Source organism: Nipponia nippon, unplaced genomic scaffold, assembly GCF_047370975.1.
Source record: "Nipponia nippon isolate SJK-2023a ecotype South Korea unplaced genomic scaffold, ASM4737097v1 scaffold_4, whole genome shotgun sequence".
Classification (NCBI taxonomy): Eukaryota; Metazoa; Chordata; class Aves; order Pelecaniformes; family Threskiornithidae; genus Nipponia; species Nipponia nippon.
In genome coordinates, this window is record NW_028262358.1 from 35,040,689 (window position 1) to 35,526,825 (window position 486,137).

Below are 486,137 nucleotides of genomic sequence, written 5' to 3' on the forward strand. Positions count from 1 at the left end.
TGGCCCTGTAGGTGGGACGGAGGTGATGTGAGGGCCTGGGGATGGCCTGCAGGACAAGGGCAAGTTTCACCCCTGTGGAAGATGGTGCTTCAGAACCCTTTGGGAGGAGAGTTGTTGAGAGGTGACCAGTGTGTCTCCTTTGCCCTCTTGCCCAACCCGTGGCTCTGCTCCTGTGGACTCCATCCCACATCCATGAGTTTCCAGGTCCTGTGTCTTCTGAACCCTAGAGGGTACTAGAGAGCAATATTCAGCCTCCTGAGAAGCAGGCTACTTGCCTGTGGTCCCAGAGGTGTCTTTTGTGAAACTAGGAAGCAGCCCTGTGTACCTTGGAGGAGCCTTGGAGGCACCAGGGCCTAAGCATCTCTCTAATTCACCATCGCTCTCAGAAGGAATCCAAGCAGGTACCATTCAGTGTAGGGAACATGCAAAGCCTAGCAAAGGATGTAATTCCCTCTGGAGTTTCAGTCTCTGGTCCCTAGGTGTTGAAAAAAAAGTATTAACACATGCACCTGTCAGCACTAGCTTGACTTTAATAACAGGGATCCTTTCATCTGCTTTACAAGACATGTTGCTCAGATACTGTGGTGATGGGGACCATATGAGAACAAGACTCAAGTAGACTAGGCAACCTGTACTGCATTATTCCAGCCCTCCAAGCAGTGACTCCACGTATCCCGGCACGGAGGAGAACACGTAGTGTGAGCGCATACCCTGCCCTGCCTGGAATCGTAACGCAGAATGGGATCATCCTGAACCCATCCCATCTAGGCACTCATCCAAATTTTAAAGGTTCTGCGAGTTCAGACACAAGAGAAACATTTCTGCCCTCTCTGCTTTGCCCTGTGATGACAGCAGAAGAGAAGCAGAGACTGGGCGGGAAGTAAGTCAAGAGGACCCCGCCAAATGATCTCCTCGAAAATAATGACCAGTCTCGGTGACTTGTTTCTCCCTCCTGGACCACGCAGAGTGTTGACATCAGTAAAGCCCTTCTGCTTCTGGAGAATGAAACATCTCTGATTCCTGACAAGCTAGGGTGACAGATGTTGGCAGTGCTGTGGAGCATGCTGGCTATTTGCCAGCTTCTTGAGGTTGGCATGTTAATTACACCTGAACGTATAGAAGATTTGAATCAGATCTAACTGCTCACGGTTATAACTTTCTATTTGGGCAGCAAAAGCATGCAGAATTTCACAAAGCATGGGTTAAAACAAAAATATGCTTTCAGAGCAGCAAGAGAAAGAGCCTAAAGAACATCCTAAAGAACTGAAGAGTGAAAAAAATGTGTCCTATTTATTTCTTAGCCCATTTTAACTTGGTAGAACTGGCACACGTGCTGTATTGCACAGCTGAGCCTGTCCTGGAATCTCTTTTTGGACATCACTTCTTAAAGGTAAGATTTTCTTGTCACAACTTTCTTCCTAGCTTTGCGGAGCCATATTTCACTGATCCCTGAAGTTATTCCCAGGGCTCAGAGACAGACAAAAGTGCAGTATTAGGAAGCAAAGAGGGGTCTCATCTGATAGCACTTCATGCTATTGCTTCATCCCTTCTGGGTCTGAGCTTCTCCTTTCCAACAGCTGCAGGTCTTAATCCCCTTTTCTTGTCCATGGTCTCCACTGCTCAAACCTCTCCTGGCTGTTCTCCCTGCACAGCTATGGGCTCTTCCATATTTCATTCTAACAGCAAATTTGATCCTGACATCACTTGCACCAACAGCCTGTTTAAAAGAAAGAAATGAAGGAAAGCACAGGTTGGGGTGGGATTATTAGTTGTTTGTGGGGTAGCTGATTAAAAAGCTTTTAGAAAGAGCTTGGAACAAAATTTTCGCCAAGAAGGAAGGACTGGTCTCCTGACCGAAGCCAGGAGATGTCTCCTTTCTGCTACTTAAACTAATGATTCAGAAACTCTCAGTGGTCTATTTTGTCACTGACTTTGCTGTTCATATGAATTAGAGAAATAGGATGTCCCAAAATGTGTTCACAAACGATTTCAAAGAACGCCAGACAAACCCAAGCCCTCCTATGGTCCTGCATGTCTATCAGTCAACAGGCGTTGACAATGATGCACAGTGGGGTCCTTTTCAAAACCTCATTCCCATCTTAGAAAACTAACAAAGAGTTCAGCTTCAAGGTGGAAATGAATCTGCAGACAAGGTGAACTTTTTGTGTCCCTGAACAGCTCTAAACAGTTCAGCAAAGCAGTCTTGAGGTTCCCTGTGCCTTTCAGCATAACTATTGCTGTCACCTTGGTATTGCCTGAGAGTTTGAAAGAAAAATGAGAGACATTATTTTGCAGAAGTCATTTTTGAAAAAGCCACAATGGTTTTTTTGTCATCTTGCAAGCAAGAAAAGAAATAACTCATTCTTTGGCCTTAAAATTTGAAAATCGAATATAAAGGACAATTTAAGTGCCTGTAAAAAGCCAGCTGGCAATGTGCCTTGCCATCTTCAGGTACTTCATTCTTTCATCATTATAAATGTCTTTTTTAGTTTCAGAAGCACAACAAATTCTACCAAAAATCTGGGAAGCTCCAGACAATCATTAACCATGCTATTTACCTGCAAAAAGTATAAGACTGCTGTGATCAGCTCTCTGCTATCTGACAGACCTCATTATATGAGCAACCATTGAGGATTTACTGTTTCTCACATACATTCGCCTAAAGAACCTGTTTGTGGTCACCTGGATGAATTTTATTTACATCGACACAGCTCAAGGGAGGCCCTGCCAGGAAGTGGCTAAACCCCAGCAAGCTCCCTGAGCCCTGCTCTATGCAGCCATCCCCACCCATAGGTGCAGAGCACCTGCAGGTCAGCACACACGTGGCCACACACAGAACACCCCACAGTCACTGAAACCACACCACAGGCATGAGGAAAACCAGGTGGACACCAGACAAGTTTGGTCGTAAGTGCAGGCTCAGACCCAGACACAAATTCAAAGGACACATCCCTTATGAAACCATGGAAGAGGCAGCAGCTACCTTGACAGCAGCAATCAAAGCCCAAGTTACCAGCAGGCTTTTAAAATTATCAGACCTCCTGCTCTAGCCCAGAGACGAAGGCACATTCAGAAGCTATTTATTGCACTTCAGGTTCTGTTTTCACTCCATAAAGAAAATAAATGTTTTGGCCATGAATACAGTCAGTTGTTTGGCTTTTGCTATGCATATGCGGGGAAACTTCCTAGTAACATCTTGCACTGTCATCAAATACCATGAATTTGTTCCTTTCCACTGAGCTAGGCTCAGGCTTGAATTCTCAATTCATAGACTTTGAACTTGACTCAGGGTAACATTGTTTTAGCTGAGGTTCACAACCTCTTAAGGCCATAGAGGGCCAGCCAGAACATCTCATCTGACCTCCTGCTGCCCCTAGGCCACAGACTTCAGCAGTTCAAGAGCTATACTTGGTTTCAGCAAATCTCTGCTACCAATACCAGGAAGAGCCCCAAGATTTTTGTTTTTCAGTGAAGAGAAGGCAAGATATTTATTAGGTGTTTTTTTCTAATGCAGCTTTGACAGAAGGAGCTGCACAAAGACAGAAGTATGGTAAAACCTCCATCACTCCAGTCCTTACGTCCCATCTGGGTGAGGACAGACCAGACCATTTCCAGTTGTTCTCCTGGGTCTCAATACAGGGCTCAGGATGCGGTCTCTCAAGCCAGCAATTCTGCCATTTCTGGTGCACAGTCACTGGAGCACTTCCCTGCCTCTCGCCCCCACTCTCTCCACCCCATCCTTCCCCACTGGTGAACCCACGAGCAAAAACGACACCTGAAAAAACATTATTTCTGAAGGCCGGTTATCCACCCCTAATAAAAAAGGCTGAGATTTCTGTGTAATTGCAACTAAGAAGCTGTGTTGTAAAAACTGAGCTCATTCATAAAGAGGAACAAAGAGGGAAGCTGTATGCAAGGAACAATTCACAGAGCACATCTCCGTCAGCTCTGGCCCTTCAGACCCTCCATGGACCTTTGCTTTGGTACCCATTTACACAGGCTGTTCCCAGGAAACCTACATGGGACAACAGAGAGAACGGTGAGATGATCTGCTTTGCTCACAGGCATGAAACAGAAACTACGTGACAATTTATGAGATACTTTTCTTTTGCTTTCACCATCTTCAGAGATTCATGCAAACTGTCTGGCTAGTATGAATGCTCATGGCCAGATTCCTGTGGGAAAATTCTTGCTGAGTCAAGCTGGTGGAAAAACAGAAATCCTGCTTTGTGGGAAATTCCAGGACCTAAATTTTCTCCCTAAATTAATCAGAAAAGTCAGAAATCAAAACTTTCTTCAGAATGACATTTCCAAGTATTTTTCTTGAACGTTTGGAAGAAAAGATAGGTCAGTCTGAGTTTCACAAGCCACAGCTGTGTCAAGCATAAAACCTTTTGGACACTTCTGTGCTGCAATTCCAAAAGCCACATCACGCTGCAGTAAACAAGTGCAGCATCAGAGGCAGTGCTCCTAGCAGCATCAGATTGCCCTGCAGAAAAGACAGTGTCTGTGCAGGCAATGTCTGTAACCTTCCCCTAGCAGACACACCAGGTTGGAAGGAGATTCCCTTCCTTGCAGGGCCAGTTGGTGGGCACTCTTCTGATATCTGTGCAAGGTGAAAGTATGTTTACATTGCGAGTACTTTCTCCTTCCACTGTCATTACCTCTCCCACACACTGTGTGTGTTCCAGTGACGTGCAAAGGAAGTTACAACTGACATAGGAGAGGGACAGGCTTTTAAGATGTTCCCCAGAGCCTTGAAACAAAGGCTATTACAAGGAACTGTCTGTGCTTCCTCCAGTGCGGAGAGTGCTTGCACACCCACACAGCAGCTCCTGAAGCCTGAATTGTGCAATCCTGGGCAGCAGCAGCGAGGCTTCAAGCAAATCGTCTCGTATAGCACACGCTGAACTGAGCTCATGAGGCTGAGTAAGGGTGACTTCAACCCTGCATCCTTTCTCTGCATCAAGAAAAGGGAGTAATGGTCAATAGCAGGCAGCTTCATGAGGTGGTGCTCAGAGGATGGACTGTTTCCAGCACAGTAGCAAGTGGGACCGCAGCCTCCAAAGCCCAAGCTGAGAACTGGGGTGGAAAAAGGGACAGGAATAGGCCACGGTCTGATGCTGCTTCTCTGTGCCAGAGCTGCACAGGATTTCCCTAAGTCAAGCCAGAATCAAGCAAAGTTTTCATTAAATAAGGCAGTCCCAGGACAAGGCTTCTGCAAGTGTCCAGGCACCACGGACAAAAGATGACTTAACAGAAATAGGATGAAAGAATTGTTCTGTTAAATCCAACCAGCACCTCCTGCTTCCAGACCGCTCTGTGGCATATTTGTAACAGCAGCATGCCGGGGAGACTGCAAACGCAGGCGTTAAGAGTTACACTATGTGGTGCCGGAGAACTTTAGTTAGTTTAGGCAGTGAATTTAGTGAGGACTGACTGGAGCACAAAGGGAGTGGTGTGTGCGGGCTCTTCGCTGGCAGGCAGAAACAAAAAGCCTAACAAATCACTGCAAACTCCTAATGGGAATCAGAGGACAGAAGGGCTGCACAGCATATACATGGAGCACACGAAAAACAAGAAGCGGAGCCTAGGAAACCAAGTAGCTGGATTATTTCTTCCTGAATTGGAGCATGAAGTGCCTGTCTTGTAACGAAGGGTGCTGTATCCTTCATACAGCCCATGCACCAGGAGAGCAACTTGGGGCCTCTTCAGTGGGCTAACACAACTACAAGAAGGGATTTCAAATTGCAGATACTGCTGTCAAGGTGCTGCAGGGTTACAAACACAAGCCCTGATTCTGCTATGTGTTTCTCACAGGTGCCTTCCCCTGCTCCACCTCCAGACGTGGTTAACTCAGACGTCCACTCACAAATTGCTCCTTGCAGGAACCAGGGCCAGAGTTGTACAAGCAAATTCAGTTTTGGGGAGTGACTTTTAGGGAAGCTTAAAATGTCTGGAAGAGAAGAGGTGTGAAACTTCCTAAAAGCTTCATCATTCTCACTAATTTCCCCAGACAGGAGAATCAAAGGCCAAGTGACTTGATCACATCCCTCCTCTTTCCTTATTCCCAGATCAGGAAACAGCAACAGCAGCATGCCACAGTGGTTGCAAGGTTACAGGGAGTAGTGAATACCCAGGAAGCTTTCACAGAGCCATTGCTAAGGGGTTTCTAGTGGCAATATCCTACCAAAACTGAAATCAGGCAGTATAAAGACAATAAAAGGGGGAGGAGGAATATACTAGAGTGACAGTCACGTGGTGCAAAGGGCTAACACTAGCCTAATCTGACATTTTAGCTCCCTTGAAATACATGGGGAATGGTTTGCGCATAAGTGAGATTCCAGTGGACTCTGGCCTGGTGTTACTTTCTCTGCACAGGAGTGAATTCCCACCAACACCCAAAAAATAGACTGTTATAAAAAAGTTTCCTAGCTCCACTACCAAACCCTACAGGGGAGGAGAAATGAAAAATAGCAGGACTGGCAGCATATTGCGAGACTTTCCCCAGTTCTCCTACTGCAAGAGCCAGCCTTTAGGATGAGCAGGGTTTACACCAGCAAGCGTTCATCCACTCGGTGGAATTAACTTGCGCGGTTTACAGTCCAGTCCCCCCTCTCCAGTTTGCTGACTTTGCAGAAAAGCAGCTGTGCCTCACTGTCTCCTCTCTGTGCTTTTGGGGGCTTATCCCACAGCCCCAAGTGCTGTGCAGGAAACAGCATGGCTGTGCAAACCCTTTCCCAGAGAAATGGGAGGAGAGACATCTGTCTGACCCAGGGCAAGGGAGGACTTAGCAGCACGGGAGAGGGGCTAGCCTGCACCCACATTGCAGAGCAGTTATGTCAGCAGCCTTGGGGTTGTACTCTAGCCCATCTCCTTGGCTGGCCAGCCAGCTCAAATCGAAAAGCATCTCTGATTTATAGGGATGTGGGTGTGGATAAGAAACAAGTTACCAGCAACACTGGAGTTATAATCTTATTAACTCTGCAGTGAACGCCCACCCTAAACAGGGAGGCCAGGGAGGCAGGGTGACTGCAAAACAGAAACAGGACAGCCAGGCTTGTAGTTCTGGTCCAGCTGTAGCCTTTCCACTCTCGTTCCTTTCACCCCACACACCCAGCGGTCCCAGTGCCACCTGCATAAGGTGAGGGCAGGACGTGGCTTTCCTTTCAGTCTCCAGGACACAGGATCTCAGCAGCAGGACCCCCTCCCCCTGTCCATATTGGAGCCACTCATCCCTCCTCCACCTCCACCCCGAGACCCTGCAGCTGGGCCCAGAGCATGCAGCCAGAAATGGGAGCTCTCAGTGCAATCACTGTGGGTTTCACAACCTCCTATTACTGCAGCTTTACAGTTTATTTGCTCTGTGTGCCAACACATGTGGACGCATGCTCTGTTCCTGTGCATATACGTGCATCTCTGTGTCATGCTACCCACCTCCTAAAGCACAGGGGAATGTCAGGCCTGTGAAAAGGTGATGTTCATGGTTCGGCAGCTACACGTTTTGTGGTCGGTCTGAGTATCAGATGGGCATGGGAAATTCCTGCTGGACTCTGGCAACAAGTTTCTCCCTTGGCTAATTTTTAATGGCAAAGGTTTTGTAATCACCATCCGAGCCTGAGGAGCAGAAATTCCTGAGGGGTAATTGGCTTTGTCGGTCTGTTGGAAGCGCTCAGCCTTGATCTCTTCAATTACTGTATGCATGTACCTACTCTCACACTGACACGCCGGTGAGGACAAGCCGGGCAGCTCCATGGATGGATGCATGTGTCTTCAAGCAGCGCAAATGCCCTGGTAGCTAATACAGCACACAAGAGATGGGGCAAGGCTAGCAAGCAACACCAGTCTCAACTTGGTGGCAGCCACTTCACGAAAAAGATCACAGAGGAGACAAGGGGACAAAGGAAGTGGGCCACCAGTTGGTCCTCTTCTACTATTTGACTCAGGTTGCTGACCACAAATTTCTCCACCTTCTCCACTTCTTGTGCCACCACACAGGGCACCTTACTCTCACTGCCAGCAAGGCCTTCTTCACACAGAAAACTGGTCAGCTGCTGTAGCAAACCCTCCTAATGGAGATTCAGCTTCCACTGGCAAAAAGTCTGCACATGCCAGGGCAGCTTATCCCAAATGAATTTGCTGCCAGCAGAGCAGCACATTGTCTTAAGACTCTTGCCAGCATAGCTGTATTGATGGGAGGGACAGGAAGACTTTTCCTTTCCTTAATTAATGGGGTTATGCAGGCAAAAAATTGTTGGGAATGGACCAGGCTGATGACCCCTTAATGCTGCCTCATCAGCACGCAGCATTGAAAGGATGTGTATGACATTGAAGCATGCTTTGAAGCCCCTCCGTGGGGCCTGAGAGGGCTACAAATAGGCACAAATCTTCAGGCCCAACATCTGTTATATCAGATTACACACTGGGGTCTTGGGCACAACAAACGAGGTCAGGATATGCGTGCACCACCCTTCTCACGCACCCCAAGCCTTCATCGTGGTCTGACCAGCGCGTTCCTCCACACCATCTCCCATCCGCGTCTGTCCCACTCATGTCCCACCTGTCCCACATGCTGCTTCCATCCCATTCTGTCCTCCTCACCTCCTCCCCACAGGAAACTCTCTGCTACCACCTTTCGCCCTCCAGCCCTCAGGTCTGCCATCCTTTCCCAGCTCGCCCCTGGAGCTGCTGCCCCTCCGCCAGTGGCCGACTGGTTCTTCCCCGGCTCCGCCGTCCTCGGAGTTCACCGCAGGCAACTTTCACTCCCTCGTCTCCTCTAATTGCGGTCGGCACCCCCCAGGCTGGGGGAACTCATAAATACTGCAGCCTTGTGAGGGAGTCTTCCAGCCAGTAATTGACTAAACTTTCCAGATGCGCTTCCAGCAAGAAATTAAAAAGCAATGTGACCCTTGTCAAGGGCACGGGCACCCCCTGCAATGCAAACACCCTCTCCCAGGAAAGCCCCGTCCCTGCAGACATGGGGCTGGTGGGGCTGGCAGGAGCCATGGAGGCAGGAGGCGCCGGGGTGGGGGGGCCGTAAATCAGGCCTCTGCCGGCCCCTGCTCCCCCCCCAGACCCTTATCAGCGCCGCCCGGCATGGTGGGCGCTACAGGAGGGATGTGATCAGGGCAGGCGCTGCTGCCTGCAGAGATAAGGGCCCCACCGGGGCAGGCCCTGCTCCCCTGGGAGCCTCCAGACCCTGCAGGCACATGGGCCTGGCCGGCGGCCGCCCACCCCGCACACCTGGGGCAGCGGGCCTGGCAAGGAGGTCCCCTCCTCCTCCCCGCTCCCGGCCCCGGCTCCTGACAGCACTGGGGCCTGCAGCCTAACTGTCCAGCTCTTCTCTCTGCAGGCCCAGTGCCTTAACCCGGGCAGGCTGTCACTGCCCTGTCCCCTCTCCCCTTTGTCGCATGAGAAACAGCCTCGGGGCTTAATGAAAATTAAGCACGTCAGAAGCTTTACACTCAGGGAGCGAAACGGCAGCATTGACAAATGGTGGGAGCCACACCAAGTCCCGGAGGGCCTGCCTTGCTGGGGGCCATCCTGGCTGCAAAACCCTTTCTCTCAGCTCCCAAGCAATGCCATTGCTTTCCAAAGGAGCTTCTGCTCCCTCCGGCAACGCTGTGATGGGAGAGGAGGCGTAGCAGAGTCTCTCCCGCTGGAGGCCTGACTCTCAGCTCATGCTCCGAAAAACATGGCACCACCCGGCAGAGCTGCCAGCTCGCTGGGCTCTGCAAGAGGCCATGGAATTGGGACAGCACAGGGTGCAGGGCAGAGAGCTGTGGGTCAAAGTCCAGGCTGAGAAGAGCAGGGGAAGGCAGAGGTCCTCGGCAGGGCTGCCTACGACCAGCGGGGTCTGGAGCCCTCAGGGCCGGGGCCAAGGGACCAGAGAAGGCTTTGGGAGGGAAACGAGCCCTTTGTGTGCCGGGCTCCTGCGCCCCCTCGATCCCCCAGCGCAATGACCACCAGGGCAGAAATGATGGTCTCCAGCTGCAGGGCTTGCAGGCAGGGGAGGGGGATCTGGTCTGAGGGAAGGGCATCCTCGAACACCGGTGTGAGTTGGAGAGGCAAAACCATGTGTGCTGTGGCTCACTCCTGGCCGGCCATGGTTGGTGGCTTGGAAGCAGAGGCCAGGGCCGGTGCAGGGAGAGCAGCGGAGAGGTCCCTGCGGGGCATGACAGGGCTCTCTGGACAGGGCATGGAGGGAAGTGCCTGGGGAGTGCCAGTGATTCACAGCATTGCGGGCAGGCACAGATAAGTGGTTGAAAGGTCTCTCGCCCTGCTAATCCCACTTCCCTCCGATAGCTTTAAATCCATCACTTAAAAATTCAGTGTTTCTCTGTTGGAGAGCTGGGTGGCCTACAGGATGAATGGAGCTCTTCAACCCTGGGGCAGCAGGGAGACTCCAGAAAACAGGGCCAGGAAGGTGCTGGCATGTTAGCACGTAGCTGGGTTATAATTTACACACATACGCCATATGCTTACTCCTATTAGCATCTCAGCTTGGAAGGCACCCAGTCTTCTTTCACCCCTGAAGGAATCGGCCTCATTAGAAAGCACTCAGAGGCCTGCGTGGCTATATTTGCCTGCAAAATAGAAGCAGCTACGCCCAGACCAAAGGCAAGCCTTGAACATCAGGCTCACTTCCCTTTGATGGAGTTAGAAAGATGGCACTTTTCACGGTGGGCAGTCTCACGCTGGCCGTTTTCCCTGAGGGGACACAGCACACAAAGACATCCCTGCTGCAATTTCAGTGACCTCAGGTGGCCTGCAATAGGGATCATTTGGGTTTGCATATTTAAAATAACACCTATGAGAGATTGCCCAAGGGTCCAGTAAAGATCAATTAGCTGGTAGGAGAGAAGTCTTTAACCGCATGGCTAGTCCACATAAGCCAGGACCTTGGGGCCACTTAAAATGGGATTGAGTCCATGCTTAAGTACAGTTTTATTATTGTCACTAGCACCATTCACACTGAGTGCAACAAATACTGTCCCCCTCCTGTGCTCCCCTAGGAAAGATGCAACCATTTCAGAAGCCCCAAAAAAGCCACAGAGGTAGGTGAGGTCCTCAAGGGTCAAACCAGCACTCCCAGGTACATGGAAGGGCTTTGCCTTCAGGTGGACTTGTCTCCAAGCAGCTTACCCACTCTCCCACCACTCTGGAAGGCCACAGCCCCACGCTGTCCCCTCCTGTCCTTTTCCACTGTGTTTCTATCACCTCCACTTAATGAGTGCTGTAAAGCCAGCTCCCTCCAGGCAGGCCCAGCACAGGGTCCCAGATGCAGGGCTCGCAGGAGGAGGGGTGCTGAGTCTGTATATTCTTCCGGATCTTCTCCCTGAGCACTCCTCCACGCAGAAATATCCCTGTTCCTATCAGCGGTTTTGGAGCTGACGTCCTTCGTGACGTGGGTAACGTCCCGCAGGGGCAATGAGGAATGATCTTCCCCCGCCAGGCTCCCGGACCCTACCCGCCCCAGCTGGGGAGACCTCACACTCGCCCCATCGCTGGCATTTGTGGGACACTGCTCAGTCGCGTTGGCTCACTGGAGGTAGGGCTTGGTGACATGGTGGAGCAGCGCTGATTTAGACCCACCCAGAGAGCTGCCCTTTGAAATTCTGCTCTCCTGCTTGCAGCAGACAGCATTTTCCTTCCTTTGGGCTGTTAAAAGGCTGTACTGACAAAAGCCCTTGCATGCCCTCTTGACCAGCGTTTCCAAGCACTGAAACCAGGACTGCAAGTGTTGAAAGCCCTGGAGCTCAAGCCCACACTCCCTGACTGGTGCCTCTGTTGTGTTGTTACAAGGAGGACTTGAATCACATACAGGAGCGATAGACTGCCTGCAGTAGTTGCTCCAGGCAAGGAGCAAGACTCTCAAGGAACGACCTCAAAGGCATTCTCACCATTACACCAGCATATGCCTACTGTGAAAAGGTGTTTCCAGAAACCCCATCTCGTTCCCTGTCCTTCTTTGACCACACAGGAACCTTAGCAGTAGAAAGAAGTGTGACTAGGCACTGCGGGGCCAGGACAAAGTGAGTTCACGTAATGAATGCCTAAGTGAGGTGCTGAAATCCTGTCATGCCTTGGTGCATAGGGTCAGAGCTCTCTGACTAGCTGAAGAGATAAATTTCCTCATCAGTGCCAAGCTGTGGCCTCAAGTCAAATGCAACCTCCACCACACTGAGAGAAGCAGCTTCTGCCCCTCTCTGGCTTCCTTCCTTCCTTCCTTCTTCTTCTTCTTCTTCTTCCTTCCTTCCTTCCTTCCTTCCTTCCTTCCTTCCTTCCTTCCTTCCTTCCTTCCTTCCTTCCTTCCTTCCTTCCTTCCTTCCTTCCTTCCTTCCTTCCTCCCTTCCTTCCCTCCCTCCCTCCCTCCCTCCCTCTTCCTTTCCTTCCTTCCTTCCTTCCTTCCTTCCTTCCTTCCTTCCTTCCTTCCTTCCTTCCTTCCTTCCTTTCCTTCCTTCCTTCCTTCCTTCCTTCCTTTCCTTCCTTCCTTCCTTCCTTCCTTCCTTCCTTCCTTCCTTCCTTCCTTCCTTCCTTCCTTCCCCAGCATCCCTCTCACTTTGTCGCCAGAGCTCTTCCCTGCCTTGCATTAGCGCCTGCAGGAGGGGACGGGCAGGAGAAGGGGCAGGAGGGAGAGCTCTGCATATCTCTCCCAGAGGGAATTTCTCACCTCTGCTCCGTTCTGCTCAGCTGCCCAGGAGGCAGCCCTGTCGCCAGAGACAGCGTCTGGCCTGCTGTGTTGACAAAGTCACAAGAGATGTGGAGTGCACATGGAGATCAAGGCAGGGCTGACACAGGCTTTAAGCCCATTCCCACTGCTCTGCTCATCGGAGAAAGGAGGCAGGGGTGGGGGTGGGAAGGGGAGAAGGGTTGTCTTCTGCACTGCGCCAAGAGCCAGGAGCAAACCTTGGCTCCTCTGTTCCCCCAGCCCAGCTGCTCTCAGCCGCTCACACTTCCCTGCCCCGTCCCAGCCAGAGTCAGCACAGGGTTGACAGCCGGAGGCATCACTCCATGACCTTTGCTGAGAGGGCAGAAATTTTTTTCCTCGTATCCAAGCAGTTCCTGTGTCAAACACACCAAGTTTTTGCTCCCAGACTCAACAGTGAAGCAGGCTCTTCTGAACAGGCATCCACAGAGCATGTTGTCTCCTTCCTCCTCTTCTACTCTCCTATTGCACAGCTCCTCATCTGGATGATTCCTCATTCAGATACTTATCTGTCAGGCTTGGCATCAATCCTTAGATCTGAGCACTTTGCCCATGATCCTGCTGCACCCCTGTTTGCAAAGGATCATGATGATGTACACTGTAACTGCCTGGCAGAGGGGGGCAAGTTAGCATTTGCCTGGCAGTTTTCACACACACCACTCAACTGCTCATTCGTGCCTCTGTTTAGCATGGAGTTCACTTGCCAGGAGGGGTTTGCCCATTTCCAGCGGCTGGAACCAGAACCGTTGCTGACACCTCCAACAGCAAGAGCAAAGCCCTGCTTCGAGTGCCCCCTCCCTGTATCCTCCCAGACATCCAGGCTCCATTGCCTTCCCCTCACAGCCCCCCAGCTGCTCCCACTGCCTGCCCCCTCCATTCCCCAGTCTGCCCTTACTGCTCACTTCAGCTAGGTGGGAAATTCAGGCGTGTTCAGTACACTTAGAAAAAGCCTCCCTCTTGCATTGCAGTGCTCCCAAGCACTTTGTGCTCTGCTCGCTGGGTGCTGGGGCCTGATAAGAGGTCAGAGGAGCCTGGTGGTCCCCCCAGGGCTGAGCACACATCCCCAACCCTACGTGACCACACTGAGATTGAGGCAGGATCAGGCCCAGAGTAGCTGGCCTTACAAAGCTCACTCATCGGGCTCTGCAGAGGGGTGTTGTGGCCAATGCTGTCCGTGCCATTTTGGCAGATGGAATGAGTTAGCAATAGTACTTCAATGCTAGTGCAAGAGTGGCTACGCTTCCTAGTATAGAAATGTTGCCTTAAAAAAACACCCCATACCCCCACATGCCTCAGTTCCACTGTGAGACTGACAATAATAAAGGTCAGCTTAGCCTGAAATAGCTGGATTTCTAATGGTGCTCAACTCCCACTGAGGACAATAGCAAATCCCACCCCCGAGGGGCAGCAGAAGTGGTGCTGAAAAGCTGGCCGGCAGTGCTGCCGCTGCCGGGAGCCCCAGACACGCAGCGATGTGTCTGTGGGACGCCTCACCGGGAGGGAAGAACGAGTAGGACTTCCCCTTCCCTGATTCTCCGTCTCCACCTTTGTGTTGCAAAAACAAAGAGGTTGGGTGTGATCCTGCCCTGTGCCCAGCAGCAGCTTCAGTGGTTGCGTGCACAACGTGCCCGCTCCTGGTGCTGCTCATGGAGGAGGAGGGCGTCTGTGCCCTGGGCACGTTCCTCAGCCCCTGAGGCACCATGCTTCTCCCTTTCCAAGGTACACACGCCTGCACCACCGCCCCTTTGCCGGCAGTGGAACGATTGCTGGAGACTTTTCCATGCTGCAAGCCAGGCTGGATGAGGAAGTCCAGGCTCTTCCCAAGGTGCCCGGCCGCCTCCTAACACAAAATCACAGAGTCGATCGATGCAGATGAGCACGTAGGGCAGTGGGAGGGACAGCCTGACTAAAAGAGTTTACAGCCAAACCTGGTTTGACCTCCTCCAGGATTGCCCCAGGGAGCTGGGCTCTTCTTCTCCAGCTTTCCTTTTCTCAGTTTATTGGTTTGACCTTTATAGCAGTATCCAAGTAAACCCCTCAGGCTAGAAATCAAGGGGCTGCAGTTTTCCTCAGTGGTCAGTGGAAGTCAAGAACAAGGAGAGACACGTACTAATTCACTCTGCTGCTTAAAGCAGAACATACAGGGTCCAGGATCCCACCACCAAAAACTAGAGGGAGGGTCACATCTGTACGATGCAGGGCGTTAGATGTCAGAATGAAAAAAGGAGCAGAGAAGAAGGAGAAATCCCCTGATGCTACACATGCACGTGTCCCCAGCTAAAAGCCACTACCAGAGCAAACTGTGAAGACCCCAGGTCAGGAGGAACCACGTTACAGTAGCGCCTCCATCCAATTTGGCTCCCATGCTGAGAAGAGGAGCCTGTGGTAAGCAGGCTGGCAAAGCCTGCCAGAGCCAAGCTATACAGTAACATTAGCTGTCAGGAGCAGAGCCTCTGGGCTATTCCGTCTAGGATTTTTCTTTTTTTTTTAAAGTCTTACTCTGCTTTTTCCAAACTCCAGACTCTGGCAAGTATTCTGGACAGCCTGGTAACTGTGTGCTAAGTTTGGCCTGAAAGCATATAATCCTAATGAGAACAGAAAGACCTGACTCTCTCCGGGAGCTCCTGCTAGGCTTCAAAGGATCCAGGACTTACCGAGCGGTTTTGAAAACCATCCATGACTTCTGGCCCACTTTCTGATCGCTGCTGAGGAGAGAAGGCTGCATGCATGCCTGGGAAGGGGCATGGGGCTAGAAGAGGAAAGCAGGGCATGTTCAAAGGGAGTGGGGTGGGAGAGCCGGGGGCCTGTGCGCAGCAGGGGACAGGCTGGGGGAGTTCGTGTGCCAAGAGGGGGCCAGGAAGAGCAGGAAAGATGTGCACGAGTTTTATTCCTGTTGCTAAAGAGGGTGCAAATGGCACAGTGGAGATGAGGGGGTGGGAGGGGAAGGGAAGATATCCATTAGTGTCCAAGGGAGAGGGCAGGGCAACGAATAGAGGCACAGAGCTGGGGAAGCAGGGCTGGGTGTCAAGGGAGGTGTACAGACAGGAGGGGGCTAGAAAAGACAGCCTGGGAGCACACACGTTGGCCTGCATGGATGCCCACATGCATGCTGGTTGGGGCTCCTGTTTCTTCATCTGCCCACTTAGGCCCAACCCCCTGGACCTTGTAATACTGTAAACTCCTGCCCCAAAGGAAAGTGCTTCCCAGGGCTGGAGAGGCTCCAAGACGGCAGCCTCTCTCATCCCAAACACTTTCCACCTTACATTGGTTTTGCTGTGTATGTCAGAGGGGAGCAAATATGTGCTTGTTTCAGCAGTGACACTGCTTTATGCATAGACAAATAGGGGATGAAAATGTCCACAGCCACTACCAACACAACACAGGGGCCCCCGAAACTTTTGGAGGGTTCCCCTCCACCACCACACTGGCAGGGAAGAGAAATGCCATATGCTTTAGCAGAGATATTTGAGGCTGAGGAGCGCAGAGAGGCCACAAACAATGCAAAAATAACATTGCCACACAGGTATTGGTACTAGCTCAGGATATCACATGAACTGAGGCAAAGGGGAAACTGGAGAGTCAGGAATGCAAGTCCAATCTAGCCACTGGAGAGAAAACAGTGGAGCCCCTCTGTGTATCCCTCCTCTCTTGTCAGATCTAATATTGCCCAAGTTAGGACTGCACATGGACATGCTGCTGATGGAGAACTGTGTGGGCGAAAGCCTGATGCTACACCAAGAAGTACGCACGCCACATTGTTAATGCGAAGGGGGGCTATCGCTCCCATAGGCACCACTGGTGCTTCAATGCCTGATCTCTCATGGATTCATACACATCTGGACATCCCATTGCTGGAGTGCCTTACATGGAAAGCCAACTGCAATGCATTTAGCAGACTGCAGAGATGCTCACCTGCCTGCCAGCTGCTCTCTGCTGCGTTGCCGACTTGCTTCATCACTCTCTCCTTGCGAACATCAGCCTTTTCGACACCAGTCAGCAGCAGTCATAGCTGTTACTTAATGACTTGCTCCACAGGAGCTGCTTGCCCAGAAATACAGAGGCAACGGCCTGTCTTCCCCGCTCTCCGTGGGCCCCAGGCTGCATCCCCAGGGAGGACCCAGCCCCACCATTCACTCCCCACCTCCTGGCAGCAGCGAGGTGGGTGGCAGCATCTCATCCCACACACAAGCGCTGCAGCACTCAGTGCTCAGAGCCAGCGAGGCCAGGGTATACCATCGGTCTGTACCCCAGATCGTAACGCCCCAGCCCTCTTAGCAGCCCCAAGAGTGCATGCACACACAGAGCACACATGCTCTTAGCCTGGGCCCGAGCAGAGCCTCCGATGCAGACATGCTCTCCTATCCAGCACTCATAGACAATGGAAATGGTCTTATTAAAAAAGCTGTAGACAGAATGAATCACAGCCTCCTGCAGGCCCAGTCTCTGGGCCCTTCCCAAAGAAATGAGGTTGGCAAAAAGCAACCAGCCCGTCACCCGGAGCCGCCTGTTAGCTTTGTGCAGCACTGGGAGGAAAGACCCTGCTTGCCACTCTGGGACCAGGCTCACCCCAGGAAAGGAGTGGAAAGGAAAAGCGCTGCAGCGAGATGGTGTAGAAACCCCAGGTCCACAGCGAGAGCTGCCAGGGAACAGTGCTCCTGGAGTCACAGCCCACGCAAGGAGCCACAAACGTCGAGGGATGCAAGTAAAGGTAATGTAGCAGTGAGAGAAAACAGATCTCCACCGAGGAAAGCAGCCCCAGCGGTTTCCCTGGGATGCAGAGGTGACTGTCTTGCTCTGGGCTGGTCTGCTCTGTCCTAGAGAATGTAAGAACTAGCACCTATTTGACTTGCCTTTCCCAGTCCTGGTTTCAATTGCTTGTAACTTGCCACTTTCACCACTTGGGATGACATTTTCCAGACCAGGCATCTGCCTTAGCCTGTTAAAAGAAAAAGAAGGAAAAAAAAAAAAAAAAAAGACCCACACACATTTAGGGATTTTGACCATTTTCAGAGTACAAGGACGAAAAAGAGGTTATTCTGTCCATGCTAAAAAAATCAGCGCTTACAACTGGTTAACTGAGAGTTTACAGTTTAAAGAAAGAACTTGAAATTAGGCAAGGGAAGTGCCTAGCTGCCAAGAATATGTCTCTGCTGTCCCCAAGAAAAATATCCCTGAATTTTGATCCAGTTATGAGCTCGATACTCACACAGAACAGATTTGGCAGAGTTGGCGGCTCCATGCTGCAAAGTTTCTGCCCAAAGTGAGTGTGCAGTTTGTCCACACGTAGCTCCCAAGTGCCGAACCAGTCCTACATTGGACCATCTGCATCTCTCCATGTCAATGTGTTTGGGGGGGGTGGTTGATGGAAATTTTACTTTCCCTGCAGAATATAAGCATTTGCCTTGTAAAATCTTGCTGAATCACCCAGTCCCAATTGCCAAACATTAACTGAAAACACTTTCCAGGCCTACTGTAACTTCATTTGCTTCACACACCTTTTGATTTCTGCCCTTACCAAGATTGTGTTCACAAACAGGTCTGGTTTCCTTCCCTAGCGATGCCTAATTTACATCCACCAATCCTGAGATCCATGCAAGTCAGAAAAACCCATAGAAAAAAGATAACATAATGATATAACCGTAATATCTCATCTCCTTATGCACCAGGGAGTCAAATCCTAGTTGCAAAGACAACCTTAATTCAGTCACTTCTTCACTGCGGAGGTTTGACAATATTTTTAACCTCTATTGCTATGTAGGCTCTTACAGCACCTTCATCTCTGCTAGTCCTAAGCAATATTGATCCTGCCTCTGAGACTTGGGCCTCTGATTCTTTTACTCTGCACCTAGGAGAGGAATCGGGGTATTTTGAAGCCTCCCGTCTCAGGCATTATGCTTTTGGCTAGACGTGACAGAGCAGGGAGCACGGCCTGCAGATGTCCTCTCCCAGAAGAGCTGGCCGTAGCACAGCAAGCCCAGACACCCACACACCCTTTGAGCTCCTCAGCTCCTCTCCTTCTTCTAAAGGAAGGCCACAGCACTTTTTGCCAAGGGCTACTGAGCTGCATCTTTCAGGGTATTTGGAGGTCCAGTTTTCCAAATTCAGCTTTCACATCAGCGATCCAGAAAGCAGAAAGCAGAGTAAACCACAGAGTTCATGTACATAGCACCCTTCATACCAGGACTCCTAGGAACTTTGTGAGTATCGGTTTCACCTCTCAACAGACCAGAGAGGCCAGGTAATAATTATTACTTTTTCCTATTGCAGAGAAGAAAACAGGCATGGAACATGAGGCAAATTTCCCACAGACAACAGATAAGCTGCATGCAGAGTTACGAGAGGAAACCTAGTGTCCTGACTCCCTTCTATCTGCTCTGGCCATGACAGTGAGCTGGAATAGCAAATGCCTCATACAGAAAATAACAACACAGGGCTTACAGAAATGCTGCGCCCTCTGATTTTAGCCAAGACATTTGTGTCCACGTCTTCCTTGTTCTGCTAAATATTTATTCATAGCTATGCCTAGCCACACTGATAGTGGTGGATATAACAAAGGGAGATGGAGGGGAAAAGAATCACGCTCCAGCGTGATGGGTATTCATGGGGTGGGAGATGGAATAGGAGCGTTTTCCTCTCCTGCCTTCTTTATTAGCACAGGAAGGTTTGTAGGGAGAGTAGTGGGTTTTTCTAATTAGACCAACTGATGTATTTGGGAAAAGACAGACAAGCTGTCAGGAGCTTGAGCTCTTCTTCAGGTCTGAAAGAGACACATCAAACCTCAAGCTAAGTACAGACTGCAAACAAGCATTCCAAGTTTAACTTCAGTGTGTCAATCAACTAGCTGTTTTGAAGGAAAGGGGGTTATTAGTGCATCCACAGCAGTAGGAAATATTAGCAAGGGAGAGGGGTAAAGGCTGTTAGTTTCCATGTAATAAGTAGAGGCAGAAGTTCTTGACGGGGGAATAGCAAGGGATTAGTGGAAGAGTGGGGAGCTGGGGAAAACTGTAAAACCAGTATTGGTGCTGCATCCTTGGTTTCTAGCATCCATTAATACCACACATTTTAATTTCCTACTCATCTTTTGAAGGTGTTACCTAGGTTTGCCATAAGGATCAGGATCAAGTCTGTAACAGCATGGCTCTGCAAACAGAGCAAACTCTCCTGCCTGTGTCAGCCTGTTCCTGTCATGTACCAATGCCCCGTGTGAGTTCATTTATGGCACAGGGGTGGTTTGGTCCCCCCTAGTTTTCTTGAGGACACAGGGCATGCTGGAGGACATGTGCCACGTTCTGCACGCTGCTGCGATGGCTTTGGGACATCTTAGTGATTTTATCCTCTGTTGCTCAAACAGAGTCTGACTCCAGTGTGACAATGTCTTGTTGTGCCACGTAAAATCCTGCTTGCTAGCACCACCCAATGCTTCATCCCTGTCTTTCGATGACTTCTCTCCCCTGTCTATGTCTTCCTCTGAGACCTGGCATAGGACTGGGAGCTCCCTGCAACATAAGCCTTGTGCTGTGCAGGCTGTCCAGCCAGGGTTACAAATGGTTCTCCTGGTGCAGACAGGACCACGCTCTTCCTCAGCCTGCCCCAAGTGCTGGGAGCTGCCATCACAGCGACCAAACTTTGTTACACTGGATGCTGTAAATCTGGATGACTGTGTAGGAGGCATGGGGCAATTTCTGAGGATGAAAGAGGTGGAACCAGAAGAGCCTCCCCTTCAGCCTGGGGGACAAGGTCTGAATAATACTCCTTGCCAAGTCCTCACCACATAATTCATTGCAGAGTAATTTCTTTCTGCTGCATCTCGCCGTGTTTCAGACATCTCTTTTTCTGACTCTCTTATTCCTCTCTTTCAATCGCTGCTGTTTGTTCTATGAAACTATTCATCAGATAATTCCCACAGATGGCTCCCGGGCATCAGTTCACTCATGAACAGCTCTGTGTAAGCCTGCTTGAAATACCAGCTGCTCTGAGTGGACGTGCAGGTGCCGTGGGATCCTTCTTCCCCTGCCATGAGGGGAATCCTTTGGATGGCATAGCTATGCTCAACTGCAAACTCCAAAAGGGTTTTCTGAGGCCACTCTCTCATGCCTGATGTTCGTGTCCCTTTGGAGCCCAGTGAATGCTCAAGGCAGAACCACCATGTCCAAAAGGAGTTTGTTAAATGAATAGCTGTGGATCAGCTTAACCAGAGATGCAAACATCTCTGGACAGCTTTAACAGTAGGGCCAGCAACAGCCGACTCTCCAGCAGGCTTTTGCAAAGTTTCCATGCCCCTGCTAAATTAAAGGTGTGTAGAGGTGGATAAATCAGTATCCACTGTGTGCTCCATCCTTTTTCCATGCTTTCTTCTGTGAGCACAAACCAACCAAAGCCTTTGCTTGGGCTCATCCCCAACACCACAGCTGAACTGGACTCCAGCTGAGATCACGCTGGAAGGCACTTCTCAGCATGAGGGGCCTGCTTTCCTCCGAAGAGGGACTTAAAATAAAACAACCAAAGCCACTCAATTAGAGTTTGGGGCTTAGAAGGCCCTTTATCTCATGAAAAAAGAGATTAAAGCCCTCTGATAATTTATAAAGTGCATAAAAGTTTAAAGGGGAATTGGGCTTTTATCTGAACTATCAGATAATATGAGGCACGCAAAGGCAACACACAAGGCAGCCCCAGGGTACAGTCACTTCACTGCAGAGAGCTTGCGCTTCCAACCATGGATCTGATCCCAGTGCCTGAAATTAATAGCCAGACTCTCAGGCTCTCATGGACTAGTAGCCAGGCCAGTCTGACATGTCCCCGTGGCTCAGACGTGCAGTCACGTAACTCTCGCTTGGGAAGTCCTTGGGTGTCCTCACTTAGTGGTGTCTGACAGCTCCTGTGGTGAGATGGGCTGGGTGTCCCAGATGCCTTTGAGTGAACATCCTGGCGTTGAGGGCTTATCCTACCACACCGATGGCCAGTGCTTACTTAATGAAGGTGTGTGGCGTACTCAGCATGCCCTAAGCAACGCATAGTTGGCCCGAGTGCTCTCAGAAGCTTGCCCAACCTGTTTTCATTTGAGTTGGTACTTCAAACAGCCAGTTATTATTTGGGTGGTTGAGGCCATCATTCATTACTCTCCTGGTAGACTTTTGCTGCCTTCCCAGCTCGCTCTCTGCTCATTATCCACTTTGGCCACTGCTGACAATGGTGTCCCAGCAGGCTGAGACCACCATCAAACAATGGAGGGAGGAACATGTGTGGGACACAGAGCGTGCCCTGGAGCTGGCCCTGGATGCTGGAACTCACTCCCGCAGGAGACTGGGACTCCCAGGCTCACGGCAAAATGCCAAGCTCAGCTATTCCTTTAGCACCGCCCACACATAAAGGAAACAAGTTGCCCTTTGAGCAACAGGGCTAACAAAATCCAGGGTTCCTGAGAAAAAGGGGGTGTCCTTTGTCTGCAGACATCTTCTCCTCACCCGCTGCATTAATCCTTGCCCCACAACGTGCAAGAGACAATAGTGGTGTGCATAATCTAGAGCTAGATACCTGCTGGCAGGCAGGTCGTGTTGACACGTGCTGATGGTGTGGCCAGCTGATGTCTAACAGAAGTTACAACAGCTGGGTTCTCCCTCTCTTTCCTCCAGAAATCACTGGTTTGCATCATTTCATCTACTCTGACAGCCACAAAGTTAGGGTTTTTGAAACTTCTACTGCTCTTTCAGATGTGGTTGAAACTGGCTGACATGTTGCAGAACTACATGAAGAGCAAAGGATGGCCAGCCAAACAGACATTGTTTCCTTTGGAAAATGATTTTTAAAAACACCCTGCAAATAAACCAGACTTTCTTTCTTTGTGGTGACCCTCAGTTAAAGTGTGTACTTCGCCCAGCAGAAAATCCTAGCCTCAGTCAACCCAGCATGCAGACAGAGCCACCTGGCCAGGCCCATCCTCACTTGATGAAATTCTTAACTCTCTCATGAGTGAATGAATCAAAAACTCCACCTTGCATCTGCTTTGCTGGCAGCCCCTAAGAGGACCAAAATGTTCCCAAACAAATGTATTATGCAAATCGTTTGCCAAATATGCACTTGTTTTGAAGAGCCTTTTTGCAGACTTTCAAGGACAAGTGGAAGATGAAGGTCACCTCTGGAGATTTTGGTGGATCACTCAGGGAGACAGGGCTTTGTCAAGTAGCTAAAGCTCTGGTCTGAGGGTCAGGAGACCTGAGTCCCCTTCCCAGCTCTCTCCAAGACCTTCTGCATGATCTTAGACAAACAATTCCCTTTTGTATTTTCTTTCTCAGGTTCGTCCATCTACTTCAATGAAACCGTTTTCTCTTTGGAGAGAAGGCTGGCGTTAGTGAAGATTTGCTCAGCATTTCCAGAATGGGACCCTGAACTTGACAGACGGGCCACTGCAACACTAATAGCACAAGATGGTAGATAAGGACTTTGCAAGCCTTCATTTCTGGAGAAATATTTGCAAAGAAAAAGTACATAATATATCTCTAATGGAATATATACATATTTACACACATATATAATGCTCAAATGTATAAAGATCCCAATAAAAAGGGTGGGAATTGATTTATTTAAACCTTAAGAAGTCGCTCTTTGAAAACGTTTGGAAGTGTTTGATCAGGTAATTGGCACTGACAACGTGCACGGGACACGGGAAACTGCTAGCAATTAGTGAGATGTGCCACATAGCCAGGCCTGTCTGATGCCTTGCATGCAGCCAGGCAGGGCTCGCTCCAGGTGCCACTGAGTGTCAGTACTCAGTAGCCAACGGCTCTTGTCTGCTGAAGAGGTTTTTGTGTGTACATCAGCCACCAGGCCTGCGCGGTGCTGACCGTGGGAGCCAGTATGAGACAGAGGCATTCAAAACACCTCAGGACTTGTGAAGCATTAGAACATTTTTGCGGGTTGTGCTGTGGTTTGTCCTTTGGTTTAGTACACCACCAGAACCAGCCAAGAATACTTTAGCATGCCAAAGTTCTCGTTCGCATGGCCAGCATGCTAACATCCTCATTCTTACCTTGCATGTCTGTCAAGTGTAAGCAAAGTATCTATTAATTGTGTCTGACTGAATTCCAGCTGCTTTTTTAAAAGCTCGTTGATATAAGTTTGTACAATAGGCCAAGAAGAGGCTGAATCCCCGTGGAAAACATGCAAGTGATTCTCCCGTGTCGCTGATTTAATAAGGAAGAGTTCAATACACTCTTGTTTAGAAAGGCCCAAATACTTTGAAGGTTTCTGCTTGAATGGAAATTGGAATTCACCTTGGCTGCGCTCTCACACTCTGTGGGCTCGCCTCCCTGCACTGCCCCAGCCAAGGACTTTTACCGTGGGGAACATCTGCAAGAATAGCAAGGGATGCTGCTAGCTTTTTGTGGGAAATCCTGTTTCCAGTAGGTACCTCTTTCCAAGTATGAGGCTCATCTTCCAAGGCCAGCAACAAGAGGTGATGCATAAGACTCAACATCCAAGACCATAAATGAGGTGATTAACATGTCCGAGGAAAACGAAGTTAACTCTTACTTTGACGCATTGGGGATTTCCAAGAAACAAACTGCTGAGAGTTCATCAGAAGGCAAGACATAAATGTATCATTTGAGATGACAAATAATCAATCATAAACTCATGGGCTGCTTAAAAACATGACCAGGGCTGAAATGCCCCAGATACATGATTGGAAGTGTTACTCACTTGGTTGCAGGCATAACTCTTCAGCTCCACATGGTAACCAGAAACTCAGCCAAGATCTCACCAAGTTGGCCCTAGCTGCCAACTCTGAGGCCCCTTCGCTTAGTCAAGTCCTCTGTGCAATACACACTTCCTGCCCTATCCCTTGCCAAACTCTCACTCATCTGCAGCTCACCCCCCTTGGCAGCAGATGGAAAACATCCACAGCAAGAAGCAATGGGAAAAACCAGCTCTGGTTGGCTCCTTACCCCTCAGCATGCTCCGAAATCAGTGAGCTGTGCTGGCTCCCTATCCCAGAGAGCACTGCCATCTCTCCCTTTCTATTTTAACCACCTCACATAAGGAGTGGAAAATTCTGTGAAAGAATTAAGCTGCCGGGAACCCTGGTAGGCACTGAGCTGTGAATAACCTCCCACTTGCCTGAGTCGCAAGGGAAGCAGGGCAGACCAGTGCCACGATGGGACACGAGCATGGATGCCCTGCCATAATCACTCTGTGCCTCAAATGCCATAAAAAACAATACCCTGTGCATTATATTTATTATGTGCCTTTATAAGAGCCCCAAGCAGCAACACGTGCCTGAGTCTCGGCTACATTACACCGCTGCAGCGGCTCCGGACACAAGGTACAACGAGGCACCACTCAATCCCTGGTAGAGTATCTCATGCAGCGGCGTGCTAAAATTTCGTAAGTGCTGTGTGTCCCCAGCACGTGAACGTGAACAAACGCCACATGCCTAATGCACCCAAGTAGGGAGGCTGTGCGTTATTGCAGCTGCCATAATCACAGCTTCGTATCTCCAGCGTGATAACAGACAGTTTCTATTACGCAAACTGCACCAGGTAGGGCCAAGCAACCCGCAGCGCGGCATCACTGGCATTCTAGGAACGGCTCCGCTCCTCTGCTGCCAAAACACGCCGCCCGCAGTACGTCCCAGTGCAGTGGCACGCAGGCAGGGAGCTACAACCACAGGGAAATGTCTTCCTGCGGCAGCGTGGGGTGCTTTTCAGGGCTAGCTAGGATCATGTTTCGGGGGGGATACCATGAAGCTCTGCTGTAGAAGGCCAGCAGCTGGGTGGCTGTGGAGCAGCTCAGGGAAGATCCAGCACCCAGGGTGCCTGTTGCTTATATAAAACAGCTAATAAAGCTGGTTATCATCCAGGCAACTCCTGGCATTAGGTGTCAGTGGCCATGTGGAGGACTCCCAAAAACAACATACATGCCAGCTTTGCTGCCCGAGGAGAGGAATGTAAAGTAGGAACTCAGCAGTTGGGTTTTGTTGGTCCTTTAACAGACATTTAGCAACAAACATGGAGCAAAGCTATATTCAAAAGGCACTTAAGCACGTGTGGATTAAAGTTAAGCATGTGTTTGTGTGCTGTCCTAGATCATATCCATTGCAATCTCAGGGCCTGCGTCTGGGGAGACTGTTGGCGGAAGGCATCTTCTGATACAAAATGCCACCTACTGAGAACAGGCTTTCACTGGGGTCTCCATACCTAATGGGAGGACATACCAGACCAATATGCAGAGACAGGGAATTACCCCTGTAGGTGTAGAGGCTCCAAGCATTTTTGTTCATGTTCACCAGCAAAAAAAACAAGCTCGTACAGCTGCATTGGGCTTCCAGATTTTTGTGAAAACGCCTAGAAGGCACATAAAAGAGGAGGAGACAGAGTCACACCTCTGCCCGATTAGGACACATCCTTCCATCCTTAGGGTGAGAATATACCACAGCGTATTTATTTGGAACCAAAAGCATGAGAGGCAGGTAGGCCTCAGTGAAAACTCATCCAAGGAAATTGTTAGCATACATTACAAGAACCAGGGACATCAAATGAAAGCAGCAAGCAAAACAAGCAGTAGGAGGTGTCCATTTACACAACAGGTAGTTACACTGTGGAAGTCCTTGCCGCAGGATGCTGTGGGTACTAGAAGTTTACAGGGTTTCAAAAAACAGCAAGACAAATGTATGGAAAAAGAAAAAAAAAAAAAAAAACAACAAAACGCAACAAAGATACTAGGTCTGCCTCAGAAAGTCCCCAAAGTACAAATTGTGGGAGGCTAGGGAACATTTGGGAGATGTATTGCTATACATTTGCCTTCAAATTATGCTCTTTGTTGTGCATGCACTATCAGCCATCATTGGAGACAGGCTGCTGGGCTCCACTAACCTCTGGTCTGACACAGCACAGCTGTTCCTCCCCTATGCACATGTACTTTTTGCTAGGTGGGGGCAGAAAGGAGCAGCAGACTCCCAGCGGTCAGTGCCAGAGGGAACACCCAAGCCTTGGATCGGAATCCGTCCCATAGCCGATCGTGCATGATCAAGGAGAGATATTTTGCTCAAAATGAGATTGGGCAGAGGCTTGAATCTGGGCATCTCTCAAGCCATTTCCCTAGGCGCAAACACTAGCATGCGCCCCTCATATTCCAGCTCTGAAAAATGTAAGTTTCAGTCTGAAAATCACATTTCACACACAAAAAATGGAAATTTGACACAACACTCTTTCTGCCAGAATAGCTGAAATATTGTGGCTTTGTCCCAACACAGACTGAGAGCTAATTAGGAAGCTTTGAAAGTCAATCCCAAACATAACTGTTTTCCTCTGGTTATCTACCATGGCAGCCTCACTCCAGAAATACACAAGTATGTCAAAAAAAGACAAGGACGTGTGTCAGCAATTCATAAATGTACCTGGAAAAGAATGGCACAGTCTATTTTACACAGAAGTAGTAGGAGCATGGCTATGGTTAGAAGTTGAAGCTCTGAAAAGCGCTCGAGCTCTCTTTTTCCAGTGCGATGATAGGAAATGCCGAAGGCCGAGGGGACGGGTGGTGCTGGGGGGAAGCTGGCGGAGGGTCTGGGCTCCCCTCCCCATGTCGGCAGCAGAAGGAAATGTCACTGATTAAAAAGCACACCAGAAAGACAGTAAAGCATTCTAATATAGTAATGGCAATCCCAGACATCCAAAAGAACAAGTCAGGCTCAAAAAACTTCATGAGCTTTGTTTAAAAATAAAAAATTAAAAAATTAAAATCCAACATGGTAAGCTGAAGCTTTCATGTCTGCCACTGAGCCTTTAAGCCTTCAGAGTTCCCAGTCCCAAGCTCTTCTTGGTGACTCTTTGGGCTGGAAACATGTTTAAAGAATAACAAGAAATGTGTGAAAAATACTGAGTTAGGGCTTTCTTAGATTTAGTTTTTGCCATGGCCATTTTGAAATCCTTGCTGTTACGTGCAGAGCAGCTCCTGCCTAAGTAAGAATTTGGCCTAAATATTTACCCTGAAAAAGACTTTCAAAAATAGCAAGGTCAAAGAAGAATAGGGCCAAGGATCCATCCATGACTATCAACCCTAGAATAAAATTCTTAAAAAATAGAAGAGAAACTTGCTACATGTCTGTTTAAAAAAAAATACCAGCAGTAGCATGAAACAGTGGGGCCAAATATTCTGCATTAGCTGGTGAGTAAATCCACTCAAGTCAAGTGACTTATGAGTAGAATAGCCTGCAGAGTGTTGGGAAAAATAAGTAACAAAGATGTTAGCTGGTTCTGCAACACAGAAAAAGAAAAGAAAAAATACTTAAAAGTAGCTGCTGCTCTGTGTGGACAGTTCCTGACATTCAAAGTCATTACTGAATGATTAAGTTACCAACTCATTAGGGGTTATTTACATTGTTTACAAGCATGTGACTAATTACACAATGAAGATACTGAAACATATCAGCTAATAACAGCATATGGTTGTGGCATAGATGAATTAGGTGAGCGGAGAGATCCTGCTTAAGTGCTGCCAGCAAGCCCCAGCCCGCCCTGATCATGGGGTGCTCGGAGTGCTCCTTCCCCAGCTCCCACAAGCAGCAAGTCCAGAAGAGGCAAAAAAAAATTCCAGGGAGACTTGCTTTAGAGGGGCCACAGTCCAGAGGGAAAGAAAGGAGGGCTGCATGCATATCCTCACAGGGAAACACAGGTGAAAGGCCCCTACAGAGCCTCAATACCAGTGCCACTGACATGGAGGGTGTAATCGGGACGAGTGGTATTTGGGAGTGGTTCTCACTCTGTCCAGAGGCAAATTCCAACCCAAGAGAATTTGTTTCTGATGAAAGGTGTTTGACAGGCAGCCTTGTAGACTGAAGGCTTCAGTGTCTAAAGAAATGGCAACATCAGTGCAAACAGAGCAATCCCCTTTGTCCAGAGCAGAGCCTCCACACTGGCCTTGCAGGGGGACTTTGAGGAAGAAACTTATCTCCAAACGCCCAGTGAGTGTTCTCTGCAGCAGCAGATTTTCCTCATGTAGAAACTTGTCCTCCTGGACCAAGGCTCTAGCAATGCTGAATTTGACACGATGCATCACTATATGGGCTTTGCATGTCCAGAGTTGCTGTAAATATCGCCCAGAAATATCCTGTGGCTACTGAGGCTTCTCATGGGGGACCTGGCCTCCCCTTACACAGCTTTTATATTCAGGCTAAATAGCTTTACTTACCAGGTAAAATCAAGTTACATTAACAAGTTAACTTCTTACAATATCACGTCTCCCATTTCAGATAGGCTTCCCCAAACCACCTTGCCATTTAAAAACAAAAAGGCTGACATGGCCCTGACTTAACCAAAACTGATGTCTCAGGGTAAAGGGTGGTCTCAAGGATGGTAAGGGGAAACAGTGCTGTTGAAGGCCTAGCTCCACGCTGATACCAAGTTACAGCACAGAAGCTCTGCAAACGCTATAAGATGTTCCCTTTGTAGAAAAACCCCACGCAGGAGGAACATCCACCAACAGGTCACAGCAGTGTGAGCTCTTCTAGCCCAGTTGGGCTGAACCTCCTGTGCGCAGGAGGATGCCCAGGGCATCCAACCCCAGGGTCTGGCCAGGGGCCCCATGTGCAGTGGGCTTGCAGATGCGCTGTAACAGGGACACCAAAATACGGCCGGGGAGTGCGAGATTGGATGTTTACGCACCAATGGCCAAGAAAGCCAGCGACCCCAGAGAACTGTTTGTTAACCTCAATGACAGTAACATCTTGGATGAGGTTCCTCCAAAGAAAGTGCTTTATGGGAGATGACAAAATCAGCCAGACTTATGGTGCCATTTATGAATATATGCTGTCTCCTAGATGTCGTCCCGTCTGATGCTATCACAGCATCTGTGCGTATCAGAAAGCTGCCTGGTGTCCCCTGCAGTGCTCTGCAGATCGGTAGTGCCCGGCTGCAGCACCCTCGCTCCCTGTGCCTCCAGCACTGGGGTCCAAAGATGTCACCCCTGACAGACCGATATGCCCCCAGTCACACAGCAGAGCGGTGGCAGAGACAATGTCAGACCACAGCCATGGATCTCTGAAGGTACTTGCAAGCAGCACAGTTTGCTGCCAGACTAATACCTGTTCTCAGTGGTGCTTTCTCCATTCATCTTCCTCACCCAAATGTTTTTGCTGAGATGCAGAGGGCAGGAGTACATTGCACTGAGAATGGAAACTGGAAGTCTGACAGCACTGTTGAATTTTGGGTACGGCATACCCAGAAGGGCCCAGGACGTTCTGGATGGAAGTCACTCACTGCATTACTGGAAGTGCTGGACAGTCGTGCACAGAGCACCCTCAGCATGGCACAGTTAGAAGCAGAAGAAGAAGAGCCCTTGCCTTGTCTGTGAATGTTTTGTTCCATGCCAGTGCCCAGAAAGGGAATGAATGCCTCCCTGATAGGGTAGATGGGCAAGAAGGACATGGATGAAGTCCAACATCAGTTTCCGCAGACAAGTGAACTATGGCTCCTTGCGCCTGCAAGCTCCTCGTGCTGCTCTTATTCCAACCACCCCAACGCTAACCATAAGCTCCAACTTCCTATCCCCTGCCAGCTCCATCCCAAGCTCATGCCTCCACGGCTGCCAGGGATTTCTACCCTGAAGCCCAGGAAGCAGCCACAGCCCCTGCTCTTTGGACTGGCTCTTTTGGCATAAATGCAAACTGAAGCTCCAGCAGGAACTACACTGTCCCTGAAGGAACTGTGGGGAAACCCCAGCCCAATTCTGAACCCGCAAGGGAGAGGCAAAGGACCCAGATCTCCAAGTTACCCTCTCATCTTCTCTCCCCTCCTGCCCTAAACAGGATGGTCAAGAGGGAACATGCTGATTTATTAAAGCAGCTCTTGTGCTGAAAAGAGGCCCTGGGTGCAGGACTGCTGAGCTCAGCTGAAATTGGGCATCTCCCACAAGCAGCGGGACAGGGAAATTTGTGTCAGCTGAGGAGTGACCCTGCTGCAAGGCATCCAGCTGTTTCCCTTCCCGCCTCAGACAGTGCAAGCCTGCCCGTTTCCCTCCCCCAAACCGACCGTCACATTTGTCACAGACTACATTGGCCTAAATAGTTAGGTGTCACGTAGCCAGCAGCCCGTACGGGAAGATCTTACATAACTCAGATAAATGGGACAAGGTCAATGCCAACCCTGAGCTCCTCTTGCAGAAGACCCCGCACCAATCAGTCCTCCCAGCCCTCCCGCAGCACAGGGGGCTGCCAGGGATGGGGAGAAGCAGGGTCTGCCCAGGAACCCTGGCCACTCTGTCCACAAGCAGATCAAAGGGCACTGCTGATACGTACAGGAAGAAATTCCTGGTAGGATTTGCAGGGCTGGAATTTGCCAGCGTCAGTTGGTAACCAGCGGTGCCAGATCAGGTGAGAGAGTTTAGTGAAACCGCAGGTGTGGCCCTTTGTCTGTGCCCAGCGCCTGGCGCGGTGGAAAAGTTTTACCTGGGTTACCTCATGTCCCCTGCGCCTGCTGATTCAGGCTCCCCTCTCTATTTTAAACAAGGTGTTCAGTGTCACCCAGTCGGGAAAATTACTCTGCGACTCCAGAAATAGATGCTATACCTTATGCCTGCTTTGCCCCATCCCAGGGGAGTCCCTTATAGGTGATAAGATTTAGCGGCAATCAGCACTGCTCCTACATGCAAGGGGATTGCTGCAGCATCTGCTGTGAGACTGCGCAAACCCTGCGTTTGTGGGAAGCACTGTGGAATAAAGAGAAAGGGGGATGAGTGGTAGGAGAGCACAGCACAGGGAGATGAGGGAGCAGGGTTGTGTGTTCTGCATTTTCATGGAAAAAAGGAGGGAGGATAAAAAACACAAGCTGGGGAAAGGGGCCGGGGAGGCTGGATGCTGCGGGCAGCCCTAGCGGGGGTTCAGCAGCCGGCCAGTGCCGGGCCACTGTTTGGGAGCACTGACCTCGGGAGCAGGGACAGATACCGGCTGGGGAGGACAGATCTGCAGAGGGGCCTGCCCCATGCAATGGGGAGAGAAGAGCGTGGGCAAGGGGCAGAGGCGCCCAAATTAGGATGGGTTTTGCAATAGTGTGGATTTTCCTTAAAGCCCGTGCTTTCACTGAGGGAAGACGTTTTTCAGGGCTTGTCTAAAAAAGAAAGGCAGTTTCTAGTCTTGGTGATTTCAGAGAAAGGCTTAGAGTTGTGTCCCGAGAGGAATTTTAAGGGTAAGCAGTTGGAAGTGGGGGAGGAGGGGACAAGCTGTTAAATACGGATGCTTTTCTTTACTGTTATTTTTTCTTACTCTATCAACTTATTGCGCACTTCAGACTGGCAGTGTGGGATTTTAAGGGCCAGTACGCAGGGTGGCTGCTCTCCAGTCACCCCAGCCCTGCTGGAAAGTGCAATGGGGCTGCAGCACCGCTCTGGCTCCCCCGCCCATGCTGCTCAGGGAGGGTCCAGCCCTGCAGCAAGCCCAGTGCCACCATCTCGCTTCCCTCTCCTACATCCCCATGTCCCTCTCATTTCAGGGAACGTCCACTCCTTTATGCAGAGCCCCTTTCATACCCCCATGCACTGGCCTGTCATGCTCCACAGAGAGCCCAGGAAGCACCAAAGCAAGGCTGCAGCACAGTTTTCACGACCCAGCATCACCAACCCCGACCTGTCTGGGGACACAGGGCCAGCTACAGGTGTCCATCACCTGGAGGAAGCAGCCGGCGAGCAATGTTTGTATCACGTGCTGGAGAAGGAAAACCACAGAGTCAGCCGGAGGCCAAAAACAACAGCCGGGAGAGGAGGAATTCATTAAGAGAAAAGGCAAGGGAAGCAAAGCATGTTTGTGTAAGGGCAGAGCCAGCAGCAAGCCGTCCCGCGACCCGCAGCTGCAGAGGGTCAGGGCTGGAGCCATGCCCACCCAGCCGCCCCCACACCAGCCATCTCCTCAGCCAGGCTGTCCCAGCGAGAGGCGTTCAGGGACCCTCCTGCCCCCTCCCAGCAGGGCCATGGGGCTCCAGCAGAGGGTCTTCGCCAAGCTGGATGCTTTCACACACACCCCGGCAGCGGCATTTGTTGCTGCCTTTGGGGCGCTTGGGCAGCCGCAGCCCCCGGGGTGGGCGGGTGGTTTTTCGGAGCCCGAGGCCCTGCAGGGGGGCACACCCCTGCTCCTCGTGGCTCCCCGGCTTAGCATCCCCTCTGGCACGCAGGCCAGCGAGTTCCCAGCAAAAGAGTTGGAAACGACTTCAAAAGGATTTACAGCGAGCAACCTTTCTATCTCTTGATCCTCTCAGCTGTACACTAGATTAGGGGCTGGCTGAAGCCCGGAGCCCCCAGTCTGGGACTCGCTCCCCTCACTCTCTCGGGATGCACCGGGGACCTGCTTATCCCCAAGCCCTGAACTCTTTGTTTCCCATGCTGGCCTGGCAGTCTGCAAGAGGGAAGTTCTGTCTGGTGTCAGTGGCATTTCCCAGGCTCCAGGTAGTGGGGGCACAGGGGCCCTCCCAAGGACATGGGATGAGTTTGCCCACTACAACACCATCTGGCAAAGCCCAGTAAGGCCACGGAGTCTCCTCCACCTCCGAACTCTGCTGTTGAGGCTGCCCCAGGCAGAGCCCTGTATCCAGGAGAAGGGAAAGCTGAATTAGCCCAGACCCTGTCTTCCCTAACTGCATTTGCCAAGGCAGCCATCCCCACAAACCTTGCATTGCCCTGGGGCTGAGCCATTCTGATTTTTAACTGGGCTGCGTCTTCTTGGGAAATATATTGGGTCCTTCCATAGCACACCCATGCCATGGGGCTGACGCATCTCCTCTGGTCCCAGGGAGGAGGGAATGGTGCTGGAGTAACACCACAAGGACTCGGAGGAAGGATAATTTCCCACTGAGGAGGGGAGAGTGGGTGAGGGGAGAAGAAATGCTGGAGGGGCTGCAAACCTTAATGAAAGGACTAAGCTTTCAAAATGAAAAAGGAAAAGAAAAGGTGGGGGATGGGGCTGTTTTTTATTTTTCCAGTGGACAAAAGAGCTGGTCCACATTTTTGAACCATGAAAACAGGGAAAGTTTTTGAAAGGGAGAAAAATTATTCTGGCTCAGCTCAGGGTAGCAGAAGAGCAGCTTGAGCTCAGCATTACTAACTTCCATTTGCTCTGCAGGAGGGGTCAGTGTGATGTAAAGTTTGTCTTTGAAAAGGATGTCCAGACTTTTTCCAATAGGTGGGGATGGGAACAGAGGTGGAGTCACTTCATTAAGGACATGAGGATGGGGAACTGCTCGAGCAAAGTTAATACTGCAAAAGTGGAGATGTTTAGCGATCACCAGAAAAAAACATAGCCAGCATAGTGGACAGGGTTACTGCAGGGCAGGACACCAGGGCTCTCCTCCAAAGTGCAGGAGAAGGGCTGAGCATCGGCATTGGAGCAGCAGAGCAAGGGTCAGGACACCAGGGTCTGGAAGCAGCATTGCTGCACTCAAAGCCCACTTTTGCCACTGACTCCCTGCATGGCTTTGTGTAAATCTCCTTTGTGCCTCAGCTTACTGCCGTAAAACACAGGGGGAAAAAAGTGCGGCAACTTCCAAGGGGTGGTGGAGGTGTCAGCCACTACTGTCATGTGTTTTGAGAGCCACTGAGAAAGGGAGAGGACTCCAACCTGCCAGTGCAAGCGATGGATCCATCAGGGTCTACTGGGATGAGCTTGTTTGCTGAGCCTTCAGCCCTCATCACACTCTCCCCACAGCTGGGCCAGCCAGTGCTCGGAGGGCCACTGCACTGGGAGGTGACAGGCAATCACTGGACAGAGCAGCCACTGCTGCCAGTGCCGCAGCTTGTTTGTTTTCCTTAATCCCAAGAGACAGCATCTCTGACATGGCAGCGGCATGATTAAGATGATCCAGCGTTGCTGTCAGAAGCATGTAATTACGGGTTTCCTGTGTCACTCCTGCTGGGAGGTCAGTGACTTGCCCTCCCTCACTCCAGCAGCAGGAGGGGACAGCCGCCAGCTCCCATCTGCCTCTTAACGCCCTGCCCAGCTCTGGCCTCCAGCCTCCACAGCCCTGGAGAGGGGTGGGCAGGCTGCGGCGCACAGCCAGGCCGGGGAGGGACAGCAGGCTGAGAGGGCTCAGGGAGACCCAGAGCAAAGAGGAGGGGGACAGGGAAGGCTGGAGAGATGGGGGCTTGAAAGGGAGACCGCAGAGGATCTCCCCCTTGCCAGCACTCGGTACCCTTAGGTTTGCCCACAAGGCTCTGCAGCGAAGTGGCCCGTGTGGAGGCAGGTCAGCAGCTGCCAAGAAGGGGCCTGGCTTTCAAGAGGGGGTGCCTGGTGAGTTTTGGGAGGCTGTCCTTCAGACCCCACAGGGGACCTGCCGGTTCAAGGGTGACCCTTGTCCCAAGGAAATGGGAAGCACTCTCCTCATGAGCACAGGGGCCTGCCAGGGGCCAGTATGAGGGCTACACTGCTCATGGATGCAGAAAAGTGGAAACTGTCGCCTGTTCCCCCTCCCACAACCCTTTTAAGACATAACATAATACATCTGGGTCCATCCTGAGAGACCTAGGCAAGCTTTCCCATTCCCTACATCCACATATCTCTGCCTACAAGTATAAGAAGAATGGGAGCTTTGCAACAGTCTGCCCCAGGTTCTCCCAAAAGCCACTGCAAAATCATTTAGGAGGCCCACAAGAATCATTTTGCTCTTCAACACCCACGTTTCCCTTGCAACTAGCAGGCTGGTCAGGGATGCACAGAGGAGCTGCTCTCACCAGATCAGTTTCTGAAGCTGTTGCACATGGGATTAGCTGCAAATCGCAGCAGAGAAGGACCCGCTGCTGGCCTGTCAGAACAAGACAAGGTTTTGTGCTGCATTTGCTCTTGGAGAAGGCAGGGTTTCCTCAAGCTCTGTTTGTTTAGTGACCTCTACGTAAGGGAATCCATCACATAGCCTCCTTTATTAATGCTGGCAATCATCTGCAACCAGCTGTTGCCCAGCTGTCAGAGCTGGTATTGCACGGGAATCCCTGCATGAAGAGCCACACCTCCTCATACTTACAGACCTAGGCTCCGAAAGAGGCTTAAGGAAGAGCCTGGGAGGACATGGCAGCAGCCTGCTTAGCGGGGTTACTGGTACAGGCAGATGCAGTGGACCTTAGTTCCTACTCACACAGCAAACTGTAGCTCAGCTGTACCCCAGGCTGTCCATGTCCCCACAGAGGCCAGTGGAGGAACAAAGCACTTCTGTCTGTGAGGAGCTGCCACATGGTCACTGGTCCTTGGCCCCAGCAAAGCTTAGCTCTCTCCATGCCGTTATGTTTAGATGGGGGCCAAAGCCTAGATTCAGATGTTCGGGCCAAAAGACATTGGCACCTCTTACATAAAGCAAGCTGTGAAACCACGTCTCAGTTCTTCCCTTACTGATCCCAACTATTTGCATCTAGCAAGGCGTACCCTCCAGAAGGTCATCCAGTTTCAATCCAAAGACATCAAGAAACAGAGAAGCCACCAACACCCAAAACAGAGTGCTCCAGTGAAGAGTTGCCTTCACCGTTGAAAAACTACTGCCTTCTTCCTAGTTTGGATCTGGCTGGCATGAGCAGGCAAACCACGCATGAGTTGTGTTTACACCTAACACGGTTACCAAGAGCTACAGTCTTGAAGTAACCTACTGCTATATAAACCTACAGGGGAGTAGACAGCAGCGAGGACTTTTGCAGGTTTCCTCTAGTCTATGTTTCATTAGAAAATAAATGAGCCCCATCCATAAAGCATGCTGTAAGTAGGGGCACGATCTAGAACCTCACAGACAGAGAAGTAGGGTTTCCTAACTCATGCCAGCAGCCATCCCAGCCACATGCCGCTGCTCAAACAATCAAGGTTTTCTCTGAAACAGAAAACAAAGGAACACAGAGGTCCTTCAAGTGAAGGCTCCCAGGAGAAGCCTCGCATCACAAAAAGCTCCAGCTAATGCACAGGCTTAGGGGTCACTGTGTGGTTTAGCTATAAAGAGCCTTCTTGAAGGGGTAGCGCAAAGCTATCAGTGGGAGTGCAGAGACAAGCTGGAGGAGGCACGAGGCAGCTGTGTGGATCCTGCCAGCCACCCTTCCCACTTCCTCCACAGGGAGCAGAGGGGAATGCTGCAGCACGCTGGCCTGTGGTGAGGATTACTGCTGAAATCCTCAGTGCATGCTCCATGTAGCTGGTCTGCGCACTGATACAGCCCTCTGGGCAGATGAGGCCTTCGCATTATGAGTAGCTGCCTTGCTCCTGACCACCTGCTCAGCCAGTCCCTGAAACTCCCCTGGTTTCTTTCTTGCACCCCCAATTCACATGACACAACATCTCTGTGATTCTGAACGTGCTCAGGGTGATTCATAGGCACACGCACAATGGCCTGTTTTAGCGCGAAGCCAGGGAGGAGCTCTACCTGCCAGGACAGAGATACTGCTGCTTTCTGAAACATTTCCGAGGAGGAAAACCCTTCACCTTGCCAAGCGCAGTGTCATGCTGGCTGTGCTGCTGCAGGGTTACCGGTGACTGACGCGCGCAGAGTCCCCTCCCAGGATGCGGGAGCTAATTGCTTCCCTTGACCTGCCGCAGCCCCAGGGGTGGGAACGTGTCCCACAGCAGATGAGACCCAGGGTGCAAAGCCCAAAAGTGTTGCTTCTGGAGCAGAATGGGATGCTGCTCTATGTTGAACCAGTGGAGGGGACACCAAATTTGCACGCAATGCAGGTAACTTTGAAAGCAAAGCAGAAGACATCCTTTAAACATCAGGCTGGGAAGAAGCAGGCACCTATTTGTCACCTACAGGACTATTTGACTGGGTAGGACCACCAAGGCCATCTGTCCCGGTCCCTACAACTACAGGGTGATCCAGAGAGATCACAAGGACATTCACCCCATCCCCTCCATTGCCCACATCATGAAATATACCATTGTTCTCTGCAGTTCACAGGAACATCTCCTGGTGCCCTGGGAAAGCAGACCATGCCACGCACTACAGAAGGTTAAAAAATTGTTCCTGCCAATCTAATCTGGATGGAAATACTTTCCTGACTCCACATCTGGCATTTCCTTAAGGCTAGAACACATGCATTAGACATGTCAGGCAGGCCTTGGAGGAGTTTCTGCGTGCCACTAAAATCACCACAAAACCCCACCACATCTTGTCTCTAGCATAGCTAGTGTCTGGTGCATCACAGCAAAAAAGAAACCTTTTGAATTTCTTTTCAGCATTCTTTTAAGCAAATCAAAAAGGAAAAAAAATTGCTGGTGGGTTTATATGGGCAACCTGAGACAGGGATTCATTTAGCAGAATTGTGTGTATTAACTGGAATTAATTAGTGCACTGCACCAAACTGAAATGAGATCACTTTCCATGTCCCTTTTGGCAATACCACCAACCGGAACATCCAAAACTCAATATTGCGAGCTTTATTCCTCCAGTCCAGAACCCCATTATCCTGTCATCCAATCCCCTCCATAAATTCAGCAATCCTGCCAATGAATTATTCAGCTGTCCTAGGTCTTATGCATCAGCTGCTACCCCCATGTAAGACCAAGATTACGAGGAACAGGAAGAGGGACAAAAAGTAAGGCAGTTTGCTTTCTTCGTAGCTAGAGAACACCCTATAGCACACCCCAGAAAGAGGGCCAGAGCTCCCCAAAGTGCCTGTGCTCTTCTAGCTAAGGTGCAGAATGGCCATGGGGAAGGGCAAGAGATTTCATACACTTGATACGAATCTTGTATTAAGACTGTCTGTTTAACTTGTACCATTTAAAGCTCATGGTCACTGAGATTTCTACAGAACACTATTTTTCACTCCTTTTCTTTTTTCTGTTTATTTAACCCACGCATGTAACTGGTGAGGGAAGTACTGACAGGACATGACTCAGAAATACATGCAAGCGTATCCCTCTACATTTACGCAAGTAAATTCCCAAGGATTTGCTGCTGAGGATGGCTGCATTGCACTGAATGTAATAGGTACTTGTACAAAACATCCTCGGGGCCCTCTGAGCTCGTGTATATGATCCCTTCTTGGACACCCTGCGGCCTTCCACCATGATGGGAAACAGTCATACTTACTCAGGCATTGGCCTGTGACGGAGGACCCAACACCGCAAGTCCTACCACTTTCTGCTAATAAAAGAAAGGCACATTTTTGTTCCTTCTCCACAAAGGGGTGGACAGCCCAAAGAAAACACCATCCTCCCATTAAAGAACTATATTTTTCCTAAGAAGCAGCGTATACCATAGAGGACTGGTGTTAGTCACCTCTCTTAACAAGCTGATGGAGGGTGGTATGTTTTGGAGCTTGGGGTGAGAACATTATCATACGCTAGCTGACCCTGCACCAGGGAGTCAAGCCCAGCCTCACCTGTGATGGCTCTGCTGATCTTTATCTGCTAGAAACGTGATGAACCTATTCAGAGCTGGATCTGGTGGGGAACCTGCAAAAGATGAAAGCTCAGCAAGGGGAAAGGAGAGGCAGATGAATGATTGGTTGGCCCTGCCAGAGAAGGATCATCCCACAGCTCAGACAGAAGGGGACCGAGACTGTGAGCTCTGCAGGAGAGCAGGGGAGACCTGAAAGTTAGCCAAGGAAAAGCAAAGCTCCTTTATGCTCCTTTGGGATACTTCTTGGAGTTCATTACCAGGATGCCATGGCCAACTGCTGAAAGAGACAGATCCCAAATGACACCAAAAGACAGAGGTCCTGGGAGTTCTGAAGCAAAGATCCCCACAAAGAACTAAAGCAGGACAAATATTGCCACAAAGACATAGGAAGGCACCGAAGAAGCTGACCCTGTGTCCTGGTTTCAGCTGGGAGAGAGTTGATTTTTTCTTCCTAGTAGCTGGTATAGTGCTGTGTTTTGGATTTAGTATGAGAATAATGTTGATAACACACTGATGTTGTAGTTGTTGCTAAGTAGTGCTTACACCAGTCAAGGACTTTTAACTTCCCATGCTCTGCCTGGTGCACAAGAAGCTGGGAGGGGGCACAGCCAGAACAGTTGACCCAGACTGGCCAAAGGGCTATGCCATACCGTATGACGTCATGCACAGTATATAACCTGGAGGAGTTGGCCGGGGGGCAGCGATCGCTGCTCGGGAATGGGCTGGGCATCAGTCAGTGGGTGGTGAGCAATTGTATCTTGCTTTGTATACTATTATTATTATTATTATTATTATTATTATTATTATTATTATTATTATTATTTATTATTATTATTATTATTATTACTACTACTACTACTATTCTATTTCATTTTACTTCAATTATTAAACTGTTCTTATCTCAACCCATGAGTTTTCTGACTTTCACCCTTCCAATTCTCTCCCCCATCCCACTGGGGTGGGGGGAGTGAGCGAGCGGCTGTGTGGTGCTTAGTTGCCGGCTGGGGTCAAACCACGACACCCTACCACCAAGCTGCGCAGAGCAGCACCATCAAGTCATTAGGCCATTTTTACATGTGCGTATCATTCCTTCTTCAGGTCTGATTGCCAAGATCAGAGCTCCAGAGAAAAGCAGAACAACTTCTGAAAACAAACACACCAGTGTGGCAGAGCAAGCATGAAGCAAACGTTTGATTGCAACACATAACACCTCCATCAGGAATTCCAGAGAACTCCAATGTCCTTCACGACAAGAACCAGTTAAACTTTACATCCTTGCAACAAAGGCATTCCCATTTTACTGACCAGGAAACTGAAGCACCAGGAGATTCCAACCAACATTTCTAAATGTGGAAGCCTTAAATCAGATGTCTAAAAAGCTTGCAGACATGCTAGAAAGGGTCTCAGTCTTTCCAAGGTGCTTCATGTCCCCACTGTTGCTAACTGAGTAATTGCCAGGTGACCTACTTCAGCATTCATGATCACAAACCACTCCATAAAGGTGACAGATTATTGTTATTACTGACAAGAGGACCCAATTCAATCACTCCATTCTTCTAATTAATTCCAAGGGTCCCAATGCCATTTCCACCTGATAAGACAGAGGAGAAGGCTGTCATATAATTTGCTTAAGATTTCCCCAAGTTTTCAGTTACCTCTTGCACAGATTTTTTTTCCAATCTGAAGGCGGCAGAGTCATGCATGACTATGTGGGGCCACTTGATCCTATCACTTTCAAACAAACGCCCCCCTGGAAATCAGGTGTTAACAAGTCCAAGCAAGAAAAATCTGTGTCCCAAGACTGTGGATGACTGTAGTAGAGATCTGTATTAACATGTCCTTCCCAGGCCAAAAGAGAATTCACAGCTTTTTACTGTAAGCTAACTTTATCCAGACTTCTGGTTTGGATCACTGAATCGGATGTTTGAACAAATCTTCCCACTGCTCCTCTTATGCCAGGACAGCAAGGAGCTTATGTGACAGGGTTGATACTATTTTGTTAGATAAAAGCACGCAACTTTTTGGACATCAAAAAAGAGACCCTTCATCACTTACAATGCAAGTAGGAATTTCTGTCCACGAAAATACTAATCTTAACACTTTCCCAGTCTGTGTTAAATTAGTAGCATTCATACGCAGCACTTCAGGCCATTTACAAGGGGCATTTCCTGCAATCAAAAACATATGTCCCGTAAATGGCCCAGTTCTGTCTAAGTTTGCTTTCCTAGAGCAGCTGGCCATTCCTGAGAATACAAAGAAGAATATTTAAGTAAGTGTAGTGTTCACTGATACCCGGAGCTGGCTGGGAAATAGAAATCCCTTCCAGCAAGAAAGAAAACAATAGTAACTGAGTTTCTTTTTAAGGAAAATACTAGACTGAAAAATCAAAAACACTGTTTTCATTAGAGTTCCTCAAAAATCATGCTTCATGAGAACCAAAACGAAAACCTCTGGCTTCCTGGCTGCCCATCTGGTAGGGACTTATTTGATTTCTGGTGCAGGTGAGCTGTCAAAAACTTAGCAGGGTGACTTCCCATCTCCCAGCCTTCTTGCGCCTCTGACTGCTCAGCTGCGTCTCTGATTTCTGGACCTGAGGGGAAGGCTGGGTGGCTGAGAGCTGCACTGAAAGACAGCTTCTGCTAGCTTGCCTACAACGCTCTCGGCAGTTTTATTTTCTCCTCGCAGAAAAAGAGCCAAGGATACTTCAGTTGATTTTCCCAATGGAAATCTGCAATTTTCTTACAGAAACTGCTGAGTTAGTGAAAAGGGCATTTTCCATCGGAGAATTATACTGATGGAAAATTTCCCAACTAGCTTTATTAATACCCTTGACATTGTTTTGTCATTCCTCCTATTTGTGTATCAGTGTCTGGCCACAGAACCAAATTTCCATCCAGGACTTTCATAGTTATTATTCCCAGAGGGCCATCATGTAATTCTTGGAGTACACTAGACCTGAGATTTATTACAGTAACTGCTCTGGTGCCACACGTTAGGCAACCTGGACATGTATTTCAGTACTCTCTTTCCAGCCAAGAAGGCTCGAAGAGGCTGTGTGCTAAGCCCATCTCTTCATCCTTTCATCAGATGCCTCAGCCAGGCCTGGCTCGCTCTCAGTTTCACATTGCATCAGGGTACCTGTCACTCGCCAGGTGCTTGGAGTACCAGTCACTACATATTCCTACCAGGGTACCAGAGCAGGGAGTACCCCAGAAAACCTTCCCTTTCCCTAACCAGGCTGTTACTGCTGACATTGAAGCCAGCGTTTGACATTTGCAACCAGAGTAAATTGTTTCCTCTTGAGATAAGCTGCGGTTAAACCGCTGACCTCCCAAGACGACACGTGGATCTTTTCTCTGAGTGTAAGCACAGCGCTGTAGGCCGATGCCAGCGAGCCCCAAGCGCAGGTCTTTTCAGTATCTTACCCTCATGGCTGCCTTTCAGCACCAGTGTTTCAGGCCCATGGGGAAGTGCTGCAAGCTAATTTTACAAGCAGAGTTTCACTTTCTGATAATCCAAAGTTCTTTCTTTGCTTTATCTGGAGCCTTGGTACATCATGTGGATCAACATTACTTCTGTCCTTTGTGCATTGGTCTATTTAGGGCGTGTAATAGTGTCGATGTATTGGGCAAGACTCCTTGGTAATAACTGCCTATCCCCAGAAAGGAAGATAATTGTGACATATCTTGTAGTTGAGGTGCCTTGAGAATAGCCTCAAGGATTACTGGTGATTTATGAAAATCATCTGCAAGTCCCACAGCACACAGCCAAGCCTCTGCAAAATTCACTTTTCCCTCATTTGCTGTCCAGCCGTTCTTGACAGCCTCACCGGTACCTCTGCAGACACCCCTCGTTGTCACCTCCATTAACCCATATGCTGTCTGCATAGCTCTGAATGTTAAAAGTGCTTTGCAATAGCTGACCCATGGCCCTCCTCCAGAACATGGGTGTGGAAGCTATCCTGGTGCTAGCCTGTTATACTGGAGTAAAACCTTGTGTGCATTATTCGCAGGGTACTTTTTGTCATTAGCCAGCATCCTCATCTGGCTGATAGGTTTTGCTTAGTCAAACCTAGGCAAAGGATACCTGTCTTTGTTCATGGTGACCGGGGAACCACCACAAAATGGAAAGCCCCCTCTTTCCTCCTCACTGGCGCCACATTCTCCCTCAGCAACCCCTGAGAGCATCCCAGGTCCTGCACATGTTTTCGTCCTGTCCCTAGGCAAGCTGTCCTGCAGATGGGTCCTCAGGAGCACAGTGGAATTAAATACGTTTCTCCTTCAAGCAAAGCTTTCTCTCGTGAATGTTTTCAGTTCCAATATTCTCCTGAAAGACTTTCACCCCAAAGGGGTGACTGTCCCCCTAAAGGGCTAACAATAAAAGTTTTGTTTCAGGCTGTTTGATGCTGTTGCAACTCCCTGTCTTCTAAAGTAGCTCTATCCTTTGACACAGCAGTTCCTAGAGCACATTTTAAGGGCAAATCACCCTCAGTTAATAACCGTTTTTGTATTGCTTCATTTTACATACCACACACTAACCGCTCCCTTGACGCAGCATTTAAACTCTCTCCAAACTGGCAATACACTAGTAATTTCCTTAACCCTCCCCAACACATATTTAGAAATTGTTTCATTTTCCTTTTTTTTCCCTTGCATTTTTTAGGAGCTCAAATGCATTGCTATCACAAGTGCCTTTATGGGGAGAGAATTCAGGACAACTTCCACCATCTCGGCAAGCATTTCACCCCCTGGTTTAACAGAAGCCACTAGTCTGTGGTTTCCCCTTTAGCTTTTTAGCAGTCACTGTATTCCTGGATTATAATCCCACTCTGGTCACCATTTCTTGTTTTTCTTTCCTTCTTAGACATAACACGAAGAGCCACACCGTCACGGATGAGCGCTTACTGAGTATACACAGCAGCTTCTCCCACTACAACTTGGCCAGGAGCATGGAGCAAACATTGCTTTCTCCTTCGGCACTTCAGCCTGTCTTCTTAACCATTTATTTGCTCCCTGGAGGCTGTTTAGTTTAGGGATGTAAAGAGCTGGTTTGATTATAGATCCTCCCAAAATATCTGTGAACCGATCTTGAGCACCTGGTGATCTCTACATCAGGTGCCGCTCTCATGCCGGTGAATCCTCACTGGGTGGAGTTCAGACACCCAGGTTGTTGTATGTACGTGGTCAGTAGTGTCGAGGCCTCACCACAGCACACAAATAGCTCACACCACTGCCGGCACGTGTCTCTGCTCGCAAATCCAGGCCTTTGACCTCCTTTCTTCTCTCTTCTCCATAAGGGACGATGTGATGCCATTGCTTTCCAGTTCAGGGTCCTGTGCAGTGCAGGCTGGCTCACACCTCCCCTGCCCTGCTCCAGGAGCATCTGCCCTAGCTCTGACCCAGCTCGGCTCAGAGTCAGCCCCCATCTTCCTCCAGCACAGCATCAGTGCAGTGACTGCCTGGTGAAACTGGATACTGTCCCCCAGCTTCAACCATTGCATTTATTTCCTTGCTCTTCCCTCGCTACCACTCCCCTAAACATCCCTCGTGCCAAAACCACTGGAGCCCCCCTGCACCCCGCCTTGCTGCCACCATCTTCTGGTGCATCTCACATCAGGCTGCACCATCTCCTCAGACCACCACCACACTCACTGCCCCTGCCACTGCCTCTGGCAGGGCACCAGCCACAGAGCCTGCTGGCTCCATCTGAGGCAGCTCAGCTGCAGGGGCGCAGTGTGACGCCTGCCCAGAGCCTGCAACGATGAGTACCTCTCTCCCCTCATCCCAACTTTGCTGACAGGGAAACCGGAGTGAGGAGACCGGCACCACACAGCAGCTGGGGGGACTCAGCCTTCCTGTGGGCCACTGCAAATGCAGCAGCCAGCTGCCAGGGCGGGTATGAGTGAGTGCCCTATAATCCCTGTGCCATGGGGGATCTCTCCTGGCACCACAGGAGAGCAGCAGAGGTGCCTCGTGATGCTTGCTCACTCTGCGGGCACTGTGTCTGCTCGTGGTCAAGCAAGTCAATGTCCTATGTGCATCGCTTCTGGAGGGCACGATAGGGAGCAGAGAAAGGGAGCCCATGTATCTTAAGGGAGGGAGGGAGATGGAGGGATAGTCCATCCATACGCAGGTACAATCCAGGACCCAAGTGGGGAAAGGCATTTTCACATCTCCCTTCTGGCAATGCAGTATATTCTGCCAGCGCTGTGGAAATTCACCTGCGGTGTTACATCATTGGGGCCTGGCACAAAAAGCTGAAAAGGAAGAGGCTTCACCAGGCACCCAAGCACCGGCTGCAGGCACAACAGCGTGGTTGGAAAGGTACTGAGACAGCAGTGAGTCACAGGTACAGAGTCACGTCAGAAAGGGGATACCAGCTTGTCCCCTCCCAGTCGGGTTTCAGAAGGAGTTGCTGCCTGGCTCCTGCTAGTGGCATTTTCCATGCAAACTTGGCAGCACTGGTGATGCCCAGGATTAGCTTCCCCTGAGAGGGGAAGGGAAAGCCAGGTGATACTTGGGGTTGTGCCAGCCTGATCCTCATGCAAAACGAAGATCTGGCTCTTTCCAGGCTCTGCTTCTTTGTCTTGCCTGCACAGGAACCACGTCCCCCAGTGGGGACAGGCTGGGAGGGCAGAGGGAGAGACAGAAAAGCCCGAGAAAGCTACTGCTGCTGGCAGGCATGATACCTAGGCTGGCCTGATGCTATGGCAGTGAGGGGCATTGCAGGATCCCCCCGATGCAGAGAGAAAAGCAGGCACCGTGCCGGTTATTTTCTGGGGCTCGTCCTTGCTCCCTGACATGCTCCCGCTCCCCCTGCCTTGCCTGGGCACCATGCACACGCCAAACCTCACAACAGCTGCAAACTCTCACTGCTTGTACAGAAAACAACAGGCCAGCAACCCCCCTCTGTTTTCTTTTAGCTTAAATATGATAAATGTCAAAGAAAAGATGAGGAATTACTTTGGCCTGAAGTTCAGGATGGACAACAGTGGAAGTCAGGCCATGGGCAGTTTTAAGGCAATTATCTTACATTTTACTGTCTTGCAGAGCGTCAGCGTCCTGCCCCAGAAAAAGGGGTATTCCTGTCTTCCCAAAGGCACCAGGCTGAGCATCAGCTCTACAGAGTCCAAGGCAGCCTGTCTAACACAGCATGGAGCTCAAAGTCGGGATTTCACATGAAAAGAGGAAGCTAGTCAGGAGCAGCTGGGGGAGAGCGGCTGCAAATGAAGACTGAACTATCACAGGCATCAGGGGGCTGCAGGACAGGGACAGAGCAGGGGCCCAGGGCTGGACCAGCCGGGGCTGAGGGGCAGGAGTGCAGAAAGAGGCTTTGGGCTGGATGAGCTGCAAGTAGGAATGAAGGGCACGAGCTGAGCTGCACGGATGACGTTTCCACAGTCGCCATCTGCAATACACCTGGCTCTTGCCTCTGCCCTTTGTCTATTCACCCTTAACGAGCCACAGTTGGTTGGTTGTTTGCAAGAATTTTCAAACCCAAGGTACAGCTGTGGTTGCCCGGAGCGGTGCTACTGTCCGCACACCGGCTGACCTCACGCGTGTATACGCCGGGGAGGTATATGCACCATACAGTAATGACTCAAGACCTGCAGCTTTAAACTCCAGCTATAAGTGTTGCATCAGGTTATGTAAAGTTCAGTTGCATCACGCACTGTTGCACAATGCAGCCTGTGCCTGATGGCAGCATGCCAAACCCCGCTTCATTCATCGATCAGGTCTTGTCAGCCACAGCAAGCTGCTCAGGAGAGAGGTGTCTGCTCCTCAGGGTACCCCAGTGTGGGAACGGCCTCTCCCAGCTTGCCACACCCTCCCGAAACGTGCAGGGGGAGCTGCCACCCAGGTCTCTGTTGTATTTGGCACAACAGCAGCACAAGAGCCTGGTGAGTGAACAAGACACAAGCCACGCAGGTGGCCTCCTCTTGACCAGAGCTGAGACCATGTCTCCTCGGAGAGACCCTCTGTCGGCATCGCCCTGCAGGAAGCTCTGCCAGGCAAAATACGCCATTTCAGAGCCCAGCACCCACCTCACCGCTGGTGTCCCTGTGTGGCACCTCTTGCAGGTGGTCTTGGCCAGTCCAGCACAGCCCTGAACCCAGCTGATGTAGCCCCCACACTACACATATCCCCCCAGGATCTGCAGAAAGCATCTGCAGATCAGCCAGGGACAGGGCACCGCACCAGCCGTGCCCTGCTTGAGCAATTCAAGCCATGGGCTAATGGAAAAGATGGCAAGTGGCCCTCCAAGGGCCAAAGGTGATGGGAATGGACTGTCCAAAGCAGCTGGAAATCAGAGACCACCAGTAGCACACCTGTAGCCCAAAGAGGCTTTGTGTCCATCTCCAGAGAGGCCCTGGCCCCCACTTCTGCTGGGCTCCTGTGCAACAACCTGCCCTGGACGTGCTGGGCCATCCGTGGTGGCAGGCTCGGCAGCGTTCAGTGGATTTGCCACTATTGTGTGAAATGCTGCCTTCTTGCCAAACGGCTCCCCTCCTCTGCTAAAAGCACAATCCCGCAATGACCCACTCCAGGGCGCGGCATTGCAAGCAGTGGCCCATCCACCAGGCTGAACTGCCCTACGGCATGGGAGGGTCTCCTCTGGGAGTGGGGGGGGGGGACCTACCTGTGCACCTAGGTGCTCTGTCCCCCTCCAGTGGCAGAGACCTTCAGGAACCAGCTACCAGGCTTCACTCGCCCAGTTCGCCCAGCCACAGCTATCTCACACTTTCCACAGCAGAGCATGGGCATGCGGGGCCACCAAGCAGTGCCACACATCATAGCCATGGTGGGCTCCAAAGCCATCAAGGCATTGTGCCAGGAAAGTCCTCGCAAAGGAAGAAGCCCTGGCAAGAGGTCCAGTAGCCTCTGGGAGACCTCAGCCAACCACAGCCTGATCCTGTGTAGACCTTGCCTTCAGCACAGGCATACAGATCTTCCTGGCTCCTATATTCACTTAAGAAAAATAGAGTTTTTGACTTCAGTTTCTTCCCTGCTCAAGATACCATTGCTAGAAATGGAGGAAGGAGAATCCCCAGTATCTCTGTATACAGAACTACAAATTTGGTCTTGTATTTGCCATGCCTGCAATTTCCTCATGGAGCTGTAGTTGAGCAGGGACATGGACTAGTTGACTGCAAGCCTGCCTGCTTCTACACTACATGTCCCTCCACAGGGGAACGTTCCAGCTCTTGTGGAAGGCCCCAAGAGAGCCCAGGACAACAGGGATCCATCCAGATTATGGCATGGAGATGCTCAGGCAATTGTCCTAGAGCAGTTGCTGGTATGGGGATGATGCAGCACAGCCAGGCATGAACCCACCTTCAGGCAGCAGGAACATCCTCCAGGCTGGGCATGAACTTGGCATGGGGAGCATGAAGGTGAGAAGTCTGGGAAGATAAGGGAGCCTGACAGGCTGGCATGTCTAGTGTTTTCCCTCTGTGCAATGACAGAAAGAAAATATGTCCACACCCTCATGACTATTTTACCACCAAGATATCGTGCATTAGCTGCAGCGGGAGCACACGCCGGAGAAGAGGGTTGCAACCAAGCCATGGCCCAACTCTCCAGTAGCTAATTGCTCCCTCCAGGAAGGCACCCAGCAGCCACAAGCTGGTTTCGTCGGTCCTGCTCAGGTTGTTGAGTAGGAGGAGAGTTTTATACCAGTCAGTCAGTGGTGAACTGTTTATGATGTGAGGGCAGGCTGGGCTGGATGACGGCATGGTGAATTTGTTGGACCTACTGTGACCTCTACTGGCTTGGTCTGAAATTGGTGTGCTAGTTGGCCTGGTCTCACCAGAGCGTGGTGGGAGCTGGTACCCCTGCTGCAGGGCTCCCAGGAGCTCCCACATTGCAGTCCCTGGGGATCACTGACTCCAGCACAGTCTTTGCTCTCACTCCTGATGCAAATGTAATGCTCCCTCAGCTCCTCTGGAAAGAAAATCGGCCTCTAATCCTGAAGAGATATCCTTCTGCAGTCCCCAGGCATGTCAAGTCTAAGCTGTAATCTCCTCAGAAAGCTATGTGAGGTCAGGGAGTGCCACATTGAGACGGGAGATTTCCATGGAGCAGTGGTGTCCTGCTCCAAGCAGGACTGGTGATTCATGGGCTCCCACCCCAGGCCTCCCCCCATCCCGCTGCCAGTGTGGCTACTATAAGGTCTATGCTATGGAAGGGACCCTCTTAGGGGGGATGCAAATGATGCCCTGAACACCTGTGACCATGAGAGGTCATGACAAGTGCCTGCTTGGCTCTCCTGTGGATGAGCCTTGGAAAGGACACCCCAACGAGGTGAGCAGGACAGCTCACCCCCTTCAGAGCTGCTATCTCAGGGTCTGAGTCTGGATCCATTTCCTTCAAGAACAAAGCTGATTTAAAAGTTTCCTGCCCCTCTCAAGCCTGGCTGCTTGTTCCTGAACCCATGCTGCATGTTCTGCCCTCTCAGGGGCATATCGATGACAATTTTTCCTCAGCAGCAAAGCTGCTTATGAAGCTCCTGCCCCAGCCTGGTGTTCCTGGCCCTGCATGGCAGCTTGTCCTTCCTCCTGCCCCTTGCCCCCAGTGGTGCCACTACATCGCTGTACGTGACCACAGAGAGAGCTCATTCACTGAAATGGTTTGGGTTAAAAAAAAAAAAAATCCTTCTAAAATTAAGACAAGTTTTGTGCCCCTTTGTAACCCACCCCATGGTCCAGCTTGTAGACGACAGCAGTAACAAAACCAAACGCACAGTAAACTTCAGTGTAGGGGTGGGAGTGAATGGTTTGAGACAGAAACCTCTGCCCATCTTTGCTACCAGGCAAACTGAAGCACTGAACCACACCCTTGGGGTTTCGGGACCCCAGAAGAAGCTGTTGCATCACTTCTCTTTAGCTCAAGGTTTTGATCTTTTCTATGCAGGCAGAGAGCAGGAAGCTTTCTTTTTTAAAGGAAATCTGAGCTTTCAGTTTAATCCTGTGTTTTTAGTAATGCCCGGATCTTAATCCAAGCCTGGAGTTTGGACAGTTTTAAATAGATGTTGTGTGACATTTCAGAGCTAGTTGCATTTAATTGGTGACCTAGAGTCTGTTTCCACTGCTTTGTATGAAGTTTTAGGTTATAGTTTGATGAAAAACACTAAAACACACTCACCCACATACCCCTCTCCAGCCTCTACATATAAAAAGAAATACGGAGGGAGAGAGAAAGAGGCAAAATCATTAGCAAACCAGTAGGGTGCTGAACCTCACTTTGAAAATCAAAACCAGAGACTCATTGGTGGTGAGACATTAAAGTGTCACAAGCTGCTCCCATAAAAGACATCGCAGAACTAGTTTTGATCAAGTGTTTGTCCTTTTTCCTATGCAAGCTACTGCCTCTACAGCAACACAAATGTTTCTTGTAGCAGAAGAACTTACCCAGTAGTTTCATGTTTTAAGCACAATTCTTCCTGCAGCACTGAACAAGACTGAATGCTCATACAGCTTCAATGGGCTTTGCACTCATGTGACCTCTCTTGTAATCCAAATACTCTTCATCACAGCGAGCACACCTTCCTCTGGGCTGTTTGTTCCTGCTAAACATAGGACAGATTCTCACCAATGCTGCAATATGTACTGAACAAACATTGTGTTGTGATTTAAAAATAAAACCTGGTGAAATGAAAAACTGAGACATTTCAAACCTCCTAGAAGACATTCCTGGGTTATGGGGATGTCTTTGGAAAAGCTGAGACACACAGACAAATGACAGAACGTATCCTTATCAGCCAACCTTTGTCCTAACCCATCAGACTGCTTCTCTCCCATATGATGTATAGTATGGACTTGTGGACTTGACCATATCATGATGCTTTAGTAAGAGACTAGCCTTTCTTTAGCAAAGGGGATTGTCTGCGTAGACGAGAGGAAGTGGTTGGTACATGTCCAGATAGCTGACAGTGCCACAGCAGAAAGTATTGACAGCAATGAATAAACAATGGTGAAAACCACAAGGCAGGAGGCTACGTTATTACCCTTACCATTGCATTTTTGTTGCAAAACCAGCTAGAAGAGGCAAACTCCCACCTTTAGGCCTACTGTGCAATGCTGACATACATATGTCAAAAGCTGAGGTCTGCCCCAAGCAGCGCGCGAACTGAGACAGGCAGAAAAATGAAGAGCACAGAGAGGGGCAAGAAAATTATAGAGGGAGTTCCCAAATACGTGCCATGCCCCATCCCAGGGGCAGCTGAATTCTTTGAGTTGAGCCAGTGTTGATCTGAAAGAAAACTTGTACTGTCAAGAGAGTTAATGATGATTGTAACTGTGAGAACAACTATCCTACGATATCAGTCTTGACCTCCCTGAAGCAAAGCCCTCTGCGTCCGTGAGGCAGGGTGGAGTGAAGCAAGATAACTTAAGGAAAAAGAGACTCAAACACTCCCTAAACAAGAGACTCAATAACAAGCGAAGAGTGACTGAACAGGAAGGCAGTTGCGGGCTCTGCCGTGGGCTGTAGGCTGAATCCCCAAAGCTGGAAAGTTCCTTTCCGTGTCCATATAAATATTTCTGTAAGTTATTTTTAAGTGTGTGTTTTGAAACTGAAATATATTTAGACTAGTTAAATGAAAATGTGGTTTACAGAAGGCTGCTTCTTTAGAAATTTCCCACGCTGAGGAGTCCGCTTGGCCATGCTCGGTCTGTGCCAGGGCTGCCCGGTCCTGCGGGCAGCTTCGCAGGCTGGCGCCATGTGGGCAGCAGCAGCAGCAGCGTGGGGCAGAAGCAGGGGCACCTCTCTCATCGGGGAGGACAAGACAGCTGTGCACCATCCCTGGTTTTGGCATAGGAAGGCTGGCAGCCCATGCGATGTTTGCATGCTGCTTTCTGATCCTGGCATGCGAGAGCAGAGTATGATACGGTGCAGCACACGAGAGAGGGGAAGGGCCGAGGAGGAAATCCTGGATCTGGAGAAAGCGAACTTTCTCCTTCCTGTGAGCCATGGCCGAGTGACTTTCCCAGGGTGCAGGAGGGTCACGACAACAGTCTCTTCCCGATGCAACACGAATCTGGGGTACTCGTCACATGTGGTCTGATCCTAGAGCACTTGCCACAGAATCAGGATGTTGTTTTGGCCCCGCTCCAGCCTGGCTTGAGCAACCAGCACCATTTCGCAGAAGTTAGGGATCAAAAAAGTTCATGAGTTGGACAGCATAGTCCCTCTGCCTGGTCAGTAGAGACTGCTTCCTAGGACCACGGCATGCCATGTTCATAGACTCATAGAATCGTTGAGGTTGGAAAAGACCTTTAAGATCATCGAGTCCAACTGTTAACCTATCACTGCCAAGTCCACCACTAAACCATGTCCTCAAGCACCACGTCTACCCGTCTTTTAAATATCTCCAGGGATGGAGACTCAACCACTTCCCTGGGCAGCCTGTTCCAGTGCCTGACTACCCTTTCAGTGAAGAAGTTTTTCCTAATATCCAACCTAAACTTCCCCTGTTCTGCCTCCATTTCCCTGAAAGAGTTTCAATGGGTTGCAAACTTGTCTTTCCTTGCACATTCTGAACCATTCTGCAGTCCTGCTGTGTACCTGTGGACAGTTTTCTGCCCCATCCCAGAGAGAACTGCTTTGCAGTGGATGGCAAAGTCCTCCTACCTGTGTTTAAGGCTGAAGGAGAAACACAATTATTTATGCACTGGTTCACATAAAATAATGCTGGGAGTGACACCACGTAGAAAAATGCTTTTTCTTCCATTTTGCTTGCTTGCATTATCTGTCCATCTCATGAGCAAAATTCTCATAAGCTTTCCTGTGGGTTTCAGCCGCCTGGGTTGATTTAGGAAAAACCTTTTGAAGCTTCTCCACTCCAGTCTGCACAGTTGGATTGCTTTTTGGGGGAGTTCTGGGAAGTGCACATCCAACAAAACCTCTTTCCAGGACTCTGATTTTCTTTTCCAGCTTTTATAGATAGTCCAGCTGGAACAGCAGCATCATGTATGCTATAGTTTAGAAATCTGACCTAGTTCCTTTAATCCACACTAGCCACGGGAGCTCTCAGAGGGCTCAGAAACAGTGCACAGCCTCGCCAGGTCACTTGCAACACAGGCTTTAAAGAAACAGCTTCATCCAAGAGTAAAAACATCCTTTGATGGATATTAAATTAATCAAAAACAGGGGGTGGGGAGGACTCTGAGCTTAAGCAACAGCAAACTTCAAATGAGTCTAGTTTCTCCTGCAGATGAATGAAAGCTAAACTCTCTGTGATGCAGCCTACATCACCCATCAGAGCTCCTTGCAGGGGAATTCCAGAAAATAGAGCAAGATGTATCTGGTAAATACAAATACAGGATTAACAGCAACTGATCCAATGGCAGGACCCCAATCAAGCTGCTGAAATGAAATATAAAGCTTACAGTAAGTCCCAGATTCCCTGTTTGCTGCACTGCATATCCCCAATGCTTGAGGGGCAACATTCCCCAGTTGGTAGGCTGCCATCTGTGGAAAGGCTGCCGAGGGGGAGAGCAAGACCACCAAAGTGTTATTAAATCCCAAACAAAAGCAACGTTGCTGCTTTCCGCCCCTGCCCCAGCGCTATCCTTCGAGGTCCAGAGTCACCTCTCTGAACACCATTTCTCTTCCCAAGTCATCAGCCAAGCGTTTTGATGTTGCTTTTATTTTTCCCTAGCACACACAAGGGTTGTTGTTGGTTTTTTTCCCAAGTGAGTGGTTACTGTTCATAATAAAGGAAGGCTGAGAAACCCACATCTAGGCATCCTTTTCTCAGTATAAGCAGAGGTTTTTATAAACCATATTCACGGTCTGTTTGGAGTCTGGTCTCTTCCTACGATGATAGGTACTGTTTAAAACGTCAGAGGAGGAGCAGACCTGCTCTCCTTCTAGTCAAAGCCAACGACAACATTTCTTATCCTAAATCACCCTCATCTTTTCCCTCTCTCATTACAGAAGTGCTTTTCCCAGGCTCCCAGCCATTCTCAATAGCAGCGCCCCAGCCCCCTCTGTTTCTTTTTTACCAGAGCTGGAGACTATATTCCCTTCCCATGAGAAAATGCCAATATTTGCTGCTTTTTCTTTTTTTCCCTTCCATCCCACTCCCATTTTTGTTTTCTTTTGACCCCAGTGGCGCACTGGGAAGAGCTTTCCACCCAGCTGTGCCCACTGATACCAAGCCTCCTGGCCAAGCAGCTACAGCTCATTTAAAAGACGACCCTGTGAATGAACGGTTTGACCAGTCCCTTGCCATGCACCTTCCCCCAGCTTGGTTTGCTTCTCTGGACCTGAGGGTCCAGATGTTCCCACCGCCCTCCTCACGCCTCCTTTGGAGCAGAGATAACAGTGTCCCAGGGAGAAAACCTCTGGGCCTCGTTAGCAATGCTGAAAATGCATTTTGGATGCAGTCTTCAGTTTGCAGAGTATCCTGACACCAGCAACGTACTTGTCTCATTGCTTTGATCAGGCCAGTCAAGGAGAATATCAAGCATACAAAAAGGTCATTTGCTAAGATCAGCTATGAAAATTTAAGAGGTGGCCACTGCCTGCCCTGTGCCAAAATTCCTCTTCCTACTCTGTGCAGGAAAACATTTGCAGGATCACTGGAGTTTTGTTTTGCTTGTTTTTAGGCAATGGGAATTTCACGTTTGTTTCCCAGGATTCACATGCAGCTGAAGGGGTTTACCAAAACAAAACCCATCCTCCATTACAACCTGCAAAAAGATGGACCCAAAGGGATTCTGACTGCACAAAAGCAGAAATGTTATAGTAATAGTAATAATTTGAGTAATGAGAACATTCAGGGTGAGACAGGTAAACAGAAAGAAATAAAGGTGAGTTTTGGAAAGGCATATAGACCCTGCTGCTGCAGAGCTGATTCTGCCTTTGGATCCTTGGTGTCAGGAGAAAACCACCCCTGGATACAAGTCACCGCATAGCCTTGCTGTAGGGGTTTATACACCTGTACCTGTAAAACGTCATCATTTGGCGGCAGTGAAGGGGAACCCCAACACCCCCGAGCACGGCCGGACCCTGCAGAGGCGGCGAGCCTGTGGGGCCAGCCGGGCGCCCGGCGCGCAATTTTCCCCACCTCCCTCTTTTTCAAAGGGTCCTTTCTTATCATTCCCCCCCCCCCCCCCGCCCCACCTCCCCATTTCCACACGTTACTGGCATTCAAGGCAAATATTTCTCCCAGCCCTTTCGGTCTGGTCCTCCCCTCCTGCTTTTAGGAGGCCCCTTTATCAGGCAAGATCACGGCGAGCCGGGCAAACATTACCTCAGGGGCGCTGTGAATCGGGGCTGGGGGCGTGAATAGGCCCCACACATTCTCTCCAGCCTCTTCCCTTTCCTATAGCAACCAAGTTGGGAGCAGGCAGGTCACACAGCCCCTCCGTTGTGTGGAGAGCCCTGCTGGGGCCGGGGGGGCGGCCATTTGGCCTCCCTGTCTGGGAGCGGGTCGCAGGGGGACGGGGTTGGGAGCAGGGGGCCCGGGGGGCAGCACTCAGCCCTGCGCAAATATGGCGGGGGGTGCCCCGGCTCCCCGCTAGGGGCCTGGCCGGTGGCTGTGCCCCGCCAGCGCCTGGCTGTCTCTTCCCAATTAACCAAAGCCATCTTTTCTGGCACGAAAGGGGAGCCACTCGGCCCCATCCTCATCTTTTCTGCAAGTATCAGAGAGGGGAAAGGAAAGCAGCATAACAAAAACCCCCTCTGCGTCAGCCACAGATCCCAAAGGAGAGCACCAGGCAGAGGGGGAGGAAGGAGCAGGAGGAGCCTGGCAGATCTTTCCACCAACAGAGGCTCCTTCAGGAGTCTTGGAAAGGGATCCTCTGCCAACCCACCCGAACCCCCACACACTGTGTGCAGGGCAGGAGCCGCTGCTCAGGCGGGTCTCTCCAAGGCAGCACCACAAACCAAGGCGTTGTGCCTGCCTCTCCACACCAAGCCCCAGCTCTCCCTGATGGACTCCTCTGGGGAAGCTTCTCATGAAACTCTTGGCCTGGACGCACACAGAAGCACCAAGGTGGGGGATGCCTTCCCATGCCACCAGGATTTGACATGGCAGCACCCAGGGGCTGGCGTCAGCTGTGCCTCTCACCAAATCTCAGAGCATAACATGGACCTTGTTTCAGTAGTCCCCTCAGCCTTCACCAGCCATGAATACCAGCTCCCTCACAGTACCCAGAAGGCTTTCTGCAGCCCTGTGCATGGACTCTCCCACTTCTTTCCCTGTCACAGGGTTCTGTGCAGTTTCTTCCCGGGGGAATTTGCAGCGCACAAATCACGCAGTGTTTAGCTAAAGATGCCAAAGGGCCGCCTGGCCTCTCACTCTTGACCTCCCACAGGTCATCTCCCCCCGGCACGCTTCCCTCTGTGAGCACAGGGGTAGGGTTTAAACATGGTTGCACAAAAGAACCAGCTCTTACCTGGCCCCGTGGACCTCCAGGTCTGGGTGCCTGCAGGGACAGCAGACAAGGCACACACCCTGGCACCAGCAGCATGAGCAGGGACAGCACCTATCGACAGCCTGGGAATGGGAGGTGATCTGCGTTTTCACAGGGGAAGGGGGAGAAGGATGTCGTTTTGGCCCTGTGAAGATTTCCCTTGCAAAATATTTATGATCCAATGTGACAGGGCTAGTCATGGGCAAAACTCTACATGCAACAGCAGTCTCCCTGTGGCTCCACACATAAGGAACAAGCACAGCTGTGCTGGGTCAAAGCAAGCATCCATCTAGCCAAGTGCTCTGTCTCCAACACTGGCTGATAGCAGATGCCTGAGGGAGAAAAGAAGAGCAGGCCAACAGTGATATTGCCTCCGCGTGCTCTCCCAGGCTGATTGTGGCTCGGGACTTCCTGGGCCAGAGGCTGTCTTCATATCTAACAGTCCTTGCGGGGCATTTTTCTCCATGAGTCTGACTAGTCATCTTCAGGAGTCACAGATTTTTAGCACCCACCACATCCTGATGCTTACCCAAGGGTTGTGTGAAGGACCAGCCCCCCTTGCTTTTGTACTCTACATGATATTGCCTACCCCTGGCATCTTAAATAAACCAAAAATAACATTAATTGGGTAATTTTCCTTCTTAGAAGCACGATAGTGTCTGGGATGCCAGAGCAGATCCTTTGCCTCCAGGCTTCTGGTAACACACTGGATACACCCATCCAGTAATGGGCTGCACAGGCAGGTGAGCTCAGTCCAGTGTCCTTTCTGTCATGCCCAGGTGTGGTGGGGCTTGCTGCCTTTCCATGCCAGAGCTGCGGCTCCTGGGGTTGATATTGTGCTGAGCTGTATGGGACAGCTCGTGCCTCTGCCAGGGAGCCCTTCCAGAAATGCCTGCAGCATACAACTGGCATCACAACTTCAGCCACATTTTTGTCACTTTTACTCTGCTCTCCTATTCTGTCTTCTTCAGCCCTCCCCCAGGAGCCATTTCAGTCACTGACATGGCAGACCTCTCACAGAGGATGGTCATGGATGGTGCCCCCTTCCATGGGCTCAGCTTAGCCCATTAGAGAGCTCCTAAGTCTAAAAACAGAGACATTGAACAGGACTTTGTTTTCCAGGACAGAAAGTAGGATAGATCATATGAGGTGTAGACATGAAAGAGACCCTGCTCAGGCATCACCAGCACTATCTGGGAGATATTAGTCTAAGCCCCTCTGAAAACACCACAGGAAGGATCTCCCATTGTGCCCTTAGGTTACTTGCTCCAGCAATAACTAGTCTGACAGTTAGAAAGTTTTTCCTAATATCATACCTCAAACATTCATGGACACTTAGGCGTGCTAAGCCGCATACCAACTGGAACTTTTTCAGGACCTGTGGCTTTACTCCTAAGTATAGAGGGAAACTGTCAATTTGAATTCTCATCTGTTTCCAAAATGAGTGTGTTGTGGTTATTTTACTAACATTTTTTTTAAGTCACAGTAGCAGCCGCAAGGCACTATGAATTGTACAGACAGCGAGGGAAGCATGGTCTTCCCAAAATCCTGCGTGATTCATGGAGAATTCGGACACTGACAAAAGGTGGGTAGCAGGGAGCAGCACGCCAGGAAAGTGATAGTGATGGTAACTAACATCCTGAAAGCCAGGAGCCGTTTTGGCTCTCCTACCCACGCCTGAGACCCTCCGTCACTCTTGTGGTTTCACAGTCATATATTCCACTTTCTAAAAAAGCTTTTGCTCTCCCCCAAAGGCTTGTGCAAGGCCCACCCAAACAACGGAAGAAACTCACTGACCAGATGAAAACTGATTGCACCCAAAGTGCTGACACACGCACCACACGGCCCAGCCGGGAGCAGAGCATGACTATTTTCCTCCACTCTTGGGCTCTTGGGAACTTCACAGCTCAGCAACAGGATGGAAATAACTATGCAATAGAAGCACATTTTTAAGTGGATAGTGCCCCTTCAACAAGTTGCTACATCCTCTGCTGAGAGATAACTGAGTCTACCCCAGGATCTTTTGGGATGAAGATAAAACATCTGCTGCCTTCTGCTGGTTCAAGGGTAAGGAAATCCCTCCTTGCCCTGGCCTCTCTCTTGGTCTGTGACAAGAAGTCAGCCTCTATCCCAACACCCATGGCCATTACCACCACACGGCGAGGCTTCCACTCTCCAAGCAATGGAGAAAACCAGCCCTCTGATCATGCACGAAAGACACCGCTGGCCATGTCACAAGGAAGAGGCTGGGGGACAGCAAAGAGCAGGTTGTCGGTTGCACGAACAGTTTGCAGAGCCCACGACCTGCTCCTCTCAGGCCTCTGAGGGCTTCAGGGAAGAGGGGACATAAGAAGGAGCAGGTCCTGTGCCAGACGACGTGGTCTGGCAGACCCCGGGCTGGGGACCATCATCGCAGCTCCACAGGATGATGTGATGGGGTACGGCAGCCCCATGTGCGCAGTAAGCTACCAGATGTTACACCAAGCATGAGACACAAGTTGGCATAGTAATACCCTCCAGCATCACCTCGACTCACTCCAGAGCCAGGCACTGCCCCCACCTGGGGTCATGGCCCTGCGTATCCAAGCCGGGACCACATGGCACCCCGGGGAAGGGTTTGTGCTGGTTCCCAACCCCTGGCGAGGCTGGCAATCAGTGCCGAGAGGGGCTGACCACCACCACAGCATCACATCTATAGCCTCGGCACACAGAGCCACCCACGTTCCTTCCCCCTGACTCCAGGGCAGAAAACCAGGCACTGCCTGGCAACTGGCTGTGTTATTTGGGGTTAGGATCCTGGGCAAGTTGGTGGGTTCGGTGCTCTGGCCATGCTGCAGGCAGAACTGGCTGCATTTGCAGTGCCGCAGGGAGAACGTGCCGCTAACAGGTCCCCAGTCTCAGCTGCAGAGGGCTCTTGCCACTCTCTTTCCACCAAAAAACCCTGCCCTTGAGGAAGAAGCCTGGTGGAGAAGGCAGCTCCAAGCACTGGCCAAGAGGATCTGGTGGCAGGCTCTTTGCCTCCACAAAGCTCAAAGGCTCAGCGAGGGAAATTATCAGGAGTCCCGAATTGTCAGACGATGCTCCATCCTAACACAGAGGTGGTACCAGTCACAACTTTTGCCCTGAGCCCCACAGAAACTTTGCACATCTCTGCATCATTCTCAGGCTTTGCCTCTTCACCAGGTATTCCCATGGAGGAGAAAACACGGATTTGTGATTAAAGCACTGGGCTCAGGACTCCCTCCTCTGCATGCAGCAGGCAAGTCCTTGCCTCAGTCCTACCCTGGGAGCCAGGGCTGATGGGTCACTGCCCCCTTCTTCTGGGCTGGTAGGAAAAGAAAGCTGCTGAGGGCTGTGTAGGCATCAGCCCCCGTGCTTCCTGATGGGGAGCAGGTTAACACATAGCTCGTGCGTCATATTTGCAGTTTAAAATCAAAGATAGGCAGGAGAATAGCAGGGATGCGTTGGCTAAGGGCCACTTATCCTGCCACCCCCATGAGTGCAAAGCCTCCGTTTGAGGCATCTGTGCCCCTCCAGGGACACATCCTCTGCTCCCGGACTGTAGGCAGAGCCCTCTCATTCCAGCTACCTCCTGCCCCCCAGCCCTGCAATTGCCTGTGAATTGAAATGAGCTATTCTTGCTACTTCTTTTGAAACTCGGAAGTTTCCACAAAAGGCCCCTCTATAAAAAAAAATAATAATCTATGCTAACAGGAGACTTCAGCAAGGCACCCACCTTTGTCTTCCTGCCTCATTGCCACCCACTCAAATCAGCAAGAGCAGTGGGTGGCATTTACAGAATATCTCCCTGCTGAGAAGCAAAAGCACTAGGAAGGTGGCCCAGCTACCAGAGTGGGAAATGCAGTGGTCTGCAAGCACTTGGCCTCAAATCGAAGTGGTTTATTTCTGGTAACTAAGCCACAGCAGCTTCCAGTAACGCTCATAAAGCTCCTTTCCGCTCGGGAGACGGTGGCTTCCAAGGGCTATCGCAGCCAGCGTTCCAGTTTGGCTTCCTTTAAAGCATGCTGGTGGTAGGCTGAAGTCAATGAGGGAGCTGAGGCTGCCCAAGATCCCAGGCGGGGGACACCAGAGATTTCCTAACAGAACCCATGAGGCACTTCTACACTATGAGTAGTGACGAGCCAACCTCATATGGTCTGGCCAGCATCCACATGTTTTGAGAACAAGGGGACAGGATGGCTTATGAAGATTGCCTGTGCCTGCCATCCCGAAGATCTGTCTTATCCAGGCAGGGATTCCCAAAGACCTGCTCTGAACAGGTTGCTCACATCACCTCACTCCCACCAAGCCCAAGACAGGGCAGTTTTAGCTGGGAACAGCTGTGCCTTTGCCTTACATCTGCTCTAGACTTAATGATGTCTTGCATCTCCATTGTCCCATGGGGAAGCTGGGATGTTGCCTGAAAGACATCTCATGGGGGAGCTGCAGGAACAAAACCACAGCACATCAAAGCCCAGCCTTGCCCAGAGCCGTTGTACAACAAGATCCAGTGACTCCGTGCTGTTAAAATGCCACCAGAGCTGCATCAAGGTGGAGTGAAGTGAAGCTGAAAAGAGCATGGCCCAGCCAGCTACCACAAACCCTTCTCTTGCCATGCCAGACCCAATCCCTGATTGCTAGCCTGCTTCTCGTCAAACAGAAACAGGAGGTCTCATCCATCATGCTGTCCTGCCTCCCTGCCACACTGGAAAACAGTAGCAGGGTCACAATCAGAGCACCAGCGCCAGCGAAGCAGCTCTGTGCAAAGCATCATCTCTGCTCCCCACGGCACCCCTGGCTCTGTGTGGGGTTTCTCCTGACTGCATGTGTCCAGCTCCTCACCATTGCCACAGCTGGGTGCTCAACCCCAAGAACTTGACCCTGACCGAAGTCCCTGCAGATCCTGGCTCCCGTGGCTAAAAAGCACCACCTGGGGCACTTTATAAAGCAATTGGCTAACACTGCTTGTTGGTCATTAAAAATATTACATGTGTTCTGCACTTTATTGTTTGGCGGGGTTGGAGGGTTGCACAACCACCCCTTTTATCTGCCTGGAGTTTGGCCCCTTTGCATTTCAGCCTGTGCCCCCTTCGCCCGAGACTGAAAGCTGCGACATTCTGAAGCCTCTCTGGGTTTCTCTACACCATTCATTTCACTACCATGTTGCCCCTATTTCCTCTTCGAGGTACTGACAAGGCCACAGTGCTTCCTTGCTTGAGGCCACGCACTTTTCAAATTGCTCCCTGTTTTGCCTCCTGTCCTGTCATTTTGGAGCTCAGAGCTGGTCAAAAGGCTCTGAACAGGGATGCAGCACCAAGACAGGGAAGGATGGAGCAGCAAGGAAAGACAAAACCTCTGCCCATGGAGAGTACACCTGATGGGTACATGTAACTCTGCCTGAGCAGCACCCCACTGTGTTAACAGACACGCACGTGCAAACACACCAGCAACGCACACACATACCCAAGCACCACTGTTTAACACCAGCACACTGGTTCCAGAGCCTAGGTCAAGGGATCTGCCCCTGAACCTCCAGACACTGCTTCCCATTTATCCCTCTTCCCAGGGACTCCCCAAACCACTTACTGCCACCCATCTTCCAACCCAAAAGTCAGGGCGGGAGCATCAAGCAGGTTGTCCCAGCAGATCCCATCTCCCACTCGGGTAGGCAAGCACTGCCGGTTCACTGGGGGAGCCAGGGGCCATGGCTAGCAAGGGGAGAAGGGATCTCATTCCCAGCTGACGTGGAAATGATGGGGATCAGCTGAGAGCCCCACTGCTTCAGGCTGCACTCTGGCCTTTCCTTGGGGTAGTCATTTTAATGGCTGAGCATGTCTCTGAATTTCCTGCCAAGTTTCAGTCACAGGGATGGAGAGAGAGAAAAATACATGCAATGAAGGGGAAAGGGGAGTGAGGCAAAGGGAGGGAGAGATATGTTATCTTCAGCACGTCAGCTGGGGAGAGAAGGGCCTGAGCAAATGAAGGCAAGCAAAGCAACGTGTACTAGCAACGGGTGGCTTCTCCCCCAAGCCAGCCAAGGGCCAAAGCTGGGCAGGTAGGTGAGGTGCTGCAGCAAGGGAGAAACAGAGCCAAAGAGCAAAGAACCCCAACGGGGAAGGCAGAGGAAGAGAGGGAAAGGGTGAATAACGGTGTCAGTATCTCTTTCCTCCCCACAGAGTCCTAGTAAGCAGAAGTATCTAGGAGCCTTCAGGCTCTAGACATAAGAATTAGTGAAGAACTCAAGGCCTCTTCTACTCATGCCTCTCCACCTCTCCGATTCACTCACACTGCTGCCCCCACCCCGCCTCGGTTTGGACTCTGGGCAAATGAGCCTTGAACTCATCCTGTCCTCCTGCAGTGACCGAATTCCCCCGGGATATACTGGAAGTGCCTCCCAGGTCAGCTATGTTTGTCACTGTGGCATTTTGCCAAGCCAGGACTCAAGCGCAACCCAGCCTGGGCTTCTATAACCCACCTGCCTCCCTGTGGGACCCCACATCACTGGTCTCCAGCAGCCCCAGCACACCGAGGAGGGCAGGAAAAGCTTTTTCTTGGTTTTGGAGAGGGGAAAAAAATGGAGAAGCTGGTGAAAAGAGAAGAGCTGATGGCATCCACAGTGCCACCTCTCTATGCAGACTTAGATTCCTTCTGCCCTCAGTTCTGCAAACAGCAACAGATACTATGCATTGAGATTAATGCTAATGTTGTAATTATTGTTACTAATAACATAATTGATATTAATAAACAGTGCTATCTGAGGACAGGAGAAAGCTTCACAGCAGATCCAGGGGAGAATGAAGTCAAGAAGAAGAGAAACTCTCCCCCTCCCCATATTACACATGAGGAGAGTTATGCTTCCCCCTGTTCCTCTGGTTTTCTTTAACCCACAGTGCAAGACACCTCTCAAAAAACTGCTGAAGCCCAAGTCTTGATTCACTGGGCCGAGGCTGCTCACACCTAGCTGTTCTGACGAACATCTTCCCCCTCCTGAGCACTGTGAGCTCTGTCTGCTTCATGGGTGGATACCCCACACCTGTACTCCCCGCACCACGCTCAGCCCCCACACCACTGCTCCCCACCACCCCGCAGCCCCTCTGGCATATCCCGAAGAGACAGAGCTGGTGTCCTGGGCTTCCTCTCGCCCCACTGGGAGCCGCCATGCTGAGTCCTCCCTTGCAGCAGCGCTGAGCTGGCCTGGAAACCACTGTGAGTGGCCAAGGAGAGGAAATGAAATTCCAGGCCCCTCCACCATGAAGCCTGAGAAGCTAATCATGGAACTTTATTAAAAAATAATAACGGCGATAAAAAGGCAGAAAAGTAAGCCGCCTTGGAAGCTGTTCAACTGTGAGTGCAGGGAGCGCAGGGAGGCCCTTTCAAATGCAAACATGAGCAAGCCTCCTCCGGGCCAAGCAGTGCTTGAGGCGGCAGGTTGCAGTTATCATGCTGTGCAGAGGTCCAGCACCAGATCACTTCTGATCAAAACCAGCCCCCGCTGGTTTCATTCCCCCCTGCTGGGAATGAAACACATCCCCTCACTGCCTTTTGCCAGGATCAGTTCCCGCCTGGACGGCAGTGAATGAAAGCGTTTCACAGAAGCTGGCAGTGCCTCTTCCCAGCAGTTTTCTTCTCTGCAGCTGGGGATTCCCCAGCAGCATGTCTGAGGCTTACCCAGGTCCTGCTCTGTGGGCAGCCCAGAGCTCTCCCAGCACCCGGCAATGGGGCAGCACCAGGATCTCAAAAGCCTTTTTTTAAATGGTTATTTTTTTGAGAGTGTTTACAAACAAAGCATTGCTCAGAGGCTCAGGGTGCACACCTGGCGTTCCTCCAATATCACAGAAACCAGGTGGGGCAGGGTCTGATGTCCCCAGAGTTACTTGCACCTTGTAATGGTATTTCCTAACTTCTCCCTCCCTAGTGCCCCCTTCACCACCACTGCTAGGAAGGGTGAGGAGATGGCAAAGTCCTGCTGACTTCCCTCTAGCCCATTCTCCATCTGGGAGCCTGAGTACGACTGAGACCCATGAACAGTCCGATCAACTTCCACCCATGCAAACAGTGAGAAGCCAGCCCCTTCCTGGGGATAAGGTCTCATGGACTCAGAATTGCTCCATGAAGTCCAGCCTGTTCATTTGCGCAGCACCTCCCCTCCCTGCAGCAGTCCTGCTTCGCCACTGGACATCACGGCTCTCCTGCACTAGTTACTACCCTCCACCTGTCTCTGACTTGGGCTGCTCTCTGGCAGTTTCCTATTGCCTTCTTGGCATCTTTCTGCTCAGGTGAGCTTGCTCGATTTGAGGGAAGGGCTCCCCTGACTTATCCTTCCCACTCTGGCAGGTGCCCCCTGGGTTGCCGTGGAAGGAGTGCTCCAGCACATCCCTTGCTTCTTTTCACACCACAGTCCTTCATCCTTCCAATGCTCATAGTTTGCATCTCTCACAGCAGATGCGTTGTCTCAGCAAAGTGTGATGCTCCATTTTCCATCACACCTGGAGTACATCACCCCATTGGTGAAGTCCTCCAGGCAGAAAAAGGCAATTCAGCATTCCCCAGTGTTGGGACAGTACCTTTGGCATCAGCCCCTGGGATGATCCTGTCCTCATATGGATTCACCCTGCCCGTTTCCCCACTAGCAGCTAATGGACAAAACGGGCATTTCACGCAGGCAGAGCCCCTATGGCAGAAGAACTTCTCCAGGCAGGATGATGTGCTCCTCCAGGGAGGATTTTTCTCCCTCCAGGACTGAGACCCAGGCAAAAGGCAGGAGCTGAAGGGGGAGCTCAGGGACGGAAGAGGCAAAGCCACTGCAGGGAGCAGAGCTACTGGAGAAAGTGACACCACCACGGCCCATGGGTGGCTGAGGCCTCCAGGGCTCAGCCTGCCACATGTCAGAGCCATGGCCGTGGTTGGGCCATCACCATTGTACTGGGTTTGGCTGGGACATCCCAGACGAGGTGATGCTGTGGCCATGGGAGATGGAAACCACTTTCCTGTGTTCGGTTAGTGCACGTTGCCCTTCATGTTGATCCTGCCCATCCAGCCCCTTTCCTCTGCTCCTCTGCACGCAGCTGTCCCACTGTGCTCACCAGCAGCAGGGCCAGACGAGCTCCTGGGAGCCAAAGACACCTTCCAGAGAGGTCTTCCTGTGCCTGGCCAGGAGTGGGTTCGTCAGCCTGAGTCACTCCTGAGACAAACAGCCAGCAGCCCACCTCCCTGCAAACACAGCTGGTGCCAGGGCAGAGCGTGCCGTCTCAGTGCTTCGGGTGCCTCATGCACGAACCTGCCTGCAAGTAGAAGAAAGAGGCAGGGAAACCATCAGATTAAAGAAACCACAAAGCCTGTCTCTGCATCTCCCCGTCCCTGCCACCTCTGCACAGGATCGATAGGAAACCAAACATGCTGTACACACACAGTGTATCATGCGGCGGGAACGGGAGCTTATCGCCTGCTTCGTCTGTGAGCCTCCCAGTACCTCCCAGGGCTCAGCCCCACTCCCAGCTCCACGTAACAAGGAGAGGTGCAAACAAACTGCCAGCCCATGCCGACCTTTTTGCTCCCCAGGCAGCCTCCCGAGAGCAGCTTTCTTCCCCTTCCCCTCCCTGGGGCACTGTGAAAGGAGGAGAAAGTGCAGCTCCTCTGCCCAGAGGAGGAAGGAAAGCTGCAGCCCACACCTCTGCAAACCCAGGTGCCTTCCCAGGGCTTTGTTGCCCTCCAGGCAGCACCCGCTGGGCTCAGCCCCCAGTGCCTTGCTGGCACAGCAAAGAATTGCTCCAGCCTCTGAGCTCGTCCTTCTCCCCAGCCCCAGGGGTGTCCCGGAGTAGCCCATGGAGCTACACCAGAAGGAGAGGGTGGCAGGCGTTTAGGGCAAGGGGGTTAACAGCCACTGAAGGCCCCATACGAACACCTCAGCTAGGGGAAACTGGCACCAGGGTCCATTCTGCATGTCTTGGCCACTACCTATGAGGTTTTGCCTTGCAGTCTCTGTTTTCGTTTGGGCCAACCCTCACATTTTTAAAGTCACAATCCCAGCACGAATCCATTGCTACTTCTGTTATTTCCACTGTGCGGTCCATTACACAGCTGGATGTCTTGGAGGTAAAAAGCCGCTCTTGTGGCTAAATTGACCATATTGCTGCATGCTTCAGCAGGGCTGGGAGTTTTCATCTTGAGGGAGAAGTGAAGTGACAGAGGTCACTGCGCTGCCTCTGTTAGGTTAAATGTGAATTTGTCTGGGTCTCTCCTGGAAAATCGGTCACCTGGGAGCTGTGAAGTGCCTCCAGGGAGGCCTGGAGAAGGTGGAGAAAGGCTGAGAGGGAAGCAGAGAGCTCACCCACAGACCTGGAGTGCATCTCAAGCACTGAGATTGAATAAACCCCATGAGCAAGTTCTCCCTTTGCCCAAGGACACCCTCTCAAGGGAAAACATGTGCATAGCTGGGTCCTGGAGGAGACGCTGCGCCAAAACTGACCAGCTAATCCTTTGCCTTCAGCTTCAGGCAGAGAAGATATTTACACCTTTCACTGAAAGCCCACCAGCCCACCAGCCCACCAGCCCTTCCCTCTGCAGCCCACTCTGCCTGGCAGAAGGGGCCAAGGAAGGGACGCCGAAGTGGCTGCCCCGCTCTCCTCAAGCTCTTTGCACCCCTCCACCCTGCTCCCAGGCTCCGGGAGATCATTATCAGCCACAGGTGACCCCTGGATTAGCTCTCACCACCCGCCAGGCTCCTGCCACCCCCCATCCATTACGAGCCTCCTCCCTTCTCGGGGGCAACCTAGCTTTCCGGACCCCCCTGCAAGTTTGTCAGGGATGCCAGGACACACAAGGGGTGGTGGGACTCCTAACCGATAGCCTGTGACATGCTAATCCTGGGATTAGCCAGAGTTCAAAGGTTAATTACGAAGGTGTGGAGAGGAAGAAGGGGAGAAAAGGGACTATGGGAAGACCCAAAATGAATCCTCCGCCTAAGCAGCAAGCCTGGACCCAGGTTGGCTGCGGTTTCTGAAAGACAGTGTGAAGGAGGCAATATTCTGGGAGGACATGATCTCCCACCCGGGGATGGAGGGGCTGACCCCCCCGATTCCTGACCCATCTCCGAGCCACTAAGCATCCTCCAGGCTCCAGCTTATAAAACTAGCACAGCCCTTCCCGCAACGGAGTGAGGAAACTAAATCCACCGGAGACTGTGCATGGCTCTAATACAACCCAGGCCATGCAGGAACATAAAATGAGGACGTGCAGGGCAGATAATTCAGGGGGAGGCAGCAGGAATTACAAATCTTCCCACCCAGACTGATTTCTCAGACATCTCTGTAGCAGAGAGAGGCATCATGCAGGGAGACCTGAATGGGCTCCCAAGCAGGGAGCAGCGTAAACGCTTCAACCTCAATTCATTATCAGAAAACATTGCTAATTTGCTCCAGCACAACCCTACTAAGTGCGGTTTTCTGGCTTCCAGGCCATGAAGTAGCTATCTCTGCAGGACACCACTCTTGGATTAAGTAGCTTTACCCACCCGCGGAGAGCTGCCCGGGTGCCCAGTGTGGCAGAGACAGCCTCATGCCACCCGCCGAGCCTTGTTGATCGCAAGGGGAAGAGAGGGATGGCGGAGGGTCCCTCCCCAGCCAGGGTCTCCAGGCAGTAGCCTCCGGGGAGTCAGTGCCGTTGGCCCACCAACAGGTTCCTGGCGTGCCCCTCGCCCGCCCCATCGCTGCTGCATCCCCAGGGCTTTCCTCAGGGATGTCATTAGCCAGAAACTGCGGCATATGACCGCACATCTGGAAGGAGTTAGATGACGAGAGCCTCTGCCAGCTGTCTTCGTTTAGGTTTGTTCATACTTGGAAGCGCTCTGCAGCGTGATCTGTAAAATAAAAAGTTGCGCTGATTGACACGAGCCGAGGGTTTCCTCTGAGGCACTCCCTGCCCCCCTCGCCTCCTCCCTGGATGCTAACATTAGTACTCATTACATCCTGGAGGCCTGCTGCTTACGGTGGAGACTGTGTACGAATAATGACGGCACAGCAGTTAGTTAACCGTCACCTTTCTTCCTGCCAGAGCACGGCCAGCAATGTCCCCCCACAGCTGACACCAGGACAGCCCCAGTGACACCACCAAAGCCTCATCACCCAGGGGTGACCCGGCGGGGCTTCAGCGTGGCCCCACTGGGAAGCCAGGGCCCATCCCTTGGGGACTGCACTCCATGCCGAATGCTGCAGCACAGGGGGTCCCATGGGCTCCGGGGCTGCCAGTTCCTCCCCCACCCCCATTTCTGTACATGGGGCTCCTCCGATCCCCTTCCCAGGCCCCAGCAACCCCCTGAGCTCATGCATTTTGTTCTGCTGGAGGAGGGAGAGGGAGAAGAGCCCCCAGCCGCAGGGGCAAGGCAGGGTCTGGCCTCCCTCCAGCCTTTCCCTTAGACCTCCACGTGCCAGACTGGGGCAGCTGGGCGGGTAGCGCTGCCTCTGCTCTAAGGAAGGAGATGGGGAGGGGGACACCGGTGCTGCCGGGCACACTGGGCACAAGGTAACGCAGCAGCCAGCATGCTGGCAGCAGTGTATCAGTGGGGATGTGCACCCTGCGTGACCGCAGCTTAGGCATCCCTCACCCATGAGTTTAGCCTAAATATCCCAGGTACCTGCAACACCACTGAGCTCAGGAAGGGCTGCAGAGCCCACTGGAGAAGGAGATGGGAAGCTCGGGGACCTCCCATTTCCACACCTTGCACCAGTTTCCCATCTGAAGATGTTTCTGCAGCTTTGCCTCCGGGTACAGCAGAGATTAAGATCTGGGGTCAACCAAAGGAGACTATCAGGAGAGCGGTGTCTAAGCATCACCAAATCTTCGTGAATTTGTCAACAGACTTGGGATCAGCTGTTCCCAACCTGATAATCCAAGTCTCACACATGCAGCCAGGGGCTGCTGGAAAAACAGCTGATCTGTTTTAGGATCCCCCAGGGTTGGATCCTTCCCACAAAAGATGAAGCCGGACAGGAGCGGCCAACAGCTGACATAGAGTCCTTCCCAAGAAAAAGGATGCTGCTAGGTAGGGTTGTGGGAAGGTGTGATGCTGGGAGAGCAGGTACCCCTGCAAGAGTGCCGTGTGTTCGCATGGCCATGCACAGCCTCCCTCACCTTCCACAGGGCACGTGTGACCTGCCCAAAATCAGCACGGGGGGCTCGCAACAGACCCTGGGCAATTGTCTCGTCCGTGTGATACATGATCTCCCAAGGAGGCTGACAATGCTGGGCCCCAGCCAAGAGATTGCATTCCTAAGGACATGTCTTCAATTAATGTCTTTTTTTGCCCGTTTTGTTTAAAATTGGGGTTGAGCTGCTTCTAAACAGATGTGTTGGGGTAGCCAAAATATTTGCCTTTCTGCTGGCTGCTTGTTTGGCATCCGTGCTTGGCTGATGCTAAAATATTCTTTCCTCCCACCCGCAGCGAGTGACAAGCAGCTCGGGAGGTGGGGTGGGCACCTCCATTCATATACCCAGAGAGCCAAATTCATTAAGTTCCCTGCTGCCCCCATGTCTCATCTGCAACCCCAGCATCTCCCACGCCAGCTATGCGCTTTGAATGTGGTGTCTGGGTGGAAGCACAGGAAAAGCAAAGGGAGTTTCTCCCCTGGGCAATGCATCTCCCAGAGAAGGGAGATGGGAAGCACTGGACTGGGTGGAGCGGACAGGAGGCCGGGGAAGGAGCAGTCATGGTTGGGACAGGGCAGCAAGCAAAGCCCTCCCATGGCACTGTGCCGCTGCACACAGCAAGCACCGCTCGCTCTGCTCACCCTGCAGCCCCTGTACCCAGCCCACACTGACAGCGCCCTGAGAAGCAAACCCTTCATCAAAGGGGTTGCGGTGGCCCCCGCCAGGCTGTCACAGCCCCACACAGCCCCAGTCACCCAGGGGTTTTTCATGCACCCACTCGGCAGGGGAGCAGCACCAGGGCTTGTCCACCCCATGGAGGGAGATGGCTTCGGAGATGCCCTGAACTGCAGAAAGAAGTAAGGATGCACTTGGGCAAAAGACAGCACAGCAGGGGGTGCAGGACAGCCAGCACCCTCTGACCCTGCGCTCACTGTGGGGATGGACCCCACAAAACACAGCAAAGCCCCTCAGGGAATTCCACCCGCTCAGGGACATTCTCAGCCCTGGCTTTCCAGAAACTTGCCCTTGGAGACAATTTCCAATGGCCTGCAAGGAAGCTTCTCCGCACGCAAACCCTTACGCTGAGTGTCGGGAAATCCCCCTGCTCACAGCCAGGACCTGACCGTCTGTGATTCAGAGGCCGGGTGGCTGGAGGGACAGTTTACGTGCAGGCACTGATGAAGGCGTGCAGGCGCACCACTAGATCTGCTGCGTGCCTCGGGAAGGAGCTGGGCTGCGCAGCGTGCAGACGCCTCGTGACTCAGAGCAGCCTCGCCAGTCCGGCGTCAGGCTCAGGCTGCAGCTGGGGAGCCTGCCAGCATCACGGACACAGGGGAAACCTCTGCCTGTCTTGTCCTTTCCTTAAGAGGCGTAAGGAATAGCATCACACTGTCCCCTCCTCCTTCCCCCCCAGTGTAGACATAGACCCATTCCTGCTGGCAGAAAACCGCAGTCAGTTTTGGGGTTGGGAATGGGGCTGTCTCTGCAGATTTCAGCCTCCTGGCAGACTCTTGCCACCTGCAGGGTTAAACGCAGCCCCCTGCCCTCACAAGTGCTCTCACCAAAGCTCCCAGAGGCTGACACACCAGCTTGACTCTGCAACAAGCTAATAACCAGTGGAGAGAGCATTAAACCAACTGCTCCGGCTCAGCAGCCAGATTCACCCCTAGTCAGTCACGCACCTGGACACCCATCCATGACGCAGACAACCGTTTACGCCAAGGCTTTCAGGCTACAAACAGCCCTAGCACATCCTTTGGCCCTGAGCCTGAGAGGCCACGGTGGGAGGAAGACATTTCAGTGTTGCAAGCTCCTGTCCCTTTTGCTAACTAATAACCCAGTGGGGAGAAATGCTGCTATCGGTTCACCCCAATCCCAGCCTGAGCCATCCCTGGCTCCTTCCACTTTTTTTTTCCCTCTCCTGTTTCCCAGGCTCCTCTTTTCTCACTGATCCCTGCCTGAGTCCAGATGCTCAGGATAGAGCTGGATACCAAAGGACAAAACACACCAGTCAGGTCAATCCCTGGGTCCCATCAGCAGCTATTTGGGTCGCACTCAGGGGCTTATTCTTGCCGGTGGCTTATACAGCCACCAAACCCTCAGCCCTGTGACTGCACCCCAGAAGATAAGTTGTCGTGATCCTGAGGAAGAGAGATATTTTTACACTGGCCGCTTGGCAAATTGTTTGAGACTAGAATAAAATTCACCTCTGAGCCAGCAGCCCATGGCTCAGCACCTCAGCAATGTGGCAAGCCATAGAAAGCCCTTACCAAAACAGGAAGGGTCGGGAGTTGACCTGGGAACATGCCTCTTGCTATGCCCTCATGTAGGTTTTTTGAGTTTGCGTGCCAACTTTTTGGACCCAGGTGCTTCTAAGATTCCATTGATCTCTGTAGGCTTCAGTGTCTCTGCTACACTATTTTGTCTTCCACTGTTTCCCTGAAACAGGACCCAGTCTCAGCTGGTCTTGTCCTCCAGCAGCAGACCTGAGCAGACCAGACACCCCAGTGCTCCACCTCAGAGACAAGCGAGTTAGTTTCAATAGCAGTTTAGATGGCAGAATCCCCTGTGGGTCCAGCTTGCGGTGCGCCCCAGCTGGAGGTCTGCTCTGGACCTGATTTTCAGGCTCTCAACCGCCCTGGAGTTTCTTGCAGCTCCCAAAGGCTCAGCATATGGGGACCTGCATTTGGCAGCGGATAAATCCAAACAATAAGAGATGGGAGTCAGAGGCAAGGAAGAAGCAGTGAGCGGTGGGACATGCTGGTTGAAGACAAACAGTTGGCACCTGTGGTCAAGCTGGTCAGAAGTGCAGAGCCAGAGGGTTAGCATGGTCCATCTCAGACGGGCACAGCACAGCACCGAACTCCTCCTCACTGCTCCACCTGCACGGCAGCCCAGTGCCACCAAGGGTTTGAAATTCAGGTAGGCTGGTAGGCGAACATAAAGCAAGGCCTGGAAGCTGTATCGCAGATGCCTATGGTAGCTCTGGCTGCATAAACCCCATGTTAGATCAGGCTGGGGGTTTGTGCGAATAGTAGGGGACACATTCACGCAGCAGAGAGGAGATGTTGGTAACCTGGGATCACTTGCGGACAGAAGCCCTTAGGTGACACCAAACATGCAAGAGGAGAGGACAACAGCGTAGCAGCCTCAGTCACAGTACTATACCCCAGCGACACCCTGCAGCCTCCTAACTACTCCATCTAAACGCCGCAGCCTATAAGACCGGTTTCCACCAGTGCCTGGGGGATTGTGGCTGGGATCCATCCCTTCACCAATTAGAGGGTCTACCTCTCCAGTCCTCCCAGTCCGACACGTCAGGACCAGACATCTCTCTCTTGCTGTCTGGCCCTTAAGCCCTTAAGTGTGCGAGTGCAAAGGGGTGAGGTGTAAAGGCATAAAGGACACCCCTGCTGATCCCATGGCTGGGCCAGCACCGGCTCCTTCAATTGAAGAAAGGGCCACAGCGCCCAGGAATATCCAGTGTCTTGCCTGTGCTTCAGATCACTGCAGGGTCTCTCCAGAGCCCACCAGCAAAGACATGGGCATGTTGTGAGTGTGCCCTACAGCAGCACATCTGTGACCCAGCTGTGTACAGCTGGCAGCAGTGGCAGCATCCAGAGCCTCCCAAGGAGAGAGGAATCGCCAGCCCATGTGTGTTGCAAGGGCTACCCCTCTGACTCTGAGGGAGGACCCGGTGCCCCCCTCCCAGCGTTTGAGGCAGGAGCTGGCTGGTCCCCTGTGGAGGATCCCCCTCAGCAGGGCTTTCTATCTGGATGCCACCACACAGGAGTATCCAGTGAGGAGGGAGGATGGTTCCCTGGTCACCACCAGCTCACTTACTGCCTTGTCATGGTGCTCCAGACAGGTCGACCTCTAGTGAGTGCTCCCCCCAAACACCCACCAGGATGAATTCCTTCCCTCTTAGAAATGTCTCACGATGCCACAAGATTTCCCTTGTTTCCTCAGTACCTGAGATTTAGGGCTTTGATTGCCCAACACTCGTCTGATGGGCTTGAAGGGAGGGGGAGGGAGGTTGAGCCGCTATCCTCAGAACTGATCAGTATCATCCCAAAACAGCCTCAAGCATGTCGTGAAGGTCTGCCCTGAGTCATTCCCTGTTGAACTCAAAAGAGTCATACAGTAAACGTCCCAGTCTTCAACTCAGCAATGTCAGACACCGAATGTCCCGATTGGCTGCTCACGTACACTACTCACGTATTTCTAGAGAGCACTTACATCTTCATCACAGCATCAGAGCGAGATTGTATTTTTCCAGTCTCTTGTGAGTCAGTAGTGAGCAACTGGGGACTCGTGGACCGTGTCCGGTGATGGTGTGCCATGCGTACGCACGTCTGGGGGATTAATTAGATGCATGGCCACACTCTAACCTCAGCCTTCCTCTGTGGTCCCACGCTTGACCTGGAAGCCAGAGACCCAGGGCAGAGTCCGGCCTCAGTGACCCCAGGTGGGGGAGAGCTCTGGTTTGAGGACATCGCTGGGGTGAGAGATAGATACTCCAATGTTTACTTCAGCCCTCACTACCCAGTGCCTTATAGGCAGGGCGAATGGCGGTGAGATGATGAGAGGGGAAGGATGCTGGCAAGGCTCTCAGTTCCCAAGGCCCATCAGTGCGTGTCCCCAGGGCGCGCTGTTCACAGCCCCGACTGCCCCCGTCACTCCCCCCAGACCCTCAGCTCAGCAGCATGTCAGGCAGGGCATCTCCCAGCGGGTGCAGCCAGTGGGAAGCATGGGCATGCTCAGCTATGGGAAATGAGGCCCCATTCCTCAGGAATCCCATGCTGGACAGGCGGAGATGACATCCACAAAAATTTGCTCTTTATTTGTAAAAGACCCTTTCTCTTTCCTTTACCTTTCCGTAACCCCATCTCTCTCTCCGCACCTCTGACAGCCCTCCTACCTGTACTCCCAAGGAGGAGGCTATGATAACAGCAGATCTGGATAATATCACTTCCCTGATGCCCAGAAAGCCTTCGGTATGTTTGCTAAGAGCTGTCTCAGGGTAGCCGCAGCCCAGGCTCAGGCAGGCTGAGACACGGGGGAGGTTTTCCGCTGCCTCGAGCTCCGATGCGGAGGATGGGGATTCTCCAGGCTGGGCGAGGTGTGAGCATTGCCACCCCAGGCCCCTGCAGATAAACTCCAGGGGTGAGATGGGGTGCAGCTGCTGGGAAGCAGGGGGGGTGGCTGCCCAGCTTGGCAGCACGGTCCTCCCAGATGAAGAATGGCTGTAGCTTAAGAAATGCAAAGTTTTCCTGTATTTCCCTACCAGTGTGTTTTCTACGCCACCTCACTTAACGTCAGACCTCAGGGAACATGCAAGGAGCAGGACCACCACAGGCAGCAGCAGGGCGAACCCACACACCCTCTAGCAGGGCCACCATCACCCACCGGTTCACACCAGTGAATGCTCCTCCCCGGGGGCCAAAATGTCACCAATTTTCTGCAGGGAGGGCTGCTGCAGGGCCCTGGGATGGATGCTGCCTCCTCCCCACTTCTGCCAACAGGAAGGCCAGGCAAACCCAAATCTGTAAACACCCCACATCCATTTTGAAAAATCCCTTCATCGGCATAACAAATCCTTTCTAACAACATATATCGAGGATATCTGTGCTCCCATGCTCCATATCAAAGCTAAGGCCTCTTGGCAAAGCCAGGCTGGGCTGGCAAAACCCGCTTGGCTATTATGGCCTGGCGCAGCCAGGGACCTTTGGTTTGGGGGTTTCACACTATTGTCTTTCAGCGGCTCTTTAACAGGCAAAACATAAAAGCAGATTGCTGCTCAACCTCTGCTCTTTGCAGAGGAAGCAGGAGCGAGTGTTTGCAGGCTGCTTTTAGAGAAGACGAGCCTATTCCAGCCCACCCCAGCCCAGCCCTCTGCCTTCCCCTTCACTCATAGCCAGGGAATCAGCTCGCCGGCCCCAGCTGGCTCGCCGGCCTCAGCTGTCTCTCCACTCCAGCTACCTCGCCAGATGTTGGCCATTAACAGGGACCAGCATGAAGCAGGGCTGGCCTCTGGGAGCAGCCTCCATGTACTGTTAGTGGTACGTGTGTGTGAGCATGAGCGTGCGTGTGCAAGCCAGCATGTGTGTTTGCAAGTGTGTCTCCAAGGGCTGCAGTAACGTAGCCGCTCCTTTGGCCTGCTGCCAGAGGTGAAACATCTTTCTCGCACACGCACGCTCTTGGCTTTTTCCTCACCCTTGCCCCCTTGCTGTTTTGCGAAGCCCCAGACCCAGCTGACTCAACAGCTGAACTATCTGGAGGCCTGGAGCTGGAGGTCTCCCTCCTCCTCGGCTGCATTCATGTTCAGAGCACGCCGCTTTCCCGGCGCGTGGAGGTGCCAGCTCCTGACGCCGCTTCCGCCGTCCCCATTTGGCTCGCTTGCTCTTGTCAGCCCAGCTCAGCCTCACACGCACGAAAAGTCCAGCTTTCTGATTCATCTGCTGTGAGTCCTGAGGAAAATGAATCCTCAGCTTTCGTTTTCTGAGGATGGAGTGGGATCTGTTTACTCAGGGAGGCAATGAAGTCATTTTTTTCTCATTTATGCCAATAGCGGAAAACCATTTCAAAAGGAAAGGAGTGGGTTCGGATCTGGCCTCAGACAAAAGTCGAACAAACCCAGCCCAGAATCAAAGCCAAACAAAGCTTCTGGGTGGCTTGTCCATAATACTGATAAGTCCTGACCCACGTTCTCCACTGCCACGATCGGAAAAAGACTCTCCGTTATGGATATTATGAATCCTGGCTCCTCGTCCCCTCTCCTGGCCACCCAACCTCACCCCCTCCCACTGCTAGGACATGATTTCAGCATTCCTGCCTCCCAGGGGCCTACTTCATCCATTAGGTCAATTCCTCTCCTAGAGCTGGAAGGGGAGCCCTGGAGTCCTGCTCCCGTCGTTTGGCATCAGTGTTTGAAAGAGCTTTTGTTCCACCCACTGAACCCAGCAGGGGCTGTGGAGGCACCTAGGGATAAAGCAAAAAGCAGGGCTGGCTTCATCCATACACATTGCCCCTTCAAAACATGGACACAGGATCCTCAGCTCATGCCCAGCTCAGTGCCAGGTGGATCTGAGGTCAGGTACATCGCAGAAGGATGGAGGAAAAGCCTTTGACCCAAACTGAGTCTACAATACCATTGTCTCTAATGTTTTTTTTCCCATCAAAGCTTTGTCTGGTCTTAAGGTCTTCACCATTTGGCATTTACACGTTGCAGCACAGCTCCCCAGCAGATGCAGCCAGAGTGCATCAGACACTGGGTGACTGCTTCAGAAGATGAGCAGAGGCTTGTTTGCCTGCCTTGCTGCAGGACCAACGGCAACCACTGCTCCCACTGTTCAGTTGTGAGGAGCAGCACCTGGGAGGTGGCTGGGAGAGCCCAGTGGCTGATAGTTTCAGCATTTCCACAACTTTCTTGGCCACAGTGGGTCAGAGGTCCTAGGGGTGGCCCCCAGCTCCCACACGGGCCTCTGCATGCAGCAAAAAAAACAGCATAGAGCGCAGAGCCATGGACAATGTATTTATGAAAACCTGTGTTGCTAAGCAGACATGCAGCTGGGATTCACACCAGTTGAAGTCTCCTTCATTCCCCCTTGGCTCTGTTCCCAGACATAATGAGTTGTACTCAAGGAGCTGAAGGGTCCTGCTGCCAGATCTGTGTCCAACAGAATAGGCGTGAGGGCAATCCATGGTCGTGTAACCCCCCAGGACTGGAAATGTCATCATTGACTTCACTGGGTGCATTTCACTGCTCTCCAGAACCCCATAGAGCGACTCACTGACATCATTCCTATGGCTGGGTTTGGCAGAGGCGGTGGGGATGAGGCCTGCAACAGCCAGCAGGCCAGGGATGGTCTGCATGGTTTCCATATGTTAGTTCTTTCTCAGGACTCTGTCTTTGCTGCTCAAAAGCCTCTAAGTGCCCTCCTTAGCTCACCGGTGCAACAACCATGACTGCTGCTGTGCATGCAATTTCAACAGATCCGCAGCGAGACACCCTGGCTAATGGGGCAACCGACTGGAAATCCTTTAGGTGCTTCTGCTATAGGCAAAGGGAAATGAAATGAGTCATCCATGCAGAGCCCTTCCTTTTTGTTGACTTGGCTATGAAATGTAAGATTTTCCCCACTGCTTTCAACTTTCAACAAGTCACAGCAGGATTTTGGACTGTAGACACATTTGTGCTTCCCCAAATGTACCTGGACAGTGGGGAAGTGGGACATAGAGGTACATGCTAAGGGATGGGCAGAGGGGAAGGGGAGAGGAGAAGGGACAGCTGGAGAAGCACAATAGCAGAGCACTGCTCCAGAAATGATCAGCAGAGAAAGAATAATGGTTGCCATTATTAATTAACATCATTACATCCCAGCAGTTGAGGTCCACAGCATCCATAAAGCAGACTGGGGGGGTCACAAGAAGCTTCCTCCCAGTAACGCTTCTTTCCAAAAGAAAGTTAGAAAAGCACAGATTTGACTTTGGAGCAAAATGCACACACCAAACAACAGTGTGGTTGACAAATAGCCAATGGGAGTGGCTCTGCATCTCAGCACTTCAAAGACAGAGAAAATAAAGGCTATAAGTAACATAACAAAAAGGATAAACATAACTTGCCTTAAGGAGTGAGAGAACTAGCTTCTCAAATAGACCAACAAATTAATGTATGTGCACACAATCACAGAGCAAGATGTGTTTGAAATGAAGAGAGATTTCACTGCAGTTTGGAAACTGAGACAGTGAAGACTTCCATGCACAGTCTTGGTCAGGATATTATGGACAGAGCTTTACTTTCTCATGAAAAATACTGCTGGACTTCTCATGGATGAAGAGGAAGATCACAGGTCTGTTATCTCAGCCGGAAGATAGCACTTCCTACAGTCTACATTATCCTGGCACCAGGATGTGCCATTGGGTTCAGCAGGGGAAAGTGCCAAATCTTGAATCATCAGGACTTCCTGCTCACTCCACAATGACTCAGAAGATCTCTTTCTAACATCTATCCGCTTCTTCTTTCCCTTTTCACCATGCTGTTCATATTAGATATGGGTAGTCAGGCAGAAAAAATTACACAGCCTGATTTCTGTTACCTGGTGTGTCAAACTAAAGCTCTTGTCTGTTTTTTCACTTGCATATACTAGTAGGCAAAATGCTTACTGGTAACTTTGCAGTGCATTTTTTTCTCTACGGGATTCAGCTGGTACAAGATGATTTCTGGTGCAGATTCTCTTCTGGGAGGAAGACTGACATGTCTGGACTAGATTTTATCTGATATTTCTCAGTAAGTTGTTTTTTTTTTTTAATTGGAAAACCATCAATTTACTGGAAATGAACCTTTCTGTGGAAACCTATCAGGGCTGACAGATCACACAAGGCAAGGTTATGCACTCAAGAAGGATGTGGGAGACCCAGATTCACGGTTTGCATCAAATGGACCAGAAAGCCTGATTCATTACACTGCTGTGGTTCCTCTGACAGGATAAGGCCTGTCCTCAAATCCCTCACCTAATGGATACTGAATCCCTTATACAACATGAAACAGCTCTCTTGGGAAAAAGGAGAGCAACTCCACACAGACACTTGCAGGATGGGGAAAATGTCCAGGATGCCAAAGACTGAGACCTCAGTCCCTGCTTCAAGCCAAGCAAATATTTAAGCAGCTCTCACTTACAGCATCTTCAAAATACTGTGTGCCACATTGCCCACAGTGCTCTGGGTGGCCACTGTGCTCACTATTACTGCAGCGATCCTCGCCTGGCAGATCTGACCTGAAGCACCGCTCATGTGTCCTTTCACTCAAGGGGATCAGTGAGGACGGCTGAGCTGCTCCCAAAGCACAGACCCAGTTGCTGAAGAGCCGAAGCAAAGCACTGAACCCCTGCAGAGATCAGCCAGGTGCCGACTACAACAGTAGTCAATGGTGACCACAGGAAATGTTAAAACTCTGGGCAGCCAGCCGATGAGCCACTTCATTGCTGAGAAAACAGTGGGACCTAAATCTCCTACAGAGCCAAAGTGCTGGCACACCCAAAAAGCAGCTGGGATTTCAGGTGCTCCAGGCTGCCCACTGGAGACCCTTCTCCTCACAGGCCCTGGAGAGGCCCTGTAGGCAGCACCCAAGCTGTGTCACCCAGTGGCCCCAGGCAAGTATTTTGCCTCATCCTCCCCCCAGACCCCATTGCCTAAGCAGGTCCCTAAGCTGGTAAGAAGCCAGCATCTCCAAGAAGACTGAAAAACAAGACAGACTGGAGCAAATAAAAGCCACGCTGCATACCCACTCCTCTTCTCTCCAGCAGAAGGCACATGGTATTGGTCCACAAGCCACATCCTGGTTGTTCAGCCCTCAGTGTCTCAGCGCTCCTTATCAGGAGCACAGCTTCCACCACAAACCATGCTCCACCACCACCAACAGCCAATAACTCTGACTCCCAGCCAGCCACAACAGCCCGACAGGCCAAGAACTAAACAGTAATCCTCTAGGTTTTCCCAAAGCTCAGACCTTGTGTCTTTTTTCTCTACCAGCCTACACCTGATGGTGTAAGAGGCCACCTCTGGAGCTGGACACCAGCTGTGGGTTCCTTTTGCATGGGGAGACCTCACTCTCTTAGCTGCAGGGCCCCAGAGCCTCTGCCTGCCTGCAGCAGCCCTGCGGTCGGGCACGCATTTGCCATCCTGTGGGAAACTTGGCTATCAAGAGAACCTTGCAAGCTACTCCCAGCTGCTTCTTGGCAAAGCTGCTTTCCTGGAGGAAGGAATTTGCCATCGCTAGCTGATTGCCATAGGCTAAGGAGGGCTGTGCCTTGCCTGTGCTCCTCCTGCTTCTCCTCCCCGCTCCCAGGTGCTAGCCCTCGCCCAGCCGGGGAGCAATCCCTCACTGCCCTGCTTGGGGGGCAGCAGCTCCCGGGCTGCAGTACCAGCCCTCCTGACTGCAGAAAGGCTCTGTGCAAGGCAGCTACCCCTGGCTCTGCCCTCCTCAGCCAGCCCCATCCTGCTCCAAAAGCCCTGCTGGCAGAGTGCCTCCTGGCTCCTGAGAAAGCATCCCCTCTGGGGCTGCTCCTAATTGGTGGTTTCCTCCTCTTTCTCTTATGTCGCTGCGTTTTGCTTCCTAGCTTATATTTTATAAGGCTGGTTTTTAATAGGCCGTGCAGGCTGCCAGACCTGAGTCTACCTTTAAACTTCTACGACTGGGAGCAAATGTCCTGTCTGCAAACCAGAGGATAGCTGTGGCTTTGTGTCTGGACACAGGCAGGGCCAGTGGGCCCATCCAGAGGCCAGTAAGAGCTCTAAGCTTTGAGACTTCAGGCTTTCAACAATTTGGGTAGTGCCCAGGTATCACAGCGACAGGTGCTGTAGCCCAAAGAGAACAACCTGGGAGTGGTTTCCAATGTGCACTCCTGAGATCTGCTAAGCCATGGTATAGTGTATGTGATGGGCAGGTGAGATCTTCACAGACTGTAAACAGCCTGAATATTACCTTCCCGTCATTGCTACATCCTCCTTCTCCAGGGGATCACCAGCTGAGACAGGGAATAGATAAACCCAAAACCAGCACTGCCTGAAATGCAGACAGGTTTTATTGCTGTATGCCCCAGCTGCTGAGGAAGATGTGACTGGACACAGGTAATTTGCCAGGACATGACAAACACACAGGAGGAGCCTTCTTCTTCCTTCAGTGGGCGAGGCATAGAAGACAGAGGCTGGCAGATGCAGCATGCTCCCCTCCCACTGCCTTGGTCATTTACATCCCCGTCCTGCCTCTGAGAACCTGCCTGGCCTCCCCTGAAATCCAGGACACTGTTGTCTCCAAGGCTTCTTTGGCCCTTTCTTCCCATGCGGAGACTTGTGGGATGGTCTGGGCAGCAGAGTTGATGTACTGAAGCTGAACACCCATTGCACAGCAGAGGCAATTGGGCCTGGCAGCATCTTTCTCCTTGCCCTGAGAGCAAGTTCTGGCTCTGGCAGGGCTGTGACAGCACCAGGATTTCCGTCCACCCCAGGTGAGCCTCCACTTGTCTGAACAGCCAAACTCAACACCCAGGGAGCAGGCAGCGATGGAGGCACATGGCTATGGTTGATCAAAGCCACAAACTATTCTCCAAGAGGAAGCCCAGGCTGAACTCTGTGGTGGCAGCTGCAGTCCCAGTCCCTGGAGGCTGACTGCGGTGAGGAGAAAGGAAGCCAAAAAAGCCCCACATAAGCACAGACAAAATCTTCCTCCCTCCTTTCGGCAGACTGGCTCCCTTGCCAGCTGCTCAGCTCCTCACCTCCAAATCCCCACCAGCTCCTGGGCATGAGTAAATCCGCAAATTATCAAACCTCACCTGCCTCCTTGCTCAGATCCAAACCGGGGAGCCGTCACCCCTCCCTGCTCCCACCTCTCACCCTCATCACAGTCCCATTGCTGCTTGAAAGGTTTCTCCTCTCTGAGGAGCCCACACACGGTGTGATTACTGAACCCCACACATGGCTAGCAAGTCATGAGGGGCCGTTTGTGCTCCCGCTCCAATTTGCAGAAGTGGCCAACATACCGTGAATTACAAGTGTCAGATATCACAGGCACATCTCCAGCTGGATTTTCCATTCAGAGGGGTGGTATTGGTTCAACAAACGGCGGCAAGTGCCTCCCGAGTGTAAGAAAGAGGGGTGACTGTCAGAAAAGGGTCAGGGCTTGATCCCCTGCATCCATCCCTCCTCCTCACGCACTTGTGAGCTGAGGATGGGTTGCTCTGGGTTGCTCTGAAGTGCACGGCCTGTCACTGCATGCCAGTGAATATTCAGGCAGCCTATCTCGCATCTTTGAGCCTTTGATCCTATTTGCATACAAATGTCCTCAGAGATAAGGGGCAAAGGAGGGAGACAGAGGCAGGACTGTTTCTAGAGCAAACAGTGTGCCCTCTGCTTTCCCATGGAGAATCGGGAGCGCTGGGTCCCTTCCAAGCCACTGGCCTCATTGTACTCTGGGGACGAGCCCCACCGTCAAGCCTGGGCGCCAGGGCACCAAGAAGGAGCTCTCAACTCAACCCTGTGAATGGCAGAGCAGGGTTTATTTAAGTGTGAATTATTACTAATCGCTGCATGCGTTACAGCAGAGCATAGAGGTTCCAGCTGAAAAACGCGGTTTGCAGGCACAAACATACATACAACAGAAGCTCGTCCCTGCCACAGAGGTTAGAGTCTAAAGAAGAGCAGATGCTGATTCAAAAGGTCACAGCAGGGAACAGACCAGAGGCTGGCTTAGGCCAAGCTGAGTGCCTCAGCTATCAGGCAACACATGTAGGGAGGGAAAAACACGGGGAGGAAGCGCGGTCTGTAAAAGAAAGCAGGTAATGTACATGGGAGACTCAAGCAAAGAGATTCACTGGCACAAATCCCCAGCACCATGTATTCTTGCAACCAGAAGGCATCCTGATGAAAGCATACAAAATACTCGCAAAAAGAAAGACAACTGGGTGTTGCTGTTGTCCTTGGACACACAAGGGTGAACAGATATTCAATAAGATGAAGAAGCGACCAGTCCAAACTTCATCAAAGTAAATAATTTCCTTCACATCATCTGTAATTGGACTAAGCCGTCCCTAACACAAGAAGATGGGGAGGCCAAGAATTTAGCAAACCTTACAAGAAGATTGGACAATCACATGGATGAGAAGGGAAAAAAAACAACATCATAATGCTAGCTAACAACACTTTTGGAGAAGATGCTAAAATTCGTACTCCTGGTCCCAGTCCCGTCTCTGATGGGTAGGAACCAGGAAGTGATGTTAAGTGCAGAACAGATTGTGTTACATCTGCCTATTGCAAAGTTCTTGCACCTTCCCCTGAAGCATCTGGCAAAGGCATCAGAGAAAGCATCAGAGCATCAAAGACAGGATCCTGGAATAAATGGATTTGGGGGCTCACCCAGTTTGGCCATTTCAAGGCTCCAGGTTTCCAGGGTCAAGACTGCAATCTCCATATTAGCATATACAAAGTCCTTGCAGACACCAGTGAAGTGAAGCCATTTGAACTAGCATTGCCAGGGCTTGTGATGGGTTGTGGATCTCATTATAGTGTTCCCGTTTTTCCTTAAATCTCCAGATCCTGGTGATAGATGATTAGGTGAGAAACATGTTTTCTACATAAGACAAGTTTCTAGTCCTCTTGATTGTGGAGAAAAGTGAAAATTGTGACCCCAATGCAACACATTTTTCTACATGAGAGAAGCTCTTAGTCCTCTTCGCTGTGGGGAAAACTACAAAATCTGATTCGAAGGCAACTGTAAGGCTCAGAAACCAAGAGGCAAAAAGAGAAAATGCAGCATTTATTCTTTTACAAAAGCTCATGATTTTAAAGTTATCATGAATTTTTGTGGTCCAGCTTGAAATGTCTGAGACCTTGGGGCTTAGAATACTGAATTTAAAGCAATATGAACTGCTTTAAGCTCCCTCACATCTCAGTTCTTGCTAGCTTCTCTCAGTCACAGGGCTTCTGCTCGGCAGCTCTTCAGAAGCCCTCCTTTGCAGGGTCTGTCTCCCCCCGTGCTGCTGGCTTTCTAGATTTCATCAGACATCCCATCTGAGTCACTGCTTTTCTTAAAGCTCCAGCTCTCAGACTCGGTTGATTATGTGAAAACATACATCTTATAAGGAAAAGTTCCTACGCTTCATAACTGCCAGGAAAAGCTAGCAATGGAGCCTGAATGTAACCCGAAAGCCCAATATTGCAGGCCTGAGAAAAACACCAGTATCTTCTTACACTACCGAGACATTTATGATTTGAGAGATTTGGGTCTTGGATCGTGTATCTGAACAACTTCTGCTGGCAATGTTGCTCTCCCCAACCCTTGATTTTGAATGGGTGTCTCTTGCCTCCAGCTTGCTGCTCTGCCTTCCCAAATTTACACCACCACTTCCTAAAAAGGCTAAAAAGCTAAAAAGGACTCCAGAGTAGCATGGATTCTGGATGAAAAACGAGTTTGATGTTCAGTTCCTTCCCTCAAACACCAGAGCTTTGGCAGAGTTCAGTCCAGCTCAGGCACTAGTGGCACATGCTCAGTTTGGTCCTGGGCTTTGACCCAGCAAATGTCACCATTGTGCCTGCCTCCCACCCTCCAGCTGAGCTCTGTGCCCTGCTCCTCCCTTGTCTCAAGGCACAGCATCCCCGGGTGCCAGGGAGAGAAAGCAGCTCTCCTCTTCTGCCTCTGCGCCATTCCTGGCTCTCCAGCCAGGTGAGCAGAGGTAACTAGGAGCTGGCAAAGGTTATGACCAATTTCCCAGTGCTGTTGTAGTTCGGCTCTTGTTTCTACAGCACAGCACCCTGTCGAAGCTGTGCTTTCAGAGTCCCAAAGGCTTTCCAACTGAAGTTGGAGGGAGTTGGACCTGAGGGTTAGGGCGTTCACAATTTGCATGGGAAGCAAGTTAGTGCTCAAATCCAGGCTCTGACCCAGGTTTAGCATTCAATGTGAACATACCCATGTACTACAGTCTTGTCCTGGGGCCAACGTCTTATGGCAGCATCTTGAAGGCGAATGTACGCATCACCTAACTTTGTGTAACCTGCTCAGCAAGGGATTTCCAGTGTGTCCCTCACCCCAGTATGCAGGTGTGTGAGATTTGCATCTGTGGCTGCTGCACACAGGCCGAGCTTTCCAGGGAAGGTGTGTTTTCCAGCTCTTTTCTGTGCCAGTATTGCCGCCACCTGGAGATGAGAGGAATGAAGGGCTCCCAGCCATTTCCCTACCTTCATCCTTCTGCCTTTTCTCAGCCACAAAGCACCCTCCTCTACTTCAGCTGGAGGGAGAGCTGGCAACCTCCCAGCTCCTGTGGTTACGACGTCCCATGCACACAGGCTGTTGCGAGCCCTGCTCTGAGAAGGACAGGGCCCTTATGCTCTTGGTAAAAACACAGCTCCTGGGCACTAGGGGAAGCTTTGGTGAAAGAAAGCAACCCCCACTCAGCGCACTCTCAGTGCTGCACCTTCTGGGAGGAGGCAACTTGCCCTGGGCTTTCCTGTTCTTGTTAGTTTAGAATTTAAGTTGCAGATCTGCGCGAATGAATACACGCTTGTGTGTTCGGCAGAGCTGTACATGTAAAGGAGAAGGGGTTTTCTGTACGTATTTTATGGCACTGTCTGGGTACAGAGATGGGAGGGAGCTTATACACTGCATGTGCACGTGCACATTTTCATGTTGTCTGCACGTGTGTGCATGCGTATGTGCATTTCCATATTGTGTCTAATAGGCTCTTTGTTTCTCCAGAGAAGAAGGAAAAGGAAATCCGCATGTAATGAATCCATTTATTTTATGGAGCTCCCCTGGAGAGGGGCAGGGGAGCACGATTTATGCAAAAATACAGGCAGCTGCTGTTGGGAGGAGGACATCAATCTGGTTTTGATTTTCATTCATAAGTGGAGGTGGCCACACAAGCCAAGGCCTCGTAAACTCCCTGTAGAGGAGAGTGGCCCATTGGTGTCAGGCTGTCAGAGCCTATCTGGCCATTAGTATCGAGCCGCTCTCCTCTGCATCTGACTAATTCCTGCCCTGTTGTTCTGCCTTCCTAGGACGTGTTTCCCCGTGCCGAGGCCTCCCATTAGAAGACAGAGGCAGAGCTGTACTGGAGCACAGACTGAAATCTTCGTACTGAAGGCCAAAAAGCCCTTTACAGAGCATTTCCAGTTCATGTCACAATCTAGTGTATACTGTATACTGTTAAAAAAAAACCCAAAGCCTCATGACTTGTATGCTACAGTCCAGTTCCTCTCTGCCACTTATAAAAACACAGGGAGTGAGATGGGACGGAAAGACTCCTAGGCTGGAAGAAATGGCCTGGAAACTAGGTGCCACTCATCAGTCTTTTTTCCATCCCTGCCATTTTGCGTAACCCAATGCATATTGTCAGGACTGTGAGTGCAAAGGGATGGTGGAGAGTTTCCTGGTGGGAAAGATGTCTTAAGAGGGGCAGAGCTCTCAACAGAATTCTGTTTTATTATCTGATTCTTCATCAGATTAAGGGTCCATGGAGCTTATCCATCAGTAGCATAAGAGAAAACTGCCCTTAGCATACTCTAATTCGTACTATGACTGTCCCACATGACAAGGAAGTTATATTTGGCTTCCTGATGATCTGTCCCCAGCTGTCTTGTGCCAGGTTCTTGCTCATATGCAAAGAATCTAGCGCAAAATCTAACTCAGGGTCTGTATTCTTCACCATCACCTCATGCATGCCTGGTAGAGGTAGGCCAGTAAGTGGACAGACAGATACATCAATTCAGAAACCAAGAATGAAAACTAGTCTTTTCTGAAAACTGTCCTCATGTGCTACCAGCCATTAATTACTGGACAAAGTTAATAAATTCTGTATTTTAGTTACTCTCTGTAACTCAGGTCCGTACAGAGGACACATATTCTCTAGTTCTCAACACAGAATGATATTTTTAGATCCCTCAGATACATGTTGTCCTAACAGAGAACAGACAGCACTTGCCTGTTGACACTGAACTTCAGAAGATTTTTCCTTGCCAGAATTAAGGCCCAGTGGTGGGTCAGTGAGAAGAATTTGGAAGAAGAGATGTGGTTGACTTACCACTCCCTAAAATGCCCAAACCACCTTGCAGGAGAGGGATTCATTTTGAGAGCTGCAAAAAAGAAGGTGGCTCATATTCACATCTAACACCTTTGTTGATTTTCCAGGTAGTCTTTCCATGGCTTTCTAAGAACTTCCTTTGCCACCAGCTTATAAGACAAGCATGTTTACACTATGCTGCCAGCAACACAGCCCCTGGCATCACACTGCTTTTGCATTACCAGGCATTCTGAACTTCTTGTTCTCTAGTATCTGAAAGGGAAAAAAAAAGCTGCTTTGAAAGTATAAAGGCCAAGTATGCACTGATGTGAAATGCTGACTTTAGAGAAGCAGCCACAAGGAATGTTTGTTTCTGAAACCAGTGGGATCAGGGCCTCTTCCTGAAGCCAAAAGTGGTGGGTCAACTGGGCTGTCGGTTTTCAGGCCAAGAGAAGGAGCTGCTTTTACAGGCCACATTGTAAAAAGCTCCTATAACAGAGTCTGATCTGTGGAGGAATGGATCAGGTTGCAGAGCTCCCACCAGCAGAAGCCTTCAAGGATAGAGTTGGATCCATTTCACAATGTTGTCTTGAAAGAGGCCTAATTGTGCACTAAGTCTCAGAACTACTGGCCCTGTAGCAGAGACTAACAAAGATCAGCTGAAAGGCCTCGAATTTACAGTAAAGTGCCTTTATCCACACTTGCCCCTAGAGAATCCCCAGTTCAATGATTTTACTCCATTTGAGAGACAAGACTGAGAACCAATGACCAAAACACTGTGCAAGCCGGCTGAGTAGCTAAAAGTAAACAGGTCACCTTAATGCTCTCCTGTTTTACATTTTCCTTCCTTGTGCATCACCATGGGTATCTTTAGTAGCATTGCAAAGGATATTTAGAATTAGGGAAATGTTGAACTGATCTACCTCTCCACCTCATGCATGTTTTCACTTCCACTTATCAAGTGCACATGTATCAAGTGCACGTGTTTCAAGTCATCTTATGAACTGAACATCTTATGAAATCTTGGTTGAATGATACTGTATCAATCAAAGTTTTTCAATGGTCCCTTCAGCTCTAGTTTGTGCAACTCTTCATTTTAATGTGTTCATCTTCATACAGACCTACAGGGAAGAGGCACAATTATGTCCCAGTTATGGTTAAGTCCCTGAGGACTTAAAGACTAAGGCCTGTCCCACACTGCAAAGCTCATCCAGCCAAAGAGGGCTGCTGATGTAATTGTGCCAGCAAAAACCCTCATGCAGATGCATTTAAACTGATGCAACCCTATGCTGTCCTCATTTTTGTCACTGGGTAAACAAGGGAATGGCCCTAGGCTGGGAAGAGAGGAGGCAGTAAACGACGCCCAGTCCAGCAGAAAGACTTCTAGACATGCAGACCATATTCCCACTAGGTGGCTCTGCCAATGTAGCTATGCTCTTGATCATTCAGTAATTACTCTAAGCTATTATTTCTCAAGCACAACCACATAGACCACAAATAGGTACTCTGTACTTCATGAATGGCCAGCATGCAAAAGCTTATTCTTATTCTTGCTATTCTCTTGGAGTTTGACTTTTGCTTCTAAAAATGTGTCATTTGATTGGTCACAAGAAAAACTTGTTGGAAAAATCACTTCATGACTTGCCAAGGTCATGCAGAAAGTCTGTGGCAAAACAGAGAACTGAACCCAGGTGGCCTCCATCCTCGGCTACTCACCTAATCATGGACCAGATGCTGCATTAGAAGCAGAACAGCCTGGAAGCATCCTGAGAACATTTATGCCACCATCAGGATGTAACAACCCAGAAAACAGGAAGCAAAATAATCCTGGGAGAAAGGGTGAGCTGCCTTGACAGACACAAGGGCATGCTCACATATGCTACTGCATGGCTAAAGACATGGCATGCTGAATATCCCACAACATAGCACTACATACACCTGCATGTCATGCTATGATACGACAGCTCTTTTCCAAATAGACAGCTCTGAGGTCAATGAGAGGAAATAGTTTCCGCCAGTATCTCTGAAGATCAAGAGAAGCCTCCATACAACTGCAGTGAGGACTACGCAGTGGAATTAGACAGCAGCTGTGAGCAGAGACGGTTCCAGCCTGGCCTCAGGGCACCCACGAAGGGCACAGTAAATTCTGCTACTCCTTACGCAAAAGCTATAGGTCCATTGCTGCCTGTTTGGAAAGGGTCTTAGTATACAAGAAGGAAAGTTGAGAAAAACTTTAAGAGCCTAGCCTAGTTCAGCTGGTTGAGAACAAAGTCCCTTCTAGCAGCAAATAACTCAGCATGGCCCTGACTCCTTCATCTAGGAGGTGACTTCCATCCAAGAGCTCCTCACCAGGAATTACACCTTTTCAGCCAGCTCTCTGCAGTTCCTACTGACTTGGCCTAATGAAAGTGACTCCTAATCAAGACTGGTTTAGTAAAGTTCCTACCGGATCAAAACTGACCTCAGCTGGCTCCTGTTCTTTCCAAAAAGCTCCTGCTGATTTGGCTGACTGTCCGAGCTCCAGGAAAATTGCATGTAAACCCTGCATTTGCAGAGGGTAAATTCTCCCTTTCTGGAACACAAAAAAGACAGGAGCAAAGCCAACAGGAACAAACAGAGTCAATTTGTCTGGATGGAAATGTTTGCAGCCACCCCTGCTCTAGGGCTACTGACCCTGAGCAGGACACCAAGACATCCTGGGCAGACCGGCACCCCAGGCCTCAGTGACACAAGCTTCCCCAGCCCCTCGGCCACTTTCTTGCTAGCTTTTTTTGACTGCTCCAGGCCTGGACACCAGCACAACTTCATGCTACAGCCACTTGCAGAGAGAGCTATCCTTACAAAGAGTTATTTCATCTTGCAAGGAGCCAATAATTCAGTCCTGAAGAGGACACTCAGAGGCACCCTGTACTTTGGGGATGAGCCCAGCAGAACTTTCATGCACTTTCCTCACCCCTCTCAAGCCCTTGGCAGAACCAGGATTCGAAACGATCGCTTTGATTAGAGGCCTATGGTCACTTAAGCATCTGACTTCCATGCATGGCCCACCTGGCAAGGCAGGCACACCTCCCCCAAACCCACGCCAGGCCCATAACATTTGCAGGCTGTGTGGGCTGCTCTGCTTCAGGGCCGAGGAGCCTGCCGCGTTCCCCTCCAGCTGCGTCGTTGGCAGCATCATGCTGACAGGTTCAAGCCGTGCAGAGAGGGTTGTTTTTATAACCCGCTCTCTTTTAACAAAACTTTCCCAAGCTTATTCCTCTACGTTATAGTCAAGATCACCTGCTGCTCAGGGGGATTCAGATTCTTAAAGGAAAATTGCAAAACAAAACAGGAAAGATTGACACATAGTGGCATTCAAGGAAGAAGAAAGCACCCTAGCACTAACCAGTTACTCCAAATACTGAAGTCTGCCAATATCCCTCCTTCCTGACTGGCAACTCCCCTCCGTTCTCTGTTGTTCCCTGGTGTCTCCACAACAAACTCTGCAGATGCTCCTCATACTGACCTGCAGCTCTCCTACTATTCCAGCCCTGGGACCACAACATATTGCCCAGTAGTTGTCTTTGAGCCTTGATCGATAGCCCCCAATGCCACAGTGACATGCTGGTCTACTCACAGGTTAATCACCACTCGGCTCTGTGATCCCACAACCCATCTCTGCTGGCACGCCTTGGCCTTCGCTTATGGCACCCCAACTGTTCTTGTCCCAGATTCACAGCACAGCTCCTTCCATGCACCTCAGTCCTGACTCGCCACCTCCTTTAGCCCATACAGATGGAAACCAGCAGATGTGGAACATGTGAGTCGCTCTGCTGTATCAGTCCCAAGGTCTCTGTAGTTCCGTATTTCACTTCTAGAAAAAGCTACCAGACAAGTCAAGGGAGGATGAAAAATCCACTTAGTAACCTGTCCACCATCCAAATTTGAACTGATATTAGTTTAAAAGCCTGAAACATGATGTTTATTCTGGCTTTCAGTTGTGTTATTAATAACTACAGTGACTCTCCACATACTTGCCATTCACACACTGCCCAATCAAGTATATTCTCAATAATATTGGTGAGCACGCTGAGAAGTGTTGCTCAGGTCTTTTCCTAAACTAAAAGAATTACATTAGAGCACTTCAAGATGTCTGAGCAAATGAGTTTTCTCCCAGTCATGCATTATCTTCTGGCATTCTACAGGGAACTTAATTTGCCATTGAGCTGCCTTTTCAGTAAGCTTAGCTGGGTCTCTCTGAACTTCCTCGCAGTTCCTCTCTAGTCTTGACCAACCTAAATTTGGCTAGTGCTCACATACTAATATTTAAAGCTCCCGCAGTGCAAATGAAAAAAACACGCTATAACAGGATTCTAAACAATGCCATTTGTTATTGTTTTTAAATTTTTGTATTGAATTTCATGCTTTTGAATCCACAGCCCTGGAGACCAAAGCCCCATTCTTACCCAAAAGGAGCTGCACAGGCAAGACAAGAACAAGTTTCTTCACAGTGTGCTGGAGGATCAACTTCTACGTTCCCTAGCGAGTTTAGACTCTGAGGAATATTTAGTCCACAACTTCTCTGATTAAACTATCAATGAGTGCAATGAAAGTCCAATGCCTTTTTGAGACAGGGATATTCTCGCCCACTAGGAACTGGACTACAAAAAAACAACTTCTTTCACACATGTGCTGCCAAAGAGCTGTCAAATGGAAACAGCTTATTGTGAAATGCTTTTGTCATGAGAATGAATATTCACTCAAGAACAAAACAAAACCTATCAACCTCTCTGACTTCAAAAACAAAAAGCCCTCTGGCCAAGAGTTTCAAAGTTGTTCACCACCCTCAGTTGGCTTGAGATCCAGGATCCAACAAAGTTCAAGAGCTGCTGCCCAGTAGGGCAGGGAATGAGATCCCAAACAGGTGTGGACCAGGTGTGAAAAAGTAGAAGGTTAACACACCCCATCCATCACTGGACAGCACATCTGTAAAAACGGAAATAAATATTAACTCAAGTCAAAATCTTGTCTGGAGATGAGCAGAATTCTCCCCAGTGGCAACTAAAGAATATCATGTGGTGAGGACTGCAGCTGAGCTGATTTACTGCTAAACTGCACTTGTATGGCTGCAAGAGGCTCTCGTTCCCTCGCTGCTGAATTGCTTCTTCTCAGTACAAGAGACAGAGAGTCCTAGTGCTCTTCTGAATATATCTCTGGTTCATTTTTCCAGTTGCAAAGCAAATGGTTTGAAGTTTCATTGTCTTGCCAGACTCATAAAAAGAAACTATCAAGCGCTAGCCAAATTGCGAAGCATGTTTTATGAAAACCCAATTAAACTCTGGCCATCAGTATCTCACTTTCATCTCTGCCGAGCACTGTCTCAGCTTTCTTGTTGCACGCCAAGCTCATATTCTTCTCTGATTCACTCAGTCAGATTACAGTTAACAGTTTTGTTTTGTTGTTTTGGAGGGGAACGAAGGCAGAGCCCTTCTTGTTTATATACTAGATCCGCAGGGTACCAGAAACAAGTATCTTTGGGGTCAGGAGGGGAGTGTATTTCCATGTCTCAGATATCAAAATGGGAATTGCATGTCATTATCACTCACACAAACAGACGCTGAATGCCTTTCCCGGAAAGAACTGACAGAAATTAAATGAAAAGAGAAGCAGCACTGCACTGCAATACACTTTGGAAATCCTCATCAGTGGCATAGCTCTTTGAGCTGCACAACATGCCAGAGGCCCACGTAGACCCTGCAGCCCAACGTTCCAGGAGAACTGGCAAGTGTCATAAAAGTACTCCCGTGCCCTTCTTTCCCCGAAGGAAATTCCCTCTTCCCTTATCTGTCTCTAAACAGATAAGGTGTCCAGCTGGCTGTGACTCATATTAGGAAGCCGTAAGAAGTGCAAGAACATATTGTGTTTTCACCTGACTGGCAAGGAGGCCAATACTATTATTTTCTAGCAGCCTCCAAGTCTCTTCCAGGCCACTGATTAATGAAAGTAAAGAATTCACTAAAAAATGCAATGCAACAGATTGCAAAGCAGAAAGCACATACAGTTAGGGATGAAGTAAAACCGATTTTAATAGACCAACGACCATCATTCCAGCCCATCTGATCTTTTTTCCAACATGCCAGTCCTGGAAGCAAGCTTGATGATGATGACTGAAAAAAAACAAACACAGACACCCTACTGTCCTGTACTGTTATCACTCTTCTATTGTCTTCTACTGCCTTCTATTTAGAAGACTGTCTAATAAGACTGCCTCCTATTGTCTACTATTCAGTGTAATTTTGGTGCTAAGTGATAAAAATGCAGCGAGAAGGGCAGTCCCTGCTTTTATTTGTCATGATATTTGAGGCTTTTCATGCTGAACAATATCAGCAAATGCAAAAAAAAATAACGTAGAGAGCAAATACGTTCTTTCCAGATTTGCAAAATGCAAAGATAAATGGAGGTTCAGATAACTGTGCTCTGTTGATTAGACAAATCTGCTAGGACTCAGAGGGGTAGCAAACATAGGTGTGTACAAGAAGTGCCACGTCCTAAACTTCCAATCAGCTGGAAAACAGCAGCATCACAAAGAAATGCCACTCTGAGAGCTACATCAACAGCACAGTTGCCTAAGTGAGAGCTCTTCTCAGAAATACTCGGAGGAGTTAGATGACTGAAAGCCTCCAGAAGCAAAGGGCTTTGAGGCGAATCCAGCTGATATATTTGTTATATGGTGCCAGCATAATTTCCGCGAATGGCTAGAGAAAAGGGGAAGCATGAAAAGGGTCAGTTGGGAATGTATGTGCGTGTGGGGGAGGGGGGCAAAGAAAAGGCAAAACTAGCTGAGAACAGGCTCCATTTAAATTGCATACAGACCTCACACAAAGCACAGAGAATTGGTCAGTAGATTGAAGCCATCTGGCTGGAGGAGCCATAAGAGGAAAACCCTGCTGGAGATCTCTCCATCACGTCCCATCATGGTCCAACATCAGAGCACACAGCACGGGCTTCCCCCACTCCAATCTCATGGAGCTAAATATGGGAAGAAGAGCAAGAAGAGGTCTGCAAAGTTCATCGTTACGACAGAGCCTTCTCGCAAAGTATAAACCCAGCTGGCACTCTCTCCTGCAAACTATTTCAGTCTTGACTTTGTCTTGTTACAAAAATCCCACTTCACTTAAAGTCTAGGTGCTTGATTCCTGGCCGGAACAGGCTGCAGAGCCTGCTCTGCGCTCAGACAGCCTCATGTAAATCTTGACCAGAGTGATCGCAGGCTGAGCTTGTGGATCTTCCTGCACTCAGAGACAGGGGTGTGCAGCTTACAGATGTCCATGCTAAATACTCGATGAAGCAGTTTCTACAGCGACGCATCAGTTTGCCAGAAGGAAGGATTGGGCATCACTGGTTTTGCCTACACTGTCCCAAGGCCTCTCTGGTAAACCTCAGGCTTTGGTGGCAACAAGAGAGAAACTGAGTCGAGGCTATACGTGCTGCAGCCAACAGCACAAAACACTGACACAGGCAGCTGGCTTCAGGCTTTCGTGACTCCCCAGTGAAAGACCACCCCAGGGCTCTCCTCATGTGAATGAACCCGAGGATCCCAGGTCTCCTCCTGCTCATCCTCACCATTTACAAGCACGGCTGTTGTTGAAGGCAAACTCAGCATTCGTTACAATCCAGCCTGGAAACATCTGAAGACACAACATTTTTATTATAAAAACATATAAACATGTTTTAAAATGTATAAAACATATTTTATTTTTACGGCCCAGATAAACTCTCTGACTTCAGTTCATGCAAATTAACGCTGCTTGTGTTTCAGCACACCGGTATCTGAACATTCAACTATGTGGTGGTCTTTATGCCAACCATCCCTTACAAATTTAATGTTTTTCTTTGTCTCTTTTTCTGAAGTCACTCTTCCACCTGGGTTGGAAAAAATAAGAAGGCACTACTTAACATCTGGAAAAATTAAAGCTCTGGAAGTTTGCCGGTCTGATTGCCATGGTGTTGTTACAGAGGTTTTGTTTCTTACGATTCTCCCATGCAGCACAAATATTAATTGCCAGAGATCAAATCTCAGTGCAAGTGGTTCAGTTGTTTTCCATCATTTTGACTTGCCCACATGGAACATTCCCAAAATGTCAAAAGTCATTAATATTTTTTAAACTCTGAACTTATCATTTCTGTATCAGAAGTGACTTTCAGTGATCCTAAAGGTTTCCCCCTCTAACAAATGCCATCGCTGAGGTATTTCAGCTGGTGTCAGCAATGCCACAGATACTGTGTATAAGACCAGTAGCAGTGAAAACACATAAGGAGAGGGGCGGGGGGAGAAACAGACCTGAAGTGCTCTTGAAAAAGGAAGTTGGATTAATTTTCCCACTGGATTTTTCTTGTTTACACTTAGCTTGAAATCTTGGAAGGAAACATAATGAAATTATTACTTGGCTATTTTACTTTGAAAAATAACCATATCCACTGGGAAAATAAGAAAACCTTAAAAATATAAACAAGTTATTTTCAAGTGAGTCGCTCATTCTCCTACCAGAGTGCCATCTCTCCCTGCTCTCTTTTCCTTCTTACCATCTCCAGCCACCTTTTCATCCTCCTCCACACTTTGAATTATTCTGTCCCAGTATCCTTCTCCTCCACCCTCTAAAGTCTGTTTCAGGAGCTGGTTGTCACTTCTGCGTGGACACAGGCATTTGGGGTACGCTGTTGTTGTGTGGAAGGGGCAGGCATTTCCCGCTGACGGGCCTGTGGCCACTCTCGACCAGGACACCTGATTCGCCTATGTGAGGTGAACCTCTGCGCCCTAATGGACTGGGGACGCTGGACGGTCTTCAGAAAGGTTTCCGTAGCGCAGTGGTTGAGTAGGATGAATGGCATTTTTGGTGCAACGTGATTGTTAGCTATTCCCTTCTCTTATTCAGACATATGGGGGGTTTGTCACTTTTTTTTTTTTTACAGTGAGAAATTTGATTTGCATTATCCAGACATTTTTTATGTAACTATAAAATATTATTGTAATATGCTCTAAGTATGGACTACCCAACAGGATAAACCCATGAATCTGTGTCTTTCTCACTACAACCGAGCGTGCCCAGAACAGTTCTCAAGATCTGTAGCATTTAATATACTTACATAGCCAACAAGTCATTTTGAAGAGCTCATTAAATTTCCTCCTTTAAAATCTTGGATGATCAATTGTTGGACTTGAACACATTTCTTCTGCTTTTGATCACCCAACATCAAATGACAAGCTATAATAAAAATTCTAGACGTTTTGCAACCTCCTCATCACCAGATTCAGAAGGTTTCCTAATTTTTCAAGAAGGGGGAAGGGAGGAAGGCTGTTGGATGCAAAGTGAACACTGACCTGTACTGACCCCTTCTGGAAAGCACAAAAAATGTACCATTGGAAACAAACCTGTACTGGTCCTGGGGGCGCGTGTGGGAACTACATGACCTAATAGCTTTTTCCATCTCGATTTCTATGACTTTTAATCATGTTTGGTTGGAACAGCCTCAGCCTCCATAAGCTATTTGCACGGGTATGGCTCTGGAGCAGACATACATGTCATCCATTAGCATCCAACAGAGTAGAAAAGGCCCAAAGGACCAGAAAAGTTTCTTTGTAGTTGGAAGCAGAAAAGAGTAATACGTTATAAGAAATAAGAAAAATGGCAAAACATATTCCATTTTTCAGACAAGAAAAGAACACAGGTTAATCTGAAAAGAAAAATGGAGCCTTACAGCACATCTACAATGTCTAATCCCAAAGCAGTTCAAACAAGGGAATACCATTTCTTTGAGAAGAGTCCCATAAAATCCCTAGAGGCCATAAGCAATTAGGACATAAGTTTCTCATCTAAAATATGATACTCCCTTGCTCCTGACCAGACCCACACTCGGGAGCACAGGTTTAATTTTAATTCAAAAGGAAAAGGACTCATTCTTCAATGGCTGGTCACATCCCATTCCATTCCTTGGAAACATCCAGTTCTATCTAAACTGGACAACCCTCCACAGTGCCGACAAATCAGACCATGGCTGAACTGACTTACAGAAAGAAAATCACCTTCTTTTCTCTCTCGTGTACATGGACATAGTGTTCAGGGCTATTTTTCTTTTCCCCTGAATACAAGGGCTTGATGAAATAAACACATTCAAAAATTATCTGCAAGAAATCAGAAATATGTCAAATTTCCAAACTTGGAAAGAGATGATGGGCTTCAACTCAAATTGGCACATTCTTTGTTTGTCTCCTTGGGACTTGATGGTCTGCATTGCTAACAGTTGTAGAAAATACTCAGAACACAAAGAAAACATCTCGGGAGAAGAGGCAATTCGCTCAACCCAGGAACTGCAGGTTTTTAAGAAAGCAACTATTTTCCTTCTTTGCATTAAATGATGGGTCACTTAAATTACTTCAGAGACAGAATTTGTTTGAAGGCGAGGACAGCAAGTGGAGTACTTACTGTATCTGAACTATCACCACGTTGCTGGCCTCTATCTGTCCGACCAAGAGCTGTGGTGCTGCTTAAGTATCTTCATCAAAAGTCTTATGACATGGAGAAACTCTTGAACAGCCCCTAACCCTCTGTCTACATATCTTTACCATGGTGAGCCAGCACTGTGCTTACCAACTGATGGTTTCTATCCCATGAAGAGAGTCACCCCTTTAGTTTTCCCCATCACAAGAGGAAGGGAAGCCAGCAGAAGAAATTGCATTTAATTTAAGCCACTGAATAAACTCTCCTGTCAGGTTGTTTCAGCCAAACTCCTTCCACTAGGATAAAACTCTCTATATAAGGGAAAAAAAAAAAAAAAACCAAACTCGTAAAATGTGACATCACTACACCACTGGGCCTAGCAATGTTCCTTCTCCTCATAAGGAAGTTATCCCTAGACTGGATGGCAGTAAACATTTTGTTTGGCTCTTACGTTTAAGCTTTTGGACAAGCTAAAGAACACCCTGCTTCTAGAGATCATTATATAGCATAATGTGGCGAGAGGGGAAGAGGTCTCTTCCGGCAAGCATTCTTACTCAATTTGTTCTCTGAATAAGTGGGATGGCCCTGTGCTTGGCATAGAGCACAGGAGTCTGGACAGAAGCCCTGCCTTCATTCCCACTTCTTTGGAAAGTCCCAGAGCTCAGTGCTCAGATCTGCCACGGAAGGAGATTTGCAAACTGGACTGTAACAAGAAGCAAGTGTAACACACAAGAGGAAGGCGGTGGATGACCTCCTGAGACAGGAAGATCAGATTTTATTTTACATTAAATTTTACATTTATGTCATGCTTTGTATTTTACACCACATTGTAGCTAGAAACTCAGAAAAATGTACAGAACATCTTGCATGAGCACTGTTGACCACTGATGGAATAGAACACCATGAATGTCCCTCAACGCACATGACTTCCACGGGATTTTATTTCACTCCATGAGTTTTGCTTCCTGGATTTTTTTAAGCTAAACCACCCCTTGCTCTTCCTCTCACTGGGGAGCCAGGACAGACTCAGGAGCCATGGCAGGAGTGCAGCTCCGGCCTCCATAACACGAAGCCAGCACTACCTCTAGATTCACCGCCACCCCAAGCTGACAGAAGCTGGGGCGGGGGAGGGAAACACCACACTTAAAACAAACAGACAAACAAATGAAAAAATAATGAAAACCAACCCGGGGGAAGATGCTGGGCAGGGGAATAACAGCCTCCCGCCTCCTCCTTCTCCCCAGGTGACAGGGGCGGGGAACAGACGCGCATCAAAATGGCGGCGGCAGAGCCCGCCTTCCCGCTGGCGGAAGCGGGAGTGACGGCAGCGCCGGCGACGGCAAGATGGCGGCGCCCAGCTTGCTGCGCGGGGGCTTGAGGCGGTTGTTCACCGGGCTCTTCGGGAGCGGTTGGGCCTCGCCGCCGGCCCGAGCCCTCCGGGAGGGTGAGTCCGGGGGCTGCTCTGCGCCCTGTTGCCTCACCGTGTTCGGAAGAGACGGTTGCGTTGACTGTGTTTCACCCTCTCCCCCAAAAAAATACTGTTCGTTTTAGGCTGAATGAGTCTCATTTTGTCCTCCCATCTCTTTTTTTGCAGTCGTGGAGGTGACAGAAGGCAACACGACCACAGTAAGTCCCTGCACCCTTTTTCTTCAGTAGCCACCCTTGCTGTCGCTTGTCCCTCCTTCAGCCTCCTGTTGTGTATGTGTGTCCATGTCCGCCCCGCCAAAGAAAAAAAAAAAAAAAAAGGGCAAAAGGGTCGCTTTTCTGCCTGAAAGGCATCCCAGGGTGTGAAGGCAAAAGCAAGGTAGGAGTGCGTTGCGAGTGCAGGTAAGTCAGATGGAGGGTTTGGCTGCCGAAGGCCAGAATTGTCACCCTGTCGCTGGTGGCAGGTGCCTCCAGTCAGAGCCACCCACGAGCGCCAAACCCTTACCGCACCCCTGGTAAAGCTGGAAGCCCTGACCAGAGACCTTCGAGACCCAAAACGCAAGAGGCAGTTCTTCAGATGTGTTCATATCTTAAAATAGCGACACTTGGCATCGTCTCAAGTGTGGGCAGGCATGAAGGGGGTTTGACCAGTGGCTTTGTCACTTCACCCTGGGCCGACAGTGCGATGTGGCATCGGAGGATGGCTCTGTGCCAGCTGCGTGCCACGCACGTCGCTTGCCTTCGATGAGTGTTGTGTTTGTTAAACGCTGTGTGTGCCATAGTGACTGCAGGTGATACAAAGCTTGCACCTTGTAATGCATTTGGTAAGAAAAAATTTCCAGTGAAAGGGGTATTGTCAAAGGAAGACCTTAAATAATAAAGGAAGACTGCTCGTGAAAATAAAACAGAAGTTCTGAAGTAACTGATAAAGAAGAGCATTTTCTCAGCTACAGTTTAAGACAGGAAGGAAAAAATCAAAGCAGTAGAATTACAATTTTCCTTAATGAACACCATCCGATCTGTTGCACTTTATCAAGAGAATTGTCATTTTTTAGAAGAAGCACTGAAATTACTGGGGCAGGGAAAGGAGATTGCATTATTCTGTTCACATTACATATGCCAGTAGCAATCTATGCCTTGGCTGGTGACAGGTAACACAGATATTTTGAAATGTGTAAATACAATGAGAAGAGTGGAACAGAAATTATTTGGGAATAGCTACAAGAGAGTGCACTAAATGCTAATCTATGTATACATAAATAATAAGGAGGGGACAGACTTTTTTTGCTTGCTAATGAAACAGACAAAACCTGGTTGTTCATGCCTTTGAAAGTCTGAGTTTCCTTCTTGTCGTATTTGTATTAGTGGATTTTGTCATATTTGAAACCTGAGTGGGTTACTTAGATATATAATATCAAATAGAATATGGCAGTTAGCAAGATCTCTAAGACTGTCAACAAAAATAAGTTTTAGGTGTGACAGTAGGTGTGATGGAAAGCCTCTTTTTCTTCTCTTCAAGTGCCAGACTACTAATCTTTGCCCAGAGACCTGAAGAGAAGAGCTTGCAGGCATGCCCTGAAGTTGTTTTAACCAAAGCAAGGGGGGAGTGTGCACACCAACACAACACACACAGTGGATTGCTGTACCTTGCACTCAGTCAGTTTCAAAGGGGATGTAAATTATAATTGCAAGGTCCTAATACATTAACTGAGACTTGAAGTAAAAAAAGGTATGCATTGCCTTTTTTGCCTCTGCCAAAAGTAGCAGAGCCCTTTAGAAAAATAATGCTTCCTGGCCCATTGTAGAAGCATAAGGGAGATTTGGATATTTCTACTGTATAATATCCTAGCATCAATCTAGGATCCATTAGTGCCCCTAGATGAGGAAAATCCTGTAACAAGTGGTGTAAATTGACCAACTAAAGGGCTAATACATTTGTCAGCATATCCTCTGGTCACTCCATTTATCCTACTAACTCTATGTCAGTCTTTTCTGAATCCATCTTTCTGTGCTCATCTTTCTATTTGTCCTTGCTTTTATCAGTATTGAAGGAAGTGTTTGACATGAACCAGATGAATGAATCCCAGAGAAATCTGGATTTCATCAGCATACTAAGAATGTAGAGCCCCTATATTCCCTCTTAGTTCTCTAACAGAAGAATAATAACTGAGTGGGTTAACAATATGAAAGTCCTTAGTAGTTGGGGAATAATTGCCAAAAACTGTACACTGACATTTATCTCAAGAAAAATTGATGTTGACATCGCATTCTGAATCTTTATTAATTTCCAAGATGGAATTACAGTCACAATACAGTCTGAAGCCAGACTGGCAAGAATCAAGACCAGATATACCAGCTTCCCAGAAAATAACTTTACCAATGAATAGAAAATTAGATACTGTCCTATATTTTTATATTCGTAGTTAATTTTTTTTTTTTAAACTGGCTGTTGTACTTGGGGGGGGGAGGAATCTTACTTAAAAATTGACAATATTCTCTTTTTTTGAGGTACTGAGATGCTTGAACTACAAATAACTTATCTGTTTCCATTTTGCCATCATTAGACAAGAAAGATACAATCAATGCTACAAAATAGTTCTGACAGTTCAGCTGGATGCCAGTGTCCCATGCACACTTACAGAAAATGTTGCGCTTTTCTCTTCCCAGGTTTTCAGGCATAGAACCTGACAGTTCAGTCAAAGTCAGTCAGCTTGTTTCTTAAAAGTAACATTGCATTCCACCCAGGGTTTGTTTTTAAACTCTCTGATGCTTGCGCTATTTGAGGCTGTCAGTTGGTGTTCAAAATCTGGTTTTAATCTTAATTTGACCAGAGGAAACTTCCAAAATATTTTGAAGAAAAAAAAAATGGCTTAGTTTTATTGTCTTTTCTGTGTGTTCAGCTGCAATTTGAGATAGCTCTTGCTTCTATTCATACATCCTCAAAAAAAGACAAGCACACATGTAGATAGACTTCATATTCCTAACATACCTACAATTAGAAAACAAATTTCTCAAGTTTTTCCCCCACACACCTTCTCTTTGCATGTTACTTTTGAGAAAACTTGAGTGTTAGATGTCACCACTTTGTAGTGTTATAGAAAATATTATAAAATGATCTCCTAAAGGAATTGTTCGGGGAATTAAACTGGATAAAATATCGGTGTATTTAAAAAAAAAAAAAGAAAACCACAAACCACAAGGCATCTCCTAACAGTCCTTTCTTAAATTTAACTTTTGCTCAGAATTTTCCCTGTTGGTGATTTATAACATAGCAAGCCCCTGCGTGTTTTGGTCCACAACATGCATCTGCTATTCTGTGGCATTCTCATATTCCTAGAAAAAATGTGTTTTAAAGCTTTTGGCTAAAGGACCACTACGATTTCAAGGCATAGTGGTTCAAAGGAGTACTGCAATAAATGGAGTTCAGGCGAATATGAGAACTTCACACTGAATATGAACCAGTTTACATGTAGTAAAACATATACAAGAATTTACCAAATGGTTCTCTATGCCTCTTGGATTTGTTCTTTTCCTCGTAGTCTGTGTATATCCAGAGTGCTTGGTATATCTATATATAAGCAAGTTGAGTAATGCAGATACTGTTCCCCTTACATCTGCACAGTACTGGTCAACATGTTGTGGACCCGAGGAAAAATATTCCTCAAGTCACAGGTGCAGGTAGAGGTCTAAACTATGCCTGATTGTTATATCCTTTGAATTGTTTCCTAGATTGAAGGGAGAATTATAGAGGATGCTGAAACACCAACTCCTCCAAACCCTTCTGGCCAGTGTCCCATCTGTCGCTGGAACCTGAAGCATAAGTATGATTATGTGGTAAGTTTAATGAAGGAGAGTTCCCCCATCCTCACAGCTAGATAAATATTGCTCTCAGATCTACATACTGCACAGCCCGCCCCTCTTGTCTTTTGCTCAGTGTATTAAAGATAGATAACTCTTCTTCATCTCTGCTTCTCTTGGGTGTAACAAGAGCTTCTTACATAGTAATTGTTTGCCTTGGCTGATGGTGTTCCTGGGACAAAGAAGGATGAGCTCATATCAAATAGGAGGTTTGGAATTATGGAAGCATAGAATCATAGAATCGTTTAGGTTGGAAAAGACCTTTAAGATCATAAAGTCCAACCGTTAACCTAGCACTGCCAAGTCCAGCACTAAACCATGTCCCTAAGCACCACATCTACCCGTCTTTTAAATACCTCCAGGGATGGGGACTCAACCACTCCCCCAGGCAGCCTGCTCCAATGCTTCACAATCCTTTCGGTGACGATATTTTTCCCAATATCCAATCTAAACGTCCCCTGGCTCAACTTGAGGCCATTTCCTCTCGTCCTGTCGCTTGTTACATGGGAGAAGAGACCAACCCCCACCTCACTACAACCTCCTTTCAGGTAGTTGTACAGAGCAATAAGGTCTCCCCTCAGCCTCCTCTTCTCCAGGCTAAACAACCCCAGCTCCCTCAGCCGCTCCTCATAAGACTTGTGCTCTAGACCCTTCGCCAGCTTCGTTGCCCTCCTCTGGACACGCTCCAGCACATCGATGTCCTTCTTGTAGTGAGGGGCCCAAAACTGGACACAGTACTCGAGGTGTGGCCTCATCAGTGCGGAGTACAGGGTGACAATCACTTACTTAGTCCTGCTGGCCACACTGTTTCTGATACAAATATACACATGGCCATCTGATCTGAGAAGGCCGCATATCTCTCGTGGTCAGCTTCCTTTCTGCATATAACTTTTAAAACTCTTGATGGATATGAAGGAGAGCATATGTGTTTACATCCCTTGCAACGGAAAAAATAAGTTTGATTCAAGCTTTTTGCCAGAAATGCTAATGAGAAGTTTATTAACTAATGAGAGGATTACTAACACTAAACGTAGAAGATGGGAGGGAAATCCTGTAATGCTTTAAAACAAAAGCACAACAGTCAAGAACACTTCAGAGTAAGAAAAGTGAGATAGAAGATGCAGAATGTAACTTTACAAGAGGTCATTCAAACAAATACCACTTACCTTGGTATTTAGAAGCATTCCTCTATGGGGCTGATGAGAACTAGGAGAAATTTCAGTTCTGGAGTAGACCACCTCTTCTGCTTGAATAAATCCCTTATATGTTTGAATGCTTTGTACCAGTCATGGATTTTCAGGCTTTTAAATGTTAAGGTGAATAAAATCTCCCCTTTCTGCACAGAAGTGCTCTCTAGTGTTTTTCTTTGCTGCAGCAGTGATGAGTAGCAGAATCTTTAAATGCTTAAATAATAAAGTGCAGGCATTTAACTGTGTGAGTAATTAAACAGTGGCACAATTTACTCACTGGTGGTTAATTGTCCTAAAAGTCTGTAAATTGAGAACAGCTATTTTTGTTAAAGATACAGCCTAGTTCATACAGCATAACCTATAATCTGTGCTTGGTAAGAGATCGGAATAGATGGATCACAGTGGTTCCTTTGAGATTGATAAGCTGAGATCAGTCAGTTGCACAGAAGGGAAAGTGTGAGCTTTTTTGCTTGGGACACTTGTAATTGGACTGAATGAGGCACTATGAAAAGGGAAGTGTTGAATTAGCCCCTGAGGGAGCTGAGTAATATGACCTCATAGGACTTTCCTTTTGTCATGTGCAACTAGCACAGTCTAAAGTAGTGGCATAATGAGTTACTTGGGCTGTCAGAGAACTGGGGGACCAATGTCTCCAAAGTTATTAATCAACTGAACGGGCATTGTGAGCACTAGCAGGTCATGATTCCAACCTGCCTCCGCTGTGGTGTGGAGGGCTGTAGTTGTCTTTGCCAGTTCAGTCCTTAGTCTCTGCTGAGGCTCAGGGTAACAGAGCCTAAGGTATAAATTCCCACCGTTTGTGGTCTGTCTGTGTCTGTCCATTGAAACTGAGGCCTCAGCTGATTTTTTTTTTTTTTTTTTTTTTTGTATCCGTTGGAGATAAAAAATTATTTTGGTCATTGTCAGACTGCAAATGGATTGAAACCTGCAATTCTGTTATGAAATGCCTGGCAAATGGTGTACAACTCCCAGAAGTAAGGGAGAAAGCAAAAACTAGACTCTTGTATAGCTGGAAATAATGACTGGCAGACTTGTCTGATACAGCCCAGTAGTAATCTGGCTGCACAGACAGAACTCTTCTTGCGGTAAATGAAGGTTTTAATGAATCGCATGTAACCAGTCAAGGATCCTGCTTTTCAAAGTGTCTGCAGATTTTAAAATGCAGAGGTGCTTCTGCATTTTGGTTGCCATCCATTCACAAGAACGTGTTGTACATAGTGTTTTGTTTAGCAAGTTTATCCAGCCCTTTTAGAGGTGCAGGCTAAACTTGTTTTTCGTTTTCCCCCTTATCCACTTCAAACATCATTTGTCTGAGTAGGCAGTAAATATGTCATCTTGCTTTGGCAGCAATTAGGGGAAACCAAACTGCAAGCTTTGCCTATTAGCCCTAGATTAATTCAATCCAAGTTGTTTTCATCAAATGCTGCAGATTACAGGGGTGGGAATCTGGGTCCAGCCTCATGGGAGCTGTCCAGTGATTAAAGCAAATCCGTGGTTACAGGCTTGGCTGTCCACTAGCACAAAATGTGAATTTCATGGAACATGACGGCACCATGAGAACTTGCCAGACATTTTTTTCTTTGACCGTTCCACATACTTGTTCGCTTCCCTCCACAGCTGCCCCATAAAGTTGGCTGTACCTGTCTGCTTTCTCCCTGTGGTAAGAAGCATCTGTGTGAGTACTCTGGGAGAGTCACCTGGCCTGTTAACTGTGGGGATCTTCAGAAATGGACAAACCTTCCGTTGAGTGTGCAGCATTTTAAGCCAAACGGCATGAGTGTAATATGGAGCTGCAGTGGCTCAGACATAGAGGATTTCAGTTAAGAAATGACGGCCACACAAGGGTGTTGGTCAGTTGGTGACGCTGCTGATCAAAGATGATAACAGAGAACAGATTTTCCTGATTTTTTTCCACAGGGAAAAAAAGAAAGACTGTCTCCCTTTGCTTCCCACCTCCCCCCTTTGCATGGAAACACTTGATAACAAGCCTGTGACTCCATGAGGCGTGGTGGTAATAGGAGAAATCAGTTGGACCACACACACCGTTCACAGGAGCCTGTGGCCTACGTAGGCTTTCATGGCTGCAAAGACTGGAACAGCCTGAAACCTGCCATTAGCTCCCTTTTTCCTCTTCCCCACAGAGTAATGCAGCAGGCTAGTAGAAAAATCTAGAAAGTTTTTCTCTTTCTAGGCACTTGGAGCTGAACAGCCCTTTTTCACTTAGGGAAGTGATATGTTTGTGCTAAATGGTAAATTGAGCTGTTGGTGATTTGGAGAACTGGATGGCTAAAGAAGAGGGAAAAAGGGGATGGAATTGCGCTGGTTTTCTGAATCCAATCCAGTGCATTTCAGGAGGGGCCGAAAGTCAGTGCCCTTGGACTATTTGGCTGGCCTCCATCCAGTTTCCACCAATGCAGCTGGCACCAACTGGTCCTCTGGTTGCTGTTCTCAGTGGCAGGGCCACGTGTTAGCTGGGATGAAGACACTTTGCTTCTGTTTTAACCATAGATGGCCTCTCAGGAGCTGCTGGTAGTTGCTCATCTGTGCTTTTCTTGTTCTTTGGATACAACATCACTCTGTATGGTGGTTGATAAGTCACTTTGTATCATTGAGAAGTTGCCTAACCTGCCATGTTTTCAAAGGAGCTGGATCTGAAAATCAGTCTGAACATGTTCTTTGTAGACAAGTGGAGGTAGAAAGGAAGCCAGATAAGGGAAGAGGGAAATTGTGTGTCATGATGATATTAGTGAGGGTGGGATTGAAGGCAGGGAGGGGGAAGGACAAAAACAAACCACAAAACCCCAAAACAAATAAAAAACCTCTAAATTTTGACTGTAGCACTTTTATGACAGCATCTGTCAGAATTGGTCATTACCAGAAAGCCGTACTGAATTCCAGCAGCCCCCTTCTAAGCTGAGCTGGTCTGGTGCAGTGGGGGTGGATGTATAATGCCTAGATAGCTAGGTTTTCTGAATATTCCTTTTATATCCACTTGTGATTGTTTGCTTTTGCTAGGGCAGTAAATAAAGCTAGGAATGCTCCAGGGAGCTCTTTGTAAAAGAGCAAAGATAGGGGGATGGGAGCAGGTCTGGGAATCTGCGAACAACAGGCAGAGTCAGGGTCACCCAATGTGAAAAGCAACAAGCACTCTTTGTTCTTGCCTGTTGCCCTAGACAGAGGGGGTGTAAAGTGCTGACGTACCTGGTTTGAACTCTCGTTCTGTCGGGATGCTTGCTGGCAGGTCCCTTCTGGCCTGCAGGCAGCCTCTGCATGGTCCAGCTACCTCTAACGATGAACATGTTTACAACAGCAGTGGAAAAGTAAACTCAACCAGCAACAAGTCTATCAGCAGATGGGGACAAAGCAACCACAGAGTCTCCAGAGGCCCTTTGGGCCAACTTATGCTGACGTCAGCATGACAAGGGGACCTGCCTATATTGGCCTGAGGCGTACGTTTGCGGTGGTGCTGCGTGTGGAAATGGAGAGCACATATCTAAATACTGGGCTGTTGTACTGCGCACAGTTAATGGGACACTCGTGCAACAGCTGTTGCTGCTGTGTTTAAAAATTTGTCATCCCAGCTCTGTGATACTATCTGATACTAGAGATCCCTTTAATTTTGTTTTTATTAAGAGTGCTTTACATTTCTAGAGCTCTTAATTGGAAAGGTCAACAGCAGTGTAATCTAAACGATTCTTGAATCACAGATGAACCCTCGGCATGCTGTGAGTGCTCTATCCATCCAGCATGGCTGTAACAGCCCCACCTCATACACGCACAGTTAAAGGACTGATGGCAGCAATGTATCCTATTAGGTCTTTCTCATCAGCACACGTTCTTTTCTTACAAAAACCTTCTTCGTGCGAGATCTTGGACCATTTCTTTGCTCTCCACCCCTCAGAGAGACATGAGGGAAGTTCCATCATGGGAAACTGGATAAAAGTTTGAGGAGTAGATAGCAGAGAACAATCCTGCTCTGAGGGAACAAGGAGGGGGCCAGAGGTGATCTAACATATCTGTGACCTTTAGGATAGCAGCTGTGATGGCATTTCAAGTTGTGTAAATGCTGTCCATCTGTAGGTCTTGTGTAACTGTGCCTGAGCACCTAGGACACATTATCTTAGCTAGAATCTTGGAGCAAGCGACAGTGAAGTAGCACAGATTGCAGCTGACATCATGTGTTTACACTAGTGAAGTCAGGGGAAGACTCAGACCATCTGAGTGACCTTACTGAGCTAAGCTGGCAGGCGGAGTGACAGCAAGCAAAAGCCACTTGTTGTCAGGCTGCAGCCAAAATGCGTAGGAAGGAATCATTGTTTTGTTTTGCTTTGTTTTGAGTTCTGTACACAGTGCAAGGGTCAGCACAACACCTAAGAATCACAGCAGCTAAAGTAGCTGTAGCACTGATGGGTTTGCCCTTCTCTTGCTCTCTCAGGACGTCTTGCTGCTGAGTCAGTTTATCCGTTCTGATGGAGGGATGCTGCCACGAAGGACCACAGGCCTCTGTTTGGAGGAGCACAAGAAGATTGCTGTCTGTGTACAGATGGCTCACCGTGCAGGTACCTAGCCTCCTCCTGAGACAACCCCTTACTGTGGGGTACCCATAGAACCCCTTGAGAGGGGTCTCCCACCCAATTAGTATAGCTCAGTGAGATGTCATTGTCTAGTCACCCAGCAAATTCTTTATGGTCCAAGTGCTGGGACAAGATGATGGACCAGAGACTACTTGTTCTGCTTTCTATGTGTCTTGGCTCCTGCCTTGGCAGCAGACATTTATCCCTGTAGATGAGTCTACTGTTGCAGAAAGATCTTGGAAGTGGCTCAGTCTCTAGTAACTAACGATTAAATACCAGCTTCTGAAATCACTTGATTTAGCGTAAGCTTGACCTACCCCATTAATAACATGCACCTGTCTACCATCTGCCATGTGAAGACTTTTTTGCTTTACCCTGGGAGTGGGACCTAGGTTGACACAGTCAGAGTATTGTGCTGATCTTTATGCCTGGTACCTGAGTTGTATTCAATTAAATGGACTGAGAATTTTAATAGTCAGATTTTCATTCTGGAGATGGAATCTGACTGGACACCAGTGCCCTATGTCCTCTCAAAAAGCCTCTTCAATGAGCCCAAGTGGCTTTGTCTTTGGTGTGTATTTCCTCTCTATACCCAGCAGAACCTCCTAGCTTCTCTTTGGCTGGGGTGCACGTTCAGCAATGACTAAAGATAAAACACCCTCTCTACTGTACTTGAGTTTTTGCTGTGCTGTCCCAGTAGGGATCTGGGTTGCCTGGCTTACGAGGTGTAGTGTAACTTCTGGATGCTATAGAGGCAAGGAGGCACTGCAAAATATTCTCATGCCTGCCTTTTTCTGTTTCAGGTTTGTTGCCAAACCACAGGCCTCCACTTCCTGAAGGGCATATTTCCAAGAAACCCAAGCTCAACAGGTGAATAATCTTGTCTTTCCCATGTTAGAGTCTGCCCTCCCTTCCTCAGCTGCACTCCCCTCCTCATCACTAACAGTCAGTAGGGCAGTCACAGGAGGATGCCACAGAGATGGAGTCACAGCATCACAGAGTAGCTGAGGTTGGAGAGGGCCTCTGGAGATCATCTAGTCCAAGCCCCCTGCTCAAGTAGGGTCACCTAGAGCAGGTTACCCAGGACTATGTCCGGTCAGGTTTTGAATATCTCCAAGGATGGACCTTCCACAGTTTCTCTGGGCAGCTTGTTCCAGGGAACCACCCTCATAGTGAGACAGTGTTTTCTTATGTTCAGACAGAATTTCTTGTGTTTCAATTTGTGCCCATTGTCTCTTGTCCTGTCACTGGGCACCACTGGGAAGAACCTGGCTCTGTCTTCTTTACTTCTTCCCTTCAGGTATTTATAAAAATAGGTAAGACTCCCCCTGAGCCTTCTTTTCTCCAGGCTGAGCCATCCCTTCTCCCTTAGCCTTTTGGTGCCTGGCCCGCAACAGCAGGAGGGTGCCCAGGAGGGGTACCAGCCGTGAGTGGGGGACTGAGTGGCCAGCAAGGGCCCATCACAAGCCTGTTCCCCTCTGCCCCATCCCTGTTTTCCCCAGTCAGCGATTCGCCTCCGCCTGCCCTTCCTGTGCAACAGGCTTTCTTCCCCCTCCCCGGCCTGAATGGCCCCTGGCCTTTGGTGGGCGAAGGGAAAGCCTGCGGCCCCCTCCTACACTGTGCTGGGCGCTTGGAGGTGCTAATCCCCTGTTTATGACCTCACACTCTGTTTCCATGGGGATGTCAGAGCGGTTTATGAACCTCGCATTAGCAAGCTGTGGGGTTACCAGAGGCCATGGGGCTGTTGCTGGGAGAGCTTAGGCTGCAGGGCTGGGGGCGACTGGAGACTCCTGCATTTCAGGTCTGGCCCTCTGCAGTGGAGATTTGAGGGAAGCTCTTAGAAATGTCCTGTGGATACTGGCAGGATGCACACTGGGTATCAGTGAGGATCAAATTAGAGGACTCTACATTTGATGTGGCCCTGTAGCCATCAGATACTTCAACTCTGAAAACTTCTTTCCTGTGTCTTACAAGTCTTTGGGATTCTTTGTAGCTGTGTCTATCTAGCAGCTGTGGGGTGGAGCACATTATCTAGTTAGCATGCACATAACAACCCTGCATAGCAAGTTGAGACAGGAAATGGTAAATCCTGTATTTTGCTGGAATCACACCAGGACTCCAGATCTAATGCCTCGACTCTTGTAAATTGTTCCATAGACTTCTAGTGAGAACAAAGAATGGATACCTCCGGATATGTTCTACATGCAAGTAGGTGTGCTACACCTCTAAAATTAAGAGATTTAAATTGGAGATTAGTATCCAAGCTCTCCCTATTGCATTGCTAGTCTAGACCCCCTTGTTTATCTCCTCCCAGCAAGGGAACATAGCAAGCAGGGTGGAAGCAGAGTTTAGAAAAAGAGAGCAGAGCTGTTGCTGAGGAGATGGAACAGTACTGAAATAGGCAGACTTTGGGGTCTGAGTGGAGACAAGAGAATGGGATCAAGAAATTGGTTTGAAAGTTTTTGTGGTGGGGCTGGAACTAAACAAGTGAGTCCCAGATCCAGGATAGACTGCAGGGATATTTCGGGAGTGCTCCCTTGGTCCCTCTTGATACTGTCTTCTCAGCCTGCTGGAAGGGGAAAGCTCTGCGTGTTGGAGCCTTGCGAAATCTTGGCTGTTGTGGTTCTGTGAGAGTTCTGACTGTGCGTACCCCCACCTGCGCTTCCTGCATTGCTCTCTGGAGCAGTAGCTGGCACCACATAGGGCAGGAGCTATAAATTGCTTCCTTCCTCTAGCCTGAAGGGAGGACTGAAGGGTACCCACATGCTGAAGACGTTCAACCAGTACTTATTTTGGGAATGAAGCCAGAGCTCTTATCAAAAGTTTCCCATGTAAATGACTTGTCCAAGCTTACCTTGTCTTTGTCTCTGTACTTGTTTCTAAAGCTTTCTGTAAGTCCATGGTAATTTGGGAAGCACTCAAACAGTGGTGCTGCCAAATGCAAGTGAGCTGGCAGGGGAGGACAGGGGCAAAATTGGGCTGGGACTTCTGAGTGGAACAAGCTGCCTTGTTCAGTGCCATGAGAACATGACCAGGTCATCCTCTAAACCTGTCTGGTGTAATATCAGGGCTGCACACCTAACTTAGCCTGTCCTTTCACTGTGTTTGTGTCTGCTTGGTTTTTAAGTGTCAGTCCATGAAGGGACAAACAGGATGTACGGAGAGCCTATCATAGCAGGCAGTACACTGCACAGTTGATTGATTTATTTTCCAAGTCCTTGAGCTTCAGCTCTTCTTGAGATCACTGTATTGGCTGCTCTAGTCATCTTCACCTCTCTGCCTAAATGAGAGGTAGCAGTGCCTTTTTGCACTGCTGCTGTAGCCCTAGGAATGCCAATGGGGAGAAACTGAGGTGCCCCCCAATATGCTTGGGCCCCTTGTTAAAGCTCTTCCAAGATAGGAACACGGGTAATGTACATTCCTTAACATCAGTTTAGCCAGCCCTCGTGCTCTCTGGCTCTGCCTGCAGTGGTGGTTTTTTCCATGCTCCGCCAGTGGGTCTACTGTGTGTGTGGTGTTGAAATATGCTCCTCTGCACCCTATCCCCTCCAAAATAACCCTCACCAGCCACACTTCAGGAGCACACTGAAGTGCCCATGTTGTAGATGCTGGAGCTATTGAATTGCAACCAGCTGCTTGAGGGGCCTTTAACCTGATCTGTGAAGGAACCAGGGATCCTGGCACAGCAGCTTGCCTGTTGCTGTGCACTGATGCTTGCAAAGGTGAAAGAGGTGTCATTTCCTTGGCTCTGCTGCAGTCTGGTCCTCCTTGGAAACAAGCCAGCGAACAGAGATGGAGACAAACTTGTGTGAGGGCTGCAAACTGAGGTGGATAGTTCTCACAGGTGGGCTAGTAGTATCCAGTATACTGAGAATTTAGTCCATTCCCAGTCACATGTCCTCCATTCCTGCTGTCTCTCCCTCTCACTCATCGGCACTTACTTTCTTGCCATCAGGAGCTTACATTGTACATGGAAGAAAGCTTTGCATACAGGAGGCACAGTTCCTGCTACACTGTTCTAAAATAGGAAGGTGCAACGTGAAAAGAACAGAGTGCTGTAGAAGCATATAGTCTGTCTCAAGACTGTGACAGTAAGCTTTGCCCTGCTGAAGGACAGCATTTCTCTCGGTCTTACCTGTACTTTTGTGTGCTCACCCCTTCTGCCCTGAAATTCCTCTCATTGCCCCCCTGTAAGCAGTCTGTTGTCTAACTCTTCAGTCTGAATTGAGAAATCTTTCACTTTTTTTAAAGGAGGGACTTAGGAGAAATCACTGTCTGCTCCAGATGTTACCCCACATAATTCTATAAGAATTTCTACCATCTGGGGACAGAAAATCTTACACTGAGCTGAAGAATGTTTTGCTGATGGTAGCGCTCTTGACATTAGACTCCACCATCAGCTGCTAGAGTGACAGGACCAAGATGAAAGCCTAAGATAACCTTAGAGACTAATTCCACTCACACCACCTGAGACTGAAGGAGATTCATTGTGGGGAGTGTAACTTGAAGTGAGAGTCAGAGCCCAGCACCTCTACCATAATACAGACCTGAGCATTCACTTACTGCATGTAGACTCTGTGGATGTTCTGTAGACTCAGAGCAGCAACCCCTGCCTGGCAGAAGTCTGGCAGATTACTTCATTTGGATGAGCCATACCTTTCATTTCTCTCCAGTCTTGCAAAGTTCTGGTTGATGCTCCCTTTGGCCAAGCTTCTTCCAAGGTTGTGTCAGTCTTTCTGAGAGCAGCTTCATCTACTGCCAAAAGAGGGACCAACCAGCCTGATGAAAAACTGCTTTGTCTCTGCTCTTTGCCTCCAAGATGATGTACAGGCCAGCTGCATAGGAGGAGCTCTATGGCTCCTGGCCAAAGGTGCTAAGGAAGTACATAAAGAAGGGCTGAGGAGCTGTGTTACTGTATACTTTTGAGAGCACCAGAAAAGCTGCTCCTCAGCTTTTCCTTGGCTGCACGTGTGGCTATCTTGGCCAGAATGTTTGCCCTGTGTCACACTCACCCTGTTTAAAATGAGCCTGCTTCAAATACAAAGTGTCTGGCATGCACTGGCTATCACCTAGCTGAGATTAAAATGTAACATGCCACCCTATGGAACGATCAGCAAACTGTCTTGTTTTAACAAAGGTCAGGGGTGCTGCCCTGCCATTGATCTAGTGATGTGAAGTGTGGATTTATCATCCAGAACCCCTCTGCCTGCTCTGCCCCTCCAGAAGTTGCTCTTCTGGTGCTTACTCAGTGATGTTTTCCAAAAAGCAGAATCCCTGCTCTGTTTTCTGAAGTGGTTTTATTGTCTCCATTGTATGAACTTTGGATGTTCCCTCCTACATGCCACAGATTTCTCTGCAGAGAGGTAAGAATTTCCCTGCTTTGCACTGGGTCACTTGGTAGCTGTTGTCCCCCTAGCCACTCCATCTCCTGATCCTGTTTCTACTACTGGAATGCAAGAGGAAGAGCAGAATGCTTTGGGAAGTAGTGGCCTGCAGATCCTGCCTTGTTCTTGGTCATCCAACTGTCTAGCACAGTATGAGATCACCTATCCAGGATGTAATGTAACGTAGAGGAGGACATTGGGAACTGCAGAAGAAGGTATAACGTGAAAGTGAAATGCCAGTTTGAGCCAAGCTGTGTGGTTGTGGGGGTGGTAGGAGACGTGTGAGAACACCTTGTGGTCAGAATTCAACTGGGGAGTGCTCCACAGCTCTCTCTTCTACCCCCTGCAGTTGGGACACTGTCCAGGTGAGACTTACCATGATATCTCTTATTTCTTGGACTTTAGTTCTTTGCCTTTTTGCTTTGTTTTTGACAGCAATAGCTTATGAATGTTACCACTTAACTACTTAGCTAGCTATGAGTGCTTGAAGAAATATAGCCATTGGGGTACCCACATTATCTAGAACCTCCTGAGTCTACTGTCCTCTCCCTGTCTTCCATATCATTTGCCAGCAGAACTTGAACATGGAAAACCAATGAAGTTTACCCCCTGTCAATGCAGAATTACTCCCTACAGTTCATTTTTTCATGTTTGGCCCACTCTGGGGCTTTCACTGTTTCCAAAGGATGATTCCACAAGCAAATTTGTCTTGCAGCCAAGGATTGTTCCCTCATCCTCAGCCTGAAGTTTCCCTTTCATAACTTCCTGCTGTTATTCTGCGTCCATTTGTGCTCCAGCCTGGCATGTTCCAGTTAAGTGCTGCAGAAACAAAATATTTTCACTAGCCCATGAGGCCGAGGAAGTTCTTGGGGATTTCACCAGCACTGTGCAGAGTGACAGACTGTTCTCATATTCCAGATTCATGTGTGTGCAGGCCACGACACACCAGAAGCATTTGGGAAACAGTCAAACACAGCTGCAGGTCAAACTTCTTGCTTTCAGGAATGGAAACCTGAATAGCTCAGCAGTTTTCTTTCCAGCATGGAAGTTGTCGCATGGATAGTGTGGACTAACACTCTATCCGGAACAGTCACTGAGTTCAGGCCAGCATCGAGATGCTATCTTAATGTCAACATAGCACTCATTTTCTTCTGGCAGGTCCAAAGTATTGGTTAAAGCGCAACACTGTGAAGTTGTTCCTTTTCCAAAAGGACTAAGGGATGTCACAGGTTCCCTGAGTCTGGTCTCTGTCAGCGAGAGGTGCTGTAGATTATGGAGTACTTGATTTTGAGTGCTCAGCTGCCACTCCCATTTTCAGCCTCCTACTGGAAGAACAGAACTTGGCACAGAGAATATCCAAGTCAATCCTTCCTCCATCACCTGAACTGAAGAAGTTGCTATGTGTTAGGAAAGAGGCAGGTTCCATATGAACTCCTCATGAATTACAAAGTTCTCGGGCTCTGTGGACACTTCTTGTCCCTGGGAGCAGAATATGGTTTCACTACTATCAGCATTTCACTCCAGCAGCATGTGGTTTCTCTCATCTGCGTGGAAACTGTGCTGTGCATAGCATGTGAATTCAAAAGCAAAGAGCCAGAGCGGCTGCAGGTGAGCAAAGCCAAGAGGTGTCATGGGAAGGGATGTGGCAGGGAGGAGGCAGTCTTGCCAGCACTTTGATCGAGTGCTTCCTGCAGTCTGTAGCCCTCTGCCTTCTGCTCTTAATCCAAACAAAAGCCAGATTGAAAAAGTTCAGTGAGGGTTCAGAAGTTCAGCCTTGAACTGCACCAACATGGCCTTTGCTTGGGCTGCGTGCAGGGCTGCAGTTGCCCCATGGGTAGGTCATTTCCCTTACCCAGCACATGGAAGCCCTGTGCCTATTCCTAGGTGTTAAGTGGCAGCCTCTGAGTGGGAAGGCTTTGGGGCCCTCCTGCTCACTGAATAAAATCCATGGAAACGGACTTCTACATGCCACAGAGATTTTAGGCAATTGCAATGACTGCAGGTGACTAACTTCAGTTGTTTCCATCCTGTTTATATCTTGCCTTTTCCCATCAGGGAAATCGCGCCAGGATTCCCATCACACTTTATCCAAACTACTCATTTGTGCAGCTGGAGTCTAGGGATTCTGGTTGTTGACCAGGATCCTACCATACTTAAGGGGGCAAGCAGAGCCCCAAGGTGAGTTGCCAGTCCCCGAGATTGGCAGTTCTGTCCCCCTTGGTCCAGAGTGAGAGCTTTGCACACCTTGATAACAGGTTAGGAGACTCTGGACCAGCTGCATTTGGCATCCACATGGAGGTTCTGTCCTGACAACCCTCAGAACCCTCAGACTGAGAAAATTCAGACCATCTGCCAGTGTGTATTTGTAGGTTATTGTAGGAACTCCCTGACACAAACCATGTGGGTGGATACAATGGAAAGTTGGGTGACTTGGCTAGAAAAGGGGGTACACTACCTTACATGGACAGCACAGTTTGCAGAAAAGTCCTGTGTGCTGGGCTATGAAGCTCTCTTATGTGAGTTTTGTGGATTGTTTTTACTCTCAGGAAAAAAAAATATCTGTCTGTGAAACAGTAGGAACTGGAGTTAGTCAAAGAGGAAAAGGAATTTTGTAGACTGACTGCTCCCAGGCATCAGGCTTTTGCCACTGCTGAATCAAGGTAAAAAAAAAAGGCAGCAAACAAAATAGGACAAGTTTGAGTTTGGGACAAAGCAAGTATTAAAAGCGCTAAAAGCAAATGTGCTCCAGGAAGGGAAAGCGTCCAAATGTCTGTTTCAGCTAACAATGAAAAGCCCCAGCCTGCAGTCCCCAAAGGAAGCCAAAAGCCTGGACCAGAGGGCTGGATTAGACCTGCTCAAAAGAGAAATAACAAAAGCTTTAAAATCAGGCCATTACTAAATCCTCCTTCCTATGCAGAATTGGGGTGTGCACTTCTAGCCCCCACACAGAAACAGAGGGATTTCTTAAAAAGCCACTGTCTGTCTAAACCTGCACACAGCATTGATGTGTATCTCACATTCACACATTCACTTCTCTCCCAGTGAGATCATTTATTATCACGGGAGCACTTTCCCGTAAGCATGTGGACACGTGACCAGAACAGCACTTGGCACACTGATGCATTAAAACAATTTGGGATTTCTTTTCTCCTTCGCTGTGAGTGAAGTCTTGCAATACCAAAACTTGCACTACAGACCTCCCCCTGGAGCAAGGGGAATGTGAAAAGAAGGACCTAGCACCATGTGCCCGTCAAATACAGCTGGGGCTGCCTTGCCACGGTGCTTTGCCAGGTTCCAAACTGGGGACCTGCGTCTGGACTCTCTGAACTCCCCTTGCACGTGAAATTAGAGAGGAGAGTCTCTCCCTCTTCCTGTCCTGATGGTGTTATGTAAGGGATTCCACTAATGCACTAGCATAACATTAAAGGTCAAAAGGGACTAATTTAATGCATGCATAGGAGAACAAGTGGCTGGATCTTGCTCTACGCCATTTCCGAAATCCCTCCTACCGTTGCTTCTAGGAGTTTTTTAACTATCATAAACTCCTCAAAGCAAAAGCAAAGCGTTTTGGAAGTAGCTTATTTCAGTGGCAGGAACCTCCAAATGCGATTCCTTTTTCAACCTGTGCTGTTTGGGATTGCTGAGGAAAAAAACTGCTAGGAAAATGGGCTGCTGTTACACAGTCTGCAGCTGCCTGGCACAGCAAGCTTTCTTTGTAGTTCTCAGGAATATGCCAAATGCCTTCAAACAAATGCATTACATGGTCTCTGTCCAAAGTTCTTAATACCTCAAATTTGCACAATGCAAATAAAAGGTAACAAAGCTGTTTGGGGAGAGGATGGCTGACTGAGGTTACATTAAGACCATGGGATTACTCAACAGAGGCATGCAAACATCGCTGGACAAAGTTTATCAGTCTGTTCCAAATTCTAATTTGTTGGAGCATTGTTTGTGCAGATTATGCTAGCGTTTTACTTTGGATCTTTATTGTCTGAAAAGACTCCTCTTTCTCTAAGGACCTCTATTCCCCTCTCTACTAGTAGCAAAAGATTTAAAGCCTAACAAAACTCCAGGCCACCCAGCCACAGGGTAAGATTTCCAGTAACTGATTCTAGATCTGAAATCCCCTGCCTGTTTGCAAAGCCAAATATAAAACTTCAAATGGTAAAAAGCAGAGGATATTTGCCAAACGTTGCTCTTCACACGTATTTGTAGTTGTGATGATAATTCCATTCTAGTACCTCTTACATCGTAGGTTCTGACTTCCTGCACCAGCAAGCTGCAATAGTATTGTACAGAGAATACTAAAGCAAATTTGGACATATGAAATACAAGACTAGGCCAAAAACCCATCCCATGCAGAAGAAATAACCGATTATCCTCTGAAAGTAAACTAATCCCTTTTTAGAGACTTTTTTTCTCACAGAGTTTAGCCTTTGTAATTAGTTTACCTTATTGAGGCCAGCTGTTGAAATCACACCTCCCATAGAGGCTGGATGCATTCAGTCTTGGACTTAGTTGCAATGCAGAGATTTGGCACTCCAGTTTAGCTACAGGTGGACAACTTGCCAGCAGCCTAGAGACTACACCTGATTCGTTTTGTGAGACTGGAAGTCAAGCAGGTGCCAGTGGGTTCAGTACAGAGGTGCAGCTTAGAAGTTCCAAACCAAACAAAAATTCCTTTCCAGTGGTCCCTTCTGAATTGAGGGAGCTCTGCTCACGATTATTCCTTTTCTAGAGAGACACGTGGGGAGGCAAAGGCTACAGTGCCTGCTCCTGCTTCAGTTGGAACCTTTTCTCAGTGATCAGTCTCAAACTGAAATGCGTTTGCGTTGTTTTGACAGGTATTTGACCCGCTGGTCCATCAGATCTGCAAAGCCCATCTGGAAGAGGGGCCCTAAGTGGTGCAAAAAACCCATGCCAGTCGGACACCCTTTGCTGAAGGATAATGTCAAATATACACACAAGCCTCTCTATTTAAACCACTAGTGGCCAGAACTGGCATAGTCAGTAAGCACAGCTGTTTTCCACTGTTCTGCTTTTTTTGCAATTTTCTTATTCAAAACTGTCATAGTACTCTATATTGTCTGCAGTGAATGAGCTGCGATCTGCTCCTCTAGGAGCTAAATACAAGATTCAGCAAAGCGAAGTTCAGTGTGCAGAATGATTTGGAGAAAGCAGGCGGCAAAGACTTTTACCTCAAAGCCAGAAAGGATCTGAAGGCTTTTGTTTCATTATGGTCCATGACTGGGTTTGGAAAAGGATGTTTCCTCCTTTTTCCAGCAATGAATGGTGATTCCCCATTAATGTGTGTTTCAACTCAGATTTGCCTCATTTGGGCTTTTGTACTGATACTGATGGAAGAAAAAGACTCCTGCAGCACTATGTTTCCTTGGCAGTAACAGAAATTGTTAATGACTACTCAAATGAATTTTTTTTATAATCTGTACTACACATAATTTGCAGCAGAACACCTGTGGCAGTGGCAGACAGGCACGTGTGCATCTTACGTGTCCCCTTAAGGATTCCTGGCTTGTGCTTCACTCCTGGATCTAGCAAATACAGAATGTTGACATCCTTGATGACTTGGCCTGTTTTTTTCCCCTTGCAAATACATTTGCCATAAGTCTTCCATGTTAGTGATATGGCTGCTTCCTGGCATAGTTTGGGGCTGATAGATGTGCATAATTTTCCATCCTGTAACTAAAAGGCGGCACCATTTCTCTCCCTCTACAGTACGTGTATGCACCTTCCACTTACTGACCACTGCTACTTGAGACGTGCTACTTATGGGCTGGTATGAAAGGCTCATTAAATTTATCATCAGGGTCATTATTGCTTTGGCTCCATTTCTTTGATATTTATCTGAAGGCCACAAATCAACACAGCTTTTTTATGTACTACTATGCCACTTAGCTGTGTACTGCTTTCATCAGAATCATCCGCTAATACCTATCGGCATGGACAGAAACAAAGGGTAAGGATAAACCTGTATTACCCAGGAAATCAAATTAGATTATAATGGTTCTTTTTAGCCTTACTTTGTGAAATGGAAGCCCTACATTCAGCCCCTTGAGCTGGCCAAGATCTTTTTGCTTTGGGAGACAGAGCCAAGACTTCATTAACTATACCGAGATAAAATCTCTGGCCGACCGTCTCTATTTTATGAAGCTTTGAAACCTACAGCCCTTCAGAAAGGAAAAGATTTTTCTTTCTTCTAGCCCAGGGAGCTGGATTAAACCGTTGCCTTGAGATGAACCTGAAGGAGCACATTTTCCAAAAGACTAGGTGATGCCCACAGTTAATTTTTTTCTACAGTTTAGTGCCATAAACTGGAAAGACCCCTCTAATTTTGGGGAAACCTAACACCTGGAAAACAAAATACTCTCTTCAATATGCCTTTCTGGAGTTCAGAGTTTAGTACTGATCCCTTACAGTATGCATCAGTTTTCTACTCTGACTCTATTTTTGTTTGTCATTCATGAGTGTCAGCAGGCATTCATTGATGTTGTCTCCAAATTAGTCTTTGTGTAAGCAAGTGTGGTGTCTTTGTAATCAGACAGATGGCCTAGGTTCGATTTCTGACCTAGAGCTTCACCCATCATGGAAGAAAATGCCATTCGTTACTATCATCTAAAGGATCTGCAGTGACACATTACAGGGAATTTAATCTGGAGTTGAGGGAGGATTGCACACGGTGAAGTCTTAGGAAAAGAATCAGGGCCAGAGTCCAGGCACAAAAGAATCCTGCTCAAAGTGCAGAGGTTTCACACATTTATTAGAACAAGCAGTAAACAAAAATGTCCTAAATGTAAAATCTAAATATTCTCGAGTCCTCATCCCAGACAGGAGAGTCACAGCATGAAGGGCAGATCGAAGTTCTTCTCGCCAGTGCCAAAGTAGACGTAGCCGTATTGCTTGGTCATTGGGACATGGTAGAAGGTCAGTCCCAGCCACAGCAGGCTCCGCAGCACCACCACGGTGCCTCCCTTCTCTAGCTGGACAGCCCAGGAGCCTGCGCGGGAACATGTGCTAATGAGTCACTGCAAAGGAGAAAGAGGCAGTGTTCCTGGCGCAAGCTGTCCCTAGCTGGGAGGAGGGCTGCGGTGGGTTCTGCCTGACCCGTTAACAGTGCGTAAGGCTGCATCGGAGTTTGTGACACCTGAAAAGAGGGAAGTCGGGGAGACCAGAAACCTTGATGCCCTTTCTTCTCTTGTCAGTTCAGCATCACAGGCCACCCTCATTTCCAGATGTTTGTGTCTAGTTTCACACAGTAGCATATTCCCATGGCTATGATGGTAATGTCATATGCGTCACAGGAAGGGACCCGTGGAGCTCCAGACTTGAATACTTGATCCCTAGGAGAGGCTACAGCTATTCTTGGCTGCTTCTGAGTGGGCGGCAGTTACTCTAACAAGCTCTGCCACCTACTTGGTCTAGCTAATAGCTATAGAGAGCCAAGACTAGCTATAGCAATCCTGCACAGGTACGAAATTTCTTCTTAATATAAACTCATCAGTAGTGGGAAGAGGAGGAAGGTGCTTTCCTGCTCCAGGGAAGACTGGTTTCCCTGATGGAGCAACTGGGAAAGAGGAAGAAGAGAAAGTGAAAAGCAGGGTATTTCCTACCTCAGAGAAATATACAGAAAAGGTTAATTCTCTTGTCTTTCTTGGCTCCACCATTGAAGAGGATGTGCGTGGTAGGGGCAAAGGGATTAGTTTCCGCATTAATTTTGCTTTGGCTCTGCAGAGGAGGTTCAGAGCCAGTGTGAAAATGCAATTTCTCTTGGATGCAAGGAGCTCTGAGCCCCTGAGTATTTGTTTTGCGTCTGACACGACAGCCTGGGAACAATGCCGGAGGGGAGGGGGCTGGAGCATCAGCTTGGATTCAGTGCCGGAGGGCGTGGAGCTGCCAGGAGAAGAAAATACCAGCTTCAGCACCAAATCAGTAATGCCTAGAGGCTACAATGTAAGGAAGAAGGTTCCTGCTGAATCTCCATCTAAAGCAAAAGCAGCAGCCCCAGATGAAAAAAAAAAATGCAGTTGGAGCTGTCAGGCTATTATTGGCCTAGAGTCAAGCGGTCAGCCTGCACCCAAAGCCAAAATCTGCCAATTCCAGAGTAAGCAGAAAGCCCATAATGCCAGTTAGACGGTATTCATCCTTGTAGACAATTTTAGGCTCATCAATTTATGCTATGACTCATGCTTACTCATGTCATGGTTAGCCTGGGGAAGGGCTTCTGTGATTGTTGTCAGCTGCCAGTCCTCCCCCTCCCACTAACTTCTGACTCTTGGCCAATTTTAGTCACATCCAACAAAGGGCTGAAGGGCTTTAACACCGCAAGGTCCTACAACAGGTCGCCACAGGACATGGCCCAGGGGTTGACTGCAGCTCCTGAAGCCTCCGTTTGGCCTGCCAGCAGCTGCAAGGAAGCCAGGCTGTTGGGCTTGCCTGGCAGCCAAGAGGCAGCAGCCAGCTGGGCAATCCTAGCTTTGTAGGTTTGCCTAGCTTTGGGCTCTCACACGCTCGCTTGCACTACACGTAGTCTCTTATGCAGTTCATGGCAAACTACAGTAGTTGAGGGCTTGAGGGATGAGGGAAGTTGAGGGGAAACGTATATATGGTGTCTGCAGAATCAGAAAGGAACAACAAATTCAAAGCCCTGTAAAACCAGGTGTTGCAAGTCATGCTGCTCACCTGTTACCTCTCTCTTCTCTGTACTTCTGTACTTTTCAAAAGTTTCTTGGACACAGTTGTTTCCCCTGTCTACTTCAGTAGCAAGTTCCACAGGTTTGTTATACCATAATATGCACAACGTAAGTCCTGTGTCATCTTTGATCTGTTACCTTTCAAAGTACCCTCTTCACTTATGTTCAAACATGGAGGTAAATGAACAGCAAGAACCCCTGCCTTCTGTGACAGCCACTGAACTTTCTGACAAACGGACTCTGGCTGCTGGATAGCAGTACAAAGGAGACATTCACAGTCTTTAAAGACTCGGGAGATTTCTGCACTGAAGAGCTTACTTCTGACTCACTCAGCAACATGTTTCCACTAAAGACAAACAGCTGGAATCACAGTAAAGCAAAGCACTACTTAATATAGGGCAGAATCAGTACAGGTGTGTGCCATCTTTTCACCTTCCTTGCACTGTGACATTCTTTGCACAGGTCCTAGTTAAAACACGAGCTAGTGTCTTCACAAGCAGTGGTTTCACATACAAGGCAAGCCCAATCTCCCATGCAGTCTCTCCAGTGCCACTCATACGGACACAAACTGGACTGGATCTTTGTCATACCTGGAGTAAAAACACCGGGATTGCAAATTCTGACTGACTGGGTCTCCAACAAAATCTCCACCTTCTTAAGAAACTTCGCTACTTGGATAGCACGGAAACCCAGATGAAGAACACTTCACTACCAGGCAGATCATCTGGTGGCTGATGCACTACAGCCATCTGCTGTCAAAGGACAAGCTTTCAAACAGTTTCTTGAACTTTGCCGCTACAAGTTTTCAGCATTTGCTAGTGGCAGTAGCTAGACTATGCATAGGGGTGTTGAGCAACAAGTGGCAAGCAAATAGGTCTGAATGTAATTGTGACAAATAACTTTCTCCATTTCGCCTTTGAACACTGAACTGACTGCTTTCAGTGCAGGGTTCTTGCAGCTTGAACTTGGAGAAATTATCTGCAAGCCCTTCGTCCAAATACCGGTGGTTCTTGCTGCAGCTTTACACATTGGTTTGCAGGGGGGACTGTAAACTTTTGGAAGAGTTTCTCTAACAAAAAGCTAATGGAATGAGGAACTCTCATGGTCTTCGATTTAGCACCAGTCCTCTGAGAAGCAAGTTTGTGAAGGATAGGACTGTGCCTTGCCTTGCTTGATGGTGAAAGCCTTTAGGGATTATCTAGTTTGCTAATGCTTCCCAACATACTGGAAGCATCCATCAGCCTGGGTACATGTGATGGCTTGTATATATATGCTCATGTACACAGGTGAACCCTCTGCCCCAAAGTGTTTACAAAGAACAAAAACAAATGCCTGGAGCGTGACAAGTGGAAAGGTGAGAGGGAAAACAAGGATATTAAAGCTCTCAGGAACTGTGTCTGCATTCAGACTTCTTTTTTTTTTGGACAAATTTGCAGAGAAGGTAGAGTTCAACTTCATTAAATCACCAGTCTATGCTCTGGGGCAATACAATACATAGATCCATGATCTGCTCAGAACATTTCCCAGTGTCCCACAGGCTTATCAATCTCTGCAGAGTATTCATCAGCAGTTAACTGCTGATCAAAGGAACTCTCCATGCACCTTCACACCTGGCAGAAATGGACAGATGTAATTGAAGACGGCTCCATTCACTTTTATGCTAGATCTCTGAAGGCTGTGACGTGCAGCTGCTTAATTTCCCTACTGTCTGTCCAAGCTGCAAACTCTCAAAGGGCTCAAATTTGTCATTTCATAAATGTGACACCTTTGGGGAATATTAAGTTGTTATACTTTCCAGCTCTTCTCTGATCCTTGACTCTGCATCTACTTCTATGCAAATATGGACAACAAAGTTTTGGTGATGCTGCATATATCTTCTTGTGAAATGAGGACCTGAACAAAACAAGCAGGTTGCTTAAGGGCAATCCCAACTGGACTGACACAACATAGGTTGAGGACAGGACAAATTATAAGAAACTGCCTAAAACTGTAATGTCATTTTCACTCAGATCCTGTTTTCAGCCAGAATGATGATTGGTCATAGAGCTGCTCTTTATTCTGCAGAGCCAAACAGCAGCAGCAGTGCCACCATCCACCTTTTACTAGGCAGATCACTGGGGATGTATTTCTAACTCAGCTGTCAAAGGTGATTTATTCAGTATACTTTTCCAGACTGGACTTTTGCAACACACAAAACCCATTCAGAAACTGCATTTGATACACAATGCTGGTGTCTGCCTCCTAAGAAGACATCACATTAAAGTTCTAGAACCTATCTGCTTATTTTAGTTGTTTTCTTTAAAGGAAGAAATTAGGGCCCATTATCTCAGTACTTATTTTTTCCATACCTCACCACATCATTAGCAGCATTTGAGGAAATGGTCCAGAAAACAAAATTAATATTTGAACTCATGAGACATGGAGAAAGTTGTTCTCCTTGAAAGATCCAAGACACTTGTATTCTCTTCCATCACAGCTCAGATCTCACAATCTTCAAACAACAAGATGCTTTTTCAGGCCCACCTTTCTTGTAGGAGTTTGAAATAACAATGTCATAAATCACTCTAAAAGTACTTTAATCAGTACCTAATGAACAGTATGAAATAATAGCTTAAAATGAATATGCCTTCTTTCCTCCTTCAAGAGAAAGCCTTAGAAATGCTATATTTTACTATTTCAAAAATATAAAAAGGGATGAGGAGAATTATGAAAATTAAATGCTGCTTTTATCCTTTTTTTCTTTTTTCTTTTTTTTTTTTTTAAACTTCCCTGCTATGACAAATGCTTCTTGGAGTAAAATCTTTGCATAGGTAGATGTAGGTCTGTATTACTATAAAAATGCAGAAGCAGGATGCTGGGTTCAAATAGTTTTTGAACCCAAAGCTCAGAATATCCCATGGCATTCCCTGTGCTCTTCATTGCCCCTGTGTCAGACAACATATCTCTTACTGGGAGGCTGGGAAGCTCAGAGCATCAGTCTGTAAGGTACACCAAGACTCCCAGATAAAAGTTGTCAGGAAAAAAATTTTAAAATTATTTGCATTGGAGGGAATACAACTAGAACTAGGAGACAGCAAGTAGAAGCTGGCTTTCCTAGAGTTAAATACTGATTTTAACTTGCATTATGTGTGAGCTGTAGCCTGTATTGTCCCCAAATCAGGCAGCAGAGTAAACTTCGCTCATCACGCAAAGCTCACTGAGGTGCAGGGAACTGGAGGTCATTGCTCTCACACTAGAGATTTCTCACAGTAACACTACTCTGGTGAGGTTTCCATTCTTCAAAATACATTTTTTTTAAAGAGCAAGCTTAAGCTGCACCCAGCAAACCTAAGGAAGCCAAGCACTGTCTGTGCTGAAACTATTGCCTGTTGCTGCTCCAGAAGGGAAGGGAGGGAGCTGCTGTGTGGGAGGAAAGAGCATGGGAAAAATATCCGCTGGATGAAGATCTGGAGCTTCCTATTCCCTCTTTGGATCAGGCTGCAGCCTCCACCCCTCCAAACACAAGCAGGAATTCTGAGGAGTTCCTTACATCTTTCCCAAACAAGAAAGTGCTTTGAAGATCCTGGTGTTCACCCAGTGTTAAACCACTGCCTTTTTTATGGCCCTTCAACAGCTGCCAGGACACCAGGGCTGAATTTCAAAAGTCAACCTCCTTCTCAGCTTCTTCTTCCTTTCCAGTCGCCAATAGAAATCCCTGTCTCATCCCCCATGTCTGTCTCAGCTACAGGCTGAATCTTGTAATTCACAGAGGCAATAGGGTGCGTGAGATATTAGCTTTTAAACAAAAGCCTTTTAAGAGGGCTGTTTGCAGAAGAACTTTCCTGCCGTAACTGGTCCATTTTCAGTATGACCTCTCATAACATTGCTGCTTTGGAGGTGATTCAGCAGTGCCTCATTTCAGTGCAAGCTTGAGAAGAAACAGCTTTAAAAGCTAGACAGCCTGATACAGAGGCTCCATGTCGCAAAAGCTCACAGAGGGTCATAAAAGTGACATTATCAATTCCTCTTCAAAGGAGGAAATGTCTCAAGGGAAAAGCAGCTACAGCATGGTTGTACTTACCATTAACACAATATGCTGCCCCAAGAGCAGGTTATAACAGATCTTGCTGCAGTCAGTCCTGAGTGAGAGTGAAATACTGTTATAGGACAAATACTAACACCCAGAGAGGGACAACAAAACCATTTCCCTCTGCAAATGCAGCTGCTGCTTGGCTGCGTGACCCCAAGCACTTAGCTCTGACAAAGCTACACGACACCCATGGGATTTAGCTTCCATTTCCCTCCAACAGAAAATCCTACACTGGGAAGAGCTTCCTACTTCTAATTTGCTGTCTGTAGGGAAGAAAGACAAATTGCAAAGCAGAGCAGCTGTAAGGAAAGGTCACTGTGCTCTGGCTCTCAACAAATTTCGCCACACAGACATTTCACGCACAGCCTACCAGCCATAAGGACACATCCAAACACTCTTACGTGGGGCTCAAACTCCTTCATGCCACTTACTGGCTGCAAACTAAATCTCTTTCATTTGCTTGACACACCACCTGCACCCCATATGTTAACACTGCTGTCAATATTTCCAATTCCCCATATAACTATTTAATAATAATTAAATAAAAACACAGACTGGTTGCAGGTTCAGTACTATTTTAAAAAGCCACCAGAGCCAGGAAAGCACAGCTTACAAACAGTCAGATGCTGCCAAGCAGCTTTTGCGTGGTCCTTATGCCTGCCATGCCTTTGACATACAAATACAACCGTGCCCAAACCTCAAAGTAAAATCATCTTACTTCAGAGGCTTTTTCTCTTCATCATCCTCTCCTACTGGGGACGCCTCTGCAGCACAAATGATTAAGACAGGCCTGGGCCTTCCATTTACACACAAAGTACCTGTTTCCTGCTGACAAGGAAGACTCGGGGATTGCAATGGTGTCCCAGATGCACAGTATTCAGGTGCCTCTGAGTACTGGGTGAAATTTAGGCCGTGCTTAGACATCTGACGACAGTGCTGCTTAATCCAGTTGAAGCAGCCTCTGCCCTCACACCCCTTATTTCCCCCCCTCATCACTCTTCCATCATAGAGACCACAAAAGTGTTTATTTACTGCTCAGTGAACCAGGTCAGGGAAACGATCTGGCTGAAAAATAGTCTAGCCAAAAATAAAGTTCTTTTTCCAGCTGGAATCTGGATGCACAGCCAGCAATGCCAACACAAAAGAAGGGACAACACATAGACATAAATGAGCAGCAGAGGATGGGAAGACCTGAAAAAGCTAGCACAGAAGTAATACACACCAAATTACAGCCTCCCTTATAGCCCAGTTAGTTTGCCCTTTAGTCCTACATCCACCTGATAATTAGAATAGAGCTAGAATCCTTTTTACTATTTTTTGTTGGGTTTTTTGTTGTTGTTGTTGTTAAGAAAAAGATGCAGACTTTGCACAGAAAGCATCCAGAACAAAGATTCGGAATGGGGCTGTGCACTAGAGGAAACAGCAAGACAATATGCAATCAAAACTTAGGAGGAATAGGAACAACTAATTAAAATCCCTGCTATTTGGATTCTGAAAACTACAACACAGATCACTGTATCTTGGGTCTTCTGTAGTAAATTTAGAAATCTCTCAGAGTGGCAAAGCACAGGTTTATGCTGGATCCCATCACACTCCATATTTCTTCTTCAGCTGGTCGCTGTGGAAACGTTTTTGGAGCGTGCCAGGAGTCACGTAGCATCTACCTGGGGAGCCCCTGCATTAATCCGTCACCTTCGTGGGCTTCTGTGAGCCCATTGGTTGGTAGGAAGAAAAAGAAGGAGTCTCTCGCCCCTCCCTGCTCTGAATGAAAGACGCTTCCTCTAAATCTTGCTACAGGATTTCAGGCTCAATTCAGCTTCTTTGGGGCTTTTGTCGCCCAGCAAATGTGATGTCTTTGAAAGAAAGATTAACAGTTTGATGAAAGGATGCAATGGACAGCTTTGTTCTAGCCTGCTTCCCCCTAGAGCTTTCGGTCACTGTCACTTTCTTACCCACGGGAGAATATCTGTCTGACTCTCAGAGGAGATTATGGCCACCTTGTAAGATTTTGCCTCTCCTGATAACAAAGCACCGGCCACTTTGAGGAGGCGATAATGATGAACAGGGGCTGGATTAGGGGCAAAGAACCTCACATTGATCTCTGAATTCTGAGAGAACACAAAGCAGTAGATGCTGGGATTCAAAACCCACCGAATGCTTAGAGCACATCCAATTCACTCTCCTGCAGGAGGGGCAAGGCTACAAGCCCTGCCAGTCCCCCAGTTGTACTTCTTACCTCATCATCAAATTAGCAGGACTAGTTAAAAGGGCTTAGGACAAGGAACAGATGGCACGGATTATAAACTGTCAGTGTTTTCATACTAAACTAGATATGAATTCTGTCCCAAATTACCTGAAGAGTTTACCAGTTTCTGAGAAGACTGTCACACTAAGCATAACCACACAGCACAGTGCAGTTGTGTTGATATTCAAGCTAATTCTGAACACTAAAGATGGCTAAGCATCTTCTAGTGCCTGGGATAGCCTAGCTATCTCTGCACAGCACAACGGCTCTACAGATACACCCATAGACGAACTGTCCCTTTTCCCTCTACACGCAGCCACGCACTCCTTCAGCATGCAGAATTTCAATCCATATGGTATTTGTGTACAGTAAAACAAGACAATGCCCATTGACTTCCTCCCTGCAAGAGTTCTACGGCCCAAGGGGCAGCAAACAGCAAAGCAAAGCTATATGCAGGGCTGGCACCAATGCCAACTGCTGCATGGGCAAGAGCTGCCACTCCTTACATGGAGCCCCTTCAGAAATAGATCACTCCGAGCAAAAGCTGACCTCGTTCTGACTTCAGTGACACACAGACTGCCCTAGGCTTTCCCCTGCAAGTAATTTTTCATCATTCCCTAGAGAAAGGGTTAGGCCAAGGCTGACTGATGTGGTGATAAAACTACAACTTTTAGTTCTAAGAGGCTTTACCAGCATTTCCTGTCAGTTCAGCAAGAAGTTCATCTCCTTTTCATGTCCAATGAACCAGGAGCTGAAATGGAGACAGGGTGGGCAATGATTTCTTTTACTGAGGAGGAAAATCTTCAAATACAATCCATGGAAAGTTGCTACAAAGACTCTGCTTCTGTCCTCATTCTTTCACTGCAGCAGTCAGAAGGGCGAAAGACTCCACCACAGCTGAGTTGATGGGCAGCCCTGCTCCAGTATAAACTCATCCAAGACCTCTGACTAAACAGGACCCCTGAGGTGATACAGACCTAGGACCCAAAAGCAGTGAATGCACTGCTTTATTACCCATAGACACAAAGCCCAAGGAAAACAGACTCCTTTCCAGAAATCAAGGCAGACCATGGACAGCCAGTCAAAAGCTATAACACTAGCTTGCTCTGGAGTCCTCCTGCTGTGCTGCCACGTGAGAGGTTCCAGTCTGATCTTGAACTCCTGAGCTGGCAGCGCCCCAGGTGTAGGAGGAACAACATCTTGTATTGCTCCCAGGCAACAATCTTGGGTCACTGCAGGAGTGGCCTTAACAGCCTCTAAAGGCTCCCCAGTCCACACATCACTAGCAAAAGTGAAGTGTCTCTACTTCTGAAGTATGTAGGAGACACACTTACGTATTTGTGTATGTCCATGCCTGTGATCGCTAAGGATGCTAAGAAAGCTATTGAAAGGTCCAGTGACCATTCCAGAAATTGCCCAAGCTTGGAAAGGACAGTCTCTTCTCCATACCTACAGTTCAGGAGGTCAGTATACCACACACAGTCTAGGAACTCAGGCCTTACCTTCTCAATCTGATGCTCTTCTTGGTGCTTTTCTTTCTCATTTTACTTTTCTGTGCTTTCTTTTTCTGTGCTCGGCACTGACAATGCTGGCACCATAGTGCGCCCTGCTGGCAGGTAGCAGCTACGGCCATCCTGGAATTATTCTAGGGATGGCTGACTTCAATTTTAACATAGAAATTCAGGTACCAATGCTTTAACTAATAACCCACTAAGCCAGCTATTCGGTTTGATTCCCACATCTGAAAGCTGACTGTTCTGATGCACACTAATCTGATTTTCTCCTTCTGTACCACTGTGTTATAAAGCTCGTTTGTCAAAACCACTTGTATAAATGCCAGGTAACTCCATGGGATACTGTAGCTCAGTCTCACACATTCACCAAGCCTAAGGATCACCTCTGCTAACCAGGAACGAGGATAGCTGTGAGGTATTTCGGTCTACATTTTGGCTACCTCTTTTTATCCTTGCTAACACGAAGCACTGCCCTCTCATTCATTATGAGTCTTTTAGTTTGGATTTCAGTGAGACAGCTTGAAAAGCCTTGTCCCCGTGTGGCTCTTGGCAGGCTAAGAAGTAAAGTGCTCTTGCTCTCAGCTTTCACAGAGCTGGGGAGGTGCTGCTTATTGTTAAGCAATGAAAGGGGAGGGCTCAGGTCACATCTGTGAAATGTTAGTGGAGAAGGGAGGCTCTGTGAAAGTAGGTGGCCAGCACAGCATAGCACTTTGCTGGATTTTGCAAGGCCACTGGGGAGATAGGCAGCCATTTGTCTTAGAGCCCTGATAACGGACCAACTTGGTCTCTGCTGGCTAGCTGGGGGTTGTAAATACCTCTGCAGACACAGACTCTTCAAATGGCTGGAGACTGAGGCTGATAGGGGATTAATCGCCGGGGGGGGGGGGGGGGAGCGGGGTTGGAAAGGGAGTTAATTAGCTGTGTTAATGCATGGAGATAAAGCACGTTTGTGTCTCCTGGCCTTCTTCCTTCCAGCACCTGGGCTTTTGGGGCAGCCAAGATGAGGCTACCAAAATGGCCCTTGAGAGTGGCCAAAGGAAAGTATCTCCCCTTTAGAAATGCAATATCTCCATCTTCAAGGTCCCATTAAGCACCAGCTTTTGCTAAACCAATAAAGAGCATGCTAATGAAGCTCAAAGGACAGGAGGTTAGTGTTCTAACCCAGGCTACTGTTAAGCAAGTTTACAGAAAGGCTAGTGCCCAAAGTATTCAGCCAGGAAAATAGCCATGAATCCTTTTGTCTGTAATGCTGTGTAAGGAATGCTCCAAAAACACTGCACGTTTGGGTGAAGAAGTAGAGATACAGGCTGAGTGACTGTCATCTCCTCCACAGTCAAAATGGTAAAGGAGCTGAAACGATCTTCTGTCTAGGCACTTCTCCCCTTCCTCTAGCTGAATCTTGAAACAAGTGGACAACACTCACCATGATCCACCCTGCCACTGTATACCCATTTACAATGATGCTATAAAATCTCTCCCAGCATTACAGAGTCAGCAACTACATCTGAGGAGTCTTGGCCCCTCAGTTCAGCCTCCACAATAGACAGCAGTAAGTCAGGAATCTCCTCAGTCCTCTTTTGAGCCCTCATGCATCATAGCTCAGGAAGCAAAGCCAGCTGTACTGACAGTCCTGTGTTTAGAGTCACTGTCTCAGGAACCCATTGTAACCTTTGTGTTCTTGTCACTGACAATGAAGAAGCCTCAGCTAAAAATCACCCTCCACAGCTGTCATCAAGTTTACAGCCAAGCATACCAGGAAATCGTCTTTCTAGACTCCTGCATACCACTGCCCATTAAATTGAACTCACTTACTCATGTCTGAGACTAGCAACTTATATTTGCATTTGGCTAAAACAAAATTCCCAGGAAGACATCCAGCATGATGCTAAGATAGCAACAGACACAGACTCATCCATTGCTTTTGCTAGCTGGTAATCATTTCACTGTTAAAATTTGTACCTAATTTCTCATTTTAGTTTTTCTGGCTATAATTTTCAGCTGCTGGTTCTTGTTATGCCTTTCTCTGCTATACTAAATACACCTTCAGTACCCAATACTTAAACTCCATGGAGTATTTACACAGTGTAATACAGTCATTCTCATGTTCTTTTCCGTAAGATAAACAAATTGAACTGTTTATGTCTCTCACCAGCCCTTGAATCATTTTGTGGCTCTTTTCTGCAGCTCTCCAGTTTTGCAATGTGCAGTAATCCAGTTCTGATTCCACTAACAGTATATGCAAATCACCTCCCTGTTCCTATTTGCTACGCCCTTGTTTATACATCTACAGATCAAATTAACCTTTTAAGTCTCAGGATCAGACTGGGAGCTGATGTTCAGTGGGTTGTGCCTGGATTTCCTTTCAGAGCCACAGCTTTCAGAATACAAATCTGGCTTCCAGTCCCTGCTCTTAAATACGTGATTTTGCAGGTAGCTACATCAAAACGTACTTTATTTAAGCAAGCCAAGTTTGCCAGATCTCTGTAGCTGTCTTGCCCTTGTCATTATTTGTCTCTCCACCAATCTTTTACTTCTAGATCATTTATAAATAAGTTGAAGAATATCAGTACTGGCACTGGTTCCAGCTGAAGACCCTTCTGACGCCTTCCAGAAATACAGTCATTCAGTGATTTCTGAATCACAGCTACTAATCAAGATCAGTTTAGGGGAATATATCTGCAATGCTGGGATTTATTAAAGGTTAGCATCTAAGTACACCACGAGTCTCCTGAGATAATGATTTCAGGAGTAACTTATCTGGCTCTGCCATTTTCATTTTTTAACGAACAGAAAAGGTTGCCTAACTCTACCCTCCCTTAGCAAACAGTCCGAAAACTGTCTGAAAGAGTATTTTATTGTCTTCATTTGATGTGAGTCCATATTCTTTCCAAAAACAAACTGGAAAAAAATTATTGAGCATATCTGCCCTTCCACATTCTTATCAGCCTTTTTACCATCACCAGTTAGTGACGGTTTCCAGTACCATTACTATGCTTTCTTTTCCTCTCAACATACTTGAAAAAAATCCTCCTTACAGTTGTCACGGATTACTTCAGGTTATCCTGGCTTCCTTCGTCATTTTCTACTCATTAACAAGTCCAATTTATATCAGTCATTAACTGTTCACAACTTTCTGCATTTCTTTTTATATTGTTGGTTTGGTTTTTTTTTAATTCTAAGTCCTGCTTTTACTCCACCAGTGAACTGTGGTAGGCTTTCAGCCAAAAGCAGATATTTCTTGACTGGGATTCATGAATTTTGAATAAACTCTTCTCACAGAAATTCTATTTCCACTCATATCTTTTCCTATCTACATTTTTCTTTCCCTTTGCCTCTGACATACCTCCCCTCCTGCATCAGTTTTTAACAGTGCCCTGTTGGTGTCCCCTATCTCCATATCAAAGTGATCTGAGTCTGTAATCTGTAACAAACCTTCAGAGTCAAGTTATTGCTTTTCTGAACTGTAGCTTGAAAGCGCCAAAGAACTGAATTCTCCATCCCCTGTTTTACTTTCTCCAAGCTTTCCATTCTACACTAGTACCGTAGGCTTTCTCCCATCCCCTTCCTTTATCCTTGCAGAATATAGCATTCCCTGATCTGATACCATGGTCACAATAAAATCAACCTTCCCCCTCTATTTTCACTTTCCCCATCGCGCCAATGCCTGAAAAGTGACTATTATTTCATACCTACACAACGTTGGGTCATCAAGTGAAAATGCTGTAGGCATCCTAGGAATTATTGCTATCTGCTTTGCCATTCCATTATCTACAAGCACATGTAAAACTGCCACAACTCTAGTTCCTGAAATGCTATCACCCAGGGTGCCGAACTCCATGCAGCAGAAATGACCAGGCTGGCAATCTGCCAGCAGCTGAAAGGCTACATCTAATTGTGCATAAAGTTGAGCAGATTGTCTGCTTAGACTAGAGCAAACAAGCTTATCTTTAATGCAGACATATGGCCAGCAAAACCTACAGATCCCAGCATGCAATATTCTGGCCAGCTGGCCATTTGGATCAGAATGAAGCATTACATGATCTGATACTGTGGAGACAGAAGATCAGTATCACAACCCCTCCATGTTCAAAAATCATGAGTCAGGCCACTCAAATTCATGAGTTTGGCTCAAAGAGCTGAAGATTTTAAAGGGGATAAACCGATTGAATTTGCTTTTGAGGCAGGGTTCGCATTCTCCCACTTTTCTCTACAATCATTTAAAAAAAATGTATTTTTTTAATAAAAGCTAAGTCACGCAGTCACTTGTCTCTGGGAGCTGAGACACCAAGAAAAAACAGACAGACTCACAGTATGATTAGGGGAGGAGCAGCAACATATTCTGAACTCTTAAAGTGCACAGATAACCTGATAGATAGACACACAGACAGAATCTGGAACCTGCAATCACCACAGATATCACTGGTAAAGATAAGGGTGGCAGACAGTTTTGTTACAAAACTCCAGGTTTTCCAGTCTTGCACTAAACTCTCTGCTTTTACCATTGTTTCCTTCATTCAACCCGGTTTTAACTTTGTTTCTTCCCACCTCTCAGCTATCATGTAAAATGTTCTCTCTGCCTCCAACTTTCCATTCTGTAAGACACCTCTGCTCTCCTATAATGACACACCATACATTTTATGATAGTTACCCCCTTGACAGCCGTCACAGATGCTCAGTCTCCAAGTAATAAAGAAAACTCTTCCAACCGAGTTGTTACTTTTAGACAGGTTAAAATCAGCCCTTAATCTCTCAGTCCTGTTCTTTAGACCTTTTAAGATGCTAGGGAAATTCTAGCCAATGCAGGCTGGGAGGGGATCACCCAGATGTCGCTCACCTTCAGTCCACTTTTTGTGTATTCATTGAGGGCAGAGACAATTCTGGCTTCAGTCACAATTCTAGATGCAATAGATCTGAGAATTCCTACCTCTGCTCTGACAATAACCGTTCAAGAGGGGATCTAGCCAGGAAAGGCAAGAAAAGCTTCAGGTCAAAGTGAGGGGATTTGCCAGAGCTATGAACAACATGTCAGGAAATAGCAAAAGCACTGTCTGCTCTGGGTCAGGACCAACATGCACTGGCAGAGTTGAAGGAAGGTAATCCAAGAACCAAAGCTTGAGTGCCTTACTGCCAGGAGTGAGTGATTTTGGCAGAGCCATGGTGATAAAATCAGCAGAAAGCCTGTGTCTGCTCTCTGTTCTTTTTTGTCCCCACATTTTCACAAGCAACCACTACTTTAAGCAACATGAATGCTTGTTAAAGGGGGGGGTGGGTTGATCTTTCTTTAATGTCAGAGCTCCTGTCTGCGTGTGATAGAGTGCAATTACAGAGGCTACATGCCTTGCTGATCCTGTAACCAGTTCCTGTCTTACTTCCTTCGCCTGACAAGCTCATTCCATCAATCCCCAGGTTCAGTCCAAAAAAGAGCAGGACAATACAGCCAGAGCTGCACAGGCACCGTGATGAATCTTCTCCTCCTCCATTAAGAAGCACTCAGCTGCACTTGAGCTCAGGTAGTCTTTGAGAGGTAACTTTTTTTGTGGAGACCAAGATCTGCACTAACAGCAACTTCTCAGGAAGGGGGCAAAGGTTCACACTTACACAGACCTCAGGTTGCCACAGGAAGACAAACATGACAGTGGCATGGCTGAGCCCCACTTTCTATCTGCCACTGCAGATAGAAAATACAGCTACAAGTCAAAGTTGATTTAAAGACATCAGCAAATCCGCCATCTTCATGCCTAACATACAGCATGACCTGCCAGTTGCCTGTTCCCTTGAACTGGATACAAAACACTGCAGAATGATATCTGTAATCTTTCAAAGGTGCCATTCCCCATCACAGCTGAAGGTGGCTAAGACCAACTCTGTGATGCAAATTAGCCTTCAGGCTCTCAGCCCTTGGTGCCTGTTTTCTAGTGGAAACATAGAAAGCGTGGCAGACTTATGTCCTGCTTCAGTGGCTCTGTGGTTTCAGGCCTTACAAAATTAAAAAGTCTCCCTACCACAAACCATACAAAAAAAGAGGAGAAAAAAAAATGCAAACAGTGGCAATGCCTGAACTACCATATGAAACTGCAGCTAAAATTTTCTTAGGAGATATCTAGGACCTAACCTCCCTTGCAATACTCCTTTTTGAGTCAAAAGGGCCAACTCAATGAGCCAATGTATGTAAAAACGTGCAGTCTCTCCAAACTACACCTCTGGAAAATGACTCCAGCAAGGACACTCCCAGTAAGTTGAACAATGGTTTATATTCTAGCGCTGTTTATGCTCTGAACAGTCAAAAACGTTCAGAATTCAGGCAGGAGCTTACTAGGTTCATTCTCAGTTCTTTTTTGCCAAAGGAAAGATGGGGATATATAGAGATAGACAGACAGACAGATAGATAGATATGACAAAGTCTGAAAAGCTATTTACAGCACTGGCAATTGACTGTCCTTCCAGCCAATTCCATCTGGCACAGGATGCCTAATATTCTATCCTGCTATCCCAGGATAGGTTTACTATTCTATTCCTAAGTTCTGATTGTGTCCCAAGAATCTTTCTAGACAGCAGGATGTGGAAACGCTTGGCCCAATCCAAAAAATGCAGCAAATCAGCGAAAAGCAATTAGAAACAAATAAGTCATTCCCATCTCTTTAGAGAAATATCCTGCCAGAGCAATCCCAGGAAGAGGCTTTAAATATATTTAACAGTTGTCCAGCAGAACCATAGAGATGTGAAGATACATTCCAGTATGCACATCTTCCTTTCTCCTTCCACAGTGTGTAATCCCGGTAGAGTACAGATTATTCCACACTTCAGCATTTCTAGCACAGTTTATCAAAGGAAAGTTTGAATTCAGTCCTCAGAGATATCAGCTTAGTGTTAATGAGAGCCCATTTAGATAAAGAAGAGCAGTACTGGGTGGGACAAGAGGTGTGAAATACTTCAAACCACATAAATTCCCTCTATCACTAGTGAAGTTATCTCTCCTGGTAGGGACACCAGCTGTCACGGGCTTTACAGAAGTCAGGAGGGAATACAGCACTCAGGCAGAGGGGGTAACTGCTGATGTGGTCAGACCTGTTGTGAGGATGTGACAGCCCTGGTACATCTTACCACTGTAAGCATTTATAATTGCTTAAAAATAGAATTGAGTACAACATTTACAACATTAAAGGATGAAGTTCACAGGAGCTTCTCCCAAGCATAACAACTCCACAGTAACCCGCATCTTGTTGCCTTGGCATTTCCCAGGCTACTTGGACTGCCTTCCCTTTTATTGCACCCCTTGATTCTGCTACCTTTACCTTGTGGGATATCATGCTCCAGAGAGTCTAGAAAGTCAGTGGATGGGTCCAGGTCAGCCTTTTCCAGCAGAGTTTTATTCTTCAGGTTAACAGGCTCAGCAAAATGGAAATAGGAACTTAACTTTTTTGCCTCCGTCAAAGAAAGACCTGCAAACAGCCATTGGTGACCATTAATACAGTGAGCTGGGCTAATATACATTATACCATTGAATGTCATATTGTTTCACTCACAGCATAGGACAGAATCACAGTCTTTCTCCAATGGACTCCACAGAAGACCAAAGACTTGCCAGAAATGGGTTGCAGTGCTTCCTGACACTGTGCATTACAGACCATGCTAACTGCAGTCCCAGATAAGCAATGGCCATGAGTTGAGATCAACTCTCTGTGCCCATTCAGTTACATCCTATCTCTAGATGGAGAATTCACTGCAGCTATAATTGCTAAACACTGACATAAACTATACAGAGACAAATGAAACTACAGGTTTAATGACTCAGAGCCATTACTGACTCTCCTCCCACCTTCCAGAGTTGAATCATGCACCTGAACATTAGTGGTATTGGATTCTCTCCTCCCTGTTCTTCTTACTCAAGAGAAAAATAAACCTCAAATGAAAATATCAGCTAGAGAAAGTCATCTTAATTTACAGCCTTTATGATCAAAGTACAGTTGATCCTGATGAAGACAATGAGAATTTACCTTCAAAGTTTCTGTTTTCATGCACAGACCCAAGAGGAGTCTTCACAAATGCTCCCCGAGGGATGATACCAACCGCTCTGTCTATCTGTTCTATCGTAGCTACAAGGCGGGACTCCTCCTTGATCATGGGCTTTAAAGAAAAATAGGCAAATTTTAAAGGCAGGGCTTTCCTTGTTGTCATTTCTGAAAATAAGCTCGAGGTGACAATAGAAACCACAACAGACTCACCAGCTTGGAGCCCAATGGCACTAAGAGGAGGACCACAAATCGGACATTCTTCTCATAAGAAGAGAAGCAGAAGTAGACAGTCTAGATTCACCAGAGAACTAACTGTCCCTCCCCTCATCCATCCTTTCCTCCCTCTCAGTTAAGCTACTTATGACTTGCCTATTCAGTTATAAAGAATGGTACCTGCAGTTCCTATGTAAAGCTTCAAATACTGCAGTGAGGATCTGTACCAATTGTGCATAATAAAACATAAAAGGAGAAAGAATATTTCTGAGCTGTGACTAACTCCAGGAGTAACTGAAGTAAGAGTTCAGTCAAGAAGCCATTGCTACACAATGACAGAAAAGGGGAAATTGTATATATTCTGCCTGAGCACAGGCTCAGGCTGCTTATTACAAACAAGGAGGAGGAGCCACCACCTGTCCAGTGCGAGGGGTACAACTGTATCGAAGAGAGTTCCGAAGTGGTTTGCTGTATTTACCTCCTTACCATCTCCAAACAATCTTTCAGCATCTTCTGCATTTATCTCAGTGCACTTGTACTCAAAAGAAGGATCCCCCTGGAAACGGCCCTTCAGCTGCTTAGCCTGCGCAACCATCTCCTCGGTCGCGGGTGGCAGGAGGCTCCATTCCACGCAGTTCAAGCTGCCAGCGACAAGCACGACACAGGCCCGAGCCCGTTGAAGCACAGGGCTCGATGCCGCCTTGCCAGGTCCCTCAGGGGCACAGCGAGGCTCCCTCCAGGAGAGCGGGGCAGCTCCCCCTGACCCCCCCCACTCCTTCTTTTCTCCCCCCAGCCCCCAAACCGGCCTCCCGAGGCCGTTTAGGCCTCCCCGGCCCCACCTCCCCAGGGAGGTGCCCGTCCTCCGCACGGAGCGGCGGTGAGGCCCGGCCTCCGCACCTGTAGAGGCGGCTGCGGGGCGCGGCGCGGTCGGGGCCCAGCCCCTCGGCGATGTAGTAGGCGCCGCGCGCGCCCTGGATGCAGCCCCAGAACCAGACCCGCTCGAAGCGGTAGTCGCGCTGGAGGAGCAGCAGCGAGGCCCCCAGCACCGCCCGCTTCTCCGGGCTCAGCCCCGCGCCGCCGCCGGCCGCCAGCTCCAGCGCGGCGGGCAGCGATGCCGCCTCCATGGCGGCTCCGCGTCCCTGTTGCCGGGCAACCGTCGCTCGGGCGCGGGGGTGGGGTCAAAGGTGCCGGCATGCTTCCGCTGGAGGGAACGGCCCGAAACGTCAATCAAAGTCAGCGCCCTGGCAACGGCGGGTCCCGCCTCTCCGCTGCCATGGAAACGGCGCCGGTGGGCGCAGGCGGACAAGGGCGGCAGCTCGCTGCCGCCGCCGCCGCCGCCGCCTCTCCCGCTGGGCGGGCGGGCCGGGCCCCCGGCCCAAGAGGGCGGCCGGCTGGCGTGGTCTGAGGGCCCAGCCGGGCAGGCCCCGCGGGTGAGGCAGGAGGGGAGCTGCTGGGCGGGCGCCTCACGGGGGTCTCTAGCTCAGCGCCTGAGCAGGCATGGGGCGACGGCACCTCCCGAGCGGCTCAACCGCCGCCTCGGCCCGGGCCTTCCCTCCGCGGGGAGCTGAGGAGAGCAGCGCAGTCACGGCCAGGAGCCTGTGCGCCGTCTGCGGGTCAGCCGCGGGCTGCCTCTAGAGCAACGGAGGAGAAAGCAGGGCCCTGGAGAGCCTGCAGGCAGCTGCCTGTGCCGGCAGGTCTGGCTGTGCCAGCCCTGTGTAAAGCTAACCCTGTCCCGAGACCCAGAGACACTGACAAGCAGCAACCCATTAGGAATGCACTTAGGGGTGCCTGTCCTGCATAGGTGTTCCTCAGTTTCAAGAGGCCTAAACCCAAAGGTAAGTCCAAAAAGCAGGAGCGCATACAACTGTATTGCACCTTAGCTGGGATACCACAAAGGGCTCCATTTTCCTCACTTCTTACATAAAGAGCAGCAACCTCCCCCCTCTGCATCTGGCTACTTACAGTGTCATTTTTACAGATCTTATCTAGCTCATGTGCCTCTATAAATAAATGGCTTATTTATAAATTACAGCATTTGGATCACTCTTTGAGGACTCATTCTGCTGAATCACATACAGACAGACGTCCACGAAACAGCTCCTGCCCTAAAAATCTTGCTATCTGGCTTAATACAAAATGCAATAAATAAGTAATGAGATTGTGCAGCTGCTTAGACAAATAGAATTTCTGTTTGACGTCTTTAGGAAGTTCAAGCTTTTATAGGTGTGCATTATATAAACAAATATATGTGTGTGCGCTTACGTTTCAATCCATTGTCACATCATAAATTCTTGGATTTCTTTTTCTTCCGTTTCCTGTTCACTTCTAAGGAAAACACTTACCCTGGGACCGCTGCCTGTAATAGTCATCACCTGCTTGTCTGTCAAGTGCGATGTTTAATGAGCTGTACAGCTCGCAATCTGACCCATTAGTTTTACTTACGCCTCACAAAAAGCGTCTCAGATTCCTGAAGGTTAGCCACCTCTCTTTGATGTGAATCACGGAGAACACACAGGAGTGACCGCAAACTTTTTGTCCACGCTGTCACCTACCACTGTGCCATAGTCTGATTTCCTCTATGGGAACAGGAATTTCCAGGCTTTGTAAATTCATTTAATCACCCGTGTCTCTAGAACCGTGTGTTAATATTTTAGATTATGCCTATTATCCGGCCAGTAAAGAGTAGAACTGCAAGCCAAACTCATTTCATATGAGTCAGAGAGGCAACCTGAGACCATAATGAATTTCTGCCACTGTCAACCACAGCTGGATTCAAACCAGATGCTAACAGCTGAGAGGCTCTTTAGCCTGTTATGGATCTTGTAAGCCACCCAGTCTCCAGTCTTTGCCTGTCTTGACTGAAGATTATCAAAAAGGAAATCTATAGCTTAAGGAAATTCTTCCTGGTTCAGTAAAGTCTGGTGGGTAACTGTACTCTGCTTTACTTTGTCTTGACCCCAATTACTAAACACTGATAAGGATCGGGAAGTAAGTGGTTGTATTATTTAACAAATGAAAGGTCAAAAGCGCTGCTATTCAGCAAGGTCAAAGGTTACCATCACTGTTATTAAACAGTTTGAAAGCAGTTTCTCCCATCCATTGCCATCCCAGGCTCAAACAAGGAGCTGCTCAGCAGTCGGGCAGCCAGGAGAGAAGAGAGGCACCAGGCATCATTCAGCCGGCCGCTGGCTAGGCGGCTTTTCTCTGAGACCTGCTTCAGGGAGGGTAGGTGCCATGCTCCAGCAGCTCGCATCAGAGCACTGAGCTGTCCTGCCTTTGCCCAGAACACACGTGCACTTGTGTGCCAAACAGCTTCAGCTCTTCCCAGCTCTGCCCTGTTAGAGGTGGCATCCTTTTGGGTGAGAAATCAAACTCAGGTACCCTTCCACTCATCTCAGGCAAGGTGCTGAAGCTCTCAGAACTATTTGCAGCATCAGAGTTAAACATCTTGAATACCTGTAAGTTACTGCTGAGTGCACAGTGGCTCCTGTACGCATGCACAGCTTTATAAAACACTTGAACATACTTTTAGTGATGCAGTAGGAAATGAGCTCATCTTCCTTCATGTTCTTTAGTATACCTCATCTCAAGAGAAAGAAAAATAGTTGTCACCATTTCTGCTGGTACAGATTAAGAAGGCTGCCCTCAAAATACTCCGGCAGGACAACTGTAGCACTGTCCTGAGCATCCATTAGGCTGACACTGCTTGCAGGTTATACTGCTATCCATCATCCAGCTCACTTCTTCATGTGGTGGGGACAGTCTGCAGTTGGTTCTGATGCAGCAAGAAACAGATAAGGGTTATTCCTCCCAGGTGTGTTGAATATAAAGTCTGATCTTCCTCGCAATTATCTCAAAATTTCAGACTCTCTCTGGTTTCAGAAACATTGTGGCTTTGAACCATTTTCCTGCATGTAAGTCATTACTGTACAAGGCAAATAGGATAGTAAAAGATAGTAAACAAGAAAGGGAAGTACGGAGTTTTTCCCAAGAAGGAAGGCATGATAGATGACTGCTTGACAGAACGGCAGGAGATTGTGGATGACAAACAGTTGAACAAACTTCAAGAACTGCAAAGCGAAGCCCTCAGCATAAAATAAGGAACTGGAGGCAAGTAACAGTTTAACAGCAACAGAAGGGGCCAGAGATGTGCCTACCTGCTATAATACAGGCACTTTCCTCTGTCTTGGAGATTGTACTAAATATGGCAAAACTCTGAGTATACTTTGACTGCAAACTGTTCAAAGAAAAAGGATGTGGGTCTTTTGGCTTGTCTGGGACCAATGCCATTTTCTCCATTAGTGAGACCTGAGCTAGCTGTGTGCAGTCACTGGGAGACTTGGAGAGGAAGGGGTGAAGGTGCAATGTGTGCCGTGGGCTGGGCTTCTCCACATCTGGAATCCTTGCAGTAGCATTCTCAGTAACAAGTCAGCAAGAAATCAGGCTAGTAGGTCAGAATGTGAACAGCCTCGCTGAGAAAAAGAGGAAATCTGCAGGATGACTGTGACAAGACTTCCCTGGAGATTCTCTTTGGCATAATCCTGGGCAGGCAGTATGCCCAAAAAAGTGGTTATCCTCCCCTGCTCGGGAAAAGACAGGCACAAGAGCCAAAGAGCTTTGTGATTTTTGTGACATGAAATTTTCTATGTCTTTAAGGTTCTTTTCGTGCTTTTCATTGCTCCCCTGATAGCATCTGTCTTCCTGACTGCTCTTGGCACAGGGGACAGGTAAAGAGTTTAGGGGGGTAAGAAGTTCCAATGTGCTGATTATATCATCTTGGCTGGGCATCACATGAGCAGCTGTGATTCTTCCAGCTGGCAACTGAACACACACGTCTGTGTTTTTCAGGTACCCAGAGGGGTGAGATGCAGCCCTCTGACCTTGCACCCACCACGCTGCCAGTCAAACTGCCAACAGTCTGAGTGGAAGGATGCTGTTGAGGAACCCTGGGAAGGGAAAAATAGCACAGTGATAAACTGCTATGTAAGCGTCATCCTGACTGTGATTAGGCTTCAGGAGGATTTAATGCATTGGTATAGGTATTATCCACATTTCAGGTTGCCCATCATCCTAGTATCTTGGTGCTAGGAGTTAATATATTCACAAATAACTAATACAGTTTTTTTAGACATCCTAAGCAAGGATAGGCACTGCATGAGAGAGTGCTGAATTGTTTTGGTGATTCCCTGAAAGCAGCTGGCTGATGATGATTCCTGGTCTTTATGAATTCAATTTTTAGGACTGACAATCGTCTCGTCTCTACAAGCTGCAGTTGCTGCAGTGAAATGGTGGAAGAGCACGTCTTACAGTGGCAGGGACCTGAATGATTTAGGCTTTTCAGAGCCATGACCAAGACTACATATCACAGAGAGGAATGAATCAGCAGCCATCAGTAAGCACAGTTTTGGTGTAACAAGATTTAATCAACTTGTCCTTGGAAGAAAGGCCAACAAGTCTGCAGCTTGCAGGTGACTCCAGGCAGAACCTCTCTAACCGTTAAGCACAGGGGCAACAAAGACCTGGGTGATGTGTGAGAAAAGCATGTGGCAAGCTGATGATGGGATGAGCGTTTCCGGCCTACTGCCTGAGAGCCTGGAGCAGAAGTGAGGAAGTGGATCCAGGGGGACTCTGGGATCAGAACAATTGACAAGGCAGATCTCATTCACTAAAGATGACATTTTCAGAAAACATCCTTCCTCTAGTAAGCTTTGCTTTTATCTAGGCAGAGCTTATTCCCATTGGAGACATTCGCGTCTCTCCCTTTTCCAGATAGTCAGAGACCACTGGCCTTTTCTCATGTCACTTTCTATAGTGATAGCTATTTCCAACGCCCGTTTTTTTTTCCTCGGGAAAATACTTCCCAGTCTGAAATTTCTGCTCGGTCTCAGCCACCTGCTTATAACTATTAACCTTTAAAAATGTGCAGGAGCCAGAGACCAGCTCAGGTGGAGTGGGTGTCTTCAGATGACTGTCTGCGCCCTCCAAGCTTCAAACACCCAGAGAGGTGTTTGCATTCCTGTCTCTGGGGCACTAACTCTTGTCAGCATAGCTCAACCATCCCTTCAGCAAGCCTTTTGCCTTTGTGTGGATTTGCTCTTCCCACCTGCTGCTGAATAGCTTTGTTTGAACAACCCAGCTGCGTTGTGCTGACACTTTTGTGTGGTTTCTTTTCCCAGTAATAGAGTCAAGCCAGGTAAATTATATCTGAAAAGAGGGGTCCCTGCACAGCGTCTGCTGCAGAGTCTGTCCCTCCACGTGCAGCATGTGGTCCTTGCCCAGCCAGCCTTGCAGTTGCACTAACAAAGGAAGGTGTTCCTCGTTTTTACTGCAAGACTGGAAAGTATGTTCTTTCTAGTTCTGGAGAAAATGCTACTGCTCTGAAATTTCCAGCCTTTCTTTCCCACCTGTGCCCAGTTCTGGGCAGAGATTGAGGAAATCTGAGATGACCCAGGAGAGAGAACAGCAGAGACCTCTGCCTAAACTGTTTGAATAGCTAATACCCTTTCCAAATACTGGCACCTGGGAATCCTTTAATGGCTTGGATGGTGCTTTGGGTAGACTTAATATCTCCTTCCAGAAACAAAGACTTGTTATTATTTATTTATCTACCTTAAATCTTACAAGTAGTTAGAAAGTAACCCTTTCTTGTATTATATTCCTGCCCCTGTGCTGAATATCATGAGGCCAAAATGTGCTCTCATTTATTCTGATTTAACAACAAGTGTAAGTCTATTATTAGGGCAGATACTTCAGATTTATGTCAAATTTTCAAAGAGCAGAATTTGTCCCTATTCATTTAGTAAAATCTTAAACACACACTGCCCATTCAGAAGGGAATTATATATGAAGAATTTCAAATATTAAATGGATGTGTGCCTCCAACATAGCTATTGAAAAGCTAAGTAATCATTTGTAACTGAGAGGAGAAGGGTTGTCACTGAAAGAAGTAATAGACCACCCTGTGGAATGTATTTATCCTCTGTGTTAGGAAATTGTTTTAATCAACTGAACCTTTATTGACATTTCTTTATTGACAGAGCTCCGGTAGGAGAAATTTTTCCTTCTTGTCTGCTTAGAGCCTCCTACATGATCTAAAGAGAGAATGCAATCTGTGGTTTCATGGGCATGCATGAAGACTCTTCTTAATAACCTGATGCAGAGTCATAATCCTTTGAAATTTATTTCCTACCTCTCTCCTTCTTGCCTTCATTTGTTTATCATTGTCTGCATCACTCCTAAAACCTGATTAACTCTATAAAAACATAATTCGTAGGCTTGAGCCACACAGTTCCTTGCAGACTCCAGCCTTTCTTCATTTGATCTCTTTTCCAGTTCTCTGATCTTTAAAGAAGTGAAGGAATTCATAGCAAAAAAAGCAGACAAGTAAAGGCTGCAACTTTAGAGATTTTCCTTCACATAAGCCTGGCTTACACCTGTAAACTGCAAGGGTGGAGGGTCACTCTAGGTTTGTTCAGCACCTAGCAGAATTAAACCTCCCCCTAGTCTCACTTGCGGTCTTTAGTCTGTATGGGAATACAAGTACTGTCACATATAATAATGATAACAACGACTACCAGCTTGCTTTCCTGCAGTAATTGTTATTTTGCCTTTGCTTCTACCAGCCTCTACCTCAGAATTTCCCACAGCGTAGTGACCTTGTCCTTGTCCAGCAAGGTCTGGAGGTCATTGCAGACCCGAGCCAGGGAAGTTTCCTCAACAACAATAAGAGAAACCACATGCCCAAGCCCCCACTGTGAGTTCGTCAATGCAGCAGCACAGCACTACGCCGATGGAAAATGGGGTAGGTCTCACATAGTCAGTTGTTTGGGCTTTATAGCCAGCCACAGGGCAATTTCATGCTGACAACAACCTTTGAAGCATAGAGGTGCATCTGAACTGCAAGGCCTGAGGCTGTTTTCCAGCTCAGAGACCCAGATGTGCACTGCAGTCACATCCTGCTTATTTGTCAGGATGCAGCCTGGGTGTGTAACTCTCTGCCCTCTCTTCCCTCTCTTCCCTGCCATGCTTCCTGGTTTCCATTGGAAAGAAAACTCGATTGAGGGCAGGGGAGTGGGTGCTGTGGTGGACTCCTGGTTTAGACAGCCATAGTGCCTCTTCGGTTCACCTCAGACTAATAACAACACATCGTAAAGCTCAACCTGGCACAGTGGAATCACTGTCAGATGGGCTGTTGACAACTTCTGAGCACCTGAGACATGCAGACTTGGACTACGGTGGTGCTTTTGAACCAATTTGCCTTTCCCAGAGAACCACCACGAGGCAACCTCAAGCACTTTGTTTTACAGCTACCACTTCCAGCAGGGATGAGTTAAGGTGTAATTATTTCGGGAGAGAGCTATTCAGGTCAGTACTGACTGATCTGGGTGCCTAGTTCTAGGACTTCAGTGGGTCTCTGTGTGTAAATGCTTAATCAGTTTCAAAATACAAAACAACTTAATGTTTCCTTTTCATTTGACCACAGCTTTATTTTTTGCCCTGTTAACCCGGAATCACATCTTGGCAGCTTGAGATCATTTATCTTTGAAATGATGGGCCACAGCTGTATGAACTTGGCTGAGGGTAAGTGAAAGCTGCAGCCTATTTCAAAACATTATCCACTTGATGCAAGCAGAAATAGGAGCTCAGGTAGGCTGTTAGAAGTGTATATTGCTGAGTGGTTGGAAGAATTGTGCTGTGAAAAAAACTGAAATCAGAAACTGTATCTCAGTTAAAATACAGGTTTAGTGACAGCCAGAGGCTACTGGTTGAAGCCTAGGTCTGGCAGAAGTTGGTGGCAAAGCTTTCATTGATTTTGCTGGATCAGGATCTCACCTGTAGAGTGTAAATGAGGAGCCAATGGAACAGCAGTAGCAGAAATGGCAGTAAACCAGTTGTGGTAAGGTGGGGTATGATGCTTGATGTTTTGCATGGAGAAACAAAATTACAAACCTACAATATGTACTTGATGTGAAAGTTAAAGTCATTGTGAGGTGGCTACATGCTCTAAAGAAAACCTGTGAGATAACATCATGGGAGATGATTAGAGCATGACCTGGGTTCTGGTCTTCTGGAGTACCTCTCTCCTAAAGACAGCTCACAGCTGCTCCACATTACTGACTAATGTGGACTCCTAAGAGGAGAGATGCCTCACAAATTACTTGTTGTGAGAGCACAACAGCATGGTTCAAACTCCCAGATGACTTCTGGTTACAATTATATAACAATGCTAAAGTCCATTGAACTGATTGCTTAAGCCACAAGTAACCTTGGCTGATGACTAGCTCCCTTGTGTGCTGTAGAAATCCTACCTTTGTACTCACCAGAGCAGTCCCCCTGCTCCCTCAGTCTGTAGTGAGAACATCAAGGCACTCATTCCTACCCCATAAGAATTGGTTTGGGAGAAGGCAGCATGCAAGAAATCTCTTTTCTGTTTAGTTTAAACAGCACCTTCTTGGGTGCTATGAGCAACTCATTAATAGTAACATTATCATTTCTCCTCTCCTCCACTGTTTTTAAATTGAGAGATTTAATGCTAATAGAACCTGAAGGTAGCAAGAGAGGCTTTTGTTTGTGCTTTTAGTAAGTACATCTCTTTTTAAAATCATATTTTATAAGGATTGTTTCTTTGCAGGGTTATGACTCTAGAAAAGACCTGGGGTGGATGAAGAAACCTCTCTCTCTCTTAGGTGCTGTGTTCCAGAAAAAATGTGAATTGTGTTCTATGGGCAACTCATGTCGATTTTTTTTTTTTTTTATTGTTACAGCGGTTGGGTCAAAAATACTGGGTCTAGTGAAGGTAGTCAAGACAGCAGGCCTGTGAAAGTAGGGAGCAGGCAAGCAGAGAATGTGGATTTCACTGAACTAATTTTGTATAGCAAAAGCTTGGTAGACAGTGCCCTCTTTGTTCCACAAAGAAGAATGCATCCCTCTGAACCTTGCTGTTGCAAGAAGTAAGCAAAATTCTGGCTAAGAAATATGTTGAAGAGATGCCAGCCGTTCAGCCTGGCCTGCTTAATCTTTGTGTGTTTGGAAATCCTGTGGAAGTCAGGGCTCCTCCAGCCCAAAGTGGAGACCACAACAAATATTTGAGCCTAGACTTCTGTGTCCCTGCAGAGAGATTTAGCAGACATGGACACACAAGCCTTTGCCAGCAGAAATAAAGAGGGGCTTTGCCCTCTGTAGGAGCACCAGAACTGTATCTGCTTCAAATCCTGTTTCTGTTGAAAGCCTCTTGAATGTGGAGCCTTTGCAGGACCCAAATGCAGGAATCCAGCGAGATCCTCACTCATTATATTCCATGTGCTTCTACAAGAGTCCAGCCAGGCTTGTCACAATCTGGAACTGTCTCTCCTCTCCTCATTTTGGTAGCAACAAAAAGATGGGTCTTTTGCAGGAGCCCTCCTGTTTGAAAGAAACACAAAACACAGAGGTGCCAGGGGCTAAGAGCAGAGTTTTCATGCTGCGGGAAAATACAAAGTTTCTGGGCTTAGAAACAAACCAGCATGGGAAGGATCTGGAAGTAGCCTTATTGCCCAGTGGTGTGGAAATGCGTATGGCGGACAGGCTGCACTCCGCATTGGGGGATGCAGCAGCTGCTGTGCCTGGCAGACACACACAGGTGCTATAGAGGCCCTCAGTTCCTCGCAGTTCCAGGAACTGGAGGAAGAGGCAGCCAGGAGGAGCAAAGAAAACACAAACTGAATAATCAGGAAAAGAAGATAAACTGTACTGAGTGGCAGCTGGTCTTTAGAGAACGGGCTGTGTAAATACCCCGAGGGCCTTGTGCATCATCCCTGGGAAGCTCGTCCTCAGAGAGGGACTCAGCTGGATCACCACACCACTCCACACTGGAGGTATGTTTACTTCTGCACAGCTCTCAGTGTTTCCTCAGAGAACATTCCACTACTCATAACCAGTATATGCTGACCTTTCAACAAGCAATGTTTCCTTTCTGTGTCTATACACATCTGTCTGTGCCAGAAAAAGCCTCCAAATAAATTATTTACTGCTCATCCTCTTCTAGGCACAGAAGGCAGAAGTGCAGTCCAGTCCTGCTTTTCCCAGTGTCCAGTGGGGAGACCAGCCACCAAATAATAGGATTCTTCATTTTGTCTTCCATGCATAGGTGACATACAGTGTAGTTTCTCTACCTGGTATGTTCTTATACTGGAAGCAGTTTGTCGGAAGAACTTGCCTGGCATAATTTTCAGCATCATATATACTGACAGCTATACACTGATGCTGTTACAGTGGTCAGGATGGGTGACTTTTGGAAGAGGAATGCAGCTTGCCAGCACAGTGAAGTTTCAGTGTCTGCTGTTAATGCTGCTTCTGGCTGTAATTGTGCAAACCATCATTTAATGAATATTTAACGAAAGGTATCACCAGTTTGCCCTTCTAATTTACCCTTAGGTCCGTGTTGTGTCTGCTGTGTCCCTTTCTTTTTCTTTTTGTCCTTTGCTGTCTTTCCCTCTTCTTTCTCTGTCTCTGTCCCTCCCCTGGGTCTCCAGCAATGCGCCTTGTTACGTTCATTCCCTGCAATTCAGTTGTACTGGTAGACTTGCCAGTGCTGGAGGCACACAGCAGTTTTGGCACTGGCTTTGACGTGATCTCCAGAGATCTTGGCAAAAGAACTGACCCCAGCCTGGAGCTGTGGGTTTCCTTACGGGGCTCTGCAGAGGCCCCATGGAGCAGGGATGGCCAAAGGAGAGAACAGATGAAATGATTTACTATCAAACAGTTGCTTTGTAGAACCTGAGGTTTGGATCAGAAGACCAGTGCTGTCAAAGCAGCGCTTAGGTGGCTTCTGGCCCTGCTCGGAGCTTGGGCTGTAGCTGTTGTAGCAGTGAGATGTTTGGTCTTGCACTAATCAAATCCTTGGGCTGTTTTCCGCTGTCCCTAGGCTGCAGTGTCCACCCTCCTCTTCCATACTTTTGGTACCTGTCATCACCCAATACCTGGTTCAGCAAAGGAGCTGTCTGACAGAAAACTTTCAGTGACTGATTTACTCTAGGAAGTTAATAAATAAGAAACTCTTCCTAGTACGGTCTACACCAACAGCCTGTCAAGCATACTGCAGTGCTATAGGCACACTGTGCTGGTTCTCTGACACAGACAATGTCCTTGCTCTAAGAAATCATCAGTCTGATTTAGAAATGAAAAAGGGCAAGTGACAGCAAGGAAGAAGAGAGAAGATATGCTCCATGGCAGGGATCTGCCCTCTCTCCAAAGCATGCACGTTACTTAGAGTGTTTATTTCATGCAGGGGAAAGGAACTGGGGATTAGCTGTTGTCTTTACTCTGCAAGTGAGAGGCAGGTAGTAGAAAGAAACCAGGGAGTGGAAAATGTAAAGAAATGTAAAGAAAGAACTGGGACGTTCAGAAAAGGAGGTGAAAGGGACTAATTGCATGGTGACTCCTGGGATCTCCTTCTGAACTTACTGTCCCACTCCTTAGTTCTCTAAGATCCATACAATGTCAGTTAAGAATCTGAGTCATCCTCTTGTTTATTGGCTGTTGATGGTGTTCACAGGCTCTAACTGAGAACAGATAATTATTTGCATTTACTGCAGTACAGGGAACTTCTGCTGTGGATCAGAATCTAATTGTTTTAGGAATACAAACAAACAGAAAACACAGAAGCACAGAAAAAAGCAAAGTCGCTTTTAGTCTAAGTAGGTAAAAGAAAGAGCTGGAGAGAGAAAGCATTATCACCTCCTTTTCATGGATGGGAACTAGAGCATTAAGAGATCAAATAACTTGCCCAAAGTCCCAGAGAGGGTGGGCCAGGAAGTGAACCCAATCCCTCATGACCCCTTGCTTGCAATCCCATCTCTTTGCATAAGGGCTCTGCTCCACCTGTGCAGGGAATGCAGTCATTTAGCTACCAGGCAGTAGTCTGAAAGGGAGCATAAAACTCCCATTTTAGAATGTAAGTTAAGTTGTAGTTTTTTATAAGGTGTAAGACCTAAACATTGGGATTTCTGTAAGAACTGATGCTACTAATGACTGGTTACGCAATTCCATGGACCCATGAGAAGGGCTCAATCAGATTATTTCTGTGTTTGTACTTGCTTGCACTTGTGACTTGCCTAAACAACTTACAGGAGGTGCAATAACCCCCTAAATACTAAGGGCAACATTTTAGGCCAGGAAATCAGGGGAACTAAAGATTTGGAACAAATCTCTGTTTTGTGCTGTCTATTTTTAATGGAAACTGTCCTGAATATCCTCTTGAAGAAAGCCTGTCTGGAAGTTGCTGAGGGATGGAAAAGACAGCTTGTTTTTCCAGAGGCTGAAGTGGTTGTAGCCACTTGTTGTGTTGCAGGTGGGCAGTGGGCACGCAGCTGATGGCTCCTGTGAGCCTATCAATTTGCCACTGTCATCACAGCTGCTGGAGATCCATTCCTGCATCCTGCCCTCTGTAAACAGCAGCTCATAACCACAAAGCACCAAGTGTCTCTGGTCCAGCATCAGCTCAGGGAGCCAGAGAGCTGCTTGCTGAAAGCTGCCTTCTGTTTGCTTGCAGATGTGTCAATATTTACTGAGTGAGGCTCCACTTTTGCCCAGCTGGAGCATGACAGCTTTGCCACTCTTGCACTCAGTGGCCCTATCTTCTAGCATTAACATCAGGAGGTGATGAGTGACCAGGCTGGCCTGATAAATGAGAAGAGATCTGCAAACAGAGAATGGCAAACACTTCCTGGGGGGCTCAGGACACCTGCTGAGAAAGATGTTCTTTTTTGCAAGGATCAGGTAGCATATGATGCTATATCAGGAGAGACACAGGAAAGGTGCTATTGGTGGCACTGGGTGCTGGGAAAGGCCCAGCTGCAAGCAGGGTTACGCGGTGAGCTGTTAAGGTGGCCCTGCAGGGAAGGCACGGTGCAATCTCAGAACTGTAGCTGTGTCACTGGGCTTTCAGCAGAGCCCTGTGAGCACAACAGCCTGGAGCATGCGGCAGGGAGGGGGGAAAGACAGTCCAAGAGGTGCACCAGCAAGGTTGACCCCTCTCCTGTTTCTGACTATATAGGAGACGGGGAAGGCAAGACGCAAGGTACACTTGCAGGGAAAGTGCCATCACAGGCTGGAAGGCGATGAGCTCCACTGCATGGTTACAGCTGCAGTTCCTCAGTTATCAAACGTGTATGAGTGAGCCATTATATGCAAATAAAAATCAAGAGGCCAGTTTCTGCCATTAAGTCTTCAAGCTTAATTGTTGGGATTTCACAGCTATTTGCGGATAGTGTAGTGGTAGGCACATTACAACTAATGGTTTGAATTTGGCCAGAGCTTACTGGCATGTTCTGCTCTGCATTAGGCAGACAATAGCTCCCAGTGGTGAGGACTGGCAGCAGGGAGGGATCAGTAAACAGTAGAAAGGGCTTAGAGATACTGAGGGAGAATATTCAAAAAAGGATAAGCTGTTCAGTTTCGGCTGTTTCTTCTTGGTTAGTTTTTTTTCATCCCTCTCCATCAGGACCCTCTAGGGAAAGAAATTTAAATGACTGAAGACTGGGCCTTTTTGTACTGTCTAAGTGAGGAGCGTAAGTTCTCCAGAAGGTGGCTGAGGCACCTTCGAAAATCTCTCAGAGACGTCAGTGTGGGTGGCAGCATTTCCCTAAGGATTTAGGAAAAAAGAGAGGGTGAGCAAGGAGGATATGAGGAGAGGGAGTCCAGCCATTGTATGAGTAAGTGGTGGCTTGATACAGCAGAGTGTAGAATAAGGGAGGCAGGGATAGCCACAGTGTTGAAAGGAAGGCTATGGACAATGAAAGGAAGGCAGGAAAAAGATACAAAAATGGGGAATAATGTGGCTTACACACTAAGTGAGAAAAATGAGTTTCGGCAGCTGAACTGTGTGTAGAGTCAGGCAGTGTCAGTAGCCCGTTCTGGCTTTTCTGATGGCAAGCTTTGCATCACGGATGGTTTAACGTGGCTTGGGACCAATGACCCAGTGGTTCAGATCTCCTTTCCCATTATGGATTGGTCAGTTCACCTCCACGGGGCCCAGCATCCCACAGTTAAGTGCTCATGCCTTATGATCACGGAGGTTCATCATTTAAATGAATTTTAACAGAAAGCTCGCACCATGAAACAAGCTGCCACAGCGGAAAAGGGTACCACCAGGGCCATACTCACTTCTGTCCTCTGAAGAGTAGTGCAAGGCTGCAAGGATCCCAGCCCTGCTACCCTGAGCTAGCAGAGCCTGGGGCAGACAGGCGCTGTACTGGGCTGCCTCCCAGGAGCAGGGTAGACAAGATCAGCCAACATCTGTTCCCCTTTAATCTCTTGTTCCTTTATGTTTTGGTGTAGCGCTTTTGCGCGTAATGAGTTGCATGCTCTGGCATATCCCCAGCCACTCTCCTGGATGGTGGTTCCTCAGGCAGGCAGTGCTGCTGGAACTGAAGAGCTCTCCGAGGCTGGGATGTGTCAGGAGACAGTGCAGGCTACAAACTCAAGTGTGTTTCTGATGGCCCAGCTCCTCCTGTCCTGCCAGACTCGGCAGGACTCCCAGGGCTCACCAGACCCCATCAGGAAGAGGCGGAACCGTGTAAGTTGGTTCCCCTTCATGTCACTGCTTCCAGTTGTTTTGATTACAAGGAGTTCGTGTCAGGACAACCTCCAGGGCTTCCTTTCACTCACACCCCATCATTACACAGTTAGTGTCTGCACCTGCAGCGTCTGCTCGCCTGGAGCCACTGATGCTTTTAACCTCATGCGTGTGCCATTGAACATAGTTGCGTCAAGAGAAACGGAAAGAAGGGAATAATGTACTAACAGTCTCCCACAAAGGCCTTGTGCCTTCTCAGCTACCACTGCTGCCTCCAGACGTTCACTGTGACCCTGGGAAGGGAGCCAAAGACAGTCTCCTGCTGAGAAAAACGGTCACAGATACTCTGTGGCATCTTTCGCCATTTAACTTCCTGCTGAAGGAACTCACAAAGCAGCATCCAGAGCAGCAGCCTGGAGCGTGAAGGCTCCTTGTAATACAAAGGGCTTAGACTTCAGGAAGGAAGGTGCTTTTGTCTCCAAACAATGTATGAAACTCTAGATAACTTCATTCTGCGTTAGCATTTGATGGCATCCCTGCAACTCCTCCAGGTCAGGAAGAACAGGAGGATAATATTAATTGCCTTCCACCTCTGAGCCTTTTGAAACATGAGGGCCAGGATCCACGCAAGTGTTTGTCATTCAGGAAATCATGAGCAAGAGGAACGTACACGGAGTTGAACTTAGCTGAAGTAGTGAGGCACCAGCTTCTGCACAACAGCACGCTGCGGTCAGGAGCAGTAATGATGGCAGTATCGCACATGGAAGAGCAGTTCAGATGGAAAAGGGATGTCAGGAATACGCAATGGGACAGATATGGGAGGCCAGCAAACCCAGAGCAGCTCCAAAGGATTGTGAAATGACCCTTCTGCATGTCCAGCTGTAAGACAAAGCTGGCTGGATCTATATTCCCAAAACTCAGAGCAAGGGAGGATGAATAAAGTGTGAGGCCCTAAGCAGAGAGGGGTGCTGGCTTCCAGATTTCCCAGACCAACATCCTTTCATGCTGGCCAGTGTGTCTCTGCTTTGGTGGACGCATTCTCCTCCTGAAGTCAAAAGGAAAGGGTGGGATAATGGCACCCTGCAGCTAAAGTAAGAGAGCAAAACACCTGGAAAGCTGAGCTGCTGCCAGCGAGGCAGAAGCCAGTAATGGCTTCCTGTCCCCATCTCTATGCTAGGGGGAAGATGCTGGACTTTCTCGCACCTCCTCCTCCTTCGGGGTCTGTGCAGCAGGGAGAGGCTGTCATGGCTGGGGAGCACATATAGCTGTGGAAGATACTGCTGTTTCACGGGTTGCTGTTCAAGGGCTCAACCCTTTTTTTTTTTTCCTTTCATGCTCACAACAGCTTTATTTTCCAGAAACCAGTGAACACAGGATATGATGAAATCAAATTAATTTCTCTGACTGCTTCTCCCAGGAAAACAGCCTATGGGCACGGACCCTACAAAGCCAGGAAGGAACTGCCAGGAAAAACAAAACAGTCTCCTGGCAGTGACTTCCCCTCCAGCTAGGGGGACCTCTGCCATGTCTTCGGTAACAGAACAGTTTGTATCTCTCTCTTCATTTCACTGCACAGGTCAGGTACTTGAATGCATTGCCAGATGCCCTTTGTATGTTGCTTTGCAACAGTGGAACCTAAGGGTAGGAGATATTAGAAACCAACACGGAGCAATAAGCACTTCAGTACTGGTCTCCTCCTTTCCCCATTCTTGGCTCAGAGATACCCAGTTTGGAACCTGGAGAGGATGCTGGTAAAGAACAGGTTTGCTTTTGCTTAAACAGAGATCCAGGCTTGAATCAGTATTAGAGTGAAAACAAAAGCTATTTGCTCTTTGATTATTAATCTTTAACAGGAACCTGAAAACAGCAGGCTGTGAGGATAATGCTCTAGTGGAGGGGGTGCATTAGTCTGCCTCCAGGGTCAGAGATAGGCTGATGTATTTGCGTGTTGACTCCTCGATTTCAGGGAAAAAAATATTGCTGAAGACTGTAGGAAAGGGATCTGGTTAGCCATATTTGCAAATAAGCCTTCTGCAAGGAGACAGTAGATTTGCCCATCTTCTTTTTTTTTTTTTTTTTTTTGGAAGACCTGTCATCATTGGTACAGTTCAGTCCTATAACGGGACTGTTAGAAGAATTAGGATTTTCTTTCTTAAATAGGGGATCTTGGAAGGGAACGGGGGGTTGCTGTCTTTTATTGCTTTCTGTTTGGAGTCAGCTTAGTTACTAGACCTCAGTCTGCTTCCCAAATTTTCAGGCTCCATCACACTTCGGGCATTCCTACTACAACATCGGTGTTTAATTGCAGCATAGCGACTGTATATAAACTCTAACAAGAAAGAAGTAACAGCAAGACAGGCTTCCAGGAAGGTCAGTCAAGTCTAGTCTGGGGCTTGAGCAAGCTTGTTAGACCATGCTGCTGCAGCTTCACTGCTGCTGACATCCTGACTACTTGGAGCTAGATGAGTCTGCCTGTGCAGTATTCCCTTCTCCAATTGCATTTTAAAAAAGGAACATCTTGTGGATCCTTCTGCAAAGTCCTGGTGTAATGGGGCACTCCACACGTTGGACAGGTCCAGAATCGCTCCTTTTCCAGGGCTCTCCAGTGGCCCCAGATCACCCTGAAGCTTTCGGCTCTGCAGTTTTTAAGAAAATGAATCCCAAATCCCATGCCACTGAGATGCAAGTCTACAGCTGCTAGTCATTTCCCTTCAGGATTAGCTGAACCCGCTCCACTTCCACCTAGGGGCCAGGCACGTATGAAAAAGCTGGACAGCTTTCCATGGTTGCAGGGAGCTCTGTGCAAGGAGCTGATTTTCATGCTGGCATGTTCTAAGGGCTGGTGTGGCCCCATCAGTGGCTAACAGGAACAGAAAGGGAAGAAAGGGATAGTCTGGCATGGGAAGATTTGAATTTGCTTGCCAGGCAGATGATTAACAGCTGGCTGAGGGAGAAGTGGAGAAAGAGGTGGCTCTCAGCTAGACCAGTGTCACTCAGACTTCACCAGCAAGGGATACTGAGAGGAGAATGGGGCAGGAGAGCTGGGGGTGGTGAGGGTCAGTAACTCCAAGACCTGCACAAAAACACCCACTCAGTGCCACAAGGGAGCTGGATACGGCAGAAGTGCAAACTGGGCTTAGAAGAGCAGACAGGAGATGCCGCCCCTGTACTGTCCTGGTTTGTAATGCTTGCTTTATTGAGCACTGCTAACCCAGGCAGGCTGGCAGCTCCTACCAAATGACAGGCCATGCCTCTCTTTTAGCACTATTTTCTTGTGTTATGCCTACAGGGGCACGCAGAGCCCCCTGTGAGCAATGCATAAGCTTTTCCCTTCCTGAACAGAGAACAGATGCTAACCTACCCCCGAGTGCCACAGCTTTAGCTCTGCAGCTTAGCTCTGCCTTCAGCACTGGCACAGCATGATCCTGCCAACTATGTACGTTCCCACGTTGCTAAATCCGCTCTTTGTCCTGAAGAGGTTTGGGCAGCACCAGGGCTTGCAGCACCACAGCTCTGCTAGCTTGCCCAGTGCATCCAGCTCACCCTCTCCTATCCTCCTCAACACCTTACTGGAAGACTCCTTGCACCTCTCTCCCACCTCATCAGGCAGCTGGGGAGGGCTGCCTGCCCCTGAGGAGGCACCAGACTGGACCAATTCCATCATGGCCATCCTGTGGGCCATTAGAGGTGCTCAGTTGTGTCCACACTGCACAGTGCCCACTTCTTAGTCCCCTTGGGTCCCCCCAGCATAGCTTTTCCAGCCCACTAGTTCATCAGCACAGCGAACACTTCATCACCCACTGCCATGAGGCTCTGCCAGAGTTGTGCCACAGTAGACAAATCCATGCAGTGAGGAAGCCAAACCTGGACTGCAGGGCAGCCAGGACTTCTGTGTCCCCTCTCTAGACCTGTCTGCACACGTAGGTCATACTTCACATGAATACTATAAATTCAGCACTCCCTTCCATGCCTTGTTCTAGGCACCAGCTCAGTTTTTGCACAGAGCAGGATGCCTCTACTCCCCTCCTCACCAGAAAAATATTTTTCCAGAATCAGGGCAAATGGTGATGTGTCCCATGGGCTGCCTCCAAACACTGTCATGCCTGACCAAGGGCCCAAACACCTGCTTCCTTGGAAAGGCATGGGAAGGTGGAGAAGTAGCCCTGGCCTGAAGTTAGTATCGCTTTAGAGCACCCCCAAAAATATGTCATAGGTTGGCAAAGAAGAAAGATCCTTCTTGGGACCATATGTATTTTGAAAGTTGTGGATGGGGGGAGAACAGCTTGGATTTCCTGGGACTTCTGACACTTTTCTTGGAGGAATGACTTCTCTTTTTCAAATAATTTCTTATTTTGTGGTACCTCTTATCTTTCTGCCCCCACAACACTCATGTGCTTTACCTGCTAGTCGTCATCTGACTGTCATGTAGACTATGAGATGCTGTTCTTGACCAAGGGTCTCTATTCCTGGCCCATACTCTGCTTACCCTGACAGACCCTTGATCTTTCATCAGAGAATCAGAATACGAATACCTCCAATTCACAGCCCAGCATCTCACAGGTAGGAAAAATACAACTGGAAGACCAGGCACATTTTCCTTGCCTCATTTCCACCAATTACTCATAGTTCTATCTTCCTTTATTATGCTGAATAATTTCTCTTCACTCTTCAAATATTTGGAGGCCAGGGTTCTGCTCCTAATCAATCATCCCTTAGGCAAACTAGATTTTGCTTTTGTAATGTTTTTCTGCATAGTAGCTCCAGCCTCCTAATCATCTTTGTTGCTGTTCTTTGAGCTGCTTCTCATTTGTCACGATTTTTCTGGTAATGCAGTTCCTGGAAGCAAGCACAATATTCCAGGCACAGGAGCCCTGTGTGTCCCATTGCGTGTGTGATGTTGCCCTCAGGTGGTTACTCCAGAGAGAAGATGCAGCTTTAAAAAAGAGTTCCGATATCTTCGGGACAGAGATTTGTAACTGCATGGGAGCTGCGGAAAGGATAACTCTGTGCTTTCTTAAGTAATGCCTTTGCAACATAAACCAGGATTACACTGGTTGTCAATCCTCAGCTCTAGCTCTCTGCATTTTAAGTGTATTTCCCCATGTGGACACTGCTGTGCTTAAAGAGCAGCAGGAATAATCTCAGCTTTAGTGAGCTACACAAAGCTGAATGGGAATCCTAAGACAAGAGGCACAAGAACTGAGACTTTCACCATCACAACTTCATTAATACTAATTTTATTACTACAGCTACTTGCCTTGGTCACATTTTTGAGCAATTCTTTTTGTCTCATAATTATATGCGGCATAAAATTAAGATTTACTTTCTTTTTTACAGCAGGTGTTCTGTAACTCCTAAATTATAATTCATATAAAGTCATGGAAGGTACTCAGAAAGTGAGAAGAGTCGTTATTAAAGGTCAGATTCGAAATTTATTGTGCTTATCTCTCCTATGACTCAACTCTTCACAGAGCTAAGCTGTCCTGCTCACTCATTCCCTTCTCCCTTCACAGCCTCCACTGTCCCAGTGATTATAGTGCTGTTTTATTTTCTGCCTTTTCTATTCTTCTCTGCCCTTTTGTTATGGAAGTGATTACACCTAACACTGATTTCAAAATGGAGATACATAGCTGATTTATTTAGGAATTATTATGGTAATATATACGTTCATGACCTATTTAATTCATGACATCCTATTTTGGTTTTACTTTGCTCTGTATTGAGCTTCCTCTCTCAACACTGCATCATCCACAGAGGTGCCCAGAGCTTTTCCTTGAGATCAGTTCTAATTCAGAATTTTTCATGTAAATATTAGGTAAAAGTGAAATATTTTTTTCCAGCTTCCCTTAACTTATACAGGCATACAGAGGGCTCCATCTGCCATCACTTTGTCCCACTTAACGTAACTTTTGGTTCATTTCTGCTCCCACCAAATGCAAGTTCCAAAACATGCATTGAGTTTAAAAGGAGCAGTCTTTACTAGGGCCTTTTGAAGTCTCTCCCAGTCATTCTGTACCTTACATACATTTGGCCACCTCACTGAACACTTCATCCTCTGGATGTGGTGCAAAAGTAAGCTGTGGTCTCACTAAGGGCACTGAAGATTTTGCTATTGTAATCAAAGGAGCTGGACTGCATCATTCTTGGCTACTGTACGTCTTAGCGCTGATCATGCGGGATGATGCTCTGCAGCTCCTGTCAATGCAACATTGCTAAGAAATGAATGCTTTCTCCTATGTTTTCTTTCACAGCTTCACTTTAGTTCCTTGCTTCGGGCAGAACCAATGCTTGTACAGTCACTTGGTGTGCCTATAGGTGTGTCCTCCCAGTAACTTTTTGATGTCTTTGCTGATTTCAACAACTTTGGCAAGCAGAGATTTCAAAAATAGTTCTGAAAGGTGTTTCTACATGTTTCATGAAAAATGATTGCTTTGGGAAGTGCAGGGGGAATTTTATAAACATACCTGGAGAAAACAAAGTCTTAGAACAATTCAGTTAGAAAGTTTTTGTGTTTGTACTTGCAAAAACCAAATTCTTTGTATTTGCAAATAGTAGCTGTATTTTGCAAATGCATGGAGGAAATGAGGCTTCATTAGTTCCACTGCTTGTGGAACTGCTTATTAATCTTTGGCGAGGATTCATCCTGCAAGCTGTTGTTGCCAAGTTTTCTCAATAGCCACTTGCAAAGGGCTTTATTCTTGTACCTTTGGGAAGGGCCAGTCAGTTACATATGCTAGGATTTTGCTTAGATAAGTCTTTCCAAGAATGCTGAAAAACTGGAGGAGAGAAAAAAATTATACTTACAAACTTGTTCTTAGAGTCTTGTTTACCATATTCAGACCGATATCTTAAAATACAATAACTAATTATTTTTCTAGCTACATTTGTGGGTCCTCATATAAGGCTCAAGGGCCATAGTGCTATTTTCTTTAGACGAGATGTCTGCAGTGCTGTTATTACATTATACTGAAACATCCCTGGTTTTCCAGACTAGCTGTTTTTAATGAAAAATGAAAATCATATCCTTATGTTAGAAGTTCAGCTGATTCAGTCTTCATTTTCTTAATGCGTCTAGACCTGAAGAGTTTCTTCATATTATTGTTGTTGTTGTTATACAATGTAGGCATAACAACTAATAATGAACAGTAGGAAAAACCATAGAGAGAATAAATAATTATTCAGAAAGGACGCCACAGAAATATTTCCAAATAGCTATCACAGTTCCCAAAAAGGGAGGAAATAATGCACAGAATCAGAGCAGAAAACTTTCCAAAATTTCCAGTGAACTGAACACATCATGAGACAGACTTCTCAAAAAACACATCTCCTCTTGCACATTTCTCCAGGCCTACAAAGGGGAGCTCCCACGCTCCAGCAGCCCCTTGGCTGCCTCCCGTACTGATTGTGGGAGCTCTACAGGTGCCTAATGCTCAGTTGATGTCTCTGCAAAACCCATGCTTACATTTGGGCTTCTCTTTTTCCCTCTAAAGCCCTTCTTTGTAAGGGCTAGTTCTGGGAAGCTGGCTATGTAGAGCTATGGCAGAGTAATGGGAAAGAGACAACTTGCCCCTCTCCTGCAACGCACCTGCCCCTCGCAGCCACTGAGCACTGATGCCCACCGAAAGCAAGATCAGGAGTTTGACAAGATAAGGTTGGAGAAAAGGAACCTGGGATCTGGCCTGTGATAATAGTTACTATTACGGGATCCTCAGCTGCGGTCATTGTTATTGAGAAGGATGGAGATCATTTTCTGCTATTTCTTCTTGCCTCAGCCAAATAGGATAATTGCTATTTTAGAGATTTTTTTTTTAAAACTAAATAAATTATTGAGTATAGACCCCCTACGCATACAGATTTATTTGCAAGCCTTTGTTGAAGATAAGGCCTTTGTTTCTGCCACCAATGCTTCTGTCACTAAAGTAATGACAAATCACCCAGGACCTGTTGGAGCGGGTCCAGAAGAGGGCCACAGAAATGATCAGAGGGATGGAACACCTCTGCTGTGAGGAAAGGCTGAAAGAGCTGGGGTTGTTCAGCCTGGAGAAGAGAAGGCTGCGGGGACACCTTATTGCAGCCGTTCAATACTTAAAGGGGGCTTATAAGAAAGATGGGCACAGACTTTTTAGCAGGGCCAGTAGCGATAGGACAAGGGGGAATGGTTTTAAATTAAAAGAGGGTAGATTCAGACTAGATATAAGGAAGAAATTTTTTACAATGAGGGTGGTGAAACACTGGAACAGGTTACCCAGAGAGGTGGTAAATGCTCCATCCTTGGAAACATTCAAGGCCAGGCTGGGTGGGGCTCTGAGCAACCTGATCCAGTTATAGATGTCCCTGCCAGTTGCAGGGAGGAATGGACTAGGTGACCTTTAAAGGTCCCTTCCATCCCAAAGAATATGATTCTATGATTCTATGATATTCTTTTACATAAGATATTTATATCTATATTGTCCTACAGATCTTAAGACTAGTCCCTCCCTCAAGTGCCTTTGGTGAGTTGCATCTTTTTTTTAATGAGTCTTGTTTTCTTTGCAAGATGATAATTTTACACGGCTTGGAGCAACGGTTGCAGGAGGTGATACACAATGCACTCCTAAGATTGTAAGACAACAAAAATGGCATAACTCACCAGGGTTTAAAGTTGTATCTGTAGTGATTGTACAGAGTTGCCTTCTGTATAAGAAATTCCTCATGTCCAGGCTGCTGGGCACCTGAGTTAGCTGAGCCAAGCCTCCACCACACTCATTTACTAAAAAGCAAGCAATGTGTCCAAGCCCTGGAGGGCTCTGCCTCACATTATGCTCCAGGATTAACACTCCTAGTGCACAGCACAGCAGGACCCACATCCCAGAGCACAGAAAGGACCTGTATACCCAGCCTTCAGTGCGTAGCCAGATGCACATGCAGGGACCATCACGTTTTGTGCATCCGGGCCCTGAGCACAAGCTCCCTGGGCCTGCTGCATGCCTCCCATCACCAATATCCCTGAGATTATCCCTAGGGTATCAGTGACCTAAATACACTGTTTTGGACATGAAAGTTGCTTTTGTTTTTAATGTTGCTGAGTCTCTAAAACCAGCACATGTAACAAACTGCCTGGTTCCAAGCAGCTGTTGTGTAACTTTGCTCCCCACCCCCAGGGATGTTGCCTGCCATTCATTTAATAGGCTCGGTTTCACTGGGAAGTGCCTGGGGGAACGTCTTAGCTCCCTAATTAGCAACAGAAGGGGCCAGTCCTTGCTGGAGGTAGCAATGAAACATTTGTGAGGTCTCCTGAGAATAAGGGAGGCAGAGAAGGGGCCATTTCCAGCTGGGAAAACACTAACTTTATTCAGCATACAGTGAAGAGCAGAGGACTAAAGAGAAGGTGCAGGGGGAAGGTACTTGCAGAAATGATGATGAGCTTTCTAGGCAAGAAAGTGGCATTTGTGAAGGGGGAGGAGGGGATAGGAGAGATTGTCCCTGGCCCTCCCAAGTTGTTCATCGCTCCTGCAATCTGAGTTTTATATAAGATACCATGGAGTAGCACAGAGGCCTCATGGGCTGCCTGACAGTGGAGGTACGAGCAAGGTGTTGCTGCAATCTGCTCTCAGATGTTTGAGCTGGCTCTTGTTAATAAGATTCAGGAATTAACAGCTTGGAAGCGCTTAGGAGCTCAGTGTTTCCTCCAGGGATGTGATCACTGAGGCTAAGCACAGAGCCTGCTATTCAGGGCTGGAGTAGATTTTGGTGCAAAACAAATCTCCCACTAAACAGCTGAATGTCCTGAGACCTCACTGGGAAGGTGAAACCTTTGCCCATCCATTGCAGGCAGGGTGATGTGCTTGGGGCTATTCCTTAACACCCAGGACACAGCCACATGTGGTAAGCTCTCCACTTTTTCCCATGCGATCCCATTTCTGGGCAGCACTTTTTTCATACAATACCTATTGAGAAGAGTTGTGTGTGCGTGCGCAGTCCCAGCTTGGACCTGTTGGACCGTGGGGACCATTCCCCTTCAGAAGTCATGCAGGGAAATACAGCATTTGGTATCTTTGGCCTGTGGGAGCAAAGATCCAGTGAAGGAAAGGAAAGCCTCGTTAGCCTTAAGGACCTTCCTTAAAAGCAAAGGAAGAAGTTCAAAGACAGAGTGATACCATGGGGCGAGCAGAGTTGTGGGAGCCTAGAGGAGCAGAGGGAAGACCTAAAGCTTCCAGATATTGCCCTGCCCTGCAACATCACCAGCCAGCAGCTCGCCAGTAGCGGCCACTGACCAAATAAAAGGAGAGAGCTGGTCCCTGGTGTAAGTCAGGAGACCATATTCCTAAAGATCCCCTGCTAGTGAGAACCATTTGCTCTCTAGAAATACTTAAGACAGTGAACTTGATTTTGTGCATACAAAAGGAAAATTATGCAGCAAAGCCTTCGTGCTGTAAGATGAAGGGCAGAGCATTACAGCCTCAACCATAAATCCTAGCGAGGGGCTTGCAATGGCTCTAAAGATCAGAATAATAATTTCCAAGTTGCCACAACATCTAAAGCTGTAAAAGAGCTGTTCAAAGCTTCTGTGCTCCACTCTTACCTCTGTTCACTAGCTCATTTCATAACCAGAAGTCACCAGCTTTCCTCCCCATGTCTCAGGTTTCAGTATTAATGGTATTTATGATGCTTGGATTATGATTACATGCAATGGGCAATGAGAAGAAACAGAAAGTGCAAAATAGAAAAAAAGCCCAAATAGAAAAAAAAAAAAAAAGTGTTATTACGTCTATTGTGAGCTCCTCTTTCCCACTAGAGGGCACCCAGTATGTGCAGAACTGCTGCTTGGCCTTTGGGTGCTTTCTGCAGCAGCAGGTCACACTACACCAGCATTAGTGAATGGGCCTGGGACAGCTGGCAGGTTATGCTGTGTGTGGCTCCTCCTGCTTGTATCCACCTGCTAAAACAGCTGAAAAAAATACATTGCGGTAACATTTCCATGTGCGCGTTTTCTATTGTTGCTGCAGGGGTGATCCTGCAGATCAGTGACAAGAGCAAGAGAAAAACATAGGAAACAAGCTCTCTGTTAGTATGTGAGTTGTGCAATGAAAATGTATGAAATCCCTTTATAAAGTGATGCCAGTCATAAAGGGACTGCAGGATGGCAGCAATCGGAAGTTGACACGGAGATCCTATAGTGAGATACAGTATATCAAATATTAGTCTCTCTCTTCCCCCCCCCCCCCATGCCAGAATAGCAGCTGAACCAGCAAAACCACAGCACTAGAGCGGAGGCAGAAAACTTTCTAATGGTGCTCCGAGGAGGCTTTTTAAAAACGGGAGTGCCAAGACGTCTGTCATTAAGGATAAGGGATCCTGCCCCAGTGCAGGGAGATGCTCTAAGACACTTTTTCAGGTCCTTTCCTGTGGGATTCCCCTTTCCATTTATGGGACGTGCTTCAAAATCTCGTGGGAGGCAGCCTTGTTGACTCCAGCAAGAAGTTTCTGCCTGGAATTGTGCATTTTGGCCACTAGAGGTTATAAGAGAGAAGGGAAAAACCTTGTTTTCCACGGACAAGCTGCTGCAGCATCCCCGGGCAGGGGATTTCCTCTGGGACCCTTTGATCTCTGCCCACCAGCACTCACACAAAACTCCTGCACGTACCCTCCATTTCAGTAGACGGGATCTTGGCATCTCAGCTGTTTCAGATTTATCAGTGGGGGCTTGTTGCCTTTTAGCCCCAGGGTATTAATGGCTTTGCTGTGTCCCCCTATATCTTAAGCAAAAGCTGTTCTGATTCTCCCAAATCTTTTAGAGAGAGAGCAGCAACTTGTATCTTCTCTCTGCAGCTTTAACTAGCTCTGCTGGCTCTTCCCCCGTTCCTGGTATAGATAATTTCACTCTCAGATACTTAAGCCAGACCTTCTTCCACCAGCTTCTGTGCTTTTTTGAAGTGCTAGGTAAGAAACAGAAATTTCCCAAGGTCTCTTTTGTCTCCTGGAGATATCACAGCCTGTTGAACCTCAACCTGGCACCTTTCAGGGTCCTCAGCTACCTCCCACATGGGTTGTAATTCTTTCCTCTTGTTGCTAATAATTCTCTAGTCTTCTAACTATAGTCCCCTCTGCAATCAGGGATGCCATCTTCCAAAAGGCCTCCAGAGACCTGGTTTTGCTTTGGGAACAGGACCTTAAAGCTAAGTAATGCCAGATGGACATAACCAGAAATAGCTATGGTGTAGCAATAAATTGAACTTTGACCAAAGGAAGAATTTACAAGCTTTTCTTCCTGATGGCTCTTTCTGATGGCACAGTGGCTACATATGAACTCACAGCAGCATGAGATTAATCACCACAGATCTCACTGGTGATGGTACTTCACTTTGAGCATTGCACAGAGAGAGGAATCATTTCCTCTGACAGTAAAATGTAGCTGTTCCTGGAGTGGAGCACAGCAAGGACACTGTGCAACAATTTAGGAAGGAGAAGCCTTTTTCCAATAAGATTTTACCAACCGTGACAGAAATGAAATCTAGTTCTCTGAGCTAAAACAAAGCATTGATTTCTGTGGAAAATGAAAAACTTAACTTTTCCTTTTTGTTTTGTTTCGGTTGCTGCAAATCACAGGTGCACATGGAATAGAGCGATGTCATACAGAGGTTGGAAGGGACACCTGGAGGTCAGCTCATTCCACCTCCTGTTCAGAGCAGGTCCAGGTAGGCCAGGTTACTCAGTGCTATGTTCCTGTCAAATTTTGAATGCCTCCAAGGATGGAGATCCGACATCCTCTCTGGGCCCCTGTCCCAGTGTCTGAATACCTCCATGGTGAACATTTCTCCTAATATCTAACCAGAATTTCCCTTGTTGCAATTTGCATCCATTGCCTTTTTTCCTTCAACTGTTGCTCCTCCAAGATGAGTCCGAGTCCATTTTTCCTATGCTTTCCACTAGGTAGCTGTAGACAGCAATAAGACCCCCCCTTTTTCCTTCTCTTCTCCAGGCTGAACAAGCCCAGGTCTCTCTGTCTCTCCTCATACACCATGTGCTCCAGTCCCCTGGCAGGTTGGTGGCCCTACACCACCAAGGGTGGGCGCACTCCAGCAAGGCCAGAACTGGACATGGCACTCCAGCTGTGGTCTCACAAGTGCTGAAGAGAGCAAAGGATCACTTCACTCAACCTGCTGGCTAATGTGCTTGCTGTATAGCCCCGTATGCAGCTGGCCTTTGCTGCAAGGACACCTTGTTGACTCAGGCTCAGCTGAAGACCTCAGGCCAGTCTCCACAGAGTTGCTTTCTATGCATTTGGCACCCAGCCTGTGCTGGTGCACAGGGCTATTCCCTCCCCATGCAGGACTTTGGATTTGCCTTTGCTGACTTCATTTGCAACTGCACACTTCGGCAATAGGTGGCACTAATGGATGATGTAGCTTGCATTGTCACCGAGACAGCGTCACTGCCCAAGAGAAAGCCAGCAGAGGAGACACCTGGGTTGCTTTGCTCAGAGCAGCGGCCAGGCGAGGAGGAGCAGACATGTGGCAGGAGATCCTTCCAAACACCTGGTGAGATCCCCTCAGCACGGCGAGGAGGGAACCCAAACAGGGCTCCCGGGGGTTGGAGCGGGAGAAAGCCCCTGCAGGGCCACCAAGCCATCGGAGGGTGGGAGCATGTGGCTGAGTTCTCCTGAATGTGAGTGCAGAAGAGGTTTTATTAGACTGAGCCTTGTTTTGTGTCACTCAGAGAACTGCTTCTGGGACATGCTTGCTTTGTTAGCAGTGCTGAGTTTGTGCTGTTGCCATGATAACTGGTTTCATGCCTCTGATCCGCTAAACTCTGGGATGTAAGTGCAGGGGGATATTATTACCTGTTGCATAAGCTGCTCAGCCTCCAGGGAGGTGAAGGCTGACATTGTTTGCTCTTAGGAGCCCTGTTCTTCCTTGTCTGGGAGTGGTTTAAGCAGATGCCTCCTTAAAAATCACACATAGGCTGTCTCGGAGATGATTACCAAATTGCCTTGGGGACTGCTGGCGTCTCCAGTACAGGCACCGGGTTCTGCATCACAGGCAGCAGTGGAAAACAGTACTAGGTAAAAAGAAACAGCCAGCAGACTTGGTTTTTCATGGAGTTTCATGTCCTTTTTTTTTTTTTTTGTCTCAAGGTATTGTAATTATGACATCAAACGGCTCCCTAATCTAGCTGCCTTCCACAAGGCAGAGTAACAAGACTTTCTCTTGTCACTTCTAATTTTGCTAGATTTTAGACTGTGCTTTTCTTGCAAGAGAATCTACCAGGCTGAAAGAGAACCAAGGAGGATGTTTTCTTTTTCTTGCAGGCAGATGAGACCTAAAAGCTTGGTATCCAGTCAGGAGTAGTTAGAAGTAGCAAAGGTATAGCAGCTCATTGAAATCTGAACAGGGAAAGGTCCCATAAGCCTTTCCTCATGCCAGCCCTGCAGCACAATGAGTTCCATGTGGCTAGCAGCAGAATAACCCTTGAGCTTGAAAGTCCCCTGCCAAGGCTGTGCACCTATCAGTACACAGCAGTCAAAATCAACATTTTCTTGGCTGGAGTAACACAGCCCCTCCTAGGATGAAACACCGCAAGGACACCTACCCAGTTGTTTAGTTGCTTTTATCTAAATTGTGCTGAAGGAGGGAATATTATGGCAACAAACTATCTAGCTAAAACACAGCCCAGAAACACTCTTTGTGCAGAGGCAGTGGTCTGAGCCCCTCTCTTTCTGTCCCATCCAAGAAGTAGGAAAAATAATGGCAGATGTTGCCGGGTGGCTAAACAGCTTGTGATCCCATGGCTGGGCAGTAAATGGCACTGGCAGGTGATGTTTTTTGCACCATCCCCAAGGGTTGGTACCATTCAGACTACACTACCAGATTATAAGGATCTTTTTTTTTTTTTTTTCCCTTTTGTAGGGAGAGCATCTTGTCCCGGATCAGGTAAGTGAAATAGCTACTCTGTGCTGAGGCCTCCACTTTTTATTAGCACCCTGGCTGGGGCACAGTATAGTCCCTCTCCTACCCTCTATGACAACAACAACAAAATCCTCATTCGCAGTCCCCTTGCAGCCCCCTGCAGTAGCACCAGACACCTCTACTAGCCCCCAGGGGAAGCTGGAGAGCTTGAGGCACAGGTCAGAGGGATGAGAAGGTACACTACATTTAGGACTGATATTGCCCAAGCATTTGAACAGTTTTGAAACATGCTGCATGTCTGTTAAAACCAACTCTGGTGACTTAGCTCCCACATCTCAAGAAAGTCTGAAACCTTGCTGTCTAGAACAGAAACAGGGGCACCAGACAGACAAGCTGAGACCCTTACCCATGGAAAGCTATGGTGGAGGGCCAGTGTTGCCCTAAAAGATGATTAAATCTGTAGGGGAGCTATGTATAAAGCACTGCCAAGAGGGGCACATCCAGCTCTCTCCAGCAGCTGAAGATCCTTGTCTCTGTTCCTGCCCCTCAGCCCATTCTGTCTGTGCAGTTTTTATTCCTGGAGGAGTCCAGCTGCTACTATCCCATTCACTCCAGTACCTCCCTTAAAATAGACTGGCCCATATCCTATTGACCCTTGTCCCCCAGGGCACCCTGGTTCACAAGGAGAGGGACAAGTAAGCCTTGTGATGAGCAAGTCCTGATCAGCAAGGACTTGGGGTCTGTAAGAAACACTGATAGATGTAACCCTGCCCCAAATCTTGCCTGTGATCTTCAAAAATAACAGAAACCCCCAGCCCATGCTGACTTCACGGGGTTTGTAGGCGTTTGTTACTGCTCAGGCCCAGCCAATGTGAATACAAGCCTCAGCATAGTCCCTTTACCCTTGACACTTCGGTTGTTGAACACAAACAATTTTATGCCTCCCTAGGTCTTTTGATTATTCTCAGAAGAATGCAGTCCTGGTCCCTGCAGCCGCCCTGGGGGTTGGAGGGATGCTGGTTTACTGGCTGACATCCAGACACAAGATCAAGACTATTGAAATGGGTGATGGATGGTGGGGCTCAGGTGAAAGACCCCTAAAAGGGAAAGAAGATGAAAGTATCCGTCCCTTCAAGATTGAAACGTCTGACAAAGAAATCGAGGTACCGGTGTCTGGGATGTAGGGAGGGGCAGAAAGCTGTGAGGTGGAGCCAGTCTGTCACCCACTTTACTGCTTCAGGGTGATGTCTTGGGGGTAGCAACAGTGCACTTATATACGCCAGTGCAGCTACCTAGCACCATTAGATGATGCTCTGGCTCACCGGCCTTTATGAACAGGATTTGAGCTCAGACTCATTGCAATGCCCCATAAAGACTTTCGGAGACCACAGAGCCTCCATGCAACCTGGGGCTGCTCCTGCGGAAAGGCCACGCTTTGAGCAGCAGACTTTGATAGGGGGTCTGCGGATGGTGGAGTGGGGTGGGAAGGTGTCACGACAGCAGTTGCACCAGTGGGGAAGGACTGAGGGGCTTCCACAGAGGGAAGGGGTCTTGACTAAGTCGCAGCACCTCTGTGCCTACCTGCCTGTCCCTAATTATCTGGCCAACTGGCAGTCGCCAGCTCAGGCTGAGCTTCTTATTCTTCTCCCAGCCAGTGGTGCCAGCAAGCTCTTAGTGCCAAAAACCCTGAAGCGAGTTAGCAGCAAGGCATGAGTAGGACCTGGTACTCCTGAGTGCCATAGAAGAACTGGTAACCTGTAGAAAAATATATTGCCCATAGACACTATTCAGGAGGTCATGCAGAGTATGCCACTGCTTCAGGAGGGCTCATGGTGTCCCAGATAGCAATACAAAAGCTGGCAGAGCCAGGAAAGCCCATCTGTGCCTGCCCTGGCATAGGGCATGGGCGGGCAGCTGGCCAGCCTCGCAAGAAGGGCTCCCCTCCACAGGACCTGCACCGCCGCCTGGAGCAGGCCCGCTACACACCGCCGCTGGAAGGGGCTGCATTCCACTATGGCTTCAACTCCAGCTACCTGCAGAAGGTGGTGGCCTACTGGAGGAACCAGTTCGACTGGCGCAAGCAAGTGGAAGTCCTGAACAAATACCCCCATTTCCGAACCACCATTGAAGGTGAGGGTGTCTCTGTGGCTTGAGCAGCTCTTGCTCTGAAACGCAGGGAGAGAAGGAGATTTAAGAGGTTACAATATTTAAGACAACAGTATGCATAACAGCTTTAGTGATATGAGTGAAATATCACTAGTGGAGGCTATATTATTAATAACCTTCTATAGATTAAGACCATTACACAGTGGCAATAAGATTAAGTCTGCTTCAGGATGGGCTTCATCTGGCTCTGAACCTGTGCTAACCGATGATGAGGTTTTCTTCTGCTATTGCCTTGAAGCCACCTTTGAAAATTGCAAACTTTACCCAGACTCTAAGGCTAAAATTTCTCCCCCTACCACCCAGTTTAGCCAGGTGAGGTTAGCCAGACTTTAGGTAAGTGATCTGCAGGTTAAACTTATATCTTGCACTTAGTTTTTCATGTTTCTCTTTTTATCGCCCACATATTTTGTAATTTTGTCATGTTTTTGCATGTGTCTTACCTGCATTATGCTATTCATTTAAGTGCAGCACTACTTATGTACTGTGAGACCACTTTCTCAGGAGATGGATGCTCAGTCTCCTGTGACCCCAATATCTGGGGCTGGGATCAATACCTCTGTCTGTATGTAAAAGATGAGACATAGGTAAAATACCAGGCATCCCCTTTCAGCTAGGCATCTTCTTGCAATGGGTTGATTGTGTAGCTTCTGCTACGAATGATAATTACAGTTTTGCCACCTTCCTTCAGAGTCCAGAGCAGAAACTGTGATGGAACCAGAGCTTTAATTTGTTTGTCTTGCATGTGTGGCAGGGATCGATATCCATTTTATCCATGTGAAGCCCTCCTACGTCCCTCATGGTCGAGCTGTTCAACCTCTGCTGATGGTCCACGGCTGGCCCGGCTCCTTCTACGAGTTTTACAAGATCATCCCTCTGCTCACGGAGCCAGCCAGGCACAGCCTGAATGAGGGTGACGTGGTGTTTGAGGTCATCTGCCCATCCATTCCAGGCTATGGCTTCTCGGAGGCACCACACCAGAAAGGTAAGCGATGAAAAGGCTCTGTTGGAATTGCAAGGTTTTTGGAGTAACACCTCAGCCACCCCCGGGCCCCCCAGGCACTGCAGTTTATGAGTTGCAGATGCTTGGCTCTGCACTAACACCCACGTGGGTGAGGCTCTGGGGCTGGCTATGGAGATTTGGAAGGCAGTGGTAGCTGGAAGCCAGGTCTGCTTTCCACTTTCTCCACTTTCCACTGAATTTCTATCATCTTGCGCTCACTTTATTGCCAAGGAGTGAAGCACAGCAGCATATTCGCATGCCTCTATCAGGCCATGATCTTTGGCCAGGGGGTGAACACTAGGACAAAAGGTCTCCTGTGTTTCTCTTTACCTACAGGCTTTAACACCATAGCAACTGCTCGGATATTTCATAAGCTGATGAACAGATTGGGCTTCAAGGAATACTACCTACAGGGAGGAGACTGGGGATCTCGTATTACTACAAACATGGCCCAGATGCTGCCACAGTGAGTAGCAAAGGGAATCAGTGCAGAAAAGCTGCCTCCAGCTCTTATCCTACCTTCTGGCTCCATGGTCCTGGTCCTGCCTTCTGTTTTCCCTGCCTCTCATCCTCTTGTGCTTTGTTTCCTCTGGGGACATCCCCACCCCTGTGCATTCAGTTGTATTCATCTGCTTTGCATTGATATTGGCACAGTTCTCACGCTTTCTAAATTTCAGTGCTGTTTGGCTTCTTTTTCACTAGCTGTGGAACTAAACTCTGTTGCATTTTGATTTGAGACCTCAAGGAGACAGATCATCATTCTAAATCAGGAAGCAGATAAATTCAAAATCAGCAGGGAGAAAAGGAAGGAAGAAGCTCAGCCTTCCAGCAGCTGAACAGTACCACAAAGTATACGACTTTCCTATTTAAAATGCAGGGTTGAGACTGATTGGAAAAGAAACACAATGCCTTCCTTAGAAGCTGGCATCACAGCCCATTGTTTAGCATTTAATGAAAAGTGGGCACCACAGCCACGCTTAGGTCAGAGAATAGATAAAGTGGGAAAGCCCTTAAAGCAGTTAGATTGCAGGCTGAGCAGCTCGCTGTTCCCAGTTGCAGCTGTGATTCGCAGCAGCCAGAGCACTGTGGCCACGTGTGATCTACTCAAGCATTTCAGAAAATACCCAACAAAGCCTGTTCCCTACAGCACAAAACACAAGATCAACAGCCAGAACTACCAGCATAGATATGCCACATCCAGAAACTGAATACCTAAAGCTAATATCGTACCAGAAGGCACCAGCTCTACCGTTTCTAACTCCCATAATTATTTTTTTTAATCATGATGAACCTGAAGGTCTTTATATATTTGGCTCAGTGAAATGCTTCTATCACAGCTCCAGTCAGATTTATTTTCTAGAAAACCTGGAGACAGTAAATCACTTGATTTAACCTTCTATTCATTAACTTAATTTTAGATCTGTGAAAGGGCTTCATCTGAATGTTGTCTTCACCAGCAAACAAGGTTTAAGAATGATGATTTCTGTGATGCTTGGGGCTTATGTACCATGGCTCGTAGGCCTCACTAGGGAAGATGTTCGACGCATGTACCCTTTCATCCAGAAGAATATATATGACCTTCTGCGAGAGTCTGGATACTTACACATCCAAGCCACCAAGCCAGACACTGCAGGTAATGAACCTTCTCTATATTGCTATGAACATTGTATACTAACTGTTTATGGTATACAAAAACTTCTAGCTCAACAAAGGCCAACCATGTTTGAGAAGCAATGAGTTCTGGTGACTGAATGCAAGGCATGGGGACAAGAACTGTGTAAAAGGAAGTTAAAAGGAACAGCTTAAAAAAAGGTGGAGACTACAAATACCACTTTTCAGGGTCTTTTAAATGGCATGCCACTTCTCTTGGGGAAAGAATCCCTTTTCAGAAAGCCTCTTAAAGTAAAGCACAGCATCCTGAAATTGAAGCTTCTAGAATAAATGTGGGTGAAAACAAGAAAAATATCACAAGCAAAAGCAGTGTGAAACTTGCAGAAAGGTAGACGCAGCCCTGACACCTGAAAAGCCAGAAGCCTGACATAGTTAGTGGGGCAAGTAGATAAGGAGTCTGAAGAAAGATATGGCCATCTCAGGAAAAACTAAATTAATTATTTGCATCAGTCCCCACTAGCGAGGATTATGGGGTGTTCCTTTATTGAAATAATCCCTCAACAGGAAAGACAGTGGAGTTGTCTCAGACTGGTGTCAGATGTGGAGACCATAGAATGAATAGCACCCCATCCTGGCAATTCACTGAAAAAGACGAAACTCAAACTGAAACGTCAACTAATGCTTAGTCCGTTGCTTGAACTGATCGCAATACCAAAGAAATAAAAGGAGACAAACAAGATACCAGGTTGGGGTTTTATTTTGGGTTTTTTTAAGAGCCAAACAGTGAAGGTAGCCCCAGAAGAATGAAGACCAGTATGTCTAGTGTCTGATCAGAAAACGAGCAGAACTATTTTAAAGAGGAGACTTGATTTACAGGTGATAATATCACAGGGAAATCAGGCTTCAAAAATCAGAGCTCTGGCAGAATCAAAGAGCTGTGGATCCCGTAATGGAACATATTTCATTTCCAAAAAAGTTTTGTTGAGGTTTCTCCCCAAGTGTTCTTAAAGAAATTAAACTGCCTTAAGACAAGGATTAAGTTCATGGATTAATAACTAGTTAACATGAGAATACAAGCATAGGAATGAGTAAGCAAGTTCCAGGGGAGGCAGAGTATCACAAAAATCTGTGCTGGCACCTGTACATTTCAACATGATCCTAATTTCTCTACAGATAAAAGTTAATGGTTAAGTGAAAATTTGACAGCTATCCAGGGTTTGGTTTAATCTAAAGATAACTGCAGAGAGTTGCAAAAATATTTAAGTGACTGGTTGATTAAACTGGCCAATAAAAACTGATGTCAACAAAGTCCAAAGCAATTTAAGTAGAGGAAGAAAATCACAATGGGCTCTAGTTTGGCTGCTGCCATATGAGAGAATCCATGAGTCATGGATAGTGCTTTCAAACATCAGCCAGCTCAGAGTTTAAGAGAATATTACAAACTCTTAAAGAAAGCAAAAAGAGACTAAGACAAAACACTAAATCCATGATATTCAGAATCTATTGCACCCCTGAGAAAAAGAAGACTGAAGTGACCAAGCAGCTTCCATACAAGCACTGTACATAGTCTAAGACACTTCAACCTAGAAAAAGAAGAGCAGGGATTTTGTGGCACAGTAAAATCGTGAAATGTAGAAAATGAATAGGGGGGGAAAAAAAATGTATTCCCTACTCAGTCTCAAGAAATATCTGCTTCATCACTTAGTTCTCATTAGGCAGGTTTAAAGCAAAGCTACAGTATTTTCCCTTGCCACAAGTTGCGGTACCGAAGATGTGGTACAGGCTGAATGACTAATAAGCCGCAAACAAGACTGGTATTTCTGAGCATCTAATCCATGGACGTTGAATACAGTGGTTCAGAGACAGCTTTCAGCCCAGAAAATGCTCATCTCCAGACAGGTCATGTGCTAGCTGGCACATTTTAGCCTGCCCTATCATTGCTGGTCAAAGCATTTACATGACTTCGATTTGTAGCAAATCACGCTAGGCCTGCCAGCGCAGGGAAACTGTTGTGCCAATGCACAAACTTACTTTGTGTTAGCTGTGTCTGCTATTTAATTGAGACCACGTTGTGCATCATCTTCTACAAAGTCTCTCAGTGCTAAAGTCACACTAAAATACACTTGAGAGTAGGCAGTACTGAGTATACTGTAAAACTACAGCCTAGGGTATGGCACAGGAATTTTCCCAAGGCAAGCCTCTGTCACTACTGAAGTAATCCCTATCCCTGTTTTACAGGTGAGAACACAGATATAGTACGCTGTGTACCTGCTGTGTTTATGTTTGCTAGTATTCCCCAAAGGCAGGAACAGATAACAGATACACAACACTCCACTGTTTAAATTACATAAAAAGTGATGAACAGCACTCGGGGTCCTAGTTATCCATCTATCCATCCACTGTCCTGTTTGGGACAGTGGTCCCAAATAGTTTATCTGAAATTTCTTTTCAGAGTGTAATCCCTTTATATCTGAATTTGCTCCTTCTGCCACACATTACCAAGAAGCCAATAGGAATTTCTTAGCTCCTAGCTTCTTTTGTATAGGAATTACCTGAGTTAGTAGTGCTGTCAGTTACAGCTGGAATTCCACTGGGGTGAATTTGTCAAGAATAAAGTACTACCAGGGGTAGTAAAACACAGACTCTCTACCAAGTTCTCATAGAAAACTCTGAAGAATTCATGAAAGTCCAGTTTAAGTTCCACCAAAGTATTGCAATGCCAGGCAACTGCAACAGCTCTCCGGTTCTTCTCCTGAATTAGGTTGTGGACTGAATGACTCCCCTGTGGGGCTTGCTGCATATATTTTGGAGAAATTCTCTACCTGGACAGATAAATCATTTCTGCATAAAGATGATGGAGGCTTGGAAAGGTAAGAAAACAGATGCTCTTCCATGAGAAGACTCATTAAAAGAATGAGTGATGATAACTAATGAGGAGATAGGTAAAAGACTGGACAAAGCTGAATTTTAAGGATGAAAGATTACACATGACAAGTAACAGTTTAAACTTGCAGCAGACTGCCTGCAAACTACTGCTTCAGCACCAGGCAGTTTTGCTCTGGGCATGTGGGTGCCAATTTATTTTCTGCTTGAAAAACGAGTGGAGAACAAGAGGAACAACTGTTCTTCAGGGCATGAGCCCAATACAGCATGTTGAGAAAGAGCTTCCAATGAAATCTCTTCATCTTTCTCTCCCAACAGCAAATACTCTCTTGATGAGCTTTTGACCAATGTGATGATTTATTGGGTGACATCCTCCATTGTGTCCTCAATGCGATTCTACAAGGAGAACATCTCCAAGGAGAGTCTAACTGCTGATGCCAGGTAATGAAGTGGCAAGTGCAAGACAGATTTGCAAATGAGATTGAATCATAGAATCGTTTAGGTTGGAAAAAACCTTTAAGATCATCAAGTCCAACCGTTAACCTAACACTGCCCAGTCCACCACTAAACCACATCCCTAAGTACCACATCTACCCATCTTTTAAATACCTCCAGGGATGGGGACTCAACCACTTCCCTGGGCAGCCTGGTCCAGTAGCTGACTACCCTTTCAGTGAGGAAGTTTTTCCTAATATCCAACCTAAACTTCCCCTGTTGAGGCCATTGCCTCTCATCCTATGCACTTGTTACTTGGGAGAACAGACCAACCCCCATCTGGCTACAACCTCCTTTCAGGTAGTTGTAGAGAGTAGTAAGATCTGTCTTCAGCCTCCTCTTCTTCAGACTAAACAACCCCAGCTCCCTCAGCCGTTCCTCGTAATACTTGTGCTCCAGGCCCTTCACCAGCTTCGTTGCCCTCCTCTGGACACGCTCCAGCACCTTGATGTCCTTCTTGTAGTGAGGGGCCCAAAACTGAACACAGGATTCAAGGTGCGGCCTCACCAGTGTACAGGGGCACTATCACCTCCGTGGTCCTGCTGGCCATGCTATTTCTGATACAAGCCAGGATGCTATTGGCCTTCTTGGCCACCTGAGCACACTGCTGGCTCATGTTCAGGCAGCTGTTGACCAGCACACCCTGGTCCTTCTCCACCAGGCAGCTCTCCAGCCACTCTTCCCCAAGCCTTGGGGAACTGAACCACATTTGCCTGCGTAAACATTTAGATCACTTACTACAGCAAATTTAACCAGTTAAAAAAAAAAATCCAAGTTCTTATTTTCTTTTGATATAGTTAAGGGTCACTTTTCTTTTGAACCTATAATTCACACAAAGTAACTTGTGGCCAAGACAATGCAGAAGACTTCTCAAAGTATATTCAGTCTTGTTTGTGTTCAAAATACAGGTCTATATACCTGTTTACCAAAAAAATGTAATCTTTGGCTCAGTTCAGTAAAAACAAAAGAGAAAGTAATGAGCATTTCTGAGAAGTTGAAACTGAATTAGGAAGTATATGGCTTACTGGTGGATAAATTAAGAACTACAACTGTTAAGCACAAACTTGGGGAAGCAATTTGAAGAGCAGTACTTGAAACCAAGCACCTTCTAACAGTCGCTGGCTTTAAGATGGCTATAAGACAGGCTGACCACAAAAATGCTGCTGAGCAGAATTCTCCAAGTGATTGATCATACAAACAAATAGGAGAGTCTTTTTCTTTGTAGACTGAACCAGTTTACCTTTCCTTTCAAGTCATTTGTTATGCTGGTACCATAAATTCGGAAGTAAATATAAGCTAGCTCATTTCTGACTTTCACAAAGAGGTGCAGCATATTGCCACCTATCACAAAACTACAAAGCAAAGTAAGCTTAAAAATCTGAAACGTTTTGAGACGGAACTGTGTGCAAAGTTGGCTCTACTTTACACATCTTCAGGTGTAACATTCTTAAACCCAAGGAGATCTAAATACAAGTGAAGTTCTTCAGCAGAGTACAGACCACAAAATGGGTTGCTGTGGTGAAATTTCTCCAGCTGACTGTGGCAGTTCCCAGAGTCAGTAGGTTTTTATAGACTTTCCCCAGGACTTCTTTCAAAAATGCAGTTAACTAATGTCTTCTAGGGTTGGAGTATATGTTCCCACGGGGATTGCAGCTTTTCCTCAGGAGCTAGCACATACACCACATACCTGGGCAAAGGAGATCTTCAAGAACCTCATCACTTACTCTTACATGCCACGTGGAGGGCATTTTGCTGCCTTTGAGGAACCAAAGCTTCTGGCAGAAGACATCATGCGCTTTGTCAGAAAGGTGGAACAGCTGTGAGCCTGCAGTTTAGATACATACACAGAATGGAAGCAAGTTGTTCTGCCACCAGCAGAACCTTTACTTTGAGGGATTAAATAAATCCAATGTAATCACATACAGAAGCCAGCATTTTATTTTGCTAATGATTATAGTACTAAACTTGTTAATCAAGCTCTAAAGTTCTTCACAAGAAAAAAAAAAAAAGCACCTTGTCTTCTTTCATTCCCGGCACCATATCATTGCTGCATTCATAGTTCAAGTATAACAGAATATGTAAACAGTTTAATGCAGTAACATTGCTCTCATTTGGGGAAGAGAGTAGAAAGGAATTGACCCCTTGTTCCTCAGAACTAAGGCGTCTGTTCAAAAGCATCTTTAAATACTTGAGTGCTAGCATTCTTAAATATGCATTACAAGCAGCTTTGGTGGAAGTGTAAAGGGTTTTGATCTCCTGAGCACAAACACTCCTACGTTCAAGTCATATTTCATTCAAGAGACGTGCGATTACATATTCAAGTGGGCAGCTGCACATAAGGCAGCTTTCTTCATTCTAGCACTTTTTCCCCTAGAGCTAGCTTTAGCAGTTACTACACATTGTAAACAGTTGTTAATGGATAATAAGGCAGAAACAGCACTCCTAGTGTTCTCCAAGCTCAAAAACATCAACTCAGTTTCCGCCTAGTTCTATAACCTTATTCCATTCCAAAAGGTCAAAGTTAAAACACGCACCAAGCGTAGAGAGTTACTTCAACCTTTACCCTCCTTTCAAAGGATTTTTACCACCCCATCGTGCAATTTTTGCTAGCAAGAAACTGCAGGCAACCTCGCTACCAGTAGGCTCAGCTTTCTCTTCAAATGGGATAGAGCTATTTGGAGCTATTAAGCTCACTGCATTACAGATACATACCTAGCTGACTGAAGATAACTCCAGCAGACATCTAGTTCTGACACACTGTGCTCTAAGGGTTTCTCTCTCTCCCTGTCCCACTCTGCACTAGACACCAGGCCAGAAGAAAGGGCTCAAGTTCTGCTTCCAAGGAATACATTCTGACTTAGAACAGGAATTTGACAGGTAAAGATAGTGCTGAATTTGATCACACTCCCCTCACCTCTTCTTCACATTTCAGAAACACTTAGAGTTTAAGACTCTAAGCCTTCTGAGAGGTGAAAGTCAGCAAGAAACCAACGTTGTTGTTGTTTTAAGTGAGAATAAGCTAGCATATTGGGGCAGGAGTCCTAACTTCCTCTGAAGAAGGTTAGAGCAAAAACTGCTTACTTTTAACTGTATATCTTAACTGATTGTCAGGGCTGTTGCACTAAAGGTTAGTAAAAAAAAAAATAGGAAGACATGCTTCTCTGCTTCCACTTCTCAACCTCTTTTCATCACCAGTACAAGACCTCCCAATTGCTGAGAAGTCCCACTCTTTGGATTATTAAGTAACTGAAATTGAGTTATGGGGAAGTCATAATTTTATCAAATAGATGGGCAAACACTTGAGTACTCAAGCCTGATCCGACTGCAGGGAAAGGTCTCCTTTTACAGGAATAGGGTAGGTAAGAATGGTTATGGCCTTTATAGTAAGGGCCAAATTATTAATAATCACATACATTATCTAGAGTCCCAAACAATCAGCTAATGTAGTAATTATTACCAGAGAAACGGCTGCATTAAAACTCAGGAGAGAGAAGACTGTATCCAGTATTTGCCAGTTCAGTAAGTATGCGGCAGGAAAGTTTTACTCCCAACACACTAATTCATCTCCTGTGCCACAACTCAGGTCCCTAAAGAATCACTGTATCTGTGTGCAACTGTGCCTTAAGGGGTATTTGTTTTCAACAACCATTCAGGAGATGAAGACAGATGAACAGTCAAGCTACAGGAAGGCGGTAGATGCCCTGGAGAAGAGATCCAGACAGACAAGAATATGCGGTTACATTTGATAAAGTTATTATCACTTAAAGCAGCACCAAAGGTTAGTCAGTATTCCATTGAAGTTCTACAAAGCACAGGTCATTCATGAAAGCCTTTGAGCGTCACGGGTGCTTGAAACCAGACGTAGTCCTCCCAAGTAGAAATCATATGCTGAGGAGGCGAGGCAGTTATGTTGATGTCTCCATCACAGGACAAGTTAACAGTTAGTTTCCTCCCTCGGGTCGGCACTTTATAGTTGAGCTTGGGCCGGAACCAATCAACACCACAATCGCGGTGTCCTTGGAGCATAACAACAGTGCCCGTGACAGGGAGAGCCTTAAGTTCACTGAAGACATCCGCAACAAAGAGCGAGTGAAAGAGCTTGCGAACACAGGATGCAGTTTTCAGGCTCTCCTCAGCACTGCCCTCACAGATACCCTCCAAGTTGAGCTCATAGAGCTCCTTGGGGCTCATGACATTGCCTCCAAGTAGAATAAGAACCCGGGGAACCAGTGTCAAACTAAACATTATTTCCAAGTGCTGGAGCACTCCCTCCAGCTCCATCAGCACCTGCTGGCACTTCTTGCTTGCCAGGTCCATGGAGGGTGGCTTCTTAATCACATCTCCATCCTGGAAAACAAAATAAAAAAAGATTAGTACATTTCATTATTAGGACATATTAGTCCTAATACACTCTTCAGAAAGCATGGCTCATCCAATCCCTGAAAGTCAAGGAAGGTTCAAAGGGTTTTATGCTCCTTTTAAGAGACACAGGCATCCACATATAGAATCAGATCCAAAAGGAACACAAAAGGCCACTCTACAGCTACTCAGTTTGAATCTGAATCACACTAATGAATTCCCACAAGAATTAGAAGCCCCATCTTTTAAAAATCAGTTATCAGTCCAAAATCACTTGACATTAACTTTTTTTTTTTCTTAGAATCGTTTCAGTAATGAACAAAAGAGTGACATGCTTTGGGCAGAAAGTGGGACAACAAGAGATAAATAGTAACTTGTTGAGACCTTTAGCCACCTAACCTAAAGTTTTTTTGTTGGGTTTTTTTTTAAATTAAGTTGTGGTAACATTTAAGGACACAGCTACAATGAGCGTGTAACTTTAGAAGCAGTTGACACATTAAAACACGAGTTATTGAGCTAGAATAGTTAGCTGACAGGCAAAACTCAAACGCCGCAGACTCTCCAGCACAGCCCGGCCCAGCCCGGCCCCCCCAGACCCAGGGGTCCCCCCGGGCCCGGAGGGTCCCTCCCGGCCGCCCCCCCGACCCCACTCACCTGCGCTGCCCGCCGGCAGAAGTAGGCGAGCTGCTCGTAGGGCAGCGGGAGCTGGTGCCGCTGGTGCAGGACATGCTTGAGGAACTCGCAGGCGAAGCGGCAGCAGCTCTCCCGGCTCACAGCGCCCGGGAACACCACGGACACCGAGGGGCAGGCCGCCGCCGGCCCGCTCCGCCGGGGCCTCATCCCACCGCTACGGTCCAGGGCCGGCGGCGCCTCAGCTATAAGAAGCGGGGACGTGGGAGAGGTCGCTCGGGCGGGAGGCACCGCAACCCCAGAAGCCGCCATTTTCTGGCCAGGGGAGGGCGGCCGGCTGGGATTTGAATGGCCGCTGCCGCAGGGCATCATGGGAGCGGCGGAGCGCCCGCCCCACGCGTCTTCCGGCAGGGCAGGCGCCATGTCTGGCGGGGAGGGCCGGGGTGTCTGGCCGGCCGCTCGCCCCGCCCCGGCAGCAGAAGGAGGAGAAGGAGGAGGAGGAGGAGGAGGAGGGTCGGGTCGGGTCGGGTCGGGTCGGGTCGGCGGCCAGCCGCCGGGAGCGGGGCGGGCTGACCCGGCCGGTGCCCTTCTCCTGCCCTGGGCTTGGCAGCCGCGTGAGGAGCAAGCGCAGGGGCCGTTGCCCGGGTGTTCGGTGGGGCTAACGGCCGCCGCGCTGAGGAGGCACCGCGGCGGCAGGCGCGGGTGCCCCAGCCCGGCCACGGGCGCTGTGAGCTGCGGCTGCCTCCTTGCAGGGCTGCCCCAGGGCGCTCCGGAAAACTGCTCCACTGGTTTCCCCCCGCGCCCTGTGCCGGGGCCCACCCGAAGCACATCTGCAAGGTGCGCGGCAGCGAGGGGGCAAAGCCCCGCCGGCCGCCCCCGGGCCGCCGAACTCCCTCCGCCTCCGCCTGGCAGCCCTGCTGGCTCCGGTCCCTCGCAGAGGAGCTGCCTTCGCCCCGCGGCGGCTCTGCTCCTCCCGCAGCTGGGAGGCGGAGGCGGGGAGCGTGCAGCCAGCGGGAGCTGCCCTGTTTGGAAACAACGTGCCCGCAGCCCCATTGGGCGCTGCCTCCAAAACACGGCGAGGGGCGGGTGCGGGAGGAGCCGCTACCCGACAGCAAGCTCGGCTGCCTGCCGAAAGCGCCGAAGAGCGCGAAAGCTTTACAAACGCTGGTCAAGCGGTGCCCTCCCCAGGGGATGCAGCGCAGACAAACGAGGCTTGGCGGCAGCGTTACTGGAGACCGGCAAAGCACTCGGTGAGGGGACGCGGCGCACGGCAGGAGGGCCTTTTGCTGTTACCCCCCTCCCCCGGCAGGGGCTTGAGGCGTCCTTTGGGATAGCTCTGTGCCGGGCTGCCGGCTCTGTGTAGTCATGAGGTACCTCCGGTGCCAAACGCCTTCAAAACCGCTCCAGCTCCCCGACGCCAGCCAGAACGGGCGCTGACCGCTCGCTGTCGCTGAACAGGGGACTGGGAGCTCTGCCCCGAGCGGCGGTACCCCGCGCGTTTTGCGCCGCGGCCGCCAGGCGGCGCCCCCTCCCCCGGACTCCAACTCCCATCCGCCCCCGCGGCGGGAGCCCATGCGGGAGCGAGCGGGGCGCGCCGCGGGGCGCGCCGGGAGCTGTAGTTCGGAGTGGGCGGGGCGTGCTGGGAGCTGTAGGCGGGCGGCGGGCGGGACTCCGTTTCCCGTGGCGCCGCGCGGCGGTTGCTGACGCCGGGGCTGGGGCGGCGGGGCCGGGGCGGGGAGCCCGGCTGGGGAGCGGGCGCCGCACCGGGGCGGCGGGGCCGCGCCGGCCGCCATGGACTCACGGGTGTCGGAGCTGTTCGGGGGCTGCTGCCGGCCGGCGGGCGGCGGGGCGGGAGGGGCGCTGCGGGGGCGCGGGGGGACCGCGCCCGGCGGCGGCGGCGGCGGCTCGAAGGCGAAGAAGAAGAACGGGCGGAGCCGGGGGGGGAAGGCCAACAACCCGCCGTACCTGCCGCCCGAGGTGAGCTCCCCCGGCCGGGCCCGGGGCCGCAGCGTCCCGTCAGCCGCGGAGGGGGCGCCCCCCGCCCGGGGGCCTGGCGCCGCGGGGGCCCGCGCCGCTCCTGTCAGGGCCGGGCAGGGCCCGGGGGCGGGGGGCGCCGCCGCCGCGGGGCTGGAGGAGGCGGAGGGATGGTGTCCCCCGAGCGGCTCGGTGCGACGCGGGCTGGCAGCCCCGGGCCCGGGCAGGTTGGGTCGCGGGTCCCGCTGGAGGCAGTTTCTGGGGAGGCTCGGCCGAGGGTGCCGGCGGTGTTGGTGCGGGGTCGTGCCGGCGGTGGGCTAGCAGCCTTGCGTGCCGTCCCGCAGCCCCGGCCCCGAAAGCGGTGTGCCCTCCTGCCCCGGCCTCTCCTCCGGGGTTCGACGTGGCAGCGGGCAGTGCTTGTGCCCCCAGTGCCAGCGAGCTCTGTGCCTGGTCCGCCAAGCCCCGTTCGTTAGTAGCATCCCGCTGCCTGGCCTCCGTCTGTGGGTGCTTTGCTGTCTGAGAGCTAAATAGCTTCGGAAATAGAGCTTTGCTCAACTCGTAGTACCGAGCATCCTGTTCGCGTCTCTCCCTGAGAGCCGATCTGGTGGGTGTAAGTCCGTTTCCAGCTGCCAGACTCATAGGCATTGCTCAGCAGGTTCTAGTGACTCCCTTCCCAGCTAATTTGGCGACTTCTCTTACACGGAGAAGCAGACGGTACTGATAGAGTGTGAGGCACTTGCCTCTTGCAGTAGGGAAAAAATGGCATTGGTAGTAAGTGGGTGTGTTGGTTAGTTCAGACAGTTGGCACCACACTAATAGGGCTGCCACCATGGGAAACATTACATTGCTCCGGAGTCGATTGCTCGGCCCCACTCAGTGAGCTTTCTGTAAAATATATAAGAGCCTGTGCTGGGAGGGAGCAATTCCTCCACAAGGCAGGGCTGTGACTCTTGGCAAGTAGGGAAAACAGCGCTTTGCTACTGTTAGATCTTCTCCACAGGCAGGATTGTCCCCTGCAGCCGCAGTTTAGTTTTTGTTCCTTTCAGCTGGAGGCTGGGCAGCCCCCTGTGGTTTCAGCACAGCTTCCTGTCCCTGGCTACCCTGTGCAGTATGTGGCCCAGCAAGTCTGGGCTTGTTGCTTTTCTAGTCTCAGCTGCCTTGAAAGAGACCCACCCCCTTATTTAGACGACAGCACAGTATATGTGTTTTTCTTAGAGCTGGAAAGCTGGTAGATGGTAAGAGAGGAGAATCTTCAACAAGTACCCTTTTCTCGCTGCATAGCTCTGCTGCCTGAGAGCTGAGCTGACAATTCAGAACTTGCCTCTGTTGGCCTTTTGCCACCATAAGCACCGGTGTGGTTAGGAGCTGAGCTAGAAGGCAAGGAGAGGGCTATTGCCTCTCCTGACATGCAAATCGGTGTCCAGAGGAAAAGGAAGTGCTTAGCATTGGCAGCCCTATTTAGTCTGCCACAGTACTTGGCTTCCTGCAGGCTCCAGCCTTTTCTCAGTGGTCCTTAAACTGAATCAGTGGGAAATTTACTTCAATATTGGCTATATGTTCTCTTTGGAAAGCTGGAGCTTGACGAGTACCCAGGCCTTTCTGTGACAACCCAGTCTGGCTCCAGCCCTTCCTGGGAAAGTTCTTCTGAGCATGTTGCGTAGAGACAGTCCCAATCAGGTCTGGTTCTCCAGAACTGCCAGGCCAGTGACCACCTTGCTGTACTGCAAAGAAATCAGTAGTTTGCTTCCTTATGTCTGTAGTCCTTCTCTCTTACAGAGAGAAGATAGGCAAGGATATGGAAAGGAGTCAATGAAAAACTGTTTGAGTGAGGGAGAGTATCGGTGTGCAGGAGAGGAGGCAGTGACTTTTGTTCCCAGTCACCTGTTTCTGTGCATGTTGGGTGGATGGAAGCTGCTGGATAGGGTGGGAGTGGGATGCTGTGGGTCACGGATGGGTGAGGGGGGAGACTTTTAATCACCTGCTGGCCTGTGCCTTTTTCAAACTGGAACTCTCTCTCTGTGACTGTTAGACTGGCCCTATTCTTTACTGGCAGTAAAAAAAATCCCCCCAAAACAGTATTACCTTCTGTGTCCCTCTCTAGTTTTGTCCTCTGTTTTTCATGATGTGGGATGCAAACAGCAGAAACAAACCTAATGTAAGTTCCAGCTGAGTGTAGGAATGAATGGCAGAAGAGGCTGTGACCTAACACAGTATATTTCTGCCACTTTCCTTCTCTCTGAAACCGTCAGCAGGAGCTGCAGAGTATCTGGGCAGCTGATGCCTGTAGAAGTCTTTGCTGGCGCAGCGTCTAACCTTTCTGTCTTCTTTCATTCTCTGACCAGGCAGAAGATGGGAACATCGAGTACAAGGTGAGCCTTTTGAGGTTGCAGAAGGAGGTCTTCCTCCCAGAGGGTTATTTTGCAGTGAGTAACTTTACCAAAGACAGCATATGGGGAGCACATCCAAGGAAGGGACAGAAAAGTGGACACTGTACTAAGGGACTGTCAGTCATCTTCGGTGTCTTTGTGCCTAGCAATACCCAGTATGCTGAGCTGGAAGAGTTTGATCTCAGTACTAATTTTTAGGAATCTCTTTTAGGAGATGAGACCCACTGTGCTTTTCCTGAAACCTTCTTCCTTCGGAGAGAGAGCTGCAGGTGTCCCTGATAATCATTTGTCACTTTCTTGTGGCTGTTCTGCCTTTTGCACTTAACTTGGCTCCTGTGTCACAGATAGGTCCCACAGTCTGTCTTTACCTCCACAGCAAGCAGGGTACAGATCCCTTTAGCGAGATGCAGGAACGTTCTTCTACCATCAGTATGCACCTTTGTGAAACCCTTTCTCACCTGTCCTATGGCTTCTGTGCAGACACTAACATGGGCTGTGTTTTCTAGAGGTGGGTCAGAGTTGGGGGCATTGCTTCATGGTGTTAGGTTAGGGAGTTGCTGGCCTGGGCAATGGGATTCCCTCTGCATCCAGGCTGTGACTATAACTACCCCCTCCGTTACACAGCTAAAGCTAGTGAATCCCTCACAATATCGCTTTGAGCACCTGGTGACACAGATGAAGTGGCGGCTACAGGAAGGCCGAGGTGAGGCCGTCTATCAGATCGGCGTGGAGGACAACGGGCTGCTGGTGGGCCTCTCGGAGGAGGAGATGCGTGCCTCGCTCAAGACACTGCGCCGTATGGCAGAGAAGTACGTGTTCCCTTTCATCTGCAGGACCCGCAGGCATAAACAGCCAGTAGAGAGGCTCAGCCCCTGAATTCCCCTGAGGAGCCAGCGGCTCCATTCTACAAAGCCCCTGTATGACTGAAATTCCCTCATCATGAGGCTCTGGAAATATGAAGGCAGTTATAGGGCTTTTGGCTGGAAGCGTGAGGCTCCTTCCCTGCTGTCCCCAGCTTTCATCCCCTTCACTTTGCCAGCTGTGATTCTAGAGGTGCAAGAGCTGCCGAATACAAGTGTGTGTCTCACTCCTTTTCGTGTTTGTGGCAGGGTTGGGGCTGACATTACGGTGCTGCGGGAGAGGGAGGTCGATTACGACAGCGACGTCCCAAGGAAGATAACGGAGGTGCTTGTCCGAAAGGTGCCTGACAACCAGCAGGTAGGGACCTGCGACTTGGCCATCCTCTCCTGCTGGAGACTTAGAGGCTTCATACAAGCAGCTTCCTTTTGGGATGGGAGCCCAAACCCTAGAGGCACTTTGTCATAGATTGGCCCATAGCTGATGCTTTAAAGAGCTGCCAGAGGGAGGCTTGATGATAACGCTTTTCATCTCTAAGATTGTGGTTGAGGCAGATACCAGTAGGGGAGATTGCCTGGACCAGAGGTGAGAAATTATTTCACTTCTAGGGCAACAGTTCTGATGCAAGCTAGTGTGCAAACAAGGGAGGATTTAGAGGTCATGCTGCATGGCCTTGTTTGTGATATCAAAGCCTGATGTGTCACATCACAACTCTAGAGAGTGTATCACAACTCCTGGGCAGTGGTTTGCTGGGAGCAAGAGCAGAATCTGAGCAAGATTACACTGCACGGTGTCCATCGTGGAGGGAAGCTCTCTGAGGCATATCTCCACTGCCATGTAGTGTTCGTGCACGCCCAGCACAGCAGCAGTTAAGTTTCATGATTTCTCTGTTCTTCTTCCTGTAGTTCTTAGACCTGCGAGTAGCTGTGCTGGGGAATGTGGACTCAGGGAAGTCAACCCTGTTGGGTGTCCTAACGCAAGGCGAATTGGACAACGGGCGGGGCAGAGCACGCCTCAACCTCTTCCGGCATCTCCATGAAATCCAGTCAGGAAGAACATCAAGCATCAGCTTTGAGATCCTCGGTTTCAACAGCAAAGGAGAGGTGAGGGAGTGGGCTGCTGAACTCAGAAAGCTGGAGGAGAATAGGACTACCCTCCTGTTATAACAGTGAGTGGGATGTGAGGGAAGAGACGTAGCACAGCTCTGTGTCCCTTTAGCTGAACCTGAGTGCTACCTGTCCATTTGTGACAGACATTGTTTCTTGCACCCATGGTGAATGATCTCTCCTCACTAATTCTGAGGTCAAAGTGGATCGATAAGAGCTGGGTTTTCTTCACTTGCCTGCTGGGGCTCTTTCTCTCACCGAGTCTTTATGTTCTTCAGGTGGTAAATTACAGTGACTCCCGAACAGCAGAAGAGATCTGTGAGAGTTCTTCCAAAATGATCACTTTCATTGACCTGGCTGGCCACCACAAGTATCTGAAAACAACCATCTTTGGCCTCACCAGCTACTGCCCGGACTTTGCTATGCTGGTGGTTAGTGCCAACACTGGCATTGGTGAGTGTTGCCCTGCCTGTGTGGATTGACAGTAATGTGTGAAGAGAAATGGAGAATGGGGGGAGTGGGTCCTTGTTAGCTGGGAATGGTTGTCAGAAAAAAAAAATGTTAGTCTGGAAGCCTCTGCTGATTTCTTGTAAGCCAGTGCCTGGGAGGGGGGCAGTGCTGGGATCCTCTTACCAGCTGTAGACCGCATTAAACTGTACCCTGGACAGAGAGGCTTTGTTTGGAATTTGAGGCTGTGTTTGCCAGAAAAAAAACCAACTTTGACATATTCTTAGGGGTGCTGAATCCTGAAGCCTTGTAAAAAGGCAGCTGGAGTGCTCCCACATCTTTCCTTGACATTTTTGTGGCTGTTTTCTGGCAAACTGTAGCCCAAGAATGAAAACTACTGCATCTTTCTGAAGCAAACAGATCAGTCACAAAAATTCTTGGTGGTTGTTTGTTTTTTTTTCTGGACTGATGTTTGGTTTTGTTTAAAAGAATAATTTTGCTTTTTCATTGCCTGATGAACTAAGCAGTGAGGGTGAAATCTTTAGAGCGGGCCTGTGGGAGAGCCAGGAGGCAGAGCTGTCACATAAACAAGCAACAGCAATGACTGCTACTGCACCTACACTCTCACTTGTCTCCTGCAGCAGGCACAACGCGAGAGCACTTGGGCTTGGCCATGGCCCTCAAGGTCCCCTTCTTCATTGTCATCAGCAAAGTTGACTTGTGTTCGAAAGCCACCGTGGAACGGACAGTGAAGCAGCTGGAGCGAATCCTGAAGCAGCCAGGCTGCAATAAGCTCCCCCTGCTTGTGAACTCGGATGATGATGCTGTTACAGCAGCACAGCAGTTTGCACAGTCTCCCAAGTAAGGGACCATTCCTTTCTTCTGCTGGGAGCAGGCAATTCAGACTGGGCTGCTGTGCAGAGCTGGGGAAGGGCGACTGCAGGGGAGGCGACCACATCTTGAACGTCTTGACTGCTCATCAAGTTTCCTACCTTTTCATTCTCCAAGAAGGCATTTTCCCCTCCCAGGCCTTTTTCTGGGCTCTGGGAGCAGAAGGTGTCCGAGGCTGCATGGGAGTTACTTCTCCATGACAGAAGTGCGGGTTGGCAGGGGATTGGTGCCTCGACCAGCTGTTGAGGCAGGGGTTGCTGCAGGGTTGTACCTAGCCCATGTGCCCTCCTGCTCTAGCCATTTATCACTGTAGTCTCTGTCCTCTTGCTGGACTTGGTACATTCAGAATCCCAGCCACCTTCTGCAGCTGCACTCTGGCCCTCTGCTTATTCCTGTCTTATTTGTGTCTGACAGCATCACCCCAATCTTCACACTATCCAGTGTTTCTGGGGAGAACCTGGATCTATTAAAAGTCTTCCTCAACATCCTCCCTCCACTGACAAACAGTAAAGAGCAGGAAGAACTAATGCAGCAACTCACAGAGTTTCAGGTGCGTAAGGGTAGTTTGTTTCCAGTTCTGGTACTGCACTCATTGCTGTGACATGTGACAAACATCTGAGGGATCTGGACACCATGGGGAGAGATGTGGTGAACTCCTGGACTATTGGGAGACATTAAAGTAAAGAAAGGACTTGGTCCTTGAAGAAAGCCTGTTAGGCTGGGCTCTGTCCTAACCAAGGGATGCCCATCTCAGGGATAAGATTGTTTCTCTGGTTGCCACTTCAAAGGCAGAGGTTCCTCTAATGGGAAGGTGGTGGGAGCTGGTGAAAGCTCTGAGATGGTGTCTAATGGCCAGCAGAAAGCTCATCTCCCTCCACACAAGGGGCGGGCACCTTGTCCTCATTCTAGAGTGTTCTTTCACAGCTGTCTGAGCAGCTTATTCTTGTTGCCTTGCTGCAGGTCGATGAAATTTATACTGTGCCAGAGGTGGGGACTGTTGTGGGAGGAACTCTGTCGAGGTAAGTGAGGCCAGGCAGATGAGTGTGGGTGTGAATGGTTGCTGGAGTTCCCACAAGGTTAGAGTCATCCGCTGCAGATGTGGAAGCAGTGCAAGGCTCAGACCTGACTGCTGCCAGATGACTGAGCCAAGTGAGGGTAAAGCCCTACAGGGTGTTGGGAGGTGCCATGAGCAGACCATTGGCCATGTGGTAGCAAGCAGAGTCTTCTGTAAAGCTGCTGGATTAGGAATGCGACCTGTAGCATGCTGAAGGAAGGCATGCTGGGACCCAGAGTCAGCAGAGGTTAGCCATGATCCCAAGGCATTGCCTTCCTCCTTCCTCAAGCAGGGGGAGGAAATGTAGAGGGCAAGTCTTCCGATCCCAGCAGAGGTTAACTGCATGCTGCCCCATGAGAACGCAGCTGTCCCTCAGTGTTCAGGAGTGATCAGAGCAGTTTGGCTACCAGTGCATCCACACAGAAAAGGCGTCAACTGCAGTCTCTCCAGCCAGAAACGATGCAGTGTGGCAGAGCACTGGGGACAGAATGGCCCCTGTCTGTACCTGGTATTCTTAGGAGTGATAGTGTGGCTTTCGCTCCTACTGTAGGAAATCCCTGTTTCCACCAGCTTTGCATCCCTGTTAGTTGGTCCTGGGTAAGAGTCCATGGGGAGTTTGTGCAGGTCAGTCTTGGATGGTGAAATTCCTTCCTTGTCTCCTGATGAACTCTGTCCTGCTCTTCTACCCTGGGCAGTGGGATCTGCCGAGAAGGGGAGAACCTGGTGGTTGGTCCCACTGATGACGGGAAGTTCCTCCGGCTGAAAGTGTGCAGTATCCAACGCAACCGCTCTGCCTGCCGCGTTCTGCGGGCTGGGCAGGCAGCCACGCTGGCCCTTGGACCCTTTGACCGCTCCCTGCTGCGCAAGGTGAGTCCTGCTGTTGCCAGGTTTCTCACTGGTCCAGTGAGCAGGACTGGAGGCTTCCATGGGTAATCCCACATTGGTAGGGTGGGAATGAAGTAGAGATGTTTGCAGGAAACTTGCTGGAAGGGGAGGAAATGGCCAGGCTACAAAGTAGGATGAGTACAAGGCTGAGAAGGGGATGCAAGCCCAAGTCACAGAGTGGAGATGTGTTTGTGGTTTTCGGGGCTGTTTAGAAGCAAGGGGACTGGCCCTAACTGGTCTGTGCTTTGGGTTGTTGTGCAGGGCATGGTCATGGTGAGCCCAGAAATGAACCCCACCATCTGCTCAGTGTTTGAAGCTGAGATCGTGCTGTTGTTCCATGCCACGACTTTCCGGAAGGGGTTTCAGGTGACGGTGCACGTGGGGAATGTGCGACAGACTGCTATCGTAGAGAAGATCCACGGAAAGGTAGGCATGGGAGGAAAGGGGAGGGAGATGGACCTCCCTGTGGGGTTTGTTAGGATTCCTGGGGCTACTGGTATCTTGAGTAGCTGTGTCCCTTCCTAGGAGCACACTCCATCCCTTTATCCTGCCCATTTGGTTGCTTTTCCTCCCAATATGTTAAAGAATTCCCTCTTCACAAAACAAGCAGCATGATGGACTACAGCAAGACTGTGAAGGGAGGTGAACTCTCCATTCTCCAGAGCTTGTGTCTTCCTGTCTCCCCTTACGTATACAATAATGGGAAGGGCTCAAGCCATGCAGTCTGAGGGAGGCAACCTGCTCATTTGCCTCATCATTTTAGCATCCACATGTACCTCTCCTGCATGCATTGGTATGGTAGATGGGTCTAAGCTCTCCCCTTTTTCTATTCAGGACAAGCTGCGGACAGGAGAGAAGGCAGTCGTCCGTTTCAGGTTCATCAAGCATCCTGAATACTTGAAGATTGGAGCCAAGCTGCTTTTCCGTGAAGGAGTCACCAAAGGCATTGGGCACGTCACTGACCTCCAAGCCATCACCACCAAAGAAAACGGCCTGGAGGAGTCCCTGGGGCCTGGGCAGCTGAGTTTCTGACTACCACTAGGTCAGAGAGATCTCTGCTCACCAACACCCGGGGAGAAGGATGGAAGCTCCCGTGGCTCTCTGAGTGATGCCTGGAGCTGCTGCTGTCCCGTTCTAGCGTGGGTGTCCCTCCTCCGCACTGTCAGATGGAGCCTGGGAGAGTGTCTCGCATTCAGTGCCGTACATGGGGCAAGTTAAGTGTGTTCTCCACATCGCCTGCAGCTTTCGTTACCCTGCCCTTCTTCAGAATAGATCAGAGGCACCTGCAGACCTGGGCAGGCAAGTTCTGGCTTTGTTTACTGTTTGAAAATTACTGGTTGGGAGGAGCAGAACCCTTGAAGACTAGCAGTGAAGGGATGTTTTTCCATCTCTGACACAAGATCTGGTCCCATTTCTCCACTCAGAGCACTGGGTTGATAACAGTCCTCTCTTGAGTCATCCTGCAGCACATCCTTCTGGGCAGGGGATGGAAGAGGCCCTGCTGCCCACAGCAGGGGCTTGGTTGAACCTCTCAGAATGCATTCAGGACACTTTTTAACCGTTTTAATCTTGGTTGGCTTTAATCTGCTGTGTGTCCATTTGTGTGTTGGTTTTGCATTACTCCAATCTGAGTGTCTTACTGTTGGACAAATGTCCCGTTCCCCACTCACATGTACACACCCCTTCAGCATCCCACTTTCTGACTCCCAGGAAGCTGTGCCTGCTCCGAGTGGCACAGCCTCCCAACGTAATGTCGTGAAGGCAAAGTTTGCACTTGCGTCTGTTCCTTGCAGCAGCTGGGGAGGAGGCCATTCCGTGGAGCAGAGCGGGGCCATGTTGGCGTGTGCAGGTTGTTTCCATGGATGTTCGGCTGACGGTGTCATCTGCATGTTGGCAGCAGTGGGCTCCCTGGAGTGGCTGTTCCAGGTCCCAGCCCAGCTTGCTCCTCACACGCTTGCCCTAATGTGTGAGGAGGACAGGCTGCATTACTAACACAAAACCAGGTGACTTCTATTTTTTAGATGTGATTTGACAGTGGCGTGATTTTATTTCTGTTTCTCCTGGAGGAAGGATTCTTTTTTTCCCTTGCCACTGGGGTTTGTTGTCAGAGGAAAGCTGATGTTGCCAGCAAGGACTCTGTGCAGTGGGGCACATTTGTCTCCCACTCGCTGTCATGCAGCTCCCCTGTGTAGCCTGGAGGGTGCAGAGGGGCTGTGTAGCTGTACATAGGCTTTTGGTTTTATTGTTGACTGTTAGACCAAACGTGTCTGCTGTGAACAACAGGCCTTCAGCCAGGCCTGCCAGCCCTGACCGAAGAGCAGGGCGAGGGCCTGTGATAGCACTTGGACACCCAAGCAGCCCTTCTACCATCCTGAGAGCAAGTTCTGCTTCCTGGGCTGCTGGCACAGGCAGTGCCTGCGGGGCTGAGCGGCCCGTGCTGATCTGTGGATGTCGCAAAGCGGCACTCTCCGCTGGGCTGGGCTCTGGCAGGTGGGGAGGTGGCGGCTGCACCCAGCAAAGAGCACACTGAGGTGTGGGGAAGCTGGTGCAATGGTGGTATCAATGAAGGGATTCAGAGGCAGCTCAGTAGTGAGAGGAGTGACCTGTCTCTTAGGGGGAGCACTGACCCAGCTGAAAATCTGCTTCTTCCCCATCAGCCCAGCAGTGAGACAGCAGCTGCTGGCTCAGGGTCGCTGTCCCTCTTTCTTGGGATCCTGGCAGCGGTCTGGGTGTTATGGTGACATGGTCTTTCACCCATGCCTGCAAGGAGGACAGACCCAGCTGCCAGCAGGCTCTTCCCTTTGGTGCTAGTGGGTCACAAAGAAAGCTGCCTGGGGGGTGGGGGGGGAACTCGAGCTGTTTGCAGCAGCCCTGGTGTTTTCGGCCCCAAAGCAGGCATGGGGTGCTGTGACCTTCTCTGAAATAGCTGATGGCTGGTCTCACCTCGTCCCTGCCATCTGTGGCATGACTGTTCTTGGTGCCATGCTCTTCATAATTGCTGTTTTGTTGTCTTGAATTTTTCTAATGCTGGGGTTTGTCCCTGTTCCCCAAGCATCTATATATAAATGTACAGAATAAAGATGTTTTATGGAGCTTGCTGGCTGAGTTGTACAATGAGCGAGGGTGGAGCTGGGCTCTTGCCCTGCTGCCCTTAGAGCTGGGTCACAGTTGGAGATGGCTGTCCTTCACCCTGTCCTAAGCCTCTTGCATTCAGCCCTATAAATACAGTCCTGTGCCGTGGAAGGAACGCACGCACGCTGCTGTTTACAACTGTGCTTTTCTGGCTTATCTGAGCAAGACTGGGTGTGCAGCCTGGGGTGACAGGCAGCCACGTCACACTGAGCACAGCACTTCGGGCTGTTGTGGGCGGAACAGGCTGTGGCGGGTGCTTCCTTGCAGCCACAAATTCCCCCGGAGCCTAATTAAAGGGATGCTTTCTAGGGCACACGTCTAACCAGTGGTTTGTTTTTAAAAATAGCTTCGACCTTATCAAGGGGTTTGCGATTGCCTTCTCTCTATGAGAACAGGTTGTTCCCTTGGGACAAGCAGAAGCAGAAGGGCTTCCCTGTGGAGGTGACTTGTGTCACTGGAGGGATTTGCCTGTTCTAAACTTGTTTTTGTGTCAGATAGTGGCATCTGCTGAGTCCGGTCCTGCCAGACACCTAGGAAGTGAGATGTGCTGCTGTGACAGGAGCGTGAGGCAACCCTGCCAGACTGGTTGCTACTTCTCTTTACGTGAGGACTTTGGGAAACTTGTCACTTTGCAACGTGAGGACTGTCATTAATGGGAGTGACTCCATAATTCCTTCCTCTGCTGATTACCAGCAGAGCTGCACGCACCACAATGAGCTGCTTGTGCTTCCTGGAATCTCGCAACAACCGTGTTGTGAAGTATTAGACCCCCGCTGACAGCAGCATAGCAGCTTCCCAGCACAGGCTGTCTGCTGGAAGGAGAGTAGCTCAACGGCTGCAAGTAGGATAGTGCAGTTCAGAAATTAAGGGGAAATAGCACATGCAAATAGAGCTGCGCTTTGCGGCATTATCAGCTGCCTGAAAGGCTCTTTCCCCCTGCTTGGGGAGGGGAAACCTGCAGCTGATGAAACTCCCTGCAAAGTGTGTTTCCAGACCCCACCCAGTGCTGCCTTGACGTGGCACATTCCTTCCTCCTGCCCTAAGAGCTGAGTTCAAATTAGTGGCAGCAGCACTTCGGGAAGAGGCCAGGGGCTCCAGGCAGCTAGCGGCATAGCACGGAGCTGAGCCCTGCCAGGCAGCTGAGGGCAAGCACATGTCTGGCCCTGGAGCCAGTCTCGCCCTCTCTCAGTGCCCGCTCGCCCCCTCCACGATATTCTGCTTTGTTGGCTGTTGTTATTTGTGGAGCGCTGGGGCAGCCGCTCTGATGTGAACTATGGCCCAGTGCTGAACAAGTCATTCGACAGAGCACGATCAAAACAGTTACCTGTCATCAAGTTGTATGTAGTATCACCCAGAGTCTGGGAAGGAGGAAAAATGTGGTTACACACTCTTTCTGCAATGGAGGGAAGCTTTCACAGAGGGCTGCGTGACTCTGGCATGTTTCCCATCCCTTCCCCCAGGACTCCAGCAGTAGATTGTTTATCTGTCAATAGGACTTTTCAGGAACTGGTGCCGAGATTTCAAAAAGCCCAACAAAAAGTATGATGCCCGTGCAGCTCCAGCTTCCTCAAATCTTATTCGACAGTAGCAGTCTTTCTTCTGCGCTCCAGAGCTGGTGATAAGCATCACGCAACGGACTTCCGCACAGAGGGAATTGCCAAACTGTCTCTAACAAAAATCCTGAGGGGGGGAATAAAAATCAGCATCTTCCTGGTGGAGAGGGGAGAAGGAACCACAGGGCTAAACTACCATATATAAGTTATGCAGTAAGGGCAAGGCCTGCAACTGCAGCCAGAGGAGAACCACCACGAGGTGAATGCTTCATACTATGTGACGGGATAGGGGTTCAAGCTTAGGCTTGGCTGGAGATTCCCCAGGATAAGCCACTGTGCTTGCACTGCCTGCTTTTACAGTAGGAACAGAAAGCTGTAGGAAGAGAATTACTGAGCAGTGATGCTATGGAAATACCCATGGCGGGAGGTGCAGGTGACAGTACGATGCCGCTTCTGGTAGGGCCAAGCAGGCGGAGGCAAGCTAGCTGCTACCAGCTAAACTGGGTACATCCAGCATCGTACACAATTCACGAGTTCCAGTTCCTCTTAGACTCAGGGTAGAGATAATTTATTAGACTTTTCTGCATTAAAACCTGACAGGCAGTATAAAAACAGTTAATAGAGTTAAAACTGTATTTAAAAACACTGATTGATTCTTTAAAAACACTGATTCTTTAAAAACTCTCAGCGTGGCTGGGAGTTAAGGAGGTAAGCGCTTAAAGAAAAAATCTAAAGTTCTTGTCACACCTTCTCTCGGTCGTTTTGTACTAGATCCTGCTGGAGTCTTGGCCTTGTTCTTTGCCTTGGCAGGAGACCTGGAAGCTGCAGCCTTTGCGTTGGAAGCTGCTGCTGGAGCCATGGGAGCGCTGGGCTCCGGGAAGGAGCTTTGCGGCTCAAAGAAGGAGCTTTGCAGCTCCAGAGCAAAATGGTAGTCCATGTGCTCTGGGAACTCCCACACCAGCACGAGCTCGCCGCACTTCTCACAGCGCTGCTGGTCCCCCGGCGAGGCAGGAGGGAGCAGGGTGAGCTCAGGAGACGGTGGCAAATTCTGCTCATTTCCTTCCGTAGCTGGCTCTAATTTCAGAAGGGTCCTGGAGCTGGGCGGAGTTGAGGGTGTTTGTGTAGCATCAGACAGCGACATCCCACAGGGAAGCCTCTTGTGAGAAGTAGGGCTCCCATCTCTGGGACTCCGCTTCACAGGGGACTCCAGGTCACGCTGCACAGAGGCAAGTCCAGCACCATCTCTCTCTTGGTGCTCCGGGGAGCTGGGCACAGGTGACTCTGCAGTGGTAGCAGCGGGCAGGCTGGTTGCTGCCACCATCTGTGACTGCTGCCTTCCTGCCGCCTTTTGGAAGAATGACTCAATAGCATTAGCTGGCTTCTGCCCAAGCTTCTTGCTTGGGCTCCTAAAGAACTTGACCCTGGGCCTCGTAGAAGACGTGGTGTTTTGGCTGGCAGTAGCAGTGCCATCAGGCTGGGTATCACTCGTCAGGAAGGTGGCGATACCTGCAGAGAGGAGCGTGGCAGGCTCTGAGAACCTGTTTGCCGAGAGAAGCACTGATATGAGCGGTGGAGACCTGCAAAGGACAGACCAACATCAGCTCAGACACCAGCCTGAGAAGCAAGAAGTCCTTTTGAGGTAAGACTTTAAGCAATATAAAATGTTCACAGGCAGGGGACAGGGAACTGCAGTCCAGGTATCTGGCAAGGGGGGGGAGAGATGTTTCCTCTGACAAAATATTAGTATTGCTACCTCCAGAAGAGAGTCTCACAGATACAGCAGGCTGCACTGGGCAGAGCAGGAAGCCTCTTCCCAGAACAGCATTTCCCAAAGGAAAGGGCACTAGATCAGGGGCAGCCAGCTGCCAGCCCAGACTTTCAGTCCGCCACAGGCCAGAGCTGCTGTGAGACTCCCAGGCAAGGTGAGAGGGCCTCAGGGAGCAGCAGCCTTGCCAGAGCCTAACAGGCTCTTCTTGCCTTAACTATGCCTCAACCTTCACTGCAGAGCAGGAGGGAGGAAGGAAGTAAGGCTGAATACAGGAGCTGTGCACCTTAGTTTTCATTCCTGCCCCAATGGCCTCCTCCCAAAAAGCACCTTTGTCCTTAGGGGAGGAGAGCAAGGCCTAGCTAGTTTCTCCAGCCCCGCAGGGCAAGGACTGTCTCGCTCCAGCTGGACACCCCCCTGCCAGTAGCAATCATCAGCTCCAAGTACAGAAGTTAGAAGTGTCTCGCCAGATGTGGGGCTAGGAAGAGGCCAGGGTCTCACAGCTGTCCTGTCGCTGCACTCCACTGTGTGTGTGCTGGGGATCACTGTTCTTGCCAGTCGGCGTAACACTCTTGTTCCTTTCTGTCAGGTCCCTGGCTCATCCTGCGCCTCCCGCAGCAGAACAACCCCTGACGGGGACGTGAACCGCTTCCTCCCACACTCACCAGGCCGCCTGGTGAGCCCCAGCCATGTTGCAGTTTTGGATGAGGGCAAAGGCATCGCTGCACATCTTCTGGGCATCATAGCGGGACAGAGCGCAAAAGCGCGACACCCGGGTGTCTCCTTGCATGCGGATGACCACCATCAGCTGCTTGGCCACTCGGTGGTTCTGCAAAGAGAGGAGGTAGCTGTGTTTCAAGCGACACCTGCAGGAAAGAGCAGGAAAGGCCGAGGAGACCGTCAGCTACCGCCTCCCGATGATGCTGTGCGACAGATGGCAGCTTCTCCTGCCTGGCCTGATCTCCAAGGATGGGAAGCAGCTAGTCCTTGCCTTCCTTCAAAGGCAGCCGCGCACCTTTTCTTGGCCCCCCTGCAGCGATGAAGCTAGCAGATTAATCCCACCCTGGCCTGCAGTCTACCATCTGGATTTGAGCGTATCGCTTCCTCTCACAGCCCACAGGCAGAGCTGCATCAGCAAAGGGCTTGCAAGGGAGCAGCAGTGCAGCAGGATGAAGGTGAGGTGGCTTTCAGGTCCCTGCATCCTAAAGCATGGGACAAGGACCGTCCTTAGCCCTGCAGTGTTTCTGGGACAAAACTGTCCTTCCTGGCCAGGCTCCTGCACACCTCTTTGTGGCACCTCAGCCCACAGGCAGACATCTGAGGGCGAGCAGATTTCCTCCCCCACCACACAGCATCCTCAGCCTCCTGCAAACAGCTCGTGGTGCAAATGTGCTGCGTGGCTTCCTGAAGGCCAGCAGGGAGAACACTGTCCCCATGCCTCCCCTCCTTACCTGGCTCCTGTCCTTGATCAGTCTGGATTCCAGCTCCAAGGCCAGCTGCAGGAGCCAGTGTTGCACCTGGACAAAACAGCAGTAACAGACAGGTCGGGCCTCTGCAGCACTGCCACCAGGCCAGAGCAACGCTCCACACACCAGGGAATGCTGGAGGGGGATCAGACTGGAATGGACATAGACTATCACAAGGCTTCATATTTGGAGTACGCCTGGAGAAATCAGCCCAGGTGAGGATTCGACGCTGGAGGCAAGGCATTGTAGATACTATACAAGTCCTGCAGCGTTACTGCTAGACTTTGCCAAGTACTCTGGGTCCCCTGCCCTGGATCTCTCTTTGCATCTCCCTACAGCTCTGTGGGAACCTCTCCCCCGCTAACAGGTAAGGTGCATCCTCCCTCTTTCTTTGAGCTAGTTACCTTCTTTCTAGCAACCAAGCCCTTGAAGCCCTTTTGAAGAGCACAGGCCCCCAGTTTTGTTCGTGGAAATTACAAGGTTGGACCTCTTCGTGCAGGAGTCCATCGATGCATTTCTGTCAAACAGGGATTTCCCTAATTTCTGGGGCTCAAACCACCTTCTCCCACTAAGCCCCTAGGCTGAGTTTCAGGGCACCGTGACACAGAAAAGCAGCAGTTTTGCAAGCTAGTCTCAGCTTTTAGCATTCTCATCTTCTCCAGTGCAAAGGCCAAGCCTTGTGCTAGATGTAGGCTTCTGCTACCTCCTTCTGCGTGGCCAGGGCTGTCTTCCCAGGGAAGTTCTTGCTGCAGCCAATGGACTGGGGCAGGTACCGGTTTTTGACAGGTTCATCTTCAATTCCTCTGCACAAGTCATAGAGCCAGGACCTGAAAGCCACAGAGGAAGCATGAGGTGAATGCAGCCGCAGACAGGAAGGCATCACTGTGCAGCAAGTCAGCCTTCTGCCAAGCCATGCTTCCAGCTCTGTGCAAGCTGTGCCTCTGCCTCTCATCCCCAGCTCTGCAGCTGCAGCTGAACAGGCAGGCTTCCTTCAGGCCACAACTGCCTGCCAGCACAACTCCTCCGCCTCTTCTCCTGAAGTGGTAACAGTTCACCAGTCTGCAGGGCGGCCCAACCACTGCTCTGGGCCCAGAAGTGGTGTTTCAGGCTCCAGTCCAGCCTTGTAATTTCCTCTGTAATGAGACTGTCAAAGCCTGCCTGCTTCCCAGCCTGCAGGGAGCCCTTCCACAGCTTGGCGCCATCCTTAGACACTGCAGAAGAAGGCAGAGGAGCTGGCTGACAGGCAAAACATTATCCTGGGGAGTGTGCCTGGGAGCAGGTGAGACTGGAAACCTGTTTGTGGGCCTGCCAGACTAATGTTTCTCAAAGACGTCACTGAAGTTTTACCTTCCAACCTTCCTAATCACAGCAGAACAACCTGTAACCAAAAGGAAGTTCCTGCCAAGAGCCAAGTTGTGGTGAGTGGTTTATCATTACCCAGTTTTGTCTCCAAAGTGAGTCTGGAGCTCTGTCTCACTGAACTGAGTCAGTTGCCCGATGTACTCTACTCCCAGGATCTCTGTGATGGCAGTGCCAAGCTTGCCTCCCAGGTTACGGCTATGGCAAAGAAAGAAAGAAAAAGAGAAAAAAAAATGAAGCATCATGTGGAGACTATGCCAAGTCTTCTTGCAGCAGCTGTCCCTAGATCAGGGCAGCTAGAAGCAGTCAGAAACTAGCAGGACAAAGGGAACACTTGGTACATAACAGTTCTTCTGCTGGTAGTAGGACACGTAGGAGCTGAAGTGGGAACTGCTCTGTGGCTCACCCAGTTTCAGTGCTTCTCCCTCAGCTTTACCTTCAAAATGTGATCCCAAACCAAGCTCTCAAGAATGCCTCCTATGCTCCCTGCTTCCTCCTACACGGACAGGACCCTTCCCCACACACCCCCCTCTCCGTCGCTAGTGAGACACTGAAGGCAGAGAGCAGCAGCACAGGTACGGAGAGCAGGACCAGGGATCCATTCCTCTGGAGCAGCAGTGCTGGTAACTCTTCACTACACCAGGAAAAGTACTTGTGCAGCGTGTGGATGCTCAAAACCAAACCACATCTGCTCTCTGGGAGCAGAGCTCTGTCACTCACTGGGGCACAGCCATGGCCTCCTTGCCCACGGTTGCTCCTGGCTTACACCTAGGCACCCCAGCCGTCATCTTGAGCACAGCTCTACCCAGGGAAAGGCTGGCTGCAGGATGCTAGTGGGCTCTGAGCATGGTCCCTTCACTGGCTGGGCTGCAGCTCCTCCTGAACTGTGGCTCACAGCTGTGAGGGATTACTGGCAGGATTCCCTCTCCATTTCTTACAAGCATTGATGAGCAGTTACTGTGGAGTTGAAAGCCTTTGCTGGCTGCTATCAATTAGCACCAAATTGCTCTCTGTTGAGGTGGCCAGGAACAGTTTCCTATCCCCAAGTCACTTCAGTTCTGCTCACACAAGCAATAACAAACCAACAGCAGCAAGTACCACAACAATGAAGACAAACAGGGCTCTCTTCCAGATAAAAGCCTGGATTGTGGAAGCACAGCACCAGCATTTTGAATACATGCTCTTGCCACAGAGCAGCTCAGCCTCAGCCCCAAGCTGCACAAAAGCAGGCCGCTGCCCAGTACTTACATATTGCCGACAGGCAGTTGGCTGAAGAGCTGCGGGACAAATCGCGAAGATACTAGTGTCTGGCGGTTGGGCTTGTTTAACCCGCAGGCCAGTTTTGCCAGTGTCTGTAACACAGAAGAGGGTGGAAACCCCGTTATTACAAACTTTCCACTGACTTTATTGTGACTCTAGCTAACGGCTTGTGCCTTATCACCTCTAAGAGCTGCCTTTGGAATAGCTACTAGGATGGATGTGCAGGTTGCACTGTTGCTTGCTCCTAGGCAGTACCCACCTTGGGACTTGGCACACACTGGCTGGGTCCTCTGAAAGCACTGCTGCTTCCAGACTTCTAGCTCTGCAAAGGGCTGGACTCCTGCTCCAGGCAGCTTAGGGGATCTGGGTCTATCACCTGCTCTGGTTGGCTTAGTTTTCCATCAGGCAAGCATGCTAGAGCTTCCAGAGCATCCCCGTAATCCTCCCCAGGCTAATTCTCTCACTATGTCTTGCTCCTTCATCTCCTGTGTTTGTCTTGCTTTTTCTCAATGTCACTATTTTAATCTCTCTGTGAGGTCCACAGCAGCATAATGCTGCAAAAAGAAATCTGCAAAATACAGAACTGCTAGCCTGGAAAAGATGTTCTCTAACTTATCCACTGTACAGCTACCCCTCCCACTCTAATCTACCACAGGATCAAGAATACACAGACCAGTTTGAAAGACGTTTAGCAGATGGTTGGGGTTTGGGTTTTTTTGGACAAGTCTAATAATTTCCTCTTTCACTGCTTTACCACACATCCTATAACTAAGCAAAATTTCTTTCCTGCCTATTGAACTATGATCTTTATTAACAACCTGTTTTACAGGCTTACGTACGTTCTCACTCTTCTCTAGACAAAGTAGATCCCTTTCCTTCAACTTTTCATATCCAGTCATTTTCCAGATGTCCAGTTACTGTTATTGTTTCAGTGGAGGCTCTTCCAAGTTTACCTGCACTGTTCATAAACTGAAGTGCTACAAGCTGAACCAATCACTGAGACTTCATGGGGAGAAATAATTTACTTTTTCTGACACCTTCTCTAATCTGCACATGCTGAAACAGGATTTGCCATTTCTACAAGAGCACTCGTATTACTGACTCATCCTGCTGCTTGTCCGCAATAACTCCAGGCTACTTCCTGACTTACTGCAACTTAGCCAAAAGCCTGCTGGTTGCTTTTTTCCTATAAACCACAAAAACAGTCAGCGAGGAGCATAAGAAGCACTGCTTGGTGATTTCACACTGTTTCTGGGCTTTTCCAAGCCCAGAATTTTCAGCTCTAATTTTACCTCCCAGAACTCTCGCAGCCCAGGCCCTGAGCCCTATCTGTGCTTAGCACCACCTGAATTCCTACAGCTGTTCCCTCGCTGTAGGCTTCTGTGAAAATATTGGCTCTTAGCAGACCTCAGGCAGACGATCCCACTCTAAACATCCCAATTTGAGTGCAGCTCGCTGAACAAAATCATTATGGAAAACAGTAACATTTTCTTCAGCTAGATGCATGCCCTTCAGATAACCTGTCATGTTGTGTTTTGCTAGGGTGTCGTCGTCAGCTTCAGCAACTCAGGGTGAGGTGCGTTAGAAACCTTAAGGTCAATACCTCACATCTGCAGTTTCCCCCGTACATTAGGCCACTTATGCTGTCAAAGAGGGCACAAGAGTTTGGCACGAGCAGTTCTTGATAAAACCATGCTGTTATCCTCCAGGTGCTTCCAAATAGCTCACTCAATTATTTGGTCTCATTTATCAGCTGGGTTCCTGGTGTACTAACGAGTTAGCTCACTGGGAAGAAAAGTCCCTCATGAGAGTTTTCTTTAGCAAAAATGTGAGCTTAAAGCAGGTAACCTCCACCTTGAGTTGTAGGCAACAGCGGCTGTAGCCAGGGAATGGATTTTACTGACGCAAATTCCCAGCGACTTGGAGGAAGAAGAATACCAGTTTGGGGCGCTGAGGTGAGTCGGGTTGCTTTTCCTCTTTCTGGTCAACCAGTTTTTACCCCTGCTGGCCGCGCTTTGGGTGATGCTCAGCCAGCTGCTCAGAGCAGCCGCAGGAGCACTTCGTGCATGACAGCAGCTGCAGAAACAAACGGACTTTGATGCTGCAGCTATAGAGGGTTTCCTGCTGGGTGAAACGCAGAGAGGTTTACTGAGAGCGCCTAGCACTCGTTTCATTCTTTGCAGAAAAGGTCTGTACCTACAGAGGTGAGCTGGCTGTGGAAGCACTGCAGCATGTTCTGCACATGCCACATGTAGGCTCTGGTAATCTCTGCATTGTGCTTGCTGGTAGAGATATACAGTTCTTCAAGGATAGCACAGTACATCATAATTTCCTTACTCCCTTTAAAAAAAAAAAAATAATGCTGGCATAGAAAATGGAAGCTGGGAGAAGCTGTTAGGCATAGCAGGAATGTTCTGTGTTATTGTTCGTTAAAGAGAGCAGAAAGGCATATTGAACATCCCTTCCACTTGAAATTTCTATACCGGTGATCTTCCTCAGCTAGCTCATTTCTGCCTCACAGTCTGCTGTTGTTTCAAGGTGAGCCAGTGCAGAACTAGTTCCAGTACCTGTGTACAGCTGGTAATAGTTCCAGTTGTTTCTGCAGCAGCCTAAGATGAAATCTATCTTCCTTACATTCCAAAGCACCCATTTAATCTTTATCCTTTACTTTTTTCACTCAGAGTCTGCATTTTTAAAGTCACAACTGTACAGATAAACCCCTTTTGCAAAGAATGAAACGAGGGCTAGGCGCTCTCAGTAAACCTCTCTGCATTTCACCCAGCAGGAAACCCTCTATAGCTGCAGCATCAAAGTCCGTTTGTTTCTGCAGCTGCTGTCATGCACGAAGTGCTCCTGCGGCTGCTCTGAGCAGCTGGCTGAGCATCACCCAAAGCGCGGCCAGCAGGGGTAAAAACTGGTTGACCAGAAAGAGGAAAAGCAACCTGACTCACCTCAGCGCCCCAAACTGGTATTCTTCTTCTTCCAAATCGCTGGGAATTTGTGTCAGTAAAATCCATTCCCTGGCTACAGCCGCTGTTGCCTACAACTCAAGGTGGAGGTTACCTGCTTTAAGCTCACATTTTTGCTAAAGAAAACTATCACGAGGGACGTAAAACCCTTTTCTTCCTAGCAAGCTAACTCATTAGGGTACACCAGGAATCCAGGCAGTAAGTTGCCTGAGTGCTGACTGCATAGGCCACATCTCTGGGAAAAAGCCTCCTCCCCTTCCCAGATGTCCTATAATTTCCCTGAAGGTATGCTCACACATGGCTGCACCCCCCATTCAGCTCATCTTCTATGGGAGACTTGCCAGAGCGCACAGGAGAGTGCCTACAGCCCATTCTGACTCTGCTATGCAGAAGAAACCAGGCTGACGTTTTATACGCGTACCTTGTTGTGCGAAATCCCAGCTGAACACCTGAATCCGGTGGCTGCTTCTACAGCCACCCTCATTTCTTCCACAATTACTGCACCCATGGTCAGCTGCAGGTCAGGACAATCAGGGTTATCGAAAGACAGCGACGCCAGCCACTCGTCCAAGCCGCGTTGCCGCAGCTCCTCTAGAAAAGGGACGCAAAGGGGATCAACGTTTCTTGCTGAGCCCAGCGAAGGGACCGGTAGCATCGGCCAGCCCCAGCCAGCAGCCATGCGCGCCTGTAACTGCCTGCCAACAGCGAGGATGAGAAGCGGGCACCTTCCAAAGCCATTCACCGGGGAAACACATGGATCCCATTTACCGTGCTCTTGCTTCGGGGGAGATCAAGCACCCACCCTCTACAGCGGGCGTCGCCGATGGAGCGGGAGAGGGACAGCGCAGGGGGCCCGGGGGCGGCAGCACCGCCCTCCTTTCTCACCGCCTTGCGCGGCCTCGAGGCAAAGCCGTTGGAGCCGCGCCGCCGCGGTACGCAAAGCGCCGGCCCCGGCGGCCGAAGCCCCGCGGGGGCCGGGTGGGTGCGTACCGTTCCCGCCGGGCTGGGGGCCGGCGCCGGGGCCGGGCCCGGGCCCGGGGCGGTCGGGCAGCCCCTGCACGAAGGTGGTGGGCAGCAGCGCGGCCGCCAGGGGGCGCCCCCGCAGGGCCCGCAGCCGCTCCCGCGCGCTGCCCGTCAGGTCCAGGTAGGCCTCGTCGATGCTGGCCCGCTCGATGGCGGCGAAGCGCGACAGCACCTGCATCACCTCCGTGCTGGCCTCCCGGTACCTGCCGGGCGGCGGGCACGGCCTCAGGCGCCGCCCCGCGTAAGGTGGCCCCCGCCGCCGCCCCCGGCCCGATCCCCGGCCCCGCTCACCGGGTGAGGTCGGCCTTGCCCCGCGCCTGGGGCACCCGCGCCAGCGCCAGCTCGGGGCAGAGCGCCCGCGCCTCCGACGCCCACATCCCGCGGGACACGCCGAAGGCGCGCGCCTCGTAGCTCACCGCGATGATCCTGCAAGAGACGGAGGGGAGGGCGGTGCAGGGCGAGCACGGCTCCGGCGCGGCCCCGCGGGGAGGGCTGCGAGGAGCCGGGGCCGCGGCCAGCCGCCCGCCGCCCGCGGCGGCACCTACCCGCCGCCCTGCCACTCGGTGTACTGCACCACGGCGCAGGGGCGGCCGCGCAGCTGCGGGTCGAGGCGCTGCTCCACCTGCATGAAGAAGCAGTCCATGTCCACCAGGGCCACCACGCGCTCCTGCCCCCGCGACATCCCCCCACCGACACCGCCGCCGCCTCCCGCCCGACTGACCGCTCGCTCGCCCGCCCGCCGGCGGAGCGCCGCGCCCCGCCCCGCCCCGCCCCGCCCCGCCCCGCCCCGCCTCCCGGGCGCCGTCGTCCCCGCGCGGGGCGCGCCGGGAGTTGTAGTTGTCGGGGCGGGGGGGTGTCGCCACGCACGCGCTTCCCCCGCCAGCGCCCTCCCCGCCGCACATGCGCAGAGGCGCCGCGGTGCCGCGCGTGCGCCGCGTGCCGGCCGCCCCCTCCTCTCGCCCGTCGGTGGCCGGTGGCGCGGGCCCGCTGCCGCCGCCGCCATGTCCGCCGAGCAGGTGAGCAGCCTCTGCGAGCAGCTGGTGAAGGCGGTGACGGTGATCATGGACCCGGCCTCCACCCAGCGCTACCGCCTGGAGGCGCTCAAGGTACCCGGCCGGGGAGGGGAGGCGCCGGGCTCCGGCCACGCGGGTGCCCCGTCCGCACGGCCCCGGGGCCCGCTCGGGCCCGGCGGGCGGGGGGGGGGGCGAGGGGCGGGCAGGCCCCGGGCGGCCCCCGAGGCGCTGGGAGTCGTCAGCAGGCGGGGGAAGGCGGCGGGGGCTGCTGTGCGCGGCGCGGAGGGGCTCGGGCGGCCCCCCCGGCGTGCTCCCCGAGGGGCTGGGGCTGCTCCCCCGCCGCTGCCGGCCGCCCCGTGCCCGCTCCTGTGTTTTAACTGCCTGTGCCCGGTCCTTGCCCAGTTCTGCGAGGAGTTCAAGGAGAAGTGTCCCATCTGCGTGCCCTGCGGGCTGAAGCTGGCGGAGAAGACGCAGACGGCCATCGTCCGGCACTTCGGCCTGCAGATCCTGGAGCATGTGGTCAAGTAAGGCAGCCCGGCCCGCCGCCCGCCCCCTGCCCCGGGAGGGCCGCCGGACCGCTGCCACGCAGCCGCTGGCGTGGGCTCTGCTCCCGCTCCAGCGCCTCCTGCTTCAGGGAGGCATTTCAGGAGGCGGAGAGTCTGTTCTGCAGCAGAGGACAGTCGCTGTCCTGCTCTGTTCCTCTCCTCCTCTGTAAAGGAAGGAGAGGCAGGTTGGGAAGGTTAATTCACCGAGCTCTGAGACACATGGACATCGCAAGATGTAAATAAACACACAGGGTTATCAGTAGGTCTTTGCAGCCTTCTCTGTCATCAGCCTGCTGCTAACAAAGAGGCTTTGTATTAGTTCAGTTCTGAGAGTCCTTTCTGCTGCCTCTACAGACCTGGGGCTTTGTGCTTTTGCTGCTGCTTCTCATGTCTGTTGACCTCAGTGGTGCACGCCCATTTGCCAGCAGCAGTTTTAGCTCAGCCTTTTTATTAAGGGATTGGGCACTGCCAGAGTCAGTGAGCTGTAGCGTCTCTCGCTAGTTTAGGTAAAGAAGTGATAGTTTGTTGAGAATCAAGTCAGCAATCTTTATCAATGTTTTGACTTGGTATCCTTTTTGTTTCTCTCTTTTTTTTTTTTTTTAAACTCTTTCGAACAGGTTCCGCTGGAACAATATGCCTCGTCTAGAAAAAGTTTATCTAAAGAACAATGTCATGGGCCTCATATCCAGTGTAAGTACCTTCTACCCAGGGCAGGTCTCTGAAACATGATTCTCTCACTTGGAGATAGAAAGTGGGAGCGAAAGGAAAAAAGACTCCAGTTAATTAGCACAGAGGACCTGAATTCAATTCTGCATTTCATTACTTTCTTGCTGTGCATCCCTGGTTGTTCCAGTGCTTTCCTCTGTCTTGTAGTCAGGTCAATAACCACGTCACAGGGCAGGAAGTTGCAATGCTTGTATAACATACATAAGGTACTTTTTCTTTTCTTAGGAGGAAATTCAGTAAATATGGATGTTCTTATCCTTTGCAAGCGTACTAAAGCCATTATCTTAGTTGTGTTTTCTCTATTGTTGCGATTGCTCTCGTGACCAAGTGACCTTCTTTTGAGGAAAATCCTTTTGGTTCCCAGAGTTCCCTAGCTATGGGTGCTTGGGAGGATAGGGGTGTCATCCAAGGTAGCTGGGATGAAGAGCTGCTCAATGTTGTGTTTTGTTGTTTTTATTTTGTGTGGTTTAGAATATTTGCAACCACTCTGCTTCCCAGGTCAGAATTCTAAATGTCTGATGTTTGCTGTTTTGTATAACTCTGCCCCTCTTCTGTCATAGGGAACTCAAAGTATTCTGGAGGAGGAAAGTCACATTAAGGACGTTCTGTCTCGCATTGTGGTGGAGATGATCAAGCGCGAATGGCCCCAGCACTGGCCTGACATGCTGAAGGAGCTGGATACCCTCTCCAAGCAAGGGGTATGAAACACGCCTGCCTGTTCTCTTCTGCTTGTTCATAGTATGAGTTTCAGTCTTCCATCATCCTGAGGAAAGCCTAACTCACTCATGGTCAGGTGAGACAGGCTGATGATGGACGCAAAAATCCGTGTAAGATTAAGCTATTCTAGGAGATTATTTTAGCGGAGAGAGGGCCACCCTCCTGTCTTGTTTTCCCAAGGTGTGACTTGCATCTTCATGCATGCTTGCTTTCTCTCTACATCTCTGAGCTAGCCTCTAGAGATTTTAATGTTTGAACTGTGCTGATGGAGTGTATTTCATTTTGGGACATCAGGAAACTCAGACGGAACTGGTGATGTTCATCCTCCTACGTTTGGCAGAGGATGTGGTGACTTTTCAAACTCTGCCTACCCAACGGCGACGAGATATCCAGCAAACCCTCACCCAGAACATGGAGAAGATCTTCAGCTTCCTACTAACTACCCTGCAGCAGAATGTCAACAAGTACAGACGCATGGTAAGAGTCTCTTTTCCTTGGGTTCGGTCAGTGCTGGAGGCGTTTAGGAATCAGGATACAACTCGCAAGTTGTTGGGGAAGCAAGTGCAGAAACTGTCTGAAATCTGTTGCTGTCGCTGTGAGGCAGGGATCTGCTGTAGCCTGGGAAGCCAACGCTGATCAGAAAGAACACACAAGGTTGACAGGGTTAGTGTTGATATTTGGATTTGCTGGTGTAAATGGCTTGAGTGGATGCGTGCCTCATCCGTACTGCTGGAATGCTCTGCTAACACTAGGGGCGTATGGCTTAGCAAAACGAAGGTGTGCTTGTGGCAGAAATGGGTAGATTTGGGTTAGGTTATGTAACACAGTGGTAAAGAGATGCCGTCCTGAGCTCGCATCTGCTCTCTTATGCTGCAGTGGTGTCTTTGTGGTGATGCACCAAAATGCACGAGTTTTTGATGCGTTACATCTGGGCCTCTGTGGTCCTTTTCTCTGAGAGCTCAGGTCAGGAAGCCCTTTTTTGTCAAGTTGTGGTGAGGAATGCTCTTCCTTTTTGTGTAAAGAGACTTCTTTCCTGAATTCTTACCTAGAGTCAGAGATGTGCAGGTTGGTCAAGATGGATGGTGAAGGCAAGTCTCTGCCCCAGTCTGTTCCTGTGAGAAAGAAGTGGATTTGAGAGTGAAGCACAATTGAGAAACAGATCAAGAAATAAGTTGCCTAGGTGTATCTCTTGTTCTTTTTTTCTGTGAATGAAAATCCAGAGTTACACTAAATGTGAAACTGGGAGGCAATGAAAAGCCCTCTCATGCCTGACTTGTGTTCATTTTCCTGATGCACGGAGAGGCTGAACAAACCCACCTGTAGAGCAGGCAGTTCTCTGCGCAGTTCTTGGTGGTGGGTGGGAGACCCCGGTGCATTTTGTAGTCTGGTTGCAATGCATTTCCAGGTAAGGTTTGAATTGCAGTGCTTGAGGCTCTGAAGTGTGGCTGCTTCTGCTAACAGTGGAATCTTTCTGATTGGCAAGGTTGGAGCACCCCAGGAACAAGAAGCCCTCACCACTCCACAGGTTAGCAGATCTTTGGGATGTTTGTGCACAGGGTAAATTCTGAGGGTTGGGTGTTCAGTTACCTGTCTGCACACTGAGAGTGGGGGAGATGACGGACGGTTCCCCAAGACCATAATAATCTGCAGTGCTTATAAGCATGCAGTTCTGGTATGGTGGCTCAGTTGTTAAATGTTTGGGACACAACCAGATTAACTTCAAATCACTGCACTGAATACATTGATGGACAGAGTTTCCAAATCAAAACCTTGCGGCGGAAAGAAATGCTTGTGGTGTCTTTGCATCGAAAAACAAATCAAACCTGAGTGTCCGAGGGACTCGTTTGCATTAGTCAAAAAGACAGTTCAAGCAGTGCATTGCTGCTGTTAAGTGTTCGGAACTGGGACTCAGGCTGTAAGCTCCTGTCCCAGCTCGCTCTCCAGCTGCCTTTCTGACCATGGACAAATCGCTTACCCTTTTCAGACATCAATCTCAGTACGTAAAAGCCACCAGCATCTTTCAGAGTCTGGCTTCTGGATGTAAGATGCTCTAAAAGGTTAGAAGTTTTTCTTCCCTGGAAGCTTCCAGGAAGCACCAAAACGTCTTTCCTTCTTGTCCCCTGTGTCTCCCTGGTGCCTGCTGACTGGAGTGTCATCTTTTGGATGAGAAGGAAATTGTGGCTTAACTTGCAATTCAGAGTCCTGTTGTCTTACCTGTCAGGGGGCTGTGGAGGTGGTTATGATGGCTGCAGCAATGTCCTGAGCAGGAGACTGTGTTGCAGCCTCTGTCACTAGGGAGCTGTTCTGTGAAGCTGCTTCTGGCTGCGTTCTTGAGAATAAGCCTGTCCAGCAGTGGCTGGGTGGAAGTGTGTGCTGTAGCTGCTCACTTACCATCTCTTATTTTCTTTTTCAGAAGGCTGATATGGCTCAGGAGCCAAAGGTGAGTGGAGCTGTGCAGGAGTTAGTGCATTAAGTCATTCTTAAGACCAAGATTGCTTAGAACCAGGTTCCTCCCAGGCTTTGGAGTCTATTACCTGCAATTCTCGTTTACGGAGGGGTTTGTTCACCCATAATACAAATTCCTGGAGAAGAGAGAAGTGAGGCAGAAGTGGAGAAATGCCCAGGCCTTAACTGACATCCTTGGTGTGGGGACTTGGGCCCTTCTGCTGCCACCTCGCTCTCGGGGCAGTTCCTGATGCTGTTCTTCCAGGGAGTGGACAGGGTTAGGTGGGAACTGGTGTTTCTCTCTGACTGACCTCTTGCCTCCTCTCTGTTCACAGGCCCAGGCAAACTGTCGTGTGGGGATAGCAGCGCTCAACACCTTGGCTGGCTACATTGACTGGGTGGCCCTGAGCCACATCACAGCAGACAACTGCAAGCTGTTGGAGATGTTGTGTCTGCTCCTAAATGAACCTGAGCTCCAAATAGGAGCAGCAGAGTGTCTCCTGATTGCTGTCAGCAGGAAAGTGAGTTCTTCCTCCTCAGCTCCTCTGGCTCCCCTTTGTTTTCCTCCTATTCTCCTATATAATTCTTCAGATTGAGCAATGATATCTTTGCCCTTTTATTTAAGAAACGAAATTCAAACTCGGCTGCTAATGTTAATGATATTTAGCGTGAATGTCATGCTAGCACAATGCATACAGCAACTGTAGGAACCCTCTCCAACTTCTGTGCTTGCCTCTCCTCGCAGTGGAAGTCGGTGATCCCCATTAACTTTTTTTTTCCCCGCTTTATACAACTGTGAAGTGGGAAATACTGTCACCAGCTGTGTCATCTGGCAGCTCAGAGCAATGACAGCAGGATCTGAACAGGTGATTTGACCCATACGTACACAAGCAGCTTAGTGTCAAGGCTGAGTGTTTATCGGCTGCCTTTACATAACTAGCCAGTCTGCAGGGAAGAAGAGTTAATATCTCAGGATCAGTTTTTCAGTTTGAAGTTCCTGTGGTGGGATTGCTTGGGGAAATTTCTTGAGATCAGGAATACCTTAGATTTTTTGGCAACTTTTTACTGAAATCATTTGTGGGCTGTAAGCCCCTCCCTAGATGGAAGGACGACTGGGGATCTCCTAATTTCACTTGCAGATGGGAATAAATAGTTATGTTCTAATCGAGGCATTTGGCTTGTTTTACACATAGGGTAAGCTGGAGGATCGGAAGCCTCTGATGGTCTTGTTTGGAGACGTTGCCATGCACTACATTCTCTCTGCTGCCCAGTGAGTACCATCCTGCTGCTGTAATTTCACACAAAACTACATACAAATGGCTTTATAGACGTGATTTGCAAAAGGTACCGCTGCTCAACTGCAGGAAGCTGGGACTGGGCTAGGACAGAAGAAAACCACCGTTGCTTTTCCAAAACCTGAAAAATTGCAAGTTTTTTCAAATCCCATAATTGAAGGACAAGGTGATGTAAATATCACAGCTTCCCCAGCTTTCTCTTTTAGCCTGAAACTGATCAGGAGGGACCCTTTCAGAGAGGCAATTTCAGAGGTTTTAGATGCAATAAAGCAGTGCTTCTTGGTAATAGCAAAGAAGATCCCACTGCAATAAAATCAAATTGCTCTAGTCCTCTTTTTATCTACACGATAGATAGCAGTGTGCCTGTTACCTACAGTGTGAGTAACCGTGATCCTGTTTTCCCCCTCCCCTCATTCCCAGGACAGCAGATGGAGAAGGCCTGGTGGAGAAGCACTATGTTTTCTTGAAGAGACTTTGCCAAGTTTTGTGCGCATTGGGCAGCCAGCTATGTGCGTTGCTAGTAAGTCTCTACTTATACCAGCAGCAACCCTGGCAAGGCTAGTTTTTAGGGCTGGGGGTGAGGCAACTCGTGACCTAAGGTAGGACCAGGGTTCTCGCTGCACATTTGGTAGCCTTAGGGTTCTCTCCATGCATTTGGTAGAGGCAGAAATGGCTCTGCTTGCAAGTGAGATAACTGTATCCTGCCAAGTCATAGGAATGTAGAACGGAGGGACCCTGACCGATTCCAGGCCTCCGCTGTCATCACAAATCATCTCCTATAACCTCTGTAAAATGCTGAAGCTTTACTGAAAATTGGTCAAGTTTCTTGCTGTCTACTGTGAGAGAAAAACTACTCCAGGAAATTACTCCTGTGTTGGAAGCCTTTTAATTTTCCCTATTAAAAATAACTCAAAGAGTATACTTGTTTGTTCTCCTACCAAGATTCTCTCAAGATGAAGGAAGGAGCAGGTTTTGTTCCTGCTGTTCATCTTTCCAATGATTTATGTCAATGTTGAGATGAAGATGCACGCTGATACTTTGCATGCCGTGCTGGTTGCTGAATTTCTGCTCCCTTCAGCACAGTGCTTCTACTGTAAGGAAGGCAGGCTTGTTGAGAGATGTTGTTCGTGGGGAGTCAGCCAGCCTGTGCAAGTGATAGAGCAGAGTAAGTTCTCACAGGCAGGGAAAGGAAAAAAAAAAAAAAACCAACCCTTTGAGAATTTATCCCTAAGAAGAATGGACAGCAAACAAAGGGTGCGTTATTACTTTCAGTGACTTCACTTGCTGTTAGGCAGCGGGAGCTGTTAGTCTGTAATGAAGTAATGAGATGGGGATTTGAGCCCTCTCATCCAGATTCACTCGGGAGAGGCAGCACTGAGCTGTGCGGCTCCAGAACAGCGATCGTCAGGGCACCAGGTCATATTATGATAGTGAGGAGCAGCAAAACGTTGAATTTATGGCTCCGGGTAAAACTTACTTTCCTGACAAACTTCACAGAAAGTTATTGGTAAGAGATGTCCATATGTTAAATGCAGAAAACATTTGGAGGAATGGGAGTGAAATCATCTGGGTGTATTTGCTTGTGAAATTCTGCAGTCTGCAGTTGAGAATTGCTCCACCTCGGTACTACTGGGTGGGCTTGACCCCACAGGAGTAAAATTGTGACTCAAGGCAGCAGCACCAGCGGTCGTGAATTTGGTTTTAATGGAACTCCAGTATCTGAGAAGTCACCTTTTTTCTCTTGAATGAGCATGGTGCTGTCTCCAGCACCCCCAGGCTGGTCAGCAGAACTTGTTACTCATCAGACTATACTGCTTTCAGAAAAAATCGCAGTTCTGTGTTTTTCTCTCTGCTCCTTTGCAGTCTGTGGCCTTGGATGTAGTGCTCCTGTACCCAGAGGCACACCACTTGTGAGCCCAGTGTGACATATATTTTGTCTGAAATTGTTTGTCTTAACAGGGCTCAGATTCTGATGTGGAAACGCCAACCAACTTTGGAAAATATCTTGACTCGTTTTTAGCCTTCACAACCCATCCCAGCCAGGTATGTAAACGGGCTGAAAGTCTTGTGTATGTCTATGTAAGAATGTGTGAATGCATAATTGAAGTAACCTGTAAAAGACTGCAGAACTTCAGCTGCCAAATACTGCTTTCCAGGCTCTCCATTTCAGCTGAAGACTTGGAAGGCAGAGTAGTTTCTCCTCCGTTACCGCTCCATTAGGAACAGTACCTGACACAGAGGTGCTGAGTAGAAAATGCAGAATTTGCAATCAGCCCTATTATTTACTTCGCGATTTTTGGCATTTTGGAAGTTTGGGTTGAGCCTGCAAGGTGCCTTGGACTCAGCCGGATAGTCAGTGTAATTTGCTGTTGCCTTCTGATAGCAACACTTAATGTTAGCAGTGGAGATTCCAGTGCTGAAATCCTTCTCTGTTCCCCTCTTTTCCCTCTTCTCCCCCCAGTTTCTGCGCTCTTCCACCCAGATCACATGGGGAGCCCTCTTTCGGCATGAAGTTCTGTCTCACGACCCCTTGTTGCTGGCTATGATTCCCAAGTATCTCCGTGCATCTATGACCAACCTAGTGAAGGTATGTGGGAACTGTGGCCAGATAGGTGTGAGAAGGTGCCTAGGTGAACGCGGCCTGTGGATCATGGGGGAGAAACTACATTTTTACTGTGTCTGCCACAGACATCATCCTTAGGCTGCTGAGCAAACACCTCTGTCTCAACATTTTACTGTCTGCTCTTTGCCTTCAGTCTTCATCTCCTTGAAGCTGGTGTTAGCTGTGATGGGTGACTTCTCTTCCTTCCTGACCTTGTCCACTCTGTCTCCAGGTGGGCTTTCCCTCTAAAACAGACAGCACCAGTTGTGAATATTCCCGCTTTGATTTTGACAGTGATGAGGACTTCAATGCCTTCTTCAACTGTAAGTTGCCATCACCCTGTGTGGAAGCTGTTGTCTGTGCTTTTCCTCTTACTTTCAGTTGGTGGCGGAGCTTGGCGCCTACCATGTTGGCTTGGCAGCTTCCATTTGTGTCTTGACTCTTTCAGCCTGGATCTTGGAGTAAAATTAATTTAGGATTTTCCTGTGGCAGCTCAGGCATTTCATTTTACTTACTCTCTGATATTATTTTGCTTGCTGGCCAGGTAGGTGGCCTAGTAGCCTTTGCTACCTAGTGTCAAAGATGTGCCTCTTGGTCACCTAGAGGAAGAAGTGAAACAGCCTGGAGTCCTGCTCAGGTTAGGAGAGGAAGGCAGCTTACAAAAGACTTCAAATGTCATTGCAGAAAGAAAATCTGTCTTGGCCCTGCTAAGAAGCTTCTGCTTCAGTACCAATAGCTAGAGTTGAGCAATTAAAATAGCCAAATTTAATCGTGATCTTAAACCAGTAAACAGGGAACCCTGGGTATTAATAGTTTTATTTTTTCTTTCTTTCTTTTTGTATTTTACTTCCCAAAACTGAGGGTGGTTCTAATTGCTGGTATAGTTTGGTACTCACTTGGTGGCTGGGAGGATATGCTTAATAAATTACTTAAATTCTTACTTTTTAAATTTATGTTCGGAGGTTTTAAGTGTTGCATTTTTTTACTGCTTATTAGTTTATTTTTTACTTATTGTCATAAATGGGGTGGAAATAAAAAAATAGCTAAATGCATAAAGCCAGAATTGCAAATAGTTCTAGGGAGTTAAATGATATTGAAGGTATTACATATATAAGAAAATAAAACTGATTTGAAACACAAAATAAAATTACTTGATAAAACAACTTCTTTAAACAATGCAAGTTGCATCTGTAGTCAGCAGAGCTGATTCTTTTGTGTGGTCATGTACTGGAATATTTTGGAACAAAGGAAATTCCTGTTCTTTTCATATCTTTGAAATTGAAAACAAGACTTCTTTGGGTTTTTTGAGTTCGCATTAGCTTGTCAGCCTAGAACCTGAACTGGGTTAAGTTGAATAATGTAGAAAAAGTGTGTTTAGCTGAAGCAAGTGGTAGTTATCTAATGCTGTTTTTCTATCTCAGTATCTCAAGGTGGTTTGTAAGCAGCAAACATGTATAGTTTGAAGAATTTTTTTTTTTTTAATGAAAAAGGTTTAATTGTAGTAAATCTGGGTTTAGCATAGATTTTCATAATTCATATTGCATTTTAATTGCACTTCTTTTTATGTTAATCCATCATTTTTTAGTCCATTTAAATCACTTCAAAAAATTGCCCATCCTGTTACACCTAGCTTACTGACTGTATATCTGAGCTTACTACACAGCTATTGCCAGAGCAACAGTCCGTAATGTTCCCAGGTCTGCAAAGCTGCAGGTGAGCTTTGGGGAAGGGAGCATTTGTAGCATCAGCTCGTTGCATGGTGTCTGGTTTTTCACTGCAGCTTTCCGAGCCCAGCAAGGAGAGGTGATGAGGATGGCTTGTCGTCTGGACCCTCGAACTGGCTTCCAAATGGCCGGTGAATGGCTGAAGTACCAGCTCACAGCTCCTGTTGATACTGGACCCATGAACTGTAAGTTACCTGAAAAAAAATAGGGATATGGGATTTGTTTTTTAATTCAAGCCAAGGAGAAACTTCTTTGCCTTTTCTTTTCTTTTTCTTTTTTTTAAGGGGGAGCCAAGACTCAACACTAGGCTTTCAGGTTTTTAAAGTCTTTGCAAGTTAAAAGCAAAACCAAATCAAACCCACGCCACCCCAAATTTAACCCTTTGCAGTCTACGTATGGAATAGCTAATGTAAAGCCCCTGGCTCCTCCTTTCCCTCCCCCAAATCTCTCTGCAAAACAGATGCAGTTGTCCCTCTGATACAATTTTACAATTATTTGGGCCTTGTTATCTCCATAACATTGCTTTTGTCCAGGGAAGTTCTACCTGTCTGGCAAATCCCTCTGTCGGTCACCTTGCTTTCCTCCTGTGAAGGAAGGCCACTTGGTGCTCTGCAAAGTCACACCGAGGGCAGTCTTGCCTGCAGTGCTGAGTCTGGGCATGTAGTCTCCCTCCTTTCCTTTTCCCTCCTGTGATTTGTTGGTGTTGCTCCCTATAGTATCTCAAAGGTCAGACTTACGTCTCAGGAGCCTTAACTAGAATGAGGCAAATCACACGGGAGTACCTTAAATGCTCCCAGTACATCCCTGCCAGGCATCTGCAGGGAGCGCTATGTGACCAAAACACTTGTGAGTGCTAAGATGTTGCAGCGTGGGAGCTTATCAGCCTGCTGGTGTGCATGCGGGGAGGAGCATGGTGAGAGCTCCGGTGTTCTCTTTCTTTCAGCTAAGACAGGCGAAGGCCTCTGCTCCATCTTCTCTCCATCCTTTGTGCAGTGGGATGCCATGACCTTCTTCTCAGAGAGCGTCATCAGCCAGATGTTTCGAACCCTGGATAAAGATGTATGTGTACCAGATGCTCTTGCTTGCTCTCCTGGCTTGTTCTGGGTTGACATGAGTGTTTCTTTTCAGCTATGTTGTCCTTGAAAAGTTTGTAGTAACTGGTTACCTCCATGCAAAAACCCAGATTGTTTGGTGAGTGATCCTCATGAGGAGGAGTGAGTGACCCTTCTTTAGATGGGACCACACTCACACTGGCTTACTCTGTCAGGCATGTCTTGGTTCTGGATGCTATGCCATGAGAAGTCACAGGAGAGCGCTCAGGTGGCATGCTTTGACATAGTGCCTTGCTAGAGGAGAAGAGGACTGCTTAAGCAGAAATTTCCTAAGTTTATTCTTTTTAATTATCCCCTGATTAGATTTATTTTATTTTTAACTTTTAACTAAATGAGAGAAACCGATGCTCAGGGAGTAGAAGATCAGAAGCAATTTCCCTCTGCTTTTTGTTCAACAGCAGGCAAATCAGAAGGAAACCATTTTTTTCTGTCTGATGTAGACTGATTTTTTTTTTTTTAATTAGATTAGGCTACTCATGCACTTTAGTTCATCATTCTAATCACAGTAAAATAATTATATGGGTTGAATATGGGTTGATGTAATTGGTTAAGCATGGAATCTATTGGACAGAGTCAAGAGGAGAATTGGGAGCCAAACTGAGAGAGAGGAAAGTTGCCTTTCCCAGAGGTGCAAGCAATAGTATGGGGACTTGAGATCGACATCACAAGTCTGCCCTACCAACAATGGCAATGCTGCTGTTCTTTTTCCCTCAGCAAGTGCACATAGCACGCAGTTAAACTGGGGTTTCTACTGCTTTTCTTTCTGCTTTGAGAACAGCTGTGTTCAGCTGAGAGGCCTGATAATCATATCAGAGCAGCAGCTCTGTGGCCTAGCTCTAGGAGTTGTAGGATGTGTGCTACAGGCTGAAGTACTGAGTGTTGTCTCCTTTTTTCTTTCCTTCTGCTTCCCCTTTCCTGCCTCTGTAGGAAATCCCAGTGAATGATGGCATAGATCTGCTGCAGCTTGTCCTTAATTTTGAAACAAAGGATCCTCTCATCCTGTCCTGTGTGCTCACTAATGTCTCTGCTCTCTTCCCATTTGTCACTTACCGACCAGAATACCTACCGCAAGTACTTTCCAAGGTAGGTACTTGCAGACAATGCTAAAATCAAGTAGGCTTTTTGTGGTGCAGGGCCCTTGTACTAAACTGCAGGAGTTAATCCTCTTGGCGTTACTGTCAGGGAAGGACTATCCTTCGTGTTAAAGATGGGAAAAACTGAGATTGAGTCTTGTTCAAGAAGAAACAATATCAAATAACACAAATTTTGCAGTTCCTAGCCTTAAATCTTAACATTAAGTGCACGCTCTGGCCGGTAAACACCATGTTTTATTTCAAGGCCTCACTGTGCTGATGATTCATCTGTCAACTTAGTCAAGCATTCTTCACTGACTTTAATGAAATTGCACCAAAGTCTTATGATCTGTTCCTTGAGCTCAAAACACACGTCAGTGCTAGATATTAACAAATGACATGATGTTTTGGATTTTTCCTCTCTTTTCTCACAGCTGTTTGCTTCAGTTACCTTTGAAGTTATAGAAGAAAGTAAGGTATGTCTGAATTATTCTCTACTAGTAAGCTATAACAGTTGGATCACATCATATTCTGTTTGAGAGCATGCTGAGTCTGAAGACTCTGCTGTAGTAGGCTTCTCAACTCTAGTCCTGCTCCTGGAAAGGGCTGGGAAGTCTAGATATAACTGATCTGTTCTCGGTTGACATAACTTAATAGTCTTTGGCTCACAAGGCCAAAAGGCCTTAGAAGGCCACAGGTGTGGTCTAAGGCCAGCGCACTTAGTCCCAAAGTCTATGTTGGCCTTCCTGAGAGTGAAATCCCTTCATTAGCTGTGGGTACTCTTTGATGCTTGGTATATGTGGCTGCGAAGGATGGCTGTAAAAGCTGTCAGCTACCTGGGGAGTGCTTGAAGTCTTGAAATAGTAAGATCCATGGCATCCTCTCTCCTTGAGCACAGCTTGTTTGAACATGGGCTTTTTTGGGTTGGCTACTGCTCCAGAGGAAATTTGTTGTGTGATTGTTTGGGGTGGGGGGCATGGAAATGCTTTTTTGATCTGTACTTAACAGTGTAGAAAACTGTATGTAATGCATTTGTCTCTTGAAGATACCCTGCATTTGTCTGAACTTTTGTTTTGTTGCATTGAAGTTTGTTATGTCTGTCCAGGCTCCTAGAACTCGAGCAGTGAAGAATGTGAGAAGGCATGCATGCTCCTCAATCATAAAGATGTGTCGGGATTACCCTCAGCTTGTCCTGGTATGTAAATTCAACTCTATCATGAAGAGTCTTGCCTCAATTTCAGCTGGATTTTGTGGGATCTTCAGCTTCCTTGGCTACAGCCTCTCTTTTTCTTCAAAGAAGCAGTCCTGCTGCACAAATGGCAAAGTGTTTTAATCCCTGCACCTCCGTTCTCCCCTGCCCCCAAAAAATTTTCTGCCTGAAGAGCTGAATTGTAAAGCGATGAGTGAAATGAAAAGATGATGAGTTAAATGCAAAAGGGATGAGGAGGAGGGTACAAGCAGCAGTAGATGCATTTTATGGGAATGTGTACTGAATTTCCATTTTGTCACTTGTGGTGGTCTCCATTGATTCCTTAGCTGAAGACACTAGCAATGACTAATCTCTAGACTTTCTTCTATTACTTAACAGAATGTAGGAGCAAGAGGAGAGTATTTGGTTTTTGGAGTAGCTTGAGGAGGCTAGAAAAAACAGATACGTTTAAAATCCGTGAGCCAGTGTTTCATTTGGTTTTGCTGGACTAAACAGCTTGCATGCAATGTGCGTGCCTCTGAACTCCTTTCTTTAGCAATGTTTGTGTGGAGTGGCTCTAGGATTATGGGAGCACAATAGGACATTGCTAGTTTAAACAAAGACGTTTTTTGAGGATGCTAATTAAGGTAATTTAGGGGTTCCAGTCTGCATTCTCCAATAGCTGTTAAGAAGTAGCGGGTTTGTCTTTGTCCCATTCTACTGGTCCTTGAACTACAGCTCTCTCTTTCCCATGGCCAGCCAAACATCCGCACTGCAAGAGCCAAGGGCCCAGAGCTGCCCCAAAATACGTTTAGATGACTTTGCTGAAGGGGATGATTGCCAATGCTTGTACAAAGTTTCAGGAAGACATGGTTGCGACTAGAGTGGGTAGGGAAGAAACTCAACCATTCCTGTGCAGATAGTGATAACTGTGTGAATCGTTATTAATCTAGTTGTGAGCAAAGAGATGGAAGAGTCCTAAGTCTGGCACTTGAGAGCCAAAGGAGTGAGGTACTTTCTGTGAGCAAATAAAAGCACCAGAACTATTTTGAGGTGTGACACTGCTGTAAGGGATATGACTGCCTCGAAGAGAGAGATTTCCTCAGCTTATTTCAGTCATTCTGGAGACTAAAGTAAACTGGATGCAGGATGATGATAGAAGGTAGGGAAGAAAAGAGGTTCTTTTAGACTGAATATTCAGAGTAACTTGAGACTGAGGAGGAGATGGCTATGTAGAGAAAAGGTAACTTAGACATGCTCCTCTAGCTGTTCTGCGTAGTACAGTACACCCCACCTCTGCCTCCCCCAGTGGCCCTCCTCCACACCAAATGCATGACGCTTTTCCACTTGGATGTGTTTTCTAGCCAAACTTTGAGATGTTGTACAACCACGTGAAGCAGCTGCTCTCCAATGAGCTACTTCTGACGCAGATGGAGAAGTGTGCTCTTATGGAGGCCCTCGTCCTCATCAGCAACCAGTTCAAGGACTATGAGCGGCAGAAAGCTTTCCTGGAGGAGCTCATGGCTCCTGTTGCTGGTTTATGGCTCTCCCCAGAGATGCAGAGGTATGGGTTATTTTTCTGAGCTTTGAGCTGGAGGTGTTGCAGAGGTAATGTGCCCAGTAAGGGAATGCGCAAACCAAATGAGGGTGGTGGGGTGCCTCATGACCTCCTGTTCTCTGGGCGGTCATTGTGATAATAGCTCTCCTGCAGTTCAGAAACTGCCAACTAAGTCTAAATGCTCTTTGTTGAAAACTGCGAGGCGAGAGTTGTTTAAGGTGATGCTTCCCAGCATGCTCAAAGCATTTGCAGAAAATGAGAAATTGCTCATCTCCAGGAGGCGCTAGGAAGCTGAGCTCTCCTTACTAAAGCTGAGGTGTCTTGCAGCCCTGGGCAGCTGGGCAGGCACAAGAGTTATCCCATCAGGGCTATCTTCATAAGAGATACAAAGGTTTTAGGTCCCCATGGCCCAAGAGAACTGGAGATGTTTGGAGAGTGCACTCATCTCTGGTGCTTTTTATCGTGTTCCCACGTACAGTGTGGAGCACTAGCTAGTCTCTCTGGCCTGCTCTGTATTTGTTGAGATGTTTGTTGCCAGTGCAAAGCTCTGCTCAAATTCCCTGGTACAAACAATAATCCCCGTTGCTGTCTTGTGCTGCTGCCAGAGTCCTCTCGGATCCTGAAGCCTTCATCTCCTATGTGGGTGCAGACAACAAAATTGCTGATCCAGTCTTGGAAGATCCTAGCGGCCTGAACCGCTCTAGAGTGAGTATCATTACTAGAAGAGGTGTGATCCTTAGCGAGATGGGACTTGCCTCCTTCCATCCCCCATTACTGTCGTGGGTACACACAAGATCTCTCCTGATCATCTGCTTTTTTAGGGTGTGGATCAGTAGGTTTTTCAGATTGCAGAATAACAGGCTGGCTTTTGCCTCTTTAAGCTACAGTAATGAGCAGGTAGGACATGCAAAACCAGAATATTCAGCAGAGTGAAGCACACTATTCCCTACTCTTTGTGTAGCAGAGTTTGGTTTTGGAGAAGCAATTGGTTTACGTGATTTTTGGAAATACGGTGCAGTGAATTGTGCTTTTTGGGCCAGGCAGTATGGAAAGCATCGTGCTGAGACTGCAGCATGCAATATAATTAAAATTCATCCCAGGAGATTGGTGTTGTTCAAATTGTTAGTGAAATGTCTTCACTTCTTGGACAGGCTGCAAATGGAGTTGCTATCTTTAGGTCTGTAGAAGACACCGAAAGGCAGTCCAGAGAGCTGTGCTTGTGATTTGGGGCTAATGCAATTTGACTGCTGTGTCATCACAAATCTCTACATCCATCCCAGCACATGAAGGAGATGAGGAACTGATGGTGTAGATCCTTCCTTTTAGAGGGCAGCCTACCTGGTTGGTTGCATACTCATGAGACCGTGTGGATTGATGCTTTGTCTAATAGTGAGTTCCTAGGCCATCCTGCCATGGCCAAGGGTCACTGAAGATGATGGAACATAGTATGATCGTTTGCTGCATTTTCTTGGCAGCAAACCCACCAGAGTTTGTTCCTATCACTAGATGAGGCTCGCTGTAGAGCATTCCCTTTGAGATGGGATGATGGTGGGTTTCTCTGTAAACCTATTTATTCAGGTTCTGCTCTGGCTAAGAAACACTTTCTCCACATCTCTTGCCGCAGATAAGCTTTTGCGTGTACACCATTCTGGGAGTTGTGAAACGAGCTCGTTGGCCTGCTGCTCCTGAAGAGGCAAAAGCTGGAGGATTCTTGGTGGGATACATGCCCAGTGGAAGTCCAATCTACCGTAATCCCTGCACTGAGCAGGTCCTGAAGCTTCTTGACAACTTACTTGCTCTTATAAGGTGGGTCAAGTTGACTTGAAATCATTTATGTTGACTTAAGAATCTCTGAAAGCCAAACTGATAAATACATGGAATGCTCAGAGCATGTTCTCCCAGTGAAGCCAGCGGGAACACAGGCTGGTGCAGGTGCCCAAGTACTGTTCCTGACTGTTCACAGTGGGGAATGGCACTGGGGAAACTGGAGCCTTCTGAATGTTCATTGGCCTGGCCTACAAGAGTCCATCAAAGCCAATGGGAGCTTGGGCTGGGGTTGCCTCCCCCACCTCCACTGCTATAAATCTGCCACCCAGTTAATCGTTTCTCAACTAACATCTCTGCTCTGCCCTCAGCCCCTACAAGGCCACCTCTCCAGTCACCACCAGGGCAGTCCCAGCTCTCATCGCATCCTGTTTGCGTTCTCTCTTCAGTGTTAAATTAAGCTGGTTTTGCTGAACATGAACACCAGCCTCCTGAAGCACTGTCTGCTATTGAAATCAGTGGATGCATACTCTCAGGCTGTTGCTACCTTGCAGTGCCTCTCTGCACGTCACTGGTGTTGTGTACATCTGGGGCAGCCAGAGGAGGGAGCAAGAGAAGGCAGAAAAGGGGAATCCGGAATAACACAGTTCCCAGAATTATGAAGGAGGAATCTGTCTTAGGGTAACCGCTGACACTGGAATTTTGCCAGGCTTATGGGGCAATTTTGTGAGATAATGCTACATGTTGTGTACTTGAAAACTTGAGGCTCTGTCCTTGGCAGGAGCTTGTTGGGAAAGAGCATTGTCAGATCCACTTAGATTTTTCAGCTCCCAGGTCTGTGAGGAAAGGGGCCCTATTACTCAAGCTCTGTCTAATTAGGTATGTTTGGTAGTCACGGAGCTCAGGACTGTGCTGCTTCCAGTGAGAAGCAACATGCTGGACTGGTAGGACAAGCACGTGCTGTCTTGGCCCACCCTAGCGGTGCTTCTCATCACAAAGCTCTGCGTAGCACAGCAGGTGGTGCTTTGGCCAGTGAGCAGGTTTGAACCATCTTGTTATGACTGTGGAGCTGCACTTGAAGTGGTTTTGCCTTTTATCCTGGAAGACTGAAGATCCTATCGATGAACTTCTGGGAGAGGCTGGGTGGAGTAGAGTTGCCCGAGTAGACGTAGCCTCATGCAATTTCTTCTAGAGCCTGGAATGTGCTCCATATTGTGGGAGACCAACTCAACCAGCGCCCAAGGTCTGAACAGGCTGCAACGGACAGACTTTTTGCTTGTGCGATCGCTGTTCTTGCCAGAACTTACGCATTATTAAAAACTCTTGGGATCTGTATTACAACAAGCTTAGGAAACTATTGTCAGATTCTGACTGCCTGTAAAGAAGCAGAAATTCTGTGCCTGCTTGTTTGCCACCTCCAGGAAAACACATGAGCCAGTGCTTCCCCATCTACATAAAGGAAGAGGCTCCCTGGCTGTTTTTTGAGATAATGCGTCTGTGTTGTTCGAGCGTCTCCCCTGCAGACCAAAATCTTTCCTGAACACGTGGTAGTAACATACATGGAGTGGCCTGTACTTCACTCAGAGGTATCCAGGCTTTTCTTAAGGCTGGATGCTCCAACAAGAACCAGTGAATGATGTATTAAGAGCAGTAGATCCTCCACTTCGTACCTTTCCTGTCTGCTGCTAGATGTAGAGGCGTCTTTGTGTGACAATTGCAAGCTCGTAGTTGTTCAGTGCAAATGATGATGCTTATGTCTTTCTGGAGAAGATGGAGCTTGTGCTATGGAGCTTCTGGTGTGTTTTTTGCTGGCTTTGAGTGCCTTTTCCATGTACTGCTTCCTCAGGCCCTCTTTAATATGGGTTACACAAAAGAATATGGAATCTGTAGCAGCCTGTCAGCAGGCAGGAGGTACAGCGATATGAGGAAGGCTGGCTGGCAGGAAAGCTGCCTGTGTTGAGGATGCTTTCAGGAACATAGTTGCATTACTGTTTGGGGACGGATGCTTCTCGTAGCTCTGTGCCATTAGGCAGCTTTCTGTGGGGATAAGCAAGGTCCAGTGTTGCTCATGCAACGTGCTTATGCAGGAAGCAGATGTGGAAGTCCTCACAGATTGTATTGGTTACTGTGTGAGCAGATCTGCAAGTAGCAGCAGCACGGATCCTACTGAGCAGCTGAATTGAACACCAAGTCAGGCACCAGTATGCAAAAAAAGGGCATTTTGCAGGCTGAGCAGCTGGGTCTGCTGCTCTCTGGATGTTGTGTGGCATTCTTTTGCTGTGTTTGCAGACGGAAGCAGTGAAAGTTGCTAAGCCATTGGGTCTTTGCCAGGGTAAGTAGCTTGAAGGTAGGTCATGGATGAGACCAAAGAGTCGAGAGGAATGAGAGGGAGTCCAGGTAACACGGAAAAATAAGGTAGTTTTGAGTAGCATAGACCGTGTGGTGTTTTCCCTGCCAGCCTGTCTTTCTGTGCCTACCCATATTTGTCTCTGTCTCGGTAGCTGTATTTACGGAACGATTTTGAGGTTGCTTTGTTAATCATTGCTTGCCGCTTTTTGAGTGATGATTCTCCTGTCCTCTGTGATACCTCCTTTCATCTAGGTGCTTTCTAGCTTCTGGCTTAAATTGTTCTCTCCTGAATTTAAACCCAAATCATGATCCCCAGCCACCTTTAGATAAAGGCGCGTTTCTGGAGTCAGTAGCTGCATGAACCGATTGGCGCAGCACCTTTATTGTGCTGGGATTTGCTCATGTTTTATTACAAATGGACTCGTCAGGATCAGCAAATGCTTTGCATGGACAAAGGCTTTTTTGGAACTCTACTTGATGAGGTGCTGACATTATCAAGGCATTAATGATGGTGAAAGAATTGTTGGATAGATATGGATGCTGTAGGCATTTTCAATGTAGATGGCTCCAGCTTTAGATCAAGATTCTTCAAGCATGGGCTGTCCTAAAGGATTCATCTTCTGGCCTTCAAGCCCATCTCTCTAGGCATCGGACACTCTTTCCAACAGAGCTGTGACCATCACTGAAAATACACTCCCCCAAGTCCTGCCGTATCATTTGCTTGTCTTTTCTAAAGCATAAATGTCTCTTGAATTTTGTTTTTTCCACGTTCTCCTGTGTGTGGGATGCCCAGGAGTGCTGAGAGTCTCAGCTTGGAACATGCCTAGGGGCTACATCTTCATCATGTATGAGGGCCGTTGGATTCTTTTTTAACTCCCATGCGTTGCAGCTGATCAGCCATTTTCTCTCCGTTACCACCCGGACCTTGCTAAAGTATTAATTAAGGGAGATCAGCCTATGAGTGAACATCTACCCTCGCAACAGTCGAACTTGAGAAAATGCTTCGAGGACTCTGAAACAACTAAGGACCATGACCGCAGCTTCAGGATATGACTGTCTGACCCATCCTGCTGGGTTTAGAGCAGTGGGATTTCAAGGTTCATCCCAGCAATTCCACAGTCTTTGGGTTCGCCCCACTGCCCTTCTGCCCAGCGTGAGGCAAAGCCAACATTGGCATGGAGCAGGCAGGAGACATACAAGAGGAGGTGATTTTAGTAGCTAGGTTTCAGGATAGCCTCAAGCAGAAATGCATGTTTTTTTGAGTCAGTGGAACAGCATTATCCAAACTTTTGTGGAGGCTGGGCTGCTCCCTAGCCCCTCTTGGGAAGGTGAAACCAGCTTGTGCCCCCTTTGAGGCCTGTTGCATGGTGTTAGATCCAGCCCAGAATGAGAGTATGAGTCATTAAGAAGTCATTTGTGTAGCTCTTTCTTATGAAACTTACATACTTGCCTTCCTCACGTGCAGTGAGCAGGGAAGTATTTAACACTTGCAGAGAAATGGGATAGTTGCTGTTTCGGAGCTAACTCAGGCTCTCTGCAAACTCAGGCAGACGTCACTGCATCGGGGTTGCCAGGATTGTGAACAGAGACCTTCAAAAAAAAAAATTTTTAAAAATCATTAAGACATGAGTGAAAGCTGAGACTCTGGAGACAATACTGAGGTCTGTCCGCGCTCCCTTCCCCCAGCCATTCCCATGTACCCCCCTGCTTTGGGAAACGCTGCTCTAGGGGGAGATACTGAGTTGCCCTTGATCACCTCTAGCAGCAGGTACAATGGCATTGCAGTTTTGGAGGAGGCTGCAGGATTTGTGCTGTGTGCAGCTGGCGACACCCAGAGTGGAGGTCTGAGGTCTCAAAGGAGAGAGGTAGGTGAGAGAGACACCCCCTGCTGAGTCCAGCTCTGAGTGTCAGTACCCTGGCTAAGAGGGGACCCATTTTGGCCTGGATGGCAAGAACCAGCCACCCGTGGCTGAATTGGTGTCCCTTGCAGAGCGCCGACCGTGGCCGCCTCTTGATGATGCGGAATTGTTCCCAGCTGGATGTGTTGTCCAGGGGGCACGTGTGTCTGCCACGAGTAACATCTGATCGGACTGATGTTCTGTCCCTCCAATGCCACCTGCCATTCTGGGGACTGTGACCCATCCCTGGGGGGCAGTGTGTGTATTTTGGAGCTGAAAACAGCCCCTCCCTCTGCAGGGGCCTTAGGTGCAGAAGATCTTTTGAGATTACAGAATCCGTGTCTTGTCGGTTTTTAAAATGCATTCTCTGATCCCTTTGGCCAAACTAATAAGCTGTTGCCAGCATTGACTGGAGGATTGCTGGGAGTTTTTACTGCCAGTGCTTGCAAGGGGTGGGGTGAACTAAGTGGAAGGGGCAGCCAGGAGATTCAGGACATGAGGTGGAGTCACTCCATGTCTCTGTCGGGTCAGCTTCCCCAATATTTTTGCAGGTGGGGAAGGGGGATCCCATGCACACGTGCTTGGTCTCACCTTCCTCATCATCTGCCTCAGAGGAGCTGTTCACAAGCTGAAGGAGAGGATCCCACTGTCAAGGGCAAAAGGGGTTGACCCACACGAGTATAAACCAAGTGCTCTTCTGTTTCAGGACTCACAACAATCTCTACATGCCAGAGATGGTGGCTAGGCTGGGGGAAACATTTGCAAAGGCCTTAGACATGCTGGAGGTGGAGAAGAACGCCATCCTAGGTAAGGGGCTTCTCTTCAGGAGGAATGTGTGGGCAGCTTCTTGGAGGTATTTGAGGTAGTGGTCCGTCAGTAGCAGTGGAAGTGAAGGGGGGCTGGAGAGCCAGCTTCTTAATAGTATTCGCAGCTCAGCTATGATTTGAACCTGCTGAAATGAAGGAGTTAAATAAGTTATTGGTCTCAGACAAATTGGTTTCTTCTGCATGAAATGAAGGGTACCCTACCAAACTGCTTATCCCAGCTGGGTGGTGGTCTCTGCAACCTGACATTTCAGGCTGGAGAGACTGGGGGTGCTGTAATTGTCTGCCTTTGAGCAGAATTAGTGCTCAGCAGGATCCCCGAGTGCTGGTGCAGAGACCTGTCCTGGACGATAAAAGCCAAGTCCTGCAGTATGGCCCTGTCATTTGTTTCCAGGCGGTGTATTAGAAAGAGGCTTTTGGAACCGTCTTAGGTTTGAGCTTGTGAACACAGAAGCCTTTCCAGCCAAGCAGAAGTGGGTGGCCTTGTGGATAAAGTGTGGACCATGACTCTGGAAATTGGGGTTTAATTTCAGGTTCTGAGAGACAGTGAAATATTTCGGGGAAGTTGCTTTGTCTTCCTTATCTCTATTTCCTATTTGTAAAATGAGGAGATGCTTCCTTTACCTGTTTTCTGTGACCTATAAACTGTCTGTCTGTGAACCACTGCACATAAAGCAGCAGGGCCTTGATCTCTGCTCTAAACTTATTAATATCATAGTTCAGCAGTAGCTTGTGTCCCAACAGAGATGAATACAAACCTGAAGGGATGGGCTATTAGAGGAGCTGCACAGCTGTCAGCTTTGCTTCTGACTGGGTTCTGATAGCTCCAGTAAGTTTTGCTTTGAAGAAATGAGAGGGCTATAACAACCTTAGTGGGAACACCTCTGCTCCGGGTGCAACCCACCTGAACTTGGCTGATCTCTGAGGGGAGGTTCTGCCCCAGGGTTGCTGCACCTCTTCCCATTTGGCTGCACGTTGATCTGGCCAAGCACTTCCTTCAGTGCCGTCAGGCTAGCTGGGGCCTGCCCAGCACGGTCTGAAGGTGCACTGTGCTCTCTCATTAATATAGCTGAAGCTTATTCTTTCCCGCAGGTCTCCCTCAGCCTCTGCTGGAACTTTATGACTCTCCTGTTTACAAAACGGTCCTAGAAAGGATGCAGGGCTTCTTTTGTACTCTCTACGACAACTGGTAAGAGCACCAGATATCCCCCACATAATCCAGCATCGCACCGCTGGAGCAGTAGGCTATTGCTGGGTGCTGACTTCTAGAGTTAGACTTTCCATGTGAGCTGTATCCTATAATATGCGAGTATGAGTTGCAGTGGTGAACTACACTCAGTGGTTGTAACCTACCACATACACATTGAACACAATCGCTAGAAAAAGTACCTCAAAATATGAATCTGCTTTTAGCTCTTCTGCAGTTAGGTGGTCGGATCGGAGCACTTATCTGATACCCTGACCTAGTTTGTCTCTGCCACTTTTAATTGTGTGTTAGGGTACATCAGCACTTGAAAGTGCATTTTAGTGCTTAAATGCTTAATTCATTGTCCCTCTGCAGGTATCCCAGAAAAAAAGAGAGACCATGCAAAAATTCCTCTGTAGTATTTGTTTAAGAACATGGCAACTTATCTAAACTCAAGATGATAGTACTTGCAGGCCAGAGGCATGGTACCTGTTAACTAGCAGAGTTGCAACTAACTTGTTTTTTGTTGAAGCTTCCACATCCTGGGAAATGCAGGCCCTTCCATGCAACAGGATTTCTACACCGTTGAGGGTCTCGCCACCCAGCTCCTCAGCTCAGCTTTCATCAACCTCAACAACATTCCTGATTACAGGCTGCGTCCCATGCTCCGTATCCTTCCATCACTGTCTCAGGCCAGCTAGGGAGGCTTTGAGCATGTCAGTCGAAAACCTGGTGGCTTCCTAGTATTGTTTTCAGTATGGCCAAGCCAAAGAAGGGTGATTGAGGAGGTAAACAGAGATGCACGTGGTGTGGATGAGGTGTGAGCCTAGGAGGGCATGAGCAGAAAGAGCAGTGCATGGGGTCAGAGAGAATAAATGCAAAGGATTTGTGGTGTTCTGGAGGCACCACGAGAGGTGGGTGGAGCCTTCTGGGGGGCAAGGGGGCTTGAATAGTGTAGGGGCTTGGCAGCCTGATGTCTGACTAGGCTTTGTGCTTGTGTGGGAGACCATCTGGGGTTCCCAGTCCACTTTCCAAGGCTGGACATTCAGTCTCACAGCTAGGAAATGGGCGCTAAGCACCCTCAGCTTTCTCGGCTGAACTGTCGGGGGAAGAGGCTGAATACCTCATGCTCTTGCTGTGGAGATGCCACTTGTTGATTCAGGGCTGTGAGAAGATGGGCTTCGAGGTGTCTCTCACCTGGCCTCCCGGTGGAATGGGCTGGTTTGGAGGGTGTGCTGCAGTCTCCCTAGCAGCTGGCCATATGCGCTGGGTCTCTTCCTTAACTAGTCTGTGCAGGTGTGTTTGTGAAGCCCTTGGTACTCTCCTGCCCTTCAGAATACTATGAAACCCTTGTCTGCCCCATGCTGGGACCGCTCTTTACCTATCTGCACGTGGTAAGAAAACAGCTTGTTTGATGCCTGTTCCTTGGCAGCCCAGACTCCTTGTAGCGGCTGGAACAACGTGTGAGAACATCTGTCTCTCCAAGGCTGGCAGAGACAAGGGAAGAGCCTCGATGCCTAATGATTTTGATGCTGTTTAGGGGGGGCTTTTGAGGTGCATTGAACCCTGGCTGTTGCACAGCATCCCTTGCTGTGAATTCAAACCTGTGGATATCAGCTCCTCAGCCTTCAGCCCTGAGAATTTTTGTGGTGTTTTTTTGGCTTGTGTCCCCTGATTTTCCTGACAGCTCACTCAGATTCCTACAGCCAGCACAGCCACAGCATCTTCAGCATAGTTGGTAGCAGTTCTTGTCCCACTCAAAATGGGGCTTGGCATGAGAGTTGTGTTTAAAGCTCTTGTGCTTCTATCAGCAGCCGTCACTTGGGCCGCTTTGCATTGTGTCCAGCATGGCTCTAGGCAGGTACTGAATCTTCCCTTTTGTCTTGAACAGAGGTTGTCTCAGAAATGGCAAGTGATCAATCAGCGAAGCATGCTCTGGTAAGCTTTCACCCCTTGATGTGAGTACTGAAAGGGGGAAATGGGAAGTGGGATGGAGCTTTGGCCCTTTGCCCCCGGAACAGCCCTGGCAGCAGAGGGCTGGAAGATACTGTGTGTGCCCTGGTGGTGACGCACTCCCTGTGCTTGGGCAGAGGGGATACTTTAAGACATTGACTCCCTTCACACTAAAACCTGTTCTTCTCAGTGAGGATGATGCTGCAGATGACAACCCTGAGTCTCAGGAGATGCTTGAGGAACAGCTGGTCAGGCTGCTGACCCGAGAAGTCATGGATCTCATCAGTAAGTGAAATCAAGCTAGGTCTGCTGGGATATTTGGGAAGTTTGTCCTGGGGAGGACAGTAGCCGTTTCCAATGTGCAGTAAAACTTAATTATAATGGCTAGTAGTATTTAACATAGAATTTAACATATTTAACCTAGCTTAGAAGCTAGGTGCGAGACAGTTAACCCTGCCAAAATCTTAGCTAAAACATAGTAAGAGATCAATTTAAAACCTTCAGAAGAGAACTTCCTTTCTTTCTTTTAGGGCTCCATGGTTTTGGCACTGTCCCTGTAGGAGTCCAGTCCTTTGGAATCTGGGTTCTCCCTTTCTGTGCCCTGGAGCCCAATGCGGGACATTGGTTTGTGGACAACCTGAGCGCAGACCAGTTTTCTTGCTGGCAATTGCCAGGTCTCTAGCCAGACAGAAGGGAAGAGTCCCTCCCCCCAGGCAATGTCCTTTGTGTTCCCTTTCTCCAACATTGTGTTTTTGCCAGCATGGCTTTGAGCAGAGAGCCTGGGAAAATTGACTCCGCATACAGATTACAGGTCCTCAACCTTGTCTCGTTTCTTGATCTGCCTTGTTGCCTGAGGATGCTCCTCTTCTCAGGTTACAGGCTTCAAACAGTTTTGCATGTTCCTGGTTCTCAGTAGTCTGAAGCAGCCACTGTGCAGCAGGTTACACTGTGGGAGGATGCTGTGGGTGGGGTGTTTCAGCCTTCCAGGTCGTGCAGTATTTGCCGTTTATACTGGGCTTTCAGATTCTTCAGATACTGTGTAAGAGCTGGGGGAGCCTGAAGCAGCTGTGAGCCTGTCAGAGTCTGTAGGATAATCTCTGCATGTTCTGAAGTAGCATCTTCCCTTTTCCGCTCCTCTGACCTGCAACTGTTTTTGCAGCTGTTTGCTGTGTTTCTAAGAAAGGTGTTGAGCATAACACTACTGCTGCTGTAGACGGAGACGGTGAGTAAATGCCCACCTTTGCCTTTCCTCCCCTTGGTGTGTGCAAGCACTTTTCCCATTTCTTCATGCATTTCTTGAGGGAGAGGCTGGCCCGTTGCTTGAAGTTCTGTGTGAGGGGTATAGGTTTGGTAAGAAGCCTTCAGCTCTGTCCTGCCCAGTGTGTCTGGGGGCCACAGAAAAACCCGGTCCAGCCTAGGAACAAATGCACTGTAGGGTTCACAGGTAGCACGTTGGAGTAGCTGATTCTTAAGGTACCAAGAAGAGGGCTGAGGAGAAGAAGGGAATGTGCACGGTCTTCCCAAGAGTTGGAGGTAGCTAGCTGGGTGCCCTTCCTGCCCCACAAAGGGTGGGTGCTTTCTGCTTGGAGAGAGATGTCCTGGCAAGCTGTGCCAACACACTGATTCTGTGTGCTGTCCTCCGGTTCCCACCGTAGTTCTCACTGCGTCTCCCTCAGTCCTCGGGAGGCCATGTTCACAGTGCTGCCTTTTCTCTGCTCTGCAGATGATGAGGCAATGGCCACGGAGGTGACTCCCCCTGCCAGCGCAGAGCTCACTGAGCTTGGCAAGTGTCTGATGAAGCAGGAGGTAAGAGCGCATGCTCTGACTTCCACCATCCTTTCTCTGTACTCTCATGCTTGCCTGTGGTGCAGCCAGATGCTGCTACAGAGATCTAGGCTGCTGGAGCATTCCCCAGCGTGAGAACCTTCTCTTGGGAACATACATGTTTTTTAAGGGCCTTGTTAATGGTTGCAGAAGCTGCAAAGCAAACGGGGGTTGGGATCCAGTATAACATGCAGCGACAGAGTTTCGGCCCTTCTGTGGACGAGGCCCTGGGCATTCAGCCCCCAGGGTGCTCCCTGGCTCTGCCTCCCCTGGGCTCCAGCCTTCACGAGGAAGAACTGCGCCCAGCAGCTCTTTTTTTCTGTAAAATCTGCCAGAGCTGGCACAGGAGCCAAAGTGTTAACACAACTCACTGTGCAGAGCACCTTCATCCCAATACCTCTGCACTACTCCTCTCCTGTGGATGCCTCAGAAGCTCTTGCAGAAGCTTTTGTAGTGACTTGAGAGTAGCAGCTGATGGGAGTCCATGGGTGCTCCAGGGCCTTCCCAGGGGGAGATGAAGGGAGCAGCTTTGCTTGACGTTGGTTCCTCATGGCTATGATGGTGCACGCTGGGTGCCTCTGAGCACCTTCAGCTGGAGCAGCAGCAGCACAGAGGATTCTCAGAAGATAGCCCCAAGGAGCTCCTGCAGAGTCCCTCGATTGCATCTTGGCTTCCTTCAGGTTTGAACCCTGGAGGTGGGAAATTGTTCCTCTGACTGGTTTCCGTCTCTGACTCCTTTTCAGGATGTTTGCACTGCGTTGCTGATCACTGCCTACACATCCCTCTCCTGGAAGGACACCTTGTCCTGCCAAAGAACCACAACACAGCTTTGCTGGCCACTGCTCAAACAGGTACCTCTGGGAGGAAGAAGGGATTCATTCTGGCAGGGTTGGGAGAGGAAGCTCTGAATGTATCGAGAAGCATGGCTGCTTCACCCCTGGGCACCTTCTCCCTCAGGAAGACCAAGCTGCTGCAGAAAGGCAGTCATATATCAGTGTCCTGCTTCTGTGCTGACAGTGCCTCTTCCCCAGGTGCTTCCAGGAAACCTCCTGCCCGATGCTGTGTCCTGGTTTTTCACAAGTGTGCTGAAGGGCTTACAGACACACGGGCAGCACGACGGCTGCATGGCAGCTCTTGTCCACCTGGCTTTCCAGATCTACGAGGCCTTGGTGAGAAACTGCTCTTTGTCCCAATGCCAGGTTGGCTGGGGAGTGGTGGAAAACTAATCCCATGCCCGCTTGGGTAGGCATGGAGGAGCTCATAGCCCTTCAAGGAGGGCAGGGCTCCTCCTCTAGCAGAGCTGTGTTAACCGTACTTCTCCCTGCAGCGCCCTCGCTACACTGAGCTGAAGGCAGTGATGGAGCAGGTCCCAGACATCCAGAGGGACTCTTTGGAGCAGTTTGATTCAAAGCTTCTCAACCCAACACTGCAGAAGGTGGCAGACAAGCGCCGGAAGGATCATTTCAAGCGCCTCATCACAGGTTGCATTGGGGTAGGTGATACCCTGGAGGAAAATGAACCTGTTTCGTTTCACGCCTGTACCCTGCAGAAGTGTCGGGGCAGCCAGTCTACCTGCCTCTTCCCAGCCGCTCCCCTTCCCAGCCAGGAAGCTGTTGCAGCACATTCTCCGTGTTTGTTCTGTCTCTCTTCAACCTGGAGGTAGGGTGGGGATGGCAGCACAGACCAAGGAGCCCCACCAGCAATGACTTCTCACTGAGAGGTGGGGGGGACTGTGCACAAGGGTGCCTGGGCAAACAGGGTGTTAAAATGTTTGAACAAAGCTGCTAGGTGGGTGCTGGGCTTTTCTGAGGATGGTGCTGTTGGAGTCTGGTACGCTGAGTTAAAAGCTGGGGAGCGGGTGCACTGGTGGTTACCTCAGCGCCCTGGCGCTTGGGAAGGACCAGGCCTGAGATTCCCCAAAGTGCAAGCAGGGGGTCTGGGCCTAGGGATTGCTCAGAATCTGGGGCCTGCCCCTGATCTGCAAGCAGGCTGCCCCCGAGTTGAGTGGGGCTATGAAGGCAGTAATGACTGATGCCTGCCTGTCTGTCCTCTGCAGAAGCCCCTCGGGGAGCAGTTCCGCAAGGAGGTTCATATCCGGAACCTCCCATCTCTCTTCAAGAAGGTGAAGCCATCACTGGAGACGGATGTGCTGGACAATGAGGATGGAGAGGGCCTCACTGCACTCTTTGAGCCCTGAGCCTGGGATGCTGCAACCATCTCCTCCCCTACCTTCTATTTTGTCTCTCCTCATAGTAAGCACATTAGATTCTCCTTGTCATCGCCTCCACAAGCGTTTGAATAAAGCCCCTTATGGGTCCTGTCCCATTCTCCTCCCTACCCTGGGGTGGGGCCTGCGGTGGCATTCGAACCAGTCTATTAAGCTTTCCCCGATTCCTTCCCCTCCCCTCCATTGGATGAGCATCTTTAGGCCTCTGCTTCTCTGCAAGGTGGGAGCTGAGCCCATAGACTCCATTAGGTAAAGCCTGGTCATCCTGTAGCCTTGGGTCACTCTTGCTCCACTTCTTCATCCCTTGGGGTTTAGGATTAGTGCAAAAGGCAGAGTAGTGCGCCCTGTGAAAAGGGGCTACCCTCATCTTCCTCTGGGTGCCGGTAGCCAGGCTTTGTAGGGAACACATCAGACACTCCTGTCACGCCTATCAGCACTCGTCCCTAGCGGACTGGTATTCTGATTAATCCGTTTCCCTCCGGGATGCTGAGCCTTGGGCTGAGGGCTGCATGCCAGGAAGCCTAGCAGTGCTCTAGAAACTCCCTCCAGGTCAGCCTTTCTAAGGTGTAGCTGCTCTCGGAGGAGGCAGACACTGCAATACACATATATACATATATGTGTATGTATATGATCATACAGCTTGTTCTACCCAGAGCCAAATGGAAGGCTTTTACTTTGTGCCAGCCTTTCTTGGACATCTCTCAGGGGGAGCAGGACAGATTTTTTTTTATTATTATTTTTTTCTTTTTACCATGCCCTGTAGACTAGAACATGGCCAGTGCAGGGTACACAAAGTCTGGACCAATATCTGAAGCACCTGCAAACCAAAAGGGATCTCTTCACCCTGTTGCTGTGGAGGTGACAGTAGCCCATGTTTTTACCCAGTCTGGTACTTCTTGGAGAATTGCATGGTGGGGCAGGAGGGGTGGGGTTTATGCTGCAGTTTACAGGGCGGGGGGAGCCAAGTCAGAAACTGGGTTTTAGATGAGGTGGGACTCTATCAAACCACTCCAGTCTGCAAAGCTGGTTCTTCTTACATGACAAATGGTTCACTCAATCTATCCTAGTGTTCGCGCAGGAGCTGGGAGGGTCTGCCCAGAGCTAGCTGGCAGTTCGGCCATCTGGGAGACAGAACAAGTAATGAACTGTGGCGGGTGGAAAAGGTGGTGTCTCCACTTGGACAGACTGGACGAAAAAGCTGAGGTTGGTAGGGGTGGGAGCGCAGAAAGGAAGAGCCAGGCCATGGGAATCCACTCACCCTCCTGCCCCTGCTGTTCCACCAGCACCCTCCACTTTCCTCCTGGCCTCAAACTTTTTTAACCTCTGAGCTAACATGGCTCCTGGCTCTAGCAACAGCTGGGTGTATTTATTGTGTTGTGATATTTTTAACATTCTGTGACTTCATGCTAGACACAAGGGGGTTTTTTTAAATGGTTTTTAGAACCTTTTTTGTAGGAATGTTTAAATCCGAAGCTGTCTCTGAACTGGTTGTGTTACACCTCTGAATGTCAGTAAAGCTATTCCAGTTTCATACATGTGGTGTCATGGTTTCATTTTTATTTTAGCTGTTTCAGTAAGATCCGAGGCCTGTGCTCTGCCCAGACTGCCTTCCTAAGGATTGTTCAGCACTCCTTAGTCCAGCTACCAAAAAAGGAGCACTTTTGCTGGTAGCCAAGATGCATGATCAGGGAGGGGACGAACCATTCCAGACTACATAATTAAATTAGAAGGCAAGGGGAAAAGTGCATTTTAAAGTATAAATACTTTGTCACTCACGGCTGGTTTATATTAATTCCACAACAGCCGCTAGATCCCAGTTTGCAACTTGAAGGGTCCACATTGCCGAAGCGAAACCCTTTAGTGTGGCTATTCCAGGGTACGTCCCACGAGCAACACGGGAAATACATGAAGCAATAGCACAGAAAGGTGCATATGCTACTAAAGCAGCCTCCAGGCCCAACCCTAGCTGCTGCTGGGGGGAGCAATGTCTTGTGATAGCACTGTAGTTTAGCCATAAGCCTCTCCACTGACCTTTTCAGTAACACAGGAAGGTGATGTAGCTATTGCCTTTGGTCTGTCCCCTCACCTGATGGAGGTTGCATGAAAGGTCTCTCTTACAACAAAAGCAGAAGCCCTCAAAGAGGTGGGCTTGAGCAATGTCAATGTAAGTTTTTGTTAGAAAACCTTCTTCCCAAAGCCCCAGTGGTAATCCAGCTCAGCATGGAAGCTGCTTCAGCTTGTTTAAACTGAAAGGATCCAGCTAGAAATTACTGTTTTTCAAATGGGATTAACAGCTAAACGATGGTTACAGTATAAGTAACTATAGCCCAGTGAAACAGGTAGAGAAAAAGGATGATTTGCTACACTACATTCTAGCATTGTAGCGAGGATGGACTTAAGCAACTGGGACACACCAGTACTCCCAGCCATTCTCTGAAGTTCTGGTTCCTTCATCAGCTTGTCAAGAGACTTCCACAAGCCAAGACCTACCCGGTGCTGACTAACACACAGTACTGCTCACCACTGAGGCTAATTTGCAAGTTCTCCCAGGCTTCCCTGGGTGGAGACGGACCTTTGACTGTCACTTGCCCTCCACCATCCAGTTCTGCTTCAAGGTCAGCCCAAAGTATGTTCAGTCACTGAAAGGGAGAACAGAGTGGTCAAATCCAGCACCTGGGAAGAAATGCCTTACCTTGAGCTATTTAAGAAGGGACAGTCAGTCCTTACAGAGCATGTTTTTAAACCCCACCTTTGCACAGAGAAGCCCAGTACTGTATCACAGAATCATAGAATGGTTTGGGCTGGAAGGGACTGTCAAAGACCACCTAGTCCCATCCCCCACTGTGGGCAGGGCCACCTTTCACTAGGTCAGGTTGCTCAAAGCCCCACCCAACCTGACCTTCAACACTTCCCGGGATGGGGCACCCACAACTTCTCTGGGCAACCTGTTCCAGCATCTCACCACCACCCTCATCGTAAAAAGTGGCTTATGTCCAACCTAAGTCTACCCTCTTTCAGCTAAAAACCGTTGGCCCTTGTCTTGGCACAACAGGCCCTGGGAAAAAGTCTCTGTCCGTGCCCTCTTTATATATTGAATGGCCGCAATAAGGTCTCCCCAGAGCCTTCTCTTCTCCAGGCTGAACAAACCCAACTCTCTCAGCCTGTCTTCATAGGAGAGGTGTCCCAGCCCTCTTGACAGTACAGCCTTTTATCTACCACATGAACTACCCTGGAGCTAGTCTGAGACACCTGCAGAACAGTCCTGCACCGATACTGACTTGTAAAATCTCACTGACCTGCTGCAAAGTGCTTTACTACACTGCCGTATCAGTCTGCTTCACATACTGCGTGCAATCTAAAATAATTGCTATTACTCATCTTTAGACCCGCTGCCACTTTCTTCTCTGTGTATTACGGTCTCACAATTGTGAACAGCACAGGAGGAGACAGCTGTAAAGAAAAGCCTTTATTTTAGTGCATCTCCTCACTGAGGCTCATTACCAACAGAAAACAAATTCAAAGAGATGGTCCTAGGACTCTTAACAAGCCCATCTCAAACCTCTTGCCTACAGAAGAGGAATCACCCCTGTAGGCAGGTGCAGGAAGCCCAGAACAGCAGTGCAGGGCTATGCTTCCCAGCCACAGCCTGGTCACTCCATAGGCACAGAGTCCAGCTCATTCAGGAAGCGCTGACACTTTCCCATCAGGATCTTGATGGCTTCACTCACCAGCACATCTGGAGGCAAGATACCCGTCGACTCCACTGAAACTGCACAGAGACAGAAGTCAGCACAGCCACAATGCAGCTTCAGCCTACACCTGGCTCCAGCATTTCTGTCCCTCGTCTTCCCTTACACCGCACGTCTGACAAGCCAGACCTCCACAGCCAGAGGAGAAGATGTTACATTGCCGGCAGGAAGCACAAACACATTCAATCCCAAAGCAACACCAAACCACAACCTCAGTAGTTACCAACTGGGCTACGAATGTATGAAGGCTGATGACGTGGGGGGGAAGGGGGAGGCAGAGACCCAGTTATACGCGATGGCCAGTCTGCTTGTTTACACAAACCACAGCAGGGCTCTCTGTTCTGTGGAAAATGAGGCACTTACAGATGTAATGGTTTCGCACTCTTGCCAGGCGCACAAGGTTTTTCAGACCCTCATGACGGAAAACTTCTCTGCTGAATGTGTCCAACCGTGCGTTGGCTACTCTTGCCACCTTCTTTCCTAAAGGGGAAAAGATGAAATGAGATGGGCACCTGTAGCAGATGGGCGCCTTGTGGTCATGGCAGGTGCTTACCCCTCAAACATGCACTCCCCCGTCAGCAAAGGCAGCAAAGCCACAAATACAAAGAATCAGCACATCCCCAGCGTGAAACTCCAACCTGACAGAACTGGTCTTCTTGAACAGTTCCAACCCAAACGCCGAGCTTGTATGTACCCCTGGGCAGGACACAAGAAGTCTTCTCCACACTCAGCTGCTGTAAAGAGCAAGCTCACTATCCAGTCCTACAGACAACTGACCAGTACCGGAAGCTGCGGTCAGCAGCCGCAGGGCTCTGCAGACAGGCACCCAATGCCTTAGCATTTCAGGGAGATCCCCCTTCATCACCCAACACCTCCCCATGTGACAGCCACTCATCCATAAAACCAGGCTCAGAATAGCATGAACGTTTCTGATCGGCAAGACAACATCACAACGTGGGCTTGGCTCTAGTCTCTGATCAGTCTCTGCTAAGACTCGTAAGGAAAAAGGCACTTTAGAGCAGCAAAAAAGTACCCTTGATGTTCTGGATCTCAATGACTCCAGGGGAAAAGCACTTCTGCAACATCTCGGCTGCCTCATCCTCAATGGGCTGCAGGAGAGTAATGTCAGGAAGCAGTCGATAACTAGCCGTGGCCACGGGAGAAAACTTGGCATGATCTTTACCTGCATGAAGAGTTAAGAGGATGAGGGCAGGCCTCAGGGAACCAGAGCACAAGGATGCCAGGGCCTAAAGTTCCAGGAGGAAAGCCAGTTCTCCACCCTTCCCCTTCACACAGCTGTGCCCTAGTCCGAGCACTCGCACTCCTCCTCCCGCTGCCCCAGGACCCACCACTCACTCACCTATACCCTTGACGCAGTGCATAAGCACATCTATTTCCTGGCCAGGTCGCAACAACGCAATGAGGATGTCATCGTGAACAGGTCGGAAGTCAGCATCTGGAAAGAGGTCTGTCTGATTCCCCAAGGGCACCCACGTCATATGTTTACTGTACACTGCGAAGAGAAGCCACAAGCATCAGCCAGCTGCTGTCTCAAAACAGGTTGCTGACCTGTACAGGACTGGAGATGGCAAAAAGTAAGTTCAGCAGAATGAGGGAATCGGCTCTCTCTGCTCACAGGGCTGAAAGAACAGACCAAATCCTGCCTCCCAAGATGAAAAAGGAAAAAAAAAAAAACCACAGCACCTCTTTTTAGGTGAGATCTCACCTTTGTGATTGAAATATAGTTCATTAGGATCAGATGATTCCTTGGCTGCCTGAGGGTTTCGGCTGCATTTTATTTTCAGCTGGAACTGCAGAGTATCGATTTCTGTGCCTTCTTCATCTCCTGGGAAGGGGAGAACAGTGTGAGCCTCTATGGAATCACACTTCTGCTCAGTTTACGTGACCCTGATTTCCTGCTTTGGGGAAAACCTTCAATATTTCCATTTGATCCAAGACTCTCACCTTGGTTTCTATATTCGAAGAGTCGAGGGTCAGCTCGGATAGGGATGAGGCCCAAGCGATGAGCCAGAATTTCATCCTGCACAATGGACGTGTTGTTGTACACAAAGACTTTCTCTACAGCCATCGTTGGCACCTCAGGGAGACGAGAGATCGAGTCATCATGACAGTTGAACTACACGGCAACAGAACATCCAGCTAGTGTCCCTTCTCTCCCATACATAATTGCCCTGTAGGCTCTTTGCAGTGCCAAACCAGGCTACCCAATATACCCTTACACCCAATATATCCCCTTCCCCGTTTATTTTTTTTTTTTATAAACAAATGATCACAAGAGGCGATGGGCAGACTGATCCGCAGACATTACAAACAGCACCTTTAAGAGCAACAAGCGCTATCGCTCGTGCTGCTAAGGCCCTAGCTCTCCCTGGGCTCCTGGCAGGTGCGCAGAACGAATTCGCGCTTCTGTTCCGCGCCCAGAAGCTGTCTGCAAGGGCTGACGTGCGGCAGGACCCTCCGCCCCGCTCCCCGCCGCTCAAGTCCCCCCGCTCCGAGGCCGGCACCCCCGGGCCTTCCCCGCGGCTCCCCGCACGGTCCCCGCCCGCCGGCGGCGGTACCTCGGCCAGCAGGATGCGGCGGAAGGCGTTGGCGATGGCGGCGTCGATGCCCACCATGTCGAACTCCAGCGCGCCCTCCTCCTCGCGGATGATGTCCACGCGGAACGCCTGCACGGGCCACGCGCCGCGGGTCACGCCGGGCGCCGCGTGCGGGACCCGACCCCCCCACCAACCGCCCCAACAACGGCCGCCGGCCCTCACCCACCTCCTCGAAGCGCCGCTGGTCCCAGGCGTCCTCGTAGCCGGGGTAGTTGCCGGGGAAGTCGGTGGTGTGGACCTGCGAGGAGGCGGACAGGCGGGGCCGTCAGGGGGGCCGGGGCCGCCAAGGGGGAGGCCCGGGCTCCCCCCGCTCCGCTGCGCCCAGCCCCACTCACGTTGCGGACGCCGAACTCGCCCAGCACCACGCGGTCCCGCATCTCGTCGGTGCCCCGTTTGGCCGCCATGGCCGCCGCCGCCGCCAGCGGGGGGGCGTGGGGGGCGGTGCTCCCCGCCACGTGACGCGCCTCCGCCCGCCCACGCGTGGCCTCGCCGCGGCCCGGGAGCGCGGCGCTCCCCTGTCGCCGGCCGTCCCGCGGTCCCTGCAGCAGCGCATTCCCGCCTCTCGCTCCGCCACCCCCCCCGCTGTCCCCCTTTGCCGTCTCGCCGTTCCCCTGCCCCGCTGCGCCCTTCCCCGCCCTGCGCCACACACAAGATGGCGGCGGCGCCGACCCGCCCTCTCAAGCGCGTGGGGGGGGCCTTCCGCCTCTGTCTCTGTCGTCACATCTGGGTGCTCCGCCGCTGGCCAGCGGCAGCAGCCAGCGCGGCGCGGGCCGGGCACCATGGCGGCGCCGGGGGCGGCGGCGGGCGGCGGCAGGAGCGGCGCCGCTGAGTGGGGCGGCTTCGAGGACAACATGCAGGTGGGGCCGGGCCGGGGGTGGCGGTGGTGCTGCTGCGGGGCCGAGCCGAGCGGGCGCTGACGCTGTCTCGCCCCGGCGCAGGGTGGCGGCTCAGCCGTCATCGACATGGAGAACATGGACGACACGTCGGGCTCCAGCTTCGAGGACATGGGGGAGATGCACCAGCGCATGAAGGAGGAGGAGGAGGAGGAGGCGGAGGGCGAGGCGGGGGCCGCCGAGGAGGAGGACGGGGAGTTCCTGGGCATGAAGGGGCTGCGGGGGCAGCTGGGCCGGCAGGTGGCTGACCAGGTGAGCGCGGCCCCGGGCCGCCCCCAGCCCCGGGGGGCCCCGCCTGCCCGCCCGCCCGGCCGCTGCCCGCTCCCTTCTCTCCGCAGATGTGGCAGGTGGGGAAGAGGCAAGCCTCCAGGGCCTTCAGCCTCTACGCCAACATCGACATCCTCCGGCCCTACTTCGACGTGGAGCCCGTCCAAGTGCGCGCCAGGTGGGCAGGGCCCGGCCCGGCCACCTCCACCGGGGGGCATGGGGGAACGGGGCGGGGAGCCGGCGGCTTCTTGCCGGCGAGGGGCTGGCTGTCCCCCCAAAGCGAGCAAGCTGGGTGGGCTGGCAGCAAGGCTCGGATACGGGGAAACACGCTATGCTTTGTCCCGGTGTCCTCAGTGAGGTCCCCCAGGTGGGCTGGCAGCCCTGTCACCCAGCACGGCTGCTCAGGGCAGAAAAAAAGGGCTTTGGGGCATCTTCAGCCTTTTGCTGCTCAGGTGCGTTATGTGGCCTCTGCTGGGTTTGCAACACAGCTGTGTCCAAAAAGGCAGAGTTTTGTGAGGCTGGATGAAGAAAGGTGCCTTGCCTTCCTGCTGTTCTGTCCATGATCTCTTATCCCATAGTGGATCCCTAAACGTTTTTGTTGAATCCCCCCCACCAAAGTTAAGTAAGGTTTTTCTGACAGTAAGGTGTTTCTCCTTTAATTACCTTACGTGACCCTTTAGAAGGAATCTCTGTCCCCCGAGGCCTGTGACCAGAGCAGAATGCACTGGTAATGGGTGTGTGGGATCTTTTACTTTTGAAGCATTTTGTTAACCATCCTGTTGTCCTCCCTGCTCCTGATGTCATTCCCTGCTTGGCTGTGATGCAGACTGCTGGAGTCCATGATTCCCGTGAAGATGATTAATTTCCCACAGGTGAGTTCCCTTTTGCTGATTCAGACTCCATGGCCAAGTGAATGTCCCACAGACAGCTTGTAAAACTAAAGGAGTCCATGTTATTAAGGACCTGAGTTTGTTAGGTTTTCATCTCTCTGAAAATATTGTTAAGCCCTTTCCTGTGGTTGTTCCAAACCCCGATCTATTACCTTTAGTGCTGGTACAGTTCTTGACTTCACACCTCCCAGGCTCCTCATCACACAACCTATTCTGCCTGGCTCCTATCAGCAATGGCCTTGCTGTTACTTCTCAGGGGGACAGGTGATAAACTTCACCCAAGGCACTTCTCGCGTCACTTGGGGTGGGGAGCCTGGTATTCAGGAGCATTAACCAAACCTTCCCTGATCTGTCTCATTCTGCAGAAGATTGCAGGCGAGCTTTATGGACCCCTCATGCTGGTTTTCACACTGGTGGCCATCCTTTTGCATGGGATGAAGACCTCGGACACCATTATTGTACGTCGAGTCTCAGTGATAAGTTGTGGTTTGACCGGGCCCTGGATTGCTATAACGACACTAGAAAGGGAGAGGAAACCTCTTTGACGACTGAGCAGCATCTTGCTGAAAAGCAGATTGATTTGAGGAAGAGCCTGTTGGTTTGGGGATGGGAGGAAGGACGCATGAGAAAGTCTTGATGCTCTGCTGCTAGGAGAGCTGGGGTGTCGGTCACATGGCACCCTGGGTGCTGCTGGTCAGCTCTTTGATAATGCCTAGAAAGGCTCTGGGAACTCTCTGTGGTGGGATTTGGCTGCTGGCAGGTCACTTAGAATCATAGAATATATCTCGAGTTGGGAGGGACCCATAAGGATCATCGAGTCCAACTCCCCGCTCCTCGCAGGGCTACCTAAAACTAAACCGTACGACTAAGAGTGTCGTCCAGGCGCTCCTCCTCGCTTCTTTGAGTCCTCCTCATCCTGACGCTGTCTCCACAGAGGGAAGGCACACTGATGGGCACGGCCATCGGCACCTGCTTCGGTTACTGGTTGGGCGTCTCCTCTTTCATCTATTTCCTGGCATATCTCTGCAATGCCCAAATCACAATGGTGCAGATGCTGTCGCTGTTGGTACGTACAGATGGGGATGCCCCAAGGTGCGGGTTGGCTGCCTGGTGTTCCAGCAAGAGGGTGGCCTGTGAGCTCCTTCCAGAGAATGGGAAAAGTCCTTGTAAATCAGCGATCCCAAGTGACTGCACTGGGACAACCTGGAATTCCAGGATGCTCTTCTGACCTGCCCCATTCCAGGCACAGCCATAGTACAAAGAGGCAGGTCCTTCGTGCAGGTCTCCTGCTTTGCACTTCCTAATCTGCGAGCCTGGTGGTAAAAAAACCAGGAGATTCCAATTTCTCTGTAATCAGAGGCTCTTTCCTCCGTTTCCCAAGTTGTTGCAATCTCTGACATCCCTGTGAATCCTTCAGGCAGATTATCGGGGTGTGATCTGCTGTTAAAATTGTTGTGCTGATTGACTCTCTGGCATCGAATGAGTGGTTTGTGAAGGTTTGCCTTGGTGAAGCATTGCAGGAATAGGCTGTTCATGCTCTTGATCAACGGCCCTATGTGTGGGACTGGCGCTTGTAACATGGACATTTTTGTTTTGTCAGGGCTATGGCCTTTTTGGGCACTGCATCACTCTCTTTGTCACGTATAATATCCACTTCCACTCCCTCTTCTATGTCTTCTGGTTGGTTGTTGGTGGACTCTCTACACTACGAATGGTAAGGGACAGGCAGCCTGGGGCCTTCCTTTTCTGGGGACAAAAAAGGGAGGGAAGTGTTGCTTGCTTTCTGTTCCTTGGGCCAGGCAGTTCATTTCACAGCCAGTCAGGCTGCTGTGAAGAACAGCCTGACGCTCCTGGGTGATTTGGCCACTGGTGTACGGAGGTGACACTGGGCTTAATATCCTCACACATTCTAACAGCCACGGGAGGTTTGCTCTCCCTGCTGCTGTGGAGAGCCATGCCTCAGCATCCTGAACTCTTGACAAGACTGGGCAAGGTTCACCTACGTGAAACAAAGTCAGATTACTCTGAATGCAAACTGCAAAAAAGGCTCTGAGCAGTGTTTCCACTGGCTCTTGCTGCTTGGAACATCCTCCTGTGTGCTCCTGACTGCAAGGCCAGAGGCTCGGGTAGCGGCTACCTTGTCTCTAATCTCCACCTCTCTCCTAGGTTGCTGTGTTGGTGTCGCGCACCGTGGGGCATACCCAGCGGCTCATCCTGTGCGGGACCCTTGCTGCTCTGCACATGCTTTTCCTCCTTTATCTGCACTTTGCTTATCACAAGGTGGTAGAAGGTAAGCAAGGGAGATAGGAAGACTTATCCTGTTGGATCTGGGGGAAGAGGAGCTGCTTTTTGTTCTCTCTGAGAGAAAGGATGGACAGTTTGGATCTGACCTGAGGGCATCTGTGGCAGTTTGCAACCCAAGAGTGACCAGCACTGGCTTTATTAGAGGAAGCTGTAGATGTGGGGTAGTCTCTGGGCACTGAGTTTTAGTACTTATACTACTTTTAAGACCTACGTTGTGAAGCAGGACGCTTCTTCTTTCCCCACAAGTGAAGCGTTACAGCACCGACTGTTCTTGCATGCAGATGTCCAGTCCCTTCCTGAATCTTGCTGAAGTCAGGTTGCTTTTCTCTGATCAGGAAATGTGTCATAAGCCTTTTTCCTTCTTTGTGTAACACCTTTTTTTATCTTGTGTTGTACAGCACTGATAGCAGAAGCTGCATCTTCCCCAGTCAGTGCTGGTTACCAGGCTAGAAGTATTCAGGTCCCCCTTTAAAAAAAATAAAAAAATAAATGTAACCCCTTTTTGAGTTTAGGCAGCCAGATCTGTTCATGGTATTGCAGCTAAATCTGCATAATTCGGGGTTACAGCAGAGCATTACAAGTCCTTTTAGATGTAAATACTGTTCTTTCCGGATCCATTCTTATGGTGAAGGTTCTGAGCCCTCATCTGCAGCTTTTCAGCAGATGAAATGAAGTTGCTTGGAGTATATTTTATCCTTCAAGGATCTCCAAGGCTGATTATCAGTCTTGAGAAGGTTATTGACAGGAACTGGAGGACACTTGCATTGGTATGTGTGTTTCCTGCCAAGCAGGGGCTATGTTCACATTGCAGTGACAAAAATTCCACGTTGTACCCCCAGCTGCAACTCCTGATGTGAGTCTGCAACTCCTGATGTGAGTCTGCAAGTGTATCTCGGGGTGAAAGCAAAGAATTGGTCTAAGAGCAGGGTCTGTGCTGGGATGAGGTGGGGGGAGGATTTTATCAAGCTGCCTCAGCAGAGCAGTATCCCTGGCAATGTCTGCATTCGGGTCAAATGGCAGGGGACTGGATCTGGTACCCTCGAAGTGAAAGGATCTACATTCCTCTTGGTAACACGCAGTTTCCCTGCCCCAGGGACAAGCTCTGATCTGTACCCTGTGGTCTCTGGATGGAGGTGTTTACTGCTGTTCATTTTTTGGGGCTAGATGTCTCCTCCTATCGCCTCCAAGTGCTTTACGTGTCTTGGGCCCTGCCACTATCAGCCACTACCTGGCCAGAAGGAAATGCAAGAAGAAACGTGCCATCTGCATCTGAACTGACTCTTGCTACTCTCCCCTTTTTTTTTTTCTGTTCCCTGCAGGTATCCTGGACACACTGGAAGGACCCAACATGCCGCCCTTTCAGAGAGTTGCCAGAGACATTCCAGTTGTTTCCAATGCTGTACTGAACACAACAGCCAAAGCCGTTGCATTGACCCTGTAGTTTCACAGACTTGGACTTGCTTCCTTCACTACTTTTCGGGGCTGCATAGGGCCATAATAACCTGCTGCCTCTTAGAAAATGGACAGAACAGCAGGAAGAAGACTTGGTTTTGTTTTCCTGGACCTGTCCTTTGGGTTGCACTTTTGGGCAGCCAAGTGGACTGCACCTCAGTGACTCAGAACTATGCTCTTCCCCCACCCAGCTCTGGGCTGTCTTGAGTAGAGTGGTTCTGTTGCCTGCATGTTTAGCTGGGATTTCCCAGCGCAGTTGTCCCTTACCCCTCTTTCCGCTTGCTGATGTAACCCCAGGGCTATCTGCCCTGCTCCTGTCCTGAAGAGGGAAGAATTAAATTGATGTTGGTGCTGACTGATGTCTTACATTTGAGCCTCCTGGTGTAATGGAAGAGTGGTGTTGCGTCTCTACACCTTTATCTGTCCCCTCCTAGACTAAAAGCAGGATTTTTTGCAATTTTCTGCTGTCCTAATTCAAATGTTCTCTGATACGTGGCCTGTTTTGGGCACTTTTTCCGTAGCCCAAAAGGCACAGCAGCTTTAGTTTCTCTGAAGATTTTCAGGAACAGCACAAAGTTTAACCACATTCTCTTCCATGTCATGTTCCAGATCGATCTCGCTCTTTTCACTTGTTCCAAGCTGCTATCTCACCTCACCGTCCCTTCTCCTGTGTGTGTCAGAAACTATCTGTCCCCGTGCTTCCACAGCACCTATTGTTCTTATCACCCTTCTGCCCGTGTTGCTCTGTGGGGCAGCAGTTCTGACTGCAGGGGCAGCATGTTTGTGCCTGGTCTTCTGTGGATATTTCTATTGAAGAGGCCAGTTCACCTCAGCTCACGCTCACGCAGCTTGCTCTCCCGTCTGCCAGCCGTGGGACTGTCACCCCGTTGCTCTGAGCAGGAGCGGCATCCTGCTCCCGCAGACAGAGTCTGCTGTGTACTCTCTGGCTTTTCAAGCTGAGTCTAGGCCTTGTTTCTGAAGGACTCCTGGAGCCTTGAGAGTCTCCGGCAAACTTTTCTCCAGCGTTCCCGTTAAACAAGGGGAGAAATGGGGGGGTGTACAGTCGTAATATAGTTGGCACATTTATCTCCAGCCTACTGACGCAGGAAAGCGTCAGTAAGGATGGGGAAGGGGAAGCAGAGCAGCCCAGCCTAGGCTTACTTGCACTGCAGTAACTCACAATTGCGTAGTTCAGATGTAGTCTTCCCTCACTACTCAGACTTGTACTGGTCCAAGAATAGAAAGTTGTTAGCTGCTAGCTGGCTTACACCTTCTCTCTCTTCTCCCTGGAGCTCTGGATGACTGGAGGAGAGAAGCCACTCCTCAGAGAAGTTCATCCTTATGCTCGGGCTGGAAAAAAACCCAAGATATTTCCCTGTCTTGGTGTACCCGCAAGTTAGCTGTGCACAAGGCAGACAGCATGTCAGAACTGCACTCTTCGGCCCCTTGCTTATATTGGTGGGAGAGAATGCAGCTGTAGTGGCATTTGAACTAGTGCCAAGGTGCGATGAAAGAGAGAAAGATAGCGCCAGCTACTGTCGCCAGGCTGGTCATCTGCTACAGTTAAAACAAAAATCTCATTGGGTAGGACTTGCGCATTTTCAGTCAGAGACCTACTTTGCACTATTTGCTTATTCCTGAGTTCATAATTTGTTCCCCTTCCAAGAGCAAGAAGCTTGTCTGCTAACAAACGCACGCATAATAGACACGTTCCCTTGCTCTCTTCTCCTGCCCCCCCCACCCCCTTGGGAAACTTACTTTGGCTAAAGAACACCACACCAAGCAAGTTGTTTGGGGGAATCAAATTAATTATTGGGGCTAGTAGTCTCCCTTTGTTTTTTTTTTTTTGGACCGATTGAACAACTTTAAGCTCCTAGAATTTCCATTACTTTCAAACTTGACAAAATGGAAGTGTTAGTTTGTAATGCTGAATGACTCTAGTATTTCCCTCTTTATAACTCCACAGGAGGCTGGCTTCTAATTTGCACTTCTTGCCCTGGCAGCCTAGAATGGGTCTTTCTCTTAGCGCAAACTCTCCAAGCACGGGCAGAGGGGAAGGGAAGGAGAAAGAGGCAATTGTCACTAGAATAAGTCCAGCCAAGAAGAAAAATCATTCTGTGCCAAATGCTATCAATCACTGCTGATCTACAGACGCTGTCGGAGAAGAGCTGTGCTCCCCTCCCACACCTAGCTGCATCAGAGGGATGAAGCTGTGCTCTGTATTTTCACTCAAAGCACAGGAGAGAGCAGCGAGCAAACTCTTCACGCTTCCCCTGCACAGCGTGTGTGTCATGTCAGCTGGGGACAGATGACCAGGGTGACAACCAACCACCCTCTCGGAAGCTGTGGGGCTTGCTCTGCTCAAGTTCTTCAGCCCTGATTAATTCTCTGCGCAGCAGCAGCTGGAGGCTGAATTGTTCTGTACTGCCAGAAATTCAGCACTCTGCTGAGAGCTTCAGCGTCTCCTTTTGCTGACAGGGAGGGATGCACTTTTGCAGGGAAGTGCATGTGTGCTGCAGTTCCAGGGAGAATGCTGAGCGCACAGCCTTAGTAAAGTCCTTGTGGGAGGGCACCTCTCGGTGCTTACTCAAGTCCTCTAGTTATCAGGACGAGCCTTACAGCCCTATCATGCCAGACTATCTCTGCCTTTGTTTCCTGCCATGGCCCTTGCCGCAAATCTAAAGTAATTTTCTCCCCCCTCCCTTGCAGCAAATCTGAAATAATTCCCCGATCACCTTCCCCTTTTGAGGAAGGGTAGCTCTGTGAGAACTGTGTAAGCCCCTTTCTATTAAAGCTGAAATAAATGTATAAAGTTGTCAGGTTAGAAAGAGGAAGATAAAATGTATATTAAAGCATCTGTGACCTCCTCCTCTCCTCTGCAATACCTGGGAGTCCAACCCTTCTTACAGTCCATCCTTGTTGCACTAATTGTCACTGTAGTTGTGTTTTGGGTTACAAGTAGGCTGTTTTTTCTCCCATTCATTTTCCTTCCTGCATCTAGTCTCACTCTAGCTGCTCCTCATTCACTGTTTTTCTCTGTTTATGTGTTAGCTCTTAATGGCACCAGTCTAGAGCGTCAACTCTCATTCCTTGTGCCCCCAGCAGGTAAACAATAAACTACCTTCCTCATACCTGCCAGGCAACTGCCCATGACAAGGAAGCAGTATCTAGTTCTTCACAAAATACCACTGCCAAATTCCCCTCTGCATAACCCTTAATTAGGTTTAGTGAGCCAAAGCTCTGAACCATTAGCTCCTGCGCCACTTTTCCCTATGTATTTGAGCATAAAGGAAGGTAGGACGCTTGTCTCCTCAATGTGCTCTTGCTCCTGCCAACAGGCAGTGAAGATGCCAGCACTAGGGCATCTTCATCAATGCTTTGGGGCTGCTGCTGTCAGTTGAAGTTGGACATGTCCCAGGGGCTCTCCTCCAAGCACCACTCTAATAATAGCCTGTTTAATGAAGCACGGGTTAATTAGTACCTGGAGGGAATTGTGCAGTGAGACTGAGTGCAGTCTTCCAGTCGACCTGGATAGATCGGCAGCTGGTATTTCCTTGGTCACCCCTCCTGCCCACCACTCCGACATCCAGCCTCTGCCCCTCGCAGCCCTGCAATATGTAGGATCCCGTTCTCACCTGGACCATTTAATGTGACCTCAGGGATCAGTCGCTCCTTTTTTGAAAGCCATCACCTGAACGACAGCTGGATGCTCGCAGCTGCTGCTCATATCCCAGCACAGATGTGTTGCCAGGCCAGTGGTCTGGTCTTGGCATGGCTTGCAGGTACAGTATCAAGCCCATGCACCCCTGTTCAACAGGGAAACAGAGAGAGGTGTGTAGATAGCTCTAGAGAACAGCAGTGGGTTACTCAAAGGGATGGTGACTTTGGCATCTAATTTACAGCAGCCAAAGTCTTAAAGATGACATCTGAGTCCAGCTTCTTATCTGCTGCTCCCCTTGTCTCATTCAGGACCTAAAGTGCAGCCCTCAGCTCAGGTGACCTGCTCCTCCAGTTCAATGGAGGAGAATTGCTTCACATCCTCCTCCACATCCTATTTTTCCCTTCACTTTCCATCCCCTCTCTCCCGCCCTGGCCTGCGAACCAAGCAGAGGAGCCTGGGTTTGTCCCAGAGTTACCCACCGGACTGGGATTCACTTGAGTGCTGCTATATGCAGCAGCCAGATTAGTGACATGCAGAAAGCTGCCTACTTAGGCGGTTTAACCTAATTTCCACATCACTGGCTTCCTTTTTCAGCTCAGTGGAGTTGAAAACGCAGGGGCCCTGCTTCCTATTTCTCTCCAAGTACAGGATTACCCGATGAGGGAGAGAAGAGACAAATCCCCTGCGAATTAGCAGGGGGCGAGGTACACCCCTCACACCTTGGGCCAGGCTGAGGGCGAAGGCTGCGTACCTGCAGGGATACAGAAGCCTGCAGTGCTTCCCCAGCCCTCCACCTTTCACCGGCTGCCTCCAAGCACCAGCTCCGCGAGCCCTGGGCCTGGGTCCACACCGACCACGCCATTAAGCCATGGGTCCAAGCTCGAGGTGCAACAGGTTTAAGCGTAAATGTCACCAAAGCCGGTGGAAGACTGCTGTTCCCCAGACCAAGAAGCACCCAGAGCACGCCATGGCCCAATGGCTTTGGCCCCTTCCCCGGGTGGGAGCAGGGCCGGCAGGGAGAGCCCTTCCAACGGGCTTCTCCCACCCTCCCTCCCCTCCTGTGCCCCCTCAGCGCCGGGGGGACAGCCCCCGCCGGCCTTGGCCCCGCCATCGCCTCGGGGCAGTGGGCAGGAGCCGGCGGGCACCGGCGTCGCCCCTTAGGGGCTTCGAGTGGCGCCGGGGCCCAAGATGGCGGCGGGGGACGCCGGGGTGGGATGGGGGGTCCCGCCCCGCCCGCCCCCTTCCGCGAGGAGGCGGCCCCGCCCGGGCGGCGCGGGGCCGAGGGAGGGCGGTGGCGGCGGCGGCGGCCCGCCCCGGGCGGGAGGAGGGCCCGCGGCGGCGGCAGGGGGGAGGCGGGGCGGCCCGGCAGGTGCGGGCGGAGAGGGGCGGGGAGCGGCGGGGCGGCCCGGCCCCCTCCCGGCGGTGCTGGCGCAGCGGGGCGGCGCGGCCCCGCGGGGCTCAGAGCCCGGCGCCGGTCCGGATTAGCCCCGGCCGATGGGTCCCCCGGGTCTCGCCGCCCGCCGAGGGGCGGCGGCCCCGCCGGCTGGAGCGGGGCGGCCCGGCGGCCGCCGGTAGGGCTGCGCGGTGACGCCTCCGGGGCCGCGGTGGGGCGGGCCGGGACTGCCCGGCGGCGGCGGCGGCGGCGGCGGCGGCGGCGGTGGTGGCGGCGTTGGCGCCCGCCCCGGCCCGCAGCGCGCAGCGCGGCTCCCCCCCGGCGCCCAGCCGCCGCGACGGGATCGGCGTGAGGCGGCGGCGGGCGGCGGCTCCCCGAGCGGGGGGAAGATGCTGCCGGGGTCCATCCAGATCTCCGGGGAGACGCTGTCGGGGGCGGAGATCCGGGACATCTGCGAGAGCCTGCGGGAGAACTCGGTGCGGCTGCTGTCGCTGCGCGGCTGCCAGCTCTCCGAGCGGGACTTCGGGCACGTCTGCCGGGGGGCGGCCGAGTCCCGCTCCCTGGCCCAGCTCAACCTCAACCTGGGCATCGTCTCCAACATCAACCGCGTCAAGCAGCTGGCCGAGGCCCTGAAGACGAACCGCTCCGTCCAGTCCCTCTTGTGAGTACGGCGGGGCGGGGGGCTGCGGGGGGTGCCCCTGGCCCCCTCCCGGGCAGGGACGGGCCTTTCGGGGGCTCGCAGCTCCGGGTCAGCCGCTGAATCTAAGTCTCGTCGGAGGAAAAACGCCCTTGACGTTGCAGAGGGCACCTCCTCGCCCTTCACCTGGCTGGGAAGCAGCCGCCTCTGCCTTCGCCGGCAGGGCACGGCCCTGGCTTTCCATCCCGGCCCCTCCGACCTGGGCTGCCCCGCTGGCATCCCCTGCACCCCCTCGTCCTGGCCGGGAGGGAAGGGTCGAGGTGGCCGGCTGACCCTCGCAGCAGAGACTTCCCAGCGCTTTTTCCCCACCTGGGGTTAGGATTTGTCATCCTCCTCATTTCGTCTGCTCCTCCCTCCCCATCGGGTTAGTTAGCCCCCAGGAAAAAGGCTGCTTAGTAATTTTCCCTTTTACCTGCACAGCCTCCATGGGAGTCCCCTGACAGATGCAGGCTTGGCCCTCCTCAACCCTGCTCTCTCCATCCACCCCTCGCTGGTGGCTCTGGATCTAGGAGACTGCATGCTGGGTGATGAAGGCATCAACCTTATCTGTGGGCTCCTGCCGCCTGACGGGGCCAAGTCCGGTAAGCACCAGGGGTTGTGGGCTGCACAATGACCAGTGGAGCTTCACATGGAGCAGATGCATGCAGCAGTAAATCCTCAGCCCTGGAGGAGGCAGGCTCTGTAGTTTGGGCTGAGGAATTTCTTTCCCCAACTTAAGTAAAGCAGAAAAGCCAAGCAGTAGAGAAGCGGTTCCCTCAGGCAGGCATGGGCTTTCTGCTATTGATCTGTCCTGCTGGCAGTCTGGAGCTCAGGCACCAACAGGTTGCTTCTGGTTCATGACAGGAGCATTTGAAACTGGAGGAGGGGATAGCTTGGACTTTGAATTTATTATTTTGCATTTGCGTGTTGATAATGACTGTAGATAAATGTATGGTGTTCCCCCACCTCAGTACTTGGCTTTATTGTCAGTGCCTGGGAATTGCCCCCGCTTGCGGGTGCGCTCTGTGAGTGTGTAGTTGCATGGTCGTAGCCTTAGTGCCAAGACTCAGATCTTTGCAGGGGATGATCTTTGGTGTTCAGAGGCCAGTGGGCCAGTTAAGCTGAGAGCTGGCATGTGCTGAGGTAACACCACCCCTCTCTCCTGATTTTCAAAGTGCTTTCCACCTCTCCCCAGCACCTTCTCCCCTGTGTGCTCACAGTACCACTGATGCTGTTATCTCTGCTGGCCACCCCTCCCAGGTGCAGGCTTCAGAGCCTACTGTCCCCGTTAGCCTCTTTCCAACCTGTCACCTTGTGCCACCTCCTTCTCACAGGCAGTCACCTTGCACACCCCTTACTTGTTTCCATTGTGTTTGCTATTTAGGGTAAGGAAAGGAGGACACAGGTAGGGAGAGCAGAGAAATGGGGAAGTCACAGCGTGGGCAAATGAAGGGCTACTGCTGAAGGCAGTGAAATATTTCACTGATCAGTGAAATATGTGATGACAGTTGTCAGAGCAAACCAAACCCTTTAGCCCATCGGAGTACAGGGGACACAACTCAAAGCTGTTCTGGTTAGCTGAACCAGTTCCCCTGAGACTGCTTTGGTGACCCTAAGGCTCTGGTTTGGCTTCTCTCTTTTCTCCAGGCCTCAAAGAGCTAACGCTGAGCGCCAACCCAGGCGTCACAAGCAAAGGCTGGGGACGCCTGGCCATTGCAGTGGCTCACAGCTCGCAGCTCCGCGTGCTGAACCTGGACTACAACCCTCTAGGTAAGCTGGGGGGGGGCAGGGGGGAGGAGCAGGGGACGCTGCACTCCTGCCTCTCAGCATTTGTGCGATTCGTGCTGGTGGGTGGCCGGGAACCGAGCTCTAGAAGGGTGGCAGAGTATCACCAGCAGGATGGGGCAGTTTCTTGCATAGGTCCCTTCTGGTCCCCAGCAGTGAGTTCACCCTGCCAGGCGCCCTCGGCTGTAGGGAAAGCCAGCCTGGCTGCTCTGCTTGCGTGAGGTGGCCACCTGCCCTGCGGGGAGGTGCAGAAAGGAGGTTGTGCCTTGCCCGCTCCACCGCCTTTGTCGTCATGTTTGACCTTCCATGTCTTCCCTGTTCCTGAAGCCCTGGGCGCCGATGCTGGGTTGGCAGATGCAGTGTGTCCCCACGCTCCCCCCTTCATCTTCCAAGTGGAGCAGGGAGGAGGAGGAGAGCCTGGCACTCGTTGCCATAGAAACCAACTCTCTCCAGCTCTGCTGCAAGGTGGTGAGGAGGAGACTGGGCCATGCCTCCCTGAGCATCAGCAGGGCGCTCCCCTCCTCACCCTGTCTGGAAACAGAGCCTCCCTCCAGGCCCTGTCTACCTCACCAGGTGCCTCCTCTTGGGCAGGAAAGGCCCCGGGGTGTTATCTGACAGCAGCCTGTTTTTTTTTTTTTCCAAGAGAAGGTGTCACAATTGTATGGCATCTTGGCACTCGCCAGGGAATGTCAGGAGAACACGCTGGAGTCTTGTCTCTTCACCAGCATCAATCTTTAATGCTCCTGGTCCTGCTGCGTCCACCCCCAAAAGTCTGCCCCTTTCCAGGGAAGCAGTCCGTCAGCTGGTGCAGTCCTCTGTCCGGCTCCAACCTTCCCCTAGGCTGAGGTATTCAGCTCTTTATTCTGCGTCTGGGATGCTTACAGGGACTATTAAAGGCCCTCACATCCTTGAGTAGGAAAGAGATTTGGGAAGATATAGGTCCTTGGGGAATAAAAACAATTTCACTGTGTTCCTTCATGTTCCCCCTGATAGTCAGTGACTCCTCCCGTAACCACAAAATGGTGCACCTTTACCTTGTCTCTTTTCTCAGTTAACAGCTTTTTTTTCCCCCCAAGGTAACTGAGATTTGGAGGTTGTCTGATGGCAGAAATACTCAGAGGATGTTTCCATGACAGCCCGAGGCCCGTGAGGGCATGTGGTATTACATGAGGGAAGGCAGGCACTGCTGACAGCCCCAGTTTGCTTCTCCCACAGGTGACCAGGTAGCAGGGATGCTTGCTGTCGCTGTGGCCTCCAGTCGAACCCTCGAAGTTCTGGACTTGGAGGGAACGGGACTTACCAACCAGTCAGCCCAGGTATGAGAGCCTACAGTTACTCTACAGCATGACTGATGTCTCAGGGGCATAGGTCTTGGCCATCTATAGAGGCCCTAGGACCTATACCTGCCTGCACCCCCTCCCCGAGTCCACATGCACCCCCTTCCCTCCCCGCACCCAGCGGTGCTGTTGCTTTCCCCTGGCCCGTTGCCTTCGGCCGCAGGAGGAGCTCATAAGCTACAGCTCTGACCCAGGGCTCCTCAAGTCAGCAGGGAAAAACACACATTTGTAGTTTGGTTTTCTTGGAAGACGTAAGGGGTTGGACTTGTGACTGAGGAGCAGAGCTAAAGTTCTGTGGACAGATAGGGGCCAAGGCTTGGCAGCACAGGCTCTCCTCTCAGAGCCCCAGCTCCCAGTGGTAAGAGGGGACTAGCCTGGATATGTGGCAGCAACAGGGTGTAGAGCAGCCCCTTCCTCTTTAGATAGAGCCAGGAAATCCAGGCTCAGTTCTTCCTACAGAAAGATGGGAAGTCCTTGGGCTCTCAGAAAGCCTGGCAAAGGGAGGTCAAGGCCAAGGGAAGGCAGAGGTAAGAAGAGGAGGGATGGAGTTTGCAGGGAGACAGAGCAATGAAGGTCTTTCTGCTCAGCCTAGCTGTTGTCTGTGCTGCTTGTCAGCATGTTTATCTTGCTCTCCACCCAGACCTTGTTGGACATGGTAGAGAATTACCCCACAGCCCTACGGACACTCATCCTGGCGGAGAACAACATTAGTCCCGAGCTGCAGCAGCAGATCTCTGACCTGCTTTCAGAGGGTGAGGAAGAGGAGGAGACGGAGGCTCGTGAAGTCACAGCCAGGGAGAAGAACCCCTGGATCTGCCAGAACAGTAAGAGCTCTGGGACCTGGGCTGTGGGCAGGGGCTGACAGACAGAAGTTGGGGTGTCTGGGGTGTTTCCAGGGCCACTGATCTCTCATGGTGGGGTTGGTGAATGGGGTCTGTCCCTTCTCCCTGTGAACAGGAATCCAGACAGCCTCCAGGCGTGACCTTCGTGTTAAATAGCGTTGGGAAAGGCAGCCTCCAAGGACAATGCAGCTGCTGCAAAGAGTGGAAACGGTACCTCAGAGGCGTTTTCCCTGATGCTGCAGGAACGAAATCTTTGTGCAAAGTCTTAAAACTCAAGGGCAGGAGCATTAAAGATCTCAGGGGCCTTTGCCAGATATCCTAGCCAAAACTCATGTCATTCCTCACTGCTTCCAGAACCTCCCTGAAATCTGCACAGCATCAGCTATGCCTATCTCTGCATCCCAAACGTGTGAAGGGTTAGCCAGGTGCCAAAGCCTGTCTGTTGCTTGTAACAGAAAAAAAGGTATATTATGGAGACAGCAGTAACCCGTTGTGTATTGTTTGTATATATGATATTGTATATTGTCATGCCTACCTTGTGATCCTGCTGGTTTGGGTTTTTATATTTTACCTTTAGTTGTCCTTCCCCGCTCCCAGTTCTCATATCAGACTAGCAGAAGACAAGCACAACCACTCCCTGGGCCTCAAAACATCTGGATCCTCATTTATTAGAGCCATAAAAATCGTTTACTGACAGCTCTGGCCAAGTTTTGGATCCAGTTTCCAGAAATTGATCCCCATAACAGAGATTCCACGCAGCAGTTTTGAATGTGTAGGACTCTGGATCTGAAGCACACGGGCACTAAGGAGCTCCTCCCTCACATCCAGGAAAAAATCAAATTTTTTTCTGTTTAAAAAAGCTTCTGGATGGGAAACTGGTACCCTGCTGAGATTCTTACTTGCTATGCATGCCCATCCTCCTTGCAGCTGATTCACTTGGCGTGGGGAGAGTCGCAGCATTCCTGGCTGGCGCTCCGTGCCGTTGCAGAGCCAGCAAGCTGCCCTCACCTTCCTGAGGCAGGCAGGGGAGGGCTGCACAAACCCTCCATTCATGCAGCACAGAAAGTCAGGATTTCCAGGCTTCTGCTGCCATGAAATGGCTGCTTGCCCGCTGCGTTCCCTGCTCTTGGGAAGGCAACATCACCACCCTGCGTGGGTTCAGTCGGCTTGCAGCCTGCCAGCCTGTCCCACCTGGGTGCTGTCTCTCTGGCTGAAAAAAGACACTCGGTGAGTGCAGGTTTAAAGGTCTGTGCAGGGCTGCGTAAGGGCGGCACTGGGTCAGCACAACCAGTATCACCTGCAAGTGTGTGTGGGGAGGGTTCAGAGCTGATGTTCCTCTTGACAGCCAAGACAACAAATGCAGATCCCCACCCTGGCCCCTTGCTGCTGTCTCTGCCTTCCCTCCTCCCCAAACATTGATTCTGTTCTGCTGCGTGGCCAGAGCAGACCTAGTTACTACTTAATCTCGCAATCCTCTCAGCAGATCGCCTCCCACCCTGCGGCGCTCTAATTCCTCATCCTCACCTCTGGATCTGGAGTACAGCTCCGCGCTCTCCGGCAGCCCAGACGGCTCATGGTTTTCTCCCTCTCTCACCGCAGATTCCAGCTCCCAGATGGTCCTGATGACGTCAGGTCTCGGTGACAGCCTCTTAGCAGAAACAGAAATGTAGCTGGGCTACCCTGCCTGCTTCTGCCGAGAAGAGCACCGTGCCCGCTGGGGGAGCGTGCGTCCACCAGCCCCCCCCGGCCTCCGGTGGGCTGCCCCAGCCGTCTTCTCACACATTTCACGTCCTGTTGATGCCTCCCTCGGCTCTCTGAGTGCTGGAGCCTGGTCCGAGCGAATCTCTACACACGTCTGTGTTGTCACGCACTCCGTCGGCCGCTTGTGATTGTCCCGTCGCTGCATGTGTAGCTCACGCTGCCCTGCCTCCCCCCCACGCCCGGCTGTTCCCGCGGGGCGCAGGCTGTATTTATTCAGATGTGCATAAGAGATGTTCTTTCTATTGCTTGTACTGCTGTTGCGATGAGAGTTTTATAAAGGTCACAGACGTGGCACCATTCATGGTGGCGTGAGCCTCCGTCACGCTGCGCCCCCGGGGGGGGGGGGGCAGACGCCGATTGTACCGGCAGCTGCCCGGTGACAGGAGCAGGCAGGAGCAGGCAGGAGCCGCGCCGGGGGCTCGGGGCGCCGGCAGGGGGCAGCCGCCCCTCGCCCGTGCTGCCCGCCGCCTCCCTCCTCGCAGAGGCGGGCTCCCCGCGATGCTCGCCCGGCCCTGGAGGGAAGCCGGTCATGGCCCAATTTGCTGGCCCCCAGGCCTTTCCCCTTGCCCGGGAGGCAGAGGGCTGGGCTAGAGCCCGTCTGCAGGGAGCTTGGCAGCGGCCGCGCACCCTCTGGTGAAGGCTTCGTCCCGCACCAGCACCGCAGGTTTCACTGCTCGGCCAAGTGCCCCTTGCTGGCGCTAGGCAAGGAAGATTGTATTTCACGGCTCGGATTAGGCTGGAAGATTAAATTGTGGCAGCAGCTGCTACTCAAGGGAACACAGAATAAAATCATTAATTATGGGGACAAAGAAACAAGAAACTCTTCCTCTGTTGCACTTTGCATACACCGAGGTCAGAAGGGCACAGGCAGCGTAACTTGGGCAATGGAGAAAATTTCAACACAGCCCTCTGACCTCTGCAGCACCATTCAACATGAAAAGGAAACGCTTCCACATGTCCATATCGGCATCCTACAGGAGCTCCCTCTCTCTCACGTCTGGAGGGCTTCCTATCTGGGGTATGCCCAATCAACCCCCATCCTCCCTCCCCACACAAAATAAAAACAGAAAATACCGACACTAGAATTTTAAAACTCTTATGAACTGCAGGGAGCGGGTATGTTACATGTTCCCACGTAACTCAGTTTCTGAAATGGAGAACTGATACTCTCACATGACTCTCAGAGCTGGGGCTCCAAGAAAACTGGCAAATACTAGAATTAGCTACACCTTATCCTACTCTAGATCAGCATGTGGAGGTCTTTGCCACGACACAGATCAGACAGAAGGACAGCCAGCAAAATAGTTGAAATGGCGTAGGCAGAATTTTATGAGTAACAGGCTGCTTACAGCACAACAAGCTTCATTGCAGAGGTTTTGACAAGCCTAGCCTTTAAGTAATGTGAAAATTGCCCACATTGTTTGTTAACGTTTCTCAAAGTTGCCTGGTTAAATAATCTGCCCTTTTTTAAGCTGCTGTCAGCTTCAGAGTCAGAAGTGACACAAGCGCTGCTGTGAACAACGGGTTCTGGTCCGTAGGCCTGGTTTGATCTTTGAGCTGACAGTCTACATTCAGAGCCAGAGAGCAGTTTCCAGAGCTTGGATACAATTATAGAAGTAAAACACCGCTCATCCCACACATCACTCCTTGCCTGAGACTCCACCTCTCCCCCCACACAGATGATTTCATTTGCACAAGCACCTTGAACCAGGCTGCTGCCGGGCACTCAGGATGACCGGTGAATTCACAGCCTCCTGGAAAGCTTACAGGTCACAGGATTGCTCTCCCTGGGGGAGCTAATGGGTGGCACACGCATTCCAGCAAACTTGGGACATTGTACCATGAGAGGCTCTGGTCCCTCACATGCTCAGCATTGGTCTGGTCCAGGTCTTAACCAACAGAGAGAACACTATAGCCATTGCCACCTACTTTTAAAATAGTTTATTTCTGGTCTTAAAATATACATCAGTTTGAAAATTTCAGAAAAAAAACACATTAATTACAGATTAACAGTCTGGAGTTGGGACACTGAAAGTGGGGTCAGCTCAAGGCCCCAGAGCTAATACTGCAGGGGGTGAGCCGGAGTGCAGAGGGCAGGCAGCGTGCCCACCGGGAGAGGGCCCTGCTCCTCTGGAGGCCACCGCTCCACCTCAACCTCTGCCAGCAGCCTAATGCTGCAAAGCAGAAGTGTCTGGTGAGGCACTGGGCACCCCTTTGCCACCCCTCTGTTTCTCCACTGTTTTGCTTTTAAGTCTACCTTAACCAAAAGCAGAGAGAGGCTGGCTCTGCCCAGCACCACCAGCACCAGCTGCTTCAGCAAGAGTGGGTTTTGTCCCCTCACCAGCATGCCAGGATTCGGGGGAGATGGGGCTGAGCCCTGAGGGGCAATGTCTCCCCCACTGCCCAAGTGGCTGTGCTGTCCCACAGGCAGGCCACCAGCAGGCTCAGAGCCAGAAGAGCTCACTCAGTGAGCATCCAACCCCAGGTGATGTCCGTGAGGCAGGAGCTGGCAGCCGCTGCAGGTGCAAGCCCTCAGCAACGAACACTGCAGAAGAACAGAAGAAATGCAGCAGTGGAGTGGCAGATGAGAGCAAATGCAAGGACCCCACCACCGCGTTCAGGACAGGGAGATGAACACCCTGCAGGCTCAGAGGAGGCTCCTGCTCTCAGCACCAGCCTGTTTGCACAGGTATCATGCAAAATACTGTAGTGAAATACTGAGTCCCACCTCCCTGCCAGAGGGTGGCATCCAACTCCACAACTGTTCGAGGTGGGAAACAAGGCAAGCGTGTAGGCAGCAGCTCTAGCCACAGTACATAAAGCAAACTACACGGCCGCCAGAGAGGCCTGCAGCTCCCTTTCACAGGCCCTGGAGCCTCCAGGCTCGAGCTGAAGCCCTGGCTGGCCCCAGCTGCAAGCTGCAGGCCCTTTGCGGAGACAGGGGGTTGGGGAGGGGAGCAGGGCCCCCAGGCAGCTCTTGGCTGCACATCTTGCTGTAAGCATATGAACGGGAGCTCCCTCCTGGACAGAGGGCTGCCCTCCTACAGCCCAGTGAAGAGCCCTCATTGAGTAGGGTGGGAAGACAACACAAACCCAACTCAAAAACCAGACAGCAGGCTGAGGACAGGCAGCGAGGTTTGAGGGGGGCACAGCGCAGGGAACCAGACTATTCTCTGCCTTGCGCCCCTGGGGGAGTCAAGAAACACCAGACAGACGAGGGCACAGGACAAAATTAAAACAGGATGCCTGGGCTTTGTACGCCCTCAAAAAAAAAAAACCCCAAAACCCTACATCTACAGACCTCTCCCCTTCCCTCCCCTCCCAACAAGACACCGAGCACACAAGACTGAGAAGAAAAGTCACACAGTATCACACTACACTAGGAAAAACACGCAGAGAGGCCCTGCCCAGAAGGGGAGGCCCCGGAGAGGCACCAGAGCCAGCCTGGAGCCCCCCGGAGAAGGGGGCATGTGAGGAGACCCCAGCAAAGGGCTGCTGCTGAGCCGTGAGGTAGTGCGTCTACACGGAGCAGCTCCTCAGCCCACTGCTCTCGCATCCCTGCCAGCCCTGCACCGAGCCCTGCCCAGAAAAGCCCAGTAGCGTCCTTCACGCCCTGCTTGCCCCGGGCGAGACCTTGTTCTTGAGGCTGGAGGGGTTTCTGCAGGCTGGAGGCCAGGATCAGAGGAAGCGCAGCTCTGAGAGCTGAGCCTCCTCAACACACCCTCAACACGGGCATTGGACCGGCTGCCAACGGCTGTGTCTGTTTATGCAGGGCGGGGAGAAAGAAAAAACAATACACCCCAAAACCAAAGGCTTGGAAAGAAGAAAGAAGCCCACCCAAGAGCAAAGCATCAGCACCATTCAAACAAAACAACAGCACAGAGAGCGGGGGAAGAAGTGTGAGGGAGGAGACACACAAACACAAACCCCAGCGCCTAGCAGGCAGTGCTTCCCCGAATCGCCTCGGCAGACGGCACCAGTGCCCCATGCCACAGCACCAGCATCCGTGCGTTGCCTCAGCAGGGCCCTGGTGCCGAGCCCGACGCAGGAGCCAAGCGATGGGGACCTGCAGAGGCAGATTCTGGAGAACCACCCAGAGGGCAGCTGGAGAAAACAAAACCCAGCAGGAAAATGAGACACCAGCAATCCCAGCATATCCCCAAGGGCCTAGAGCCATCTGCTGGGAGAGCCCTCGTGCCCCACTCACGGCCCCTGCAGGCTCCCAAGAATCAGACACCACCTCGCAGGCACTCTGCCCTGTTGGCACAAGTTAAAAGAGAGCAGAGCAGCTGTGGGCAACCAGCATGAGAGTACCTAGTGCCTCAGGTACCTGAGTGGGAAGGGGGAAGGAAGATGTGAGCATAAAGAGGCACAGGCACCAGGACGAGGGGTACCAAGAACGAGCTCCGGTACAGGCACCAGTGTGAGGCTGTGAAGAGAGCTGCGAGTGTGCCAGGGCAGCGGGTGTGCTTCTGCACACTGTGTGCTAGTACTGTGGGTCTGAGGTGCTGGGGAAGGGGACCCCAGCTCTTCCAGGTAGCAAAAGAAGAGAATAAATATAAAATTTCAGAGCAGAGCCCCCCCCGGAGGAGGGCACTAAGGGAGATTTCTCCCTCAGAAGGTGGACAGATGGAGGCATCCCACAGCTCTGCAGCGTGTGGCTGCTTCTTGCCCTGCCTCAGCTGAGAAGGTTGCCCTGCTCCTGGGCTTGCGTCAGACTGTCCTTGCGATGTAAGTGGTGGACCCCCATCCTCTTGGGGCTGCGGTGTGGCCGACTGAAGGGAGGCTTGACCCTGCCTTCTCCACTTTCCTCTTGGGCACCTCCTTGGTTGCTCTCCTTGCTTCCCTGGAGCAACATTTCTCTCTCCTCAGCTAGGCTCTCAGGCAAGCCAAGGTCCACATAGTCCTTGTGCTTCTCCGGTGAGGGGCTTCCAGGCTCAGCAGTGCCTCCACTGCTTTCCTGCAATAGCTTCTGGGCTTCATCCTGGGAGAAATCTGTACCATAGTCTGAGGAGAAATGGCTCCTGCGGGCTCTGGACTCGGTGCTGTCTGTGTCCACGCTTGAGTCCCGGCTCACGGTCCAGCTGCAGCTCTGTGCAGACTCCTCACCGTCCGAGTAAGCCGAGGCTGCCCTACCCAGCTCCTGCATGGAGCAGCTGAACCTCTTCTGGAGCTCAGGGGCCGTGTCACGGCTGAAGGCTGTGCGGTTCAGCAGCACCCGCTCTGAGGTGGGGGGTGCCTTGTCCACAAACATACGCTGCCAGTTGGCCAGGAGGTCCTCCTCGGAGCTGGCAGAGCTGGCAAAGGCGCTCGGGATTTGGGGAGGGCTGCTGAATGGGCTGCTCTGGGAAGAGCCGTGAGCCCTGGCCGCTTTGGGGGACTGCTGACAGGAACAGCTAGAGGCTGAATGGCGCCCTTCTGAAGCAGGGCTGTTGGGGAGCGTCCGGTGCCTGTCGCAGCTCTCATCTTCACTCTGTACGAGGCTGAGGGAGATGGCCTGGCGCGTAGCATATGTACAGTTGGGCAGGGGGCTGTTCTTTGGGATCCTTACCTTGTCCTCAGAGAACTCAATCACTTTGCGCCCAGGGTACATAGGATGGGGAGGTGAGGGCGTAGGGTACGGGCTTAGCTTCTCAAAGGCAGGCACCTCCTCTGGCACGCTTTCCACACTGCTCTGCGGCTTGCAGCCACCATTCTGCTGTTTCCCCGCATCTCCTCCCTCCTTCCCCATCTGCACTGCGCTGTTGCAGGCATCAGGAGGGGCTCCACTCATGTCCACATGCACAAAGACATCCTCAGCCATGGGACAGCTGCCACTGCTAGACTTGGCTGAATTCAGAACCAGAGATTCTGGTTTCTCCAAGACTCTGGCAATGACTGAGGTGGGCACAACATCAGATGGAGCCAAGGTGTGGGTTGCCTCTTGACCAGGGCCTGCGGACTCCTGAGTGTTGTGCAAATGCTTATTGACCATGTCCTGCAGCTCATAGGGAAGCTAGGGAGAAGGAAAAGGACATTAGAAGGGGGCTGCCACACAAGCCATTTAGTTCGAAATAAACTGCCTTTTCCAAACAACCTTCATGTGTACTTTGTACTTCTTATCTTGGCCCTAACATTCACCTACCTCGCCTTGAGAAAGGTGTCTGTTTCCAAAGCAAACCTGCTCCACGAGGGACTAACAAAGCTCTCTAGCTGTCACACCAGTTGCGTTTCTAGGCCATGGTTGACAGGCCCCACTTTACGAAGAGAACAAGAAAACACAGCACACGGGCTCAGTCCCCCACGCCTGTGAGCACACAGACAAGGCCCAGTCAGCGCATGCTAGGAAGGGGTCTATTGATCTGTGGAAAATCAGCCGGTGGTTGCACTGAAGTGACTCAACAGCCCCCAGTGCTGGGATCCGCAGCGCTCCCCAAATGCAGCAATTGCAGCCATGCTGCCTTGGCAGCCTGCCCGCAGACCAGAATCGATGCCTTCCCTTGTTCACACCAACTCCACCACCTCATCCCACTTCCTCACTCTCTCCATTTCAGAGAGGCAAGCATGGGGTTTATTACCAAAGCTGCAGGACTGGGGTGTCAAGAGGGGATAAGCACTGCTCCTTGCCCTGCAAATGGGCACTGCTGCTTTCCCCATCACCCTGACAAGCTGCCTTCACCTTGGTCACCACACCCATGCAGAGCATGAAGTGGTGAGCAGAGCTCCACAACCCACTCAGTGGCACAGCAGGGTCTGTCCCATCACAGCCAGAAGGAAACTGCGTCCAAAGCTGGGGATGCAGAACACACTGCATGAGAACAGCTGGCTGTGAAGCAGACTGTCTGCACAGCTGCTCAGCACCAATCCCCCTCCAGCGGCAGCCACATGGGACGCGGCGCTCTGGGGGGCAGAATGCAAAGCCCCAGGGAGGGGAGACAGCTGGGAGAGAGGTCAAGGTTACCCCAGCAGTAACTGATACATTGACCTCAAGAGTGCTAATTTGAGACGCAATGGGGGAGGGGGAGGGTGACACACTGGTCACCTGCTAAGTTAAAAAAGACAAGCACATGGTTTCACTGAAAGGAACACAAGAAGGGATGGAGACTAGGGGTATGGCAAAGAGAGAGCTGGGGTAAGGGCCTGAATGATACTTCCAACCAAAGAAGTGATGCCACTAATATGAAAGGCCTAAACTCTGTCTTTGCCCAACCTGAGGGCAGGATGAGCTTAACAGACCCCATAAGGGCGAGTATGAGCTGGTACCAAATCATCCCATTCAGAAGACCTAAAAGACACCCTGAAGGCTGCCTCCCACATTTCTCCTCAGAGCAAGTAGTGAGGCAGGGCCAGACTACTGCTGCTTGACTCCTTATCAGGCAGTGTGGCCCTTCCATGTGGCCAGGTGAGGAAGGGAAGAGGACAGAGCAGGGTAAGAGAGAAGTCTGTCCTCCTGCCAGCTCCCATCAGGCACCCAGCAGGCTATCAAATTCAAGGTTATTGTGCTTTTTATAACAGCTCCTGGCTGAGCTGTGAAATGGAGCTGGCATGAAAGAGGAGCTGGCAGAGGCTGTGTGCTGCCTTCTCAGTGGGAGTGGGAACAGGAGCCCCCCCACACCTCTATCTGAGGCTGAAGGATGAGAAGCCAACAACCCTGCAGAGAAAGCTGGAGAAAGCAAGATGCAGGCAGAGACCATGAGCCTTTCTTCCCCACCTCAGCAGGGCTGCTACTCACATCAGCAAACTTGTGGTTCCTGAAGTGGGACTTGTTACACTTGAGCAGCTGTACTGCAAGGTTACAGTCCTGTCGATAGCGTTCCTGCAAGAAAGGGCACAGGTGTGCAACAGTGTCAGACCAGCCTGATCTCTTACCCAAAAAGGCACCACCTGACCAGATGCTGTTTGAACAGAAGCAGGAGGAGTCATCTGATGAGGGCACCTGCCATTCCTTCTTCTACACACCCCGTCTATTTTCTTACAACTCAGCCAAGGTGTCCCTTTCAACTCCAGCCCTTGCTCCAGGCATATACTCTGTCAGCATATCAACTCCCTCTCCCTCTGGGGATTTTAATAATCTCCAGAAGTCCCACCAGATTTGCTATCCCATCCCAGAGCTCTCAGCCATGCCTGAAGACACTGCCTGATGTCAGGCATCTTGCAGACAGACTGGAGGGAGTTGAGAGCGGTTAACAGAAACAAGCACTGGACCCAGGAACTTCTATATTAATGGTGTAGAAAAGGCATCAGCTCCCTCCCAGCTCTAGAGTAAATGACCCCTATGTTGGTACAGGCTGGACTCAGGTCAAACCTTAAGCTCAAAATAGCAAATAGATCAAACTTGAAGATCAGTTCTTCCTTGCTCAACCCCTCAGACCCTTTTCTGTTTGTCCCTGCTGTTGTGTGCAGCTCCCACACTTTCATACACACTGAAGTAATTCACATGTTCCTTTACACTAATGACTTTGAACAAGAGGAAAAACCCACACCTCACGCACTTCCACAGCCATTTGCAGACTGACACTTACATTGAGTTCCTCCAGCTTATTGATGGTGGTTTTGGCATCAAGCAATTTATTTGTGAGCTCTACAATCTCCCAGTCCAGCGTCTTGCGGTCCATCTCTGCCTTTTTAATCTGGGATGCAAGAAGACCAGGTGTAAATCTTCCCAGCACAGAAGAACCTGGCTTCACCACCCACCTCAGCCCAACCATAGCACAATGACATATTCAGCTGGGATACAAAAAATTCCAGACAGACAGACAAGGGGGACAGCCTAGCTCTTCACCAAGGGAGGGACTCCAAAAGCCAAATGGAGCCAGCCACTCTGCTAGTTACAGAGACAACAGGCTGAGTTTGAACCTCCTTAATGCAGTATCTTTCTTGCAGCACAACCATGTTTCCTCTCTGCCCTGGTTCACATGGTGCCCGGTAGAAAGCTAGTGGTTTTGAGCAGTCAATCCCATGCTGCCACCGGCAGCAAAGACCTCTGAGCTTGTGATACTTAGCCCTCTTCTCTGGTGCAATAGAATGAGAATACTGCCCATAAAGATCCAGCAGTCAATGCTGAATGGACAAAAGGTTTGTTTGGCAGGGAGAGGGCACCATCTTGAAAGAGCTCAAGCCGTACTCTAGTAAGAAAAAGGACCTGTGCAGCTTCATCTGGAGCTCAGTTAATGCCTTCCCTAAAGCAGGCAATCTTGCCTCTTTACACTCCCTAACAGTTCAGGTACAGGGCTGATAGAGACCCAGATGTAACAGCAGAGAGGTGCAGCAGCTCAGAACAACCAAGCCACCCTCTTCTCCAGAAGTTCCCCCAACACTTCCCGAGGCTGCTCTGAGGCTGTGACCCACCAGGGCCCAGCTGTGCATCAGGGGTACAGCACAGCGACACACAAGGGGGTAGGGGAGGGCAATGCTTCCCACATACGCAGTCTCTTCAGGCACCAGCACAATGAATATTAACCCAAGAAATTCAAGTGCTAGAACGAAACAGATCTCATCCTGGGCCACACGGAGGCAATCAGAACCTCAGCTGTTTGACTTGCCTTCTCACAGCCCAGAAGGGGAAGGAAAGGGAGTAAACGAGGCTCAGAGCCATCCACATCTTGTGCAGTGCCACAGTTTATGGGCACCACTTCCCAGCACGCCATGCTCCAGCTGGCTCAGAGTCAAACGCTCTTAAGATGGAGCACTGCAAGCTAGGACCTGCTGCATCTGCGGGCAGCTGCTGGATACCAGGTGAGCCCTTGGCTGGACGAGGGCTGGGGCCCCTCCATCTGGGATGGTGTATGTGGGACTGACAATGAAACCAACAGGCTAAGACACGTAAAGAGGAAAAAGAAAAAACACACAAACGAAAAGACGCAACTGCAAAAATCCAGCTTTGGCTGAGAGAGGCCTGAGAGGTGAGTGCACCCAGCGTGTGCCAGCGGCAGCATGGGGAGAAGAAAGAGAGAGAGAGGGGGGGAGGGAGAGAAAAGAAACAGCCATGAGTGTTATGAATGCACACAACAGACATACACGCACATTGGCTCTGCTCTGACTGCCCCCATCCTCCCAGGATGACCACCCCAAGACTGGCTGACACATCCCTGTCATTTTGAGAGGGACTGAAGCAACATGACGGAATACCATGCAATTATGTTGTGGGGAACCAAAGCTCACATGCATGACCAAGTAGGGGCTCAGTAAATCAAGAAACCAGTTCATGACACTAGCCGGAATGGGGAGTAGATGGTCACGGCCAGAATCTCACCCCTCACCCACTGCCACATCTGCTGGGTAAAGCCAGGACCCCTTCCCCCATCTGCTCCTAACACACAGGTCTCTTCCACCTCCTCTCTGTAGTGTCTTAATAGGGCACTTACCAGGGCATGCAGCTTCTCCTCCAGGTCTTGGTTGGTTCTCTGGGAAGCAGTGTAGCTGTTCTGCAACCTACAGAAACAAGATATACATGGGAATGGATCTCAGGCACCTACTCAAGTCCCCTTCATAGCTGTCAAGCAAACCATCAACTCCACAACTCCAGAAGGATTGGTATTCACAGTACTAAGACAATCAGGCATATTAACTATGCCTCACCTCTGCCACATAATGGCCTTCAGATCCCAAGTTACTGAAGGCAAGATAAGGTTGGCTGGGTGAAAGGATCTTGCAGGGGAGGGTGCGAATGACTCTGGAGGACTCCTCTGAGCTATGTCACGTATAAGGATGTGACCAGTGACTGATACTGATTTTTAACTGAGGTACTTTTCAGGTAAAGCGGTGATGTATTTTCTTGCAGCCATCAGTGGCTCCTTTTGCACATGTGGGGTAACCATCCAAGCTGGATCCTGCCTTACATCCAATAGATGAAGAATTCCCTGTTTTTGTCAGCCCCTCGCACTGGCAGCATTCCTACACTGTACCCTGGAGGAAGTAATGGCTGCAGAGCCTTTAACTCCCCTGCAGTCTAGAGGTGCACCTTTCTGAGGATGCAGCACGCCTTTGATATACACAACAGGGCACAGCTTGCTCAGCTGAGGGAGTCCTCGGTGGGAGGGATCTCTCTAACTCTACCCCTCTCATTTTCTTTTTCATACCTACGGAATTTGTCCTTGAATTTCTCCAGCTCCTCACGGTTCTGGCCCAGCTCCATCTCCAGGTAGTCCTGACCTGACTCCAGCTCCCTCTCCATTGCCTCCATTTTGTTAGTCACATATGTCAGCCGTCGGCGCAGCTCCTCATTCTCATGCTGCAGTAGCCTAGGGCACACAGAACAAGGTACCACTGAGTGCACAAGGGGTACTCCACACCAGCACCCCCACCCCACCGCCCTGCTGTAGGGCCCAAGACCCCACACAGGGGCCCCAGAAAGTCAGGAACTGAACTGGCAGGAGACTCCAGCACACACAGCAAGAGGTGCATCTCTGTCAGGAGAGGGAAACTCAAACCCTCTTGGAGCAGGGGCAAAGAAGCACATGCCAGCTGGCCAGCCACGGCTCCCAGCTCCCTCTTGGGTTACAGTGCTTGGATAAAGCCCACTAACCAGATGAGCTGTGCAGCTCCAGTGTCCCTCACTGGTGAATGAAACTCACTCAATAATTTATCCCAGTCCAGGTTAGAGTTGAAGGCAAAAAGAGTAAAATCATCTTCTCCCCTCGTGAAACTGTTCAAAAGCCCTCACATCTTTAAAACATGGTAGAAAGAGGACTCCATGAAGCCTTAAACCCAGAAACAGAGGTGGTGGAGTGCGTTTACAGATGTGATCACAGCTGCCAGTCAATGCCATTCCAACACAAACTGCTCTGTTCCTCCCCAGCCAGGACATGCCTGGTGGTCAGAAGGATTTCCTGTTGTTTTTCATTCCTTTGTGCTCAGTTGCTCGGAGAAACCCAAAAGCACGGCTTCTCTCTGGCAGTGCAAGCTTTCTCCTCACTATGGCTTGGAGCTCAGTGCTAGCAGCTGTCTGTGCCCCACACCACCACCAGCAAAGGGCTCAGCTCTCACCCTCAGTCAGCAGCAGGCCTTCTGGTGGCTTATACCAAAACAGTGGCAACAACAAGAAGGGTTAAAAAAAGGCACTCCTCTCTCCAACTGTATTAAAGGCTTCATCTCCTACTTTCTTTCGCACCCACCACCAACTCCTCTGCCCGCACCTGCACTGGGAGTCTATGTTCCCTCCCCCTCCAGGGGGAGAGACATGCGAGGCAGAGGTTGGCAAGGTACAGACTAAAGCTCTGCCCACATGGCCCCAAGAAGATTGAAGATCTGAGAGGAGCCCACAGGGCCAGTCAGCTTGGCTGTGCAGGTGGCACAGGCAGGATGTGAGGAATCGACACCCATGCAGTTGCAGTATGACAGGCATAAAGGGGGAACAGGACACTTACTTCATCCTTTCTGCATCCGTCAAGGGTTCCTGCACAGGGAAGAAAACAGCTGTGAGATTCTTTCAGAGGAGGAGTTGGTCTCTCACACTGTCCTAAAGGGCAGAGTCTTGGTTGCTAGACCCTACCTGTGACTCTTCCTCACCTGCTCTGACAGGTCATGTTAGGCAAGCTTAGAGCTGCTAGGATCTGTACACACCGCTCAGCTGTCTGATACCAAGACAGACTGTGTGTTCTGGTTCAGGGTAGAAGAACTAGACTAGAAACCACCACACAAGTTAGGTAATTTTACTCTCCCACGGTGCAATCTCAGCGTCTCTTGCAACATCATCACCTTAGCTGGTGTTTCAGCTTCCTCCACATCCACAGTTAGTGGGCAGCAGGAATCTCACAGGCCAGCATACACTGAGGATTAAATTGTCACCACAGCAATCGCAACACTCTTGAAGCCCCACAAAAAGAATGAGAGAATCATTGGGGAGCTGAAAAATGTGTCTACCATTTACACCACCCAGACTGTGCTGTGAAAAGGGATTCTTTCTGCAGACCTGAAACCAGCCATTGTAACTATTCTGGGATAGCAGAAGAAACACCAAAGGTCAGAAAAGCCTGTGAAAGAAATTAATGTTCTGGGCAAGATCCCCAGAGATGGCTGGAGCAGGGACCTGCAGAACAAGGAGACACAACACAGTGACAAGAGCACATGGCTCAGCTATTCTCACTTCCTTTGCACTCTCTGCGTTAACCTGTGAGATGGCTGCTGCCTGCCAGCGCACGGGGAGAGATTTAAATAGCACTAGAAGCAACCGCATCTTGTGTGAAAGCCCAAGACTGTGACCATTCTCACAAAGTCCAAGCTGCTCGTGGATAATTTTTGGTGCTTGGTACCAACAGCACTGCACAAACCCGAAGTGCTGCCACACTTTAGATTGTCCATTAAGTGTCACAGTCAGTTCTAGGCTGAGAGGCCATGCCACAGACAGCTGTGGATGAGGGGGTTGAGCTGCTAGCAATATTACAGAAGGCAAACCATCCCAGCCCTGGCCCTAAGACATAATAGGGTTGCTTCCTTCATCAATTCACACTTTAAAAGAATGGTCCTTGCCACCTGCATACATCCTCGTGTCCCTAAAGGCAAAAGCATCAATCCATCCTTTTCTTACCTCCTGACCCCACGTGGCAATTGGTTAATTCATGCAGAATTATCTAGCAACTGCCTCCCCTACCCCCACAAATACACATGCAGCAGATGCTAGTGACCAGGCAAAGCAGATAACATGATTCCTATTAAAACAAGATGATGGCCTCAAAGCAGGCTGAAGAAAAAGAGGAGAAGGCTTACAAAGACCTGAAACTGCCATCATATAAAGATCCAGTGCCCCAAGACAGCCAGGCACAGGGCACACACAAAGCACCAGGAGCATCCCAACACCTCCTGACAACAGAGCTGCCTGCCTCTCACACAGGCCTGCTGCCCCGCAGCCCGGAGGACCTCCAACCTGCAAACACCTGGGAAGTCTGCAGTGGGGAGAACAGCACTGGCTCCTGTCTTCCTAACTCCTGGGGCTAAAGGGAAGCTGGTTCCTCCCAGGAAGATATACCCAACCTGGAGCACAGCCATGAGTGGCACCCACAAGAGAGCAGCTTCTGGTGATTAAGCACCCACAACATGAGGTCTGGGGGCTCTCACTCTCGCCACTGACATTACAGACTAGATGAGATCCAGGTGGGGGCTTTGGCCTTTGTAAGACCCCTGTCTGTGAGCCGGTGGCCCTGGCACCTACCTTGTTTAGTGCCAGGCTGAAGGAAGGGGAGGATCTAGATGGGGTAGGCCCCTCCTCTCGACTCCAGCGTGTTGGAGTGGAGAAGGATCCTTTCTCTGGGTAGTTCGGCTCCACTGCACGTTTCTGCCCAAGTTTAGCACACAGATCGTGTGGCTGTAATAGCTGTGAACAGGGAATGCTTTCATCCCTTCTGCCCTCTGCACTGCTTTTCCATGAAGACAGTGAGTGCTGCTGCCCAGAGGATGTCCCTGACAGCTCCAGGTCTGCCAGCTGCTGCAGCTCATACTGACACAGATCTACTACCCTTCTCTCCAAGGAAAGTTTTTCCTTACTGTCCTTCCTCCCATGGATGGGTTTCTTTCTTAGTTTGGAAGCTCTCTCAGCCTCCTCAGCACACTTTCTCTGGCACAAAGCCATTCCCAGCCCCTCACATTTCTTTTCTGCTTTTCTTCTGCTTGGGCAGGGGGATCTTTCAGTTGCATGCTTGGTTTTGACCCCTTGCAGGTGACCTTCCCTCTGGCCTTCTGGCACAGAACTTCTAGGGAAAAGGGGAGAGCTCTGGTCTTGTCCTGCTCCCCTGGTCTCTCCCAGTGAGCGCACGCGGATGGGGCTCAGCACCCGCTGGGTAATCTCATCCAGGAATTTGGAGAACTGCAGTTTTTCCTCTGTGATCTTCTCCCTGCGCTTGACAGAGTCAGCGGCACTGCTGCTGCTGTGCTCCAGTGAGCGCTTCTCACTACGGCTGAGGCAGAGCTGAGGATCACTGTACTTCCATGAGCCACGGCCACGGGAAAGCATCTCTACTGAGCGGGACTTGCGTAAGCTCTCAGGGCATGGGCCTGTCATGTTGGTCTGCTTCAGGATTCCTTTGAGAGGCAGGTGTGTAGAAGAGACCCGAAACTTCCTCGGTGTCAGGACTTCAGGAGGCTCTTTAAACATAAGCGAGCGTTCCAGGCTTCTGCTCTTGAGAGAGCAAGTGGGATGGTCTCTTTCATCTCCAGACACCACAACTGTCTCCATGCTACGGCTCACAAATTTGCTGAGGTGCCCCTGACCGCGGTTTGGGCACCGCTTCCCACTTCGCTGCCCCATCTTCCCACTACGTGGAAGTGCTGGTGAGACAGTCTGGCTCTTGATGTTCAACTCTGCTCTGCACCCTGTCACTTCCTTCTCACTGCTGGACTCCAGGGACCACGATGAGGAGAAGTTCAGGTTGCACACCTCAAACCCCTCTGCCTGCTTGAGCTGGCCTGTCTTGGTGTAACTAAACCCTGTTTGCTGGTGCAACGGTGTTAAGCCCTTTGCCACCCGGCAAGCCGTTACCTGACTCTGCTCGGCCAAGATCACTCCATCCTGGTCGTCACGAATGATGGGTACCTCGTGGCGGATCTCACGATGCTGTGGGGGTGCCTTGCGGTAAGGCTTCTTTGATGAAGCTGTGCTCGACATCCTCCCACCTGCGTGGCTCCAAAAGCAGGTTACCTACCAACAGCAGAAAGTGCACAGAAGAGAGAGTCACAGGCGCTCCATTGAATCCTAGAAGTGACCCAGCAGGAATTCGGCTCCCCTGGCGTCCCAGAGTAGGTCCCCATGCAGAGTGCTAATAGAGCAGGGAAAGGATGTGGCCACAAGCCTTGAGCAGCAGCTGCAGGAGAGGGAGCAAAGTAAGAGCTAGATGTGTCCTTCTCCCAGCCAGTGAGAGCAGAGGGCTGGCACATCCTCTCCCCCCCTCTACACACACTCACTCACGTAGTTTGTGTGTATCCAGATTATATATAGCAAATGAGAACAGACCTCACAGCAGCATATTGATTAGGCTCTTTAGGAAAGGCCTTTTCCAATATGGAAACTGCAAGCCTTACAGGCAGCAGTGACAGCTGGAGCAGGAGTTATTGATCATGTGCTGTCACTGTCAGCAGGGACTATGTGGGAGGACACTCCAGCCATTAAAGAGCCCAAACCCAGACATTTTTGGCTTACACTGGAACCCTTTCCCTTGCTGGATCCTAACACTGATCAAGCCTAGCATCTCTGCAATCCTCAGTACCTGACCTGCAGCACTTCAAAGGGCAGGAGCAGATCACCCTCTCCCCTGTTCTACAGGCAGGGCCATTTCACTCCTATTAGCATACCTTCAAGGCAGTCAATGGATACCACTGGGCCAGTGACCTAGCAGACTTCACTTGCTTTGTGTTCTGGCCAGTGGAGTTTTACATGTTAAGTGTCTAAATGGAGACACAAGAATTCTCTCCAATTCTTATCCACTCTTCCCTAGCTGTATCTTCTTGACACTTAGACTGAGTCCCCTGGGAAGACTGGTAAATGTGAGGTGTCTGCACCAAGCACAGAGTGGCTCCAAGCCACAACAGGCTTTACACTTCACAGAAACTTTTGCAAGCTGTCCTCCACTCTGCTAAAAACAGAAGCTCACAAAAAGCTTCTCACACCTTTCCACAGGCATGAACAACTTTCTAGGACTAACCTGTAAAACTTCACCATCAGAATGCTGGAAAATCCCCCTTGCTGCAGTCATTCCCTCAATGTCCCTGCTCCTAAAAAGACTGAAGTAGGTGAAGAGATCTCCAATACTTTAGAAAAATCACATCCAGCATACCAAATGCACATTCCACTGCATCCCCAAGCAAAACAGATGGGTCTGACTTGCTGGGAAGACATTTCTCTTCTTCAAAGAGGAAGGCTGAAATCCTGACCAGAAGCAGGTTTGTCAACACCCCATCATCAAACAGGTGATCTAGGGGACTCTTCTGTCAACTCCTGCCAGGCTAAGGACAGGAGATGCACATGGAGATATCCCAAGCTGAAATCACAATAATTTCTCTAGCCCACAAGGACCTGAGCACTTACCAGCCTAGGCTCAAATTCGAAGCCTCATGAAGCAGGGACACTCACTCAGATGTCCTGAAGAAGAGAAACAAATAGCTTAGCATCCATCAAAACAGCCAGTTTGAAATCTCACCCCATAAATCTGTAAGGAACAGGGAATGTTTATAACCAAGGACAATTGGATGGTCATCTCACTCCAGGTACCTGCCCCAACCCACATCAGATCTTCTGAAAGTAAATTAAATTAGCTTAGGATAGCTGGGTCACATAACCCAGCAAGAGCTAGAAAGGCACCTGGCAAGGACGTCCAAGGCACTCAGGCAGCTGGGATCACACAAATTCAAAATTCATGAAGCAATAGCTTCAAGGGAACCTTGGTTCCAGGAAGGACTAAACCTCCTGTCAAATGGGACCCTCCTAGCTACTGCAGAGGGATGCTAACTGTGAAGTCTTCAGTACAGAAGTTTGGTAATGCTAACAATTATCTCCTTTTAAGTCGATGCTTCTCACCTACAAATGAGCTGGCAATTATCAGACTCCTGTTTGAGCCAAAACATTACAGTCTTTGTGCCTACAGCTGTGATAACCCACCCCTCCAAGACAGAGGAAGGCAAGCTACTCTCTGACTTCCAGCAAGCAGCATGCCATGCTCTACCTTGCTGCTAACAGGCTTCTGTAAAATAGTGTCCAGCCAACCAGAGATACAATGCAAATTCAGAAATAACCTTTCTCTCTGTTCAAAGCCCAGGGTACCCATCACTACAAGAAGAGAATTGGGTTGATCTGGGAGCCAGCTGTAAGAGCATAGCTCTGTGGCCATCACTCTGCCCCTGGCACGAGAGAGACTGCAATGGAGCCTTCCCTCCCCTGATGCACTTCTGCTGCTGTGCTGCTTTTTCCCTGTCAATGGCACCAAGCCCTGGGAGGCAGGACAGGAGCACAGGGTGTGGAGCAGTTGTACACACGCAGGGAGAACCAGATTGAAGGTGAATGGAACAGGCAAGCAACCAGGACCACGCAAACTCAAGCTTTGCCAAAACAAACTGAAGAGGTGCCCTAGCGCTGGCCCTGCCCCAACAAGCTGTCTGGCCCCTTTCCTTACTACAGTGCTATAGTCGGGTCTCGACTAGCACAGGAAAAAACAGCTTCACAACAGCACAAGTGCTCTACGGGGCAAACTGTAAAGTACGGGGAGGGTAAAGAGAGAGAGAGGGAGAACATGCACCTCCAGGAAGGACCAGGCCAGCACAGTTTGAATCTGCTTTTCCACCAACTCCCAGCAGGAGCTGGTTCAGCATCAAGGCAAAACCACCAGCCACATGGGCTGGCAGACAAGCAGAGGCTTCTAGGAACAGCTGCACCCATGGGTCCATGCATGTTTCCATTGCAGAGGTGCTCAGAATGAGCACACCAAAGGCCTCCCTGTCTCTCAGCACACAGTTCCTCAGGATCAAACAGGACTGTCCTGCTTCCTACCCCAGAGCCAGGAACTATGCTACCTGCCATCTCATCCCCACCTACCTGGAAAAGATACCGGGATTTGAAGCCTACCCTCATGATCTGAGAATTTCCAGAAACACTTAAATACTCACAGCGCCTCCAGGCAACTTTCCCTCAAACAAGGACTTACAGATCCAAAGTGACGACATGTCCAAACATTTCTGGCCGCTTGTCTCCAAATCAGCTTTCCCCTGTCAGCATCCAGCAGCATCTGGCCAACGGCTCCTGAAACATGAGAAAGGAAACTTGTTGTCAGTCACCTATCAGCACAACACATGGAAACAGCCAGGCATGCGCAGAGCAACCCACAGCCAGGTGCCAGGGCAGGAGTCAGCAGCAAGCTGGTGCACCACCAGGCTACTATCTAATGCCAGGACCTTCCAGTGAAATAAGGTCTGTGTCTTCACTGTGTCCCAGAAAAAGAAGGTCTTTTAACTGTCTCTCCACTGAGCAGGATGCCTGTGCAGACCAGCAACTGACCTCTGAGAGGCAGCTGTTTTTTCTAGATGGCTCCAGGGGTCACTGCTTTCCCACCCACATTCCTGTCCAACACCAGGAATCCAGCCTCTATCATTCTGCTCCAACCACCCTGCCACACCAACCTAATTTTGTTCTGCAGACTTCCCTGCACTGAACAGCACAGTTAAGCCCTCCTTGCCTACAACACCTGAGCATCCTTTGCTACCACAGAGAGAGAATCCCAAAGTGGCTCAATTCACCACATCTCCTTTCAGAGAGGAGCAGAAACTCTCTGCAGAATAGACGAACCTTGTGCTCCAAAGCAGAAACTGATATAGGTATTACCCAGAAACAGAAGGCGGCACTAACTCTGCTCACCACACTATTCACAAGCCCCTCTCTGAAGGAGCTTGCTGTCAAGTCCACATTCTGACTATCCTGGAGAAGCTCAACTTTAGCCTGGAGCTACAGCAGGAGGTAGCTCTTCAGCTATTCTAATTAGCACTGCAATACAAGAGGAACCTTAACCTCCTGGTTCCTTTTATCTGCCCTTTCCATCTCTCATCAGTAACATTCCTTAACATTTACAGTCCTCTGCCTAGCAGGCTGTCGTCTGCAGTAGCTGCAGTTCTACTGTCTTCTAGCTACTACCCACTGTAGTTCCAGTCTCATTTCTAAGCTCACCGACAGTTACAGCTTCACTGGAATGGCTCAGTGAGGGCTGCAAGGCTTGGGCTCACACTGATCAGCAATAGTCACATCTTCCAGGCAAACAGACATGAACACAGAAAGGGTCAGAAGACCGCAGTGGAAACCTAACGATTTGCTTTGTTAATGCAAAAAGTTGAGGATTCCTCCACCCCCTCACAATGACAGAACACACAGACACAACCTCTTTCCTCTTCACAGTGAGGGAGTGCAGTGACAGTGACTGAGTGCAGCCGCACAGGCAGTATACAAGCTTGACTCTAGCTGTTTTTACCAGAGAGCATCCCTCAGTGTAAAATCCACTTGCAGAGTAGCTACGTTGTCTGTGTGATCTGAGAAAGGCAAAACCTTTACCACACACCAGGAACAGATGTGATCTAGCACAGAATTGCTTAAGACTCTTCTGTACAGGGCCCACAGCTCACAGCCACTGGGCATGTATGCAAAACCACAACACCACCCATTAGCACCACTTTGTCTCCAGCAACAAAAAAGAGGTCCATAACATACGAAAAAAAAGGTCCAAAAAGGAACCCTTTGGACAAAAAGGGAAATCACCAAAGAAAAAAAAAAAAGCAACATTTGTAAGCACCTACTGTCTTCCTGATACTTGGCAAGTCCCTTGAGGCCTGAGGTAGCTAATACTTAGCTTTGATTCTAGGATGCACACAGTTTCTGCCTGCTTGCTGTTGCAGCAGCTGAACATTCCCTGCAAAGAGGCAGAGGACTTGCAGGGTTTTCCTCATCATCACCTTCTCTTGTGTTGCCTTTTCTGACCTTACAAAACACCCTGCTTACCAACATTCAGGCTCAGCAGTCTCCCTTTCTCAAGAGAAATATGGTGATTACATTGCAGAGAATGTTTCTTATTTCAGGCACTCTGTCATCTTTCCAGCCTTTTCCTCTTAGAAGCAGCATTTCTTTAACCTTGCTTTTTATTCAGAAAGATAAACTTGTATGGCAGAGAAAATACATTCTGTAACGCTTTCACAGTCACATTTGTTTCTAATGCAACACTACAGAAACACTCACTGGTTATCTCAGAGTCAGTGTACTCCAGAAAACTCCAAATGCAATACCCACATGTAAAAAAAAATGCCGCTACTGTCCTGTGCCACATACCTGATCACCACAGCTAACCCGGAATTTTCACTCTGTGTGGGCCAACCTATACTCCCAATACATATCCAGTACAGGACATTGGCACACCCTGCTTCAGGAGGCAACAATGTCTCTTCACCAACATCATGAGAAGCAAAAGCAAGAGAGACTTGTCCAGTCGCCTTCCTGTGCTTACGGATAGAGGCAACCCGTGGCCTCTGCTGTCTCAAGCCAGGCTACATGAGAAGCTGCTGCAGTAGGCCCGATCCAAGACAACTAATCAGCAAGATGGATGATGCGTCAAGAGGTCTTGTCCAGGACAGACAAACAAGCTGCGTGAAGTTAAAAGCAGCACCTGTAGACTGCTGGTGCCAAGTATGATGGAAAATGACTGCACGGTTATTACAGGACACTTTAACATTTAATGAGAAAGATCTTTTCATTCAGAGAAGGCATCTCAATTAAAAGTACATTCAGATCCATTCTGCTGCTGGCTACTTTGAAGCTCATTTTAAAATAAAAGGATGACAGCTCCTAGTGCAGAAACTCGCTTCTCAGTTCTGCTTGTACATTAATGCTCACGATTCAGATCTGAGTAACAGCATTACAGTGACTCTTGGATTAAAATCGAGTTTCAGGAGGATTATTGCTCATTCCTGCTTTTCCATACCAATTAACCTTGACTGTTAGGCAGAAACCTCTTCCCTGCGTGGGAACAATTCCAAGAGCTATCAAGAAAAAGGGATCAGGCTAGCTGTTGAACAACAGTCCATGTAACAAGCTCTACTTAACACCTAACATATTTCCAAAGAAAATGAAATCCCTAGACTCTGCAGTCTTACATAGTTCTTGTTGAATGTAAACACCACCGGACATATCATGTGTCTGCCGTACCCATTGCACCCTGCGGAACTCTCTTAAAAGTAATCAGAATTGCACTATTTTCACAGTCCTGCTCCCTCCTTCCACAACACAAAGATCCCAGTCCCCCTAATTCAGTTGCACTCCATATCCTTAAGTATGCTTTTTATTATCTACTCTCTTTGCTGTGTTAAGAGTAGCTTAGCTTCCCTAACCCTTTTTTAAAAGCCAGGACAGCTCAGCGTGGCCCAGAAACACTAACATCGCTAACGCGTAACTGGAATAGAACGCAACAGCTGATTAACATCTGAACAGGAACAGGCCAGGAAGCAAAGGACCCGAATCCAATCCCCAGAAGGAATGTTAATGGAGAATAAAAATACCCAGGGGAGATTTTGACCAGGAAATGAACGCTAACTTTCTAGCGTATATAAAAGCATAGAACCACCTTTAATGGCTACATCTGAAATTGCACAAGAACCAGATTGGCAAAAGGTCATTTGCCAAGTTACCTTTAGCACCGACAGCTACATCAGGGACTAATAACAGCTTCTTCTCCAGAAACACTGACACACCAGAAGCCTATTTAGTTTGCTCAGTGATCCTGATAGCTTGATCTCTTTAGTTTGTTCAGTGATCCTTTCAACTCTCACAAGGTGGTTTATGCTACAAACTTCCAGAGCCTCTTCATCTTTGCACCTTGGGTTTCATGTCTTTCCCCACTCTGTCTTCTCACCTGTGTTCTTTTAAGATCTTCCATGGGAAGACTTTTGGAGCATGTTTCTCTCATATTTAAAGAGATGTAGACCAGGCCATTAGAAAACAACTCATGGAGATTACGAGAACTCTCAAGAGTTCCTGAAAATAACTGTGAGTGCTGCTAGAAAAAGCAAATCTTGATGCTCTAACAACATGTATCTGGCAAAAAGCTGGTAGATCACGTGAGGGAAATTTGGGAGCCATGGCCTTTCAAACACAAACTAGGGAACAGCTACCACAAGCAAACGTTTGAAAAGAAGTGAAAGAGGGAGTGAGTGAACATTTCTGTAGAAAATCAACATGTAGGAATTCCCTTCTCAGACCTCTGTCAGCTCTGTGCTGTGTAGGAGGGGAAGGGGAAAAAAAAATGATATATTACCTTCTTAGAGCTTAAAATCAAAAGGCATTTAATTAGGACAAGGTAGGAACATCTGAAATTCTTCAACCACTGAGAAGCGGACTCTCAGCCCCTGAAAGTATTCCCTAAGCCTCATACAACCCCCAGCCTTTGGTTTCAGAAGTTCTGGGAAAACTAAAGTCTCCAGCTCCTCAGTGCCAGGGACTGAACGTCACTGAGCCGTCCCTCTAGCAAATACACCAATGCTAGAGAATGCTCCATTACTGCAACCTATATACTTGCCTCAATACGCTCTCCAAAACAGCCCCTCTGTCTATGAGTTGCAGTGATGCACAGATGGCTAACACACTAGGCAGTATCTACACAGCCGGACAATGGAGCAGAGCACATTATTTGCATTATTTACAGAGGACAGATGGACAAGTTGTTGCAGTGACCCAGCCTACAGAGCATCTGCAACGTTGAGGAGGCGTTAAGTCCAGCTCTGATGCTTGCAGGTGCTGGCAAAAGCAAATTTCAAGAAATGAAACGGCTGTTTACAGCAGCCAGCTTTATTCTGAAATGCTATCACTACAACCACGCTTGTGGAGTAATTCACGTGCCAGTTTTGTTCCCATAGAGCCTTCACCCGCAAGCAGAAAACACAGGATGTATTGACTAGATTTATCCTTTTCAACAAGAAAGAGAACTGACATCTGCAGTACTTAGTAACTTCTTCCTTAGCGATGAGTTTTGTATGTGCCTAAGTCACCATACATACTGAGGCACATACCGGGGGGAGACAGTGACCAGGAACCAGCATCAAAATTGGCTGAAATTTCTTTCAAGCTCTGCTTAGCTGTAGAAAAGTCCAGCTCAAACCTGCTCAGCCACCTGAATCTTTTGAAACGTTAAATATTTGCAAAAGTTTTGAGATGTTGCTTTTGCTGCATACACAGCACGCTAGCCAGGTCTGCAAGCACTTTTATGGGCAGGCTGAAGAGGAACCTTAAAATAACGTTTCAGGGGTCTCACATCTGTTCTAGACAAGAAAAAGCCTAATTTATAAGGAGGAGCAACTTACTTTAACACTATGGCTAAGAACAACCAAGTTGTACAAAGGCTTGTAATGATCAGCTTGCCCATCCTCCACCAACATGCACCACAACAGGCCCTTTCATTCCATGATCACATGGCTGCAGCCAAACATGACATACTGTTCAGCAAGTAATAAAAAGGATTAGCTTTTTCCCCAAGGTCTTGTCTACATATACACTGTACTAAATTAAATTGACTTAGAAAATAATGTAAAGCAGTATAACCCTCCTGGGTAAACGTTCTTAATTCAGTTTAAGAGCACTTTACATTGAATCAACTTAAGTTAAATAGATAGATAGAAGACACAAACTGAATTAAGGATGCCTATACAAGAATGCTGCACTAATATAATCACAGCTGTTTCTAATCTGATTAAGTTAAATCAGTACAACTTCCCTACAATGGCAAAATCCTTACCAATATTGAAGTTAACCCTTTTTTGCCCTTTTCTACTTCCAAAGAAGGTTTTGCTGGGTTGTGTGTTTGTTTTTTTTTTCCTTCCAAAAAACCCAGAGTGACATCTCTCTCAGAATCAATATAAGCTAACCACACTACAGAAGGTATGGTAATGTATTAAAGGTATTGACATTTATATGACTTTAAAGTTTTGCTACTCCTATGCCAACCTAACATCATAATAATGCTCAGATCAGCATGGCATAACATTTTCTCTAGTCTCCCCAAGCAAGAGGGGAAGAGTGATCACAAATATTTGCGCTGTACCCTGCTTTCCATACACCCACGCAGCTTTTGCTTGCTGATGTCCAACATACCCAGAGCAGTTCAGACACCAGGAAGGCAATGTTCCCCACTCGTTCATTCCTAAGGGTATGGCTCACCAACAGCTTATCTGAGCAAACTGGAGTGTGGAGTTAGAGCACGTTATCTAACTGCCCCCAGGCATGGTCTTACTACTGCCCCTCTTCCACCAAAATATGAAGTTCTCTTGCTAACTGTGGGGTAAGCACATACACAAAACAAGTCTGAGGTCACAGACCTAACGTGCTACAAATCCACACTCTAAAATCACCTCTCATCTCCTCAGTTCCTATAGCATTTCCCCTTGAAAAAATATTTGTCAAAATTAAATTCCAGCAATTCCAAAATTACTGGTGTTTTTTTTTTTTTCCCTTTCCTCATTCAAAACTATCTGAACTGTTCCTCCTGAATATCAAGACCTAATTTATCTTCGTTCTTTTGGTACTCTCACTTTCATCTCTACCTGATTCTTCAATCAGGCCTCTTCAAGCTCACTCCAACCTTCCTCACACCCCTTCCAGCAACACAACCATCACTCTCTTCTCACTGCCGCCTTCTACTACTGTCTCTGAGCTACCACATACAGAACTGACTTCCTCTTCAGTACAAGTTTTCCATGTTCAGCATAGAGAGACAATAGCGAGAATCCTCTCAGAACCCCTTGCAGGGAACTAAATCCCTCATTGGCCTTCAGAAACCAAATTGTGCCACAACTCTGAAACAAGGTGGTGAGCTGTCACTTCTGCTGAGTACCAGCAGCAGCCGTGAAATCAACCAGAGTTGTAAGTCCATTTAATTTATTGTTTTTTGAAAGAACTATTTTGAAGCCCTGATCACATGGCAACATGGACTGTAGGTACACACAAGAATTCAGTTGCTAAGGGAACCACACTTCCACGTTTTCCATTTTACGAGATCTAAATTTCAACTCTCAAAGGGCTGCAGGCACATTTTGGCAATGAACTGTTTGGTCTTGAGTCTCAGATTCACACCGGTAGCTTCTAGCAATTATAAGGTTACGTGGCCCCACACCAACTCTAGGATTCATGCTCACTGTAAATACATGCAATGAGGAAGGCAGGAACAATTTCCATTCCATAAGTAAAGAATTTGAAGCACTAGGAGAAAAAAAAAACAGCTTTGTGCACTGTTTTTGCATCAAATTCCATGTTAAAGAAAAACAGCCTCAGCTGTCATAAGAAAGGAACTGCAGGAAAAATCAGCAAGACACAGCCTTATTTCTTGCACCTAAACCAAGAGTGATCTGGGATAGAAAAGAGAAGGAAAGTGTGCATGAGCTAAACACCTACCTGACAGCAATTGAGTTGAATAGCCTGCAATTCTTTATAAGCACAAATAAAGCAGCAACCCTGATCCAGTAGTAGGAGAACAATATTTGTACTATACTCAATTCTCTCTGCTGCTGGGGTTTAATCCCAGCAAGAATCGTTTTGGTTTAATTAGCTTTTCCCTAGCAGATGGTCAGATGTGAGAGGCAGAGAATGGTACAGGCTTAACTGTTGCGTGATTGTGCAGCTGCATCTGTAGCTGAACAGTTAAGCACGTCCAGGAGTCCAGCTGTAGTTTGCACGACATGGTCCATCTCTGCCATTAGCCAAATGTCAGCTTCCTCTTTCTCCAGATTATATATCAGTCAGAGGCACTACCCAAAGGCAGGCAAACAACTAACATGCAGTCTCACCACCATCCCCTTTCTCAGACAAGACCCTCAAACCTTAATCAACTGAAAGTCCCTCTTTCTTTGGTGACAGAAGCACATTCAGAAGCATTGCCATGGAAACTTGAGCCATCCTCTGTGCTATTCATCAGAGAAGATCTTCTAGCACAGAAATATTTTATGATCTCTACAGCACTGAATAGAGACAGCAGTCAGTATAATGAAGTAAAATTACAGACTCCAACATTGTGTGAGGATAGCAGTGGGTGATCCTTCAACCAAGCTGCCTGATCCTCGCTTCACCTACAACGAGCAATAGCTCATTATAAGCTGGCAGGGAAAAGCAGTGTAGCACTGAGAGAAACAGAAGTGGTATTAGAGGAATAAACCTATCCAGCCAAAGGGAGAAAAGAGAAAGGGGTTCACAGCCTTTTCCCAAAGCCGATCACATGCTGCCACTTTCCCTTCCCAGAGGTTACGAGTGATGTTGCTACTGACTCTTTTTCAAAGCAGGATTCCTACCAGGCACAGACACTTCCCACTTAACCCAAGTCACAGCCATTGCCTACTCTGGAGGCTGCATCAAGTATTCCCCATCGACTTCCACTCAGCCTCTACACCCAGGCACAACGTGGAGTGTTAGAGCACCCACACTTACACACTGGCAGTAGTCATCTCAACAGGCCACAACAGCAGAACAAGGAAAGAAGACGGCTTTCAAAAACATGCTTTGGGCCTAGCAGACTCAGAGCCTGAGCCAAGGGCAGGAACAGGCACAAAACTTGTCTCAACTCTGTAAACAATGGAGCAGCATGGCTCCTGAAGCGTAATGTAACCCTGGAGCATCTTCTCTCTTTTTTGTGGTGTGGCCCTGTAGTTAATCTGCCTCAGTTTGCCTCATTTGTTGGTTTTTTGTTTTTTTTTTTTTCTGTTGGGTGGGTTTTTTTAAGCTTTTTTTTTTTTTTTTAATTATTCTCTTAGTCTTCAGCACCACTGAACTGCTGAGGGATTTTATTCTGAGAGTTCAGTCACAGAAATACAACATGGTTTAATCCACCTTAGGAAAAACAAACAGATCCACCCACCCATGTTTCATTGGCGACCTGTATGAAGCACGCAACTGGCTATGGTTCTTCTTTCCCCATTCACCTGGGCTCCAGTCAGTCCTTTTAACAGCAGGATCCTAATCGCAGCAGAGAGGACCCACACCTCCACCCCCTGCCCTACAGGCTGTACATGAGGAGGCTGCCTGTCACCAGCAGTCACAGGCTGGACTGCTTGTCCTTCTGTATATGCTGTATTGCACCTCCTGGGTTTACCTTCCTCCCTTGGGGGCATAACCGCAGACGGCCCACCTGAGACCAAGCAGAGTTGCTTCAGCTCTTCCCTCAGACACAATCCCTCCTTGGGGCAGAGTCAGAGCTCTCATCAACCGCCTCCTTTCACATTTGTCATCATTGCTAGCACCAGTGTTGTTCTTCAGCTGGAGCTAATAATGAGCATAAATTGTCTCAAGGGGCAATTGCAGTGAAGGCCCAGCACTTGAGTTTGACCACAAGGTCAGCTTGTCCAGACTAGCACTACATCCCCTGCCTGGCATTGCTCTTGTAAAACTGAAATGCCTGGTCTTTACCGCTGTTATCCTTTGGGATAGCATAAGCCCATTAATTATTCTGAGGTTAAGGAAAAACATCTCCTTTTTAGCAGTGAAGACAAGCTTTTCAACTCCACAGGGCTCCTCCCCATAGACCCCCCTGTAAGTAAGCTCTATGTAGCTCTTCAGAGCAAGCTGGGAATGAGAGACAGTCAAGCTGCAAGTGAAGTCACCTATCCTCAAAGGGGCTCTAACCGAGAACAGAGGATGATTGGCCCCAGATATCCTAAAGAAAGCAAGCCATCATGTTCCAGGTACTTTTTTTTTTTTTTTTGTCAAGTGTCAGAGTAAACCACTCAAAGAGCTAGCAGCTCACCGCTCCTCTAAGGGCAAAGACTATGGATGAATGCCAGTGTATAGCCAGGCAGATGTTGCAAAGGTGTTTGTCCAGTGCCAACAGCAAGCTGTTTGCTCACGCCTTCAGCTTCATGCAGCTGCAGGAGCTCAGCTCTACAGAGTCTGTGACTCTGGACTAAGGAATGTCTCAACTGGAGAAACACCACATCTGCTGCCAGCTCAAGGTGCCCCAGGGTCAGACCAATTCCCAATTTTACTGTCCAGCTGTAGCCCTGCTTTCTGCTCCCTGTCCCACCAGGGGGAGATCTAGCTACTTGGTGAGGGTTACTGCTCTAGCCAGAGGAGCCCATCTCCCTGGCAGAGGTGTTTGGGACTGGACACAGAGGCACAGAGCTCTGGATGCCTATACAGTCCTGAAGGCCAGCAGGGAAGCCAAAACAAGGAACTAGTCACTTTCTCTCCACAACATATTAAAATTCACTGACAGGAAAGAAAAAGGCCAAGAATCAGCCCTCCTTCCTCCTTAGCCAATGTCACATCTGTTTCATTCCAGCTCCCTTACTCCTTTCCTGGCAATGGGAAAGCGACAGCAGAAGCAGTATTTAAACCTTAGCAAGACCTCCATTTTGGCAGCCATAGCCTATATTGCACGACAAAGCTGAAACACCCAATGATTATACACACTTACATGTTCTATCAATAACATTCCACTTTTAGACTTACTTATATTTTGCTACACCTCATGTTGCCACAGGGCATATTGTTCAGTTTGGCACGGCGGAACAGAGGAAGGAAAACGAAGATTCAAGCAATATGCTTTCTCGTCAATACCCAAGCCCTAAAAGTCAGGTACAGAGTCAGTGGCAACTAGTTTGAAATAAAATGCACAGTTTACATGAAATCAAGGGAGAAGAGATCCCAGCGTGAATAATTTGCAACCGTTTCACAATGGTAAGAGTCTTTTGCAACAAGTAACATCCCCCTAACCACCTATCATTGAGATCCGGCTTCTCAAGAGAGGGTGGCATGGACCAGTCTGGTAAGAGTAGCTCTGCAGCAACTCATCCAAGACTGTGGCAACAGCTAAAAAGCAAAAACTATGCTATAAAGCCAGAGCACTTCTGAGAGTCAATTCTTTCATGCCTGCTACTGTCTAAGAACGGCAGTAGGGAAGTCTTCTGCAGAAGACTAACTTTAATATGGAAATGACTGGCAGGTCACAGAATTTCAAGCTACCAGAAATTCCCAGAAGGGAAATTGCACATCCCAAAGATCAAAGCAAACTGGGTAACGAAGTAAACAGCCCAGGGCTTACCCAGGACACAGAAGATAACTCTGTTCTTTCCACAAGCCTTGCCCATGGGCTGCCCATACTGATACTGCCAAAAGGGACAACGTTTCCCTGTGCCAGGCAAATAAAAGACTTGCATACAGAGGACAACGATGGCTTGCGTAATAGGGGCATAGAAAACTAGTGACCATTTCTCACAGGCATCATGTCCAGGATCCCAAAATAAAGCATCTGCATCCTGATCTGCCATCCTTTACCAAGCTTCCCATCCTCATCTCTTGAGGTACCAGCCAGAAAAAGGAAGCTTTTCCATGTGTAAGAACATTTACCCACCGACTGGGGGAAGCACTCCTGCCCGGCTTAAATCCCGGAGCCATTCCATCTCCAGGCAGACATCTCATGCACAGTTTGTACTGAGCAGAGCTCGATGGCACAAGCCACTCAATCATCTACTGACTGCCAAGAGAGCAGAGGCTGCAGGGGGGACGAGCCAACCTTAATTGGCCTTATCGGTGTAAATTAAACCCTACAACACACCCAAGCAAACAACCAGGTCCTTTGGAGGAGCAGAGTTATTTTGCTGCAGCTATAAAGGAAACATTGCTGCTAGGACATGCCCCTGGAGTGACTGTGCCGCTCAGCTCTCCCGCTGCATTCCTGGGGTTGTTTAGCATGGACTCAGCTCCAGCCTTTCCACAAGCAAGAAGTCTGAACCCTGAATGCCATCTGCAAACACAGCCAGACTCCACCTCCTGCATGCCTGCAGGCCACCAGGTGTGGCCAGGAATGGCACAAGCTACACACTAAACACACCTTTGATGTGGAGCTGAAAGCATGTAGCCACAGGGCACGAACAGCACGCCGCCTGCCGCCGTGCTGACTCCCAGCGCAGGAATGTGGCTGCAACCACAGGCCAGGGAAGGCAAACACATTGCATTCCTCACCGGTCAGGGAAGGAAAACAAGCAGCAAGCCCACACACCCACCACGCTGACACCCACCACGCTCCCCACGCGTGCCAGCCCTGCCACTGCCAGGACCCCAACAACAGCTTCAGCCTCAAACTCATCTGTGGGAGAGTCCTCAAGTTCTCCAGGCAACTCCTCAAGCCATGGGGCAAGAGAAAGAGAGCAAGGCAGGAGAGTTATCAACCGGGCACACAAGCCACAGGGAGGAGAAGAGCTGCCACCAGGGCTGGGAAGTAACCATTTTCCAGGGCAGGAACAGTGAGCTCTGTGCAGTAGCCTGGGAAGGGAATTTCCCTGATTTTTCCTATAAGACAAGGGGCAAACATAACACTGAGCCTTGCTGAGCTAAAGGCGCAGAGCTGAATAGGAAGCTGAATTTGGGCATCAAGGGTGCTTGGAAGGATCCAGGCCTTTTTCTGCCCCCAGGAAACCACTCTACCTTATGTCAAGCAGCTTCTCTGAGATGCAGGTACTTCCTCATGACCCAAAAATCCTTTTGTAAACACTGTCCCCGCTGCCCACAGAAACAGATCTGATCTTCATTGTACATTATTCTCCCCCTACAGCACTGACACCTAGTCACTTACACGATCAAGAGAAGAGAGACTCAATGTACAAAAACCCAAGACATCAGGTAACCTGTTGTCTCGGGACCTCACTAGAGTCACAAGCAGACCCAATGCTCTAGTCAGAAAAAACACTACTCCTCCTTCATGTGGCATTGCTGCAAATCCCAAACCTTTCCAAAGAATTCATGGTTCCCAAACACAAAGTCACTCTAAAGGGAAAAAGATGAGGAAGCATCAGGAGGTGAAGTTGTCAGCAGTGTTCTCAAGTCCACAAAAGGAAGGCTGTATTCTGTCCTCCGTGTTCTGAACCTGCACTTACTTTGTGTAACACAATTAAACATCAACCCACTCCTAAAAACCCACTGCCCAGTGCTAAGGGCCAACTGTGAGACTTAATAGCCAGTGTTCTCTCAGTGCTAAGCAGGAAAGCCAACGCTCTCATGAGCACCGTAGCAAGAATATATCCCACTTAAATCTACACCAATATCCCAAAGGCTGCCAAAAAGAGCTTCTATCTGCTGTGCTTCACAGAGCAGGTTCTGAACTTCAGCAAAGCACAGGGATGTCAGAAAGGAGCAGGATTTCATAAGGCAAAAATGACAGAAACTATTTAGCACAAGCGGATATGGCAGAACATATATTCCTTTCTAATTTCCAAGAAGCAAAGAGCACACACACAGAGGAAGCCCTGTGCTGTCGCTGCACAAAACAGTGTCAGCAAATTCAAAGAACACCAATGAAGGGTTGAAACACTGTAATCCCTGGAGGACCTGGAAGGGGAAAAGTCAATGTAGCCACAAGCTCCAGAAACATGTCGATGCATCTAGCAAGCTGCCAGAGCAGGGATGGTTTATAAGGCCGTGGCCCAGCTGCTCCACACCCCACATGTGCATTTCAAGGCCCTCACTTAGGGGAAAGGTCTCATATTAGGTAACAAGAACAGAACCAGATGAAGTCCAGTAGACTTTTCCATGCCCATTAAAATTCAAGGCCTCAAGCTACCTATTCCCTTCCAAGCCAGTAAGGTAGGCTGCTGCAGTAGCTCCAGTACTTGGAAGAAAGAGAGATGAAAGGCCAGATTTACCAATAGATTTATATCCAAAGATATAAATAGAATCCTGGCAGGATTTACAAAAGCACCCAAACAGATTAGGTGTCTAAATCATCGCATGCAGGAGAAAGGGCTTCTCCACTTCAAACCACTCCACACCTCTCCAACCCCAGCCACCACAAGAAAACCCATTTCAGAGAGGACGGAAGCCCCTGCTGCTCTACAGGTTGCCAAGGGCCATCCCTGTGCAATCCACTTCAATGGTGACGGCACCCAAACTCCCACAAGTCTCAACAGTGCAACCTGCAATGGCTGCAGCTCTCGCAGAATGTAGGTCTGCCTGTTTCCCGGAATAGGAGCTGCCTCTTCAGCCTCACCTCTCCCTTCCCCCACTACATCTTTATTTTTCATAGACTTAATACTGTTTCATGGTACAACCCTCATCCTGCCACCGGTGGGCGGGTGAGTGGGGGAAAGGGGCCCTTTATAATTGTAGTGTTGCAATCTGCCAGCCCGGCCAGGCGGCCTGTTCCCGCCTGCACTGTATTAAATACCTTATAACTGATTACACCCCCATGGGGCATGATTAGCAGTCTTCAGAGAACAAAGTCTACTTTCATAAGAATAAGAACAGACACGTACTGCTAACCTACTACACAGCTGGGCAGGTGAGGAAACAGGGGAAAAAAGGGGGGGGGGGGGGGAGAGTTAACTGTATTGCTAACTCTATTCTTTTCCTTCCCTCCCGTATCCTAGCATCTCCCGAGTTGAGATTTCCACTGCCCTGAATTGTTCCCTTCAGACCTACCCCAGAAGATTCAGGCAACATAAGCTCATAAACAAACTGCCGCCCATGGAAGTCGGGCAAAGTCCTAACCTGGAGAGGTAAGGCCTTGAGGCAAGCGGATTGAGCTTTGCTCTGGGTGACAGCTATTCCTTCACACCAGTTCCCAGGAAAAGGGAAGGGTGAATTCCAACAGCAGCATCAAAAACAAGGAGAAGGAGGGAAAACTTGAAATACGATCACATACCCACGCCCCTCTCTAACCTCTGTATGTATCTGGAAAGTCTATGTAAGTAAGAGCAAAGCATCTAATTCAATCTGGAGGTTAAAAGCTCTCCAGAATCAGGTGATTTTTTTTTCTTGTGGGGAGAGAGGAGGCAGCAAACAGCAGGAAAGCCCTCTCCATCAGAGATAGATAGTAGGGATCCCCAAACACACACAGTCCACATGCATTGCCGCAACAAAGAACCAGCCTGATGGAAACTTAGCCAATCTGACATGAAATGACCTACAACTCATTAGCAGGTGTCTTCCAAATCTCAAATGCCCACACAAACAGCCACAAACATTATTTGGTGCTATCTGGCCTCCATCTCAGCAAAGCATGAAGAATGAAACAGACTGTACAGCCTTTCACCAAAAGAAATCAGAAAAATGGAGGCAACTCTGGGGCTCAAACAAGCCTAGGATGAGCCCTTCCAGCTACTCTCCCCAAACTTAAAACAGATGAGAGCAGAGTGGGAAGCTCCAGGAAAATTGTCTTATTTCAGAGGGATGCCTGTGCGGCAGCTTCAACAAAATAGTAAGAAGCCTTCTAACTGCGTCATTTTGGAAACAAGTCACCTGCGTTACAAAGAGCCCACTGGCTTTGCCCATGGCCCCGTGGATGCTCATGGTACAATCTGGAAGCACTTGTGTTCAGCTGATGCATCTATAAGGGGGTGCCTTGCTGACACATTCCACCCAGATTCTTACCCACCCAAGAAAGGATTTGTTGATGGAAACACCAACCCAGCTAAAAATGATCGACTTGTATCTGCTTTACTCAGCAGCTGGTCCTTCAGCCAGCACATAGGAGGTATCTGACTGTACTGTCTAGTCTCATTTGTACAGCAAAATCTGCATATTCTCTTTGTTACAGAAAGACCTGAAGGCACCAACTGACTTTAGGCTCTGATGTACTCTGCATTGATGTAAAAGCATCAATACATTTAGAGTTATCAAACAGATCGTGCTTCCAGGGTTTGGACAAACGGGAGGTTTCACCATAAACACAAGCTAGTCATTAGAAGCTCCAGGAGGTAATTTAAATTATCGCATCTAGCACAAAAATAGTTTTACTTTGGGAGCTGAAGTTGCAAAGCTGTAATAAATCCAAGTGACACAGTAAAACCTTTTATAAAAGCTGAAAACAAGTTGTGAAGCCCCAGATGGCCTTGTATATAATTTGATTCTGCTACCATGGGCTAGCAAAAGGGAAACCACTCTCTACACTGTTAAAAAAAGACCCAAAAACTCTATCATCCTTCTTCTCCTAGGAGACAGAAGTAGTCTGCTTGCCTTTTGTGTGTGTATATATATACACATGTAAAATATACAGAAATAATAAATATATAAATAAAATTTAAAACCCACACAGCTAACAATGATTTGTTCAATCCCCCACCACGCTGAGCAGCTATCAATCAGGCATCTGAGCTCAAATTGGAGCACTGCAATCCAACGCTCTCCCCTGACTGCTGTACCCTCACAGATACCCTGCACCCACCCCCCATGCCCAGAGTAAATTGCCTTCCACTGCAGAGAAGCACTCCCGCTATTCCGATACTGGTATTCACCACCAGGGCAAGAGACCCTAATTTAGCCCCGCACGGGCCTTCTGCAAACTGCTAATCCCCAATACACAGCTGTTTTTCAAATGTATGGGCATGAGCAAACCGTAAACGATTTATGGCGCGTGGCAGGAAGACTCCTGGCTCCCCGCGTAGGCGGGGTTTTGGGACAAGATCATGCTTGGACTAATGTTTATATTGCAAGTTGTCAGTCGGGTAGTAAATCATCTCTGGAGCTGCATAGTAATACAGCTCTCCCCATCCAGCTGGAGCCTTGACGACACTGAATCCTGTTACAGCCATTTCAGATACACCTGGGGACCTATTTACAAAGGCATCATCTAATCAAGGAAAAATGGATACACTTATAAGTAGACTGTACAGGAATTCTGCAGCCCAGCAAGGGTGATTTGCTTTCAGGAATCAATCCAACCTGGTACAAGAAGTTTCCCAGAAATGCCACTCTGTACTAGCCCCGTAAGAAACTGGACTGAGTGCCTACGCAGACATCTACTAACAGAGCGTATCATTAGCAAAATGCAGTCACCTGAGAAAATCCTTCTGAGCAAAGTTTTCATCTCCTAGTACTTACATAACCATAGTGCAAGCAACACTTAGAAATTCAGTTCTAAAGTTCAAAAAATATATTTTGCATACTTTAGTGCATGAGACACTTTCTGCTTAGAAGAATGAAACCACTTAAAGGTAGGATGTGAACTTGAAGTCCATTCTCAAGAAAAGTGACTTAAAACAACTCTAATTTTAAACAAATATCCTGCCGGTTTCGATTATTTTCTTTTCCCCCCATTTGAAAGGGCTGTGCACACAATACACTGGGTACAGATCTCCTACAGGTAAAAGGGAAGGGGGAAGAGTTCTCAATAAGGAAAAAATGATAAATAAAAACCCACAGGAAAAAACAGAACAGTAGAATTAACTGCAATCACTTTTCAGTTATGTGAGATAGACCAGATCTCAAGTCATCTCCCTAGAATATTTTTAACCTTCCTGTTGGGCAGCAGCAGAGACCTCACTAATGAACAGCAAAGCTGCAGGATGAAATCTGATTTAGGAGACAATGAAGCAAGGCATCTTTGGGAATTGTATAGAGCTTGTGCAGCAAGACATACCCAGGTCTAAATGCAGTTACCCTGAGTAGCATATGCTAAAATAACGGTCAAAAACCTTACTGCCACAATGATTATCTAATTATTATCTCGGGAAAATAACTTAGATTCTTTTGAAACAAATGCTATAAAGTAAAACTCTCCTGAGGCTTTTTACGAGCCTAAGGATAATTCCCCAATAGCTAAACTACCTCATCTGTCCCTTTTGATTTCAGAACCATTCATGCATGAGTGTTACATTAATGCAGCTGGACAACTGAGACTTTAAAAACAAGAGTAAGAAAATCCAGTTATGACTCCTACAACATTGCCAAAGCCAGCTTTATCGCAGAGCCAAAATACAAATATAGAACTCAACCAAAGACACAGTAGTCACTGTGGGACTCTCAGTTCTGAATTTGCTGACCTGTAGAAATCAGAAATTTAAACCAGTTCTCTCTTGCCACTAGCAGCAGGTCAGATCCTCCGTGCCTAAAAGCCAGCCTAACCCTTGCAGGAAACCTTACTTTCCAACCCCGACCCATTTCATTTTCTCAGCATCACAAAACTTCTGTGAAAGTCAGTAACGCTTTACTTACAGCCATTACACCTGCCACAAAAGGGTTACGTTGTGCCCTAAAGCACATGTTCCCAGAACAGCCCATAGGGAGGGTATCCATACAGGGATCTCGAGGTTTGTGTGACCTGCTCTGAAAATCCACACACACACACTCTTTTGTTCAGGAGTTCCCCTTGCGTTTAGGCAGACATTACAAACAAACACCTTTTTATACATATCTGCATACCACTGCCACTTACCTTTATTAGCCTATCCATCAAACCGATTGTATGCCTACTTGACCGAGCAGCACTGATTCTCTTGATCCTCAACACAGATTGTACACGAGCACAGGACACAGACTTTGTCTTCCTGGACACGAGTATGTTGAGGCTTATGCTACAACATATCGGATCTCACTTGAACAGCCTTAAAGCCCTTCCTTTCAGCCACCTTCCAGACTAAAGTCCACTACAAGATTGCAACGTGGAGAGGCCAAACTCCACGCATTTCTTCCCTCTTACAAGCAAGGCAAGAAGCACAAAGCGCTTTGCCTGACCACTCGGCATGAAGAGACAATACTTACACATCTTCACATTCATGAATAAGATAGTCCTCATCTATGGACTGCGCTGTCTTTCCAAGGACCCTGCTTTCCTCCAGCTTAAAATCCTCACTACCAGGCCTAATCAAAGCAACTGGAGTGCTTTGTGAGTTTGTGTTTTTTGGTTGGTGGTTTTTTTTTTTTCCTAATGCAGCTATCACAAAAAAGAAAAGTTAGTGGGCAACCTAACGCAGAAAATAAGTGTGATTCAATACCTTGCCTCTGACACAGACCAATATGAGGTGGTTTAGAAGATGGAGCAAGAAACCCCAGTGGAAAACTATGGAACAAACTGCCCTTTCTTCAAACCTTTACCTGTTAGAGATTGGGTTATGTCTGAAAAATACACCTTCCAAAACGAGTTTTTTAGCTAAAGCAAGTCTGAACATTTCCACTCATAAGTGCTTGATCTTTTCTGAATCCCGCTCAGCTCTTAGCCTCAGTGCTATTATGTGGTAGTGAATTTCCACAGATTAGACATCATGTGAAAATACTTTAAAATCATTATTCAGTTTGATGCCTATCAGTTTCACTGAATTGCATTCACCTCAACTGAAGAATACATGCCAGCTCCTTCACCTCTTCACAGTAGTCTTCCTCAGGCTTGGCACCCAGCATTGTTGAAAAGCAGAGGAAAACTGAGCCCACCCAAGTGATGCTTATCCTGCATTCCAACCATTGCAATGCTATTCTCACACTCCTACACGGCCTTCCACACCATTTCCTTCCTAAGCACAGCTCCCAGGAGGACACTCCAGAAAGGGAAGCTCATGTCATTCCAAATATGAGACAGCCTGCAAGCTGCTGCTCTTGGCCCTCTCTGTCGGAGCATATTAGCAATAAGACCATATGTGAACATCCTGACAACGAAGAGAACAATTTCCGAGTCTGGAACAAACAAGGGGGCAAAAAAGAGAAAAGATTAAGTCAAAAAGATTCAGCCAGATAAGGCGTTACAATCCGTGGAAACAAGCAAACTGCTCCTGGGAAGGGAAGAAAGGGGGGGTGGGGTGTCTCAGAGTGCCCACTTGCTTTAAACAAGGCAGGGCCCGACTTGCACTCTATAGCAATTTCACCATGTTACAGAATACACAGGACAGTGGATCACACAGGGGTCTGCTTCATTTTGAAGTCATGGCTTGGAATATCCTTTTCATCTCTCCTCTACTGAGCTTTAACACCACAGTATCCAAGCATCTTATAGACACTTATGGGCTCTTCCTCAAATCCCCAATAAGATGGCTGCTAATCATATTTTGCAACCAAAGAATGAAGAGCAAGAAACAGTAATGATCTGAACACGTTCACACAATAAATGTGTGGCAGAAATTAGGTATCCTACGTTGTAGTTCAGAATTCTGACCACAGGGTCATCCTTCCCCTCCAACCAGCTGTAAAGGTACTTCAATTTTAAAAAGTAACATTCTTCCTACTACAGTTACAGACCCAGCCAATCTAGATCTAAGGAAAAGCCCTCAGGCAGGGGAACTGGCAGAGAAACAGGATGGACGATTTCATGCCCTGAGGCATTAGCCCTGTTTGCACAGATTACACACATAGTTCCTATGCAGTCCTGTGTAAAATGAATTTCAGAGAGGATCATATTTACGCAGTTACTAGTGACTTGAAATACACACAGCTAGCACAAAATGCCACAAGCGCCCTCTCCATAGCTCAAGGTGTCATACAAAAAGGGGATATCTTCCCAACCAAAGCCTTCAAGCAAGGAGATGAACGTACGTAGCTTCAGGACTTTAAATTTACTCGCAAAGCACCAACCAAGTTGAACAGCCAAGAAAATCTGCTCTGTTATGACAATTCCAGTTCTTGACAACCCCAGTCAAAAGAGCAGAGGTGAGTCAAAAAGGTGTCAAGCCAGATCCTCATTTCTCAGCACAGGAATCCTGCCCTCAATCTGTATTACATGCAGACTCATTTGAGACCCCTACATGTTATATTTCTCCCAGCAACATGAAAGGCAGAGGGTTATTAGCCACTACTACATTATTCTTGTCACACTGTGCTGTAAAAGCTAGGCCGTTGCTAACAAGGACACAACACGGCTAATTTGTTATGATCTAGCCTCCAGAATTATTTCTCGGGACTATGCTGTAGATGTGGTGACACATGGAAATCTCACAGAGTCCAGCTTTCAGTGGATCCTCCATAAAACATAGCAGACATTTTAACATGTTAGGGAGCTCACCTTCAGAAAAAACATCAGCCTCCAGGACTCACAAGCATCAAGTCTACTTCGAACAACTACCAAAAAATACAGTCACATTTTACTGAAATTTGTTTATTTTGCTATTGCTCAAACAGCTTGGCTTTCTTCACCTTTTTAAAAGCACTTCATATGCCACACCAGCTGCCACAAATCTCTTCTCCAAGACAGCTCTAGTACCATTCACACCAGCACGTTGACCAAAAATCACTCATTGTTCCATCCGATTTTACTTAACCCGCTTTGGGACAAAAAGGGGGCCGACCTGCAAAGGACTATGCCTTTTTCACAGCTATAGTCTATTTCCCCTGCCTACTATGCCACATGATTATACTTAAGAATGGATGGTAGAGATAAGAATTCAGGGTTTTAAAGCTACAAAGCAAGTGACTTAGCAGCAGCCAACAAACTACTTGAAACAGATTGGAAAAGAATGAAAGGTCATCTTTGGTTCAGAAAGCTGGTTTAAGGATGCAAAAGGTATTGGCATGTAACTCATCCCCTCCTGACCCAATGCCTTGTTAATATTAAAGATGAAGATAGCCATGGGCTGCACTTTGGAACTGCTGGCCCTGCTGAAATGCATTCCCATGATTTCAAGAGCACTGGGTGCCTGGGAAGGAATGAAAAGCCAAAAGCTTCTGATACCACAGCTAAGACCTGCTAGCTGATTTAACATCCAGAAGCTGAAACACACTGTATGCAAAGCACTGTTGGGATGCATATGCTTTCTGCAGTGATTCATTAAGAAGTGAAGAAAAGAGAAAGGAGTTGTACTAAAAGTGATTTGACAAGTAACTGAAAGGTACGAACAACTCAAAGGACCGGCTGCTGGGTACCAAATAGCTGCCCCTCTAAACTGGATCTCAACAGTGAGCTCAGGAGAGGACAGAAAGGCCAGCGGTACACCTGCACCACCCATCAGGGGACCAGTTAAAATACAGGTGGAAAAAACAATGTGGTGGAAGAAATAACCTAACAGAACAGAGGATCACTAGAATTACCTAACTTTGGCATCGCAATTATTGCAAGAGCAGGATCATCGGAAAGGATTTCATTGGGATTCTTACTGGGTAGACCTCTTGTGATCACATGGAGAACACAGCTACTTCAGCACTGACAGAACAGACTTTAGACTGCTTCTCTGCATGGTGTGTAAAGAGCACTGGCTTGCATCTTTGGCTTGCATCTTCAATTGAGCTCTTCTTCCCAGAGGCTCTTACTGAATTCTTCAGGGTAACTCCCATTTCATTGACACCACTAGCCTCTCAATTCAGGCAATGTAGGCCTACTGTGATGCAAAGACCACCACAGAGAGGGACAGTTTTTCAGGTATGTAGCTCACGTATTCTCAAAAAATTCAAGTAGTGGGACCAAAAGAACACAGCCTGACTCAGCATCAGCTCATTCCTGGCTTTCTTACCTGCTGTCTGATGCTTCAGCAAGGATTCATTGCTTCCTCTTACGTAAGCCCTTTATCCCAGTTCCTTCTCTGAATCTGTAAAACAGAGATGCATACCTCTGAAAAGCTTTCTCCGGCACAGAACTATCTACATTTGATGGGTGATTCTTTTCAGCAGACAACCTCCACCTGGCATCTCTCAGATCTAGGTCATTCTCAGCCTTGCCAGACTTGCATGTCGTTTGCACACCCTGATGCCTACCAATGCAATCTCCTGCCCTTCTAAAAATCCGTTTATCAGCATTCAATCTTTTACTCTGCTCCGTGTGGTGTGCTCAAGCCTAGAGCCAGATGCAGTTCAGTATTTATTGTTCACCTGCTTTTCTTTACAGTCTTCCCACGTTCCCAGGGGCTGCTCACTAATTCTATAGGAGGAGGCATCCCTTGCACTAGAGAGTGTGTCCAGGCTGGCAGAGAATTTCCCATTCCCCCCTGCCAGGTTTAGCAACAGGGGAGCACTGCTCCCTCCCTTCCAACTCTGCCTGTCAGTTATACTCTGGTTCCTTAACACACACATGCTGGCCCAGACTTGTTCCACTTCGCAGCTCCAGCTCCAGCAGCGCTCCCTGCACAGATACTGCTTTCTCACTCCCCACACCACCTCCCTCTCCATCACCCAGACAAGGCTACACCCTGCGCGGACCCGGTTCGGCCTGCGGCTTCTGTGCCTGCTCTGCTCCCCACCACAGGTCTCCCCCCGGGACGGAGAGCTCCCGAATGCCCAGACGGCTGAGGCGGTAGCACTACCACCCTCCCCCACTGGAACGGTCCCTTCCCCCGGGGACGGGGCCGAGGCCGTGGCCCTGCCACCCTCCCGCACCCGGCCCCCACCTGCCGCCCGCCCCGCCCGGCTGACTCCCCCTGCCCACGGTGCGACCCGCCCGGACCCGCTGTCCTCGGGGGACTCGACGCCTCCTCCCGGCCCCGGGCCGCACACGGAGACAGGGAGAGCCCCCCGCTCGCAGGGCGCCGGCCCGAAGCCCGCCCGGGAAGGCCGGCGAGGCCCGGGGTCGCGGGGGGCCCCGCCCGGGCCCGGGCTCGGTCCCCAGCCGGTCGCGTTCCCCGCTCCCCGCCCCCGGGGCCCCAGCCCGGCTCTGACCCGGTCGGGCTCGGCTCCGCCCGGGGTCCCAGTGACTTTGCGGCCGGTTCTGCCCCGGTTCGGCCCCGCCTCGGGCCCGCCCCAAACTTTGCCCCCGCTCGGCCCGGCCCCACGCTCTCGCTTCAGGCCGCCATTTTGCCGCGGGGCACGCCGGGTAATCCGGCGGAATCCCCACGCCGCAGCGCAGCTGCGTCATCGGGCAGCACGGGACGGGGCGGGGCCCGGCGCGGCGGCGGCGGGCGGGAGGCGCGTCCCCCCCGTCACCGCGGCAACGCGAGGGGCGGGGCGGGCGGCGGGGTAGAGCGGCCGCGGGGCGAAACCAACGAGGGCGCGGGGGGGGGGGGGCGGGCCGAGCGAACCCAAGTGCCAGCGGGGGGGGACGGGACGGGGACGGTGCCCTCCCCTCGGCGGGCCCCTCCGCCTTCCCTACCGGCGCTGCCAGCGGGCTCAGGCTGCCGCCCGGCCGGGCCCGCTTGCCCTCTCCGGGCCGGTGGGGTCCGGGGCCATGGTAGCAAGCGGCGGGTGGTCCTTCGGGCGGGTCCGCCTTTGCCTGGGAAAGGTTTGCCGGGCTCCTTCCCCGCCAGGCCCCGTGGAGAGCGCTCCCCGGGCCCCCCAGCAAGAGGAGGCTCCCGTCGGGCCTTTGCCCGTGGGGACGCCTGGGGACACGGCCGCGCCACGCAGATTCTATAAATCTCCCTGATGAGACAAGCCGGCTCAAAAAGTACCGCCGAGGGCATGGGACGGGGGTCGTCCGACGAACTGGGACCCGCGTGCCCTCCAGTCGGAAACTGACAGGGCCAAGATGTCTTCGCGCGTCTGCAGGGGCGCGGGGACAGGCTGCGCGCTGCCTCGGGCTGCGTGGCTCTGGCAGAGGCCTCTCACCCGGCTGGGGAAGGATGCGGAGCCTGCTCCTGCTCCGGTTTGCTTCTGGAGGCTCCGAGAGAGCAGCGGGGCTGCAGCCCTTGGTCACCTCACCGGCTGCTCCCGAGGTTACGCAGATGTCCCGTACCAGAACAGACCTTGAAAAGAGGCATCTCAACCTCCGAGCTGATGAAGATGACAGCAAAACGGTCGTATAGGCTGGTTATGGCAATTAGAGCCTGTGGGTGCCCTCAGGACCCCCAAGTGGGCTCACGGTAACGGCAGGTGATCTGCCCTCTTCACGTCTTTGCCAGCCAGGACAATTCACCGGGAGGCAGTGTCCAGGATCAGCTCCTTCCCCTTGTTACATTCCTCGGTTCCTGAGAAACACCCTAACACTCTGAGGCATATCACAGGGAAGTATAACCCCATCCGTGGGGCCAGGTGGAGAAGGAGGGAAAGGGGGAGAGCAGTGAATGGAAAAATCCACCTAAACCCCCCAAGGACAACAGCCTGCTGCTTAAAGGAGAGGGGCTGAGGACAGTGTGTACTGGTCAAAGGTGGACAAGAGCTGGTCAAACCTGGACACAACTTAGGTAATGTGCTTTGGTCTTTATTTGCGAAATCATCCACTCTATTCTTCTAGCCTTGGGACTTCAAGAAGTCAATACATTTTAGTTTTGAACCAGCTGACCCCATTTATTCTGCTCTGAGCTCACACAGGTACTTTGTCCATTGCCTCTCATGCCTGGTGCATAGCCTTACTCAACCTTCACCCCCCCCCTTCCCTATTATCGTTTCTTATACAAACATCTCCTGAGTTGATATTCACATGGTAAATAATGGAGCTTAGTCCAGAGGAAATTTGCATGGTCGAGAAAAGTCCTGATAATATTTGGAAGATGTTCCCCAATGTACTACATTTACAAAGCCATCAGATTCGCATTCAAGTAGTACCAGGCTCGCAGCACTGCAAACTCTGCCCAAATGGTCCCTTCTCTTACACAATAAAAGACAGGTGCTCAGCAGGACCCCACTTCCATGACCTTGGGAATATTGTGCAAAAACGTCTGCCGCACACCCAGCAAGTGCCGTCTGCACCATGCCACACGTCAGCCAGGGATATTTCAAGAAAGCTTTCGGTACTTGTGCCCCCATAAATTCTGCAAATCCTCCCTGTGCCGGAGTCAGATAACAAGCAGAAGGACAATGGCTCCAAGAATCCAGGCTGCCCATCTGCTCTGCACTTCCAGATTCTTGCTTCCACAGCGCCAGCTGATGAAATTTTCATAGCTGATGAGGTTTCTCGTTTCCACCGGGCCTTGCTGCCTTGGAGCCTTCACAGTTGTGGTCTGTTCAGGTTTCCGTGGGTGCGCACTGATGGCAGCAATGGTTAGAGTCCTTTACTTTCTTTTGGTGACCTTTCAGAGTAGGATCTCCGAGCTTTTTGCAAGTCTAGGTGAAACAAGCCCTGCAGGAAGGAAAGAGCTTGATTTTCAGATGGTCTCAGCATTTACTGCTTCCATTAAACTTAACTCTTCTCAAAATCAGATCCCAAGGTCAGATAGCCAAAGGGAGATAGGAACTGAACTTGGGATGCCTGAACACCAGTCACCTGCTCTGAGCACCAAAAAACACTCTTTCCTCAGATCCCGAGGGCCTTGATTCCCAGTCCCTCTCCCTCTCTCTCCACACGCATCCGCCCTGCCTTTTCCCGTATCCGGTATGCTCGTGAGCTGGACTCACCACTGCCCTGAGCCCAGAGACGTGACATGATGCGGAAGCATGACGTTAGGTTACATTATATTCATTTGTATAACACCATTAATACCAAAGTGCTGCTCCCTGCTAGAGCCAGTTGCTTGCTAAAGCCTCTGAAGTTCAATTAACAAGCACCAGGTAATCTAACACTTGACTCCCAATAATCCTTTTATTTTAAGGGGCCTCTGGCGGATGTAAAGCCCCCAGCAAACAGTCCAGGAAGTACATTTGAGATTCTCTCAAATACCAGCTGAATTTATGACCCTTAGTGAAGAGCAGGGAGGAATCTCTTCAAAATACTTTCCAGCTGGCAGCACTTTATATAGACCCCTGTAACTGTATAAAAGGAACCCCCTGAGGGGCAGGTGCCACCCCGTGGAGGGACAAATCCCTCTAAAGTGCCTACAGTCTTGGCTGGTGAAGTAGATGCTGGAAGTAATGGCTCCTCACCAGAAGAAGGCAGTGCAGGCTTGGTCCTCTCAAGTTCCCCACCAGCTCAGGTCAAGCTGGGAAGATGGCGGGTGCTGGACCACCCTTTGGTGCCTGGTTCAGAGGCTATCACCTGCCTGCGAGTTGCATGAAGTCTTATTTTCTGCTGCTTGGATGCTGCAGTCCTGAAGGGACTCAGGAAACACTTGCATCCTCCGCTACTTCTCTGACTCCAGCTGTCTGAAGAGGCTGCACAGAGGATTCCCCACTAGACCTCAGGTGGGAAACCCTCAGAGGCAGAAGAGGTTTCATGGATGGATTGAGCCCACCAAAACAAAAAAAAAAAACCAAAAAAACCAAACAATACATGCCCACTGAAACAAAAAAAAACCCCAAGACATATTTTGAGCAGAGCTTGCACTCTGGGATATGCCAGTACAAGAGGCGCCCAGCACCCAAATGCAACAGCATCTCAGGAACAGTAAGAACAGTGAAGCACAGCCAGCCTGGGACAGCCGAACAAGTCTGTGGATGCAGAATTGGACAGCCAAACACATCCTGCCAGTATGCCTGGAGCATGCACCTACCAGAAAAATACAACCCACCAGTAAAACAGTTGCTAACAACACCCATGTGTATAATTCAGTCCATCCCGCTACATAAAGAGTGAGGGTTGGGGCTCAATTTTAACATGAAGACTCAACCCTGAAAAAAATCCTGGAATTTTTTCACAGGCAAACACTTTGCTGTCAGGATCCCCAGCAACAGTGGCTGAAGAACAGAACTGTGCTGACCCATCCCAACCCAAAATGCTGTTTGTCTTATGGGACTGCCTAAAGGCACCCGTCGTGGTTGGGATGTAATTGTGCTGGGCACTGCACAGAAAGACAAGCACACACAATATCGTGCCCCCGGGGCTTGAATCTCTGAATTGCTTGAATCTCTCTCAAAGCATCTCTGCCAATACAGGATGGAGAACAAAGGCAGAACTGGAGAACGATGACAGAAAACCACCGTCGCAGTACCCTGGCGCTTGGCACGGCTCGGTGGTCTCATGCCATCGTGGAGTTTGAGCAGAGAGGGATGCACAGCTCAGGTATTTCAAATGTATGTAGGGACACTTTCCCCCAACCTGTATACCTGATTAATACATTGCACATCAACACTTCCCCATTACAATTGCTGCCTATGCATATTTTGTATATTTATAAATGCGTATGTATAAAAATAAAATAAATAAAATAGATATCAGTGACCCCTACTGGCCATTTCTAACTAGCCATAAAACAGTGCAGCAACAGCTGGCTCTCTCCTCTTGGCCTGTCCCTAGTGCAGTCTTTCATCGCGGGGCAGGGAGCGCAGAGCCTGGCAGCAGTGGATTTGTACTCCGCGCTCGCCTTGCGCCAGTTGCATCACTCCCGGGGGGCAGGCAGCAGAAATCGGGGTCTTCTGGCCTCGAGTAGTTGGTTGTGGCATCCTCCTCATCCCTCTGCTCACCGCCAGCTCCATGCCACGTTCACCTGGTGAAGCAGTCCCAGCTCTTGCACTGAGCCCTGCAACTCTTATCCAGGGCCCTGCAAGGGACCAGGTACCGGGCTGTGACCTTATACAGGGTATTCCGCAAGAAAAAGCCTGCTTCCAGCTGGGACCCACGCCACGGTTGCCGCTGCTCCCTGGGGTGAGCTCCCCGTGGGAGGAGCTGCCCCAGCACTGCACAGTTTCTCCTCCCGCAGCCTCGCCTGAGCCCCGCCAACGCTCCCTGTAAAGCCTTTGCCCCAACGGGTGCTAAATCCAGCATGGGTGCTGCCGTGCAGCAGAGACTGAAGGGCAGTCGTCCTCCCACGCCAACAATTTAGCCTGGTGAAGGAGTGGAGGGAAACGGCACATGTGCCCGAGGGGCAAGACGGGCTGCTCCCAATGCAAGGCAAAACCCCATGGGAAGCAAAGGCTGGAGACATGGTGTCAGCCTCAGACCGAGACTTAAGGGGCTCCGCTTCCCTTCCCCTTTGTCAAAACTTGTTTAGCTTGTCATGCTAATAAAGTGTTTGAAATGAACCAAGGTAAAAGTATGTGGAGAGGAAGGGGGGGATGCCTCTTTCACTGGAGGGCGCAGGGAGGTGGCGGAGGGGTTAGGCGTGACGCTGGCTCTCCCCGGCGCGCATAGGCAGACGGGGCTTCACCCAGGCGTGGGGCAGGGCGCTCGCCCATGTGCGAGGGGAGGTCGCTGCACGCCGGAGTGTCGGGGATGGCACTTCACCAGGGTGCACAAATGGGGAGGAAGGAGCTGATCCCCCAAGCTCTGTGAGGGCAGAGCAGGGACTCGCAGGCTCTCTCAGGCAGAGGCACATGGCTCTGTGTCGTCTCCCGAGGAGCCCTTCTGTGCGCCTGGTGCGTGTCTGTAGCTCAGAGAGACCTTTTTTTTTTGTGAAATCTGCAGCGCTGCTCTCCCCGTGCAGCGCTCGTTGTTTATGGGGACGGGTCCAGGCAGGCCGGGGAGGAATTACCTTTCCCTAGGACACGCTTGGTGCTTGGCTGAGCACACTGCTTCCCTGCTTCACGGGAGCTGCTGAAGGCCAAGGAGCCAGTCAGTCTGCAATTAGCCTCTCCCCCAACACTCGTCCGCATCCCCTGGAGCTTGTAATTACGGACTCCCCTCCTCTGCACCCAGGGTTCAAGCCTTTCTAGGCACAGACCGTAGTTTCGTGAAATGACCTTGAAATTCACTGCAACAGGCTCTCCTGCCAGGTTTCGCTGCAAACGCGAAGATATGCCAACCTCTGTAAATACCCAGGAGCAAGCTCAGAGGCAAGCACCGAGGAAGCTCAAAACATTTGCTTCAAGAGACTCCTGTTAAACGCTTGCACGCTCCCGGTGAGATTAAGAGGTTTCATTGCTAGAGCTGCCAGCTGGAAAGGGAAATGGCGAGGACATAGCTGGAGGTGGACTGCAAGGCACCCACAAGTGTGTGCCAGCAAAGGGAAAGCCTGGCAGACATCTCCTTCCCATTCTGCTCCTTCCAGATCTCCTGGCACTGGGAGGCAGGTGGGGGGAACGGGTATACCCCCTGAAGTCTGTGCCCTTGGGAGAGCCCTGACATTAGCTGTCACACACACATGCAGAGGGAATCCAGAAATCACAGGGCAAAACAAGATCCTACACCTTCTCAATGAACTCACGTGGGTTTTTTGAAGGGGGATGACTCAGTCTTTTGAGCTGTGGGGGCTCAAGATAAGACATCTTTTCTCTAGCTACCCTCTGTATATACCTCCGCCTCTTTCCTTCCCTCTTCAAGTCTAACTCCCTTTGCCTCCAGGATTTAATCTTTTTTTTTTTTTTTTTTTTTTTGCTTTTGCTTTCCTGGCGGTTCTGTCCTGTCTTGGATAGAAGTACTGAGGGTGGACTCAGGGAGTCTATATCTCAAAATAATGTGTGACTTAAGCTTACTTTTCCATAGCAGATTTGGAGGCTGCCGGGTACTGAGCTCAAGTCCATTACAATGGCACACGCATTCTCCTGCACTCAGAGGATCTGTTTTAGCAGAGCAGCCCAGCAGACAGTCAGATATTAGCTGGTCCCAACAGAGCAGCTGCCTGGAGGCCAGTGCAGGGTTCAGACCCCCATCAGGAAGCAGCAGCCCTGATGATGAGGGACTCCCTGCAGCTGGCTCAGAGCAGAGGAGAGGTGAGTGCCTCCTCATGCCCAGCACCCTTCCTCTCCCAGGGCCAGGTCCACACGGCTCAGGGGAAGGTACAAGCAAATTTACAGAAGAACCTGCCCTTGTGGAAAGCTGTTCCTTACCCCATGGCCTGGGGCTTATCTTCAGTGCCCTAGAGCAGGAGGTTTTATAGCTCTCTGGAGTTCATTTCTATTTATTCTCACTATCTATATAAATGTCTAGTCATTTTTGAAATGAATGTCTTTTCTTGTTACCCAGTGGCAACGAATTCCTCAGATCATCAATGTTTAGGATAAAGGCGATCCTTCCTGTTGTTCGTTTTGACTGCAGTTATTTCTGATTTTGTTGGGTGTCCTGGCAGGCTGCAAAGGATGCAAATAAAAGAGGCTCGTGCTGATCCTAAGCAGTGTTCCCAGGGACTCCAGGGTCACAGGGAATGTGACACTGGGCTTGGGCAGCATTCCTGGAGGCTTTGGGAAAGCACAAAATACATCCCGGGGTAGCCCAAGGTGGCTACCCTTAATGCAGTACTGAAACGGAGGCGGGTGAATCCTGGGGCAGCTCCCATACGCTGAGGCACCCCTTGCAGAGCCACCAGGCTAAGGGAATTAGGTACTTCCCTCCCCTGTGCCATTTCTGGTGGCCTCAGCCACCAGACCTAGGAAGGTTTGAAGGGCTTTTGGAGGCTGAACTGCACTTTTGCCAGCAGAGAGCAATACTTAGGGCAGGGCAACACAGGATGGATGCACCAAGATCACAGCTTGGCCTTTTCTCCATCATTCCCTGGATCTGCCGCCAGTCCCACTGTTGTATGCATTGCTGTCTGTCGACCCGGCTGCGCTCCACAGGGCGGCAGATCATCGAGATGGTGCAAATTGGGAGGGAAGAGCCAGGAGGTTTTCCACCTATCAACCTTCACCCTCTCCCTGCTTCTTTGTCGCCCACCCCCTCTACTTCCCCACTGCAGGCACAAACACCTACTGCCCATGGAAGCTATTTCTAAGCAATCCCGGGCATCTGGGGAATGAGGCTCTGAACAAATATCGGAGCGTGCGTGTGCAGTGAGCGCGCGCGCGCGCACACACACACACATACGCACAGCCACGGTGCTGCCGCAGAGTCAAATATAGACCTTGGGGAAGGGGAAACAATGGCCGGGGTTGGGTTACATGGCTGCAGGGCCAGCGAGCTGCTGATGTTTGTTGTGGGCTGGGGTGGAATGGGAAAAGCAAGGGGGGTGGGATGGGGGAGAACATTTGTTTTAACCCAGAGACCCTGGGCTGGTGCTGTGCGTAGGGCAGAGAGGGTGACCCGGAACGAGAGCTGCGGGAGAGGATGATCATTTGAGTTGGCAGCTCGGAGGTGTTTGTGGTCTTTCTCCAGCTGGTTTGTGCTGCTCCTCTGCCTCCCTCGAGGGATTAGAGTGGGCAGGAAGGGGTGAGTTTCTCCAGGCTTCTGCACAGGGAAGAGTTTCTTTCTCTCCTTGCTCTGGAGAAGGCTCCTCGGTGGAGGAGAAGAGGCAACATCACCTGTTCCCTCAGCCCAGCATCTGCTCCTCGCCTCTGATGTTCAGCTGCCTCCAAGGTGCAGGTTCCAGACGCCGGAAGAAAGGGAAGCAGCTCCAGCTGGTTTTGACAGGTAATTCCTCCCTCCGGCTGGGAGCGGTGATGGTGCGTTGGAAGGATGGCAGGGGAGGGAGCCTGCGGCCGGCACACATCGGAGGGGGAGACTGTGGTGACAGGTCGGTCCCATTCCCACTCCAGGTCCCTGCTTTGTGCGATTTCCTTCACTGGAGGGAAAAGCAGTGGAGGGACTCTTATGGCTAGGAAAAAATCCTTCCTAATTCTGACCCAGCAGCTGTTCCATCTGAGACGCCTCTAGGGATGGCATGGCAGGGATCAGAGCCCAGTAGAGCAGGGTCTAAGCCAAGTGCAGGAATCCCCTCCTCAACGCCCATTTCTTGGGTCAGCAAATAGAGCTGCTCTGCTTGAATCACCCTGGGCAGCCCAGGGACTGCCAGAGCAAGACTGGGACTCGGGAGTGTGCCCGGGGACAGGACAGAAGCCCTTCAGTTGCTGAGGAAGGAGCGCACCCAAGGTCTGTGGCGCTTGGGGTTCCCTTCCGGTCCTTTTCTCCTCCTCTGTACCCACCTTTTTTACTCCCACCCATCCCTGCCTGCTTCTGTCTGTGATAATCACACACAAAACCAAACCTCAAACCCCAAACCCCATTTCCTCAAATGTCCCCATTTCCTTCCCTCCGAAATCCCACCCTGGTTTCTGTTCTCCATTCCCCTGCCTCGGCGTTCAGATCTCCAGCAACCAACTTTACCTCCTCAGCCTGGATGGCCCTCGCTCTGTGCCACGGCTCTCATCCCCGAGAGAAGCGGCACGGGGAGAGCCACGTGCCCTGCTCCGCTGATGGCAACCTAACCCCGTCTCCCTCTCCCGCAGCGCTCGTCTTGTGGACACAGATACGGATATCAATGTGTGCGGGGACCCCTCCGCAAGCACCCTCCTACCTGCCTGTTGAAATGCACACGCAGCATCCAGAGGGTTTTCTTAGGTGCGTTTAACCAAGTGAGGTTTACGAGCACCCAGGCATGGTTGTGCAATGGCGTTGCAGCGCAGCACACTCAGGACCGGGGCAGATTCCAACAGAGGAGGGCGAGAGCAGGTGAGGATGTTGCGGGAGGTGGTGTCGTATCTGAGTCGGTGTAGGCAGTAGGATTTCAAGGAGGAGGTGAGGGTGAGGCTGAGCAGCCTACACTCAATGTTGGAGGTGCTGCCAGTAAAAACTTGGCCTCCAACCGTGAGCAAAGAGTGCAAGGCAGGTGTTGCAGGGGTCAGAGGAGAAAGATGGATCCTCCCAGGTCCTAGAGCAGCAGTGACAGGGGAGGCTGTCTGGTTTTTAACTGAGTACCGGGGGCTGTGCTTTGCCCTCAGCCTCCCCCTCTCCCTTTTGCTGTAAGTCCCAGATACGGTGTGAACCAGGACTCAGAAGCAGGCTGAGCTGGACGTGAAGGATCGGGGAATGAGAATGGATGGAGAACCACAGGAAGCATCTCAAAGCAGAGCTGGTGCACACCTGTCCCATAAATACCCAAGGAGCTGATGGAGCAGCCTGAGCAGCAGGAGGTTTGGACCTCTCTGGCTCTCAGGGACCTTGGAGTAGTTTGGTGGGGCGACGGAGACAGGAGGAGACAGACAAGGAAAGCAACTGTGCTCCTGGCCGACAGGAGAGCAGGAAAGAGGCAGCAAGGAGGCAGCTCCTGCGGCAGTGGGCAGGGTGCAGGCTCCCATGTTATCGCTCAGTAGGGTTGTGTTGTCAAGACCTGCCGAGGATGGAGCAAGCAGAGGTCCGCAGTCAGAGCTGGCAGAGAGCTGGGCTTTGATGGGGCTGTCCCAGGCTGCCGGGGCCCACAGTGCCACCCACGGCTGCTGCAGGGTGCGTGGTGCTCGCGGGGCTGGCGGGAACTGCAGGGAGCTGGGGGGGACTGGAGGTGAGAGCAGGGATGGGGTGAGCTTTATCGGGATGTGGAAGCATCCACATAAGTGCCAGCAGGGTGTGGTTCTTCTTCTTTCCTGGTGGAAAATAGCGAAACTTGTGGGGCGCGGGGGTAGAAGGCGGCTGGCTGAGGTGAACTTGTAATCTAATTAAGGATTGGTAGGGCCTTTAAAGGTGACAGATATGATCTTGTCGAGTAGCAGAAATGCCATGCAAGGTGAGGAGGAGAGCGGGCAGCTGTTCCTCCTGAAGATGTGACGGCCCAGCCCCTCTCCCAGGGTTGCCGTATTGTTCACCAAGGCACTGGCATCCACAGCTTGTGAGCAGCAGCCAGAGAAGTGTGGGGGACCACAGCTTTGCTGGATGGTTTCTTTCTTGTGGGGTGACCACCCCACCTTGCACCTCTGCTTTAAGGATGGGGCTTCTTAACCCTACGGTTTGCCAGCGGAGGTGTGTTGGTGGCCCCTGAAGCCGGCAGGGAGGGGCTGCAGGAAGCGCTTTCGCTTATTTCGGATAATGTGAGCGAAGTGGGGGCTCGGATCATCCCGCACCTATTTCTGAGAGAGGAACGGGCCTGCGAGGCGGAGCTGCCCCGCGAGAGGCCGGCAGCGGCGGGCTGGAGCCCCTTCCCCAAAGTGTGTGTGCGGCCGCGATGAGGGGCGAGCGCCGCAGCCCCCCGAGCCCCGGGCGGGGTCTCCCCAGCAGGGCCGCGCTCCGGGGGGGCACCCCCCGCCCGCGGCACCCCTCCATCCTCTGCGGGCCGGTCCGGGGGGACGGGACCGGTGACCCCTCGCAGCCGCAGCCCCCCCCCGGGCGCGGTGCGGGGCGGGCGGGCCCGCGTGGGGCCGTGCCGGGCCCCCCCGCGCCCGGCGGCGGGAGCAGGGCAGGGGTGAGCGGGCAGGGCGGGCCGGGCCGGGGGCTGCCTGCGGTTTGGGGCGGCGGGAGGCGGGATGTCCCGGGGAGGGAGCGGGGATGTGCAGGCACACGCAGCCGCTGGCAGGCGGCCGGGGCTGCACGGCGGCGGCGGCGGCGGCGGGCGGGCGGAGCGGCGCGGCACACGCGGCGGCAGCTCCCTCCGCAGCCCCGCGCCTCCCCAGCCCCGCCGCCGCCGCGCCGGGCATGGCCGCCCCCCGCCGCCGCGCCCCGCGATAGCCCCACGACCCGCCGCGTCGCCGAGGTGAGCAGGGAGGCGGGGGACGGGGGACAGCGCGCTGCGGGGACCGGCAGCCCCCACCCCGGCTCAGCCCCCCCCGCCCGCCGCCGCCGCCGCCCCGGCCGCAGGGGGACCGGTGGGGCCGGGGCGGTGGGGGGCTCCGCGGAGCGTCCCCTCCGGCCGGCCGGGGGGTGGGGGGAAGGCGGGCACCCCCGTGGCCGTGCCCCTCTGGGGGGGCACTGGGGGCTCGGGGTGGTCCCGAAGCCGCGGGGGGGGGGGGCGGGCAGGAGGGGTGAGCCGCAGCAGCGCGGCATCCTCTGGGTTCCCACCCCTGCCCCTGGACCCCCAGCCCGGAGGGGTCCCTGATGGCTCCCAGTCTAGGGGTTAGTGCCTGATAGCCCCCCTCCTGGTGTTGTCCCTGGTAGCCCCCAACTGTACGAAGGTCCCTAATACCCCCGAGGGGCAGGTTAATAGCTCCCGGAGGCTTCCCTAATAGCCTGCAGCCCCTGGGGGGCTGGTAGCCCCCAACCCAGCCAGGCCATAGTGGGACGGAGAGAGCTCCCTCCCCTGTGTCCCTGTGACCCAAAGCCAGGCCTGTCCAGGTGCTGCTCACAGCTCCCTCAGGCCCTGGCTGCCCCCCAGGATGCCCCCGGCACCTTGCTGGGGTCCGGGGTGGCCCCTGGGTGGGCACTGGGAGCAGCGCCCATGGGGTGGCTGCGTCAGGAGGTCTGAGAGGCTGCGCCTTGAGCAAGGAGGCTGTGGGGAGCTGTGGGGGAAACGACCTTTGCAATGACATGTGGTCGGAGGTTGAGCTCCTCACAGCTCCGAAGGAACAGGATACCGACCCTTCAGCCCCAAATTATTTTGTAAGTTTCATAGGAATTGCTTCACCCTCCCCTGAAATGCAGCAGCTGTTCACCTCTGGCCAGCGTCCCAGCGTTTCGGGGCAGGAGGCGAAGGAGGGTCCTGCAAGCATGGTGGCAAGGGGACCGTGGGGAGGGAGGATGCAGTGATCCACGCTGGGATTTGACTGGGGCAATGACAGGAACATCTGTAGCCCCTCTGAAAATGCTGCATCCTTCATAGGTGATGGTTTGTTTGCTGGAGAGATGCTTCGAGCAACATCATTGCTTTTTGTGGGCTATTTCGCCTGGTCCAGGCAGCTGAAGCCCTTAGCAGGGACCCCAACACTTCCTGCAATGCATGTGTACATGTGTGTGGGGGGGAGGACTTCTGTCCCCATCTGAGAAGCCTTTCATGCAACTATTGACCCAACACAAACTTCCCAAGCTCAAGAGTCCAGCTGAAAGTGGAATGGCCTCTATCCATCACACCCATGCAGCTGGATGGAGTCTGCTCCATACCTTCACCACTCTCCTAGCAGAACTGTTTAACCCCTCCCATCTCATTATAGTAATATATTTATGATATCACCCTCAAATTTCCTGCCCTTAACAACCCCAGAAGGCTGGGAGGGAATGAAGCATTTTTGGAAAGTATTTAATGTTACTTCAAGAGGGCAGGAGGCAGTTGGAAAATAGACGGGTGCAGGAACCCTGGGCTGACGGGGCTCTCTGCAGGGCAGCCGAGGAAAAGGACCGCACCTAGCGAGAGGTGCATGGTTGCCTTTCCTACCTGGGGCTGCAGCCTGGGTCTAGTGCCTATGACTTCACTCCCTTCCTAGGAAAATGAAATAGGGCTGTTGTTTACTGCCTGTTCGTTTGCTAGATCTGCTTGACTCCTTGCTCTCCTGAAGGGCTTGAAAAGCAGCCTGAGTGCTGTAAAAAGACTCAGCCCATCTATTCATTTGAACATGCACTGCAGGGTCCTTGCTTAGTATAAAGATGAAGCCCCCCCAGACTTAGGGAGGGAAGATGAAGGTCCCCACAACTGGACTGGTGTTTCTGGAGGCTTCTGCTCTCTTGACAGCAGCTAGCAGGGGCAGATGCTCCAAGATGCTCGGCATAACAGCCTGAGCTATTACGCGCTCGGAATTGAGTGTGTGCATTCGGTTCTCCCATACAGGCATTTTAAAAGGCTTTTTGATTCTTAGTGCTCCAACGTTGCCTTAGAGGAAGGAGTCCAGAAGGACAGAGAGAAGTGCAGTGACAAGTCTGTACAAAACTGGATGTTTCAACTCAAAACTCCCAGGTAGCGAAGAGGAAGGGATGCGTGAAGTGAAGCTGTGGTGTCAGCCAGGGGATTTTTCTGAGGTTACACTTTTTCTCTCTGTAGGTGTTCATCTCGGTGGGGCCACGCTGACCATGCTCAGGAGCTTCTGTCTCCAGCTCATGTCCTTGGTTTGGATCCTCTTGGCCCATCACCAGCTTGCCCAAGGTGAGTCTCTGTAGACATGGGTCCTTCTCTCTTACATCCACCTTTCCAAACCTGCCCTTGGCATTGCTGAAGTCTCCTCAGTTCTCCATCCAAAACAGAGCTGGCCTGACCTGGAAGACCAGAAAATGCTGCTCAGTCATCCGGCACCTGGGGGTGACCAGTGGCAACGCTAGAGACCCCCGCTCTGGTGCCCATGGGGGTGGCGGTGCCTGAGCAGACCGGCAGTGAGAGGTCCCACTGCTCTGTCTCTCGCAGTTAGGATGAATGGGTCGCTGAACCGATGAGCCTGTTCGGAGAGGCACAGTGAGGGGGAAAGAAGATCCCAAAACTGCATGGCTAATCCTGGATCCTGTGAGACAATATCCCTTCCCAAAGATTAGTTTGCTCTCCCCCGCTCTGGATAAGCGATGAATTCCCAAAGCCATCTGCCAGGAGAGATGGTTACAAATGGGAAAGACGACAATACCCAGCCTTGGGCTGAGCAGTCCCAGGATGCTGCTCCAGCTCCACGGTGGCTTGTTTTGGGAGGCTCTTATCCTGAGCAGTGGGACTTGCTGCCTCACTGCAGCAAAAACACATGCATGGGGGATTTCTCCCCCTGCTTGCTTCCTAGGCAGCACATTATGCGGCCTGGGGAAAGCCTGAGCGCGCCTCTTGACCGGGTCTTTAACCTGCCCTGGTCTGGGATGGAGGGGCTCGGTCAGGTAAGGGCATTCATCTCCTGGGCTTGGCCTGGGACCATGCTGGGCTCCTGGAGAAACCCCGTGCCTCCTGGCATTTGCTCTGGCTCTACTGCCCACGGAGCTGGAGCGAGCCAGCTCCCTGCGTGGCTAAGATGCAAGCAAGTGATGGGGGAGAGGGGAAGGTGGAGGTGAAAGGGGACACCTGGCTGGAGAAAGCAGGCCAGCACCGAGCGGAGCATGACAAGTGGCACGGCAAGGCCATGGCTCAGTTACAGCTTCTGTGGCCTTTAAATAAATAAACAGAACTGGATACCTGGCCCCACGCAATGCCCCGTCTGGCCTCCCCGTGCCGGAGGGGGAGTGTTGGCAGCTAGGTCCTGGCAGAGGGCAGAAGTCCCGACTAGACCGCTCTGTGTCAATAGCTGTCCCTGGGGATGGGGGCATCCTGGGAGATAAAGAGGAGCCATTCTTTCCATTTCCATCCTCGGTCCCTTTGTGCCCGTCACAGTACCTGGCCCTGACCTTTCCCACCATACTTGCTGCACGACCGTGGGACCAAGGTCCCAGGTGGGTCAGGCCCTATTACACCGGTTGCCTTAATGCACAGGCAACCCCAGCTCTTGCCCTGAAGGGCCCAAACTCTAAGGGAGGCAGCAGAGAGATGGTGGGGAAGATGATCAGAAACCAAGTAGTTTTGAAGCAGGGTCCCATTTCTCAATAAAGGCAGCGTTATCGCTGCTTGGATGACTGCAAAATCCTCATCATTCATGTGGCATCCAGCCACTGAAAGGAAGGTCCCCCACCTTACAGTTCTGGGGAAGGGCAAGCTGAGTGCTTAGGAAGGAAAAAGAAGCTGTGAGCCAGGCAGGGCCACCGGCAGATCTGGAGTCATTTATGGTCTCTGCTTAACCCAACTCCACCCATCTCCTGCCTTGTAGGTGATGACTGCAGCGAGCGCTGTAATCTCGCCCATGGCTGCTGTGACCAGGATGGGAAGTGCAGGTACGGCTTGTCCTTGGCTCTCCGCTCCTGCTGCCCCTGACCGTAACTGCTCTCCCTCCCTTGGTGCTGTGTCCCCGGTGCCTACACCCCTGCCCCAAGCTGAAGCCCCTCCTCCTCCGCTCACCCACACCTGGAATCTACAACTCTGCTCTCTTTTTACCTAATGCCCTCTGGAGTGGGAGATTTTGGTCCCTCAACCTCTTGCTGGTCCCCTCCAGCCTTTGGTCCCCTCCGCCACACACTGACTGATGTTCTGCTGAGCCCTTTTTGTCTAGACGGGAGCTTAGGACAGCCTGGCCATGCCTGGGTGATGGGAGGCAGCCTTCAGGCTCGGGTACAATGGAGAAAGTCATCAGGCAGCAGGGCAGGCTTGGGGGTCGGCCAGCTTGCTTGGCCTCCTCACTGGCTGAGATGGGATGCTCTCCCTGGGGGTGTGGAAGAGAAGAGCTGGCAGCATGCACATAAATGTCTGAGGGCATCAGGGGTCCCCTCTCAGAAGCCTGGGCTGTGGAAGGAATCTCTTCCAAAGGGCCTGCCAGCAAGCTGGGGGGCTACCGCAGCAGAAGTGCGTGCGTGATCCCTGGCATCTCAGCTCCAGCTGGCGCCCGGATCCCACAGGGGCAAAGCTCAGAGCCTGACCCTGCACTTCAGCCAGGGAAGCAACCATGTGGCTGCCCTGGGCTGCCGTGGCCCCGGACACTGTCTCTTATCCCACTGTAGGGCCACCCGGAGCCCCCATCCTGCAGGGCAGCCCTGGGAGGAGCAGGCTGCTTTGGGCTGTCCTGGACACCTGTGCTGCAAGAGGACAGGCTGCCCACCGCCGCCCCGTTCTCCTTGCTGGGGCATGCTCAGCCCCTTTGGCAGCCCCCAGTGTCACACCACGCCTGGGCCACTCGTTCTCACCTAATGGAGCAGACGTGGCCTGGCGGTGACCATAACTGCACTGACTGCTGCATCAGGGAGTGTCCAGCTCTGGTTTTGCTGGGCCCCCCAGTTGCAGCTGCAAAGAGCTCGCTCCTCCCTGAGCCCTTTTGGCAGCTGTGGCTGGTTGGGGGAGCTCGGTGCTGCGAAGCCCCAGCCAGAGACGCTGCACTTCTCCATGTGGCGGGTGGCCCAGCTGCAGGTCGTTCTGGTGGAGGCACGCGCGAGTTGCACTTCAGCAGCCTGACAGTACCCCATTGAAATCACCCCAAACTCAGGGAGACTTGGCTGTTCACGTGGCCCCCTCCCTGGCAATTTTTAGGTTGGCCATCTCCCATTTAGAGAAGGGGAAGAGTTGATGGCACCCGCTCTCTGCAGGTACTGGGGAGTAGGGGTGCCCACAGCCCTCTGCAAGCTCATGGCTGTCCAGGTGTGAATGCATTTCCCCACACTCTGTCAGGCACATGGTATCGCCTCCATTCCTGTCAAAAAGCCTGTAATTAACATATATATTTATTTTTTTAACCATTTTCCTCATCTCTTTGGAACAACCTGCAGTGACAATAGCCAGTTCAGGTGTGAAAGCGCAGCCTTAGACCAGCCTGGCAAAGCTGCAGTCACCGCACATCGTGCTGAAATGAGCCCTGGCCATGAAAATGAACCCCCTTGCTTACTGTAGAGATTGTGTTGGCTTTGTTAGGTTTAATTTCGTGCTGTTTTGAGTATAGCTTTTGTTGTGGCTGGTGCCACCTCCACTCAGCTCTCATCTTGTTATCACTTGCTTTCCCCCTTGGAGCTGGCAGGTCTGAGGGAAGCCACTGGAGCAATGCAGCGTGGCTTTACTTAGCCATCGCCACTGCCCTGCTCTTCTGGGGCCAGAAGGCTCGTTGTGTGCTGTGGGTTTTCCCACCATACTGCTCCTGTGAGCTGGCTGATAAATCTATTCCATACACCAGCCACGGCAAGCAAGGTTTCACAGCTGGATTATGGTGCACTTCAGACGAAAAATGACACGCGTTATAATGCAAAGGGGTGCAATGAAACACACGGGCCTCAGGGGCCTCTTGTCGCTTCCCCTCAGGGAGTTCAGGGTTAGGGATGGGGCTTTTCTCTGCCCGTCAGACTGGCTGCGCGATGAGGGAGGCGCAGGAATTGCTGAGCTAATGCAGTTCTGTGTACAGAGCGGTTGGCTGGAGGAGAGCAGCGGGACATGGGCACTAAAAGCAAATCTGCTGAGGTCTGTTTCTGCCCACTCACCCTCCCTGACTGCAGAGGGTGAGTCTGCTCCCGCTCCGTCCACTCGCTCTCTTGGGAAGATGAGGTGCCAGTACTGACCTCCTCTGCAGGAGGGAGCCAGCAGGTTCATGGCGGGGCGTTGGGAGGATTTCCCAGCACCGCTGTATCTGCGGGAACCCTGCACGGCAAGCAGCGAGCTTTTCTGCAGCCCCTGCTTGGGTTTTATCACGCTGCCATGCCCTATCCTCCTGCAGGTGCGATCCAGGCTGGGAGGGCGAGTACTGCGAGGAGTGCGTGCGTATGCCGGGGTGTCTCCACGGGACGTGCCACCAGCCTTGGCAGTGCATCTGTCACACCGGCTGGGCCGGCAAGTTCTGTGACAAAGGTGAGTTGTGGGCTGGGCATCCCAGCCTCTTGTGCTGAGGGTAGAAGCCCAGCACACCCTCCATGGATGGGTCAGACAGCATAGCCAGAAGCCACCTGAGTGATGCTGCTTGGGCTGCCTGGGAGTTGGGATGTTGCCTGGCTGCCACAGCTGGGATCGTCCCCTTCCTGCAGAAGAGGTCGGGCTGCCGGCACCTGCTCCCTGGCTGGACGGCAAGAGCTGCCACGACACCGGCCAGCCTCAGGAAATGGAGCAGATGAACTCATTGCCTTTCCCACGCCACGGCTGGGCTCTGGGCAGCACCTCCTGCTTCCCCTGGGGCTTCCTGCCTTTGGCAGGTGGCTGTTGCACTCCCCTCCTCCAGCCTCAGAGGCTCCTCTGTGCCATGGGGTCTGCGCTGGCCGGCCAGATGGCATGCACAGCATCTTCATGTCGTGCAGATTTGCACGGTCAATTTGCTTTCTCTGCACCCCTAAGCCTGTGCACTTTGCGGACTGTAGCTGGGAGGCACCATGTAGGCACTGCACTTCTATTGCTGCAGGTGCCTGTTGGAGGGGAGGAGGGAGAAGCTCCTGACATTTCTCCATCTGCACTGGGTTTGGCGGGTTGTGTTTGAACTGAATTGGCCACATCACTCCTCTTTTCTCACTAATTCCCACCTTTTTCTTTCCCCTCAGACATACACATCTGTGAACACCAGTCCCCATGCCAGAACGGGGCTCAGTGCATCTATGATCGAGATGGGGAATATTCCTGCCTGTGTCCAGAGGGCTTCCATGGGAAGGACTGTGAGATGAAGACGGGGCCATGTGAGAAGGCAGGGTGAGACATGGCAGTGAGGGCAGCGAGATTACAGACAGCATTAGCTTTGGGTCACGCACTGCCAAGCAGTGGCCCAGCTTGGCTCATTATCTGTGGATTTCCATGTGCTAATGGAGTTAAGCCAAAGCCATCTTTGGTTTTGGTTTAGCTCCGTGCACCACACGGTCCCACTGGGGCAAGGTCTTTGTTGCGATCTGAACAGATTCCTGTCCCTCGCTGCTGTAGGTGTGATGAGCTGACACCTGTCATGCCTTTGGGGACCATCAGGAGGGCATGTTTCCTCTTCAGATCATTTGGCTGAAGACCCTCCCTGGTGGGTGGTGGGCCCATGCACAGCTACAGCCTTTGAGGAGGTCCCACAGCCTCTCACTCAGGGAGGCGGAAGCTCCTGCCTGGTCTTCTTGAGATAGCTGTCCCCATGGAAAAAGCCAGTGCTGGACCCACTGGCCAGGCATTGTGTGTGTTTACCTCCCTGGGGCGTGGGAAGCTGCTTGCTCCCCAGGGCCATGACCCATCCTTGCTCTCTCCACACAGGTCTCCGTGCAAGAATGGGGGGCAGTGTCAAGACGAAAATGGCTTTGCCAGCAACTTCACCTGCCGCTGCCTCGCTGGCTTCGTGGGGGCTCTCTGTGAGAACGACGTGGATGACTGCCTGATGCGTCCCTGTGCCAATGGTGCCACCTGCCATGATGGGATCAACCGCTTCTCCTGCCAGTGCCAGGTGGGCTTTGAAGGGCGTTTCTGCACCATCAACATCAATGACTGTGCCAGCCAGCCATGCAAAAATGGGGCAAAATGCTACGACCGCATCAATGACTATGACTGCCTGTGTCCCGACCGGTTCACTGGCAAAACCTGCGAGATCTCCATCCCTGAGCCCACCTGGGCTCCCCCCTACCACCCTGTGAACCATGAGAACAGCGGGGGCGTGAAAAGCACCACCAGCGAGATGCCGGGGGCGACGCAGCCGGAGCCTGTCAGGACCGCGGTCACGGGGCGGCGCGTGGCCAACCACAGCGAGAAAGAGCTGGGGGGAGGGTTGTTGAAAATCTCTGTGAAGGAGGTGGTGACCCAAAGGGACTCAGGGCTGAGCGAAGCCCAGCTGGTGACAGTGCTGGTGTTCGGGGTGCTGACGGCGGTGCTGGTCCTCATCACCATCCTGCTAATGCTGAGAAACTGGCAGAGGGGCCGTCAGAGGTCAAACTGGTGCCAAAGCCCTTCTCAGGCTGCAAGGAAGCTCCAAGACCAGGAGTGTCAGGTGGGCATGCTCAACACCGTCCTGATCGAGCCCAGGAAGACGACGGAGCTGTGAGCTGCGAGGACTCTGAGCCGGGCCCTGGCAGGTCGTCGTGCTGGCAAACCCCTCGAACTGCACCCTGGGGAGCCACGCCGGCGCAAGCCGGGCAGCGGGGAAGGGCTCCCAGGGCAGCGAACGTGTCAACGAAACCTGTGGGCATCGAGCATTGGTGTGATGGCCCCGCCTGGGTCTGAGCTGTCTCCTGCCCAGCCAGCACAGCCGGCACCCACTGGCATCTGAAAGCAGGGCTGTGTTGGGCCAGCCCTGCAGGGGAGAGGCCACATGCAGCTTACGGCAGCCCATGCCATGCAGTGCTGGCATTCTCCAACGTGAGCGCTCAGAAACAGGACGGGTAGTGCTGAGGAGGGTATGGCCTTCTTGCAAGCCCAAATTCTGCCAGGCCCTTTGTAATTCCACTCTGTGACTACTGGAAGGGGCTTTGTCCTTGTTTCCGCCAGTGTTGGGATGTTTCTTCTGGGGTCTTTGGGACGGTCATGGCTGCATGGGCCTCCCTGCCCCAGTACTGGATGGGGTGGCTCCCGGCTGTTTCTGGAGGCTGTTGTTTCAGATGCCGTGTCCCTAGGGAGTGAGAAAACACCCTTGCTCCCTGGCCTTGTGGTTCTGTAAGCCAGTTCAAAGAGACTCTGGAGCTCATTTGGGGTCTCCTCATGCCCTTCTTCTGCCCTGGCTGATGCCCTCTCCTCTTGCTGTCAGACTTGGGGTTACAAACACGTTCTGTACTTTCCTCCTGATGATCCAGGGGTCTTCTCCCCCTGCTTACCGAGCCGTCCTTTCTGGTCTGGCCACAACCAACCAAGCTCCTTCCCCTCTCCAGCGTGCACTTCTGCCTCACCATTTGCTGACAAGGAGGAGCATGGCCTGCTCCCCTCTGAGGTCCTCTGGGCCTAAGCTGGTCCTTCTCATATGCCCTCGCAGGTGAAAGTGGAGATGGACAACGCTGGAGATGTGCTGTGGCTGGCTCAAGAGCAATACAAGATCCAGATCCTCCTTTCCTCTCCCAGTCACTCCAAGGCAAGCAGCTGGTACTAACCTCAAATCAGCCATTGTAGTGTTTCTTGATACCACAAAGGCTAAGCTCCCCACAGTGGATGTGAGGACAGGCTACCGAGCCTGGGATGACCATAGGAAGCAGATATGATACTGCCTTCTCCACCATTGCTAAAGCACGGCTAAGAGGCAGTAGATGGCCAGGTCACTTAGCCTTTGTACTAGGTCTGCTCCTGCCTGTGCTGGTACGGTGTGCAGCAATCAGCGTCTGTCTGCCAGGGCCAGGGTTTTCCCTGCCTCCTCATGGGCACAGAGGGCTAAGCAGTGGAGTAAAAAAACCCACAACCCAAACCCTACTACTGGCCTGTAGGGTTGCAGAGCTGGGTTCAAGATGAGGGAAGCCTGGGAGAGGGGACTGGGGCTTCATCAGAAAGATTATTTTTTTAATACATGGATGGATGATGTACCTTTATCAAATAAAACAAATATGAGCCCAGAAACAGTGTATCACAGAATCATAAAATAATTTAGGTTACAAGGGACCTCTGGACACCAACCTCCAGCTCTCAGCAGATCCAATTAGGTCAGGTTGCTCAGCTACTTGTTCTGGATGAATATCTCCATCACTTCCCTCAAGAATGCAAACCCAGATTGTGGCACAGGGGTCGTCCTGCCCCACGCTCTGGCTGCAGGGGTGGAGATGGCTCCCACACCCTCAGGGGAAGGAACGGGACCTGCCTCAGGACAGCATCGCGAAGGTGTGTAACTGCTAAGCATTGCCTTAGAGTGTTGGGGAGGGGAAAAGCCAAGACTGAGTCCAAGGGTGCTGACGGGAAGAGCAATCTGATCCTAAAACAAAGTGGCTGTGGGTCTGCGCAGCTGGGAGCAGGGCAGGAGGGACAGCGAGTTTCCCTTGGAAATGTGGTCTTGAAATAAACTAGCCTTAGAGGCCTTTATCACATTCTGGCCCTTCAGGGGAAGGCCTTCTCCACTGTAAACTGGAGGAAAAGCAGCAACGTCCCTGGGTGCAACCTTCTGGGCTTGGAAAGGTCAGTGCCCTCTGAAAAGAGGAGGGAGTAGGTAGGATTGTCTTTGTGCAGAGAGGGCACCACTCCTGTGTCTCACAAGGAAGTGTGTCTGGGGGGAAAAGGGGACAGGGACCTGAATAATGGAGCTTGACAAGGATGATTCCACTTTATTTTAAATTGCACATGCGAGACTAAGTCTCAGACTAGGAGTCACTGATTCTTCAGTGAGCAAAAAATCCCTCTGTAATCTCAAAGGGGAGCCTTGGAGGGAGGCAGTATCCCACCAGCCAGGCTTGCATGGCCCCAAACACCAGGTCCTATCTTCCTTACTAAAGGAAAGGCCGCAGTGCCATGCTTCCGTCCCTGAGGACGCACAATTGCTGTCTGCAGGCAGGAATAACCCCTTCCCTCACCTCAGCAGCTCCTGGCCCTGCAGGGACATGGCTGATGGCTGAGGTGAGAGGAAAGCCAGGCACAGAGCCAGTAGGGCAGCCTCGGCTCAGCCCAGGAGGGAGGTCACTGCTGCCCACTGTGCAGGAGGCGCTGGAACAAGGAGCCATCTTTCTGGCTTAGGCGGGTGGGTGAATCCAGCTCTGCCACTCTCCCAGCTTGCATTACCAGCACACGGTCTGAGTCCAAGATGGTGTTCAGCCTGTAGACAGCAAATGCCAGGACACACGTTAGTGGATCTGAGGAGAAACCCCAGATACTGCTTCCCCTGCTATCAAGGGGTGGCCCAAGACATGTCTAACATCAGGATCTGTGGAGCATCTCCCTGTGCACTCAGGGGCACACTGCAGTCCTGCTCCCCAGAAAGCCTCTGCACACTGCTGAAATGCACCACCTCTTCGGAGAGCACAGCGATACCTTCCAGTTGCTGGGCATGGGCATGGCAGGGCACCAGGAGCGCAGAGGAAAGCTCTGCGGAGGGAGAACTCATTCTGATTCTGATTGGGTTCTGGGGTTGCACAAGATGTCTCCGTTCCCACTGGAGAGTTATTGAGTTGCTTCTGTTTGCCCCTACATTTCCTCACCTGCCACCTCCTGAGGGCAGCAGAAATGGACTTGTACATCAGCTGCCAGTCCCCAGCAGTCTGGCATCTTTGCTTATGCTGCCACCACCAGTGGATTTGTAGTTGCCAGACTGCCAGCCACAGCACCTGCAGCACACATATGCGCCCAGTTCTGCCCAGACTGCAGCAACCTCTGGCCCTGGAGAGGGAAGACAGGGCAGCAGGAATGCCTTTGCACAGTCATGCACTGTTCTGTGCGAAACTACAGCCCTACAAAGCTGCAAGTCACAGGGAAGACACTGCACAGGATTTGAGCAGGTAAAAAGCGTTATGGAGTTCAGGACTCTGGTTACACATTCATCCCCAAAAGACTGCCAGGCTGCAGCACTGGAAGTGACCTGGAGGGGCAAGGGACAAGTACAGAGTCACTTCCCATCCTAGATTTCACCCATCCAATTGATGGTTCATCCGAAGCTGAAAGGCATGGAAGAACCAGGGGTACAAAACAACCCCATCACCACCTCTCCCTCCTTACTGCTCTCCCCCATCTCCTTTCAGGCCCAGTGGAAGAAGGGCCGGGGCCATCTTCAACCCAGTCTTGCTGCCTTGCTTTCTGCCACTCCTTCCTCTCCTGGTTCTCCTCTCTAATTACTCCTCCATCAGAGGTGGCCTCCCCCCACCCAACCCAAACACACACCTCAGCCCACAGTGCCCTTCCCTTTCTACTCTGTTTATGTGTAATATCCCAGTGTAGCAACCACATTCCCTTCACACCCCTCCTGCCTCGCTCCTATCTGATGTATTTAACAAGGCCCACTGGATTTACTTGCCAGGCCCAGCCCACCCTGCCTATCATCCATCACTCCCACTTCTGTGCAGCAGGACACCAGCCCCTGCCACCTGCTCATTTGATTTTTATTTCTGTGGTAACCTTTTTGCTTTGAAAACACCCTCCATACAACTGCACAACCCTCCTCCAAATTCTCCTCCACTTGGCAAGAGTGGGAGCACTGCCTAATGCTAACCCATCCCTTCTCAGTATCCACGGTATTCATGTTTTGCCCTCCTCCCTCCACCTGTGACTATCTACTGCCCCTACTCTTACACTAAATCTCTCAGCTGCGGGGCAAACACTGCTGCCCTGTCCTGCCTGGGCAGTGTCTAGCTTGCCGGCATTGGGTGCAGGCTGGGACCAAAACTCAGGGTTTTGGAAAACAGAACTATCTGGCATGCTGCCTCCCCGGGCCAGGAGCTGGCTGGAGCCCTTTGCCGCCTGCTGTCCTGCAGTGCCCTCTACTGAGGCAGACACACCGGGTCTCCACGCTGCTCCTTTCTGTAGGATAGCTCTCCATTGCTCCTTGCCCTAATTTGGCAGAACCACAAGGTCCGACTCACTCTCCCAGTCCCAGTAGGCATGCCCAGGAAGAGCCATCTGCCATACAATGCGGTGTTTTGCCCTTTGCTGTCCCCCAGTTTCTGGGTACAACGTTTTCACATCCAGTTGTTCCCAGCACCCAGGGGCTAAGAAAGCAGAAAAGGCAAATAGCCAAGGTCCAGCCTTTTGCACTTGACAAGCCTCATCACGGAGACCTCCCTGCTCAGCTCAAGGCCCAGGCACGGCAGGCGCAGCCACCACTCCCTGTGAGTGGTAGGATGAATTTAGGCACAGAGTGTTGCCTCCTCTGTACCTGTGAGCAATCGTCAAAACGGTTTTGTCAGTGAAGCGCTGGCGGATGGTCTGCTGCAGCAGCTGGTCTGTCTTCTGATCCACGCTGGCTGTGGCCTCATCGATGCACAGCACCTGCCAGGGACAGAGAGTGAAGGGAGCTCCAAAGCACCAGAGGGGAGACCCCAATCCCTGCCCAGGGACAGCCCAAGAAGGTGACACAGGTTGTCTGTTACCACTACACCCCAACTCTGGAGCATGACCATCAGCAGCCCACCCTCCCCCTCACTCCAATGGAGACAGGGCACTCACCTTGGCCTGCGTCAGGAGGGCTCTTGCCAGACACACCAGCTGTCTCTGTCCCACAGACAGGCTCTTTCCCCTCTCTCCCAGCTCGCTGTCCAGTCCACCTGCAGGGGTCCAGCTCAGCAGTCACCCCACCAGGCTCTGCACCGGGCACCAAATGGCTCCCCCAGTCTGGGGTTTTCCCAGTAGCACTCAAAATCCCAATCCTGCTCAGGCCTAGGCCTTGGGAACCGGAGCGTTTACGCTTGGACGCAAGCAATGACTGGCACAGAGATGCCACGCTCCCCTAGAACTAGGGGCTGGCTTCTCTCTCAGGCTCTGCTCTAACATCCACTGGGGCCTGGTCTCATCAGCAAGATCCCGCCACCCAATCCATCACCTGCCAGTCTCATGCCACTAAATCTCAGGGAAAGTCACCAGGATCCCACTGACCTGTTCCCACCCTGGTCCTCGTGTGGCCTCACCTAACCAATTCCCTACTGCATCCACCTGGCTCCTTTTCCTCAGCTCCCTGACTGAGCTGACACCTTCTCCCCTCCCCCAGTACCAGGGGGGAGAACCGGCTTCTCGTTGCGTTCAGACTCACCCATCTGAGTAACAGCATCCCGCAGGTGGCACTGCTCTAACACCTCGTGGAGTTCAGCATCTGTCCGTTTTCCCTGGGGGTCCAGGTTCTCTCGGATTGAGCCACTGAACAAAAATGGATCCTGGGGGATGATGGCCAGCCTAGATCTGCAAGCAAATGAGAGCTGAGGGCTTATGGGGTGGGTGCTGCAGAAAAGCAAAGGCCTTTTTTTTTTCCTGGGGTGGGGGGTCTGGGCTTGCTGCGTATCTTAGAGGCACAGAGACATGGGTCACATATTGAGCCTGGTTTCCTTAGCACAGCCATTCAGAAACAACAGAGCAACTTGTAAGAAGCTGCCACAATCAGACAAGAGGGTGCCATGACAGTGAGTCCTTTGCTCCTCACTCTTCCCTTTGGCACCCAACCACTGACAGCTCTCAGCCTCCAGGCCCTGCTGGCTGCCCTCCATTCTGCTCAGCCCTCCGTACCTTAGCTCCTCCAAGCCCACCAGCTGGCTGTCAACACCATCCAAGAGAATACGGCCTGACTTCAGCTCCAGCATGCGGAAAAGGGCCAAGAAAAGGGTGGATTTTCCAGATCCTGTGCGACCCACAATCCCCACCTTCTCTCCAGGGTAAACAGTGAAGTTCACACCGTCGAGTGCATTGGGCAGGCCTGGTCGGTAGGCCAGGACTACCTGCTGGAACTCCACAAGCCCCTGGCTTGGCCAGTCAGCAGCAACCTAAGAGGGATACCAGGGTGAGACAGGGTATGACCATGACCCACTGTCATCTTCAGCCTCACCTCCCCAAAGGCCAAGCTCCATCCATCCCTTCGGATGGTTGCTTGGCTTCTGAGCACACCCAATGCACAGCCAGCTCCATCTCCAGTCCACTCCTAGGCTTGTTTTTCTCTCACAGCTTGGACCTAGGACCTGTTCTGCTTTCCTACCCCTTCCTGTCATTCCAGCCTTCACCATCTCCTGCCAGAGATTCATCCCCTCCAGGGGATGTGCTGGTAAAAGATGAGCAATCAAGGCAGTTTCTGTGGGTGAGGGCCCTCCACTCTTTCACTGGAACCCTGTGATCTCCCCAGGAGGCAGGTGCAGAGCACAGAGCCAGAAGATGGGCCAGTCCCTGAGAACATATTTGAGCTTTTACCTGGACCAGTTTATCCTGGGACTCCATGGGGATGTCTGTGGTGTATTCCTCTGTCCGCTCCACACTCACCATCATGGTCTCTGTCACAGTGAAGCTGGAAATGAGGCCTGAGAGCAGGTTTGTGACAGACAGGGCGTATGAGAGTGCAAGGCCCACAAGTCCTGTGAGGACAAAAACATAAGCAAGAATGTTACTGGCAGGGAAAGAGCTGGGATCTTGCTGGCAGGACAAAGAAACAAGGGAGAAGTCAGCACTCTGGAGTCTGGAATCCCTCTTTAGTATGGGGACATGCAGGAGGAAGGACAGGAGCTGAAGCACCACATTGTGGGTGACTTGCAGAGGGACAGGGAGCAGGAGCTCTGGATCCTGCCCTGGTGTAGGGAGATTTGCAGCTCTGGACTAGGAGAGGAGGAACCCCTGGGCCACAGCCTATGAGCAGGCATAGAACAATCCCTGGCAGCCTACCTGGATTTCCCAGTTGCTTCTCGTGCTGGATGATGGCAATTCCTGCAATAGCAGTAACCACAGCGACCCCAATCATCTGCAGGCGGATGTCCAGCCACTGCATTGCTGTGTTGCTAGCAAAGAGGCAGCGCTGGTTCTGCTCCAGGCGCAGCTGATTCTCCAACTCAAACCTGGCAGATGCACAACAGAGGTTCGCACCAGGCTGTGCACCACTCAACCTCCATTCCTGCTGCCCCAGACCAGGGGCATTCCCGCCACCCTGTAACCAGCCCCACATCAGGACAGCCCTGGTCTATAAAGCCAAAGCTCTGGCTCTCTGGGTGCTCTTTCTTTCCACTCACCTCTGTGTTGCCCGCATGGCTCTGATGCTGGTCAGTCCCGAGAGGGTCTCTGAGAAGTGAGTGTAAATGGGAGACAGGGTGACACTGTAAAGGCGCTTGAGCTCCCGGGACGTGCGCCGGTAATAACGCTGGATGGAGAAGTAGAGAGCAGCCAGAGGGAGTAAGACCAGACCAATCCAAGGGAGGCCATAGGTGATTATCACCAGCATGCCCAGGAGCCCGTACATGTTGGCCAGGAAGATGTTGAGGATAAATGGCAGGCTGTCATCCACGCAGTACAGGTCTGAGGAGAAGCGGTTCAGGATCCTGCCTGTTGGTGTGGTGTCAAAGAAGGTGACTGTGGCCTGGCAACAAGGGAACCAGAAAGTAAGGTTCGGTCAGCTGCAGTGAGATCCAGCTACAGAACAGTGCCCAGGAGAGCAGCACCAAGGGGAGCAGATAAGGCCACAAAGGGGTGGCTACCACAGCCCCCTTCCTTTCCTCAGCTGGAGGAGAAATCTCAGACCCCAAAGCCAGCACCCACTCACAGCCAAACAACTCATGCTGTTCGCACGGTAAAAGAAAGGAGCCCTTCTGTAGTGAATGGCAGATAGCTACCAAGACAGCAGTTGCTCAGATCCCCTACGGGCCCACCAGCAGCCAGTCAGACAATTCTCTAATCCTACCCTCTAATCCTATCTTCTAATCCTCTAATTCTAACTCTAGCCTGAGGACCCAAGGAAGCCCAAACCCTAAAGAAAGTTAACTGGTACATACCAGCATGAGCCCTAAATCTTGCTTAATGACTCCTTCCAATCTTATCTGAATCTGAGCTCATGATCCTGCAAAAGCTACTATGATTCAATTGGCCATCATTTTGGCTATATATCTAAGCCTAATGAGTGAACAGATGCAGGTGCCAGCCATAAAACACCTCTCCGTGAAATGGAAAAAGCCTTACAGGACACATTTTAAACCCTAGCTCATTGGCCCCTTGTGCTGGCTGTGGTGCAGCAATTTTTGGATATAGTCCTAAGGGGAGCTTATCAGCTAATACCAGCAGAAACCCTAATCCACCTCCCAAACCCTTACTCCCAACTATGAGAAGAATGTCAGGGCAGAGTGACCTGCAGGAGCCCCAGCCTGCCCTGGACTTTCTGACCATTACCTTTAGAGCCCTCTGGAGCAGCCGGTTGTGAATGACAGTGGCAGCGCGGATAGTGCCGTACGCAAAGAGGAAGGCCCGAAGAATGGTGAAGAGGGAGTTGGCCCCTGCAATGCTCCCATAAACTATCAGGTAGAAATTCACATCCAGTGAACCGTTGGAAGGGACTGGGGTGCTGTCCAGAGCTTGAATGGGGGAGCTGGAACACAGAAGGAGGAAGATTATGAATCTGCCAAGGTTCCCATGACAGTAAACTCACAGACAGGTCATGAGAACCCAGGAGCATACTCAAGGAGAAACCGGAATACTTCAACCTGATACTCCTATGAGAGACCACCCCTTTGGCATGCTGGGACAAACACTCTGATTACTATGCAACTCGGGGTCTTCCATCAGCCGCAGGCAAAAATCACCTCATCAGGTCAGAGATTTCAATTATCTTTCTTTGTCAAAGCAGCCACACAGATCCCCTGAAGTGGGGTGGCCAGTTTATCCCCGCTCTCAACAAGGATCTTCACAGGAAATGCACTTAAGGGCAAAATGGGAGTGCGTTTCCAGTTTGCTTTGGCATCTCCTGACCAGCATTCACTTACACAAGCCCAACAATGGAGAAGAGAAGCAGCTCTGGGGAAGGCGGGGAAGCTGAGCAGACCATCACAGAGGTATTTGCTGTCTGGGATATGCTGGAGATCCAGTGTGACAGCCACCAATCTGAGATATTTCTGGATGCTACAGAGAAAGATAGACTGCATGAAGAGGGATTCAACCTTCGACTCAGCAAATATGAAGCAGAAAAGCTGGAGGGGAAGCTGCTGGACAACTTTTGTTATTGTCTCGCTGCCCAGTCTAGTCTTCCCCTGCCTTCACTTTCCACTCTTGGTAGTAGAGCAGGAGCAAAGGAACAACCTTGAGCTGCAGCAGCGACAGGGCACTGCTAGAGGAGCAGACATGCAACTGCAGCAGTGACACAACAGATCCTGTTCCCACATGTGTCCTATCCCAACTGTGCTACTTTAGTTTGGGGAAGAGAAAAGGGGTCTTCCTGCTGCAGAGGGAGTGATTAAACCCCTGGCCTCTTTTCTTCCCTGGACTCCATGCAACCAGGGAACGAGAGGAGAGGAACGTCTAAAGAGAGATGTGCTGATGGGCCACTGCCTCACCTTGCATCAGAAGCAGTGAGAAGAGGATGGATAACGCCAAGCAGCTGCCAACTGCCAGCCAATATGCCTTGTACACCTGAAAAGCCACTGCCCCTTCTTTCTTCTCTTCCTCCTTGTGGACGAGATGATTGTTTTGGGTTGATTCTTCTGCCTCTGTCTCTACGGCCTCTTCTTGGCCCTGTTCATCAGGGGCTGTGGGAATGGAAGCAAAAGCAAAGGTCAGTGCGATGTAAGTTCCTCCTGCAGTTCCTCCTTGCTGTGAACAGAGCAAGTCTAGGCTATGAGGGAGACTCTTCTTCCCTCCTCTCTCCCCTTTCAAGACAGATGCACCAATCCTGGCAGACCTTCATCCAAAGCTGGACCACAACTGGAACAACAGATTCAAATACCGCTCCAGACCAATACCCAAGGATACGTGGGCCTCCTCTCCCTTTATGCACATGCTACCCACAGATCAGCACTGCCACAGCAGAGCAAGCTGGTGGGAGCTCTGCTCTAAGGCCAGCAGCCTAGTACAGGTTCTGCCTGGGTGCTCAGCTGAGCTGTGCTGCCCCAGCCACCCTCAAGCTCACCAGGTACAGACCTTTATCCTTCTGCCTCTTGTCTGTATCCTTCAACTTGGGGAAGGCTTCCACGAGTGGCAGGATATCGGCTGGTATGCCTGTGAAGAGAGACATGCAAATGCTTCAGAGTCTGTGAGGACCAGATGCCAGCTACTCACTGCCTCTTGCTATGAAATGGCCCAGTTTTGCTCTCTCATAACATTTCCTATTTTCTCTCACAGCACCTGCACCCTTGAAGGCCCTGCTCCATACAACCTGCTGTGGCCTTCTGCCTTATCGGCTCCCCACCTCTAGGGCTGTCCTGTTTTATCTGTGCATCTGCACATTCCCTTTCATTCCATCTTTGCCCACAGGCAGTGTCCTCAAGCTCTTTATCACTGGGTTCCCCACTAGTTAATCCTACTCCCTTATGTCCGTCTTTGCTGAAGACATTCCAAGACTGGCACACAGGCGCAAATGAATGCCTGAGAAGACAGCCAGTGTACCTGTCTTAACTATCCTGCCATTGTCTATCAACAACAAGGCATCGGCCTTCTCCAAAAACTCCGTCCTGTGGGTGCAAAGGATCCTGGTCTTGTGTTTGAGAACTCCGAGAATGCATTTCCGCATAAGATGGTTGGCTACATCTGCATCAACAGCAGCCAGGGGATCATCAAGGAGGTAAAGCTCTTTCTCCTGAGAGGAAGACAAAAGGCAAGAATACAGCTGCTGGCCCTGCTGGAGCAGGCAGTGCTGCAGAGAAAAGTGCAAGTGCCTCCGTGTGGCACACCACCAGCACCTTTAGGCCAGTACGATGCAGTTTAAGACATGCTGCCAGAGCACATAGTACAGCTGGGTGCTTCCAGCTTCTTTACATCTGACTTGGCACCGGGCACAATCTGCCACAGCATGACTGCTTTGCTATTTACCTGGTAAACAGCTCTGGCAAGGGCTATTCGAGCCTTCTGTCCTCCACTGAGTGTCACACCATTTTCACCCACCTCTGTCTGGTCACCTGCTGGTAAAATCTGAAACATTCAAGAAAATTCATTTAGAAGGGACAGGAAACTACTGGGGACCCAAAATCAGAACACTGGGGTCTCTCTCCTGCCTCTGGCAGTAATTCCTTAGGGTGACACCTTACCAAAAATTAAACAATGCATCAGTCTATACACTGGTTCCGCAGACAATTGGCAAGCTTGGCGTTTATGCAACTAAACTCTCTTACACTCCAGAATAAGGTGGCCACATCTAAACTACCCGTTGAGAGCAACTTCTGGTCTGAGATAAGTCTGAAATTGCACTTGGGAATTTTGTGGGAGAGCAAGAGCTGTGTCTGCACCAAAATCATGCCAGGGCCCATCCAAACAGTTTAGCAATAAAAACCACAGTTTCAGTAGCTGGAAACAGTTTCCTCTTGATTTGGTAGCATAGGCATAGTCTACTACTTCCCAAATAAATATCTTGCCTTTACAGAGTATTCATAGCTCCTGCCAAAGCAAACAGGAGCTCCTAGTGCTTGGCACTTTAGAAAATCAGGTTATAAGCTGGGAGGAAAAGGCTAGCTTCCTATGACATATAACAACCAGGTTTACTGGCTAATATAGCCATAAGCCTCAAGCCTACAATATGTGTATTACTGACAGGAGGACCACAGACTCAGCCCTTCCAGATCCCAGGAAAGTTCCTTCTGATCCAAAAAAGCATCAGCTGCTGATAGATTCTGCCTGAAAAACCCAGCAGTCATCAGCTCTGTAAGAGTATCTCCTTTCCCCAGGATCAAGAGCTTTTGGCTCAACAGCAGAAGAAACCATCCAAAGTGCTACCAGAGTGACTTCACACCTCAAAGAACCGTGGGGCCAGGTATGGTCTGTGATTGGTAATCAGAGTAACGCTGTGTGATTGGGACATTGGAAAAGCAGTCTATAGCCTGAAAGAATGAGAACTGCTCCCAGTGAGGCTCAGGTTGGATGCAAAAGCTGGCCAAGAAGGCCCAGGCAGGTTTACAGTTTAGGCACTCACGTTCAGGTCCTCGGAGAGGGCACAGGCCTCCACCACCTCCTCGTACAACCTGGCATCATATTCCCGCCCAAAAAGTATGTTCTCACGGACAGTGGTAAACTGTATCCAAGGCTCCTGTGTGGCCAGACCAAATCCTTGCTCCAGGTCACAAACATACACTTGTCCACCTTGTCTGCAAGCACACCAGAAGTGGGTGGAAAGGCAACAAAGGAGAACTGTTGGCAGATCAAAATGGCCTACAAATAGGGATAGCACTGGATAGTCCCTGCCTGCCATGGCATGGAGGGACCAGGCAGAAAGGAGTCTTTAGGCTACTTACTTAATGAGCTCTCCAGTGATGGCTGCAAGCAGAGAGCTTTTGCCAGAGCCAACCTTCCCAACAACCCCCAGGAGCATCCCCTGCAAAGGGAAACGAAAAGGAGCAACCTGATGCACTAACAGTGGGTGGCTTGTCCAGATTTCTTGAGCCACACGTAGACTGTAAGAAAGCTGACTGCTGTCTTAAACTAGGACCATCTCACAGGTTCAGCAGCAGAGCTGGGTACAGTTGTTGGGTAAACCAGAATCCTGATATGGCAGGACACAAGAGTGCAAGGAGCATTAACTCTGGAGCCCAGCTGTGTTCCCTGCTCAGTCCTCTCCTGCAGCAGTGGCGGAAAGCAGAGGGAGCTGGTTCATCTCTTGTCTATAAGCCATGCCTGGATCTCCTCCAGCAGCCTTCAGTTCTGAGAAATATGTGCCCTGTGCCTCTTGACCAAGAGAAGATTTTGATGCATGGCTCATAAGGCCAGGAAAACATGAAAACACGCCACCCCTGCTCCATTATTTGGCTTCTCTAGTGCCATTCTTCTATGTTACCTCCTGCATCCTTGCTCACCTTTCTCACTGACAGGTTCTCAATATGCAGTTGCAGAGTGCCTGCGGATAAAGGCTGCCTGGTGCTTTCCTCCTCCACTGGCGCCCATGAGAAGGCTGCACATCGCATCTCCATGGCAGTAGCAGTACCTGAAGGGCTATCTGCAAGAGAAAAGCAGCACAGCATTGCACTACTCTGAGAAGGCCAGAAAATGAAAGCCACCTGGCATCACAAATACTATCATCTTTGTTCCCAAAGGGATGAGACCACAGACAGGGCACTGCCATGATGCCCCTGACCCAACCACAGAATGAGACACTTGCCTACTGACTTGCCCTCAAACTTATACCTCCCACCTCTCTCCTCCAGCTCCCACCAGACACACACGGTGACCTGCTGGTTGTCAGGGAGACACTGTAAGGATAACCCGGTTTTATTATTGTTGAAGGTAAAAGAATGGCAGGGAGCTGGCAAAAGGCAAGGAAGGAGAGAAAGGGAGCTGAGATGGCTCAGGAGAGGAGCACCCACTCAAGCCTTTCTGCCAGGCAAAGCCAAGGTTGTTGATGGTTTCAGTGCCAGAGGAGCTCTGGACAGAGGAAGGAGCAGCTTCTTCTAAAGGGACACTAACGGCAGGGCTCCGTGGGGACAAGCAATGGCCTACGGTTGGTAAAGAGGAATGTTATAGCCTTGTCTCCCGATTTCCACAGAAATTAAGTGCCTCACCCTGCCTCTGACAACCAAACATCTTGAATCACAGGGTGACAGCCAGCTGCCCTCCAGTACTGCCCCTGGGCCTCACACCTCAGCTCTCTGTTCCGAATGCCCCCCGCCCAGAGTCCCAAGCCCAGCAGCATCCTTCACCATTACCTAGGGCATAATAAGCTTCCAGGTCCTGGTCCACGAGTTCAAGAAAATGCTGGATTCGATCCAGGGAAACTTTGGCTTCCAAGGTCCCATTCAACACCCATGGGAAGCTGTTGAGGGGGAGAATGAGCATCCCAACAAGGGCCAATGCTGTGAACACCTGCACGGGTAAGGAAACAGCCATGAATTGGAGGCAGTACCTCCCTTGCACCTAGTATCCTCCAAACAGCTTCACCAGTGAGAGCCTGAAAAGCTGTGGGGAGACACAGGCTGGGTTCATTTCCCAGAGAAGATGCCTCAGGACTGCAGCCCCACTGCAGATTGTCCTCTGCATGAGACAAGGCTGGAGCTCTCCCTACTACCTACTCACCTTCGTGGCAGTGAGCTGGTGACCCAACAGGACATAGGTGATGAAGATGGCAATGGAGACAACAACAGGCAGTGCTGCCCACAGATACACACACACAGCATCCAAGTACTTGATGGCTCGTAACTTCTGCAGCTCTTTAGCCCGGCAGGCATTTATCCTGGTGCTGAAGTGCTTCTCCCAGGCGTAAAACTTGATCACACGAATGCCACATAGGAACTCTGTCATTAGCTGCAGGCAAAGAGGAAGAGCACATAGAGCAACCGGTATCTGCCTAACACACCAAATGCCAGCTAGGCATCTGGGCTTGTGCCAGGTTTGCCGTTGCCTCCTGCTAAGGGCCAGGCTAGAGATACCAGGAACCATTTATTGCTAACAAAGACATAAACTCAAGTGGCAGCTACTGGGAACTTTGCTCTCACTCATTCCGCCAGCTTCCTCAGCCATCTGTGTTGTGTACGACTCAGGCAAAGGCAAAATATTATGCTACTTCCCAGCTGAAGGATTTGCAACACAGGTGAAGGGATGTGTGGAATTACTGGCTCCAGCCTGGATGTCATTTACCTACGTTGGCCTGACAGTGCCTTGAGATAATACCACCTGACTCTCAGGCCTGGTGCTGCCATGACACAGCTAGTCTGCATCCAGAGCCCAGCTGGCTCACATCCAGCAGCTCAGGTGTCCCTGCAGCATGCCGACCTCTCATTCCAGCTCTCAGGTCAGCATGTGCAGAGCAACCCAAGATGTGTTTGTGCTTGACATAAAAGAAAACTAAAAAGTGAGAGTTCACTCAGCAAACCAGTCTTGCAGTGGTTGGAGAAGGTCCAGCATACCCCATACAACTAGATGCACCTTCTGTCAGGAAGAGAAATATTTTTAAAGCTCCCAACAGGTCTGCCATGGAGCTGACTTATGTTTCATGCTTCCAAAGCACAATGGAAATAGCAAGTGAAAATGCTGGCCCCTCACATTTGAGATACAAGGCTAAAAGGTGGGAATCAAATGTTTGACATGCAGCAAGGAGAGAGATGGCACTGCAAATATGCAGGAAGCAGTGGAAAAGATGACTGAGGGTGCCACACTCGAGTGATATAAAACCACTACATCTGTAATCATTGTCTCTGTCCAGACTGCAAGCCACGTCACCACTGATAACATTACTGGAGTAACAGGATAGAAGCATCTCTAGAGGAAGCAATCAGGAGACCTATCTTAACTACTACACACAGAAAAGAAACCTGCAAGGGAACCTGAATTAGTCCAGGGTGCAAGACAAGCATTCACTATCTTGTGGGTGGTGAAGCTACATCACCCTGAAACACTTTTGAACCAAGCGTGTGTGTGTGTGTGCGCGCGTGTGCACGCGCGTGCCCCCTCTTGCATTTTTCCCAACAGCTGTGATTCAATTAATCTGCTTGGGATCACGGCAAGCTGACAAAAAGCCAACGTTCTAGGGACAAACGGGTAGAAAATATAGCAATAAACTCAGAGAGCCACCAGCTGCCCCTCACCTTGACCCGTGTGTCCTTGTGTTTCAGCATCTCCTTGTTGTTCATCATGATGCGGTTGGCTATGACCTTGTTGATGGGCACAAGCAGCAGTGCCAGGGCCAAGCCTCCCAGAAAGGCAACTCCCACTTGCTGGTAGAGGAGGTAGAGGGTAATGGCAAACTGGAAAGGAAGGCTCCACACCTCGTGGAAGCTGAGGCAGAAGTTGACCAACCTACTGGTGTCTGTGCTCATGAAGTTGACAATTTCCCCCACAGTGAAGTGGGTAAGGCTGGTGCTGCTGACACGCAGAGCCTTGCGATAGATGGCAGAGATGACGGCGGCCCGCACCATCAGCGTCACCTTGTTCACCTCGTAGCTGAACTGGTTCCGCAAGAGAGCGCCCAGGAAGGAGCCAGCAAAGAGCCCGAGGGCATAGAGCACGCCATGGCTCAGGGGCTCCTGCCGTGACTCCATGAAGTTCACCAGCAGGTTCAGAAGCAGAGGACCTGAGAAACCCAGCAGGTTGCCAGCCAGCTTGAGAAGCCCAAGGGAGTAGAAACGAAGCCCAAAGGCCGCATGAAGGACTGAGAAGAGTCGCACGGCCTCCTGGGCACGGTGTGAGCTGTCCGGGGCACCGCTACTCCCATCGCCTCCAGCAATAATTGGGCTAGTAAGAGACACCGTCTCCTCCTCTACTTGGTGCAAAGCTGCCTTCTTCTGCCAGCAAGAGTAGAACCGATCACAGACCCTGGCAGCCTGGAGCTGGCGAGGAAGCACACAGACATCCTGTGGCTGGTTCAGCTTCCACTGATAGCCACGTTGCATAAGAGGGTTCATCCAAACATAAAAGAAGCGCGAGAGCCAGCTCTCACCATCTTCTGCCACTCTGTGCTGATCAGGCACTGGGGTCCCTGACTCTGAGACGAGCTGGTCTTGTTGCCAGGAGCAGTTGATGGAGAGGAAGTCTTGCCTGCCAGTGGCGGGTAAGAGGTAGCCGATCACATACACAAGCAGAGAGGCCAGCTGCAGACAGAGAATGGCAAACCTGGAGGAGGCAGCAGGGTGAGTAGGGGACCAAGCTATCCCACTTTGGCAGTACCACACCAGTGTGATGACGAAGGAAGGTAGGGTTAAGAGAGTGAGGAGAGCCAGTGCTGCAGGGCCCCTGGTAGGGCCATGAATGGACCTGAAGACCATGAGAAGAGCGAGGCCATGCGTGAGCCATGTCAGGGCAGCAGTGCCATTTGCCAGCACTTCCAGGTACACAGGGCCCAGCTCCTGCTGAGAAATGGTGGCTGGGATGGTATCAGCAAGAAACAGACCAGCAAGTACAAAGGAGGCGGTGATTCTGCATCCCCAGCCGGGCCTGCAAGGCACCCTGGAGCCAGATCTACAGGAGGAAAGAGCAGAGAGAAAATTTACAGTTGAAATTCCATCACCTCTCACTCAGTACTCTCCTTTCTTCCTCCCCTCTTCCCCCTCTATCTGTTCACTCCTACTTAACCTCCTAGATTCACTTCCCTAGATTTGTAACTTTTTCAGACTGTAGGCGTTGCTAAACTAGACCAGGTCAATACAGCTCAGTATCTGATCAATACCAGAGATTCAGAGCTACCAAAGAATAGCATTTCTCTACAGAAATTTGTTTGCAAACTGTGATATTTTGTGGTTAAATCAGATTCCAACCCTTGAGGATTAAAAAAAAAAGTATATTTAACTTCTTTAACACAAATTCTGGATGATCAAATTCTCTGTGTCACATATCTGATCTTTGATTTCTTTTGTCTTTGTGATATTTGGTCTAGAAACATTATTTTTATCACTGTTGGTTTCAGTGATGCTGTGTATGTAAAGTCCATAATCTATTGCCCAACAAAATATTTCATTATCACTTGATTCATTGTCACTTGTGGCCTTTCAGTATCAGTGAATGTTGCCATGTTTATGAATTTCAGATGAAGGTAAACATAAAAACATTTTGTTGTTTCTCTGAACCCCTTATTACCTTATACACATCTTCCATACCACCTTGGATTTAGATTCTCCCCAGTTTTCCCAATCCCCATTCACTGAAATTATTTTGAATTTTAAAATAATAAAAATTAAAATAAAGAAAATTAAAGTGATCTTGTGCTCACTACCCTCTCTATTCTTTCTGGATTCCTTTCTGCAATGGAGGGACCAGAGTACACAGTACTGTACACATTACTCTGAATTAGGACAGATGCTGACAAATATAATAGCCCTATAATATTGTGTCCTTCGCTAATTACATATTCAGCACACTACAGGGAGATCTAATTTCCAGCCTTTCCACCCCACCTCCAGTCCTGCATAATAATCAAGAGCTAGACAAGTTAGTTGTCATACCTTGGAGTGCCAAGGAAGCAGGCACTGACCGCTGCAAGGATCACATGAGGAATCACATTTAATGTCAGCTGATTAAAGCAATGGCCAACGCTGCCATGAACCCACACAGGGAGTGGATCTTCTGGGCCGGTCCCACACAAACCAGCCAGGATGTTCTCCATCCTTTGCTGGGAATTCAACGTGAGAGGCAGGAGCTCCTAGGGTAGAAAAGAAAAACCAGCATGAGGTACAAAATGGAGAAAGTACAGCCCCAGCCCAAGGTGGACTGCGATAAGGAATGAACATAGGGCTAGAGGCAACTTCCTGGGTCAGACAGTCCGGGCCCTGCTATTGCAGCCTTGCTATCGTGTCATCTGCTTTACAAAATGATTAAGCGCCAGCTTAAAATAAATTATGTTGTTTGTCCCCTTAAGTCACCCTGGGACCTCAATGCTCTGGGAATTTGAAGCTTTCTGCTTATTTCCAGGCTGTTTTTTTCCCCCCCGGTCAGTTTATCCTTTGAAACTAACATGGGGAAGCATTCGTCTTTCTGTTGATCCCTCTGAAAAATATTCTGAGCTGCCTGAACAATACTCTATCAATCACGTTTCCATCTTCGGAACCATTCTCACCGCGGTGCTCCTCGGGGCAGCGTGCGACACGCGACGCCCGCCAGCTGGCAGGGGAGGGTGCCGGGGTCCCTGCGGAGCAGCCGGCGGCGCCTCCAGCCCCCCGGGACAGGGGAGCCAGCGGGACCCGGTCCCTCTGCTGAAGCACACCTGGGGCTTTACAGCGATTTCTTTGTTCGCACCGGCGGGCCCCACTCTCCAGCCTGGGACCGCCTGGGAGCCACAGGCTCCGAGCGGGGCCGAGCTCGGCACGCAGGCACGGGGCACTGCAGCAGCGGAGCCGGGGGACCGGGCCCTGTCATGGCGGCCCCCCCCGCCCTCCGCCGGTGCAGCCCTGGCCGAGGCCGGGCCGGGGGCGGGCGGAGCGGCCGGCACGTGGCCTGCAGCGGGCGGGACCCCCCGGGGACCCCCCCGGCCACGCCCACCGGGGCGACGCGCAGCGGCGGCGTGTGTCCCCCCACCCCGCTCCCGCCCCGCCGCAGCGGGAGGGGAGGGCGCAGGGCCGCCCCCGTGCGCCCCCTGCGGGCCGGGAGGACGCGCCGCAGCCCTGGCGCCGGGCGGGCCCGAAGGGAGGCACTGTACGGCCGGAGCCGGGGGCGAGCAGCGGCCGGCGGGCAGCGAAACGAGACCGCGAGTCAAACCGGGCGATCCGGACCGGGGAGACCGCTCGGAGGCGGGAGCGCCAGGCCCCGGCGGCGGCCCAGGCCCGGGGCCCGGCCGCAGGCTGCCGGGGAGGCGACGCGGGAGGGCCCCGCGGTCGGGAGCGGCGGGCGTCTCTCGCCGAGCAGCTCCAGCTCCGCCGCCTTCAGGGCGGCCACGGCGACGGCGAACCCGTGGGAGCTCGGGGGTTCGGTCAACAGCACGAGAGAATTTGGAAAAGCAAACGAATTGAACACGCACAGCTCGTTCAGACCTTTATCTTCTAGTTAAAGACGCACTAAAAATCAGTCCCCGGTCATGAGCAACTGTGATTTTCCCCAAAATTCCTCTAGTTCCTTCCTGGTGACTTCATTTATGCCACCCCTTCTTCTCCGATCGTGTTTGGCCGGCAGCGTTTTGTACCGGCACACGCCAGAGGCAGGTCACAGCCCTGCAGCCTAACTCTGTCGCCCAGCACAGGAATATCTCTGCACCGCTGCGCTTCCAGAAGTCAGCGCCGGCAGGTACGGCCCAGGCAGTACTTTTATGGGTATAAATGTGCTTTTATGGGTATAATCGTGCTTTTATGGGTACAGCTTTCTTTGCTCGCAGCAGGTATTACTACAAGAGCACTTTGCCAACAACAGATCAGTATACCCAAAGCGGCAGAGCCCTCCCAGCGCAGCAATAGCCATATAAAGCGAGAGCGTTACGTTAACCTAATGCGATCACCTGAACAACACAAGCTAAACAAATCCACTCACTTCTACCTGTATTGTGCTCAGTGACTCTCTTTGTCCAGAGCATAAACACACACGTGCAAGCGGCATCCCCGAATATGACACTCGGGTTTTTACTACACGAGCAGGTTGCATTGCGGGGAGCGAGTAAACGCTCGACTTTCCAGCTGAGAGGAAACGAACCTGAGAGGACACTCGGCCTCGTCCCTTCCAGACTGCTATACGCTAACGGGAGCGTGCCGCAAACGTCGCCGCACCACCTGGAAATTTTAGCTGCTACTGCTGATTTTATAGCAGATGCTCTGGATACTTCACTTTCCTGAACCCTCCCTCAGTACTCTCTCTTGCCAGGGAAAATTAGCATATGCCTGTAAATAATTCATCACAGGTAGCAAACTTAACTTTCAACACGCAGCTCATCAGCGATACAATAAAGCATTCTCTGAGCTTAGAAGTGTTATCAGTGGGGTGCTGAGGAAGGAAAATACCAGTAACATTCCGCTCTGAGAAAACAGAGCGATCTGGCTGAGGGAGTGTGAAACAGCAGAGATAAGAGCAAGAGCTTGGAGGCCACAGTACCCTCTAATCATAGTTTCCTTGAAAAGAGCAGGAGGAGAGTGCCGTTTTCCTAAACCTCTCTCTCTCTCTCTCCCCCCTTGTTTAATTGTTGCCTCTGAGGATTCCGATTTCTCACAGCCCTGAAAGTGATCTTTGCCTGTGTGTCAGAGTTGCAAGGCTGCCTTTTCACGACCAAGCTAGCTACTGATACCATACACTGCACGTATTTGGCCAGTCTGCTCTTTCTCCCACAGGTCGTCCAAAAGTTTCTAGAATAAACTTTCCTGTAGAGGCCTTGACAATAAGTTTTATGTCGTCTCTGCTTAAGGAAGCTTCCCTTCAAAAAAATGCTGTGAAACTCTCAAGACAGCAAATAGGGATGTGTGAGGCTAGAGCATGTGCTGCACACAAGTGAAACTTTCAGATTTCATGGTTCTGATGTCTTATTTATTTCCAAATTTAAAAAAACAAAAAACAAAAAACACCAAAACCCCCAACCACTTCCCCAGACTTAATAAAATACCCGAGAAGTTCTCAGATATCACAACAAAGACCATCCCCTCTCTCTCTCGCTAATCACTCTCAGAGCTTTTCCATTTCAGCCATATTGTGTTCTAGCATTCTCCTTTTCCACATGCTGCATTCTGCTTGCTTATCTCTCCTAACCTCTTCACGTTCAACACTGTGAACTTTTCCCCTTCAACTGAAAGATGGACAGCTTTCAGGTGTCACAGACCCCTTTTTGCTCCAGACAGCATTATCCACACTCATACGGGAACACAAACATAAAGGGTATTTAAAGAAAAAAGGAACCCTAGGCGAATACTGATCCACCCTAACTGATCTGAAATCACTGGTGCCTATTCTGCGTAAGTACATTTAAATAGGAATATGGCAAGAATCTAAATAGACATTCCTCCTTTTCGTGCTCCCTTTCGGCTATTTCCCTTCTTCCTGAATATTACCGCCTATGACATTTATTTGACTGATTTAAGATGTACGTCATGTGGAGTACAGGCTTGTGGGTATATTGCTTACAAAGCACCTTGTGCACTATAAATAATTATACACCTGACAACAAAAAATCAGAGCATTCAGAATGGAAAAAAAAAAACCAAAACAACATCAGGTTTAATTTCATCCGCCTCCACAGGCCAATGCAGGCCACATTTTATTCATTGTCTATTATCCAGAGTTTTTTAATGCTCTAGATTGCTATACCCAGAGCGAGGAAGAGCTATCTGGCAAAGGGAGACTGCCCCCCCTTCTCTTACGAGTTTATTTTGTAACAGATTACTTAATACCCGTCCCAGGACTCAGCGGCAGGGAATAAGTGTAGGCTGCATGCCCATGCCGCTTCCCAGCTAAAAGTAAATATTGAACTGAAATAGAAGCCAGCCTAGACAAGCCCTAAATTCAGAAATATCAACCTTGTAATTAGAGATGTAAAAATCTCTGAAAGCAATTGTCTGTTTGGATGCGTTTTCTGTACTCCCAGCCAGGGCTCTGCTATCAGCTGAACCATCCTCAAATTCCATGACATCATGACCAAAGAAGGCTTGATTACTTGGCTCAGTCCAAAATTTTTCATGAACTGGCTGCTTTGCCTGGACCTGAAGACAAAACATACATATTTTGCCCTGTTTTCCAGGGTAAAAATTAATGCAAAGTTCAACAGACAGAGGAATATCTTCCACCGCACCTTCTCACAAGAACACTCATTTTGTCATAAAAACATAGAAAATGTCTTTGTCCTTACTAGTAGCCTAGCCATTTAACATTAGAGGGAGTGCTGCATACTTGTCTCATGCCCCTGGATCTAGTCTCGACTCAGACGTAAGAAGGTAAAAAAATATAATTAAGGTCCTATCTTTTTCTCTGTTACTGTACTGCTTTTTAACCTAACAGTCCAACCTGAATTAACTTCAATTCTGATTTCTGTTTACTTGTTCATACTGAGCTACTGCTAACTTTTCTCATTCTGTTCTTTTCTTTCTCAATGTCTGTTTGCTCCCATTACTTTATTATTTGAGGCCTAATGAGAATTCAGAGACACCTTATTACCCCAACATTGCCCTCAGCATCCAATTAGCTAAAATCTCTCTAAGCAGCAGCTAATTGCAAGTTCAAAGATGAGCTCTGGAATTCCAAAGAGCAGTTTGGGAGCTGAACTTGGAGCAGAGCAGACTGACTGGCACCTCCTTTGTCCAGTGAGAGTCTGGAGCACCAGTCAGAGGAGTATTACAAAAAACTGCAAAGCAGGTAAGGACCTTGTCTGGCTTTTTCATTCCCTGAGACAAACTGTAGTGCTTCCTCTTGCAAAGATGTGAAAACTCTCAATTTGCTCTGCACCATTGGGCCCAAATTTCAGCACTGATTTTAGGAATAATTTAACTGAATCCCACTATGGGTGCTCAGACTTAACTCAGGAAGGCATGTGATTGAAAGATGACACTACAGCTAGTACAGAATGAGTTTATAATTGTAAATCGATGCTCAGTAAGATGACAGGGTGCTACAAAATGCTAATGAGCACTAGTCAGTCAGGTATTTTTCTCCAGCAAATGGAATTTTTCTCTTCTGAACTCTTTTAACACCACAACACATAGGCTGTTTGCTTTTTTTTTTTTTAACCATTCCTCCCTTGATCAGTTTACTTACTGGTGTGCAGATAGATGTTTTAATGAACTTTCTGAATAGTTATTGGTATCTGGACTGCTTCACCTTCCAAATGCCACTGAAATCTATCACCAGAAAACACCAGGACATCTCCTGTAGACCTCCTTTGGATACAACGCAAAAAGCAGTTAAAAAGTATTTTCACGTTTTGGCTTTTTGCAAAGCTTTCAGATATTATATGCATAACTTTACATAAAACTCTGACAGAAAAAAAAAAAAAAAGAATTTTCTGGGTTTCTTGGGTTTGTGGCTTTTTAATCTTGACTGTTTTGAAGCCAAACTGTGGCTTAAAACCATTTTTTTTAAAACCGATGTAAAGAAAGCAACAGCATGGAAGAGATGTCCAAACCCAAACAAGTCCATTTTCTCCCTCTTGCTAGGCTGTTTTTACTTATTTCAGTTGGTGAAACTGAGCACTTGACATAGATGCCTGACACTAACGCATGAAAACATGGTTTTCCTTTTAATGAGGAAAGAGAACACCAAGCTGTGTGGTGCAGTCGACACACTGGAGGGTAGGGATGCCATCCAGAAGGACCTTGACAGGCTGGAGAGGTGGGCCCATGTGAACCTCATGAGGTTCAACAAGGCCAAGTGCAAGGTCCTGCACATGGGTCGGGGCAATCCCAAGCACAAATACAGGCTGGGCAGAGAATGGATTGAGAGCAGCTCTGAGGAGAAGGACTTGGGGGTCTTGGTTGATAAGAAACTCAACGTGCCCCAGCAACATGCGCTTGCAGGCCAGAAAGCCAACCGTATCCTGGGCAGTATCAAGAGTGGCCAGCAGGTCGAGGGACGCGATTCTCCCCCTTTTCTCCGCTCTGGTGAGACCCCACCCGCCATACTGTGTCCAGCTCTGGGGCCCCCAACATAAAAAGGACATGGACCTGTTGGAGCGAGTCCAGACGAAGGGCACTAAGGTGATCAGAGGGATGGAGCACCTCTCCTATGAAGACAGGCTGGGAGAGTTGGGGTTGTTCAGCCTGCAGAAGAAAAGGCTCCAGGGAGACCCGACTGCAGCCTTTCAGTACCTGACACACATCAGTTTTGTAGTTATCATAAAGCACAGCTCTGTGGCCCCCTAAGCATCACCATCTGCTGCTTTAGGCTAGTTAGTTAGAACAGGTTGAATATCCATTGCCTCCACCATGATTGTGTTTTGCTCCCACCAGAAGCAGATGCACAGTCTGCTGGGCATCTTCAGAGATGAAACTCTTACCCCAGGATACTTATAATTGAATTAACATCACTGATGAACATTATCAACCTTAGAAGAGAAGGGGGAGGAGTGGACAATGGTAACGGAAAATTAGATAGTCTTTATATAGCTTGTGCTTATTTTGACAATTGGCATAACTGAGCGTATTTCCTGAGCCTGTGTAGTGGTGCGCTCACTCAGAAAATGTCAAGGTGGGGCAGTTAGTTTTAATACACAATTGTACCCAGCCACTCCCAGCAGAAATAACCTTATTATAGTATCAGGTGGACCCCCACCCATCAGCCTGCTGCTCTTTGTTGCCACTGCTGTAAGTAGTATGCTTCAAATGGTATGTTATGTTCTAGCAAATGCATTCCCAAAACACACAGGCAAAATTTCATCCAAGTCTGCAAAAATTGACTTGGTCTTCAAATACAAGGCCTCGCATGTCATCTAGCTAATAACAAAATACAAATCTAACGCATGAAACTTCTCCCAGTTTCTAAACAAGATATAAAGGCTCAGGAATTTGGGAAATGGAGAAATTTATCAGAAGCTTCATTTCTCTGCATTATTTTTTTTTTCTACTGCTAGCCCATTTCAGTTAATTGAAAACGCTCTTCCTCCTCCTCACCGGAGACAGCCCACAGCATGAAATAAGAGAAACATTTCATGCTTCACTTCTGAGAATTGAAACTGTCACGCTCGCTTGCCTGCACCAAGCATGGCCGGTGCTCAGGTGAGGAGAGGGAGGAGGCGGGAAGCGATTTTTCCCAACATGTCATCCCGGCTCCTGGCAGTCACAGCAAGCAAATTTGTGCAGAAATTTTCCGAGCTGGAGGCTCAGGCTGAGCATCGCCTCACGGAGCAGCCAAGGATGGCTCTTGAACACACTTCTGCTTAAGGACAACACTCATACCGACAAGCTCCACAGCACAGTGCAGGGGAAAAAAAAAAACCAAACCCAACCCAACCAAACCAAAACCAGAGCCGTTTTAGCTTCGACCTAGAGGCTGCCGCCGCCGCAGGCACACCGAGCTGCGGCGAGGCCCGGCCGAGGAGCACTGCCTCACGGCCCGTCCCGCGGCGCCTCCCCTCGGCCTCCGTGCGGGGGAGGCCCCCCGCGGCCTCCCCGGCGAAGCTCCCGCTCCCCCTCCCCACCGCCTTCGACCCCCGCCCGCTCTCCCGACCGGGAGGGCTCCCGCTGAGGGGGGCGGCGCGGCGGGAAGCCCCCGAGACGAGGCAAACAGGATGGAGCACCCGCCCGCGCGCACCCGAGGGCGTCCCCCTCACGGCCACCGGGGACCAGGAGCGGAGAGGGAGGCAAGGAGGGAGGGAAGGAGGAAGCGGCGCCCCGCACCGCCGAGCACGGCGGCAGCGACACCCGCCTCCCGCCGCGCTGCAGCCCACCCCGCCCCACGTGACCGGGGCCCGGCGGCCGCCATTTTGTGCGGGCGTCCCCAGGCAACGCCTCCCGCCCCCCGCCCCCTCCCCGGGCCGGGCTCACCCCGCCCCCCCCCCCCCCCCCGCCGGCTCCGGGGGGGCCTGGCTCGGGAGCGCGCGCAGGGCGGCCGGCGGCGCGCACGCGCGGGGCCGGGGGGGGGCAGGCGCGGGGGGGCCGGGTCAGAGGAGCTGGGGCGCCCGCGCAGGCCACCGGGACCCCCGGGCCGCCGGCGCCATCATGTACCGCTCCAGCAGCGGCCGCTCCGGCCCCTCGTCCTCGTCTTCCTCCCACCGGCTGAAAGAGGGCGGCTCGTCGGGGTCCCGCGCCTCCCGCTCCAGCACATCGGGGCCGGGGCCAGGCCGCGGCCGGCCTCCCCCGCCGCCGCCGCCCGTCGCCGCCGCCGCCTCCGCCGCCTCCGCCGCTTCTGCCTCACCGCCGCGCTCCGGTTCGCCCCGTCCCCTGCCGCGCCGCCACCGCTCCCCGTCGGGCCACCGCGGCGCCTCCCGCCGATCCCCGTCGCCGCACCGTAGCAGGAGGTTGCCATCGCCGCCGGGAGGACCGGGGCCCGGGGGGACCCGGGGCCGCCGGGGGAGCGAGCACGGAGACGGCAGCAGCAGCCGGGTAAGTACCGCCGTGCGCCGAGGGGTCTCGCTGCGGGGCTTGCTCCCTCCCTCGGGGGCTGTCAGGCCGCGGGGGGGGTCCCCGCCACCTCCGCGCCCACCGGCGATGGTGGCCACCGCCCCCCGCGCCGTGACGGCGGGTGTCTCTCCCGGCACCGGCCTCCCCTCGGCGGTACCCCGGCCCCCCGGCTGTGCCCTGGGGTCAGCCCGTGCCGCCGCCGGCGGAGGGGCGGGAGCGGGGGGCAGCGGGGCCGGGGCCCCGGGCTCGGCGCGGCGGGGTCCCTGCAGAATCGCACCGGCCGCGGGCTCTCCCTGCGCGGAGGGAGAAGGGCGATTTCCCCCCTGTGCCTTAGAGCGCCAAATGGGGAAAAAAATAAAATCATTGATTTCCATTTTAAGTGATGTTTTTCCTTTAATTTCCGTTACATTTTTATTTCTCTCTTATCGGCTAGAGCCATTTTAGATAAGGCTTAAAGATGATGCTATCTTTTGCTAAGGCAAAGGATGTAAGCAGTCGCTTTCCTCCATTTAACACTGGTTTGTGTTATTGTATAAATATCGTTTAATTTATGGGAAGATAACTTTTTTAATAGGATGTTGAATGAGTACTTTGTCTGAGTTCTTCCTGCTGTCATGGGTGTACAAAGGAGACTCTGTTACAGATTTATATCTTTGAGAGGTATTCTTTGATAGGCAGTGCTTTGTAGTTGGAGCTGTGCACAAGGTGCTCCAGTCTTCTCGCTCAGTCTTGGCAAAATCTGATTTGGGCATGTGAAACTCTGGTTTGGCATCTGAAGTGATACCGTCTTGGATGCAGACGCCTTCGTACTAAGCCAAAGTGTATAGCCGTACCTTTTTCTGAGTGAGTGGCATTCACTCACTTAGGTTTTCTCTTGTTACTCCATGGTGCAGTGATTGTCTTGTCTGATAACTGTTGCCTGTGGTATGTAGTAGGTTCTCTGTGCGTTTGTGTTGCGCGGAAAGAAGAGATTTTCATACTGGGATATTTTAGGCGATGGTTCCATGGTCACTCAATCCAGCACGTGTACAATTAAAAAGAATGGTACACTCACTTTTTCCTCCCGCTCTGCAGTATATTCTGCCCCCTCCTTTGAGCTCACACTTGTATGTGTGCAGTTGCAGGGGGAGCTGATTTGAGGAAACGATGTGGCTGAAAGTCAATCCAACAAAAATATATTGTCTGCTATGATTCATTGCACGATGGGACACCAAGAGAGAATGGGGATTGCTCTTTCTGATGGCGGTACAGGTTCTTACTGGATTTCTTTGGAGTTGTAGCCATAGAAGAGATCATAGGCGATTGTCGTGGAGTTAAAATTCAGCTATTGGTGCTATTTGTTATCTAAAGATGAGTTGTCCTGAAGGTATGGGAAGATAATGTTGTATTTGACAGTTAAGCCAAGGCAGGCTGAGAAGCTTGCCCCTGGCCATTTGGTTTTAGGCTGTATTTCACGTTATCTCAGTCCTATAAGTTGTCTGTGGGGTAACCCTGCAAATTGCATTGCTAGCAAGACCCAGGTTGAAAGTAAGTAATTTTTTAAAAGGAGATAATTTTTAATCTGATTCATGTCAGTTGGTGTTGTGGCTTGACGGACAGTTGCATGGTCACAACCGAGGGAATGACAAACAGGGATGCAGGAGCAGAACTTTCTTAAACTGACTTCACGATCTCTCAGTCTGCCGTTTCACTGTATCCATGGTAGGCTGTGAACCTGTGCCAGCTGTAATAAAACTTTCAATGCCAAATGTGTTGGTGGTTCAGACTTGGAGAAATTTGAACTAGGAGTTTTTGACTGGAAGCCTTCCACTCCCCCTTTAGGGGAAAAAAAAAGCGCCACCAAAACCCCACACTTTACACAAACATTATTCTTTACAAAGGCTATTCTGTCAGTGTTATTTTGCACCCTTCTGGCTCAAGTTACAGTAGTCATCTCAGCAAATTGTTGCAGATTCTTGATGTTTTTCTTGCCTATTCTAATTTCAGAGAAGGATTGTAAAATTATTAATCATAGAAATTAGGCTTTAGCAAGTTAGCTAGTGCTGAACTGCTGAGCCAAATAGCTTTGTTGTTTATTTACAAGAATATTGCTGCATTTAAGGAAAACCTTTCTCTAGGAAGCAGCTCTCACAATAAGAGATCTTGAGACAATGAAATATAGCTCTTTAACCTGTATTGTGCCATCTGTTGCATATGCTAAAGCGCAGTGTAAGTAATTCTTAGAGTGTATATTGTACACATTTTTTCCATGGAAGTTTTTGTCCACCAAAAAGTGTTTGACCAACACTACTTTTTCTTTAAAAGTGATGTTATAAAGCATGAATACATATACAGGTTGATTTTGCTTTTTAGAAGTACTGTTTAGAAAATTAGCATTAATTAGAGAAAGGTAAAAGCTGGGATTATGCTGGTGTTTTCCAAACAGTGGAACTAAGTGTGATCAAAACAAAGCAGGCAGCAGATATATTGGGTCAGCATGATTGGGTGAAGTTTTAATGAAGTTTTCAGATTTATATGACTTAAGATCCCCTCTCGAGAAGTTTGAGGATACAAAGTGTGGAAAAATGGAGAGTTACACAAATGTGTTAGTAAGTGGCATTTTGGAGCTGTCACTGAAAGGAGATGAATTCAGACAGAAGACTGAGAGGAATTTAAGCTCCCAACAAGGAAGGAGGACTTGGAAGAGGGGGAGTATATGCGTAAGGGTGGAAGATGTAGGATGTGGAATAAAGACACTGGTGGGGTAAGGGCACAGCATTGAAACGCAGAAGAGTTTAGAGTACAAGCTCTAAGTTATTGTCCCTACCTTTCATATGAATTGGAGTATGGAAGGAGCAGCCTTAGAGATTTCTTATTCCCTTTTCTTGATTCTGGGAGTTGTTTTGTTGGTTTGTTTTGTTTTTGGTTTTTTTTTTGTTTTTTTTTTTTTGAGATGGAGTGCATGCATTCCCAGGTTATCATCAGCATTGTTGCCTATTTTCTCATGCATAACTGGGATGCTAACTTCCAGTGGGGCTGTGTATTGGATGTGTGTACGGATGGTGTTAGTTTCTTAGTAGCTGGGGAAAACTTTGTGGGAATTGGAAGAGCAGGGAGTGACAGCAAAGGTTTGGGATGAGCATTGAAAAATGTAATGGAGGAGAGGAAGGTCAGGGCTGTACAGTGAGAGATTTTGGCGGACTTTATTTGTTCTTGCAAGGCTGACACATGCTGCTTTTGTTTGTCCCTGCTGACCTGCGTGCTTGTTCTTTTTATAGTTTCCCTCAGCTTCTTTGCTTTCTTTTAAGAAAATTCGCTGAAATTAGAGGACTGGAGTATGTTGGATCAACAGAGAAAGAAGAAATGAAGAGCTGGTATGCAACCTGTGCAATAATATGGCAATGGTAATTGCAGTTTAGGCGCCAGAACAGGAAGGGAGGAAAATGCAGTGCAGTGCATAGGTAGGAATGACTAGTGGTGGCGTTCAGTGCTCCAAATGAAAAAGCTGTTAAAACTGGAATTTCTTAAACTGAAAAAAAAAAAAAATTGAGAAGTTCAAATATATACCACTGTAACTGCTGTCTCTGGGCAATCTGTATGGCAGTCATAGGCAATCCTAACATCCCAAACTTTCTAAATGTAAACTATTTTTTCCTTTGCCCAGAAGTTTGTTCTGAGATGTAATCATCAGTTCTCTGTCTCTGGTTTCTGGAGATGGTTGTCATGTATGTGCCCAACTTGCCAGCACTCTCGATGGCAAGAAGATGCCCTTCAAGAGAATAACTTTTTGAGGCAGCCCTCAAAATTCAGTGTTATACTGGGCACACGTGAACCTTCAGAGTGTGTTTGTATGAGACGCGTGCACCTTCTATATGTTGTATCTCAGCCAGGCTGTTGCAGGATCGTATTGTGCTATATAACACAGTTGGTCTTAGAAAGTAACGAAAACATGTTCTGATAAATGCTGGGATTCAGATTAATGGAGCAAAACAGAAATCACTAATACGTTACCTTAGGACAAGTTTATGTGCACAGTGGATTCTAGTGCAGATTTGTACTGCAAGTAAATTTTGTTCAGGCAAATTTGTGAGGGAATTCTTTTACTTTCTTGTTGGAGGTGTGTGTACTGTTCTTCTTTTGGTCTCTTGGAGGATTGAGCTGAATCTGCTGCATCTTCTCAGGGTGGATGCGGACAACATAGTGCACCTCCTGCTTGCTACTGCAGTTTTCAGCGGTGAAAGCAATATGCAGTGCATGACTGGTTTGGCAGAACTGAAGCTGGTTCATTGCTTCCTGTTAAGCAGAATCTAAACCATGTTGGTTTAAAAAAGCAAATCAAGTATCTCTGTCTTCAGGCCCATCTCATCTGTTTCTCATGGAACTCCCCTTACTTTGATCATTCCTGTATTCTAGTGCCATATTCTAGAATGATGTGAGGCATAACTAGTTAAGCATAACTTACCAGTAATGACGTTTTCTGTATTGAGTATGTGTCCGAAGGAAGGTCTGTGCAAGAAGCAGTTAGCTGAGGCCTTCTCTGCTGTAGTTTTTTCAAAGGCACTTTTACTTAGCTCTGGTTTAGCTCTACCAATAATAAATAATGATAATGGTAATTCTGTTATAGAAGGTGTTTCTATAGTCAGTGGCGTTTTTAGTATTATGTTGTGCATATCTGCTGAAAGCAGCATGAGGTGAGGAAAACTGTTAAAAACATCATTGCTAGGAAAATCTTTGTTTGCATTGGTTTATACTTTGGTTCATGTTGTTACTAAAGTTGGAAAGGGCCAGAAATCCAGACACTTTTATTAAGAATTTCCTGGCACTGTTTTTTATGCAATGTTTGTTTAGCTGCTTCTCCTCTACAAAGAAAGGAGGACAGCAGCAAATCTGGGACTTCTTGAACTTCTCTCTGTTTTTCCACCTTCCAAAATGGTGCTTTATGAAATGTGTTTTTGAGTTGAAAATTTCCCTTCTAGATAATGTAAATATAGAGTGTGTTATTGGCAGCTGGGATGAGGAAGGAAATGCAATCAATACCCTCCCCATTCTTTAGTAAGTAAAGACAGTTGAAATATTTGGAAAAATTGTTCTTCTGGTTTGATTTTCTTAATTGATCCATCCACCCCAAGTCTCATACATTAAGCAGAGTAGAGTCACTTGCCTTTCTGTAGCTGAGATTAAAATTCCCTGATTGATGGGCTTGCACTCTTTCTTCAATTTACAGAGACGTTCACCGAGTCTCCGCTCTGAGTCTTCACTGGAACAGAGTTTGCGGATTACTGTTGGTAATGACCGGTATTGCATTGGCACACCAGAGCGAAGGAGGCTGCCTGATAGACTGGGCTCACCAATTGATAACCTGAGTGACAGGTATGGTCCTCCGCAGATGGGGATTCAAGTGTGTGAAACAGTGAGAACGTGGGAATGGCTGTACTGGGTGAGACCAAACATCTGATTAGCCCAGTGAATGCCTAGGGAACGAGGGTAAGCGGGCAAGCATGTAGTGATGCTTCCCTGGAATACTCCCCCAACCTCCAGCAAGTTGTGGTGCACGGGATTCCTGAACAAAAGTCGCTGCCTGTGTTCATAGTAACTCTAAACAAAGATATTTCTTCTCTGATTTTTGTCAGTTGCTTCTAAAACCCCCATAAACTAAAAGTGCCCAGACTATATTGTAGGAGGGAGCTGCTTCACTTGACATTTCACAGCTTCAGCCACCTTCTTCTGTTTCTTATGAACCTACTTAGTCCTGACTGAAAGGAATGTTGTTTATGGATAGCATAAAGCTTCAACTTCCTCATTTATTGGGGGGCATAATCTACTTTCCTGGTTTTTGAGAATAGTCCAGAAGAAAGCTCTAGTGTAGCTTGAATAAAATTTATTATTTTGGCTTTAAAAACCCTGCAGAAGAGAAGTGAACATAGTCAGTCAGTCTCATACATGATAAAATAAGTGTTAGAATTCTTAGGGTCCCTTGACTGGAATCGGAGAGAAACATAGTTAATGAAGAGACATCTTTTATGTTAAAAGTACTGCTGCGAACAGTGAAGTAGAAGTCTTAGTAGACACTGTTTGGAAATCTTTGCCATCAGTAGAAGAACAGGTATAATCTGGCAACAGAAGTAAAATCAGAAGACTTTGTGCAAATAAAATCGTTTTCTTTGTCTTGAATTGCAAAGTTAAAGATGGCATAGTTTGTGCCCCAGAGCATACAATTGCAGTTTCAGGTCAGGGATAAGCATCCAGCACAAAAAAAAGCACTATAACTTCCATTTTTTATGCAAATATCCCCAACTGTTAAAAACAAAAAAAGAAAAGAAAAGAAAAAGAGAGAGAGAAAAAGAGGGAAGTGAGCAGAATAAGTGAATTTCTTGTCTTTCTCAAGTGTAAGGTTAAGTTTCAGCAGGTGCGGAAAACCCAATGAGAGTTTAGTTTTCAATACTGTCGCTTTTATGCGTTTACCTCAGTTCTGGGATCAGTGTTCAATTTGTAAATCCCCTGTGCAGTCTGCAGTCTTCTGAATGAAATGTGTGCATATGCCCAGGGAGAGTACAGTGGTTGGAAGGAGCACGCAATGGGATGTAGGAGAACTGGCACTGCTCTGGCAAATTAAGAGCATGCAGGGTGGGGGGTGTGTGTGTTTGTCCCATTGTTTCCTTTTCTCCAGTGAGGTTTTATATTTAACCTGTTTTGTGGTTATGGTGCATGATTAGAAGTAACATCAGGTACAGTGGAGTTTATTTTAATGTTAAGAGTGAAAATGACGAAGAACTTTCACTTCATCTCTGTTACAGGACCCATAGATGTAAAAAAATGGTCAGAATAGACTCCTGAGAATGTATAAAAGTGGCAGGTGAATCAGAATGAGAATAAGAGAAAGTGAGACCATGTAGACCTCAGTTTTTAAGTGACTTCCCATGTATTTGTAGTGTAGGTATGCAAGAACTCCATGTGGTTGCATTAACTTTTTTTTTCCCCAATCTGTTTGTGCTGGCTGCACTTGTCTGAGTGGTGCCCACTGTCCAGAAGCTTAAAGTGTGTGACAACCTAGTCATCCCTTAACTTTTCCTAAATCTAGGTACTGCTTCTGACTTCCAAATTTCTTCACTGTTTAAGCCATTTCGCTTGTTTTTAAAAGACACTTTGTATTCAGTTAAGGACATTGTTTATCATGTGTTTTTTCCTCATGTATTTTTTTTCCCCTCTGAGAGGCTGCCCTGGTACTGGGACACTGAGTTTATGTCTATCACTGGGCTTTAAAGTAGCCCTTGTTGTGAATCATCATTGGGTTTAATACTGGGCATATCACATTCTTATTTGGCATGTGGTACGTTCTCATTCTCATTTAAAAAAAAAAAAGAAAGGAAAAAAATAGAGTGTTTTCTGAAGATGTCTCTTCACATTTTGAAGTAATTGGAGCAAATAATTCTGAATTTAGTTATTCTCAGCTATTTTTGCTAACTACTCTACTTAGAGATTTCAAGCAATCACTTTTACAAATTATTCTCTGCAATTTGCAGGGCCTTAGGATGGTAGAGAGGTTCATTAGCCTATAAAGGAAATAAAATACCAAAGGATGGAAATCAGGGATGCTTTTGGATTCTCCTGCAGCAGTGGATTTTCAGGATGCCCCAGGAGAATTTCTCAGGGTGTGTGTCCATGTGCAGGTCCATCATAAAACATCTGTAAGAACTTGCCTTGAGTTTCTAGGGCAGCTGGCCTCCTGCACATGTCTAAGTAAGCATACTGAATGCTGCTGGCCTGTGACTTCAAGGTCACCTAAGTAGTTTCAGTCTTCTACTTCAACAGATTAGTATTTTTTTGTCTTCTAGAATCTCAGGCTATCAAAGTGAAGAATATATCCTTTCCCTCTCTGTGTCTTCCATCTCTCCCTTTGTCAGTATTTTAAAGACATTCTACTACTGTCTGAGCTGGCATAAGCTATACAGAGCATCCCACCAATTCTTTCATTTGAGGTTAATCCAAAAGATTAGACCATATCACTGCACAGACTTGGTCTGTGTTAAGCTGTGCTCTGAAATAGCATTTTTTTTGGCATAATATCAAGAGTGACAGTTGGCTTGAGTACGAACAGCTCATCTGACTTCCTATTCAAAGACTGTGTGTTAAGGTGGAGTCCTCTTGGTTGCTGACAGCAGAATATCATTATTTATTTCTGTTTCTGTGTATGTGAAGAAATATGCCAAAAAGTAAACTTACCTTACACTAGTTGTAGTTCTCTGAGGCATCATGTCTATGTAGTCTGTGGTCTATTTTCCTTCTCTGAAACTGCAAATTCCAGTAATTTGTGGATTCTCTGTTGGTGAAGGAATTTGGATGGTCACAGTAGTACCACCTTGTATCCTCTCTCAGGGATGCAATAGCTTGTAGTGGACATTGCTGGCTAAAAGCACCCAAACTAGTTAAGAGGGACATGTCTCTGTTGGACTGTATTTACAGAAAACATATTTCAAAGAATCACAGTTTCTGTAAGGCAAGTAATCCTTTTCCTCACAACTGTATTTGATCTTTGGGTTTTAAATTTGCATCTTAGCTGTTCAGAGTGTATTTGGAACATCTTTCTAGTTGTAAATATAGTAGGTTTGCTGTTCCTTTCTTTCCAAAGTATGATTAAATGTTCATTCTGCTTTGTCACTGCAGTCAAAGCATTTGAATTGTAGGTGACACCCGGCAAGCATGCATGCAAATTATTTGCACAAAAATCAGCTGAAGGTGTATGGTGAAATACATCTGTTACTCCACCAAGTGTGTTCAGGCAGCTTGTGTAGGTTTATCAGGCTCTCCGAAAAGGTGACGCTGGGGATAGACATACCTTTATGTAGGCTGTGAACAGCAACATTTATGTATGAAATTTAATTCTAGCTACCTTTTAGATATTTTTGTGCTTTTGGAGGGGATGGATGTGTGTAGTTTGCTGGAAACTGGAAAGACCATAGAATGTTGGTGTATGCCATATTTACCTTGTAAGATGTGTTGGACTGATAAAGCATCTAATAACATATGAAACGCTTTGCAATGATGCAGGTTAGAGATAAGGTGAAGTTTTGTGTTGGTTTTGTTCTTAAATATGTATGTCTAAACTATGAAAATACTCAAGAAAAAGACCTTGTCTGTTTATGTCTGTTACTCTTTAGTCTGATGACTTTAAAAACTGGGGCTGTAATTTATCTGCAAATTTTTTTGAAGATGTCCTCTGGCATGACTTGATTTCTTCCTTCTTAGATCTATGGAGGGACTTGTCTGAGTAGGAGGAGGTGATTTTCGAGGATTGAGGCAATTATATATAGTGTATCTCAAGTTTATGTCTTGATCACTCAGGAAAGACATTTCTCTAGGTTTTCTGTCTCATTGATTTCACTTAAGGAGCACATTTGATTCCCATTGTTAGATTTTTGAAATACCCGTGAGTAAAAACAGCAGCTGATAATTTTAAAGTGGTTTGGTTTGTTTCTGCCTGATCTAAAGAACAGTCCCAGAGAAGTTTTTAGGGGTGGGGAAAAAGGCCTTAGTTAAAACAGTACTCCTAATTGGAGGTGTGTGTAGGAATCAGTCCCAAAGAAGATACTCCAAGAGATGTAGCTAGTTATTCTGGTGTTGTGCCAGTTGCACGTCCACTGTGTGTAATAACACACAAAAGAATGATACTACTACATTTACTATCCCTGGTTCATAGATATCAAAAACTGTGCTGCTTCTTGGGTATAGCAGTTCATGTGATTAGTGATAGTCCTGTCTGCAGATCTGTTGCAACAGAAAATGTTGCTAGAATTTGTGGTCCTTGTCCACAGCTGAAGATAAAAAGAGGATCTGGTTGCATTTGCCAGTGTGAAACTGAATTATACCTTGAATAATTCATGTGAAATGTGACCTTGGCGTCTTGCTGGGAGAAGTGAGGGAAGGGATTGTGATCTGAAATATGATAGTAAGTTTTTTTTTTAAATGTGTAGTCTTTCTCCTTCACAGAAATAAATCCATCCTATCCATTTTTCAAGGCTCTCCTTCTGCAGTATAAGTTAAATTGTTCATGTCACTGTGTTTGCAGGTGACTTCCTGGGAGGGATGTATAGTACCATTAAAAATAAGTCTCCCTCTCTCCCCTGCCCTTTAAGTACATAAAATGTTGCTTCTTTTTAGTGATGGAGAAGTTATTCTGAAACTGATTTGGAAATTTCTTACTCCTGAGTAGGAGTAAGACTTAGTTTACTCTGACTCAAGCACTTATATGTATTCTATGCTTCTCTTACACAGGGATGATATGGCTGATGGTCCAATATTCACTAGAGGTCTCTCATGTCCTCGAGGCCTTGAGAGATACCCATCGCATGAAGATCAACCTTCAAGTCCCTTCATCATGAGACATGATGAAGACTACCGCAACCGAGATGTTTTCCTTCATCGTTCAGATTATAGTCCGCATTATGGTCGTCGAGAAGAGCTGCCTCGTGGATCTGACAGAGACGGTGACAAACTCAGGAAATCCTCCTACCAATCGAGGCCAGAAGAGAGGGGACGAGAAATAAAACGTCCACGGTACGAAAAGGATGAGAAGATGCACGGTGTGAGTGGAGAGCATCAGGGTTTCTCATCAGGAACACGAAACTACCGCAGGCGAAGCCGCAGCCGCAGTAGAAGCCCGAGCCCATCATACCTGAATGAAGAATTCCGAGAGCTTGACCGTGCAAGGAGAAAAAGAGAAGAAGAAGAGCGTAGTAGAAACTTGAATCATGATGTTTCAGGCAGTGGTTATGTGATCCCCGGCTTGACTAACACACTACAGACTTCTGAGCCTCGGTATACATATAGGCCTGAGGAAATCCCATCCATGCCCAAAAAATCTATTTTGAAGAAAAGAGTGGAGATGGAAGTAGAGTCTCCTATTCAGGTTTGATCTCTGTCTGTCTGTTTATATGTTTCTACTTTCCAAAAGAGTCACTTCATGATACAGAATGTCAGTTTGATTTCCAAAACAGAAAAGCCAAATCTGTATGTTTTCCTATCTTCGAGAGGACAGGTATCTTCTTGCAGGCCTATACAAGTTAGGATTGCATTAGAAACTTTAAACGGTGAAGGCATTTAATCAAGGATCATATATATATATATATATAAATATAAAATCTGAGGCAGAATAAAATGTCCTTGTTGAAATTCAGCCCAGGATGCTGAGATCTGGGCCAGCTTTATAGAAAAGCTGAGTCTTTTTGTGCCACAGGCAGTCAGGACCTTGATCAAAGCTCCCTGTCTGTGACAGTGCCTCTTTCTTGTTTCTTTATAGACTTAGAGAACTGCCTAATGCATCCTCAGTACCTCTGTCTGAAAACATCTTCAAGTTTCCTTCTTTTTTTCCATTTGGACTGTAGGCTGGGATCAACCCTACTTAATTTGTACCCAAGCTATACCAATTGAGTCTCAGAATTAGAGCAATGGAAGAAAAGCGGTTGTGACCACTGTGATAAATTGACTTTTTGCTTCTCATGTTTTAGCACATCACTTTTGATCTGCCTGTTGTACTGATCAGTGTGGGTTTGACAGTGACATGTTTATCTCAGGAGGTGCTCCAATACAGAGGATCCCGTTCTGTACCTGTTATTGGAAATCCTATTTAACATGGCATTAATTATGCCTATCTGAAGAAGTGACTGGGAATAACCCCAGTGCAGTTGTTTTTACCTGTCTTAAGGTGTTGAAATCCTATTTGGCTGTGATTAAACTCAAAGCGTAGCCAAAATTATGTTATGGGGTTTCAATGTAAAAGTTTCAGTTCTTATGCTTGCAAAAAATTAATGAAATATAATTGTGATTTTGTGTATTCTCCGAGATAAGCATTCATTGCTGGACATGACATTCCAGAATCATTAGGCAACTTGTTTTGTAACTTCTGTGTTCTCTTTCAACTGTATATTATCTTTTCTAACTCTTTTCTTCAGCTGTGAACTCAAGGAGAAATTAACATGTTCCTTTGTTTGTTCTGTGAGGTGCATAGTCGCCTCAGAAGGTGCTGTAGTAAATAGTAACTTCTCTCTCTTTCAGCCTGAGGGCTTTTCAAGCACTGTGGCTCCCAGCAAGGATCTTCCTCTTCTCTCTACTCATTCATCTTTGCCCCAGAGCAATGACACAGCTCCTTTTGCCTCTGAAGTGGAGAACTTTCTCAAACGGTTTAACAAAGACTCTGTTGTGGAGTCTGCAAACAAGGAGTTGCGTGATGGCTTATATGAGTGGAGCCCACTTTCTGGGGCTCCCAAAGATGCTTTCACATTTGAAGAGAAGTTTGGAAGCTTCTTAAGTCACAAGGAAAAGGTAGAACCCAAATCAGAGCCTGCGGATCGCCATACCGACTTCCTGCTGCCTCACGAGAGGGCCAGTCAGGATGGCAGTGGTTTCTCCCGAATTCTGGGCATGATGGCTGATTCTGTCAGTGCTCAGGAGAAGAGAAGGCGTAGTTTTCCTGACATTGAGGATGAAGAGAAATTTCTTTATGGTGATGAGGATGAAGACACCAAAACTGAATCTCTCCCTGTTCAGAAGCCCCCAGTGAGTTGTGGCAATGAGATAATAAGCCAGAAAGTGAGCCCACCTCCTTCTCCTGCTCCAGCTGTCAAACTGGATCCTTTAGAAGAGCCTAATGCTGAGTATGCAAAGATCCATGACTTACTCAAAACCATTGGACTTGACATTGGTGTTGCTGAAATTGGAAAACTGGCTGTTCGTACCCAGGAACGCCTTCATGGCAAAAAGTTGACATCTCGCTCTCCTGATCGTCGCTCTTCAGATCCTCGCAGACTGGACCCTTGGGACTTGCGTCGCAGCCGGAGTGACACTCGTTCTCCCGATTCAGGCCAGCAGCGCTCAGCATCACCTCCGGTCTCTTTCCAGCAGTCTAAAGATGCATCATCTCTTCAGAAATCAGAATATACTAAGAACAAGCCAGTGGGACAGGATATACCTCCATGTGCACCAGAACAGCCTCTTCCTCCTGTCTCTCTCATTCCCTCAGTTCCACCAGCTCCTGCTAGTTTGCCGCCTACACCTACTTCTGTTTCCCAGTACCAAATTCCCAACTATTCCCAGTTCACTGCCACTCAAATGCCCCAAAACTATCCACCTCCCACAATGGCTCCTCCAGGATACGATGCATATGGGCATTATATGGCATATGCAGCCCCTGGCTGGACCATGTACCCCCCTGCCCAGCAGCCTAATCCTACACTGCCAGAAGCTCATGGTCTTCTAACTATGGCCATGTCAGCAAACCCCACACGTCCCAACCTCCGGGTGATTGAGACAGTCTCTATGGGAAAGGATGTCCCTGATTTAAAAAGAGATGGTTCTGTGCTCGTTCATGTCCCTACCACTCCTGCTCATTCCAAAGTGCCCCTTCGTTTGTCTTCACACCCTCTCAAAAATACCACAGAAAAGATGTCGGATGAAAAAAATCGGGCAGCTCAAAAGCAGAAGGTATGTTATCTATTCTGATACATTAAAATATGTTGGACTGCTTGATGGCTGGGGTAGAAGCTTTTCCTCTTCAAGTGTGCCTTTTTTTTTTTCCTGAGTGGCTCCAGTTTAAAAGCAGTTGGACAAAATTTGCTTTTGTTAAAGATTTCTAGGTATTTGTCTGTATTACTCCGTGACAATTTAAAAAAATGCGTTTAAAATCCCCCAAAGTTGTACACCCATAGGTTACAGTTGAACAGATGAAATCAAGCACAAAGTTGAAGTTCTTGGGGTCAGTCAAAGACGTACAGAAAAAACACATGGTGGCCACAGCTTGGCTTTATTCTGCTGAGCTTTAGATATTGAAATACCTGAAGATATCTAGATATATAAATACCTGAAGGGACCGTATAAAGAAGATGGAGCTGGGCTTTTTTTCAGTGGTGTCCAGTGGCAGGACAAGAGGCAATGGGCACAAACTGAAACACAGGAGTCTCCATCTGAATATGGTACATGGTACAATAATACCATGGTTATACCTATATTAGACATTCTTAGATGCATACTAAAGGATGTCGTCATTCACAGTTGCATACAATTTTCCCTCTACATTTGTATTAGTTATCTCTTATAAGAATCACAAAATCAGAAGAACTTAAAGGAAACCATTCTTTACTTGGTGCATCTGACACCAGTTTATGTTATGGATGTTAATGTTTTCCTCTTCTAGTTACCTTGGTTTGTATGATAATCAGAGAGTAGTGGGGAAGAACATATTTTAAAATAGGAAACTGTAGTTACATAACTGTCAAAGGACTGGAAGATTCCTGAAAGTTGTTTGGGTTTTCAAACTGGTGTCTGTTCAATCTTTGTTGTTAAAATAAAGGCGTAGAACTATAGAATGATTTGGGTTGGAAGGGACCTTTAAAGATCATCTGGTTCCAACTCCCCTGCTGTGGGCAGGGACATCTTTCACTAGATCAGGTTACTCAAAGCCCCGTCCAACCTGGCCTTGAACACTGCCAGGGATGGGGCATCCGCAGTTCCTCTGGGCAGCCTGTTCCAGTGTCTCACCACTCTCATTGTAAAAAATGTCCTCCTTATGTCCAATTTAAATCTACCCTCGTTTAGTTTAAAACTGTGGCCACTTGTCCTGTCACTACAGACCTTGGTAAAAAGTCTCTCTCCATCTTTCTTATAAGCCTTCTTTATATATTGAAAGGCCACAATAAGGTCTCCCCAGAGCCTTCTCTTCTCCAGGCTGAGCAACCCTGACTCTCTCAGCCTTTCTTCATAGGAGAGGTGTCCCAGCCCTCTAACCATTTTCGTGGCCCCAACAGGTCCACATCCTTCTTCTGTTGGGGGCCCCAGAGCTGCATGCATCACTCCAGGTGGTGTCTCATGAGAACAGAGTAGAGGTGGAGCATCACCTCCTTTGACCTGCTGGCCATGGTTTTTGTGCAGCCCAGGATAGAGTTTGCTTTCTGAGCTGCAAATTGCCGGCTCATATCTGATTTTTCATCTGCATATGCATATCTACATTAGAGACATTCTTTCCATGTAGCTGTGCTAATGATACATTGTGTTGGTAGATCTGCTAGTAGAAGAGCAGCAAGCACATGGCAGAGACTGGAAGCTTTTTGCCTACTCAGTTATATCATGCTTCTCAGAACAAATCAGGGCTTGGAAAGGCGGACCACTGAATCCAAGAGAGGCTCAGAAGAAGTCAGTTTGAATTTTTGGTCTGAGATAACTTTTCTGTTTTTTGTTTGAAGTGACTTAAAGAGGAGTACTTAGACAAAGTGCTACATCAGCAGATAAGTGACGTTTCACTGCTTGCAGGAATAATAATTTCTTCAGCTGACATGGTTAAAATGTTGTTGTTAATGAAACTTGGCACTTCTGGAAGAGCTCTGTTGGCTGAAGGTGTGTGGTTTTCTCCTGCCATGACATACCCTGGTAGCTCACCTGTGCACCTTGGCAGAACTTCTAGGGCTTTGTCTGCATTACAGATGTCTTTGGCTTGGGCTTAGTCCACAGGGTTTTTTTGCTGGGATGGCTTGGAGTATAAAAACTTGCATGCAACTCCAATTGATGCCCCTATGCTGGCAGAAAACCCAGAATGAGCGAATAGTGCTTTGGTGATTAAAAAAAACCCCACAAAACCAAAAAAACCTTGTGGCATTTAAGACCGCCTAATTGTGTTGGTAGAACTCCTTCCAGGGCTTATTCCAGGCAGGATCTAGGGATCTTGCCAACATTTACATTGCTATAGTAGTAATGATTCTCTAGGGAAGACAAGACTTTGGGTCAGTTGTTGTTTGTTCAAGGGAGAAGTCAGTAGTAAGCTTTGAGAGCATTGTGAAGGTAAAAAAAGTGGGATTTGTCTCTTGAAAAATGAAACTGGGAAGGAAATTGAAAGAACTTCTCAGGCTTCATTTTAGCATATTGCCTGGTTTCCTTCTGTGAGAATCAATGAAAACCAGTGAAAAGCGCATTTGTGAGCTCCTCATGCCGGAGTTTACCTTACTGAGCAAGAAACAAACTTCATCCAGGTGTTTCATTTCAGACAGTTATGCCTGCAAAATATATTTGGTGATACAGTTATGATCAGATTGAAGCAGAAGCCTAAATAATAGCTAAAATTGGCCAGAGTCAAAGCAGGAGGCAAGGTGAAGGGCTGTGAAGTCTTTTGTCACTGATGGAACATGCTAGCTGTAGAGATACTGCATGAATGAGTTTTGAAGAGCCATTTAGCATTGATCTTGCTCACCCCTGTAGAAGATAGTCAGCTGAGCCCAAGTGCCTTGGGAAATGGTACAACAGACAAAGTAGTTTTGGGGAATAACACTGCCCAAAAGAAAAAAAATCGTCTTCATATAGGGTTGAAACATGAGAATATGATACAGTTATCTGCAGATGCAGAGGAAGAAGTGCATTTGTTTTGTTAAAATACCCAAGAACATTTTGAGAATAGTGAGCAGTGTTCTGTGACTCGCAAACTGAGGTCTTGCTGTCATTCTTGCAAGACTGATTAACTTGTGTTGGAAAGAGAAGAAAATCCAGTCCCCTTCCAATCTGTTTAGGTGATAGAAGAGAGAGAAAAACTGAAGAATGAACGAGAAGCACGTCAGAAGAAGCTTTACTATCTGAAGACTGAATTGGACAGGCTTCGTAAACAGCAAGGTACAGTGCATCCCCTCCTGCTTTTTTTTTTTCCCCACTGGAAAAAGTCCTAGTCCCCACACTCAAAAGTCCTAGTACCTGCTAGGAGAAGTGAAGACCAAAATAATAATAGTCTGTAGTTTAAAACTAATATTTTCATACTCTGGGACATGCAGAACTCTTGAGAAAGCACTGACCTAATTACTATATTAAAACTAATTATGTCAAAATTTGGCTGTTACACTGAAGCAAGCAGTTGCTCTTGCATCTTCTTTGGCAGCTTGATAAGTTAAATCAATTGCACTTTGTGCATTTTAGTGCTTCTTTAGAAGAAGTGAGAAATAGTAACTGAAGACGTGTCATCACGCCTTTCAAGTTTTCATTAATCTTATTTGGAGAAGGAAAAGTCCTCTCTAGACGGAGCTAACTTTTTTTATTTTTAAAACTTTTGTTTGGTCCAGGTAAATGCTAATTTCCCTGACCTTTGGAGAATGATACTTTCAGGCTAAAATGTACAATTAACTTCTGCTTGTTTGGTCACACAGGGAAACAGTGATTATTAAATGGATTCTCTTTTGAGGATTATGGTGCTTCTCTTCGGGGTGTATGTTAAGGCAATCCTTATAGAAGTGCATTGTGCAGATTTAGTGATGCTGTACCTGAGAGTCAGTTCCATCTTTACAACTTCCTAGTCAAGATTTAGCTGTAATATTTTATATTAGTATTTCACTTGTTGCTGGAATAGTTGTACAGGTCTTAAGACAATTTTCCCGTTGCATTTCCAACTCTTCTACTTCCTTGATTCGCTCAGGAGAGATGTTGAGGAAAAAACGTCGTGAGAAGGATGGACACAAAGACCCCTTGTTGGTTGAGGTGAACAGACTACAGGAGAATATTATGAAGGAGATTTCAGAGCTGCATAAAGAATCTGATGCAGCTGACAAGAAGCAGTCTGAGCTTGACAAAGTAGCACAAATCCTGGGGATTAACATATTTGAAAAACCCCGGAAACCATCTGTGGAAACCAAAGATTCCTCGGAAAAGAACAGCAAGTCAGAAAATGCAAAAGGTCTGGAGAAAGCATCTTCCTCCAACAAGGTAAGGTCTTCTGGCTTGTGTGCTAATGATTTTCCCACTAAGAGAAGAGGGCGCTGGGGAGACAGCTTCTCCCAGACATTTACTAGAGGATCATTTGATGTCATTTCTTATCACATCTCATATGCTGGTTTTGATGGTGCATGCAGGTGAGAGTCAATGTATCAGTGTTTATAATTTCCCTCGGGGTTTGTGCAGTTCAGTACCACTTACTATTTTTGATCTTGGTTTTGCTGAGGTGTTGGTTGGATTGAACAGTATCATGAGTGTTTGTAGCTGTTCGGTCTCAATGCCATACCAGCAGGACAGACTTTTTTTCTCTACAACATTTCTGGCATGGCCTGTCAAGGAGGAAGGTTTGTAGCAGTAAAGCTCTCTGCAAGTTTGGAGCATGTTGGTCTTCTGAGTGGGTGATGATATTAACAAATCACAAGACTTGCATATGATTGTCAGCTTAACATGATTATTATGTACATGCTGCGTGTCCTCTTTTAAGAAATGTCAATATGCATCAGTATGGTCTCTCTGACATGGTCTATACTACTGAGTGCTGGATATGCCAAAACAGGCTTATCACGTTCCAGAAGGTAGTTTTTACTTTGTAAGTAGTGTATACGGTAACATCTGAAAGGTTATGCATGTATTCAGGAAATTAATTATCCTGCTTTTCAGGCGTTTATTCAAATATGTAACAGAAATAGCTGGTGGGAGATGTTAGATGCTTTTTCTGTTGACCTTACTGTATATTTTTTGCAGAGAGGAATATGTTAGTAGAGTAAGAGATATTTCCTACAAGGTCACTCAAATCCATGTATCCTGTAAACTTTTCCTTATGCTTCATCCTGGTCTGGGTCAGAGAACTCATTAGATGTCTTTCATTTTAAGGCTTGCCTTTGTGTTTTGTTTTTGTTGTTTCTTGAAACATCACTGAAATTTAGTATCCACTTACTTTTACAAATCATTTGCTTCAGTCACCACATTGTAAAACTAAAGTAGGCAAGAATGTCTGTTAAATCCTACATTGCATTAAGTTACACTGCTTTCTTTTCTTGAGATATGGCATGTGTGAATGTATTTTTCATTATTTTAACTTCCATTGTTTGTATTATCCAAACCCATAATGACTTCATCGCCTTTTCATGGTTCCTTATTTTAGTTCTGAGTTCTGTCCAGGAACATTTAATATTTTCAGATATCTGTAGGCACATAGGACACTGCCTTTAGTCTCTAAGATTCACCTTGTAATTCTGATTGTTAACTTTTTTTAATGAAAAGAAAGATGGTGCAGGCCTTTTGACACTGAGATCAGTTGACTCTGCCAACCTAAGGGCAAAAACATATTCCTTTCTGCTTATTTGCAAGCTCCTTGTGGTCCCTTGCTGCTGAACCTATGTCTGTGTGTTGTAGTTACATAGTCAGTGCAGAGGTGAAGCTAGCCTTGTACTAAACAGACAGATCATCCCTTCTGGGCTCTAAATAGCAGCACATTATAAAGGCATCTTTGAGCTGGAGTTAAGCACTAACTGGGGTTAAGAGTTGGCTGTCACCTATCTATGTGAGAAGCATTGTCTTTTTAAAGTTCTGATTGAGACAGTATTTTTATAGGATATATTGGGTGGGTGTATGTCTGTAAATAACATAGACAATGACACTTCTTAGACATCATGAACATCCTTCCGTGCACTTCCTGCAGATCATAAGTTGCTCTGTTCATTGTTTAAGAGAAATGTCAGCTTTGCTGTGTTCTTGCAGACAGAATACATACTGGGTCACTTCCCACTCTGCTACCAAAACCTAGATTGTATTGGGATATGGATATCTGTGGGTGCATAGTGGCCTGGGTGTCTCTTCATTGTTTGATTTACAATGTATGTTGTGTGGAGTGGTGTTAATAGGAGAGCATCTATCCCTGTTTATCAAAAGAAATTTCAAGTAAGGCAGATGTTATTTAGCAGTTTTTAATCTGCCTAAGTAAATTTGCTCAGCATCGATAGTGAATAACTTGGAAATCATGCAACCAACTCAGGTCTGCTAAGTTAACATGCTATTCTTTCCAAACTGCTGTGCAGATAAGAAATTATAACATCATGGCTTTCAGCCATTGAAAATGTAACTCAAAACTCAAAATACACCTAGTACTATCATAATCTAAATTAGCAGGGCTCATTCATGATCTATTTCAGGGATTATTTGTTTTGCTACTGCAGTGTTAGTTTAGTATTAATTTTGGCTAGAGTCCTGAAATGTCTGTGTATCACTGTATGGCGTCTTTCTGTACAAATCAATGTAAGTGCAAATATCACATGCTTAAAACACAAGGTGCTTCACCTTATATACTCAGGTAATTAACAAAACACCATCTTTATGTTATTGCTAAGCAACGAGTCTTCTGGAGAATTCAGGAAAACTCAAATAATCTGATAAAGCTGATTGAGTTCAATAATTCTTACTTCCTTTTTCATTCTGCTTTCATCCAAGCTACTTCTACAGTAACTTCTGAATGCTTCTAGGGGAACCATTTTAGGTCTTCTGGGCACTGTTTGACTAGTATTGGAACTATTCAGATCTTTATGTGAAACCCATAAAGTGGGAAGGGTGCATGTCATAGGGAATTTGTTCATTTGGTTCCTTGATTACCTACAACCATCCAGCCATTACATCTGGGAGCCTTATTGGAAGCTCTTCACTGCGGCCACGCAGCATCTTAGTCGGCAATACCAGCTCTCTGAAACAGTGGAATTAGCCTGGGCGCTGAAAAGCAGGTGATATATATTTTTTTTTGGTGTGTGTGGCTTCTGCTGGAGGCAGGTTCTGAGTTCTAGAGCATTACGTGTGTCCTGCCTTGTCTTAGAGAAGTGTTTCCTTTTGTTCAATTTAGGAATCAAAAACTACTAATGAAAAATCCAGAGGTAGAAGCCCGAAGCCAGCAGAATCCTCTTCACAGTCCTCCAAACATCCTTTCCAGTTGGCCAGTATTTATGAATATTATGATGCAGGGAACCACTGGTGCAAAGACTGCAATACCATCTGCGGGACCATGTTTGACTTTTTCACACACATGCATAATAAGAAACACAGACAGGTATGTTGCAGGCTTCCTTCACTAAGTGCATTTCATATTGCTATAAATCTTAACACTAAAACATACATCACAGAACTACATTTCACAAGAGAACCTGAAGTAATAATGAACCCAAGAAGTTGCTTATCAAATTCTTTTTCCCTAATGTTGGACTTGAGCAGTTTGTACAGCTACTGGTGTGTTCCGACTAGTGTAAACAGGGCCTGTGTTCAGTTCGCTCAGGAACTAGCATTTGATATTTGTGTTTCCTGTGTTTACCTGTCCTTTCCTATTATTTACATTTTACCCCTTTCACAGGTTATTTTCTCATTATAAATTGCAATATGGGAGGGGAAAGAGAGGAAAACATAGTTCCTGTAAATATTTGCACGTTGATTTTAATGTTCAGTGTTCTGAAAGGATGTTAAAAAGGGAAAAGACAAGTGTACTTGCCTTGCTAGTGTAATATATGAGCCTGTATACCTCTGTCACTGTGCAAATAGACCCTGGATCCTTACAACAGACCTTGGGCTTCGAAGACCCAGAGTGAGACCAAACAAGACTCCATAAAACGCATCGATAAGATAACTGTTCCTGCCAAAGGTACGTTCATTTTTTTTAACTTGGGTATTGTCTCCCTTTGCCCTCCAGCAGGTTCTAGTTGCTCAGAGAAAGGAATTTCAAAACTTTATCTTGTTATAGGAGCACATATAGATACTGTACTGTTAGGTAAAAGGCAAATGATTTAATTTCCTGGTTGTTCTTGTGGAAAAGGTCATGAAGCAAGAGTGTAGGAAAACACAGCATGGTCCCTTCTCTTCTTTTTAGAGTTTAGTTTTTTATTTTGAATACCAGGTGACTTTTTCTTTCTCCAGTGTAGTTCTGAAGTGATTTTTGCTACCATATTAGAATTCAGAACATGACCACAAGAGCTTGCTGTGTTTGGGCAGATCTTGTACAGTTCTCCACACAGTCTTGCAACAGACTCATCTGTTCAATACATTTTTAGTAGAGGTGTCCCTGAAAAATCACTGATGAGTACTTGGTAGAGTGTGGATACAGAGAGTCTGAGAAAGCCATATGGAAGGGGCTGTAAGTGATTCGAAAGTTAATATAAGATTTAAAATCTGACTGTCTGAATAGGCCTGCCAGTGATCCGTCTCAGTTTATTAATCTGTTACGTACTTCGAGTGGTGCCCGCTAAAGAAGGATCTGCAGTGTGTTAGATAACTGCAGCTGGTTCTGTAGGCACGAGGATGCAGTCTTGCTGAACTTGAATGAAAGTACTTGTGTTCTTTTTATAAACCAGGTGTTTAGTATTTGAGCAGACTATACCACAAAGATGGAAAGTAGATTAAGACTGTAGGAAATGTTAACCTACTTGAATAGGGGATAGCCTTGATACGATGGAGAGCACTAAAATAATTTTTTAAATCATAGTAATCAAGATTCTTCAATTTACATGTTTGCTCCTGGTAGTGGTGTTTCCCATACTGTAAGCATAAGGAGAGCAGCATTAACTGTTCCAAAAGGAACATTGCTGGAGGTTTTGCTGTTGTTCTTTGATATGTTTATCTGGCTTTGTTAAGAGCTTGGCATTTATTAAGTTTTGTTTCTCTGATCGTTTTCTTCGGCCTTTTCAGGCTCTGAGTTTCTGATTCCCATCACTGGATATTATTGCCAGCTCTGTCATGAATTTTTTGGAGATCAAATCTCAGCAGAGCAGCATGTGAAAAGTCATCCCCACAATGAGAAATATAAGGTTGGTAACTGGTGTACCAGGAGTGAGTCATTCTTTGTGTTAGCTTCTACTCATTCTCTCTTCCTTTCCTGAAGAATGACATTTGACTCCTCAGAGTATATGTATTTGGTTATCTTCACTACATTCTACTGAACTAATCAAGCAGAACTTCCCACTACATAGAGACTAATCTTTCATCTGCATGAGGTTGAAACAGTGTTTTAAGTCCCAGTGTTGATTTTCAGACTCTTCTGTAAAGTGCCAGCACTGCTGCAAACCACCACTCAATTCACATTACGTTACAGAATGTGGAGTTTTTAGCATCTCAGTTTCTTGGTAGGAAGAAGTTCTCTGCTCTCTTAGTGTTGAGATGGCACTTACTGAACAAGTCAAAACTGTTACAGAGCTGAATTTATTTATTTATTTTTCACAGAAACAGTGGCTAAAATTGTGCCATTTACTTCCACAGAAATACATAGATGAAAACCCACTCTATGAAGAGAGGAGAAATCTAGACCGTCAAGCTGGATTGGCTGTAGTTCTGGAAACAGAGCGCAGGCGGCAGAGCGAGCTGAAGCGGAAACTAGTCGAAAAACAGAAAGAAGAGAAGGATGAGAAGAAACCAAAAATAATAAAGAAAGAGGAAGCAAAGAGCATCCCGGAGCTTGGAGAAGGGACTAGTGAAACTCAAGGCAAGATAGATTCTTCTGGGCGAAAAATGGGTATCAAGCTTAAGCTGAAGAAGGAAGAGAAGAAGGAGGAGAAAAAAGAAGAAAAGAAGGAGGAATCTAAAAAGGAATCACCAAGCCAGACTTCCTTTGGGAAATTCAGCTGGAAAAAGACAGAGAGAGAGGATAAAACCCCAGGAGGAGCTATTCCAAAGGAGGAGAGTGCAGAAGGAAACAAAGAGGAGAACAAGTGTCAGTCTGGGAAACCCCATGTCAAGCCCATTGAAATCAAGCTGTCTGGGAAAACTGTTATTCCACACACTAGCCCATGGACACCAGTTGTTTCCACATCAACACCAGCCAAAATTCTACCCAATCTACCAGTCCCCACTATGATTTTCAGGAAGTCTACTACTGCAACAGTTAGCAAACCAGCACCTTTGAACACCTTTTTATCCATAAAATCCTCTGGAGCTACCACCAAACCACTGCCTGTGGTAAAAGAAACCAGTGCAGATCTTCTACTACCTCCAGATATCATCTCAAAAGCTTTTGGAGGAGAAGAAGTAATATTACAAGGGGCAGAGGAGGATTTGAAAGCAGCAGAGAAAAGTGAGTCTTCTCAGACTTCTGATATACCACCTCCACCCCCTCCTCCACCAGCAGTCCAGCAGGCAGCTGTCATCCCTGCAGATGAAGTAGCTCCGGGTGTGTCTGAAAGTGAACAGACGATGCTGGCAATGCCTGTGAGACCCCCTCCACCACCACCCCCTTCAACTGCTTTCAGTGAACAGGCAAAAAAGGTAGAGAAACGAAACTCTTGCTTGGCCACGGCCAATGCTAAAGATCTCTATGATATTTTCTACAGTAGTGGTGGAAAGGGTTCGGCTGACAGCAAGCTTGCAAGTTCTGCACTTCCAAATGGAGAAAACTCTAACCTAACAAAACCTGCAGACTTATCTGCAAACCCTAGAACAAATAATAGCTCATCCTCCTTGAAAGAGGATTCTCAGAGTGCAGCTAGTGAAGTTGGCCAAGTCCACTCAGCTGAGAGAAGCTCAGAACTGGAGAAAACTGATATTCAGGAGACTTTAATACTTCATACTGAGATGAGCCCTGACATTGAAAATGGTATTCGGAAAGATGTAGGTCAAAAATTTCAGACTCCTCTTTCAACAGATGTTCGGACTAAATTGAAAGAAGATTCCTCACAGTGTAATAATCAAGTAATGGGGAGTTGGGTTCTTGGTGAGAATCAGGCTGAAATGAACAAGAAACCACTTCAGCCTCAGCTGTTGGAAATGTCAGTCACAGAATTGCCAGAAACAAAAACTGCTTCTGGTATCCAGGTGCCTACAGAAACTGGACTTGTGGATATAGGAGGTAGAGAGCAGGTAAGCAGTCAGGACTTCTGTGATCTACAGAAAACAGATGTCCAAGAGAAAGTTGGACAGGAAGATGCAAATAAAACTGCGGTTACTAACACAAATGTTCCTGGTACCTTGGAGAAAGATGCAGAGATGAAAGACTGGGAATTAAAAGCGATAAAGCCTGAGCTTAGCTTACACCCAAAGCCTTTGTTACCTGAAACACAGAATGAAACTCAAAATTTGGGAAATTCTCATTTGGTAGAGGAAAAGTTAAGTGGTAACTGTAGAACTCACTCAGAAACTGATAGTCCAGACTTTCTCTGTGATTCTCAAAACAATTCAAAAGAAAAAGCTTTAGCAGCAGTAATGACAGAGCAGAATTCTATCGATGCCTCCTTAAAAGATGTAAAACTGAAAAGTGTAGCTTTGGAAGTCTCTCAGCCAGGAGTCCTTGGCGAAGCTTCCCAAATTTCAGAAACCCAAAATAAGATTTCAGAATTGACAAGAAGTCCTGGTGAATGGGACACTTCCAGAACTAGTAATGGAGAAGAACAGGTCATCACAACCCGTTCTTGTTCTGAAAGTGGTTGGGATCTATCAGATACTCCAAAAGTAGAAATAAAAACTGGTTCTAATGAAGTTAGTGCTTCAGAATTGACAGAGGTACGGCCAGACACATGTCTCGCCAACACAGAAGCTAGAAATAGCATATTAGAAGCTCAAGAAAAAGTTCGACCTGAACCTTTAGGCCATGCAGTATTAGATAACCAAACCCAAAGGCAGGACGTTGCATGGTTAGTCAACGCCTGCTCTGCAAACATTGTTGAACTCAGATCCAGTGTAGAATTAGTAGTTGAAGTTGAAAAAAAGTCATTAGGACACACTGGATCTGATGCAACGTTAGATAATGTTTTTGTCAAGAGAGATGCAAAAGAAGTAGGGACTGGAGGCTTTTCTAGGGCTTGCTCTGATCTTGTCCAAGAGTCAGTAGTTGCTTTATCAGCAGATTTCCATAGGGAGCATCTTTCAGAAGACGCTGCCTACTCCCCGGAAACAAAGCACGAGGCTGTAAGAACCTCAGCAGCCAGTGACTTTCATCCAAACACCACTCACTCAGGATTGAACACTGAGCAATCTGAAAGTCTCTCTGGAAATGTTTGTGTGGATAACAAGAAAGTTTCTTTGACATCAGAAGAAGTGAAACACAATGAGACTCCCTCCCAGAAAGCAGAGCTCGAGTTCAAAAGCACGGATTTCAGGTTGGGAGATACTAAGGTGAAACATGAATGCTTCAGCATCCTTACAGCGGGAATTCTAAATGAGAATACGGAAGAAGTCTCAAAACTAGAAACTATTGCATCCATTAGGCTGGAGTCTGGTAAACTTAGGAAGCTGGGCATTGGAAAAATAGTGGGTGAAACAGAGATTACTGATTTTGCTACATTGACTTCTGGTAGTCGGGAAGATAAATTTTGCACACGGATTTCTCAAACAGCTATTCCACAGCTTGGCTTGCAGTCCTCAAATAGTGACACTACAGAAGTGGTCATGCCAGTGCTAGAAATGCAGGGGATTTCTCCCATGTCTGAGATCCTTCTGCAAGTGGAGGAGAGCAAAGGAAATGTTGAAATGCCGTCACTGAGCTGTGATGGAGGCAGCACAGAAAGTCAGGCTTCTGGGTGCATGGAAACTTTCCTCCCTGGGCTCAAAGAAACACACGGAAAGGAGGGTGGCTCAGGAGGCAAGGGAGTCTGCACCATCCAGAGCAAGAAGACTGAGCAAACAGAAACTGCTGACAGTAGTTTGGAAGCTACAGTGAATTCAGGAATTGCTGAAAGCTTAGCCGAAAGCCCAGTGGGTTGAAGTGAACCCAGCCAGTCCCAATATTTGAGGAGCCAGAGCTGGGATTATGTATATGTTTTTTGTTTGTTTTTTTGTTCCAGTTGAGGGTTTTGGGTGTATTTTGCATCCTGTGGTAGGACTTGACTAAAGTGAAACTTACATCATCGGAAACCAGACGCATACTTTATTCTGTACATAATTAATTGTGTAAAATGTTTTTTCATGTGAATTTTTTTGCCAGTTTCTTTTCTACACTCTGCTATTAAAATGGAATCTCTCGTTTATAATGCGTGCGTCTTTGTTGTTTATTTTGGGGGCTTTTATTCTTTGACCATTCTTGGATGATTTCCAGCTCACCCTGTTGTGTCAGTAGCACCGTGAGTAGCCCAGCCGCTGGGACAAGCTCAAGAACAGCAATTTAGAACTTGAGGAAATGGAGACTTGCAGAAGAGCTAAAACTGAAAATTTCTTTAAACTGTAATGCATGGTTTTGTTTACTTTCATTGTTTGAAATGCAAGAATGTGATTAGAGTTTATTTTTTTGTTTGTTTGTTTATGTCTCTGTGATTTGTAATTACTGTTGTATTACATCTGTACTTAAGCTGTTTCATTGTATTGTATAAGCACATGTATGGATGCCACATCACTAAGCAAGGGGAGAAAATCTGTCCGACTGGCTTTTGGAGAAGAAGACTAATCGGTAAGGCTCTGTGGCCTGACACCTGGACCAGACATATTGAGGTCACTTACATGATTTGAAATGAGCTTTCTTTCATTGTATTGTGATCCAGTAACTATTTGTGTTAAATCATTTAGCAGCTGGCCAGCTCTGAAGAAGCAGAAGATCAGAACCCTGGTGTCAGGAATTGGACTCGCTTCATGTGATACAGACACATGCATGCCTACCCTGAATGGTCCTTGAGCTATCAAAAGCTCTAGTGTGATGGTTCTCATTTGTATAGCTTGTTAAAGACTAAAGTATTAAATGTGTTTGCTTGGATAAATATAACATTTTTATCTGTAAATTGTTTAAAAAATAAACATATGGTGGTCAACAAGACTTTCTTCTTGATTTTCTTTTTTTTTAACTCAAGTGTTTTATTTCTATTAGTTTCTAACTCCTTTAGTAGCTGATAACATTGAGAAACTGTAGACAACGAAGACATTCAACAGTTAGCCTGCTCAGTAAAAAACTGATTTCTTCCCAGCTCAAGTCAACGGAAGAACTACTGTCAACATCATCAGTGGAAGTTTGTTTGAAGTCCTGAGCCCTATGTAAAGCTCAAGGTGGGGGGGTCAGGCACAGAACCCAACCAGAGTTCATATTTCTGTAATCACTACCAGCACGTGGACCTCCAGAGGGGGAAAAATCACCATTTTTCTTCTGTTTCCATGTCTGTGTGTGAAGAAGGTATGAAACATTTTTCAGAGTTATTATGGTGGTTTTCATATTAGAAATGTAAGAGCTATCTAAGCTGAATTTGGAAATCTAGTATAAATGGTCAAGTCACCAAAAAAAAGGTAATTAAGAAGGGAAGAGGGTTTTGAGAAAGGCCCTTTGAGCTGTTTTTATGATGTTAAGCAGTTACTGCATTGAATATAAGAAGTCTTTGTTAGTATCATTGCCCTACTTTCTTCAAATAACCATTTGCTGTCAAAACCAAAGAAAGAAAGGTTTGACATCCTTTGATATTTTTAAAATGGAGTTGGGCAATGAGTAGAGATTGCTTAAATCCTGGTTTGTAAAAAAAGTCCTTTGTAGTTGTTTCTCAGTTTTCTTTTGTAAATGTTTTTTGATTATTTATCTAAGTTTGTTTACATTTGACAGCTACATTTTTTCCCCCCATTTTCTCTCCAATTTCTTCAGTGAAGTGCCTGGTCCCTTGTAAATCCACAGAGGAAGAGGGGAAATTCTTTTCTTGCCTGCCTTGTATTGAGGGGTATCAGTGCAGGGAAGGGAGATATTAAAGGGAAGGCTGAATTTTTCTACAGTTCTGCATTTTAGATGGTGCTGTTTTGGAATACAGACATGCTTTCTGGTTAGTTTCCTTTTGCAGATTGGTTTTCATGAAGGTCTCGATGAGTGCAACGGCAAACAGAAATCATTTGGACAATCGTCTTCTTCAGACAACCTTACTCAATGTTGTGTTACCTGTGTGGGACATACTCTTGATTAACTTTATTCTGGGGGAAAGGACATCAATATAAATCCAATATCCTTGTTATCTGCTCTCCTACAGTTGCTTCTACAAGTAGTGGTGGTGTTCAATGCAGAACCTGGCTGGCCACGAATGGAGAGCAGCTAGCGCCAAGGGAAAAAAAGAGCTTTGCAAATGAGAAACTGAGAATTGTTACCCCATATTTGTCTTCAGCTTTCCAGAAGCTGAACCTTCCTGTGGTACAAATTAAATAGTACTTCTCCTCATCCCCTTTCATCAAATAATTGTTCTTCTGTCCCTGAGTGGAGTAGGGCTCTCTATTCCACAGTGGAAGAAAGATTAATTTGGTCTTTTTTGAGGTAGGAGTAAAAGGTAATCCTAGAACTGCTGGAATGGACGAGAACAAAATGGATGGTGTAGATGATGACCTCTAGGCAGATTGGCAGACAGAGGCTTTAACACTGTCTTGCAATTTCTTGAAATGGCATATATTTTTATTTATGTATTCTTTTTTTTCTTTTTTCTTTTTTCTTTTTTCTTTTTTTTTTCTTTTTTTTTTTTTTTTTTTTTGCTGTGGTTTCCAGAGTCGTGCAGTAAATGATTTATCCACTGTACTGGTCCCCTGTGCTGGCAGAGCTGTAGCATAGTGCACTGACTGGGAAGCCTTAAGTTCTAGGCTGGCCTTGGACTCTTGACTCCAGATCCTCAGGAGGAGGGGTGAGTTAATGGAGGGGATTTACTTGTGTCTTTGAATGGTGCAATACAGCATTACCTCTCCTTCCCAACCTAGTTCTCTAAAAGCTGCGTAAGGCATAAGAAGTTAGCTTTCTCCTGATTTTTAGAAAGCTGCTGATAGGGAGGAAATAAGCCTGGTTTGAATGTTTCTTTCTTTATGCTACTTCAAACCAGGCACAAATAACTATTAAATTCAAAGGACGATGGATTAACTCTAAGCCTTCATTTGATGCTGCAACCTTTAGTTTGCCATGATGGAGGCTGGCAGAAAGGCCTTTCTCCTGGATGACGTTTGCTGCAAAACCAAGCTTTATTAAGAGGCAGTGGAAGAAGAGCCATGGAAAAACTGCTGGTATTCAGTCAGTCTGTTGTAAGTCCAGGTGTTTTTTTAATGCTGCTTCCAGTTTCTTTTAACATCTGTGGCTGCATTTGGAAAGGAGAAGTAGCCTTCAAATGTTTACAATTGGCAGAAAACTTTAAAAGCAAACGTAATGTTCTAGACAAAATACAGTAATTTTTTTTTTTTCCTGGGGTAGTCTCTTGAGCAGGTAAACCTTGCTTCTAGCTTGCTGGAATCTTGTTTTTGAGTAAATTTTAACGAAGCAGCAGATAGGCTTTTGGGGGAATTGTTTCTTTCTTTGTTTTAAATGGCATATGAGCAGGGAAGAAATGTATCAACCAGCATTCTGTTATTAATTTTTTTCCAAATGCATTTGGGTCTCAGTGGTAAAAAGTACAAGTAGTAGATTAAGATATAAGATCTCTGCCATTTCTTAATTCTTGCCAAAGGTGGAAATAAATGCCTAATTCTTAGCTAAAGGGAAGCTGCACAAAGATCTTAAATTTTGCCCATGGAAACAGAGAGTAGGAAAGTGGGCAAAGACACATTATTTTTTTAGCCTGGTAAGCTCCAAACGGTTTTCAGAAATAGCAAGTGAAAGTAAGTGATGATAGCAGAAGTCTCTTTAAAAAAAACAAACCCACAACCATCCACCAAACTAGTATACCCAAAGCATGATAAAACTATATTTCTTTAGTGCAAAGGGCAAGAGAAATTGCATAAGCCAGGTTTTTATGTGGCACTTCATGTAATACTGTTGGTTTATTACTCTCTCAGAGCATTACAGAAATGTAAAGGGAGCAAAATTATTCCCCAAGACAGAATTCAGTCCTCTTCTGCCTGCTGCACAGAGTAAGTGCAAACAGCCCATACGCCACTGCTGTGGGAGTATCGAGCAGCCATAAACCTGATTTTACTTGACTCCTCTGCCTCTATCTAGCATGAAGATGGAGAAAGAGATGCAGGTTATGGTTGCTAGAACCATCCTTTCTGTTAGCTATTTTCAGCCAATATGGATGTATTCCAGACTATAACCAACTTGAGCAAAATAACGCAACTGCAGACTGTTATATTCTGCCTTAGAGCAGAAAACCGAGGCTCCATATTTAGTATTAGTTTCTGGGTTTTGTTTTGCAATCCCACCTCCACTTCTTCTTGGGCTGTCTTGTTGCTTGCAGTGAGAAGGCTGATTACCATATGTTAGCAGTTCTAGGCTCTGGTAAAACGAGTCAAGCTGCTGTAATAATTCCCATGAAGCTGTACAGCAACTGCGGATGCAGAGAGCAGAGCCATTAGAATTGCTCGGGCGGGTGGCGGAGAACAGCTGAATACCTGCAGGAAATAAAACCTGTACCTGTATCAGAGCTGCTTCGAGGGAAAGAGTGTTCCCTTTTTCAGTAGACTGACTGAAGAATCTTCAGTTTACAGACAGGAAAGCACAAACACAAGGTAATGTTTTCAATTCTTAATCAAATATAATTTTTCTTCAAGAAACTGCTTTTGTGGGGGAGCTTTAGCCAGAACCTAAGCAACACTGAAATTAGTACCACTCACTTGGGATACCACTCTAATTTGTTTACAAACTTTAGATTAACGTAGAAACAAAATAACACTTCAGGAGCGGTGGTAGCTGTAAAGAACGTGAAAAGCCCTGTAACAGCTATCTGGTAAAGAAATGGTAGGGATGATCCTCACATCAGTACTCACGTTAAGCTGTATTCATCTCCTGTCAGATATGAAAAAAGAGAAATTAAAGGTAAATGCCAAATAATTAGATGAGAGAAGGACTCATGTAGCTATGCACCTGAAAGATGGGTATTTAGAAATGCTTGATTAGTGGGGAAAAAAAAGAACAAAGTCCATTATCAAACGAGTATCAGTCACTGCTTTTTCTCATAAGAACTGAAAGCTTAATGCAATTAAACCCATTTAATATGGTGCTTTCCAGGTACTGTTTAAACTTTATGTCCTCTGCCGGTTAGTTTCACAGATCATATTGCTTTACCAAATGTATGAGAGAGGTTCAAAACTAGTATATCTTGATTGTCTCTCTAGCCATATCATCCAAGATATGTAACTCACATTAGTATTTCATGCATTCAGTGCAATGAATTCATGCAAAGAATTCAGTTTGGCCAGGGGAAAAAAAATTCCATATCTGCATTTGCTACAGTACTTTATAATTCACATTTGATCTATCTGGCATTTGATATAAGATACAGGCATGGACAGCCTGCTTCAAGCTCGCTACAATGTCTACAGAAGAGGCATCATCCAAGATACTAAATGACCTGTAATTATTCCTCTGAGAGTTGAATTTGTGTTTCAGAACCCTGGAAAGGCTTACAGGTTGAAAGTTTATTTCAGGTTTGTAAGATGAAAACCTCTGCTTTATAAGGGTAGCATCCTAGACGAAAGCATCAAATACATAGCTTTTATTTATCCTAGTTCTCACAAATCTCTTTGCCTAGTACACTACCTACATTCACAGTATGTTCAACTACAGCTGTTTTCATTCTGCATTAAGGCTGCCAGATTTCTTCCAGACTACATCAAAAGCTTTTGGTATTGAAAGCTTTTGATGCAGAGGGGAAAACAATTAAAAGGGCCTCAGATTTGGGAATGTAACAGTCAAACCCACCAGATACTCAGCAAGCAGGATTTTAGGATGAGCATCGAGTTTGCTGTAACAAGTCCATTCTCTTGGCTGGCTTTTGGTTAATTTCCACAGGAGCGAAGAAAATGTTATCTGGAGCTGCTGGACTTCTGGAATCCTGCTCTGAGAAGGTGGGTGCAGATTTGCATGACTGGAATGGTATCTCTTTCTCTTCTCTTTGGTATGAGGGCACATTCTTTTCATTATTATTAATATGATTAATCAGTGAGGCTTTTCCTGTATTCTTAGTGGTTAAACATGCTGTTCATGGGTATGTCTGTAATGTAAGTTCTTTTGCCAGCCTCCAAGAAGACTGTGTATGTGTGGATGCTTCCTTTCTCTTGATTAAACAGTATTATTTTTAAAACAAACATTAAACTTTTATGAAATAACACTGGATCCTGAGTGCTGTTTGTTTAAAAGTTGTTCTCTAAAGAGGATTAAAAAAGTGCAGGCTACTTCAAAGGATTAATAGTGGCAAGAGAGGGCACTAGATTCTGAAGCGTCTTGACTCCTAGGACCTGTATGGCCCTACAGTAACGTCGTTTCTGTATCTCTTGGAAGAGCTGCTTGAAGTAGGGAAAAAGGCTTTTAAAAACTCCTGTCTCTATATTTAATCCAGAATCTTCCAGCTATTTTTAAACTCAGCTACCACGTTAAATTATTCATGCAAACATCTTTGTCGTATGTTCACAGAAGTCCCTTGTTCACTCTTTTTGCAATTATTTCACCTGAGGGAGATGGTGCTGTGTTTCACCAACAAAAATGTCCTGACAGCAGCTACCAAGCATGTAAAAGAATAAAGACAAACAACAGACAGACCGCTTTTTTGCATAGATTTATCATAACTGTTGATTATTCTAGAAAATAACGTGTAAGAGTTTGCTTAACAGTATGTAGGTAGGCTCAATCTGCTTGATATGTGATGAAAAAAACACAAACTAGTTTGTTGCTGCTGCTCAGGGAAGGAAAGCACTTTAGAAATATTTATTTTCCCCACACAAGCTCCACACAACGCTAACATGTTTCCTAGCAGCAGTGCCTGGTAAGTCTTACCCATCTGTATAATCTTAAGCATTGAATTGTCAGCTCTCAGCCTGCTGTTGTGTTATAGATCAACTTTCCCTTTCTCCTTCCTTAATTTGCTACTGCAGAGGCTGACTGGTAAACTAATTACTGTAGCACTGACATCCTTTGGCTAATAGAGGTGTAGTCCAGGGATGGATTTGAACACCCTGTCTAGAAGAGACTGCCTGTACTTTCATCCCTTTCTTCAGTAACCAAAGCAGCAGAGTAGCAGAGGTCTGGCTACTCTAGAAAATAAAATAAGCATGTATTTCTGCTGATAAGGTATTCAGGAGCATGGTACAGTACAGCTAGTGAAAAAATAAACTGCCACACAAAGGCTGCATGTTAACCTTGTTCTTTAACAAAAATTACCTTCTGCCTGCAGTAGGAGAGAAGTGTTGGTTGGAGCTGCTAAAGCTGGTAGCCTGACAGAGGTGAAGCTGCCTGCAGCTCCGTCTCCCCAGGTCCAGCCAGTAGCAAGGCTGAGTGTGTCCTCCCAGTAGGTACGCAAACACACAAACACATGTATGTGTATATGTGTGGCCAGCCACACAGATAAACACATATAAAACCAGAAAACAGCACTTCTGCAAATGGAAACAGGACCAACAGCATCATCCTCCTGTTCCCCTCTCTGAAATGAAGATCCTTAGTGGAACGTACAGACATACATACAACATGGTTCCCTCCACTAACACACCTTAGATGTGTATTTATCCAGTAGCTGGCCCCGGATCCATGTTCTCTCCAGCTTCAGACGCCTGGTCACGCAAGCCTCCGAGGGCCCACTCCCCCACTCAGGTTGCTGGTACTCAGACCCCCTTGCATCCACAAATACAGGTGCACACATACTGTGGATCCCTTCAATAACTGGCCTTGGGCAGTCCACCCTGTAGCTGGCCCTGGTGCCCTCTCATCATCTCTAATCCTCTCAGGCAGAACCTGACAGCACAGCAGTGAGGACTGAAGAAAGTCTGCAGAGCTGAAAGTAGTCGGAGGCTGGAAGAGTATTAGGGGGAAGTGTCATACGTGCTTGTCCTGCTCTTGATCTTCCCATGGTATTTGGTTTTAGTTAATACTACCAACAGGCTATTCGGCTGACCAGAGTGTGGTCTGAGCCAGAACAGACGTTCCTAGATACCTGGTAAACAGAGCTGTATGTCTGGCAGCCAGTGGGCTTTTATCTGCAACGCAGTGGCTGGATTCTGCTGCATCCAGGCACTATGGAAAAGCTGCAGCATCCTCAGAGAAATTAGTAAAAAATTTTATTTTGATACAAAAGTGATTAGCAGCACTTTAACATGCACACTCTGCACCTTGTAACGCTCAGGTGTGTTTCATGCTGTTCCACAAGTGCGGATTTCAGGATGCCTCTGTCATGGGCATTTTTGACAACCACAGAGCAAACAGGCAAGACCTGAAGTAGGGCGGTGTAAACATTGTGAAAATAACTTGGCTGTAATGAAATAATGTCCACGTTAAGGTTGTCATCTTTGGTCAGGTTTCCTATGGAAGTGAGGTTTAAACTATGAGGGTGTGTACCTTCAAACTCGGTGACCCATGCCAGGCAAGCTCAACAAGCCTTCTCCACACTGGTGGCAGGTCCTTTTGGTGCAAAGCTGAAGGAGGGGCTGCAACATCTGCTCAGGCTTTATGAGATGTGAGAGAATCCGCTCAGGAGGAAGTCCTTTATCTTCAGTCAGAGCTCACATCATCCTGGACACCAAAACCAATCAAATCACAAAAGGCAAATACACAGGAAACCAATTGTCTTTGTTAAATGACAACTGGCATCAGAGCAGTGGAGCACCTCACACCTCTCAGAATAAGTATTTCTGGCTGCTGTGGAGCCTCAGGCCACGCAAAGGCTGCCCACTTCCTTAACCTGTATGTCACAGCCTAAGAGCACCTGACCAAGATCCACCATGCACATCCACATCCCTCCGGGACTAAGGGGGCTGGAAGGGATATACAGGGGTCCAATGGACAGGACAGCGGCAGCCTCGGCTGGTTTGGTTCTTCCTGTAGGGGAAATTGGTATTACATGGCTTTTCCAGTGCTGGCACAGCGTAGGGAGTCGTGCATGGCTCCAGACAGGACACTGCAGTGAAGCTGCCTTAGGACCACGTGGACTCCCAGAGCTGCAGCTCCCTGCGAGTGAGGGTGGGGAGGGAAGGAGCCGTAACAAACCCAGCCAGGGAGACAGCAAACACGAGGAGAGCTGAGCTCAATTCTGCAGCTTGACAAATCTTCTGCAGAGCCTTTGATAGCCCATGGAAATCAGCTACCCCAGTTACAGCCCTGGTGCAAGCTGACAGCCTGAGTGGCAGCTGCTCCCAGAAGTTCTGCAAAGCCACGGATCTCATTGTGTGATAGCAAACAAGATTGGTTTGTTTGAGAAGCAGTTGTATGCAAACCAAAAACTAGCTGTGCAGTGTCCAAATGAATTTCTTTTAGAGGGGCCGGGATGTCGCACAGCTGCCATTCATACCTCTTATGCCTCCAAAATTTGGGTGGTGAAAAACCCTATGTAGCTAGGAGGGAAAAAAAAAATCACAACTGGCAAGACACAGAATGACAAAGGAACACTGTCTTCCCTGTCCTCAAGAGAAATTTTAGCTGCCTGCTCTGAGTTAGCGTCACACCTCTGTTCTTCTCCCCAGCCACAAAATCCATATGGTTTTCAAGAAACTGCTGGTTCCCACAGCACAGAAAGGAAAATAAGGCAGTTGTGGAACTGAGCGATACAGACTGGAGAAGATGCCCTCTGTCTTGTCCCTACCCTGCAGTATTGCCACGACTGAATTAAAGAGAGAAATAAACAAAAGGCAGATGGGGGGGGGGGGGGAGAAAAACAAGAAAGTTCAGAAATAAGGGCTAAACATTATGCCCAGAAGCAGCAGCAACTGAGGAACAGAGTCAGACTATGGCCGTACTGCCTGGCTTTGTACACTTCCAGCTGTGCAAGCAAGCTGAACGCAACTGTTACATCAAAAAAGTGTCACAAGCCTTTGGCTGCAGCGTTGAATTTGGGAGGGAAAAAACCAATCCCCCAAACCTCCAGCTTAGAATACCCACCCAGGCAAGGCTCCTGGACAGAACACCTGAGATGCTGTGAGTAAATCCAAAGTGAAGTCAAGGCAGGAAATTCTTATAGCCAAGTTTAGACCAGCAGTGATAAGGCAGCTTGCCAGGAGCCTTACTCTGGTTTTGTTTTTTAAAAAACTGAAATAGCCTACGGCTACTCTTTACCAACCACTACATAACTAGAAGCAAATACACAAAGAAACAAAAATGCCCATACTAATCCTTTCACATTAGGAAAGGATTTTACTCTTTAGAAGGTAATTTTCCTGTAAATCTGTAGATTGACCTGTCTTTAATAGGAGAACCAGTGACTGAACCATCTGTTAGCGAAGAATTACTTCTTTATAGCCCTTCAAGGTACTGTTTCTTTGTCCTCCTACCTATCTTGAGGCTACAAGATCCCTCCTTCTTTGACCACAGCTTTTCTTCTTTATGCTTGCCAAGGGCAATTTCATGAAGCGCAGGCAGCCAGGACTCTCCTGCTGAAGCATCAACTCACTGCTCTTGATGGGCTGGGATTATTTTTGGCATGAGCGCTTTCGGCTTTCTCTGGCATGGGCTAGCCATTACGACATACTCTGCTCTCTTATCCAGGCTTCCTTTTTAGTACTGATGTGCTTTCTGCGGGACTGCTGCGTGCCAGGCAATACAGCAATGCTGCCCGAGAGAACTAGAAAGGGCAAGAAAAATTATCCGCTATAATCCTGTAATTGAGTTTTCCGTTATTAATGATGCATCTTTATCCATGTGCATGGCTTTCCCTCTGGAGATGCTGGCAACTGAGCAACTGAAAGAAGTGAAGGGCGTTATACCCTCCCCGGCCCCCAAAATTTAAAATATTTTTTTAAAAAGCTGCCAGAGCATTGCCTGAAGGAGTTTCACTGTCAGCACCGAGTCAGGCAGGCTCTGGTATGGCCAGCACTGCTTCAGCAGCCTCAAAACCCACATCACCGGTAGGACGCCGAGACGCCGCCGCAGCCGGCCCCGCCGGGGCCCGGGGCAGAGGGCACAGGCCCCCGCGGCCTCCCAGCCGCCTGGGCAGACAGAGGCCGTCGCCCACCGGTTCGCCCAAGCCCGCCTACGGGAAAGGAGACCCGCGGGAGCAGCGATTTCAATTTATTACTTTTATTTCCCGCGGTAACCGCGACACCCGCTGCCGCAAGCCCCCGCCGTCCCGGGCCCACGGCAGCCGCAGCCGCCGCCGCCGCCGCCGCCCCCCGCCCTGCCCTGCCCTGCCCTGCCCCGCCGGCCCCGGCCCCGGCCCCGGCCCCGGCCCCGGCCCCGGCCCCGGCCCCGGCCCCAGAGGAGCGGCGGGAGGCGGCCCTACGGCGGCCGCGAGGGGCCCCGCGCGGCACGCGGCACGCTGGGATTTGTGGTCCCGGTGGTGCCGCGGGGTCCTCGCGGGTGGGGAGCCGCGCGCTCGCTCGCGCGCTCGCTGACGCGGTTTGACCCTTCCGCCGTCCCGTCCCCCTCCGTCCGTTGCCGCGACGCCGCTCGCCACAGCACATTCCAGCGTGGGTTCCGCGGCGGGGAGGAGGGGTCCTTCCTCCGGGCCTGCCCGAGGCGCCGCCTGAACCGAAACGTGGGATCTTTGGCTCGTCCCGGGCTCCTTTCCCACAGAAATACCCCGGCGCCCGTCCTCGCACCCGCGTCTCCGTTTAGCAACGCTGCCTGGCTCGGCGGGTAGGCGGGGACCGCCGCGGAAAGAGGCCGCGCCGGTCAGGCACGGTGGCGGGGTGGCCCGAGAGAGGCCGGGTGAGGGGTCAGGCCGGGGCCCTGCTCCTCCCTCCCTCCCCACCCTGACATGCCAACCCGGCAGTCGGCGGCGCAGCAGCGTGCGAGCAGCGTACGTGGGGCCGCGGCGGGGGCACGGGCACGGGCGGCGGGGGCTCCTCGCTCCCCCCCCACACCGCAAGGCGGGGGCGGGGTGCGACCGTTGAGCCCCCCCCCCGCCCCCCCCGCCGCGGGGCCGGGCTGCGGGGGGGCGGTCGAGGGAGGGAGGGAGGGAGGTGGCGGGTACCGGGGGCGCTGCGGGTATCGGGGGCGCTGAGTCCCGCTGTCGCGCAGGTTCCCCCTCCGTGCCCCGCCGCAGGATGGAGTTCGAGCTCCTGGAGAGCGACGTGCTGGAGTCGCTGGAGGATCTGGGGTAGGTGCCCGGGGCCGAGCGACGCCCTGTCCCGGGGCGGCGCTGGCGGGGGGGTGGGGGGAGGGGGAAGGGGAGCGCTCGGCGGCCGTTGGCGGGGCCGTGGTGTCCCCGGGCGGCCGGTGTGGGCCGGGAGCGGGAGGGCGGCCGCGGTGTGGGCCTCTGGCAGGCGGGGCCGGTGTCGCCCCGGAGGGCCGCGGCCCAGGAATGGTCCCTTTTCATCAGAGCTGAGGTGCCGGCCCCGTAGCGGGGCTGGGGATGGTGCCGGTTGGGTTTGAGAAAAGCAGCAAGCCCAGCAGGCAGGTTTTGAGCTGTACGGCCTTTGCAAACATTGTACCCCTTCCTGCGTGCTGGTCTCCTTGATTCTTCTGGTGCCATCTCATCTGTGAGCCCTCTGTTCAATCAAGCGGCCCTAGCTGAGGGGAGGGAAGGGAGAAAGAAACCTTTTAAGACAAGTTAGGGGAGAGGAAAACTTAGGCTTCATATTTAGTGAAAAATAATAGACGAAAAAAAATTGTAAATGACTGTTTTTTTTCCTTTACTTTCTTTTTTAACATAATACAGCACAGGAAACTTCTGTTGCTTAAACCTGTTACTCTGTCAGAGTCAGTGAAAGTTATATAAATATGAAAGGGAGAGCAAGGAGAACGTGCCCTACTGTAAGCTTGCATGTCTGTAAACTGTTGAGAGTTCAGACAAGAAGCAGCTACAATTTTACTGCTGCTGGTTCTATGCAAACAGCTGTATTTACTCATGTTGGCCACATTCCCATAAATCACTTTGTGGCTAGAGTCATTATGCTCCAACAAAGATTATATTTCCAGGCTAAGTTGGTGATGATAGTTCCAAAGCTTGACAAATAGGCTTCTGTTTTGGCAGGTATTTCTCCAACTAAAATGTGAAAAGGTCTCTGCCATGATGCACATACCATGATCGACTTCTTTTTTCTGCTGTATGTTTAACAGGATATTACTGACTTGAAGGATTTGTGATTTGTGCTCCTTATCTGTGTAATTATAGACAGAAAGTGTTGCTGTCAATTTTTAACATAAAAAAATAAATAAAGCAAACAGTGAAAGCAGATTAAAAAAGAAGTCATATCAACCAAGACTGACAACAGTGATTGAAAAGAAAATTTGGAGGGTGAAAGACATGGGGGTTCAACAGTATTGGTAATCACTGGGAAAACTACTGCACATGACTAAGGGACTTCTGTTTCCTTGTGTCTGGAAAGACTGGGGTGTTAAGATGGTGAGGTTTTAAGCTTTGGCAGTAGCTCCATGATCCTTCACAGTTCAACTTATTTTTTCTAACCAGGTACTGAAGACATTTTGAATATATTACTTGATTTTTTTTTTTTTTTAAATAGCATTGCACATCAGAGTTGTTTCTTTTTGGATTTCTGCTCGAGGTGTTCAAATAGTGGCCTCTTGCCCTGTAAGTCAGTTTTTTGAACTATTGAAAAAAGCAAACAAACCGGACAGCATAATGCTAGCTCTAGAACATGTGCCGTTGGCAGGAATGGAAGGAAAAAGCTGCTTGCAGTCAGGAATCTGCAAGTTGGATTACTGGCCAAATAGACGTGTAGCTGAAGTCATAGTTATCAGAGATAACGCAGTCAAGATGTCATATCTGTCAAATAAAAATTCTAGAAAAGGGGCCTCTGATGTGACCAGTGACTTAAATCCAGATCCTGCCAAAGCAAAAGGCCTGTCATCACTTCCTTTCTACTTTGATCTGTAACTGGATGTTTCTGTTGAGTCCCAGATGTTCCTACACATATGTAGGTCTGAAACCTCTGTGGGACAGGACTTAAACTTGCTCTAATTAGCCTGTTGGAATTGTTTGGCCTACGGTGGTAATGTAGTAGGGTTATAGCACATCAGATTACAGCTTCCCACCAGCTGCTGTCAGATTAACTCTGTGTCGCTAATCGAGCTGCTTTGTGAGGTAAAAGTTATTTTTGAGTGTGGCTTCTTTGTTTTGGCTGGATGAAGCAACAGGCTGTTACAGTGATGACCAAATCCTTTATATGCAATGTTAAGCACAAGAACAAAGTGTGGAGAATAAAATTTTAATTTGCTCTTTGAGAGATTTTTTTACTTCTGAGGTTTTCCAAGAGTTGACTGGACTCACTGGGTTGCTGTGACATAGTGGGTGACTTTACCTGGAAGTTTGAAAGAGGGATTTCGGTTGATTGTGCTCACTCTTGGAGGTCTTTCTGTTTTGGGTGCAGTATATCAAAATAATACTGTGCATTTTTTTCTTAAATACTCTGGTAAGCTCTGACTTAGTGCTTCTACGTGGTTAATAAGGCAATCTTCTCTCTCCTCTTCCTCCTCCCCCTGACAGAGTATCAGTACACAGATGTCCTAAAAACCATGTCTTCTAAGACCTGATCTGTACATTCATGCTTTCTTACACTAGGCCTGATTTTTGGCTTATTTTGTTTATGCAAAGAACTAATTCTATTTATTTTTCTTCTGCCCACTTAAGGTAATTTTTCAAAAGAGGATATTGTTTTGCAGATCACTTTTGTAACATTTGTATCAAAGGCTTTCTTTTGCATGGCAACCCTTTAATACATGATAGGAAATGACAGAAAAGATGCACTAGTTCAGCAGTAATTATTCAACATACTGTAAAGCAGTGCTCAAGAATGATACTTTGAAACTGCAGTTGCCCTAGATAGGTATATTATAAGTACCATCTTCAAGAGATAGAGGCAAAGAAGTTGCCGCTGTATGTGATAACATTCTCCAGAATGAAACCTTTGATGATGATATTTTGTGACACAGTCATTTTGGCAGCAAGCTAATGTGCATGGAAATGCTGGGTTTACTCAGATGTTTTCAGTATGCTTTTTCTCACAGTTCAGTGCAGGAATCTTATCAGTTTAGATGTTCAGCATTGCAGATGTGATGAGGGTGTAGCTCTTGATATGTATACAGCATAAAATAAATCTATCACAGGACATCAGTCACAGCAAATGTTAATAAACTGTGCTTTTGTTTTACTTGTCAGTTACAAAGGTCCATTGTTAGATGACGGAGCGCTGGCTCAGGCAGTCTCTCGTGGAGCCAGTTCCCCTGAATTCACCAAACTCTGTGCTTGGTTGGTATCTGAGTTACGCCTATTCTGTAAACTAGAGGAAAATGTGCAGGCAACTAACAGTAAGTAGCCATAACTCTAGCACAAACATGCACATAATGTGTGTTCTTGCATGCCATAAAGATTTGGGCTGACAATTGCTAAATCTGTTGTACCAGGGAGTATCGTCTGCACACGGTCAGATTTTGGATATTTTCTACCTCAAACTTGCCTAATGAACAGCCAATAATGATTGAAATAATAGTGAGGATCAAACAGTCTTTCTCCTGAAATTAGCTTTTTCTTTTAATTGTTTAACCATCGAGTTTTTTTAAAGTTCTTGGATGGATTTAAGGAAACATTAATGGGTCTTTTAATTAGATCATGAGCATACTTTTATTTCAACACTTCTGTTTGTAATTTTGATATAAGAAATACCTACTGTTCACGGAAACATTCTCGTGACTATGGTAACCATATTTTCTTTTTATTGTTGATTACCTTAACTCTGTGCTTACTATGTATTTTTCCATCTTTATGGAAACACACTGTGAGAAGGAGACTGAAAATGTTTGTTTATCATTTTGGTGGAGGAAGCAAACCTTATATTTCCAAAAATGTTATTTTCAGTCAACTGGTCATGATATTCTACAAATTTAACAAATTTAACAAATTGTTAAATTGGTATGATAACCTGTACTTCTGAATATCTAGTGTATTAACTCATAATGCCTTTATGAGCTTAACTTTCAGTCTGCTCAGTGGCCAAAGATAGCTACCTTTCACCTCAACATCTGTTCTTTTCCTTTTTCTCTCTGTTTTTGAAGTGTCCATCATTTCTTCTAAAACATTCACTAAACACAGGGATAGAAACATTTTATCTGTAGTACCATCAAGTCCTACCTTCATTTTGTGTGACTTGAGTTTATAAGTAACAGGCATTTTGGGTTGAAGTCCCTTTTCAAAAGAAGAAAAACTGTTACCTCTCATATATTACTATTTTTTGCATAACTTGGCTTAACAAATTCAGATTAGTTTCACTAATTTCTGACACAAATATCAGTCTAAGCTTTGGTTTACATGACAATTATTTTATAAAGGATATTGGTACAAAATAAGATCAGTTGACAAATGTGAGCTTACAGGGAGAAGTAGTAAAAACATGAGAGCTCATAAACCATATTATTCATGACTTTATCAGAACTATCTAATATATTTGTAGTGGAACAGTTAGTTGATACTTAAAATACCCCTGTAAAATTTGTAATGTTTTTAATGTCACTTTTCATTGTAGAAGTTGCCAGTGGCTGTCTGTTGTAGCTGGGAAAAGCTGTCAGTGAAACATAATTTTACAATAATGAGGAATATCATGGCTCCAAACAGGTTGTGCTGTGTCTTTGAGAAACCCGAAGAACACATTTGGCTTCCATTAAAAGCAGGGTTTTAATGTTAAATAGCAACTGGAGCAAAGTATTATTTTTTTTTTTAAGAGCTAATTCATTCTAATCATAGCCAGAGGTACATATATTAGCTGTAAACAAATTATTATTCTTTTCCTTCTAAGGTCCAAACGAAGCAGAAGAATTTCAACTCGAAATGAGTGGGTTGCTGGCTGAAATGAACTGTCCATATGCATCATTAACATCAGGGGATGTGACAAAACGCCTTCATAATCAAAAGAACTGTCTCTTGCTGCTTAGTAAGTTAAAAGGGTGCTGCACCTGTTTTTGTGCGAGTATCAGTATTGTTTCTTATGCTTAACGAGATACTGCTTTTTTTTACTGCAATGTCTAAAAACATTTACCTAAAATTATGAATTATTTTTCCCTGTAATTTACAGTGTCAGAATATTATACTTTCGGGTCTCATGAACTGACCAGTCATTCTGTAGCCAGTATATGGTTGAAAATATTCTGAGTATTAACCTTTTTCACATTCACTAGCAAAAAGTCTGTCCTATTACTTCTCAAAAGGTACTCTGAAGAGGGAGTAGTTTGAAGACTTCTGCCAGGATTTAGCCACTGAACTTTGTTTAGAAGGGTTGTAAAAATGATCGCTAATATCAGATGCGTCATCATTTTGGAGCCCCCACCATGATGACTTGTAAGGTGGAATAAGACTTGCATTTTCCTACACTCTGCCAACAATTGGAATTGTTGTGAAAAAGAAAATGTTTTATCCCAACTCCCAGTTCTTTTGATCATCTCCCTTAGTAAATAGCTTCAATGTTGCTTTCTGCTGGTTGAAAAGAAGTTAGCAGTAGCAACAGTGACATCTTCCCTTTACTTTTCCACCCAGCAGGTCTCAATACCTAAATTGGTTTTATTCCTGCTTAGGAAATGTCAGAGGAGAAGAAATAGAACTTAAATTTGGAAAAAATGTGTGGTGTTGATTCACATTTAACAATAAAAAAAGATTTTTTACAAGTGTCAGAGTTAGAAATTGTAATACTATTTTTAATCTGATCTTAAATTAAACCTAAATTAGTGTTTTATTTACTTCCTCAGTTGCTGCTGATTCTTTAACTTTTCAAAACAGAAATTTAGTTCTGCACTCAGCTGAGATATAAGAAATTAATTTCAGAGTAGGTGCCTGTATTTCAACAGTAGGAGGAAGATGAGTAGTAAGACTTAATCTGAATTTGTTTTGATAGTATGTTCAAAAATGTCAGATGAAGTGAGGTAATTACTGCATTTAAAATATTTAAAATATTTGTTACTCAAGCAACCTGCCCTTCAACTTATTCTCTGTAAGCCAAGCCAGTCAAGAAATTTGGCTTGTCTGTGACACACAGTTTATCCCAGAGGTCCTCTGTGATGTACATTTTGGTAATATAAGGCCATGCTCAGAAGCTGAACTCTGGTATCCCATCTGGCAGGAATACAGTGTTTACTGTCAAATGTGTTGTAATGTGATGGTAGGCTCTTGCAGTTCTGATACTGGAGAGCGCTGCAGGCATTCTAGCTTCTATTTCATCAGTCACTGCCTTCCTTTCTGGAATTATTATAAACCTGAATTCTCAGTAGTACTTTTAAAAGTGGGGTTATTTTTCCACTGTGCATCTTGCCTGGGGAAGTAGAGGAGATTCATCCAACATTTCACTTCTCTCTACTCCTTTCCTTGCTTTGTTTCCTAGAGCCTCAAGGAGTGCTTGCTTGTCTAGCTTAAAGTGCATATCCCAATCTCTCATCCTGCTTATTTCCATGTTCCTAAACTCCTGTCTTTGCTGGGCAAAGCCTGAAGGAAGAGAGCTGTGCTCTGTTGAACTCTGTGATTAATACCTGTCAGAATCATAGGAATTTTTTCCAGGCTTTAATTGGTTGTACTAAACCTTTCTCCCGTTTGTTGTTTCTAGCATTGAGCTCAGTGATTGTTAGAAATATGAGTGTTTTGTGGATACCAAAATTATAGCCCTAACTCTTTCTAAAACAGTCCATTTGCACATTTGTTGGTTGTAAGCACTTGAGTTCTCACTGGTTCTAAAATAATTTAACTCGGCTATATCTGATGCTGAAATCTAATTTTTCTTACCCCAGCATACCTCATCTCAGAACTGGAAGCTGCCAGAATGCTGTGTGTGAACGCCCCTCCTAAAAAAGCACAGGAAGGAGGTGGCAGTGAAGTCTTTCAGGAGCTAAAAGGCATATGTATTGCTTTAGGCATGTCCAAGCCTCCAGCCAACATAACGATGTTCCAGTTCTTCAGTGGAATTGAAAAAAAAGTAAGATTCAAAGGAACAAAACTAGAATATTTATGATGTTACTGTTTTGATGGAAAATAGTTCTGCTACCAGGGAGAGATTTGCCTCTTGTGAAACTCCAGTGTTTGAATTGTGAAGGAGACTTAATATGGTTTACTGAGTATGCCAAGAATCAGGATTTTGAAAATGAATTTAAAGGCTTTTTCCCTGCCAAGGCACGAGGTCAGGGACTGCTGCTATCATTGCCTTATGGGGTCAGGTATTTCTTACTCTGCTCTAGGTTTTAATGTCATCACCTGTTGCAGGAGACATGGAAAATGCTGAGCTTAGGCCTCAGGAAGAAGGTTAAGGAGAAATGTGTTCCAAGAAATACACCTAAACAAATTTTTACAGGAACCTACTGTTTCAAAAATGTTTTGGTTAAAAAGTGTCGTAACTAAAGTCAAGTTTACACCTTTTCCCTAAGGCTTCATCATTTCTCATGGTTCCATTTATTTTTGTTCCTTTACATGTTGTGTTCTCCAGGTTGGTGTTTTTTGTTTTTTTTTTTTTTAAATAAATTTACTTTTGTTTGAGTATGTTTTATAAAGCAGAGAAATGAAATGTAATGGACTGTCCAGTGCAGAGACCAAAGGTGGGGGACAGAAAGTTTTTAAGTTAAGTGACTTAACTTGTAGGATAGGTGAGAGCAGAACAGCAGAAGAGAACCTTTGTGAACGTCAAAGAACAGATATGATTACAAAGTTCCCCAAAATACTTTCAGAGAAGTTTTTTGACTAACAGTTTAGTTGCATTGTACTTAAACAAATCCAAGCAACTGAAAATAGTGCTTCAGTTCTTTGCAAGAAATCGGTTTGGATTGACCTGTTTAAGAAGAGGAGGATGGTTTTCGGCAGAAATCCAAGGTGTAGAATGGAAGCAGTTCATTTTTCTGTTTTTGGCATTGTCATAGGCATTAAATAGTTAGATACGTAAGAAATCTGTGCTTCCATTTTCTATAAAAGGTAGAAAGTATTCCTAACAATGAACAATGCTAGCAAGCTTTGCTGGTGAAAAAGACTATAAAAATACAGAATATGAAGTAGAGGAAAATCTTTTTAATCTGGGAATTCTGTTATGTTTTACTAATTGACTTTTCTTTTATGTTGTCTTGCTTTAAAGTCAAACTTGCATACACCTTGCAAAATCATTAAGGTTATATGAATGTTATCTCATTGATTTATAGCCATAGGTGGTTATACTGAAAAAACTGTGAACAGTCCTTATAGTGTAATAAAATACATCAGGAATTTCTAACCTACACAGTTTTTAAGAAATCGTATATAGCTGTGGTGTTTACAGTCCGAACACTTCAGATGTTGGTAGTATTTGAGGAGAAAGTAAAGCTGACTAATAACTGAAAAACTTATTTCTCTTTGTAAATGAGAATACATCACAAACAAAATGTGAAAACTTAAATAACATAGCATGAAAATTTTCTCTCTTGTCTGTAAGATGATAGTTATAAGAAGAGATCACCCTAAAGTTTTCTTATTTTTAAAAAGCGACTCTTAGAATGGCAATATTGTGATTGTAAAAATCAGGCTACCTTTTTCTTTGCACATACATAGTACAGACTGGAGTAGGATCTTTGTATAATTCACTCTCTTTGTTAACGATCTACCACATTAAAAAAAGAAACTGACGATACTTGAATGAGCTACTACCTCTGCTGTTCTGAAATCACTTGGTTTTAAAATCTTCAAGTTAAACAAATTGTGCTCAGCACCTTTGGAAAAACAGGTCACTGAATGTGTTAAATCAGCTGCTGGAATGAACAGCCAAGGAAGTTCAAAAATGTGGTTTGCAGCAGTGGAAAAAGTGAAGTTTCATAACGACAACCTGTTTTGATCCAAGTTTTTGTCTCTCGTACTCTGTTTCTTTGCACTGAAGTCCTCAGAAATTTTGAGATGGGGAAAAGTAACTGAAGTTGTGCCCAAACTTTTAAAATGCAAGTTAAATTTAAATTTTTATTTTGAAGATTTTCTCCTTCTGATTGTAAAGAGGGGTCCTTCTTTAGGTCATGTTATATTTCACATAGTCTTAATACCACCTTTTTGATACAAGCATGAGTTTTTTTCTGAATTAAAGAGATGATGTGTAGAATAATCCCTCTGTCTTCAAGGGCAGCTGTACCTCATGGAATCTTTCTGTTTTAACTGTAGATCTACTCTGTAGTCCCTTCTCTTAATTTTTAAATAATTATAGCTAGAAATATAAAAATAGTTGCTTTCCAAAAGAAGTGTGCTTGGTTCTCTGTCCCAGAGAAAACAACTTGATATTGGGGGTTGCTTTGTCATGCCGATGGCTGTCCAAAAGTCCTCTCCTGTAATTTGAATCTTGAAAAGCTAATTTTTTTTAGCCAATGCTTATATTTTTATATGTCTCCTAACAGCTGAAGGAAACCCTAGCAAAGGTTCCACCTAATCATGTTGGAAAACCTTTATTGAAGAAACAACTGGGACCAGCTCACTGGGTAAGTAGTTGCAGGTATTAGAGCCTGTTTACCTTTTTCAGGTATATAAAGTATTGATCTTGATTCTGTGTGTAATGTTGCAAAATGATTTTTCTTATCTCTTTCTGAAGATGAGAAGAAAATTTCTTGCAGTGTTTTACATGTATGTTGGTACAATCAATGTTCAGCATCTGATAAGATCTTAGGCTCGTGAATCTGTATGTCCAGATGCAGGCAAAAGTTTTTCAAAATAAAGGAGATTTATGGTGGTGGTGCTGACCTGCGTGCTTGTGCAGTAGCTTAAGCCTTCCTTTCCTGCCCCTTGGCAGCACTCTCTGTGTGACCTAGCAGTGCTGAGATGGTGTCACATCCCCTCCTGTGGCTTCTTTCCAGCTAACCTGTGGGTCTTCCCATCATTTCCTCCTTTCTTTCTGTGCTGCTGGGGTAGTTTGCTTCCTTCATAGCCTCTTCTCCCAGAAGCAGTGGGTGTGCAGGTGGAAGCTGGGAGAGGCTGTACACCCAGGTGGCAGAGCTGCAATCATCTCCAGCTGAGTTTTGTCACCTGCTGTTGCAGAAGCAGTGTGTCTGGGTTAGATACTGCTGCTGCACCAGCACAAAGCTATGGTTACTGCTGCAAGACTGCAAGTCTCTCTTGCGTCTCTTGCTTAAGGTTGAAGCTCATCTGCTCCCAAGAGTCTGCTTCCTTCAATGCTTGCATTGGTGAGGCTGAAAGTGGGCCCTACTGCCCCCTCCAGCCAGACTTCAGCCAACACATAAATCATTTCCTTAATGGTGCAAATCTCAGCTGTTGCTCTGACTAGACCACTGTCTGGTATCAGGTGTGTTTCTAGCGATGGCTTTTCCCCATAGGGCACTTTGTTGTCCTGTCTGTATGCAGATTGTGCTTTAATCAAGATCCTCTTACAGTACTTTACTTAGTTTTAGTCTTCTATCTTTGCTCTATCTTTGTCCTTAAGCTTACTACTTTTTAAAAAGGTAAGGGCACCCTGGTTCCTAGGACTTACGTATGATCTTACATCTCCTTCAGCTCGTTGCATGTATTATTTTCTCACTTTTGCTTCTCTGTCCTGATGAGAAATGCCTCAGCAGTGTGTGCAATTTTTACGTCCCTTGTGAAAAACAGACAGCTGTGCTGTTAGAAATGGTAGAAGGCTGAATGTGAGGATAACAGAGCCTTCGAAGCCTTCAGGAAAATAGTGCCAGCAAGCATAGCTTGCTGTGGGCCCATTTGACAAGGTAGATAATTGTGGGCTTAAGCCCTGCTTAGTATCTCTGTGTCTCTTATTCTTTTCCGTCCGCATAGTTTATTATCTTAAGTAGAAACGTTTTACCTATAATCTATAGGTTATGTTTGCAAATTTTTGTTTCAGGAAAAAATTGAAGCAATTAATCAAGCCATAGTCAATGAATACGAAGTCCGAAGAAAACTGTTAGTCAAACGTTTGGATGTTACTGTGCAGTCCTTTGGCTGGTCAGATAGAGCTAAGGTACAAACAACTTGCTGTGAAGTCCTGGTTGATGGTAATGCTTTATAATAAGTATCTCTGGAAAACTGCTTCATTGTTTCATCCTTCATGAGTAAGAAATAACCACAGGAGTTGTCTGGTTTGAGTTTGTGAAGAAGTTTGACGTTGTAAGATGACTAAAAATTTTTTACTTACAAGTGATTTGTTGGATTTTAAAATAGTATGTAAAATGAGAAGGTAGACCATGTGTAACTGTACACCGAAGCCAAAACATGCAGTTAAGTAGACCACTAGAAAAAAATAGTAAGAGGAGATTACTGATCCAACCATTTGCGTTCAGAGTGCCATAACGTGAATCGTTAAGTGCTGTGTCTGTGTGATGGTAGAAAAGCATCTTCCTGTTGACCATCCCTTAACTTACTTTGTGCTGTCCACAGTGATCAGATTTCCTTAACTCAAAGTGTGTCTGCAAGCACAACTCCACAGATGCACATGAGAAAAGCTGCTAAGGCACTACTTGTTCTTACCTCATAGACAGGGTAATATTTTATGTGCTTCTTTTGTCTTTGAACCGTGAAAGTGGCTGTGACATGACGTCTGTTCTCTCTGAGTATGTGGTAACATATTCTGCTTTTAAAAATAATTACATGGTTTCCCTATTTCCTATATTTCATAGTGAAAAAGGAATGATGAGATTTAAGAAGTAGTACATATCACTTATTTTCTAGGACTAAACCAGATCTGCTAACATGCTGTTAATTATGCTGCTGGCGGTGTTTGAGACTGAGTTATTAGTGATAAACTGTGACACATGAATCATCAAGTGTTTTTTCTTGATAAATGATATATTAAAAAGCAGCTGTATTTTAATAATGAACTGTGACCTCTCCCCTTTTCTGTTTCATCACCTGAGCAGGACTTCTACTGGTGTCCTATCTCTTAAACCTTATATTTTTCAGGTTTTTTAGTAGGTGATTGAAGAACTGATTGTTTGAATATTTTAATAGTGAATGAAAATGGGCAAAAGCATGGATTAGGTTAAAAACCAGGGACTTCTAATTGTGTTATAGCTTTGGCATCCAAATCCATGTTTGTTTGTTGTTTCTAGGAGAATTCTCAGATGTTTTTGAACTTGACTAGCTATGTGAAATCCTTTCACAAAAAACATAAGTTGTCTATATGCATTTATATCTATTGAAATGCAAATCTAAATTTTTTAGGACCATAACAATACAAAATTGGAGAATGTGGCTATAGTATGTCAGACATGCAATACAGTTTATTTGAACAGTAACTTTTAGCAATGCTTTAATACATGATGGTAATTTTTTTATTTTATTTTAAAATTTGAGAAGTATCAGAATGCAGCAGTATAATGAAATAGTTACTTCTGCAGATAGTAGAAAACACAGTAAAAACTTTATAGTCTATTATTAGGGGTTTTTAAGTTCAAAAATTTCAAGGTTCACCTAAAAGAATAATATCATAGCACCAAAATAGTGTGCTCAGAGCTCAGTCAAACTTGCCAGGAAAAACATACTACTGCTCTGGTGAATACTGTTGCTTCTCCTGTCTTTAGCCAGTGTCAGGTAAATGGCATGCATGTTTTCCTTCATTTTGAATAAACCCTGTTCAACTTGTAATATAAAAGTAGAAGCTTTTGGTTCTAAAAACTTACCACTGAGTGACTTGGAAATACATACTCTCAATTCTTCCCAGTTCCAGTTTTCTGCCTTTAGATGGAAAATAAGATTTTAAGATTTTAAAATTTGCTCCTAAGTTCTTGCCCTGTCAAGAGATTTGTTGGAAAACCTGGTTTGCCTGTCCCCACTGCTGTCATCTGGAGTCCAGACAAAAAGCAGCCCTTTTGTCTGTGTGCAGATTGCAATCTGGTTTATCCTAACTGCATCACACGTTATACTCTGTTGATAACTGAAGATAGATGTAACTCATGTACTAACTCATGGCTGGTGGCACAGACTTCTGTTGTGTCTGTCAGTTGGAAAACTACTGTCATGCTTTTGAGGCGTTCAAAAAAGCCAGTACGGTTAATGCCAAAAGGCAGTAGAGGAAGAGAGATTGCATACAAGGCAAAGTTGACCTGTAGGATCTCAGTTCTAACTTGGGCACTACCTGTGTTAGACAAAGGACTGAATGAGAACAAGCACTTGAGAGCTTAGTTCTGCCAGTACCTCTTGATGGCTTGCCTTTGTTGAAGAAGCTGACTGGAATGAAGAGCGTGAAAGAGTTAACACAGCTTTTTCTGCTGATACAGGGCTGGAGATAACGGTGATGCTAGCCTAACTGGAATGGGTGTGGGTCAGGATGCAGGCACAGAAGGAGGTCTGGAGGCTGGACACAGACATGTTTCACTTTCAGTATCTTTTAGACATTAGCAGTAATTCTTGTAACTATATGACACAATTCTGTGTTTGCCTGGAAGTAATACAGTGTGCATGTATATATTGTTAATCTTACAGTTGTCAGAAGATCGGTGTCTCATCAGTTCAGTCAGAATACTATTTCCTATATTACTTAAGAAATTAATTTGACAAATGCTAGCTTTGTTGCACTGATTCTTAGTTACAAAGTAGTTCTCACTGTATTTATATTAATTTTTGTTCTATTTGCAGTAGTGTCTTGTTCTTCAGTGTTGATTTGATTCTTTTGGTGAGGTGTCCCATTGCTTTCCTATTACTTTAGCTGACTGTGTTTTGTTTTTCTTCTCTCCAACAGAGTCAAACAGAAAAACTGGCTAAAGTCTACCAGCCAAAACGTGCCCTCTTATCTACTAAGTGCACTATTTCCGTTGCAAATCTTTTGGCAGCTCGGCAGGATCTGTCAAAGATTATGAGAACAAGCAGTGGGTCCATCCGAGAGAAGACTGCATGTGCCATTAATAAGGTATCTTTAGTGACAAATGGCTTATGAATATTTAAGTAATTTGAATGTAGTAATAAATCCTACTTTTTTTAGGATTGTAAGTGGAATTTGGAAATAAAGGATAAGAAACTTGGTGTTTATGTACTCCAGATTATGCATCAGTGCATTATGGGAACTGCAGTTCCACCTGTTTAGGTTCAGAGTGCCCCTTCTCAAGGGCAGTAAAAAATTGCTGAAATACCTTTGATTATTTTCAGTGGAAGTAGGCCTGCTCTGTCTTATCAGAATTACTGATGTCATTACAGTGCTGCTACCTAATTCTGTCACCGTGTCTAAAATAATACCTACATAGTAACCGTGTTTCTGGTCTATGTAAGTAGAAAGTATTAATATCACAAAGCAAGGATCTCACGGGTTAGATTATAGTCAAGTGTGCAGTTTTAGCAATGACATAGTAGGAATATGATTTAGACTAAGAAATTTCCCTTGTTTCAAAAATTATGATTTTACAGGAATAATAGGCTCACCAAAGTACATGTGCTGAACTTGAAGCCCAGTAGCTATGTACAGCAGTGTACTTGGTACTTTAAAATTTGTGAGTGTACATACATGCTTTTCTCCATTTTGGGTACCAATTGTATTTCAGGCAATATTTTAATTCATTTAGGATGGAATGGTGGTGTGGTGATTTGACCACATCCCCCTCCACCCCAAATAATTTTTACACCTTTTTAGTGTAGTTGGAGTGTGGAATGTAAAAGAAGTTAAGTGGGAAGACAGATGTGACTATCATGAGACCGTATGTATGTTTTACTAGAAATGCAATACTGCCCTGCTGCTGATCCATATCCTGTTAGCTTATCTTCATTATCAATATTAAATGTTTTCCAAGACATAACATAAAGTAACCCGCTTCTATTCAAGTTTTTTTGTTATATCACTTTAAAACTTGAAGCTATGCAAGTGTCCTGTCCCGTTTTAAGTCTTGCTAAATTCTTAATGTCACAGCATCCTTGGGCAGCTAAAGACCTTCTGGAGTCTTGCTCGACTCCGTTTAGCACTGTCTCATACCTGTTTGTTGGTGTGTAAGTTTGTCTGTGTGTGTCCTTACTGAAAAATAAAAATCTTTGCACTTGGTTTACCAAAGATACCATCTTAGCGAATGGCTTCTACAGCAATTCAGAGTAGTATTTAGCAGAGAGACTGTGTTGCACTGTACTTGTGGTTGTTTGAGATTAGCAGTCTGCACTAGTGAACAGTTTAGTGAAAGACTGTATTGATGCTGCCTCTACTGGTGTGCCTGCTGTTCGAACGAAAAATCCAGGTCTCAAGACATGCCTTGTTAGCAGTGCTCCGAGTACTAGATAATCCCTGTTTAATTTTTATTAATTGGAGATAAAGGTCTGCACATTCAAACATACAGAAGTTTGCCTTGATGAAATCCTCTAGATGTAAGAACCATTGAGCGGCTGCTGTTTGTGGTGTGTATCGGTAAGTGTGACTCTTCTGTGAGATGTTACAACTCCTATGGCCGTTCTCCCTTTCCCTTTGCAGGTGCTGATGGGCAGAGTGCCTGACAGAGGAGGAAGGCCCAATGAAATTGAACCGCCACCTCCTGAGATGCCACCATGGCAGAAAAGACCAGAGGCTGGTCCGCAGCAAGGTGGTGGCAGAGGAGGAAGAGGTGGCTATGAGTCCTCATATGGAGGGCGAGGAGGTTATGACCATGGGGGTCACGACCGAGGAGGAAGAGGAGGCTATGACTCATCATATGGAGGGCGAGGAGGTCACGAGCAAGGAAGCCATGATCGAGGGGGACGAGGAGGACGTGGTGGTTATGATCATGGCGGCAGAGGAGGCGGAAGAGGAAACAAGCTTCAAGGAGGTTGGACAGATGGTGGAGGTGGTGGCTACCAGGATGGCAGCTACAGGGAAAGCAACTACAGAGATGCAGGTTTTCAAACGGGTGGCTACCACGGTGGTGGTGGTGGTGGCGGTGGCTACCAAGGAGGAGGCTATGGGGGCTACCAGTCGTCTTCATATTCAGGAAGTGGCTACCAAGGGGGGGGTGGTGGTGGCTACCAGCAGGAAAACAGATATCAAGATGGTGGGTCCCACAGTGACCGAGGGGGTGGGCGTGGTGGAGGGAGGGGTGGCCGTGGCGGTCGGGGTGGCCGTGGAGGCCAAGGAGGAGGCTGGGGGGGCAGAGGTGGACAGAACTTTAATCAAGGGGGGCAGTTTGAGCAGCACTTCCAGCATGGAGGTTATCAGTATAATCAATCTGGCTTTGGACAAGGAAGACACTTCACGAGCTGAGGCTGCTAAAAACTTTTGCTTCAGCAGAGCTCACATAATAGAAAACTGGTTTCAGAGGCCTGGTTTAATCGCTGCTTGAATTAGTACAGGTTTGTATGTGGCAGGTAGAATCTCTTTGGGTGGGATGTTTTGCATTGAGCAAAGTACAACTTCCTGTAGACCTCTCCTCCCCCCTGCCCCTCAACCTGTCTGAATTAAATGCATCATCACTACCCACTGCACCCTAAACATCGACTAATAGCCATGCTTTTTAGATGTTGGACTGGTTCCCTCTGCTCAAAACACTCTTGTTCTGAAACTACCTGCTGTGTTTGCTTTCCGCTTTGATTTAGAGAAATGTCAAGAGCTGTCTGGTCAAATTTGTCTATTATAATACACAACAGAACTTCTGCATTTTTTCCCCCTAATCATTGTTCAATTACATGTTCTAAAATCAGTTCCGAGTATTGCTTTTTGGCTTGCTGACCTCTTGTTTTAGTCATGAAGGTGTTACACACACATGCGTGCACGCACAGTGAACTCCCTCTGACAAACAGGTTTGTTGTCTATTATATGAGCTCTACTGCGGATGCCATGTTCGGTAGCCTTATCTCCTGCTAAACAAAGTTTTCCCACCTGCTCAACTCTGAAGACTGACCGCCGCCAAAATCTGCAAAGATCATTTAAAACTAAGCTAAATTGTGAACCAATAGTGTGTGTAGGCCTGTAGTTAGGTGTAGCAATTCAAACTGACCTGCATCCATCCAAAACAAGTTGCTCCTCCTCCAAACCTAATTTTTACTTGAAATCAGCTAGAAGAAATGACAAACTGAAATTTATTTTATTTGCAAGTTAATACCACTGGCTCAGCAAATCTAGGGCAATTTGTTTTGGGGGTTGTCTTTTTAAAGAAATGCACTACGGCCTGGGAAGATTAGTTCCTGCCTGGAGGAAGCCCTTTTATTATTGCTGCAGAAAACAAAGCCTGGCTGAGTTTGATGTTCTAATGTTTGGTTTTTTCCTTTACTGAAAGCCACATAATGCTTCTTGCTGGGTTTTTTGTGTACATAAACATTGTCAAGCTGTGAAAGAAAATGGCTGAAGGTGTGCTGTTGTATAAAAGGTGAGCAATAAAAGTATCTGTATGTTCCCTTTGCTTTAGTTTCTTTTCTTTCTTGGTAGTAAAAAGCAGTTGCTACAGTAGCTGGCAATTTGTGAGGTTTTCTGTCTGCTTCATCTACGTTTTCGTTTTAATCTATTTAATTTCATCTTCATTTACATTTTAATCAATTTTAGATGTTCTAGTTGTCCCAGCCGTACTGTGCATTCTGCCCCCTGAGAAGCTGTCAGAAGCAGATAGGAGGAACTGATCGTCAGTTGCCCTGAGCTTTGTTCTGTTCCTCCCTCTGAACTGGTGTAGCAGCATGCAGTACTCTCTCTTGACAGTCGCTGTGTAAAGTTATTCTTAAGCTGTGTGAGCACCCCTCTCCCAGGTTATGCTCCTGCATGCCATGTGAACATGGTATGCTGCTTCTGGGAACGCTCCTGATGCTCTCTAGCCTTGTGGAAAATGTAGGTTCCTGCTACTGTGCTCGGATCGGTGTAGCACAGGCTATGCTGATGGCGGTTTCTGGCTACCTGAAGTGCCCTTGGGGCTGAATCCAGGTTGATGCAGGCAGGAGGAGTTCCTTGGATTACAGAAATAACACGAGCATTTTGGAGAATCTGTGTAACGCTGGTGTTGCTGTAATTCAAGCTAATCATGTAAAAAAGTCGATAAACATTGTTCAGAACTGATTTCCCGGTATTTCATTCCATGATCAACCTAAAAATCTCCTGTTTAGTTTATTGCGGCCACTAGGTGCTGCTAGCGATTCACAGGTGGGAAGCGAAGGTCTCTGTGAAAGGCACTTGGGAATCTGACTTAATCTCTTCTATTTTTTTTAATGTTTCAAAAAAATTTACCGAGTCTGATAAGGAAAAAGTATTCCATATTGAATCCAGGTGTTTGAGGGTCACCGATATAGATCTATCTCACCATAATACAGTTTAAATTATGATCATCTAAAAATGAATGTTGCTGCTTCACAGAAGTATTGATGGTTTCTTACAGCGGGATGCTCCAGAGAAGGTCTGCCTTGTGGGAGAGTAATACCTTGTCGTGAGCATTAGCTGGTGACTAGCTGCACTCATGCAAAAATAATTAGTGTTTTTTTTAAGAATTAAGATTCCTACAACTGGGTCAGTCCTGGATTGGTAAAGGTAGAGAGACTGACAGAGTTAAAGAGCTTTTTGCTGGGAATGTAATATCTTCATGTTGACAGCTTCTGCTTTTCTTCACACTGCTCCTCACTGTAAAGAGGCTGGTGTTTTCTGTCAGTGCATTCAAGTGCGGCAAACTTGTTCCTAGCAAGAGGGAACCCAGGAGGGTCTTCAGAGAGCCTCTGGCCGAGTTGCATCAGCACCTTCAGAGACTTCTTTCTGTGCTGGAGCTTCCACTTTCTCTGCAAGGCTATGACTGTTGCTGCAGTGGATACTCTCACTTTTCCACACTGTGATATGGTGAAATGACGCTGGGGTGGGGTAGGAGCACAGATCTTCCTTTTTTCCCCTTATTCCAGCTACCTTTTTCTCCTCAAAATATGTTGCTTCTCCTCTTCCCTCTTCCAGGGCTTAGGGTAAGCTGAGTCCCACTTTTATTGCTGTTTGAGGGGGAAAGTTTAAAAAAAAAAAAAAATCAGAAGAAGGCAAAACAGGAGGCTTTACTCTTCCAACAGGAAAGAAAACACTTTACTTCTGCCAGCTGTTGTTTTTCCTTACTCTGTTGTTTCCTCCTAGTGTGCTGTGACTTCTTTGTTCTCCAGAGAAAACAAGCTTTGTATATGTGGAGAGAGCAGCTTTGATTAATGAAAGCAAACAGCCACTGCTTTGTTATTGTCTGTATGATGCTCAGATATTTACTGTTTTCCAAACATGATTCCCGCTGCACTGGAAGGAATCTCTTAACTGGAAGCTGGGAGAGGAGAGATGGGTTGTGGATATTATTAGGCTTGTGGTGGATTGGATATACGTGCTCGATTTCGTTGTGCATCATGATCGAAAGCAGAACTCCAGCAGATCAAGAAGGCAATTAAGTAAGCAAGCATTTATACCGGGGAACGAAGTGTTCTTCCTTTTAACTACAGTTGTTCTTGCCACTCTTATTCTACAGGCTTTATGCATCTTGTTCTGTTTTTCCATCTGCCTTTCTTCTCTAGCAACTTTTGTTTCCTAAAGGCTTCACTTGCATTGCTCTTCCATGGGCTCACCCTCTCTCAAATGTTGTCATTGTGCAGTAAAATAACTATGGGGAGCGGGACACACACTTGCTTCCCACATCGGGCACATCAGTACGTGACTTAGAATACCATGATCTATATGCACTGTGGTCATGGTTGGGTTTTCCTTGCAGGTGTAAGGGATGGATAAAACTATTCTTTACTGTGTGCAAAACGGTAACGCAGCAAGGGAACGGGCATCAAGCTGAGCTTTCGCCATGTATCACTCACCACAGGAAGCCTTTTTGCTTGTAGCTATTCCCTGAGTAGCTGATCATCTTTAGGATTGGTGCTGGCTGGTAATCCCTGACTCGCTTGATGAGATTCCTCTACTTCTCTAGTCAAACCCTGAAGTGTGCAGGTTCATGGTGATGTGCTGTTACAGCTGGTGGCCCCCAGAGGGGCTCCTCTAGCTACTGGTTAGACTTCTGGGTTAGCCACAGCATGTGGGTAACCTGCTTTAACGTGGTGGGAGCTTTGACTATGCATCCCCGTTAAACTGCTATTTGCATCTGAATTAATGAAAGCAGCAAGCGCCTCAACCAATATCTGGCCTAATTAGAAACTAGACACTTACCAGTCAATACCTAAGATAGAACCGGGAAGAAGGGAAGCAAGATTTGTGTCAGTAATACTTATGAGAAGTGGCTGGAGCTTGAGAAGTCCTGTGGCATGAGTATTCCCCGTATGGGTTATGCATCTGGGAAATTAAAATTAAACTGTGGGAAGAGTTGAGTGGGGAGTAAGAGGATTCTCACTAAGATCTGATGACTCTTGTGGGTGTCCAAAAGGCTCATGTGGGTTAGAGTACTAGAAGTTAATTCAGCTCCCTGTTTGGTTAATGAAGGCCAGCACACAAAAGCCCTCAACTGTCTGCTCATTGCACATTATTTATTCATAGCTCTGCCATATTTAGGACTGCAGTAGAGAGTCTCGGTGTTGCTGCTAAAGACTGTCAGGCTTGTGATTCTGCTTCCTCTCTGAACTTCTGATTTTCCTTGAACAACAGGGATGCTACAGAGTTATGTATGCATTTTTAAGGTGTTAAGCATGATTTAGGAGTCCCAAACAAGCTGGCTCATGCTAAACTGCAAGCTTGCTTTATCAGCCTCCTAGCATACCCTTAGGTTAGAATCATACCAGTGTTGTGATCGGAGAGCAGTACACTGAGGTGGACGTGAACTTCTGTTTCCCCTGTGTAGCCTCTCAAAATACTCATGTGCTTGTTTTTTTCAGGTTACGCCTTTTCAAAGGGACACAAACTGAAAAAGCAAGTGCTATTACCAGCTGTAAACATTGCCTTCTCCCCTCTTTGGCCAAAAATAAGTCACACCTCTAACAGCTTAACAAACAAGGGTAGAAGGGAAAAAATATTTTTCTCTTGTGTTTACTTTGTGCTTTTTACAGCTCTGAGTGCTGTCAGTGTCATTGTTTCCCCTTTATTGTCCAGTAATTTCCCCTCTTGTCCACGTGGGTCTTTCCCACAACAGAGGAGAGAAAAACAAGTACAAAAAGTAGGAAAACACTATTGTAAAACCAAAGACAGAGGGAGTCTGCCTGTGCTGTGGGCAGGTGGAAGGTCATAACTCGTTTTCACACATGAAGCAGAGATGAAGGTGATAAGGACCCTTTAAACTTTCCGGCATTGGCTTAACTCATGGAAAAAGCAGACTTTTTGGCTAAATTTCATACTGCCCCGACAGTAGCCTTGTGCTGATGGCTTTTCTGTCTCCTAGGACCGAACTGTCAGCAGCTGTAAACAGTAAACTTCAGAGTTCAGCACAGATTTTTCCAATGAGTTTAGCCTGTTGGCTGCAGTGCTTATTTTGAAAATCCAGTTCAGATCAGTGCTGATAACTCAAAAACTTGTTCCAAAGTTACATCTCTTTCTCCAGTGTCCCCGGGTGGGCCAGCTCTGTTGTCAAGACTTTCTTGAGAAGTACTTGGAGCTATTTTTTGTGCTGTACAGAGGCTCATCAGTTAGCAGGCTGATGCTGAATGAAGCAAACCTTGGTTAGATTCTTTTGGCACGATGATCATGAAACAAGAAGCCCTTGTTTCTCCTGTCTCTTGTGTCTCCACGAAATCTGCATTCAGATCTCCTTTTTTTCCTTCCTTCCTTCCTTCCCACTCTGCTCGGTCTCCACTGGGATCCCCTTCCATTCTCGGCGTCACGTAGAGAGGGAGAGCTCTCTTAGCATGCTTCTTCCCACGCTTGCTCCCCGTCTGTCTGTTATTTGTTCTCAGTTGTTGATTGTTGTGTCCCCGTGTCCCCCCCGCCCTGTGTCCAGGATCCTTCACATGCAGCTATTTCCCATACAGATGCCTAAAGCTTCTGGAACTAGTGTCCCAGCCTGCAAGGACCCTCCTGTGGCTGCTCGGGCTGTCTCAGCCAAAGGCTGCCAGGCTCCCCATCAGGAAGACCTTGGGGGCTCTGTTAGGGCATGCTTTCACTTTGGCTTCCCCAGAGGAGTCCCTGAGCAACAGTCCGCAGAGGTGACAGCGGCCAGTCCACTCCGTTTTGCAAAATGTAAAATTTTAGGCAGCAGCTGCCACTAAACTTGCTCTGCAACTCAGCTTTTTATCTTCTTCTGTATTGAAAGGAAAAAGGCTCACCCTTCCCAGCTGGGGAAAATCCGTGCTTCAGACTAGCTCTGGTCAGCAAACATGTCACTGTCCCCTGTCCCCCCCACCTCCCTTCCCTCAGACTTCACCTGCCTGAGGAAGGCTCCTCTGAGAAGGTAGCTTGTGTCTAGGAAAATGTTTCTTTGTAGAGCTGGGATTATTCTTTTAAAGCCCAGAAGCTGGGTAAGACTGAGGGGGCAGAGGAGGGCAACACTGTGAGGAAATCTAGAGCAGAGGATAGACTTGCAGTACAAACCCAGTTTTGCATTTCACTCTGAAGGAACCAGATGTCCCCTTGACTCTTTGCATAGCACTCAGGGCTACTACATAAAGTTGACAGCAAGGCTGAAGCTCCCTTATTTGCAGCATGAGGCTTTGCGCACGTTTTGCACAAGCACAGAAAGTCCTAGTGCGTTTGGCTTGAACGGGGTCTATGCAAGCACTTGCATTTTTCACCTACTCTTGTTGCTTATATTCTTTGGCATTTGCAGGCTGTAAATAAGGTTTGGCATAATCTTCTTTCTTTCCAATGTGTGGTGGTAGTGGTTGTTTTTTTTGGGGGGTGGTGTGGGATTGGTGTTTTGTTTGTTTTAAAAACACCTCCCTTCTCCACCCAGTTTCTTAAAAGATCCTGAGAACTAAGACAGGGAAGAATGGATGTGGTAGAAGTATCCAGCATCATCTGGGATTGTATCTCACTTTAGCTACTTAATTAATCCAGTGCTCTTGTCATTATGACGCTTCCTCCTGGGCGCTGTCCTGGAATTGCCCTCCTCCTAGCAGGCAGGATTTCACCAAGATCAGCAGAGGCACATAGCTCGGTCAGGAACTGTGATGGCTGGTATGTTTTGCATTTTGTTAAATCAGGGGTGGCGAACAAGAAATTCTTTGTTGCTTTGCCCAGATTGGGGAACTAAAATTGTCTTGCCCCTGTTCAGAAAAAGATGTCAACTTGAAGTAAGGAGAGGAAAATGATTTTTTAATTTCATGTATTCAGGCCTCCTCCAAAATAAAGAGCTCATATTATACCAACTTCTTAAAATGGCTGCTCACGCCCTGTCAGCTCTCCCCACTCAGGTGCTTGCTGTGGAACAAGATCATGAGTGTTCTTTTGCAAATAGCCTGTTAATGCCTTTTTTTTTTTTTAATTATTACATTGTCTACAATGAGTCTATTCCTTTTTGGGGGGGTGTGGTGTGTGAAAAAAGGTTGTATTTATACCCAGTGTCTTTTTCTCAAGTTTTCCAATGGCTGTGGGTGCTTACTGCCAGCAACACACTCTGTGTTCCCCTTTTTGAAATGCCTAAAGCAGAGGGAGCAGGTGCTTGAAATTTTCACCTAGCCTGAGTCCTTCTCCTTGGACACTGCAGTATTTTGCTTAGAAGGATCAGCTGTGTGAACCTGCAGTCTACGCTTGATCTGCAACTGCTGCTGAGGTAAGCACCTAACTGACCAAAGCTACCAGGCTTGCTAGAGATGCATTGATGAAATCTCTACAGTGGGTTGAAACTTAAGCTGTCTGCCTGCTAGCAGAATGGTCCCCCAGAAAGTGGGAGCTGCTTCTGTAGAACATGTCACTTTTCTTGCTTAAATGTGAGTCTGTGCCTTGATGACAGCATACGTGGAAAAAACATGTATCCTTGAAAAGGCCTTCCTCGGGAGAACGTAGAGCACCTACCCTTTTAAACAGTTGAGGCAAGAAGCTTGTAAGAATATTGGGGAGTAGGTAAGTGAGAAGATAAGATTACATACGAGAAACATTCTCATCCAGCAATGAAATGAAGACAGGCATGGTTTGTGGGCCTGAGAGAAATAGGAAAGCAGGTACCTTTCAGAGCAAGAGTTACAACTATAACTTTTGAAAGTCTGCAAGAAATAGGCTGAGGTCTATAGATTAAATGCTGTTTAAAACTCTTACGTGATGTTAAGAATGAAGTTGCACATTAACATTTCATTTACGAGGCGTTAAAAGGCTTATCTCAACAGATCCATCAACAGCCTGGATCATAACCAAATTTCTCTATTCAAATTCTCTACCACATCATTTTCATTGTGTGCAAGCCGTGCACTGTAACGGTAGCTGTGCGGTCAGCCTGCTGTGACCTGTCACCTGACCCACCACAGGAAATAAAGACCGTATTTTTGCTAATGCCTGTTCGTTGCCCACAGCAGTAAGAGTGAAGGATGCTTCTGGCCCTCATCCTAGCTTGGAAATCAGTGCTCCCTGCAGTGCTTATTTCTCCGAGTTTAAAACAGTAAGAGCATGTTATCTTTTTTTCTCTCCCCAGATTTACCGTCGTTACTAGTTGTGTTGGAAAACAAAGGAAATCTGCAGGATTCAAGATGCAAACTCAGTGGGCATCTTGTAGTCACAGTGCAGATTACAGTTGAATTACCACAGAGGAGTGCAGCTGTCAGTTTTGGTTAGGGAAGTCTATGAAAGTACTCTCTGGTCTTGAGGGCTTGTAACTTGGTGAAGGCTGCAATAACCTGAATTTTGTAGGAAATATTATAATTGGGTTGCTCTAATTCAGAGTGTGTGCTCCCCATACACACCTGTCTTTGTGGGGAGATGGGCTAAGAAGAATACATATATGCCAACTTGGAATGCACCTTTCAGGTTTGAGCTTTGTGCTGTTTTGCTTTTCTCTCTTTTTTCCAGATGAGGGCTATGCTCCTCCTGTAACTTAATGCTTCTGAGAAATACCACTTCAGACCTGCTTCTCGGGCCATTACAGATTCAGGTGCTATATCCTACATTAGCAAACTGCTAATCTGGAGGTTGCTTTTCAGTACATTTAGTCTTAACATGTGCAAGCTGCTAACCGGAGGAAAGCATATCACATACGCATACATACACGCACATTTAAAACGAAGGTGTTTATTACATGCTAATTTTACCATAATCAGCACTGGCAGAGAGGACCCCTCTCCAGTGCAGTGTAACCAGACATATGCATAGTGTCTTGGAATTCCTTCAGTCTCAGCCACATGCTGCCTACTTGAAGGATCCTCAGTCTGGGAACTGGTATCACTGTGCTGAATACCAATATGCTCACTGTAGCAATGTAAACACAGCCAAAATTCAAAACCCCAGGTGTGCAAAGAATTTCAGCAGAGAGGACTTTGTGAAAGGTTTTTTTTGAGATTTAATCAACATACACACCTACTTATTTCCTTAAAAGATCATTATGAGCTCTGGAAAAGGAGTGTTATCGAACAAACTTAAATGCTTGGCTTCTGTCCTCACCATTGTTGTTGCTGGCAGACAAACTGAAATGATGCAGTATATTTAAAGGAGGCCAAATATATCCTCACTGGCATGTAGAGGAAGTTTCCACAGAAGTCATACAAGAGAAAACACTGAGCGCAGAGATCTGTTCTGCTGTGTCCGTGCGATGTTCATCCAAATGGCTTACTCGTGAGAAAATAAATAGTGCTTTATAACACCTTTCAGCTAAGAAAACAGGACAATGGTGGAATTTAAAAGTATGAGGTACAGGAAAACTTCTCATGGCCGAATGTGCTCTGTGACAGTCCATCAATGCTTGCTGTATTACAGTTGCTGTCTTCGTTTTTTCTGTGCTTCAGGGTGAGCAATCAGCTATCCTGTAACCAGAAGAAAATAGGCACTTACATGCTAGCGAAGATGGTCAACAAAAGCATGAGGCTTTGGAAGTATAAATTTTATGAGTGACTGTAACATGGAGCCCTGAACTGTGCATTGCAAGGGTACAACAGCACAGAATTTGGTCGGATATCCACTAGGCTATTTTAATGGTTTTCAAAAAGAAAAGTGCCCAACTCCTAAAAGCACATACTGACACCAGGAGCCAAACCTCCAGTTACAGTGTTACAGTAAATGCACACTGCAGTGTAGAAAATGGGTATCTATGGATAATTTGGCATTCTTCTGAAAGTAACTCTTGTGCAAGAAGCAATGGCAAATTTGAATTAAAAAGCGTCCTGAAATTCATAAAATAACCTTATGAAACCTCAGACTATAGCAGATTTTAAACTGCCTTGACTGCTTCTGTAACTCACCTCAGATTCTTGTCTTTCTGGGAGGGTTTCTATTCCGTTGTGATTCTGTATGTGCTGTGGGGCCTCAGCTTCTAGCTCTATATCAGCCGGCACATTGGGCTTTTCGTTCTCCCATTTTGCGAAGCCTTTATTCTTCCCCGCTTTGCCATGGAACTTGGACTTCATTTTGGGGAAAGTATGGGAACCCGAATCATTCCAGCCTGGCTCATGCCACAGTGGTTCTGTCTGTGTTGCTTGGCTGGTGGTCGCCCTCTGCAGCCGCACTGAAATTTTCCGTGAAGAGCCAGTGACGAGGGTGATGGCTCTGCCATCAAGGTCCTGGTGTTCCGCAGCAACGCTGGGAAACTCAAATATTTCATCTTGGACTGAAAGAGAAGGTGGAATAGTTTATTTTAAATATTCTACTTCAAGATCTTTACAAAAAGATAACTTAAGCCCGGGGTGGGGGTGGGGGGTAACCCCCTATATGAAGCAGTGGTATAATTAGAAATATCCATATCCTAGAATCATAGAATGCTTTGGGATGGAAGGGACCTTTAAAGGTCACCTAGTCTAACCCCCCTGCAATGGGCAGGGACATCTACAACCAGATCAGGTTGCTCAGAGCCCCATCCAGCCTGGCCTTGAATGTTTCCAAGGATGGGGCATCTACCGCCTCTCTGGGCAACTCGTTCCAGTGTTTGTTTCACCACCCTCATTGTAAAAAATTGCTTCCTTATATCCAGTCTGAATCTACCCTCTTTTAGTTTAAAACCATTCCCCCTTGTCCTATCGCAACACCCATATGCTGCTTGGAAACTGATTCTGGCCTTATGTGCGCGCATTTCCTTCTCCCTCCATCTGCATGCTCAGGGGATAAGGCAGAGTGAGAATTGTGCCCTATGTTTCCCTGCTCCTAAGTGGCTTATAAGGAGAAGTACAATTTCCCTATTTATAATTTTATTTCTTTTCAGCTAGGATAGGGGTGCCAGTATAGAGGACAGGGAGCCTCAGGCAGGAGACTAAGGTCATCACTGCAGAAAGGGATGTTGTAATCTGAGCACTGAACACGAGTCATGGTGCAGTGGAAAGCACATGTGCTGCTCTGTGTGTTGATACAAAGGAAAAATTAAAAATGGCAGCAAGGACACTGGCTATTACAGAGGATTCCAGAAATGGTTTAAAATAGGAACAAAAGTGCTCTCACCTGGAGGCAGAGATGGACTGCTAGGCAGGGAGCCATGGTTGCTGCCTACTGAGGTTCCTCTGGAAAATTTCCTGCACGCGAGCACAAGCAGGTCCCTGCATTGCTTATGACAGTTGGCACCGCAATCTGTAAAGAAAGGAATTGTCAAGTTACCAAATGGAAAGCCACAACTATCTGGTAATCCCTCAGGGCTATTAGCAGACAGATACCAGGAGGGACTTTGAAGGACAAATACTTTGACAGAAGGTGCGAAGGGAGTTACAGAAATGGATCGTTTGGTGTGAAGAGCGTTATTTCCATGGCAGCCATTAATTGAAATCTGGCAGCAGAAGGGAAGAGGGGGGTGATATTTTCATGAGAAATTAGTTTAAAGGAAGAGACCTGGAATTATTGGTATGATCCTGTGTATGACATGCATAAAGCCTCTGCTTCACTGCATGAGTCTCCAAAAAAAGTTTGTTTGTTTGTTTGTTTTTTTCATTTGACCCAGCAGGGCCTATTATAGTAAACACACTGGGCCAGAAGACATCGGAGTGTCCATACTCTGAGCCTCTGGAAGGACAGCTGGAGGTCAATGTAGAACACTGTAGGTTAAAACTCACCTAATTAGCTCAGCAAGCAGCATCAGCACAGAGTAAGCTCTGCGGATGTGTATCATCTACTTGGATGAAACTGGCTGAGTGCCTGCACACCTAGCCTCTGCTGGGCTTTGCATCACTACAGGTACACTCATCACTAGGTACATTTATCTGAAGTGTGGCTGCAGTACAGATCTTATCTGCAAGAAAGGGCCAAAGGGTGGAAGATGTGTGCCCCAAACACAGGGTCTCTCTACTCTGTGTCCCTTGTCCTTGTTTGAAAATTTCCACCTGCCTTGTTTCTCTGTTGCTGCTCCATGACCTAACATTTTGTTCTATGTGAGCCATTGCCAAAGTGTTGTGTTTATAACTCTTGGCTAAAAGAACCATTCTGCTCAGGGCAGCATCTCTGAGAGGTGAGAGTTCTGGTTTCTCCCACCACCTTGTTCATATGACTAATACAGAAGTACCTGCCCAGCTGTGGTTTTGTCTGCCCTAAAGGTAATAACCCCACCCCCTCCCAATACAAAAAAGATCTCTCTTGGCAGTGAAGAACCTCTTTCATCACTTGTAGACCACACAGTCTAGCTTTATCTCATTACCCACCGTGCTGGGGTAAGCAGCAGACCTGAACAGATAACTCGCTCCCTCCCCCTGCTAGCACAGATTCAGAGGTTCAAAACAGAAGATGGCAGCTCTGTGCTCAAAGGCAGAAATCATTCATAATGGGTGCAGCACTCTAGTGATGCTGGCATACGGAGCAGCTGGTAGCTGCTGCAACAAAGGGCAGGCACTAATTACACTTGTCGACCACGTTAAGATCTGAGTGAGCAGCTCTGCTCTCTTACTCTCATGCTCCATTGCCTATAATTTTGACTCTACAGAACCACTTTTGCTCTCTCTCCGCTGGGCCACTGTTAAAAGCAATGTTGCAGGACGGAGCTCAGCTTTCAGATCTCAAGTTGAGTTTACAGGGCTGCTGTGACAAAACCCTGCCTTCCTTCCCTCATCCTACCAGTAGAAGTATAGACCCCAACTAGCCCTTTCGTAGCTGCTCAGATGACAGTAATCAGGAATAGCTGAATTACATACGTTGGTTTAGCCATGCACATTTTCCCCACCCCTCTCTGAGGAAGAGATGTTCATGGGCGGAGAGGGAGACAGGAATACAGTGTATTCCACAATCCTGCCAATGCTTCACCCTTCTGGAAGCCAGTGTAAGACTAAGGGAAAAGAGTGCATATAAATACAACTATGAAGCTCCAGCATGAATATTCCCCTGTGAACAATTGAGACGCAACTACAACTGTGAAAATAAACAGCACCCTTCAGCCAGAGCTGGGATGCTTGAGAAATAAATAGGTCCAGGACTTTAAAGCCAGTGAGGACGACTACAATGTCATTCTTGGTCTGACCTGCTCAATATGGTGGAAGTACTGCATAAGAAATTAAACATTTTATGAAAGCAACAGAGAGAGCTGTAAAAGCTCTAGGGTTTTTTTTAAGTTGAATGTCTGCAGAAGATCTTGTAATGAGATCTGCTGGGCGGTCTAGGAATTAAGTATTTCTCTATTTCTAGCTCAGCCAGTATTGCATTGCAAGACCAGTTAGGCTTCACTACAGGCATGCGGATGTACATGACAGACAGCATTGCCAGCAGGCCTTTTCCTGACCCCAAGTCTCAGCAGATATATTTGAGGATGTCTCGGTGTTAAGATGAGGACACTTGGTTTTCCAAGATGCAAGGTCTTTGCTGGTAGAAAGTGACACCTCGTGGAGTCAGTGGCTGCTTTGGACCTTTAGCTCACAGAACCTGTGTGTTCCTACCGGGTGCTATGTCCCCTAATGCCCTGAGACTTCATAACGTACCAGCAGTCCCTCTTCACGGACAGTACCAAGCGTATAAGCAAAATTTGGATGAACGGATGTCATTCTAGTAAAAAATACAGTTGACCTACTTGTGCTAAAACCCGCCATCTATAGCTGGAAAAATCCATGCAATATTTCTTTACCTTTGCATTTGTAGCCTTGTTTGATTATACCCCAGAGCTGCAAAGAAAGACAAAAGAACGTCAAGGAATCAGAAAAGAAAGCCGGAAGGAAAACAAGGTCACAATAAGGAAGTACCAATGGCTACAAAAGCACAAACAGGATATCACTGCTCTTAACACCCTTCCTGTTAGGCAGACCTCCCCCTCTAATTGTGATAAGACTTGTGTGGCTTCCCCCTTGTTTTTACTACTTACAGTGGGACTACTAGAGAAAGAGAGACACAGATGAGATTTGCTTCCAGGAACAGGTGAAAAATTGCTATTATATCAAGCTTACTGAAACCAGCAGAGCACGTTCTGCTTTTAGGCTCACTTAATGTTATCTGCGAGGGAATTTCCAGTGTACATCCATTCTCCAGATACATGAGTGACCCATGCCATTCAAACACAGCAGAAGAAAACACCACTGGGGATACAAATTAGGTTCTTGGTTCCCATACTGGTCCCCAGCAGACCCAGCCATAGCAATCAGATTTGCTCAGACTTTTTCCATTTAAAAAAAAGGTTGAAGACTGAAACGGGCAGAAAAGCCACTAAATTCCATCTTTGCCTCCTCCCAGAAACTGTCCTGTTGATGTACATAACAACCAAATGCTAAACTTCCAGGAGGCAGTGTGTGCAGTCCCACTTTTGGGAACCTTTCATTGCAACATGAGCAGGATTGCTTGGAAGTAGGAAAATTCCCTAGCAAATCATTATCTATACACTCAGAAGTGCTGTATCTACGGCCACCCCATTTTAAAACCAAACATTTTCACTCTGAGAGGCAGATAGAGGAAGGGGCAGTTTTTCTAGCCCTAGCATTAAAGGAAAAAGGTTGGGGACTGAAGTGTTTATTTACCCTGACCTCATTCAAAACATTACCGGGGAGGGTGAGCACATCCAGGCAGTTGAAACTGCATGTGGCTTCTCACCATAAGAACCCATGCACAGTATGCAGGGGGTGAATACGGTCATTAAAGAAACGTTCAAAAGGAAGGGCCAGAGAACATTCAGAATACAAAGGAAAGAGTAAAATAAACAGAACAGGAAGATTCGGGGGGGTGGGGGGGGGGGAGGGAAAATCCATACACTGCAAAAAAGAATTTGCAAGGAAAAATGGAGGCTTGGAAAAGCAAAACAGATTAGACAGAGTGGAAGAAAGATGAATGAAAGAACAGAAGCAGCAACAGTGGAAGAAGGGTCCATAGAAGGCCTGCTGCTTGCTCTTTTCCTGCTAATGCCTGTGGTCAGGCAGCGATGGTGGAGCCCTCCCATCCCTCTTGGAAGAGCAGCAGCAGGGTTGTCGCTGCTCAGCTTTACATGACTTTTTTCCCAGGTCTCTTTGCCAGGATCACCGTAAGAGACATGGATTATAGCTTCTTTCATTTAAGCTCTAATCTGTTCCCACTGAAGAGCTTTCTCCTCACCTTCTTAGCTCTGTACCTTCCTCCTACTCAAATTTGGTGCCACTGTCATGATTACACACAGCAGCAAAGCTTAGCTGAAGTGCCATGTCATGAATTCTGACCTAAAAAGCTTTGAATCTGTCTGACACAGCTTTGCTGCAAAGCTGGCTTGAGCCAGCTCCAAGATAAGAGGATCTGTGCAAATTCGTATTATAAAGCTTGGCAGGATGGCTGGTCACCTACCTTGCCATGTGGTGCAACTCAAGCTGTGGGACGGAACTGTGGCTGGCCATGGGCATATCAATTTTGCGCTGCCTAATGGCATTAGGTTTTAGCTTGACATTTGAAGTTCATATCATTTTAATAACAGATATTTTATTGGATGCTGCATGGATTGCACTGTCATGTCAATTCATCCTGCTGCACTGTCAGTGCACATTATTTTGACTGTGAATCAGTGCATCAGTTCGAAATTAAGTTCCTGCCCATGGATGAGCAGCACTGAAATGCAGAACAAACACGCAGCAGATTTTGTAGTTGGTTCCTGTCCTATCAGCCCAACTCATCCACAGGACAATGCCAATGACTTCAGTGAGCTGACAGGAAAAATGACCTTATTTCCATTTCCTGTACAACCCCTCACTCATTTGTATTCCTGCACTGGATGTAATCAGGGAGATGTGAAAAATCCAACAATGGCCAATTAGCAAGTTGATGCAGGAGAAAAATATCTGGTGGAGAGGACATTGCAGGGCAGTCCTCGGGCCTTGCTTTGCTATGGAAGCCTTCCAAACATGAACCGAGCATCACAAATGCAATGACGTCTTCCCGAGCCTGAAACAATAGGCTTGGGCCAGTGACTGCCCCTGGCCCATCGGTCTTCTGGAGCTGTCAGCTCAAGAGCCCACCAGCATGCTCCTGAATCAGCATTGACCATGTCACCTCCAAGGTTTTTGCAGTTCTAGCGGAAATAGGTGGAATTCCTTCTTCCCCGTGGTCTTGATCAGCGGTTGCGATAGGGACCACGAGCATCTGAACAAGACAGACGGGAGCACGGACAAGAGCAGGAACACCAGAGCTGGTCTGAGAGGAGGCACGTTTTTGCACTTAGCAGTGCTGTTATTGTTACTATCAGCCATGAAAAAGTATTACTTAGTGGAAAAGTTCACGTAGTACAAGCTGGAGATTTTTCTGCCGATACCAGAGGCAGATCTCCGCTGGAGAGCGGGGACCATGTTCTGAATTTACACCATGTATGTGGGCCATGGGCCTCTGCCCTTATTCCTTAAGCTGTCTAAATGTGGACATTTGATTTCATCAGGGGGTGTACATTAATGTAACTTTTAAATCATAGGAATTCCTTTTTCTTTACTATACTTGGTTTCAAGTGACAAAGTTGGAGGAGCTTTACAAGCAACACAAATATTCACAAAAACAATTATTTCCCAGCTATGTATAAAGCACTCTAATAAGTGCCACCCGGTAAATTATGGCTGAGAGAAAAAGCAAATTAAAAAAAAAACAACACAAAAAACTCAAATAAATTTAAAAAATCTTATTGTACAGAACTGCTGGAAGCACTTTTGATTTCTTGACCAAATTAGAATATCTGTTAGTTCAATAGAGCAAGGATTAAGGCTGTTATGGCCATTCAGAGAATTATGAACATAGCTATGTTGCCATGTGCAATTTCCTGAGAAAGAACGCCTTTTGCTTCATCTACATCCTCTGTTCCAGACACCCATTTTCCCTCGAGCTTGTTTACATGGGAAATCAAGCCAAATTAAAGAACTTAAGATAAACCAAGTAAGGCCATTCATATAGTCTCTAATATCCTTTAGCTAACATAATTTTATTTTTTCCCCTGCAACAGTAATTCTTACAAATGCCAGTATTCCGGAACCACTGAAACAAAACTGGATAGCACAGCTACAACATGAGTAAATGTTTTGTGTTTCTGAATGCAATGAGATATTTGGCCAAGAGGCTTTAGCAATGCGTGGAGCCAGTTTCACCCTGTCTACGTTAAAGGGTAAAAAATTGTGTTTAAGATATACTATTATTAAAAACATACTTACAAATCCTGCACAGTGCTCGCAGAAAGTTGGTTTAAGATAGGTCATCTCCTGAAAGTTATGAATAAACCCTGGTCCCATTTTACACTGGAACTGTGATTTAGCTCTCAGAAAGTAAGCCATCATTTCTTCTTTGCTTATAAGACCATCTCTGTTAGGGGAAAAAAAAAGTAGAGTAAATCTGTCACTGCTCGCGGCACTGAACAATTCAGGGTTTTCTCATTGCAAAAAGCAGGCAGCACACAAAGTACGTTCTTTGAAAGAGCTGCAGCTGTCCTGGCAGAAAAAAGCCTTTGTGGTTCTTATCCTTCATTAAGCAGCAAACACTGAAATTATAGCATGGACGTTGGTTTCTCACCTATTCATGGTATCAGAGCACAGACCAGGACATTAAGTGAAGGATCTTGACTTACTGCCTACACAGAGCAAGCAGTTGTGCCCCTGGCTGGCCACCAGCCTTGACAGCCAAACAGATTTTGGACAACAAGAATTATCAAGCCCAACTGGCTAGGAAATATATATACCTCCCGGAATATTTGTTACCCTCTCTCTGCTACATACACTCTTTTCCCCTGTTCCGTACACAACTTATTTGTTTCATCAGTCTGGTGCCTGGTCTGGGTACAGCATCTCCACTGTAATTTGATGGTACTCTCGGGGTTTTCACTCAGTCCCAGCAGGAATTCCTCATTAAGCTATTATGTAAATGATTTTTAAAGTACCAGGTAAAGCAGGACTCCAACTTGGGTGGGCTTATAGAACCAACTACAGCATAAGAAGTTAAATGAGAACAGAATTCAGCCTTCAGTGATCTTCAGTTCCTTGAGAGGTCAGAGACAAGAAGCTGGGGAGACGCTGTTTCTTCAATATCTGGTTTTCATGAGTTTTTAAATTGAGGAAAAGAAAAAAAACACATAGAAATCTCCAAACTTACTGGTCTTTGTCTAGCACACAGAAAGAATCCAAAAAGGGGAAGTTGGCAGCTATACTTTCGAAGTCTTCCTGAGAAATATAGCCATCATGGTCATGATCGTAGTTCCTAAAGACAGACTGGGAAAAAAAAGAAATTATTGTCCTAATATCTAGCCAATCCTGAATCTATACCAACTCTTCAACCTATAATTACATGTAACTTAATGTTCAGCATTACTAATCAGATGCTCTGCTGCCTTGTTTTATTCCTTTTATTCCTACTAGGTACTTCAATATGCATATTTATTGGACTGTAGGGGGAAAAATGCCTAAATTTTAAAGAAAACTTGTCCTCAGTGTTTATCTAGTGATGGTCCTCCACACCTCTGCAGACATAATTATTCTTGCTTTATTTTTCTTTTTTATGGGAAATGTCACTAAAATTCTGTCCCACGTGACATATTCCCTTTGCTTCATTAAGTATGCTTTTTAATCACAAAAAAAGAAATAAAACAAAAACAACCCAACAGAAGCTTTCCCATGAGTATTTCGGATGTTTTTGGTTTCACTTCTCTTTTAGTCGGTCACTCCTGCTCTGCCACTGTTTCAGTCTGATTTTTTTACCAATACTTTGACATCCAGATCCGGAGCATTTTGTATCTAACCACCATTCCCTCCCATCAATCCCCAGCTCGCCACTGAGTAAAACCAGACATGGGATCAAATTTAAAAGGTCACATAAAATGGTGGAATCCCTCCTTAGCTGCTAAGGAATTACTATATTCTGTCTTACTGATTACAGAGATGTGCAAGGGGCATTAAAGCTACGTGGGATGCTGATGGGAAAAACATGACTGTCAAAGTTAACATGACTATCTGAAAGACACATATTGAAGCACAAACACTCTCATTAGATTAAGATTTGGTTGACAAAGACAAGAATTTAATACACTGAGACCTCTGAAAGGTGTTTGCATCGTCCTTATTTTAACAAGAACGTGATGAAGCCAATTTCTAAGCACCTGTCAAATGACCTGTAACCAATGACTGGCAGCCCTCAAAAATACATCATCAAGAAGGAACCAATATGCAAACCCAAGTAGTATTCAACACTTTTAGTAATAAAAATAATGCCTTAAAGCACAACTCAAAGCAGCTAGTAAATGACAAAGATTGGCAAAATGAAGACAGCTGTGCAGAGTGCTGTGGGCCTCTTGGTAAGCTGTATCCATAACAGCCCCAAACCATGTTTTAATCCTGTCAGACTCAAGATCATATGTCCTGAACCAGGCCAAAATTGTGGAATGGGGGACTGCATCTCCCCCGCCCACAGGAAAAAGAACAACCCCTCACCCAGCACATTCTGGAAAGATTAAGGAGTTGCAACAGACTTCCTATTTAAACAAGCTATCAAAGAGAGGTTTGGATGCGGAGTGATTTTTATCAACACATATGGCACTGACAAAAGCAATACAGGAACAGCATGTGCACTTCTGGCATCCCACGTTAAGAGAAAAATGAAACTTTTTTAAAGAAAGAGCATGTACAAAAAGTAAAACACAAGATATATTTGAAGTCTGAGAGAACTGAAGACTTTAAGTTATCTTAACAACATAATCCCAATTAATGACCTGCAACACAGATGAGGTCAGAATTTAATAGTTCCTCTCAGACTTAGTTACTGATTTGTAAAAAGCAGAAGGAAATCTTGCTTCATTATCTACAACACATTCCTGGTTCCTCTGCATGCTGCTCACATAAATAAAAGTCCCTTACACATCAACACAACAGGGTTCAGTCTCTCCAAAGGAACCTGGTAGTGTTTGGTTTTGTTTGCATTACCTAACACGTCACCTTCCAAACTGAAGCTGAAAGATCCCAGCTATAATTCTTCATGACCTCATGCCCAGATTTTTAAAGCGATACCAAGACAGTGCTTTCTTTACCGTATGTAGTATGCTCCGGACAGTCAAATTACACCAAGTGGAAAACCAGAAATAGGGTTTCCGGAAACCTTCTCTGGACCTAGTAATGTGTGAGTCCTTGTTTCTGAGTATTTTTGTTTCCAGCTGTCTGTTAGACATAAACTGGGTGACTAGAGCTGCAAAAACTCAACTTTGCCCTCTGACTTTATATTTGCTAATCAAACCCATTGAACAGCAGCCAGGCTTTGGATGCTCCTGAAAGTTTGCTCCTTTGTTTCAAGAAACCTGCCTACTAATATCCCATCAGTGGTTGCAGGAATAAAATAAATATCTCTGAAAGTATCAGTAAAGGCTCAAATTTGTTATCGGATGTCTGAAATTCATCCCAACCATAACAATCTCTTGAAAAGCTTGAAATTAATTATAATGATGACAATATCAAAGCTATCATTCTCTTTGACCAGTATATCCTTCCAAATACTTACATCCACCAGCTTACGTATGTGCTTGTTAATGACGGTAGGGTCGGGTTTTGGTACCACTCCAGATGCCCACTCCAGTGGCACTACTGGCTTGTTAGGGGTTGTCGGGGAGGTAGGCTGCTGAGAGATGGATCAGAATACAAAGATTTTAAAATCTGAATTATGAAGTTGAATTTCCTGCTAAAAGTAGCTCTGTATGTCAGAGCTACAGCCACAAACTACTGGAGTCCTTGTGCTGTAAAAATCATAGAATGCTTTGGGATGGAAGGGACCTTTAAAGGTCACCTAGTCCATCCCCCCTGCAACTGGCAGGGACATCTACAACTACATCAGGTTGCTCAGAGCCCCATCGAGCCTGACCTTGAATGTTTCCAAGGATGGGGCATCCACCACCTCTCTGGGCAACTCATTCCAGTGTTTCACCACCCTCATCATTGTAAAAAATTTCTTCCTTATATCTAGTCTGAATCTACCCTCTTTTAGTTTAAAACCATTACCCCTCGTCTTATTGCTACTGGCCTTGCTAAAAAGTCTGTTCCCATCTGTCTTATAAGCCCCCTTTAAGTACTGAAAGGCTAAAATGTGCTTAGCAAAACATCAGGCAGGGTTTTAAAGGGTTGCTTGCCTCTGCTAACAGCTTCAGTTAGGCTTTCTACAGGCTTTCTGTAGCATCTTGCAGCTACGCCGGCAGTGGCAGTGCCCAATGAGCTCAGAAGCAAAACCAGGCAGACTTTCCTCACTGCTGTCTCCGGAGGGTTCAACAGCAACGAGACTTGGAGGAAGGGGGAAGCAAGGAGGGTCTCTGGACACAGTGGGCATCAGAAATAGGCAAGCCCAGAAATCTGCTTTTCTCCTTCCTGGTACAGCCCTCGAGGAACCGGCTGTCATGATGCAGCCTGGCCCCAGCACCCTGCTGGAAGAACTGTGCCCAGGAGCCACACGAGGGACTGCGGTGGCCTGGATAAGTTAATGCTCCTGCTCTGTCTGGCACCATGAAGAGGGCAGGATGCAGACGCGAGAACAGAATCACACTCAGCCATCCCACTGGTTTCCAGCTAAGACGTGCTATGACGATGTGGCAGGGAAATGATAATGCCGTAGTGGAACAAGAGTGAAATCTTCCTGGACAGGGACAGGAGCAAATTTACAGTAGGCCAGGATGCACAGCTTAATTCATCTAGGCAGCCTGAGCAGGAAGGGGGTAACCTTTGACTTGCTCTCCAGATAACACCAACCAGACTATTTTGTTTTGAAAACAGCTTGGTCCTGACAAAACGGTAGCCAGCTCATTTGTTATACAGACCACACAACCCAACTCCCTCCAGACCACTACAGTGCTTTGGGAGAAGCTCTGGCACGCAGCTCAGCTTGTTCAAGTAGAAAATATAGGACAAACCCGAACACAGTTTCAGGTAAGGCTTCAAAAACCACCAGGCAGCATGAAAAATGCTGCATGGCGTACTGGCCTTCCCCTGCATCTGCCACTGGACAACCGGCAGGCGAAGCAGGGTCAAGCAGAAAAATTTCAGCATGGTTTAGATCGGGAGATGGCCCACAGCCTCAGAAGGTCCCTGTATTAGCTGATGAGCAAGAAATCTGGGTCCTATCTCTCTCCCTATGAGCTGGTGTGAGTTGAGAGGGAGATCATTAAGCCATCTAAAAATTTTAGTTATTATTATGTGTAACAAAGGTATTGTAGACTTTGACATTGAGATGAAAAATGGTCACAAGGTCATACTCTACTATGTTTGGTAGGGAAAAAAAAGAAAGATGTGTTAGTGGGTTGTTTTATTCCCTTGGCTTTTCCTTATTCAGTTGTCAGAATGGCTTTTATCAGTTCCTCAGTGCCTCTTGACTCATCATACAAATCCGCACAGATAAGTTTAAGGAAGGAAAAAAATCCCTGTATCCACAGAATTCAGTTCCAACAGGAAATACAGAGAACCTGGACATCCAGCTCTATATGCCAAAAGCACTTACAGAATGTTTTAATCCTAAAATTATTGTCACCACACAGTGATGGATCAACATGCTGGCAAGTGTTTTTCCTCTAAAAACATGCAGAAATGCAGCAATCTTTTAAAGATGACGTGTTACATGGTAACATGTAACATGCCAGTATTGTGATATTCTTACAGCTATGATCAGAGAAGAAATTTGAAATGTGCCTTCTCTTAAAAAAAATCTTAGACTAAAGGGACTCAAAGCATCAGTCTCAAAGTGTCAGAGTGGTGCTAGACTACCAAGTCCTCACAGAGAGCTTTTAACTCCTGCTGGCCCGAGTGCAAAATGGCAGAAAGAGACTGAATCCACTGGAGCATTCCTCTTTGTTCTGGGCTATTTCATTTGAAGCCTCATTCAATTGTTATGTTTTTTGACAAGCTACAACAAAACTTCATGTTACTGCGCACTAGCCAAAGAGCAACGTCAGTTCCTCCTATTTCACTCATAGACTCATATGAACAATCATGATTTCATTTATGTATTTGAAAGGCATGCTATGAGGAAAGGTACTAACCAGTGTCCGGAGGCTACCTAGCTGAACGTTCAGAACCACTGTACCTGGTCATGCTCTCTGTGATTCAGCCTGTATCTCCTATCTGTTTCACCAGCACAGGGATAATGGCATCGTAGACTGAAAAAGCATTTTCAGATGGATGTAAAAACATCTGTGTATTTTGGCGTTGAAATAAGTTCTACTCAAAAGCAAAAAAATCTATGTAAGTGTGTCTTCAGTGGCATAACTGTACCAGGCAGAGTTGTCTTCTAGCCAACAGCTGTATTAGTAAAAACTCCCAACAAGAAGATAACTAACGGGCAGGGAAAAGCAGGACAGTGTGACAGGGAGATGCTACAGCACAACTGGGGCTCAGTCTTCAGTAATTTTTTAGGCTGCTACACTGACTGAAGAGTCTCCTCCTAGTTTTAGCAGAATGAAAGTCTTGCTCAAGTCCTTGTTGACAGGGGATGCTAATGGATCAGCTCCACTTTTGCCTTGAAAATGACTGCAGCAGCATGAGGCACTTCCTCTGCAGTGCACCTGCGCGGGAGTTGTACCCGTACGACAATAAATCGAGGAACAGTTGGAACGATAGAACTACGCTGTCACGTTGCCTTTGACAAATTTTTCCACATACAAAAGCCGTACAGATTCTTTCCCCTTTAATATAGCTTGTGTGCTTTGGCACTCCATCAAACATAAGTATGCTTCAAATAGTCGGGCTTCTGTCGATGCAGCTGTAGCTTTTTGCCCATCAGGGTGCTGCAACAGCTCGGTGTCACTGGTTATTCATTGATCGTTACACAGAAGTCTCCCACAATTGCTGGGTACTGCTAAAGTTCACAGCATTGTTTATATTGCTTTCGTCCTTCTTAAAGCTCAGGCTTGAGATCAAAGCGGCAACGTGAAAATTTTCTTCATTTACAGTAGTGACCCATTAGTCCTTCCACAGCACAGAGCTGTAACAAATCAGCTTTGCTGGCAGTAATGGGAGCACAAGGGAGCCAGAATGACTGCTATAAATGGGAACTGTTGTGGTCAAATCATACCCAACAAGGATTGGAGACTCAGTAATGAAATTCCATGTGTTCAAACCGAGTTAGTGTTGACGATGGAAATACTCAATAGCTTTCTTAATATTGCTCATCATCCACCATTGAAAGCACACACACATGTAGTCCTCAAACAGGTCTCCAAGAGTGATAAACTATCTTAAAATCCAGAGAAGCCCTATACTTGGAAATTAAGGGGTTCTGCTTCCTTGCTTGCTTTTAACAATACCTCAAAAACGTAAAAAGCACTGCAATGAATCACCTCAGACTACTGGACTCTGCTTTCACACCCTGCTAAGCATTTCCAGACCTGCTTAGTTTCCCAGACTTGCGAGGGCTCAGCCTGAGAGCATCATGTGCTGGATATGACAGGTAACAAGGAAGTTAATGCACTGGTGAAATGCTCAGAGGGAAGAGGAGTTCCCAAACTTTGGCAACAGAAAAGAGAGTAATACTTTAAATGAAATTCCACTACTTATTAGGAGATCTATCTGTATCCTCAGACTTGCAAAACATAATGAAAAATGCATCAATGCAGCATTATCTTAGGTTGCACATACTAAAAAAAAGTAATATCTATTCTGAGGTGTTTAAACTTTGCTTGAGAACCCAAGATACAGCCAATTCTAAAGAAGCAAACAGTTTTTAAAACACTACAGCTAATGCTGTGCCTTACCTAAAACACATCTTTGGACTCAGTGTTGTTTTATATAACTGCATCAGCATCCAGAAAATGAAGTAATGGTCATGCAATAAATAATTGATGTAAACTTACAAAGGATATCTTCACATAAAGCAGAACTATGTTTTCCAGGACTTGCAGAGGTTTTGTTGAAAAATAATTAATAATGGAATCTGGCATGTTTCACTATTTACTTCTCCCAATATACACTAAAACCTATAAAGAGTGACTGTGTTTACTATACAAGCATGCACACTAAAAAGCTTTATGTGAATATGAATAAGGAAACCCATTAACTGTCATTTAAAAATTTAATCAACTGCATGCAGACAAAATAAGCAATATGTCAAAATGCAATAAAAGATGACCTACAGATTTGGAGTTCCTTGGTTCCAGCACCAGCGAGAGCTTGTAGATATCGTCCTCAGTGTGATAAAGGTCCAGGGACAGCTATGTGTAAGAAAGAGGGAAAACCAGTAGTATTTATTAGACTGGGTTGGATATGACAGACTTGTAAGCAGAGATATACCTCCCGCTGGAGCTAAACAAAAAGTTTTGCTACTCAGAGCTCAGGACACACATCAAAGCTACACGCAGCTGCTGGGAAAGCAGCTTTTGACAGAGCTGCAGAACCACCTCTAGGAACCACCTCCTTTCAGGCAGAATTTTGTGCAATGAGTAAGACAGGAGTTGTGTCCTTTCCCAAGATAGGTATACATCCCAGAGCAAACACATGGCTTTAGAGATGTCTGGATATTGCATTATTCATTTTGCCTAGCTGTAACACTCCACTGATTTTTGCACTTCTTAATTTGGTTATGGGCATCAGTGAAAGCCTGAGCATCTTGCAGGTTCCTTCACTCAGCCAGCACGCTGCTGTCACAGGGGAATGTAAGGACCTGTCCTAAAGATAACATAGATCCAGTTACTGCTGTAACAAATATAATTCGTGTACTTAGTTACTCAGCGACTGTATTCTTAGGTTTCTTGGTGGTATAAAATACGCAGAACTCAGTTGGAGCACATGATATTATCAGGTCAGGCTGTGACGGACAGCAGAATTGCTAGTTCAAAAGGTCTTGCCCTGTTTCTACTAAAGAGCACGGTTTTCTCAGCAGGCCAGATGAGCAGGGTGTGGATTTGGGAATGGAAATGCATTAGTATTTACTGAGCAAGTTTGTATCTCCCCCTCCCTGAATTATCTGACCTTATCATAAGCAGCAGTTACAACTTCATTAGGCACAATGTGTAAGCACACAGTGGACAAGGTAGTCTAATACAGAAGTTTCAAATGCTAGCAAAAAAACTACAAGCATGACGGCTATGCAGTTATATAAGCTCTCATTTTATATTTTATTTACAGTTTTGCTGTGACAGATGAAGTGTAATAAGAGTTTTCCTAGGACAACCTTTACAGCGGGTGGCAGTTTCCATTCTAATTTGACTTTCATTGCTGTCCTATTTTTCCAAGCAATCTGGGGGGGATTGAGGAGGGTGGGGGAGTGATCAGAAAGGCATGACTTTTTTTTGTAAGTGGAACTTACTGAACACAAATTAGGGAGGGTGACTTTCAATTTGATTGTTTAGATATTTCTCACTCTCTTCACTAGACTGTACAAACGACTGGGACTTTCCAGGCATTTGCATATAGTCTCAGAACAGGTTAGATAAATAGCTGTTGAGACCTAAAAATAGTGGGGGAAAAATGGCACCAAATAAGTTCTAATGCAGTTAGTATAAATACATTGTAGTCTAGCTGAGGGACTGAGATCCACTTCCAATCCACAGAAAGTGATGAAACATTTACCCACAGGCTTTTATTCACATTGTGAAATAAAAACAATGTGGAAGTACCGCACAGAAGGTAAGGAAATCCCTTAAGCGTCCTTACCAAATGTAAGTTTTCTAATGACGAAAATGTCATTAGAACTATTATTCCTTTCTGGTGCACTGCCAAGCTCGTGCTTAGGTCCTCTTTTACTAATTCTACTTCTTAGCTCCACGTTTTGGATGGCAGGGACTGGTACAGAACTGGGTACAGAGTCAGTGGAGATGGAGCTAGTGGGACCAATAAGGCAGGAAAGGAGGAAGAACGACACGGACTAAGAGCAAGCATGCACTAAGAAGTGAGTCCGCCTTTGTGTAACACGCTCTGGCTCACCAGCAGCTGAGTCCTGGCACATTTACTTCTCTTGTCCATATAACTCAGACTCATTTATACATGACAAGGGAGGACTTGCACCACTAGAGCTGCCTCTCAGCTTTTGCAGTCTCCTATGCAGGTAAACCTGGCATTTGTCTCACTGCCCTCCATACCAGCAAACCTTTGCCTTATTTGTGGCATGTTAATTTCCATGCAAAACATTGGCTTCTTTCAGCTACTTGTTCAAAGCTAAAATTCTGTTAGCTAGAAGATGATTTTTCACGCTGACAATAAAATGGGCGGTGGGGGGAAGCAGACTTCTAAGTTTGTGTGCAAGAGAGAGACCAGCTTTCCAAAATGCTGATCATTCAGCAGCTACCACTGAAGCCAGAGAGACCTCTTGTTCCCCATTCACCCTTTTGGCCTATACACACAAGAGCATCTGAAAAATGTCTGTAAGACCCTTCATTGGATGGCTTGAAGTTTACTACCAAGCCCTCACCCCAGCTTTTAAGCCAAGCTCTCACTTTGTACCTCTTAACACAGTCTCCCCAAACGTCACCATTTCCAAACCACTTGAAAGGTATCAGCTTCCCCAGAGGGAGGACCTCCACCACCAGGGAGGTGGCTCCACCACTGAGGAAAAGCAAAACCAGGGGAAATTCCCACATACCCATGAAATACCCATTTTATCTTTTTGTGCAAGTTGTTGGACTAGCAAACCAGCACCCAGTGATTTACTTGTCAAGCAAGCACAGGCCGGGCTGTTAGCACTTGCTAAGTGTGGTGTAAAAGGCAATACTGCAAGGGATGGAGGCCAGGCAAGAGATTTACACATTGCTTATCAGGACAAAACACCTACTAAAAGCTTGCCTGGATAGAAGCAGCTTAATGGGAAAACAGCAGAAGTGAACAAATAATAGTTGGGTCAGCTGACTCACATGCAAATGAAAAGCACTCTACACATTCATATGTATTTACTAGTTTTGAAAGGGAGTGTCTCTAAATAAGTTAAATATGAGAAAATTTTTTACAGGTTACAGTAGAAATAGCAATAAATAGAATAGTTACTTCTTCAGGGTCTGAAAATTGAGGATGCCTTTGGCAGCAAGGGAGGCTAAACCTGCTAAAAGACTATTTGCACATAGCAAGGTCAACTATTTTTAGTCAGCAGTTCTTGTCAGCTTTGGGCTGCAATCCTAGCTTTTCTTCTCCTCTTTCTCTGATCCCAGCCTATAATTCAAAACAAAAAGATTGACAGAAACATTTCATCTACTATGTATGTTCATTATTGCTGCTTAAGAGACCACTGTAAAAAAACAAAAATTATTGTATTCATATGTATGGATGAGGACAAAACCTACATACTGGAAGAAAAATGAGAATATTCATATTATGATATGTACCAAAATTCTGGTCCAGGAACTTTTTGTAGAAAATTGGTTTTTTCCTTTCCAGGAGTCACTGTCTTAAATCAAAACTCCCACACTATCAAACTTACTTGACCCACAACTACACTTCCAGTGACTACCATGAAGCCAGAATTACCCTGGAAAAGTCTTAGGATACCTACAGCTGTCTATCTAGGATACCCATGGCTGTCACCATCATTACTAAAAGGTACCACCATGGAATCATGCTAACAGGTAAAAATCAAGTTAATTTTAACCTGTGATCAGGTCCGGAAACAACATTGCAGCATGCAGCTTCATTTATTTACGATTAGATTGGCTCAGCTGCAACCAAAGTCAGCAGAGTTATATTAGGAATGAATATATCAGAGCATTGTAAGTGAAAAAGTACCCATCATGTACTCAATTACTTCTCCTGGTAAATGAAATATACTGAATTAAATATGAAAATATAAATAAAATCCCTACCATTTTGCTGAAAACAAACAAAACAAGGAAAATATTTTTTTTTAAAAAAGGAAAGCCAGATAGGCTATATAAACTCAGGTTGATACAATGATGGATATGAACCTGCAAGGTCTTAGAAAAATCTGAAGATTTCTGCTCCTTTTGGAAAGCAGGCTGTCACCCAAAAGAGAGAAGAACAGGTAATGGAAATGTCAGCAGCAGTTCAGCTTCCATCTCTCACTTCATATTGTCTGAATTCTGCCCTTTTGGACTCAGTTTCTTATTGCCCAGTTCCCTAAAGCCTGAGGCTCCACTTCCCCCTACTCACAGCCAAGCTTGTAAGAAATTGTGAACTTTCAGAAATGACCAGGGAGGGAAAGAGTGGCATGAGATAAGAAGACAACTCTCAATCCCTACAAAACCAAAACAAGATAATAAATACCTGCCTTTTTAGTCCAATATTTAAATTAAAGGGGTGTTGTAGTGGGCAACACATGGTTTTTTCTCTTCCCTGCCCCACTAACCAGGATTAGGACTTGTTCCCAGATTGTTCCATACAAGGTGCAACGGGAGAAGGTTTTCCTATTCCCCCAAACTTTCCTGTTGCTCATTACAATGAAGCCACAGGTATATCCACACCAGCTTGGTAGCTCCAAGCTCAGGCTCATATTTGTCAGCCTCCGCATTGTAAAGCTCTGATCAGTCCCAGCATAAATCCATCACAAACTACAACCTCTACTTACTTTCTAGATGTGCATGTTTTTGAGCATTTTCAAGTAAAGCATGAAAAGAAAAAATCCAAGGCTCCTGCCCAATAGCCCTCCAGTTAAGGCATTTACCTAGAATGAGCTAGGTAATGAGAGTCACCTCAAGGCTGTGACCTGACTGAGGAAAAACTGGAATTTGGTTCCCAACTCCCCAGGGAGTGAGGGACAATGTTGAGACATTGTCTGTTCTGGACACAGCTATTCAGAGATAGTCAAATTCTTTCCCTGGCTTTTGATCTATATTTTTTTCTGTCATCTAAAAGAGAAAAAAGAAATTTGGAGAAAAGCATGGTCTTGAGAAGTTCATCCTATCCAACAAAATGAACACTGGAAAAATTCTCAAATTTGTCCTATTTACACACAGATCTTGTTTAGTTCTAAGTTTATTTTAAAAAGAATTCTATTGATTTAAGGAGAGCAAAGATATTATCTTTCAGCCCGCATTAGAGATCTGAAAGACAAAGTTAAATAACAAGAACAGAAACAGCATAAAGTTATTACATATTAAGAGAGTCCTTTACCTTACATGACATGTTTCAGATTACTCTCAAGTGAGCAGGTGACTTTTATTTGCTTGCAACATCTACTGTTTTATAACAAACAACATGCCTTTTTTTCAAGTTTCACAGGTTCTATCTTTAATTCCAAGATACTGGGTTTTGCCCATGACCTGAACAAACTGTGGTGCTGGGTCAAGCACTGCTGCAGTTGAGATCAGTGATAAAATGACTACATTTCAACAGAAACAGGATTTGGTCTGATGGTTGAGGCTCCATGCTTCGGTATGTTTTGAAATAAAGTGTAGTATTATTTACAATGACATTAATTGTCTACATGTCAAAAAGGAGACTGAAAAATTAATTCCTTTTAGCATTGTCAGTTGCATTTTTTTTTTTAAATAAATGTTTTATTCAGTCTTTTTGAAATCTCACTTTCCTTTGGTCTGAAATGGGATGTTCAGATCCTCATCTGTAATTTGCATGTGCAAGTTTCAAACCTCCCCAAATGTAGCCACTGCCAAGGGGGAAGGAATGGGGAAAGAGCAGGGGCTGCAGGGGCTGCTTAACACCATTCAAGAGCATTTTCATTTACTGGACGGGAAGACACACAAAGCACACAAAGCACAGGGCTGTGAGAAGAGAGTGATGCCCAAGTTGGAATTTCACTTGCATGTCCATGTCAACACGTCACCCAATCTTTGCGCAGGAGACAGAAGCCTCAATTCTAAGTAGTCAGAACTTAGTTTTTACTTCTCCTAATGTGAATACAGCCCTCTTTCTGTCATCCTTAAAATAATTAATTGATAACAATCCTGTTGCTGCTTCCAGCCATCACATACTACAGTAATGAAACTTTCGCTTTATTGACACCTCACGTGAACTTGTTTCTGGTTTGTATGCTCTCCCTTTTCTTTTACAAATCTGGGATAACAATGTGCTCTTATCTCTATAGATATGAATATTCCCACTGACATTCAACATCCGAATAACAGAAGTGAACTGAAACATGCTTAATACTTACGGTTAGCAGGTTAATTAAATCCATATTAGGCTCTAAATGATGAGAGGCAGTTTGCAGGGAAACCAGTTCACTCAAGGTGATAGAAAGCTGCTGCATTTTCACTATGTTAACTTTGTTCTCATCTATCCAGTCAGGAAAAATGACATGGACAGCAATCAAGTCTTTCAAATGAACTCCTAAAATAGGAATTTTGAAGCCATCACAGTCAGCAAAAGCCTTGCGGTAGTTGCAGTAGTTTCCATTGGAAGAGACCAGCTCTGTCATTTCATTCCAGTCCTACAAATAGCCAGAGAAGCAAGTCTTTGTGAAAGCAGTTACAGCATTTCCTTAATCTGTTTTAAATGAGTACCACTCGTGTCAGGGCGTTGACAGTGTTAATTTCCTCTCTGGCACAGGCAATCAAACAGAGGATCTTTGTGAACTGATCCTTCTCCACCAAGAGGAATGCAACCAAGGTGCGTTTTAGGATGCCCTGCCATGATCCAAGTACTGTGCTGGTGAGACACCTGCACTGCAGAACCCATCAGACCTCAAAGAGGGGATGTTCCGCTCAATATGTCTGTATTCTGGAGTCCACCATACCTTTGTGACTTCTGAAGAAAGATGAGAATGCGTTTCTTTCAGGCGAGAAATAGAGCTGTGGCTCAGACCTCCCACAACTGCCATCAGTGTGTTAAAGTTCTGGAGGTGAAGGAGCTTCTGCAAGAGGTTGATAATGCATAATTACAAATCAAGGAAATATATGTAGCAGCTATCCAGTGTCACACATGACAAGCTAAAGGAGACAACCTATCACTTGTAAAGCAGAAATCACTAAACCAGGGGACATAACAGAATGGTTTAGCATTTCTCTTTTAATTAGCTTAGCTCCACAAGAAACACACAATAGTGACAGTTGTCAACTAAAATACAACAAAGAAAAATTATTCTATAGTTATGTCTACTACTTAAAAAACGCAGACATACCACACCTGAACAAATAACCTGCAGTGATGTTGAACAGGCTGTTCACTGAGGAAACAGCACGAAGAGCATCCAGTCATTTGTTTACTGCAATCTCTATTTATATTATTCTTTATACCGGAAGAAAAAGACTCACATGCAAGACTTACCTGTGCAACATTGATAAACTTTGTGATTACTTCTGCCCTTTGCTGGGGTGTTGGCTTGCTGAGAACCATGAGCTGTACCCATTTGGAGATACCATTAAATAAAGCAATAGATCTCTCCAAAGTAGGATTGTTCTCCAAGCAGCCATGGATCACATAGCTTTGGTAGTCTGTGAACTAACAGAGGAAAGGCATTTTCAGTAAAATGGTGGACAACTTAAGAACCAAATAGAAACTTTGATATTTTTTTCTTTTTAAAGCTCCCCTTGTTTAAAAAGTGACCAAGACTCAGGGTCAGCAGACCCTGCTGCACATCAGTTCTTTCTCAAAAGGTTGTTGTTGTTGTTGTTGGGGGTTTTTTTGGTTTTGTTTTTTTTAATTTTTTTACTTAAATGTCAACTTAAAACTTTAGTGTTTGTGTGTCAGGTAATACAGGAGCCTGCATGATGAGATGACTACTACTTTCATGGAATTATCTTTCCCATAATTTACTCAACACTTACAACATTTTATTCTGTGTAGTTTTATTTGACATCCTCATGGCATGATACTCTATAGGAATTATCTAGTGCTACAAGCAAGAAGCGTATAAAGAGCTTTCATCCCACTCCAATATCCTGACCAACTCCATTGTTGATGTAAAGAGGGAAATCTTGGCCCCACTGAAATCAATAGCAGCCCTGTCACTCTTCACAGGAGCTTGAACCGCATCCCAAGAAGCTAACTATACACTCATCTTCTTCCTCCTATGTCAAAAAAATTCTGTCGCACAAGGAGCTACTTCTTGCTCCTTTTGATGTTATTGTTCAATCCCTATGTATTTATGGACATGGTTCTACATGGGAGAGCTAGGGCTCCGAAGAACTAGATTTCCCTAAATGTTTGGAAAACATTTTTCAGCTGTGCCTTAAAGACAGATTTTCAGAAGCTTATGACATAACTTTAGCTTGTGTAGGGAGTTGCTTACAATTCCAGCCAACATGGGTTTCTTGGTCTTAGCTGATCAAAAATTGCCTGGTAGAAGACTATACAATGGCATATACTCTTACACAGCAAATGCTCATCTCAGAGCTGTAGATAAATGGTATTTCAGTGTTCAGATACTTTAAAATGTTTTCTGTCATAGTAAACACTGCCCTCCCTTCTCTCCCATATTTTTTTTAAATAGGTAAAACCAAAGACAGCATTCAGACTAATCATCTTCTAAAATTACATAGCTTTGAGATAACAAGTAGTACAAGATTAATTAACTCTAATTGGTTGCAGAGAAACATCTGAGATGATAGCAAAATTCAAGCTGAAGAATTAACAGACAAATTAGAAACAACAAAGAAAAAAGAAAATTCATTGCAGGTCTGAGTTTTCTTTCTAGAATTCCCAAAGGAACTAAGTCTAGTTAGAAATCTATGCCTTTTTTCTTGTCCCTCCCTCCTTCTTTGAGGTTAGCATTGCACAGATCACGGTAGGGTGTTTTCCCATGATTTGAAGTCTAGAGTAACAAACCTTTGAACGTTATTAAATGACGTTAAAAGCAATTCTATTTAGACTGGTCTCAGCTCCTCATTGATCTCTTTTTCCTTCCTCTCTTGAAACAAACAAAAAACCTCATATATTTCTCTTAGTTTTGGGGCTTGATTACTTTCATGCTCCTGAACACTTTAAAAGAAGTCTCATTTTTTGCTGAAGAGAACTTGTCATCTTGAGAACTCACTGCTTTCATTTGCCACCAGATACAGTGGCATTATGTGACCTTTCCATATGGATATTTGCCAGCAGAAATCAGCATTTCTTTTGGCATTTGGGTTACTCATTTGTTTTGCTTTAGCTTCTACTTTCGGTTTCATCCATTTTTGCCTCATGTTCAGGTACAATGCTGTGTGAAAAGAAGCAACCGTGTCTGAATTTTCCTCGGTGCCAATATGGAAGAAGGAGGAAAGAGAAATTGTGTAGTCTCTGTTCTTTGCAGGTTTTCAAGGCTCAACTGCCTAAGTCCCTGAGGAACACAATCTATCTCAGAGCTGACCCTGCTTTGGGCAGAGGTTTGGCCTAGAGGCTTCCTGAGATCCCTTCCAACCTGAATTATGTTCTGATCCTAAGCTGGCAAATGAAAGGACAGTTTCTGAAGAAGCAGTTGGGAGTGAATAGAGACTACAGAAGGACTATATATATTTCAGTCTCTTCAAAAATTATTCATTGCAAAGACTCTGATGTTTCTTGGAAAGTAATTAACTATTTTCCTCAGAGGAAAAAAAAAACCAACCACCTGAAGATTTTGAACAATAATATCTGTTTAATCAATTGCTGCAACGCATGGCTGCAGTAGCTTTTAGCAGCAATTTTTGCCCAGATTTTCTTCACAAAATTAACTTCTGTCACTAAAAGCATCAGTCATGAAAAAGAACAAGGAAGTGCTGGTGCAGCCATGGCTATGTACCTCATGTGAAGGATTATAAAAATTTACTACACTGAAATGTTGAGGGAAAAAAGTCATAAATGTTAAACCAGGTGAACACTCTTTAAGCAGAGCCTCCTAACTGCAAGTGACGAAGTTGTAGACTTCTTACAGAAATTCTCCTAAAAGATTTATGCTCCAGAAAAGTGAGATGTTCAGCTAGCTCAATGGGCTCCAGATGGTCAAACAGCAGGCAGGCTTTTCCTTTCTTGGAAACCCTCTTTCTCTGTGTAACTCTTCTCATCCAGTCATAGGAAGGACTGCAACAGAAAAATAGGTATAATTCTTGATTCTGTTTGGGTATATGTGAGTGTAGCCCACAGTTTGCACACATAATATAAAATTACCAAGAGACAGACCATGAGCTTTCTGATCTGTGACATCTAGCACATAACAAACACTCAGAGTAATACCCGTTCAGGTGCATAACAGAAGACAAGAGTTTCAGAGGCGCTACTGCAAATGATAAATAATAGCATTTCTATCAGAACAAAAGGACTGACGTACTCTTCTCTATGATGCAGTAAGCCAAAATTAAAAAATGCTTTGGAAATAGAAGAAGAACAGGTCACACCAATTCTGATACAGAAGACTTGAATAACATCAAGGATTAATTTTTACTCTGTAAGACCACAGGTCCATGAAATAATGGAACAACAGAAACAGCCAGTCAAACAGCTAACAAAACAGTAAGTGGCTGGACAAAAAGGCAAATAATCTGCTTGCAAGCAGTGGAATAATTCCTACCCATATACAGTAAAAACACTTCAGAAGAGTAGAAAGAGGTTGCTAACAATATTTTAAAATTAAGATTTAAGAGGCAATATTCATGTGATTTCACTGGTACTGTTCTTGCAGGAAGTCTTGCAGCCTCCATTGAGATTAGTAGTGCTGTCCTTCCAGGTTACTATGCCATTTTTAAATAAGGAAAAATCACTAGGTATACGCCATATTTTAAAATAAAATCTACAATACCAGGTGAGATACAAGAGCCTCCTGGTGATGTTTAAAAGGTAACTTTTGTTTCAGCGTATCAAGGAAATAGGAGTGTAACCATTTTGATGCAATAAAACTACATATGTGAATGCTAAAGATTATAGAGCTAAATCACGGAAAAGAAGTACACAGAAAGCCATTAGAAAAAATTAACAGGTTACTGATGAGAGAACAAAAAAGCTTCCCTGAGAAAATGCAAGATTTACACAACATGCTAGTCACTGCATTGCTTGTCATTCTGTATGACAAATTATAGGAAAAAAGTAATAGTAATCATTTAATTGGCACTAGCTTTGTCAGTAAAATTATTTCTTTCCCATTTATGTTAAAAAACTTACATACAGATAAGAATCTTCTCTTTACTGTGACACCACAACTAGAATTTCAAATTTTTAGTAACTTCAAATTTAGAAGACAATATTATCTTTTTGTAACTGCTTTTTTGCTTTCTCAAGATCAAGATGGCCCTTAATATTTTTATATTTTGCACAGAATTAGAATTCTGCTGTTACAGAGACAAAGATGTTGAAGCTCCTAACATCCTTACATGCTGGAGATATCAATGAGATGGATGTGATCTTCATATCCGAGCTGGCTGGCTACTTCTCGAAACTCTTCAGTCAAACGAATCAGCCCAAGATCCAAGTTAAACTCCGCAGGAAATTCCAAAATCCAGTATCTGAAATCCACAGAGATGCCCAGGGATTCAGCTGTAACATTCAGTGGCTGCACATACATACTCACATTTTATTCAATAGGACTTATAAATATTTCAGACCAAATGGCTTTTGGGGAGAGAGGGTGGACTACCCCAACTTGCTGCTGTGATTTTCTGTGACACTGAAGTGGCAAAAGCCACTTTGTCATATAATTTCCTTTGGTTTACTCACCACAGCACAACACAGCAGCTTTCTATTGAAATGCGAAATTAAAGTGATGCCTCGGATGACACATAAAAAAGGCACACACACGTGTCCTGACTCATGCTGCCAGAACACCCAAATGACACTTGCACTTATCCCTTGTGTGAGACACTTATCTGCTCAGACAAGATTTTTCAGTGAAAATGAAAATGCAAATTTGAGTGGCAGTTCTACCACGATAACCATGTAAACGAGATGTCTTCTCTGCTATTTAAGGGGGTATGGAAAAGATTTTATCAGTCCTGCTTTCAATACCTCCCTCCCTTTCTTCACAGTGATACAACTTAGTCCAGAGGCAGAAAGATAAAGCATTTGTGTGAAGGAAGCAGGTTATACCATGTTAGCTGAAAAAGTCACGTTTTCCCTTCCACAGAGAGAGGTTCCTACACAGCCTAACACATGGAAGCTTTCCCATAGAAACAAGGTCAGAGACAGCTGGTGCAAGGAACAGAACATACTCGACCTGTGACAGCTTTGGCATCACTAACACACTTCTGTCATCATAAATTACGTAGGGATTGCATGAGCTGAAGCCGACAGCCCAAAGACAATCTTCCTCTACCACACTAGATTACATCTTGAGGCAAAATGTGTCTCTCCTCTGTGAGGCACTGAACTAGTCTCCCTCTAAGAGATGGCACACTCAAACACCAGGTAAATCATAGGGCAAGTTTTCAATCACCTTTTACGTCAATACAGTTAATTGTTTTAAAGGCTGGATGGCTCAACATAAACAATAGTTTTCAAAGCACAGAAATTCACTCTTCACTATGGACTGGAGATCAAGTTTAAAAAAAAAAAAAAAAGAAAAGAAAAGATTTATATTTCCATGGCTTAGTTTTAATCTTTACAAAAAGAAATTACATTGACAGTATTCACAGAATCACAAAACCAAACTGCTAAAGGACCAGAAGCATGCTTACCTCATGAAATAGCAGATTTTTAATCTGAATTCATTGCAGTTCTCCCCATTGGCATCTCTATACGTAGGCTAGTCAAAGAAAGCTTTGTGTGCCTTCATTCAGTAATGCTGTTTTTATCCAGACAAGACTTTGACACTAGACCAGCTGAACAAAAAACAGTACCAAACTTTTCTTCTAGAAATAACCACAGTAAGCTCTGATATTTCATTCACTTCCACAGCATCTTAGGGGATGCAGACCATTTCCTGGCTGCCACTTTGTTTTTTGCCCTAGCAAAAATGCCTCTATTATACTATCCCAAATATTCTGCTGAATGGTTTCTTGCCAGCTCTGGTTAACCAAATACGATAATACTTCTGATTATTGAAGACTTTAAGAGGTACAAATGACATGTAGGTTCTTCGCTACCAATGAAAGTTCATACTAGTCTAAGGCCAGTTGGCCATTACGCATTTGAAAAGTTATCTCGGCAATATATTTCCACCCATTCAAAGTTAATTCAAGTATGCCTCAGCAAACTTGTACATACGGAAAAAGTCCACAACCAATAGCAGAAAGAAGCTCACAGACTTCTACCTTTTAGGCTGAAAAAATCTCAACCCTAAACCTTGTTTGTCACTAATTAATTGACACATTTTTACATGCAGTCACAGAAACAGTCTGCTTTTGATGTTGTAATGTCAATTTGCAAGTCTTCCTGAAAGGATATGTGGACAGAAGCTTGCCAGCCAGCTCTGTGGAAGGCAGATACCACCGGTGCATTAAAAGAAAAGTTCTTGGCAAATGGCTGGAGCACCGATTTCCTTTGTCATCTGCAAAAGAGAAACAAGTGAGTTAACCACATTATTAATGAAGAGAGAGAAACTTTTATTCTTTAAGTGGAGTCAAAGAGAAAGGCACAAAAGTGGAAATGTTGGGTCATTATAAAATAATCAGTGTAGATAACAGGCCATAGCTAGAAAATGAGGTATGGACAGCACTATGCTAAATGTCATATAAAGAGACTGCCAGCAATCCAAAGAACAAATCCAAAACTAGTCCACCAAAAGGGCAGGGAGATGATTTACGTACAACCACTTACAATATTTCTTTTATTGCAGCTTTATAGCTTTATGCTAACAATTACATTGTTAAAAAAGAGATCTGCCTCAAGGAATTAAATTTGAAAGTAACACCTCACATCCATGCCCAGGGTCCCATCTCCAGCTGCTGTACAGAGCTTTGCATCTTTGCAACATAGCCACTGAAACTACAGAAAGAGTTATTCCCTAGCATGCCGGCTGACCGTCAGTGTTCCTCAACATCTGCAATCTTCGATTATTTCCTGTCTGACACTCTTTTAAAAGACAGTAGTCGATATGCATGTATGAAACAGGAACCACACATGGACTACACTTGTCAAGAGAGTGTGTATACAAGTAAGAGAGGCATGATTTCCAGCAGACAACAAATATATAGGCTCTTCTACCTCTCATTAGGTATTTAGAACAACAGGTTTGATAGTGGTCTACAAACATGGATATATGGGGATGCACTACACTTGGTAACAAGATCTGCCCCTTAATTATTTAATCTCCCTCACCTTTAGATACTTGTTTCTCTCCACAAGGGAAAAAAATCAATACCTCATTCCAGTCAAAAGCTGTCCTGCATTTCAAGAGAATCTAAATGTAGCTTTGTGAATTAAGGCCCCATTTCAAAGCATTTAAGCCCATCCATGAACTCATCTGACTGTAATGTGACATATGTCATGATTAATGGTGTTATGGATCAAGGTCTATTTCATCACTTCTTTCCCTCATCCTGGTACATCACATTTTAATAAGAGTAAAAAGATTACATGAGCCTTAAGTCATATTCTTGCCAATTATTGCATGATGATTCGGAAAACCTTCCAAAAAAATGACTGGTCAGAAATGCAGCTGTGTAACCACTCAAGACAAAGGTCAATGCCAGAAATAACTCCTTGAATAATTCAACTAAATACTTCTGTCGGTGAAGACCAGCATCTTAAAAACCACTATATCCACCATTGTGCATTATCTGTATTAAGAAAATTTAATAACAGTATGCATGTGATTAAAATTCTGGCCTGTGTGATTCTGAGCCAAAATGAAACACGGAAAATTTTACAGAACAGAAATGCTGTTTGCCAGGGAAAGACGGGCTAAATCAGAGAACAGCAGGGGTTATATTATAAGATGAATTTCAAGAACAGCAAAGTAAAATATTGAAAAAGCGTACCAAACATTTCAATACAAGCATTCAAAAGCTCATCTAATGTTGCAGCCTTCCCAAGTGTGTTTGACCCCATTGTCCTTTAATCGTTGTCAAAAAATAAGAGACATTTTCACCAAGCAGAAGGATGCTTCTTCAGCTGCACAGCTTTTTCACTTTATTGTTGGTTGCATTCTTAGCTGGACTTCAAGGAAAATCTGAAGAAAGTAAAAGAAATCATTATTATATGACTACATGGAAGACTTATCAGGATGCAACGTTGACAGTTCAACTCATCTTTTCTATAAACTGTATTTTCCCCACATGATACAGAGCACGTGAAAGACTGCTGTAAGCTTTCCCTACATTCCAGCTTGTGTTTTTAAGTGTTGTCCAATTGTTTGTCCACTAGCACAAAATAAATCCATAGCAAGGGTCATAAAACAGAAACCAGATGGTAAATGAGGGCATGCATGTACAATGACGCACATTTTGTTCAGGTCCTTTTATTTACACTTGATAAGTCACTTTTTGTTAATAACCCTGCTTTTATGTTTTTAAGCATAACCATTTTTTTTTCCTAAGGTTACCGGTTCACAGTAATGCTAATGGTCTTAATTGGCACAAACCACATAAAATGTTTAATGAAGTTCATAGCAAACATTAAACTAGGAGGCGATTTTTCAAAGAACCTTAAGATTAGTCCCTACAGCTTTTTAAAATAAATCTTCCCATGGTAGCTGAAAACTCACAGAAAGCTGAGCACATACAGACACTTCTAAATTGTACCATACATCTACTACGCATTTAATTATCAAATATCCATTTCCCTGAGAGATGCATAAAATACTGTTACAAGTTTTCAGAAATAATTTTACAGGTTATATTTAAAGAAGAGAAGAAATCAGTATTTTATTGTTTATCTGTGATTAAGTCCCACTATTGCCTGACCATAACAAGTGTTTGAAATGTGACAAACAATAACAAAGTACATCCAGCAACTTTTCTAGAAAAAAAGCCAAGAGTAGAGCTAAAACAGTCCTGGAAGTGAAACAACGCAGGAATTTGGGAAATTTCTCTTCAGAAGACGTTGCACATACCCTAACTTTTTAATATTGGTCATGCAAGGCACTGATGAACTATATACCTGCTTTAATTGACTCACAAATATCACGTTTTTCAAACCTACCATATCACAGACCTCATATTGCAAATTCAGTCCTGGTAGGAATGGCATCCTTCACCCTTTTTACTAACCTACCCTGACCCCCTCCCAAATGCCACTGTTACAATAAGCACAGAATGCTCTGCGCTAGGTCCCTGAGAGCTTGCAGCCCTGTAGATGTCACCGTGGTCCAGCCACCCAAGGGACACCAGGCAGTGGCAGCTTCATTGGCCCTGCTGGTGCCACCTCAGCCAGCCAGCTCACAGCCACGGCATGGGCAGGCGTGCTCCTTCCTCAGCAAAAGGCAGGGCCAACGTATCCTGACACAATTCCTACTTCCCAGAAAGAGGAGAAAAAGCTGCTCATTTAGGCTAGGTATGCACTACTGAGCTGACCATGCGCAGACCAGCTCCCAGTTGCCGAGGCCAACTAGCAGAGGTTGGCCCATATCTACGCCAGTGAAGTCTCTCAACCTCCCAAACAGAGTTGGTATGTGAAACCTGCCCATTGCTGGCCTATACTAACTCCCACCTGCACCTCAGATCCACTTAGGAGACCACTAGGAGGGTCAGGGACCCTCTAGCAGCATAGCGTATTGCATCCCTGCACCTGGAAAAGTGTCCCACACTGGATAATCCTCTACAGACCCAGCTTCAGAGTCCTGCAGGGCTCAGGCTGCTCTAAGCATGCAGCGGTGTTTTGCTTGGAAGGCCCTCAAAATGTACCATTCAGCCAAAGATACTATTAGTTTTAAATGGGTGTCTACAGCCAGATTCTTTCTCATCCCATCCAACAAAGGAGTTAGACATGAGACACTTCTCCCTGAAGCTGAGAGAAGGACCCTGTATGAAATAAGCCCAGCTCACCAAGAAAGGAGTTTCTACAAGTCAGTGCACACACGCAGCCCACGTCAGCCAACAAGAAACATGAGCAGAGAGGTGCAAGCATTCAGCCCTGCCCTGCCAGTGCCTTCCTCCTAGCCAGAAGAAAGCACTTTCCCCTTGGTGGTGCAAAACCCCCTCTTGAAGGAACACACACTTGTTTTTCCGGGAATCGTGCAGAGCTCCTATTTGCAACGAACCAGGGGAAAACTACTCCTTTCACACAACAGTAAGCAGCCAGAGCACTCACCTAAGAAAAAGGGGAAGGTGGGTACACAGTGGTCCTTAGTTTGAACTCATGCTTGGCATTGTAGCAGAAGGTGTCCTAACGGTTAGCTCTGGGGCTAGGCTGGGCAGCCTCAACCCTTCCTGCTAGAGCTGTGCCATCATGCAAAACCCAAAGTTGTCTGAAGTGGACCAGAGGGAGAATACAGGGAGATGCATGGCGCTCTAACCTGCTGGTCAGGCCACACATGAGCCAGGGCTATCCTTGGTTCAGTCTTTCTTCCCAAGAGTTTATATATTTAAAGTGAAAAAAAGCAAGTAGAGCATTTGCTTGGTTTACTTGCTTTGAGAGTTAGCCAGCAGCTGAGCAGTGTTTTTCAAGATCACAACTTTGTACTTTGGTACCTAACTTTTGCTAGAATCCCACTTCGGGCATATTTGTCCTTTTTGACCATCCCCGAATCCTCCTCCAAGTGCTTAAATTACTTGCTTGACTTTTCACAGAGCCAGCTATCTAGCTCTTCCAACTTCATCTAACTTAGTTTTTTTTTTCAAGAGGAGAAAAATAAAATCAATTTTACATTGGCTATTTCAAAATATTTTTTAGTCAGCTCTTCAAAAAATAGAATTGAGAAAAGCTATTGCATTTTCTGCCTATTCCTTGAAAATTGCTGAGCATGAAATGTAGATGGGGAAGAGATTTGATCTGGCTTTTCAATTTTGTTAGTATTACCATCCTCCATAACATATAGCATATGTCTTCTGTTGGCAACATTATAAAGGCAGCCATATAGTAATTAACAAGTAATGCTCTGTGAAAAATTGCAGGATTTTTTTTTTTAGTTATATGACAACTACTTAACTACTAGATACCTAGATCCTGATGTTACACTACCATCCCCTAAAACAGCCTATCTGACCACTAAAGGGTTTTATTCTCATAATGCTTCTAAAAGAAGAATAAAACATTTCCACTGGAGGAAGAACTGGCTGACTGGGGCTAAGCCACATATCCACAGCTGAGCCAAAACCTGATATCACATCTCTTGACTGCAGACTCCAACAACCACAACCATTACATCATTATTTGCATGATTAAGCACTGCTGTTCTACTAGAACAATAAGCATCTTGTCTATATCATGCCACAATGGTATCCAACCACACCACCACCTCTAGAGATGAATGAGTAAAATACAACTATAAATTTAATCTACATAAATTAAATAAAATACATTCTGATAGTCAATGGTTCAATGCAAGAGAAGCACAAAAAGAAAAAAGAAAATAAAATCATAGCAGAGCTTTTCTACATGTGAAGAATTAAAAACTTTTGAAATAAGTGGTTACTATTAAAAAATTGATTGCCAAAGGTGCAGTTGGACTTCCAAATAAAGATAACCTAGAGAATCTGTGCCCCCAGGTGCTTCCCAATGTAACTCTGAAATATCTCATTGCCATCAAGGTGTTTCAGGGAGATTCAGGAAAGCTGGATAAGAAAAACAGAGCTTACTCAATGAGATCACACCATTAGTGAATGATTGCATAAAAAATTAATTTTTGCATTGTAATGGAATTATAAATCCTATTGGGTTTACTATGGTTAACAGAGGTTATTAAGGACACAGGAGGCACACAGTCCTCCACAGCTACCCGTTCTCATTTCTTAATCAGGCCATTTGAAACTATAGACTCCACTGCAAGTCTTGCTGGTCACCCGCCACATGTTGGGAAGGGATTTCAGGGTGATAGTCAGGGATGGGTGAAGGCTACGGCAGTAGGAATATGATCAATATAGACCTTAGCACTCCCTCAAAGCCTTCAGCTTTGTCTAAAGGACCTCCTTCATTTAGGTAATAGATACAACCATAATATTCCTATGAACCAAGCCATGGTATCAGGCATGTCATGCTTTATTTAATGAAAAATTACCATTATGGGATGCGCACTTCCTACTTAGGGGGAAAGCAGAAACATCTGCAGTGATGTGCCCAGAGGTTAGAAGTTCGTGATGGACTGAATGACAAAACATAGAGTCCCTTCCAAGTCTTGCCATCACTCCGACCACCACATGCACACGGGCAGTTATTTTGAGCAGATGGCTTTCCTTAGCGCTCTTGTGCAGTGTAATTGCATTTTGTGTTCAACATTTTGGAAATCTTAAGATGGCACTATTGTGGACTGTCTTGATAGATGGATTTAAAACAAGTGTGTAGGCTGCGAGCTCTTGAGACAGATGTGGTCAGGTGTAATACATTAGTTTTTAAAAGAAACAGGATAACCTGCCAGCAAACTTGTGGTCTTATGCAAAAGCACCAAGTGCTGTGAACAGAGTGGGCAGCATGCAGTCAAGTTTTAAATGTTGGCTACTGTCATTAGTAAAACCAAAAGACATCACTTTTACTGCTGGAGGCTATTAAGGGGAGGTCCACACCTACAAGTTACAGCAGTTTAACTAATATTAAAATGTCAAGCCAGCACAAATCCCGGTGTGGGCACTTTCACATGGATTTCAAGCAAGTTATATTGGTTACAGGTGCAAGCTAAACCAATAAGTCGGGTTTAAATAGGCTTAAATTTGACATACAGAGTAATATTTATTTAGCTAAATGAAATTTAAACAGCTTTTTAGCCAAGCCAAAGTAAATGTACATGTAGCATTTTCCTCATTAATTAAAAGTGGGCTATTTTCCTTCTACTGAGGGACAATAAATGGAGCCACGTGCAAACAGTGCAACTTTGACACAGAGGCACCTCTATGGGTCTCAGTTTATCCATAAACTTTGCAGAGGCCTGCACACAGGAGACTCATATTTTTTACAAGATTAGGACATTCTTGGGGGTTTAAGTAAGCCAGACCTCCCCTCATCTCCCCCTCCTCCAAGCCTACACAACACACCACTAAATATTTGCATTAAACAGCTTCCACCTGGCTGCTGGAGAAAGAGTGCTAAATGTGAGCAGCTGAACAGGGAAATCGAATCAGTAGCAGTATGCAGAAAAAGAAGCTGAGAAGAAATCAAGAGTCTCATGAGACAGTTCAAGGGTAACTTCCCTTGCTACACCTTTTTCCTTTATCCTGTCTTGCTCATGTCCAGGGCAAGCTCTTCAGGACAGAGTTCATCTGCTACCCTGTAGATGTAGGGGAGGCTCTTGCAATGAGGCCCTTTTTTGTGATTAGTCTCCACACATATTAGTGTAATTACCATAATAAGAATCCCAGCTGGGACACATAACAGCTGCACCTTTGCCTACACTGGTGCAATCGAGACATCTGTTTGGGCTCAAGTCAACACAGGTCCTAGGTTGCCTAATGCATGGCTCCTGAAGTTTTTCCCCTCCAAGCAGTTACATATTTCTTGTAGGTGGTCAGTACTCGTTTATTTATTACAGTACACACAAGTCAATTGCTCTCTACAACTATCTAAAGGAGGCTGTAGTGAGGTGGGGGTCGGTCTCTTCTCCCAAGTAACAAGTGATAGGACAAGAGGAAATGGACTCAAGTTGTGCCAGGGGAGATTTAGATTAGATATTAGGGAAATTTTTTCATGGAGAGAGTGGTTAGGCATTGGAACAGACTGCCCAGGGAAGTGGTACAATTACAGTCCCTGAAAGCACTCAAAAAACGTGTGGATGTGGTGCTTAGGGACATGGTTTAGAGGTGGACCAGGCAGTTAGGTTAACAGGTTGGACTTGACGATCTCAGAGGTCCTTTCCAACCTTAACGATTCTATGATTCTATGATTTTTAGAAAACTGTGAGCAAGTGACATACAGGGTCAGGTTTCTCCAGCAACTGATATGTGCTGAAGCTGCGCTAGGCAGGGAAGGGCAGTGTTGCTGGGCTGTCAGGCAGCCTAATGCCACCGCTTCTGTGCCAGTTCATGACCTCAACCATCACATGCAGCTGGCTGCAGGATAGCACATCTGCCTTACTGATGACGTTTGTCATGTGGAGCGGGGACACAGAACAACGGAGAGATTGTGGTACTGCTCCATGAATGCAAGATACAAGCCTTGCTGGGAGTAGGGGAGGAATGAAAATGAAATGAGAGTCTTGGGCTCATCCAATGTGACTCACCAGTACTCATTCACCTTTGCTACACACCTTCAGACAGTAGTTACGCAATAAACCACAATAACTGTCTGCATCTTATTACTTTGATTCACTCTTTTTCTGGATCAAAGGGGAACTTCAAAAGACACTAAGCAGAGTGGGACGTCTGTGTCTTAAAAGGGGAGAGGACAGGGGAATGGCTAAGTGCACACTGCTGATGGGTGGCTAAAGCCAAACCTCATATTAACAAGAGACAGTGCAGAGGGGATGTTACTGTCTCCACAACTCTACAGACTCCATGGGATAAAGTTTCACCTACTCCATTTCATTCGCCTACCCCAAACCAGTGTAATCTCTGTGGTGGGTGGGTTCCAGCTAGCAGTCAAGCACCGAAACAGCCACTCGCTCACTCCCCACCCCACACAAAATAGGAGGAACAGGAGCAAGAGAAGTCATGAGTCAAAATAAAGAAGGGGAAGTCACTCACTAGTTACCATGATGGGCTAAATAGATTCAACTTGGGGAATTTAACTTATTTCATTGCCAGTTAATATAAGTATTTAATTACTGATCTGGGTATTGGGAGATAAAGACGACAAACATAGAAATACCTTTCCTCCCACTTTCCCAGGCTCTACTTCACTGTAGACACCTCTCCTTCCCCCTTGTTATTGCTGCAGTCCCTTCAGTGAGGCAACGAGCAGTGCAGAAGGTCAGGGAGATTCTCTCTGCTGCTCCTTCCTTCTCACTCTTGTCCTATGCTCCAGCATGGGTCCTCTATGGGCCACAGTCCCTTCAGAGGTGTACCTGCTCTGGCATGGGCTTATCCATGGGCCACAGTCCCTTCAGGGAAGTACTTGCTCCACCACAGAGCACCTCCTAGTCCTCTGATCTTGTTGTTCCCTCTGTTGTTCCCCCTGCCTCTCTATTCCCTTGTTCTCTCCATGTTCCCTTCCTCTTGGCATTTTCTGCCTTTTGTTAAACATGTTTTCACAGAGGTGCCACCAACTCAGCTGATGGGCTCAGCTGTGGCCTGCAATGGGTCCCTTGCAAAGACAGCTGGAAACAGCTGTGTCTGGCACAGGGCAGCCCCAGCCTCCTCCCACAGAGGCCATGCCTGCAGCCCCCCTGCTGCCTAAACCTTGACATTTACATCCAATATAGCCTCTAAGGGATGAGCACTTGTCACCTTAGCACAAAAGTATGCAACTTACAAATCATCAAAATGTATTTCATTATGCTTAATTTTCAGAGAAGAGTCCGCTGGGCTAAATATTTACTTTCAGGTCCTCACAGATCACCCAATTAACATCATAGAAGGACATTATAAATTATTTTGGGGCCTAGACGTCTACAGGAACAGAGGTTAAATGAATAGGGCTATAGGTAAGAAACCAAGTGAATATATCATCTGCTCATATGCACTACCAAACTATTAGTTCAGAGCCATATAATGCCTTGTAGAAGTTCATAAATTAGCATATGAGATACAATACATGCTGACCTAACATCAAAGAGAAGCTTACAGAAATCATGAGGAATGCTAATGGACAGTCACACGACCAAATGCTTTCAGTAATCAGAAAGTCACTTGATTAAGGCTTGAGCTGCTTAGACAGCATTTTGTTTGGCATTCTTATCTCTTTCTGTTAAATATAACCAAGATGATTTCTGAGACAACAGAAAACCCCCCAAGTTTCCTCACTTACTTATAAACCCCCTAAAATAATGGATAACCTGATAACTGGATTTGTAAAAACAACAAAGGTTTCATTCTCAATTGCAATTCTAGCATTTTATGGAACTGGTTATCTACTATACTTCAGCTTTGTCCCATCCACTTCTGTATTTGCTTCCTCAATTTATTGTATTGGCATTTGTTTCTCTAACTGTAACTCCAGCTAATAATAGCAAAAATCTGAACATACATCCTTGAATTATTCCATGTACTATGATGATGACATCTTACTTCCACTTTCCATGGGTCAAGGTAGTACAATAGCCCAGAATGCATCAGGTTCAGAGGAAGAGCTAAAGGAAGACTTTAGTTCGTCTTCAAAAAGAAGAAAACTTTCAGCCACACTCTCAGTAGATTTGTCACAAAAATTGTTTTGCTATTCCCAGTAAAGCAAAAACAATTACAAATATCAGACATTTGATTAACATTTATGATGCCAGGGGATGCAGGTATTCTGAGAATCTTTGCCCGTCAGCCATGCACTATGATGGTAGTACCAAAGTACAACCCACTGGGAGAGGACAGCAATCAGCAATAAGAATTCACGTACTCTAACTCAATCTTTTTTCAGAAACTGAATCAATACACTGCCTGTAAGCCTTCAGTGAAACTCTTGGCAATTACCTTTAGTATTCACAGACTTGCATACAGCTCTTTGCAGTCTTTCATGAATAAATCTGGTTTGTTAACCTAGTCACATAGGTCAAGTCAGGGGAAAAAAAACACCTTATCAACATATATTCTTGATTGATTACACTGTCACATGCCTTTAATAAGACAAGAAAAAACATTTTTTAAGTTATTTTAAAACACGTATGGGGAAACAATCAACAGTTCTGACAGACATGTATATTTGTTATTGTATATTGTATGCTGTATATTGTATGTAATGAAGTATTTTAATATTTATATAATTTATTTTATTATATTTTATATTATTATATTTTATATAATACATTGTTATATATAATGTTTTTATATTATTATATTTTAATGTTTCTTATTTTTTACCATTGCTAGCTATATTCTCTTAAAGCCAAGCTAGAAAAATCACACTGATTTATTAATTAGATGACGAAAAAATCCTCTGCCCTATTTACCTAGGCCTTCTGTTAGGTTCAGCTTAGAGGTTTACATTTTCCCCCACAAAGCTTATTTTTTCTCATTTTTATCTAAGCCAAAATTATTCTATAGTAGTATAGTCCTTGGGTACTGACTTTTTTGAAGCTGTTAAATCTTCCAAGACTTATGACAGTTTTAAGAGTCAACACTACTTCCAGTTTCAATCAATTTTAAGGCAAAGAGTAATCATAAGAGCCTCTAACTTGTATTTAAATTCAGTAAGTTTGGTATCAAAGTTCTTGTCTGATACACCTGTGGCTTCCAAATTGATTTTCCCTTGGAAGAAGGTTTTTCACTCCATGTAATTCCATAATTTTCAGTTATTTCCCACTGTAGACTAACTGCTCATGGCACAATACTTTCTAGGCCCATGCTGGCAGACAGCCACATTGCAAACATCTGCGCTACACATTATAATGATGCCACAGGAATTACAGACATGAATGGAGCTTCTCAAGCACATCAAGCTCTACAGGCTTGTGCTGGTCACCCAAACAGCAGAGATTATAGCTAAGTGCCCCAGAAAGCAAGATGTTAGAACACATTCTTTCTTCCCTTTTCCATCTCTGTGGCTACACTGTATCAAGAGAAGACAAAATGATTATCTGCAGTTGCAGCTACCAGTGAAGGGAGACTTCAACACCTCCTACCTGCCTGCTACCATTGCCAGCATCGATGACCATATCTGATTTCTCATTCTTTCTGTTTTCCTGGGTTCCCCTACTTGAAGAACAACTGCAGTTCCTTTACATCTAATAAAAGCAAGGGTATCGCCTTGTGAAGAGAGGAGGTTAAATGTGTGTTTATTTTTCCCTCTTTAGCCCTGTTATCCCGTACATTACCTCACATCTCTCCCCATGAATTCACAACCTACACGTATCCTGGTGCGAGGAGTGGCCTCCCTGTGTAGAGAGCAGTTTTGCTACTGACCTTTCCTCCTGTGACTACAATCAAAACATGGGTCGGCTTCAGAAATATCTTGACCACACATTTACAGCCTGGGAAGTACTTATCAGTGCAGTAAATTGAAGGCAGCAACTGGCAAAACAATAAAGGCAGGAAGAGGCTTCCAGAGACTTAAGTAATGGGAAGCTGGATGTCTGAGATGGAGCAAGACAGAGTTAAAAGGACAGAGGGGCAGGACAGAGCTTTGGCTCCTTTTGCTCATTTGGCTGTTACGGTGCATTTCTAATGGAATCATCCTTTGTCTTCCTTTTGATGAATGTAGAAAATGGTTCACATGTAACTGCTATTTCCTCACAGATGTGCTAATAGGTCCCAGACAAGGAGAGAGGCCAGAGCAGTTGCTAATGGTCAGTAACCCTTCTCACTCCCTGGTGGCACCTTCCCATTCATCTGGGAGAAGTTGCTCTTTAAAGAGAGAATGTAATGAATTAAAATGGTACGCTAGAAAACACTGACAGACACACATGCCAGTAGACAGACCTGCTGTGTGATCCTAGGAACTCATGCAAATTGCTGTCTACTGCACACTCACATGAATCAGGGATGCCTGCCTTGTGCAGTGCTATGGTTTTACATCTGCAGAAGTCACTGGTGACTCACAACTCACGGCAAGCAGGCATGCAAAAAAGCTGGTTGGTAGAGTAAAAACACAGCCTGGAGGTCAGGAGAGATCCAGCATCTTTGAGAAATTCTGTCAACAGATGCTGGATATCAAAATACACAAGCAGTTCCTTACATCTAGTTATTTTCTGTGAGTTTCCCTTGGGAAGACTGGTGAAACAACGGCAGGCCTTGGATTTCTTAATGATGTGGACAGAGTATTTTAAAGACAGGCATACTGTGTTTCCTAAACCAGTTCAGAGGTTTTTAAAATAGTAAGCTTCCAACAGAGAAGAGCAGGGAAGAGATTATTTGCTCTTTCTAGCGTGTCTGACCAGAGTTTGTACTTTTTTTCAGAGGTAACAGAGCAACCGTCAGTCAGCTGACTAAACCTTGTTTCCTTACTAAGCAGTCTACTAAGAAATACACACTGGTTACTACAATCATATGAAGACACACAGCAAACCCCTAAAACTGTTCACGATACAAGAAGAAGTCTACAGAGTATGGGACACGAGAACAGTGTCACCACAGTTGATTCCTACATCCAAGCTTTTGGAACAGAGTGAGTTTTGTTAATAACCACGTACCTTCCTAACCATAAGGCAGTTTGCAGCCAACAAGTTAAATGCCTTCTTTAAAAAGAGAGTAATGGCAACACAGAAATTTCTCATCAGAAGACTGGAAACAAACACAAGCTCATCTGAAGAAGGTGCTATATATAAAAATATACAGAACAGCAAGACAATTAAAAAAAGGGGAAGGAGCCGTGTAAAAAAAATATCTCTCTCAAAGAAAAAAAGAGGAAAAGCATCTTACAGCTCCTGCCTTAATAAGTAATCCATTAAACAAGTAACTTTGATCCTTAGTTTGCTAATATTATTTTGGTAGTTAAATATTTATTGTATGAAAGAATATTTAACACCGGATTGCAGCTACACAAATATCCCACTTCTGCAACCACAGAACAGGACAATGGGACTTCAGAGAAACAAACCTTACCAAAACCCATTGGTTAAGTTTGCAATGCTCATGTCTTAAGATACAACACTGTAATTCTCTAAACCTCATGTATTTGTAGTGCAACCTGTATTTTCTGCCTAAAAGAGCAAGATCTGTAGAAAATCCCAAAATGCATACTTTGTAGAGATGCTATGCCAACGATTCACCATTATTTGAAAAGCAACAAGCGCCATTGCTGTAGCTGTAACAGCTGACAATCACATATTCCACCAAGTATCTTTTTGGCCGTGTGGATAAAACCCCTTAATTGGTAGTATAACACTGCAGTGGATGGTTCAGTCCATCCCAAATACCTGTTGCCCTCACGAGTAACTTGGAAGACACTTATTCAATTCATCCAAGCCTCTTTGCTTTGTATTTATAGAGGAAACTCATAACTATTTCTTACTTAGCACATAATTATCAAATTTAAGGAGCTTATCAGAATTTCTTGAAGGGTCTGTTTAATAATGATTAGAGGGGGAGAGACTCTTTTTAAGGGCAGATAGCAATAGGACAAGGGGGAACGGTTTAAAACTGAAAGAGAGGAAATTCAGATTAGATGTTAGGAAAAAATTCTTTACTCAGAGGGTGGTGAGGCACTGGAACAGGTTGCCCAGAGGGGTTGTGGATGCCCCGTCCCTGGCAGTGTTCAAGGCCAGGCTGGACCCTGAGAAACCTGGTCTAGTGGGCAGCATGCCTGCCCATGGCAGGGGGGCTGGGGTTAGATGATCTTTAGGGTCCTTTCCAGCCCAAGCCATTCTATGATTCTATGATTAAAAAAAAAAAAATATCCTGTGGCTACGTGGTAAAGCTAATATGAAGTGAAGAAAGTGGTCAAATAAGGAGAGGAAATTAAAGGGTGGGAGGTGTTAGGAAGATTTTGATTTAGAAGCTGAGATAGAGGCTTAGGGACTTGTTATCCCTCCCCCAGTATTTGGCATTGAAAGACTGACTGCTATTGCAGTCAGGTTTTCAAAACAGCTCATGCCTTTCCAAGCTTATTTACAGGAATGAATTGTATTTCTATAAGCACTAGTATACCAGATAACCGTGCCCAAGTCAGAATTTACAACAATTTCTGAATCTATATAGTTAAACCAGTGCAAGAATTCCAAAAGGAGCGGATTTTGAAACACAGACATGAAACAAATTGCAAAAGAGCCTTTACTTAAGATATATTAATCTGAAAACCACCTCTCTTATTTTGATTCTGCAATGTGAGCTGAGAACTAGATCCAAAAAAAGGATTAAGCACCAAAATCCTGGCTCCCTTTTACTTCCAGGGCCTGACTCCAGGGCTGTGATCCTCAGCCTGGTCTCTCACTTCTCACCTCCTCACCCCAGAAGTTGACTGCCTAGAGTTTTTAGCCTCTTTCTCCATTTTCAGTATTAAAGTCCCCAAATGCCCAGTGGTGGGCTTCGAGAAGCCTATCAGAGTCAGCAACACCAAGCAGCTCCCTGCTTGGGTCAGTCCTAAATCCTTTTAGGATCTGTACACCAGAAACTCCTCTGCCTTGCCTGTGTTAAGCATCCTCTGGTCACACCTACCACGTCACTCCCATACTAGATAGGTGCAGCCATGATGCCCAAGCTCTTTATCCAACACTCCTTAAAGCTGTGAGAGATACAGGATCAATTCTTCCCATTAGTGGAAGGATTGTAAATCTCCCACTGTCTTGGCTGAGACTACAGAGTAGATTTACCAGCCCCAGAACATCAATGAAATTCCATATTAAATGAAATAATGAAGTTTCTTTGGGCTGCAGGGAGAAAGCAAGCAAGAGCATGACTGTATAATTTAAGGGGAAGAGCACTCACTCAAGAAGAGGGAAAAAAAAAGTGATTTCTAGTTCCTGCCCCAATGCCTACTTCAGATAAAAATATACAGACAGTCATTAGGGCAGGGCCTGGAAACCAAGAGTTTTAGGAAGGGTGGCAGCTGTTCCAGGAAGTATGTGTTCATGAATTCGGTAAAGCAGAGCATGAGTAAGCAAGCTAAAGTAGGCAAGACATCTTTGGCAGAGGAGATTATTATTAGTCTTTTAAGGAAGCTATTTCATGAACAGTGTGATAAGGCTGGAATGTCATGGCTATTCTGATTCGAATGACAAAGATCACTATATATCCAGACAGTAAGTTGACTCAAGCCCTAGTTCAGCAAAGATTTTCTGATGTAATTTGCCCCACTGGTAATCAATTACGTATTTGCATAACCTGGTTTTTTTACTTCCTACTAGCCACACCAGAAATTTCCAAACAAGCTCTGGGTTCAAACACTGGGTCACTGCAAAACAAACAGAACTTACCAATGCATGCCATATAAACTGGTACCAAGATTATGGACTGGGTGGACCTAAGTGAATTACGGGTTATGAATGGAAGCCTATCTGTAATAATGCTATTTCAGATTAAGGAAATTCAATTTGGTGAGACCGGAGTTTAAGCTGGAGAACAGTTATGTCTTTTTAAAGAATATGAAAAAGAATACAGCATCACGACAAAGAATATGCATGCAGGATGGACAACAAACAGGAGGAGCTGTGGAAGCCATTGTGCAGCAGGAAAGCTATGATACAGTTGCCATCACGGAAACATGGTGGGATGACTCGCACAGCTGGAGTCCTGCAGTGGATGGCTATAAACTCTTCAGAAGGGACAGGCAAGGAAGGAGAGGCAGTGGGGCAGCCCTGTATGTTAGGGAGTGTTTTGATTGTCTAGAGCTTAATGATGGTGACAATAGGGTTGAGTGTTTATGGGTAAGAACCAGGGGGAAGGCCAACAAGGCAGATATCATGGTGGGAGTCTGTTATAGACCACCCAACCATGCTGAAGAGGCAGATGAAATATTCTGTAAGCAGCTGGGAGGTCTCATGATTGCTAGCCCTTGTTCTCATGGAGGACTTCAACTTACCAGATGTCTGCTGGAAATACAATACAGCGGGGAGGAAACAGTCTAGGAGGTTCCTGGAGTGTGTGGAAGATAACTGCCTGACACAGCTGGTGAGGGAGCCAACTAGGGAAGGCACCCCGCTGTACCTGTTGTTTGCGAACAGAGAAGGACTTCTGGGTGATGTGACAGTTGGAGGCTGTCTTGGGCATAGGAATCACAAAACGATAGAGTTTTTGATTTTTGGAGAAGTAAGGAGGGGGGTCAGCAGAACTGCTACCTTGGACTTCCGGAGGGCAGACTTTGGCCTGTTTAGAAGACTGGTTGACAGAGTCCCTTGGGAGACAGTCCTGAATGGCAAAGGAGTCCAGGAAGGCTGCACATTCTTCAAGAAGGAAATCTTAAAGGTGCAGGAGCAGGCCATCCCCATGTGCCAAAAGACAAGCTGGCGAGGAAGAAGACCGGCCTGGCTGAACAGAGAACTTTGGCTGGAACTCAGGAAAAAAAGGAGAGTTTACGACCTTTGGAAGAACGGGCAGGCAACTCAGGAGGACTACAAGGATGTCATGAGGTTATGCAGGGAGAAGATCAGAAGGGCCAAAGTCCAACTAGAACTTAATCTGGCTACTGCCATAAAGGACAACAAAAAATGTTTCTACAGATACATTAGCAACAAAAGGAGAGCTAAGGAGACTCTCCATCCTTTATTGGATGCAAGGGGAAACATATTGACAAAGGATGAGGAAAAGGCTGAAGTACTTAATGCCTTCTTTGCCTCACTCTTTAACAGTCAGACCAGTTCTCAGGGTACCCAGCCCCCTGAGCTGGAAGACAGGAACAGGGAGCAGAATGAAGGGGAAATTAGCAACCTGCTATACCACGTAGACACACACAAGTCTATGGGGCCAGATGGGATCCACCCAAGGGTACTGAGGGAGCTGGCAGAGGTGCTCACCAAGCCACCTTCCATCATCTATCAGCAGTCCTGGCTAACCAGGGAGGTCCCAGTTGACTGGAAGTTAACAAATGTGACGCCCATCTACAAGAAGGACCAGAAGGAGGACCCAGGGAACTGCAGGCCTGTCAGCCTGACCTCAGTGCCGGGGAAGGTTATGGAGCAGATCATCTTGAGTGCCATCATGTGGCATGTACGGGACAACTGGTGGATCAGGCCCACTCAGCATGGGTTTATGAAAGGCAGGTCCTGCTTGACTGACCTGATCTCCTTCTATGACAAGGTGACCCACTTAGTGGGAAAGGCTGTGGGTGTTGTCTACCTGGACTTTAGTAAAGCCTTTGACACAGTTTCCCACAGCATTCTCCTGGAGAAACTGGCTGGTCATGGCTTGGATGGGAGTACTCTTCACTGGGTAGAAAACTGGCAGGATGGCCAAGCCCAAAGAGTGGTAGTGAATGGAGTCAAATCCAGTTGGCGGCCGGTCACAAGTGGTGTTTCCCAGGGCTCAGTATTGGGGCCAGTTCTGTTTAATATCTTTATCAATGATCTGGATGAGGGGATTGAGTGCACCCTCAGTAAGTTTGCAAATGACACCAAGATGGGCTGGAGTGTTGATCTGCTGGAGGGTAGAAAGGCTCTACAGAGGGACCTGGACAGGCTGGATTGATGGGCCCAGGCCAATTGTATGAGGTTCAACAAGGCTAAATGCCAGGTCCCACACCTGGGACACAACAACCCCATGCAACGCTACAGGCTTGGGGAAGAGTGGCTGGAAAGCTGCCTGGCGGAAAAGCACCTGGGGTTGTGGGTCAATAGCCGGCTGAATATGAGCCAGCAGTGTGCTCAGGTGGCCAAGGCGGCCAATAGCATCCTGGCTTGTATTAGGAATGGTGTGGCCAGCAGGACCAGGGAGGTGATAGTGCCCCTGTACTTGGCACTGATGAGGCCGCACCTCAAGTACTGTGTTCAGTTTTGGGCCCCCCACCTACAAGAAAGCCATTGAGGTGCTGGAGCGTGTCCAAAGAAGGGCAATGAAGCTGGTGAAGGGTCTGGAGCACAAGTCTTATGAGGAGCAGCTGAGGGAGCTGGGGTTGTTTAGTCTGGAGAAGAGGAGGCTGAGGGGAGACCTTATCACACTCTACAACTACCTGAAAGGAGGTTGTAGCGAGGTGGGGGTCGGTCTCTTCTCCCAGATAACAAGCAACAGGATGAGAGGAAATAGCCTCAAGTTGCACCAGGGTAGGTTTAGATTGGATATTAGGAAAAATTTCGTCACCGAAAGGGCTGTGAAGCATTGGAACAGGCTGCCCGGGAGAGTGCTTGAGTCACCATCCCTGGAGGTATTTAAAAGATGTGTAGATGTGGTACTTAAGGACATGGTTTAGTGGTGGACTTGGCAGTGCTAGGTTAACGGTTGGACTTGATGATCTTAAAGGTCTTTTCCAACCTAAATTATTCTATGATTCTATGATAATAGATGCAACCTTGGGTCATGTGTCAAAGGCAGCCTCAGCAACATGCTTAGCAAGCATGCAAATATACTCAATATATGTCACGTTCAATCTATTTGACCATATCATGTGTGACTTACTTAAATACTAGCCTCTAAGACTGATTTCTACATTGAAAACCATCAATCTGTTTCAGGCATGGGGAGCAAAATATACTTCAAAAGGAATGGAAAATCCTTGTTCATCTCGGAGATCCTGTTCCTGCACACACTGCCTGCACTCCAGATGCTCTCGCACAAGCCCACCGCTACTCCGAGTGGAAGATCTGTTTGCATAGTAAGGGTTGAAAAGAGAGGCGGTTTCAACAGTAGCAGAAGGACTTGTATATGGAAATGTATTGATACACATAACACACAATATCGATATATATTAGCTACTGGTATACCATGCTTGGTATGACATTTGTGGTAGTCCAAAGCAGACACACTGCTGAATCACTAATATTAAATTTGTGTTAATTTAAGATGATATGGTTATTTTCTCTTTGCAGGAACTAAATATATAAAGTATCTGAACAAGAATAGCTCAGGTTTCACTAATTTTGCACAGATTATTATGCCTGGCAGGTTCTTGAGATGTTGAAGCCTTCTCCCCTTGCCTGAGAAACTCCAGATCATTAGTAAAGAAAATATGCATAAGTCACAGGTGGGAGAGTACAGTATAGAGACAGTCAAACCATTTCACCTATTTGAATGTGGTCAGAGGACACTGCAGCAAGGGGAGCGGTTATTCAGAGAAGTGAGACAGCAGATGGCCACCAAAACAACCAGAGTAATTCTCAGGGGTAATCGTATTTTCTGCTGAGCTGTAAACATCAGTCGTGTGGGTATTTCCACACGCCCACACTTTGACCCTGACCCCACACACACTTAGAGGTAAGCTGAACTTTCTGATGGGACCACTCATGAGTTCAGCTCAGCAAATATCCATGCATTTGCAGGATTAGTCTTTGTATCTGAACTGGACTCACCAAGTCTGTTTTGTTGATATTGCCAGTGCTTGTAGCTGAATATTCTTTTACCTTCATTACAAGAGAAAAGTTCTCCCCTGTCCCAAAGCCTCTAATCTGGTGGTCAGGTGGTTTTTAAATACGTTATACCAATAAGCAAACCTATTAATGAAGAAGTACTACTGCACTGCCTATTCACATCAAATAGAAAAAATGCAGAGAAAAGCAATGAACAGCAAAAATAGGAAGACCTGAGAATTTGTTTCAGCTTTTTTATTCGAACACTCTGGTATAAGACATTCCTGACTTAAAAGAAAGGGCCAATGTGAAAACATGTCTATCAAGTTTCGTGGTGAAAAGTGATTATACCACAAATACGTTAACGGAAAACATTCTGTGCAAGTTGTTTAGAGTACCTATAAAAATGTTCTTTAGCCAGGCCCGGACAGGTTAGGAAAAAAAAGAGAAAACCACACAAGTACCTCTTCAGTATTTTTAAAAGTAGTTTCCTCTCTTTCTTCAGGAACATCCTGGGAGTGGCTCCTGTTTATAATGGCATTTTCAACTAGAAAGAGGGGCTGGCAAAACTGTGGTTACTCTTCAGCTAGATGTTTTGCTATAGAGCAGAAATACGCCCATTCAGAGAACTGTAAGGCTGCCCTGATCATTTCCTCAGAGTAAAGGAAAAGGATTTTACAGGAACCTTACAGGAATCTTACAAGGCTCTCAGTGATATGAGTATGCACCGAGCTCCTGCAGAGGGACAGCAACGGTCACACTGTTACCGAATCTCCTCTACTATGTAATAAAAAAAATTCCAGGATGAACAATTTCTGTAAGGTATTGGACTTTCTGGAGATGCGTCAATGGGAAATCCAAGGGCTAAGCACTTCCTCAAACAAAGCATGCTGAAATTTAACTCATGTACTTCGTGCCCATGCAGAACTGCCTTGACTTACATAAACATATGGGGGGTATATTCAAAAAGCTGAGCACATGTTTTTGTGAGATAGGGATATTATAAAATAATGTAAAAGAGTGGTGATACAGAGGTTGTGCCTCCTGCTCAAGCACAAAATCAGTGTGTGCCCCAGTGGTGTCCCATGACTGGTGCTGCAGTAACAGATGGTGCAGTTCGAATTAATTAGAAAACCCATAAAGTGAGGAAAGCCCAAAGACTGCAATACTCTCGTTTCTCAAAGTACACTGTATTTAACAGTAAGTATCCCTAGCAAAATAGGTTGGTGATAAGGATTGAAACAACTGCACCCTTGAGAATCTTGTAATGTTGATTAAGTTTTCTTTATTTTGTGGACAGAGGATTTAAAAGTCTAGTCATGAGTCTTGAATTTCATTCAAAATAAGATACAGTAATGACAGCTGGAAGCTGCAAATAAAGCAAGGTTGTTTACCTTAAATTTTGTAGATCCAAATATTGAGTTATTCTCCTTTATTGTAAACGACCTTAATAATCAATAGTATAAAGGCACAAAACTGAGCTCTCCTCACCACGTTTCTTTGAGACAATACAGTGACTGCTGTGACAGAGTGTTTTCAGACAGGTATTACCTGAAGGCATGCTCAGCAGTGCAGTTATCTAATTTTTACTATGCAATCATCACTAGTTCCTTTTTATACTATCATTAATTCCCAGGGATGCCTGAGAATAAAACCAGTTGCACGAGGCGTATATAGCAGGCTCATAATCCAGCTGATGTAGAACCATATGGGTTTACATCAGCCTTCTGCAACAACCCTGGCACAGTGGTTGGGCCAGAGATAGGGAAGAAGGTACAGCAGGAGCGGTCTGAGCTCCTATCTATTTTCTGGTGGATTTGGGGTTTAACTTAGGTTCAAAGCAGGGTCCTTCAACAGTCTTTTTCACCTGACCAGGCAGTTTGCTTAACAGAGAATATTATTCACAAACATAAAATACAATGTCTGGAAACAAGCACCCCGTGGCATAGTCTTACCCAAAATGAAGAATTCCTACAGTTCTGAAGAAAAAGAGAGTTATGCTGGGGTCAGAATAAAAAAGCGACAGCGGACCACTTATTCTCCCTGCCCCACATGGGATGGAGACCCGGACAGGCCTGAGGGGCCCCACTGCAGCCAAGGTTCCTGGGGGACTAGGGGCTCCTGAGCGCAAAGCCAGGCACCGTGGGGCCCCGCAGGCCTGCTGCATTCATGGCGTCGTGTGCCATCTGCGTGGGAGGGCTGCAGTGTAACCGCAGCCTGATAGTACTTGAGCTCTTGGTTCAAAGGCAGTCTACTCTCAGAGACGCGAACAGGCAGGAAGCCAGGCAGACTTCTGGTTTTGTGAACAATTGAAACTGATTGACATTTTCCTATAAAATTTCCAGTTAACCGGCAAAGCCATAAACTATGGTTTAAAGAAAAATAGAAGTCTTGAGGGAGAAATAAATAAAGTTTCTCTTTCTACGTGAGAAATCTTTGCATCAGGATTATTCTCCCAATCTTTAAAGTAGGGACTGCATGTTTCCCTGACCCTGCCAGTGTTTACCCTTGGTCCCATTCTGAAACTCAGGCTTTTTGACTTGATATACACCATCCTCAACAGGACCCCACTGCTCTCCACCTCTGTCCCTCTCAACCGTCCCCAAAGCACCTGGCATCCCTCAGTCCCAACGCATATCAAGTTCCATCACCCATTCATTTGTTCCTATTCTTCCTAAGTCCTCCTTCAAAAAAAACAGTTAATCTCTACATAAATAATTGATCAAAAGTTCCTTTATATATATCCTATACTCCAATTCTTGTGTTTTAAAGCAAAACTTCACACCAGAATAGTAAAAAATTATCAGATAGGGAAATCAATCATTCATGAAGCAAAAACATCAAAAATGCAAGTATCCAGAAATACATGGAATTAAAAACCTGGAGATATTTAGACTCCCTGTTCTTAGAGAGGATTTTTTTAATCTTCATTATCTCATTACTCATTATTATCCAGAATGAATCAATTATAACTTAATCAGTGCATCTTCACTGTTGTCCTGTATTTCTCTGCTTCTACCTTTCTCTTTCCAAAAAATCTCTTCATTGACCCCCAAAAAGTAATCAGTCACAAGCAACTTCCTTCAGATCGATCACACTGTTTTGAGGGGGTACCCCCGTTAATTCCTTACACGAGTACTTTTAAGCCAAATACTGAAATTGCTCTATACTGAAGTTGCATCATTACCTATTGACTAGCTCTACACAGAAAGGAAAATGCATAAACAGCATTCATCATAAACAGCCTCCTCACACCATCATCTGAGTAAATAAGCACCATTTTCCCTCCCGGGATAGCATAAGGACAAAACACCGTACCTGTCTTGTTCCCGCAAGAACAAAATGAACGCTATTGTTAATCACAGGTCAGAAAAATACAGACATTCTGAGCATGAATGACTACTTATCAATGAAGCGACAAAAATATGCCTTACCCTTACGTGTTTCTACAAAAGGCCTAGGATGAAAGTAGGAAAGCAGTGGCAGTTTAGAAAAAAAACCAAACAAACAAACCAGGGAAAATCACTTACTGTACTTGGTTCTGCAGAGGTATTCAACACAAACATCACCCTTCCTTGTCCAGCTGCCAAGTGCTAAAGCATGAAATGAGCAGCTGTTTCCTTCGAGCTGGGGCTGTGTGTCTTAACTAGTCACATGTCCCTCCTGATAAATCTCACTGCCGTGCCAGGAGGTCAGAATCTGAAGATCATTATTCCCCTTATTAGAAAATCCTTTTCATAACAGCAGCCTTTGCTAAAGCATTTGACTGGAACGTGGTGCTATGTGCTCTGTAACTTCTTGTGTTTTTTTTTTTTTTAATGACTAACACCAAACAGTAGATAAGCCTTAATCGACAGTAGGGGCAGCACAAATGGAAAGTTAAACACATCCCTGTTGAGCGCTTCAGGTTTGTTTCTGACTTCACAATTTGCTGTGCTTAAATTTAGGAATTTCAACCATGAGGAACAAGACAATTTAAAACGCTGTGGCGTTCATAGCGTCTTTAAGACCAGGCCACTCCACAGATCATGCAAAATACGTGAACAACCCCACTTTCTGTGGATTAGTTGTACTTAAGGGGCAACATCACTACCTTTCGTGTTTGGATACTAGTGATGAGTGGCTTATTAATACCGGAGATCATTTTAATTTTGGTATCTAGCATTTTTACAGCATGGATTATGGGGTTGCATTGTGCCAGACATTGTCTAGTCAGACTGTGATAGCCCTTTTCAGGTGGGGACTATCAGTCTGAACACAGAGAGCAAAATGGGAAACAAAAGCATCCTTATCCCCATGTTCCCAGATGTAGGACAAATGAAGGAGAAACACTGAAGTCAAGAAACGAACAGATTCTGATGGAATTTTCCAGGGTGATACGTAGCCATACGTTACTGAAATTCAGCTGAGACACTGCACCTAATGCCCTTTAGCTTGGTCACATATTTAAAGATATTTAGGTATTTAAGGACAAAGACATACTGTCAATGGGATTTTGAGGGTGAGATGCAAAACATCATTTTCTGAAATGCTTAATTCCCATCCCACTTATAGGATATACTGTGCTGAAACTCCGGCGGTCCTTGAAATTTAAAAGACTGACAGGACACAGGCAATTGCCATACCTCAGTATAGGATGTGGTAATGGTATTTTATTGTTTGGTAAGCAATCCAGGTCTTGCAAGATCACACAGTCTCATTGGATTATAAAGGGCATTATAGGGCATTTTTCTGAAAAACAACCTGCACTAATAGTTAGTACTGCAACTGAGATTTGAACAAATTCAAGGAATTGCTCAGAGCCAGATAGGCGCCTGTTGTTAAAACTACTGAATTATAATAGCATATCTACCCGGCACATTTGTCAGAAACCGATGAAAGCCTGCAAATCACCGATGATGAGGGCTGCAGCAAAAACAGGGTAACTCAGGTTGCGTCCTTTGACCTTAGCCAGCCCTTCATATTATATAAACGCGCCCATGGTTACAAACCCTTGCAGCCATCCGCACTGCCAGCGCGGCCTGGGGCAGGGAAGAAGCCCTGGTGCTAATTACCCCTGCCTTTGCGGGTCTCTCATTTTCTCGCTATCGCAGGGAAACCACTGGGTTTCCTTGGTCAGTTTTCATGGACAAACCCTCCCGCCTCACGCGGACTCTCATAACCCAGCCAGGCGCGGGTGCGCCCGGCCTGTCAGAGCACCTCGCCGGCAGCCTGGGAGGTGAAGGTGCCCCGGGTACCCGCGGCCGGAGCCCCAGTGAGGGGCCAGCACCCCGAACCCCCCACCGTTCCCCGGTGACACGGCAGGGTTTGGTGCCCTTGTTTGTCCTCGTCTGCCTCTGCGCCCACACCCTGGAAAGGAATGTAAACAACAAATACGCGAGAAGGAAGCATCAGTCGAAAGTCCCTTCGGTTTATGTCCCGGGAGGATCGTTCCTGGTTCTCGCCGGGAGGACGCGCCCGGCGCGGCAGCCTCCCTCCCCGCCGGCGCGCGCCCCGCCAGCCGTTAGGACCGTTAGGGCCCTCACCGAGGGCACCGCGACGCCCTGGGCGGCGGCACTTCTAAGAGACTTCGCCCTTTCGGCCAGACATCTCAGAGGGCAGAAGCGCAGCAGGCGCGAAAGGCGACGGACGGGAGCCCCTGGATGTCACCCCGGGCCCGAGTTCCCGGCCGAGGGCCGGGGTTGAGGGGCGGTCGCCGCCGGCCGTGAGCCCGAGAGGCGCTGCGGGGAGGCCCCACAGCAGCCCCCAGCGGCCTGAGCTCCCCGCTGCAGCGGCCTCAGCCCCCTCACCTCGGAGGGGTGCTTGAAACGCTCGAACGTAGCGTGATGCCAGACCTCTGGTCTGCATTGGTTAACGGGGTAAGTACGCGCAGCGCAAGAAGGAATGCTTCTGGAATAGAAGGTTAACGGCTAGGCAAACAGCAAAATGTTTGCTGCGTATGTGCAGCACCAGTTTGTCCCAGAGCACAATCAGGCTTGGCAACATGTCAACAGGTTGCTCCTCTTGGCCATCCTGGGAGGCTGCATTGAGGAGGCCTCCCCAAGCTTCCTTGGAAACTTTCATAACGCCTCTAAAGAGAGTGATCCCATGCATGGGGCTCTGTGACCCTAGGGCCTTCTGAGCTGCTAAGGAGGCTTTAAAAGAGGGGTAGAGAAGACTGTAAAAACTATGAATTTAAAAATGAGAAATAAGCCCACAAGGAATTAGTTCATTTAAGTTTAGGATGCTGTCGGGATGATAATTTCAAAGAGGGCCTGAGAGCTGCCCCTGCAGAGCCAAGTGGGAAGCTCCTGCAGACCCTGGCCACGGATGGCTGCTCACAGAGCTGGGCATAAAATATCAGGCCTTGCTCAGAGAAAGGAGAAAGCTCTCACTGTGCTTTAGGACACGGCCCATTGACCAAATGAGTTATCCTTGATAAATGCCATTTCATTTCCCCTAAAAGGCATTTTCATTTGAGATCAAGGGTAACAGATCTTCATATGCAGCTTTAAAATTAATCCTAAATGTCTTTGCAAACTTTGTTACAAAATTACTCCCTGCTGATACTGAAGAAAACATGATTGAAATGTGTTCCACAATAGTCTACCAGTCCGCAAATGCCATTAATATTACTTTATCCATTTCTCTGATAATGCAATATCAATCCCATTCTTTTACATTTATCAAGACCCTTTGATATCATTGATTAAATACTGGTAGTACCTGGGCCATTTGAAATAGCACACAGAACAGAGTCATGACTCTGCACTGAATAGCTGCCTATTTTTATTTGGTAGTCATGCTCCACATAAGAACATAGTTTGATGATAATGACTGAATGGCAATATTCCACAAACAACTTGAGATACACTCCCTGAAAAGAAAAGGAGCTTTTGTACTTTCTGAAATGAGTACACCAATAAATGATTTTTTTATGGCTCAGTAAAAAATGCCATAAACCCTGATTGTGGTTTATGCGGGAGAAGTTTATCAGTTCCTCATGCTAGATGGACAGATGTAAGTCATCATGAAACAGAACAGAGAAATAATTTGGGTATAATTCCTGAAAATAAAAGTCTCAAAAGTTTTGTGGAGGGTTTCTTTTTTTCCCGTTCTTTCTTTTTAAGAAATACAACATACAAAAAAGATAAGGTAGCTAATGCAGACATGATGAAGATAATGTTGTGTTCTTTTATCTATCAGATGGCATCTTCCATATGACAAAAGCTTTGCTGTTTGTTACACAACAGTATATTAGCTTCTCTTTCTGTGGAGAAAATTACTTAAGTCTGGATTGAAAAGGGTACATTTTTCTCTGTGGACACTGATGCTTCAAATAAAAACTAAGAAATGAACATAGATTTCTCAGCCATGCTATGAGAAATAGTGAACAGGAACAACAGAAAATGAGTACAGTTAGCACTGAATTGTGATAGGGATGGGTGCATGTAAGGTTTAAATTCTAATGTCAAATAGTTTGGATTGCTTTTAGAAAAGTTGCAAAGAACTAAAGAATGGAACCTTTTTCCCCATTTTGGTTCAGTTTGAGATCAGGAAGTTGTTTGCTTTTATTGATGCTGGATAAATTAATCCAGAGCCTCTCCTTACTGTAGGACAGGCTTTATTTCATGGCTTGTTTTTAACTATTGTTTCTCTTATCTTTTCAGAAATACTTGGTTATGTTTTGCTTATGCGTCATTTAATTAACTTTAGGTGTATTCATTTATAAATTGATTGGTGATAAAGAGCTTATCTCAGCATCAGTGCTTTGATACTGTGCAAAATTTTGGAATATAGAGTTATTTTCTAAATATGGCAATTACGGACAGCTGTTTTGTGAGTTGCCTGAAAATGTCTTTTTCTGTTAATGTCTTGTTCTGGAGTTTATGTAACAGGAGGTAAGGTTCTCAGTGGACATAAATGTCAGGTTATACTAACTGCAACTCTGTGTTACTACATTTGTTTCCTAAATGGTTGCACTATGATTTGACTGCAGCCTTTTAGAATACGTGGAGTCCATAACTAATAAACAGTGCCTGGTTTGCTGGTCTACCTCACTGCTTCAGATATTATATAGCCTTCACTATCAGCAGAAGTGAATGAAAGCAGACCATGGAAGCCTTCACTAGACAGGATGTTTTATAAATATCTAAGTGCGATTAAAAAGTCTGCCATAAATAACCCAACAGCTCTTACAGTAAGCTGCCAGCTAAAGGGCATCTGAAGGACATAATGGAAGGGAAATTTTGCTGAAAATATTTTATATAAGTCTTTCAACCTCACATTACTTTAAATCAGTTTTAAACATCTATAGGCTATGTTATATCCTAAGTCAATTTCAAGTTCTTCAATATAATGCTCTAGGGGGCACAGGAGTACTGCAAATGCACTGTGTACCTCCCCTTCCACACCCAAGGGTACACCCAATAGTCATGTTAGCGCTAAGAAAGCAAGAACTGAGAAGATAAGGTATCATCAAATTAGGTCATCCTTAGGTATGGTCCTTGAAATCAGTCCTTCCTTTATGTCAGCAATTATATGTCATAGGTGGAGCCTATAGCAATGCTTAGGGTTAAGGTTGCTGGTTGCTTTCCATCGGAAAAAAAATGCTATTGAGTGATTTTATGAGAATATAGTCATTTAAACTGAAATTTGATATGCTGTGTACCTGCCTGAAATTTGGAGTTTGTGAATTAAGCTAAAATATCTGATAATTCCATTCTCAGAAGTAACAGTGGGAAAAATTGTGCTCTGTTAAACATTTCTTCCAAGTGTGGCATTTGAAAACAGTAACACTTCTAGGCTCTGAAGTACAGACCTGCCTTTTGATAGATCAGTTGCATCTTGGCAGGCAGTGGGGGATTGTTTTGTTGATGTAGTATACAATCAGTCCAGTTGTAAGCTTCTGAGTAATGTTTTCACTTGCTCAGTAGAGATTTGGGTGTTTGTTACTGTGGCTACTGAATTCTCTGGGGATTAAGCCACTCTGCCAATGGTTCATGCCCTCAGTGCTTCTCATGCCATGTTCCAGAGGGGTTCCTACCCATCCTCCCAGCCATCTCCGCACCACTTTTGGATAGCTCTTAGTTTTCTCCTAAGCACTTGGTCTGCGTAGTGGAAAACCCAGAAGCAGTATGCCTGGAATGGAGGGGAATATGGAGAAGGGGTTCCTGGAGTTAGGAGAAGGGAAGTGCAGTGAAGGTGCTAAGGTGCGGAAGAGGTGGATAGGAGAGAAATAGAATAGAATAGAATAGAATATTTCATTTGGAAGGGACCTACAATGATCATCTAGTCCAACTGTGAAGCGCAGATGTATATGAGTAAAAGAAAAGATCCAGGAGGTAGAGATGGGAGGTGGAAGGATGAAGTTTGATGATAAGGGTGGATTGTATAAGAGTGGTGGGAATAGCATGACCAGATCACTTGAGGCAGCCTTTTCACTCATGTACATTACTAATGGCTCCCCTCTCCTTTTCCTTCTTTCCTCTTGATGTCCAGCTTAGAATCTGTGCTCTGGTTTGTGGAAAGGGTGTGCATTCACAGCTGTAAGTCAATGGTAATTGTGCCTTAACTCATGTAATATTTCGTCTGAAGAAGTATAGGGAGGTACTAGATTTTAGGGATTACAAACTTTGCATGAAAAATAGAGGATAGTCTTAATTTTTCTGTACCTTTGGTCCTCAGATTTAGAAAGGGGATGGCAATGACTAATGAGGTGAATGAGGTGATTTTTTTTTTAATGCATGCAACATTTCATAAGAAACCTCAAATCTACCTAAACAAAACCCAAACCTACTCAAACGAAAATGAAATCCACAAAACCCAACTCTCCTCCTCACTTACTCCCTCTGTTCCAAAACCCACAGTATTCACAGAGAAGCTGGCAATTTATAGTTCCTTCCTTATATCAACATACATGAGAAATTTTAGTTATTAAAATTGTTACTATTATTGTAAGACTACAGTGTTTTTTATTTTCAGTTCATTTTACTTAGTTCTGTTTCACAGAGAGAGGTCATAATTCTTATTTTTGTATTTGTCTTGTTGCAGGACATGTTTGTAAGAGGAAACACCTTGTCAAAAGCCTGCAGTGTAAACTGAGCACTAACTGACTGTTGCAGTGAAGAGACTGTGGTGGAAAGTGAGGGTTTTTTTAAAGTAATATTAAGACCCTCATCATATTAAGACCCTCCGTATTTAATTATTTTAGGTGATATGTGGGTGAGCCAATAAATTTATCTTTTATCCAGTGTATTGTCTTCAAACATGGAATTGTATCAAAAAACATCTTTTAATGTTTAGTCAAGGTGCTTGGGTAGACCGGGATGAGGAATTCCTTATGTCTTGAAAAGCACCAAGTGATCATCAGTATGCAGCATGAGGCATTTCGGTTTCAAGTTTCTCAGTGCTTTCAGCAACTTTTTCTTGTTTAATAGGTTCTTAGTTGTTTGAGGACGAGATTGCATGGTGCTTGTGAGTTTATCCATGATGCTTCTCCTTCAGTACTGCAACTTCCATTTTTGCAAAAGCAGCAAAAGTTCATGAAATAACTGATCCAAAGCAACTGATACATGAATGTGTATATATTTCTCACATTGTCAGTTATTGAAATGGAATTTGTTTCTTTCAGAAAAAAAATTAGAAAAATTAGAAATTAGAAAAATTAGAAATTTTCTCTTGTAATCCTTGAAGTACAGAGATGGACTGTCAAATATAAGTTATTCTACACTGTGAATGCTAAAGGATAGTGGCATTGCCTTTGCTAAGGGATAGGGTGAAATTGTGCTATGCAGTCAAAGCAGGTGATAAGGACCTCTTCTGTAGCAATAACAATATATTCATGATGGTTTAAAAAAAAAAAACAACAAAACAAAGCAACAAAAGCTCTTCACTGTCTATTACCAACTAAATTGAATAGCTATATTCCACAAGGTGGATATGCTCATTTCAGAAACAGAGCTTGGAGAGTGTGTTCCTATAATTCTAGACCTAGATGCAGTAGCACCACTAAGTACAAAACCAAATCTCTCATAAAGGGTGTTTTTTCCAGTACTGCCTTGATTGTTCTGAAGTTGAAGATTTTGAAACAGACTTGAGCATTTAGAAGAGATTTGTTTTCTAGGTTTCTCTAGCCATCCCCATCCTCATTGTGGATGACCTGCTGAACAAGGATGGGTCATTGCTGCAACGTTGAATGTACAGTGGCTCTCAGTTTTTGTTGTCTTTTCTGCATCTGGTAAGTTTGAGTTAATCAGCAGTTCCTTTACCATTTAAAAATCTTCAACACGTATGTTTTTTTTCCACAATTGATGCAAATGTGTACAAGTGAACAAGAGGTTGACATCAGCGCTTTTTCCAGAGTTCTTCATTACATCCTCTCTCAGACATGAAGTGGAATGATAGTTGCACAAAAAGTTTTCAAGTCAGTGAACATATGTTTTATAATGCATTTACTTCTGTTTTACAGAAAGTACCTAGCTTTCTCAGACTTTTGTATTTTACTTGTTTCTCCTATTGTAAGCTAAACTACTTTCAGCTTTGTCTTGTATAAATCACCTCTGGCTATGTTTTTCACTCAAAATGTACATTAGAGAGAATGTTATTCTGCCAATTTCACATTATACGTAAGTAGTGAAAAATGTTTTTTCTGTTTTCTTAATTTTGATGTACATGTTGCCACCATTGATCTCACAGTGGTTCTTGGTTTGGTAAGTCAGTCTCTTGTCAGTGAGGCAGCACGAGCTGGTACTGAGTATCTGAGTACCAACCTGAAGCAGTACATCCTGCCTTGCAGCTTGACATAGTCCATTTGTGTTGACTTTACAAGAGTGGAAACAATGAACTCTAGTAGCAGACCAAGAAAAGAGCAAAAACCCAAGCCTGTTTCCTTCCTCTCCCTAGAAAAAAACTGATCCTTTTTTTTAACAGTTTCTGTCAAAATATTAAAAAATAATGCACTGCTCCCTTGTAAACAATAGCACTTTAACCTTGTGCTTGCACTGTAAAATGAGGCATGGATCACAAATGCCTAACCTGGTAGAACTGGCAGGCAGTTTCTCTGCTAAGTCCAACACACAGCATGTTTATCAGTCAGACTATGGTATCCAGCAACCTATCTGAGATCTGCTGCATTGCATGCAAATATCTTGGGGTCCATGCTTCCAAACTTACTGTGAGATGCATGCATTTAGATCCAGCTGTGCCTTTTATGTGCTCTATGAAGTACCCAGTGCAAAGACTAGAGCAAGGCTATTGCTTCCATGCTCATTAGTTGTGAGGACATTTGCTTATTATAGTCACAACACTTCATATTTTTGTATGCCAGAGCGCCGTGGGGCCAAGGTCTCCGTATACATAACTCTGCTGGATTTATTACACTTGTTTGAATCTGGGCCTTCCTCTGTAGCTAATATTCCAGTTTCATGTCTCTTAATGGTATGAGGACATTATCCTGCTTTTTTGTCTTATTTCTCCTTTTAATTACTGCTTAAGACAGTCACCCCCCTACTCTAATAGAGTAGATGTGAATGAACAGAACAGAACTATAATAGAATGATGTGCTGTGTCCAGAATTCCATCTAGGCTGTGTTGCAGGATAAAACCACAACATTATATGAGGGCAGTATGGAGGTTCCTTGTTTTGAGAGAGAAAAAAGAGACTAGCCATGACTGGGAGGAAGGTCAGGCAGCTTGGAAGAATTCAGCATTAGTCCACTCCCCTCCCTTGCCTCTTCCCATTTCTGAAATTATAAAGAATACTTTGTAGTTCAGTTGAGATTGAATGCTATTTCAGTTTTCCTTCTGCCTTTAATAATGCGCCAGCCGATCTTTGAAGATGTATCTTTGTCTCCAGCCTCCCAAGATAATTGTGGTATGGTAATAATCCAAAATAGCAACGAAATATTTTATGATACTATGTTGGAAAAATAAAGTATATTAGGATATAAAGGATTCTAATAATGCTGAGGTATCTAAACAGAGAGGTTGGTACACAATAATTTTTGTTCTCAGCAAAACCCAAAATTTTGTACAGCTTTCTAATGTAAACTATCATAAATTAATTAGTGGGACAATGCCAGACCTGTTAGCTTGACGGAACATTGAATTCCCTCCAAATTGAGTTATTGTGCATATTGTTGAATCGTGCTGGTAGAGCAGACTACCCACAATGCTTTGTATCACACCGTAACTGTCCTGGCTGATAGCACCTTTGTGCTGTCTTGACCAAGTGGCATCACTTCTTTGCAATACTAGGAACAGACTGGCCAATTTGCATTTTCATATTCCTGGAGGTGTGTGGTCCTGCATTATGGAACTGTTATAGCAGAGCTATGTTTTGCATTGTGCAGCTGCTTGAGTCCACACAGTCTGTTTGGGGACCACTGCGATAAACTGGTCTGCAGCCATTACTAAACAGGTGGCTGAGAATGGTCATTTCAGAGATGATAGCCAGTGCAGAAACGAGAGCGAATTTCTGAAATGAGTTTACAGAAGATCTGAGGACTGAAACATGGTAGCGTACTCGCCATTATCCCCTGCTGTCAAGAGTTGGGACAGGTTTCTCCTTCCCCTAGGGTACCTCTGTGCTTCCCAGAAGGTACTGTGCTAAGTAACAAGGAGATTGCCAATCCTGAAACTCAGTGGAAATAGAAAGAAGATAAAGACAAGAATACTTCTCAAAGCTAACACGTCTTTTTTGTGCTAACCCAAGGCATGAAGATGTCTGCATGGCTACTGAACTTGCAGTTCTGTCTTGTTCCCCCTCCCTTTGTTTTTTGTTTTGACCTTGTGTTGTATCCTTCCACAGCACTGTTCTGCTGTTGTGTGTGTTCATGTAATATAAATCCACTGTTGCTGATCCTTGTAAAGGAGGCCCCAGGTCAAGTCTCCCACTTTTTCTCTTGTCTTTTCTTCAAATAATAAGTCTTTTTAAACTGCCTATGTGTCTTCAAGTAGTGATAAGATATTTGACAATTTCACTTTTGCTATATGTCTCCATTAGGTTAACACTTCTATGTCTCAAATGCTTCTGAACAGTGGCTCCTTATTTCGTGCCACAATTTGCACATGGTCTGTGGGAAATGAGAGAACCAAAGGCAAAAAATATAGCTGCACTTTGGCATGAAGATTGACTTGTAGAGCAGCTTTTTCATTCATTCTTGCTTATGCAACAGGACTTCTCTAATCCACTAGAAGAGTAGGAAAGCAATCAACATAAATGGCTTTTTTTGATAGCACATAGACTTCTGGGAGAAGCAGTCCATCTTCCGTACACATATTGACCTTTACCCTTGTGCAGTAAGCTGGTACAAAGCCTGTGCAATGTTTAATTCTCATCTGACCTAAGGGATTTGTGTCAACTTGAACAATTCTCACTGTAGTGAGTCGCTACTCATGCATGTAGAACATCATGATCTTCCCCTTAAACTTTTATCTTGATCATACTATATCCATATGTTCTGTTGTAAGCAGGCAAGCTTTTGGGTTTCAGACAAGAGGAATGGTAAAATTAGCATGCTGTGTTTGAAGTCAGACTAGATGATCTAATGACTCTGCCTGGCTTTAAATTTTATCAGCTTGTTGAAATAATTTTGCTTGAAATCAATGGGACTACTCATATGCTTACATTTAAGCACCTGTATAAACATTTGCATGAATCAGGATGTTATTCAGCACATAGTTATAAGCTGGGTTTTTTAGACATTATCAAAGAAATTATTTTTTAGCACTGAGATTTCTGTTGGAAGTATTGAGCAGCTGCTTCTTTTTGTAGAACTATTTCAATGCTGTCCATTATTGAACTTTGATTTCTTAATGTGTTTTAGCCGTGTTTATGTTCCCTCTCCCCCAGATCTGCTTTTTGAGTGAGACTACTGTAGACAGTACACGTGTCCTCAAAAAATCTTGCTTTGACTATCCCAAACAGACATACTGGTACTTCTAAGTCTCTGCTCTTTTTTTTCCTGTAATGTTAGCGGGCTTGACTGTGACTTGGAGGACAACGCTCCCTTGTAAGAGCGTCTGGTATAGTCGAATAGAGGCTTAGGGAGAAATTAAGATACTTACACTGGAGCAATTGCATGAGGAATAATAAATCCTACTAAACCTGACCTAGCTTTGCATGAAGCATGACATGATTTGTCTGTCACCCTGAATGCGTTATTTTTTAAGTCATGTGATTTTCTTTAAGTCTTGCCTGGAACTTGCCTGGAACCAGAAACCCATGCTGCCCACACAGTAGTGGCAGTTGACTGAAGTATTTATTTGACAACCCTAGACTTCTTTATATCTCCTGGCAAAATGATGGCAGGGTAGAAAGCATGTGAACCTCCACTTCCTTCTGGTATATCAAATTCTTCTATTTAATTTTTAGCTTGGAGTCTTAGTAATTGCAACCCTGTTAGTACTTGTGAACACTCAAAAGTGTTTATATACAAAGAATCTCCTGCAGAGTAGTTAGACCCTAGCAGGTAGTAAGATTTTATAAGGTGCAGGGGTGTAAATTTCATTCTAAGGCATTCTGGAATGATTGTATCTTCAGGACAAAACTCTCAGTTTGCAAACTTTGAACTCATGAACTTGTGAACTCTTGCAGTTTTGAAACAAATCTTTTTATGTGTGTGCTTTTTTCCCCCTAAAACTGCTACTTCTGCAATTATATGACTAGGTAAGGCATTTTCTGTTTTTTAAACCAGGGTTACTAACTCTTGCAGTTACAGAGACAAGCTTGAAAACACTGGCCTTAAGTTCTCGAAGACAGAAAACCTAATAGTAATTTCTAAGCCAGGTTTTTTCTAAGACAATCTGACTTATTTGGAAACAGCATAGTGTGGTTTGAGCACCACTAGCCATACCGCAGGCACATTTTCCCTGATTCTGAGCTGCTTTGAGCCTGTCCTGGATGCTAAAATGGGAGACGGGATTGAAGAAAGAGTAGGGTAGCTTTGAGCTACTGTCATGTTCCCTATACAGCATACAGTAAGAAACAGAAACTAGTTGAGTAGTCAGTGGAGTATGTTGGTGTGAGCAACTCTCTTGGCTTCAGCGGGTTTGTGTCTGCACCTCTCATCAGAATTTGTTCTGTTAATTCTTCATTAAGGATACGAATTTATTAAGAGTATTATAGGCAATTTCTAAGTACCGTCTATAATATCTTTCCCACAGATAAATGTGAAAGTGCATCAGTACATTATCACCTTTTCCTGTATAATTACATTGTAACTGGCTGATTTGCAAATGATTGTCTCCTTATAGCTAAGCAATGGTCTCTATTTTGCTACATTCGTGCAGTGATACCAAGCTTTAAAATAATGTTGTGGTGAGTGTTGCAGACCTGAATAAATCTGAATGATCCAGTGTTTGCTGTTCAGTTGTATTGCAATAGCTGTGCAAGTGACATCTCATGGAAATGATTGCATTTGTTTAACAGCAGAAATTGCAATGCTTCTTTGCTTGGGTGAGTATTTATCTGCAGATTTGCCTCCACTCCTTCCCTCCATCCTATGAATTTTACAAAAGCTTATCTAGTATAATGGTGGTTAAACAGTTTAATCTTACATTTTTTAATTAACCCCCTTTTTTTGGTTTCTACTCAGTCTTTGTGCAGGGGAATTAGTTACTGAAATTGCAAGCACGGAATGTTACCTGAATGAGAGCATGCTATGCTAGTTACTCACATTGCAGCCTAAAGAGCTTTCTCTTGCAAATATCTGTACAGGTTTCTATTTTTACTCCCATTACAGGTGTGTTTTTCTTCACAAGACCAGGCTTATAACCTTTTGGAAATGAGAATTACTGTAAATAATTGAGTACTTTGAAATCAGACAAAGAAAACCCTGATCCTTTCTATGAGCATTGACTAACATCTGCTTCATTGGAATTGCTGCTTGGCACCTCCCTGGCTCAGATTTTCAGCTGACTGCTGCTGTTTACAATTGTCCTATCTCAGCTTTTCACCTACATGGATGACATCCTGCCTTGCTATCTTCACCATAACAGACTCTAAACATAATAGCATCCTACAGGGATACAGTAGAATACCACCACATCACACTTCCTTTTTACTCACCAGCAACTTTTTACAATAAACCACTAATTCTAAGCAACATCTGAATAACGAATAATCTGAATGGCATATGCATAGAGGTAATGTGTTAACACCAGTGAGACTAATACAAAGGTTATTCTCATAGATCGTTCAAAGAAGGTGAAAATTGCATGATGAAATCCTGAATCTAGTATTCTACAGCTTCTGTCCTCCTGCCTTCAAATCACAACAGCATTTCCTTTGTTAGAAGAGCAGAGATCAAGTTGGAAATAGAAGTCAAACAGAATCTGAAAATAACTTTTCATTTTTCCCCTCTTAAAAGTCTGTCTTGTTGATGCTAATTCAATGAATTAATATGGTCTATACACTGCTATGTCTTAAAATGGAGCTTTCTACACATGAAGTCGTGATAGTATAACTCTGTGTACAGTATCTGAAAATAAGCAGATTAAAAATTTCCACTCACATTCTACTGTCAGTTTAAATTAGACCTCAGAATGGCAACTACATGGTATTGCAATGCAAAACCACAATGAATAATATATATTGGTATCTATATATAGTATATTTTTATGCTTGCGCATGCACACACACACAGATTACCTGCCATAATAAATTCTAAAACTATAGAAACTTTCAGGTCCTTTAATTTTGGCTAAGTTCCTACCTTCAAATGTACCTTATAAGACTAAATTCTCACAAAATTTCGATTTAAATTATATACATTTTGATATGTTTATGTATTCTAAATTAACACATCTTGTATAAATATATATTACATATACTTCTCCCTCCCTCTCTCCATCTCTGAATCTATATATTTAACCTAATGCACAGTTGACTCCATTATTTTTCTTTGGGGCATACAGTTACCATCAGCATTTCTCTAGTACTTAATCACATATTAGTAGATGAACACAACACAGGTGAGGAAAACAGCAACGTTATCTTATGGTCAAGGCTTCTTTACCTTAAGGAAAGTTCTGAAGAATCCATAATTGAATTGAATCTAAAAATCAGACATCCTGCCAAACCTTTATCTAAAAATCAGATACAGTTCCTTCTCCAAAGCTCATTCTGTTTTCATTTACGAGTGTGGCCACATCTGAAAAGACATGGAGAATGCAGCAAGCAGAAATGCCAGAAGGAGACACTTACCTTAATTTGATAGGTATCTAACTTTCAGCACACTCCTTTTTTTAAAGAGTTCTTCTCACAGTGTTGAGATTATTTGCTGCCTGGCAGAGTCCTGTGCATGACTGTCATGCTCAGCAGCCCTGGCAGGGCCCTGGAGAGAGAAGCAGGATTGTGCTCTGTTCACTCCCAGCAGCTTCACTGAGGCTGGGGCTCTTTTGAGCTCAATTAGTTCTAGATTGTTTGGCTAAATGGCAGCCACACTTCCTTCTATTCTTTCCCAACTTAGTTTTCCTGCCTCCAGTGGTGCTTTTTCCTTTCTTTGGACTATAAATAGGCCTGCCACAACACAGTCTATAGCAGTAAGGAAGGCAGGAAATGCATTTAAACAAAGGAAAGATCTTAGGGTTTGTTGCCCTCCCCCGCCAATGTAAGTAAAAGAATTTGATAAAGATTGCTCTGCAGACACAGATCTCTTGGGTGAGGAAAATACTTGTTCAAAAACATGCTAGGATGTCAGCTTTTGTACTCTAAAAAAATGAGGAGCTACAGTAGCACGAGGCCTTTTTACCTTAGTCTCTTCAGTAATTATTACTTCCCTTAAGTATTTAATTTTGATTGAAATTGTTTGAGACTAGAGAGTTAGAACAAAGATTTTCTTTGGCTTAGAAAAGAGGACAAAGATGGCTAACGTTTTAGGATAGCAAAATATGTGTTATAGGAGGTGCAGATCTTGCATGCTTAAGAATGACGTTTGAAGTCTGTGAGTCATCATTTCATCTGAGTACTTTCTTCCTCAGTGAAGCTTAACCAGCAGCCTTAAGCCAGAGACTAAGAGGTTGGAAGTGTTTAAGCAAACTAAGTGCATTTACATGCAGGGAAACAGAATTGTTGTGCGTGTATTCAATGAGGATGTCTGTGCATCTATAGCTCTTCAATAGCAACTATGTTAAAATCCTCCAGTATGTTTTATGAATTAATTTGAGATAAAGAATGATTTTGACAGGCTTTGGGTCAGGTTTTTGATCAGAAGCTTTCCAATTTTAATTATTTTATTTATTTATTTAATTTATTTATATATTAATTTATTATTTAATTATTTTCAGCTTAGTGGTTTTAAGTGGTTACCAAGCTTCCAAGGCCCTGTCAAACTTGAAAAAAAAAAAAAAAATTACCATTTTCACATTATACTCAATTAAGATGATTGATAATATAGTACTGTACTTACCTGGCTCTTTATCTCTTCTCTCTAATCCCACTTTTTCTGCTGTCTGAGGTACATGCCTTTCCTTCAATTTATACAAATTAGGTAAATTGCCCTAAAAAAAGCTTTCTGCTGGTCTTTACAGTGGTAGTTTCATGTTAGAATAGCAGCATGCTTATTGAAAATAGTTATGACTGTAATGCATGGTTTGGGATTGGTGGTTATTTTAGTGGGAAGGTAGAGACTTAAAAAATAAATGTTGCTATGTGGACAAGTAATTTTTCTTCTGTTTAAGATTTGTATGTGAAATATACACATATGAGTCCTGCTGAAAGTGGCCAGAGTTAAGGACCTGTGGCATTTGAGGAATTTGGAAAACGTTAAACCTTTTGTTTCAGTCATATTATGTAGGCAATGATCATGACTGTTAGCTAGCATGGTGGTTTATGTATGAATTTGCAAGTCTCTGTTAGCTTTAGGTAGACAAGATGATGCCAGAGCAGTTTATATAAAAATAAAGAGCGTCTTCAGGAAAGTGCCTGCCTTGTTGAGAACTTTGCAAAGATCCTGTTTCTCATGACAAAAATGTGATTGTTTATGAAAAAAGAAGAGGCATACAAGTGGGTGAATAAACATTTTTGTTGATTTCTTGAAAATTAATAATAACTCAAGACCAAGGTTTTCCTTGAAAGTACTTTTTTATAAAGTTAAACCAGAATGGCATTCTCCAAACAAAACTTCTCTCAAAATCAATAATTTAATTTATAGAAGGACCTGAAAGTTACAATTTTTATGATATTTTTATTGTGTTAATATTGGTAACTAGCAGACAGGTTTAAAGTCTTAGGAAGATGTCAATGTTTGCAGATCACATACTACAAATCTGACAAAGAAAGAGGAATATAATTCTTTGTAGTGAACAGTGGATCAAATACTGACTTCAGCTGAAGCACGGAACCAGGCTTAGCTGAGAAGATTCTGTCGTGGAGATGACTGCAGTCTTTCTGGCTCTTTCAGACCTGAGACCAAGGCTGAAGGACTGGCAATGTGTAAAAGTTGGTTGAATGCATTATTATGGAATAGCTGTGGAATAGACCTAACTAACCCTGTTTCTGCAAAGTTGATTTCCACAATATAACAGCACTGAAATGCAAAGCTGCTTAGCAGTATTTCACTTGTGCGCACCTTTATTCAAAATGTAGTTTAGTTTCAATCTTAAATCTTCTCAATGAGTTGCTAGTGGTTACAGACTTGAATTTGCATCATACATTCTCTGTGCACTGTGGTGCAGTTAGCACCAAGCACTGCCTGAGCCCTGGAGAGGCTTAGTCGTGAATAGCTGCTGCTTGCCTTGTCTCAGCGCCGTGTCAGTAGAGCCCAATTGCAGGAGCCTGCTTGCACTGATTTTGCTGGTAGCCTTTCTTCTGAACACACACACACACACACGCACATCTTTTCTCAGTGTCATTCAAAACATGCCCAAACATGAAAAATAGGATGCAAGGTTAAAGCAGGATTTCTCTCCTCTGTCATTCTGACTTTGCACACTGGAAGGAATTCTTACCCGGTGTGCAGACTTTTTCACTCCCACTTTACCTTTGCAGTCTTGAGGTGATAGTCTGTCTTGAGAGAAGTCTTCAGAGTTTCCACTTCAGAGTTTCCTTTGGGGATTGATTAGGTAGCTGGTGGAGCTACAGGAGAGCTAGGAGCAGGGTGAGGAAATGTTGCTGAGGGCAGATGCTTGTAAGGTGCAGTTAAGGTTTTCTGTGTCAAAGCAGAAGAGATGTATTTTCTCTCGCAGCCTCGTTTTTGCTAGTCATTCTTATGCATTAGACTCTAGGACAAACATTGGCTGCGTAAGCAGATGCAGAGTAACATTGTGGTGCCCATAACTCGTGGGGATGTTTTTGGTCCCCTGGAATTCAATGCATCTTGTCTTCACAGTTCATTTACACTCTGTGCCTGTGCATGTGTGCATGTGTTAAGGACGTATGTGTAAGCAAACTCTTTTCAGTGAGTACCTGTGTGCAGAGTCAGCTTGTTCATATAAAGAGAATTGTGAATTCTTCACTTCAGAAAACAGACTGAGCTATCCCATGGCAGCATGACAAACCCCCTGTCTTTTGCTGGACACCTCAAAGGGGCTTCGCACAAATAATTTTCATTTCTACCAATGAGCCACAAAACACGAATCTAGATGCTTTCATATGGTTTCACCACTAGTGCTGATTACTGAGTTAGTTCTAGATCTGCATCTGGCTTCTCACAATTAGAATGGTAAAAATGGTATCCAAATTCCCATGAAATTTGAATATGGAAGCTCTTCAGAACAGCTTCCAAAATAAAAAGCTGAATTATCTGAGCCTTCTCTGCTTTTATGCTGCTTCTCCCTTGTGCTGCTGAGCAGCGTTGTGTTATGTCACTCTTTCCACTGACATCAGTGGGAATGGGTTTGACATAAAGTCAGCATGAGCAGGGCAGCAAACTCTAGTTTGTCTTGCCTATAATTCATTAAATAGTTTGAATTCTTTATAGTGTTATTCCTGTCCCTCCTCTATCCTCAGTTGTCTCCTTCTTGCCTTCACGTCTTATTGCCTCATGGAATACGTTGCAAGAAATTACGTAACTTTCCCTGGTAAAAAGCTATACTGAGGAAGAAACAATAAACCGGTTTTTATCTCGTATAACTCTTGTTTAGTCTACCTGACTTAACACCAGGGAAATCACTTGTCTCAACAGTTTTGAGTAAATTATAAAGACACAGACTTTCCTTTTGATTTCTGATCCTGTTAAACACAGATGGTCTTTCTGGACTGCAGTGCAGGCTGTGGGCCAGATCCCTAGCTTCTACAAATTGGTGTTGCTTCATCAGCTTCAGTGGGGCAACACTGATGTGATCTGTCTGGGGAATCTGGCCAATTGGTTTTAATGGATCTGTGCCAGTTCATAGCAGCTGAGGAGCTGTGAGTTTAAGGGCCTTTCTAATTGTAGCTTCTATTCAGTATATAGAAAATATGTTTTCTGCCACTCAACCAAATCATCAAAACATAGAAATACCCCAACAGATCTGCCACTTACAGCTATGGGGCAAGCTGAAGAACAGTTCATTGTGATCTTAAAAAAAGAAGTCAGGGAAAACCGCAGGTCAGACTCAAGCTGTGAGTCAACATACACATAGAAGATAATGTTCTGGTTGTCTACCCTGTGTGTTTGTGGCCTCGTGAGGTTAGCATGGTTGTGGTCTGTAATCCCTCCTGCCATAAACTATCTGTGTGTCTTTTAGATTGGTTGTGTGGTAATGATGGGAGAATATGAATAGAAGTCTAATTTGTTTTTCACCTTCTTGCTTACCAAAACACAAAGTCTATTTTTTTTCTCTGTACCTTAAACAAAGAACATTCATTAAATCTGATGGCAGCATAATAGTGAAGATTAAAGTTAAAGCTTCATTTACAAAATGTTAAAGTTCTTAAGGCCCAAACCTTCTGTACATCCCCATCTCTCCCCTGTGATTGATTTCTGTACAAACAAACAAGAGTTTAAAGCTTTTAGGGAGGTGGTGACAGCAGGAAACATTATCTCCATGGTATTGATGAGGAAATAGAGTAACGTGCCAAAGGTCTTACAGGAAGTAATACTTTTATCTGGAAAGCTTATTCTGTTGGTTGTTTCTGCTTTTCATCTTTTTCCCCCCTTGTTTTTTATTGTCTCCTATTCCCTTTTCAGTCACATCTTTGCATTCAAGGTTCTTTGCATTGTACTTCTGTCCTGTGTAGGGTGTACATAATTTAGTCTGGCAGAGTTGATCTCTGCTTCCAGCCAGCTCACGATTTCATCTTATGTTCCCACTTGTAAAATTTTCATGCAAGCACCCTTGTGTTTCCTCCCCTATTTGTGAGAAGCTGCTATAAACAACTGCAACATTACCTCACTGTTCTTATGCAAAACTCTCCTTTCACCATCCTCCAAAAATGTCAAAACTGTTGCTGCAAGGCAGCAAGTGGTGTTTTCTTCCAGGAAGGTAAAAGGGGCTACTTAAAATTTCAACAGGTTCTTGAACTGTCAGAAGTTATCTTCAACAAGTTCTTCTGATGCTGCGCATCTTTGTGGGTGGCTTCTCTGCCCTCCTGGCTGCTCAGGATGCCGTGTCAGAAGTCCCCATTCCTGACTGCATCCCTTGTTCATACAGGGTGGGCAGCTGCTCTCACTATTAGTAGCATTATCTCATTCTTTCCTTGTATATTTTTCCACCTGTATTAATCTTATTTTCTCATTTTATACCCCTGTTGAGAGAAAGCCATTTTTACAGCACTTGGCACAACAAGGTGCCCATATTTAACTCACATGCACTATGACTCAAAGGTAATAGTAATGGACAAAAGACCTCAGGCATTATAGTCCTGCACTTCAGCCTTTAGATGTTTGATCACGAAAGCCCACTTTTCTGCTCTTGTATTTATTTTAATGTGTGCCTTTTAGAATTGAAGTTTCCAAGAAAAAAAGTGAGAAAACATATAGCAGTGACAAATTGTTTCCTCCTTTGTGTATAATGTACTAATAAAAGAGCAATAATGTGTTTTACAGATAATGCGTCTCTAGCAAAAAGACTTTCCTACAGGAATCCGTGAACTTTTCCATGGTTGCTAGAAGCTGGGTGCACACCATTTTCCTTATCCCTTGTAGCCAGGTGTAGATTAGGAAAGAAAATATTTAAAAATGGCTAAAATCCATCTGCTTTTTGTTAGACTGATAGAGTTAGGTTCTCATTTACACTAGTTTCCCCTTGCTGTAATTCATTGACCAAGATGAGTTACGTTCCCCATATGTCAGTGTGAATTTATTCTCCTGTAGTTTCCTTTGCCACTATTCCAAGGGCCTTCCATTTGCTGACCAAACATTTCTGGATTTCAAGGTATTGCTTTTCTGTATCTGACAGAACAGGAGAGACAGATTAAGTTGTGCTAAATGTTGTTGTGTCAGCTTATGGCAGACACTGTAGTCCAAGTCCCTTTGCTGCCATTTGAGGTAGGGCAGTCTGTACTAAATGGCTTTCTGGGTATAGCTACACAGTTCTCTGTTGGAGTCTGGGTCATACTGACAAACATGGGCTCGTCTGCTGGAGCGGTGAATTGAACACCATAAATCATACCGGAACATGGACCCCTTTTCTGGCACATGCGCTGGGAGGGGAAGCGGCTGATTTGCCCTGGCAGAAGGTGACAACTCTTCAGTGCCAAATCTGTTGCGTGCACCTGCCTTGAGAGCAGCTGACTCCCGCAGTCTCCCCTTCTAAAAGAAGGAGGAAGAGTTGCTCCTTCACGGTTCCTGTCAGGTGCTGTGATAGCATGTCATCTCCTGGCTGACAGTAATCGGACCCTTGAGAGGCCCCGGGGGACAGGAATAGCAGCATGCACAGTGAGACTCCCTAACCATGAAGTGTCTCTAGTGACTTCAAGGGGACAAGGATCACAGAATGGATATCTGTTTTGTTGTGTCGGAAAGATGAGTGTCTGTTTATGTTTTTTTCCCCCTGCATTCCTAGGAATTGTTGCAGTGCAGTTAATGTTTTCCGTATCTCCTTGACC

At 47.5% G+C, this 486,137-nt stretch overlaps 16 protein-coding genes and 2 long non-coding RNA genes across 53 annotated transcripts; 9 read left to right on the forward strand and 9 right to left on the reverse strand.

Moving 5' to 3' along the window:
* Positions 1-98,910: 98,910 nt before the first annotated feature.
* On the forward strand, positions 98,911-138,474 carry MRPS18A (mitochondrial ribosomal protein S18A). Of its 3 annotated transcripts, none has more exons than XM_087776247.1 (7): positions 98,911-99,069; positions 99,220-99,251; positions 102,780-102,884; positions 108,552-108,675; positions 109,494-109,560; positions 136,017-136,120; positions 138,434-138,474. In XM_087776247.1, the coding sequence occupies exons 1-7, from the start codon at positions 98,970-98,972 to the stop codon at positions 138,457-138,459; spliced, it is 558 nt and encodes a 185-aa protein (XP_087632373.1). In that variant the 5' UTR covers positions 98,911-98,969; the 3' UTR covers positions 138,460-138,474. The 3 variants fall into 3 exon arrangements, with proteins under 3 accessions (XP_087632373.1, XP_087632374.1, XP_009470101.1); XM_087776248.1 differs by lacking the exon at positions 138,434-138,474 and adding an exon at positions 138,136-138,155 and having other exon boundaries at positions 98,912-99,069; XM_009471826.2 differs by lacking the exons at positions 136,017-136,120; positions 138,434-138,474 and adding an exon at positions 118,919-119,656 and having other exon boundaries at positions 98,913-99,069.
* Positions 120,799-139,978, reverse strand: RSPH9 (radial spoke head component 9). Of its 4 annotated transcripts, none has more exons than XM_087776245.1 (6): positions 139,733-139,978; positions 139,314-139,476; positions 138,605-138,734; positions 137,903-138,049; positions 126,843-126,900; positions 120,977-121,089 (listed from the first exon to the last, which is right to left on the reverse strand). In XM_087776245.1, the coding sequence occupies exons 1-5, from the start codon at positions 139,957-139,959 to the stop codon at positions 126,845-126,847; spliced, it is 723 nt and encodes a 240-aa protein (XP_087632371.1). In that variant the 5' UTR covers positions 139,960-139,978; the 3' UTR covers positions 120,977-121,089; positions 126,843-126,844. The 4 variants fall into 4 exon arrangements, with proteins under 4 accessions (XP_087632368.1, XP_087632371.1, XP_087632370.1 ...); XM_087776244.1 differs by lacking the exon at positions 120,977-121,089 and adding an exon at positions 121,103-121,982; XM_087776242.1 differs by lacking the exon at positions 126,843-126,900 and having other exon boundaries at positions 120,799-121,089.
* Positions 139,979-167,749: 27,771 nt separating this feature from the next.
* On the forward strand, positions 167,750-179,348 carry LOC104018666 (epoxide hydrolase 1). Of its 2 annotated transcripts, none has more exons than XM_009471827.2 (10): positions 167,750-167,905; positions 169,274-169,297; positions 170,223-170,436; positions 171,223-171,403; positions 172,191-172,421; positions 172,776-172,905; positions 173,858-174,072; positions 176,812-176,920; positions 177,252-177,374; positions 179,050-179,348. In XM_009471827.2, exons 1-10 carry the CDS (start codon positions 167,877-167,879, stop codon positions 179,249-179,251), a joined length of 1,458 nt encoding a protein of 485 aa, XP_009470102.2. In that variant the 5' UTR covers positions 167,750-167,876; the 3' UTR covers positions 179,252-179,348. The 2 variants fall into 2 exon arrangements, with proteins under 2 accessions (XP_009470102.2, XP_087631980.1); XM_087775854.1 differs by having other exon boundaries at positions 167,817-168,032.
* Positions 179,349-179,500: 152 nt separating this feature from the next.
* MAD2L1BP (MAD2L1 binding protein) lies at positions 179,501-183,296 on the reverse strand. Its single transcript, XM_009471860.2, has 2 exons — positions 182,442-183,296; positions 179,501-181,775 (listed from the first exon to the last, which is right to left on the reverse strand). The coding sequence occupies exons 1-2, from the start codon at positions 182,838-182,840 to the stop codon at positions 181,245-181,247; spliced, it is 930 nt and encodes a 309-aa protein (XP_009470135.2). The 5' UTR covers positions 182,841-183,296; the 3' UTR covers positions 179,501-181,244.
* A 265-nt stretch (positions 183,297-183,561) lies between these two features.
* Positions 183,562-195,112, forward strand: GTPBP2 (GTP binding protein 2). Of its 2 annotated transcripts, none has more exons than XM_087775853.1 (12): positions 183,562-183,667; positions 186,734-186,760; positions 187,403-187,587; positions 187,888-187,996; positions 188,542-188,739; positions 189,021-189,195; positions 189,831-190,050; positions 190,495-190,630; positions 191,041-191,099; positions 191,830-192,001; positions 192,281-192,445; positions 192,854-195,112. In XM_087775853.1, exons 3-12 carry the CDS (start codon positions 187,454-187,456, stop codon positions 193,049-193,051), a joined length of 1,566 nt encoding a protein of 521 aa, XP_087631979.1. In that variant the 5' UTR covers positions 183,562-183,667; positions 186,734-186,760; positions 187,403-187,453; the 3' UTR covers positions 193,052-195,112. The 2 variants fall into 2 exon arrangements, with proteins under 2 accessions (XP_087631979.1, XP_087631978.1); XM_087775852.1 differs by lacking the exon at positions 183,562-183,667 and adding an exon at positions 184,139-184,394.
* Positions 195,113-197,256: 2,144 nt separating this feature from the next.
* POLH (DNA polymerase eta) lies at positions 197,257-207,257 on the reverse strand. The gene is made up of 10 exons (XM_087775851.1): positions 207,092-207,257; positions 206,838-206,972; positions 206,514-206,749; positions 205,945-206,114; positions 202,543-202,646; positions 201,373-201,492; positions 200,639-200,762; positions 199,921-199,986; positions 199,135-199,298; positions 197,257-198,281 (listed from the first exon to the last, which is right to left on the reverse strand). Exons 1-10 carry the CDS (start codon positions 207,226-207,228, stop codon positions 197,405-197,407), a joined length of 2,133 nt encoding a protein of 710 aa, XP_087631977.1. The 5' UTR covers positions 207,229-207,257; the 3' UTR covers positions 197,257-197,404.
* Positions 207,258-207,432: 175 nt separating this feature from the next.
* Positions 207,433-238,103, forward strand: XPO5 (exportin 5). 8 transcript variants are annotated; one of them, XR_015708454.1, is made up of 34 exons: positions 207,434-207,652; positions 207,962-208,083; positions 208,722-208,794; positions 209,391-209,528; positions 209,842-210,024; positions 211,031-211,072; positions 211,961-211,987; positions 212,328-212,513; positions 213,186-213,262; positions 213,708-213,807; positions 215,247-215,330; positions 215,749-215,874; positions 216,122-216,212; positions 217,670-217,798; positions 218,557-218,672; positions 219,653-219,808; positions 220,233-220,274; positions 220,886-220,993; positions 222,352-222,551; positions 223,151-223,250; positions 224,170-224,351; positions 229,263-229,363; positions 230,473-230,569; positions 231,099-231,235; positions 231,863-231,960; positions 232,458-232,504; positions 232,710-232,804; positions 233,679-233,741; positions 234,243-234,325; positions 235,087-235,194; positions 235,375-235,512; positions 235,671-235,835; positions 236,400-236,595; positions 237,638-238,103. XR_015708454.1 is itself a non-coding variant. In XM_087775843.1 (33 exons), exons 1-33 carry the CDS (start codon positions 207,548-207,550, stop codon positions 236,538-236,540), a joined length of 3,660 nt encoding a protein of 1,219 aa, XP_087631969.1. In that variant the 5' UTR covers positions 207,434-207,547; the 3' UTR covers positions 236,541-238,103. The 8 variants fall into 8 exon arrangements, 7 of the variants coding, with proteins under 7 accessions (XP_087631973.1, XP_087631975.1, XP_087631974.1 ...); XM_087775843.1 differs by having other exon boundaries at positions 236,400-238,103; XM_087775844.1 differs by having other exon boundaries at positions 220,904-220,993; positions 236,400-238,103.
* LOC148053255 (uncharacterized) lies at positions 217,681-229,282 on the reverse strand. Of its 2 annotated transcripts, none has more exons than XR_015708455.1 (3): positions 229,148-229,282; positions 228,109-228,248; positions 217,681-217,807 (listed from the first exon to the last, which is right to left on the reverse strand). It is a non-coding gene; the product is annotated as an uncharacterized LOC148053255 (long non-coding RNA). The 2 variants fall into 2 exon arrangements; XR_015708456.1 differs by having other exon boundaries at positions 217,714-217,807; positions 228,101-228,248.
* Positions 229,370-240,017, reverse strand: LOC148053256 (uncharacterized). Its single transcript, XR_015708457.1, has 3 exons — positions 239,867-240,017; positions 239,092-239,209; positions 229,370-229,505 (listed from the first exon to the last, which is right to left on the reverse strand). It is a non-coding gene; the product is annotated as an uncharacterized LOC148053256 (long non-coding RNA).
* A 4-nt stretch (positions 240,018-240,021) lies between these two features.
* Positions 240,022-243,479, reverse strand: POLR1C (RNA polymerase I and III subunit C). 2 transcript variants are annotated; one of them, XM_087775855.1, is made up of 9 exons: positions 243,273-243,479; positions 243,104-243,175; positions 242,899-243,006; positions 242,285-242,417; positions 242,046-242,165; positions 241,680-241,832; positions 241,353-241,502; positions 240,683-240,799; positions 240,022-240,339 (listed from the first exon to the last, which is right to left on the reverse strand). In XM_087775855.1, the coding sequence occupies exons 1-9, from the start codon at positions 243,339-243,341 to the stop codon at positions 240,221-240,223; spliced, it is 1,041 nt and encodes a 346-aa protein (XP_087631981.1). In that variant the 5' UTR covers positions 243,342-243,479; the 3' UTR covers positions 240,022-240,220. The 2 variants fall into 2 exon arrangements, with proteins under 2 accessions (XP_087631981.1, XP_087631982.1); XM_087775856.1 differs by lacking the exon at positions 242,899-243,006.
* A 65-nt stretch (positions 243,480-243,544) lies between these two features.
* On the forward strand, positions 243,545-249,111 carry YIPF3 (Yip1 domain family member 3). The gene is made up of 9 exons (XM_087775858.1): positions 243,545-243,794; positions 243,876-244,082; positions 244,169-244,275; positions 244,924-244,969; positions 245,353-245,445; positions 245,922-246,053; positions 246,588-246,701; positions 247,154-247,277; positions 248,611-249,111. The coding sequence occupies exons 1-9, from the start codon at positions 243,717-243,719 to the stop codon at positions 248,730-248,732; spliced, it is 1,023 nt and encodes a 340-aa protein (XP_087631984.1). The 5' UTR covers positions 243,545-243,716; the 3' UTR covers positions 248,733-249,111.
* A 4,950-nt stretch (positions 249,112-254,061) lies between these two features.
* LRRC73 (leucine rich repeat containing 73) lies at positions 254,062-260,497 on the forward strand. Its single transcript, XM_009471864.2, has 6 exons — positions 254,062-254,458; positions 254,915-255,075; positions 256,121-256,243; positions 257,474-257,574; positions 258,236-258,419; positions 260,037-260,497. Exons 1-6 carry the CDS (start codon positions 254,187-254,189, stop codon positions 260,105-260,107), a joined length of 912 nt encoding a protein of 303 aa, XP_009470139.2. The 5' UTR covers positions 254,062-254,186; the 3' UTR covers positions 260,108-260,497.
* A 1,627-nt stretch (positions 260,498-262,124) lies between these two features.
* On the reverse strand, positions 262,125-302,072 carry TJAP1 (tight junction associated protein 1). 11 transcript variants are annotated; one of them, XM_087774701.1, is made up of 10 exons: positions 301,927-302,072; positions 300,789-300,863; positions 278,798-278,892; positions 275,647-275,805; positions 272,543-272,571; positions 271,256-271,417; positions 270,542-270,608; positions 268,700-268,807; positions 267,910-267,993; positions 262,125-266,193 (listed from the first exon to the last, which is right to left on the reverse strand). In XM_087774701.1, exons 3-10 carry the CDS (start codon positions 278,876-278,878, stop codon positions 264,877-264,879), a joined length of 2,007 nt encoding a protein of 668 aa, XP_087630827.1. In that variant the 5' UTR covers positions 278,879-278,892; positions 300,789-300,863; positions 301,927-302,072; the 3' UTR covers positions 262,125-264,876. The 11 variants fall into 11 exon arrangements, with proteins under 11 accessions (XP_087630827.1, XP_087630820.1, XP_087630818.1 ...); XM_087774694.1 differs by lacking the exons at positions 300,789-300,863; positions 301,927-302,072 and adding exons at positions 270,043-270,072; positions 277,189-277,242 and having other exon boundaries at positions 278,798-278,879; XM_087774692.1 differs by lacking the exons at positions 278,798-278,892; positions 300,789-300,863; positions 301,927-302,072 and adding exons at positions 270,043-270,072; positions 276,938-277,106; positions 277,189-277,224.
* Positions 302,073-313,236: 11,164 nt separating this feature from the next.
* DLK2 (delta like non-canonical Notch ligand 2) lies at positions 313,237-323,481 on the forward strand. Of its 2 annotated transcripts, none has more exons than XM_087774460.1 (6): positions 313,237-313,337; positions 315,549-315,650; positions 317,272-317,335; positions 319,747-319,877; positions 320,555-320,699; positions 321,234-323,481. In XM_087774460.1, exons 2-6 carry the CDS (start codon positions 315,578-315,580, stop codon positions 322,009-322,011), a joined length of 1,191 nt encoding a protein of 396 aa, XP_087630586.1. In that variant the 5' UTR covers positions 313,237-313,337; positions 315,549-315,577; the 3' UTR covers positions 322,012-323,481. The 2 variants fall into 2 exon arrangements, with proteins under 2 accessions (XP_087630586.1, XP_087630587.1); XM_087774461.1 differs by lacking the exon at positions 313,237-313,337 and adding an exon at positions 315,415-315,464.
* A 692-nt stretch (positions 323,482-324,173) lies between these two features.
* Positions 324,174-348,862, reverse strand: ABCC10 (ATP binding cassette subfamily C member 10). Of its 5 annotated transcripts, none has more exons than XM_087774458.1 (22): positions 348,755-348,862; positions 340,364-340,560; positions 338,015-339,383; positions 336,507-336,734; positions 336,140-336,296; positions 335,294-335,433; positions 334,736-334,815; positions 334,417-334,588; positions 333,324-333,422; positions 332,901-333,090; positions 332,436-332,513; positions 331,853-332,044; positions 331,286-331,421; positions 330,696-330,891; positions 329,549-329,892; positions 329,208-329,377; positions 328,743-328,903; positions 328,071-328,324; positions 327,604-327,749; positions 327,024-327,121; positions 326,734-326,846; positions 324,174-324,684 (listed from the first exon to the last, which is right to left on the reverse strand). In XM_087774458.1, the coding sequence occupies exons 2-22, from the start codon at positions 340,522-340,524 to the stop codon at positions 324,549-324,551; spliced, it is 4,620 nt and encodes a 1,539-aa protein (XP_087630584.1). In that variant the 5' UTR covers positions 340,525-340,560; positions 348,755-348,862; the 3' UTR covers positions 324,174-324,548. The 5 variants fall into 5 exon arrangements, 4 of the variants coding, with proteins under 4 accessions (XP_087630584.1, XP_087630585.1, XP_087630583.1 ...); XM_087774459.1 differs by lacking the exon at positions 348,755-348,862 and adding an exon at positions 348,473-348,592; XM_087774457.1 differs by lacking the exon at positions 348,755-348,862 and adding an exon at positions 341,122-341,245.
* On the forward strand, positions 348,467-376,301 carry ZNF318 (zinc finger protein 318). The gene is made up of 10 exons (XM_087774454.1): positions 348,467-348,850; positions 354,072-354,217; positions 359,117-359,750; positions 360,896-362,320; positions 365,386-365,485; positions 366,276-366,562; positions 369,438-369,641; positions 370,124-370,223; positions 371,264-371,382; positions 371,831-376,301. Exons 1-10 carry the CDS (start codon positions 348,467-348,469, stop codon positions 375,260-375,262), a joined length of 6,831 nt encoding a protein of 2,276 aa, XP_087630580.1. The 3' UTR covers positions 375,263-376,301.
* Positions 376,302-386,600: 10,299 nt separating this feature from the next.
* Positions 386,601-404,528, forward strand: TSLIG3A (tRNA splicing ligase complex subunit 3A). Of its 4 annotated transcripts, none has more exons than XM_087776971.1 (9): positions 386,601-386,969; positions 387,354-387,432; positions 390,454-390,602; positions 392,084-392,218; positions 394,056-394,240; positions 396,654-396,734; positions 398,105-398,221; positions 400,937-401,104; positions 402,638-404,528. In XM_087776971.1, the coding sequence occupies exons 2-9, from the start codon at positions 387,380-387,382 to the stop codon at positions 403,397-403,399; spliced, it is 1,650 nt and encodes a 549-aa protein (XP_087633097.1). In that variant the 5' UTR covers positions 386,601-386,969; positions 387,354-387,379; the 3' UTR covers positions 403,400-404,528. The 4 variants fall into 4 exon arrangements, with proteins under 4 accessions (XP_087633097.1, XP_087633096.1, XP_087633098.1 ...); XM_087776970.1 differs by lacking the exon at positions 386,601-386,969 and adding an exon at positions 387,053-387,132; XM_087776973.1 differs by lacking the exon at positions 386,601-386,969 and adding an exon at positions 387,072-387,132 and having other exon boundaries at positions 390,454-390,543.
* A 125-nt stretch (positions 404,529-404,653) lies between these two features.
* Positions 404,654-464,854, reverse strand: RASGRP3 (RAS guanyl releasing protein 3). Of its 2 annotated transcripts, XM_009471835.2 has the most exons (17): positions 464,716-464,854; positions 443,133-443,323; positions 441,598-441,700; positions 440,889-440,951; positions 439,590-439,721; positions 438,159-438,306; positions 435,598-435,771; positions 435,068-435,184; positions 434,486-434,761; positions 428,568-428,645; positions 423,965-424,081; positions 421,577-421,692; positions 420,646-420,793; positions 417,141-417,177; positions 414,551-414,676; positions 413,365-413,729; positions 404,654-412,929 (listed from the first exon to the last, which is right to left on the reverse strand). In XM_009471835.2, the coding sequence occupies exons 2-17, from the start codon at positions 443,200-443,202 to the stop codon at positions 412,921-412,923; spliced, it is 2,079 nt and encodes a 692-aa protein (XP_009470110.1). In that variant the 5' UTR covers positions 443,203-443,323; positions 464,716-464,854; the 3' UTR covers positions 404,654-412,920. The 2 variants fall into 2 exon arrangements, with proteins under 2 accessions (XP_009470110.1, XP_087633094.1); XM_087776968.1 differs by lacking the exons at positions 441,598-441,700; positions 443,133-443,323; positions 464,716-464,854 and having other exon boundaries at positions 423,965-424,078; positions 440,889-441,510.
* Between the last annotated feature and the right edge of the window lie 21,283 nt (positions 464,855-486,137).

Excerpts from the sequence above, each read along its gene's own strand:
- MRPS18A (XM_009471826.2), top strand. The coding sequence starts at position 98,970 with ATGGCGGCGCCCAGCTTGCTGCGCGGGGGCTTGAGGCGGTTGTTCACC. Across the intron at positions 99,070-99,219 it reads GGCCCGAGCCCTCCGGGAGG|TCGTGGAGGTGACAGAAGGC; the intron begins GTGAGTCCGGGG and ends CTTTTTTTGCAG. Across the intron at positions 109,561-118,918 it reads AAGAAACCCAAGCTCAACAG|GTATTTGACCCGCTGGTCCA; the intron begins GTGAATAATCTT and ends TTGTTTTGACAG.
- ABCC10 (XM_087774458.1), bottom strand. The coding sequence starts at position 340,524 with ATGGAGAACATCCTGGCTGGTTTGTGTGGGACCGGCCCAGAAGATCCA. Across the intron at positions 332,045-332,435 it reads CAAGAGGCAGAAGGATAAAG|CCCCTGATGAACAGGGCCAA; the intron begins GTCTGTACCTGG and ends CCATTCCCACAG. Across the intron at positions 326,847-327,023 it reads CCCTCCTGACGCAGGCCAAG|GTGCTGTGCATCGATGAGGC; the intron begins GTGAGTGCCCTG and ends TGTCCCTGGCAG.
- RSPH9 (XM_087776242.1), bottom strand. The coding sequence starts at position 139,959 with ATGGAGGCGGCATCGCTGCCCGCCGCGCTGGAGCTGGCGGCCGGCGGC. Across the intron at positions 138,735-139,313 it reads TGTTTGGAGATGGTAAGGAG|CCCATGATCAAGGAGGAGTC; the intron begins GTAAATACAGCA and ends TTTTCTTTAAAG. Across the intron at positions 138,050-138,604 it reads TGAAAACAGAAACTTTGAAG|GTCTTTCTTTGACGGAGGCA; the intron begins GTAAATTCTCAT and ends GGCTGTTTGCAG.
- XPO5 (XM_087775843.1), top strand. The coding sequence starts at position 207,548 with ATGTCCGCCGAGCAGGTGAGCAGCCTCTGCGAGCAGCTGGTGAAGGCG. Across the intron at positions 208,795-209,390 it reads TCATGGGCCTCATATCCAGT|GGAACTCAAAGTATTCTGGA; the intron begins GTAAGTACCTTC and ends CTTCTGTCATAG. Across the intron at positions 232,505-232,709 it reads AATCAGCGAAGCATGCTCTG|TGAGGATGATGCTGCAGATG; the intron begins GTAAGCTTTCAC and ends TGTTCTTCTCAG.
- GTPBP2 (XM_087775852.1), top strand. The coding sequence starts at position 184,209 with ATGGACTCACGGGTGTCGGAGCTGTTCGGGGGCTGCTGCCGGCCGGCG. Across the intron at positions 186,761-187,402 it reads ATGGGAACATCGAGTACAAG|CTAAAGCTAGTGAATCCCTC; the intron begins GTGAGCCTTTTG and ends TCCGTTACACAG. Across the intron at positions 188,740-189,020 it reads GTTTCAACAGCAAAGGAGAG|GTGGTAAATTACAGTGACTC; the intron begins GTGAGGGAGTGG and ends TATGTTCTTCAG.
- DLK2 (XM_087774460.1), top strand. The coding sequence starts at position 315,578 with ATGCTCAGGAGCTTCTGTCTCCAGCTCATGTCCTTGGTTTGGATCCTC. Across the intron at positions 315,651-317,271 it reads CCATCACCAGCTTGCCCAAG|GTGATGACTGCAGCGAGCGC; the intron begins GTGAGTCTCTGT and ends CCTGCCTTGTAG. Across the intron at positions 319,878-320,554 it reads CGGCAAGTTCTGTGACAAAG|ACATACACATCTGTGAACAC; the intron begins GTGAGTTGTGGG and ends CTTTCCCCTCAG.
- MAD2L1BP (XM_009471860.2), bottom strand. The coding sequence starts at position 182,840 with ATGGCGCCTGCCCTGCCGGAAGACGCGTGGGGCGGGCGCTCCGCCGCT. Across the intron at positions 181,776-182,441 it reads TCTGCCGGCGGGCAGCGCAG|GATGGAGATGTGATTAAGAA; the intron begins GTGAGTGGGGTC and ends TTTGTTTTCCAG.
- POLH (XM_087775851.1), bottom strand. The coding sequence starts at position 207,228 with ATGTCGCGGGGGCAGGAGCGCGTGGTGGCCCTGGTGGACATGGACTGC. Across the intron at positions 201,493-202,542 it reads CAACTGCCTGTCGGCAATAT|CCGTAACCTGGGAGGCAAGC; the intron begins GTAAGTACTGGG and ends TCTTTGCCATAG. Across the intron at positions 200,763-201,372 it reads CACTTTGGAGACAAAACTGG|GTCCTGGCTCTATGACTTGT; the intron begins GTAATGATAAAC and ends TGTGGCTTTCAG.
- POLR1C (XM_087775855.1), bottom strand. The coding sequence starts at position 243,341 with ATGGCGGCCAAACGGGGCACCGACGAGATGCGGGACCGCGTGGTGCTG. Across the intron at positions 242,166-242,284 it reads CTTCGAATATAGAAACCAAG|GAGATGAAGAAGGCACAGAA; the intron begins GTGAGAGTCTTG and ends TCCCCTTCCCAG. Across the intron at positions 241,503-241,679 it reads GCACTGCGTCAAGGGTATAG|GTAAAGATCATGCCAAGTTT; the intron begins GTGAGTGAGTGG and ends CTCTTCATGCAG.
- TJAP1 (XM_087774690.1), bottom strand. The coding sequence starts at position 275,415 with ATGGGGCAGCGAAGTGGGAAGCGGTGCCCAAACCGCGGTCAGGGGCAC. Across the intron at positions 272,572-274,323 it reads TCAGCCTGGCACTAAACAAG|GAACCCTTGACGGATGCAGA; the intron begins GTAGGTGCCAGG and ends TTCCCTGTGCAG. Across the intron at positions 268,808-270,042 it reads GCCAAAGCTGGATTTTTGCA|ATTAAAAAGGCAGAGATGGA; the intron begins GTTGCGTCTTTT and ends CTTGCATCCCAG.
- RASGRP3 (XM_009471835.2), bottom strand. The coding sequence starts at position 443,202 with ATGGGGTCAAACACACTTGGGAAGGCTGCAACATTAGATGAGCTTTTG. Across the intron at positions 428,646-434,485 it reads ATTTAATTAACCTGCTAACC|CTGTCCCTGGACCTTTATCA; the intron begins GTAAGTATTAAG and ends TCTTACACATAG. Across the intron at positions 420,794-421,576 it reads TGTGTGCTAGACAAAGACCA|AGATGGTCTTATAAGCAAAG; the intron begins GTAAGTTTGGAG and ends TTCCCCTAACAG.
- ZNF318 (XM_087774454.1), top strand. The coding sequence starts at position 348,467 with ATGTACCGCTCCAGCAGCGGCCGCTCCGGCCCCTCGTCCTCGTCTTCC. Across the intron at positions 354,218-359,116 it reads ATTGATAACCTGAGTGACAG|GGATGATATGGCTGATGGTC; the intron begins GTATGGTCCTCC and ends TCTCTTACACAG. Across the intron at positions 369,642-370,123 it reads ATAATAAGAAACACAGACAG|ACCCTGGATCCTTACAACAG; the intron begins GTATGTTGCAGG and ends CTGTGCAAATAG.
- TSLIG3A (XM_087776971.1), top strand. The coding sequence starts at position 387,380 with ATGGAGTTCGAGCTCCTGGAGAGCGACGTGCTGGAGTCGCTGGAGGAT. Across the intron at positions 392,219-394,055 it reads GAACTGTCTCTTGCTGCTTA|CATACCTCATCTCAGAACTG; the intron begins GTAAGTTAAAAG and ends TTCTTACCCCAG. Across the intron at positions 394,241-396,653 it reads TCAGTGGAATTGAAAAAAAA|CTGAAGGAAACCCTAGCAAA; the intron begins GTAAGATTCAAA and ends GTCTCCTAACAG.
- YIPF3 (XM_087775858.1), top strand. The coding sequence starts at position 243,717 with ATGGCGGCGCCGGGGGCGGCGGCGGGCGGCGGCAGGAGCGGCGCCGCT. Across the intron at positions 244,276-244,923 it reads CCCGTCCAAGTGCGCGCCAG|ACTGCTGGAGTCCATGATTC; the intron begins GTGGGCAGGGCC and ends GCTGTGATGCAG. Across the intron at positions 245,446-245,921 it reads AGACCTCGGACACCATTATT|AGGGAAGGCACACTGATGGG; the intron begins GTACGTCGAGTC and ends CTGTCTCCACAG.
- LOC104018666 (XM_009471827.2), top strand. The coding sequence starts at position 167,877 with ATGTGGCAGGAGATCCTTCCAAACACCTG. Across the intron at positions 172,906-173,857 it reads ATGGCCCAGATGCTGCCACA|ATCTGTGAAAGGGCTTCATC; the intron begins GTGAGTAGCAAA and ends ACTTAATTTTAG. Across the intron at positions 176,921-177,251 it reads GATGATGGAGGCTTGGAAAG|CAAATACTCTCTTGATGAGC; the intron begins GTAAGAAAACAG and ends CTCTCCCAACAG.
- LRRC73 (XM_009471864.2), top strand. The coding sequence starts at position 254,187 with ATGCTGCCGGGGTCCATCCAGATCTCCGGGGAGACGCTGTCGGGGGCG. Across the intron at positions 257,575-258,235 it reads TTACCAACCAGTCAGCCCAG|ACCTTGTTGGACATGGTAGA; the intron begins GTATGAGAGCCT and ends CTCTCCACCCAG. Across the intron at positions 258,420-260,036 it reads CCCCTGGATCTGCCAGAACA|ATTCCAGCTCCCAGATGGTC; the intron begins GTAAGAGCTCTG and ends CTCTCACCGCAG.